The sequence below is a fragment of the Arvicanthis niloticus genome, chromosome 13 (assembly GCF_011762505.2).
Source record: "Arvicanthis niloticus isolate mArvNil1 chromosome 13, mArvNil1.pat.X, whole genome shotgun sequence".
Classification (NCBI taxonomy): domain Eukaryota; kingdom Metazoa; phylum Chordata; class Mammalia; order Rodentia; family Muridae; genus Arvicanthis; species Arvicanthis niloticus.
This window is the reverse complement of record NC_047670.1, coordinates 40708970-41285685: the sequence shown is the minus strand read 5'-3', so window position 1 is coordinate 41285685 and position 576716 is coordinate 40708970. Positions and strand designations below refer to the sequence as shown.

The following is a 576716-nucleotide window of genomic DNA, read 5'->3' as shown; positions in this document are numbered from 1 at the left end:
CTTAACATTGTCTCTTAATGTTCCCTATGAGGGTATAGTAGAAGAAATTTAGTGGCCAACTTCTAAACCTAAATTGGCCAATGAAAGGCACTTTGAATTTGTGAATCAGGCAAATGGTTCCTTCATGGTGTACATATGGTGTACATATGGTGACAATAGCGACAGGAAAATAAATCATCAATCTCATCAATCGTGTTGATGCCTATGTCTAAGCCAAGGATTCTATGGTGACTTTCTTGCCTGTTCTCTTTCTCTCATAAAGGCAAAACCGTCCTAATTATTTTTTGATCTAGTCTATCATACTATTAATAGTCTTACATTTTTTTTGTGTTAAAGATGCTATTTTGCTCACATAACAAGCTCCAAAAATACACACCCCCACCAAATGTGTATCTCATGCTCTGGATCAGTGTATTCAGTTAAGCTTTGTCATCATTGCTTAGATAGACCCTCACTGAGGCACTGTAGCTACTGTCCTTATAGTGTTACCTCTTCATCAGTTTGAAGTAGCTAAGAGTTGTCATCCAAATGCCCTCACAGCAGTTAGTGTGAGTTCTATGTGTGGTGTGTGTGAAAGACAAGGAGTTACAACTCCCAGTAGTTGACTCCCTGGTAGTCAGACAGATAGGGAGAGGGGGCATTGCTAGCTAATAAAGTTGGCAAATTTCCAATATTGCCACTTCTCCCTTTCCATCCTGACTTGAGACAAAGGCTGCCAGGCTCTCTGCTGATGTTCAAGGCCAGATCAGGAAATGTCACACAATAGTTGAGGACTAATCAACTATCCTGTCTTCAAATCAACCTACCTAAAGTAGGGAAAAAGGATCTCATCCCCAACATTAATTAACTAATGATTTATCAAGCCTACCCCACCTTCTTACATAGCAATGAAATGTCATGACTTTAAAAGGTTTGTTATTCTGGGTCATTTTAAATGAATGTGTGCATCTTTAACAAAACCTATTAACACAGAATATCTCCACATACCCTTTTATAACTATGAATAAGTTTTCACATTTATACCTCAGCTCACATACATGGCTGTTAAGAAGCAATGTTGGAATATGTAACCCTTGATGCAATATACAGATCTGTCATGGTACAGATCATGAATAACTTCTGAGAAATCCATAGTGAAGGTTTGGTTTGCAAAGGCTAGAAACTTTGAGAAGGATGACATCTCAGAAAAAAATTAAGACATTAAATGAATGCCTATGGTGGGCATATTGGTACACTGGAATGGTTACTTCTTTTGCTTCTTTGGAAAATGATAAGGTTCTTCTGTCTGTGCTTCACTTTAATAAATCTTAACCACAGATAATAACAGAGACAATCAACCACAGACTGAAAAATAAAATGAACTTTTCATCTTTACAAGTTGTTTACCTCTGGTATTTTGTAATACTAGTAGAATATTAGCACAAAATGTGACTGAACATTCCTCAAAGAGAACTCTTTATTTTAACCCTCATCTGTCTCTTAAATTCTAATCAAATGATACATTCTTCTGACACTATTTAGAGCTAACAATCTTAGGATTATTAGCTCCAAGAACTTATCAGCCATCAAATAGGTATTAGGTGCTATGAAAGATGTTCTTTGAGCTACAGAGACAAGTAAGAGACTGTCCCTGGCTTTCTAATTGGGACAGAGTATTTAGGCATTTGACTGCTGCTCCTCTTCCCTGAGGTTGATTGGCACAGGCGAAGCTATCCATCAGCTGTCAGTACATGTGCACCAAACCACAGTCAATACAGAGAGAGCCTCTCTGCATTCTCATCTCACTGTATGGAATTTCTCACCATTTCATGAGTTTCTAATCTTAATCAGACCTCAGTTCAAACATCGTCACATTTATACAAAGGAATTTCCGGATCAACTTATTTGAAATAAATTATTCCCTTTCAGTAAATCTCAACTTTTTTAAAAAAAAAAATCTTGATGCTTAATGTCACCTGTCAGATTTATTTTTCTCTATGTTTTGTTAACTTAATTAAAATTTTTTGATGGTGCAATAGTTGTGCACAACACACTCTCTCATTCCTTTCATTTGGCCTTATCCACTTTCCCTTTTCCCTCCTTCTCTCCCCCCCCCTTTCCACCCCATTCCCCTTTACTCTCTGTGCCCCACACAGGCATTAATTTATTTTTAGTGTTTGTTTTCTTTCTCTGGAAAGTAAGATTCACAAAGGCCATAACTTTGATGCTTTAGCTATTTACCAAAGTGCACACTTTCCCATTCTTCAACTCAGTTTCCTTTATAATTTTTAATCTGGATCACTCTGACAGTTGCTACTCTGGTAAATATCCAGGCTATTTTCTGAGATGCTATTAATATAATTTCTTCATCTGCTCAATAAACTGACTTACATTGTCCACTCTCCAGAAGGCATTAAAAAGTACAATAGGACCTTTATAGAAGGAAGCCCAAACCCACCCAAGTCTTCAGCACTGACCTCTTTTCTCCATCTCAGCATCTGGGTTGGGGAAGATTATAATTCTAGGTGCTGGTATCTAGTATTGTCTTTGTTGGGTGTCTGTTTCTTGGTTTCTGTTGCCCTGCCTGGTTCTTAGGAGAGTTTGCTGGCTGTATGTTGTCTGGTAAGAAATTCTTCTGGAATCCAAACAAGTGAGGCCACTAGGAATTCCAGATAAAATGTGTTTTTAGGTATTGGGATCTGATGTTTAGAAATGGGGATAGATTATATGGGGGAATGACAAATTCACAGGAGGAAAGAAATTGCGATGCTCCACAGGATCTGCTTAGCCTCCTAGAAATTGGATCTGAGACCAGGAAGAGGCCCTAGCAGGTGATCCAGGATTAAACTCAGGGATTGGATTTAGAGGAATGAAGGGAAAGATGAAGATTTTCAGCTAACCTACCTGTTGCTCTGGCTAGAGTGATCTGTGGTTTGCCTCATTGTGTGGAACTTGGATAAAGCAAAGGGTACTGAAAGGAAGTGTGTTCCACTTGAGATGGGATGGCAGCAGGGGTTCTTTTTCACAGCTGGAGCTGAGACTGAAGGATTGGATTGGAGAAGAGGAGGGACAGATGAAGATCTGCAGTTAGCTTGCTTACCTGTTTCCCTGACCAAAGTGTCCTGTTGGTTTGCAGGGAGTGCCTGCTGGAGTTGGAGCAGGAATAAAGCAATGAATGGGTATAAAGGAAGTGAGAAGGAGGAGATCTGTGTGATTGATTGGTGGTGAGGACAGAGAAAAATGACAGACCGCAGAAAGTGGTCTTCTATAGAGCTGGAGGTGATACTGGGGTTGAACTTACCATTGAAGATATAATCTTCAATGTACTATTTCTGAGCTACATGGAAATGAGGATTTAAAAAATTTTCACTACTATATTTCACAAAATTAGCATCACAGAGGGTCATGTACAAGGTTTAAGGAGAGATACGTACAGTGAGATCTCAGCATCATGTTTAGGTTCCCTTGTAATATAGAGATGAGCTGCAATGAGGTAATTATAGAGGTCACCAAGGAAACTAGAAGGAAACCAAGCCTTTGTGTCATAGAAGCCAAGAAATAGTGTACATAAATAGGGCCCTTATTGCTAATTTCACAAATGATCCTACATTCCTCTTTCATAAAGTATCCAAGAAGGGTGAAGAATAATGATCACTGGAGGATATAAATGGACTCCTGTCACCTTGGGCTTTCCAACAAGTGTTACTATGGAACCTTACAAGGGTTGTTCCTTCTGTTAGTTTTTGGTGCTTGAATAGATAAATCAGAGAGCGTTATTTTTTACATCAATCATGCATAGATAGATATGCATTAGCGTGCTTCAGCTGCCAAACAATGTGCCACAAACTGAGCAATTTTACACTTAATTATTCCATGTAAGTACCTTCTTTCAGGTCACACAGCTGGGAAAGTCATGTTCTGAACTTTGCCTTGCTAGATGATATTTTGTATGGCTCCTGATGAGGACTGCTCCCTTCTATAGACTAGATATTGCAAATTAAGATGCTTACAGGACCATGAAAAAGGAATTGTGTAAGTTTTCCCTTGTAGCTTCTGGTAATTCTTTGGTTGTCACAGTGCAACTCTAATTTCTACAGAGCATTTTTGTGTGTTGTTTGACTCCAGATTTCTCATTTTTATGAAGATATTTGTCATATTGATTAGAAGTACATGTTGCTCTGGCCTGACCTCATTATAAATAATTATATCTCTGATGGCCCTATAATGATACAGTACATCCCGAGGAACAACTTCAGTAAATAAATCTTGGAAAGAATAAATTTCTAGCCATTACAGAATGTCCATTCCTTCAGCATAGGCATCATATTTTCTTTCTGATGATCAAAGTCAGCATCTGAATCCATATAGCACAGCAGATAAATGATGCAGTCTCTGTTCAGACTGCCACTTATCGGCTTTGTGATTTGGGATAAACTACTTTCCCTCTCTGTTCTCTGCTTTGCCATTTCTGTATGTTAACAATAATAGTTTCCAGTGTGCCAGCTGCTGTAAGAAATAAATGAAATGAATGGGATGACTGAAACTCAAACTTGGCATTGCAAATGCCATCTGCTTTAGATATATTTTCTCTGACAAACATCTGCATTTATAAGGGTTTTAGTTTCTGAAGTGTGCTTCTGTATTTGCCATAATTTGCTTCATATGGAATCCCACATAGCACACCAAAATTTTAGTCTTAATTTCCAATGTATGAATGCACTATAGAAAAGAGAAACTGATTTACTAAAAAAAAAATCAAGAAGCAGAGGCAAAAATAAGTACCAGGACCCAGGGAATGCAACCATGAGTCCAATTATCTTTAATTCATACCAACTGAAATATAAGAGATTAACTATTAGGGCCCTATAGAGACCCACACTCAATTGTGATAAAGCCTGTTTTTATATGAGTTAACCCTCAAGAATAAAAAATACATCATAACAGAATTGCTTTTTATAGATGTGCTATCTCATTTTTTTAAAATTCCAAATGCAGTCCACTTTTCAAAGGTTCAGTACCAATATTATTAAATTTGTCTCTAATCTGCTACATTCCTGTAACCTTTAGAAAGATGATGGTTGAAAATTGCATGGATTGCTCAAGCCTTCTGGAAATCATGGGAAGAAAAGTAATGGATTATGTTAGCTTTTGAGATTCACCCACAAATGAAAAGAATTCTTTCTGTGAAACCTCCTGCAAGGCTTTCAGCATGGACACCATGGGCTGATGATTGTGAAATTTCTCTGCCTTAGCAATTAGAACTCCTGTGGTGCCCAAGGCATCCAATTATAGCAGGGAAGTAGTATAATAATATGGGAAGTTATCCTGATCAAAATGATATCTTACAAAGTTCAGTGAAGATTAAGCTTGAATAATGCTAAAGTGTGCAATCTCAATTAGACATTCAGTTCTTAGGAGAGAGGTGCTTTTCTTGCAGACACTTGTGATGTTTTTTCTCACCTTAAAAATATTGAGCATGAACTGTCTGAAATGCCTGGAAATGCAGTTCTAAACATGAACAGATAGAGCAGAAAAACTGGCATTTCAGAATGGTTCTTTACCAAGGTAACCGTCTTTACTTCAAATATATGAAAAGGAGATGTGGTAAAGAAGGAAAAATGGTCATATTAGCAACTCTTCTGTGTCAGTAGTAAAAAGTAACAACCAGAATGACTTTGGGAAGGAAGAGTGTATTTGAGCTCATGGTTCTAGAGGATTAAGAGCTCATCATAGTGAGAAGATAAGGCATGCCCCTAGTTATGTACTTCCTTCAGCAATGCCACACCCCCTCATACACAGTGTGCCCCTACCAGGGGACCAGGAGTTCAAATGCCTATGGGAACATTTCTCATTCAAACTACCACACAGACTCCCCCAGCACACAAGGCTTTGAATTTCTGTTCTGCCATGCTCACAAATGTCAGACTCAGAGGACTGAGCTATCCCTGATACTTTTCCAGCCACTGTCATCATATCAGTGTTACATCTTCCATTGTGCAGGACAAGTTCTATAACGTGCTGTTGCTAACATTCTTAGAAGGAAGAAGCTACTAGTCTTCTCTTTCCAATTTGGGACTTCTAAAGCAATGAAAATGCAATAAACAGATACATGTGTACTTTTAGACATGTTGACATCTATGAACTCCATGACTATATTGCACTAAAGGATAATTTAGAACCCAAAATGAAAGACGTGTGAAAATTATCTTAATAAGGAAAAAAAAAGCATTGACAAATCTGTGGCAAATATGCATAGGAACACATATACAACCCCTGAACAACCCACAATCAAACATAATTATTCAGATATGTATATATGTATGCATAAGCAACAATAATATATCTGCATTCACATATGCATACACAAAAGACCTACAAACATATATACTAGCACATACATACACAGAAACCAGAAACACAAGTTTGTGCTTTTCTCTTTATGCATAAATGATGAGAATCTTATCATGAGATAACATTTTAAGCTCATGGGGCATAAAACGATTAGAAGTAAAATCCTCCAGGTCTACCTAGCCTCCCAAGCACTGATATTACAGATCTGATCTGGGTCACTCTGACTGGCTTGAATATATGTTTATTGATTGTTTCTTCATCAGTTTCATGTAGGAATGTAACACATTCTGGTCATGCCCACCTCCCCACTCTTATCCCTCTCCTACCTCTACCAACCCCCCTCCTAACAAGTCCCATTTTCCACTCATGTTGTTTATTTTTACTTTATGTAAAGTGAAAAGAACTAATATAAGAATTGCATGATGGGGAAAGGAATGTAAAACATCTTGTGGGCATGCCGTGGCTATGGCCCTCTTAAAGTCACAGCACCTGCAAGAGCCCCCATAAAGTCTGCATAAGAGTGAGCCTCTATAGATGTATTCACAGATGGAGTAGTGGCTCATGGGGTCCTGATGCATCTAGAAGTACTAACAATGGTCCATGGTGAAGTCATTGTTCTCAATGGCAAAGCCACTGGTAAGTCACCCGTTACAGTGGATAACTTCATATCCATCACCACATGGGGAACCCTAGCTAGTATCAGTGGGTTGCAAAATCTAAATATTTTTAAAAAGGATATTGTGATGGGGCCATTACTATTTTACTGTCATAGTTAAGCCACAATGTACCATGAATGAATTAGGTAGTTTCATTGTTGCTGCTACAAAACACTGAACAAAAACAACTTTAGGAAGGAAAGGTTTATTCTAGTTACAATTTGAGGGATAGTCCATCTTGATGAGGAATGCGTGGTGGCAGGAGTTTAAGGCTACTACTCACACTGTTTCACCAGTCAGAAGACAGAGACCAGTGGGTTCTGATGCTTAGATAATGTTTTCCTTTTTATGCACTCAGTGGCCAGAGCCTGTGGGGTAGTGCCATTTACATTGACGGTGAGTCTTTCCATTTCAGTTAGCCTACTCTAGATAATCCCTTACAGACATGCACAGAGTTTTATCTCCAAGATGCTCCTAGATTGTGTCAATCTGATGGTTAATGTAAAACATCACAGGGATAAGTTTATAATCCACTATAGTGATCATAATCATGTAAACAGTTCTTTCACTTGCCTTACAATTCTCCAGCTTACTTTTTATATATTTTATAGATCAAGAATTCAAGATATTGAAGGTGGCATAGAAAGTCTCTAATTTGAGTGCAGTTTTTTACCTGACATCAAAGTCCTTGGAATATTTTCTCTTTAATATGTTTATTTTCTGAAGTATGTTTTTTTTTTAATTTATTTCTGACCATAAACAGTATTCCTCTTGAGTATTCCTAGCCCTGTGGAAATTGTTCAACACGTGTTTGAGCTGAGTTTGAGTAACAGAAGGAGAATGGCAGCCTCTCTAGGCTGCATATACCTCCCCATTTTCAGCATACACCCTCAGTTTACCTCCCAGTGTCTCTGGAGGCCCATCCCATTTTAGGAAAATCTGGAGCACAGGTTTTTGTAGAATGTCTCTCTATAGAGGCTGAATATTTCTGAAAAGAAAAAAAATTATGGTGCTAAATTTTGCTCCTTCAAGTAGGCAATCTTGTGCTCTGAGCATTTAATTACTTGTGACAAAACAAAGAAGCCAACTTAATAGGATAATTGCCCATGAAACAGAATTAAACAGAATCAAAAGAAAATTTGAAGCAACAATATTCTCTTGTCTGAGAGAAGACCGAAGCTAATTGTTTTCTTTCTGAAGCTCTTTTTCTGGATGTTCAAACGCAGCCAGAGTTTTCAAGCTCTTTGAATAGTGTTGTGCTTTATTATAACTACAGAGACAGTGAGGTATCTCTAACCTTAGTCTTTGGAATTGGCATAAAATATTCATCATTATTTTTTAAATTAAAATTACACCATTTTCCTTTTCTTTTTTTCTCTCTAACTCTTTACAAGAACCCTCCCCATGTACCATACGTTTTTGTTCTTTAATTGTATATGTTATGTATACATTTCTAATGATCATATTTCTAAATATATAATTGGCACAGTGTGCATTATGTTACTTCTATGTGTATGATTTCAGGGCTGACTACATGGTATTAGATAACCAATTGGGGGGGCTCATCTCTAGGAAAGACTATTCTTTAGTTGCCTGTAGTCCTTTGTCTAGGATCGGGGCGGATCTCTCCCCTCTGTTTTAGCATGATTATGAGTGTTGTCTTTGTTCAGGTCTTCCGTAGCAAGCCATGTTGTTAAGACCTCATGAATGTAGCTTCTCAGACATTTCTAGAAGATACAATCTCATGGCAGACTTCTTGTTCCTCTAGAGTACAATCTGTATCCTGTTTTCAACAGTCACATCATACTCAAAATAAACATTATTAGTTACAATCCACTAGCAGGGTAGGTTGGAGTCTTCACTGGGAGAGGGTGATATCTGCATCATTTCCCAACATAGAATGATAATGCCAATGTTAGTGTTGTTGTAGACACAGCCCCTGTCAGGCACCATTGAAAATTCACTGCTACACTATTTCAAGAGACACCAAAATGCTCATGAGGGCCTTACGTGCTACATGCTCATATGCACTCCTCATATTTCTAGAAATGACCTCCAAGAAGAAAAGAAGTTCTGTTCCACTCACTAGAAATTAATTTGTAAGATTTATGTTATAACTGAGAATTTAATTCATGAGTGCTATATTCATATCATTTTTACTTTTCCCTTTGTCCCTCTACCTTGGCCTGTGTAGCCTCTACTCCTGTTCAGCTTTATGACCTTTGTTTTTTAATCTCATATATATATATATATATATATATATATATATATATATATGATTTATGTATGGTTTATATATAATTGTTATTGCATATGTATAATTGTGTGGTTTACATATAATTGTTATTGTATAAACCTGTTGAGTCCACCTAGTGTTGCTCATATGTTTATATGTTTAGGGCTGACCACTTGGGTTTGAGTAACCTATCATGAAAAAGACCAGTTCAGTGCTATTTAGCTTAGCTTAATATATTGTAGTTTTATAACCCTATCTTTGGAAGCCAAAAATAGATTCCTATTTAATAATGGAATAAGCATTATAATATGCAGTGTATGATACATAAAATGTGGTTAATATTTCTTAATTATAAATGGCAATATATGTGTATTAACAGGTAAAAATATTGGAGATCAAATGTATACATTAGTTGTATGTGAAGTTGTTTTCAAGAATTGAATTTTTATAGATTTAATCAAGTCATTAAATGTAAATGAAAGATAGTTAAAATCTGGGATGATTTACATAAGTACAAAGAAGTATAAACATTCACAATGAATGACTTTTAAAGATGACAGGAAAGTTCCAAGGAAATCTATACAGTTACATGACAATGCTATTAGGGATTGTCTGTAGTAGATCTGGAGAATTGTAAAATAAGTAAGTGCTAACTAAAAACACGTTCAATGTATGAATGAAAAACAAAACAAGCATTGTAAGTTTCCAAAATACCTCAGGCTTAAAATAAGATAATACTAACGATATAAATAAGATCAAAAATTTCATCTAAGCTGTTCTACAATCAGAATAAAGCAAATAACTCTTCATCCACACTCAGAACAAATACAGGTCACCAGAAAATCCATGAAAGTTGTAAGGGGCTTTGAAATAAAAGGAAAGTCAATAGTATAGAGATAAAAATAAATAATGTGGGACTAAAGTGAACAAAGTACATTATATAATAAATATAATTATTAAAGTATATTTAAAGAATAATTAAATAAATATAAAATAAGATCCCAATTCTACATCTAGAAGTCACATGTGAACTTTCTTGGGGATAATTTAAATTTATTTTAGATATTGTTCAAATTCCTCAAGTGATTTTTTGAGGATCTAGAGAAAAAAAATTCTAATTCAGTTACAACAGGGTACTGAAATATTCAAAAGATTATTACAATTTCTGCTCCTCAATTAGGATATTGAGAAAGATTAGTGGGGCAATTCTGAGTCAATTTTGAACTCATACATAGTCCCATTTATTAGATAAGCATTTGACATTGTCAGTATACATTCTAGGAATAAAGAAGTTCTCTGAGTTGTTCACAGTTGAACATTCTTAAGAGACCAATGTATAGCAGGCATTCAGTACAGTTATATCAGGTGTATGAGGTGAATTAGAACTAGGATTACATTTATTTTCATTTTCAATAAAACCATTTAAGGCCTTCAGGTTTTTACTGATAAAGTACTAACAACACTTTGACTATTCCTTCAAGTTCAGTTTTATACATTCAGATATGTACTTTCCATATCACTGCCCATTGAAAAGACTTCCCTTTGTCCACTGTGTGTTATTAGCAACAGCCTAAACAAATACTTACTTTATGTCTGTTATTAAACAGACAGTGTATCTTTAAATTTGTGAACAAAAGGATACTGGCTTTTTGTGAACTCAATTTTGGAATCTGAGCCATTTTCAGGTTCAAAGCATCTTCCTCTCCTATTAAAGATTCTCTTCTACCTTTGAGGAAAAAATAAAACTCCCAACTTTTTAGTTGAAACCACAAAATGTCAGCAAAATTAAAGTTTATACTTAGCAATTATAGTGTAAGTGCCACAGAGTAGAGAATCTAAGGAGTAAATATTTTTTCCCTGTATTCTCAATAATACATAAGACCTTGAAAGGAAAAGTTTATTTGCACTAAACTTTCAGTTTTTAAAGTATAGAATTATTTCTTTCTTATCTTTATGTTCTAATGGCTAGCATACCTGGAATATATTATGTCAAAATAAATGCTGGACAAAGGAATACATTAATTGGTTCCAACATGACAGTTAAGTATATATAAAAACTGATTTGCAATAAGAAGATGGGTAATACTTTTAAGTGAAAGAGTACAACTTAAGGTTTTTTTTTTTTCCATCATGTTTAACCCCAGGTATGTATAGAGCTGTTTTAAAACATAGCCACTCATTGAACAACTGAAGACACCATCAACAAAATCCACGTGTTGGCTCAAAAATATTTTGAAAATTTGGAATACAGGTTAAAATTCTAAGAATATTAATTTTAGACCAGTTTATGGAAGCTGCAAGTTTGGAGATATTTTCTTATTAGAGTTGTTTAACCTTCAAATGCTTTCAACAAGCTATAATAAATTTTGAGTGCAAAATTCTCTTCTGTGGCATAAAGTTATGGACCTGTTGTAGTCTGGGTAATTTGTGGACCACAAAACCACTAGAGACAAGAAACAAGCTTGTATTATTTGCTTCCCTGAAAATAAAAGAAAAAAAAAAATGTTGACCCAAGAAAGACCCCATGTTGTGTGTGAGTTATGCAACTCATTTACATTCATGGATTCTCTAAGTACTTAATCAAATACTGACTGGATAAGGAAATGACAGTAGTGTATATAAAGTATAGAAGCAGCACAATGAAGATTTTTGACTGTCCTACAAAAATCACTTTTAGAGTTCGTTGAACTGGGTTTGTAGCTTGGCTGAATCATTGAGGTATGTGTGTATGTTGTATATGTGTATGTGGTATATTTGTTGTGTATGAGTAATGTGTGTGGTATGCGTGTATCTATGTGCATTCAGTTTCAATTTCTTACCACAAGGCCTTCTGGACATACTCATTGTGACATTCAGACCACACATTATGTGACCTCTCCATAAAGCCTATTTTTCTAAAAATCTTTTACATGCAATTTGTAATGTTCTGTGTCATGTAGCTCTGCCCTTTAAAGTCATATAAGGTTAAGCCAGGATGTAACTCTATTAATTCTTTTCCCAGAATGGCATAATAGTAAACATATGATCCCATTAGAACATCCTTTCTCAGAATTAGTTTAAAGTTCATATGTCATTTTCTATGTGATGATTATTTTATGGTGACCTTTAATATATACAGCAGCTCTGTTTCCCCACATCCAATCCCCTAGTCTCATCCCTAGCACTACAACAGAATGCCGGCTACACACTTCCTTCCCCTTGCCTACATCTCTTGTGTATTCTACAGACCATCCCTCCTAACCTCCTTTCCCAAATGGTTGCTTTGTTCCAAACCCACAACTCCTTCAAGCATTACCTCTTGACCCAAGGGCCACTTCTCCCATTTCTCTCAGGGCAACAAGTAGGTTGAATTGAGACCCACACCCCTTCAACTGGTCCTGAGATGCAGTCTCCTACCACCTCCAAGCCCTGGCTCATTCCAACTCTGTAACAGGATACCTGCTATAGTCTGTCTTTTCACTCTTACCTCACCCTCATTGGATCACAAAGACCTTCTATTTCAACCTTTCTTCTCCCAACTCATCCCAGTATCTTAGCCTTTAGTATTAGCAGGCATTCAGTGTGAAAACACCAGTTGACCAAACCAGGAAAATGAGCAACACATAGCAATCACAGGAAAATCAGCACCACATAGCCATCACACTCTCTGAAAAAATTGGAAAAGAAACAGAAACCATGAAACAAAATACCTACCTAACAAAGACAAACCCAGAAATCAGTACCTAGACCTATAATAACCCCAAATCAAGATGCTAAGATGCTAGCATAAAAATAAAATCAACAAAAGCCAGAGTAATAAATCTCCACTAGAGTCCAGATATCTTATCACTGCAGGCCTGGAATATTCCAATATAGCTGAAGCACAAGAAAAATCACTAAAATAGCATTTATGAATATGATAGAATACCTCCACACAGAGGAAATGAATAAATCCTTAACTCTAGGAAAACACAATGTCAGGAAAACAAAATGAAAATAGAATCAATAAAGAAAATCCAAACTGAGGGAATTTTGAAAATAAAAAAAAATTAAGAATTTAAACAGAAACTACATAGGCAGGCTTCACAAGCAGAATACAACAGATAGAAAAGACAATCTCAAACACTGAAAATAAAATAAAAGAAATGGATACATTTATCAAAGAAAATGTTAAATCTAAAAGAATCCCCAACACAAAACATTTGGGAAATCCTAGCCTATGAATAGATCAAACCTAAAAATAGTAAGCATATAGGAGGAGAAGAAACCTAGCTCAGTGATCCAGAAAATGTTCTCAATAAAATCATAGAAGAAAATTTTGCTAATCTAAAGAAGAAGATGCTTCTAATGGTGCAAAAAACATAAGAACAATAAATAGATTAGACCAGAAAAAAATTCCCCTTGCAATATAACAATCAAAACACTAAACATACAAAAGAAAGAATGAGTATTACAAGCCACAAGGGGAAAAGACCAAGTAACGCATGAGACAAAACTCCCGGGAGAGTCCAGCGGCTGCCAGGTCCCGCATTCACTCCCGGGTCATTCATGCTGCAGCCTCTGCAGGCAGGCGGCTGCTTCTGGAAAGTCCAAGGTTCCCAAGATTGGGAACCTGGCCGTAAGACCAGGAGACACGTGGAGTTCAAGGAATCCAAAGCTTTTATTGCTCATGGTGTGGAGGGTGGGTCTGGATGTGGGTGCCCCCCTCCTTAAGCCAGGGGAGAGCTGACTTAAATATGGAGGGGGAAGAGCGGAGGGAATAACTTAATTAGCTACGCCCCCAGCCTTTAGATAACTCATTAATATGTACATCTCTCCAGGCAGAGGCTTGTTAGTCACGCCCTCTACCTGTGTCTTACGTGCTGAACTGGGAAGGTAAAATGGAGTTTAGACTGTATGTCAGAGCCCTGGGTTCTGGGGGCGTGGCCGAACACCTGCCGCCTCGGGTCCCATGTCAACCCAAGAACCAGGATACCCTTCCACGGCCCAGACAGTAACACATACAGGGAAACCTATTAGAAATAGACATGGCAGGGATGTGAAGAAAGAGGAACACTCCTCCATTGCTGATGGGATTGCAAGCTGGCACAACCACTCTGGAAATCAGTCCCCAGAAAATTGGACATAGTACTATTTGAGGAGCCAGCTATACCACTCCTGTGTATATACCCAGAAGATGTTCAAACATGTAATAAAAGGACGCACGTTCCACTGTGTTCATAGCAGCCTTATTTATAATAGCCAGAAGCTGGAAAGAACCCAGATGCCCCTCAACAGAGGAATGGGTACAGAGAATGTGCTACATATACACAATGGAGTACCACTCAGCTATTAAAAACAATGACGTCATTAAATTCACAGACAAGTGGATGGATCTAGAAAATATCATCCTGAGTGAGGTAACTCAGTCACACAAGACCACTCATGGTATGTACTCACTGATAAGTAGATATTGGGCGAAGAGCATGAAATACCCACGATAAAACTCACGTACTACATGAAGCACAAGAGGAACAAGACCAAAGAGTGGATGTTTCAGTCCTACTTAGAAGGGGGAACAAAACAAAGAAGGGAAGTAGAATGTGGGAGGGACTTGGGAGGAATAGAGGAGGGAGAGGGGAAAAGGGGGAGTAGATTCAGGTATGAGGGGAGATTACAGAGGGTCAGGAAATTGAACAGAGGTGTGTAACAATGGGGGAAGGGGAACTGGAGGGTAGCAACCAGAAAGTCCAAGATGCCAGGAAAGCAAGAGCCTCCCGGGACCCTACTTGGATGATATTAGCTGAAATACCCCACACAGGGAAGGGAGAACCTGTTGAGACCATATCCAGAGGTTAGGCATGGTGCCCCAGTTGAGGGATGGTGCCACCCATTTATCTCCAAAATTTTCACCCAGAATTGCTCCTGTCTAAAGGAAATACAGAAACAAAGAGTGCAGCAGAGACTGAAGGAACGGCCATCCAGAGGCTGCCCCACCTGGGAATGCATTCACATGCAGATACCAAACCCAGACAATATTGCTGATGCCAAGAAGTGCTTGCTGACAGGAGCCTGATAAAGCTGTCTCCTGAGAGGCTCTGCCAGAGCCTGACCAATACAGATGTGGATACTCACAGCCAACCATCGGACTGAGCATAGGGACCGCAATGGAAGAGTTAGGAGATAAATTGAAGGAGCTGAAGAAGCCTTGTCTGGTATCAATATGTGGGAAGCCCTTGGTCCTGTAAAGGCTTGATGCCCCAGTCTAGAGGAATGCTAGGGCACTGAGGTAGGATTGGTGGGTGGGTGGGGGAACACCCTCATAGAAGCAGGGTAAGGGCTGATGGGATAAGGGGTTTGCAGAGGAGAAACCAGGAAAGGGTAAATAAATAAAATATCGAATTTAAAAAAAGGAGAAAAAAAGAAATAGACTTGACTTCTCAATGGAGACTCTAAAAGCCGGAAGGGCCTGGGGAGATGTACTGCCAGCACGGATTAATATGCCCAGTAAAACTTTCCATCAAAATAGGTGAAAAAAAAAAGCCATTTTATGATAAAGTCAAATTTAAACATTATGTGCAAAACCAACCCTACAGAAGGAAAGCCCCTACCTAAGGACGTTAACTATACCCATGAAAACACAGGAAATAAATAATTTCACATGGGCAAAATGAAAGAAAGAAAACACACACACACACACACACACACACACTCACACACACACTCACCATTATCACCACTCAGAAAAGCAGCAGCAGCACAATGGCAAGCATCAATGATCATTGGTCACTGGAATATTTTCATATTATTATGAATATGTTTATATTCTGAATAACAACACTTACAATCCCCCAATAATAAAACATAGACTAACATTATGGATTACAAAATAGGATCCCTCCTGTTGCATCCAAAAATGTTTCAATATAAAGGATAGACATTATCACAGGGAAAATGATCATAAAATTTTATTCCAAGCAAAGGAACCTAAAAAGCAAACAAGTTTATCCCTTTTAAAATATAACAGAACAGATATCAAACGAAAACTTACCAAAAGATGTGGAAGGACACTACATACTCATCAAAGAAAAAAAAAATCCAAGATTTTTTCATTCTTAACATCTCTGCCCCAAGCACAACAGAACCCAAGTTTGGAAAACAATTGATATTACAGCTTAAATCACACACTGACTTTCACACAATGATACTGAGAGACTTCAGTATTCCACTCTTACAAAGAACAGGTCATCAAGACAAAACGAATCTGAAAAATACTGGACAAAACAAATGATATAAACCAAATGAAACAGATATTTCACCTAAACACAAAAGAATATACCTTCTTCTTGATAGCACTTGTTCTTGGTTTCTCAGTGTCAGGTGTGGGTTCTTTATCATGGAGTAGATATTAGATCAAATCAGACAGTGGTTGGCTACTCCCACAAGGTCTATGCCACCATTGCCCTAGCATATTTTCCTGCATAACAGAGGCTGTAGGTCAAAGGATTTGTGGCTGGGTTTGTATGCACCTTTCTCTTTCAGTAGCCTGCATAGTACCTTCTCACATGAGACTAGAATATAGAGGTGAGGGCTCCATGTACACACCAGCACCACTTTCCCATGTTTAATGACTTATACCAGCATTGTCTCAGCAATGAGGCCCGGCTCTGTGTGCAAAGAGCAACTCTCTGTCTTAGTAGCAGCTTGCATGGTTTGGTGATTTCCATGGGACTCTCTTGGCCAACAACTCAATAGACTATAACCTAGTCCCTCCACTGGAAGCCTTACCTGCTATGGTAGTTGTCCAGTTGACACTCCATATCTCCCATCATTATGATCTTTCATTAGGTTCACCTCCATAGAATCCAGGAACTTTCTACTTGTTACTAGGTTTCCACTCCCTCACCCCCACACACACTTCTCAATTCCAGCCATCTCCCCATGCACTCATTTTCCTCCACTTCACCACCCCCATGATACTCCTGCTATCATCCAACCTGCCTCAGGCTGACTATAAAAATCTCCTCATTTCTCCTTCCCATGGAGATCCATGTACATCCCCTTAAGCCCCTCCTCTTTACTTAACTTCTTGAAGTCTATGGGTTGTGGCTTTGTTATCAGTAACTTTAGGACTAGTATCCACTTATAACTGAATACATGCCATATTTATCTTTCTGGCTTCAGTTACATAATTCAGGATAATTTTTTTCTAGTTCCATCTGTTTGACTGCAAATTTTATGATGTCATTTTTAAAAAAACAGTTGAGTAATACTCCATTACACAAATATTTCACATTTTTTATCCATTCTTCTGTAGGGCACATCTATGATCTTTCCAGTTTCTAGCTATTACGAATAAAGCTACAATGAGCATGGTTGAGCAAGTGTCCTTGTGGTAACGTGGAGCACCCTTTGGATATATGCTCAATAGTGGTACTGGTGAATCATGAGGTAGATTGATTCCAACTTTCTGAGGATCCACTATATTGATTTTCATAGAGGCTCTACAAGTTTTTGCTCCCATGAGCAAAGGAGTGCTCCCCCTGCTCCACAGTCTCACCAGTCTGAGCTGTTGCTTATGATTTTCATCATAACCATATTTGACAGGTAAAAGATGGAATTTAAAAGTAGTTTTGATTTGCATTTCCCTGATGGCTAAGGTTATTGAATATTTCTTTAAGTGTTTGTTAGCCATTTGAGATTCCTCTATTGAAAATTCTGTTTAAATTCTTATCCCATTTTTAAAATTTTTAATTGGATTGTTTGTTGGTTTTTTTTTAATTATTTATATATGTTGGATATTAGTCCTCTGTCAGACTTAGATTTAGTAAAAAATCTTTTCCTATTCTTTTGGCTTCCAATTTGCCCAATTGATAATGTCCTTTAATTACAACCCCAAACCTGTCAATCTGATCCACTAAAACTATGATTCTAAGTGCTTCTGATCTTGTTTGCTTGCGGCTTATACTTTGCTAGACCAGCCACTAGTCCCCTTACTATCTGGGTACCCAGGAGGAAATGCAACAACTTTGTCATCAAGTTCACATTGAATGGCAAGAAGTCCAATTGTACTGCCAGGGTTCTTAACTCCTCTCAGCCTAGACTTAACACAGAACTGATGCTTACCAGACAGTGATTCTACTTTGAAAATAAGGTATCTGTAGCCTATTCCCACCTCTGCAACTCCACTGTAAACCTCTACTATTGTAGAATACATGCTGCCCCCAGAAAATGCTTGGAGGGCCTGTATCTCAGGGCTTACTCCATGTATTTGTGGTCTGGTTATAACTAGAACTGAGGATTTCTATGTTCTATTACAGCTTGTATCCAGAGTGGTTTATTACTCTGGGGATGATGTCTTCAACCAGCTAACACTTTCAAACTGTTGGGTTAAAGGAATGGTCATTTCTGCCATGTTACTAGGTTCTCTCCTTGACAGGGATGGCTGGAGCTGCTAGAATAGGGGCCTCAGAAACATCTCAGGGATTCAAGATGGCCCATTACTGAATGAGAAGGTTAGGTTAATTCCATGACAGACTTCAAATTGTCAGTTAAGGAAACTAAGCCTAAAAACTGGCAAGTCCAGGCAAGCCCAGGCACATCAATTGCTAATATAAAACCCCCCAGGCTCCAGCCTTCATGTACCAATAGTGGTTCCTAAGTGCCTAGAGAAAGAGTAACATAAACCTTATCTACCTTGGAGGAATTCCTCAGCAACAGTTTCTAGCCTTCACACCCGATAATGACACCTGAATGCCTAGAAATAAGAGTAAGATGAAGCTCATCTACCCCAAAATTCCAATGTGCTTTAAATCAGGCCCAAGAGCTCACTTGGTTTTCTTTCTGTCTATCTTGGTAATGGGAGACCCCAGCATGCTGGACTGCTGGAGAATAAAACACTCTTTGGGTTTGCATACTATTTGAGTCTGGGGTGTCATTCTTTGGAAAATCATGGACCCTTACAATTAAAGTTCTCCCCCACCCCCTAAAAAGGGCCAGGGACAGATGAATTTAAGACAAAATTCTAACAGACTTTCAAAGAACAGCTAACACCAATATTCTCCTAATTATTTCACAAAATAGAAACAGAAGGAACATTGCTCAATTTATTTTATGAGGTCACAGTTACCCTGATACCAAAACCACATAAAGACTCAACAAAGAAAGGGAATTACAGACTAATCTTCTTTATGAACATAGACTCAGAAATATTCAGTAAAATGGTTCTAAAATGAATCCAAGGTCACACCACAAAAGATCATTCACCATGATCAAATAGGCTTCATACCAAGATGTTCAGTATATAAAAATCAGTAAATGTATTCCACCATATTAAAACACACACACACACGATCATCTCATTAGATGCAGAAATGTCCTTTGATACCATCCAACACTCCTTCATTTAAAAATTCTTGGAGAGATAAGGGATACAAGGGATGTACATTAACATAATGAACATGGTTTAAAGCAAGCCTATTACCAGCATCAGATTAAATAGAAAAATGCTCAAAGCAATTCCACTAAAATCAGGAAAAAGACAAGATTGTCCATTCTCCTCATATTTATTCAATATTGTACTTAAAGTTTTATCTGGAGCATTAAGGATAACTCAAAAGAAAATAAGGACCTTTCCTATATACACATGAGAAATGAACTGAGAAAGAAATTAGGAAAAGAACATCTTTTTTAACCTCACCTAATATGGTTGTTTGTGGGGAGCCGACAGAAGGTGGCTATCATTCTTGCAGCCTTCTTGAGCCATATACCCTAATAAGAAACTTGTTTACAATAGCCTACAACAGCTGAGCACAATCTGATAACAGCTTGTTTTAGATACCCAGGATGTTCTCTTGGGTGTATGAGACTTAAAGGCGTGACTTAAAGGCGTGGCTTAGAAGTGAGACATATAAAAGGCAAGAGGCAGACAGAAGAAATTATTAGACACTTGAGATTAGGCACTTGGTACTTGGAAAAGAACTTGGAACTGGGAAAGAGACTAACAACTGAAACTGGGATTAGGACCTGAGACTTGGTACTAGGAACTAGGGACTGGGAACTAGGGACTGGGAACTAGGGACTTGGAGAGAAGAAGAGAGACTGGAGAATAAACGAGATTGAATCACACTCTGTCTAGTCTCCATTATTTGCGTCTGTCCTCACTCTCTCTCTCTTGCTGAACCCTGACCCACAGATCTGAGCAGTTCAGGGCAGTGTGGGCTCTAACAATTTAGCTCCCAAGGCTTTTGGCAATGCGGGTTCCAACACTGATAGAGTGGTCTGCGACATTTGGCCCCCAAGCGTGGGGCAGAGCGGCTTGGTTCTCAACAGTTGTTTGAAGATGCTTGGCTAAGGGAATGGTACTTTTAGAAGGCATGTCCTTGTTGGAGTAGATATGGCCTTGTTGGAAAATCTGTGTCACTGTGGGTGTGAGTTTTGAGATTCTCCTTCTAGCTACCTGGGAGATTCAGTCTTTTCCTGTTTGCCTTGAGAACAAGATGTAGAACTCTCAGCTCCTCCAATGTCATGCCTGCCTACATGCTGCCATGCTTCCTTCCATGATAATAATGGACTGAACCTCAGAATCAGTAAGCCAGACCCAATTAAATGTTGTTCTTTAAAGAGTTGCCTTGGTTATGGGGTCTCTTTACACCAATGGAAACCTTATCTAAAACGAACAATATTAGATATATTGGGGTAACTCTAAGCAAGTGAAAAATTTGTATTGTCAAAACTTTAAGTTGGTGAAGTAAAAAACTGAAGATGTCAGAAGATGGAAAGATATGCCACAATCATGTATGGGTAGGATTAACATAGTAAAAATGGCATTCTACAGATTCAATACAATACCTATCAAAATCCAATGCAAGTATTTACAGACATTGAAAGAACAATGAACAACTTCATATGCTAAAACAAACAAAAAAAAGTAGCTTAAATAATCTTGAACACTAAAAAAACTTTAGGGTGTCCAATCATTCCCAAGTTGTCCCATTTCAAGTTGTGCTACAGATCTATAGTAATAAAAACAACATGGTTTTAGAAAAAAATCAGACAAGTTGATCAACATAAATTGATTTGAGGACTCAGATATAAATCCACACACATATGAACACCTGAATTTTGATAAATAATCAAAAATTCACACTGCAAAAAAAAAGCATCTTCAACAAATGGTTCTGGTAAAACTGTAAAATTAAAGTCTAAGTAGATCAAAGATTTCAACATAAAATCAGATACACTAAACCTGAAAGAAGGTCAAGTTGGGAATATCCTTGCATGCATTAGCACAGAAGAAAACATTTTGAACAGAATACCAATAATATATGCTCTAAGAACAACGATAACTCAATGGGATGCTATGAATTTGAAAAATTTTTGTAAAGCAAAGAACATTATAAATTACAAAAATTGGAAGATGACAGAATAAGAAAAGATTTTTACCAATTCTACATTTGATAGAGACTAACATCCAATATATATAAATAACTAAAAAAAAAACCTGGATATGAAAATCCCAAACAATTCAATTAAAAATTTTAAAAATGAGGTACAAATCTAAACAGAATTTTCAATAGAAGAATCTCAAATGACTGACAAACACTTAAAGAAATATTTAATAACCTTAGCCATCAGGGAAATGCAAATCAAAACTACTTTTAAATTCCGTCTTTTACCTGTCAAATATGGTTATGATGAAAATCATAAGCAACAGCTCAGGCTGGTGAGACTGTGGAGCAGGGGGAGCACTCCTTTGCTCATGGGAGCAAAAACTTGTAGAGCCTCTATGAAAATCAATATAGTGGATCCTCAGAAAGTTGGAATCAATCTACCTCATGATTCACCAGTACCACTATTGAGCATATATCCAAAGGGTGCTCCATGTTATCACAAGGACACTTGCTCAACCATGCTCATTGTAGCTTTATTCGTAATAGCTAGAAACTGGAAAGATCATAGATGTGCCCTACAGAAGAATGGATAAAAAATGTGAAATATTTGTGTAATGGAGTATTATTCAACTGTTTAAAATCATAAAATTTGCAGTCAAACAGATAGAACTAGAAAAAAAATTATCCTGAATTATGTAACTGAAGTCAGAAAAATAAATATGGCATGTATTCAGTTATAAGTGGTACTAGCCCTTAAGTTACTGATAACAAAGCCACAACCCATAGACTCCAAGAAGTTAAGTAGAGAGGAGGGGCATAAGGGGATGTACATGGATCTCCATGGGAAGGAGAAATGAGGAGATTTTTATAGTCAGCCTGAGGCAGGTTGGATGATAGCAGGAGTATCATGGGAGTGGTGAAGTGGAGGAAAATGAGTGCATGGGGAGATGGCTGGAATTGAGAAGTGTGTGTGTGTGGGGGGGTGAGGGAGTGGAAACCTAGTAACAAGTAGAAAGTTCCTGGATTCTATGGAGGTGAGCCTAATGAAAGAGCATAATGATAGGAGATATGGAGTGTCAACTGGACAACTACCATAGGCAGGTAAGGCTTCCAGTGGAGGGACTAGGTTATATTCTATGGAGTTGTTGGCTAAGAGAGTCCCATGGAAATCACCAAACCATGCAAGCTGCTACTAAGACAGAGGGTTGCTCTTTGCACACAGAGCTGGGCCTCATTGCTGAGACAATGCTGGTATAAGTCATTAAACATGGAAAAGTGGTGCTGGTGTGTACATGGAGCCCTCACCTCTATATTCTAGTCTCATGTGAGAAGGTACTATGCAGGCTACTGAAAGAGAAAGGTGTATACCAACCCAGCCACAAATCCTTTGACCTACAGCCTCTGTTATGCAGGAAAATATGCTAGGGCAATGGTGGCATAGACCTTGTGGGAGTAGCCAACCACTGTCTGATTTGACTCCAGGATATAGAACCCACACCTGACACTGCTTGAGAAACCAGAATCAGAAACTTAGATAACTCAGAGAACTAAGGTAAAACCAAATACTACTAGTATAAAACTGTCAATAAATTTATTCCCAATGGTATTCTGCTATACCCTTGGATAAGTGACTCATCCAGTCTTCATCAGAGGGCCTTCCTCCAGCCACTGATAGGAAAAGATGCAGAGTCCTACAACCAGACATTATGAGAAGAGGGAATCTAAGGTGGGTGGGGGATTTCTGTTAAAAACCCTCACTTCTAAGCTAAGATAATCCCACTAGAGAGGAAGTAGAAATAATGTATGAGGTACAGGGAATGGAGGAGCCCAGGAGAACACAGTCCTCTGAATCAGCTAAGCAAGATGCATATGAGCACACACAGAGACTGAAGCAACAAATGCAGGGCCTATGTGGGTCTATATTGGGTCCTCTCTGTATACATTATAGCTATTAACTTAGCAGTTTTGTAAGACTCCTCTCATGAGAACAAGTGCACCTCTATCTCTTGTGCCTGCTCTTGGAACTCGTTTCCTCCTGTTGGGATTCTAAGTTCAACTTTGATATGATAGTTTTTGCTTTATCTTATTATGTTAGATTGTTATCTGTTAGAAGCCTAGTCTTTCCTAATGAGAAACAGAAAGGGTGTAGATCCAAATGGGAGAGAAGATGGAGAGGATCTGGAAAGAGTAAAGGAAAGGGAAGTTATAATTAGGATATACTGTAAGAGAAAATAATCTGATTGCAATAAAAGAAAAAAACAGTAAGTGCTAAGAAAATTTGTAATTCCACTAAGGCAAAATGGACCAAACATAATTTGTAGAAGTACAAATTCTAAACCTTAAAAATAAATTGAATAAAATTACTGTAGAATTTAGTTCATCTTGAAACAAAACTCACATGCTCCTCAGTAAGTATTGCCCATATAATTTAACCTATATTTTATATTCAGGATAAAAACAGTGGGCTGGATACTTTTAGAGGTCTCCCTATATTCTATCCAACTACAGCTCTATCCTGGTACACGACACTTATATTCAGTCTTTCACTCTGCACTTCTTCATTTCAGCCATGGAAATTTTCTCACAAAAGCCCATGAACTTGGTTGTCATTTTATTGAGCTTGTGTTATAGTGTTATCAATCCATCTATTACAAACATGAGTTCTGCCTCCTGGTGTGCCCCTTTGGTTTTATACATCTCTTACTCTTTAATTTGTTTTTATTTTGTTTACAAATGCTCCATTATATGCCCTCATGCTGCTCTGGATACCAGAAATATATTTGTCATGTAAATTAATCATCTTGAAAATGGGCATACCACTATGTGGTAAGTGCTGAAGTAAGCCCTTTTCAGCAGGAACATGCAATCACATGTTAACTTGTTTAATAGACAGCATCTGTGTGTACCAAGCCAATCTTCATGGTTATATCAGGATGCCCATCAGGAAAATTCGTGTTTTCCAAGAGATATTTAGCTCAGAGTAATATAGTAAAGGATCTTGCTTTTCTTTTGCCTTATCTTGAAGCTAAACAAACTGATTTAATCTGAATTCTAAGCAATTGCTTTCCTGGAGGACTGCCAACAGGCAGTTACAGGACCATGTCTGGAAGCAAGAAACAAGTATGCATCATGGCAAACCACTAAAATTTTAGAGTCACTGGCTAGCATGATTCATTCTCCAATTCGTCTCCTCCCCAATATGCTATACATGAAACAAGAAAAAAATGAAAAGCTAAGATATGGGTTAAAATGTAATATTTCCAAACTATGTTCCACATAAAGGGTTGAGTCACAGAATAAAAACACATACAATACAAAAATGTGGACAAAATAACAAATTGGATACTTTTTAAAATAATCAATAAGTTTATGAAAAGTTGCTCAACATACTAATTATCAGAAACAAATTAAAAGCATAATATGGTGTCACTTTATACTTTTTGTGGTGGATATTGCTAATAAGACAAAAAAATGAATGAAAATGTCATACGAATTTTACTTTCTTCAAAAACACAAAAATGCTGTATGACTATGTTCTTCTTTTAATGCCATTTGTAGTATATGGTGCTGCTTCAGATTGCCCACAGCAGTTATCTATGATTTATCTCGTGCTCTGGCAGTGGTATGATTTTGCCAGTCGAAGATAGTTAACATTTGGAATTCTAGGGACTTTTCATAGGGTATAAAAACGTCAGAACCCCTAGAGAGGTGGTGGCTGCTGCTGCTGCCATTGCTGATTGCTAGTTGCTGGTTGCTGTTTGGCTGGATTGCTGGTTGGAAGTATCCTGATGATGAAGATCAAAATTACCCCCAGGAACTCTATATCCCTAATCAGCAGAAAACAGTCTAGCAAGATCAATGCCCCCTTTCCCCTTTAGCCTTCTTTCTCTCTTACTTAGGGTTGGGGGTATGTAGAAGGGTTGGAAAAAAAGGCGGTAGAAATAAGAACCCATAAATTAGCCAAAAGGCTGGCTAGAAGAATAGAAGGGATCCCTTCCATTCTATTGTTGAAATATAAAATGTATAGGCACTGTGGGAATCCTTCAGAGGTACTGTAAAATTAAAAATAGAGTATCACATGACACACATTTCTTTCCTCTGGGTGTACATATAAAGGAAACAAAAGCCACATTTCAAAAATAATTTTTTACTACAATGTTTGTTGTAGTACCATTGGTAGTAGCCATGTCATGTTTATGTATTTTGGATATTAGCTTTCTGTAAGATGTAGGCTTTGTGAAGATCTTTTCCATATCTGTTGGTTGTTATTTTGTCCTAATGACAGTGTCCTTTAACCTATAGAAGCTTTTCAGTTTCATGAAGTCTCATTTACTAATTCTTGATTATTGGTATTCTGTTCAGAAAGTTGTTTCCTGTAGTTCAAGGTATCCAAGTCTATTTTCCACCTTCTGTTCTATTAAATTTAGTGTATCTGGTTTTACTTTGATGTCTTTGATCCATTTGCACTTGAGATTTGTGCAGGGTAATAAATATGGTTCTATTTGCAATCCTCTACATGCAGAAGCTTTACACCCAGTTTAATCAGCACTGTTTGTTGAAGATGCTGTCCATCTCCATTATATGGTTTTGAACTTTCCTCTTTTCTTTTCTTTTCTTTTCTTTTCTTTTCTTTTCTTTTCTTCTTTTCTTTTCTTTCCTTTTCTTTTGTCAAAAATTAAGTGTTTCAGTAACAAAGAGGACCCAAGGAAGGTTGGTTGAAACTTTCTCAGAAGAGGAAACAAAATAGATACCAGAGGTTGATGTAAGGAGGGAACTAGGTGGAAGAGGGGATGGGGAAGGAAGAGGGGTAGGAAGAAAGGAGATCATATGTATGGAAAGTAGGAGAGAGGGGAAATTGGTGGTGGTGGAGCAATCTCTAGAGACCTGGGATGGGGAAAGGCCCCAGAGGGTTTACGGGGGCAAAGCTGAGAAGGATATAGATCCTGAAGTGGCTACTTCCTGTAGCCACACACGGCTACCAGTGGAAGAATGAAGATAGCAAATCACCCACAAAGCCTTTGACCCAAAAGTGTCCTGTAAGCAGGATGTGAAGGGACAAAGATAGAGCAGAGACTGAGGGAATGGGCAACCAATAACTGCCCCAAATTGAGACCTATGCCATGGTCAAGAACCAATCCTTGACATTATTAATGATACTGTGTTATACTTGCAGACAGGAACCTAGCATAACTGTCCTCTGAGAGACTCTACCCAGCAGACAATGGAAAGAGATGCAGAGACCCACACCCAAACATTAGATGGAGCTTGGGTAGTCTTACAGAAGAGTTGGGAGAAGGATTGAGGGACCCAAGGAGGACAGGGACATTCCAGGAAGACCAACAGAGTCAACTTACCTGAACACTTGGGGGATTCCAGAGACTGAATCACCAACCAAATCATGAGCACAGGCTGTAACTAGACCTCCTACATATACATAGCAGATGAGCACCTTGGATTTCATGTGAGACCCCCAAACAAGTGGAGCAGGGGCTGTTCCTGAGCCTGCCTGCCTGCCTTCCTATCTGCCTATATATTTCATTTCCCTAAATGGACAGCCTTGTCTGGCCTCAGTGGATATGCCTAGTCCAGCTGTAACTTGATATGCTGAGTTGGAGGGATAGGGAAGGTGAGGGTGGAGTGGGGAGTGGGGGAATTGGAAGGTTTGGTAGGGGGTGACACCCAGAGGGTGACTTCTTCTCAAGAGAGAAAGGAAAGGTGGGATGGGGGAGGACTTGAGTGTGGGGAGTTACTGGGAGGAGAGGAAAGGCTGATATTGCACTCTAAAGTAAATAAATAAATAAACTTTAAAAAGATAATTTCTGTTGCTGTTTAACAATTTTACCATTATTTTCATTATTGTAAATTGCAGGGGCTGGGAAGATAGCTCAGTCTGTAAAGTGTTTGCTGGGAAAGGGTGATGACTGTGTTTGGATTCCCAGAACCCAGATGAAAAGCTGGGCCAGTTTTGTACATCTATAATCCCAGCACCAGTGAGGCAGAAACTGGCAGATTTCCAGAGCTTGCTAGCCATCTTGTCTAACTAATTTGATGAACTCCAGGTTAAGTAGTGAGGTCTTGTCTCAACAAGAATGATTGAGGAAATCAGCCAACACCAACATCTGGCCCCCAGGAGCACTGACACACATGCCTGAACATCTGCATATGAACAAACAGACACACACACAGAGACAGACAGACAGACAGACAGACAGACAGACAGATCACCACCACCCACAACAATAATAATATACATATCACAAATGTATTTTCTTGCCCTTCCAAAAGTCATCAGCCTCAAAAAATCTTACTAGAGTTGTATTAGGGACATGAAAGGCTGTCTGTGCCTGCAAGACCTAAAGGAGGTTCATTTTACTATCTTCCCCGCTTCTCATAGCTCTTCTCAGTGAATGACAAATGGCTCTTATCTCCATTTCCAAGGCAGAAATATAGTGCCTTCTGGTGTCTCCCTCTCTTTTATGTCTACTTCTGCTGTAATATTTTTTATTCACTTTCACAATCCCCTGTCTCTGTGTTCTGTGACTATCTTGCCTTTACTTAAATGATACAGAATAGTCTCTCCTCCACGTCTCCATAAGCTTCAAGTAGTCATGTCTACAAAGCATCTTTTGTCATTGCAGATAATATTTGAAGAAATTCAAGAGAATAGATTGTGAACATCTTTGAGAGACTGCTTTTCCTGTCACACGGTAACTTCATGTTCTATGAACAAAGCAGATATCTAGGAAAATATAATGCTCCTGTCAAGAAGCTACAGTACTTTAAATTAACCTACAATAACCAAGAAAAACCTGGTGTTCATACCTTGATGCTGGAAAAAGTGCGTCCACATAGCTGTAGTGGTTTGGATTGATAAGAGCATCTCTCACAATATACAGACACATCAGGTGGAACATCATCAAAGAAATGATCAATTATCACAGCATGACAAAGTTAAGAGGAAGAAAGCAAAGGGGAAAACAATTACTTACCCAGAAAATGTAGCCAGAATCCTTCCAGCTGCCAACAGTGGGTCTATGAATTAGGGTATAAATCATAGATTCATCATCACATGTTTAGTGTGAGATTTAGAAGCAATGCTGAGGTTTCTTTGCACGTCAGTAATGTCATGGAGACATGGGTTCCTGTGGCTCTTTCTTTCTAGGATCGGCAGCCTGTTTAGTTGACTCTGTTTCATCCCTTCCTGGTCATGAGATATTTCTTTCAGCTTCTATGTAGTTTCCCTTCACTTTTTTAACTTGAAGAAACGATGACATCTAACATTTACTTTCATGAAATTAAGATAAAATCCCATGAAGCCTCTCATAGTTTCTCTCTCCCTCTCTCTCAATTTCTCTCTCTCTCTCTCTCCCTCTTTCCTTCTCCCTCTCCCTTCCTCCCTCCTCCTCTCTCTCCCTCCCTCCCAGCTTGTCTCCCTCCTTCCCTCCATCTTCCTCTTTCTCCCTCACTCTTTGATGATGCTTTAAGAAGGAATTATTTCCTGGCTCCTTTTTAATATCCCTTTCTTTCTTCTTTATTTATGTGGTAAGATATTGCCTCAAGGGCTTTAGGAACTGCAGGAAGAGTTTAAATGTTACAGAAGTGCATTGCTTTGGACAATGCGTATTCCATGATGGGTAAGGAAGGCATTCTTGTCAGAATGACTTAAGACAGGTTCAGTCTTGTTAATGAAATAAAAAAAAAAAAGGGAGAGGCAGAGAGCCTTCAGGGCTGCTTGGCAAGAATCTGACATGGAACAAGGACAAGGAAATGGGCTGCTTGGCAGGAATATGACATTGGCCAAGGACAAGGAAGTGGGCTTCAGGCAGGAATCTGACATTAAGCTAGAACAAAGAAGTAATTTCAGGTTACTGAATACAGGGAAATACTGTCCTTGGTAGTTATAAACTCATATCTGAACCTGGATTCATCACAGTCTTGAATAAAGCAAGGTTTCTGCAGGATTGAGATGGAAGTTGCATAAACTAATATAGAAAAGTCTACAGGGAGAACATGCCATACGAGTCTTAAAAACATTTAAAAGCTCTGTTTCACATTCATCTCCCCAGACTCTACTTTTTTTCATGAACCCACTCTGTGCTATGCAGAACATATCCTGGGAAGTCCTGTGATCATGTCATGGCTCCTTTTGTGTTTGTGTGCCTTGATAGGGAAAAGTGTTTACTATCTTCACTGTACTTAGGAAGAAATTGAGGACAGTTCTTCAATGAAGCAAATTAATATTAGTCAGCTAACCACCCTAAAGATAGTCGGATGTTACATCACTTTCTCTTGGAAGAAAATAACTCTCTGTGCTTCTGACATATGAGCAAGAGGCCTTGAAAAGACACAAGGTATTTTTTTCCAGGAAACTAAGATACAATCTTAATGTATAGGCAAACCCTTCTGAAACATATTTTTAAATGGAGAAGCTGTAGAGGAGAAATGCACAACCACTTATTGCTTTTCAATGAACTCAGCTCCTGGTTAAAAAATCTCCCATGGTATGCCTTAAAAGTTCAACAACAACAACTTAATAAATGATAGTTCAGTTTAAAACCTTGCAGTCTTTCATTTTCTTCCATAAATAGCCAATTGCTGGCTGAAATCAGGCATTAACTAAGCTGTGACTCATGAATGCAGAGAGGAGAACTCAAGTGTGGTGAGTAAAAGCAGCAATTCTTCTACATGAGAAGACCAGTTTGTCAAGGGAGGCATGAACAGATTCACATTCTCCTTGCCAAGCATAAATATTTAGCATTTCTGAGCATTGCCCTTCTAAATGGGTAACAACTATTTTACTTATTTATGGAACTATACTTGCTTCTAACACTGAGCCCCTGCAGCAAAATCACAACATGAATGGACAGGTGCCTTCTTTTTTCCAGTACAGTTAAAGTAACTGGCAGGTGAAATGGTTGATTTCTATTGATGGCAAATTAAGGAACAGCATAGGGTTGGTGAGTTTGGCTCATATTTTTTCCTTAAATGTTTTACTGATTTGAACTAAAGCAAGTGAATTTTATATCTAAAAAATGGTGTAGTGATGCCTAACATTGCCAGAAGTGTCAGTGAAGGTGAGAACTGATACATGGGCTGCAAATGATATGTCCATGTCCTATAAAGAAGCCATTGAGGGCCTTCTACCTAAATCACACTCAGCTTTAGAGGCATCTTCACTGAAGCCTTTTGTCTTCAGTTGCCCTAAATGTCCCCTTTCTAACACTGATAGGCTGAGAGAAGGGACCTTCAGCCTTACACGTGCACTTTGTAAGTGCCTTCTTTCAGTGAGCAGTGATAAAAAGGAGCTCCAACACAGATCATGCATGAGTGGTATAAGGCCTTTGGACCCTTTAAGATTCAAGTTCTGTACCTACTACTTGCTGTTATTCACTCCTTTAGTAAGTATTTTTGGCAATACATGAGCACTGGACACCATGGACACTTGTGCTTCTCCTCACATCTTCTAGTGTGAATCTTTACAACAAAGCTGCAAGGTAGGCTCTATCACAATGATCTTTTGGTACAAAATGCCATGAGCTTCAAAAGCACTCTGAATACTTTCCAACCTCATAAAATTCGTAATTAGTCTAGCTGGATTAGGTCCTCAGATTTTCTGAGTTTAAAGTCTGTATATTTGGACTGGCTTGTGAAGTCCAGGGTGAGGGAAAGATTTAAGGCAGAAGTGGGATGCTAACTTCATGTAGATAATCTTCAGTTGGGGGGGGGTTCAGTGCTTGTGTAAACAGGGAAGGTTTGACAGATATAAAGCATGCATCCAGGAAGTAGCATGGCACACTGTGGAAGCTGACTTGTCACTAAGTAAGCAAAAATTTTTAGAAGCCTGGTATAGAGAAATTAGAAATAGAACAGTGAAACTGTGGCCAGGTTCATAGTACCTTGTTTCTTCTTGGCTAGCCACTTCAATGATTCTGTGTTTGGCCCCTTTCTTTCTCTTTATATGAATGCATTATTTGACTCAAGATGCTCATGAGAAAAAGAAAAACAGTTGGTTTTTCTCGGAGCTCCTTACAGTCAGTTTTTAGGGACCTGGCAACAGCCTTCACTTTTATTGGTTTCAACTCAGAAAATATATTCAGCAATAATGATAAAAAACTTCATAATATTGGTACAGTGACAGGCATGTAGGTCAATGGAAAAGAATTGAAGACCCAGAAGTGAACTCACACACCTATGGTCACTTGATCTTTGACAAAGGAGCTAAAACCATCCAGTGGGAAAAAGACAGCATATTCAACAATGGTTCTGGTTCAACTGGAGGTCAGCATGTAAAAGAATGAAAATTGATCCAATCTTATCGCCTTGTACAAGGCTCAAGTGCAAGTGGATCAAAGACCTCCACTTAAAACCAGGCACACTGAAACTAATAGAAGAGAAAGTGGGGAAGAGCCTTGAACACATGGGCATAGGGGAAAATTTTTCTGAACAGAACAACAATGGCTTATGCTCTAAGATCAATGACAGACAAATGGGACCGCATAAAATTGCAAAGCTTCTATAAGGCAAAGGACTCTGTCAACAGGACAAAACAGCAACCAACAGATTGAGAAAAGATCTTTACCTATCCTACATCTGGTAGAGGACTAATATTCAATATATACAAAGAATTCAAGAAGTTAGGCTCCAGAGAAGCAAATACCCCTATTAAAAATGGGGTGCAGAGATAAACAAAGAATTCTCAACTGAGGAATATTAAATGGCTGAGAAGCACCTAAAGAAATGTTCAGCATCTTTAGTAATCGGGGAAATGCAAATCAAAAACACCCTAGAGATTCCACCTCACACCAGTCAGAATGGCTAAGATCAAAAACTCAGGTGACAATAGATGCTGGCAAGGATGTGGAGAAAGAGGAACACTCCTCCATTGTTGGGATTGCAAGCTGGTAACCACTCTGGAAACCAGTCTGGCAGTTCCTCAGAAAATCGGACATAGTACTACCTGAGGACCCAGCTATACGACTCCTGGGCATATACCCAAAAGATGCTCCAACATATAACAAGAACACATGCTCCACTATATTTATAGCAGCCTTATTTATAATAGCCAGAAGCTGGAAAGAACCCAGATGTCTTCAAGCGAAGAATGGATACAGAAAATGTGATACATTTACACAATGGAGTATTACTCAGCTATGAAAGACAACGAATTCATGAAATTCTTAGGCAAATGGAAGGAACTAGAAGATATCATCCTGAGTGAGGTAATCCAATCACAAAAGAACACACATGGTATTTAGTCACTGATAAGTGGATATTAGTCCAAAAGCTCAAAATACCCAAGATACAATTCACAGACCACATGAAACTCCAGAAGAAGGAAGACCAAAGTGTGGATGCTTCAGTCATTCTTAGAAGGGGGAACAAAATACTTATGGGAGAAAATATGGAGACAAATCCAGAGATTACCCCACCTGGGGATCCATCCCATATACAGTCTCCAAACCCAGACACTATTGTGGATGGCAAGAAGTGCTTGCTGACAGGGGCCTAATATAGCTGTCTCCTGAGAGGCTCTGCCAGAGCCTGAAAAATATAGAGGTAAATGATCCAGCTAATCATTGGACTGAGCACAGGGTACCCAATGGAGGAGTTTGAGAAAGGACTGAAGGAGCTGAAGGGGTTTGCAACTCTATAGGAAGAACAACAATATCAACCAATTATACCCCCCCTCGAGCTCCCAGGGGGAGCAAGTACAGATAGAGAGACCCCATGGCTCCAGCTGCATTTGTAGCAGAGGATGGCTTTGTTGGACATCAGTGGGAGGAGAGGCCCTTGCTCCTGTGAAGGCTCGGATGCTCCAGTGTAGGGGAAATTCGGGGCTGGGAGGCAGGAGTGAGTGGGAGGCAGAGTATCCTCACAGAAGCATGGGGAGGAAGGATGGGATAGGGGGGTTTCAGAGGGGAAACTGGGAAATGTAAATAAATAAAATATCCCATAAAAAAGAGAAAATTTATTCAAAATATACTCAGCCCCTTGCACAGCTCTGCAACTGGAGAAAGCAAAATAGATTGGAATGAAGCCACCAGTCACAACCACAGAGTATCTACTCCCAAGCACAGCAGCAAAGACTGGGCTGGGATCTAAGGATGGAAAGGAAGATAAAAGAGTTAGAATTTGAAACTAGGTTCATGAGATTCAAAAGTTTTAGTTTTTTTCCTACAATATTTGGTAGTGTTTAAGAGAATTTTTAAAAAAATGCATACATGGCTAAGAGAGAAAGCTAAGGAAGTGGGCTGACCTGCACAGTTTCTCTGGTATGCTGGAAAGACATCTCCTAGGACAAAGATATTTCTTTCTCCTGACCTGCTCTCTTCCATGCATGAGGAGGTTAAGTTGAGGTAAGCTCTAAGGATGATTTCTAGAGTAAGAGGTGAAAATGTTCTCTTGATTGGAAGAACAAAGGTCGAAAAAATTAAAAAAAAAAACTAGTAAAGACTAACTTAGCTCAATGGTTGATTAGAAGCTATTCTCTAAGACAGCAAGATAGGACAAACCACTTAAGCTATATCTGACACTGTTCTGAGGGTCACAATTCTACCTTATAGACTGTCAGTACAGTGCTAGACATCCTGCAAACATTCAACTCTCAGTTCTTCACCACTTAAAATACAATCATCACAGACCTTCTAAAAATTTTCTTATTTATTTGTTATTTATTTATTTATTTATTTATTTATTTATTTATCCTTCCCCTGTTTTGGGACACCTTTGCATGCAATAGCCATGAAAGATAGAAGAAGGTGTTGGTTCCACTGAACCTGGAGTTACAGATGGTTATAAGCTACCATGTAGTTTACTGGGAATTGAACTCAGGTGTTTTGAAAGACCAACACATACCTTGTCTCAGTCACTGATTTATTGCTGTTAAGAGACACCATCACCAAAACAACCCTGGTAAAAGAAAGTATTTAATTAATGGATTGCTTACAGTTTTAAATGTTTAACCCATTTTCACCATGGTAGGGAGCATGGTGCCATGACAGGTATGGGAACAGTGACTGAGGTATACATTCTGATGTGTAGACAGAGAGAGGGAGGGGGGAGAGAGGAGAGAGAGAGGACAGAGAATGAGAGAGAGAAAGAACAGAGACAGAGAATGAGAGAAAGAGAAAGAAAGAGGGGGAGAGAGAGGGGAACGAGAGATGAGAAAAAGAGAGAGAGGACAGAGACAGAATGAGAGAGAGAACAAAAACAGACAAAGAATGAGAGAGAGGGGGAGAGATTAGAGAGAGAAAGAAAGAAAGAAAGAAAGAAGGAAGGAAAGAAAGAAAGAAAGAAAGAAAGAAAGAAAGAAAGAAAGAAAGAAGGGAAAGAGACTGCCACTGGGTCTGGCCTGAACTTTTGAAACCTCAAAGGCCACCCCCAGTGAAACATCTCCTCCAACAAGGTCACACTTACTCCAACAATGCTATGCCTCTTAATCGATCTCAAATAGTGTCAGTCCCTGATGACTAAGTATTCAAATATATGAGCCTATGCAAGTTATTCTTATTCAAATCACCAATTCCATTTCCTGGCCCCTACAGGCTTAGAGCCATAATATAATGCAAAAGGGCATGCAGCCCAACTTCATTTAAGACCTCATAATTTATAACAGTTTTAATTACTCTTTAAAAGTCCAAAGTTCAAAGTCTCTTCTGATACTTATGGCAATTTCTTAACTGTAATGCCCTGTAAAATTAAAAATGCCCTGTAGAATTAAAAAAAGCAGATTACCTACTTCCAACATACAATGGCACAGTATACACATTACTGTGTTAGATAGTTTTATGGCAATTCAACACAAGCCAAAAATCATCTGAGAGGATGGAACTTCAATTTAAAAAATTTCCCTCATAAAATTAGCTTAAAGACAGGGCTGTGAGGCACTTTCTTAATTAAGGATTGAGCTGGGAGGGCCCATCCCGTTTTGGGTGGTGCTATCCCTAGGTTTGTGGTGCTGAGTTGTGGTTCCAAGTTCCACTTCCTCCCTTGGGGTATTCAGGAACCAATGAACACTGAGCTGGAAGGATAAATCAGAGCTCAGAAGGGGTGGGAGCCCAGTCCCATTAGGAGTGCTGAGGTGTGTGTGGGGTGAACATTTTTTGAGGATTTTAGTGTTAGAGCTCTCTTAGGCAACATTCAGTGAAACAGCTCTCTTAGATGATACTCAGTATGTGCATATGTTATCTACATATGAACTTTGGAGAGTGGGAAGCGGTTGTCAGGATGAGTGTAAATCATTTGCATGGAGGGACATTCCAGGAACCTCTGGTGCTTGATGAGTAGGTTCTTATCTGGAGAGAAGAAGTTGAACCTGTAATTTTGCCAAGGACTATGTGACACTCGTCAGGTAGAAGATGTAGGGGTTGGACTCACCAGATCAGGCAGAGAAAAGGAAGCCCCAATAAGAAAAAGGAGTCCTCCATTTTTTTGTCAACATGCTGTCCAGACTTGGTAGACTACAACCTTAATAGTGGGGTCCAACACTGGGTTCTATAAGAAAGCAGGCTGAGCAAGCCATGGAGAGCTAGCTGGTGTGGAGCATTCCTACATCGTCTTTGCATCTGCTCCTGTCTCCAGATTTCTGAACTGTTTGAATTCCTGTCTTGACTTCCTTTGATGATGAACAATGGTTTGGAAGTATCAGCCAAATAAACCTGTTCACTTTAACAGCTATTTTGGTCATGGTATTTCACGGCAGCAATAGCAATTAGCATTTTTAAGAGGGGAAAGGGATCATAGTGAAGAAAGACTAGAACAAAGCAAGAATTAAAACCATCCAGGCAAACTCCAAATTTCAACAAGGCCACACACCTAATCTTTCTCAAGTAGTGCCATTCCTCTGACAACTAAGCATTCAAATATACTAGCTCATGGGGGCTACTCTTATATAAACTACCACATGCTGTTAACCAGTATGCCATCTTCTAAGGCATAGCTTTTAAAGGCCCTTTAAAACTCACCATGTTTGATATTGTTGTTCTTCCTATGAGGTTGCAAACCCCTTCAGTTCTACAGTTTTTGCCCTAACTTCCCCACTGGGGTTCACATGCTCAGTCTAATGTTTAGCTGTGTACATCTGCATCTTTATTGGTAGGATCTGGCAGGATCCAGCTTCTCAGGAGACAGCCGAATCAGGCTCTTGCCAGCCTGCACTTCTTGGCATCAGCAACAGTGTCTGGGTTTGGAGTCTGCATGTGCGTTGGATCTCCAGGTGCAGCAGTCTCTGGATGTCTGTTCCACACTTTGTCCCTGTATTTCCTTTAGGCTGGCTGGGCTGGTAGGGGAGCACCCTCCTAGAGGCAGGGGGAGGGAGGAAGGGATGGGGGCTCGTTGAGGGGAAACTGGAAAGGGGGAACATCTAAAATGTAAACAAATAAAATAACCAATTTTTGAAAAAAAAAAAAAACTCATCGTGGTAGGGTAGAAGAGTTGTCTCCAGGGTTAAGAACATTTCCTGCTCTCGAAAAGGACCAGAACCCACATGGCAGCTCACTATTATCTGTAACATAACTGAAGATCCAGAAGAACTGGTGCCGTCTTATAATTCCCTGTACCCCAGGCAAACACAGGATACACATACATGCAATCAAAACACTCAAAATCACAAAATAAATAAATGTATTTTTTTTTAAAAAAAATAACACATGAAGATATGTGTTCGCACATGACAATGACATCAGGAAAAATATTCCTTTCAAATCAGAGTTTCTTGTTTCAATATGTACTTGGATTTGGAGGATTAGAGATTAAAGGTCAAATTTTTATTCTGTCAGGTATATAATTTTTTACTGTAGTCCCCTAACACATCTTGATTATTCCTCCAAGAATAATTAAAATGAAGAGATGTTGGGGATAACGATGATGATTAATTTTTACAGACTCACTTGGAATTAGAAGCAAAACACGAGGCCAGGTTTAGCTTCCTCCTCTAGCTGCTTTTTCTTTTCTTTTTTTTTAAACTGTTTAAAAATCATTGCCCACTAAACTTGACAGTTCAAAATTCATTGCATGAACATATTTTATTTAAATTGCTTCGTAACTTGAAATATAGCCTTGTAATAGTCAACGTGCCTCAGGTGGAGGAAAACTTTTGAATTATTAAATTTGTCACTGTGAGTAACAAAGTATTAATTGCTACAGCAAAATAAATTATGCCTGCCACCTTTTTTTTTATGAGGAAATAGGCTGAAGACTATTAACTGTCAATCTCCCATTTACTAATATAAAATTGCATGAGAGGAAAGGGCCAATGAGAACCAGAACAAGATGGGTTTGCTCGCCTAGAAAGTCTTCAGTGGAGAAAGCAAAAGTTGATCCCTTTCACAAACAAAGTACATTCTTGAGCACTCCTCCTGGACAGTAAGAAGCAGATCCTACACAAAGGAGCTGTGCCTTTAGAAAATCTAGCTTTGTTCTTCATGTGTTTGGAGCCCAAAGTTGGACAGTGTCCTCCATGTAGGATCTCAGGCCAGCTAAGGTCTCTATACTTCTTCCTGATAGGACTAAGGAGCTTTTGAGGGATCTGAGCTGGCATATGAATAGTAGGAGGAGTGTCTAAGACAAAGACCTCTCAACCACTCTTCTATGGGCTGGGATGCTTTAGATGAGAAAGTGACCCTCCCAGATCACCTGTCAGTTTCATTATCTCTTATAGAATGTGTGTTAATTTTACCCATATATGTTCTTTCTTTCCACTAAGGATGAAATTTCATTTAAACTCCCTTCTTGAGCTCTCTTTAGTACAACTAGAAAATGCATTTGATACTTTTTTGTGTGAGTACATCGTTGCTATCTTCAGACACCAGAAGAGGGCATTGGATCCCATTACAGATGGTTGTGAGCCACCATGTGGTTGTTGGGAATTGAACTCAGGACCTCTGGAAGAGCAGTCATTTCTCTTAACCGCTGAGCCATCTCTCTAGCCCTCTTTTTTTTTTCTTCATGATTTCATGTATTCTTTTTTAAACTTAGTCCACTTAATTGCCAGTATTTGCATGAGCATAGGTCAATCTACTGGAGTGTGGGTAATCTCCCAGGGGCTGCATCACTGAAGAAAACTTATTCTTCCTCTCCTGTCACATCTGGAAGAGCCCCTTTAGCAACAGTCATCCTCTTTCTCTTAACTGCTGAGTCATCTCTCTGAGCCAGCCCTGCATTTGATACTTTTCATAGCTAGTAGTGGACATCCTGTCTCAAAACCTCCTCTGTAACTATCTAACTCTTTTGTTTTTACTTTTCTAAAGCAATGCTCTTGGAATGCTGAGTTTTTATTTGTCTCTATAAAAGGAAGACAGCTTGTACAATGGGAAGCCTTCTACTTTGCCCCAGTAGTAGATATGAAAATTTATGAAATTGAAATCTGCCTTCTTGAAGGTATGAGTCCTCAGGTTTCTGAGGCTATGAGAAACGTAGCATGCCAAAGTGATGGAGAAAGTCTCCCCTTTCATCACTGAACCTGATACCTCACCAATTTTAGAAAGTTAATCAATCTCTATTCAATACTATACATTTTGTGGTATATGCTCATGTGAATTGAATTTAAGGCATTGTTTAATAGATAAATGAGTGTCCATCATTACATTTATAAGCAAACGATACTCTACTGATAAAAAAAAAAAAACCCTGAGCATCATGGTACTTTTATCTCCTCCTCTTATACCAAAATACTTTGACACCCCCCTACACTAAAAGTAAAACTAAAACAAACACACAAACAAACAAACAAAAAACCCACTGCTCTTGTCTCTTACCTAAAATCCTTTAATGATACTACATTGCAACAAAGAGTCAAATTCATACACAAAATCAATTACAAGTTGATCTCTGCATTCTTGACCAGATTCTACATGATGAATATAGAACAAACTGCAGTTTAAGCTACTAGGCCCTAGCTCCCTTTTTTTTCCATTGCCTATCATTCCTTCCTTCTGATCTAATTTTTGGCAAAATAATGTTTACTTCTCAAGATTCAGTGCAGTCATTACTACTTCGGAGTTGTTTTCTTTGACTGTGTTAACAGAATAGGCTTAAGTAGTTGGAATATACAATGTTATCCTGACAAATAATGTAAATAAAAATGCTCACAAAAGCATTGCTCTAAGGAGATCTATTATTGATGCAGTTACTCTAGTTTCAACAATGAGACAGCCGAGGGACTGTGAGACCATACCCTCTGCCAGTCCCTCACTTTTCTGCCAATATCCATGTAAGCTCAAACATATGTGTGTTTCCTTCTCTGTAGAAATGGTAGAAGATACTGCTTTAGACTCAAGACCCCAAGATCTGATTCTTCAGTAATGTGTTTAAGATCCAATCACCTTGCCCAATGAATTTTACCTATGTGATTTTTTTCCCCTTCCTTCTCACCTGAAAAAAAAAAAAATAGAAAAAGAGACAACTCCTTTCAAGCCTGATAGAAAAGAGCAAATGAGATTGTGTCTGGACAGAAGCTCAGAAGACCTGCAATAGAAGACCTGCAGTAAATAACAGCCACATTGACTCTAAATCTCTGCTCCCTACAAGGTAAAAATGGGCATCAATTGCTCAATCAGAGAGGCTACATCTTGGATTTGATGCCAACTGTCTTCCCCTTTTTTTCTACCTGCCACAGAGGATCAATGAGATAATCATGCATATAATTCCCTTGAAAGGGCTTTGGAAAGTATAAAGCACTATAAAATGTAAGTTGTCATTATGATTCTTAAGAGGAGGCTCATTCAAGGCTATTAAAATTTGACTGTGCTCAGGACAGGGAAAACAGACAAATTTTCAAATAGCATCTACCTGAATCCAAACTATTGTGCCCTTCTGGTAGGCAGTAAAAATAGTTGCAATTAATTTGACAGCCAAGCAAAAACCATGAATTAATGGAAAGTCATTCTCTGAGAGACATTTTCCCCCTTCAATGGTAAAACAATGGTTGAAATAAGTAAGTGTATGGGTCATTGCTAATTGGAAGCAGGTATTAAGGCAAACTTAATTTACATTTGTATTATCATCACCACCTTAAATTAAGCATACATTATAATCTCCTTAATTTATACATACATCACTGTGGTAGTTTGAATGGGAATGGCTCTCACAGGCTCATATGTTTGAATTCTTCCTTCTCAGTGGAGCTGTTGGGAAGCATTAGGTGATTGACCTTCTTGCAGTAGGCATTGCCTTGGAGGAGGTGTGGTCTGAGGTCTAGCTTTGAGGTTTCAAAAGTCCTTGCCAGGCCCAAACTTCCCTGCTTCTCTTTCTGCCTACTGTCCACAGATTAAGATGTAAAGCTCTCAGCTACTTAATGCTCTACTCCCATGCCTGTCTGCTTACTAATATAATGATTCTGGATTAATCCTCTGAAACTGTAAACCATCAATTAAATGCTTTCTGTTGTAAGTACTGTCTTGGTCATGTTGTCTCTTTGTAGCAGTAGAAAAGTGACTAAGACAGAAGTTTATACCATGGACTGATGTAGTCTCAACTACTCACTTATAAAGCACACATGGGAATATCTAAGAATGACAAGATAGAGAGAATCATCACTATTGGGAGGTCAATGCAAAACAAATCAAGCCTTTTCTGTTATGCAAGTAGGAAAAGTAAAGATGAGAAAAGGCAAAATGGCATCTCTTAAGTCAGCCAGTAAGTAATAAGTAAGCCAGAGCTATACCTTATATCCCACAAATTTAATGAGCACAATTACTATAGACTTTGAAGATGTTGATGTGAATGCAGGTTTTGCTTGTTAAGAGTCAACAGTCAGTAAAATGTTGTGATTTCTAGGCCGCTGCCTTCTATCATTTTAAAACTGTGGGACAAAGGAATTTGAAAAGGAGCAAGGAAGGGTATGGGGGGGGGATAGCTTGGAGGGAGGAGAAGAAAGGAGGGACTGATGTAATTCTATTATACTTTCAAAAATTAAAAGTAATTAAAAATAGACAAAAAGTGTAGGGGAAGGATTTTAATTCTTTAAATAAAAGCCTTTACAAAAGTTTCTAAAATTTCTTTTTCAAAACATTAATTAGTTAACAAGCGTAAACACTTTCTCATTATCTGGCTATATCTGGAATCTAAACCTGACACAGAGCTATGAATCTTAAGCCATAATAGGCAATTCTAGTACTTAGCAAGCTTGTTGAAATTCAGGTTCTGATGCAAAAGCTGGGATAAGGTCTGTGGTTCTGTGTTTCTACCCAGCTTCACAAGTACAGATGCTGTCAGCCAAGAAAGTGTTCTCTGAGGGTCACAGCAGACAAAACTGGCACCATCTCCCCCCAGGCTTTCTGCCATTGTGTTCTTCATTATGCCTAACAGCAGCTGGAAACGTGCAGTGCTTGGCTGCCAACCCACATCAGAGATGGGTAGAAGTGACATAGATAAAGATTACCTCCTCATTTTCTGATCCTGTTAAATGTTGTCCTTTTCAATATGACATGTCAATACTGTATAACAAATGACAGGGCTATTATGAGAATAAATGTAACATTAAACAACTCCATGGCTCAAACTCCATGAGTCCTTAATTAGATGTTTGTGTCTTTGGGCATGGAGGGGCATCATTTGGGGGAGGGATTTATCTTCTCATTAACAGGGAATAATGTTAAGCCATTTGCTATCTTCACATCTCTGTGTCAAGAAGAAGGTGCAGATCCATCTTTGTTCCTCACAAGTCATCAAGGTGTACTTCAGATCTCCCTTACTCCAAAATAAAAGAGTGATCCCACCATCTGTGATGTTATCTGTGGTGAAACTATAGCCAGAGCTGAGCTGGAGTCAGCCCTTTGCCCTAAAACTTCCAAAATAGTGAGCTAAATAATCTTCCTTTGAGGAAGCTATGCAAAGGCTGACAACCTGAGTTCTGTTGCCATAACCATCTGTAATCCCAGCACTTCTGTGCTGAGATAGGCACAGATAGGAAAATTTTCTGGAAACTTAAAAGCTAGCTATTCAGGAGCATCATGGCAGAAACAACAAAAGACACCTATCTTAAAACAAACAAACAAACCAAAACCAAAACTAAAAACAAAACAAAATAAAAACCAGAAGAAGAGAACCAACATTGACTGACTACTGACCGTGTTCTTCTGATCCCTGCAGGTATATATATGGTAGCATTCAGATACCTGTGTGCATGTTTCATGCTCCTGAAAGACCCCCGAGAGGGGAGACCCTCACTCAAGTCTCGGGATATCACGGCCACCCAATAACTCACAAGACACCGATCTCGATGCAAACAGCAAAAGGCTTTATTTCAGGAATCAGCCAGCTGAGGTCAAGGCTCTAATTGAGGAGTGTTGACCCAGAAGCCAGGGTAGAAGGGTATTTAAAGGAAAAAATGCAAACCAGAGGGGTGAGGTGGAAACCAAGGAAGGATATCATACAAATAGTGGAAAGTCCCAACCCATTATTCAGTTGGTCATGTGGGAAACATCTGGTACATATTTTTCTCAAGAATTCAGTCTTGCTTAACCATCTACTTTGTGGTCAGCCAGCTCTGGAACCTGGAGCTAGTGAACTGGCTGGCCTACATTCTTGGCTCAGCTCTAGGGGTCATAAAAACTATTCTATACCTTTTATAAATTTTTATGTCTTTCGCACCCACCCCTTCCTGTGCCCCCCCACACATACACACACCAATGATGATGATGATAATAATAAACTAAGGAAAAATAAATGAGCCATTGGGTTTATAATGCTGCTGATAGTTACAGTGTTGTAATAGTAACCACTTGACTACTATGAATGATAAGAGCATTGTTTAGACATTCACTGTCTAGCATTGTGCCCAGTATCTACACAGCTAATACCTAAATTATGCAGATAAGCTGCAGACTCCCGTCATACCACATCTGTCTTCCAGCCAGTTCCCTCCCCCTCTTCATTCCACCTCTCAAACACAACTCATCTTAACTCTCCTCTAGTGGAATTTCCAGAACACCCTCCTTATAATTCTCACACTGGTGAAAATGTTGACCATTATACTCCAACAAAACCCCAAGCAAATCTCTGGAAAATTTTCCCTTGAAGGACACCGTTAACACATACAGTTCATGACACCGCAAAAGATATCTGTAGTCAACTTATCAATGTGAAATAATTTTTCCAAGTCTACTTTCTTCATTTCACTTAATGATTTTTTTAATATCTATCTCTGTCTCTCCATCTCTGAGTCTGTCTCTCTTTGTGTCTCTGTCTCTCTGCATCTTGGTCTCTGTCTCTGTCATCTCTTTGTCTCTCTGCCTTTCTCTCTCTCTCTCTCTCTCTCTCTCTCTCTCTCTCTCTCTCTCTCTGTGTGTGTGTGTGTGTGTGTGTGTGTGTGTGTGTGTGTGTGTGCATGTGTGTGTCTCCATCTACACTCCAGGGTATCCTAGAACTGATACAATTAACCAATTAATCATCTGCTTCTACCTCACACATGTTGACACTGTAGGACTGTCCTACTATGCCTAGCTTCTGCTTGTATATTTCCTTCTCCATTGATCTAGCAGAGTAAAGGATCAGATTTATTTTATCTCTGTTTTCCAAGTCTTAGAAACAACTCACTAGTTCTCTAATGTAACCACCTATAGAATAAACACATTGCACTGCAGAGAGCAGGAAGCAGAGGCCCTTTCAGTGGACCCATGCAGTAAAGGGCAGACCCAGGGCCTCTCACATGGTTGCCTGCCTCTGACCCCTAAATGCCCCTTCAACCTCTGCATATAGATATGCTCCCATGTATACAACATCTAAAATTTTATACTGAGGAACTATAGTATAACAAACCAGTGAATCATGAATGGAAAATTTCCATTGAGATGAACCAAAAGTGTTTCAGAGAAATTGAAATTTGACAACACATTAAAAACCTTCTGACCTTTTTCAAATTGAATAATGAGGTAACTAAGCCAAAGATGCTCAGTGACATGGTGGGTAGCCATTCCCCAGGAAGCAAGCCTTCTGACTTTACTTTCATTTTCATTTAGAGATGTTTCTTTTCCCCCCAATAATTTATTTTTTTTAATTCACTTTTTGTCTTAGTTAGGGTTTTCATTGCTGAGAAGAAACAGCATGACCAAGGCAACTCTTATAAGAGACAACTTTCAATTGAGGTTGTCTTAGAGTTTCAGAGGTCAACTCCATTATCATTATGGCAGCATCCAGGCAGACATGGTGCTGGAGAAGGAGCCAAAAGTTTTACATCTAGATCTGAAGGGAGTCAGGAGAAGATTCTCTTCCATGAAGCTAGGAGGAGGGTCTCAAGGCCCATCCTACAGTGACACACTTCCTTCTACAAGTTCACACCTACTCTAATAAGACCACACCTCCTAATAATGTCACTCCCTGGGCCAAGCATATTCAGACTACTACAACCATCCAGATCACAACTCTCCTCTCTCCTTTCTTCCCAGTCCCACCTTTACAAACCCCTTCCCCAACTGCTGCCTCCCCTTCTCCTCAAAGATAAGGATACCCTCTTGGGTATTATCCCACCCTGGGACATCTGGTCCCAGCAGGACTTGGCACTGTCTCTCCTACTGAGGCCCAACCAGGCATTCTAGGTAGTGGGAAGTGATCCAATGGCATGAAATAGAGTTTTTAAGGTGCTAAATTACCTAAGTACAGTTGTTTGTCTTTACTAGTGTTTCTAATCACTTAGGTTATTTTCTGAGATATAAATTGTTAAAGTATTAGAAGATATAAAACTCACATAGCACATATAACTTGGAACTCACTCATGCCAAAAAGTTATGTTTAGCAAACATTTTTCCCTTTTGTGTATAGTATTGTGACAGGAGAAGATTGTAATTTGTGTGTTTATCCATCATTTAATTATCCAATGGGACAATGAACATTTATTTAATTTTTGATGTGTACATTCAAAAACCTCCCATGGAACTTCTTTGTGAAAGAAGTTTATCCAATCTGGCAGGTTATAGAATAGTGACTGAAGCAGATGAGATATCTGTCCTATTTGGGTTTCTGGCTTAGACCTGCCATTACAGCATGGTTGCTCCTTATCTCAAAGACACTGTAAATCACTCCCATTATTCTTATATTGATCCTACAGGTTCACACTGAGGATGCCCATACATTTTAGCTCCTGCATTGTTTGTGGCTAGGATTGTCTGATTCAAAGAGAAAAATAGGCTGGATTGGCATCTACATAGCCTGTACAAATCTTACTAACTACAGCAGTCTTCTTAACAGTGCAGAGTTAACAAGAAACTCAGGCAGGTGTAACTGAGAGCCCTCCCAGGATGCAGAGAAGGAATGAATTAATCAGACTGCTATGCTATCTCTACTCTGATTTTTTCCCTGACATCACTCAAAATGGCACATACCAGTCTTCACCTCTTCACTGTGTAATTAATATGAAGGTGATTGCCTCTACTTAACTTATTAAGTGTCTATCAACTGTATCATATGTACTTGACACTTTGAGCTACATCAGAAAGAATAAGTGGTCCTTCTGCATTTTTTCATGTTTCCAAGGAGCTTTCATTATAACCTGGCAACTCTAAGCCCACCAGCATATACTACAGAGAGAGGAGTTAACATTTATACTGATCCTGTTTTGACTTCATCCACATTCTCTTCCTGACATGGCCTAGTCACATACTTTCCCCTTGTCTGAGCCGTGTGTCTTTAAATATTTAAGTTGACTCATTTGGAGGAGTGCTAGACCATATAAGATCAACTACAGTTTGACTCTCCCATCTTCCCATGATTATTTTCCTTCTGGGATAAAATGGAAGTGGGCAAGACATAGTCACGATAAACTTTGAGACACATAAATATACTTTAATGGGAAGAACTGTTCAGAGTACAACTTGGATTCTTTGTTGACAGAGACTGCCTACAGACTAAATCTGAGAAGAAAGACTATGGTATGTTTCTGGCAATATGTCCTACCCTGCCAAACTTATCCTCCACATAGCATATGCAGTGGACATGTTCATAGTTGGCATACATTGTCTTTAATGTATTGATGTCTGTATGTAATATCATTGCTGTCCAAATCATATCTACCATATAGTTCTTCTGCAGTCATATGAAATATTTGATGTGACTCTGATCAATGATCCCTACATATGCACACACCAAAAGCAACCAAAGTGGTTATACCTTCTGGATTATAGGACTAACATTGCCCACTGAATTCTCAACACTATCTTGCTTTAAAAGGAAAAAAGTCTTTCCTGAATTTCATGGGATTGAACCTAAGATGCCTAAAGCAACAATCAGAAACATCAAAACCCATGTTTTAGAACAATGTACATCATGTTGGTGAACATTGTATACTTAGTTGACTGGGTTAAAATTACTCAGATGGCTAGTAAAACATCATGGGTATCTAAGATGATGTTCATGAAAGACATTAGCGTTTCAGTCAGTGTACTGAGTTAAGGTGATGAATCATTGAGGTTGAGGACTGGTCCAAAAATATAAAAGAAGAAAAATGGACCTATACTCTCTTCTTTAGCTGAGACATCCATCTTTCCTTGACCTCCAGACATAAGCTCCTCATTATCAAGCCTGAAGACTCAGACTGAATGATGTAATCAGCATTTCTAGTTCTGTAAAAAGATAATTTACCTTATGTCATATAACCTATATACCCACCCACATTATTTTCTCTCTCTGTGTCTCTATCTCTCTCTCTCTTACTCGCCTTTCTCTCTTCCTTCCTACCTACTTATCTATTTATATGCTATCACTTGAAGATGAACTGTTCCCTGTAAGCCCATGTGTTCAATTCATGATGCCTTGTTGATATCACTAGTTTTAGAGTACAGGAAATGTTGAGAAGTGGATTCAGATAGAGAAAGGTTACTAGGTGTGTATTTTAAAGGTTATCTCTGGTTTCTGTTTCCTTCCTCTCTTTTTTGCTTCCTGTCCATCAGGAAATGCACAATCACCCTTTCCACATGCTCACCCCATCATGATGTTCTATCTAAGCAAGTAAGGTCTAGCCATATGAACTAAGCCTTTGAAGCCATGATCCAGAAGGCATCTTTCCTCCTATAAATTGTTTCTCTCAGGTATTAGGCCACAGTAACTATAAACTACATGTAGAAAAGAAAATTAGAACCACAAAGTTGGATCATCACATTGAATAAGCCTCACTACATGGTTTTTAAGACTCTGAAACTGACTAGCAGAAGGAATTTGAGCAACTTCATAAAGTAGGTTAGAGGAATCTTACATTGGTAAAAGTAGAGTTAATAGGTGATTCTAGGGGAATGCACAAGGCCAGAGTGTCATCTGAACTGCAGTTAGAGCATCTCAAATTTCAGGTGTTAAGAGTGGCCTTGGTTAATATCAACTGAAAGAGGATGCCTTGAACTTACCTCGGGAGTATATCAAGTCTCAAACACCACAGTCTCAAGGGTATATAAACGTTAGTTCATTTAAAACATGTACCTTGTGAAGAGCAGCACCATTCAGATACTCTCATCCTACAAGCCACCTATAGCAAGTTATTTCTTTAGACTTTTTCCCATGCTAAACCTCTGAGGTATTCAGAAGCTAATGCAGACATAGTTTAAGAGGACCAAGCTACAGAGTAGGCAGGCAACAAGCTTTAGCATCATCCCTCTGATTCCAGGTTTCAGGTACATATAATACAATGACAGAATCACTGGTCCTCCCATCTGGATTTCAGAAGAAAACACTGGGGAGTGTGGAATCTGTGGCAGAGTCATATTCCTTGTAGCATGCCCAAAGAAAGCAATTTGTGAAGCTATGTAGGTGAGGTGATCTAAACTGTGATGGGTAGAGAACCTAAAACATCTGGAAAAAAAAAAGCCAGAGACAATCAGATCAACTAATTCAAAGTGAATCTATGTGGATTTGAAACACCAGGGCTATAATACTGGGGCTTCCCAAGCATGAACTTATAATATATTACCATGTCCTTGTCAGACATGGAGCTGAGTATTCAGCATTTGCTTTGCTGAGTTTTGATGTTTCTTTGATCCTATCTTTCTTCTCTAACCCTCCATTCTTCCATTTTAGAATGGAAATGTTTTATGCTCTCATTCCTTAGCAATATATAATTTCCTGTTTGATTTGTACAAAGACTGACAGTTAAGGTTTTTCTTGAGAGTCACTTGAAACCCTTGTCTTAGAATATTGGATAATGCTACAAATATTTCAGAATTTCTGAGAGAGCATTAATTTTGTATTAGGACTTTCTCAGAAGCTTCTGCTTCCTGTATCCTAGCAGGTGACTCTATTTTGTAAGGTGATGGAAACTTTGAGAAATGAGACCCAGTGGGTCACGTAAAGCTGTATCTGCTCATGCCTGCTTTCTCACACTCCGTTTCCTGGTTTTCATGAGTTAAAAAGCTTTCCCCTCCATTTGCTTTGACTACCATAATGTTCAGGTAAAGCATAAGTCTATGAGTTAAAATAAGTCTTTTCTTTTCAAAGTTATTTCCATTAGGTGTTTGGGGCTATAAAAATTCAATTATCCATATCCTGCTGGTTCTATTTGCCTAAACAACCTTGGCCTGCCAAAAAGTAAGAGAAAAAAAAAAAAGGTGTCCATAGGCCAAAATATGGAGGAAACACACCTTCAGAATATTGAGCTAGTATCTAGGTGAGGGGTTTTCCCCAGGAGGGCATCAGTTGATTATTAGTGGCACAAGGATTTATTTTACAAATGTGCATAGGAAAAACATATCATACTTGGATCAGTTGAGTGAAGTATGTTAATTTGAGGGCTTCATTCTCTTTACTCACAAAATCTAAAATGGCAGAAATGAACACATTAAAAAACACTGGTGGAAAAGTATTTACCTAGATAACAGAATGATGGAATGTTTACCTTGATTCACTTGGGGACAAATTAGCTGATTTACCTTGATAATTTACAATTACACTTTGATGAGTGTGAAGGAACTTTTGATTTAGATATTTTTATTTTTACAATTCCTCAAATGTGAAATCTAATGTGAAGAAATCCAGATTCGCAGAACCTAGCACTTGGCACAATTTTGGGTTCTCCTTAATAACTGCTTTCCTTTTTATATATATATATTTAACCACTTCTTCCATTCTGGACAATAAAACTTCAAACTTTGTGTGTGTGTGTGTGTGTGTGTGTGTGTGTGTGTTCTTAAGCTGCACACACCATTTTGAAAGCTACATTATTAAATTTGGGTACAAATGTGAAAGCTTTGAAGGTTTTAAAAGTATGATTGAAACTGGAAATCTCTTAGAATGAAACACTTTACAGACTATTGTGTTTGCTCCTGGATGATTCTTCTGATGACTTCTGGTGATCTGATTATGGCAGTGCAATGCTCCGTGGACTGAAAAAAAAAAACATATTGAATAAATAAAAAGCAATATACTTGAAATTACTGTAGGAGTAAGTTCTTACTAGCTCCAAATATAATCTACATTGATTTTCTTTTACAGCCAGTGGCTCAGAAAGGAAGGTAATTACCATCCCATTTCAAGGAGAGATTGAAATATGTTACCCTGGAGTTCTTTGCAAATATTTTCACAAGTAGAGGATTTCCTTTGGCAGGGATAGACAGTGAAGTAGAGACTTATCAATTTTCATTGAATTGCTGAGTGTAACTAAAGTTTTAAGAATAGTACAGAAAATTCCCAGTTCAATAGCATGTCAGAGAATGGAATGCTTCCTAGATTTCATATTTTGCCCTAATAAGTCTGTCCCCCAAGCCTCACATTAGTAGGTGTTTAGGAAGCAATAGGGTGATGGTAATATAAACCTTTAACAAATAACATCTAAGCAGTTGGAGGGCTGAGAAAATATTATTTCCTTTTATTCTTCATTTAACACTTTATTGTTCCACCTGGATAATTCCAATTCTCATTCTGGATCACAACAACACATTCCTTTCTAGAATAATGTTGCTATCCTTTAATACTTAGTAGTATATTATAACCCACTCTCCACCAGATATTTCCCCATAGCTTAATATAAGCCAATGTATTATTAAAAACAATCTCACCTTCCTGTTACTCATACAGACTTATTTTATGACCTCATATCTGCCCCTTTGGAATGGATATTTCCTTTGTGCTTGATAATAACATATATCTTCTAATTTTAGGGTATAAAGTTCTTCATGTACATACTAGCTGGAGTTTGATATTGTGCTATCCAAATATATGTAAGTTCATTAGGTATTGATTTCTCTATGCATCACTGAGAACAAAGCAAAAAATTTGATGTATTAATGTCTTTGTAAGTTTCAACTTCCAATTCTATCTGTTTTAAGGATTATCATCCTCTTTGGTGAATTTAGTACAGTATCAGTATAGTGAAATTTTTGTCCTGAGAAAGACATTTTCTTCAAAATCCTAATAGTTATTGCAATGGTTAGCATCAACTGTCAACTTGACACATAAGAGGCAGACCTTTGGCACACCTATAAGAAGTTGTTTGGATTAAGGTTAGCCTTTAATGATGTCTATAAGGGTTTGTAGTGATATAGAAGACATATGTCAATTGGGGATGAGAGTATTTCATGGGCAGGGCATCCTTGATTTAATAAAGTATAAAGAACAAGCACTAGCATGCATACATTTATTGCTCTCTGGTCTTGTTATAGACATAACATGAGTAGCCTAATTTTCCTAGTACCATGGCCTCCATGCCATAATGGACTAAGACTCGGAACTGTGGTGGAAAGAAACTCTTTTTTCTTTTAAGCTGCTTTCCTCGGAACATGTCATCATAGCAACAAGAAGAAAAATCTAAGCAATGACTTTTTCATCTAAATCCTGCTACTAATTTTTCCTTGCACAGTATTTGCATATTTTACATTTACAAGTATTTTAGCCTTTCTGAACACTTATATTCATGCAGGTAAGAGACAAATAATCAAAATGTTTATTATTATAATTAATGTTGAAATTTGTTGACATTTGTTTTTAATTTTCTATACCATCTTATTCAATGATTAGAGTAATTTTTCTAGCTTTTAATTCTATTCTGCCTGCTTTTGAATGACCAGGTATTTTTCCATTCGTTATCTATTTGTTTCAGTATTTTTAGTATTATATTTTTGCTTTTTTAAATTTTGTTTTGAAGTCACAATATAATTACAACTTTCCTCTCTTCCTTTTTTTTCCTCTAAACCATCTTATATATCATCTTTCACTCTTTTAAATTCATGGCCTCTTTTTCATTAGTTGTTATTGCATACACATTTGTATACTTATATAATGTATTTCAGATTTTAAAGTTTACTTCTTCCTTTAGATTATGCTTAAATATTAACACCCACATGGAAGATATAGATTCAGTATAAATATACCTACTTAAATCTTATAGGGACCTAAAGTACATAACCCTTAGCATCTGTCTTAGTTGGAGTTTTATTGCTGTGAAGAGACACCATGACCAAAAACAACGTTTAATTGGGGCTGGCTTTCAGTTTCAGAGGTTTAGTTCATTATCATTATGGCGGAAAGCATGGCAGCATTCAGGCAGACATGATGATGGAGAAGCTGAGTTCCACATCTTGATATAGACAGCCAGGATAAGAGTCTCTTCCAGGTACCTAGGATCTCAAAGCCCACCCTCACAGTGACATACTTTCTCCAACAAAGTCAAACCTCCTCCTACAAAGCCATGCCTCCTCATAGAGCCATTCCATGGGCTAAGCATATTCAAATCAACACAGCATCACTCTCCTCTCTTGCATATTATAATTATCTGTTTTATAATTTCTCCTTTTTTTGCTACAAATTCACTCATATGTTTGATAGTATTGTTATATATGGATGTTAAGCTTCTGTAACAGTATCCAATTAATGCTATTCAATATGGTCCTAGAGCTAGCTCTCTTCTCTCTCTCTCTCTCTCTCTCTCTCTCTCTCTCTCTCTCTCTCTCTCGCATGCACACACACATACACACACACAAACACACACACACACACATACACACACACAGCCTTTATATTTTGATATGCCCTAAACAGTTCAAAGGCTGGGCTACTTTCTAACCTTCATGTGCTGACACCCTCCCCCATCCCATACTCCCAAGTTATTACTTACTTATCCTGTATTCCATCTTTGCTGCCCTAGACCCAGTCAGTGGGGACCTCTTGGGGCTGCTTTTCCCTCCTCCTACATGGCTGCTACACTCTATCCCACACCTTAAGCACAGCATCTTCTTTCTCCTTCATTTTCTCTTGGCATGGTGCATGCCTCTTCTTCCTCCTATTCTCTATCCCTTGCCTTGGAATCCTAAAAGTCCCACCTCTCTCTACCTGCCCAGCCATTGGCTGCCAGCAACTTTATTTAGCAATCAAAACCAACTGGGGACACAGTCCCTCAGACTTACCTGAGGGACTCTGCAAACAGGGTTTTTTTTTTTTAACCTAATTACAATGAGAATACAAGCAGCTACAGGCTTCAACTGACTTACACTTATTTATTTATTTATTTATTTATTTATTTTAAGTAAATTATTATTTACTTGACATTAATCTTTGTCTTCCTGCAGTTAATTTCCTTCTGTGTTAAAATCAAGTTCCAGGAAAGTTTGTTAAATAAGGATATAGAGAGGATAACTTGTGATAGATACACAACATAGCATACAGCATAAGACTGCAGATGCTAGAAGAAAACTAGATTGAAAACTCTGGCTTTTATAGTTAGTAAATTTGTGATTAGCTTCTGCATGCCTCAGTTTCCTCATTTGTAAAACAGGAGCATTGTATTCATCTCATTGTTGGAAGAAATTAAATACTGTATACCACAAAAAAAACTTAAAATAGTTTATAATGCAAATCAGATGCCTGACATCATTTTAAAGGTCATAGAGAGAATGTTTATGCAATGAAAGTTGGTGCTCACTATTTGTTACTGGAGGCAGACTTCAGGATTTAAAATTAAAACAAAAAAAAAGTTCACATCCTGGGCAAGCAGTTCACCTCTGTGCCTCCATTTCCAATCTTTCACCATGGATTTAGGAATCCTGTAGTGGGCATAGTAGGTTCTATCACTGCACACAATTGACCTTTTACCATGTTGCTTTTATTGACCTATTCTAATTAGATTTGCCTTTAATAGGCTGCCCCCATATTGTAGCATAACTGACACCAAGACAGAAATACTAATCAGGCCTTGAAACCCCACATAGGCAGCAGTATCTGCCAAAAAGGGAACAAAGACCTAGCCTGTCTGTCAAAACAGGAACAAAAGTCTAAGTAACTTCCTCGATGTGGCTTATGAAGCTCCAAAGTGAAAATTCCCTAAATGTACTAACGCTTTCTTTTTGCTTCGCTAGTTGCACACCTAGCTAACTGAAATGTGCCATCCAAGATATCATTTTTTTGTGCATTAAAGGCTATGAACTGTAAGGCACAGTGCTGCACAATTTGAACAAATTTCCTGTGTGGCTGTTGGCTGGTAATAAAGACTTTCTATTTGGGCTTAAAAATGGCCATGTGGTCTTTCTGTGCCAATATCGATCCAGCAAACATGGCAAATGGTCCTAAGATACATTGGCTATTCAACAAGAAATGTGACAAGATACTCAAATAGTCAAAACTCACAAAGTTACATGGTAAAAGAAAGACAAGGAATCTTTGTATGCCCAGGGAAAGCAGGGTTGTTACAGGAAAGAGAGTGCCAATGGTAGACAGACTAAACCTATTTTCTACAAAAAGGCCAAAACAAGATTAGCAGAGACTGGACTGTTATGCCCAACTGCAGATCTAAGATAAGGCTGGCTAGCAAGAGATGTAAGCATTCTGAACTGAGATACAATAAAAAGAGAAAGAGCCAAATGATTCAACTCTAAGCAAATTTTGATATGAAGACAATAAAATCATGAGCTTTTACCTTGTCCACTTGACAGTCTCTGCTGGGCTTACCTTGAATAGCTTCCTCTGGCTCTCGTAGGCTCCTCCTATACCTCTTAGTGGTAATGTTTGTTATTTGGTTTTGAAGTGTCTCTTTTCTTATATGGATGTTCCATTCAGTCCATGGTGAGGCAGAGTATAGACTCCTGTTTCAGCTTATTGGTTCTCTTAGTACATTTCCTGTTTAAAATAGTGCAATAACATAGGCCAGGTCAGTTATTTTGAAAATTGCTTTATTTTGGTTTACAGATATGTAGGTTCAAGGCCAAATAGTTGCATCTTGCATCTATAACTGCATCGCCAACTAGGTGCATAGATGTTTAGAACATCATATGGCAGAAGACAAGGAACACGAATGTGTCTGTTCTAGTTTCTTCCCCTAATACTATAAAAGTATAAAAACACAAGAAATTAATTATGTGGACTTAACCTTAATAACTGCATACAGTCTTAATCACTTCCTAACGTTTCCACTATAATTATATTAAGTTTTTACCCCTTAGTACATGTTAATGAAATTAAATTTCCATTTATGGCAGACACACTGAAACCACACACAAATCATAGTCCAGGGAATGATCACTTCCCAATCTTCTGTCCTCAGTATCTTCCCTCAGTAGCCACTTTCCAAGAGGCAGACTTGCCAATAAAAGAATAGAACATTCATTGGGCCATGTCTTACAAGTGTGGATTCTTATCTCTTAAGTGTCATGACTCTTGTGAATCACAATTTCTTTATTTTTCCTCAACTCTAGTTGCTTTCTGATAAAATTTATTTGCTGATAAACACACAAATAATGTGGCAAAGATGCTTGGTTGACTTTGAAGGGTTGAGCAAGCACTAGCTACTCATAAAATCATAAAATATTAGGTATACAGTGTTATGAAATTCAGAGCCCTTCCCAGGGTTTCATCTATGATGCTCTCCTCTCAAACCCATTTTTATGTTCTTTATTATAAGAAATATCTGTCCCCTAGCATTTTATTATAAGGACTATCTATCCTACAGTATATTGCCTTCAGTCATTATCAAATGTTATCATTGTGTGTAACCATAGTCAGATATGATTATATGTGTACCAACAGAACTCAAATAGGGAAGCTAAGTTTGTAACTGCAGGTGTCATCTTTTTGTTTTTGTCCTTCACCAGATAACTGTACTTTACATAGGGGAAATCCTCCTAAATCATCCTTCCATGCTACTTAGATCATGCAATGCACAGTCAGGAAATTGTAGTGCAGTTATGCAGAAAAGGTCTGTGGTCAAAACATGATAAATTTACCCATATCTTCAATAACTCTAATAAAACAATACCCAGCATTATTTATAGGCATCTAATTCAATGGTCACATATTTAAATGTATATATAGGGAGACTAAAATAAGAAAAAGGAACAACAGGGCATGAATGAATCATTTCTTGATAACTAGTAAACACATGTCAATTTTAGCTGATGTAACTTGTATATTGTTTAAGCTTTTGAAACAGTCCTTGTGGTCTGGAGTCAGCTCACACTCAGTTTCATAATTCATCATTCAGCAGATACTTGTTAGTTTGTATTGTAGGTAAGCCTTATGATAGATGATAATGGATAAGGCAAGGAGACACTGCTTCCCCTCAAAACATCTGTAGTTTTGTAGAGAATAAGAGAAAACAAAGAAGAAGACAAAGTCTATATTTTGAAAAGTCTCCCTGAAGCCTGGCTTTGGAAATGTGTCTATCAACACTCACAACCATGCCAGCATCTTACAGCATCTCTACAGGCTGTGCTCTGGTGTGAGAAACAACATTCATGAATCCAGCTTGATTACAAAGTGTCCTCTCTGTTTCCCTTGTCTGTCAATCTCTGGCCCTCAGGTGGGTTGCTTCTCCTCTTACTCACTTCTAGTTGTGATTAGTAATGGTTTCTGAGCTTTATGATCTGAAGCTTCTTCACTCTGATTCCTTCTCTCTAGCCCACTGCCTCAGCCTATATCCTCATCTCTGCCATCTGGCACTCTTAATGATCTGCTTGCTTGGTTTCTCACTTGTCTCACTTCTTTCTCTACCTAGTAAAAGGGTGCACACCTTAAGTAAGGAAGTACCTTCTTCATGTGGATGTTAGCATCTCTATCAGAAACTGCTGTGATAAGGACTTATATATGTGAATTCAGGACATGAACAAACAACAAATGACTGCCTCAAATCTTAATCCAAAGAAACGAATGCACAGAATTTAAAGAACTTTGTCAAAATCAGGTGACCTCTAATCCATCTCCTTACTCCTATAAAATTTGTTTTCTTAAATTAAAATGTAATTAAACTTTATATGTTGTTTTTCAATAAATTCAACACACACACACACACACATTCACAATGATTAATTATCTTACGGTATTGGGAAAGAACAAAAACACTTCCTATCTATGTTGTGAGCACCTACAAAATATAAGATACATTTCAGTTGCAATAGTGTCCAAATATGGACAGTCCTTATTAGAACTAATAATATTTCTGATTCAGAAAGCATTTACTGAATTATAGGCTAATACCTATACTGAGGACTAAAGATACAACAATACAAATTTTAAAGTCTGCCTTCAATGATCTGGTATTCCATATAGTCCAGGTTCATATTTGCAAGAGCACATAAAGAAGTATGAAAGAATTTCTTCTAAAAATTAATCATACCATTATCTGCTGTAAGTAGATCTAAGTCATTTGGTAATATAACCAAAGGTGTGTATTGCATTTATAATTTCAAAATATCTTATAAGATCTATTAAAGGGATATTTATTTGTTGGCTTTACACTGTCATAATGATTTTTATCTACCTTGATTCTCTAGGACAAGAACTTCCATTTATCTTGCCTTCTATGACACTGGAGAAGATCATCCCCATTACCTACCTTGCTTGTGAATAGCAACAAAGACTAGAATGAGAATTGGATTTCAGAACAGCTTTTAATTTAAGATAGGTATAATGAACCTACACAGGAGTGAGTTTAATTTCTCAGCTGTGATGCTTTGCCTAGCATTTAGAGACATGGAACCTGACTACTGTCTCTGAATAAGCTCTTCTGCCATGCTCTACCCAGTAGCTCTCCACTTCAGGTCTAGTTTATGTTTCTACTCACCAATGGCCTATCATTGCCTGAAAACCAAAATCTCTTCAGAAGTGCCACATATCACCCAAACAAATAAAGATTGCAAGTTTCAAGAACATAAAAGGGAAGTGTAAGTTATCCAACCAAAAGGAAAAATAGCAAAGAAAGTCACAGAAATAACAGAAAAAAAGATTCCTTTAAAAAAAAGTATAATAATTATAGAAAATAGAAAAAAGTAAAATTTCTAAAGTGGATTGCACAACCACATTGAATATTTACTACAAGGGGTAGAAGATAGGGTCTAGAAGCATAAGAGCATATTTATATAGTAGAGCATTGTGCACTGAGAGATTTTCTCTATGAATTTGTCACATTCCTACACATCCAGCCGTTATGAGTCCATATGTTTCAGGACTATCTTTTCATAAATATTTACACAGACAGGTGGTCCTGGAAAGATAGAGATAGCAGCTACTTAGAAATTAATTTGTTTATGTTATAGATAAAGACAGTGACTCCTTGTGGCGAGACTTTGAAGTGTTTCTGTGTCTGGAATATTCTAGAACAACAATTTTTGCTATAGTTTCCTGTCTTTGTTTTTGTGAGATACATCTATCTATCTATCTATCTATCTATCTACATATCTATCTATCTCTATCTATCTATCTATCTATCTATTTATATCTTGTTAAGCACTCAAATATAACTTGAATCTTCATGTTCTTCCATATAGCGTAAAATAGTGTAAGACTTCTGTAACCTCCAGTGGAAACCTGAAAAGCTATGCCTATTTGTTGTGGATAGCCTTGGCCTTGTAGTTTCATGTTAATTCCCCTTTCTTGTGAAGGGCTGCAGAGGAGGAGTGAATCATTACACAGGTGAATTCTAATGAACCTTCTGCCTATCTTAATTTGTAAAATAAAGGCTGGAGCCAGTGATTGAGCAGAAGAAGGGGAGGTGGAGAAATAAAGGTTGGTGGAAAGAGAGGGAGAAGATGATAGACAAGAGAGATGATGAAGGAGGATGGAGGAGGATGACTGGGAAGCAGGAGGTAGAAGGACAAATGCAGGGTCTGGAAAACCCTCAAGTTATAAGGTCTCATAGCTGAAGAGAGTAGAGTAGTGAATAGAGTAGTGAAGTGGTGAATCTGCCCAATCTAGGCTTACAGAATATATTCATAATTATTGAGTTGTGTTTTCTTTGAATAGTCCTATTTGGGTTGGAGATTTACCGCCACAAATTGGTGCCTAAATTATTGCTTAGAACTCAACTAACCTGAGGTAAAACCCCCATGAAAAGTTAAGTGAATCTGAGGGCCTACAGAGAATGGCAGATAGGCTCCCTCCCTCAACCCCCAAACAGAGAGCCGCACTTAGCCTGCAGCTGGGCTTGATCAGTGCTCTGTAAAAACTGCAAGGAGGAACAGGTGATCCTAGAACACAGCTGCCTGTGAGATAGTTTTCAGGCAGAAACAGTGAACCGAGGGCTCCGAACCTGTAATTCTTTGATATAGAAAAGATATTTAACCTTTTGATACTTAAAGATGAGAAACACAATAAATATCTTTTGGGCTTTATGTTATGTTATTTTGAATGTTTTGACAAGAATCGACTTAGGAAGAATAGACACCTTATCAAAGGGGAATTGGTATCAAAATACAAGGCCAACACTTCCCCTTTTCTACACTTCCCCCTTTCTGTCCAATTAAAAGAGTCATTTCTCCCAAATACAAACTGAACACAACTATATTATCATATTGTAATTGTTAAAGTACAAATATAGACCTAACACCCAGTCCATCATTTTTGTTAACTAAATAGAACCTCTGTCATCTTTCTTAACTAAAAGACTTAGTTCTGAAACTGGCCTTTTTCCTGGGTTTAGAATGAATGTCAGCTGAAAATTGTTCTCTCAAATCTGTTCTCTCAATGTAAATAGCCTGGGTTGGCTATGAGACTGTAAGTCTTCAACCTTGTCAGAAATCCAGAATGACTGAATTAATCAAAATTACGGTAAACACAAAGCATAGCTTCTAAAACTTAGCCAATATATGGAGACAACTGAATACCTGGACAGTCCCTATACTTCAAAATGTTGGAGCATCAGATCTTTAGCCTTCTGGCCCAGGATCATCTGACAGACCTAATAATGCAGAAATATTAAGGGCTGATTCCTCTGTCTTGGCAGATATAATCAGTCGACTAGTCCACAAATATGTCCTTTTCTGGACAGTAATTTGTCTGTAGATGAAAAGAGGCAGTTCTTGCCTAGTGGCTGTCTCACCACAACTGGAGTAACTTCGAAGATGCTCAATTTCTTCTTAGAATCTAAGACAGGGAAGCTGACAGAAGCAGACAGTTCTCTAATCAAAATGAACATTTATATAGGAATGTTTATAATGTCAATTCTATGGACTTCTGACGTTTTTGAAAACCAACTATCTATGTAAAGTAATCTGGACTGTTGTCCATTAACTCCTCTCAGCTATTTCTAATTAAAATCTAGAAAACACCCTAAGAATAAACTCAGAGCCATGAATTTGCTATAGGCCCTTAACTTACAGGCGAACCATCTCAAATCAGTTAACAAAATTAAAGAAGAACTGGATCTAAGCCTTGTATTCCTAAATGTGTTATATAGGCACAATGCCAATGAGAGTAAAAATATTAATCTCACTTTTATATCAATAAGAAACCAATACCAATGAAAGCCTTAAATTTGAAATAAAAATAAATTTTGTACCATTTAGGAAATATAACTTTAGCTTAATAACAATTATACAGATTTCTACCAAATAGGTTATGGCTAAGTAATCAATTCTAACTATTCCTCCCTTTCTAATAAAACCATTACTTTTCCTTAGAAAGACAGCCTAATATTAACCACCCCAATCCCCAAGCACAGGAAATTGGGGTGCCAACTCTTCATTAACTTCTTCAAGCTGAATACAGGTGTTGAGCTATTAGAAGAGGGGTGGGGTGGTGGGGGAAGGTAAATTGATAAGCCTCTGATGTCTGTGTCCTCATTGCATCCAGCTGAAATTCCAGGATATCAGAGGTTCAAGCAGATCTGCTCAGCTTGCTTGATGAATAGATACACCAAGGCTGTGTATTCTGCAATATACAATTCTCAAAACAAATTTTAGTATCAAGATAATTTTTTGTTTGAATTCTGGAATCTAGGCTTCTGGCGGCCTGCCTCTGTCATGTCTAATCCATATAATTCTAGAAGGTATAACTACCTTAGTGACCTCTTCTAAAAACACACAGACAAAACTTTGAGTTGTGTTTTCTTTGACTGGTCCTATTTGAGTTGGAGATTTACTGCAACACTTATTGCTAATTTTTTTAAAATGAAAACCAATCATCAGGCCACATGCTCATAGCCAGGCTAAAAATTGGTGAATATACAGTATCACCAACACAATAACTGGCTGCAGCAGGTTTACACTTGCAGACCAATGGCGGCTTTGTTAGATTAATCTACTCTTTATATCACTAGATATTTATGTTACTTTGATTTAAAGACCTAAATTTATACACTGTAACCCACATTTATGGATAATAAAATGAAGTATAATAAAGATACTTCTGTGTCTTGTAGTGACAAATAAATATTATGCATTGGCAGTGGATTTGATGAAATGTATATGTGTGTCCATATGCACAACTTAAATAGTTGATAATAATTTACATTGCAGAGCTTAAGAAGAAAGAATGGGTAGAAATTTTGAGAAAAAACAGGGGAGAATCTCGGTAATCAAACATTAAGGTGGTTGAAACTGAGTGAGTTCAGTTCCTTATTGGAATAAACAAAGTAACAAGTTATGAAGTATAATCTTGGTTGTCAATTTGGCTACAGCTGAAATTTACTAAAACCCAAGCAGCTGGCTATAACTGCCAGTGGCTTTTCTTGAATAAATTATTAAATTATTTAAAGATGAGAAGACCCATCTTTAAACCAGATCTTTTGTGATGGCATGATCCACCTTTATGGTGGCAGCCTATATAAAGAACATGGAAAAAGGAAGCCCTCTCTCTTTTCCCATTTTCCTTTGCTCTCAGTAGAAACTCTGGTATTAGAGCCCACTTTTTTGGGATTATGGCATACACAGTTATTGTCATAGAATTCACAGGTATTGTCAGTCACTTTGGGCACAAAAGTTTTCCAGGAACAATCAGATCAGTATCTGTATTGACTCATCTGGCACTGGACCACAAGACTACAGGGCTACTGTGTCTCCTTGCATCAGAAGATGTGACCAGTAACTAAGCAATGCTCTCAACTCAAAGTGTGTTGAAGATTAGTCACTATGAAAAAAAGGTCAATTCACCTCCAAGAAGTACAGCTCATGGATGAAAGAAACTTAACCATGCTATCTCCAAATTGGACAAAGGTCTGCCATATTTCAAAAGTGCCATATTACCAAAGGATAAAATTCAAATGCTCTGAATGACCAATAGTAAAAAGGCAAATCTGTAATCAACCCTAGTAGAGAAGATTTAATCACTTTAGAAACTAATAATTACAGAGCATTTCAACTTGAAATTTATTTTTATTTTGTGTGTATTAATGTTTGCCTACATGTATGCATGTGTACTATATGAGAGTGTGTCAGATTCTCTGGAACTGGATTTAAAAAAAAAAAAAAAAAACTTGTGAGCTACCATGGATTATTCTAAGCTGAACCTGTGTCTTCTTACAGAGCAGCCAGAGGGCTCCTAACCATCAAGCCATCACTCTAGCCCTGTATTTTTACTTGAAACAGTGATTAAGTATATGCATCCAAAGTGTATGAAAATATTGCAGTAATTCAAGCTCCCGTTAATAAAATATTATTTTCATAGTTTTGTGATTTATACTTTTATATAATGTAGTTCCACTTTTGAATTATCTATATCACTTTTAATTTTTACTTACTGTTTACATTTTAAATAAATATACATTTTTCGCTAATTTATTCACAGTTTTTTACCCCGGCCCTTAGCTTTGGAACCCACAAAATATGGACATTCCCATGGACTTAATATGGAATATAGAAGTTCAGAGGGTTCACCTGTTCTCTAAGCATTGTACATCTTAGTGATATATAAAGAAGCAAAAACTATGACATATACAAGTTGGGATTTCAATGAAGTTATACTTAACTTCTTTTGCTCTGTGTGTCTAACTTGAAGAAACCAGGAAACTAGAATCTGCCCAATGGCAGAGGAAGTACATTCAGGAAAAGGAAGAGAGTAGAATATATGTGAAATGAAAGCAGAGAAGGATGATACTGGGGCAGAGATGTTCAAGGCAGTGGTGAACTGACTGGGAATGAAACAATGAAGGCCAAGGCTGGGGTTAAATAGACCAAGCTATGCATGAAGAAGCAACATCTAAACCTACAAACTTCCAACTCAAATAACATACAATGAGAAAAATATATGATGTGAACAAAGTGGGGGAGAATAGTGGGAGCTAAAGATTTAGGTAGGAATAGGGATGGGGCATGGGAAGAGGGGTACTGTCACAGGGGTATGGGGACAGGGGCATGGGGGAAGAAATATACAGGTAAGTTAACCAAAGCTAAGAGTGTATGAGGAAGTCTTATGAAACCATCATATTTTGGAAAATACTTAAACATATATCTTTTAAAGATGAGTTTGAAAACAAGTATTTATGTTAGTGAAGGATGATGCTCCCTCAATACATGGGTTACTAAATGGAAATCTCAGATTAAACATAAGTTACCTCCCTATGAGGTATTAGTGAAGTCTCATAGGCATTCAAAAGCCATGTAGGCTATTGTCATTGCTTTTCCTTGTCTACCATAACTACATGGTAAGACTCTACTACTTGTCCTCTGAGTTCTATTTCTACCTTTCTAAGAATTAACTATCCTTACACAGCTAACAGTAGAAAATTACAGTTCTAGGTGTGACTCTCAGCCTGAGGATCTTGGTAATTGCACTATAGGAAAAACAATGTTCATATACTTGGCATAAGGTGCTATATATGGTATGGATCCCTCTAAAATACTTTGAATTAAGAAGTAGTGCTCTCCAGAGAAGCTCAGAGGAAGGACTCAGGCATATTCCAAGAGAATTGCTCTTTTGTTCAAGGGAGGATGCAGTAGCCCAAGTACTAAGACTCCTTTCACCTGAAGCTCATCAAAACTTCAGATTTTTTTTTTCCAGTCAGGGCAAGATCGTGGTGTGTGTTTGTTTGCTTGCTTGCTTGTTTTAAAGAGATAAAGGGGTGAGCTGATGAAGAATTCAGCAAAACCAAACAAGGACCATGGCCATGAAGATACAATAATTCTAAGGCACAATGATCACTTCATCATGTTGGAGCATCTGTAACTATTGTGTAGCTCCATCTTGGCCACTAGGTGAAAGGTGTAACCAACTTCATTCACTGATCAAGATCCATCCAGAGCCTCACACTGGTGTGTCTTTAGTTAAGTATTAGAGCCCTCCTCTTATAGACTCCTAACAGTGGGAGCAGGGGCTACCTCTGACTCTTTTGCTTGCTTTTGAGACTGACTCTTTTCCTCTTACTGGGTTACCTTATCTAGTCTTAATATAAATGGTGATACCTAGTTTATTGAAAATTGATATGCCATGTTTGATTGATATCCCTGGGAGGCCTATTCTTTTCTGAAGAAAATCAGAGGAGGGGTGGATCCGGGGCTAGGGGAACGGGGAGGTGAAAGAGAGACAGGAGAGGACAGAGGGAAAACTGCAGTCTGTATGTAATATATGAGAGAATAATAATTTAATGAAAGAAAGAAAGGAAGGAAGAAAGAAAGAAAGAAAGAAAGAAAGAAAGGAAGGAAGAAAGAAAGAAAACTCCTTCATGTTTGAGTTTATTTCTTTCTCTTTCCTCCTTTTTTTTCTTAGATCCTTCTGGGGATGGATAATGAAAGTTGAGCTTAGTGCTCCAGTTCATGCTGGATAAGAACTGTACACTGATAATAACTCCAAGTTCTCATTTTCTTCATAAATTATTTTTATATATTTTATATATTTATATATAAATATATATATTTATATATATATATAAAACTAATGGTGGATTTATAATTTAGATCTTTGTGAAATTAGATATAAAATTATAGTAACTCTGATGGTTTGCCATGTTAGAAGCAGAATTAGTTTATGTGCCCTGACTGCTTCGGCTCTGTCCTTTTTTGAGTGTGTATACACTCAAGTGTAACATGTCTTCATTTTCCTTACCCTGTTTTTCACTGACATGTAGCTAACATGCCCATTGAACAAATTAACATAACTAAGGCTTTAGAGAAGTTAATTTGTGTCAGGAGGCTCTGACAAAATAACTGAAGTATAAGCATTTGAAATGTAGAATCATGTGAGAAACTAATATATATATAAAATAGAGTTTTTCTTTAAACTTTTCTTCACAGAAGCTTGCTGTTTATTTTAATAAACTAGTTTTTTCTATAAATGTAGTACAAATTGATGCTGTCTGTCAAACTCCAATATGCTCTCAAGGTGAAGATAATTATTTATTGCTTTTGAGCAGCATATTATTAGAAACAGAAAAAAAATTGTTACATGGTAGCAATGCCTGGAAATATCCCACAAATGTTATATTCTATCATAATTTCATTTTGAAAATATTAACAAAATACACAAGTAAAATGGATTAGAGTAATGAACATTTGCATTCATCGTGAAGTACTGATCTCCACACTTTGGGAAAATGGATGTAAAATTAAAAAAAAAAAACCTGAGCCTGGTAACACAGGTGACAATCTCCAGTTTGGGAGGCAGAAGTAAGTAAATCATGTGTTGAAGTGATGCTTGGGATGCAGAATGGACTTCCATGTAGCCCAGACAGCTTAGCCAGATCCTGAGGGGTCAGGGAAGTGGTTCAGAGGTTAAGAACATGTTCTTCCAGCATGAGAGAATCTGTGTTCAAATTTCCAGGACCCATGTGAAAACCAACAAACAAAACAAATGGTTTGAGTGCCTGTAATGCTAGTGACATGAGCAGAGGTACTGAAGCCAAGAGAATCTGAGAACTTGCTTGTCAGGCAGTGTAGCTGAATCCATGAGCTTTTGTTTCTGTAAGAGACTGGTATTAAGGAGGAATGTGACAGAACAAGACTCTAGACATCCAACTCTAATTTCTGAATGAGATCCACCAGCTTCTGCACCAGCGCATACATCTGCATTCAATAACATGGACACACACATATAAATACATATAACCCTATATGTATTTATATATATATATATATATATATATATATATATATACATACATATATATATTTGTATATATATCACTATGTCATATAAATATAGATAGATGGATAGATAGATAGATAGATAGATAGATCATATGAAAACTTTAAGAACCAATTTTTCTCAAATGTTGCCATCTGATTATAAAAATAAATCTTAATCAAAGAAATGATAAAGTGACTCAAAACAGTTTATTTTAGTCTAGGCAATTTTTGTAGCAACCTAAGAAAGGAAGAGGTTATTTTGGCTCACAGTTCCAGAGGCCAGTGGCCCTCATGGTGGGAAAGGCATGACGTCAGGAACATGAAGCAGATGGTCACATGACAAGCACATTCAGAGAGCAGAGAATGCTGATGCTTAGCTCATTTTTTTTAACTCAGTCAAATGTCCCATCCCATGGATGGTGTGACACAGAGTTAGGATGGGTCTTTCTATCTCTGTTAACATAATCTGGAAACTTCTTTAAAAATAATGTCCTGAGATTTGTCTCCTTGCTGATTCTAGTTCCTGTAAAATGACAACCAATATTCATGGGATCTTAAATTAAATAATAATTAAGTCAAAGAAAAACAGATAGACAGTGTATATACCCTACCTAAAGTAGGCAGATGAAAATGAAAAGTATTTGCATTTACTTCTGCTTGATCTTTAATTAAATTAACTCACTAGTTAACCCTAAATCATGTACACTCATCTTCCCTGCAGTTATGGCCCCAAAAGCTTCAGCATAACATAGATAAGTGTATTCCTTGAAATCATCTTTGAAGATGTGACTTAGTAGATTAGCATCTATCAAATAACAGGAGTCAAGCACAGAGAATTTCTGCAGCTTTCTACCATTACCTCCACAGAAAATTGCGTTACATCATAAATGTATTTGATTATTTAATCATACCATAAGTTTATGTGCACCTAATAAAGTCAAAAGTTTACAATTAAGTGTTTCTCGAACTCATGATCCTCCTGCCTCTGCCTCCTTCAGCAAATCCTACTGGCGTGCGCCACCACAACAGGCAATTAAGTGTTTCTATTATGTTCTTTTGTTACATGAAATGTTTATTACATCCTTATAGAAATTGATTTTGTGTTTATAAAAATGGTATCCAGTATAACACATGCAGATACATAAAAGCGAGAGCAAAAATTAAAATAAAAAACATTTGGTTCTTCTAAAATTTCTTTGCAAGATTCTATTTTTGAAAATAATGTTTGGAATCAGGCCACTGAAATCCTTCTCTGTTTTTCCTTCCTAAACGTTTTGCTCTTGCTCCAAATCAGAGTATATTAGCTCTAGGAAGCTAAAGTTTACCACTGAACCACAAAGTAGCCAGATAAAAACAAAACTGTTTTATATTATTTCTGTTTGGTCTTTAATTAAATTAACTTACTAACCCTAAATCATGTACATTCATTTTCCCTGTGGCTATGACCCCCATGAGCATATACATTTTATATCAATTATCAAAGAAAGAGTTAAGAATCCTATTGATCTGTCAACTTCCCCATCAATTTCTTTCAAAACTAGGTGGATTGTGAACATGGTGCTTATGAGTGAATCTTCAGAAACTTCAATCCATTTTATAATTCAGAAATATCATACAAAGATATAATAGTGCAACTCATTTCTTGGTGGTAAACAACAGCTGTCTAATTGGACTTATGGCTTACGAACAGGAGGAAAATCATGCTTGGTAGTGGAAACCTAGTCAATTATCTAGGGCTAGTGATGCCGTGGGTCTTAGATGAGAACCTTTTTTCTCCACTTTAGTAAACCAGTATAATTCCTAACTGAATTTTCAAATGTATCCCTATACCCACAGATAAGTGTGGTTTTCACTCTTCATCAAAGAAACTTCTCTACAGCAAATGGAGACCATTACAGAACATCACAGCTGGTAAAAAGGCAGAGATTATTCAAGTAATCATTGGATGTCCAGACATCAGAGATATCTATCTCACATCTCCTCTATCTAACAGTCAGGGACCGTTCTATAACAGGAGACTAAAACTTTGTCAAGTACCAGAGGATCAAAAAAAAAAAAAAAAAAAAAAAAAAACCCATGTGAGATCATGCCTTCTGACAATAACAGGGAAGTTACATCCATGATACCTCAGCAATATGACTGCCTACACAAGATGTGAGCAATGATAGCATCATTAGATATGCTAAAACAGAAAGGGAAAATTGCACAGAGCCCTAGATAAAGAACTATCAGTAACTAAGGAATGCTAAGAGAAAGAAAGTATGACTTCACCAGCAAACTTTTGTCCATTATCTCTAATGTCCTTCCTCTTGGAGCCCTAACTTTTTACTTCAAGACAGGTATTAATACCTATTTACCTAGTTTTGCAGGTCAAATGAATTTGCATTAATGACAGTGCTTTGTATGCAAAAGGGGGCACCTATGTTCAAGGGAATGGTTATTATGGAAAGAGAATCATGTTACCAGGATTTATTATCATTATTGACTTAAACGTAATGATGAAAGTATCTTGGCCCAGGCAGACACAGAAAATATTGTGCAAATTTCTCTGGTGAAATTCAAACTCCATAAACTGATCCATCACAGAGAAGAAATTATTACTGGTTTTGAATTCAGAATAAGTATTTCTTTTGAATTGTCTTCAAGGTTCCATTTTTTTCAATACGGATAGATGTTTTGCTCCACGCTTATAATAGTGTCATTTGGGTTTTTCCCCATTTCTTCATTGTGTGAATTCCTTCTGTGAAAAGCTGTTGATGAATACATTTGTCTCTATTCTATTTCTGAAAGCACAAAGGTGACAATGGAGACCTCCTAGGAATTCAGACCCATTACTGCATTTTTTACCCTTTTAGACCAGAAGGAAATTTCCCTGGGTAATTCTTCTTTTTCGAAAAAGGACATGAGACTTGAAGTCCTGGCTGCAGATGCTATTTCATGACTTATCAACTGTGTGGTATCAGATAGCTTGCCTAACATTTTGAGCTTTTGTCTTTGTACCTTTTAAGAATATATATGTCAACCAAAAGAAAAACTTCAGACTTGGATGATAAATACTAGAAACCAAATATTTATCGAATTCCCTTCCTGCCCACCACTGGATAAAGAATGAACTTGACAATAAAAATTGCTAGAAGTCATTTTAAAAATTGTTTCATGTACTTAATGATGCTTAAATTTATTAGATTTGTCATCATTTTAAATGCACAATTAATTAGATAGCCCTAGGAAATGCTAGGATGGCAATTAGCCATTTGAAAATTTCTAGTTTTATATCTTTTAAAGGATGATAGAATGATTTTTTACTTTAATTCTTGCTGTGTGAAACTTTGAGAAAAGTCTCATTAGAGCCTTCTCCACGTATATATCTATTTTAAGATTGGCTGACAGAAAACCCTAGCCATGTGGCTCAGTAGAAAGTGGTGTCCACAAATATACAGGTTGTATATAGCTATGTATGGCCTTTGCAAAACCCAAAGACTGAAGATAGAAACCTGAAGATAGAAGACTGATAGCCAGGGAACATTACAGAGAAAAAAATAAAGGTGGGATAGAGCCCATCCTTGACACAAATAAGACATTCAATCTTCCAATCAATTGAAGGGAAAATAGCCAGCTGAGTATAGATAAAAATTAAAAGCTGACCTTGGGTTTTGCCACTTGAAGGGACTTACAAATGAGTTTCTTCTTCCTCCAAGGTGCCATTAAAATGAAATTTGTACAAAAGTCAGGTTAGTGAAAAAGCAAAATTTACCCACATTAATAAGATTGAGAACAACATCACTTCAGTGTGAATATTTCTCTGAAAATTGACTCACAGTTCCTGAAACAATATCCCAATCTGTAGGGGAGAAGGTCTTTCTCTGTTTCCATGAAGCCAAACAAAATCTGATGGAAATGTGTGCCCTAGGAAAGCAGGCTGCACATGTGGGACATGAGGGCATTCTCAATCACTAGTCAGACCTGTGCAATGTCTTTGAGATGCCCAGCCTTTTCTGTTTATTCCAACTTCCCCAATGCCTTGCAGACCCCAATTCTCCTTCCTACTATGAATGCTATCACGCAGCCTTCATCTGAGATATCCTAACTGCCTTCCTATTTATCTTTCTGCCAAACTCCTACCCTCTTTTCCCAACACATACTCTTTCTGGACACTATCCTTTAGACATAATGTACCACTCATCAGTCAAACAATAAATCTCTTAAGTCCCCTTATCTTTGCACAGGCTATCCTTTCTTTCTGGAGTCCAGTGAAAACTTCTGTGGTGTTTATGAGTTCCACTTTATTTTCCTAAAGCCCATTCCAAGTACTATATCTTCTCTTCCTTCTGTAGAACCCAGCATATCTATCTTTGTGCCTGCCAGGAGCTTTTACTGTCCCATGCTGCATATGATTTAAAGCTGTGTTTGCTTGCTTCTCTACACTATCAAATTTTGAGCCTGACAAAGGAAAAAATGTTTTTCATGTTTATATTCCTAGCATCCAACACAGAGCTAGAAGAGTTGAATCAAATGGAATGTGTTCTCTGAGATGGATGAAGCATGACTTCATTAGGCAAATATACCAAATGTTTCCATCAAATCTACATCATAAAGGAGAGAAATTCTACTTGCTTCTAACACATTAGGACTATAACCCACCACATTATTGCTGTGCATGAAATCATAAGTACAGAACTTTAAATGCTACTCTGCAAATGTTGCCATATAATTCAAACCAATGCTCATTTGTACCATCTGTTAATAACCTTTCTACACATTCTTATTGCTACAAACAAAAGAACAGACAGGTAACGCTATGCATATCACCAGAAGCAAATGTACATCTTACCTTCTAGGATAGAGTGTTCAGAGATGCATTTCTCTGTGCAGATTAAATTCATACTCTTTTCAGTTGGAGTTATGGACCCTCTGGGGCAGGGGAATAGAGCACTTGAGACCCAAGGCACTAATGAATTTTTCATGGAACTATCTTCCTTACTGAAGGGAAGTAGATGTATAGCCAACTCAGAGCTCTTATAAACTTCTCCAGAAAGGAAAGTAATTAGACAGCTGTTTGAGAAATTCCCCTTGGCTATGGCTCTCCCTACTAGAACATAGAACATTTTAAATGCTTTACTACAAACTGAACCAAGAAAACTGTAAAGAAGTTCAACTGAGTGGCAAGAGGGCATTTCTCATCTCTGTCACTGGAACAAACCATTAAGACACTTGACACCACATGGTGATTGAAAGGGAATCAACTCAAGTGGCTCAAACAAGCTATGCAGTAGACTGAGCTGAGACAGAAGAGATATGGCCAGAGGCTGTCACCTCAAAACCATCTTGGTTTCATCTGGTTTAGAGCATATGTGAAGTTTCCACTTCAACATAATCTTAAAGAACATATAGAAACAATTAGCTGAATACATTTCCTGTATGGCTTTCATGCATGGCTTGACCCAAGTATTGACTATGTGTCTCCTGGCTTTGCTCACATCTATATTCTCATTTTCAGACTCCCAGTGGTGACAAGAAGTCTTTCCATACCACCAAGTCTAAGCCCTTCTAGATTTAAGCCCAATAACAAAAATATCTTTCTGCCTTAACTTTAGTCAACAAAGTCATTGCATGTAGTGAATTTTTCTAATGAATTACAAATCAATCATAGATATCACTATGGTCAGGAAATGTAATATCCTCACTGGCTACCCTAGCATTCATCGCATGCTCATGGCTGAATCCTCAGGTGAAATAACTTCAATGGAAGTACATGGGCTGTGTCCATCAAAGGAATTGGATACTTAAAATAAATACAGGTCAGCTTACCCAATAGAATGACAAATGGGTCCAGGAGGAATATGAATGACGTCTGTCATAGGTGCTAGCTAGTTTTCTTATCTCTGTTGTAACTACTTTCAGCCCATTTATACCTAAAATTCTTAAAGTTCAGTGTTCAAAGTACCACTTGAATTATTTCTCTAGTATACAATTCTAAACTGAAATCATCAAAGGCTGTCCATCCTTAAACCTAGAGTCAGTAACATCTTCATGGCTCTCCAACATGTTGAACACAGCCTCTCTTAACCTAGTCTAGGCTCTTTCTCGAGTTACAACTCACATATTACCATGCAACTTCTTCCCCAGCCTCTAAATCTCATTAATTATCCTATAGTCTTCTAAAACACCAAACTGTTCAGCAAATCTTTCTTAGCCTACAGCTTAAGCTCAACTTTCCAAAGTTTCTTTTCTATTTACCCCATGTTACATATTTTTGTAGTATCCTACTGTTGTCTGTTACTCCTTCAGAGTAAGTTTTATTTTATAGCATATTAACAATGTAAATGATGTCTGAACAATGAACATATTTATTAATATTTTCAAACATTAGTGTGACTGGGTGACTAATAAGACCAATGTAATGCAGTATAAAATACATAATAGTTTAAGAGAAACTTTAGTGGAGAACTGAGTCCCAAAGTGACTTTCAAAATGGCCTTGGGGAAGTTCTTGAGTCACTTGGCTGGTTTCACGGTTATTTACAAGTACCCCATAAAACAATCATATTATTGCCTGGCATGTCAGTTTCATAATATACGTGGTCCAGTGCAGAATAAGATCACTAATGTATTATCTCCTCCCTCAACCTACATAGCACCTTTCAGTCTGTGAACAGTCACTAGTAGAACAGTGTCCTGATAAGTCCAAGACTGATTTCTCTGTCCTGCAACAAAAGCGTATAGTGTGTTTAGAAATATTGTCATATCATTTAGTTATAGTGAGCAATGAAGAGCAACTGTAATAACTTTGGTTCTAGTACTTCACTGACTGTAACTCACAGGCAGGTAATATTTTCTTGGCAGTGATACTTTTATTTAACAACCTATATCTTCTGTTAGGGGCATTGTGCACTAAACATGTGTTGATTTTCACCATGCTGACTGTTAATGATAATTCTCATTATCAAGGCAAGAGAAAAATAATAAATATATTCCACATGTAATTTAATTAATTTTCCCCTGAGGGATTTCTTAGATATTTTTTGAAATTATCAGTCTGGATATTAGCCTATTTTACTGCAATTTTTTTTCATTTTTCTCCAAAGTAGATACAAGCTATCCTGATAATTAAGGAAGCAGGCAACTTAGTTTTGGCATGATTAAGTTTTTATTCAAAATTTCCTCACACATGTGTTTCAAGATTTCTAACATTTACAGAAAATATTAAAATTTGTGCAAGGCCTTTGACTTTGTTGCCTTTCTCACCAGATAAGATTTTTATTTTTATCTCATAGATAACCAGACAGAGTGACAAGCGACATTGCACAATTAGTAAAATTCAAAGAAGAGACAAGTCTCAAAGTGCTTAAGGACTTGACCTCTTGGGTGTTCTACAGATTTGCATTCATTCCATTTCAAATACATCATGGCTAAGAGTATAAACAAGCTCCTTTATTTCACCAAACTTGTGTGTCATGTCTTCTTCGTGACTGATGGAAGGGTTTAGAAAGACAAGTCACCCCAGTTAACAAATTACTAAGATCCCTTTTAAAAAATCTTCTCTGGTTCTCCTCTTCTAGGACTTTTTCTATAATTTCAATATATATGTTTTCTCTTATCAATGCCTTCAATAGTAATTGCTAAGTGATTATTAATCCAAAAAGTCTTGTCACTTTAATGTATCTAAATGCTTCCCTGAAAGGTTTAATTTTAACCTGGAAAGAATGAAAGAGAGAGGGAGAGAGAGAGAGAGAGAGAGAGAGAGAAGTAAAATCACTACGGAAGGGCTAATCTAGGACTGCAGTGTGTGGTGGGTACTGATATTAAACAAACTGGTCATCATCTAACTATTGTCATTTCTAGGGATGAATGATGACCACAGAGATCATCTTATAAACTTTATTTTTAGGGCATTGAAAGAAAGATGTGACAGGAGTCAGATTTAGAGTAGGTCTTGCATAGCATATTGTTAAACTGCTTCATATTATTGGATTCAGTGTGAGTATCTGAGCATCTAACCAGCTCCTAAATGATGATACTCTCACATAAACATTAGTTTTAATAGCATAGATTACAGATAGAGCTAAAATCACAGCTATTTACTTCGTTCTCAGGAAACTTATTTGGTCAATATATCCTAGGTGTTTTAGCCATAAAACAGTAATAATAGAACAGCTATCTTGAAAATATCAAGATATACAATATAGTGAACTTAAAGTTATACCCAGCACTGATATGTATTCAGCCAATCATTAGTCATATTTACTGACACTCTGCCATAGTATGAAGCATGACCTTTAGTGAAAAAATATCAGAGATGAAGTGGATATTATTGGAGAACAGAGAATAAATAAAATGAGTTTGACTAAATGCTTTTATTCAAATTTTTTATTATAGAAAAATTCAGATAACAAAATCCATCATCCCCTCCATTTTCAAGTAAGTTGATGGTGTCAAATATATTTTTAGTGTTGTGAAAACATCACTAAACTTTTTTTCATAAATGTGCATTTTATGAAAATTGCATTTCAGTCTGGAAATTTCTTAAAATATTATAAGTACATCTGTATATGACAGCTGCATCATTCTTGGGTATATACCCAAATGACTTTATATCTTACTATAAAGATAGATGCATGTATATGATCATTGCTACTCTAGTCACTATAACAAGGAAATGATTCAACATAGACGTCCATCAACTGATGTGTGGGTAATGAAAATATGTTGTGTATGGACACTGAAATATTACTAAGCTATAAAGGCAATGAAATTGTACATTTTCCAGGCAAATGAATGGAACTGGATAAAATTATATTGGGCAAGGTCACTCAGGCTCAGAAAGACAAATGCTTTGTGCTTTTTTTCCATATCATGTTTATAATTTTAATTTTCTATTTTGTGTAGTTAATATCAAATACATATGGAAGTTAAGAAAGGAAAGGGGGGTACGGGAGAACAATTAGGAAAATAGGATAGTAGAATATGGGTGAAATGAAAGTAAATAAGGAAATGCTTAGGACATTAAGTTGCACAAAATTACAGAGTAATGGGGATTAGCAAATAAGATATTAGGACAAGACCTAAATGAAGTGTGAGCAAAGAAGCTACTTGAGAACCTGTGGTCTTATATTCAACATGAATAAATAGTAACCGAAGATAGTGAGACATATTTGACATGAACAGATATAGAGAGAAATGAAGGATTTGTGGTTTATATAGACATGGCACAGAGAGGGGAAAATAAGGGGAAAGGGTTGGGCTACCCAAAACTAAACATACATGACTAAATCATATGAATATATGAATCAATCCCACTAGTTCGGAAGTTCACTAAAATATAATTTTAAAAACTAGTTTGAACAGAAGGATCTCACAATAGTTAACAGTATTACTTCCCAGCAGGCATGGGTTATTGAATAAAATTTTTGATAGGAGGCACACGTTAGCTCCCTAGGAATTATTGGTCAAGAGGTCTCATGACAAGAAACATAGGAAATTGCCATTGCTCTTGGTTATTCATAATAACCAGATGTTAAGACAGTATTGCTGAAAACACCATACATTTTGATTGCAGGGCACAGAGAAATCAATCTTGAACTTGCCAGGAAAATCCCTTAACTTGCTCCCTCATGGTGCTGGTAGATGGAAGATGATATGTAAACTTCTAGATGAAACAAGATGTCAATGATTTTATCCACTCTTGGACCTGCCACTGTTGGACTCTGTATTTTAAAATACCAATACAATTAAATGCAAAGCAAGGCAAGGCAAGGCAGGGCAGGGCAGGGCAGGGCAGGGCAGGGCAGGGCAGGGCAGGGCAGGGCAGGGCAGGGCAGGGCAGGGCAGGGCAGGGCAGGGCAAGGCAAGACACAATAGCAGTGAGACTGCTGATATGGGTAATCAACTATTCTGTTGACTAGATTCAGTGCTTGCTCACAGCCAGTAATTCATGCCTGGAATTGTAAACATGGTCTTACCACAGTCAAAGAAGTCATAGACCACAGTAAAGAACTTGTTGATGTTGTTTTACTAGATGGTGGTGGCGGCAAACTGCCTTCTATATATTTATGCTTAAATGATTTGTGCTGTCACAGTCCTTGGGAAGAGAAGCTTCTAACTACAATGGTTAATGGTTGTTGCAGAGATGCAGTAGTATTCAAAATGCTGAGGACAAATGACTGTGAGTGTTCAACAGTCCATAGACTTCTACATCAACTCCCTGCTCAGGAGTCAAAGAACATCATGGAGGTCACAGAGAATTTAAGAGATATGGAATGGGGAAGAGAACTGTAAAATGCTCTTTTAATATGACATGTAAATGCACAGTAGCTAGGGTTGCTTACATTAGATTTGTATAATATCAAACCATTTAAAAATTCAAGCTAGAGGGATGGGCTTCTGATGTCCCAATTCTAGCTAAGGACCTACTGGCATTTGATGGCTGTTCAGGAAAGGATAGTCACTTTTCTTTAGAAGTGTGGCCATGAGTATGTTTCCCATGTCCATGGACAAAATGTCAACCTTTATTAGATACATTTGGTTACAAATGAATTAATTAAAAATTATAAAAGGAGACTATAAGTTGAGAGGAAGATGTAGCAGTTGTGGTCCCTCTGGGAGGGTGTCATGGACTGAGCTGCCCCACACTTGGGGGCCAAAATGTCGAGGACCGCTCTATCGATGTTGGAACCTACACTGCCAAAAGCCTTGGGGGCTAAATTGTTAGAGCCTGCACTGCCCCAAGCTGCTCCTGTCTGCGGGTCGGAGTTCAGCAAGAGAGAGAGAGAGAGAGTGAGGACGGACTTGAGGAATGGAGACCAGACAGTGATTCAATCCCATTTATTCTTCAGTCTCTATTCCTAGTCTAAGTCCCAAGTCTTGAGTTCCTAGTCCCTAGTGCCTCCAAGTTCCAAGTTTCCAGTTCCAAGTTCTAGTCTCAAGTCTCATCCAAGTCTTCTTCTGTCTGCCTTTCACCTTTTATATGTCTCACTTCTAAGTCACGCCTTTAAGTTATGCCTTTAAGTCTCACACCTTTAAGTCTCACACACCCAAGGGAAAATCCTGTGTATCTAAAACAAGGTGTTATCAGAGTGTGCTCAGCTGTTGTAGGCTGTTGTAAACAAGTCTCTTGTCAGGGTATATGCCTCAAGATAGATGCAAGGATGATAGCCGCCTTCTGTTGGCTCCCCACAGGAGGGGTTGTAGGGAGGCTGTCAGGAGTGGCTATGATCAAGAGACATGAAATGCATGCATGAGGGTTTCAAAGAATAAATCAAAGTAGAAATAAATGGAACTTACATAGTGTATTGTAGTAAGTGTTCATTGTCCATTCTTCCTAATAGCTGATGGCCATCACTTCATGTCTTTCAAATTTGATTTTTGTATGTACTTGTTTAAACCAACTAGTGCAACTTTTGTCAGCTTTGAAGTGGATTGTTTTGCTTACTACAATGTCCTCAAGCTCATTGCATTTTATGTAGTACATTCAGAATTTCCTTTCATTTCTAATACTCAATAATCTATTTGTTTGTACTTAGAAAATTTGGCAGAACCATACATGTGTCAATAAACACAACTGCTGCTTATGCTTCTTAGCTATTGTGAATCTGATTATATAGGTAGGTAAATATCTTTTCAATGCCCATCTTTTAGATGTTAGACTAAATACCCATATGTGAAATTACTGGATTATATGGAATCTTTACTGTAATTTTTTTGAGGAATCATTAGACTGATTTCACAAAAGACAGACTGTTCTGTGCTCCCAACTACAGTGAGGAATGGGCCAAAATCACCACATTCTCTCCAGAATTTATCTTCTGGTTTAGCTTGTTTGCTTTCTCACTTAATAAAACCATCCTAAGGGGAATAACATGGCTTCTCAATGATATATAATTCCCTGATGACTAGGGACATTGGGTACTTACACTGTGTGTGTGTGTGTGTGTGTGTGTGTGTGTGTGTGTGTGTGTGTGTGTGTGTGTGAGAGAGAGAGAGATGTTACTGTGTGTGTCATGTGTGTGTACATGAAATTCATGTTTGTAAGTACAGATGTATTTGCCATAGCATTCATGTAGGGGACAGAGGACAGTCTTGCATGCCATTCTTTGACTTCCAACTTCTCTGAGACAGGGTTTCTTGTTGGTTACTGCTCCGTGCACTAGAACCTGTCACAAAAAGCACATTTTCACAGAAAAACCATTATTTGTGACAAATGGAATAAAGATGAATGAAAGGCTTCCAGACTTCTGAGGATTCTCTATTCTGTACTGCCATTTCTTATAGACTCACAGACGTTCCAACTGTGTAGTCAGTGCATTCTGACATCTGGGCTCCAAATTTCATACTTGTGTAGCCAGTGCTTTATCTATGGAGTCAAATCTCCAAACCCCAGTTAACATTTGTTAACTGTTAAGAGAGTTATCTTCAAGCTCTGTACCCACTAGTCATAAAGGTACTTGGGTTTTATTAAATTTTAGAACTCCACTGTAGTCTATTTATTAAGTTTAGAAAAAAATAGTTTGCAAGCATTTCTCTCTTCTGTGAGGTTTCTTTCTAGTCTGCTGTCTTTTGATGCACTAAGATTTTAAATTTTTCATGAGTCTACTTTACCTTCTTTTCAGTGCCATTTCTCTTACTTTAACTCCCATTATAAGGAAACACCGACAATTCAGTCTGGGGAAATTTTTTTGTTTCCCATGTTTCTGTTTCCATGAAGAATTTTATTGTCTTAGGTCTTACACATAGGTATCTGGTCCATTTTTAGATAAGTTGTGTGTTAGAAAATAGTCCAATTTCATTGTTTTCTATCCAGAGATTCAAATTTTTCACTTGTTGAAAAGACTATCTTTATTTCCACTGAACATTTTTGGCACTCCTGTAAAAAATGCCTTTAAACATATTGGTGAGGTTTGTTTATGGAATCTGTAGACTAGCCAATGATTTATGCATCTATTTTTATCCCAGCCCCATAGTCTTTTGATTGCTGTTATTTTGTAGTGATTTTGAAATCAGAGAGTCTTTTCCTTCAGCATGTTGTTCTGACAGCAATTAGAAAGATAGTGATATTTTGAGACTAATATAAGCTTTAAATTCCAAGAGAATTGGATATACATTTAAGTTGAGCACTGCTATGGTTTCAGTGTTTATATCCAATCATACAACAAAATGCATATTGAAACTTAATCCTTCTGCAAGGGCAGGAACTGGGACCTTTGGGAGGATGATTCAGTAATGTGCCTTCCACATTTGTAATGACATCAATGCTCTGGTAACAGAAGTAGTTGAGAGTTTTCCAGCTCTTACATCTCATCGCTGATAAGGACACATGCTAGCACTGTTTTCCTGCCTTCTATCACATGAGAACACAGCCTCAGATGGTTACCTTTGGAGTAGAGAGCAACCTTCACCAAATGCTGGTCCTGCTGGCACACTGACCATTTCCAAATTGTTGGAAGAAAATCATTTTAGACTAGTTCTAAATTACTAACTCTGCAGTGTCTGTTCTAATAGCCCAAATGATCAAAGGCAATCACACAGAGCTTTGTGGCCTGGGACAGACAGATGTTCTACAGGCTCATTGTTATAATCATAGAAGCTGCAGTAGTAAGAACTATGTCAATTCCTCACTTAATGTTAGATAGGCTTTGTTTGAAGCAATTTATATTTATCATGCAATAAAGATTAGCTCTATAAATACATTCTGTAAATTTCTAACCAGTGGGTTAGAGAGAGGATTTAGCATGTTGGGGGTGCAATATAAACACCAAAACCCAAACAGGAGTAGTGTAGTGCTCAACTAGAATCTACATCAAACTTTCCAAGATCTTAGAGCTTATATTGTTCTCTGAGCACAACTCTCCTTCTAATTGCTGCTAGAACAAACTCTGAAGGAAAAGGTCTCAGCAGCTGACAACCTTGGGTGAAAAACCATGGGAACTGAAGTTCAGATATCATGTAGCAAGCCAGGTAGATACCTCTGAGAGACTCACTGGCCTCCACTGGCCTCTGTGCAGGCACAAGTGTATGCACACATGTATCTGTGCACTTAAAGAAATATGCACGCATGTACACACACACAAATAAATTAAATAACACTTTAAAAAGACATGATAAATTTCAGTTTAACCCAAAAACATATATACAACACAGATAAATGAGGATAAACTAGCTTCTAATTCCTTTGGCCACATAGTGTGGCCTGCAGTGATGTGGAGCTATTCATTGTTAATATTGGACTCATCTATTCTGCATATTGCTTTGCCCATCGAATTGCTGATATTTTTCATAACAAGTGTTTTTATATTCCAAATAACCCTCCCTGCATTCCATGATATATATAACCTATTGTGTTTGTGTGTCATGTTTACTTTTAAAATTCCAAAAACATCACAAAATTGGAACATTTTCTAGTCTGAAGGTTAGCAGACAAAGGAGCACTCAGCTGCACTATTTCCCCATTTTATGGTTCAAGAAAATGGCTCAAGCAATGGTGGAATTATTTGTCTACTCAGACAAGCTTGTCTTCTAGGAAATAGACTGTGAACATAGGTGAGCAGGAAATGAAGTTCAAGCCTTCATCACCAATCTCTATGTCTCTTTGAGCTACAGGAATAGAGGTGATAGCTCATCTTGATTTTCAGTTTGATGGATCTCAAAACTCCCATGGTGCAGGGAGTATCCAAACGCGTGTCTGTCAGGCAATTTCTAGATCGAGTTAACCAAGGTGGGGTGACTCAGTCTAAGTGTGGATTCCACCATTCTATAGGCAAGTGCCCTTGAGTGAATATGGAGGAAGCAACCTGGGCACCATCTATTACCATTCATCTCTCTCCTGACAACAGACAAAGTGGGACCAGGTGACTCACTTTTCCTATTATGAAGAACTATATGCCATAAAGTATAAGTCATAATGAAACCTTTTTCCTTTAGGTTGCTTTAGTCAGATACTTTATCACAGAGTTGATGAAAAGTAACTAATAAACCATTAAGAAGCCTGAGATTGAGTCGTTAGTGGAATCTCAAAATAGCTTCTTCTGAATCTTTCTCAGTTGCTTTCTTGGATATTGAGGAAGTAATACAAGAAGGCTGTCTCTGAATCCTCCTAAGGTATATTCATGGGAATATACTGTGATTGGCACTTTAACTCATGCTCCGAGGTCTTTGGTAGATGCTGACATGATGCCTCAAATTCATTTCCCCACAAGCATGACTGACCCTGTGACTGCTGCCCTGCTTAGTTCAGTATGCCTTCTCACTACCATTTCCATTCCAGGACCAGGAGACTAAATATATCACCAGTTAACATCATCACTCAGACTGCTCACTTTCTATGGCAACTGAATATGATATATTCACCTAAAACCAATTGATCTGACAGAAGTAATACAAGATCTGTCATTTAACTTTTAGTTAATTGCTTTAAAATGGGTCTGATTATGAAAACAGTCTCTGCTCTTTATTTGTCATGAGTGATATGTCACAGTGCCATCAAGAAAGCTGGAAGGGGGTCAGTGTTCAGTCAGTAACAATGTCACATTGACCACAGTATGGCAGATGTCTAGACACAAGGCCAGCAAAACAGGGAACTTGAGTGGCATTTGGCACTGCAAGCAAAGTGATATTTTTTTTCTAACTTATAAGCAAACAGTAAGGCATTTGGAAAGAGCCTAAAGGGCCATTCAATTTTCTAATCATACAAATGTGGAAAGAAGACATAGTAAGGATGAGAGACATGCTCAAGGTCATACAGCTGGTGTCTAAAGGCTCATCTGGATAGTTACACAAGCCATGAACTCTGAAGTCATTCAAGCTTCATCTATTCCAGGCACATCGCATGCTGTCACCAATTCCATTTTCAAAGGATTCGAGGCATAGCTCATATCATTATCATTCATCTCAATTTCCTTAAAGCGCAGGTACTTAAAATAAATCAAGGTCAATAATGACTCTTCATCTGGAAAAAAAATTATCTTACAAAGTTTATTTCAGTTAGTAGTATTTCTTCTTTCAGTTTTACCCAGTCAACATTCGTTTCCCTCTAGCTAGTTAGCTTTCAAAGGAAAATTACATTTGGGCGATACTTAGAAAACTACTATGATTATCCATGCAATCATATATGAACTTGTGAGTAGAAACTGAAAGAAAATGTTCATTATTTATGACAGTGCTATGCTTATATTTTGCCCTTGGTACATTTAATATATTGGTGACTATCATATAAATATCTGTTGAATTCATATCATAGAGAAAATAGTAAAGCTTAAAAAATAACCTCTTATTCAAGGAAGATAGGACTTTGAAACAAACGAAAAAGGCATCGAGAATGAGAAAATCGTTTTTCACCAACCTCGACATGGACTCTGAATTCTGCTACTTACAAAGAATATTTACAAATTGCCATCCATTAGGGGTTTTGGTAGTCAAAGATACAACAGAAAACAAAATGGACTCCATTTCTACCCTCAAGTAGTTTAATATCAGTAGGAAATAAATTTAATAGGATCCTGCTAAGATACATCCATGTACAGAATTTTGTATTAAAGATTTTTTTCTGAATATTAAGGGAGAATATACAAATACGTGGAGAGTGGACCCAGACACTGAATGGTTGTACTAAATAACTTGGGTTCCATCCAAGAGTCAAAAGGACACTATTGGAAGGTTTCAGTGGGTCCATGCACAATAGTTAGTGTTGGGTTGTTGTCTGCTTATCTTTTAAGCAAACAATTTGAACTTTTTTTTTCCTCTTCCAACTTTACAGCAAGGATGGCAGCAGACAGCCTCCCTCCACAGAGAAAAGCTAAATGTGTTCTATGGCCACACCTCAGATATTGGGAGCTAAACAAGTCAGGCCTAATTAGTACATGGATAGAAGAAACATTGGACTTTAACCAATTACCGTATGTAGAGAATGGGAGCAGGATTGAGACGTGAACAGTTAGTCAGATGACATGCTCTATGCTAGATAAACATGCTAGCAGAACAAAGTAGCACTGAGTCTTTTTAAGAGACTACTAAGAGGTGAATGTTCAATTATAAGCAAGTAGCAATCTTGCAAGATGAATATTTTCACTATTGCTTTAGAGATAAGTAAACTGAAAGCCAGGGTCCTTAAGGATCACATACAGCATGACAAAAATAGCAAGCACCAGAACCAAGATATATGCAAATGAAGCAAAGGCTGGCAATTAAATTTTTGTTTTCCGGAAAGCTTTACTCTCCTCTTCTCTGGTATTGTCGAGTGAATATGTTGATTGAGTTTAATTCCCTACTTAAGGAGGATATGTAGATGTGCTTGTAGTGGGTTCTATTTTTGTCTCCAATCATTCTACCTCACAGCACTTCATAGTAAAAGGATCACACATCTGCTCTCATTGCTGTGAGCCTGGACCATCTTCACCATTGAAGAACTCCATGTCATGGGGGTGTCCTTGTAGCCTACTTAACACAATGGAATGTGAGCAAACGTGGTATTTATTATCTCCAAGCTGAAGTTTTTAAGGACGAGAGTAGGGAAATAGTATAGTTAATATAATGATTTTGATAAACCTTTTAAAAATAAAGCTAGCAAGTAAGCAAAAGCATACGAGTTCCAACTTCTAAAGGCAAAAGTAATTCTCTACAGAAAATTAAAAGTTTTCTTGAAGAAATGTGTGTATATATATATATATATATATATATATATATATATTTTCAGTAAACCTGCAATAAAGTAAGAGTACTGCTTTTAAAAAAACAACCAAAAAATAAATAAATAAAGGCAATTGAAGTTCTCTATTAAATTCACATTGCTTTTCTCCACAGGTCAATGGTATTCTCCAAAAGGTGGACTACAAATTCATCCTGAGCACTATGGGTAGAGCATCCAAGAATAGCCATAGTAGGTATGCAGCTGCTGACTGGACATGAGCATTGATGAAAATTCTCATTGTCTTTATCATTTGTGCCTTTAGAGTCTAATTCCTGAGTGGAAAATTTATACAATAGAAACATATTTTTTTAATGGTATGAGAACACAGGAAGTCCAAGGTCAAGGCTCTGTTAGACCTGGTATGTGATGATGGTCTCTTGTTGCCACAACTTCTGGAGGTAACATGCTCTCACAGGGCAGCAAAGAAAGAAGGACAAGAGACCATTCTTAACATGCTTAAGTAACCCTGTGTAAGGGCATTAATCACACAGTGTGTCAGGACCTTCATGACTTAATCAACACTCAGAGGACAAGTCTCTTAATTTCCTTCCCTGGATTCTCTATCTTCTTTGCTGCTCTTTTACTGGTCTCCTTCTTTCCTGCACAGACACCCTCCCTTCTGTTTTATGTCACATGCCTAGCACTACTATCTCATCCCTTCACATCTTAAAAGTAGCTTCTTCTCTCATGGCTCAGTTTCTACGTTAATATTTCTCTCTCTCTCTCTGTCTCTGACTGTCTCTCTCTCATACACACACATTCATATTCTGTTTATGAAAATAAATATAGTGTTTTTCTTTCCTGATGTGGATTATTACACTTAACAACATTATTTCCATTTTACTGTAAATATGATGATTTCAGTTTTTCTTTATGACATATGACATATTTTTAAGAGTTCAAATCAAGCATAGTTAAAACAGCTTCTGGGGAACACTATCTAGCATCTGAGGTTTGGACAATCCAAACCTCATCCTTGGCTCTACACTGGGTTTGTGGAATCATCCTGTGGATGATTCTTTCTCAGACTATTGAAGACATGGAATACATGTGATCGAAGTTGCTAGCAGGTACTGTTAAGAATAGTTTATGCTGTGTGCTCAATAAGGACTGAATAATTGCATAAGTCAATGAACAAATACATGTTTTTTCCTGAAGTTTTACTGGAAGCCAAACTCCTTTTCCCTTTAAAGAGAATGATCAGAACTGAGTTGAAAAGACATCAGCACATTGCAACTCTTTTTCCTTTATTCCTACTGGCTTTCCTGTAGAGACACTCAATTATTTATACTGCTGTTAGGAAGTACAACCAAGCTCTTCTGCCTTGGATGCTGTTTCTGTTATTATTAGTCTCTGAGATGTTTCTTGTTTCCTCCAGCACAATGAAGGTGGTGAGATGAGTAGCTATGCTTCTCTTTCCAAATCCCGAAAGTTCTCAGCTCAGCAGTTAGTAGTCTGATTCCAGGGCATCTAATGAGAACTGTGGAGGATGTCATTTCCTTGTCCTCGGTCCTCTTGACCTTAGATAATTAAATAAGCAACAGCACAAGAAGGCCATGGGTTATTTCAGTGATTTCCCACCATTTCCTTTCTGTTCATGTGCACACTAAGCATAGATGTTAGTTGTTTCTGTTTTGTCAAAACTAACTGTGCTGTAGAGCTTCTCATTGTTGAAAAATATAAACTGCAAATGCTAGGTATCTGTGTGCTAGAAAAGACTAGGAAATAGTCCACAATTTATTCATGATCTCTCTCTCTCTCTCTCTCTCTCTCTCTCTCTCTCTCTCTCTCTCTCCATTTATTTCTCCTTTCTCCCTTTCTTCCCTGTTCCCATCCCTATGCCCCTCTCTTTATCCTCCTATTCCTCCTACTCCTCCTCTTCATCTTCTTCCTTCTTCTCCTCTACCTCACTCCCCCCTTTCCTCATTCCCTGCCTCCCTCCCTCAACATAAACTAGCTCTAGTACAGCCCCAAATCCATAATGTCTTCAAGAGTCTTGAATGAAAACAACACCCTGGGATGGAAAACAGAAAGACAGGAAACAGAATAAAACATCTGGAGGGTAAGGGTTTGTTACTCACCATGATTTGCCCTCATCTTTAATGGGAATAGATAAGATATGCTAGCATTCAGAAGTCCAAAGATTAGCCTAGAAAAATCTAATGCTTGATTGAGGTTTAGAGTCTAAAATCAAGTCCTTAAAAAGAGGCGTGGAATTAGAAGGTCAGAAGATTTAGAAATGTAAAGCTAGCTTCTTGTTTGATGAAGAACTTCTCTAGTTAGTATTGAAATAGATAAAAACTTCTCAAGTTATTATTCCTATGATCACATCATGAAAAGGTGAAAATTCTGATAAACAATTTTCTTTGGATATATGGAAGAACTGAAATCACAGATCAAGGAGCAATCCAAAATTAGAGAGTTTCATGCATTCTGGAAAATACAGAAACTCTGGTAGTGTTCTGAGGTAGTAATTTCAACACATTTCTGGGGGCTAAGTATTAAGGCAGGAGAGTGAGGAACTCTTGGGGGGTAGTCTTTGTTTTATTAAAATTTTAAGCTAAAATATAATTGAACCACATCTCTTGTCTTAGTCACTGTTTGGTTACTGAAGAGACATATGACTAAGGCAAATCTTGTAAAAGAAAGCATTTAATTGAGGATTTGCTTAGTTTCATATGCTTATACCATTGTGATCATACCCGAAAGTATGACAGGCAGGCTAGAGAAGTAGCTGAGAGCTACATCCTGATGTGCAAGGAAAGAAAGACAAAAACAGACAGAGAAACACAGAGAGAGAGACTGAGCCCAAACCCAAGAGACATACAGACAGTCACACAGACAGACAGACAGACAGACAGACAGACAGACAGACAGACAGGGGAAAGAGACAGAGAGAGACATAGATGAGAGAGAGAGAGAGAGAGAAAGAAAGAAAGAAAGAAAGAAAGAAAGAAAGAAAGAAAGAAAGAGAGAGAAAGATAGACACTAGACACAGACAGAGACAGAGAGAGACAGAGAGAGAGAGAGAGAGAGAGAGAGAGAGAGAGAGAGAGAGAGAGAGAGAGAGAGAGAGAGAGAGAGAGAGTGGGTCATGCTGGGATTTGAAACCTCAAAACCCATCCTCACTTCTTCCAACAAGGCCTGATCTTTCTAATTCTTTCAAACAGTCCCATATCCTAGTGACTAAGCATTCAAATATATGAGCCTATAGGGGCCATTTTTATCCAAACCATTATACACCTCCTTCCTTTTTCTTCCTCCCACTTCTCCCAAGGCTCCTATTATCTCCCCAACTACTTTCCAAGTTGAGCCATAGTGTTAAAAGAACCTCCATACTTTCAGAACTCTGGCAGAGTCACAGAAAGATCCAGAGTGTAAAATGTATCCAGAGTGTTTATAATGAGGCCCAGTTTCCAAAAGAAAAAGACCATTGTTCCAATCAGCAGAAGAGCATAACTTTCCCTGAAACCCACTATAATGCTCTAGATTTTGTGTTACCCTTGGAGGGACAAATGCAACAGCTAACGGAAAGACACAGTAGGGAGGGATATATACAGGTGAAGAAACAAATCAGCAGTTCTCAGTCATGACACAAAATGAAAGACTGAGTTTTAATGAGGTAAAATTGCGGGATACTTTGAAAAGGCATGATACATGCATAACAGAAATTCTCTCAACAAAAGAGATGCCTGACCAACCAACCAATAACCAACAAACCAAACTAACATACAAAACATTGGGAGTACTGATGGCCAAAACCTTTAAAAAATAATGATAGATACCAAATCTTAGCTGTAACAAGTTTGGAGGATGCCAGTAATGATTTAAACAATAACAAAAACAACAATAGAACTAGAAAACAAACACATGAAAGCACACACAAAACCATTGCCACTACCAGGGAACATTAAAACATACACACACAAACACACACATACACACACACACACACACACACACACACACACACACACACATTCTTTTACGCAAATAAGAACCTTTTTCTTGTTTTCTAAATTCTAAAGTCATATATTATAGGCCAGATGTAATGATTCCTGCCTGCAATCCCAGCACTTGGGAGGCTAAGGTAAGATGAATGAGTTAAGGGTGGCCGGGGGTGTGTAATGAGTTCTAGGCTATCTTGGGCTATTGTGTAAGATCCTTGCTCAAAAACAACAAGCAAAACATTTTTAAACATCTCTTGTATGGCAAACTGCAAAATCTAAACAGTTAAAAGTAACTGTTCTTGATTTCCTTGGTCTGTGCCATGTGAATATACTCGGCTTTTAGGTGCTAGTTTATGAAAGCCAACTCTTTTAATGTGGTCTTTGTGTTGTCTCTCATAAGATTGACCAGAAAGCCCTCATAAGCCAGGATTAATATAGATCTTACTGTACTGGAACTTCTCATAAACAATAAAGGCTGTTTATAGCATCCTACAATCCATCTTTATCTCAACCATTATCTTTTAATCTAGATATCATCTGCTGCTCATGATGGGCTTGAATAACTAGGACAGCATGTCAGAACTAATGCACTTTCTTGAATTTGATGGCTAGTACTGGAAGGGAAAGGATTATGATCCACCATAAGTTTATTTCTAAGCCTTTACTTTAGATGATGTAAAATCATGCTTTTCCTCCTTTGTTCCACAAAGATCCACTCAAAAAAAATTGTACAATCCTGTGTTTAAAGAGTCAAGAATCCATATATATGGGAAGGTATATAACCAAAAATATGTTTACTGTTATGTGTGCCTATCCATTCTCAAAGAAGGCAGTAGAAAAGTTGTGATAATTTTTTTTAACCCAACATGTTTCTCATAGTTTTTTCTTTTGAAAAAAAAAAAAAACTAAAATATCCTTAATCCTAGCCCTTAGAAGGCAAAAGCAGGTAGATCTCTGTGAGTTTGAGGCCAGACCAGTGTACATAGAGAGTCCAGGACAGACTGGACTCTGTTACACAGAAAAAAAAAAACTTGTCTCAAAAAATCAAAATAAACAAACAAACAAACAAATAAAAACACAGCCTTTCATGCAATAGTAAGTTAGCAAGAGCCTCACAGGAAATTAAATCAAAGAACAAGTAGCTGGGGAATTATGTCACAGGAGGACAGTATGAGAGATGAAGCATAATGTTCTTCTATCACCGCTCTATTTTCTTCAATACTTAGTGGCAATGAGGCCTAGCCTTAGGAATTCCTAAGCCATCAGTCATCAGAAGCTAAGGGAGTCATAACCTCCTTCTCTTAGAGTCAAACTTCATGAGTCAATAGTTTACCTCACAGACTCATCTGCACCCCTACACCTGAGGCGCTCCATAGCAACTGAGTAGATAATACAATGAGTAAGTTGGGAGAGCATTTGAGGGGTTGGAGTAGGAGCTGCCATGTCACATCCACCCTCTCTGATTAGACAAGGTACATCATGTAGACCCATGGGCTAACAGACTAATCAGCTTTGATAGGCAGAGATTCAAAGAAAATCACATTGCAAAATGGCTGTGGCACAAAATGAGTAAAAATATGAATTTCCTAATGAGTGGACTGTAAAAAAAGAGAATTAAAAAAACAGGTATGAAGCGTCTAAATGTTCTAATAATAAACAGCAATTTCTATTTAAAAAAATTTAATGAAATGAGGACACATCCTGTAATCCTGCACAATATCTGTTTTAACAACAGCTTAGCAAATTTAAGTATAATTGCTCAGAGATTACTCCTTTGGGGGCACCATACGTTTAGCTTTCTACAAGAAATCTACATGAAGTAACTTCATTGGGGTATAATGATATTTTAGAGAAGCAGATACAAAATTGCATTTGATGCAGTCAGTTGAATGGTTTGTTAATGTGAAAAAGACTTAAGAGGTCAATCACATGTGGATACAGAGAACTCATTTTCACTCTTCAATGAGTACCATGTGCCTGTGCCTCATCAGCTCTCTCCTGATTGTTCTGTTAGAAAATGATCCTTCCGCACTTAAGCAATCTGCATGGTGTCATCAATTAAATTTACTTCCCGCTGTTAGGCCTAACCTTAACCTACTTAACTCCTGCTTCAGTCAATGAGTGGGCTGATGATTAAAGACTTAGATAAAAATAACAGATTTCCTTATAGATACTCCCCTATTTATTGTGGTAAATATGCAAAGCGTAATATGTATTTTAACAAATTAAGTGTGCAATCTGATGGTATTGAGTACATTCACAGTGCTGTGTAAACATCACCACTGTGTCTACTGCGAACTTTTCATCATTTGAAGTGGAAGTTTTTGGTTGTGTCATGGGATGCAAACTCTCGTGGTATTTTGCTGAGGCAAGTCCCCTGGAAACACATGTGATGTTTGGAGAGAGTATAAGTGGGACCTACAGGACAGTGACAAGGAGCTACCAGAGCGAGATGTGCAGCTTTTCATTGGTCTCTAGTCTTCACTGATCCTCATTTAGTTGAGAGAGGCATGGCAAAGAACTCCTGGCATTCCAGCTGGTCCTGGCCATTCTGTCTGATTTGTCCCATTTCAGTGGATGCCTGGTGGTTTCTGGTTTGTGTTTGATGACACTTTTGAACTGGACTGTTGGTATCCTGACAACTGAACTTGACATCTAATATCCTGATAAATGGAGACTGGAATAGCCCCGAAGAACTTCTTCTAAACAGGTCCATATTCTTTTATCCTATTTATCATCTTTTCTCCCTACCTTTAGATGATGGCTTAGAAGGGGGGGGGGTGTTAAAGGATTTGAAAACCTTTATTAAAGTGGGTTTTGAACAATCTAAGTTTATAACTTAGCACACACTGTCCTCATTAAATAACACCTTTATATTCATAAGTTTACCACCTCCTAATAACCCTTATGCTTTCTGTCACTATGAAGTTGATTACGTGTGGTCATCCAATAGTCTTTTTCTTATAACTGGTTTGTAATTTAGTATATTATGTTCAAGGTTTTACCATGTAACCTGTATCAAATATCATCCAAAATATCAAAAAAATAATATCCCACCACATTTGTAGATCACTATTATGGTTTGAATATACACTGTCTCCCACAGGCTCGTGTGTTTGAACTCTTGGTCTCTAACTCCTGGCATACTGGAGAGGGGGCTACAGTACTTGAGGCAGAAGGTTTGGTTTATTGGTACAGACAGGTTACTTAGAGTTATAGCTCAGCAACACTTTCAACTCCAGTTTTATGTTTCTTAACAACTTGTGGGGTGTAATAAACCACATTCTACTCTTGCCCTGATTGACCATTACCATGTCTCTCTTGCTATGATGGACTTTGATCTCTAAACTGTGAGCTTCTGTCAATGATCTTATCACAGTGACAGAAAATGTAACTTATTTAACCACCATTTTTTTTACCCATTCATTTGTCCATAGATACATGGATTGTTTCCTATTGTTACAGTGAAAAATGCAGCCATAAACACTAATGTGTGTATACATGCATGCAGCTGTATATTTCTGCATATCTACATATTCTTGTTATTAGATACTTTGAGCACATATCTAGAAGTAGACTTTGTGATTACTGGATAAATAATTGTTTAAATTTTTGGAAAATCATCATTTGTTTCGCACAGCATCTAGACCATTTCCCATCTTCACAGCAGATCATAGGAGTAACTTTTACTCCATGACCTTCCCCATATTTGCTCTTTCCTGGGTTCTGTTTGGTTTTGTTTGTTTTGTTGTTTGCTTGATAGTAGTCATGCTTATAAGTCTAAACTACTATCTTACTGTTGTTATGATCTGTATTTTCTTAGTGATGAATGCTGCTAAAGATCTGTTATTATCAGCAGATTGGATACCTTCTGTGGAGAAGTGTCTATTTAAATCCTTAGACTTCTATTTATGGGAATTTTGTTTATTTTGTTTTGGTTTTAGTCATTGAGTCATAGAAGTTTTGTATTCTGGCTCTTCCTTATCAGAAACATACTTTACAAATTTTTTTGTATTCTGCTGGGTGCTTTTTTACACTCACAATAACATTTTTATATAAAAGTTATTAATTTTTATAGAATTTAATTTATAATTTTTTCTTTTGGTGTTTATGGTTTTAGTCTCATATTCACCAAACCATTGCCTAATCCAGTTCTATGAATATTTTCTCCTAAGTGTTTTACAAACTCCTTGCAATTAGCATTTATGTTTTTGAAAAGGGGGTTGCTAGAATTTTGACAGAAATTAAATTAATTTTGAAAATTGTTCAGAGAAAAATTAACATATTAGCAGTGTTAATCTATGCTAGATTGAGCAAGTGTTGATATCTGTTTAAGATTCTCCCTAATTTCTTTTCAGCAAGGAATTTTGGTTTTTAGTATTTGAGATTTCTAGTTTTATGGTTAGATTTATTCACAATATTTATGTTTTTTAAAACATACTACTAGAAGCTGAATTTCTTTCTTAATTTTCACTTTAGGTTTTTCATTAGTACAATATAGAGATACCAGTGGTTTGTGTTCCTGGATCTTGTGCCTTGTAACATTGACAAATTTATTGTATTAGCTTTAATAGCTTCCCTGAGGATTCTTTGGGATTATAAGTATGTAGTAACTTTTTTGTTTGTTAATAGATTGTTCTTCCCCCATTTTACATCTGTGGGAAATTGCCATTGATCTAGCCTTTTACTCAAATAAAAAATCTTTTCCAGTAGCATATGTTCATTGTTTTTGTAAGAACTTAAATTCCACTCTTTCAAAGACACACAAAAATAAATGAAACAGAAAAAAGAAAAATTAAGAAAGCAAAACATGGTAAGAGGAAAAAGAAGAGAAGGAAGAGGAGAAGAGGAGGAGGAGGAAGAAGAAGAAGAGGAGGAGGAAAAAGAGGAAGAGGAAGAAGAAGAACAACAACAACAACAGCAACAAGTACAAGAAGAACAAGAAGAACAAGAAGAACAAGAACAAGAAGGACACAACATTATAAGACAAGGAACCTTCAAGGATGCAATGGAGTTCAGTTTCTATTGGTCACACACTGCTGGGAATGCAGCCTGACCTTAAGAGTAGTTTATTTCACCAGTGCAGCTTCCTTGGAAAAAAGTACATTTTTTCATATACAAGTGGATATTAATTGAAAATGACTTCTAGGTTTAGAATTGAATCATGTGTCCACTCCCCTTCTCAGCACTGAGGCCCTAAATATATCTCTTCCCACTTTCTATTTTTACTATTAGTAAATTCAAAGACTTGTTTGAAGAGTTAGAGTTTTATCAATTTTATAGAAGGTTCTTCATAAATACACTGGTTTAGGGGCCTGAAAACACAATGATATTTAAGGAATACTTTATGTATCATTGTTCCATTTATAATGGGGGAAGACATGAAAGAACAACAGAAACAGAATTCAAGGTCAATTACAGTACACACACATTATGAATTAAATTACTCTGTCACAGGTTATATAAGAAAATTGTGTGGCTTTCCTTGTAATAGTTTACTGTTATGAATGGCAATGACAACACAATTTAATAAAATTCCTCAAATTCTGACAAGTTCAGTCTTTGCAGATAATATTACCAAAGTTAGCAGACATATCTCTCTGTGTTAATATTTACTTTCATTACTATTTTCATCTTCTGCTATAATACATAGTTGCAGTTGACACAGTTTAAAATTTTCCCTCTAGAAACTTATTAATACTTTGAGGTGGGGGGGGGGGGAAGTAGTTTATGACTGAGGTGCAAAATAAAACCAGAAATGGGTGTGTAAATAGCTGTGTAATGAAATGGATGTCAGACATGAACACTATCAGCCATACCCTCCTTAGTCTTTCTGACAGATAATCTACATCCATGTACAAGGAATGGTTTCCCAAGTTTGGAGGCATGAACAAGGTTTGCTAAGAGTGGAACTCTGATCTCTGAAGTCTTAGGCCAATAAGTAATACCATATAAAACCCTGTGCTGAGATATAATTCATACCTGCAAAATGATCTTCCTACATAGGAATCCTGCTTCTATTCACAAATACCTAAGAGACAGGCAGTGTGCCTTCATCCCAATTGTCAGATGAGGCTGACCCCCTTATTTTGACAGGTTCTTTTTTCTGTTAAGACTACCTCCTAAAGCACAGGTGAAAACCTTGTGCAAATAGGGGTATGGAAAGACTTTTGACAGTGACAGTGGAACTATCCAGATGTTTTTCAATTTCTCATGGTAAAGTGAATTTGGACCAAATGCCAGTAAATGTTAATTGATAGTGATTCGACTCCAGTTTTAGCACTTCCAGACTGTTTTCCTCAGACCTTTGAGTACCATCTATTCCAAAGCAATGGATTCCCTTAATAGCTATGTGGCTTACTGGAGTTCTCATCAGGCAGCAGGAAATCCCAGCATCCCCAGTAAGTAGCTAAGTGATACTGAAGAAGGGAGCAATGAGATGAAGCCCATTAGGAAGAAAGTAATCTGCAATGGTTTCCCACACTGTCAAGGCTTTTCTGGTGGTTTAGACAGTCACTAACTGGGGAAATCAAAAGGGAGACTTGATTAATGTTAGAGACTCTTGTGTGTTATCCGATAAATACAAGATATATTTAGAGGCAAACAGGAAATAACGGTAACATTAAAAAAAAAACCAAAAGGACCAAACAGATGTTTCACTGTAGTGTTTTATGAATTATGTTCTTCATAGTAAGTCAGCAAATGTAAGTGAAGTATATTCCTGAACTCTTTGAGTAGTTTATCAACCCCAAGGGGAGAGTTATAAGAACTAATGCTTTATAGTTGCCCACCAGAAGAGCAAGAGGGTCAGAGACTCACAAATGATGCATGAAATGAAAAGTCTTGTTTATAAGGCCTGATTTGAGCTGAATCATCACACAACAGTGGCTATCAGGAAATGCCCATGTACTTGGAATGAGTGCTTGGTTACTAGAATCTGATCCTCCTTCCACTAAAGATGCTTGTTAACTAAACCAATCAAAACAAGAGTTGATTTTCTAATTCTGCAATTCCTATGTATGCAATCTGTCTCCTACATAAAGAGGATATTTGTTTGTTTTCCTTTTTTTCTTTTAACTCTTCCTCTTACCCACTCACATTATTATAACTTAATGTACTTTTAAAAGGTTTCATATTTATAAACATGCTGTAATATTTCAGTGCTTAAATTTACCAAAGGTGGCAAACAGAAGTACTTTGTGCTGTTTCTATGCTTTAACCACCATGGTTCACTGATTTTTTGAGTTCTTTCTTGATTTGTGGCAAAAGATACTTCAAGGTTCCCCTGTATTTTCTCTGGCAAATCTAGAGTTAGCCATTTTTCCCCAAAACTCTGAACTCTGATTTTTAACTTATGTGATATTTTTTATTAGAGTTGTGTCATTTTCTCTTCTCTTTCTCTCTCTCTCTCTCTCTCTCTCTCTCTCTGTCTCTCTCTCTCTCTCTCTGTCTCTCTCTCTCTTTCTGTGTGTGTGTGTGTGTGTGTGTGTGTGTGTGTGTGTGTGTGTGTGTGCTTGCAGAAAACAAGTTTATATTTTAGGCAACAGAACTCTTCTGATTTCACATGCAAGGACACTAGTTGAATACTTATGCCATTAAAAACAGTGATGAGTGTTGACTCTCCTTACAAGAGAAAATGGGCTGGTCCAGGGCCTCAAATAATGTGTTATATTTTAGTGGCTTTCTTGTCTCTAATTTACCTCTGTATTAGACTCACACTTATGCCTTGTCATCTCATCTCTACTACAAACATGTCATGTCAAACTTCTAAAACAGTAATTTTACTCTATTGTATGCTGGGAACACAAACATATACAGAAAGAAACCTGAAGTCATATTGCATGGGATATGAATTCCACAGAGGTTGTGAGAGATTTTGCCTGATCCCACTCATTGCTCACAGTTGATGCCTTGGTGTAAAAGGATTCCTTAGAATTCAGTGTTATCTAACTGTGCTTCATGGATTTTTCTGGCCCTTATATGATATCTTTTTAAATCTAATTTACAGTAGTTTTTATCTCCCAAGTTTTGGCCCCATTTTTCTTACTTATAAATCTTTGAATAGGTTTTTTTAGAAGCTATTGAACACAACACTACTTTTTCTAACAATTCCTTTAGAATGTTAATTTGTTTCTTGTTTAACAGCTGTATCCCTTTATATATTATACTCTAGTATTGTTCCATTTGTGGCCTATTCAATCACGCTCATTGATTTAATGGTTTTCCAAACTCCCATATCCTAAAACTCTTTTTTATTTAGAGCAATAAAATGTGACTTTTTTTTTTAGAAAACTGTTTCTCCAGATAAACTTGAATTATAACATAAGTTCTAAAATTAATCCTTGGGATCATTCAGTGTGTGACCCTACACAATGCTAGTTTGCCTAGTGAGATAAAAAAATCTATGGAGGAAACACTACCCCAGATTATTCAACAGCCAGATACTGTATCTCTTAGATTGGGAATTCATGTCTAAAAGCTGATATAATATGTACTATTATTCACAATGTCTGCAGTGTGGGGGTGCTCATGAAAGGCAGCCCACAGAAAACCAAGGAACCAAAGTACACAAATTTGAGAAGGACCTGAGACCCACGATGGTGATCTCTATCTGACATAACTGGTTTGTAGCTTTAATAGATGTGACCTACTGTCCACTCCTTGCCGGCAGGTCTAGGTGAGAGGAGCGTGGTCCCAGTCCCACCCGGTCTCTCTGGGGTTGAGAGGGATGGTGAATACCAAAGGCTCAAAAGAAACACACTGGCTGGGAGTCTTGTTGAAGCAGAAACTGAGCTTTATTGCATCAGTCTCTCACTTATATAAATTTGGAGCATAGGTAGGGGGATTTTTGGTGGGGTGAGATGACATAGGAGGTGGGAAAGGGTAACATATGGTATGGGGTGACTGACAAGGCCAATGGCAAAGCTCTACATTAGCAACATGGGGCAGAGGCAGGGCCAAACAAGTCTTGCTGAGTCACCCCGATACGGAAGTGACTGAGGTAAGTCTCAAAACTCAAGCCAGGTTTAAGCATTCCCACAAGGCCGCAGAAACCCGAGGCAGGCTCAGGTTTGTCCACAAGGCCCAAACCAGGGCCAAAATGAGGTCAATGATAACAAATTAATAATATCTGGCTGATTTTCTCTATGTCCACATGAGAAGTGTCATAGCTAGGAAGGTGACATGACTTCGCCTATAATTATGGCCATTTGCTCGATAGCCAGTACCATTAAAATAGCCTGTGTTCTGAAGCCAAATAGTTCTGGGTTCAATCCCATCTCTGCCAACTAAACAGTACCTCTGTCTCCTGTGTGGCAGTTCCTCAGTTACCAAACAGGAACTTCTGTCATATCAGTAGCATTGGGCTAGTGAGGAAGAACACAATCTCAGTCTCCCTTCTCCACATTTGCCTACCCCTAAAGTTGTAAAAGTAATGACAGCCCTCCAATAAATGAAGAATAAATGATGTAGTGCACCTAAGGTTTTTAGAACATGCCTAGCACACAGTAGGTAATGAATATTTATTATCTGTTGAGAATTTATTTATTTTTGAGTTTCTATTGCCAAACTAAATGTATATGTAAGGTGTGATTTGCTGTGATTAAATGTAAACATGTCATCTCTACTCCTCAAGTATGCTCAAACATGGACTCCTTTAAGAAAGGGACAGTTGAACTAACTCTGGTCCTTAGAGCCAAGCATAAAAGTTAGCTCACAAACTATGGCTTATTACTATGGCATTCCCCTGAGGGCCAATGAGAATGTATATGTCTGCCCACAGCACAAGGCTGGGAACTTTATAAAAACTTTCAGCACTGTCATCTCCTTTATGTTCCTCAGAGAAGGTTGCTCTTCATTGCCTATGCTCCCACCCTCATGGGTAGGTAAGAGAGTGGGCCCTTGTAGGGAAAGGCTAAAACCCACTAACATGGCTGGAAAAAGAAAATGCATTGGCATTGCAAGTGGAATACAGTTAAAACCCACAGAGTAAGCTAGAATAACCATGTCTTCTCTAAGCTGCATGCCAGTGTCTGGTACATAGATTTTCTTTATGGAGGAGTAGCTCCATGACAGGAGCCAACAAACAATATTTCTCAAAGTTCAAAGTTCTATCATTTCTTTTGACCTTATAAAGTTTCAGTATAACAGGATAGAAACAGAAATTTCTATAGTGTGTGTGTGTGTGTGTGTGTGTGTGTGTGTGTGTGTGTGTGTGTGTGTATCTGTGCTATGTATGCATGACACAAGTTCATATGTATGGACATGTATGTGCAGGACATATGTGCGTGTGCATGCATGTGAATATCAGAGGTTCATGCATGATATTTTCTTCCATCGTTGGTCAAGTGAATCTCTTCTTTTTTATCATCATAATTTTTGTTTTCTTGACCTAAAGCTTGATATTGATGGCACAACACAAAAAACTGAACAGCACTTATATTTTAAAATCACAAGAGGTTCAGCAAGGGAGGATAATAGTGTTGTCTTCCAAGGGGACTTATTGAACCAACTCTCAAACCAACTTTACTGCACCTCTCTATCTTTCTGTCTCTGGTCTAACCTTTCTCTGAGTTTACTCATGGAGTCTCTTATCATCCCTGAATGGTCTACATAGAAGCAATATTCTTCTCTTAGAACAGCACACAAACCTTCTTCTTTAAGAAACAGCAAGTCTAGTCCTCTTAGCAGCACCTGTTTCCACACCTGTGGCCACTCCTAGTCTCAATGTAACACCTAGAGTCAAGGAAAATAGGCTCTCTGCGGAAGCGTCTAGTGTGTATCTCAAACTCAGTTCAAGAGTACCTGTAGGGTGGTAGTAAACCCGGGGAACTAGCTGGACAAGTATATAATAATCTTTGGCTTCATCGAAGACACAAATAGATATATAAAGGGTTAATCTTGAACTGCAAGCTCACCATTTATCAATCTTAGGCATTATGTATCTATTAGCAGGGGTCCTCAGGCTCTATTTTATTGGCTAGAGGATCTCAAAAAGTTTTTATTCTCTTTAAACACACTTTCAAAGTTGTCCTCTGACTTACATATTTTGTGGCACATAGCTCTCTCTCTCTCTCTCTCTCTCTCTCTCTCTCTCTATATATATATATATATATATATATATATATATATATATTTGTGTGTGTGTGTGTGTGTGTGTGTGTGTGTGTGGTGTGTATACATACATATATATATAATCACATATATAATAAAGAGAAATTGCAAAAGGAACAAATTTATATAACTCTAGATTCACATTTTGATTTCAATCTTGGAATCACAAGCTGTCATTTAACCTTGGGTGTACACACCCTAAGCCCCACCCTCTAAGGCAGCATTACCCCTGTGCCTCTAGGGTAGGATGTCTCAGGAGTCAAGGCCTGCTGTTCTTTGGTCTTGTAGAATAGCAGAAGACCTTGAGCTAAACAGCAGGGGGTTGTTCTGGATGTTCCTCAGTTGGCATCAGGCACAGGTGGTGTTGATGAACTTCAAGGAGGTCAGATGGTCACCAGTGCCAGGAACAGTCTCTTAGTAGCCTGAAAAATCATTTCTCACAAAAAGGGACATTCTGGGTGTGGAACAAGGACAAGGGACACTCTAGCCAGCACCAGTTCCTGAGGGCAATTTAGTTTTAGGGTTCTGTATATTCTCTCTACCTGTCCTGAGCTTTGGAGACAGTACAAACAGTGGTGCCTCTAATATCTCTGACAATTTCTGAATTACCTTAAAAACAAAAGTAAAACTGCTATCTGATCTAATTACCTAGGACACTTGAAACCTCAGGAAGGTCCCTATCCTAGGTTGTTTTCTCCTAGGTATTTTCTTATTTACTCTAAGTCTCATAAGCCTTTGCTTGTTGGCATACCTTATACTGTCTTATTATTTCTCTGGCCCCAAACCTGAGGTCCATTATATGCTTTAAATCTCTTGGCTGCTTGGTTGCACTCATATCTTAAGAGTCCATCTGTGCATTTAGCCTAGTAAGTCTTTTGTTTTCTGGGGAGTATAGTTCTCCATTCTTGTATGCACCATTGCCTCTTTTCCTCTAGTGTGTTCTTTTTCTTACTCTGTGTTTTAAGTGAGGCCATCTCTTAGGCCCAAAACCGGGAAGGGCTCCTGTATCAAGCCACTTGATCTGTCCAGTTATTGCTTCAGGCCACTGAGTCTCCTCTCTTTTGGTGTCCTAGGCAACAAATATTTACAGTTGTTGGCTTCATCAAGGTTTCCTCTCTTGGTATATAGTCCTTTGGACATGGGCTGTGGCAAAAGCATACCCGCTGTCCATGCAGATGTTGATTTTCTTGTCGGCCCCAAGTTCCAAGTTTGCTTTCTGCACTGATGAGCCCAGGCGTGGGGAGTTAGCCCAGATGACATTTGTGTCCACCACAGTAGCATTGGCTTGTCTCTGACCAGCATGGAGAAAACTGCTCCAGTCTGTAAAGCAGGTTACCTCAGCTCCCGGCTGGAGTCAGTAGGAAAAGCTTTTCTTCTACCCGTGAGTTCTTGTCAGCTAGTTGCAGCCCGTCAGGTAGGAAGTGGATCTGGACCCCCATCCTGGGGAGTAAGTCTCAACCCAACAGAGGGTAGGAACAGTCTAGGATGACCATAAATGAATGGGATTCCCAGCCCATCTCTTAGTCCACCATTTTTTGGGTAGTCCATGAATACATTTTGGCCCATTGGCCTGGAGAAAGACTCTGTGTCTATCAAGAGTTGGGTAGCTCCAAGCTGCCCCATCTATCTCAATAGCTGTCTTCACACAGAGCTAATATCTTCGCCATTTGGGGTGTTTTTCAAGGCCTGGGATTTTCCTAGCCCTGGCTTCTATTTGTTAGGGCCCTCTTGGACCCTGAAGCTGGCTCCTTTACTTGCAATGTGCACACTGGTCTTTTTCAAGGAGTTTCTTATCTCCCTTTGATTGGAGTCCCTCTTCTCTGCTTTCTGTAAATTCTTTTCCTGTCACCTTTCTTTTTCTTCACCTCTCTCTGGTGTCAGCAACTTAAAGTAGACCTTTTACCTTACACTAAATCTTTTATCATCTCCACTCTTTTTCTCTAGACTTACACTAAACCTTCTCCACTCCTCTTCTCCACTCCTTTTCTCTAGACTTTTTCAGTAACTTACACTAAACCTTTAAATGACTTATCTTGTAGTCTCTCTAGCCTCCTTGTTTAACCTCATGTGCCTTGGTCAAAATTAGTGGGGTCTCATGTTCTTACACAAGATCAACGGGATCTGGCGTGGGCCTTTGGGTGTCCCTTACCTTCTGTAACTTGATGTTGACCACGGCCTGATCAATTGATAGGGTCCCCATGTCTGAGGGAACATTCTTTTTCTGGTGTCCTCTCTTGTTCTTCACTCCTGAAGACCAGAACCTACAAGGGTCTTGCAGAAGAAAGGCTTTTATCGGAGGGCGGGGGAAGGGTATTCTTCTACTAGATTTATCTAGGTGACTATATTGGGCACTAGATCTAGGTGTCTGAGGGATCCTGGCCTATCTATTAATTTGATAACTAACTTACTTTTTACTATAAATTTGTATCTGTACCAAAATGGAGGCCTATTCTTTTGGCTCTCTGATTCAGGACAGCCTGTAACTTCTTATAGTAGGCAACCTGCCTGACCTGTCTGCAGGCAGGTTTGTTGGTTCAGCATTTCTAAGCTGGAGTCATATCACGTGACTTGTCTCAGCACTACTTATTTACTTTTCCTTATTTTTTTTTTTTTTAGAAATCTCAGCGCTATTCACTCACTATACTTTTAATAAAAAATATATAACTCTCAGGTGAATAATCTTGCTGGGGCTATTTGTCCAGCTGCCCTGGCTCTACTGCCAGTTTTTTAACCACCTGGGCCCTGGGGCTATTTGTCCAGCTGCCCTGGCTCTACTGCCAGTTTTTTAACCACCTAGGCCCTATCTATCTTCATAGGTAGCAAGTGGAGAGCTACCAATTTGTTACAGCAGCGACCTTGAGGTCCCCAGTACAGTCACACAAACCAAATTAGGTGGCAGCCAACTTGCGTGGCTGGGTGGTTCAAGGCGGCTGTGCTGGGGAACCATGAGTTGTCTCTCACCAAGTGCAGCCTGGGGGAGGGTGCCCTCCATGTGGTATTATCTAGAGAGCACCCTACATGTGGTAGGTGGGCTGTCCAAACCCGAACCTCGATTGGTGCCCCTTACTAAAGGATGTGCCTGCCTCTCTGCTTTGCAACAGTACTCTTGTACCAGCGGCTTCATCTCTTTCTCTGCCAGGAAAGCACAACAAGTGAGAGCACAACAACCGCTGCCTTAGGCTGCGATGGCCATTTCTGACCTTTTCTCTCTGCCCCATTGTTAACACACAAAGAGACTAACAAAAGCCCATCTCAATTGCCAGTGCCAGCTGAGAGGGATTCCACATCATCTCCGGCACCTAGATGAACCCCCAGACGTCTCTGGGGGTGCAGCAGCTAGTGACCTCACAGACAGAAATGTCTCCTCTCGAGACAGAAATGGTTTACTACCCCTCATGAGACAGAAACAGCTGCCAGTCCAAACCTAAAGTGCACTTTTCAGAAACAAAATAATTCAGACAGACGGGCACAAACAACTTAGACAAACCTAGACAAAATGGCACATGAGAAATCAGACGATTTAGACAACCCAGCACATGAAAAACCAGAAACCAGGCAATTTAGACAAAAGGTCACACAACAACCAGACAGAAAACTGCGGTGTTCCCTCACCTCCCAGTGGGGTTCTTGGATTAAGGTGGTTGCAGAATCCAGGATGAGCCCCCAAATGAAGACCCCCAAACTCAGGAGACCCTTCCTCAAGTCTCAGGAAATCACGACCACCCAAAAATCACAAGAAACCATACCTGGATGCAATCAGCAGAGATTTATTGGGGAGAGTTGGCTAGCCAAGTCAAAACTGCTCGTCCACTCAGGAACAGAATTTTGACCCAAGTGGATCTTTTCAACACAGGATCTCTCACTGAACCTAGAACTCACCAGTTGGCTAGATAGTTAGCCATCAAGCCCAAGGGAGTCTCCTGTGTTCATTCAAAGCATGGTAATCCTGCTGTTTGCAGATACTGAGAGAAGCAGTGTGGATTGGAGTATTATCTTCACTGAAGGAGATACATGTAAACAAAAGCTTTCATGAGACTCCATGTATGTGCAAAATTTATTAGAGAAGGGAGTATTTAATTCAACTGGGGGAGTTAAAAGGGATGAAACAAAGAGCAATAACAGTATTCCAAACTGTTCATAACTTGTATTATTCATAATCTTCTTCAACTCAAATGTAACTTAGCAATTAACTGCAATTTTTCTCTAAATATTGGAAAGGAGAAAGAAAGAAGGAAGGAAGGAAGGGAAAAGAGAGGGAAAAAGGGAAAGGGGAAGGAGGGAAAGAGAGAAAGGAGGGAGTGGGAGGAGAGATGGGTGGAGAGAGAAACAAAGGAAGGAGCAAGGAACTGTTTGGCCTTTTTCCTTTTATAAAGGCTGTTTCAGTTTAAAGAGACAAAATAAAGAATCTCATAAATGTTAGGATATTATACACAAAACAAGCTTTTTTATTTTTGTATATTTTTTATCGGATATTTTCTTTATTTACATTTCAAATGTTATTCCATTTTTCAGTTTACTCTCTGGAAACCCCTATCCCATCCTCCCTCCCCCTTCTTCTATGAGGTTGCTCTCTCAACCACCCACCCACTCCCACCTCCCCACCCTCACATTCTCCTACACTAGGGCTTCAAGCCTTCATAGGATCAAGGGCCTCTCCTCCCATTGATGTCTGACAAGGCCATCCTCTGCTACATATGCTGCTGGAGCCATGGGTCATTTCATGTGAACTCTTTGGTTGGTGGTTTAGTCCCTGGGACCTCTAGGGATCAGGTTGGTTGATATTGTTGTTCTTCCATGCCGGTTGTAGTGGTGCAAACTGGTAGGATTTGCTGAAGGAGGCAGAGGCAGGAAGATCATGAGTTTGAGGCAAGCCTGGAGAAGACAACCTTTTAAACCAGAAACTATGGGGTCCCTTGGCAATCACCCCTGGATATAGGTAAACATAAACCACATCTACTAGCACTGGGCTGGGAGATTCTTACTCAGCCTTTCATTTTAAACTGCTTTGCCAGTTTGACCTAATCTCTATAATCCCTAATTTTCTATAATGCTGAAATCCAAATCACAAGGTACTAAAATAGAGTAGCACTTCTAAATTAGAAGTAATTCTGTTGCTTCTTCTTCTTATAGAAGAAAAGCCTAAAAGTTGTTCAGAAAAATTAGACAACTCTGAAGAGAAAACATTGTATGATGTTCAAAGCTAAACACTGATAACATTTTTTCTGTGCAGATTTTATCATCTACAGAAATCTAGGCATATCAATGCAAACATGTAAACACCCATCCTGTGTCACACAACCATGCTAATGCTTCTGCATAATTGTCTATAATATTAAAAGTGAATAATTATTTTATGTGTAAATTTTTCATTCACATATATGTATGCATAAATAAGTTGTGTTGTTTAAAAGAGAGATTAAAAGGACTTATTCTATTTGGAAAATTTTGATAGTTTGTTGAAGCAAAGCACTATATGGAAAATATGTATGGGACACCAGGATCTCCTTCAAACACAAACATGTGTGCGAGCTAAGAGGTCTGACCTCACTGAGCATGCTCCTCTCTCTCACAATAGGAGGGTTGAAAGAACTATCAACTTAGTTGGCACATAGTTTCCATTCCTTCTGGCAGTGCCCATGACCAACCATGTTGGGTTCCAACCTGAGAAAAGATTTAAAACAAAAGAGTTAAACTTATGGCTAGCCTTCAAGAAGTGTCCAGTGAATGAAAGAACTGAATTCCCTTCAAGGAAAAGCTTGAGTGCTGTTTCATATAGCATAACATTCAAAATTATAGTTAAGCTCACTAGGGGGCAATGCCTATTCTTAACCTCCCATTAATCCAGGTTGCCATTTTATCCTCTATGTCCCATATTCTCACTACACATACAATGATTGTCTAATATTGCAAGATTTTTAGTAAGATACACATTCTCTTTATTTCTTCAGCTTCATGACTTGCTTTTTGAAGTAACTTAATGGCTATTTCCTGATCAGGAATATTCTTTTGAAGTGTATCCCCTTTAAATTGAGGTGGCTTATACTAATGGTATTATATTAAAAAGATATACAAGTCTGGTAATACAAATAATTAGAAAGCAATTGAATACTTATAGTTTCTCCGAAAAGTAATGATGACAGAGATTTCACAATGTGGATCAAAGTAAAATGACCTAAAACTAATTTACAACTACTTTATTATTTTAAAACTTTCTAAAATTCCCTGAAAAAAAAACTATAAAAAAAAAACTATAAGCCTATAATAATTCTTAACTCTTGTCTGCTTGGTTCCTTTTTCCTCTAAAATTTTATATCATGCCCTGCTCTCTCTGATGTAAACCTGCTTTGTTCTATCCTAACTCCCAGACCACTATGACTTTAATCAATTCCACAGTAAAACCTTCATTCGATAAATGTAAAATACATTGTTTTACGTTACAGACTTTAGAGCCTCTAGATATCTATGACTAATATTTTTGGTGTTGTGACATAAAGGTCTACATACAGAAGAACAGCATAGTGTGAATAGGTATAAATGCTGGACACTATAAAACCTGAGACTTAATTCAAGGGATAGCACTTAAAATATTTGTGGTTTTGTTCGCTGCTGTTCTATTCACAATAGCTAGGAAATGCAATCAATCTAGATGTCCAGCAACTGATGAATTGAATAATTAAGATGTAGTGAGTATGCACAATGGAATTTTATTCAGCTGTATAAAAACATTAAATTAGGCAAGCTGAAGGTGGGAAAACTATGGTGCCTGAGGTCACCCAGGTTCAGAGACATAAACACTACATACTCTCCTTTATATGTAGATCCTACTATTGAGTCTTTTATTCTTTATATTTAACTTGTAGTGAACATACAACCCAGAAAATTGGAAAAAAAAAAAAAAAGACTATTGCCAAGGCATTAAGGAAGAATGATAATAGGTAAAGTGATTGTAAGTAAAATGATTTTAGGTAAAAATGAAGGGAGGTAATCGATACTAGAGGGTTTAAGTAAGAAGAGGGTCAGGGGGATAAAGGGAAATAACAGTCTATAGGAGGGCTTACCAAAACGAAGGGTGCAGGTAAAAACACAGAATTTTACTGCTGTTTAAAAACAAAATTCTGAACATTCTACCTACCAATGAAGACTCAGCAAACAGATGCTAGGGTAAAAGCCTGCTAGCTCAGAGAGGCAAAGAAAGCACTCAGCTGACCCTCCTACTTCACCAACATCCCAGAATGAAAAGCCAGTTCCTCTCACACTGTTTTAAAACCCTTTCAACTGAGTGTCCCTCCTTTCTACTTCCTGTGCATCTCTCCATCCTCCTGACTTTCTTTCACTCTCTATGTCTCTATATCTCTATGTTTCTCACTCTACATGGTCTTTTTCAATGTTCACTCCCTGTCAACTCTTGACCTATGGTTGACTTTATTCAATATTGAATATAATAAACAAAAAGCTTTTGGATTAAAGGTGTGTGCTAGCAATGAGCCACACCAAAATTATAGACATTTTTTTTTCCAGTATACAGTCTCAGGTTTCACAGTGTGATCAAACATCCAGCAACATTTTACTGTCTTGTAATCCAGCTAAAAGTTTATTGATAAACATAGCAGTGCTCATTTGAAATGAAAGGAGGTGAGAATACTAGGGGGTGAATGATTTAATTGAGGATGGAATAGATGGTTGGGAGAGGAAAAAAGAATAGTAGCTGGCTTATCCACAACTAAAGATGTATGAAAATATCTTAAGGAAATTTACCAATTTTAAGTTGATTATCATAGGTGGACAATGCTATTCCCAGAAAACATGAGTTACTAAATGAAAATCTCAATGTCAGCCATGAGGAATCTTTTTATGAGTTATTAGTCTGGAAGGGCCCAGATATATCCAAAAATCACAGGTTGTTGCCACTCTTCTTGCTTAGTCCCTAGAACTAGATGGTTGTTGACTCCTTGCTGGCAGGTACAGGCTAGAGAAGAGAGGCCCCAGTCCCTCCTGGTCTCTCAGGGGCTGAGCATGATGGTGAGTTTTGACTGCCCAAAAGAAACACAACACAGCAAGTTGGGAGTCTTGTAGAAGCAGGAACTCAACTTTAATGTATCAGCCTCTCACTTATATAAACTCAGAGCATATTGGGAAGGATTCTTGGTGGGGTGAGATGAAGTAGGAGAAGGGAAGGGTGACAGAGGGTATGGGGTGACTGACAGGGCCAATGGCAACGTTGAGTCACCCCAATATGGAAATGTCTAAAATAGGTCTCAAAACTCAAGCCAGGCTTGGGTTTGCCCAAAAGGCCCAAACCAGAACCGAAATGGGGCCTGACAGATGATAAGACCCTATTGCTGAAGATACCACACACTGGTTGTAGGATGAAAAGCTAATCTTACATTGACTTGACACCTCTTTGCAGGTGGCAACTTTTTCCAATCCCAGTAAGCTACTATTGAGTCAGTTTGAAGAAAAACTGGTTTCACCAGCACTGGATGCTAAGCATTGCAATATTAACCTGCCAGTCAATGTGTGTCCATGGGCACAATAGTGGCATGACTGTTAAGAGATTAGCCAGACTTATTTTTATTGGATTTAGTCCTGCTCTGTAGAAAGGAATTTGTATTTGGTACTGAAAATTTGGTCAAAAGTCTGTGGCTGATAAGGCTACAGGCCTTTGCTTTTCCAGCTTCCTTCTAAATATTTTGTTCATCCTAAAAAACACTTGCTGCTCTTGAACTTGGTTTGAGAAGCATCTTTGTACATTTGATAATAGTGCAGAGACTCATGCACGACCCAATTGCTGAGAGTAAATAACTATGAGTACTCAGTAAAATGGGGCATCCAGATCAACCTCCCCATCTCCAGGTTCAAGAAAAACTGGGCACGATCAGACAGAAGGTACGAAAGAGCCAGAGCATGAGAGGGATTGCTGTGAAATGCTACCTTGCACTGGACACTGCTGTTGCAGTGATAAGCTTGAAGTAGCTGTGCTTATCTGAACAAAATCTGTTCAAGAAGAAACCAATCAAAATTCAAGCATAGATTATGAGGGAGCTCATGAAGCACTGTCACTGGCTAAGGGACTATTGGTAGTTAATGGATGCTAGAGGAAGGAGAATCTGATACTAGTGGCTTACCCATACTCCAGTATATTTGTCTGTGTATGTATAGACGATGCCAATTGAACTCATTTGGATATTTAAAAAAAAGACATGAAATTAGAGAGGAGACATGTTGGGAACAGGGGAGTTGAGGTGGAGAATGGGGCGTGCCTATAATCAGCATATATTAGATACATGCTTAAAACTATTTAGAAAAGCCTACATAAACAAAACTAAACAATAATATGAATAGATTTGCTAACACAGAAGGGTGGTTCTCCTAAGGTCCAACCCCTGCACAAGAAACTACAAATGACATCTGGTAGAAAATTAGCCTTTCCAAGGAACAATTCCCCTAATTGATTATCCACTAATGGTTATCCTTGAAACTGTATACCCATAAACAACAAAATTGTACTCTGTAGGTTTTATTTATATTTTTCCATATGTATCCATATATATGTAAATAATAATAATCAAAGGAAATATGCTATCAAGTTGAGATTGGGGACATGAAAGGGATTAAAAAGACTGGACAAGGGGAGGACTGGAGAAGAAAAAAGAACATAGGTAATTTAATTATATTTTAATAAAAAATTTAAAAATAAAAATTCCAAACAATAAATCATTATGGAAGTATTTTGTGGTTTTAAATAGGACAACATGAGTATGAGTGAGGATTACTTGGTAGAGCATGAACAATTTATCATTGGTCATACCACTAAGAGGACAGTTGGGGGTAAGAAGAGCTAAACTTCATTATCCCACTGGCTTTATTCAAAACAATTAACATTTTGTTCTTATGCTATCTACATATCTCCATATAATGTACACACATGACTCCATAATTTTCATCTTACACATAGATTAATAATTATTTCTTTGTGCCTCAGTTGCCTCTACTAGGTATGTAACTCATTATGCTAGCATCAATGTTACTTTATTACTTACCATATGTGTGTGTATGCACATATATCCTATAATTACCATATATATCTTGGCATATCCTAAATGCTTAGTATGTGGTTATTACATGGTTTTGTGGCTGATTAAATTTCTTAAGAACAGCAATATTTTCTATCTTCCATCTTCCTTTTGTACATTAATTTTGATACTGCTACTGTGGTGAACTTAGGAAAAAGAAATCATATCCTGTAGCTTTTATGTTCAATAAACAAATCTAGATAATATTAGTATTCTTCAGCCAGAGCAGAGGTAAATTTGTTTGCGTCCCTTTAAAAAATATTGGACTTCTGTAAATTCAGACTTCTTAAGTTATAATGCCAACCTGTGCACAGTATGTGCATGGACTATTCAACATAAAACCATTGAGACTCATGAGAGAAAGGAACAGTATGAGAACTGGGAGTGTGTTGTTTGCTTTGCCAAGTGGAATGAGTCCTTTGTCTTCAGAGATGAGGTTCATATCCTCTGTTAGTACTCTAAAGGCTTTGGGGTACTAGCTTATTATTTTCTATGTAAGGAAAATATCTCAGTTCAAAATGCAAATACTCATAAGCAAAGTTACTAACAAATGTTGATCTAAGCAAAATATGGAGATAGTTCAGAGAGCAACTAATGGGACTATTATATACTATGTGAGATAAAGAGCATTTCATCTCTCTAAGCCTCATTTTAAATGGGAACAAAATTTGCCATGAAGTTGAATCATGAGAATTGAATGAAAACATATATTACATGAAATATCTATGAGATGAATTTATAAATATTTTATATTCTAAAGTCAGACAGCCTGGCCTCACCTTGAGTCTGTCAATCATCAACAGTAGATTAAAGATGTTCTTTGATCTTCTTGTGTTTGAATGTTACCCATTCAAAATTAAATATTGAAATGTAATCACCAATAAATAATGTTAAGAAGTGGGACCTGTAAGATATAAGTAGATCATGGAAACTTCTCTCCTCAAAAATGAGATTAAGGTCTTTAAAAAAAGATACTTCATAATGTTGTTCTTATGTATGTTTTCAGGATTGACCATTTCACATTTGTGTGTGCTTCCCTGGGCAAGACTATTTTTTCCACTCTCCTCACTTCTGGCCTCATATTTAAATCATGGCTTTCTCAAGGGCTGAGAGTATAAGCTGGGTCAGGCTAGATTGGAATGCGGTGGTTTCAGCAGAAGCATTACTCATAGGAAATGCAAATCCATAACCAGAATACAATCTACTCCAGTAAGAACAAAACAATGTTCTTTTTATGGAAAAATTGGTCCAAGTTTGCCACCAGGTTGCTGACTGGTCACCTCAGGGAATGGTGTCATATCTAGGGATCAGTGCTTGCCTTTGTTGTTGGCAGATTTGGCATTCATCAGCAACTTGCAAGATCAGCCATGGTGAGTGGAAGTCCATGTTGTTGAGTCCAAGCATCTTTGACATCACAACAAATTTGTTCATGTGCCCATTGGGCAATTTCAGGGATGGCTGTGGAAAGAGGCTGACTGTCCACAGAATGGATCATCTTATTCACTTGATTGTTGAACTCCTCCTTAGCTGCAGTCATCATTTGATGAACATTTATGTTGGACACAAATGTCTTCATACCCGTTGCCCATTTGGAGAAATAAATCTACATACTTCTTGCCAGATGTCTTTCTCACAAAATTTCCAATCATGATCTTTCCAAGTCCCTGACCTTCCAGCCAATCCATTGGCTATAGCCCATGAGTTAATTGTATATCTGGTCATTTCTTCTTCCAAACAAACTGTAATACTATGTATACTACTCAGAATTCTGCCCACTCTGAAGATTTCCCTTCACCAGTATCTTTCATTTTTTTTCTTTTTCTTTTTTAAATTGGGTATTATATTTACATTTCAGATTTTATCCCCTTACCCCACTTCCCCCCACCACCCAGAAACCTTCTATCCCCTCCCTCCTCCTCATGCTTCTATGAGGCTGTGCCCCCACCTACCCTCCACCCCCACTGCCCCCTCCCCACCCTCACATTCCCCCAACTCTGTGTTCGTACTTCATGGGACCAAGAATCTCCTCTGCCACCTATGTCTGAAAAGGCCACCCTCCCCTACATGTACAGCTGGAGTCATGGGTCCCTCCCTATGTGCTCCCAGGCTGGTGGTTTAGACCCTGGAGAGCTCTGGTTGGTTGGTATTCACCAGTATCTTTAATGCTTCTCCCAGATATCTTCAATGGAAATTGACCATGCCCTTCAGAATGTACTCAAAGTATAACATGCTCATCCTATCACTTTAGCATAAATTTAGTTTACAAATCATGGCAGGCTATCTTATTCTACCATAACAAACAAGGTCTGGGAAAAGTAAAATGTCAAAGGTGTATTTCTCATTTCATATTTCTATGAAGAGTCAGAAGATTACCTTTGCTGACTGAGATCCTAGGGCCTCCTGGTAGAACAACTGCTACTTTGAACATTTATGTTTACTTTATCAAAGATAAGACAGAATTATGGAGGACTTAAAGACCATAGAACAATATATATCTGAGATTTGACTAATAGACTTCTTGTGAAATCACTTTCTAGAATTTATCACATGGGTTTATCCAGCATGATAATGTCAGAAAGAACTAACCTAGCATTTACCCTATTATGGATTTTTTTCTCTTCTTGTGATAAAACATTCTAATAATAAACTTGAAAAATTGTTTACTCAGAATTATAGTTGCAGCTCATTCCTGAGGGAAGTCAAGGCAGGAACTCACTCACAGCTAACAAATTACAGTAGAAACCATGAGGGAATGCTATTTGATGGCTTCCTCACAGACCTGTGCTTGACTAACTTTCTTATAAAGGCCTATCCTTCTAGGGAATGGTGTCACCCATGGTGGCCTGTGCCCTTTTACATCAATTAACAAGGAAGATAATCTCCAACTGGTAAACAAACCCACAAGATAATTTTATCTAGGCAATTCCTTGGTTAGTACTCTACTGTCAGATGACTCTGGGCTCTACCAAATGAACAAAGTGGATCAAAACATGACAAGTATGAAAAATACAGAAAATTTTAACAGATTAGTCAGATTTATATGAAATAATGTTGTTTAACAAATCATCATACTCTCCCAAGGAACATAATTATTTTTTCTCATGAATTGTTAGTCACTTGTGGTTTGGCTAATCTAAGCTATGGTAACTAAGCTTGATTACAAGATCACATAGGTCTAGTCAGCTTCATGGGTCTCTTATTCCTTACACAGTTACAAGCCAGAGTAAATGTGCAAACATATTTATATCACTTGCTTATGTTTTAAATACAAAAGCTTGTTATCCAAATTAACCCTAATAGTATGAGAATAGAATTCAAGATAGTAATGAGAAAGGGTAAATATATGATGAACATATAGTATAGAGTCTCTCTCTTTTTTTTTTTTTTTTTTGAAAAAAGTCTGAAGCCTTGATTGATATGTTGCTAAATGTGTGAGCACATTTATATAAAACCCATGAGAGAGGTAGGCAGCAAGCTTAAAGAAACAAAACTGTAGTATATTTAAAGAAAAGTCCTCACTCCTTCCGGTCTGGGCCAGAGCACTGAGCAGACCTTGGGTGGCAGCTCTGCCCCCAACATCCAAGAACCCAGAGGAAGCAGGGATCCCAGGTGCTCGAACTCAGGCAGTATCCTAGGTAAGCAGACAGCAGGGCCCGCCCTAAACAGGGAGTAACTGGGAACCAAAAGGACCCAGGAAGTCACTCCCGGCCTGGAACACTGGTTCCTTCCTTCTGGTCTGGGCCAGAGCACTGAGCAGATCTTGGGTGGCAGCTCTGTCCCCAACCTCCAAGAACCCAGAGGAAGCAGGGATCCCAGGCGCTCTAACTTGGACAGTGTCTTAGAAACTAGTTCTGAGATCTGAGGCCTAGATCAGACCTCTGCCAGGTCTGCTGTTGTGTGGACCCCGGATTCTACCTGAGACATACTGGAAGGTCCACTCAATCCAGAGCCACAGAGGAACAAATGAACTCAGAGCTTCACACAACATATCCTGAGATATTCTAGAGGAGACACTGCATCCAGAACAGCAGACACCTAGCTGGACTACTACCTAGGAGGCACCATATCCTGAGGCATCCTAGAGGTACCACTGTAATCAGTGCAGCTGGAAAAGATCACAGAAACATCTGAACCCCTAGGAGATCAGACACAAGCTAGATAACTAGAAAGACAGGCTTCAGTCATAGACAGCAAGTACAGGCAGCACTAGAGTTAACCAGATGGCAAAAGGCAAGAGCAAGAATGTAAGCAACAGAAACCAAAGTTACATGGCATCATCAGAACCCAGCTCCCCCATCAGAGCAAGCCCTGAACACCCCATCACACCAGAAAAGCAGGAATCAGAATTAAAATCACTTCTCATGATGATGATAGAGGGCTTTAAGAAAGACATAAATAACACTCTCAAAGAACTTAAGGAGAGCACTGGTAGACAGATAGAAACCCTTAAAGAGGAAACACAAAAATCCCTTAAGGAATTGCAAGAAAATGCAACCAAACGGGAAAAGGAATTAAACAGAACCATGCAGGATCTAAAAATGGAAGTAGAAACAATAAAGAAATCACAAAGGGACAATACCCTGGAGATAGAAAACCTAAAAAAATGATCAGGAGTCATAGACACAAGTATCACCAACAGAATTCAAGAGATGGAAGAGAGAATCTCATGTGCAGAAGATACCATGAAAAACATTGACACAACTGTCAAAGAAAATGCAAAATATAAAAAGCTACTAACCCAAAATATACAAGAAATCCAAGACACAATGAGAAGGCCAAACCTAAGGATAATAGGTATAGATGAGGGGGAAGACTCCCAACTAAAAGGACCAGTAAATATCCTCAACAAAATTATAGAGGAAAACTTCCCTAACCTAAAGAAAGAGATGTCCATAAATATACAAGAAGCTTACAGAACTCCAAATAGTTTAGACCAGAAAAGAAATACTTCCCGCCATATAATAGTCAAAACATCAAATGTACAAAACAAAGAAAAAGTACTAAAAGCAGTAAGGGAAAAAGGCAAAGTAACATATAAAGGCAGACCTATAAGAATTACACCAGACTTCTCACCAGAGACCATAAAAGCCAGAAGATCCTGGACTGATATCATACAGACCCTAAGAGAACACAAATGCCAGCCCAGACTACTATACCCAGCAAAACTGTCAATCATTATTGATGGAGAAACCAAAATATTCCATGACAAATCCAAATTTACACAGTATCTCAACACAAATCCAGCACTTCAAAGAATAATTGGTGGAAAACTCCAACACAAGGAGGGAAACTACAACCTAGAAAAAGCAAGAAAGTAATCTTCCAAAAACCCCAAAAGAAGATAGTTATACAAACATATCTCCACGGATGTTAGCCCAAAAGTTTGGATTAGCGAAGACTCAACCCACAGACCACATGAAGCTCATGAAGAAGGACGACCAAGAGGGGATGCCTCAGTTCTACTTAGAATGAGAAATAAAAATGCTCAAGGGAGCAAATAGGGAAACAAAACATGGAACAGAAACTGAAGGAGGGGCCATCAGGAGACCTTTCCACCTGGGTATTCACCCCATGTACAGCCACCTAATCTAAACACTGTTGTGGATGGCTGGAAGTGCATAATGTGAGGAACATGATATAGCTGTCTCCTTAGAGGTCAGCCAAAGACTAAAACACTCAGAGGACAATGTTCACAATTAACCACTGATATGATCAGGGGTTTCCCAATGGAGAACTTAGTGAGAGGACTGAAGGAGCAGAAAGTGTTAATGACCCCAGGTGGAAAGCAACAATACCAAACAACCAGAGCCCCCCAGGGTCTAAACCACCAGCCTGGGAACACATAGGGAGGGACCCAAGACTCCAGAGGTATGTGTAGGGGAGGATGGCCCTGTCGGACATAGGTGGGAGAGGAGTTTCTTGGTCCCATAAAAAAAAATGAATGAAAAATGAATGAATGAACACACAGTGGGGGGGGGATGTGAAGGCGGGGAGGGGATAGTGAGGGGGGTAGGTGTGGTCACTGCCTCATAGAAGCATGAGGGGGAGTGATGGGATAGGTTTCTGGGTGGTGGGAGGAAGTAGGCTAAGGGGATAAAATCTGAAACGTAAATACTACAACCAATTTTAAGAAGCGGGGAAAAAAAAGTCTTCAGAACCAACATCTTAAAAAAAAAATGTCAGCCCCCTGGGGGTGGGAATTTTTTTTTTTTCTTGATACTAAAACTTGTTCTGAGAATTGTATATTGCAGAATACACAGCCTTGGTGTATCTACTCATCAAGCATACTGAGCAGACCTGCCCAAACCTCTGATGTCCTGGAATTCCATCTGGATTCAGTGAAGACACAGCATCAGAGGCTTATCAACTTACTCTCCCCCCCACCCCTCTTCTAAAATCTCAACGCCCTTAATCAGCTTGAAGAAGTTAAAGAAGAGTCAGCGCCCCTATTCCCTGAGCTTGGGGACTAATGTGGTTAATAATGGTCTGTCTTACTAGGGACAAGTAGTGGTTTTGTTGGAACGGGGGGATTAGCTAGGACTTACTGCATAGCTATAACCTACTGGTAGAAATCTGTATAATTATTATCAAGATGAAGTTATAAATTCTTAAATGGTACAAAATTTACTTTGATCTCAAATTTAAGGTTTTCATTGGTACGAGCCTCTTATTAATATAAAAATGAGATGAATATTGATATACTCATGGGCATTGTGCCTGTATAACACATTTAGGAATACAATGCCTAGACCCAGCCCTTTTTTAACTTTTTTGACTGATTTGGGACGGTTAACCTATGAGTTAAGGGACTATAGCAAATTCATATTTTTGAGTTTATTGTTAGGGTGCTTTCCATATTTTACTTAGAAATAGCTGAGAGAAGTTAACAGAAAACAGTCCAGGTTTCCTTACATGGATAGTTGGTTTTCAAAACATAAGAAGTCCATAGAACTGATGCTACAAATATTTATATATTAATGTTCATATTGATTAGAGAGCTGTCTGCTCCTGACAGCTTCCTGTCGTGGATTCTAAGAAGAAATTGAGCATCCTTGGAGTTACTCCAGTTGTGTGGTAACAGCCACTAGGCAAGAATTGCCTCTCTCCATCTACAGACAAATTACTGTTTAGAAAAGGACACACATGCAGAATAGTCGACTGATTATATCTGCCTAGACAGAGTAATCAGTCCTTAATAATCCTGCATCACCAAGGTCTGTCAGATGATTCTGGGCCAGAAGGCTGAAGATTTGATGCTCCAACGTTTGGTAGTATAGGGGCTTTTCAGGTGTTCAGAGGTCTCTATAAATTGGCTAAGTTTTAGAAGCTATGCTTTGTGCTTCCCACAATTATAGTTAACTCAGTCATTCTGGATTTCTGACGGGGTTGAAAACTTATAGCTATTTACCGTAAGAGAAAAGATTTGAGTGGATGGTCGTCAGCTGACATTCATCCTGAAGCCAGGTTCAGAACTAAATGTTTTAGTTAGGATAGATGACAGAGGTGCTGGTTAGTCAACAAAATGATGGACTGGGTATTAGGACTATCTTGTACCTCACTGGTACAAATTGGCATAATTATGCTCTAAATGTATTTTGAAAGAAAAGTTTCATTTTAACAGGAAGGGTGATGTGTAGGAGGAGCTAAGGTAGGAGGAGTACTGAGAGGAAGAAAAGGAGTAAGAAGAGGAGGAGAAGGATAGGAGAAGCTAGGTGATGAAAGAGAGAAAGAGGGGTGAGACAGGGAGGCAGATATTCATGTATCTCCACCAGTCAAAGATAGTTGTTATATCTAGGTCGGTCAGTGGGTTACACCTCTGATTGAACAATTCCAAACTTATAACGCTTATGATTAACATTATTTTAAAAAAATGTATAAATGCAAAAAGGAAAAGGAGGCATGGGATAGGGGTTTTCTAAGGGGGGGGTGGGGAAAGGGGATGGCATCTGAAGTGTAAATAAAATATCTAAAAAAAAAAAAAGAAAAAAAATAAAAAAAATAAAATAAAATAAAATAAAATAAATAAAGAAAGAAAGAAAAGTCCTCAGATCATTGTATTATTATTTCTAACGCTTTTCTGCTCAGAGATTGTGACAATATTTGGACTTCTTTACCACTGACATAAAAAGTCATTTGAATCAGAGATACCTCTGAGAAAATGGTACACACTTAGGTAAAGCATTTTCCTTAGGCGAAGAGAAATTACTGAGATACAGAGAGAGTCAGTTCTGAGTCATAATCATATTAGGGAACATTCTAGGAAGATACTGAGGTAAGAAGATACATCTTTTCCATCAGGGAAATGCCTGGGGCACAGGGAGATTCAGCTGTGAATCACACACAGTGAACATTCCAATAAGATACCAAGGTAAAGAGATAGATATGTATCTTTTATGAACATGAAGTCAATAATATTGTCTATTTACTAAAAAGTAACCTAACATACTATATATATCAAATAACAATAACATTCATCTATGTATTCTATTGAGTTTCTAATTACGTGCTGGACACTATGCTGTATATTAAGGTTATTGAAACAATGAAGCATTTTTATTTGTTTTAATGGAAAATCAAGTAAGTTATATCAATTAAAATTCAGAAAATAAGTACAATGAATTACACTTATAGGGAGCTATAGAATAAAAAAAAAAAGGGTGGTCTGTTGTATGTGTGACTGTGCTATTTTGACTATGTTTTTAAACAAAGTAAATTAAAGACAATTTTCCAGAAGAGGTGTGTAACAAATTTTGAACAAAATTTTAAGAAAACTTTAAGGAACCCAAAAAGAAGGAATGAAGAGAGAGAGAGAGAGAGAGAGAGAGAGAGAGAGAGAGAGAGAGAGAGGGAGGAGTGAGGACATATAGAGTCTGAGACACTGTTCCATTAACAATGGTAATTAGTATTGCCAAGTAACACTTAACTTATAAGTCTATTAAATAAGAACTATTGACTATAAGCTCATTTTCTAGATTAAACAATGAGGTATAGACAAGTTTTATGTCTCAATGACACGTAAGTAATTGATAGAGGGTAGTGTGAGATACACAGAGAAGTCTCCCTGATTTCAATGCTATTCGTAGTAGATAAGATACAAAAGCCCATACTGATGTCTACTGTGAGTCAACACTGGGTCCATAAATCTACTTGAAATGGATGTTGAAGACATGTAACTAAGAAGCTATATCATGAAAACAGCTTGAGGCTAATTAATTTTTCTAAATTTTTGAGTGGCCTGAGAAAACAGATACTGTATCACTCACAGTGGAGCTTGAATTAGTAGATCCACGTGCAAACGAGTAAAGAAAGAATCTACATGAGAACATGGCTGGATCAACAGGCAGCACAAAGTAAAGCCAAGAGCATTTCTGAAGAGACTTGATGCAAAGAAATGAAATAGTGAGATCATAGACCTCAGAGAATTAATGTCAGCTCCACTGAATATTTCAATGATTGACATTCATATCTGTATCCATTTTCAAGCTTTTGTCTGTTTTTTTTTATATGATGGGCAGTCACTCATGGCTGATAAATGAGAAGGTGGGTATATTTAAAAATAGACAAATAAAGATATTGGTAGGTATATAGGTGGGAAGATGAACAGACATGTATATATTCATCTATATAAAAGAAAAGGATTTGAAGAAAAGGGCAATTTTATAGCTACATGTTTGAAATGTTTTTTATAAAGTGAACTACCTTAAAAGAATAAGACTCTACTTCTTTAGAAGAAACAGTAAGGACCTTAAATCATGGGCTATATTCCTGATACTCTATATACTATATATGTTTTAAAAAAATGAACCTTTACCATCTAATGAATCACTGCTTTAATATCCTATTTGATCCTCAAGAGCAATATGTTGCTATGGAAACCCAAGTCTCTCTAGTCATTAATGCCTTATTTTTCCTCACACAGGAATTTGAATATTATGTTAGTCTCTCAGCAAGAATTAAATTAGCAATTATTCACCTGAAAATAGCATCAATGGGATCTAAGAAAGCACACAGAACTAATGATGTGTTAAGTTCACATAAATTATCCTTAAATTATGGTGAGGTCTCCTGAGCCTGAAGTATTTTACACACACACATGCACACACACAGAAGATGCTTGAGGGGAAAAGGTGAGAAAGATAGACCTTACTGTGTTGGCTCAGCATAGCATATTCGCCTCACTTCTCTAAGTAGTTTTCTGGTGCTCCTTTAGTAGGAAAAATTTCCTTTCTGCAAACCAGCATGCTCCTTTATATGGATTTCTTCTATTGATTACTTTTCTCCTTGAGATATAAATTTGAGAACTTGCCCACTCCTGTTCTGTTCTCTTTTCTCCTGGTTTAGTAACCTGTATTTCATACAGAATACAACTCTTGATTAGTTATAGTCTTCAGATTCTTCATTTTCTTCTTCTCCTTCTCCTCCTTCTCTTTCTTCTCCTTCTCCTACTTTTTCTCTTCTCTTCCTCTTCTTCCTTATCATTATGATTATATTTTATTAGTTCTTTGAGAATTTTGTACATTTTTTGACCATACCCCCAACTTTCCTAAACCCAGTTTCCCTTCTCTTCCCACCTACATTTTTTGTCCTTTTTTTTTCAAGACTAATTTAGGCTGCCACAGTATTCCAGAATATGTGGCCTTCCACTAGAGTGTATAGACTTGTATCTGTATCTTATAGGAGCTGTATCTTATGGAAAAATGACCCTTCTCCTCCCAGTAGCTAAAATCTGCCTATAGTTCCTGGGATAGGTGTGGAACTTCATGCCCAACTTCTTGTTCCATGCTGGGATTGGTCTGTCTTGAACTTTAACAGTTCTTGGCATGCCACAACTGCTGTGACATCAAATGTAAAGCTACTTTTCTATGTCCAGAAGATAATTTTCCTTGTTATCTACCTCCTCTGGTTTGTATACTTTCCAGGCCGTCTTCCACAATTATTGATGATCACTGGGGTGAAAGGGTGCAGTATATATGTACCACTTAGGGCTGAATATTCAGCAATCTCTTATTTTCTGCTCTTTGACCAGTTGACAGTCTCTGTATTGATTTACTACAAACAGAAGCTTCTCTGATGAATGTTCAGACATGCATTAACCTATGGGTGTAATGGTAAGTCATTAATACTTGGTTTAATACTGTCCACTTAGCAGGATAATAGTGGTATGTTCTCTTCTAGGGTCTATAACCTAACTATAGGTTCCTTGTCCAATAATGGTACCAGATATGGGTTTTACCTTAGGGACTGAACTTACATCCAAGCAGAAAGTTGTTGGTTACTACCATGGCACTTGTGCCACAACTGCACTATTGGACATGTTATGCCTAAGAAGTCCTTGTTGCAGCACACCGTTGTTTAAAAAGTAAATCTAGCCAAAAAGTAAAAGATTTGTATAGTCTTCAAATTCTTAGGAAGTGTTTTGACTTTTTGTAGTAGATACTGCTTTGTTCTCAGACCAATATTCTCCTGACTTCTTTAGATTTTTTAACAAAAGGATTTCATTTGCTATAAATTAGAGAAACTCAGAAATATAGGATAAGAAGAGACTTGGGGAGATCTCACATGACAAATCTTCCAGCTCGCCATTCTATATCATTGATGAGAATATCTCTTCTCCATTTCCTGCCTCGCGGTCACTTGTCATTCATACAGAATTCCCAGTACCATGTCTCAAATAAACTGCAAGCACCAAAGTCTTAGATTCAGAGTCTTCTTTAAAGAAAGTTCCAGTTAGCTCTCAAGGCTTGGATGTTATATGTGACCTAAATTTATTCAGAACATTTGGGCTATGTTCCTGTAGCTTTACCTCTAAGTATAGCATAAATTGAGAATAGCAGAAAGAAACTGACCAACACGACTGCTCCTTATATTATATATTGTGACTGCTAATGTTTCCAAATACTGGATATTCATCTTGACAGTTTTCCTTTCCATAGTTTGAAGGTGAAGCTGTGCCAAATTGTAGTGATAGAGTTTAAGTAAAACTTTCTTAAGAAAATTTAAGTGGGTGAAATGTATCTTTTTTTTCCCCTTGCAACCAAGAACTCCAACTCAAATCTTCCCCATCCCTTGACTCAGACAATATATTGTGAACCATGAAACTTCAAATGTGCACCATATTCCCTTTCTCTGAGTATGAAAATACTTTGTTGTTTGATAAGCAGTAGTGAAAAAGGATGGAGCAAGTGGATATTGTGAAAGTCCAGTTAGTGATGTCAAGATTTAAACTGAGAGATGAATTTAAAAACTGTTCAAATAAATGAGAGGAATACATAGAGGACATGTGAATAGTCTCTCTCTTTTTAAGTTGGTAGATTACCAGTCTTTCTGCTGAGGTAGAAAGGTATGGATAAGAATTAGAAACTTGAATATTGGGACAATGATTTAAAACAATCCCGATAGGGCTGGGATAGAAGCCAGCATGGGTAATTGAAAGGTCACAGTTGGGTAAATGTCTGTTTACACTTTGACACTGTGGTTATAGGACTTGAGCAGGTATCACAGCGCCTCAGAATGACCTGACTTAATAGGTTGCTGGCCTCACATCCAGAGGTTTTGATTCTGGAAGTAGAAGTAGACCTGAATATTTGCATTTTACATCAAAGGTATGTGAATGAATTACCATATTCTAAGAGTAATTTATGTAGTGGTTCTGTCCTTTGTCAAACAGAAGATCTTGTGGTTTTCTATGGTTACTCAAGAGCATTGATATGAATCAGGGAATATTAGCCAGATCATACATGGCCTACAAAGAATACAATCATAATTGTCCAATGATTCATTCTCCCATTAACTTAATCTACACCAGATATCCTGCTATATGAAAGATATAATGATCAGTACAGAATAAAAATAAGATACCTCAAGTATGATAAAATATTTTATATAGATCAGGAGACTGATGCATTAAGGATCAGGTGTGATAAAAAATCTAGGGATTGATATAACCTCCTTTAGAATAATAGCAGAGAGAAACTGTTAGAAGGAAATTCTATGCAGTAATAACATATTGTCTAAAAAGTTTTATGGAGAAGGACCCTTGAACTATTAAAAAGGTGAGTGTTGGTGTCTGCAGATAAAAAATATGATGTTAATTTTTCACAGAAGAGATCAGGATAAAAAGTTCAAAGACCAAACTAACTAATCATAATTGTCAAGATGCAGGAGAGCTGTAGGTCAGGTATGTGTGAATCCACATTGGGCTAAGGCTGTGGCTAGATACGGGGTTGTTGAGACAGAAGGCTCTAGTCACTAGATGTGAGATTGTAATTTGTGTAGCAAGTGAACACAGGACCATAATAAGAGACTGTACAATATTGTTGACAAGGTTTCTATCATCTTCAAGTATCTATAAATCTCTACTTGTTAAAGCTGGAATACCTGTGCCAGAACTAAAAATAACAACAAAACAAAAAGAACACTTGAGTTTATCCCTCCCCACATTTTCTCACTGTGGGATTTTAAGTCTTTGACCATCTCTGCTTCTTCTTCTTGTTTATAAAGTGGTGTGAAGTGGACATTTAAGGGTTCTTGGAAAGTCAGTTGTCTTGGATGGTGCTTTGTTGGGACAAACACATGAAGGGCAGACACAGGTAAAAGGCTAAAGTAGACTTGGAAAGGACTGTTTTGTTGAAGTAGACATAGGTGAAAGGATGTTCTGTTAAAGCAAACATGTGAAAGGACACATGATGAAAGATTTAATGACACATACGTATTGGTCTGTCTTATATTGTGTAGTTGAGTTCTATTTGATGAGACTCCACAGAGAAAAACTATCAAAAAAATCTTCTGGTGGTATATCCTGACTTCTTGTTGCTTTTGTGGACTTGGGCCAGTTGACAGAGTGGTGTTAGATGAGACAGACTCATGTGCTAGGGCAAGACATGTGTTAAGACAAGTCCCGTGGAGGACACATGATGTTTGAAGTGAGTATAAAAAGGACTTGACAGTGACAGAGGCAGAACTTGGCTTGCTGGTACAGCTAGCTGCACAACTCTGTTGGTTTCAAATCTTTGCTGATCTTCTCTTTGTTGAAAGAACACAGTCAAGGTCCCTCCTGGTATTTCCTGTTGACTCATCCCTAGGCTGAGGCCTGGCTGTCTCCATTGGGTAGTGCCACCTCTGCTGATTCATGTTTGCTACTGGTGTTTCCTGGTTTTTCTGCAAAGTATTTGTGAGTGGATTGAGCTGCCACTGCTAGCTAACCTGTGAACTAAACTGTTGATTTTCAGACAACACAGATAGGAGTTGCTCCAAAGAACCATTTTTAAATAGGTCTGCGTCCCCTGTGTCCTTTCTTTGCTGCTACCTCTAGTGGGTGGTGGGTTAAAAGCAAGGTTAAAGTGTTTAAAAACTATCATTAAAAAATAGGCTTTAAGCCGGGCGGTGGTGGCTCACGCCTTTAATCCCAGCACTTGGGAGGCAGAGGCAGGTGGATTTCTAAGTTCGAGGCCAGCCTGGTCTACAGAGTGAGTTCCAGGATAGCCAGGACTACACAGAGAAACCCTGTCTCGAAAAAAAAGAAAAAAAGAAAAAGAAAAAAAAAAAACAAACAAAAAATAGGCTTTAAAACTTAAAAGTGGTGATTATAATGGTGTCTACCTCATTTAGTTGCAAATATTGAGTTATCATAGAAAAAATGATGAAGAAGTATTTTATTTCATTTAAGGATTTGCTGTTATTTTTCAAAGTATTACCATGCATTTTTAAAATTTGTTTTGTTTGTTTATTTATTTATATGGAGAGAAAGAGGGATTGATTTATGGTGCTCTATCCATGCCATGGTGTGCAAGTACATATTTGAGGACAACTTGGGAAGGATTTTTGGGTCTCTCCTTCACCCTGTGGGTTCCGGGTAAAGAACTTAGGTTGTCAGACTTGGCACCACATACCTTTACCCAGTGTGCCATCTGATCTTTTAATATACATTTTAAATAGTTTCAGAGTTATAGAAATACTAAGCATATTATCCTATCCAACATCACCTAAACAATATATATATTAAACACACATATACACATATATACATATGTATATATATACATATATGTATATACACATATATATATACATATATAATATATGTGTGTGTGTATAAATATGCCCATTCTGTGTTTCCATTTTTACTTATATGTTACTTATTTGCATAGTGTTTCAAATAATGAGCCAATATTCTCATATTATTCTCATCTGAAGTCCACAGTTTATGCATAATTACAATGTGCTGAATCTATTTAGTGTGGATTGTGTATGCATGATTTCAAGACTGATCACTTTGTATAGGATAACCAATTACGAACATATCTCTGGGTGAAACTAATTCTCCACCTCATAGTCATTGGTTGCTTCAAGTTCTTTGTCTAGGGTTGGGACTCTGAAGTATCTTTATTTTAGCATATCTATTGATATTGCTGTTGTCTTTTTCTTCTTTGGGCAGCCATATTATTGAAGTAATATGGGTGTAGCTTCTCTGTCATTTCTAAGAGACATAATCTCACAGCAGACTTCCTGGTCCTTTGGCTCTTCTGCTGTGCCCTTTGAGCTTTAGGTACAGGAGTTGTGTTGTAGATGTATTCACTAAGGCTGGTCTTCCACCTATACAGTCATCTCTCAATACTACTGGTTATGCTTTTCTAAAATGATCTCTGCTGTAAAGAGAACCTTCTTGCCTACACCTCTTAAATTTTATTCTTAATTAATACCATTTACATATGTATGAACAGTTTGATATTTTGTATGTATATATGTATATATACACATATATGTATATATACATATGTATACATATACATACGTATATATACATATGTATGTATACATATATATACATATATATACATATGTATGTATATATATTTTTACATTTTAGAATGGCAGAATTAGAATGAGTAGTATGTGCACCACCTCATGAATTTATTAAGAATTTTTTTTGTATTGCAAGTTTTTACCATCTTTTCTTCTCAGTACATTAAAGTACACAATATATCATGGTTATCTCTGAGTACCCTACGATGTAGTAACCCCAGAACAGGTTGCTTGTAACTGTAACTCGTTACCTGTTAATCATGTTCGCCCTCTTCTCTCCCTTCACAAACACTACCTTGTGATTCATAACTCTTTCTAATTTATGCTAAAACAATTTAAATCCTAATAATAAATAGGCAACAGGTGGTTAAGTTAGAAACAGGCATATTTCATTTGCAGAGCTCTGGCAAGCTTGTATTACTGTATAATCCTGCTAGCCTGCCCTTCTCTTAGAGAAGAAAGCAATCCATACTGGGAACTATCTGAGATCTGTTTGGGGTCCTTCAGGAATGCAAGAATACTTGCTCCTTGTAGCCAAGGAAACTGTTTTGCTCAGTTTTGGATTCTGACTTATCTAGGGAGTTTGTGGAATTATTTACAGTAAAGCACACTCATTTCATGTAGGCCACTCTTAATGACTAAAATAACCAAGGCATAAATGCTGAGCCCAATCATTTTATGCATTTGATGCTTCAAACAACCACTTAAAATTGTAATTGTTGACTGACTATTAAGGTGAGTGGAAAAAAAAAAAAACCTATCAGATTGAATCCTTATAAGGCTGTCACTAATTTGCTAGTAGAAAATGCTTAACCAGCCGAAAGAAATGAAAGTAGGTGCCTAAGAGGCTTTTCTTCTTCTTCTTCTTCTTTTTTTTTTTTTAAGACTCTTTTTAAAGGCTAAGACTCAAACCTATGAGATAATGCCTCCCACATTATGGGCAAGTCCTCCATTAATCTTCTCTAGAAATATACTTAGAAAAAATTATTGCCACCAATGCCCAGGCATTTTTTTAATCTAATCAAATTGACAACTGGAAGTAACTACCCTGCCCTTTGTGGTGGTTTGAATGAGAAGAACCCCCTACAGGATCATGAATTTGAATACTTGATCCCTGGATGCTGGAGCTGTTCAGAAAGGATTAGGAGGTGTGGACTTATTGGAGGACTTATTGGTGTGTCACTTGGGGGATTTCAAAAGCCCTTGGCATTCGTTGTCTCACCCTGTCTTTTTCTGCCTGCTCCCTGTGGATGAGATGTAATCACTGGGCTTCTCCAGTATGATCCCTACCTACCTACTCCCTTCTTGCTCACCATGAGCAACATTAGGTCATGAACTCTAATCCTCTGAAACTGTAAGCAAGCTCCAAATTTAATTCTTTTTTTTTTTTTTAAATGCTCACTGGGTCATGATGTCTCTTCACAGTAACGGAACAGTAACTAAGACACTGTTCTTCCCTAACTAGCTGTGTGACCTTACATTAGTCATGCCCGTAAGACCCCACTCCAACAGCCTTTAAGGAGATAAACTGAAGAAAAAAATGCCATATTAAATTCCTCATTGTCTTTTTTTTTAGAAGATGACTCAAATTTTAAATGAATGACTGTCCTTTACATTCATCTCAACCTTACGTTAAGAGTGTAAGTACAAGCACATACAAAGATGTCCAAACCAGATTTCTTGCCAAGGCTGTAACCCTGAGATGATGAAGATTAAATAAGCATATTGTTCTTAAACACTAAGTTAAGTGCTTTACAAATGTTACTCCCACCTGATCCTTAAGTTCTTAGAAATAAGAAATTGAGCTTCTAAGGTTAGTGATGATGATGACAGTGAAAGCTATTCCTCTGGAAATTATGTATGCAAAGAACAAAGGTGGAGCTGGCGAGGCGGATACAATTAGCACCACATGCCCTCTGTGTTCCTCCTGATTTTCTAGACCATTACGCTGAAGTTGAACTCTTCTGGGCAGCCATGGACAAAAAACTGTGATAACTACCTCTTTCTCTCCAGACCGGAGAAGAGCCAACCATATGTCTCTTGTATTACCCACAGGTTGCCATGGTGTCCTTTGAGGCAGAGTACATAAATGATAGAGTTACAATATAACAGAGGGCCACATATTCAACTTGATGTGAATGTGAGGGGAAAGAAAACTTTATTCTGGATCAAGAGAAAATGGCAGATGACAACTGAGTAACAGCTACTAAAATCTCTGGGGAGATAAACTGAGGACAGGTGACAGGAGTCTATTCCTTAATGTGACTTCATAAAGACAAGGGTTTTAGTACCATACAAGAAAAGCGATCTTTAGAACAAGAGAGAGAGAGAGAGAGAGAGAGAGAGAGAGAGAGAGAGAGAGAGAGAGAGATATTGAAGAGGAATCCCCACTAAATAGGAGGTTCTCAGATCCAATAGTGAATTGGGTACCACTACAGATGTCTTTATCCATGACTTAAGCCAAAAAAAGTTTCCAAAACTACATTCAGTAGTTTCAGTTCCATATTATCCAGAGAGTAACAGAAGAGGAAGAGGGAAAGGGATGGGGAAAAAGAGGCAGGAATAGTCCCTGGGCAGAAGCAGTAGTAGAGACTAAAATGGGAATGACGGAGATTTCAAAACAAGGTATTGATAGCTACAGAAGGATCTACAGAAATGAGAGCACGTGCAGTATTTGTCTTTTAGGTTCTGGATTACTCCACTAAGTATATGTTTCCCTTCCACCCATTTACCTATAATTTTGTTATTTCATTTTCCTTTACAGCTAAATAGAATTCCATTGTGTTTGTATACTATTTTCAGTATTAATTCAGCAGTTAAAGGGCATTTAGGTCGTTGCTGAGCTAGAGTCTGTGGGCTAGGATATCAAGTCCTTTAGGCATATGCTGAGGAACGCTTTAGTTGGGTCATATGGTAGATCTACTTTCAGATTTTTAAAGAATTCTCCATTTGGAATCCCACCAACAGTGAATGAGGGTTCCCTGCCTCCCAAAACCTCTCATCAGCATTTGTTGTCAGTTGTTTTCTTGATCTAAGATACTCTGAGATAAAACACAATCTCTGAATACTTTTAATTTGCATTTCTCTGTTACTAAGGATGTTGAACTGTTTTTAGATATTTCTTAGCCATTTTTGTTTGTTCCTTTGAGAACTCTCTGTTCAGATTCATAGCCCACTTTTAATTGGGTCATTTGTTTTCTTGACTCTTTGTTTTCTAAGTATATATTCTAGATATTAGTCCTCTGTCAGATGTGCAGTTGGCAAAGATTCTATCCCACTCTGTGGGCTTTCTCTTCAAATGGTTGATAGTTTTCTGAGCTATATAGAGCTTTTAGACTTTATGAGGTCACATTTGTCAATTGCTGGCCCTAATTCCTACATTCTAAATACCTATTTTATCTTCAGAGATAATATAAGAGTAACTAAGACATCTCTCTTCCCTAACTAGGTGTGTGACCTCACATTAGTCATGATATCTTTTGGAGTTTTAGCCTTCTTGTTGTAAAATGAGAATAAAAATCCTCATTCATGAAATTGTTTATTAACCTATAATGAAAACATATTTATAGGACAGTGAACAGAGATAATTGTTTTTTTTTTCCAGGAACATAGCTTTGAAATACATTGTTGTTAATGAAGACAGTAATGGTGATGGTGAAGCTGCTGCTGCTGACCTTATTATGTATTATCAAAGAAGCTTGCTTTCACAGCAGTCAGAGACCATCAAGAAATTCCAATCTAATAAAAATGCAGAGAACAACTGCCTGTGCTGTACCATCTCTAACTGATACATCTACAACACAACCCCTATGCATAAAGCTTAGGGACCATCACAGAAGAAGGCGTGGAAAAAGTGTAAAAATAAAAGGTCCAGAGTGTCTTCAATGAGATAGTGTCTTCTATATATGACATGGAATTGCCCCCACTGAATTCTAACACTACAATCTCCTAAACTTGACCTGCACAATAGCAACACCAACTGATATCCAAACATTGATATGAGAACTCTAGCTGAAAAATTATAGTCAATTAATGATTGCTAAGAGATGAAGAAGCAGTTTTCTTTAGGGATAATCAGCCTGATATATTGTCAATCTCAAGTAGTCATCTTGAAACACATGTACATACATACATACATACATACATACATACACACCTAAACCAGCTTAGTGAATTGTATATGTGCATGTATGTTATAACAAGAATAATTAAAGAAGATGAGGTCATCAAGTTGAAATGGAGTGAGAACCACAGGAGAAGTTTTAGGAAGAGAGAGAGCATGCAGCAGAAATGGTACAGTGCTTATATATAAAATCCTCAGAAATTAATACAATAAATATTGAACAAAAGATATTAAAGGTATAAATTATAGTACAGAAACCAGCATAGTATGGAGACAAAAACAGACACATAATCTCATGGAGTAGAATAGGAAATCTAGAACTGAATTTACATAAAACAGCCACCTGTTTTTTGTTTTGTTTTGTTGTTTGTTTGTTTGTTAACAAACGTCAAAAGATGAGTCAAAGAAAGTAAGTGTCATCAGAAAATGGTGCTTGGAAAAATGAATATCTGCATGTAGAAGGAAAAAGCTAGAGCCTTATCATCTCTTACCCTATTAAAAAAATCAACTCAAAATTTGTCAACATCCTTAACATAAATGTTGAAGCTGTACAATGAAGCAATTAGGATATAAAGAGAGAGAGTCACATGGTGTGTATTTATAGTCCCAGGGCCGGTGAGGCAGAGACAAGAGGATTCCTAGGGCCCCCAAGTCTAGCTGAACTGGAAATCTCCACCCTGATTAGAAATTCTCTCTCAAAAGTAAGGTAGATGGTATATGAAGAGGAACAATATTTTAGATTTCCTCTGGCCTCCATACTATGTGTACATATGCCCATATATATGTGATATGTGCATACAGCTACCACATATACATACAGCAACACACATACACACACCTACAATTTAAAAAGACAAAGCTTCTTCACAGCAAGACAAGTAATGAACTGAGTAAGAACCTACAGAATGAACACTTATCTATAAGCCTATCACTGTATGCAGTAAATACACCCCAGCTCCCCAAAACATTGATTCTCTTTTAGCCATGAAACTTGATACTTGGTCACCTACTTCAGTCAACCTGTTCAAACTATGTGGCCTAAAGAGTCACTTCAAATGCCAACATAGAGGTTGTCTTCACACTGCCTGGTGTCTAAATGTGCACACACTTTTTCCCTGCAAATTCTTTTCTCAGTGAATTAAAGGTGTCATTGGCCACCTGTCTTCTTTTCAGAATTTGAGATCCCATTGAAGACAAAGGATGGAAACATCAAAAGAGTAATGAGCCACCTGCTAAAACTTTGAAAGGCAACTAGCTAGAAGTATGGACAACATGCATTTGCTTCCCAGTGGACTTGCTAAGGACTACATAGCCTGCAACTATACCTTTTTCCGTTTTTGAAAACTGTATACTTGTATCCAATGAGTCTTGTTTATATGTATCTCCCAGTTCCTCTTTTAGCTGTGCTCTCCAACTACCTCCCATTTCAAGCCAAATTTTATATTCAAAGAAAGAAAAGATAAACCTCACTAAGTCTGATTAGTACTGTCTGTATGACCATATATGTGGGCTCATTCACTAGGCACTGAGGCATGAGTAACCTACCAATTGCTGCTATCTTCCAAGCTTGTGGTATTATGTTTCAACTCTTAAATAAAAGTGCGCTCGATGTGTGTGTATGTGTGTACATTTATGCATGTACTTGCAAGTGCTTCTATGTATGTAGAAACTGATGAGACAACTTGGGTAGTAAAAAAAAAAAAAATGAAAGAATTTGATGCTCCCAGAATCTAGTTATATTGAAAAAAAGGATTCTTCAAACAAGATTAAGACAGAGAGGGAATCAGTCATGTGTTTCAAAGGCAAACCCTCAAAAACAATAATAATCAATGCATTATTAATTTGAGTTAATTTATACATTACAAATGCTGATATTTGCATCACAATGAACAGCTAAAATCAAAATGCTAGGAGAGATAGTACTTACCTTTAGGTTTTTCAGTTGCACAGTGTCAGCAGAGAAGAGGTGAAGGGTCTGAAGCTTTGGGGCTGCAGGCAACAGACAGTACCATGTGTGTGCTCTTCCTAGACCCCAAAGCATGAACTGCTGGAATACAGGTTGACCAAAAATAGAATAAAAACAGCATTATAGTTCTGTCCAGCTGCTGTCTGCAACATCATTTATCACTCACCTCCAGATCTTCCACATCCCACCAGGAACATATGATACTTATGCCCTGGGGACCTGTGGTTTCTGTTCTGGGCAAATGGCTGAGTGGAGGTCACACACACTTTTTAAGATTATCATTCCTATCAATAATACAAATTAGTAATAAGCTTAGAGATTTCACTTTTGGAATCTAATCTCAGTGACTTCCTCACACAAAGCCAGGTGGTGTGTGCATGCCAGAGTTTTTCTGAGTCCTGAGTCATATACCACACAGTATTCAAACCTAAACATTACAATTTATCCTTTAAAAGACCTCTCTCTCTCTCTCTCTCTCTCTCTCTCTCTCTCTCTCTCTCTCTCTCTCTCTGTGTGTGTGTGTGTGTGTGTGTGTGTGTGTGTATCTACACTGCCAAAATGTGGAGCTCAAAAGGCAACCTTGGGTGTTACTTTTTACTTATTATCTTGTTTCAGACAGGGTCTCTGGTTTGTATTATGTATACCAGGCTAGCTGGCCTGTGAGCCCTTTTCTGTTTTGCCCTTTTGTTTCATAGTAGGAGTGCTAATACCACATATCAATATCACTGAGTCTAGCTTGAGTACTGGGTATTCAAAATCAAATCTTCATGCTTGGATGTCACATTCTTACTCATCGATCCCTCTTTACAAATCCTCATATTCTTTTAATAGTGTTGTACTGCATGCCACAATCTAAGAAAAAATATAAGATTTATCCTGACTACAATTGCAATGATTGATAGGTATACACTCATGTTCCCTGCTCCATTAACCAGAAATAACATAAGAAAGAGTTAACATGGCAGTGCAATTATCTTTTTCTAAAAACACACTTCTTGCACTCAGTCATCTGGAACCTTGTACTTGCTGCTGATTCAGCCTTATCAAATGGTCCTGGACCAGCAGCATTTTGCCACAAGTATGAGAGTAATGTTTTTCCCTTTTTGTCCTGGAATGTCCAGACACTGAGTGGTATAGAACATGAGTGAGAATCCTATTGGAGCTTGCAAGTGCCCAATGAATCTAGTCCAAAATAATTCAAATTCAAGTATTTGACCACTTCTTAGGCCTTGCTCTCTCAGCCCCATCTTTATCATCTAGTACAATATTGGTAAATGTCATTCATAACTGATATAAAATTGTGGATAAAATATAGAAAAAAATGATAGCAATGGGTGTGTTTTGGGTGTTGGTACCAAAATATTCAGTCAATGTTGGAAGTGTCAAAAAATACTAGTAGAGAATGTGAACCTCTTGCACTTTCAAATTAATAAGAATATTATTCAGTGTGCTTTAAAGCTCCCATTTTTCCCTAAATTAGAGGTAATCCAGATTTTCACGTTTTTAGGACCTTAATGACAGCAAGAGAACCTGATGAACAAACTTATGTTCTTCACATGACTCTTGCCCATCTTCTCACGCATGTCTTCCAAGGAATATTACGATAGTTTCAAACCCATTTGGTCTAGCTTATAAATAATTGTAGTTGGTGAGACATGAAATCAACTTTTGTGAACCAAATCTCCCCTCGCCCCGTGTGTGTGTGTGCGCACATGTGCACATAATATAAAGAAGATGAACCAAATTGGCTTTACATAGTACCCACAAAACAAACAATGAGAGTGAATACAAAATTGGAAAGAATTTGGAAAGGCAACTCAGAGATGTAAGTGTCCCAGTATGGGTGGCTCGACCTCAAGTAAAGGACAGACATGTTGCTGCTCTGAATCTATACCCTTTGAGGTACTAATCAGTGATTTGGATATTACAGTTTACAATACATTTTTATAGCTCTTTGTTCAATAACACTGTAGGATCACTCTCTGCCTTTTGACAATGTTATAGCCACATTGCTGAAGAGAGACAAAAGTGAGGTTCAAGTTCTAGGATCTGCTTTTAGGGCTAAACTACCATCAAATGTTTTTTTTCTTAATCTCCTTCCTCTTGGGCACCCCAGGATCAGCCAGAAAAAAAATATGGACAGCCTCAGTGTAGTCCAACCTTTAGCCATTTTGATCTATTAGTTTAGAGTCAAAAGTCTATGTCAAATTGATTCTTTCTGTGTGGAAAAAAACTAGGATTTTTATTTCATAAAGTGAATTCAAGAAAAAATAGAAAGTCAAGAATGTAACAATCATAATGCCAAGTGCTCAAAGGAGACATACTTTTCTTGGGTTAGATTTTTTTTCACCCAAATCAAGGAAAAGATGTTTTCAGCTAGAATAGTCTGGCCTCTCAAAGAATGAATAACATTTGATTTTAGGATTGTAGGCAATCTTTTTACCTTTCTCACCTTCCCTAGCTCAGACCCTTGAAGGAAGCAAACTACAGAAAAGCATATGGGGTGGTAAATGTAAATAAAATGTGGTGTTTCTGAAGCATTTAACCATTCAATAAGACTTTTATGTACAATGTACCATTGGAGTCCCACTAGAAAAAGGAAAGCAACACCTTGTGGGCTGTTAGCACAGAAGCATATTTTCACTCTAAAATGAACAGAAAAGAAATAATGACTAGGGGAAGAAGGTCCCAGCATCACACATATTCACTAATATTCTATATACATCAACTCTTGTTGGAGGTGTTGGTGACACGGCAGTAAAAAAGCAGATAAGTACTGTGGTCCCTGTAGCTTCATCCTTGAAGAAGGCAGAAAGGCTGTAGCATCCCAGAAAATAAGTAGAGGCACAACATGTTATGCAGATGCATTGACACCAAATAAGTGTGACAGGGAAAATAAATTAGATGTGAGGTCGGGAAAACCTTTTTTTTTTCAGATCAAATCTAGATGATATAAAGTTCTATCTATTTTTGAAAGCAGAATATTCCAACTGAACAAAGAACACCGAGAGGGCTACATGATTTGAATGAGGTCAGTGGGATGCCAAGCAGAAAAAGAGAAAAAAAAAATGTTCGAATGAGGAAGAAAGGGCATCCTGGTCTTGTAATTGGGGTTTTCTCTCACAGCCTATGGAAAGTCACTGGATATAAACATAAACAGCAGTGATATGACTCCACAGGTTTTTCGTTTGTTTGTTTGTTTGTTTGTTTGTTTTATATATGTAAGTACACTGTCACTCTTTTCAGATATACCAGAAGAGGGCATCAGATCCCATTACAGATGGTTGTGAGCCACCATGTGGTTGCTGGGAATTGAACTCAGGACTTCTGGAAGAGCACTCAGGGCTCTTAACCACTAAGCCATCTCTCTAACTATTTCAGTAGGTCATTTTTATACAGTATATTGACTACTCATGAAAAAATACTATAGGAGATGTGACAAAAAGTAAAAGAGAAAACATTTGGATCCTGTAGCAATGGTTCTAAGAAGAACTCATGATGATATGGATTAAAGTGATGTACACCTGTCTGCAACTCTTCCAGGAATAGATTAGGTGCTCCTACCCTTCTCCCACACCCTACTACCTGACTGTCTCCCAGGGAGTCTACCATAACCAGGAACACAGTAAGATGCCTGTCCTAATACCTGCACCAGCTGGAACCCCCACAGAGCCTAGCTGACAGAGGACCAGTGCACTCTGCTGGAGACATACCTTTCTTCCGGTCTGCAAGTCTACCCAGAACAGATCAAGTGGTCCTAACCCTCTCCCACACCCCAGAGGTTGTCTGTCTACCAGATCTGCTGTAACAAGAGACACAGACTTTCTATCTCCTAGAACCAGGGACACAAGAGGCCCTCTAACCATAGACATTACTGTCTGCCTCCCGAGAGCCCTGCTCTAACCCAGGTCACAGAGCACTACCTGTCTCCAAGGATGCACAGGCTCCTGTAAGAGACAACCAGGCCAGTTAACCCAGGAGATAACAGACTGTGAGAGGCAAGTGTAGGAACATGAACAACAGATACCAATGCAACTTGTCACCATCAGAACTCATTTCTCCCACCACCGCAAGACCTGGATACCCTAACACACCTGAAAAGCAAGAATCTGACCTAAAATCCCATCTCATGAAGATGATAGAGGCCTTTAATGAGGGCATAAATAACTCCCTTAAAAAAATACATGAAATCAAAGGCAAATGGGTAGAAGCCCTTAAAGAAGAAACAAATCCTTTAAAGAAATACAAGAAGACACAATCAAACAGGTGAATGAATTGGACATAACTGTCAAAGATCTAAAAATGGAAATAGAAACAATAAAGAAATCCCAATGGAAGCAATGCTGGACAAGGAAAACCTAGGAAAGAGGTCAGGTGTTACTAATGCAAGCATAACCAATAGAAAAACAAGAGATAGAAGAGAGAATATCAGACATAGAAGATACCATAAGGGCCAGAAAACATCTTCAACAAAAGCATAGAAGAAAACTTCGCTAACCTAAAGAAAGAGATGGCCATAAACATACAAGAAGCCTATAGAACATCAAATAGATTGGACCAGAAAAGAAAATCTTCCCATCAAATATTAATCAAAATACTAAATACCAAATAAAAGAAAGAATATTGAAAGCAGTAAGTGGAAAATGCCATGTAACAAATAAAGGCAAACCTACCAGAATTACACTAGACTTCTCAACAGAGACTCTAAAAGCCTGAAGATCCTAGAAAGATGTCATGCAGAACCTAAGAGAAGACAAATGTCAGCCAAGCTACTATATCAGGCAAACTCTCAATCATAATAGATGGAGAAACCAAGATATTGCATGACAAATACAAATTTAAATAATACATTTCTACTAATTCAGGCCTACAAAAAATAGAAGAACTCCAAAATAAGGAGGGTAATTACACCCAGAAGGAACACTACGTAATTTTTACTATGAAACCACAATTACTCTGATACCTAAACAAAGACCAAATAAAGAAAACGGACTTCAGACCAATTTCCCTTATGAATATCAATGCAAATATAAACAATAAAATACTTGCAAATCAAATACAGGAATACATCAAAACAATTGTTCACCACACTCAAATAGGCTCCATCCCAGGGATGCAGGGATAGTTCAATATATGGAAATCCATCAAAGTAATCAACTATATAAACAGACTCAAAGAAAAAAATCACATGGCCATCTCATTAGATGCTGAAAAAGGTGTTGACAAAATACAACACCTCTTCATTTTAAGTCTTGGAGAGATCAGGAATTGAAGACACATACCTAAACAAAATAAACAATGTAGAACAAACCAACAGCCAGCAACAAATTAAATGGAGAGAAACATGAAGCAATTCCATTAAAATCAGGGACAAGATAAGGCTGCCCATTCTCTCCCTATTTACTCAATATAGTACTCCAAGTTCTAGCTAGAGCAATTAGACAACAAAAGGAGGTCAAAGGGATACAAATTGGAAAGAAAAAAGTCAATGTATCACGATTTGCAGATGATACAATAGTATACATAAACAACCTCAAAAATTTTCCCAGAGTACTCCTATAGCTGATAAAACAACAAAAGCAATTAACTGGATATAAAATTAACTTAAAAACTCAGTAGCCTGATGTAGGCAGGCGCCCGACTCAGATGGTCAAGATGGCACTGGCTTCCGGTATGATCTACTGCTAAACAAGTGCACTGCGCATGCGATCACTCTTGGGCCAACTCAGTTTGGCACCAACCCCTCCCAAGTGGGATATGCTAATGAAGCACTGCAATTCTGACCCATCATGCTCCTCCATGCTCACCCTCCCACTGGGGTTGAGCATATAAGCAGCTCACTCCGGGTGTTCAAGGTCCCCAAATGATGAATGAAGTGCTTCAATAAAGGTGTTGGGAAGAATCCAGTTGTTTGCTGTCTTCCTTGCTAGTCAAGTGGGGACGCGACAAATGGTGCCAAAACCCAGGAACCCGAGAAGACATTCTCGTGGATCCAGAACTCTTCACCTTAGAAGTGGCAGTACTGGTAAGTCCCTTGGTAAGTTCCCAGGTTAAGGTGGGACAATAGAGTAAGCCCTGTGTCTGATCCTGTTGAGTTTTGGAGTCGCTCCACTGATGGCTGCTCTCTTTATCCTTGCTTTTGCTTTTACAATCATTGCGTGTTTTTGCCTACGCTATTATCTGCCCAGACGAGAGTGTGTTTGTTGGGATGAAGAGCACCCGCAGTCAACAGTAAGACAGGGGTAGATAACTCCGCCTGTCCACCCATGTGTAAATCTCATGTAGCTAAGTGAGTAACATGGGGAACACTCCCTCCAACCAATTTTTGAGCACACTGCAAGAGCTCCTTGAGTAACGAAACCTTAAACTACAGATAAAAATCCTAGAGAGCTTTTTGCGCCTGCTTGGACGATAAAAGAGTGTTGAGAGTGTAACAGCGGGACAGAGATTGCTTCAAGGATACCAGGAGAGCATGTCAGAAGAGGATAGGGCTTATCAGGAAAGAAAAAAAAAAGAAAAAAGAAAAAAGAAAAAGGGGCAAGGGACATAAAGATAAAGAAAAAGACAAAGGAAATGCTAGCAAAACAAAAGACAGGCCTGAAACGCATAGGAAATTCTTAGTCTCAGCTGCTTCTCATAGCTTTTCAGGAGTTGCTGGAGACAAAAGGGTTAAATAAGAAGAGGGGAGTGTTTATGACCTTTTACAACAAGTAGATTGCTCCCTGATTTATGGTCTCAGGCCATTTAACACTGGAGAGCTGGAACAAATTGGGAAAAGATCAGTAAAAAAAAATAAATAATAACAATAAATAATAATAATAAATAATCATAAATAATAAATAGAGAATTTGGAAGCTTTGTTAGACAAAATGGAGTCGTTAACAGTTCAGAAGAAAAATAAGAAGGGGGAGGAAAGAAGAAGAAAGAGGCGGCTGTGCCCTTGGGCTGTGTGTTTGGGGGGTAAAACTCCACCCAGTCTACCCCTCCCTCTCGCCTGCAGCTTTCAGCACTGCCTCTGTATGTCTAGCCTGGCGGAGGAGGAGGCGGGGGAGGAAAAGAGTGTTTTTACGCAGGAGTATGGAAGAAAGTTCAAATAGCCTTTCCAGTTTTTCAAGACGCTAATGCTTAGAGATATCATGAACCTCTAGATTTTAAGGTCCTTAAAAACCTTGCTGAATCAGTGAGAGCTTATGACATTAATGCCTCCTTCACAGTGGCACAGCTTGATATCTTAGCATGCCATTGTAAGACTCCTAGTGATTGGATGAGTACAGTAAGGGCTTGCCTGTCAACGGGGCAGTATTTGGATTGGAAAGTTTTTTTATCAAGAGTATGCCCAGCAGCAAGCAAATCTAAATAGACAAGCAGGCAATGCTGTTTGGGATGTAGATATGCTTATGAGACAGAAACATTTTACAGGAAATCAGACAGGGTATCCTATCCAGGTGTATGAGCAAATTAATAACCTGGCCATACATGCCTAGAAAGCTCTCCCAAATAAAGGGGAGGTGAGTGGAAATTTAACCAAAATAATTCAGGGTCCTACTGAGCCATTTCCAGACTTTGTAGCAAGAATGATGGAGGCTGCTGGAAGAAATTTTGGTGATCCAGATACAGCAATGCCTTTAATTCAGCAATTAGTTTTTGAGCAATGTACCAAAGAATGTCACAATGCCATCTTTACAAGTCTCATGGCATTGAGGCATGGATGAAGGCCTTTAGAGAAATTGGAGGGCCTCTTTCAAATGCTGACTTTGCTGCTGCAGTAATGCAATTGATTAGGGGAAAAGGAAGCACCCCTGGGGCTTGCTTCCATTGTGGCAACATGGGCCATTAAAATGGATTCATCCTAAAATATCAATAACCAGAACTATTGACTATTATCCTACTGCTGTTGCAATATTAACTTTGGAAAGTGTGCAACAGTGTTTGCAACATTTTGGTATGGAGCTATCTAAAATTATAATATCTTTTAATAATAATCAATTGCAGGTTTGGTGTGCTATCATAGATGATTGGGCAATATTAAAATGTGGATATGCTGGAGAATTTGATAATCATTATCCTCAGCATCCATTGATATAATTTTTTGAATCCCATCCTATTGTTTTTCCAAAAATGACTAAAAGTAACCCTTCAGTTGGTACTGCTGTTATATATACTGATGGTTCTAAAACTGGATGTGGATCATATAAATTTAATACTAATGATCCTGTGATGATTCAATTTGCTCCTGCCTTTCCTCAAATTATAGAATTAAAAATTGTAATAGAAGTTTTTGATAAATTTAAAGAACCTTTTAATGTAGTATCAGATTCTCAGTATGTGGTAAATGTTTTAAAGATGTTAAAAGCTATTGGTAAGATAAAGTTGACCAGTCCCATTTATAATTTGTTAACAATATTACAAAAATTGATATGGGAATGTAAACTTCTTTGTGCAGCATGTGAGAGCCCATACAGGCTTACCTGGGCCTGTTAGTGCTGCTAATAATGAAGTTGATAACACTACATGCAGAGAGTTTATTTTTACTAGTATTCTTGATTCCCCAGTAGCGCTAGCCACCCAATTTCATAAGACTTTTCATGTTAATGCTAAAACATTGCAAATGAAGTATAAAATTTCCAGAGAAACAGCTAGACAAATAGTGATCCATTGCCCAGATTGTAACATTTACACTCACCCCCCTGGGGTGGGAGTGAATCCAAAGGGATTGCTGCCTTTATGGTTATGTCAAATGGATGTAACACATTTTTCAGAATTTGGAAAATTAAAATATGTTCACATATCTGTGGATACTTGTTCAGGTCATAATTTTACTTCCCTCTTGTCAGGGAAAAAAGTGAAGAATGTCATTCTTCATTGCTTAGAAGCATGGAAAACAGGGATTACCATATAATCCACAAGGTCAGGATATGGTGGAAAGAGCCCATCATACTCTTAAAGAATGTTTTTTAAAACAAAAGGGGGATTTGGCTATAGCCGCACCCTGAGAGAACGTACTTCTCTTGCTCCTTTTACTTTAAAATTTTTACAACTTAATGTAACTGGTCACTCTGATGAGGAGTGTCATACTTATTGACATAAAACAAAAAAGAATTTTTTATCTTTTCACCAGATATTGGTAGGTACCAGTTTTAATGCCACCTATGCTGGCCTTAATTTTACTTGGCAAGATAGCTATGCCTGCTACTCCTTTTGATGTGTGGCTGCTTTGTGGAGTGAATGGTAGCTGCACAGATCTGTCACCCTTTGTTATGTTTGGGGGCAGATCTCATGGAGTACAAAAATTTTTCTTCTCATTGGCCATCACCTTAGCCTCTTTTTCCATAGCAGCTTGGTGTTTCTTAATAAGTTTCTCCATTTCTGCAGCAAAATTGTTATGCTGAATTTCAAGATCTTTATCTAATCTGAGACGGTGTTCGTCCATCTTTGCCTTCAGTTTATTTTCCAGAGTCATCAGCTGTTTTTGACGCTGTTGCCTCATCCGCTTATAACCAGACATCTGTTCTAAGTTCAGAGTCTTGCTCATGTTCTTGCATCTGTCTTGTAACCAGTGATGCTGTTCATATAGTTGCAAAGTGTTCTTTATTACGATAATGTGACTTGTGACGAGACACTTGAGGTGGGTGACCAATGAAGGCATTGATTATAGACTATCCTTTTATGAGACAGTTGAAGGAAAGGGGTGTAGAAGAAATATTACCTTTAGTCCTACTCCTGTTTGTGTTTGGGCACCTTTTGTGTTTATTGTTAGCAATTCTACTTAGCTTTATAGGAACCAACTAATTTGTAGTAATCTTGATTGCTTTTATAGCAATGTGCTGGGAGAGTGATAAGTTTCCCTATCACAAAAATTAGATAGCCACACTGCCAACAGCAAAGTTCATAGTTACACTGATAGTGGAGAATTCTCTAGATATTCCCAATGTCCCAAAGGCATAAAGAAGGGAAAAGGTACTCAGAACAAATCCAAATGATGCTGAGAGAGACATCACATGCCATTTCTTTTTCTTCTCATCATCAGCTGCAGATGGCTTTTGGGAGGATCAAACACAATGACATCAGGAAACTCTTTATACCAATTCTAACACCTTAATTGTACCCTGGCTGTTAGCAGCAATCAGCACATTGGACTCCCAGTCTGACAGTGCCCGCCAACACACAGCACTGACAAATTCATTTGTGTCATCTTCTTTCCAGTCTTTGTCTAACACACTCTTAACTGTATCAAACTTAAAAGTTAGCAAAGTCTTAGAAAGTCCCTTATGGTATAGGTAGAGGGAGTTGTTCTCACTTCCACAAGCTATATAATCTCCATTGGAAGTTTCCTACTGCTGTTGTGGCTATGAGTCACACAGAACAAACCGTCGAAGTCCTTAATAACTTATCCACCAATACAGCTGCTGCCCTTGAGTCACAAGCATCCTTAAATGTCCAACTAAAAGGAGGACGCATGCTGGTCAATCAAAGAATTGACCTCGTCCAAGAGCAGGTGGATGCACTTGGCAGTTGGGCCAAATTGGATATAAATGGAAATATGCTGGATTGTGTGTTACTGCTATTCAATATCAAAACTATACTCAAGTTGCTAATCTGTCTTGTCAGCTCTCTAGTTTTTTGACAGGTAATTGGTTGGTGGAGGTGGTTGCGGATAGCTGTTGTGACAGTAAACATGAGTGGACTTGCTGCATGGATCGCTGGAGCTGTGTTTCGTCTCAAAGAGTGGGCAGGAGTCTTTATTTGGGGGGCCGTGGTGTTGGCTGGTTGCGTCTTTTGCATGTGGCTTCTGTGTAAACTAAAAAGAGACTATGCCAGGCACAAAACCGTAGTCTACCAAGCCTTGGCTGCCATCAAGGATGGTGAACCTCCCCATGTTTGGCTTGCAACCCTAAAGGAATTATGAGCAGGTTTCAATAGATATGAGCCCTTAAGGAATGCTCTACTGGCAGTTTGAGGTGTTTGTGAGTGGGTACTCGACAGGGAATGTTCCATGAGTGTGGATAGATTTCCCGAAAGTATGCCTGATTGCATAAAGGTTTGATGCCAAAACCTCCTCTCCGCGTGCAGCGCCAGCCCGAGCGCCCCAGGAAGGAGGTTCCCTTTCCCTGTCAAAAGGCATCGAGATGGGTATGGGAAGTATTACTCATTGCACGACGACAAGAGAAGAAACCCATTACAAGATCTCATTTTGCACAGGGGATCAGGCCTCTGCTTTCCCTCACTGTACAACTACACTCATAGGGCAACTATCATGTACCCGTTCTGTGACTCAGGGTTAGCAATAAAAATAAAAAGGGGGAGATGTAGGCCGCTGCCCTGACTTGGCTGGTCAGGATGGCGCTGGCTTCCAGTATGATCTACTGGTAAACAAGTGCACTGTGCATTCAATCACCCTTGGGCCAACTCAGTTTGGCACCAACCCCTCCCGAGTGGGATATGCTAATGAAACACTGCAATTCTGACCAATCGTGCTCCTCCACGCGCACCCTCCCACCGGGGTTGAGCATATAAGCAGCTCGTTCCGGGTGTTCAAGGTCCCCGAGTAAATGATGAATGAAGCGCTTCAATAAAGGTGTTGGGAAGGATCCAGTTGTATGCGTCTTTCTTGCTGGTCAAGTGGGGGCACGACAGCCTTCCTCTGAACAAAGGATAAACATGCTGAGAAAGTAACACCATTCACAATAGTCACAAATAATATAATATATCTTGGTGTAACTCTAACCAAGCAAGTAAAAAAATCTGTATGACAGGAAATTCAAGTCCCCGAAGAAAGAAATTGAAGATGATCTCAGAAGATGAAAAGATCTCCCATGCTCATGGATTAGTAGGATTAACATTTTAAAAATAACCATCTTCCAAAAAGCAACCTACAAATTCAATATAATACCCATCAAAATTCCAACTCAATTCTTCACAGAGATAGAGCAATGCTCAACTTCATATGGAATAACAACAACAACAACAACAAACAGGATAGCTAAAACAATTCTCAAAAATAAAAACTTCTGGGTGAATCATCATTCCTGACCTCAAGCTATAATACAGAGAAATAGTGAAAAACACTGCATGGCATTGACACAGAGACAGACGGGTCAATCAATGGAATAGAACTGAAGAACCAGAAATAAACCCATATATATATATATATATATATATATATATATATATATATATATATATATATATTGATCTTTGACAAAGAAGCCAAAATTATATAGTGGAAAAAAGAAATCATGTTCAACAAATGGTGCTAGTCTAACTGGCAGTCTGCATGTAGAAGAATGTAACTTGATCCACATTTATCACCTTGTACAAAGCTCAAGTCCAAGTAGAACAATGACCTCTACATGAAACTAGACATACTGACTCTAATAGAAGAAAAAGATGAAAATAGCCTCAAACACTTTGGCACAGGGGAAATTTTCCTGAACAGAGCACCAGTGGCTCAGGCTTTAAGACCAATAATTGACATATGGGACCTAATGAAACTGAAAAGCTTCTGCATGGCAAATGCCACCATCAATAAAACAAAATGTCAATTTACAGACTGAGAAAAGATCTTCACTAACCCTGCATCTGATATAGGGCTAATATCCAAAATACACAAGGAACTCAAGAAGTTAGACTATAGAAAACCAAAATACCCAATTAAAAATGGATTACAGAGCTAAACAGAATTATTAACTGAGGAATCTGGAATGGCCTAGAAGCACCTAAAGAAATGTTCAACATCTTTAGTCATCAGGGAAATGAAAATCAAAATGACACCGAGATACCACTTTACACCAATCAGAATGGCTAAGATCTAAACCTCAATAACATCACATACTGGTGAGGATGTGGAGAAAGAGGCACACTCCTCCATTACTGGTGGTATCGCAAACTGATACAACCACTCTGGAAATCAATCTGATGATTCCTCAAAAAATTGGAAATAGTTCTACCTGAAGACCCAACTATATCACTCCTGTGCATATACCCAAAAGATGCTCCACCACATCACAAGGACAAGCCTTATTTATAACAGCAAGAATCTGGAAATTATCCAGATGTTCCTCTACCAAAGAATGGATACAGAAAATGTGATTTATTTACATAATGGAACACTATTCAGCTATTTAAAATGAGGACATCAGTAATTTTGCAAACAAATTGATGGAACTAGAAAATATTATTCTGAGTGATGTATCCCAGATCCAAAAGGACATACATTTTATGTAATTTACTGATAAATGGGCATTAGCCAGAAAGTTCAGAATACTCATGATAAAATTCACTGACCATATGAAGCTTAACAAGAAAGTAGGTTCAAGTGTGGATGCTTCAATCCCACGTAGAAGGGGGAACAAAATAATCCTGGGGGAAGCAGACAGAGGGAGGGCCATGGATGGGAGAGGAGAGGGGAAGAAAAAGGGGGGCATAATCAGGTATGAAGGAGACAGAAGAGAAGCCCAGAGAGCTAGGAGAAAAAGTTTAAATACGCAGCAGTGTGGGGTGAGGTTGGGGAGAAACACTAGAATGTCCTGACACCAGGGATATGAAAGGCTCCCAAAACCCAATAGGGATGATATTAGCTGAAATGCCCAACAGTGGGGAGATAGAACTTGAAGAGACAATCTCTAATAGATAGACATGGCTTCTAGTTGAAGGATGGGGCCACCCATTCATCTAAAAAATTTTGACCCCAAATTGTTCCTGTCTAAAGAAAATGGAGCAGAGACTATAGGAAAGGCCATCCAGAGAGTGTACCAATTTGGGATCTATCCCATGTGTATGCACCAAACTTTGACACTAATGCTGATGCCATGCTGTCCTTACAGAGAGGAGCCTGGCCTGGCTGTCCTCTGAGAGGCTTTACCAGCACCTTACTGAGACAGGTGCAGACACTTAAAACCAAACTTTGGACTGAGCCTGGGAACATCTGTAAAAGAGTTAGAGGAAGGGGTGAAGGAAATGAAGGGGATTACAACCCCATAGGAAAACCAACAGTATCATCTAACTGGACCCCTCAGAGCTTCCAGGGACTAAACCACCAACAAAAGACTACATGGGCTGGTCTATGGCCCCTGCTACATAATCAGCAGAGGACTGCCTTGTCTGGCCTCATGGGAGGAGATGTGCTTGGTCCTGTGGAGAATTGATGCTCCAGAGAAGAGAGATGCTAGAGGGGTGAGCTGGGGGTGAGTGCATGGATGGGGGAGAAGCCTCTTAGAGGTGAATGGGAGGTGGGTAAATGGGTGGTGAAAGAAGAATCCCCAGTCTTAAATATGGGCAATTAGATCAACGGTGATGTCATCTTTGCACTGGACAAATGAGATTGATATAATCTGGAGTAGAGAAAAGTAAAGATGAATGTTTTGTTGATTTCAATTATATTTGAAATGCAAAATAAGTATACAATACAGGGGCATATGGGTCATTAAACATAAAGCTTAGGGGCTTGAGAAATAGTTCAGTCATTAAGAGCATTGGCTGCTCGTCTGAAGAATCAGGGTTCAGTTTTGAGCACCCAAACAGTGGCTCACTACCGTCTGTAACCCTTCTAGATATGCAAATGCTTTCTTCTATTTTCTGCACATACCAGACATGTATGTAGTACACATATTAAATGCAGGACAAACACTTATCTACATAAAATAAAAACAATAAATAAAATACTATTGAGCCCGAAGCTGAACTAAAAGCAAGGTCTGGGGATACCAATCAAGGAATCTACAACCTGAAGATGACAGCTAAAGCTGATAAGCTAGATGAACTTTGTTTTAGGATAAGATAGATAGATAGATAGATAGATAGATAGATAGATAGATAGATAGATAGATATCATGGACTAGACAAGCATCTAGAGTATTCTGATTCTGAAAGGACAAAGCAAAGAAGATATAAGATAAGTGGAGAAGGAAGAGGACTGTGAAGGAATAGGATCCCAAGGGAATCCAAGTAAGAGAATATTAAAAGGAAATAAGAATCAAACCTGCTGGTGATGTCAAGAATGGTGAGGAATGAATAGTTTCCAAATGATAGACACTCAAGTCTTCATACAAGCAACAGGATGGAGGTAGGATGGTAGAACCCTGACAGTTGAGTCTACCTATCATGCAGGGAAGAATTCCCAGCATCCCCCACACTGACACTCTTTCAGGAGTTCATAACCTGACAATTGCCACACTGATCTGTTTGATCTCTATTGCAGTTCCTCTCCTGACTTCTAATTATTTGACCTTCCACAGTAATTCCCTGTGGACAATATTTGTTAGGGAGATTCACTAACTCAAACACAAATTATTCTTCAACCTGGCTGCAAACTGTCCAATGTAAAACAGCAGAAAACACACACACACACACACACACACACACACTAATTGACAAGCTGTCCCTGGACAAGTCACTGTCAAATGACAAATGATACTCTGGGTGAAAGCCAGAGAAGTTCCAAAGGTCTGAGAGAGAGAAGGTGTGAAGCAACCATTCTTCTTTATTTCTAAATATATATTTCTATGGATTCTTGTTGTAGATGTCTGACGTGACAATGTCCAAAATCTAGTATGTTTCATTTATTAAATTTATGAATTGTTTGTTTATTAATCTTTTTAATATACTGCCTAAATAATTGTGACTTGGCTGTAGGATTTGCTGTTTTAGAAATGATGTCTCTTTCTTATTTAGCTGTCTTTACTCATGATGATTCATCACAGGAATTACGCTTTTGTGACTAAGTAAGTAAAACTAGGCTTATAATATATGATACATTTTGTAATTATTTTTTATAGAAACAAAAGATCAAGTCACATCAAAAAAACATTTTAAATATTAGCAACTTACAACAAATCTTGCTGTTTTGTTAGATGTAAAATATTTTATGTAGTACTCACAGAGATATCATTTATCATAACTGATTAAATATTTTAAGAGCAGAGTTATAAATTTGTTCTTTTAAAAAAAGAGGAAATAAAATGATTTTGAAATGGGAAGAGTACCAGTAGGAGATGATAGGTGGAAGATACTTGAGATAAATATGAACAAAGTTTATTATACATGTGTATGTATGTTTTAAAAATGGACTAGACTCTTGCTTAATGGACTTTCTAAACTTATACTAATACCAATTTAACAGGCCACCTGCAGTATATGAAATTATGAGAGTCACAGATATAGTGAGTGGATGCCAAAAATAAAAGAGAAAAAAAATTGACAAATATCCAGAAAGAAAAGAAAAGCTAATGAAACCAAGCAGTCTAGAACTACGAAAAGATCTGGTTCTGTTTTTTTCCAAGACCCAGACATTTCTGTGTTATGTCATCCCAAGGACATATGTGATCCATTGTTCTTTTATTTAAATTGATTATATTTGGATTCCTATCATGGAAACCAAGGGGCTTTAATTAATCCGTAATGGAAGGACAATGATAGTGACTCTGTCATGAACAGAGTTACCATCAGTCCTGCAGGAAGTTTTACTGCCTCCCTTCAACATAGACATAAGAATTCTCCTTTTCAAGAAAAACTAACAGAGAAAGTAACAAGTTGATACTGTGTCTAAGTATCAGTGAGCAAAGGGCAAAACTGAGATGCATTTCTAAGTTAGCCATTGCTTATATGTATGGCTCAGGAGATAATGCTAACATCAGTTTACCCAAGCAAGCATTCAAGTATCTGACAGGATAATGGGAGTGCAATTTCCAGGTCTGAACTCTGAGTGGAAATAAAATAAAGAACATCTAAAATAAAGCACATTCAATTGTTCGCAGTATGATTCCTTGTTTTCTCTGTATAATTTTATGGAAGCATTACTCTCTTCTGTAAGATAATTAATATTTCTTTTATTTTTGGAAAAAAAATACTGTATATCATAGGTAGATGGTATTTTGTATAGGCTGGCTAGCCAAAAAGCTCCCTTAGATTCTTCTGTTGCTGACTCCAAAGAGCTCTGATTGCAGATGTGAAACTCCACATTTGTCTGTTTACATCTGGACTGAGGATCCAGACTCAGGTCCTCATATGGATATGGCAGACACTTTACTAATTAAGCCATCTTCCTAGCACTTCCAGGACCATCTTGCTATGGCCCTTCTTCATATACTCCATTCATCCAGTAGCCCTCTATATGTTTGGCCAGCACTTTGCATGAACAGTCCCCTTGATGGTCTGTGTAGCTCACAATTTCCTTGTAAATGCAAACTTCTGACACTCTCCTGATAAAGGTCTTTACAACCTAAATACTCAGGGTAGTTTTTGAAGTTTTATACATCCAAGTGACTCTTTAGTATTAAAGGAGGATGAAAGAAAAGAAATCTATAATAAGAATACAAGAAAATAATATTAGCAGTAATTTTAACTTAATTTCCAGCCCCTACGGCTAAATCTCCCACTCTCCAAATCTTACATGAACAAAGTCAGAAGTCTGCCTAGACTTCCTCACCCATTTTATTAAGTGGCACTCCTCCTGGCTGCCACACACATTCCATCATTTTCTTCTGTTGCCCCCAGTCACAATAAGTAGGTGGTTCCAGGAGTCACTGTCTGTCCTCTTCAGACGACACTTTGTGGTTTGTTCTCAGAAGTTTGGAGGAGATTTCTTATCTGCCACTGCATCATCAACATAATGCAGAATGAATATCTTATGTACTCCAATGCTGGACTTATTTTGCTACACACATGGACAGTCAGCTCAAATCTCTATTATTTAGAAAGTCATTGTTTATGACTTGAATAGGAAGCATTTACCAAGATTACTGTACTTGAACACTTGACTTCCAGCTGGAGGTGCCGTTTTGAGCAATTATAGCTCCTTTGATGTGAAGGATCTCAGAAAAAGAAGTAGGTTTCTAGAAAAAGGACCTTGAGATGTATAGCCCAGTGCTATATCCTGATCCAGCAAGATTTATAAAGCATCCTCACTCTCTGGCTCCCACAGCTATAAGCAGCTCAGACCACCATGCTTTCCTGGCCATGATGGACAGTACCCTCCAGCCATAACCTTTCTTCTGTTAAGTTGTCTATATTTGGTATTTTCTCACAACACAGACCTTCCCTCCTTATTCCCTCAAAGATAAAAGAATTTTGGTACAAGAGCTGTATTTATACCCACCACTGTTGAAACCACCTTTTTATAAGACTGTTAGGCTAATTTGGATAGAGGAAAATCTTAATGATGTTCACTGTTCTGAGGTTAATAATTGCTCCTCCATTTCATTCATTTCTCTGAGTATCTTGGCAGCCATGACCAATTTCCTGAGGAAATGTTCTTGCTCCATGATGTCCACCAGTGGTTGATGTTTAAAGGGCCATCTAGTTCCCTTGTTTAAGAAAGAAATAGAGAAAGGCTAAACTGCACTAAGTTTGTGGGAAAATACTGGGTCGATCTTTGGTACTGTGTTAAAGTGTACTGAATATACCACTCAGTTTTCCCTAAAACACAAGGGTGTAGGTAGTAGTATTACCATATTTAATAATGAGTTTGATTAGTTCAAGGCAACACAGCTAGCACGTACCAGCTGGAAAACGTCCTTGTATTTTTGATGATAAGATCAGTCTACCATGATGTTTTTTACTCTCTCTCTAGTGAACCAGAAGACAGCTGTGAATCACCATTCCTGCCACAGGGCATTCAAAGGCACATAAGCTCTCATTTTATGAAGCTTTAATGCATGACAAATGAAAAGACTAAGACTTATCTAAGAAGCATTTTAGCTCCAGATGCTTGGCAAGATTATGTGTAGGTGGGATCTCCTGACCATTCCAGTACTGTTTTATTTCATACAAAAAACAACAACAAAAACAAAACAAAAAACCATTGTATTGGGTGGGTTGGGGCAGCTCATAGGGCAGGCATTAGCTTATCTCTGAAGATAATCACTCCTTAATGTCACCACATGCTGCATTGAGCCCAGGATGACAAATAATGTCCCCATGAGCACCTGGCATCCCCTTCCAGTCTGCTGACTGCTTTGCTCTGCTTCCGTGGTTAGGGGAGGGATGTAACTTGGCAAACATCTCAGGAGACTACTGAGCAAGTGACTTTGAAAGAAACAAGTGTTTATTTGCTCTTTCAATGACCTTAATTACACCCAGCAAGAGATTTCCACTCGAATGGACTAACAAGACAGCTAGAGAGTGAGTGGACACCCGCAGCTTCACGTTGGAAAAACTCAGCAATGCAATTGCTCTGTGGATTAGTTTTCTGGATTCTACTGAGGTTCAAGTTCTGTGAGCCACAGACTGGAAGTAGACAAGCAACAGCATCTAAGACTGGCCTCATTATGGCTCATTTTGCTCTTCCCATCCTCTCAGTGCAAGACACCCCAAGGTTCAATTCATCAAACATGGGATACTGAAGTAAATACTATCCACTGAAGCCTGGATACGGAAGGCATTTTGAAGATTATCTAGTACAAACCCCATTCCAAGGCTACCCAGATCTATCTTACCCTTGACAAGATCTATGTTTGGCTGAATTTCTCACAGACAATGAACTCACTATAGAACCTTCTTATCCCCATTAGATAATGTTGGACATAATAATGAGATCTGTACTCCAATGTGGAAACTGACTTTCATGTGGGATTCTTGATGGGGAAACTACCTGATTAGCCTTGCTCCTATTTCTCCAAACTTCAAGACTTTGTGGGAAAGGCATATTTATAATAGAATTAATAGAGATAGTTCATATATGAAGGGCAAATCATGCCATATACCATGTCTGCTATTCAGGATATTTGCTATCAATACTGGTCCCTTTTGTTCAGTTTTCTTCCAGTATATTCTGTCTATGCCTTGAATGGTACTATGTAATGCAAATCTTTAAAGTTGTATCTCTGGTTCTAAATATATAACCGTGTTTTTGATTTTCTCTATCATCTCTAAGCGCTAACATGCTTGGCAAAAGGACTGTGGCTTGCTAGTGACCGGGCTAAGTATACAGGGTCATATTTTCACTATATCACAAGCTGTTTGTTGCATTTTATATCTTCTTTTTTCAGCACTCACCATTTGAGCAGGTTCATAGATGGAAATCTAAACCTTTTCTGATGAAACAGAGAGATGACACATATATTCATTGCTAAAGCACAGTGGCTCTGTCCTGAGCACTGTGACAGGCTCTGTGCTATGATATGACTATGTAGGAAAAAATGTAATAATTATGTTAAGTGTAAAAATATGCTTATTGACTGGCAGATGGATAAAAAGATATATATGGTTTCCCAGACTCTTATAGCTAGGTGAGACCAGACAGCTATTTCCTATGAGCCAGAAGATGTGTTTCTTTTAGGTTGAGCCAGTGAAAAATCTTGGGTAATTCTCCAGGCTTTCCTGTCCTCTCTCATGAGTGATTAAGTCAAATGCTATATTAGTAGATTCCCATCAGCTTGGATCCTCAAGTGACTACTAAATGGAGTCACTCCTGATCAGTCTGCACTAGTAATGAGTTATGCAGGAAGCAAATATACATTCCCCCGTGTCCCTAAATTTCACTTTACTACATCTTCAGTATCCTTATCTTACCTTGACTAATGTGAGGTTCATTATATAGCTATTTTTATTATTTTCCTTAAGGGCAAGGAAGAACTGGACATGATGGTGGACACATATAATCCCAGCCCTCTGAACCCTGAGACAAGGGAATTGTTACTTTTAGGCCAAGCTACATTACATAGTGGCAGACATAGTCCAAAGAACAACAACAATAACAGCAACAGCAACAATAGCAAAAATAAGACAAATGCCTGCTTTCTAAAACTATCCCAGTGAAAGGTCACCACTCAGTTTTCCTAACTGAATCATGATATTTCATAACGCAGACTTGTGGTTTAAAGGGCAAGCCACATAGTGAGGATCCAGAAATCAGAGCCACAAATAAATGGCCAATTAAAACCATGTGACCTTTGTTTCCCAGGAAACACAGCATGATTTTCTTTTCCTATTAGGATAGGTTTACAGTCACTTTTACCTTCTTAAGTGAAAAAGTCTGTCACCTTTGGCTTTGCCCACTTTTCAGAAACCACTTTCATTTTCCTTCTATTCCTTCCAATGGCTCATTACTCTAATTTGTATTTATTTTTAAACACTTCTTTAACCACTGATATTTGAGAGCACATTAAAACAGGGCACAGAATAAAACATACCTACTTAGCAGGTCTCTATATCAGGCTCATTGTTTCCATTAATTTATTAAGTTTTTCCTCTTATGCAGAAAAGGCATATCACCATCTCACTTGCCAGTAAAAAAGATGTGGTGTGGTACATTAAAGTAACTGATTAAAAATGACACAGGTGCTGGTTATTAAGCCAATATTCCAATTGATAGATGTTGGTTTCCAAGTCTTTGTAACAAGTCTCAGGATTCCAAAGCTGCTTCCTGACTTTGTTTTTAATCTATCCATATGGCTAATATTCATCTGTGGAGCATCTATTACTTTGAGAATTAAAACTAAATCTTTAAAAACTAGAGTTTACCACTCATTTAAAAAATATTCATAGTCTTTTCTATGATCTGCTTAGTGTGTGGGTTGCAAATCAGGTAACAAGTTGCTTGGCTCCATAATTCATTAATTCTGAGGCTCGAGTACATTTCAAAATTCTGAGAACTTTGATTCCATCTTCTGTAGAATGGAGGCAGGAGGCCATTGACAGTACTGGCACATCATTACTGGCAGAATTCCACAAGGTGATTTTTATATGTTGCTCCTATCTTGTTTAAAATGTGGTACACAGGGCAGGGGAATAAAGCTCATTGAGGAACACGTTTGCCTTGTAAGTATTAGGACTAGATTTGGATCCTCAGGACCTGTGTAAAAGCCAATGAGGTGTATCCAATACCTGTAATCTCAGCACTCTGAAAGCAGAGGCAGGGGTTCTAGGTGCAACCTGACTATCCAGACTGCCTGGAACTAGTAAAATAAGATCCATACTCAGTTAGAGACCATGCCTTATATATTAAATGGAAAGATACTGAAGAAGACACCTAATTTCTAGCTGGGGCCTCCATACAAGTATGGATGTGAACTTGCACTCACGCATACAACTATACACCCAGGGATGCACATATACACACATGCCATATTTTTAATACACTGAGTCCAATTAGTGCTGCCTATTTATGCAGTGATATAATGTCATCCTCTAGGATTATAGAGAAACCATAATGCCCCCAAAGATAAATGACTCCACTGTCTCTAACAGCCATCAACTGTCAATTGCACTAAAATTAAAAATAAAAAATTGTATGTTAACAATGCTGAGAGAAATATATGATGGATGATTCTGGGGAAGTTGGGGGTAGAAAATGTAAAGATGCATTGTATGCATATATAGAATTTTCAAGGAATAAATCCAAAAGTAACAATAATCTCATATTTCCCTGTTACTCCCTAGAAGGAATCAAAACTGTTATTTAGTAGAGGAAATAAAGCCTTCAAGTAGGAGGTGGTGAAGCAGAGAGGATATAAAGACTCAACTTTGGTTAATTTTTCATGTTCCAGAATAGGAAGATGCAGTGCTGTGATAAGGACAGGCCTGTGCATGTACACTGATTAACTTGTCTCGCCCAACTTTAAAAGCCAATCTGGTCACCTCATACATATCTTGCAACACACAGAGGACTAAGAAACTAGATGGAACAAGAAGACCAAACTTACAAATTTTTTCAACCTTACAAATTTTTATGTCATTTAGACATAAATTAGTATAGAGAAAATTGAGAGTCTGTGATTATCTATAGAGTCGGCCAGACAATACCTTCAATCTCACCTCTTTTATTTCCAGTCTGTATCATTTAGGACAAGATATTTTTTAAGGATTACCAATAGTCACCGAATTATCAGTAAAAAGAGAGATGAATAATTGTATCTGTCACATTGATTTTATCTGGGGAATAAATGAGAGAACATAGGAAAGTGCTGTCAGACATGGAGGGGGAGCTTTTAAGGCCAGAATTATTACTATTTTAGTTCCTAATATTTAGTGAACACTAGCCTAACTCATTACTAGTATTTGTAGGGTAAGGAGTTGTAGAACATAGTGAATGTTAGGACCTTGAATGTCCTAACAGAATGGGGAAATTCATATTGAAAATAGAGTTGTTTTTTCCTACCAAAAAGTCTGGCTTCTAAAAATAATTGTTGAAGCTGACATGGTGGTGCAGACCTGTATCCCAGCACATGGGAAATTGAGGCAGGAGTATTACAAAACCAAGGCTATATTCATCTGGATGATAAGATCATGTAACAATTAAAATACTACTGAAATCAAGTTGTACTTTTTTCTTAAAATTTCAGTGAATCTATGGGAAAAGATGAAAGCAGAACAGGTGTGTGTGTGTGTGTGTGTGTGTGTGTGTTTTATTTTGTTTTTTTCAGAACTTTCAAATGCCACTTAGATAAATTGTCTGAGGATTGAAGGCAGTAATTTAAAAGAAATGGTTTCCATGTGTTCAGCAGGCACCAATCATTATTAATTGTTATTAATTACATTGTTGTTATTACCGTCTCTAATCAACTATGTCACTCTGCAATGGGACTTTTCTAAGAAAGACTCTCTCGGGCTATGTGCTTGTGGAGACTGGAACAAATGGTCCCCAAGTTATAATCATTCAACATACAATTTTTAAATTTGACAATGTGCAATTTGATGATGTGCAAGCAACAGCAATCCATAGATGCCAGGCTTTGAATTTTGATCTTTTCTGTGACTAGCCACTGATAGATGATCCTGCTGGTCATAGACAGTGAGCCACAGCTCACACACAACCAGGTATCACAACGTCAAACATCATACAGTAGAGTAGGTGGTACTATTCAAGCATTACATTATATTTGAGATACAGTTCAGACAATAAATTCTCATTTAATCTTTTCATTATTATTATAATATCTGAAAATCTTAACATTTACAAACATTTTTCTATTACTCCTTTGAAGTTAAATTTTTAAAACTTAAAATATGTCCACATCACGTTCTCTGTCCTGGAAGTACCCCCCCCACACACACACACACACACTCCCTCTAAAATTGATATTATTGTTCTCTATACATTAATTTATAAACATGAATGTATTCTACCAAGTTAATTTAGTGTGGCTTGTGAGTATATGATTTCAGAGCTGAACACTACATATTAACCACTTAGTGGGTTCATCTTTGGAAAAGGCTAATTCTCCTTCTCTCAGTAATCGTTAGTTTTCTATAGTTCTTTTTCTAGGATTGAGGTTTCACGGGATTATCCCCTTCCACATTGGCATTTCTATAGATGCCAGAAAGAAATCATGCCTGATGCAATCAACTTAGTCAACTACTGGGTGATAGGTCATAGATCTTTGCAGACACTTGCCACCATCGCATTACTAAACCAGTATAATTTCTAACTACATGCTCCACGTTAAACTTATATCCGCAGAGAAATGCAGCTCTGACCCCCAACCAGAGACTTCTCTTTACACCAAATGGAGACCATTACAGAAGCCACAAAATTGTCATAATACAGATCTAAGTGAATAGTGTGGAGTCTAGCCCCAGTGGCTACAGCTACATCACCAACTCTTGCACCTAAGAACCAAAGAACACTGGAAGAAAAGGTGGAAAGAGTAAAATGTAGAAGAAGTCTTCTGAGATATTGTGCCTCCTAATGTCTTAGTCAGGGTTTGTATTCCTGCATAAAATATTATGACCAAGAAGTAAGTTGGGGAGGAAACGGTTCATTCAACTTACACTTCCACATTGTTGTTCATCACCAGAGGAAGTCAGGACAGGAACTCACACAGGACAGGAACTTGGAGGACAGGAACTGATGCAGAGGCCATGGAGGGGTGCTGCTTACTGGATTGTTTGCTTTCTTATAGAACCTAGGACTCCCAGCCCAGGGATGGTACCACCCACAATGGGCAGTCCCACCCCACCCTTGATCATTAATTGAGAATATAGCTTACACCTGGATCTTATGAAGGCATTTCCTCAAGGGAGGTTCTTTCTCTGTAATACCTCCATATTTCGTCAAGATGACACACGAAACTAGCCAGTACACTAGAAATGACAGGAAAGCTAACCTCAAGATACCTCAACATGTGGCTGCATTTTCTGTTCATTTTAACATTATTTAAGAAAAACTATGAGCAATCAAGGGTTTCTATTCCAAGTTCAGTGCTATTTGCACTCACTGCTCTGTGAAGGTTTTGAAATTTTAAATGAATTTAATGCTTACTAGATATTTATACGCCTGTAACCCTATATCTTATCACAGCACTTCCTGTAAAGCTGTGATTTTCAGGAACCAGCTGAGGAATTTTACAAGTCAGTAGTTACAAACAATTAGCTTGAGTTTGGACATGGTGGAAGGTACTTTTAACATAGAAATTATTAAATATTAAAAACCTGGCCTCCTCTAACTGAAATAAAAGATCTAGTAGCTAAATTCGTCCACAAGCCAATGGAAGTTCTTCAATAATATCTTAATAATGAACAGATAGCCTGACATCTAAACATTACTCCATATTTAAAGACAAAAATATCAGTTGTCAACAACAATATAATAGTTCTATATAATCCAAGAAGTTTCAGAATGCTTCTATTACTTTTATGTTAGTGTTGAAAAATAAATTTTATTTACTTAGTTATTATAAAAGTTATTCTTTTTGAGACAGGGTTTCTTTGTGTAGCCCAGGCTGTCCTTAGAACTCACTCTGTAGACCAGGGTAGCCTCAAATTCAAAGATTTACCTATCTTTGATTCCCTAGTGCTGACATCAAGCCATGCACTAGCACTACCCAGCAAGATTATTCATTTTTAAACAAAGCCCAATAAAATGTTTGATATGTCATATGTCTACTTGCCTAGGTATTTTAGCCAGATTTGTTCCATCAGTTCTGAGATGGTAAAATCAATTCTTTATTGTAAAACTTCACTATTATATTTTATTATAATATTATGTATATAATTTTTCTATAAATTTAGAGAGAAAATTTAGTTTCTCTCCTGTGACTCCCTGCATTGACAGTGCTCAACAGACACATAGGCATTTGCCTAATAGCTAATTTGAATAATTTTATTAACTATTAACATAATCATCATATGAAACCTGTGAATCTATGAGAAAAGTAGTTGACCTTGAATTTGAAAGAGAATTTTACTCAACGCTTTGGAAACTCCAAAACCCACTAGAATATTCCTGCTGGTTTATTTTCCATGAATGTTAGGCATGCATTTCCTGGAATAAGAGAATGTGGAAGGGGAGAAATTAGCATCTTTTATGCTTCTAACACTAGGCAGGTGCTTCACATGCAGTAGGCACTTCATCTTTACCACTGTCTGTGTACATAACTATCAATCAATATTCCCCATGTAAGGACTAGAAAAGCTAAATAGCTTATGCAAACAGTAACTAGAAAATGTAGTGATGTGAGCAAAGAAATGCAAGAAATGAGAAATATATAGTAGATAGTAAAAAAGACAAATGTACACGCACATCTATGTAAGTGTATGTGGACATGTGAGTATAAATATATATGTGTGTATGTTAGTGTGTGTGTGTTCTCATGTGTGTATGTAGATAACCTCAACAATATCGGTTGAACGCAATTTATCTCCAGGGTCCACATTTTGGAAGTTTGATCTTTAGTATAGAAATGGAAGATAAAGGTAGAGCTTAGTAAGAAATCTTCCCAACAGTCACCTAGTATGAGCTCCATAAGTTGGTAAGAAAGCCTCACCTGACATGTGCATCTATTACAATGTTTTTTTTCCACATCCCCAGCTCACATGAAGTCAACACTAGAGGCTGACTCTGCTCTAACTAAACATATGTTCCCAAGTAGCCTACCTCAAGTAGATCATTATAGTAACAAGGTGTTACATTGAACATTCAAAACTAAGCTTCTTAGATTCTTAAATTGTTTTAAAAGGATATATCAGATACACATTAAGAGGAACATGTTGCATTTTTTTAGACATGTCAATTAAATTGCCCCAAATCACAATGTAAATAGATGATTGGTTATTTAAAGTCAATTCTCTCCTAATCTGATGCTACTTTAAAAGGCATAAATCTAAATAGGGGCCAACATGCCTGACAGTCAGTAGTTTTGTTTTGTTTTATTTTGTTTGTTTTACTTTTGTTTTTTTTTTTTAAATAATCCAGTCAGTACTACCCACCCGTCCACCCTTTCCACAATTCCTCATCCCATTTCTTCTATCCCCTGTCTCCAACAGGATGTCTCCACCCCTCAACACGCCCCACCACTAGACCTCCCCACTCCTTGTTGTCTCAAGTGTCTCTGAGAGTAGTTTTTACTTGCAGCATCTATCTCTCATCTACCCCAAGGTAAGCTAAAACCATGAATACGTTGCAGATTGCTGACATCTCAGTGCATGATTTAGTTAATGTTGAAAATAATGATGCAGCTAGAACAGTGTGTTCAGAAAAATCTGCTTTATTGCAATTGTATAGTAATATGGTATATTAAAGTTGGTGAAGCCCATTAGGAGCAAGAAATGTAGACATGCTTATCCACTGGTGACGTGGGCACTCACAGGAAAAGAGACATGCTTGGCACAGTGTAGCCATCCTAAACACCATAAAATGTATTGGCAACAGTGCACACATGTTCTGAGCCCCAAGAAAAATGGATCATGACTGGAAACAATATATAAACTGCCCGCACTTTTTATTATCATTGTTGTTGGTGGTGGATGAGTGGCCTTTGCTTATTACAGCAAAGGGGTTTAGACAGGCTTTGGCTGACTGACTCTCAAAACTGGCACACTGGATGAACCCTCAGGCGTTGCTGTACAGAAGGATGCAGTCTGACATGCTAGAAGTTATTCCTGAGTGAAGAGAAAAGAGCAAAAATACAAAGAAAAAGAGAAGAAAGCTGTACAATCACTACCCATATCAGACATCATTAGTAAGTTAATTAACTTGACTTGTATGACCAACTTATACTGCAGATATTATCATTATTTTATAGACTGGACACTCAGATTCTAAGAGTTAAATAATATAGTTATCTATTTTCTATATGATGTAGTTGGTTCAAATACAAGGGTCTGTCACTCAGTAGAATAAAGTGCAGAGTTATTAGTTTTTAGTATTTTAAACATGAGACTTCAAATACTTATATCACATTTATGGTTCATGAGAATCTTGCAGAATATATAGTGGAATCCCTTTTTTCTGAATTAAAAAAGTCCAAGATTCAAAGAATATTCTACTCTTTCTCAAAGCCATGCTTATGACTATGGTCTTAGGATTTGAAACCGATATTGCTGACTCCCAAACCTATGGACTTTCTCTCCTCATTATATTTCTCCCTTTGAAGATAATTTATTTCAGCAGACAAGCTGGCATTTAATCTTGGCATTCTTGAAGTTAAAGACTGAACCACGTGAGTGTCCTCAAAGCATTTCTATTATTAATAAAAAAATAATTTTCTCCCTTTCAACATTTCTTACATTCTAGGTCCAGTATGTGAAATAAAGGTTAAAGCAGCAGGTGGTGTATTAGAGAAGTGTCTTTTTCCAAAGCATACTTTTGAAAAGACTGTCATTTTAGAAATATGAAGAATTTGAGAACTATAAAGCTAAGACAACTCAGAGTCTTAGCTGAGGGCATAGAAATTTATAATGGCTGTGTTATGCACACATGATATAAAGGCAGGGACAAAAAAGTAAGGATCATTCTCTGGCACATTGACTTCTGTACTTGGCAAGTTCAGTTAGAAAGAAAATATCACAAGAAGGTAAAGTGCATATTAAGCCCCAGATATACTCATTTCATTTAATCTTTACAACCTTAGGAGAGCTATCATATGCAATCAAGTTACTGGTTCCATAAACCATTAATAGGTGGCAAGGCAAGAGTTTGAACTTGACAGCAAAATTCTACACTCAAAAATAAAAAGCATACCTAACAAAAGCAGCCATAAGGGTTACTCACATCTATTTGTTTTCTGCATCCTCCTGGTCACTTGTTTTGCATATTAAAATCACAGCAAATTCATCATAAAGGTAAGAGAAGTGAAAATGTAACAGTGAATTAAAAATCAATTTGATAACTAAAATATTTTCTTTTCCTGGGTCTTTGCTTCTCTTTTGTAAAGTAAGTGTGTGTGTGTGTGTGTGTGTGTGTGTGTGTGCAGACTTTCCCAATGAACATGGGCTTACAGGGCACTTGGGTAGAGGAAATCAGCAACACTTTGGTCCTCTGTGGATGAGGTCTGTCCCAACTCTCTTTTCTTATAGCTATTTATCTCTAGGTTAAATATTGCATCTATCTACACCTTGACTTCTTCAACTTTTAAACAGGAATAAAAATATCTAAACTGTGAATTACTGTGGCTTCTGTGGGAAAAAAATGTGTTGAAAATGCCCTGTGTACTTCCTGAGAAAACTTGATTAACACATTTTACTGTCTTGCTTTCCTTCTCAGGATGGATGGATGATACAATAGAGACCATTGACTTCTAGAGTGTAAGCCTCCTTGCCCTCGTGTTGGTGTCTGGTTTTCCTTCATAAGCAGAATGAGTGAGACTAAATTTAGGAATGAGTATGTAGGCTAACTAGAGAAAGGAAAAGAAACAAGAGAAAGACTGTCAGCATAGACAGAATCTTAGCAAATCACTTTCATTTGAGACCAAGCTGAGCTGCAACTCTCACTGTGTGAAACCCAATTATTTACCAAAGAAATGTTTATTGTGAACTTGCTAAGAGCCAGCTCTTTTTCTTACTGTCAAAGCAAAGAGGAATATAGAGCCTCAGTCTTCATGGAGGTAAAGGTACAGACAGAGATACAAGTGTCGATCTAACAACGTTTTATTATTATTATTGTGTGCGTCCCTGTGATGAACACCAGGAAGGGAGAAGGTCAGCAGGTGGACATCAAAGAACAGGTCTTGTGAGTCATTTCTCTGCATCCACTGTTAATTCTGGGAATTGACCTTAGATTCTCAGGATTGAGTGGCAAACACTTTTATACACTGAGACGTCTCACTGCTCCAACCATCCTCCAATTTATCTATCTATCTATCTATCTATCTATCTATCTATCTATCTATCATCTATCTACCTATTTTTTTTCTATTTTAATTTCAATGTAATGCAAAAATGTAGTACACAGGAAAACAATCAGTTGCACCCACCCTTAACTGAGTGCTGCCAGGAGCAATAGCATAGATGCTAAGAAATATATATGTGTGTGTGTATATCCATGTATGTGTATGTATAAAAGTATATGCATATGTATATTATGTATATGTATATTTGTATGTATATATTGTATATATTTATGTGCATGTTTTATATGTATATTTATATATACATGTATATGTAGTGAATATGGATGTATACATATGTGCATTATGTATGTGTGTGTATGTTTATGGATGTGGATATATATATATGATGTATAAGTATGCATATACAATGTAGATTATCTATATGTGTATGCATATACATATATGATGTACATAATATATAGGATAATATAATATACATGATATTTGTGATATATATGTGCATATGTATATGCATATCCATATAGGTATATGATGTACATGTATAAGATATATATGTGTTTATATACTTGTATGTGTAGATGTATAAATATCTATAATATCTATGTATATATAAATATCTAATATTTGTATATTACAATAGAGAATGAAATGACTATGGATACAACTCTAGTTCTTTGTTCTGAGAAATGGATGAATAGACATAGTTAAATGTAGCTAGGATCCATCATTATTGCACCTTGAACAAACCAAAAATAGACAAGAGTGTCCTTTTTAGGGAAGAACATTTTGTGTACATCTGATTCATCCAGTGATAGCTCACTTGGAAGCTGCTGTAACCTCTCCACTGTCATTTATCAATCTGCTCGGCCTAGAAATATTCTTTGATAATCTATTCCTCTTTCTTTTCTGTTTAGTCACTGCTTACTTCTTAAAGCTATTCATCCAGAGGCAGTCTTCAGTAATACTATGTACCTCTCTATTGATGCCACCAGTGTGTGTTGTCATGGTTCACATTGCCTCCCAATACCAATTACTGCCACATTCTCAGCCTTTAAAATCCATTTTTTTTCTTCCCCAAACAACACACAAAGGCTGAGGATTAATCAAGAAAGAGATTCAGTTGTTAGTGAAAGCAGTAAGAAAGGTAATAGCAAGCATCTTTCTTGTAGCATTTATGAAGCCCCAGCAGCTCAAAGAGAAGGAAAATTGTGATTAGAGAAAACAGTTGAGTGTTTTAGGCCTGCCTCCTGTGGAAGACACCACAATTCCATATTGGGAATGCCATTCTACACACAGAGAGAGAGAGAGAGAGAGAGAGAGAGAGAGAGAGAGAGAGAGAGAATATCTGTAAGCATGCCCATACTGTTATTTCACATTTTATAATTTCAAGATATTTTCAGTTAGTGTGAGAATGCCCCTTTCCCTTTTCTTGTCAACATGTAAACTGCATTTTACCTTCAAGAACTTGTTAGATCTTTTTTTACCTCCTACTCTCATGTCTCAGCACTGTTTGGTCTACCTTGGCTCTGACCAAAACATAGGTGGAATGGCTTTCTGCCTGTGTATTTGACCCTCACTTGGGCAAATGAACTTTAAAGGCAAAACCACAGCTCCCATACCACTTCCTCTTCATTCTGTCGGGAATCATTCAGTGAGAGTTGTAAGCAGAGAGGGTTGATTAAAATCCTGGGTTTACTACTCATTGGCTATTTCACTTAAATTGAACAAATTAACCAAATGAAGCTTGTCTGTCAAATGAGGACAACACTGAGGAGCCATGAGACTTCTCAGTAAATGTATCCTGCTTAATCCTTGCTGTAGATATTCTCAAGTTTCTATACCAAGCTTGATGGCTATTAGCTTTGATATGCAAATGCATAAGACCTTGGATTGGAGGTGCAATGTGAGTATTTTATATGCTAGAAGGATATTGAAACAATACTGACAATTAAAATGGGAAGTGAGATGCTTATTAACCCTACCTCTGCCAATATATCTAAGTCCTCTTTTGTCTAGGAGTTAGTAGAACTGTGTCTCCTCAGCTCCTTGATGGTGTAAGACATGTAACATGTTTTCTTTGTTGTGATGTGAGCAAAAGCAAAACTTTAAGTGCTGGTGTTAATCCAACTGCATCTCTCTCTCTCTCTCTCTCTCTCTCTCTCTCTCTCTCTCTCTCTCTCTCTCTCTCCTCATCAGCTGGTGATGTCACAGACAGTCGCTGTTCTATCAGGTTGTGTTCTGGAAGGACACTGCACAACAAAAGTAGAAATATTCCAGCATGGGTGTGACACTTAACCTGTGACAATCTTGATGCACATGGTAGGAAGTATAATACTACTGTATCTCCTTGACCCAGTGTACCCAAGATCACAGTCCTTTATACTTACAGATGAAATGAGTTTGTTTTTTTTTTTCTTCAGGTGCCATTAAGACTACTGAGTCATCAGAGCTGGGGAGATGACTCAGGAGGTACTTGCTATATAAGAATGAGGGCTGGCTGGCAGGAGTGTAAATCTTAGCACCAACATAAAAGGCCAGGTGTGGCTATGCAAACTCCATCACTGTGGGGAGCCAAAACAGAAGTATTAACAGAATATGATGTTTGACAGCCTAACTCCATGTATGCTAAGAAATACAATCTCAAAAAAGTATATGATATGGACTTATAGAGCAGCACACCCAATGTCCTTCTCTAGTCTGCATATGTGCACAAACACACACACACACACACACACACACACACACACACACACACACGAAGTCCTGAGTAGCTAATAGTAAGACAGATTAGTGGGTGTATACCATCTAGTACCATGAATCGATTAAAACTAGAGAATTTTCTTGGCTGGAATGAAGTCAACTATATTCCAGTTAGGAGAGACATCCAGGGTGAAGGTGGAATCCCACTGCTGAGTAAAAGGAAAAAATAGTTACAAGTCTGGGAACAGCTTCTAGAAGCTAAGAATAACCTGTAAACCCACAGCTAGAAAAAAATTGTTTACCAATGCTTTGAGTTAATTTGAATTTAAATTTTTTCACCTGACCCATCAGCACCTCTGAGGCTAACTGACAGAGATTGTTTCCTTGTGGGTCCTCACAGAGCAAACTGAGGCAGGTAAGGATGCCTGATCTATAGAATCATGAGCTATAAAGATGATGAGCTTTAAACTACTCAGTTACTATATTACCTTCCATAACCTAGCACAGACAGGCTTGCACATAAGTCAGATTTGTAGTAGGGGCTGTGACACTGAATGGTTAAAGTCTCAGGCAGTGTCTAACAGTATTTACTTTTACAGAGCCTAAAGCAATCAATGCCTGTCACATGGTACATGCTTATTACTCAACTACAGACAACAGGATTATTACAATGTCTTTAGCCAGGTCTCTAACATGAAGTTAGTAAGACTTTTTAAAATCATGTTATTATATGATATATGTATATAATGGAAAAAGTGCTAAAATTATGGGGTGTTAAAGATGATCACTCTTCTTTATTCCTTTTGAAGAATAAATCTATATATGTACATATCATATATATATATATATATATATCATTAAAACTGCAGCCCCATGCTTAATGACAGGTTTGTGTGGGAATGATAGAAGGAATGCAACAGAGCTCACTTCAGACACACTGCATAGCTTGTTGGCCTATGCCTTTTTGGTTATCGATTTGGGCTCTAACTGAAGCATTGGAGATCTCAGACTTTGCCTAGCTGAGAGGGTCGGAGAAAAAAAAAAGAGGTGAGCACACAATTTTGCTTGTCTTACACTTGCTGCGCCTGTTTGCTTGCAGCTGAATGAAGATAATAGTGCTTCCCTTACAGGGTTTTTACAAAGATCAAATGAGATCACTTTCATAAAGATGCTCTACAAATGTAATGAGAGAGCATGTCAGGCGTTGTTATTCCTCCTGCTGTCTCATTCTATGGAATAAAAGCAGGAAGAATCTCAAAGCTGAAGCGTTATTAGGAGGCAGATTTATGTTTCCAATGGCCCTCCTTGTCAAGCCTAAAAGTAGTTTCAGCCTGAATGAGTAGTGAAGCAATTTCAATTTCTCTTTAAATCAGAGATGTCAAAACCCTGTGATTTAGACTCCCGGGAAATACCACTAGAGTGCTCTGACTGGCCTCAATTCTAATCAAGTACTCAGTACTTAGCTGAAAGTGAGTCAGTGATGGCTTCAATCATGCCAAGCCTTTTACAGACAGGCAAGCCTGCTCCTAGATGATCTCTATGGTTTGAAGATCCAAATTCATTACCATTGCCTTCAAACCTTGTGTAGTCTGAACCTTACATGATCTTTACTTTTAAATAACACATTTCATTTCTTCTTTGAAATCTCCATAGATTTTTTTATACTGTATGTTGATCACATCCCTCCACCATCATCTGTTTTCTCTGCAACTGACTTAAGTGACACCCATCAGCTCTTCAAAACTTCATATACTTCTTTTTTTTCCCTTGAGTTCAAGTAGTGCTGTCCAGATGCACATGAGTTTAAAGCCATCTAATATTGCCTGGGCAACCTTGCAGCAGTCACATCATCAAAGGAAATGACTGTTCCTTCCTCTGCAGCCATCAGCTGCCAATAGCTCCTCTATAGAAGTTATGGGGTCCTGTGGCCTCTCTTTAACCATGCTAGAATTTTATTTCTGGTTGCGAGGTAGATCTTAATGGTTAATCCATCACATCAGCCCCACATGCTGAAACTGGAACTGCCATAATTATGAGCAGTTAAGTAGAAAGAACTGCTTTGAGTTCATGTGTACAATATGCTATACACAGAAGCCATCATGCTAGGACTCTAACTCTGTTCTTTGTCCTCCAAGTGCTACATCATTTCCAAACTCTCTTCCATGCTACTTCCTAAGCCTTGGGTCTGAGAAGGTTAATACATATACACAGCAGCAAATGCTAAACTCATAACTACATCATTATGATAATGCTTACCATGATTTCCTCCTTTGACTACTACAGTATGGGCGATCTGGACATTGTGGAAATATTCTACTTTTGCACTCAATCAAAATAATAACATGTATCACTCTCTAAATCTACGTTCAGTCTTAGTGGTACATTATCACTTGATGTACTCCATACATGAAAGTTGTTCTTTGTCATTTTTATTAATGGTGTACTAATCGGTGACATATTCTGTATGGGAGAATGTGGAAGCCTTCTTTTTAGTACAAGGAAACCAGAATTCAGATATCACCTCTCTCATGACTTATAAACATCAGAAAATCAAAATCTATTCAATTGAGTTCAACCTATCATCAAGCATAATTATTCCATAATGATACTAAATGTGTCAAAATTACCTGAGATTATAAGTAACATTCTTAGTATGGTGTTAACTGTCAGGCAGCATTTAATATTTATTACATATTGACATATATGACATTATATAGCACACAAAGTATATAATATTAAAAATAAAATATTAATATACAATGAGCATTATATACTATTATAATTGTGAATTGTATAATATATATCATATGTATTTAATTGAATATGGTCTCTTTCACTTTGCCCAGTGTTTGAAAGTAGTGTAGTAAAATGTCTTTATGAGGACAGGGTGTATAGGATAGCTGCATTTAATCAAAATTTTCTCTTTCATTTATTTGCTTTATCTCTCTATTCAAGTCAATGAACTTTCATTAATAAAGATGGTAAATATAGTTCCATCCTCACTGTGTACTGGGAAGATAAAGTAATATGCAAATTAGTATTTAGAATGCTTAATAAGTAGACATTTAATAAGTGTTGTTGTTGTTATCAGCAGCTCTACCACCAATTTCTATGTTTTCACTGAACTAATAACAGAACTGACGTGCAAGATAAATCTGTTAACTGCATGTCATATTAAAAAAGACTTTGTTGCCCAAGGAGTGTTCAAGACCATATATATGTATTACCTAATATTATAGCTTGAATACAAATGATCCTCCAACATATAATGTATTGAAGAATTGGTAACCAGGTTGTTGAATCCTAAGTATTTTGATTGCTCAATGTATTAATTCTTTTTTTTTTTTTTTTTTTTTTTTTTTTTTTTTTTTGGTTTTTCAAGACAGCGTTTCTCTGTGTAGCCCTGGCTGTCCTGGAACTCACTCTGTGGACTAGGCTGGCCTCAAACTCAGAAATCCGCCTGCCTCTGCCTCCCAAGTGCTGGGATTAAAGGTGTGTGCCACCACCGCCCGGCTCAATGTATTAATTCACTGATGTTTTCACAGTTTGACAAAATTATAAGGAACTTCCAGAGGTAGGGCCTCATTAGAAAAAACATTGGGACATTTTTATGTGGGACTATGTCTTGTCCCTAGTTCCTACTCCTTCCCTATCTATCTATCTATCTATCTATCTATCTATCTATCTATCTATCTCCTGTTACAACATACCCTCTCTCTCATAATATTCTCTCTCACTGTATGTGCAAATACACCAACTAGATGACCACTGGTGAAATCATGAAGCCATAATCCAAACTATTTTCATCCTTTAAATTCTTTCTCTGCATTTTTTATTATGGTGATACAAAACAGTCAACTAAATATACCTGAATGCAGAGCCTGGACAGAGGCACCTAAGGTTCTAACATAAATTTTCTTCAACACAGGCAATCAACATTCCCACAACTACCTAAGGATGACTTTATGCCATCTCTGGACTATCATTTAATCCCTAGTTATCAATACATTGTCCTCTCTTCCAGATTTCCATAATACTAATCACTCCATTCTGGCTACTATCCATGAGAATGATGGAAACTAGCAAGTTGAGAGGTACAAGCAGAAGCAAAACAGGAAGTAATAATGAAGTCAATGACACATGTGAGACACAGAAAAAGATCAATATCCAGCAGTCTAGACTGCCAAGGGAAGCTCAAGTTATTTCCCAAATGATTTATTTATTTACTGTTACATGGAAGATCTATGCCCTTCTGATCTCATGCCTTTGGGGCCCACACCCACACATAGTCCTTAGGTAGAATGTGACTACTTTGTTTTCACAAGGGAAGTAAGGAAGAACAGAGACAAATACACTTAAGCCCAAGTTACACTTAACCCCCTAGAAATGGACAAAGAAATACTTTGTCCATGGTGTTGCTCTTATATCAGTTGGGAGCAGAGCAGATGGCAGTCAGTCCTTCACTCAACCTAGATTGACGCCTGGCTTGGTGGCCAAAGATGTTTTATGCCTAGGACACATAAAATTCAAACCAAAGCAAATCAAATCCAGGCAGTGCAGCAGAAGGAGGACATCAGACAAAAACCTGCTTTGTAGTGTGACATGTAGTACAGGAGGGGAAAGATACCCACAGGCTTGCCCTGTCGTGCCTCACCTGGATAAGCCTCACCAGGGACAATGGTGGAGTCTAAGCCTGAGCTATCACATAGTGCCATGTCTAGGTCTGCAGCTACCCCACAACAGGGTTTGTTGGTGTCCATGTATCTAGCTTATATTACTACTAGAGAACATGGGGCTATCTCGGTCAGGGCAGCCACCAGTGAGTACTTAGGTGTTCAGGAGCTATCTAAAACTGACCTCGCCCCCACTGGCTGTGCCACTTGGGAGAGTGGCATCTACACCTTGCCCAGGCAGTACAGCAGTGCTGGCTCTGGTAGCAGGAGCGTAGATAAACCAGCCACAATGATGGGAGAGCTGACCCTGCTACTCATCTGATGTTAGGTCTCACAGGCACAGAAGTAACACCCACCACCATCTCTGAAAGTCAGGAAGGCTGCTCACAGGCTCATGAGCAAGGGACAGAAAGTCTTGCCTCTCACTGGTTGTAACATTTGAGAGAGTGGGCCTTGTATATTACCTGGACAGAACAGTGGAACTGGCCCTGATGGCAAAAAACACTGGGAAGTGGTAAATGGGAATGAGAGCCTGAGAGCTGGCTTAGCCCCTCACAGGCTACATTAATGAAATGTAAATCAAAATGACTCTGAGATTCCATATTACACTCATCAGAATGACTAAGATCAAAAATTCAAGTGACATCACATGTTGATGAGGATGTTGAGCAAGGGAAACACACCTCCATTGCTGGTGGGAGTGAAAGCAACCACTCTAGAAATCAATTTGGCAGCTTCTCAGAAAACTGGGAATAGTTCTACCTTAAGACCCAGTTATACCCAGGATATAAGCTATATCCTGGGCATATAATAAAGGATGTCATACTATACTGAAAGGACACCTGCTCAACTATTTTCATAGCAGCTTTATCCATAATAGCGTGAGGCTGGAAACAACTTAGATGTCCCTCAACTGAAGAATGGATGCAGAAAATGTAGTTCACTTACACAATGGAATACTACTCCACTATTAAGAACAAAAACATTATGAAATTTGCAGGCAACTAGATGGAACTACAGAATATCCTGAGTGAGATAACCCAGACCCAAAAAGGCATGCATGGTATGTACTCATTTATAAGTGGACATTAACTCTAAAGTATAAGATAACCATGCTACAATCCACATTCCCACAGAAACTAAGTAAAAAGGAGACTCCATGGGAAAATGTTTGAATCTCACTCAGAAGGATAAATAAAATAGACATTGGAAATAGATGGAGGGAGGGAATTAGAGCAGAGGAAGTAAGGAGGGAAATGAGGATGGAGATGCAGTGTGAGGAAAGGGTGAACAGGAGAGAACTGGAAGAGAAAAAAGAGATGGGTAGGGGAGTATATCTGGGACATGCTGGAGACCTGGCCTGCAGAGTCTCCCAAGAGTCTATGGGGGTGACATTAGACTAGACTCCAAACAGCTGGAGAGTCTAAAGTTGTTAGCTCTTGTAGCCAGGTGAGACTTCCAGGGCAGAGAGGATGACTCAACCCACCCACAAAACCTTAGACTCAAAATTTGTCCTTACTACAAAACATGCAGGGATAAAAATGGAGCAGAGATTCAGAAGATGGCCAACCAATCACTGGCCCAACTTTAGACCCATTCCATGAGAAAGAGCCATGCTCTAACACTATTAATGATATTCTTCTATACTTGCAGGCAGGGGCCTATCATAACTGTGAGGCTTCACCTAGCAGCTGATGGAAACAGATACAGAGACTCACAGTCAAACATCAGTTGATGCTTGGGAGTCTTGTAGAAGAGTGGGAGATAGGACTGACGGAGCCATATGGGTCAAGGACACAATAATAAGACCTACATAGTCAAATAACATCTGCCCATGGGGGCTCACATAGACTGAACCTCTAAACAAAGGGCATGCAGAGACTGGACCTAGGCCACCTACACATATGTAGCACATGAGCAGGTTGGTCTTCATGTGGGTCTCCTAACAATTAAAACAGGAGCTGTCTCTGACTCAGTTGCCTGCCATTGGATCCCTTTCCTCTATCTGGACCAACTGGTTGGGCCTCAGTGAAAGAGGAGGTACTTAGTCCTACTGCAACTCAATATCCCAGGGCAGGGTGGTACACATGGGGTGTGAGGGCTTTTCTTCTCTTAGAAGAAAAGGAGGGAGTAATGTGGAGAGGGGTTTGTGAAGGTGGGACTGGGATTGGAGGAGGGAGGGGGCTGCAATCAGGATGTAAAGAGACTATATAAATAAATGGAAAAACCAAACTGAATATTTGAGATAGAAGTATTCCAAGGCAATGTGCAAGATCTGCTTAGGCTAAGAGGAAACAATTATCTGTCTAATATCAGAGCATTTGGCTATTCTGGAGAAAGTATCTGGAATGAGTCAGGTCTGGAGAATTGCCTTGACAATCTGTACTCCTGGTTTTAGTATTTGCTTTCCCCAGAACCTACCTGTATCATCCACTGTCCTAGCGTTACCAGCATTTGTTTTTAGCTTCTTTGCAGAAAACCCATGCTCCCTTTGAAGCATGCCTAGGGAACAAAAAAAGTTTGTGTAAAGTTTGTTGCCTGTTAGTTGGGTATCATATTAAAGCCTGGAATAAGGTTTTAAAGTAAAGCAGTCGAGTTTGTATCAATTCATTACTAGGTTAAGGCTCAAAGACTCCATTTAGGCAAAGGAGTTTTAATCACTTCAAATCCTTATCTTGGTTAGAAATTAAGTCTGACACTATAAACCTATTAGTTAAGTGTAAATGCATCGTACATAATTTTCTCATCTGTAAAATCAAGGTTTGGGATGTTGATTTAAAAACTAGAATGCATTAAATGTGTTTGATAATACCTGGCAACATCTATAGTGTTCTATAAAGACACAAGAGTGTCTTTATAGAAAAAGCTAAACCTTTAGGTAAAATGCTTGGAAAAAAAAAAAGTCTTTAAACAAAAAGAGACACTATCTTTATCCTGGAGAAAGCAGAGTCACCACCAGGTTCAAAAACTGGTTTAGAAACCAGATCATGAACTGGGGCACTGAAGAGGCAAATTAGCATTCTAGTGGTAAATTATCCAATGTAATATAGTCATCAAACTGAGTGTCACAAAATAGCAACAGAATATATCCAAAAATAACATTTATTTGTTCTTATGCTTATTTTATTTGTTGTATTATTTTTTTAACTTTCATTAATGGAAATTCTTATTTGTGTGTGTGTGTGTGTGTGTGTGTGTGTGTGTGTGTGTGTGTACAATATACATGTGTTGTGCAGATTTAGATAAGGATGTGTAGACCCATGTGGCAGTTGCAAGTGGATGTTAAGTATCTTCTTATTTCATTCCCCACATTACTTTCTGAGACTGTCTCTTTCTGAAACTAGAGCAAACATATCGTCTAAGGGCTCCCAGAGAACCCCATCTCCACCTCCTGGTACTGAGATTCTGAGATTCTGGATGCACACATGCCACCAGGCTCAACATGGACAGATAGAATCAAGCAGAGTAGTGGCACTGTTGAATATTTCAGCTTGATTTCAAGTTCTTGGTCCCATCCTTCCTCACTGAGTTATCTTAAACAGTGATTAACCTCAGAGGATAGATTCATTTTAGCAAGAATAGAAATGTATCAGTGCACTTAGGGTACATAAATCCCTGTGACACATTTAGCAGAACATCTGGCACATGTTGAGTACTCAGAATATGCTAGTCCTTTCTAAACTAAAATTTTGCTGGGATAGCTATTTCTCTGAGCTTCATCTGTACGATGGAGCTAAAAACAGTTATTGCAGATGATTTCTGGGAGAATCTCCTGTTGTCATGTTTGCAAACTCAAACATAGTGTTCAGTATGTGGTCAATCTTTAAACATTCCTGCTTTCCTCATCTGCGTTAGTCCTAACTTTGCTACTGCTGAATAATCCTTATCTTTAAAATGATATCCCTCAATATGTGAGTTTAGATAATCATGTGCCCTGTAAGTTATTAAAAGTGGAGAAATGTAACAATTAAAGATGCTTTCTATCTGATGGATATATTTGTAGAAATGGTAGGTAGGTCTGTTTTGTCTTATCTTTAATGGCAACATTAATCCCATAATACTGAGGTGATACTAAAGTACTGAGAAACCATTTACACTGTCAGTTTGGAGGCCTGACAATACATGTAAGTGAAAATTCAGATAAGAATGTCAAGACACAATGAATAGACATACCATCACCTAGTTCTGCTCTCTTGCAAGCATCCATCTCACACAAACCCTTCCCTGTGGCATTGGAGCCCTATAAACTGCAGACCTGTTTGTACTGTGAAGTCTTCAGTATTATAGCCTTTCATATCCCATGGCCATGTGTTCTCAGTTCACCTGCCTAATGTCCAAGCTGGATACTTGTGGTTCAGCAACACCACTGATGCTTATTAAAAACCCTGTTCCTAAGAGAATGCCCTAGTCATTTCTTCTGCACTTCCATTTTCTTGCCTTCCAAATCCCCACTTCTTCATGTTTGAAGCAAACTGCAAGAGGGTAGTAATAGGATTAGACATAAATTTGAATTTCAGTTTCATCATGGAGTAGCTAAAATTATTCATGTTCATGTCATATAACTTTCCTTACCTACATAATGATAACTAATACATTTTTATTATATTTAGATGAGAAAATGATAATACACAATTGCATGACCCATAATCCTTTTCTCAAAAGGGAACTTTTCCTCACAAGGATTTTTACTTTAGCTTCTGATATATCTTCCAATTAGGACAGAATACTTACTTCTTTTATGTATGGCCCCAGTTGTAATCCTCATTTGCCCTGAGACAGAATATACTGACTACTACAAACAGTGACTGTCTGTATCTACCAACTGCCCAACTGAAGGGGAACCTTTTTGAAGGTGACCATGTCTCATCTCTCATTGGTGTATTCATAGACATGGGAGGTTCCGGAATATAGTTGAAAGGCAAATAAATTATTATACATGGCTACTTAATGTTGGCATATTAAAGTAATAAACAATCCATCTGAAAAATTAAATAGTCAAGATATTACTGTCTGGTTAAAATTCTGACTTGGGCTGCAGATGATGGGTCAAGCTTCATTTTTCTACTAGAGAGTATGATGAATGAAAGGACATATGTGTCTGTCCAAACCATTTTCTTGTAGTCACTATTCAAGACAATGGAACCATAATCCCTTTAATTAGCCTGTATCAATTCCCACTTCCAAATTAATTCATGTTAAGGGTAATTTTTCACTGAACACAATTACTTGGTATAACCCTTCTATTTACTTATTTTTATTTTTTATTGGATATTTTATTTACATTTCAGATGTTATCCACTTACCCCATACCACACTCTGCCCTCCTCCTGCTTCTATGAGGATGTGCCCCCACCTACCACACCACTCCCACCTCCCCACCCTTGAATTCCCCCACACTCAGCATCTAGCCTTCATGGGACCAAGGATCTCCTCTCCCACCAACCCTTCTATTTATGATTTAAAAATTCATATTGCAGAAAGTGTGATCAAATGGGCAAATGCTGTATCATATTTCTTTCCTGGTCATTTTTTTTCCTGAACAATTAATCCCCTTTTAATCAGGAACTGGTGACACTCAAAAGTATTCAGTTACCATGAAAAGAACTCAAAGGTTCAAAAATGTTCATGTGTCCAATGAAGCATTTCTTTGGAACTGACTAGCTCACATTGGTTAGATTCTTAAAAAATCACTTACACAGCACATGATTTAACAGCTTTCTCTTTTATCCATCTGGTACAAGGACTGTCTTTCAAGTACCCATCTTTCTTTTTTTTAAATTGCATATTTTATTTATTTACATTTCAGATGCCACCCCCTTTCCCTTCCTAGAAACCCCCTATCATACCCCTCCTCCTTTCTGCTTTTATACCATTTTAATTACATGCAAGTATTAAAGTCAGTTTTAGGTTGAGGAACTAGCAATACAATAGGTGCAAATAGTTGAGGAACAAGCAAGACAATAAATACAAATAGTCAAAGAACAAGTAAGGCAATAAACAAAATTCCGTGAACACCCCCATGATCACTGTTTCTAAAGGCTTATCAGGATGACCAAAATATCCAAGCCAACTTCCCTGTCCTAGCCAAAAATCATTTTCATGTCTGAAGCCTACTTCCTTGTTCTAGCCTAAAATTTAGATTCCCACCTGAAATTACTTTTTTGTTCTAGCTGAATATTTAGATTCCTGCCTGAAATTTTTTCTTTGTTCTAGCTTAATGTCAGATTACTGAAGCCCACTTCCGTGTCCTTGGCCAACATCATATTCTTGCCAAACAGCCCATTTCCTTGTCCTTGGCTGATGTCAGATTCTTGACAAGCAGCCCCAAATGCTCTCCACCTCTCCCCTTTTTTTATTTCATAAATAAGATTGAGCCTATCTTAGGTTGTCCTGACAAAAATGCCTTCCTTATCAGTCATGGAATGTGCATTATCAAAAGCAATGCATTTCTGTCTTAGGTTGGTCAGGCTCTGCAGAATCTTACTTGTCCTTGGCTTGCCAGCCTGTTAATTTACTAACTCTGTCTGGGGGTCCATTTTCAGGTTCAAGCCATGTACTTTGGCCACCAACATGTTGATGTTGTTAAAGACACACTTTAACACAATGGGCAGGAATAAAAGTATTCTCAGGACAAAAAGGGCTAGCATGATCAAGCTATATATACCATTCTTGAAGATTGACCAAAATATAAATACTGATCTCAGGCCATAGATAATTATTTCAGCAGTATCTGCCACATGCACACTCAGCAGAGCAGCATTCTTTAAATGTATAAACTCACTATGCAAAGTTAAAACATTCACAGAGGTGTTAGAATTATGCCAAATACACTGTAAGTGTCTAAACTTTTTCCTAATTATAATGACTACCACTGTAATTTTAGAACTAACATAAATCCAATGGTATTTAGTATAACACTTGAGATGGATCCTTACTCCTAAACTCTGACCCTCCTTCCAATAATTTGAATAGAATAAAGAGCATCAATCCGTTGTTCCAAATGCCTATCTAAATCCTCTTGTATATTCAGCACATTAGTAACATTTTTTTTTTTTTGCTAAATGATTAACAAAAGTAGCTGTCTTAATTTCTGTGTCAAAGCAATTTCAGAAGCAGTGGTGTTGCTTCTCTATCCAACCAGCAGACAAGAACGGCGCAACTCAGAGTTCTTCTCAATGCAGTTTATTCAGGAACCCTTTATAATCTTCTCTCTGGAATCCCCCGATCCCCTTAACGGCCATCCTTTTATCCCTATGCCTGTCCCATTCAGAACCTGCCATGTGGGCATGCCTCATTGGTTCACGTCAAATGGCCTGATTCTGCGTGGCAGCAAATCTGCACAGTAGTTCTGCGGACATGGCTCTGTCAGGGAAAGGAGGGTGGCACACAAAACAAAACTCTGCAGGCACCATTTTAGCTGGCTGCACTGCCGCACCTGCTCCTCACACAGTGGTACTAGCAATTAATGTAATTAAAGCTGTTATACCAGCAATAATCAAACACACCACCATCTCCACCATCTTGCTTCTGCTTAAAGCCTGACTTACTTCTCCCAGTACTTGCAAGCTTTTTTTTTTTTTTTTTAAGAAAACCAAGGTTTTGTGATACTCAGGGCAATAAAACAAATGCTGGTTGATAGCTCCCCATAACTGACATGTCAGATTTCAACACTAACACAATTAGAAAGTGTACAATCAATACAATTTACATTAAATGCTGTAGAAGAAACAAAAGTAATTTTAAGCTGACAATTAAAAGAGCCTTAACACATGTATTAACACTTTTTTGAAAGTCAGATCCTGTCCCAACTTTATCTCTTGCTAACATAACATCGTAGAGAACTGCATCTAACTTCCAAATATATCTCTGAAAATGTCCAGATCCAGCCTTCCAAATTAAGACTGTTATTTCCAATATTGGATTGATTTCTAGACCAATCCATGATTTAGTCCAAATAACTGGTCACATTTAAGAAAGAAGTCATCATAACTTCTCTTTTTGATTCTCTGTTCCACAAGGTCTAAAAATTTGAGGCAAGTCAGGTTGTCCCAACAGGGGTATAGGTAAGCACAGGTGGGTCGGGAACATAAATCTGATGCAACTTTCCAGTCACCATTGTCAAGGCACTCAGCAAGCTCACAGGTCTGCATCATTCTTTGTCTGGAAATCTGCATGTCTCACCTATCGCTGCTCTGGCAGTCACCATGCTCCTTCAGCATTCTGCAGAAAAAAACACAAACAGGCCCTCTTCCCCATATTAGATACCTGATCGGGATCATGCCATATACCAGTAAGTGGATTCTTCCCTTTCACCTATGCATAAGTATGCCTAATTGTAGACATAGGTATTCAGCAGAAAGTTCCTGGGCATCCATATTTTTATTTAAAAATTTAAAATAAAAAGAACATGATTTAAATAAATTTGTGGTGTATGAGGATATACCTCCCCCTTTTTTATTTTATCAAGATATTGTTTTAAAGTTCCATGGGCCCCTTCCACAGTCTCCTGTCCTTGACAATTATAAAGAATCTCAGTAATATGGGTAATGTTAAATTTCTGCCAAAAAGTCTGAAATGTTCAACTGTCATAGCCAGTTCTATTATCTATTTTTGTTTGTTTGTTTGTTTCATTTTATTTTTTCTAGTTTTTTTTTTATTGAATACTTTATTTACGTACATTTCAGATGTTATCTTCTTGCCCCATCCCCTCTCCCAAGAAACCCCTTATCCCTCCTTCCTCCTCCTATTTCTGTGAGAGTGTGCCCCCACACACCCACTCACTCCCACCTTCCTGCCCTCAAATTTTCCTTCACTGGGGCATCCAGCCTTCAAGAGACCAAAACTCTCCTCTCCCACTGATACTTTACAAGGCCATCCTCCACTACATATATAGCTGGAGCAATAGGTCCCTCCATGTGTGTTCCCAAGATAGCTGTTTAGACCATGGGAGCTCTGGTTGATTGGGATTGTAGCTCTCCCTATGGGCCAGAAGCCCCTTCAATCTTGGCTCTAACTCTTCTATTGGGGACCCTGTGATCAGTTTGATGGTTAGCTGTGAGCATCCACCTCTATATATGTCAGGCTCAGGTAGATCCTCTATGGAGACAGCTATATCAGACTCATGTCAGCATGCACTTCCTGACATCCACAACAGTGTTTGAATATGATGATTACACCCAGGATGGGTCAGCAGGTGGGGCACTCTCTGGACACTCCCTCCACCAGTCTCTGCTCCACACTTTGTCTCATAATTGCTCCTATGGGTATTTTGTAACTCCTTTTAAGAAGGAATGAAGCACTTACACTTTGGTCTTTCTTCTTCTTGGGCTTCATGTGGTCTGTGAGTTATATCTTTGGTATTGTGAGCTTTGGGACTAATATCCACTTATCAATGAGTGTATACCATGTGTGTTCTTTTGTGATCAGGTTACTTCACTCAGGATGATATTTTCTAGTTCCATCCATTTGCCTAAGAATTGCAGAAATTGAATGTTTTTAAAAGCTGCATAGTACTCTATTGTGAAAATTTACCACATTTTCTGTATCCATTTCTCTATTGAAGGACATCTGTGTTCTTTTCAGCTTCTTGTTATTATAAATAAGGCTGCTATGAACATAGTAGAGCACATGCCCTTCTTATATATTAGAGCATCTTTTGTGTATATGCCCAAGAGTGGTATAGCAGGGTCCTCAGGTAATAATGTGTCCAATTATCTGAGGAACAAACCACCAGAGTGGTTGGACCAGCTTATAATCACACCAACAGTGGAGAAGTGTTCCTCTTTCTCTACATTCTCGCCAGCATCTACTGTCATCTGACTTATAATCTTAGCCATTCTGACTGGTGTGAGGTAGAATCTCAAAGTTGTTTTGACTTGCATTTCCCTAATGACTTGAACATTTCTTTAAGTGCTTCTAGGCACCTAAAAGTCTTCTTAGTTGAAAATTTTTTGTTGAGCTCTGTATACCATTTTTAAAAGGATTATTTGATTGTCTGGAGTTTAATTTTTTGAGTTCTTTGTATATTTTGGATATTAGCCCTCTATCAGATGTAGGATTGGTAAAGATCTTTTCCCAATCTGTTGGTTGCCATTTGGTCCTATTAACAGTGTCCTTTGCCTTACAGAAGCTTTGCAATTTTATGAGGTTCCATTTGTGAATTCTTGATCTTAGAGCATAAGCCATTGGTGTCCTATTCAGGAACTTTTCCCCTGTGCTCATGTGTTCAAGGCTCTTCCCTACTTTCTCTTCTATTAGTTTCAGTGTATCTGGCTTTATGTGGAGATCCTTGTTCCACTTGGACTTGAGTTTTCTACAAGGAGATAAGAATGGATCAATTTGCATTTTTCTACTTGCTGACCTCCAGTTCAACCAGCACCATTTGATGAAAATGCTGTCCTTTATCCACTGGATGGTTTTAGCTCCTTTGTCAAAGATCAAGTGACCATAGAAATGTGGGTTCATTTTTGGGTCTTCAATTCTATTTCATTGATCTTCCTGCCTATCTCTGTACTAATACCATCTCAGGTTTTTTGTTTGTTTGTTTGTTTTATCACCTTTGCTCTGTAGTACAGTTTGAGGTCAAGGATTTTCCCAGAAGTTCTTTTATTGTTGAGAATAGTTTTCGCTATCCTGGGTTTTTTGTTATTCCAAATGAATTTGAGAATTGCTCTTTCTAACTCTGTGAAGAATTGAGTTGGAATTTTGATGGGGATTGCATTGAATCTGTAGATTTCTTTTGGCAAGATGGCCATTTTTACTATATTAATCCTGCCAGTCTATGAGCATGGGAGGTCTTTCCATCTTCTGAGATCTTTGATTTCTTTCTGAGGCTTGAAGTTATTGTAGCACAGATATGTCACTTGCTTAGTTAGATTCACACCAAATTATTTTATATTGTTTGTGACTATTGTGAAGGCTGTCGTTTCCCTAATTTGTTTCTTAGCCTATTTATCCTTTAAGTAGAGGAAGGCTACTGATTCGTTTGAGTTAATTTTATAACCAGCCACTTCGCTGAAACTTTATCAGGTTTAGGAGTACTCTGACGGAAGTTTTGGGGTCACTTAAGTATACTATCATATCATCATTTTTTTCATTTAATATTTTATGAACTACCTGAACAAAGAGCTCCCAAAAATGTTTCTCAGAAAAGCAGAACTCAAAATGAAAAAATTGATCAATACCCTTTCCTAAGATTATAGAAATTAATTAAAAATATGTCACCTTCAGAAGCATTTTTATTATAATAGAGAAAACATGAGGTTGGATCAATGGCTCAGCCCTTGAGAGAGCAGTCTGCTACTACAGAGGACCTGAGTTTGGGTCCCAACACTCAGCCTGAGTGGCTCACAACCACTGATAAGTCTAATTCTAAAAAATTCTGTGTGTCTGAAGTCCACATATACCTTCACAGATATTTACCCACCCAGTGACAAGTACAATGCACACTGTTCAAAAATAAAAATATATCTTTAAAAAAAAATGAAAGAAAAGTTGCTGGTAGACATCAGTTAAAACTAATGAATATTTACTCTTCCTGGTGCTTCCTTTTCTGCTTCTCATCTCCAAGGTCTGATGCATCCAGCTCCATAGCCTAAAAGAATGTCTGAACTCAGAGTTCAGCTCTTATTTTCATAGTACTTGCAACAGGGAATTACCCACAGGCAGTCAAAAATAGACAGAAATACCATAAAACCATAATGTAATGTGAGTCATTTCTATACAATTTGATTCTCCTCCATAACTTCCCATTTTTAAGAAAAAAACTTTTAAGAGTCATCTGTGATTTCAAGATAGCACAGAGATCCCCCATTAGGATTCACCCACAAGTGAAGTTCTTCAGCAACTCACAAAAACTGACTTTTCTGAGGGATGTTGAAAAACCAAGAAAATCCCAAGACAAAAGAACATCATTCTGAGAGAACAAACATACAGCTAAGTGATAGATAACATCACTGTGGTCTTGGCTTTAGATGCAGAGAAGACTGCTTTCCTCTGTAGGCCCACTTATCACTTTGTTTGCCACTCAAACTACCAACCAGTATCTTAGAGGAGGCTTGTCTATGCCCCAGAGGCAACTCTGAAGCCATGATACCCTACAGATTAATCCTATTCTATAACATGGATATATTCTGTTAGCCATAGCTCCAAAGCACCTACACTGACCAGGGACTTTCATAGGGATCCAGAAGATAGAAGATAATTTCCACCAGTGTACAGAGAGCCACATTTATAGATCCACATAATAATAAGTCCCCTTTTTATGAACCCTATATCATGTCTCATCGAACACTAACCCTATAGACAATGATTCAAGAAGCAATCCAGCTTCTGGCTATTATAAAAAAGGCTGCTATGAACATAGTGGAGCATATGTCCTTGTTATGTGTTGGAGCATCTTCTGGGTATATGACCAGGATTGGTGTAGTTGGATCCTCAGGTAATGCGATGTCCAATTTTCTGAGGAACCGCCAGACTGATTTCCAGAGTGGTTGTACCAGCTTGCAATCCCACCAACAATGAAGGAGTGTTCCTCTTTCTCCACATCCTCGCCAGCATGTACTATCACCTGAGTTTTTTTTCTTAGCCATTCTGACTGGTGTGAGGTTGTATCTCAGGGTTGTTTTGATTTGCATTTCCCTAATGACTAAGGATGCTGAGCATTTCTTGAGGTGCTTCTCGGCCATTTGAGTTTCCTCAGTTGAGAATTCTTTTTTTAGCTCTGTACCCCAATTTTAACAGGGTTATTTGGTTGTCTGGAGTATAATTTCTTAAGTTCTTTGTATATATTGGATATTAGCCCTCTATCAGATGTAGGATTGGTAAAGATCTTTTCCCAAACTGTTGGTTGACATTTTCTTTTATTGACAATGTCCTTTGCCTTACAGAAGCTTTGCAATTTTATGAGGTCCCATTTGTCAATTCTTGATCTTAGACCATAAGCCATTGGTGTTCTGTATGCTGACAAGAGCCTGATATAGCTGTCTCTGTAGAGGTCTGCCAAAGGCTGACACATTCAGAGGCCGATGCTCACAGCTAACAACTGATCTGATCAAGGGTTTCCCAATGGAGAAGTTAGAGAGAAGACTAAAGGGGCAGAAAGGGTTTGTGGTCCCATGAGGAGAGCAACAATACCAACCAACCAGAGCTCCCCAAGGTCTAAACCACCAGCCTGGAAGCACATAAGGAAGGACCCATGACTCCATTGGTACATGAAGGGGAGGATAGCCTTATCTGGTATAGGTGGGAGAGGAGATTCTTGGTCCCATGAAGGACGAACGTGTGTGAGGGGGAGGGAATTTGAGGGTGGAGAGGTGGGAGTGCTGGGGTAGGTGGGGCACATCCTCATAGAAGCATGAGGAGGGGGGATGGGATAGGAGGTTCCTGGGTGGTAGAGAAAGGGGGGCTAGGGCATAAAATCTGAAATGTAAATATAATATCCAATAAAAATAAATTTAAAAGGAAAAAGGAAACAAAAAAGCATCTTTCAGCTTAGTTATTTTTCTAATAGATATATTTTTTGTCTTCTTTTATGTTTTCAAACAATTTTGTCAGGTGTAAGAGCTTTTTCTTCTTATTTTTCTGAAGAATTTAATAAATTTTGTAATAAAAACTTCATCAAAAAAAGAGAAGCAATCCAGTGTGCTTAAGGACAAGACTGGGTCTGTACCCATATTTCCTTATAGAAATGACCTCACAACCACAGACCCAAAATACCCACCAGAGGCATTACACATGGTTGTGATCCAGAGAACACCCAGAAAAGCTCCTTCTCTGTGGGAACTCACATCTAGAAAGTAGACATTTTATTTGAATGTTATTATGGCCAGTGGTTTACTTGTCAGTAGGAATTTGCAAGCCTGAGTGAGTGACTAAAAAAAAAAAAAAAAAAAAAATAGATGCCTGTCAGTCATGAAGACTAAACATAGTAAAACTATCTTTCAGAAATAAAGATAAAGATATTTCCAGATAAATGTGGAGAATAAATCACCACTAACTCTGCCTTGTGAGAAATGCTAAGATAAGTTCTTTAAATTAAATAGGATACTAAGTACAAACATGGAAGCATAAAGCTCACTGTGAAGAATAAATATGTCACAACAGATGGAGCCAATTGCAGAAAACCACAATCAACGAAAGCACAGCATTGTGGAGGTCAATGCCAACTGACATATCTACAACAAAACTCCTGCACTTAAAGCTCAAGAATCATTACATAAGAGAGGGTGGGAATATTATAAGGGTGAGAGAAATGAAATTTGCTAGGAGACAGTATCTCTTGTAAGTGTCAAAGAAGCTATGCCCATGAAGTATCACCATTATGACTGCCTAAGTATGACCTGAACAAAGATGACAGCAGTAGTCATGCTAACGAGGGTGGGGTAAAGTTTTGGAGGTTCCAAACTTAGTAAAAACAAAAATACAGGCAACTAAGAAATCCAGAGTGAGAAATAATCTTCTCCAGGGAATGAGAACACTCTTAACTGTTCTGTCTTGAAAATGTACACTATACAAGTAACAGTATACAAATTGAAAGGGTAGTATTTATGTGTTTTGGAATAAGTATGTAGATATTAGCAACAAAGAAAAATGCAATAAATCTGAGAAAGAGCAAGTTGGGAAGTGCAAGAAGGAGTTGGAGGGAGGAAAGGGGAAATGATGTAAGTATACTCTCAAAACATAAAACAATATAATAAAAAAGAGTATATATATATATATATATATATATATATATATATATATATATATGTATATGTATATACTCTCAAAAGTAAAACATTCCAGTATGATAATGACAATAAATGATTTATTTATTTATTATAATAATAGTAAATGATTTATTATTTATTTACTTCTGACAGTGCAGAAGTAAAAGTGATCACAAGAGACCAGTATAACTATTTATTATACACCAGCAGGTTGAATAATTTAGACAACAGCAGTAAACTCCTGTAAACATACCATCTCCCAGGAGTGAGTCCTAATGAGAAAGCAACATGGCTTCACAGAGGAATTATGTCGTAAAGAACCAATACCAATCCCTCTCAGAATCTTTCAAAGTATTGAGGAGGAGTGAATTCGTCCAAACTCATCATTATAACTCTGGTACTGAAGTCACACAAAGTCACTACTGAATGAGAAAATTACAGCCTACAAAGATATTATTTCTTAAGCCTTCCCACAATCACAAGCATTTAAAGTCAAAGATTTAAAGCCTTAAGCATTGATTTTGTTGTATTTCAGCTTCTTGGGTATTTCGATGTTATCATTTTACATTGTAGAATATTTTCTATTTTTTTCATGAATTCTTATTTGATTTAATGGTTTTTTTTATTGTTTTATTTATTTACATTTTAAACTTTGTATCCCTTCCTGGTCCCCACTCCAAGAGTTTTTTACCTTGTATCCTTTCTCCTTTGCCTCTGAGAAGTTATTCCCTGATCAACCCATGGAAATGAATGGAAATATAGTCTATTGATATTTAAATGTGTGCATATTATTAATATATTTACAACAAAGTTGGATCAGCAAGTTAAAAATATTTATTATATTTATATATTTATATTATACATATATTTATATAAGAATATTTATATATAATTACATATATAATATCTTTAATTGATGATCCAACATTACTGCACTATTTAAAAAGATGGTCAGAAGTTATTAAAAGAACACTAGGTGGATTTGATTAATTATTAACTGAGTGATCTTGGATCAAGTCATTTTCTGTATCCAAATAGCACATTCCTCTGAGTGTGCTATCTGTTGGCCTTATGACCATTATCCAGTCAACAACACTGTGGTTTCTGTTATACAGTTCATTGATAGCAGGGTTGTCCTCCTTTAAAGCACCTCTGAAGTCCCCAACCCTGCATTCTCCATCTCCATACCATTTATTGCACTGATGGGAAACAGAGATGTCATTCACAAGAACATTTTTCCCCAAAGTGGAACCTTCTGCAAACTATCTACCTGTGTCTCAGAAAGCAGAGACTTAGAAATGTTCGGCCTTTATACAGAGAGAAATACAGAAATCTTGCTGGTTAGAAACAAAATTTCAAGAAACATAATGGGAATCATGAAATGACAGCAACTAGTCTAATTATATTTAAATAATTATACACACTATGGCCTCATTGGAAAATATGACAATGAGACTGTATCTTGGGCCCAAAGGAGGAAGCATGACATAAGGTATTGCATTGTGCAGTTGATGACACTAATAAGAACAACCTTGTAAGTTTATAAAAAGGTTCTTTTATTTCCTATTACCTTGGAGAGAGGAGGAAATGTCCGTAATGACCTTTCTTTGTTGAAAGGCAGTCCTACAATGCACCTCTCAAGTGTAGAGAACAAGGAATTCTTATACCCCTAAGCCTTTTGTGAGCCTTGTGATTAGTACAAGTAAGTTCTTTGAAAGTCTCCAGGATGAAACATACACCGTTTGATGAGTTTATACAGGTATCATATTTCAAGTCAAACAACCCTGACTAACAAAGGGAAGTAAGACCAGAGACAGATCCTCAAGAAAGATAAATTTCACACTGTGAACACCGTCATGACCTCAAATTACTCACTTAACTCTTCTCTGTCTTGGCTGACTTAGAGCTGAGGTGATGGACACTTGAAAATAGGTAACTTTTCAGGGTATACTGAACTGAAGTGAACATAGGGATTTGCACAATGTAGGCAATATATTAGGCAATAACCACTGTGCTACAGACTCAGCCCTAAATACTAGGTCTCACAGCATTCCCAAGTAACCAGAATAAATGAATGTGTCAAGTAATCTCTACAGGATTTTAGATTTGAATCCATCTTAGGGAAAAATGAAATGACTAAGTGGAAAATCTGGAAATCTGTTATGGAGACAACAATGAGAGGCTGTATATATATACTGACATCTCTTTGTGCAGGTTGTTATTCTTCAAGATTTAATCAGGTTTAGGCTTACATCACAATATTTGACGGATCATAGAAACAAGTGGATACTCCTGATGTGATGGTAGTCTATGTAAGTGCTAGGCCTTTACACACTTCTGAGTACCAGTATCTATAAGTCCCACAATTTGAATAGGACAGTTATATGTTTTAAAAGTTAAATGCAATAAACCTATTATCAAAACTTTTATTCTACCTAAAACTGATATGAATATAAGCCAGGCACTATGAGGCTTCTGGGCTTGCTAATTGTGAGCTTCTATTAAGCATTTATTCAACTGCTTTCAGTCTTTTCTTTCCTTCACATAGTCAAACAATTTGAGTCCCAATGAGGAATTATGGCACATTCTTCAATAACATTGTCTCCTCTCATATCTCCTATAAGAGATGAAGTAGGCAAGTGCAAGACTGTAGAGAGACAGAGCTAACAAAAGTACTACCTAGAGAGCAGGAAGTGCTCCTCCAGGTAACTTGTAATCCAGGAGCCCGACATTACTGGGATTATTACTGGAGGAAGAAACAAACTGAAATTGAGCATTATTCAATGACAAAGCCAATTATTCAAAGAAAGTGGAAATCTAGATAGAACAAAAGCTAAAGGAAAATAGAAAGCAAAGAGATGATTCACTTACTATTAACAGGCACAAATTCCTACCTTTAGGTTTCAGCTGATTCTTACATATGTAACTCTAAGTTCACAGCTGGTTCTCTTGTGGACTTTGGTACGGTTTGAAATACATATTTACTTCCACAAGCAAAATGGGAAGATAATACTGAGGTTTAGTTCTGGAATATGAATGAGAAAGCTTTGTTTGGTCTCTATAACAACTGGACTTTGGAAAGAGGGCCTGGAGAACTGACATAGTGTTTAAGACTTGCAAAGGACCTGAGTTTAGTTCCCAGCACACACATTAGGTATCTTACAAATCATGTGCCAGGGGTATCCTAGACTTCTCATGTTCACAGGTACTGCACTCACATGCACATTTTCATATATGTGTGTGTATATGTGTGTGTACGTGTGTGTGTGTGTGTGTGTGTGTGTGTGTAATATTAAATACAAGAAAATACACTTAAGGTGTTATGGACAACTTTGTGAAATAAATAAAATGTTACTTTATGATAGATTAAGATGCCTGATAAGAATGACAAATTAAAATGTTTCCTAACATTAAAACATAAAATATATTTCTCCTCTTTTTCTCAGGCATTGCTCTGATATATCTGATATAGACCTATCAAATATATGAGAACACTTTAAATAAAAAAGAAATAGAGAAAATATGAAGATTTTTATTTGGCGGGAATAAAATAAACATCATAGAAAGGCCAGGCTGGAGTGTGTACTTGGTTTATTTTTAACCCAACTGCAGTTCTCATTAATGGGCCTTTGAATATTTATTTAATATCTCAAAACTTTAATTTACTTGAAAAATGAATATAGCAACAACTCTATGATTTATTGAATTATTGTAATCTATAATGAGCTGACAAATTCTTAGCAGGGTGCCTGAAAATGAAAATCATCCACTAAGTGGACAGAATTTCTCCTGGTTTTGCATCAGAAAAAATTGAACCATAGTCATCATAAGTGCCACAAAAGAAGCCTAGCACATAATCACAATTCTCATGATAAAAACCTAAGTTCTGTGATTTTATGAGTACTACTGCATGTTTAGGTACTTTTTGGTACATTTATCAACATGACCTGGGGAATCAACACTAGGGGCAATGATATAAAACTTTCTTTTTTTTTATTGGATATTTTATTTACATTTCAGATGCCATCCCCTTTCCCCAATTAACCTTTCTAGAAAACCCCTATCCCATGCCCCCATTTCCTTTTTGCTTTTATACATTTTTAAAATGTTAATCAAAAGCTTTATAAGTTTGGTAATGCTCAATTAGAAGTGTAACCCAATACCCAACCTAGATATAAAAACTATCTTTGACTGGTCGAGACACGTGAACATCTGCCTCTATGTCCCCCCCCCTCTTTCTCTCTCTTTTTCTCTCTCATCACCTGGCTTCTCCTCTCCTTCTTCTCCTCCCTTACTCCTTCTCTTCCTCTCACCTTAGCTCCTCCTACATATCACTCTTCCTGTTAAAATAAAACTTTTCTCTCAAAAATACAATTAGAGCATAATTATACCAATTTGTACCAGTGAGGTACAAGATAGTCCTAATACCCAGTCCATCATTTTGTTGACTAACCAGAACCTCTGTCATCTCTTCTAACTAAAACACTTAGTCCTAAACCTGGCTTTTTTTCTTGGCTTTAGAATGAATGTCAGCTGAAAACCATCCACTCAAATCTTTTCTCTCAACGTAAATAGCCAGGATTGGCTATGAGACTATAGGTTTTCAACCCCGTCAGAAATCCAGAATGACTGAGTTAACTGAAATTATGGGAAGCACTAAGCATAGCTTCTAAAACTTAGTCAATTTATAGAGACCTCTGAACACCTGGACAGTCCCTATACTACGTTGGAGCATCTGAGCTTCAGCCTTCTGGCCCAGGATCATCTGACAGACCTTAGTGATGCAGAATTATTAAGGGCTGATTACTCTGTCTAGGCAGATATAATCAGTCAACTATTCTGCAAGTGTGTCCTTTTCTGGACAGTAATTTGTCTGTAGATTTAAAGAGGCAATTCTTGCCTAGTGGCTTTCTCACCACAACTGGAGTGACTCCAAAGATGCTCAATTTCTTCTTAGAATCCAAGACAGGAAGCTGTTGGGAGCAGACAGGATGGAATAAGGAGCTCGTGGGTGGTGGGGGGAATGGGGTAAGGGAATAAAATTTAAAATGTAAATATAATATCCAAAAAAAGAAAGAAAAAAAGAAAAGTTGTTAGAACCAACATCTTTAATAAAATGTCAGCCCTCTTAAAAATTATCTTGATACTAAAATTTGTTTTGAGAATTGTATATTGCAGAATACACAGCCTTGGTGTATCTACTCATCAAGCAAGCTGAGCAGACCTGCTCAAACCTCTGAGGTCCTGGAATTCCGTCTGACGCAGTGAAGACACAGCGTCAGAGGCTTATCAATTTACTCTTTCTCCTGCCCCTCTTCTAATATCTCAACACCCATAATCAGCTTGAAGAAGTTAAAGACGAGTCAGCGCCCCTATGTCCTGGGCTTGGGAACTAAGGTGGTTAATATTGGGCTGTCTTTCTAGGGAAAAGTAGTGGTTCTGTTGGAACAGGGAGGATTAGCTAGGATTTATTTCATAGCCATAACCTAATGGTAGAAATCTGTATAATTGTTATCAAGATGAAGTTATAATTTCTTAAATGGTACAAAATTTACTTTGATTTCAAATTTAAGGTTTCCATTGGTACGAGCTTCTTATTGATATAAAAGTGAGATGAATATCGATACTCTCATGGGCATTGTGCCTGTATAATACATTTAGGAATACAAGGCTTAGACCCAGTCCTTCTTTAATGTTCTTAACTAATTTGAGATGGCTAGCCTGTGAGTTAAGGGCCTATAGCAAATTCATGACTTTGAGTTTATTGCTAGGGTGTTGTCTATATTTTATTTAGAAATAGCTGAGAGGAGTTAACAGACAACAGTCCAGATTACCTTACATAAATAGTTGGTTTTCAAAACGTCAGAAGTCCAGAGAATTGACATTACAAAATTTCTGTATTAATGTTCATTTTGATACAAAACTTTCAATGGGCATTGTTTTTCACCTGATTTGTCATTTCAAAGCCTTTTAACCCCTCACCTAGAAGAAACTCAAATGAATAATTAGGGTTGGTACATGTCTCACTCCTCTTCTGTGTAGCTGACCTACCTTGACTAAAATATTGTTACTCCATTGGATGACATGAAAGTGAAAGGAAGGTAGAAAAACACTAACATTGTCTGTGAGCTCACCTGAAACAGTTCTCTTTTGTAGACGATGAGATTGCTAATCTTATGTCAAATTAAGTGGACTAAGATATGGTTAAATAGATGGTGAAATATTTGAGAATGTGTGATGGTTTTTCTGGAAGAGATTAACATTTTGGTAGGAAGACTAAGCAAATAGTATCTGCCCTGGCTCATGGAGATGTCTGTCACCAAATTCTCTGAGGGCCTGATAGACCAAAGAAACAAATGAAGGATGAATTTACTTTCTCTACTCAAGCTGAGGCATGAATCCTCTGTCATTGGCGTGGACACTCCTGGCTTCCAGGTTTTCCACTTCCAGAACTTACACAAGTGCCTCCCCTGGATCTGATCATAAGAACAGTAATAAAGAACTATACTTTTCTAGACTCTGTATGCATATTGAGCTACACCATCAATTTTCCTGATTCTACACTTTTCATGAAACAAATTATTGATTTTTATGTCTTCTATAATCTTGTGTTCCAAATCTTAAAATTCATCTTTCTTTCTTACTATTTATTTAACTATCCAAATATCTATCTAATCTTATATATAATATATATAAGATCTATGATACATAGCATTTAATATATAATGTATGAATATATGATATGTGATAATATATAATATGTGATATATGATATATAATATGTGATATGTAAAACATGATATGTAATGTGTAATATATAATAAATAACATATACTATATAACATATAATATGTAATGTGTAATATGTAATATGTAATATATCTACATTTACTCTCCTATAAGTTCCATTTCTATAGTGGAAGCCAATTTATATAGAGAGAGTAATTGATGCTAACAGAACATGACTAAGTAATCGAAACAGAGATCCATCTCTCACAGTCACATATTTGGGTTCAAATTCTATACTCAACAGTGGCATGACCTTGGGTCCATAATTTATACTAATCTTCAAAATACTGATTATGAAGTAATAAGGAATTGAAGAGATTAAATAATGTACTTAGCATAAAGTTCTAAAATAGGCAAAACATGTCAGAAGGTTCATAGAACCAGTTATTAACATTTCTATTGCTACTACAATCATGGTTATTTTATTCTTAGTGCCAAAGATGTCTTTATTCTGAAGGAGTTGTTTTCAAAACATGTTTCCTGAGAACCTTAGATTATTGAAATTTGAATTTTATTTTCTATTTGTTATTTTGTCCTAATACTCTATATCCATTAAAAATGAACCTGAGGAAGAGGACATGTCTTAGTATAATCTTGTAACATTCTTTTGTCTGTTTTTATCTCCTTTTTGTTATTTTATTTACTTACATTTCAAATGTTATCTCCTTTCCCCATTTCCCCTCAAGACACCCCCTATCCCATCTCCCCTTCTCCTGCTTCTATGAAGGTATGCTCCCACCACACACCCACTTCCACTTCCCCACCATTGAATTTCCCCACACTGGGACATGCAACCTTTACAAGACCAAGGAGCTCCTCTCTCACCTATTCCTGACAAGGCCATCCTCCCTTATATATATACAGCAGGAGCCATGGGTCCTTTCCTGTGTGCTGCCTGGGAGCTCTTGTTGGTTGGCATTGTTACTCTCCTCATGGGGCCCGCAAACTCCTTCAGCTCCTTCAGTCTTATCTCTAACTCCTCCATTGGGAACTCCTTGATCAATTCAATGGTTAGCTGTGAGCATCCACCTCTGTATATGTCAGGCTCTGGCAGAGCCTCTAAAAAGACAGCCATATCAGGCTCCTGTCAGCATGTACTTCCTGGCATCTGCAACAGTGTCTGCATTTGGTGACTGCACATGAGATGGATACTTGGTGAGGCAGTCTCCAGAGAGCCCCTTCTTCAGTTTCTGTTCCACACTTTGTCCTGTAAGTATTTAGTTACTCCTCCTTCTAAGAAGGACTGAAGCACACACACTCTGGTCCTCCTTCTTCTTGAGCTTCATGTGGTCTGTGAGTTGTATCTTTGGTATTTCAAACTTTTGGGCTAATATCCACTTATCAGTGAGTAAATACCATGTGTGATTGGGTTACCTCACTCAGAATGATATTTTCTGGTACCATCTATTTGCCTAAGAATTTCATGAATTCATTGTTTTTAATAGCTGAATAATACTCCATTCTGTAAATGTACCATATTTACTGTATTCATTTGTTTGTTGAAGGACATCTGGGTTCTTTCCAGCTTTTGGCTATTATAAATAAGGTTGCTATGAACATAGTGGAGCATGTGTCCTGGTTATATGTTGGAGCATATTTTCTGTATATGCCCAGGAATGGTATACCTGGGTCCTCAGGTAGTACTATGTCCAATTTTCTGAGGAACTGCCAGACTGATTTCCTGAGTGGTTGTATCAGCTTGCAATTCCACCAACAATGGAGGAGTGTTCCTCTTTCTCCACATTCTCACTAGCACCTGCTGTCATCTGAGTTTTTAATCTTAGCCATTATGACTGTTGTGAGGTAGAATCTCAGAATTTTTTTGGTTTGCATTTCCCTAATGACTAAGGATGTTGAACATTTCTTTAGGTGCTTCTAGGCCATTCGAGTTTTCTCAGTTGAGAATTCTTTGTTTAGCTCTGTATCCCATATTTAATAGGGTTATTTCATTACCTGGAGTCTAATTTCTTGAGTTCTTTGTATATATTGGATATTAGCCCTCTATCAGACGTAGGATTGGTAAAGACCTTTTCCCAATCTGTTAGTTGCCATTTTGCCTATTGACAGTGTCCTTTGCTTTTCAAAAGCTTTGCAATTTTATGAGATCCCATTTGTCAATTCTTGATCTTAGGGCATAAGCCATTGGTGTTTTGTTCAGGATCTTTTCCTCTGTGTTCAAGTATTTGAGGCTCTTCCACACTTTCTCTTCTGTTAGTTTCAGTGTATCTGGTTTTATGTGGAGGTCCTTGATTCACTTGGATTTGAGCTTTGTACAAGGAGATAAGAATGAATCAATTTGCGTTCTTCTAAATGTTGACCTCCAGTTGAACCAGCACCATTTGTTGAAAATGCTGTCCTTTTTCCACTGGGTTGTTTTAGCTCCATTGTCAAAGATTAAGTGACCATAAGTATATAGGTTCATTTCTGGGTCTTCAATTCTATTCCATTAATTTTTCATTCCAAATAAGTTAACAATTAGACAATAAAAGAAAGTCAAAGGGACACAAATAGGAAAGGAAGAAGTCAAAATATCACTATTTGTAGATTATATAATAGTATATTAAGTGACCCCCAAACTTCCATCAGAGAACTGTAAACAGCTTCAGCAAAGTTCCTGGTTATAAAATTAACTCAAACAAATCAGTAGCCTTCCTCTACCTAAAGGATAAACAGGCTAAAAAAGAAATTAGGGAAACTACACCCTTCACAATACTCACAAATAATATAAAATAACTTGGTGTGAATCTAACCAAGCAAGTGACAGATCTGTGCTGCAAGAACTTCAAGTCTCTGAAGAAAGAAATTAAAGATCTCAGAAAATGGAAATATCTCCCACGCTCATGGATTGGCAGGATTAATATAGTAAAAATGACCATCTTGCCGAAAGCAATCTACATATTCAATGCAATCCCCATCAAAATTCCAACTCAATTCTTCATAGAGATAGAAAAAGCAATTTTCAAATTCATTTGTCAACATTCTATGTCACTCCATTCTTCCACAAATGAGCTAGGGTCTCTCTCTCCTCTCCCCTCCCCTCCCCTCCCCTCTCCTCCCCTCCCCTCCCCTCCCCTCCCCTCCCCTCCCCTCCTCTCCTCTCCTCTCTCTCTCCCTCTCTACCTCTTCCCTCTCTCTTTCTCCCTCTCTCTTTCTCTTTCTTTCTCTCTCTGTGTTTGTGTGTCTGTGGTTGTATATGTATGTTCATGCACGCACACTTGTTTCTCTATATGTGTCTTTCTTATCTATCAGCTCTCTTTTTTCGAGAACATAGAGACATGCACATTGAAATATTCCCATTAGGATTATGAAAAAAGATTTAAGAACAAATATAGAGAAAGCATGCAGACCTGAGTTCATTTTCCAGAATGCATGTAAAAAAGCCAGGCTTAGAAGAATGCACTTGGAATCCCAGTGCCTTGGAAATGGATGGAGACATAGCAGACCCCTAAAGCTATGTAGCCAGCAAGCTAGTTTACCCTGTGATTTCCAGACCAATAAAACCTCTATAATAATACAAAAATGGATTGTGCCTTAGAAATAATATCCATGGTAGCCCTCTTGCCTCCACATGAACACATACCTACCTATATACACATGAATTTGCATATACACATATGCCCACATAAACATACACCAAAAATTCTTACTGTTTAAGCCATTGAATTCCAATGTGATTTGTTACACAGCCATAGCTAACTAGTTTTTTAAAACTAAAAATAGAATTTCATTTCCAACATGATACTCTAGCTCCATCTGTCATTGAGAATGTACTCTATTCATAGCTATAAGCAGAATGTTAAATAAAAGAAAAACAGCTCCTATGCTTATCTGGCCATCATTAGATCATGTATGAAAGAACATCCTTTCTAGACTCATGATGTTCTTCTGATACAGCCCCTCCTCTTGAACACTCTCGATTGCTATGTTTTCTTCTTGGGAGCTTTCCTCCTAGCTTCTGTCTTTTTCTCTAAGTCACGCAGAAAACAAGTCTGATGGTAATGGCATGTGAATATTTCATCTACACAATGTAAGTTATAAACTGGAAATATCTCTAACATAGTTGTCTCTAACTCAGAGATAAAAGAGAAGTTTGCTTTCTGTGCCTGTTTTTGTTGTTGCTATCTTGGAGCTTTTATTTGTTTGTTTTGCCTTGGAAAATAGTTTCTGTTGATTTAGTAGTTTTTTTTTTTCATTTTAAAATTTATATATTCATTCACTTTACATCACTTTACATCTCAGTATCACCTCCCTTTCCTCTCAGTAACCCCTTATGTAAGTCTTCCCCCCATTCCACCTTCCCCCTCTCTTTTGAGAAGGGGAAGACAACTTCTGGGTGTCACACACACACACACACACACACACACACACACACACACGCAGAGCAAATCAATTTGCTATGAGACTAGGCATATCCTCTTCTTCTAAGGCCAGAAAGGCAGTCCATTTAAGGGTGTGGGATCCACAGGCAGGCAGACAACAGGTTTAGGGACAGCTGTTGGGGTCCATGAAAACCAATCTGCTCATCTATTGCATATGTTTAGGTGACCCAGATCCAGCCCTTGCAAACCCCTTGGTTGGTAATTAAGTCACTGGGAATCCCCCATGTTTCTACTGGCTTTCTGTATAATGTCCTTATTCATTTAGGTGTGTACCTTATATCCCTACTCTCTTCAATAATTTTAACATGAAGGGGTATTGGATTTTGTTAAATTTTTTTCAGCATCTAATGAGATGTTCATTGGCTTTTTCTTTCAGTTTGTTTATATGATTGATTATGATGATGGATTTTCATAAATTGAACCACTCCTGAATCCCTGGGATGAAATCTACTTAATCATGGTGAATGATGTCTTTGATGTGTTCTTGATTCATTTTACAAGTATTTTGTTGAGTATTTTTGCATCAATGTTCATAGAGAAAGTGGTCTGAAATTTTCTTTCTTTGTTGAGGTTTTGTGTAGTCTAGATGTCAGGGTGACTATGACTTGATAGTTTGGTAGTGTTCCTTCTATTTCTATTTTGTGAATAGTTTGAGGTGTATTGGCATAAGCTCTTCCTTGAAAGTCTGGTAGAATTCTGCATTAAAATCATGTGTCCCAGGTTTTTTGTTTGGTTATTTGGTTGGTTGATTGATTGTTTTCGTTTATATTTTGGGTGGTGGGGGAGATTTTAATGACTGCTTCTATTTTTTTAGGGTTTATAGGACTATTCAGATAGTTTACCTGATCTTGATCTAGTTTGGGAAATTGGTGTCTATTTAGAAAATCACCCATTCCATTTATATTTTCCAATTTTTTGAAGTACAGCTTTTGACATAATACCTAATAATTCTTTGAATTTCCTCAGTGTCCATTGTTAGGTCTCTCATTTTGTTTCTGAGTTTGTTTATATGGAATCTGTTTCTCTGCCTTTTTGTTACTTTGGCTAAGGATTTCTCTATCTTGTTCATTTTCTCGAGAACCAGCTCTTGGTTTCATTGATCCTTTGTATTGTTTTGATGTTTTTACTTGATTGATTTCAGCCTCAAGTTTGAGTATTTCCTGACACACTCCTCTGGGGTATGTTTGCTTCCTTTTTTTCCCTAGAGCCTTCAGATGTACCTGTAATTCATTAGCATGAAAAATCTCCAATTTTTTATTTTTTATTTATTTCTTCCCTGAACCAATGATCATTGAGTAGGGAGTTGTTCAGTTTCCAGGATTACCTATCTAGCCTTTTTGTTGCTTCTGTTATTGTTAAAGTCCAGTTTTAATATATGATGATATAATAAGATGCCCAAGGGTTTTCCATCTTCTTGTATCTCATGAGGCTTGCTTTGTGATCACTTATACGTTTGATTTTAGATGAGGTTCCATGAGATACTAAGAAGAAATCATATTATTTTGTGTTTTGGTGAAATATTATATAGATATTATTACTATACTATACTTACATTATACTTACACTATAATTATACTATATTATTATAGTTTTGATATTCCTTTGTTTAGATTCTGCCTTGATGACCTGTCCATTGGTGAGAATGAGATATTGAGATTTCCCACTATTAATGTGTGGAGTTCACTGTGTGATTTAAGCATTAATAATGTTTCTTTTACAATTGTGAGTGCCCTTGAATTTGGGGCATAAATATTCAGAATTGAAATATCCTCTTGGTAGAATTGTCCTTTGATAAATATGAATTGTCCTTACCTGTCTCTTTTGATTACTTTCAGTTGAAAGGCTATTTTATTAAATATTAGAATGGATGCTTCAGCTTGTTTCTTGGGTCCATCTATCTGCTTATAAAATTTTTACCAGTCATTTATACTGAGATAATGCCTATCTTTGTTTTCTTGATGTGTTACTTGTAAACAGCAGAGCGATGGATTCTGTTTATGCATCCATTTTTAGCCTATGTATATTTCCTGAGGAATTAGGTCCACTGATGTTAAGAGATATTAATGACCAATGATTGTTACTTCCTGTTATTCTAGTGTTGTTGGTGGTTGTGTATGTGTGTGTCTTTCCATTCATTTTAATGATGTGCAAATATCCATTTCTTATGTTTTTTTATTGTAGTTAAACTCATTACATTCTATTTTTCCTATAGTATACTCTGTAGTGTTGTATTGGTAAAAAGGTATTGTTTTAATTTGGGTTTGTCATGGAATATCTTGGTTTCCCCATCTATGGTGATTGAAAGTTTTTCTGGGTATAGTAGTCTGGGCTGACATTTGTGGTCTCTTAGGACCTGGAAAACCTCTACCTTGGCCCTTTTAGCTTTTAAAGTCTCTGTTGAGAAATTGGGTGTAATTCTAATAGGTTTGCCTGTTTGTTATTTGGCTTTTTTTCCTTGCATCTTTTAGAATTCTTCTTTGTTTATTATGTGATAGGAAGATTTTTTTCTGGTCCAATCTGTTTGGTGTTTTGTAAGTTTCTTGGATAATCATTTCATCTCTTTCTCTAGGTTATTGAATCTTTCTTTTATGAGTTATGTTGGGCTCATCTCTGGGCTTAACCTACTTAAATGCTTTAACCTTCTATCAAGCCCACCACCCACCAGAGGTAGTGGAAAGGAAAGGGACCTGTTTAGAGATATTTCTTTGGGACAAATCCAATCTGTGTTGGCAGGATATCAGCAATCCAGTTCACATGAATCAACGGCACTAGCTCAATCCAGTTGCAAACACCATTCATGAATCAACAATAGCAATCCAATCCAGAAGAAACCATTAGGCTCTGCCAATCAGCTTGAATACTTAGAAATGGCAAGAAGCTACCAGAACACTTTCAGAAGTTCTTTGGTGAATTTCTCTTTTTGAAGTCAGGACTAGTGATGATTAGCAAAGAAGGCAATACCACAGTGTCATCAGTGAAGACTAGTGTCCACAAAGCACAGTAAAGACCAACAAAGAGTGGCAAGGTAAACCAATACCTCACAGCATCATCCACTGTTTGGTTATATTTATATCCTTTCCAGGCATCATGTGTTCTCTCAAGCATCCACTCTAGCAAAATATCACATGGCTTTTTTCTAGGCAGCTTCCAGAAAAGCATGTCTGTTCTCATAAAAACATCCTTCCATGTACCTACTACAGCAAAATCATCTTCTCATAAGACAATTTCCAGGAAAACATCACATGACAAAACTTTGTCTCTAAAGAAACCAGAAATTTCCACTTCAGATTTTGTTGATGATGTTTTCTGAATCCTTGAGCTGGGAATCTTCTCCTTTTTCAAATCCTATTATTCTTAGGTTTGCTTTTTCATAGTGTCTAAAATTTCCTGGATTTTTTGTGTTATGAACAGTTTAGATTTGCATTTTCTTTTACTAATACACTGATTTCTTCTATTCTATCTTCTACCCCTGAGAGTCTCTCTTCCATCTCCTGTATTCTCTTGGTGGTGCTTATGTCTGTAGTTCCTGTTCTCTTTCCTAGGTTTTTCATCTTCAAAATTACCACAGTTTGTTTTCTTTATTACTTCTATTTCATTTTCAGGTATTGGACACTTTAACCCATATCCTTCACCTGTTTGATTGTATTTTCCTATAATTCTTTGTATGATTTTTTTTTCTCTTTTAATCCCCCTATCTGCTTCAATGTATTTTTCTGTATTTCTTCAATGGATTTGTTGATGTCCTCTTTAACATCCTCTGTCATCATTATAAGATTGGGTTATAATCACTTTTCTGTGCTTCAGTTTCATTATAATACCCAGGGTTTATTGTAGCAAGATAGATGGATTCTGGTGCTATAGTCCCCTGAGTCTTATTGATTGTATTCTTAAACTGTCATTTAGGCATCTGGTTTTCCCTGTTATTGGCTGTATGATCCTGATAAGAGCAGGACTTCTTGGGAAGCGGTCTGAGTACATGACTTTGCTAGGCTGTGCCTCAGACACCACTGGTAAGTGATTGGTGGAGCAATATTTCAAGCTAGTAGTACTTGGGATTGACTCAGATTTCCATGGGATGGTAGCAGGTTCTTGTAGCCCTGCATGTTCTTCAGGGCCAAAGAGCAAGCCTAGCAATAGACAATGGAGCTCAGGAGATTGTGCAAATCACTTTTGCAGGCTGTGTTTCCAAGCAGACAAAATGGGAAGAAATGGGTAGAGCAGGGTTTCAAGCTGGTTAGTCTTGGGGTTTCCAAAGAGAAGCAGGATGTTCATGGTGTCCTGCAAGGGTTTCTTCAGACAAAAGAGCAAACCCAGAATTAAACAGTGAGGCTCAGAGGACCAAGTGCAACTCACCTCTGCAACCTGTGTCTCTGACAAATGGGTTGGGATGGCAGGCAGATCTAACTGGGATGCGATTAGTCAGACAGGGTTCTAAGCTGGTTAGTTTTGCGGTCCCCAAAGGTTTCCACAGGGAAGCAAAATGTTCTTGGGGTTTAGAAAGAGTTCTTCAGACTGGAGAGTGAGCACAGAATTAGGGGGGCCCAGAAGACCAAAATCAACTCACCTCCACAGGCTGTGTCCCAGGCAGATTAGCTGGGATGGCTCTCTGCTTAGTTTTGATTTATTCTTCCTGGTGTGTTTTGTACCATGGAAAGAAAATTATGATATCCCAGAAAGTACTTCTCCCTCTACTAGACTTACAAAGTGGGAGAATCTATAGAACTACTAAACTGGTAAAATCAGAAACAGGCAACTTACTCCACCAGACATTCCTATTCAAGGATGAAGACTTGACTATTGAAGACAACAAGCTTGTAATAGGAAGGTCTGACTTTACAGATTTGTGAGAGCTAAGCTACCCTGTAACATTCTGGCTGGTTTTCAATGAGCTGCTTTGCAGATGTGGGCAAAGAGAAGCATACTGAAGTGTTGTATCTTCTGCAGGACCCATGAGAGGACATGTGATGTTTGGAGAGATTACAAATAGGGTTCAAGAGACAGTGATGGTGTTCTTGCATAGCTAGCTTTGCAACACTTCTTTGGTCTCATATTTTGTCTTTGTTAATATTTGCTAATATTCACTTTGAGAAAGGCACAGCGGAGAACTTCTCCTGGCCTCCCAGCTGGTCTTGGTCACTCCCACTGACTCATGTAGATTCTGCTGTTTCTGCTGGATCATGGCACTGTTGTTAGTTCATGCATTATATTCTGACACCACTGAACTTGACTGCTGGTATCCTGACAATAGAGATTAGGATCCCTTCAACAAACGACTTCTAAGCAGGTCCATACCCCTTTGTCCCATTTACCATCTTTTCTCCCCTACCTTTGGACAATGGGCTAGAAGTTGAGGTCAAAGTGTTTAAAAACCCTCATTATAAAAAAAAATCTAAGCCTACAATCAAGCACAGAGAGAAATGAATATGGCATGCTCTCTTGTTTGCTTGTCCTCAGCTCACCTCCTCTACCTTTCTTTTTCTAGTATAATATTGATTTTATTGATTATTTGGAACTTTCACATGTTGAACCTGGATCACACTTGCTTCCTTGCATCCCAGGTCTACCTCGCTACACCATGCATCCCTCAAAAAAAAAAAAAAAAAAAAGGAAAAGAAAAAAATACATCAAGTCCAATTTGTGTTTCCTGGATACTCATATAGTCAAACTCTCAGTCGCCAATCCCTTAAAGAAGACATCCTTCTCACCCCCTTACTCCAACTCCAGAAGCCATCAACTGTGAAGAGCTATATTTCTGCATCCATATCACAAGTTTTAGGAGCTCTCATCCATGCTTTACTGTTTAGTTTGTTTCTTTTAGGAGCAGGAGTTGTCACAGAAAACTTCAATGTCTCCCGTTCTCAACTGTGATTCTGCAGTCATTGATACCACTGCAAAAGAAGCTTTCTTGACCTTAAAACAGTTAAAAATAACCTGCCTTAGGAAAGACACAATCCATGGTAAGCTGGCTTTCTGTATCAGTTAACTTAAGAAACAAGACAGTGTCTCACAGACCACACCAACGTCAACAATAGTTCATTGGAATTCTTGCCCCAGGTAATTCTAGGTAATGTCCAGTTGACTGGGCTATCACAGGGAAGAAGGGCACGTATTTATAAAAATTGGCATGCCAATTTATTTGATACTTGGGTATCTGTGGATTGAGTTGTCTATAGCAGGCCCTGGAACCAATTCTTAGAAAATACATCTATACAGGCCAGGATAAAAAAACAAAGTGAGGTCTTAAGCTTGCAAACTTGATAATATTTATGAAATGATATTAATTTCACCACAAAATGATTTATAATTGTTGTATGTGATCATGCTTTTAAGTTAAGTTGCATTTAACTACTTAGGGAGAAAATCAGAAGCAAACAAAACTATTTTCATGGGGAAACATCAATGAATCTGGACAAAGACCTCCCTCTACCATAGATGAACTTTCAGAGTCCACACATTCTTCAGTGTTCTTTTGCTTTATTCTATTTAGTCAGAATGGCAGCCATTGTATTTAATTGATAAATCACAATTATATTCACTGCTGGGGTACATTGAGAATTTTGATGTATGCATCTAATGTACAATGATTAAATGAAGCCAGGCAACATAATCATTACTTTGTCTTTTCTCATGAAACACTTGCATTAAAAATTACTTTCTTTGTTGTTTTAATGTGTGCAATGTACAGCTAATGACTGGAGTCATTCTTCTGTGCACCATGACTCAAAATACATTTCTTCTACTTTTTCATTAACAATACCATATTCCTCTCTCTCTCACCCATCTATTGCCAGCCTTCACAAATTATCATTCTACTCTCTCCTTCTTTGAGTCCACATATTTTAGAATCTCTCTATAATCATACAATATTTGTCTTTCTGTGCCTGGTTCGTTTTTACTTATCATAATGGCTTCCAAGCTCATCACAGATATCATAATTTCCATTTTCCTGGATAAATGGTATCTCATTGTATACATATACCATAGTTTCAATCCTATTTTGATTATTCATTGGTTTTGGTCCCTCAGCATAGCACTTAGTAAGTTTCATGACTTAGAAACCCCAAAAGGTACAAATAGTGTGAAAAGTAGTAAGTACCCCAAAATGAATAATATACTCATTTCTAAGCATTGGTATCACAGAAGGTCAGAAGTTGTAGAGGCATAGACAAAGGTAAAAGTCAAAAGATCAAAGATCAAATGAAATCAGCATTTCCATGTTCTTCAGCTGTATGTGATGGTTGGTGATTGTGATCTCAACACCCAAGAAGCTGAGAAGTGATGAAGCATAACTGGCTGAGTCCTAGCCTGTGCTGATTAAGACTATGTCTCAAAAACTAAAGCAAAACTCAGACAGTTAAAGTCATATTATTAATCCACCTATTATTATTAGACATATCTTTTTTTTTCTCCTGTATAAATACACTATTTTTGGTCCAATAATTGCAATTACTCTGCTTTTTGTGGGGTAGAACTGATTAATATTTTTTTCACTAGTGGCCTAACTTTACTGTCAATTTAACACTTTTCAGGATTGTCGTCTACTATTGGGATTTTAACTATACTGTTAAATTATTGAATCCTTTGCAGTCCTGTGTTATCATCTCTCTTAGATCTCTTATCTTCCCAGACTGCTGTCTCTGAATTTCAACTAGCTACCACTTAAACTTTTCTGTTCCTATTTTATAGGTATCATGATGTCTTGGATTTTATTGAAACATTGCTTCATTTTCTAACATCCTGCTCTGATTCATATGAAAATATTATTCATGAGCATAAAGATCTCCAGAGCACTCTGGGTGATTTTTTTCATTTGTTCTGTGGTTTACTCCTTGCTCGTTTCCTACTTTGTTCATTTTTAAATGATGATACATCTACATAGTTTTCCTCTGTTGTATATGTTTGCATTCAATGTGTGCCAGCTAGCTGACAGGCACTTTTCACATAGATAACAGGTAAGTTATCATTTGTAAATAAGAAGTTCAGATGTGCAGCTCCACTGGCTGCTAAACAGAGGTTGGGGTTTTTCTGTTCCTATTATCTGCTTTGTTTGTCTCTGACCCATTGGATAGCTGTGGAGAAGAAAATACCATATGACTAGCTAACCAGCCAGCAAGTTTCTCCATCTCTCCCCCCACCCCCTTCTCCTTTTTTTTAATATAAAAATGTCACAGAGTTTGTCTTCAATGGCCCATTACTTCTGGGCCTAACCATAAACATAGTTTTTATGCTGAGTGAGACTAAGTTGGAGAAAATTTATTCTTCCCTTTCAAGCTGTTGTTGATTGGAGAGAGCATCTTTCTTGGGCATAGGTGCTCATGCCCCTTTCTCTCTTTCACTGCTGAAAACCTGTCTGATTTGAATCTGAAGGTTCTGTACGGACTGCCATAATTTGTGTGAGTTCATGCATGCTTCATCAACAGGATGCACTTTGTGCTTTCCTGCTCTAGCATTCAATGCATTCCATCCAAATGTGTGCCTTAAGATTGGGCCCATGTCTTGATTTAATAGAAGTTCAACAGTGCCTTCAGAATCCTATTTAACTCCTTTCATGATGGTTTAATAATCATGACCTGCGTGTATGTTCACAGAACGCATTTTTAAACATTCTACCATGAGGAGTTTCTTATCTTGTTGTGCTAGCAGCAGAGGGGTGAACCCATCTTCTTTGTAATTTCTTCAGTGTTTCTTCCAAATTCAAGAAGACTGGTGGCAATATCTAGACTGTCAACACATACTACATGGTGTAGTGCTCTTTCTCCATGGAAATCTTTAATACTGGGATCTGCTCAATTATCAGGGAGGACAGAAACAATCTTTATCTCCAGGTTTTATATGGCCTTCATTAGTGGGGACATTTGATCATCAAGAATATCTATCTTACATTTGTGACATTAAAAAGAAATGAACCAAATGAAGATAAACATAAAAACATGCAAAATGGATTCCAGTTAAGTTCTGCCAACAAATCTCTTATTCTCTCCCCAACATGACCAACGTGACATTCCCCCTTCGAAATACAATACACACGTGCGTGCACGTGCGCACACACATGCCTCCTACACACACACACACACACACACACACACACATTTGTGTAACAACTTAATGGAAAAAGAGAGAAAGAAACATTTGGAGAAAGTAAAGTAGAAGGATTGATGTAATGATACTATAACCTCAAAAATAAAAAAATATACGTAAAATAAAATTTAAAAGACTAAAAAATAGTTCAGTGGTACAATGCTTATTGATTACAAATTTATTACTTCAAACCATGAAGTAATAAAATAAAATAAATAATAAAGTGTACATGTGTGACATATTCAAAATACAGTTAAGGGAATAACTCTGACAAAGATGAGAACCATTGCTTTTACATAAAATACCAGTAAAGGAATCTAGTAGATCTATTTTCTATTGGATTGAATTTTGTTTCCAATCTACTTTTTTTTTTTTAAAGACAGAGTTTCAGTCCATAGTCTGGCTTTCCAGGAAATCTTTCTATAGATAAAACTGGCCTCAACCCCACAGAAATATGTGTGCTTCCTAAGTGCTGGAATAAAAGGGAATTAATGGTGTGTACCACCACCATGGACTTTACTCACAAATCCTATATTAAGTGAATTTCTATTCTTTTTTTTTTAATTTCAAATCATACTCGCTTCTAATGGTTACACAGATGCTTGTTAGTTGTTTTTATCCTATGTTTATTTTTGATAGTGTTAAAGGTGTTTGAGTAGTTGAAGGTCGTTAGGTAGGACATCACATAATATCCAGGGGGCCCAGGCATCTACTCCTAGAAATCCAAAATGATATTTGATTCTGGTAATTTTAACAGCTTTATTTGATGCTGTTAGCAATTTTTAATCTTTTAAAAAATGCACTTTCAAGAATATTTTTAGAATAAGTTGGAAAGAAACTTCATCAAGGACCATTAGCCAAAATTTGTTTTAAAATTATTTAAGAAATACTTATATGTGAAATTCACCAGGATTAGTAACAGTTTAAACCAAGAAGCTGATTTAAGCAAAAGTCATGGGTTCTGGCAATGAGAAGAAGGGTGTGAGCTTTAAGAGAAAAGCTGGAGAATATATGAGAATTTTCAAGTTGTGCAGTAGCCAGATGATTTCTGATATTCCCACAAATTTTTCTTACAGGCTGTCATCTTGAAATGTTCCAAAGATAACACAGATAAAACAAATTTGCTCTGTGCATCATGACATACTCAAGTCTCTCTCTCTCTCTCTCTCTCTCTCTCTCTCTCTCTCTCTCTCTCTCTCTGTATGTGTGTATGTTTACATAAACACTGAGTTTCTGTGTGTGCTGCTCAGGGACCTGAAAATGCTAGACAAGCACACAACCATAGAGCTGCATCTTCAGACCACCTTTTAAAAATAGCATCATCAATAACAACAAGAATAACAAGTATTACTTTTGCCTGTATGCTTACTAGGAATCCCTGCTTGCCCCACCCATTATTTCTTAATCAAACCGCCTCTAAGAAAATAGTTTCGTTCAGCTTCAGGCCTGAGCAATCTTTTATACATTTCATACCTTCTGGAATGAGTCAGTGAGTTCCTCAACAGGTTAAATGGAGCCATACTGAGCAGTTAATGATGCGGCAGAGAATATGGTGTGTGGGTGGAGCTCAGTGATGTCCACCCTTTGCCATCCTCCTCCTCATGTTTGCTTAACTAAAACCTCATGTCCTTCCAGCTCTAATACTGTGACTACCTGCAGGCTGTTTTCATATTCATATTCATATTCATTTGCTGATTCCTTTCTAACCCACTCCTTTGGATACACTTGTTTCTCTGAAGTCAGAATGTAGTTTACAAAGCTTGCTCTGTAATCCTCAAAAGCAGTGAAAATCACAGCATTCCCTCCTATAAATAGAGCATAGTTGGATTGTGTTGCACCTTCTTGGTAAAGAAATATAACAGAGATGGATGTGGAAAGTAAGTGCAAATTCAACATGCATGACATTATACAGTAAAGTGGTGCTGGCAATGTAAACGATAGCATTTCAATACCTTATCAAGGTACATTCTACTTCCTATCTTCTGGAACAACACTCTGATATTAATTCAGAGGTCAACGTTTCTTTCTGCTCAACCCCTAACTTTACCCAACTCCATTCCCAGAGATTTTATCTTTATTCTCTAATGGCAAATTACAAACAGCAGGAGCAGAATCAGCCATAGAGGTTTCTGGCAGCCAAACTTGGAAATAGGCCTATTATAGTCTCATTCAGTAACTTAGAATTCAAGCAAGAGATTATAACTACCTGGAGACTTGGACATGAGGTTTATCTACACATATAGAATGAGAAAGTGGCTTTTCTGAGCAGACAGCAATCTGTCATGATATCTCTCTTAACTCTTGTAGATGAACAACTCTATAGTTGATATAGTACGTCTCCAGCTTCAAGAAGTCAAGATTATTTGATAAATTTAGCATAACCTACTAAGTGTGTCATACAACATAACTTATTAAGTAGTTTATCACAGAGAGTCACAACTGGTGAGAACAAATGACCGCGTGTTGCCCAACCCAATTGATTCATTTACAGGGCAACTCTTATACACAAGGCTCTGGAAAATGGCTCTGGAAAATCACAGAAGTGGAAAAATTTCAAAAGCCAGAGAACCAGAATACTCCTAGGTAATGTCTTCTAGGCATAGTAGAAAAGCTGTGCCCAAGAAAATTTAACAGTAGGCTTGCTTTGTTAGACCTGCATAATGATAACACCACTTTACATTCCAATGCGGATGTGGAAAATTTCACAAGGATACATCATATACAGGCAATTACTGAGAGAGAGTAAGAATAAGTTTTTTCCAGGGATGAATCCTCTGACATATTGTCCAATCCCACATGGTCAGGTCTAAACACATATGTAGGAACAACCCTAAATGGCCTTTCTGTGACTATTTTATATACATACATACATACATACATACATACACACATATATACATACATACATTTATATGAGGAGAAGAAGAGATCTTGAATTAGATTGGGAGTGAGTAGAGGTATAGAAGGAGTTGAATGAAGAAAGAAGAGTGTTAGAAGTGATGTAAATACAGTATTCATGTATAAAATTTTTATGAAACAAAAAATTCAATCAAATAAAAATTTTAAAGAGAATTTTAGATCAAACTAAATAAACATTAAATTTTAGGTTCAAAGTTTTAAGAGTTACACTAAAGATGGGAAAAAAAAGCTTGAGAAGCATAGATGTTGATTTACTTACTTTATTATTATTCCTTGTTTGTATTTATAGAAAAAAACACTGGGGTTCTGTTAAATCTAATTATTTACCAAAGAAGTGTGTGTGTGTGTGTGTGTGTGTGTGTGTGTGTGTGTGTGTGTGTGTGTGCATGCATATATATATACACATATATATGTGTGTGTGTGTCTATGTGTATATATGTATATATGTGTGTATGTATGTGTCTATGTATGTGTGTGTGCATATATGTGTGTATGTGTATATGATTTATATATGTGTATTTGTATATATACATGTATATGTGTATGTGTGTATGTATGACTTTATATATGTATGTGTTCATGTATGTATGATTTATATATGTGTATATATATGTATGCATACATATATCTGTATGTGTGTATGTATGATTTATATATGTGTGTATGTGTGCATGTATGTATGTGTGATTTTATATATATGGTGATGCACTCAAGTCTAAGAGAAAAATATATTATAGATGAAATTTTAAAAGGACTCCTAAAGAGGAAAGTGATTACATTTTACATTTAGCTATGAAACGGGTTTGTGACCACCTCTATGACATTACCTGGTTCCACTTCCCTCATTGCCAACTCCATTCTAGCCCTTGACATGTTGTATGCCACAGTTGCCCAACATTTACCACAGTGTCTGAAAAAGCAATTTCCTTTGAACAGAGTGTACATGGAGTAGGCTTGCTCATGACTTTTGTGTGTATCACAGAGGTTTTTCTGACATCTCATTATTCTGTTTTCATGTTATAGTGTGATTGTATTCATGTTTGTCTCTAGCTGATCGTTCTGTCCTTCTCCCTATCTTCTTCCTATCTCATGTGTGTAGCTGCTCGTATTAAGGGTTTTAATTGTGTTCCCCTGAAAACACCTGCTTGCACAAAAGTGTCTGTACATAGCTTCTGGGAACCTGCCTGACCCTACTTGGTTCTGATTAGTAAACAAAGAAGCAAACAGCCAACAACTGGCGAGGACAGACAGAGGCAAGATTTTAGAATTCCCAGGCGTGGGACTAAAGGTAGGAGAGAGAAGGAGATCTGTCATATGGGACAGTGTGGAGGAGAGGAGAGATGCCATACCTGAGAATAGTGCTGGACAAAAAGGCATAGCCACCATGTGAATGAGCCGTGAAAGCATGACCCAGAAGGCAGCCCAGCTGGGTCTAGAGCAGCCAAGATAGAACATAGAATTACTAAGTAATAACTCAGGATTGTCAGTGGGAGGTAGATGCATGAAAGGTAGGCAGGGGCCCAGCTATTGTACTGTTTAAGGCATATTAAAATATAAAGACTGTGTGTATGTGTCTTTCACTAGGGAACCTAAACCATTGAGGCAGGTAGTGAACCACAGTGCCAGGATTAATTTATATTTAATGTTACACTTGTGTTTTCCTTCAACTCTCAGCCATTAGAATCTGAGTTCCATGAACACATGAGTATTTTCTATCCCATTTACTACCATAGGCACCACGCATGCACTGAAACATTAATAAATGAAGAGATGGGGAAAGTGAAGACATTAGAAATTGAGACATCTTCAAGACAGAGAAAACTGCCTACTAACATACAGGGTCAAGTACTTACCACCTGATGCTTCCCTGAAGTCTGAATACAGCATAGTCTCTAGTTTTAAAAGGTGCAATGCCTGCTACAGGAATATCACATGCACCATGATTCCAGCCCTCAATCTTTCAGAAGGACTAAATGATGTTGCAGATGTTGCCCAAAGGAAAGAGGCCAGCATAGCTGCTGAGAAATTCTAGACTGAAACACAAGGTTCCCTTTCCCTTGAAATATTATGATTAAAGATGAGAACAAAATATACTGGGATTTGGAAAGAGTAAACACATTTTTATTCTGCCAGGCTCAGAATCCTATTTTTAGTCCCTTCTTAAAGCTGGAAGGAAAGCACATCTAGGGGTAATAAAATGTCACCTTCTGGTGGCATGCCACTTCATAGTTATGGCATAGTATTTGTTTTGCATTTTCAAAGTATCCATCCAAGATCTGTATGGTGAATATCGTCATTTCTATTCTTGAATTTGAGCTGTATATTCATGGAACTCAGCCCTACATTGTCCACAACAGGCTTATGGGCTTGAGTTATGTGACCACTGGGTGATACACACATGGCACAGATCTAAGTAGGACAGAAGCTTTGGAAACAGAACTCACACTGAGCCACAATCCACAGAGGAGGCATATAGCAACTTGCAACCTGTAACTGGGTCACAGGCCTGGCAATACAAATGAATGAAAGGTTTTGTATTCATTATGAATAAGACTTATACTTTTTGTATTATAATATTCAAGACATCTAAGATATAATGCTAACTTACAAAATATGAAAATTGGAAACATTAATATATTGAAAAATATAGTTGACAGATGTTGACCCTGAAACTCTGTAATAATAGTTAACCAAAAAATTTCGCTATACGCTACAATTTAAGCATAAATACTATTAAGATGAGAGAAAGTTATCTCATTGGCTAATCCAAAACTATAAAGAAAAGCCAAATGGGAAATAGAAACTAAAAATTGCATGAGCTTAAGTAAACTAGTCACTGGATAGGCTTGATCACAAAATGGAAATGATAGAAGAAAAAAGTAAGTGAACTTGATAGTAACTGACTAGAAATTATTTAGCTAAAACCACACAGAGAAGAGGCAAAGAAAGAGAAGCAGCTCCTTAGACCTGTAATATAATTAAAAAAAAATAAACAGTCTTACCATAAAAATGCTAGAAAAAGGCAAAGATGGGAAAGAATAGTATGGGTATTTTTAAAGAAGATGTTAACTATCTTATTGAATTTGACTAAATACTTAAGTTTAAATTAGCAATTATAATGTCTAACTGTTCCTATTATTATTACTAGTATGATTATGGACACTTCTTTAGCACAGACTATGCCATAGTCTCTCATAGATTAAAAGTGACACATATAATCCTGTGTCAAGATCAAAGGTTAAAGTGCAGGGGCAAAAATGGAGAAGAGACTGAGGGAAAGGAGGTCCAGTTGACAGGCCTAAATTGAGATCCATCTCAAGGTGAGACTCCAAGGCCTGACATTGTTACGGATGCTATATGTGCTTACAGACAGGAGCCTAGCATGGCTGCCCTCTGAGAGGCTCTACCAGCAGCTGACTGAGACAGATACAGATACTTACAGCCAACCAATGGAAAGAAGCTGGGGACCCCTGTGGATGAATTAGGGAAAGGGTGGAAGGAGTTCTGGAGGAGGGAGACCCCATAGGAAGACCAATAGTCTCAACTAACCTGGACCCTGGAGATCTCTCAGACACTGAGCCACCAACCAGGTTGAATATGCTAGCTGATATGAGCCTCCCAACCCATATACAGCAGAGGACTGCCTGGTCAAGAGAAGACACATCTAGCCCTCAAGAGACTTGAGGCCTTAGGAAGTGGTGAGGCCTGGTGGGTGGGATGGGAGCACAGGGACATCATCTTGGAGACAAGGGAGGAGGAATGAGAAGAGGAACTGTTGGAGGGTGGGCTGGAAGGTGGATAATGAATAAAAAGAAAAAAGAAAAAAGTAGTGGATACAGAAAATCTGTTAAAATGATTAATCTCTTCTCTCCATATACTTTTACCAGACGTTATTTTCCTATACCAAGATTATCGAAACTTTTTTACTTAGTTTTTGAAATAGCAGCTAACATAAGGAGGCTTAAAATATTTGAGGAGGCAAAATAAAAAAATAACTACAATACAGGATGAAAATTTGGCACCAACCTGTTTAACAATTGAATGCAGTGGTGAATTTCTCACAGAAGAGGCTCTGCTGACACTTGTATCTCCTGAGTTTCTGGTACTTACCATAGCTTAATATTTAAAAATTTATAATTTGAAAAAGAAGATAAAGCTATATTGGTTATATAAATGGGAATGTAATGGGAGGGACATCTTCTTTTTTTTTCACATTGTGATGGTTACTATTGATTGACAACAGCATCTGGAATCACCTAAGATAAAATCTTCCAGACATACCTGGGAGAGATCATTTATCCTCTGGGCACGTCTGTGAGGTATTATACTTATTGGGTTAATGAAATGGGAAAACCGAGTTGCACTCTGTCCTGAGTTAGGGACCTGAACTACACACAAAGGAGAAAGCTAACGAGTACCAGAATCCATTTCCCACTGTGTCATGACTATGGATGCACTGTGAACAGCTTCTCCAGACTCCTGCCATGAGGACTTTCCCACCAGGATGGATTGTACTCTAGTATTGTGAATCAAAAAAAAAAAAAATATTTCTTGAAGTTGTTTCTGTCACCATATTTTAACACAGTGACAGAAGTAACCAAGAAAAGAATAAACTAGTTTCTTGATCTTAGGGAAGACATACATAATCTGTAGCACATCATTTCAGAATGCAAAGGAGTACTAATTTCCAGCCACAGTATCTCTTAAAAATTAATAAGCATGGTGGTGGTGGTGGTGATGGTGGTGGTGGTGTGTGTATCTGTATGTGTGATTGATTGATATGCTTATGCATTAGAGAATATTATACTAAAGATATTTATACAAAAAACATTACAGTCCAGAAGACAAAGAGATTAATTTCAGCTAGGATCATTGAAAGCTTTGTGATAAAGAAGACCAAATCAAACTGGTATGGGGATGTCTATGGAAGAGATGTCCAGACTGCAGTTGGAGTGTTCCACCCCTGTACGGTAAACTCTTACCTCTGCAACATACTTGTGAACTTATCTCCTTGGAGTTTTGCAATGGGTTGGTGTGATGTGGTCCCACACATAAGTTGGTGTTTTGAATGTGTGGTACCCAGTTTTGTCTCACTGTTTCTGGAGACTGTAGAAACTTTAGGGAGTAGGCTCTAATTGAGATAAGTTGGCGTTAAAGGAATACCCTCCTTAGCTCCTGTCTGTTGCTCTCTGTTTCCAGTTCTACCCTGGTGTAAAGCCTCTGCTGCATATTCCTGCCGCCATCAACTGAGCATCTTTCTCTGCCATGTCTCCCCTGTATAGAAAACTGATCTCTCTGTAATTATGAAACAGGTACCCTTCTCTCTCTTATGTGCTATGGCCATGAAAATACAAAAGCACCTAGTACAAGCTTGGATGAATGACAGCTTCATGGGAAGCCTCTAGCTACTACCAGCTCATCATTTGGGGTATTTTAAAACACTAGGTGAGAAAAAGAACATCAACCAGAGGTCAGGAAGCAAAGGAGAGAAAACCAGAAAGAAGAAAATTGTTTACTTCCTTGTTTATACTTTATTTTTGTTGCTTTGGAAGGATAGAGTAAGTTTGGGGAGCAGAATTAGTGAGTTCTTACTTTACCTGTTAGGGAAGTAAAAGGTTGTGTTTGCTCTTCTGTGCAATAGTATGCATTTAATGTCAGTGGTTTTTCAAAGCTTGGAATGATCAAGAATATCTTGAGTGCTTTAATTTTTGGAAAATAAAAGACAGATTCCCAGGTGGTGTCTTCAGGGTTGCTGGTGTGATCTACCTCATGTTCTGTCAGACTGTCATTCTATTGCCCCAGGCTGTGGGAGCACATTGTTGCTAAGTGCAGATCATGTCTCTGCCAAGTCTGAACATTTGGACACCGGTAGTTGAAGTTTCTCCTCACAGAAATGGCAGCTGAGAACTGAAGACAGGGTGTTAAAATCCACACTAGATTTCTCTTATGGCTTAATTGTTTCATTCCTTCTAGCTTAGAAAGAAGGGAGAAATAAAAAGAAAAAAAAACACACTCAGAACTCCATTAGTAAATTTCTCCTAAAACTATTTTTTCCCCAAGACCTGGCTACTTTATAACCCAGAAAACAATAAGGCCATTATTTTAAATCACAAAGCAGATGCAGCATTCAACTGTCTCTCCTTTGATCACAAGAAAAAAAATTAGACAGAAACAACCAAGAGCTAAACAAATAAAATGAAAAGTATCTTGTTTTCATTCTTTAGTGATAAAAAATACTTCCAAGCTGTCCCAGCACTCCCAGAAATGAAATTACCTTCTGCTTTCCTGCGTAAGCACAGGGACACTGGGATTGCAGCATCTTAGTAGAACCATGAAAACTGCAACATAAGCAATTAAGTTTGCTAAGCACCTGGCTCCGTCTGCTCATTCAAAGCTCTATGAGCGTCAGTTAAAACTGGCATTGTGGACATCTTAATGTCAGTCAGTGAGGTGGTGACTATTGTTTCTTTATGACATATATCAACACTGAATTTCTGGATGTTACCTGTGAAAAAATATGTAGGAAATTGATGCCCAGAATTCAAAACTATATCCAACTGAATAATCATCTCTGGCCAGAAACAAATGAACACACACACACACACACACACACACAAAATTTCTTGACTTTGCAGACTGCATGTGCTCTAAGATAAATAAAATTAAAGTTTTAGTGTTTCCAAAACCTGAACATCAATTTGGAGAAGAAAAGCCATGGTTCACTTCGTTACACCATATAAGCCTGTGATTATTCTTATTTACAAATGAAGGAGGTGAGTCTTGGGAAGGTTAATACAGGAAATCTTCTCGGTGTCAAATATTTACAGAATTAATATAATTAATGATAGAATAATCAGGGTTACCTCATCCCTAGCCCATCACCACACTTTCCCTCAAAATAACCTTTCAGTCTGAGTGAGCACTTCACTGTTCCCACGTTGCAGGTTATACCTACCAGGTGTTGGAGTCTGAGACCTTGACATTTGGGATGTATTTAAACTGTCCATATTAGCTCTCTGTGAGTAGGAAAACAGAAACATCTGGTAATCTGGTGATCTGTCTTGGGCATGAGACACAGCAAAATACATGTTCTGACTTTTAGTTATTAACTATGCTGAGTAGGTGTGTTTTGGTTTGAGCTTTATAGTTCTGCGTCACAGTTGTATCATATTAAAAGTCATAAAGTAATCCTGGTTTCAAAATCACTCTGGGGCTGAGAGCATAGGTGTAGCAATAGCTCGACTGTTTTATAGCCCATGCTCTGTAGCCATAACCATTAGCTCAAGAATGCTGCTTCCCACATTCAGACTATTTTCTCACCTCAGTTAACCTAATCTAGAAAAATCTTCTCAGGCATATCAAGAGATTTGTCCTTTCTGGTGCTTTTAGATCCTGTCTAGTTTTAGCCATCCTAAGTCAACTCCTTGACAACTTAACAGTGAAACATATCACTTTAAGCCATTATTTCCCACTTCTTATCCCATGGACTCATGGCCATCTCAAAAGGCAAATGCATGAAGTCCAACTTCAAAGTCTTCTTTATCTTTGTCAGTTCCTAAACTGTTGAAAAATCATGTATGCAGAGCTTCTTCCAGGACCCAAGGAAATCTTTTAACAGTCATCTCCTGCATGATAAAAAAAAGCAATCCTGTGAAGTGTAGATGTATGTGTCTGTGTGTGGTGGTATGTGTCTATGTGTGGTGGTATGTGTCTATGTGTGGTGGTATGTGTCTATATGTGGTAGTATATGTCTATATGTGGTGGTATATGTTTATGTGTGGTGGTATGTGTCTATGTGTGGTGGTATGTGTCTACAATCTCAGCAACAGGGATGTGAACGGAAATAAATCAAGTTCATGGTTATCCTCAATTACATAGCAAGTTTGAAACCTTGTCTAAATTACCCATTCACTATCAATCAATCAATCGATCAATCAAATGAATTATAAATTTCTAATATACAAGAGTATAAACACTCAAATTCTAAAAAAGAAGAAGAGGAGTATATTAAGGAAAGCTCATAGCAAGTAGAGCAAAACCCAGCAAACAAACAGCAAGTATCAAGCTTCATGTCCAGCACCTGGGTTTCTAATGTCATCGTCTGGGATCCGCAAGCCTAGGTAACTCTGTCCCTCCAGTTTTGCTGCCTTTAGCACACATAACCTCTTTCTGGGGCCTGCTTCACTCCATGAGTTCATCTTTCCATAGTAAACAGATCATAGCCCTGACATCACTAACCTCCTAAATCTTCCCTTTATGCTTGGGCTTTACTTTTACAGCCTTTCTTTATGGCCTCCTGGGGCATTTTTACAGAAAACAAGGCTCTGCTATACCTTGCCTCAGTAGCCTTCTTGAACCTTGACACAAGCCCCCTTTCATTCTGGCATCTGTTGTGCCTCTGAGAACAATGCCATGGATAATGCCACCAAGTTCTGATGCCAAATTAAGATGTAGCCTCAAGCCCCAAACAACAGTTGCGTTGGCCTTCGTCTTTCCTCCAAGCTGACCCCCAAAAGAACGCCTTCCAACATGGTTACCTTCCAACATGTAATATATTCTGTGGCTTTCCAAGTTGAGGCCCTCTTTCTCCCACACATATTAGTATTTTCACAAGACAGAGCCTCCCAGGCATTGGCTCTTGTCCTTGAGTACCTTTCTAATTTTCACAGAACACCAGGTTTCCATTTAATCATTCTACTCTCTTAAATAATTACAGTTACCTTTCAACTTATCAGTAACATTAAACTTTATTCTTGTCCTTGCAGACATGAACATTTAGATTATATTTCTGTTCCATTTTTTACTCTTTCTTCTTGCTGTATACCTGGATGAACATTGTACCAATGCCATGACTTGAATATCATTCTGCCTTTAAATATCTTCTGCCAAACTAATTAATTTTGAATTCTCACTCATTACATCCCAAAAACCTGGGAAGAATAGAGAACAAATACAGAATATCACATATAGGTCTTCTATCTCAGTTTCTTATAGAGTCCTTGTTCCCTTCTGAAACCTCATAAGCTGGACCTCTATGACTAGTAATTATTGTTAGCATCCTGATCCTCCAAACTTCTATCAGAATGGACCACTAATCTCTGCTTTTAAAATTCTAGGGCCTTTGTAACCCAGTTATGCAAACTCTTTCATGTTACTTTCATCAAACTTGTTCCAAAGGCCCATAAAGCACATAGTCAAGTATATTATAGCAATAGCCCCACTTCTTCAGAAGCACTTTCATTTGTATTGGAGTTTATTTTATTTTTCATTATGATCAAATCACAACATAAGCAACTAAAAGAAGGAAGACACCATTTTGGCTCACAGTCTGGGACACACCCATCATAGCCATCATGTTACCAGGATCACAAGGCAGCTAATCACACTGCCTATTCATCCAGGAAGCAATGAGCAATGAATGTTTGTGCTCAATAAACTTTTCTCCTTTATGCAATTTGGGAATCCATCCTAAAAATTAGGGCTGACCACATTTAGGGTACGTCTTCCTGGTTCAATTAATCCAATTTAGAAAATTCCTCAAACATATGCTCAGAGATTTGCCTTTTCTGTGATTCTGGAGCCTGTCAGCTTGATAATTATTAGTACCTATTATGGTCTACCTTCTTCTACAGTGGATAATCAAAATGTGGGAAGTCACCTAAAAATGTTCAGGAAAGTGTTTCCCCTTAGAGACAAGAAAGCATAAAAGGAACCCCTTTGTCCCCAGCAGCCTGGATACTATCATGCCTGCCATCTTCCATGACTCTATGAAATACACAGCAAACAAGGATGGACACTTTTTGTCTCATCATATTCTAGCTCCTTTGTGTGAGAGAATATAAGGAGATAATGAAGGGATTGAAATTACCTATAGTCTAAACTGAGTTTGTAATTCAGTCACTGAACCTCCTCTTCTGTTCCTTTAACCAAGTCTTTCCCTATGTCTGGCTCTGAATAACTGGATCCCTGTCTTATTTCTGATGCCAGAGACCCTCTCTTGCTCTTCTCTAGTGGAATTTGTTACCCTTGGTTGGTACTATAATTTTTATAAAGCCTTCCCATTCCTAATGCCCCTCCAAGTAGAAGCTGCCAAAGCTGGAACATGATGCTTTATAAAGGGATTAAAGGCCCAACGAATGAGGGTATTTACAGGACTAGGTGGTGTTCCTAGACCTCAGGATCCCTGACACATTTTTTTGAATATTCTAGTAGGAGTAAATGGAAATGCCTCCTTCCTGCCATTAGTGAAGCCTGAAATAAGATTCCACAAAATCGTTCATGGTAGCTTCAGACAGGAAGATGACAGAACAGCCCAGCCCTCTCCGTAGAATTCTTGAAGTTTTGAACACTAAGAAAATTGAAAGATATCACAGTATAATAAAAGGGTGATGATATCTATTTATATATTTTTCTCATGCATACATTTAATATCCTGAGTGCCTTATAGGTTATGTGTTTTTATAATCATGAGGAAAGCAACAAGAAATAAGACACATGAAAACACTGCTGTCAGGCTATCATATGATGGAACAAACTTGGGTTTACAAATAAGACATGCTGAGGAAGCAGGGGTTATTTTTAAATCAGGCAGGCAGGCAAAAACCTGATTGCCTAAAAGAGGTAACACTCTATGGTGATTTGAATAAGAATTTTCTGCCATAGACCTAGAGTTCCCAATTAGTGGCACAGTTTGTGAAAATTATTGAACTTTAGGATATAGAGACTTGCTAGAGAAAGTATGTCACTTGGGGCAGGATTTAAAGTTGTGTGCCTCACGGTACTTACTATTCCCTTTCTGCTTTCAGTTTGTGGCTGATATGTGATTTCTGTCTTTGCACCAACTGCTTGCTACCATGCCTTCCCCATCATTATGCTTTCTCTCTGCCTCTCTCTGTCTCTGTCTCTGTCTCCTCTGTTTCTCTCTCTCACACACACACATACACACACACAACACACACACAGTGTGACAAAATAAGATCTTATGTAAGTTGGTTTTGGTCATGGTATTTGATATCAGCCACTGAAAAGTAGCTAATAATACACTCTGCAGTTGCCAGGGAGCAGAGTTCTAGTACAAAGCGTGCACTAGAAGTCTTTAAGTGTACTTGGTGTGTTTAGGGAATAGGAAGTTCATGCATCAAGCATCAAAGAAATGTAGAAGAAAACTGAGTCCTATGACTTCAGGTTACATATATCTTCAGTATCAATTACATACTACACATATTCATTAACAAGTACATAAGAATCATACCTCTAAATGCTTTCTTCCAGTAAGTTCTGTCCATATTTTATCTATGGAGAAAGAAAGAAACAGAAATTAGTCATGGTTCAGAGAAATGTCATCTCAAAAAAAGAGAAGGCTCAGGCAAGTTCCTTGAGCAAAGACCAAAATGTCAGGTGACCTCAGGATAGCTTGGATCTGAGGATCCTTATGATCCCACCAAGAGGGATATGTGTCAGTTAAGAAGATTGTAATCTTCATATGAAACTAGAAAGCAGTATATGCTACATCTTTAAAGATGAAGTACGAGGTGGCTTGTTGTAAACTTTCTCATATTGTAGGCATGTGTCTTGTGCAGACCACTTTTCCTCTTAGAATTGCATCTTCCATTTTTAAAGCAAGCATTCTACAAAAAGATTTTCCAGGTCTATTTATGTTCTGAAATTCTTGAGTCTCCAGCTTTGTCATTTACGTCAGATAGAAGAAGAACAAGACTACTGAGAGATCAGATATTTGGGGGGAGAGGTCAGCCTTCAGTGTTCTGCAATTTCTCAGACATATATCAGTAAAATTTAAGCCCTGAAAACAAATTAAAATCTGTTTTTCACCCAGTACAAACCACTGCTTTGGGGACCTCAGAAAATTAAAACCCATGTGTGTTCCCACTGGATTTATTTTTAATTCCTTAATGCAAATATCTATGAAGAGAGGCTTAAGGCAAGTACTTATAAAATTAAGAAATGTAACAACAACCTGTAAATCAAAGGCCCTCTCCCAGTAGCACATAGAAAGGATGTGGTGTTGATATACTCTGACAGTTGATGTAAGACAGGTAGGAATTAGGAAGAATGGCATATGAATATACATGCACAAACACACACACACACACACACACACACACACACACACACACACATGACCCTGTATGAGCCCATACAGCCATAAATACTTTATCATTCAGATCCACACTTGAGGAAACTAATTATCCTTCTATATACTTCTTTTACTGAAATACTACACTAATGAACAGACACTATCACTTCAAAGCTGTACACATTGTATCTACACCTATACAGCTTTTACAGCTGTTTTTATACATTGCATAAGACATGTTTGTATGTTGTATGAATACAAACAGACCTGTCCCCATACCTTTCTTCAGTTACTGTACCTTTAAATAAGAGATTGAGGTCTATCTACTGGGATAACTATAATAAAAAACCATGCTTGTTTAAAGAATGAGAGCTGGTTCTGGTAAGTATTAGGAAATTGTATGGGAGTCCAGGGAAATGTCAGCAGCATCTATGTAACAATAGAAGGCACAAGATAATGATGATGTGACACATAAAAGCCAACTGCAGAATAAAAGTGGCATGCTTCTCGTCTTTAAGACACTGGATCTAGGAAGCCACTAGGGTTAGTTCTAAGACCACCATAAATACCAAACTGAGGCAAATGGGAACCTTTCCCTCCCATGGGGTTCAGGAAAGACACAGTACCATAGCCCTAGCAAGGACAAAGCACCAAAGGCCTAAGTTGTAGTAGGGCAGCAGGGCAGTGGAAGAAAGAATACAAGAAGCTCTAAAACTCTCTGAAAGTGAAACATTTATATAGGTCTGTGAATTTGATATTTTTGGAAAAATCATAAATATAAGCCCTGTTGGACTGAAAACTTGGAGGACAAGAGAAGTATAGATAGGCTAAAAATATTGAAAGGTAGGTAGGCAATATTATCTGTAAAAGAACAGGGACAACAGGGTCCAGAGGGCACTCTCTGGTATTTCTTGGTTCTTGTGTCATGGAATAATGCATTGGAACAGAAACCCATAGATAGTGATAGCAACAGAGACCATTAGAAAAAGCCCTACCCTTGATGCACAAGAAATTGGAACTTTTATGTACTGGTACTATGTACATTCACTCAGCATTTAATTTTTCTCCACATATTTTGTTACATGTCAAAACATTGTGGGAAGAGGCTTCCATTCTATTTCTCTCTACACTGACTTTCTTCATATGCTAATTTTTACCTCAATCTATATTCTCCTACCAAATTGTGAAATAGTCACGTTTTTCAGAGTGTGAACTGGACCATATATTTGGATCAAAGAAATAACAAAGAATCAAAATGAACAGAAAACTAATTAGAGGACTTATTTAAGAAGCAATTACAGGCAGGAATACAAACCTTAGGCTCAAACAAAAAAGTAGGCTTCAGGCATGAAAATAAATTTGGGCTAGGACGAGGAAGTAGGCTCAGATATTTTGGTAATCCTTATAAGCCCTTAGAAATAGTGATCATGGGACTCCCTTTACTGCCTTGCTTGTTCTTTGACTATCAGTGTTTATTGTCTAGCTTGTTCCTTGACTATTTGCATCTATTGTATTGTTAGTTTCTTAACCTAGAATTTACCTTAATACTTGTAATTAAAATGGTATAAAAGCAAAAGGAAGGAGGAGTGTTGGGATAGGGGGTTTATGGAGGGGATAAAGAAAGGGAATAACATCTGAAATGTAAATAAATAAAATGTCCAATAAAAAAAAGAAAACAAAATGAAACTTTCGGGATTAAGAAGATGATGAAACCAGTAAAGAGAACAGCAAAATCAGAAGAGAAATAACAGAGTTAGAAGAGCAACACCAATGTCAGAAAATTGATCAACACCTGGCACTGTTATGGAAGACACTGTAATCGACAAAGGCCATAATATGCTTATTAAGTGCCTTGGTCACACAGGCTCCTGTACTTATGTCCTCACAATATCACATCTATTCAATTCATTCTAAAATTTAGGTCAGCTGTGGACCACTGCTCCTATAGAATCAAGAGTCCGGGAGAATGGAATTTTCAATTTATTGTGTTTTCCTTGACTTGGCTTCAGAGAACAAACTTAGATAGGGCATTGAATGTGTGTGATACTTGGCAGCATAGGCCATCTGTGTCCCATGAGATCACGGGATATTAATTGCCTTGTATAAGTTGAAAACTTACAAAATAGAGCTGGGAAGGAATCAGAAACAAAGAAAGAGTAGCATTCGTTGCTCTCCCTGCAGCAGTGAATCTATGATTACATCTGCTACATAGGGCAGAAGGCTTATGTTGTCATTTCAGACACTGCTTCATCTTGACTGTGGCAGAATTATCTATGACAGCACAAAAATCAGGACATCTCTCCAGGCAGCAGAGAAGGAGGGACTTCTAATTGCTCTGGGTCTCAAAAGTCACAACAACCATCTTGGCTTGAGAAAAAGAGATCATTAATCCCCAAGACAGAAAATAAAATGAGCTTTCAAAATAATGAACAAAATGCACTACCAAACAATGATCTCATTGTGATATCCTGTGCTCATAGCGTGAAAGGACTCAATATTTTCTTCATAAAGATTTGAGCAATCCATATTTATTTAAAGGAAGTGTCAATCAAATCAGAAATCCAGGGGAGAAAGGAAAAAATATGTAAGAACAATATCTTAGGGGCACAGAGAACAGAATCTAAAAATAACACTGCCTCTGTTCATTTCATTTCTATATCCCTAATGTCAGGTGCTGTGTCTAGGTTTTTAATAAGCATTGGTGGAATAGATTCATTAATAAAGTCATGTTGTCAAATGTGTTTCCCTACCTAGAATGCTGATCCTTTCCATGTGTGTATTTTTTTTAATCTTACTTGTATTTTATGTCTTGTCATAAATCACATATGGGATATCATTCCCTGGTAGCAATCATATCTGGCAACCCAGAACAAAACGTCTGCCATTCTTCTTAGCTCAACCTCAGACTTACTGTAGTCCCTGCAATTGAGTCATGTTTATTGATCTCTTACTTGTTTCTGAGCATTCTATAGGTAATAACCCTTTCTTATTCTCTTTTTCAGTTATCCAGTGTTCTTTACACACAATAGGACCACAGTGCAGAGAAGTTGACAAACTGTTCCAAGAGACATTAAGCAGAAAATATATACCTTGATTAGTTACCAATGGAACACAGTATAAAGAGGAAAGATTTAATGATAAATAAAATTTATGAAAAAAAAATCTAGCATGTTGAGGTTTTATCTTTTACTGTTTATTGTAATACTAAGTGCAGACGCCCAAGACCTGGAGTCTGCACATAGTCCCTGTGACTCATCCCCAAGTTAGTTATGATTAGTAAATAACCAACAGGGCAGTAATACTAGGGCAGAAGAGATAGGTTGAGTTTTCACAGGCTTGGAGACAGAGGACCACGAAGAGGGAAGGAGCAGGAAGAAGCCACCACAGAAGAGAAGAAGAACATGTAGCATGGAGAAGGAGAGTCACCATGGGATAGCTGAGCCATAAAAACATGGCCATGAGCTGGCCAGTTGGAGATAAGAGCAGCCTAGATGGAACATAGTAAATAATAAGTGATAACTTGGGATTATCAATAGGAAAGCAGATACTAACAGCATGGAGGGTAGGCAGCTGCCCAGCTTTTGTGATGCCTAAGAAGGTTTACGGATTAAATATAATGGTTGTATGTGTCTTTCATCTGGGAACATAAATAGTCTAAGGAGAGGAAGAATACCTGCACTGAGATTTTTAATAAGTATTACTATACTGTCCGGTTGTGTGTTTCCTGTTTTGCTTTTATTGACACCAGTGAGGAATCACACATTCCTTCTAAATCCTTTATCATCAGTTGGCCATGATTCCTTCAGTAAAACGTTTTGCCCTTAAGTTATAAATCAAGGATTAAAAATGAGAAAGGTGTTTTCGACATCGTAGATAGGCTGGCTTCAATTGCTTTAATATAATTGCTTTCATAGAGTATGTGTGTGTGTGTGTGTGTGTGTGTGTGTGTGTGTGTGTGTGTGTGTGTGTTTGGCCTCTTGAAGGACAACCATGCTCTTCTCAGAGCTGGTTTTAATGGAACTCCCTCCAACAAAGAGAACTCTTCATGCAGCCAACTAGGTCCTAGGTCCTCTTATAAGTTCTTCTGCTTCTTCCTAAATGAACATATTTTTAAAATGTGTCATTTGGTTTACTCAGGAAATTACATATTTCTTCTACAAATCACATGAAAGGATCAAGTGTCAAATGTTCTCGGTACTTTCTCAGAAGAGTTAGTCATTCGTGTATACAATCTTGTCCTTCATTTAGAGAGAATCACTTTTAACTACATTGTCTATTCAGCTCCCTTTATGAATCTAATCACAGATTGTGCATACTCGTGGATCCCAGGACATTAAATTTCACATGCCTGCACTCTAGCTCGACAACTTCTTCTCAGGTTCCAATAACCAAGTTTTCCATGTGGAGCCTCTGCATGGCAAAGGTCTCACAGCCCTCCCTGACCTGGGGCTGAATATTAATGCTGGATTAATCATGCATCAGAGTTGGGTCATCCTAGCAAATTATGCTATCACCAGCTCCCTGCAAAATTAAAATCATGAAGGTCCATGTATTACTATTAGCTTCAAACTCCTTAGCCTGGCCTTAAAAGCCTTCTACAGATCTTTTAAGTGTCAGCCCAAGCTATCTCCTAAGATACCCTTTAAGGATGTACTGTTGATTATAGATTTTCTGTTTACAAAACTGACTTTGATCTTCAAGTTCCATTCTCAAACCCACTCTCCCTCTCCTTATTTCTCCACTTTTTGTCTACCTGGGGGTTTTAGTATAACATCCTGACAGGTAATTAGCATGATAAAATGTTCCCTAAAGTCTGGGTGCTTATTGTCAGTAGCATCTTGACTCGATACTTAATATTTTACAGAATAACCCAACACTGCTTTCATCCCTCATTCTGGTTCTAAAACTCCAGAAGTAGGTATAGTATCTAGGGACACCATTTGCTTAGAAAATGAGTTTCAAATCTAGCCAAACTAAGGATATTAGGCTAAAGTCATATCTAAAGCTAAATATGGGACAACAAAATATCAATGAAACAGTACATCTTAAGGCAAAAAGGCAAGATAGATGTTTTCAGGTGTATTGCACTATCTAGATGAATTTTATCTGTAGTACAAAAGTCTATATCCAAGTCAACTTGAGACATAGTGGAAAGTATTACTTCTTAGACTTCAAAATCTTGGACTATTTCTGGCTTCTTCTTTGGTATCCCTCCAACAACGTTTACCTCTATTGCTTGCAACTACTATATGTTGTGTCCTTCTTTCTCTGTTTTACTTGGAGAGATTGCTCCAAACTTCTATCCAGTATCCAAAACAGAGAGTGCTGCATTCAAATACATGAAAGAAAAGTAGCATAAAAAGCATTCAGCGTGTCTTTTGTCTTACGATCTTCTGCTATATTGGAACTTTGTGGCTCAGTGTCATGATAGATGTAATGCTTGCACAGGGCTCCCAGTCTGGCTACTTTCTAGGTCAGATTACTTAGGCTCTGTTTTTATCTCAATTAAGTACTAGAGAAATGGAGAAAAAATAAAAGAAAAAAAAAACGTAGGTAACACAACAGCCAGTTCCCATGGGGTAGGGAAGTTCTAAGTGACTCCAGTCAAAATGTATGCTGGAAACTTGTCTATTGTGGGCTGTGCAATTCCTGTCACATATATATCCTATGTCTCATAGCTTTTCAGATCTTTGTATTAATTCATCACCATGAACTTTGAGAAGATGGTAATAGTGATCCAGAGAAATATATCTTTTTCCACTCAATCATAAGGAGCATACATTCAATAACATGCTATATGTTGAACCTTCTACATTCTATTTACATGAATTTTTAAGAAGAGGCTTATTTGGTACAAAGTTGGGGATTGGGGGCTAAAGAGATGACTCAGTGGTTAAGACTAGTTGTTTCACTTTCAGAAGACCTAGAGCTAGTTCACAGTTCCCATGCCGTAGCTTAGAACCATGTCTAACTCTGGGTCCAGGGATCTCAGCCTATTTCTCTGACTTCCCTTGGGCACCAGGCATACATGTGGTATACATACATATAATACAGACAAAACACTCATATACATGAAATAAAATTAGTAAAGTCAACAAAGCCCTGGAAACTGGGGACTATGAAATAATCAAGTGTAGTCTAGAAAATATACATGGGAGACATCATTATGTAAACACTGATTTTTAGGTTTTAGAAAACCTACAAGGGAAAGAAATCTTCACATCAGTTCAGACCTGACAGTTTGCCCCTCAGTTCACCCTATGCCAACTGCTGTCCTGTAATTTCCTTAAGGAACAGTTGACTCTGTCAGCCCTCAGTCTAGACAGAATCTCTTAATGAGCGTATCCAAAGCTTTTCCTTGCTTTATTCCAGGGATCCAAATTCAGGCTTCTTCCTGTACCACCCTCCCTAGTACCCTGCAGAGTCTTCTCTGTACCTGAGTGTAAATGATTCTTTAAGGCCCAGACAACATGACTCACCTGTTACAATTTCTCCTAGGATTCTTATCTCTGATTACTTTCTCCCTTTCCCAAACTATAGTGTATGCTGTTTATTCCCCTATGAAAGCACTTGCCATCAAATGCGTATGTGTGGGAGCTGTTTATATATGTACCTGTCTTCCTCAATAGACTATCATTTCCCACAGGCCTGGAATTGCTTTCTCATCTTGGTATTCTCACAGTTTCAAATACTGTCCTTTGAACTGAGCTGATGCTCAACAAATGTTTTCCAGATTGCTGAATCTGATTATGCTAGACTCTTGCAAGACATTTTTTCAGAATTTCTGTATCAAGTGTTATTCTACTTCCAACCTAGAAATAAAAATCTCACTGTTTATAGAAAGATGTAAGGGGTCTGTTAATAACTCCTTCTCCTCTCTGCCCATGTTCTAAACTAGTTAAACCATTAAACAAAATGTAAGACAGAGATTTCAAGAATCTTTATAATTTATAGAAATTGAAATGGGGAAATAGAAAAGACATATGCCAAGAAAAATCTTCCTAACTCTAAACATAAGCCTGAGGTCTTCCTAGAACAGACACTTTTTAAAAGCCGGAGCATAGTGCACTGTCCTTGCTTCTTATAAATAGGCAGGTTCCTAAGAAGGTAGAATGATATATGCTCTTCCATGGCCCATACTTATACCTCCTCTCATGAAGGCCAAGAGAGGAGTAAAATTTGTCTTAAGTATGGCTTCAGTGAAAGTCCATCAAGTGAAAAACAACCGTAAGGATTGGGAATGCATTTCAACACATCCTTCTCTTCTTTCATCAGGAAATCAATCATCAATCTGCATCTTATACTTCGTTTGAAATTAGAGCTTTGGATACAGTTATGCATTAAGAAAGCACAATTACAGCTTCTCCAAGCCTCAAATTCTGCAGTGGTGAGCAGAGGCACATGATTCAGAGTGTGAGAACACCTAGGGGTCCCATAAAAGCCATCCATACTGAGAATACCCCTGAAGCAGTGTCAATGGACCTTTTCTTCCTGTTTCCCATTGCAAACTAACCCAGTCCTTTCTGTGGAGCAAACATCTAGAACAAGGACTCTTTAAGTTCTTGGCCAATAATATCATACAACACAGAACTTCCTAGAAATGCAGGTCTTCAACTTTGCTTCAGAACTAGGCTTGAGCTCACAGAAGTGTTATACCAAGTCTCCCAGGACCTGGTTGGGATGAACTCTAACTATTGGCAAGCCATTGCTTAAGTGTAAAAGTGTACAGTGAGCTGTCAAGAAAAAGTCGCAATTCTACAACCTCAGCCCATAAAATCTCCCTGGCTTAAAAGGAGGTATGAAGTCAGGATGCTCATGTCCCTTTACAGTGAGATCAGTCTCTCCACAGCTTCTGTTGGCCTTCAATTATAAATCCATAAAATGGAAGGACTGGAATTTATCCAGCCTTTCCAAATTAGCTGCCTAGCTTATTTGTGTGTTTCTCACATTATATGCCACTGTTCTAAAAATTGTGTGGTCCAGCAGCCAACATCTGAAAATAGACTGTGGGCTCTTGGAAACCGGTATTATATGCACATAGGAGGTATAACACCATGCATAAAATTTTTTATATGTAATACCTTTAAATGTTTCCTCTAACTCTTGTTTACAATCTAAAGATGAAACCCAGCTAGATCTGGACACAGACAAAAATGTGTACTGATTAAGAGACAGGTGCCTTGTGATGCAATATCTCTAAATAAAGCACTGCAATTTTATGAGTGTTTGAGAAGTGATTTATTGTATAACCAAAGTTCTATAGGGACTATATTACTGAAATGGGATACATGTTTTGGCTGAGCCCTTGTCCTCAGCAGGTACTCTGTAGCATCATCTGCTTAGGTGTCTGTCATATGTTATCCCCTTGTTTGTTGGCAAAGGCAGATCACCAACACTGACAGAAGTCTCAGGGGTTCATTCTTGAATACTTAAAAAGAAGACTATTGGTCCTGTGACAACCTGGGCATGTAAATCTACAAAGCTGACTGCTACTTCTTGGATAGGTTCATCTTCTGAAAATTTCTTCAGCCAGCCACCTCAAGGTTATATGTTCTGTGTAGTGTAAAATTTACTCCAAGTAATTTCTACCTCTCAAAGATTCTAATATCTATGGCCCTGAAGCCAAAAAATTAAAAATCTTGTTCTATCTGCTGTCTTTTTTGTTTCATTATATTTACTTCTGGAGGCAATAAACATATGAGTAAAGTAAGAAGGTACATACTAATAAATATAATGATTAAGATTAGTTAATAATCTTTAAGAATCATGTATCACAGAGGCAGGTAGATTTCTGAGTTCGAGGCCAGCCTGGTCTACAGAGTGAGTTCCAGGACAGCCAGAACTACACAGAGAAACCCTGTCTCGAAAAACAAAAACAAACAAACAAAAAAAGAATCATGTATCACTTATTGTTTATGATCAAAATACAACATTTATATTAAAATTTTTTCATCATATTTTTGTTTGGGGGAGCCTTTAAAATGTTGTGTGCCAGGACAATATGTAACAAACTGGTATTCTACCAACAGTAAATAATTATTTTCTGTATTTACAGTATTACGAGTTACATTTATATGGTGGGAATCTTATAAGGGGAGTTTTTCAGTGTACCTCTAAGGCTTACAAATGATTTAACTCATTTTCTATAAATAACAACAACAAAAAAAAAACCTCCAACTGCTGGTCCTTAGGCAGTAAGGGAAATAAATGGGACACACAGTGACAGAAGACATTAAAATGGAAAAAACAGATTTAAAGTAATGACAATATATTATTAGATGTTGGTGCAACAGAGAATGTTCACATAGAGCAAGACTTTTTCTGAGGAGCAAGAGATTACACTAGATATTTTATCTTTATTAAATCTGTAAATTACTATGTAGTATAATGGGATTTGTTATGGTCTTTGGATACATTATGTCACAGTATTTTGTTCTTTCTCATTCTCACCACCTAGTACTCTCCCCTACTTGACCTGATCACTTTTCACTGTTCATCTTCCTGACCTAAATATTCTGCTTTCACTTCATGTGGTGTATTAGCTTCTCCTTCACATGTACATATGCATATATATGTAGTTTATGAAAGTATATAATGCATGTACATATAAATGTATGTATGTATACATATACATTTAAGTTTACATTCCACATAAATGATAAAATGTCAGTCTGTATACTAATATCACTTAATATAGCAATCTCCAGTTTCCTTCATTATCTTAAAATTTTCATGACTTCATTTTTCTTTACATATGAATAAAATTTCATTGTGTATATGTGTCATATTCTATTCATTCAGTTATCTGTTGATGGATATCCAATACATTCCATGTCTTACCTATTGTGAATACTGCAGCTGTAACATTATTTGCAAGTATATCATGGTATGTTTAATTTCAGTCTATCAGGTACACAAACGCTCATGAGTGGTGTAGCTAGGTCACATGATCTACATTTAGTTTTTTAAAGAACCACTACATGACATTCATAGTAGATACACCCATTTACAGCTCCACCAGCAGGATATGAGAATTCTTCATTCCATCTTTTTTCTTATTTTTACTGGTTCTTTGAGCATTTTGTACAATGTCTTTTGATAATATTAACCCCTCATTCAGCTTCTACCAGATACACACTTATTCCCTAGCCACCTAAGTTTATATCTTCATTTTTAAACAAAAGCCAAGTAAAGTTTGTGCAGCCCATACTTTCTTGAATTTATGGCCTTCTGCTTAAACCTCATCACAGCTATCAGGACATTGCTGTTATAGAAAACTGACTCGCCATTTCCCAGCAGCTGTCAATTACCAATAGCTTCTTAGCTAGAGGTAGAACATTTTCTGACTCCTCTATCTATTCTGGGCTTTTGCCATGCTTACACTTATGTAGGTCATGCCAAGCTGCCTTGGCCTCTATCAGTTTACATGTGCAACGCTCCTGCTATATCCATAAGACTGTCTTCTCCTAGTCATCTACCATCTCTGTTTTTTTACAATTTTTCTGTCTTCTCTTCCAAAATGATCTCTGGGTCTTGGGAGAGAGTGGTCTGATATGGATATCTTCTGAACTTGTTGGCCTTGCTTTTTATGGCAGCCATTATGTCTGTGGTGAGATAGAATCTAAAAGAAGTTTTCATTTGCAATTCTCTGAAATCTAAGGGTGTTGAACACTTTCTAAATATTCTTTGGCCACTCATTCTTTTGAGAGTTACCAGTTTGAGTTAATAGCATATTTATTGTTTGGATGACTTGGTACTTTGTGTTTAATCTTTGTTGTTAATAATGTATTCTAGATATTAGTGCCCTATCTATAAGTATAATTGGCAAAGACTGTTTTCCATTCTGTATTCTGTTTCTTTACTTTAGTAATTGATTTCTGAGTATTCAGGAGAAATTTCATTTCATTTACTCCCATTTTTCTTTTGTGATGTAAGACTACTTCTCAGAAAGGACCATATGTTGAAGTGTTTTATGTATATATTTTCTTCTGACAAGTTTCTTATCCATTTGTCCAGGGTATGATATAGAGATCTACTTTTGTTCTATATGTAGATAGCCAGTTATCATAGAATCCCTTGATACTTTTGAGTAGTAATACTAATACTAATTACAGGTCTATATTTTAGTACATTGCTACACATGGCACTGAACAGAAGAAAAGTAAACGTGACAGTAGGTAAGCTCCTAGGAGGTGGTTGAGTTTGCAGTCATGAGAAATGAAGGCATGTGGTAGGTGTAAGAGAATACAAAAGACTCCACAGAGAAAGTTTGCAGAATTCAGTAGATGGTTGAATGAAGAAATATGTAAAGATGATTTCAACCAAGGGATTAAGTCTGGTAAGGGGAGGGTGGTAGTATCATAAAATGAAATGGAAAACACAGAATAAGAAAATAGTATCACCCTCATTTCCCAACAACTCGGGTATTCTTTCTCTTTGCTGGATATATCCTGGACAGGTATCATGTTCAATAGAAATTCAAGATGTCTTAAACTGAACTAGACCTCTGTAACCTAATCCAGAGATAAAAGACTCCTTAACTGCTTCCAAAAATAACCTGTCATTATAAGCACAGTTATCCCTAAAATAGGATAGAAAATATCTTTGTGCTTAGAAAGACTTATTTTTTTCTCATTTTTTAAATTTTAACATAATTTTCAACTTATATAAATGTTGTGAAGCACAACATGCTTTATACCATACATAGGACTCTCTGAATGATGGTTGTTTTCTTCTCTCACCTCTTTCTATTGTAGGAACTATAAAGTTCTTATAAGACTTAACTCCTGCAGTATCACACATTTATTTTTTTGTCACATCACAAGGTCTAAGTGGAGATATCCAACTGAAAACTTAGATGCAAAGGAAAAATTCTCAAAAATCTTAGATTCCTTTCTTTAAAAAAAATTGTCATATTCCAAACCATTTCAAACATACATGCTAAAGTTCACAATTCATTTAGAATGGACACTTCATTTGCCTCTCTCAATCTGCTTCCTGTGAAAATATAAAAGCTGATTGCCAAGGTGCCCAGGTGCTATGGAGATAGGAAATATAAACAGAGTTAAAGTGATAGACAAGTAGTGATAGAAGGCCAGAGAAGAAAACACAAGATGACAATGGCCAGTGTCAGGAATGTCAGCTGAAAATAATTATTAATTGGAAAATAGATACCAAAGTTCCCATCAGGATTTTAAAAAATACTTCAGAAGTTTTTTTCATTCTTGTTTGAAAAACAATATATGGATATTCAGAGCCTTCATCATCAAAAGTATCTAAACAACAGAGGACAGGGGAACAACATGAGTCTTGCTTGATTTTAATGTTCCCAGCTGAGTTGACACTCGGACTAGTAGTAAGCTAGTCCTCTATGTGGCATCATTATTTTTGGATCAAAATACAAACATGGCCATAAGTGGAAAATGAGTTTGATTTGCCAAGGCTATCCTGACTAAGAGCAGGCTCCACAGTGTTCAGAGTAGACAGTGATAAGATCACCATAGAGAAGATTTTAGTGTTTCCTTTACTGTAACATTCTTCTGAAATGCGCTTGGCTCTTATAGTTGCAGGCTTTCCTTGTGGAAGGCAGAACCTGCTCTGCTGGGGTAGCTACTTAGTAGGAAAAGACAGGGTTAGAACAGATCCATCAAGTAAGGAGACTCCCCCATGCAGACCCAAGATAAAATAAGCCACGCTTGCCAAGGTTTGGTTGTTTTATTTTGCTTTAGGGCTTTTCATTTTACCTACTTTTCTCATTCTTGTGACCAAATACATGACAATTATCAACTTATGAACAGAAGGGTTTATTTGAACTTATGATATGAAGGAAGACAGTCCATCATGAAAGGAAGGGCATGGCAGCAGATTATGACACAGCTAGTCATAATCTATCCACAGTTAGGATGTAGAGAACAGACGAAGTCGGACCAGGCTCCATAACCTCAAGTAAACTCCTGGTGATCCACTTTCTCCTTCAAGGCTGCACCTCCTGAAGGTTTCAAGACATTTCAGAACAGTACCACCAACAGTGGACCATGTGTTCCAACAAATGAGCTTGCGAAGGATATTTCACATTCAAAGTACAACACTTACCAAGCAAAAACCCTAGTCATGCTCTGCAGAAGTCAAGATGAGGACAAATAAAAGGAACAGAGGAGAGTCACAAGATTTTATTCAGTGAAATTCCTTTCTAGAAAGGAGGGCATCCATTAAGTCTCTGCTCCATTTTTGTCTCTGTATTTCTTTTAGACAGGAGCAATTTTGGACTGAAATTTTTGAAAGTGGGTTGGTGTCCTCATCCCTCCATTGAGGAACCTGTCTAATTACTGGAGGTAGTCTCCTCAGGTTCCATATCCCCACTGTTGGGCACTTCAACTAAAGTCACCCACATTGAGTCCTGGGAGCCTCCCACATCCCAGGACTCAGGACATTCTAGAGGTTCTCCCCCACTCCCAACCCCCTTCAGGTGCACATTTCAATTCATTCTCCTAGCCCTCTGGGCTTCTTTCCTGTACTTGATTCTGCTCCCTTTTTCCCCTCCCCTTCTCCTTTCAAACTCAGATTCTTCCCTCTCTCTGTTTCCTATAATTATTTTGTTCCTCCTTATAAGTAAGATTGAAGCATCCTCACTTAGGCCTTTCTTCTTGTTCAAATTCATAGGGACAAATTCATAGGGTGTATCATGGTTATTCTGTACATTTTGGCTAATACCCAATTATCACTGAGAACATACTATGCATGTCCTTTTGGTCACCTCACTCAGGACAATATTTTCTAGTGCCATCCATTTGCCTGCAAAATTTATGATGTCCCTGTTTTTAATAGCTGAATAGTGACTGGTCCAACTTGAGATCCATCCCATGGGTGAGAATCAAACCCTGACATAATTACTAATGCTCTATTGTGCTTCCACACAGGAGCCTAGCATGGCTGTCCTCTGAGAGGCTCTATCAACAGCTGACTGAGACAGATGCAGATACTCACAGGCAAGCATTTAACTGAGGTCGGGGACCCCAATGGAAGAGTTAGGGGAAAGATTATGGAGCTGAAGGGGATGGAAACCTCATAGATGAGGTTTGAGAAGAGAAGAGAGGAGGGTAGTTGGTACCCAAACAATATAATCCATTATATATATATATGAATATATATATATGATTATATATATAAGATACATATATAATAAGATATAATAAGATTATATATATATAATATAATAAACTTCTGAAACTTAATTTTTGTAAAGAAGCATCCACCTCCATCCACTGATATGTCTTTTTTTGGTGTCTGTGAGCTGCTGAATTAAATTAGGATTGCTTGCATTAGTGTTTAAAGCTCTCTCTCTCTCTCTCTCTCTCTCTCTCTCTCTATATATATATATATATATATATATATATATATATATATATATATGAAACTTTAAAGTAGTAGTTCTAAATCTCCTTAATGATGTAATTCTTGAATAGAGTTTCTCATATTCTCATGACCCCACCATAAAATATAACTAATTCTGCTATTAGTTGAGAACCACTGCTTTAAAGAATTTAAAAAGGAAAGACAAAAAATACAGTTATAAAATCATCAAAAAATGAAAAAATTCACACATGTCACATTGTAATATTGCTGCTATGCTGTTCCTGCTACTTCTGATGGTGGTGGTGGTGGTGGTGATGATGGTGATGGTGATGGTGATGGTGATGATGAAACTCCATTTCCAGATATGATTCAATCTTCTGCCTCCTGACTCTAGAACACACTTTGATCACTCAGCAAACCAATCCCAGACAAACAGGCCACACTGAAACTTCTTTCACGTACATTCATCTGGTAAAGTCAATGTAGCCTAATATCCACTCCTTTACACAGGATATACTTCTGCCCTAGACACTCTCCTTGACCAAGAATGTAAGAGCAAGTGACCTGTCTACCCCCAGCATGCACATACAATGTTCTACATGTACCTCAGTTTGTGGAGTTGGAGGTTACAGTGTCCCCAGCTTCAACCTGAACTCCACACATTACAGACTTCATCTCTAAAGATTAGAGAAAGCATAAAACCATCTCCCTCCCACCCCAATGGCACATGGCACTCTTTGTGGTTTATGACATCAGAGACCTTGCCTTGACCCAGAAAAAAGATCACTTTCATGTACTCCATTCATGAACCAAGTCTTTCTTTCCACAATAAAGTAAAAGCTACACTGAATCCAGCCAAGATCCAACAAGGAAAAAGACCATCAAGCATGAACAAAAAATGTTTGCTCAACTCCTATAAGACACAAGTATTTTTTCATTCCAGATAAACATAAAAACAAACTGCCTCCTTCACAAATTAACAAAGACATATTAATGACCACTAATGACAAGGACTTAGATGAAAGTCCAGGTAAAGCATTCAGAATAATGTATTTAAATATCTCAAAGAGGACACAAATAAATGCATGGATGAATTAAAAGAGCATATGAATAATCTCCTGTATGAATTCTAAGAAAACGCAAACAAACTGAATGGAACAAGGAATTCAATTTATGGGCTAAAAATAAAATTAAGCAAAGAGAAATACTGAAATAAAGTCAAACTGAAATAATACCAAAGATGAAGTTTTCAGTAAGCTAAAGGAGAAGTTTGGCAGAAAGCCTTACCTACAGAACAGGCCATATGGAGGATAGAATGCCAGGGCTTAAGCATAAAGTAGAGAAATTAGATCATCCAACTAAAGTCTATTTAAGTTTTTAAAAATATATAAACAGAATAAATATAATCTGAAGGACACTCTAAAAGGCTCAATTAACAAAGATAAGTAAAGGTATTCTATGATCCAGGAGAGAAGCAGGAGCTGATATTCTGTTATCTGACAAAATAGACTTCAAGCATTTTTAACAGAGAAGATAATGAAGTCACTTCATACTGATTAAGAGAAGAATCCATCTAGACAATATCACCAATGTAAACATGTATGCATCAAACACAGATGTACACTGTTTCATAAAATAAATACTACTAGGCTTAAAGTCAGAGATTAACACCAGTATATTGATAATAGACATGACATCAAGGTAAAACAAACACAAACAAAGACTAGAAAAACATCTGATATAAATGGTTCCATAAGCAGATATAGCTAACAGACATCTACAAAACTTTCAACCCAAATATTACAGGAAAAAATCTATCCAGAATTCCATGGGACACACTCTAAAACTGACCACACTCCAAAGCACAGAAATAACCTCTTAAATCTAATGGAACTAAAATACCTCCTTGTATTTTATCTGACCACAGTGGTATAAATCTAGGAATCAACAGTGAGAGAAATCATAGGAAATACACAAATTCATGGAAATGAAATGACATTGCTATTAAACAGTAAGTGGGTTGTACCACTCCTTTCAGTGCTCCAAGAACAATGCTGAAAGATTGTGACAGCTACCAGCTTAGAAGGGTTGCATAATTATTTCTATAGTATTCTGCAAAGCTGTTGCAAACATGCTCCCATACCAGCTGTCGGTGCCTTCACTAGCCCTGTACAAGTCTTGGCCTGTCAACAGGCAATCAGCTAAGGGTCATGATGCCATACCCCTCCCTACCAACCTACTGCCAACTGATGTGGGAGGGACAGTCATTGTCTTGGTTATATATCAATGAGCCTACTGGATTAGAATGAATGGTTCCAACCCCTTAGCTACATGGAGGGTCCTGGTTAAAATTAGTGGGTCACAAAACAAAACAAGAAGGTGTGGATGTGGAAAATGGACCAGTGAAAAGCAAGAAGGATGACAGGAAGGAAGGAGACAAGAGAAGGCAGGAGAGGAATGTGCTATTTGCCTTGGTGACGTGCATGCTGCTCAGCCTGTATAAATACATCAAACTGATGTTCTTTGTACTTAAAAGAAACAAAATAAACAAACAAATTGGATTAAACCTTGTTTCAAAAAGTTTCTAATGTGTAAAAATGTATTTGTTGTACACAGAAAACTAATATATTTTAGCAGATGCCCGTGTGTTCTTTTAAATCTACCCCAATAAAATGTAGTAATTTTTAAAACAATGAACAATGAACATATTGAACATTGATTAAAATAAAGTAGAAGAAAACTCTTGAGAGATTAGAGATATATCCCTTGTTGTGAGGTAAGGGATTTCAGATCCTTCTTTATCTTTAATGTAGCAAAGAGAATTCAGAACAATAACTTTAGTGCTATCTACCTGGAGCAAGTCATAACAGTTTAAAACATGAGTGCTCCCATTCAGATTCAGAAGCAAAGTGGACCATAGCTGTGGTCTTTGCATGAGTGGAAGTCTACTTGCAAACCAGACTCTGTGTAAGGTCCTTGAGAAATGCTGGAATTTTGTGTTACCCAAGATGAGCATTTTAATTCAATATTAATTCCTGTCTCAGCAGTGTCTGAAATACTAGAGGAGCCCACCCGTTTAGTTTAAAGTCAATTTTCTTCAGCCCAAAATAAAAGATTAAAAGTCTATTCTGTTCTAAGGTACTTACATATTAAAATCCCACATTGCTTGTATAATAGCATTCACTCATGGGTAGACAAAGCTTTGATAGGGACCAACCACATAGCTTTAAAACAGAGTCCAGCCCCACAGCAGAGCACTAAACAGTGCAAACTAGTAGAGATACATCATAGACACTGTAATTCTGAGCTGTTGGCTCAATGGCATGCTCCTACCTAACATGCCCTCCATCTCAGCACCTTTTATTTTGTACCAGAATACTACTTTCACCCCTAAACAATAAGATTTTTACAATTAGTGATATCTTACTCTTTTATGATCAGGGAAAAAGAAATGGAGCTAATACTGGAGAGATGAAGGTCATATGTCAGATTCATTCCTGATACAAGGTTCTTATTGACACAGTTCTCATGTACAGCCAATAGACTTTCTGATCTATGATTAACTTAATCCTGTCACCATTACCCTCCTTGAGCATTTCAAATCCTCATCTAAGTTCTGCATAGTAGAGAATAGATTGGATGCTGCCTCTTGATGAGCAAGAATATTTCCAGTAGAAAAGTCAGAATAGACACAGTAATCCAGCAATAAATTAAATAGCTTTTTCCTCCCTAAAGAAGAAGATGGACTTTCAAGATGTTGCTATAATGAACACCTTCTGCATGTAAACATGAAGCCAAAGCAGAGAAGAGATTCACCCTTAAATAGCTAGTAGTTTCCTAGAGCAATTTAGACTGGTCCTAAGGAAAATGTCAACAATGAAGATAAAGCTATGCTAATTACTCAATGCCTTCTTTTAATGTAGAGTGAAAAGACATAAGGAAATAGAAAAACACCTACTTTATTCACTGGCTTATTCAGTTTTTAATTCAAGTATCTAAGCAAAATGTATTGAAAGTCAACATTGTAGAAAGCATTCTGAAATGTCTCTGTTGAAAAAAGGGCACAAAGGACCAATGTCATATGACACATCTTGTCCTCTCCTCAGTTATTAACAACAGTTATGGCCTAAGAGAAGTTGGAATTACAAATTTTAAGGAAGTATAATAAACAAAACACTTAAGAAATGAGAGAAACTCAAACATCCCCCCCCCCCCAGATCTCCCAGGGACTGAGCTACCAACTTAAGAATACACATGGAGGGACCCATGACTTCAGCTGGATATGTACCAGAGGATGGCATTGTCTGGCATCAGTGGGAGGGGAGGCCCTTGGTTCTGTGAAGCTCAGATAACCCAGCATAGGGGAATTCTAGGGCAGTAAGGCAGGAGTAGGGAGCAGGAAGCACCCTCATAGAACCAGGGGGAGGGAAGGTTGGGGGTTTGTGAAGGGGAGACCGGGAAAGGAGATAGCATTTGAAAAATGTAAATAGATAAAATAACCAATTAAAAAAAAACTTTTACAAGGGAAAAAAAGAAATGGTAGAAACCTACGTTTGGAAGACTTTTTCTACAAATTACCTCACTCAAGTTACTCTAACTCCCTGCTTTCCTTAGAGCCACCACTCTTTCTTCTGTAAGCAGGGTTAGTGATGACATTCCAGAGGCTCTCACAAAATTGCACTGAGTTGCATGACAGGACTATAGGTAATTTATTAAAAGTTAAGATCAATGTCATAAATGTTACTCTCATTATTTAAAATGATGAGTGGACTTAAGTATACTAAAGCAAGAGAAGGTGAGATGTAGTTGAGCCTTGAGATATCTGAGTGTCTGTTTCTTATGAAGAGGAAGAAAGGGAAGAATTAAATGTCTATGTTATCGCAGAATTTCACAACTGAATAATATTATAAGACTCTGATTGTCTTCTGTGCGATGACAGAATAAGAAGACTCCAGACAGACAGATCAAGTTTTCTCTCCTGATAGTGAGAAAGTGATGACATCTATTCCCATCCTCTATCCCTATGTACATGCCTAATAGGCATACCCCAAAACACAATGCAATATGGAAAGCAGACCAGGGAGGCAGAGCAGGAGCTGGAGTTGAACATGGATCTTTCAGGGTATATCAAAAATACAGCTGCTTTCAAAACACACACAAAGAGCGAATGCTACAAGGAACAAGCTCTGGATTGCAGCTCCTGGGGTTTGCACTGGTCTCTTATGTGCTATACAGCCTTAGACAAGACAGTCTCCTTGAAATTCACTGTACTGACTGGTTTTGTGTGTCAACTTGACATAAGCTACAACCATTGGAGAGGACGAAGGCTCACTAGAAGAAATGATTCTATGAGATGCAGCTCTAAGGCCTTTCTTTTCTCAATTAGTGATCAGTGGGGAAGAGCCTAGCCCATAGTGGGTGGTGCTATCCCTAGGCTAGTGGTGCTGGGTTCTTTAAGAAGGCAGATTGAACAAGCTATGTGAAGCAAGGCAATAAGCAATACTCCTCCATGGCCTCTGCATCAGCTCCTGCCTCAAGGTTTCAGCCCTGCTTGAGTTCCTGCTCTGACTTCCTCCAATAATGGACTATGATCTGGAAGTATAAACCAAATGAACCGTTCCTCCCCAACTTGGTTTTTGTCATGGTGTCCTTTCACAGCAATAAAACACTAAGACAATGACTTTCTTTAGGTGCAAAATGACAACCATAGTAGGCCCACCACTCCCCTCCCCTCCCCTCCCCATCTACTTCTCCATTTCCTTTCAGAAAAGGGCAGGCTTCCCAGGGATATCAACCAAATATGGCATAGTAAGTTGCAATAAGATTATGCTCCTTCCCTCATATTAAAGCTAAACAAGACAACCCAGTAGAAGGGAAGGGGTTGCAAAAGCAAGTAGAAGAAAGAACAGGGGTGTTTCTGACACTTCTGCAAAGTTTCTATTCCACAAAACCAAAGCACTTCGTTCTTTCCTTCTACCCCATGTATTACCAGCAGGAGCCTCATGGAAGCATTCAATAGCACAGACAAGTAGCTCAGGCAACATTGAATTGGATCTAATAAAAGAAATTCAAAAAATAACATTAAAGTGCTAGGTACAAAAAAATAAAACCTATTTTTGAAAATAAGTATACTATAGTTACTTCTGAGAATTCACTGGCATACTCCAGATATTTAGGGATTAGTCTCCTCTTCTTTTAAATTGATCAAACATTTATCACAATATCTAGAGGTCCAGATTCCAGTAAACCCATACTGAGGCAAAAAAGGTTTTAGCTAGAGAGCATGCTGTCACATCTTGACTGGTGAAGATCAAACCTTCTCAGAGTAAAGGAATGAGACATGCCCTAACAAGAAGTTTCATCTGTCAGAAACAAGAAAGTGAGATGGCATTTTCCCAAGTCTCACAAAGATCAGAGCAAAGCAGGAAAAAAAATTCCAGTAATTGTTTCCAGGGCTCCACAAATGTTAGTGTTAAAATGGTTTCAACTTAACAAAGAATAACTTATGCATGATAGAAACTATTTCTGGTTTGCTTTTAAAGACAATAATAACAATATAGTGTAACATGCTCATGCGTATAAAATGCCAAAGAATGAATATATATATATATATATATATATATATATATAAATATATATATATATATATATATATATATATATATATATATAATTTGCAGGGGTAATATAGACATGTACATGAAACTCCGAATGTGTTTCAACGAGTAAAGTTTAAAAACACTCATTCTTTTTTCCCAAAATATCTCATTTATAAAGGAGAAATCAAGCATTTGAAAACATAGCAAAGAAATTAATGATATTAGTAAGCACATGTAGGAAAAGAAGTCCTAAGAACTCTGAGAGCAATGAAATCAACTGTGAGATGTGAATTAAAGGAAATAGTGAATGGGGATTAAATTGAATGCTTGAAAAAACAACAGCATGAGAAATCATCATGAACAGCCTTACATGATTTGAGAAAGCTATTGAAGAATGTGGGTTAAATAATCACAAATGTATTTGTTGTCTTACGTAGGAAAAACAGAAGCCTGGGGAAGTAGATGCACTTTGAGAGGTGAGCAGAGCTTATTGGAAGTTTGAAGTTTAGGCCATTTTATATTCTTTTCATTTTTCATATTACCCAAATTATTTCAAGCAAGTTTCACGATAAACATGACTTGGAAGTAAGAAAAAGATCAATAAACAATTTTTACAATGGATGGTCTGCAAACACATTTTTTATAGGCAAAGACAATATTGCAAAATTGCAGAAGATATATCGATTGCACCAGTAGTTTGCAAGGAGTTAACTGAGTTATCCACATTACTTAAAGGCATCTCCATTGCTCATGTGGTGGGAGAAGGGATTTTCAAGTCGCAAAGAGTGAAAACAGAAGATCCCAAATCACTTCTGCTACTTATTGACTATGTGGTGTTAATCTTACTGAGCTTTAATTTCCTCACTTGTAGAATCAGGATCAATAGTTTATAGCTTTGCTGTGAGGACCCATTGAGAAGATAAATTTCAAAAGCCTCGGATGGGACCTATTCATGTTAAGCCCTACAGGAGAGTTTATTGACATCTCTTTACGTGTATTCTTGAAATGAAAGGCAGCCAAGTTCAAAGCTGTGGAGGTTTGTGCAGGAAGCCACATCTGACTTTAAAAGTAAACATGGTTTTACATGAAGGTCCTGAAAGGCCAAATGCTTAAGGAAGGGAAGAGATAAAAGAATGACCTTGTTATTTTTCCCCTCTTATAAATGCAATGACCTAAGGCCCAATAAACCTCCAACTTTTCATGAATTTAATATTCATTTCTCTTGAATTTCTTTGTATTCTAATTTAGAAGCACTCAGAATTATCTCAGTATCTGTAGTCAATATACAGGTCAATTAATAACCAGTAATATTAAAATATGCATTTCACTGGTTTAAAAATGTGTATTTTTAAGCTTAAATGTAAAACATATTGAATGTTATTCTAATTATTCACCTGGTAAATATTGAAAAAGACAAATGTGGATATTTTGTTTTTAATGAATGTTACATACTTTTAGAAAATTAATTGCTAGGGATGACAATAGAAGAATCTTCACTCAGCACACAGGAGAATTTAGGTTTAAATTCTAGCACCACACATACAAATATATATATACACATACACCATTTAATTATTTAAAAATGAGTATATATTTCAATACTTTAACTAAATTTTATAATTCATTTCACTTATATTTTACATTCCCATTTTAATAAACAATGCTGAATATTTCATGAAAAAAATAATGCTTTCAATTTATACAAATATAATTACAGGTTATTTTGCATTTTTATGAGTACTCTCAGGAAGGTATCACTGCAGATACTCACTGAGTAATACCTTTGATAATTTGACCAACACTCCCTTTAAATATTTTGTCATAATAATACTTGTAGCTGGTGTGCCTTCTTCATTATCTCAGCAACAGCCTTTAACAAGACTGTCTTTCTGTGATGTGTCAGGGGATTTGAGCTTCTAGAATGAACACAATAGAATTGCTATTAAGGAGTGCAAGGTCACGTGCCTAGTAAAGGTCACACATATAGTGTGACAAACTTCATAAGAGGCATTACAGGCACTTCTCCCAATTCAAAAATAATTTTATTTCTTTCACTTTCCATCAAGCTACCACCTTGATAGCCAGCTCATTTATATGTATTGTCATGACTTCCTCATATCATTGGAATTCCTCAGTCCACTAAAGTCTGACATCTAATTTATCCTTCATTTATACTTCCCTAAGAAAACTCACCTACATCTTACTGTCAGAGAAGTCCAGGAGTGTTATCATACTTTATAAATCTACAATCTACTTGTTCTGCTGTGATGCTACCATTAATACACTGAATCCTTGGCATTTGTTTCTCAGGCTAAACTCCACCCACTGAGTTATAACATGTCCACCTAACTGTAAGCTCAACACCTCATAGATGTTGCTCAGGCCAGTGTAACTCAGGCTGAACAAATACATCACCTCTAACCAAGATGTGTGCCTTCTGATCCTATTTCAACGAAGAAAGACCCCATCTATCAATATTTAGGCGTTACTATCGGTGCTTTGTCTCCTGCATGTGTCCATTCCTCAACAGTTCTGTTCCTGCTCTTAAAAATACCCATGTCCCATATCCTGCTGCTACTGCCTCCTTTTGGTGTTGTGTGCCAAGCAATCTAACATTTCTCTAAAACACTACTCTGCAAGAGGTGAAGGCCACTTTTCAAGAATGCAGACCTATTTTTTCCTTGATGAAATCATCTTAATGATTCTCATTTCCTAGATATGAATGAACAAGATATATTAGGAAATGATAACAGAATTCAGGAAGACAGTCACACAAATTCAAAGAATAGACTAAGATTCAATGAAAGCAGATCATAAAAATGTCTGACTCCCAGTGCTGAAGTAAATGGGATTTAGTAAGCTCAAGTTTTCATGCAGAACTTATAGGGTTGGAGAAAATTGCATTGGTTTCACATCTACTCACAGAGTCCTGCTATAGGTGGGGAAATAGAGCACGTATTACCAGTGCCATCTTTATCTCTGTTCAGGAAATTTTAGCCTAGCATTGAAAATTAAATGACAGTTCCTGGAAACTAGCCGGCATAACAGAACCGTTAAAGGCAGCTAATGCAAAGAAGATTGCTGCTGTAATAGACGCCACTCACACGCCATGCCTGTCACGTAGGTGTGGGTGACCTGAATCTGCCTTCTGTGATATGAAAATTATGAGATCTCACTTGTTGTAGGACTGTGAGATGAAGGTAGGGAGGTGAAAGCTAAGAGGCCAGCATTTCTTTTGTGGTGATGGAATACTATAAATGAATTGTGGTGATGCCTGCTCATACCTGTGAATATACTGCACACAATGGACTGCATACTTAGAAAAGAAAAATTGTATGGGATGTGAAAAACTTGTGTTTTACAAGGATGAAATAATATTATATATTTAAGGAGGTTTTAAAAGTCTACTATAAGACCTTTCAAAGAGTCGTGGTTTTGATTTTTTCATCTTTTGAGTGTTTTGTGTCGCAAATCCCTAGCCCTGTTTAATTTCAGATGCCTGATTAACTTCATCCCTTTCGTAATGCTAAATTAATTAAAAGCCTAGTGGCGATCTTTAAAATCTATGACATTAAATATCACTTCAAATAAAACACAGCTTACTTTCAAATCCATATTTGGATCAAAAGTAATTAATAAATAATGATAATATGATTTTTTTCAGCTTTTAGTTCAGTGAATCAATACTGAAGAAATATTTTTTAATGTATGTTGGAAGGAACCCCATTGTTAAGGATAAATGTTCCAGACATCCCTGAACTATAGGAAGATGTTGTGTTCTAGGGATAGTGTTACCACACGTTACAAAACAAGCTACTGTGAAACAGTAACATGTTAACAACATTGAGGGTAATGATAGAGACAAACTGTGGGTAATAACATATGATTATAGAATCAGGAGAGGCTGCACATGGACCAGTGATGAGAACTACACATGACACCAGCAAGTAGGGAAGCCAGGGTAAAGGCAGAGAAGAAGAAAGGGGAATCCAAATCAGAATCCCTGACTGCCAACCCCCTACTTTGACTGACCTCATGGCTGCAAATGAATATTCTTTTCTTTATCTTCTGAGCGCCTCTGTCTAAAGTACAAGGCATGCAACATTAACTTAAAATATTAGAGTAACTGATTTATAAACAGAGGAAGAACCAAAGCAGGTATAGTGTAAGCAGTGAGAAGTAAATACATCAAAACAGAAAGATCTCAAGTTTAAGTCCAATCCAGGTCACATAAGAATTTGAGGCCAGGCCAGGCGTGGTGGCGCACGCCTTTAATCCCAGCACTTGGGAGGCAGAGGCAGGCGGATTTCTGAGTTCGAGGCCAGCCTGGTCTACAGAGTGAGCTCCAGGACAGCCAGGGCTACACAGAGAAACCCTGTCTCGAAAAACCAAAAAAAAAAAAAAAAAGAATTTGAGGCCAGCAGGGGCTAAATAATATTCTGACTCAAAACACTATAAAAAATAAGAAGTGGGTAAAATTACCTTTAATTATTTCAATTCAAACTAGAGTTATCAAAAACAATAACATTTAACAATGACTTAATTACCATTAATGAGATATTTTGAATTTATTTCTTGCTAAATATTTGAAATCTGAGATGTGTTTTATTCTTTTGGGGAGATCTCACTTTATAGTAACCACTGGTGGCTAAATTATTGCCTGAAGAATGAATGGGCCTCTTCTCCCTTCTCCATGAAAAACTAAATGAAAAGCAGAAGTATCTGTGAATGCCAACAGTTCCCTAACTTGGGCTTTCTGCAATTCTCACTTAAAGAGATTTTTATATTTCTAAAATTCTACAATTGTAAATGCTATGGCCTCTGAACTCTTCTCTGCCAAACAAAATTACGTAACATTCCAAAGGTAGTGTCATTAACAACTGCTGTGAGATTATTTGTTCTTGGTGTTTTTTATTTGCTCTTTTGGCATCCTTGAGTTGGAAACATAAATTCAGGAACCAATGAGTTTACTTCCACAGAAAGCTTCTCACAACATCACAGGCTTACCACTCTTACCTCTCATGATATGCTTCTGTTTACTTCTGCACTGTAAAGCAGCAAAGCTTCTAAAAGCAGATTCCACACTTTAAAAAGGAAACAAACAAACAAAAATCCTTGAATCTCAACCCAAGTGTCTTCCTCTAACCTGACTTTGCTCTAAAGCAGTCTTCTACGTATGCCGTTGCCCAGACATTAGCAGAGGGCTAAGTTGGAACTGCCATCTGAGTTACCCCTGGCCACACACAGAGAAGATGAATAGGCGTGGCATGAATCCCTTCCAGTTATGAAGTACTCATGAATTACTAGAGAGGTGAATTGGTCAGTCTCTCTTATATTGATTTCCACCTACTCTTATGACTTCTGGTATGCCCACAATGCAATATGCAATTTTGTTCTGCCCTACAAGAGATTTTGGAGCCTCTTTTACTCTTGCCCAGAAATAGATGCCACTCAATCTGCAATAAAATGATAGATGAGACATCTTTTACTCTTAATTACTACAAGAGTAGGCAGGCATTATGCAGCTCAAAGGCAATACAGCAACAACTGAAAGTTTCCCTGTAGGATATTATCTCATATATTTAGAACTTCCTGGCATGGGTTTTGGGTTTAAATTTTTTAAATGACTGCAGAGACCATTTGGGGGATATTAAAATGATACTAATGATAGAACAACATTGGGGTCACATGTCCATATTCCAAGAAAGTTTGTTGACCATTTATTGTATGTCTCACACTGAGTTTGTTCTTGGGCTGTATACAGTATGTTATTCAATGGTATATTGACAGAGGTCTGAATAGGAAGGATTTCCAATGAGAAATAATCATTTACTCCTGCACTCAGCATTTATATCTTTGTACTCAAAGATTATGAAGGGTATGACAGAAGTATCTGTTCTAAAGAACTAAGGAATATATTACATGGAAGGCAAGCAAAGACTATATAACCATACAATGGACAGAGACCATTTAAATAAGTACAATGGAGTCCCATCACTGTGGAGCAGGCAGCACATTGTCCAGGAACAATATTCAGATTTAAGGTTGTAGGTTTGAGTCTTATTTTAATATTAAGCAAAGTTCACAAGTTTCGTGGACCAAAGATCTTCCTTTACAATGAGGCAATGATATATACTATATTAGTCCCAGGACTTCTGTGAGATATTAATATTATAAAATATATTACATAATAATTAATACTCTAAAAAATGTACCCTGATGGCATGACTAAATGTGACTAATTCCATTGACATGCTCAGGCGGTGTTAGAAGCCCTCAAGGAAAAGTAAATGGCACAGCCTTGTTTATGAGTTCTTTTCTCCATTCCTTTAAATGCTGTAAAAGGCAGCATTTCATAGGTATGATTTCTTTTTTCTGAAACACAGGAGTCCAGACCTTTTGCTATACTCTCTCTAGGAAGTCAGATGATAAAATTTAGAGGTTCAAACCATAGAGATTATATTAAGTTTAAAGATAAAATTTAAATTATTGTAAATAAGAAAAATGAAATATGGAAGGTGAAATATCACACGTCAGAAGCTCTACAGTTTGTTCAGTCACTAAAAATTAAAGTTGAAGTCTCTGCATTTGTTGTTCCTTCCAAACCTCTCACTGTTTTTCAGACTTCAGTGAATGTAATTAGAAAATGATAAGCAAGGTGCTTTTAAATCCTGTGATAACTACTAACCTACTTGACACACTGTATCTCCTTGGGCAAAGTCATATAAATGTGTGGAGAAAATGCACAAAATTGAGACTGAGAGAAGATGTTCCCATATCATATTAGAAGTATTTAAATAACTAAAAATTTAGAACCCATCCAATAATTCTTCAAGGAATGTAATCTGGTAGCTGGTTGGCCTTTTGTTGCTAAAATCTTCTTGAAGGAAAGAGGCAATAGCCTGTAACTGATGTGACTCCCATTAATGCGTGTTTTTACTCAAATATATCCCTACAGGTACATGAAAGGAAATGAACATGAAAAAGAACCCAAGAGTTAAAGTGTGTGATTATCACTGATGGATAAGAAAGGAGATGGTGGGTGAAGGCAATCTAATTACTAAGAAGGACCTGGGACTCAACTAATTGCAAGTAAATCAAGGGAAAAACTACACTAAAGGTAATATTTGCCCATGTGAATTTGACCTAGATAAAAGAAGTACTTAAAAACAGAGCCTTCCATTACCCCCCCCCCAAATGCAAGATTCTGTCGTGGCAGATATTATTTGGGGGTTTCTTACTCTACCCTTGATCATATAGTTCCCAAATAAAACACACAAAGCCTTTATATTTATAATAAGCCTTAAAGCACTAGAGCTGGGCAAGGCAGATATCAGCACTCTATGCTATTTTGTTTACCTTCCTGTCATTAACCCTGGGATATCACTTGCCATGTTTCACATAGACTGCTCCTACTTCAACTGGCTGGCCTTCATGGTCATGTGCTCACAATCTACCTACCTGATGGTACCTTCTTTCTACTTCCTTCTCTCTCTCCATCATGGTCTCTACTCCAAAGCTGGCTACTCAACTCCTGGAACTGAAGCCCCATACACCTCTCTTCTGCCTAGCTATATGACGTAGGCATCTTTATTAACCAATCACAAATAACTGAGGGGGTGGGGGTCTGGTTATATGAGAATCTGCTGCTACATGGTCTTGGAACCCCCAAGACCATGAAGGTAGGATAGAAAATTAACCCACTACAAGATTCAGTGCAGATTCAAATGATCTGATATGTGGGAAATCCCCTAAAAAGCTGTTTGTTTACAGGCAATTCCACACAATTTCAACAAAGATGAAAATATCCTGAAAAAAAGAAAAGTCCCCAGAGCTACTTAAGACACTTTAGCTCCTGTGCTCTTTAGAGGTCTTCTTCCTACTCTATATCTGTGCATGTTATAAACAGATGGTCCACTGTGGTTCTTAGAGTTTTCCTAACCCAGCATTGGCTTCCCTCTTGATAAACCTGATCTCTTTGAAGAGCCACTACCTACCTGTTTTAACATAAAAAAGAAAACAGCATGGACCAATGTGGAGCATGGCACTAAAGGGATATCAAGCAAGAAGTCACCAGTAGCCAATCAGCATTTATCAACTACCTATGTAGTAGCCACTTACTTGAGGCTGTAGTATCATTACTGCCAAAAGCCTGTCTTTACCAGGGATTATTTCATCAACCTATCTACCTTGTCTCACTGTCTCTGCCCTTCTCTACTTGCCATATATCTTCAACAAGTTAAAAGTAGGTTAGTAGGGCATAGATCACATCATACCGGTCCCTAAAATTCACAGTTGTCTACTACTAAACACACACACAAAAAAAAATAACTCTATTCTTAACCAACTGCACAAGTTCCAGCCATATTGGAAACCCTTCTCTTTGTTGAAACTGTTAGGTTCTTCCCCAGGCTGAGGCAATTGCTACAGTGGGAGATGCTGTCCCTGAGTTGTTCAGTAGGGTTCCTTCTTTAACATGCCCTTCAAATCAGGAGGCTTCTCTGGTCACCCACTCTTGCCCCCACACGCACCTGTGCATATTTCTCTTTCTTTCCATTTGTTTTGGCTGTAGCACTTAAGAGTCATTTGAAATACTCCTGTTTATCTATGTATCATGCGCTGCCTCATCTGTTTCCCCTCTTCCAGAAGCAATAAAATTCTAAAAGAGCAGCAGATTTTCTGAATTCTAGAATGTACCACAAAGCCTACAAGGAAAGGTAGCAGCTTCCACTGTGGAGCTCAGTCTGCACTGCATCTTAACTGTAACCAGCTTCTCTTCAGCATCATCATCTCCCCTACAAAGTAGCTCTACATGCTGTCTCAGGAAGCCACCATGAATGCTAATGCTTCTGGAGAACAAACTATTACACAAGTCTAGTTAGGATGTGCCTCAGATATCCTGCTTGAATTAAAGTAAGGGAAAAAATGGGTGAGTGGGACCCTTCTCCTCTGCACCCTGTGTTACCATTGAAGCCCCATAAAACAAGCCTGAAAAAGCTTTGAGGTTGTTTGTTTGTTTGTTTGTTTGTTTGTTTGAAATACTAATAAGATCAAATAGAATGATCCAATGGAGAAGAAAATAAATATACAAGACATGCAATCCTGGAACACAGATGCCTATTCTGAGTTTTTTATAACCTCATTCCTTTTATGCCATTTTAATTTCTTGCAAATATTAAGGTCAGTTCTAGGTTGAGGAACTATGTGAGTGCAGTGACTTTGGAGCCCAGAAGAGGGTGTCAGATTCCTTGGAGCTGTAAATACAGGTGAATGTGGGCTGTTAGATGTGGATGCTGGGAACTGACCTCAGGTCCTCTGTAAGAGCATCAAACACTCTTGACCTCTGAGCCATCTCTCCAGGCCTCTGTTTTCTCTTCTAGCTGACTTGTTGGAGAAAGACAGTAATTGATATTTACATTATTCTCTTAAATTTTTATTCTCTGATAATTCATCCAGTCAAGGCAACAGGAATGGCATATGTCTACAGTGTGAGAGTCTCAGAAAGTCCATAAGTACAGGCCCTGTCTCCATAGAATTCTTCTGAACAAGGAATGGTTAACAGAAGAAAAGAAAAAATAGCAAGCACTTTAAATACACTCCTGCCATGTACCAGTTGTCTCTGAACCTTGGGGCTACTGATCTACCTAACTTTTCTCTCCAGGTATTGATTAAACAACTGACATTTACAGAACATTTAACAGTATATGTTTTAAGTGTTCAGTCATCATAATTGCTTATGATAGACACATTTATCACTATTGTTCTCATTAGTAGCTGTTTTTCTGGTATTAGTGTTAACATTAGCTTTATAAATGATAGAAAAATCACCATTAACTAGAGTGATCTGGTTGTCCAAGAACAGAGCTATGTAGGCTTGAATCTTGATATGCCTCAAGTTGAAACTTATATCTGTATGAAATCTTTTTGGCCACTCTATTAATCTTTAAGGTCATTCTGTTATTAGACATGATACAAATGATACTTATGGAGACTATGAAGAACATCTAAGATCACATACTTGATAAATCCACAATATAGATTTCTCAAATATCTTGATAAATCAGATATATAGATTCGGGGCTGTACAATTATAATGTCATTGACTTTCAACCATCACAGCAAGAGCAATCCCTTTGGAAGCATGAATAGGTCAACAAATAGCAGGGCATTTTGTAAAGTGTAACACAGCATCCACTATTTAGGCAATGTACTGTTATTAATAGATCACCTTGCCCTTTATGAAGTCCCAATCAATGAGTAAGTTACACAGGCTAAAAAGCTACAGGGTCTCTAACTTGAAGGACAGACATTTTTCTTACTTAATATGCAAAGAGAAAATATTTCAAGAAAGACAGTCCATGAAACTCAAGGGCCTGAATGACGTGGTTTCTATCTCTAAAAGAGCACACAAAAGGAAGGATCTGTGTTTTCCAATGAGGAGTACAGTGCTTCTATTCATGAGCTATGGTGGAAAGTGGCATGAGGTACCAGGAGGAAAAGATATGTATCCTTGGTCCTAATGAGTAGTAATCCCCTGCCAAGGTCAACAAATCTCTCTGGGAGAGAATTTCATTTCAGGGGCATTAATAATCTCCCAGACTGCATGATGGTTATTAGAGCAAGGGTCAGAGAGCAGTAGAGCTGATTGCCATCTCCACTCTTACAGACACTGTGTAGAGATTTTAATTAAAGATGAGATAGGAAAGAGGGAATGATGAGGACTGAGCCCTGACTATTGGCCAGGTGTTCTCACCTGACAAGTATTTGTGAAGCTTCTTTGTTTCTAGATAAAGACTTAGGCAAAAGATATGCAAGACTGCTGCCTTCCATGTGTGTGTGTGTGTGTGTGTGTGTGTGTGTGTGTGTGTACACACACATAGGGAATGGAGTCAGTTACAGTAGGTAGAAATTTACAATTAAAATTAGACCAAATCATCTATTCTGTTAGTAAAAGATTAAGTATTATTGAAAAGAGGAAAAAACAGGTGAGGAAAATGCAAATTCCTAAGGAGCGAATGAAGTACAAAACTCAATGTCACACTAGATTATTAAGATGGTAACATTTGAGCAGACACTAAAAAAAAGATGGGAAAATGAACTGTATATGGATAAGAGGATGACAGGAAGGGGGAACACCCAGCAGAAAGAATCTACAGAGGCACTACAGAGGCAGCACATTTGAGTTATGTGAGAGACAGAGAGGATGCCAAGAATGATAAATAAGAAAGAACGAGGGTGAGGGCAAGAGCCAATGGATGGGGCCAAAAAGAAAATGGGGACATTCCACACAGGAAACTTTAGCTTTTATCCTGAATGAGAAAGAATGTGACTTAGGATTGAACAATGGTAACTTAGGATTGCACAATGGGGTATCTAACCCAATGTCTGAAGGATCATTTATGGATGCAGTCTCATAAGACTGCTGCAACCACTAAGGTTGAAGGTTACAGTAGCTTGGAACAAGATGGGAAAGTGTAGCCTCAAAGAAGAGGTGGGATGAAATCATATTTTAAGAAAGGACACAAGTTTTCTATATATTTTAAATACCAAATATGAAAAGAATTAAAAATACAAACATGACCCAAGAGTTATGGGTTTGAACAGCTGGAAGTATAGTATAATTATCCATTGACACAGGTATGGATACAATGGGCAGTTTGGAGAAGAAGGTAAAAAATTTCAACTTTACACCTGGTTTGAAATTTGATCAAGTAGCTATATCACAAGGGTTACTGTATGTGACCCTCCCTACACACACACACACACACACACACACGCACACGCACACGCACACACACGCGCACACACACACACACAAAATCCATCACGGTAGGCACTCTTCTCTCTGGCTTATTTCAGAATTATTCAGGCTTACGATCAAATAATTTATGAAAAACACCAGACAAAATTTTACATTTGTGTCTGAAAATAAAGTCTTCAACAGAAGTGAGTGCCCAATTGTTTCTGTTATAACTATCTGATTCAGGTTTTAGTAGCTAAAGTTAGATAGATAGACCTGCAAAGGCTACAGATATGTTGATTAGACATGGAGAGATATGATGCACTCAAAGATGCTGTAGCTGAAGTGGGATCTTAGAAAAATGAAATCAGAATCATGTGAAAGGTGAGAGACCTGGTGAAAGAAAATATTGACAGCTAGTCATCCATGATAACAGATGTAGTCATCCATGATGCAAGATGTATCCATGAGATAGTTTTCAACCATATTTTACCCAGGCTGTATTTTTATTTCAAATGGATTTAGTCATTTAGTCATTAATAGTAATTTAGTCATTAATAGATACTCCAAAGTGTCTGTATTAAACAAACTTTCCCAGGCACAAAGGATCCCAATGATGCCTCAGAAAAAAATAATAGCATGCAAATCTTTCACAAGCTGTTGCAATTTGAGTTCTTAAGGACTATCTTCTTAATTTAACCTTTGCAACTCCAGCATCCTATAGAGGACCTAGCACAGAATACATTTGCCTTAGTTAAGGTTTTACTGCTGTAAAGAGATACCATGAGCAAGGCAATTCTTATAAGGACAACATTTCACTGGGTCTAGCTTACAGGTTCAGAGGTTCAGTCCATTATCATCAAGGTGGGAAGATGGCAATATTCAGGCAGGCATGGTGCAAGAGGAGATGAGAGTTCTACATCTTCATCTGAAGGCTGCTAGTAGAGTACTAGCTTCCAAACAGCTAGGATGAGGGTCTTAACGCCCACAACCACAGGGACACATATAGTCCAACAAGGCCACGCCTTCTAATAGTATCACTCCTTGGGCCGAGCATATACAAACCATCACAATATTTAAAATGGACATGTGGCTGAATGAATGGTTATAATGCTCTAAGGGTCCCTGAGAGGGACATTCTGGAAGCAGAAAAATAATCTGAGTGAAATTAAGTATCCTGCATTGCACTTTAATACAAAAGATAGCATGTTTCTATAGGTGTCTATTTGCATATTTTTTAACTAGGCAGACCAAATTATATGCATTTATATCTCACATTGAAAGAAACAACCATTAGTATTCCTATTACTTGGCATATTGGGTTTTCCTTCCCTTCTTTTCATTTTTCTCTACATGTTTTACTGTTTCCTTTTCATGCCTAAGTATGCATATTCTATACAAGTCCCTCATACTTTGATAGTATCTTTTAAAGGACTATATTATTTTAAATGGCATTTTAAGGGTGTGTGTATATATGTAATAAATGTTATGAATTTTTGTTAATCAAGGTAACTGTGTCATTACATTTTAATATAAGAAAATTTTACATGGTATTCAACTTTTTCAGCACAAAATTTCATATCTAATCAAGAACTCTGATCCAAGCTTTATGAATCAACTAAATAATGTGTCCCAAGACATTGTGCCTTCATAAATCCCTCTTTATCCTTTAATAAACTGATACATTTTTGCGTTCCAATATTATACCCAAAGATTGAAAGACAGACATTGTACATCTATCACCTCAAGCAAAACACTGGGAAACACAAGATGATAAAAGAGGTAGCATCACTGCAAAAGAGTTAAATGGACTTTCTGCAGAAGACTGGTGAAGATGTTGAAACTGAAATAAATTACAGAACAGAATGAAAAAAGCAACTGGGAAAATGCAAAGGAAAAACTCTAACTGCTCATATTAATGTCTCTAGGAACTGCTCCCAAAGAACAATAAGGAATGGTGGGGTGGGTTGTTTGCTACATTCCTCTCCTAAGCTCATTTAAAATCAAACTGTATTCCCTTTCTCGAGGATTTACCATGGTCAAATAAGAAACCATATCATCTCCTAAGCAAATGACACCTGAAAGAAGAATTCTCTCATGTGGTATTTGCCTTATCCTCTGGGAACAGAAATTGTATACATTGTCCCCTACAGGAAGTCAATGGTATAAAAAAATCAACTTAAAAAGATGCTATTCAAAAAACACAAGACATGTGCCCAATATACAACTTATATGTAGGAGACAGATATATCTATCCATTCTGTCAGTTTTCTAAATGTTATGATTGTGTGTCATAGGCCAGCCATAATGATGAAAAGCATCAGGGACTTAAGAAATTATCTAAAGAATTAACTTAACACTACTATGTTCCAGGATCTGTGCTAGGTGTTTGGGGAGACAGCCAATTTTAATATAATGTTCACTTTGCCTTTTTGCAGCATGTGACATCACAGAAATAACAGTCAGGTAAAGAGACTGTGATGACACAGAAACAACTGCTTTAGAATATCAGTGGTAGGGTCCCAAAAGAAGATTTCTATTGACGTTTTTCAGATCAAGAAACCAAGGCTTGAAGAAACTGTGAATTTCCCAAGGGCTTACACAACCAGTGTGATGATTATTTGAATGTGAAATGTCCCCCACAGGCTCACAGTGATTACTGGTCACCACCTGGTGCTGCTGCTTGGAGAGGTTTTGAAAACTTTTGGAAATCTGTTCCAGCTGTCAGGTAAAAGCCATATGTTTATAAGTGACAACAGGCCTAATTTTCTGTTTCCATCAATTCAATGAGCCAGACACTCATGTTCTAGTTGTCGCAACCACAAGCCATTTGTCCCTAATGCTACACTTCCCCTGCCATGTTACACCGCTGGACTGTGATCCAAAATAAACTCTTCCTCCTGAGAGTTGCTCCAGCAAGTATTCTGTCATGGGGATGAGAAAATGTACCCAATATGACCAAGACAGGACAGATGTTCAGAGTCTAGGCAAGTTTAGTCTCAAAGATATTCTCTCTCAACAATCTCCAGCAGTACAGACTAGAAGTCTTTAACCATGCACTCTGTTGGCTGGATTGACATAAAGAATGAAGAGCCTACCTAGGAAGTCCTTGCCTGATCAAGGCTAGAAACAGTGGTGAGGTTCTCTCATTGCAAAACCCCAGGGGGAGCCTTCTACCTAACAGTGCGGAAGATAATTTTTGCTACGTTTCTTTTTCTTTTTCCCTTTTTCCCTTCAGTTTCAACTAAAGAAACAGAAATTTTAGAAAGAAACAGGCAAGCAGACAGACAGACAGACAGACAGACAGACAGACAGGGTGATAGATGAATACATGAAGCTATGCAAATTCACACAAATAACTCTAAGATTTGGGAGAATGAAGCACAGTTGTCATGCATTCACTAACAGTTTTGTTTATAGAGACTGTCTCAATAACAACCATAAGAGGGTGTGTGTGTGTGTGTGTGTGTGTGTGTGTGTGTGTTTTTCAAGATCCAAATAATGAAAATAACTTATACAACAAAACCAGGCCTTTAACAAAGGAATCCATGTCTTAAAGCTCGGTGCTACTTTATTTTAAAGTTCACATACTAGGAATATTTTGACCAATATCATGTATGCCTATTACATTGTTGTAGTGTTGATATAATGAATGTTTACAAATGTCTAAAATCAGAAACTGTATACTGTATTCATTAAATGTATGGTTCTCTGCATATCTATTCCATATTAATAAAACTGTCACATACACACACATACACCACAAGGCTCACAAATGACCCTTCCCTCTAATAGAACCTACACTATGAATTTAAGTACACTTTATTATAAACTTGGGAAAATATTACCAACCACATTTTTATTTAAGCAAAGTTAGACCCAGAGAACTAGTCAATTTCCTCTCTACTAACACTATGAGTAAACAAGACAGTGGGGGAATAAAATAGTTCTGCATGTTACAGTCACCTGGCCAACAGTTGAGCTGACCATTATGGCTCCTCTAGAACTCTGAAACATAGTAAGCACATCTAGCGGGAGAATAGGCACACATGCAGAGTGCGGCTTTTAGTACCAGAGAGTGGAATCATCACCAGTATTTTTACCCAAATTAGGCTAAGTTTTCCTTTAGCTTTCACATATGGGAAATCTCAGGCCCATTCTGAAATGAATGTTGCTAGTTCTAGTTACCAATCTAGCTACTCTAGTAGTTACTACTCTACTAGTTACTACTCTTAGTATCCAATCATATTAATTTATTAAGAGGTGTTGGACATGAGAGGCAACAGGGAAAGATGAGCTTAAAACCAACAAAATCTATACCACACTGAAAGGTCAGATCTTCTCCAGGTCAGTTTCTTGTGAAGTTCTTTATCTCCAAGATGAGTAAGTTTGCTGAATGAGGTTGGGGAATTCAACTAAATTTTTTGAGAGTTATTCTCCTGACTTGTCAATTTGACATAATGATCCATATTGGGTGTTGGTTGCTCTTAGATTGAATTATATGAAGTACCTGAGATATTAGCACACAGAAGTCATTTTTTTCATTTTATATTTTTTTATTTACAAGTCCTTGGCTGGAGTTATCAATTCATGTGAAATACAGATAATGTGGGGTCTGATACTTAGTGAGATTTGACCAAATTGTCCTTTTTATATATAATTTGAAGGTTTTTACTTTTTAATTTTCTGTCTATAAAATGTATGCTCATGTTGATGGTCAGGAGCACTTTCCGACACAATTTATACAAGTTATTGTCTTGAGAAAATAAACAAAAATACCAATCTCTCATTCAAAATTAATCCCCTATTCGTTTCCCCTTTTTTCTCCCTTTCTTTTATACTCCTCAAACTGAAATCAGTTTCATTTCATTGGTTGTCTCTCATTTGAACTGTTCTGGACTCAAGGTAGCCAGAGTGATTTTAATCTTCATCTCTTATAACAGCAAAAACAGATTATTATGTGTGTATGAGAATTGCACACAAAATAATGAATTTGGATTTCAGTTAATTTCTAGAGCAGTGGTTCGTAACCTTCCTAATGCTGTGACACTTTAATACAGTTTCTCATGTTGTGGTGACTCCCAACCATAAAATTATTTAATCACTTCATCACAACTATAATTTTGCTACTGCTATAAATTTTAATGTAAATATCTTATATTCAGGATATCTAATATGGGACCCCCACAGGGGATATGACCCACAAGTTGATAACCACTGTTACAGAAAGTGGGTACATTAGAGCATATTAAAAACATGGGACAAGCTTTGTGGCCAGCTACATGTACTCCATTCTACTGTGACACACTGTTTGTGCACTGGGGAATTTTTACACCTACAAAATGAGTACTAGTATTATTCAATACAGTTTAGTAAGAATTAAATGAGGTAGTTTATTTAATATAATTTTCATAATATGTCACAATGACCTTGTGACTTATTTTAATAACAATAAAGGTGATAATGTGGCGATGGTGATGGTGGTGGTGATGGTGGTGGCGGTGGTGGTGGTGGCAGCAGTGATGGTGATGATGAAGGATTTCACCTAGAGAGTACAACCATCAAAAAGTGAAGGCTGGAGGCTCAAGAGATGGCTCTCAGATGTTCAGATCACATATTGCTATTACAGATGACCTGAGTTCAATAATTTCTGCATCATGCCTCAGAAGTATCTGTAACTTCATCTTCAGGGAATCTAGCACCTTTTGCTGGCCTCTGTGTGCAGCAGTTACTGATGTAATTCTCAAACACATATGCAAGCCAAATACACAGAGACATGAAAATAAAATAAAAAAACTTTAAGTGAACTCTGTTCTTACCCTTTGGACTGTTGAGGAGCCCTTTTGGCAATCTGCCATTTTTAAAAATGCATAGTAATTACATATTAATGTGTAAAGTCTGACTCCTCCTGAAAAGTGAGAGAATTCCTCAATACAAGTTTCACAAGCTAAAGTTTAAAATAACCTTGCCAGTCAGACACAGGAAAGGCTGCCTGGAGAAGCCAACCCTTTCACTTCCTAAATAGAGGCTTCATCTGAGGTCAGAGCTGGTGCTATTGGCAGGGGCAAAGAACACTGGGGCAGTTCTTGTTTCATAAGGCCAGCAAAAGAAAATATTGCAAAGTGATTATTTATTTACATACTACTTTATTTATATATCACGTATTTACTTATGTGGTAGTTCATTACTATGGAAAATATTCTATCTTACATCTAGAGACCAGAAAACATGACCTCAAACTGTGAGCAGAGCTATGCATTCTCCTAATGGTTCTAAAGAAGAATCCAGTCTCACAGGTTTAGGGCCCCTTCTATTCTTGCCATCTGTCTGCAAGAACTTTACTTCTAAATAAGGCCAAAGCAAGAGAATCTGTGAATAAGAGGAGTACAACTGAATTCTTATCCAGAAGCACAATGTCCATGAAGCCCAAGTCACATGGGCACAGGTTTTAATCTTAGCTGGCTATCACTTAGTAGTTTCCCAGACTTAGCTTTAGCTTCTGTAGGGAAAAGGTGAATAGAACAAAGGCCTTGCCAAACTGTAATACAAGTACAAAAGTTCATTACCAGGCTCCCTATGTGTCAGATTTTCCAGGACATTTGCTTATACTAACATTTATACACACAATGGCTCTATGAGGTGACATGATTGTCCCCATTTCTGAAAGAAGCTGAGGCTGGCAAAGCTTAAGTCAGTCTCCTTGGTAGTGATTCATTTTGCTATCATAGCTAAAGGACATTTCTCTATCTGATATCCCTCATAGCTCAAAGTCAACCAAAGGGCTCCTGTCCATCCCTAGTTCACCCTCACTGCCCTAACCCTTCTGAAGCCATCCGTGGATAAAAACAAATGACAAAACAATTTAAGTACTGAAAGAGCCATTTGCAGCAGCAATCTCAGAACAGATGCATAGACACCAGCTATTCTGATGTGACTTGTGAAGCCCAAGGAATGGCAGACCTAAGCCAAAATGGGAGTGATCATGGTGGCTAATTCAGATCCCAAAGTAGCCATATTGTTGTCCTAGATGATGGTCTTGTTCAGATTTCCAGAGTTTTTGAGCATTTATATAGCAGCCATACCATGCACAGAAGACATTATTTAACAGCAGTCTTCTATGCCCCCTAGTCTTTATCACTGTTCTGTCTTTTCTTCTACAATGTTTCTTGATCCTGAAGTACAGGCATGTTATAGTGGTCCTATTTTGGGATGAGCATTCCATAGTTGCTTATTTTTTTATACTTTAGGCAGTTGGGATTATCTGGAATAAACTCCTTTTCATTTCAAAGAAACTTCTTTGATGTGAAATGAAAGCTACACTAATCTATGGATCAAAAAAAAAAATGAATGTTCAGGATGTAGCTGGATATTCTGTCAATTTAGCAAAATGAGAATAGTAAGTTCTTCTCCAGGGTCTATGACATATCTAGCCAAAGGTTTTTAGCTAGATTTAGAATATAAGGAATAAGTTCTCTCCTATTTATAATCACACAGCAGTTGGGTACCATCAAGATACTAGTCCCACTATTACATCATCAAACATATTTCACCAGAACAGTAGTTAATGGTTGGTAGAATTTCTGATGGAGAGGACTATTAACATTTTTTCATCTATAAGCCTTCAGAGCACCTTGTCATACTAACAAGTATGAGAGCTAACCCAAAGGGCTGGCTTCCAGGTCAGTGCTAGCTTGGTTTCATCAAATCCTATGACTGAAATGTATGATGTCTTCAGCAATAGAATCTTTCCCTCAAGTTCTTTCAGACAACCAAGAGTAATGGCAAATATCTATATTGTTTAGAGACTGTCTGTTGGATCAAATAGTATGTAAAAATAAAGTCTATATAAAATTAAATGTAGCTCTAAGCTCTGTGTCCATTTTAAGGTGTTTATTACTATTTGAGTTTAGAAACTTTGTAATCTAAGAGGCTTCTTGTGCATGATATGATATTTAATATCATCTCTGAACTCTACCCCAAAAAACACTGACAGCACTCTCATCTTCTATGATGAAACCAAAATTTGTTCCTCATATTGTGCCATAAGAAGCACTAGAAGCAAATAATTTAGCCTTTTGATTTCACCATTAGCCAAAAGGCAGATAATAACACTATCTTTCCTCTACAGTGACAATGCAAATTTATGAATTCATAATGGTTAGGGAGACTAAGAATGGATGAATAAGAATAATCTTATTCATGTCTTCTAATAGGTCCAAATCAAAAAATTGCATTTTGTATGAAAAGTAAAATTAATTTTTTTATTCACTAGATATTAAATAAGTTCTCTCTTAGTGCCGCTGGACTCTGAAAATAAGTTAAGAAACTTTTGTTTTGTAATCAGAGCATACAACTAGAAAAAATGAAACAAAGTAAAATGCAAGTGGGGTGAGGAAAGAGGCGGGTGATAAATCATGAAGCACAGAAATACAAAAGTATGTCATCAGGCAGACCATCAAACACAAGGGAAGCAGAGGAAAAAAAGCAAAAAGCAAAAGAACGACCACACATTGAGCAGGTAGACATTACTGTAGAGTCTATTATAGGGGTCACCAGGCCAGCTAACACAACCACCTACTTCAAAATGGCCACAATTCCTAGAGAAAATTACACATGGCTCAAAATATACAGCTGAGTTTTTGTACAAAAAAAAAAAAAAATTGAATTGCTCAATGAGTATTCAGTCAACTAGAATTTAGCATTTTGAGCTTTAAGGAGTGAAAAGGAGAGATGAAACTTAGAACTCTACCAAGAAGGGATATTTGACCTATTGTGCTATAGGAAAGTGTGTGGACTTGTAAAGACTGTCTACTAGCCTAAGTAGCCCTTTAACACACACACACACACACACACACACACACACACACACACACACACACTTAGCCTGGAATAAAGATGAATTTTTAACAGGCTAATGCTAGAAAATGCATATAATAGTTAATGGAAAACTTTCCCTGGAATTCTACAGAGGGACATCGTTACTTTAATCTCTGCCCCAGTTCCCTGGTCCCTTCAGCAAGTAGTATACCTTATATAGGAGCTTAGGAAAGAAGAGGGTCAAGTCAACTTTAGCAGCTTTCTTCTTTTTCATTATTTTCCCATCAAAGAAAATATGTATTTCCTTTCCCTTACTCATGCTGTATGTTAAATGGAGACAAGGTCTCTGGTGTTTATGACTGGACAACAAGACTTCTTATTTGCCAGTCCTCTTGACTGGCCCTTTTCTAATCCCAATGTTAGCCAGCTGATGCTCACCTGAAAATACACTCCCCTTTTGCTCATCAAATTAAACCAGCACAAGTCAAAATAGAGAATGGCTCCACGCCAAAGAATCTCTGGAAATTACTGAGTAAAATAATCCTTTTACTGAGTTTAAGTATTTTACTGAGTAAAATAATAGAAAACCAATGAGCACAACCACTGGATTGATAATTATGGATGTCATGTCGCCTTGTGGCTGGGGCAGCCACCTAGCAGGTCTGCTCCTGTGAAGACACCATATCCTGAGACATCCTAGAGGAGCCACTGCACTCAGAGCGGCTGGAGCTCAGGATCACAGGATCACAGAGACATCTGGACCCTGAGGAGTTCTGACACAAGCAAGATAACTGGAAAGGCAGGCTTCAGTCAGGAACAGTGAGTGCAGGTAGCACTAGAGTTAACCAGATGACAAAAGGCAAGCACAAGAACGAACAGAAACAATAGAAACCAAATTACTTGGAATCATCAGAACCCAGTTTACCCACCATAGCAAACTCTGAAAACCACATAGCAACAGAAATGCAGGATTCGGAATTAAAATCACTTCTCATGATGATGATAGAAGACTTTAAGAAGGACATAAATAACACTCCCAAAGAATTTGAGAGAACACGGGTAAACAGGTTGAAGCCCTTAAAGAGGAAACACAAAAATCACTTAAAGAATTGCAAGAAAACACAACCAAACAGGTGAAGGAATTAAACAAAACCATCCAGGATACAAAAATGAAAGTAGAAACAATAAAGAAATCTCAAAGGGAGACTACCCTGGAGATAGAAAACCTAGGAAAAAGATTAGGAGTCATAGACGCAAGCGTTACCAACAGAATACAAGAGATAGAAGAGAGAATCTCATGTGCAGAAGATACATTGTGTCAATGGAAAACATTGACACAACTGTCAAAGAAAATACAAAATACAAAAAAAGCTCCTAACCCAAAACATCCAGGAAATCCAGGATACAATGAGAAGGCCAAACCTAAGAATAATAGGTATAGATGAGGGGGAAGATTCCCAACTTAAATGTCCAGTAAATATCTTCAACAAAATTATAGAGGAAAACTTCCCTAACCTAAAAAAAGACATGTCCATAAATATACAAGAAGCCTACAGAACTCCAAATAGGCTAGACCAGAAAAGAAATACCTTCCATCACATAATAATCAAAACATCAAATGTACAAAACAAAGAAAAAATACTAAAAGCAGTAAGGGAAAAAGTTAAAGTAACACATAAAGGCAGACCTATAAGAATTACACTAGACTTCTCACCAGAGACTATAAAAGCCAGAAGATCCTGGACTGATATTATACAGACCCTAAGAGAACACAAATGCCAGCCCAGACGACTATACCCAGCAAGACTCTCAATCACTATTGATGGAGAAACCAAGATATTCCATGACAAAACCAAATTTACACAATATCTTTCCACAAATCCAGCACTTCAAAAGATAATTGGTGGAAAACTCCAACACAAGGAGGGAAACTACAACCTAGAAAAAGCAAGGAAGTAATCTTACAGCAACCCCAAAAGAAGATAGTTACACAAACATAATTCCAACTCTAATAACAAAAATAACAGGAAGCAACAATCATTTTCCTTAATATCTCTTAATATCAATGAACTCAATTCCTTAATAAAAAGACATAGACTATCAAACTGGATACATAAACAAGACCCAGAATTTTGTTGCATACAGAAAACACACCTCAGTGAAAAAGACAGACATTACAGACAGACAGAGTGAAAGGATGGAAAACTAACTTCCAAGCAAATGGTATAAAGAAACAAGCTGGAGTAGAAATTCTAATATCAAATAAAATTGACTTTCAACCAAAAGTAATCAAAAAAGATAAGGAAGGACACTTCATACTCATCAAAAGAAAAATCTACCAAGATGAACTCTCAATTCTGAACATCTATGCCCCAAATGCAAGGGCACCCACATACATAAAAGAAACTTTACTAAAGCTCAAAGCATACATTGCATCTCACACAATAATAGTGGGGGATTTAAACACCCCACTCTCAGCAATGGACAAATCTTGGAAACAAAAACTAAACTGAGACACAATGAAACTAACAGAAGTTATGAACCAAATGCATTTAACTGATATCTACAGAACACTTCATCCTAAAACAAAAGAATATAACCTTTTCTCAGCACCTCATGGTACCTTCTCCAAAATAGGCCATATAATTTGTCACAAAACAGGCCTCAACAGATACAAAAAGATTAAAATAATCTTTTGCACCCTATCAGATCCCAATGGACTAAGGCTGGTCTTTAATAATGACAAAAAGAATGGAAAGCCCACATACACATGGAAACTGAACAATGCGCTACTCAATGATAACTTGGTCAAGGAAGAAATAAAGAAACAAACTAAAGACTTTTTAGAATTTAACAAAAATGAGGACACATTATACCAACACTTATGGGATTCCATGAAAGCAGTACTAATAGGAAAACTCATAGCTCTAAGTGCCTAGAAAAAGAAACTGGATAGAGCATACACTAACAACTTGACAGCACACCTGAAAGTTTTAAAACAAAAAGAAGCTAATATACCTAAGAGGAGTAGAGATCAGGAAATGATCAAACTCAGAGCTGAAATCAACCAAGTAGAAACAGAAAGAACTATACAAAATATCAACAAAACCAAGAGCTGGTTTTTTGAGAAAATAAACAAGATAGATAAACCCTTAGCCACACTAACCAAAGTGCACAGAGACATTATCAAAATTAATAAAATCAGAACTAAAAAGGAAGACATAACAGAAACTGAGGAAATTCAAAAAATCAAGTCCTACTACAGAGGCCTATACTCAACAAAACTGGAAAATCTGGATTAAATGGACAATTTTCTAGACAGATACCAGGTACCAAAAGTAAGTCAGGAGGAGATAAACTATCTAAACAGTCGCATAACCCCTAAAGAAATAGAAGCAGTCATTAAAAGTCTCCCCACCAAAAAAAGTCCAGGACCAGATGGTTTTAGTGCAGAATTCTATCAGACATTCAAGGAAGACCGAATACCAATTCTCTTCAAACTATTCCACAGAATAGAAACAGTAGGAACACTACCCAATTTGTTCTATGAAGCTACAGTCAGGCTCATATCTATACCTCACAAAGACCCAACAAAGAAAAAGAACTTCAGACCAATCTCTATTATGGATATTGATGCAAAAATACTCAATAAGATTCTCGCAAACTGAATCTAAGAACACATCAAAACAATCACCAATCATGATCAAGTAGACTTTATCTCAGGAATGCAGGGTTCAATATTTGGAAATCCATCAATGTAATCTACTATATAAACAAACTCAAGAAAAAAACCACATGATCATCTCACTAAATACTGAGAAAGCATTTGACAAAATTCAACATCCCTTCATGTTAAAAGTCTTGGAAAGATCGGGAATTCAAGGCCCATACCTAAACATAATAAAAGCAATATACAGCAAGCCAGTAGCCAACATCAAACTTAATGGAGAGAAACATGCAACAATCACACTAAGATCAGGGACTAGACAAGGCTGTCCAGTCTCTCCCTACGTATTTAATATAGTACTGGAAGTCCTAGCCAGAGATAGTACAATAAAAGGAAGTCAAAGGGAAACAAATAGGAAGGAAAGAAGTCAAAATTTCACTATTTGCAGATGATATGATAGTATACTTAGGTGATTCTAAAACTTCCACCAGAGAACTCCTAAACCTGACAAACAACTTCAGCAAAGTGACTGGATATAAAATCAACTCAAACAAATGAGTAGCCTTCCTCTACTCAAAGGATAAACAGGCTGAGAAAGAAATTAGGGAAATGACACCCTTCACAATAGTCACAAATAATATAAAATATCTTAGAGTGAATCTAACCAAGCAAGTGAAAGATCTGTACAGCAAGAATTTCAAGTCTCTAAAGAAGAAAAAAATCAAAGATCTCAGAAGATGGAAAGATCTCCCATGCTCGTGGATCGGCAGGACTTATTTAGTAAAAAATGGCCATCTTGCCAAAAGCAATCTACAGATTCAATGCAATCCCCATCAAAATCCCGAATCAATTCTTCATAGATTTAGAAAGAGCAATTTGCAAATTCATTTGGAATAACAAAAAACCCAGGATAGCGAGAACTATTCTCAAAAATAAAAGAACCTCTGGGGGAATCACCATCTCTGACCTCAAACTGTACTACAGGGCAATAGTAGTAAAAACTGCATGGTATTGGTACAGAGACAGGCAGGAAGATCAATGGAATAGAATTGAAGATACAGAAATGAACCCACACACCTATGGTCACTTGATCTTTGACAAAGGAGCAAAAACCATCATGGAAAAAGGACAGCATTTTCAACAAATGGTGCTGGTTCAAATGGAGGTCAGCATGTAGAAGAATGCAAATCAATCCATTCTTATCCCCTTGTACAAGGCTCAAGTCCAAGTGGATAAAGAACATTTACATAAAACCAGATACACTGAAACTAATAGAAGAGAAGGTTGGGAAGAGCCTTGGATACATAGGCACAGGGGAAAAATTCCTGAATAGAACACCAACGGCTTATGCTCTAAGATCAAGAATTGACAAATGGGATCTTATAAATTTGCAAAGCTTCTATAAGGCAAAGGACACTGTCAATAGGACAAAACACCAACCAACAGATTGGAAAAAGATCATTACCAATTCTATATCAGATAGAGGACTAATATCCAATATATACAAAGAACTCAAGAAATTAGATTCCATAAATAACCCTATTAAAAATGGGGTACAGAGCTAAACAAAGAATTCTCAACTGAGGAAACTCCAATGGCCAAGAAGCACCTTAAGATATGCTCAACATCCTTAGTCATCAGGAAAATGCAAATCAAAACAACCCTGAGATACCACCTTATACCAGTCAGAATGACTAAGATCAACAACTCAGGTGATAGTAGATGCTGGTGAGGATGTGGAGAAAGAACACTCCTCCATTGTTGGTGGAATTGCAAACTGGTACAACCACTCTGGAAATCAGTCTGGCAGTTCCTCAGCTAATTGGACATACCATTACCTGAGGACCCAGCTATACCACTCCTGGGCATATACCCAGAAGATGCTCCAACATATAACAAGAACATATGTTCCACTATGTTCATAGCAGCCTTATTTATAATAGCCAGAAGATGGAAAGAACCCAGATGTTCTTCAACAGAGGAATGAATACAAAAAAAAAAAGTGGTACATTTACACAATGAAGTATTACTCAGCTATTAAAAATAATGAATTCGAGAAATTTTTAGGTAAATGGATGGAACTAGAAAATATCATCCTGAGTGAGGTAACCCAATCACAAAAGAACACACATGGTATTTACTCACTGATAAGTGGATATTAGCCCAAAAGCTTGAAATAGCCAAGATTCAACTCGCAAACTACATGAAGCTCATGAAGAGGGAAGACCAAGTATTGGTGCCTCGGTCCTACTTAGGAGGAGTAACAAAATACTCAAGGGAGCAAATATGGAGACAACGTGTGGGACAGAAACTGAAGGAGGGGTTTTCTGGAGACCATTCTACCTAGGTATTCATCTCATGTGCAGTCACCAAAGGCAGACACTGGTGTGGATATCAGGAAGTGCATGCTGACAAGAGCCTGATATCTGTCTCCTTAGAGGTCTACCATAGTCTGACATATTCAGAGGCAGATGCTCACAGCTAACCATTGATCTGATCAAGGGGTTCCCAATGGAGGAGGTAGAGTGAAGACTGAAGGAGCTGAAAGGGTTTGTGGCCCCATGAGGAGAGCAACAATACCAACCAACCAGAGTTCCCCAGAGTCTAAACCCCTAGCCTGGGAGCATATAGGGAGGGACCCATGACTCCAGCTGTATATGTAGGGAAGGATGGCCTTGTCAGGCATAGGTGGAAGAGAAGATCCTTGATCCCATGAAGGCTGCACACAGAGTTGGGGGGGGGGGATTCGAGGGTGGGGAGGTGGGAGTTGGGGGGAGTAGGTGGTGGCACATCCTCATAGAAGCAGGAGGACAGGGTATGGGATAGGGCATTCCAGGGTGTGGAGGAAATGGGGTAAGGAGATAAAATGTGAAATGTAAATATAATATCCAATAGAAAAAAAGAAAATTATGGATGTCCAATAAAGATAAGTGCACAAAGCTCATGGTGATGATGATGATGATGATGATGATGATGATGATGACGACGACAAATCCAGGGATAATACATGTATTTTAACTTATGAAATCTATAGCATTATTATATCATGTATTAATATAAGTTCTACTAGTATGCTTAATTTACATTTCAAGGATGTGAAGCACAGAGAGTTGGGGTAAGTAGTGACGATCACTGACCTTATAAATGACAAGGTCAATATTTAAAGCCTCTACATTTGCACAAACTTTTCAAAATCCTTATCTGTATAACAGGCAAACAGATTGTGGACGATGTCAGAATAAAATCAAATTTGTTTGGAACATCAAGGTTTTCAAATAATGGGAACATAAAATTAAGACCATAATGATTTGTCCTGAACGATTATAGACATAAAAGAACAAATTGGGCTCTTAAGAAAAGAACACTATAAAAGAAAGAACAGACACACAGAACTTCCACAAATGCAAAAGAAGAAAAGAAACGAAAATCCCAACAAGGGAGATGAACAGTAAAATAGTTACCACTAATACTTTAGAAAAGAAATGATGTGATACATTTGAGAAAATACCCATGAAAACAAAGAGAACCAAAGAACCAGGAATCAAATGTACTGTGATCTAACAGGGGTCAAGATATGTCTGTTCATAATATCATAAAAAAGAACACTGAAATTAGAGATGCATAAGGTGGGATGATGTCTAAGAATGGATGGTGAGGCTTTTTAGTTTAGTCATCATTTAATTTATTATTACTCTTATAAAATATATTGAAGCCCTAATATGAATCTATTGACCTCAGGTATACAAATTCAGTTTAGTTTGACACAAATTCTAAAAAGAATGCATACCACAGTACATAATGAAAATTATCCTGAGACTGTTTACAGTGCACATGGAGAGACCCATGCCCCCAGTCACATATGTAGCAAAGAATAGCCTTGTCGGACACCAATGAAGGAGAGGCTCTTGGTCCTGTGAAGGTTCTATGCCCCAGTGTAGGGAAATTCAAGGGTGGGGATGCAGGAGAGGATAGGTGAGTGGGGAAACACCTTCATAGAAACAGGGGGAGGGGGTATGAGATAGGGGGTTTCTGGGATGAGGACTGGGAAAGGAGATAACATTTAAAATGTAAATAAAAAATATCCAATAAAAAATAAAATAAATAATTTTTAAAAAAGAATACTTTTAAACAAGAAAAAAAAAGTACTTTTGATGGGACAGATCCTGTGCTCAATGTTTAAATACAATCATATGAACAAAACTGACATAATCTTTTCCTTAAATATTTTAGCATTTAAAGGAAAACAATAACCATTAAAATAAATGTAATTTGCCAATTAAGAAAAAAATGAAAAAGAACTGTAGAATAAAGTGTCTCAACACATCTTTAAAAAATCTCATTAATGTAAGGCACTGCACAAAAGCATGCTCATATGAATAACAATGAGTTATATACAGCATTAGAAAGAACAAATCTGAATCTGATCATCTTAGTAAAAAGTGCAGGGAAGCAAAGAAAAAGGTAACCAAAGAGGTAACAAAATTAATATATTATAGAGTGGTATTAACTTGTCAACAAAGATATACTTTTAGGATCAGAACAATGGAAAAATATTTTAATTATCAACAGTGGACTGAGTAGTGAACATGAAAATTAAATAATTATAAGTTTATTGTATCATTCCAAAAAGTAAGAGGTACTTATTACCAATGGGCATGGGCATGCTGAAGTGTACAGAAAATGGAAACAACAGAAAAAAATGTCATAGCAATTGCACTTAAATTATTCCAACAAAATTAAAACAATTCCTGACAAGGAAAATACTAAGCAGAGAAAGCTGTTAGTAAAGACCAACAGGGGTCAAGATGTGTTTGTGTGAACAAAAGAGTCTCTAACTACAGTCATATCAAGATTGAGGCTGAACTATCGGAAGCTGAAGATTATGTGAACCTATCCTGATTTTCTTGTTCTCCTAATAGAGATTCTTGTCCTGTATCCCACTTCCCCATGTGATGGAGGGAAACAATGTCCAACAGGAAAGATGTCTAATGAAGAGGCAAACTTCTAACATCCCTCCCTCAGCATCCATCTTTCTTACTTTCGGCCATAAGATCTTTGCTAACAAAGATTAACTGATTTTGTGCTCACTACTGATGGTGGTTTCAGTGAGGACAATGATTCATATGCATTGACTTGGAAATGGATCCAATAATGTACTACATTTTAAATATCTGTCTTGAAACACTGTGGTCATTATGATTGTTTACATATAAAATCAGGCTGGTACATACTTTAGAGAAAGAATAATATCACAATAACTGGAATACCCAACATTCTTAATGGTGCAGCATTTAATGCAGAACTTCATCAAACCATTTAATGACCCAGGGAGATGATATTCTCCACACTTACTATCCTTTGACAAACAAGGAACATAGACACAGACCAGAAGAGTTTTCCTTGCCCAAGAATATACAGCTAACAAATGGCAAGGTAAGGATTCTACTAACCTGTCTCAAGAACTCACAGAATGTTTGACTGCTTTATGATTTTTTTGTATACTATCTATTATCTGAAGTTATCACAACAGGATATCCTCATCCATGAAATCATGGAGAGCAACAAAGAAATTTTCATTTTGAAAAAGGAAAAGTATACTTGATCTGGTGACAGAGTTGAAGAAATATCTACAGGGTGTACTCTAGGAAGTTTTTTGATCTGTGGATGGCATAACAGAGATCTATTCAGTTGGTAGCCCTTAACTTTGCTTTGCCCTGGTCCATGATGCACACCTACTACCCCACAGTGCTGTTTCCCACAGAAACACAGTTTTTACTCCTCAAGGTTGTATAGGGTGCATTCCTGTAAATGTCAAAGATGACATATATACAGAAACTATGGTGTTGAACTTCTAACCATTTGTGTGCATAAAGTAGACCTTACAAAGAAGCTGTAAAAGCCTGGAGTCAAACAAGAGGTTACAAAGAGGATGAGAGTCCCTTTACGAGTTTTAGAAACATGATCTCAACTAATTGAACAAAACATATTCACAGTCATTAAGGATCTTCATTCTTCCTTAAATATAGAGTCAAAGACTGTATTTTATTGGCTTGCATTTGAAACAAAACATATTTTAAAATCATTTTCTTATCACTAATGCTGTGTAAGATTTTTTGGGGGGTGGACTATGGGTTTCTTCCACAATATTTGGAACTTTTGGTCTGATGAAGTTCATGAGTTCAGTTTGAAATCTTTGTGGATCAACATCACAAAGATATCTACACAGAAAATACAGCCATGACCCAGCCTGGACTCTTAGACTATTCCTAGAGCCAGATTGTGTATGCATTTGTTTGTATCCAGGTTGAACCAACTTAAAGTTTGTATTTTTAATTTTCTTTCTTTCTTTTTTCTTTCTCCTATTTCTCCATCCCTCTCTCCTTCCTTCCTTCTTTCCTTCCTTTTTTTGTAACACATCAGGTTTTGCCAAAATCAGTCCTTTTCAGTTCTGATAAATATGACTAGTATGTCCGTAGTTTAAATTTTTCTCAACCCTAATTTTAATAATGGTTCTTAAATGCTTTAACCTCCCTTCTAGCCCACCACCCACCAGAGGTAGAGGGAAAGAAAGGTTATTAGGATATAGAGGGAGTGGGCCTGTTTAGAAATTGTTCTTTTTGAGCAAATCCTATTTGCATTGTCAGGAAATCAGCAGCTGAGTTCACAGGACAGCAGCAGCAACTTGATCTATTCACAAACTCTTCAGGAATATACCAGCAGTCCAGGTCAATAGTGTTAGAATAAGAAACACAAATCAGAAGAGGTGGCATGACCTAGCAGAGCAGCCAGGCCTCAGCCAAATCAGCACAAATCAGCAGGAGGGATTAGGACCAAGAGGGACTCCAGGAGAAGTGTTCTGCCTTGCTTCTCAAGGAAGCAAAGATCAGTGAAGATGTGAGACCAAGAAGCATTGCAAAGCTAGCTGTGGAAGCTCTCCTCCTGTCACTGTCATTCGAGCCCTATTTATAGTCCCACCAAGCATCACATGTCCTCCACAGGTCTTGCCTCAACATATTTCTTCCCTCAGCATGCAAGTCTGTCTTAGTAAAACTCCACATGACTCTGTATCAGCTGTTCTCACTCTGCCAATCAGTCTGAGTCCACAGAAGTGTCAAGAAGCCGCCATAACACCACCAGAAGTTTTTTTTGTGCATTTAACTCTGTGGAATCATGACAGAGCTCAGCTACTCGATGTAAGGTGAAGCAATACAAGCATGTCATTAGCGAAGAATTTTATTCATCATGCATCCTTTCATGTGCGTGCTTTAGCAAAGCATCCTTTTACCTGTATCTGCTTAAGCAAAACATTCCTTCATGTGTCTGCTTTAGTGAAACATCCTCTCACCTGCGTCTGCTTCCAGGCAACACCTCTTCACATGTTTTTCCCAGCAAAATACCATCCGGCACAACTGACTTTCCAGAAAAAACAGAATCCACTTCATGTGTCCTAATTTTTTTTCTTATCCTAAGGAATGTGGATACCACCAACAGTAGCCAGATTGGCGTCAGCAGCTAATACTCAAGCATACAGGAGCCGTCTTCCTCCTCCAGTTTTCTATCCTGAGAATTTCTGTCTAATCTTCAACCACCTGCTCAGACATCATTTTCTCTGTAGTGTATTTCATGACTGCCCAAGACACTCTCAATTTTTTAATCTCATTTGACGGCAGATCTTGTGGCTGTCTAACGTGTCATGTCTTTACATCCCCTCATCCATACCATGAAGTCACCGTTAAAGACAGTTTGCTTAACACTTGCTACCACATAGAAAAATTTAGAAATAACTTTGGGGGAAAAAAAAGAAATAACTTTGAGGTCCAGAGATATAGACATATGCATCTATAATGAGAGGCTTATCTGAACAATTCCATGCCTAGAATTTTCTGTTTGAACATATTTAATACTGCCATTAAAAATCGGGGAGAAGATAGTAGCAGGGGATAAGACTTCAGTCAGGAGTAACATGTTTTGTTTTGTCATTAGCTCTATTCAACAAAACACTGAAGAGCACTGGGTGTTCACATTTCAAACTTGGAGAGAGTACATATTAAATATTCTCATAATAAAACATGTTCATTACTTGAGGTGACAGACAGATATGCTAACTAGCTTGGTTTCATTGTTACAAATTGTATTTATAAATCATAACATCACTCTGTGTCTCAATATGCTGAATATATTTAATAATACAGTACACTGAAAACTTGCTAAGACAGTAAACTCTAAGTGACCTCATAGCAAAATATATTCAATATTTGAGTGACGTAAGTAATCCTAACTTGCCTGGTTTCATTATTCCATGTTAAATTCATAAATTGTAACATCATGTTTAGTCCCATATACTTATGTCACTGAAATTCTCAACTTCAGTAAATAAATAAATTGTTATAATCATCAAAATAAATAATAACAATGGCAAGTGAAGACTTAAATGATAATGAGAAAAACATGAAAATGAGAAAATTAATGTAGCAATAGCATGCAACAGTCTTGTCAGTAAAATAGCAACTAAGTTAGATAATTTTTATTACTTTAACTTAAAATGCAAAGAATAATTGTGAAAATAATTTTGAAAACAATTTCAGAGCTTAAATTCAATAGGCCATCATTTAAATTTGATAATAATGGTTCTCAGAACACAACACAGGGTCCCCAAAGAGCTTGTGCAGAACTCAGTCTATGGTTCTTGGGTGAAAAGTGACCACTTGGGAATGTGTTCTTCATAGTTCTCTTTATTTTGGTCCCTTAGCTCATGCTCTCCTCACTCATCTATTAACAGCGTTGTCCGGTTCACCACTACAAAACACTGTCTGTGTCTTCGTCAGCTCTGGTCACTGTTAGAGCTGAGAAACTGAAAAGAGAAGATGTTTCCTTCTGAGATTCCCATGATGGAATAATGCTTTATGAGGGCACAAATCCCTCCCAGCAGGGCTCCACCCTCACCTTCATCCTTTCCCAGAGAGCCCTCCTCCAAGTACTATCTACCACCCCGGGGTTGTCAACATGCAGATTTGGAGAGGAAATGAAGCCCACATAGCACAGTGTGAAAAATATTTGTTTCTTAAGTTATTTATTAAAATAAATGATCACAGAGGGCAGTCGCTATAGGGATGAAATGAACACACAAGGAAACGGGCAATGAACATGGGACTTGACAATTCATCCCCCTCCAGTTATGCAATGCAGGAAACATGGCTTCTCCTGCTTATGTCTCAGTTATTCTCTCTCCTCATTAAAATAACACCTCTGGTGTGAGATCCAGCCTCTACCCCTCTGCCATGTTCATATCAAACACATTAAAAATCAAATGAAACCAATGACTTTGAGCCTTTACTCCCCTTTCCCTTTTGTTCTTCTTCCTGCCTGTTGTAATTTCCTAGTTATGGATTGTTCCAAAGTGCTTGCATCAAAGACTATCTGGTAACACAAAAGAACTAAACAAAAGACATTTACTTTAGGCCAGAATGGTCCAAATATTAGGATGTACATTCTACACACAGACCTCTACATGCTGTTGTTCAGTTAACAAGCACAGGGCCACACTGCACAGCTTGATCTGTTTGACTTTATCTTACAACACATACAAGTTCCTCTGCTACAGCCTTCCTCTAAATTGCCTGCCTCTGTTACCTAGTGTCTATTAGCCATAGCTTTATTTCTTAAGGTATATTATTATTTTACAATATTTTTAATCTATTAAATTAAAATATAATTACATCGTGTCCCATCTTCAATTTCCAGACAGAAAACACTACAGAAAACCACAACCAGTCAAAACGCAGAATTGTGGAACCCAGTTCCAATAGATACATCTACAAAACACTTCTGAACATAAGGGTTGGGAAATACTGAAACAGAGAGGGCAAAAAGTTTATAAGAGCCAGAGGATGAAGGAGTTTGTGATGAGATTTCTGTCTTCTGGTAATATCAGAAGCTACATCCACAAAGTCTTTTAATTTTGACTACCCAAAGGTAGGCTGAACAAGGACAATGCCAATGGGCATGGCAAAGTGGACAAAAATAAGCCAAAAAGCCCACAAGACCTCAATTTTACACAAGAACTACAAACAACTGAGTAAAACTAGGAGTGGAAGACATAGTCTTCCTTGCGGGTAGATTATACCACTTGGTTTTCCAATGCCAAACGGTCAGTCCTGAAAACATACATATATGTAACATTATATGGACTGAACAGATTATATTTAGGAATAAATATGTATATACATATATTCATGCAAAAAGAATTATTAAGAAAAAGAAGCCTTGAATTTAAAATAGAATAGAGTGGAGCATATGGGAAGATTTGAGGGAGAAAAAGGTCAGAAGTATTGTAATTATACTATGATCTCAGTATATGTTTAATTGCATCATTCCCCCTCTTTTCTTTTTCCAACCCTCCCCATTGCTCCCCTTTTGCTCTTTCTCTTTCAAAATCATTGCATATATATATTTGAAATGGACTTTTATACTCTTCAGTTGCTAGTCAGGTTTTTGATCTGATTACAAATGTCATGAACTCAACTCCAAACCTATTTTTGTTGATTTGGATGTAGTACAAGTATGGCTGAATTCTGTCCATCTCTGTGTGAGCTAACCCTACACATTAGTCACCTTTTTTTTTTTTTTTTTATGCCATTCACACCACCAAATGCCCCAGCAAGAAGACAGAGTAAAACATATTGTACAACTCCAGGCTGTGTCTGTCAAATGGCTACTTCAGACCCCTTTTGCTAAGATCTCTCCATACAATGGACTCAATATGCTGTTGTAAATGACTAATGGATCATCTGGATAAAGTGGGTAATTGGCCATGATCTTGAAGATCCTCTTCCATTTTACATGAATATAAAAAGAATGAATATAGTACTCAACTTGGCATCATTCTCTGCCTAATCTTAACAGAAAGATGTCAAATACTAAAGGTGTGACCTATGATGTTTACATTGTAATATCAGTTTCAAAGTTAAGGGATAAAGTAGTTTATTACATTTTTTTAATTTGCTCTAAATAAGTGACATCCAGGACTCTGAGAAGTTAAACCAGTGGGGCAAAATTTAAAAAAGCAAGACAAGTGGATCTGGCCATAGATAGGAATGAATTATAGAAGATGCTGTATTGAACTACCCCTCCTCCTAGGTTTCTTTGAAGACGGATGAATCCCTTTTCTCAGATCCTGGGGGTACTTCATAATGGAAGAAGATAGTTCCACCTTGCCTCAGTCTCTAGAAATTGCCTTCAGTCAAACAGATGTACCATGACCAAGACTACATACTTTTGTTGGCAACCTACATCCTATAACTGGTCTTGCTTCAGATTGGGACAACCCTGAGGATCCATCCTAGCTCCAGTGCTCCCACATTCTGGGCTGAGTTCCCTGTATTAACTGGGTGGACGTCCTTATCTGTTGAATCCCAACTTTCCTTTCATCCTTACAATGTATCTTTAAACAAATTCTGGCACACATATCAAATATGTTTCTAGGAAACCAGGTAAGATTCATCTATCTCTATTACATTTGTTCATTTCTTTAGGAATTCTAGTAATAATTTTGATTAACATCACTGTCTTTATCATTCCACTCTCCCCTTCAATTTTATGGACCATAGATGAATTCACTATGACGTGTGGGTTTGTATCTACCTATCTATTCACCACTATGAACATGTTATCTCTACTTATTAGGTATATGATACTGTTTATTTCCTCATAACCCTCCAGCAATTCAAATATCCCACATAGTGAGAGTAAAATTGGTTTTCTGTTATTATATAGTATAAAACACTCTTGCACTCTTTCTAGGTCAGCCTTTGCTGGCCAAAGGACCCTTTTACAGAGGCAGCCTAAGGCTGTTGGAAACACTGATATTTATATTATGATTTATAACAGTAGCAAAATTATAGTTATGAAGTAGCCATGAAAACAATTTTATGGCTGAAGGTCACCAAACATGAGGAACTGTATTAAAGGGTCACAGCACTAGGAAGGTTGAGAACTTCTGCCCTAGATGAAGGTTCTGGCTTAGATGAATTGCCCACAAAGTGTGTCTGCTGCAAACTTTAGTAGCTGCTGAGACAAGATTGTGTCTGATCGTACCACATACTGCTCTCATCCTTTTTCTGACTATGCTAAGACCCGAGAGACTCTGATTCTCACAGCAAAAGACTGTAATCAGTCAGAAAAATGTCAAGAACCTCACTAGATTTTGATTTCAGACAAACAAACGTGATTTAAAGATAGATATCTATCTTGTACTGTGTAGACGGCCATGCAGTCTTTGGAAACATGAAGCAAAAATGACTCTTCATTTATATTAAATTCAAATTTGGATATTCTATATTTTCAATGAATGCTCTTTTATTTTTAAGAATGTAATATAATTACATAATTTTTCACTTAACATGAAATATGTATAAAATACTGTAGATCATTTACCATAATGTTCATATTTCTGGATCTGAAGACAAATCTGTTTTAAATAGGCAATATTCCTCTGCTTATTGGTTGTACAGATACAATCTAATTGTTTGAATTTGTTCAGCACTCAGGTTCTTAATCTATAAAATGGGTATTATTTGGATGTACCTTATAACCCTGCTCCTAATAAAGAAACACTGACAGGGGTTGGAGAAGTGGCACTCACATAATATGCAGGAGATTTTGTTCTTGTGTTTGCCTCCCAGAACCATAGGAAAAGCACTTCATGTAATGTAAATACATAAGCAGAGATTCTTAGCTGACCTGGAAGAGTCACCCAGACACTACAGTTTTGGTCCAGTGGCTATACACATTTTGAAAGCTTTTGATTTATATTATTAAAATGTTCTTTGAAAGTCTAGAGCTATTTAACCTCTAGTGAATGTGAACAGCTGCCTTTTCTCTAAAACTAATGCCAGATTATATTAACTCATTTTAGCAATTAGCATGGTTGTGATTTTATCAAGTACGCTTAATAAAAACCAATGTTCATAATCTGAACTTCCAAGGGAGCACTATCTCCATAAAAATGACTATTATTAAGAACTGAAAATTCAAACTACTTCACAGACTAAATCGAATTTGCTACCTCCTCCCTCATACTCCAGCACAGGTCAAGGTTAAATTACCCTATGCTTTGCCAGCCTTTAAGGTGACCTGACTCCTTGAAGCTTAGCTCATCAGAATTGTGCTGAAATGAAGTTCGAGGCAGTTCACATGCTGTGAAAAAGGCTAGACTGTGAGTTATCTTTGCGATCAACTGTCTCGATGCCTCTAAGAAAGTCAATAAACTTCTCCAAGGCTCCACCAAACGTAAAAATCAGACTGGCCATCTCAGCCTGGCCTTTCTCTTAGGATCTCTGGATCTACAGTTTGAGGTTTAAATAACATTATAAAAATATTCAAGTAAGCCGTGTGTCACATCTGCTTGTGTTTTATATAGCCCAGTGTTTTGCCAAAAGTGAGTAGCAGGAAATGCCTTTTAGAATGTTTTGTTCCCTCATTCCTTCATATATTATTTATCCTCCTCCAATTTTTAGTAGACCATAAAAACTAACTGACAGAAGCCATCATGAAAAAGTAAATGGGACAATAAGGCAAGCTCCAAGACTAGGAGAGTTACCAACAGTGTTGCTGAACAAAATTATTACAGTATACTGGGTGATGAGACAGAAAATATAGTATAAGCTAAGATAGTTGTACATCTTAAAATGTGACCCAAAACTGAAACCTATCTATTTTCCAAGGGGAAAATGATATATTTCTATTTTTCCCTCAGCACAAAACTATAAAGTGTACATTTAAAATACCAGTGCTACATCATTGGACTGGCACACGCCTATATTAAAGTAAATACTTGAAGGTTCCTGACATCCTGGCTGTCTCCAGATGTTCACTCAACTGAACATGGTAAAAATGCCGCACATAGCACCACCAAAGATTGTTTATGTTACTTTACATTTTCAGTATATGCCACCTTTTGGGATAATGTTCTCTGCATGTATCATCTAAACAGTGACTATTAGTTGCCTATGTCTGGTAAGCAATTGTGATATAGTTACTTCAGAATGACCCCAGTGTACAGTATACAATAAAGGCCAGAGAAAATCATATCTAATTCTCTCTCTCCTCTCTCTCTCTCTCTCTCTCTCTCTCTCTCTCTCTCTCTCTCTCTCTCTCTCAGTGTGTGTGTGTGTGTGTGTGTGTGTGTGTGTGTTACTGAGGAGTAAACCTTTTTGTAGTCAGCACTCTACACTGAACTCTATGCCTTGTCTTTTTTTTTTTTTTTTCATTTTTTTACTTTGAGAAAGGGTCTTGCTAAGTTTTCCAGGACAGTTTTAAATTTGTGAGTCCCCTGTTTCACCCTCCAGAGTAGCTGGTACTTCAGTGGTACTTCAGACCTGCCCAACTCAGCATGGCTTAAATTACTAATTTATATTAATCATAGCATTAGTACTTCTCGACTGGTCTGAGTGAATATATATATATATATATTTAAAATTTATTTCACATAAATCATTTTACCTTTTGAAATGTGGCTACTACAAATTAGAATTACCTAGGTGACTTCCATTTATAGCTCATAATCAATATTAAGGAGAGTAGGAATGCTATGGGCCACACATATCTTAATAATATGAACATTGCATGATACAATTCCACTAAAATATTGTCTTCAGACCTCAAGGTTTCATCTTATCTATATAATAATAATAGTCAGTAATATAGAGACCAGAGAAAGACTTTCCTAATATTAGATAAGCTTGGACTCAAGCTCCCTTCTCTGTTACACTTCATTCTCTCGTATCTCATTTTAGCCTCTTAGACCTGATTATTGTTTTTCTGCAAGTATTCACTCACTTGATACACTTTATATCAATTTACTGAGCCTTCATCCACTACAATCTTAGGACAAAGTTATTACTGCAACTATATTTATTGAGTATAACTTGTAGAAGTAAAGAACTTTGCAAAACTTGCATAGCTATGAAATTGAAAGGGTGTGATTTGAACACATTTGTTTTAGTTCTTGAATCCATGCACAAAAAAAAATCTGTGGCCAATTGCCTTCTAAATGTTTATGTTTCTTCTTATAGACCTGGCTGCCTTCAACCTTGATGAATATATATGTATGTATATATATATATATATATATATATATATATATATATATATATATATCATCCCCTAATTGTAATGCTTCAAGTTCTCAATGATTGATGTGACTACTGTTGGATTTTACGAATGTTCACATGCATACTTTTTGTCTATTAATAAAGCAAATTAATTCAGAGAACTCCCAATTCTAAAAGAGGTCCCTGACATAGGGAGATCCAGCTGCACACAGTGATTCTGACAATAAGTTTATAATCAGTAGGAATCATTCAAACTCACCTTGGATACAGGTGTAGCTTGTTTTTCCACCTTCCCTCTGTGGTAATGTGTAGTCTCACCTTCAACCAATGGATTACAAAAATCAAAAAACAATAATAGCACACTGATGGCAAAGGTAACATTGAAGTTGCTTCAACCCATCACCCTAGCTTATCAAAAAGTATGACTATTAACATCTGTATAATTGAGTTATTTTCATTATAATTTTACTCTACTTAAGAACTTCATGCACACAGTGAAATATAATCATACCCACCCTCCATTTCTCCTTTGACTCCCTCCAGAGATAGCTTCTCTCAACATGGATCCCTCCCAACTGCATGCCTTCCTTTTTATAACTCAAGTTCATAGATGTCCTAAATCAATATTAGCCCTCTACCAAAGTTCAAGGAACATCAAGAAAAAGAATGCAAAAAGAATATGAGAGCCAGAGGATGGGGTGGAGGGTTGTGAAATGCTGTCTTCGGTACATGGCATAGCTTTACAGTCATGAATTCACAGAGGCTGTGGTTTACTGTACAAGATCTGCACAACAGCAAACCAGGCAACATCAGCATTAATTGAAGAGGTGCTCTCCAGTTCTCAGCCCTTACTGAGGAGCTATTGGCAGCTGATAGCTTCGGTGGGGACAAAGAATCATTGGTCTTGAGGGTGTTCTCTCTAGTAGGTCTTTTTTTTTTTTTTAACATTTTGGCAATTTTATTTTTTTTGTATATATATTTTTTTATTAGATCTTTCATTTACACTTCAGATGCCATCCCCTTTCCCCATTCCCCCCCTTAGAAAACCCCTATCCCATGCCCCCTTTTCCTTTTTGCATTTATACATTTTTTTAAAAAAATGTTAATCATAGGCTTTATAAGTTTGGTATTGTTCAATCAGAGGTGTAACCCACTACCCAACCTAGATATATCTACTATCTTTGACTGGTGGAGATTCATGAACATCTGCTTCCCTGTCTCCCCCCTCTATCTCTCTTTCATCACCTAGCTTCTCCTCTCCTTCTTCTTCTCCTCTTCTTACTCCTTTTCTTCCTCTCAGTACTCCTCCCACCTTAGCTCCTTCTACACATCACCCTTCCTGTTAAAAGGAAGGAGCTGGTAGGTCTCTAGTAGGTCTTAATGCTGCCATGGATATGAATATTTCTGTTTAGAATTTCAAACAATAAAACAATATGAACTAAAAGGTAGAATATTTTTATTTGGCAAGTTCACATTTCAGCCCACCAGTGGAACACACTATTCTGTTTCATGATTATTGCTCAAGATACTTCTCTACATCGCAGAGAGATACCGAAACCAGATCTGCTTCAGCTAATTCAAGTACCAACTGTGATAGATTTGCCACTTGACTGGGTTTCTAGGGACAAGAAGTCTCTTTCTTTGATCTAAATTCACTGCATTTTATGACCAGGATCAATTCTCGCTCTCTGTATTTTTTGAGTCAGCTCAGAGAACCTATAATCCTTCTACAAAACAAAGCAGAGAGAAGGTAAACAAAATCCATCTCTACTAGGTCTCCCAACTATGTGGTCTTCATTTTATTCCGATGCTTCCCAGAGCCTTCTTGAACATCTTTTTCAGAATTACGGTCAGCAGGCCACTGTGACAGGTCAACACTTCTTTCTTTCATCAAGCTCTGTACCATCTCAGTTTCATTTCATCTTTAAAAATTCTCATATTTTTTTTCCAAATATACCATGTTCTTCAATCCTGTGGTGTGTGTCCATTTTTCCTCCTGATAAAAGGAATCTCTCACTTTCTTAGTCTCTAACATATTTTATCTTCTAGAAAAAGCCCTCCTTATTTCTTAGGAGCTACCTCATGTGTGAATGACAATTCTCCTAACTGAACTCTTATTGCATGTCCTGTCTGAATGTCTGCTTCCCTTTCTCTTGCTTTAAAGATGTCTTAGAAAAGTTCAAGAGTTACTTTCTCTGCACAGTTTAGCTAAGAATGCTGGAATAATACCTGTATTTTTCCTATGACCTCAATAAACATTTAACTAACAAATGTATCAATGAGATCTACTATTTTCTGGTAGTATAAAATGGAACTTCCAAGAAAGTTATCTTGCACTAATAAAGGTGGACCAGGACTGTAGTTGTCTATTACAGTATCTCTTCTATCCAAAGCTTCATGTAACCTGAAAATTGTGGGTGATGCATATGCTTCCTTTATTCTTCTCAATAATATATCAGTTCCTACCTTCTCATGCTTTTTGTTCCCCTTCTTGAGTCTTAGTAAAGAGTTATTCCTGCCACTCAAATGTCTCCATCCATCTTCTAATTATGTAAGAATAACTCTCCCATTCACTCTCCTACAATACTTACTAATATATCACTTATTTACTTGGGTTTCTCAAATTATATAATTCAGCCAATAATAAGTGCAGTACTAATAAGTTAATCATCATTGTCAACTAGGCTGAGGTTGGAAGGAACTAAAAGACACATCTTTGGGCATATCTGTGAAGATGTTTACAAAGTTGTTTTAATTAAGGAAGAAAGATTCACCTTGAACACAAGTGAATTGCTAGACTGAGTAAAACAAGAAATAGGAGAAAAGAACTGGTTAACAACTTTTATCTGTCTCTGCTTCCTGACTGTGGACACAGTGTGATCAGCTGCTTCACACTCTCTGTGCCATACCTTGTGAACTCTTTAGGGTGTGATTCAAAATAAACTCTTCCATTCTTAAATTACTTTTTAAAGAAGACTTTTGCCTCAGCAGTGAGATAACAAATTCAAGTAATAAATATATGTCTAGTGGTCAATATCATCTGAGTTTTCTTATTTGGCTACAGGGGGTATTATTTGCTCTGCCTGAAGAATTGTGGGCATTGTATAAAGTAAAAGTAAGGAAACAAAAGAGATGGACCATTTATATTTTTCATGAAGTCTGGGAAAACTCCACCTGTGGCTCTCTGCATCCTGCTTTTCAGAGACAAAAAACAACCCTCTTTACTAGTCAAATTGTTATATAAGCTGATAAGGCTTTTCTGCTCAAATAACCTGTGAGTCACTTATTACAAGGGTCCTTATTATTACTACAATAGGGAGTGATAAAGAAATTATTTCGCATTGTACAGTATTGTGTAGAAATGTTTTGTAGTAGGAAATAAGATACAGTATTTGCTTTAGTAACATTATTAGTAGAGAAGAGCTCATTAAATTCTCTTTGTCAAACATAATTATAAGAAAAGATGAATTTTAAAATACTGTGGAAGACATTAAATGATATGCCTTTGGGAAATGTCCAAATAATATCCCATCAAAATTCTAATAGGCAACTTGAACTTGCTTCTGATAAAAACTTTTCCTTGCTGGTAAATTTTATGCTTGAATTGGCCTCATACAATTCCTGAGTAACACTTTTTTAATGAACTTATTTTAAGTTCTTAGGGAAACCACAACTAAAAAATGTCTTTCTATGAGTAGGTGATCATAAAAAGTAAAAATAAAATAAAATAAAGCTTACAGAAGATCCAGCCGTCCCTTCACTGGAGAAAATAGTTAAATAATAAACATCTTTGCAAATTGTGATGATGTGAATGGGTTTCGAATGCCACCTCTGATTTCATACAGAGTATTTCAAAACCATGAGGAAGATATAGAAAGACAATAAAAGCTGGGATAAGTAGCCGTGTTCTGTGCTCCCATGGGTCACATTCATACACCTGCCCAAGAGTGCATTATCTGGATTTGTGAATGAAAGACACACACACACACACACACACACACACACACACCGTTAATTTCAATATGCCTTAAATTGCTTAATGACTGGGCATTTCTAATCCTTCCCACTGATAGCAAATACTCCCTTCTGGTACTCCTGAGTTAACATCTTTTAAAATCTATATTTCATCTCTGCTACCCCAACCACAATTGGGCAAGTGGCTCATGTGGCCACTTTCCCTAATTCTCACATATCTGCAGACCTTTAGGTCTGGTCTTTCTTCTTCCCTGTCATGGCAATCTCTGCCTCTTTCTCTTTTCCCAGTCCCTAGCTCATGCAAATTTAAATGTCCCGCCTCAGCCTATCCGCCTAGCCATTGGCCGTTGGCTCTTTATTGATTGATCAAAAACCTATTGGGAACGAGGACCTTCAGCATTTGGACATGCAGAATCCTGATTTGGGGGGCTGGATTAATTCAAAGCATTAGAACCAATCTCCAACAGTGTTATGAAATTCTGTCTTCAGATATTGCACTCTAATTCACTGCAGCTGTCATTACCTGCAAAAAAAAATCAAGATAACCAAAATTCCAAAGTGGATGGCGGGGGGAGGCCTCATCACAGACTAAAGAGCCATTGGCAGCTAATGGCAGCTGGGAGGAGACTCATTTATTGGGGGTAGTGTGGTCTCAGGTCCAGTTTGTATGAATGGCCCTGAAACCATGCCCATATGGGTAATCACTAGTTGGACTAAGTGGGTTCTTCAATTTAAAAATGAAAAGAGTATGAACTTGTGGGTAAAGTTAGAGGAAAAATATCGTTTTTAAGTATAGACGATAACCCTCTGACTTGGAAGAATGACTTAGAAGAACTTTGTTTGTACAATACAGAGAAAAGCAACCAGCATGTCTACATAAGAGATATATGTAACCCAGGATAAGCACATGGAGAAGTGGGTGGCAGAATCACACTGCCCTTGAACCTGAGATCCTCCTGTCTCAGACGCTTTAGGGACACCCTTCTCCCTGTCTGGCAATGAGATCTATCCACAGTGGCCTTGTGTACTATACAATAGAATAAACCTCTATTTTCTGAAAAACTTATCTAAGCAGGATGAGAATTTTAATTAATAAAGATAAAGCTGAGCTTTCAGTTTAAATGCAAACATGAGTCAATTGAGCATTCTATATGTAGGCTGAAAATAACAATTCAAGGTGTAATTTTATCCAAGTAACAACTCTGAGGCAGATTAATAGGAATAAAGCTGATTGTCATTCCACCGGCTCTCACCAGGTAATAAAGAATTATGCATAATGCAGTTGCTGGCTTTTGTTTGGTTGCATAATTATCAAGTAAAATTCATGATTCATTATGAATCCCATCAATACATGGTTAAATATTTATTTGAATGAAAGAAACTCTCTTTCTCCTATTTCTAGAAAATAAAAGTCTGTGGACATATACAATAAATATAACACCTTCCCTAACCCTCTAATAATTCCCAGTGTCCCTCAAGCTCAATTAAGGGCCATTTGTATTACCTCTAATGTGAAAATAAAGTCCAATCACAGAATTTCAAGACATCTATACATCTTAAGAAATTTGTGAGTTCGGGGCATTCAAAGAAGACCCTGGGTCTACCCAAGCTGCTTCACGAGCCTCCTAATGCATCTCTTCTCTAATGCATTGTTCTATTAAAAATCTTTTTAAAATTTACATCCCAAATGTTGCTTCCTTTCCTGGTCCCTGCCCTCACAAAGCCCTTCCCCATCCCTCCTACCCTCTCCTCTGAGAGAGTGGGGTTTCCCTGAGTATACCCCCGCCCTGGTGTATCAAATCTCTGCCAGATTAGGTGCATCCTCTCCTGCTGAGGCCATACAAGGCAGCCATGAAGACTGAGATGTACATCTGCTACATATGTGCCAGAGACCTTGTTCCAGCCTACACATTTCCTTTGGTTGGTGGCTCAGTCTCTGAGAGCTCCCATGGGTTCCAGTTAGTTGACTCTGTTGGTCTTTCTGTAGGGTTCCCATCTACTTCTGAGCCTTTAATCCTTCTCCCAATTCTTTCCTAAGAGTCTCAGACCTCCATGTTTGGCTGTGGGTCTCTGCATCTGTTTCAATCAGATGCTGTGTAAAACCTCTTAGAGAACAGCTAGGCTAGGCTACTGTCTACAACCATAACAAAGCATCATTAATAATGTCAGAGATTGGTGCTTGCCTATAGGATGTGTTTCGAGTGAGTTGGCCATTCCTTCAGTCCCTGCTCCATCTTTGTCCTTGCAGTTCTTTTAGACAGAAAAAAAATGGGGCTGAAAGTTTTGTGGGTGGGTTGGAGTCCTTATCTCCTCACTGGAAGTTCTGCCTGGCTATAGGAAGTGACCTCTTCAGATTACTTGTCTCCACTGTAAAGCATCTCTGCAAAGGTCAACTCCCCCCTTGACTTTTGGGAGCCCCTCTCCCATATCAGGTCTCTGGGACTTCCTAGAAATCACACACACACACACACACACACACACACACACACACACACACACACACTGCAGCAGCAGCTGCTGCAGATTTCCATTCATTCTCTTGGCTCTCTGGGTCTCTCTCCTACCTCTCCTCACACCTGACCATGCCTCCCCATTAAACTCCCTATAGGTCAACACACCCTGTAAGCTAAGAATTCTCAACATTGTTCAAGACACTCCTTTATCAGAAAGTGCACTTAGGCAGTGCAACAATTCTAGTTGGCTTGTTGTTTCATTTGAACAATGGAATGAGTAAGTAAATGAATAATTTAGAACATTTACTTTTCCCACTATGTCTCTATCCAGGTTTCAGTCAAGAACTTCGTTTGTACCACACAAGGCTGTCAGACAAATGAACCAACAGACACTCTTCAAGGGTTCTTTAGGTAGTCCCACAGCTGCCACACCCTACTCAGTGCTAAGAAGCTAGATAGATGGCTGATCAAGTTCCATAAATGATAGCTAAGATTACCTCTTCAGAAGAGAATGATAAAACCAGGAGGTAGGCAGACTTAGGGAAGTAACTCAGAAGACAATCATTGCTATAATATTCTTAGTTTTGTAGCCAGAAGGAAACCCCAGTTTCTTATCTCCTCTTCAAAGAGCATCCTGTCTGAGGGCTACCCATGAGAGTGAGAATTAAACTCCAGAAATATTGGTAAACAGCTTTGAAACTGGATCTCTAGATTTCCATGGTAAAAGTATTTCTAAAAGTATGTTTCCCAATTTTATCCCAACACCTAAATGATCTAAATCATTGAAGACCCAAAAAGAAAAGCCATTTCCCGACAATGACATTTCCTTCCGGTAATAGAGTGAAAGTTCTTGTCTGGATGGAAAGAGACCTAACAGTCTATTCTGTTCCTCTGTCACTTAGCTAATGGACTACTACCCCTCCAGAAGGAAAAACCACTTTAAGACATGCTAAATAAATAGTAATAATAATTATTCCTTTGATGAAATAATGTGCTTTTCCTTTCTAAAATTCCTGTTCTCTGGCTCAGTAGCTTACAGCAGCTACATCTGTCTGCCTTTCTCAATTGCTCAAAAAAGTATAACTTTTTTTTCTTCTTTGTATCTTTTTGCTTTTCTTTTTTTTTTAGTTAATTAATTACATCCCAAATGTTGGCCTCCCTCATGGTGCCCCTTGCAGAGTTCCTACCCTATTCCCCATCCCCTTAACCTCTGAGAGGGCAGTCCTCCGTATCTCCCAAGCCTGGTGCATCATGTTTCTGCAGAATTACACACATCATCTCCCACTGAGACCAGACATGTCAGCCCTCAACTACATATGTTCCATGGGGCCTCAGACAAGCCTGTGTATGATCTTTGGTTAGTGGCTCAGACTCTGGAGCTCCCAGGGGTCCAGGTTAGTTGATATTGTTGGTCTTCCTGTGGATTCTTTGAAAACCTTCAATCCTTCTCCTAACTCTTCCATGGGGGTCCCTAATCTCTGTCCAGTGTTTGTGAGTATCTGCATCTGTCTCAGTCAGCTGTTGGGTACAGCCTTTCGGAGGACAGCCACGCTAGGCTTCTGTCTGCAAGCAAAACATAGCATCATTAATGGTGTGAGAAATTGGTGCCTGCCCATGGAATGGGGCTGCTTTTCTTAACACTGTGGGCTTCACTTTTCTCTAAAGTTCTGCTTCTCTCCATGTGGTCACTTATCTACCATGTGGTTGACCTCAATGCTAGGGTTTTTTCTTCTTTGTTCTATTCTCGTTGCTCTATTCTTCTTGTTTGGGCAACTGTTGTGATTTGCACCTTGCCTATCCTGTGATTTTTCTTTTCAGCTTTAATAAAATTGTCCTGGAACTGAGAGGGGGAGGGAGAGAGAGAGAGAGAGAGAGAGAGAGAGAGAGAGAGAGAGAGAGAGAGGAAGAAGAGGAGGAGAAGGAGAAAGAGAAGGAGGAGAGAAGAACAAAAGAAAGAAAGAAAGAAAGAAAGAAAGAAAGAAAGAAAGAAAGAAAGAAAGAAAGAAAGGAAGGAAGGAAGAAAGGAAGAAAGGAAGAAAAAGAGATACAGTAGAGAACTCCTGTAATCCCAGTACTTGGAAAGTAGGTTTGGAGTCGGAGGCCATCTTGGGCAACATTGTAAGACTCTGTCTCAAAAATCATAAAATACATGTGTTATGGGTTTCCCTGATGCTGTTTGTATTCTGTTGTTAATTCTGCTTCCTCTGGAGGGGCTGCCCTGCCACAAGCCATCCAGAGAAAGAAAGGAAGAAAGAAAGAAAGAAAGAAAGAAAGAAAGAAAGAAAGAAAGAAAGAAAGAAAGAAAGAAAGGAAGGAAGAAAGGAAGAAAAAGAGATACAGTAGAGAACTCCTGTAATCCCAGTACTTGGAAAGCCATGAGATCAGGTGATCTCATGTGAACCTTTTCACCATTTTAACTGGTTAAATAAAGACTAGAACTTATGATTGGACAATGGAAGGAGAAGAGAGGAGAGAGGACAGAGGGAGAGGAAGAAGTGAAAATGGAGCAGAACCACATGGCCAGGAGAAACTGCAAGTAGCAAGGGGTCTTCTAGCTGGGGAGTAAGTTAATATAGTGTTAGATCTGCCCAATTGAGCCATATAGCTTATAAATATAGTAACTAGATTGTGTGGTTGTTTTTATATGGGATTGTTGAGGTTGGAAATTACTGCAACATACAGAAATACTATTAAAGAATGTGCTTTACCACACTCAGCAAGCCCATTATCATGTATACACTGGGCTTACCTGCTATCTGCACTGTGGAGAGACTTGTTCATTCTCCTGGTGACTAACTTGTAGCACTGAGAAACAACTTTGGAAAGTAGTGAGTAATGTGCCAAGGGTTTTAGGGAGGAGATCCAGTTTTAATTTGCAGCTTGTCCAAAATCTGTCAGTATTTTTTTCTCATGTGTCTGAGAGGATTTGGTTAAAAGATTCTCAGAGGACCATTTTCTGACTCCCCATAAAATGTCCAGCTTCCAATTTGACAAGAATTTCCATGAGAAGAGCTCCTCCAGATGAATCTCAAGAGCAAGCTCACTGGGGTTAAAAACACAAATGCTTGCACATGAACATTCTTTCTCTTTCTCTTTCTCTTTCTCTTTCTCTTTCTCTTTCTCTTTCTCTTTCTCTTTCTCTTTCTCTTTCTCTCACACATACATATCTACAAACACATATACATACATGCATGTACACTGATTCATGAACAAGCACACATACACTTTTCTATGATAATTTCAAAAAATCTGCTGGAGCTAAAAATTCCATTAGACACCAGTTTCACTCACCAGCAACAGGGGATGGTGGTGGCCAAGCCAGTACTCTACCAGTAAGTTGAAAAACACAGCCATTTAGCTACGACCATTTTTGACACCCGCCTAAAGTAAAATCTAGAGTCTACCAACAGATCGACATATGAAGCCTAGTTTCTGCACTGCTGTTAATGGCATGAGACCCACACAATGGCAGTAACTGTGGTGACAGGCCAAGTAAGTCCCAGACAGACATCCTGCACATTATTAAAATTAAAAAAAAAAAATCCCATGAAGAATCAATACTCATAAGAAAATGAGAACAGGTCTGTGACAAATTGTCAAAACATAAGAAAAGCTCCCAAGAATACTATAAGCTCCTAGTGACAAGATCCATGTTGCAGTCTGCTGAGTGCTCTCTGACATACAGTAGATAATAAACATTTTGTATATGTAGTAAATATCAAACTAGGAGATCTTTAGCCATACCTCAGTATCGATGTGAGGAACCCTGGAACTATACTACCAGAGCAAAGACAGCATTCTTCTGGAAATAGCCTGAATCCTGCATGGCAATCAATTTTTTTTTTTGTAGGACTGGGAAACCAGAATGGAAAGCTCGGTAGATTAAAGAGGCTTTGAAAAGGTGTTGTACTAATGACTGTGTTCTGAAGAAAGCATCAGTCATCCTAGCTGTAAGAATCTGGAGACAACCTGCTCTTTTAGTCTTCTTTGCTCAGCTGCTCATCTCTTCTGTTTGCTTTATGAGTTATATAATTTTTCACCACTAAAATTTTCCCCGGGTCCTACTGGCTTGACTTCAGAGTCTTTTTCTATAATTTGTAGCCACATAACTTTACCTAATTTAAAAAAAAAAAAAAAAAAAAGAATTAATGTCAAAAGGTGTGAAGGGTTGGCTGGAAATGAATCTCACAATCTGAAGGCCTGATTAATCTTATATCTAAGGTAGTGGTAGTTGAAGGTGATGCCTTTTACAGGCATATAAGCCTTGATAGTGTAGCCTCTGTGTACAAGATTAATGCTTTCGTGAGAAGTGTCTAAGGGGATAATATGTCTCCTCCTGGTGAGTCTAGATAGAGCAACACAAACCATCTACAGTTAGGAAGAGGACTCCAGTCAAAAGGCAAGCCATGTTTGTACCTTGACATCTACAAATTCGAGAAAGCCATGTCTGTTGTTTGAGATAGCTGGTCCATTTGATTTGGTTACAATAGCTTGAGCTGACTAAAGCACATATCTTGAAGAGCACAAAATTACTTATTATAGTCGGTAAGACAAAGGATGAGAAGAAAAATAGCTGCATATAGCAGTGGCTAGGTCCTGAACGTGTGAGTGGATGAGCATTGTCTGAAGCTGCCCTTACCAACCGCAGCCTGTTAATTGTAAACAAAACTGAAAGCAAGCATCCACTAATTATAGAGTATCCATCTACTGCCTCTGTACCACACTTAATGGCAGAGTTTCTAGGAGTGGCAGAAACTATGCAGCCATTAGTATCTGTTCTTTATAGAGGACTTTTGACGAGCCCTGTTTAAAGATTTGCCCTTTAGCAGAGCTGACCCTGGAAGCTGGGGTACAGGCGAGCAAGCACCAAGGGTAAGAGTACTTGTCAGCTTTGAGGTGGCTTGCATACAGGGGTGATACCTTTTTCCCACTTTGCCCCTCAATGACTGCAGCAGTCAGGAGAGCTGGCCCTGGAGTCATGAGAGCAGGAGCTGCAAAATTCAACAGAATGGACCTTGCACCTTGTCTGGGAAACACAGTAAAGCTAGCCCTGGTGGAGCAGGCACAGGTGAGCTGGCCCTGAGGACAAGAGCATGGGAAAGCTGGGCCTGCCACCCATCTGGAGTGAGGTTGCATAGGTATGGGGGTAATGCCCTGTCCCTCCTGCTCTTCTATCAGGTAGATGGGAGAGCTGATCTCTGGGATATCAGAACAGAAGAGCTAGCCCTCTCCACTGCACCTCACCTGGGCAACACTGTAGAGCTGGCCCTCATGATGAAGACACAGATGAGACAGCCCCAAGGTCATGAGAGCAGGAAAGCTGTCCCTTCCCATCACAGGCTGTAGCACTTGGGAGAGTGGGCCCCCAACTTTGACTGGGCAGCACAGTGGAGTTGGTTCTAGAGGCATGGGTATAGAAGAGTTGGCTCTGAGGGCATCAGTGCAGGAAAGGTGACCCCACCATTTGCTGATGGTGGCATTCGGTGGCCTAGTTGGAGCCGTGCTAGAGAGTTCGACCTGGTGTTGGTGATAAATGGGAGCAGAAGGGCTGACTAGCTCAGCTACACCATGCAGGCCCAGATCCAGGGCTCTGAACTGACCCACCTTAAAATCTATGTCATCCTTGAATGGTTGGGATATATGAAAGGGCCAATCATATTGTTCCAAAGCTAGAGGAGCTAGCTCCATGACACAGAGCAACAACAGGATAACTGGGAGGAGTCCCAGTGAGGATCAAATATTGATAGTGTCCCAAAAGCCAGAAATCTCAAGCCAGACCAATGACCCCTTGCAATGAACATTGGGAGGTGAAAATGTGTGGACAGAGCTATACTGCTGTACTCAGCCACATTGTGTGCCCACTATGCAGTTGATCCCTGGAGCCTTTGATCACATTACTGCCTCTGTCTGGAAGTCCACCCTAACCTTTTGTACCTGGCTGGTATTTCTGCAACCTCAATCTCCACTCAGGCATCACTTGTTCTGGGAAACCTGCCTGACAACCCTGCCTCTGTTTTAGGAGTTCTTATCTCTTCATTCATTTCCAGTCACAGCTCTACTTCATGTAAGTCACCACAAGTCATCTCTTCTTTTGTCTAGCTTCTTATCCAATGTTCTTTCCTCTCCCTTCCTTTCTCTCTCTCTCTCTCTCTCTCTCTCTCTCTCTCTCTCTCTCTCTCTCTCTCTCCACACATATACACACTCACATGTACATGCACACACACATGCACACAGATGTATTTACATGCATACACTTATATACACACACTCCTATACATATACATACACACGCATATACATGTACACAGTTACTCACATACATGCACACACATAGACATACACATGCACATACACAAACATGCACCCATACACATACATACACGCACTTACATGAGCACACACATGCACACATATGTGTACACATACACAAACACACACACACACATGTTATTCCTTGATTCCTTCAAAGGTATTAAGGTCAATTAATATAAGACCATGATGGTTTAAAAGGAGAACTACACTGAGGATCTAGTGAAACAAGAGAGAATTCAGTTAAAGAAAAATAAATACAAGAAAGAAAAAAAGAAAGAAAGAAAGAAAGAAAGAAAGAAAGAAAGAAAGAAGGAAGAAGGAAAGAAATGGAAGAAAGAAAGAGAGGAAAAGAAAAGCTTTAAAACTAAGTCTAGCACATGGTCTAGCCTAGACCAGGGCTCATACCAATAGAAGCCTAAAGTCCTGTCTTCCTCAGCTTGCAGGTTTCTTGATCTATGTGTCCCTCATTTAGTCATGATTTAAGATTTCCTTTTTTTCAAAAAGGGAGAAGGAGAGCATTCTGTTCCCCTGCTGAATTAGAGGCTCAAGTTGATATTGTTATGCCAACTGCCTGGAACTCCCCATCCCTGGGACAGGGAGGAATTGCTTCCCCTTAACAGAAACAAAAGGCCTATTTAAAGTGTTACCTTTCTTAATAACAAAAGAGAAAGAAAGGAGTGGGACTGTAGGAAAGAGAAGGACAGAGAAAGAAAGGGGAGGGAAAGAAAGGGGGTGGGGAGAAAGGAAGGAAGAGGGGAGGGAGGGGAGGGAAGGGGAGGGGAGGGGAGGGGAGGGGAGGGGAGGGGAGGGGAGGGGAGGGGAGGGGAGGGGAGGGAGGAGAAACTCAAAGAGATTATTCTCTTCAAAAAGAAAGAAAGAAAGAAGAAACAAACAAACAAACAAACAAAGAAACAAATGGGGCAGGGAGAATCCAGCATAGTAGTCACCTGTGACTCACTATTCATAAAAAGTGAATACCTACAAGTGCCAGGGACTTCATAGTGTCCCATATCTATTTTAGATGCATTTGAGGATGTGTGGTGTTATCTCAATTTGCCCAAGCAGAAAGAAGTCAGACTATAAAGTCACAATGCTCCCAATCAGAATGGACAAGGATCAAAGCTGTTTCACCCTCCAGGTCTGTGTTTACATTTAGGCTCATGCTTCAAAATAAGAGATATAGGACTGGCTTCAAGCTGAGGACACAACTGTGGGACCCTTGTTTAAATACTGTGTACCTCAGTTTACCACATCTGCATCAGTCCCTAATGTTCCTTCCTTCTATAGGTCAGCGTCTGCATTAGGATCACAACATACTGTGTTTCTTAGAACAAAACACTGTTAATTATGAGACAGTTCATCATGGTATTCATCATTAGAGAATAAATAATGGAGCTAAATTATAAAGCATTTTATCACCTTGAATTTTAATTTTATGCTATTCAAAAAGTATGTTTTACAAAAATAAATAATTTATCACATGTTATACTTGGAGAGAGAAAAAGAAAATGCCAAGTACTATATGCTGAGAATATACTCATGAAAGTTTGTAAGAGCAACTCTTCCAAGAAGCTTTTCCACTGCAAGTGATTTGTGTCTGCACATTCTAGAAACTACTATCTCCTATGCAACCAAAAGGGTTTCATTATTTCATTTCCTAAAACACTGCTTGCAACTGTCTCCTGGAAGTTCTTCCAGGCACCTAACCTCGATTTTCAAGTTTTATTTGAAATTTGCCTTCAGCTATTATCAGATGATATCATCATAAGGTTCTTCATACATTCTCTTGGAGACACAACACCCCTCAGTGGGTTTGTAGTGGATTTCTCCCTTTGGGGAGGTACCACAGTGGAGCTGCTTGTGTTGGAAGCTGCAGTGAAGAAGTCAGTCCACCATGGGAATGCTGCAATTATTTGCTTGATTCTAAAGCTGTAACTCCACAGATGACCTATCACCAAATCATGCCTGAGAGCCCTCAGTTTCACCAGAAACTGAAGCCAAAACCATCTACTTTGTTCATGTTGACCTCTTTCCCAGTGCCATAGCTGTCATGTCTGAGCACTGTTTATTACCATCCTCTCTGGGTTTGTTAGGTGTACACTCAAATCTAATTAATCAGCCTGACTAATAGTGTGCACAGTTGTTAAAGAGTAACCATGAGTTTAATGAAGACAAAGGGCACCAGATGTCCCCTTTGATCCTGAACTCGGGCTGGTTCTTCTTGTTCCTGCCAGAGAAACAGGCTCTCCATCTTGTTCATTGCCAACTAGTTTCCTGGTATCCCCTTTCCTGGCAAGCACACATATAAAACTTGAAAACCTTTGGTAATTTCAGCTCCCATTTCTGAATCATTTCAGTGAGCCACTGTGAACTGATTAAGTATTGGTCTTCTCATCTGTACCACAGGGATGGAGACATTTATCTTTCAGAACTGTTGGACTTGTCATGCAAACTCTTTGCAAGTGCCAGGCTCACTCTGAGAATCTGAAGGATATCTTCCTTCCCTGACCTCCACCTTTTTGAATGTGTGTGTGTGTGTGTGTGTGTGTGTGTGTGTGTGTGTGTGTGTTCCCAGTTTCCTGTTCTCTCCCTTTGTTTTGAAAACCCAAGGCACAGTGAATGGAGGGCTTGCTGGATTTCGAGTTAAGCAATTAAAAAGTATGTATGACACAAGTATGTATAGCAAAGGCTATAGGTTTTTCTTGTTCCCTTTTACAACAAGATGACCTTTCTCTGAACATACTTGGCTAGCAAGGAATACACAGTAAAATTGAGGTTAGAGGAGGTCAAGAGAAAAGCAAGCCTGAAGCCTTGCACTGTGTTGTCCCCTACTTTATAAACTGTATCCAACATCAACACTGGAAACCAGAAGCTCACTGTAGTACTTGGCAAATGTTGTGTAGTGAACAAACACAATTTTAACTGAACTAAAAATTTAACTGAAAGAAAGTTTACTATTTATCTTGTTTGGGGAGTTTTGTTTGTTTTTGTTTATTTTTTTTAACTCATATTAACTGCCATCTGGTAATCCATTTCCTGTCTCTGCCTCAAAGTATAGCCCCAAGTGGATTTCTCTCTCAGCTTCTCTTGCAGTGATCCATGGTCATGTGATCAGATCACAGTGAAGTCTACCAAGAGGGTGATGTGGGACAAAGCCTTTGCTTTTCTGGCAAGAAAGAACAGTGGGCAAGGCTGGAATGTACGCATGATGGCTAAGACTGAGATTAGCCATCTTGTGATCAACAGTTCAGAAAAATATCTACCTATGCACTTTGTTGATTCAACTCATACTACCTTGAGGAAAAAAATAACCCATGATCTATTCAAGCTAGATATTTTAATATACTCTAACTTAGAACCCAAAGCAGTAGTACCCTCCTAGTCTTTAGGAACATGAGGAGCAGAAGAAGTAGTTTGGGTGCATGTGGATATACTCAAAGTAGCTTCCTCAGGATCCCACAAGGAAGAAATGAAAGTGTGTACGAAAATCCTACCACTAAATCCAGCACCGTAAATGCTCTGAAGCTGCTCTTTTTTATTTAGAAAGAATACAGAACATCCCTGAGATGCAGCTTTTGTGTTCCTTCTTCTGAGGATGGCTCTCCCCAAGCTCCTGACATGTAAAGTTGTTTTAGGTGGGGATTATAGTTTTGTTTTTGCTTGAAGAAAATAGCTCCATGAGGGAATCCGTACATTGGTTATCTATCCCTGTGTAACAAATGATCCCAAGTTTAGAGGCTTAAACACTCGATGTTTACTATATTACTGTGAGTACCAGTGCATGGGAACTCAGTTCTGAACTTTTTACGAGGTTGAGGTCAAGCTCCAGCTAGACTGCTCTTGCTCCCTGAGTGGGGCTGGAAAATTCACTTGGTGATGACTCAATCAAATGGTTGCCTGAAAGGACTACTAGGGTTTTTTGCTGACTGTGGATATGAGGACTCAGGTTCTTGCCATATGGATTTCTCTGCAAAGCTGTCTGAATACCCAACAAGATGGCTGACTCACCCAAGTTTGGATGCTTCCACAAAGCAAAGTTGTGTGACTTAGTCTCAGAAGTAACAAATTGCCACTTCTGTTGTTCTTTAATGCCTATTTAGACTAACTCCACTACTGCATTGATGGGGGACTGAAAGACCACATACACAAATGAGGAATCATCACTGTCTTGGAATCACACTGCCATAAACAGTCAAAGGGGGAGACAACTTGGTAAGACTGAGTTGGAGAGGTACAGCTTGCCAGGCAGAGAGCTGCTAAGTTGATGCCTGTGCTAAGAGCAGAAGATTAAATGCAAAGAAGGAGAAGAGAGAGCAAGATAAATCTATCTGGAGAATCAAATGAAGCTGAAGCCCAGGATAAGATGGGCAGTAATGAGAGATGGAGCTGGAGGGAAAACCAATCCCCAGTTCTAAAATTCATCTTCCACCTTGACATCCCAGGTGCTAGTTGAGCTCTAGCCCCAACACCTTCCTTCTCTTAGCTGTCTTGATCACTAGGAAGATCCTGGGTTTGAGGAAAGCATCCAGCACAGTGTTGGCCAGTTACCTACATATGCAAGTCTTCTATAGTCTTTTAAAAATACTTTTTAAACCTCTTAGCTTTCTTCCCCAAGCCTGCTTTATATTTATGTAAGGAAGAATGTGTGTTTAGATCATACTAAGCTGGAATCATCATCCTAAGAGGATGACCAACACTTTTGCTAGCACACAATGCTCTACGTGGTTGACTCTCTCAACCAAACCACTGGATGGAAGACCCACCATCCTTTCTGTCTAAGAAAAACAAACTCCCATATGCTTAAGCCACTTTCATTAATGGCGTTTCACATTTGGGGGCGGGGGCAGGCAAGGTTGTTATAACTTACAAAGATATCTCACTCAGACACAGGAAATCATGAAAAGTCTTTTAATGAAAGTTGATACCTGTGCTAATAGCAGAAGATTAAATGCAAAGAAGGAGAAGAGAGAGCAAGATAAATCTATCTGGAGAACCAAATGAAGCTGAAGCCCAGGATAAGATGAGCAGTAATGAGAGATGGAGTTGGAGGGAAAACCAATCCCCAGTTCTAAAATTCATCTTCCACCTTGACAACTAAACTAAGTCTTTGTTGTGTGTTGAGCAAAAGGGTAACAAGATGGACCATAGGGTGGAGCTGTGATCTTTAATATGTATAAGTTTTCATTTCCTCAGGACCATGGGGGTTGAGAACTAGGGAGCTGTTGCTCAACAATGTGCTTGTGGCTGGCAGCATCATACTGCATACTTAAAACTGTTGGGAAGGTGAATTTTATGTTATGTGCTATTTTTCCCACTGTTAAAAAAAAGGTGCTGTGATCATATTTTTAATTTAGAATAATCACAAGCACTGGGAAAAGGAGGCAGACTATAGCTAAAAACATGCTAAAAAGTCTCTGCTGAAATTATCTAAGTGAGAGGGGATGGTGGCCAAAAATAAGAAACAGCAGCACAGCTAGAGAGAACAGAAGGCAGTTGGGGACCATTCTGTCAGGAGTCAATAGGTTCACTCTGGTAGATACCTAGAAGTCAGCTGGTCAGCTGAGCATTTTCTGGGTAGACTCCCCAATACCAGGACTTTCATTGTATGCCCTTCATTCTTCACAAAAACTAGAAAACTATTACTTTTGCACCATATTGTCAGAGTTTAAAAACAATTTAACAACTTGCCCATCTTCATAAAGATAACACTAAGTCCCCACAGGACAGTAGTCTTAAAGGGGACAAAACTAACACAAGTCACCAAATAGCAGCTTTGGTTAAATTCAGATTCCAGTCAGTGTCTCAGGGCTAGAGGCCTCATAAACATTTCTTTTAAAACATTTCACATTACAAAATCTACTTTATATTATGCCCAAGACAGATAGTCATGTATGTTGGTTCTTGCAATGCAAATTTGTTTCATCCATATTTGGTTAATGAGAATCCAAACATTAAATCTACTTTCTGTTAGCCCAAACCTCATGTTTTATGAACTTGGAAAAATGTAACATAGAGAGTTTGAGAAAACATTTTTTTTTTCTGGAATTTTGTCACATTATCTGGAAATTACTCACTTCAGAGGAAGAATGAGTACAGTAAAATTGCTCACATATAGCATCATGGAAGTATAGACACCCTTATTCTTCAATTTTACTTATGTTTTCTATATGAATTTGACCCAGAAAGTTGGCTGCATAACTCTATAAATTAACTGGACCCTGCACTATGAAAACCAATTCTGACTGTGAAGATCACATATACTTTGTGAACAGGGAAATCGTTTTGAGAGACTCTCCTGTGCAGGACCTGTTCCATTCTTTCATCAAAGCTACCTGTCAATCACTTCCAGAAAGGAGGAGCAAAAATCAAAAGCAGTGTTTCCATCATTCTGGTTTCTGTTTCCCAAATTTTAATCTGAAAAAAAAAAAAAAAAGGCAGAAAGATTTGACAGGGGCAGGAAGTGATGAGGTACAAAGAAGTACAAGAGCATCCAGGAAAAAAAAAAATGATCTTGAAAAACAAGAATTATTCCTAGTTTAAAATTGGGCATTGCCAAACTTATGAGAGGGGAGAAGGCAGTGCGTGGGTCCTAAATACTGGGATCCTGGAAGAGTAATATGCTAAAGAGCAGAAAGACTAAAAGTCAGCCTATAACAATAACACGCAGTGGCATCTGCTACTGCTCTTCTGCCTAGTGGCCATGCTGTCAAATTGCCTTTTGAGTATTTATGTTTCTATCCGTAGACCTGGGCTGCTTTCAGTCTTGGACAGAAAGGGGTCCTTTTGCAGTAGGTAGCAGTTACATGACTGGTCAGAGGGCAGAGGGTCAGAGACTAAGTGCTTACCCCTAATAAGGACCTATATATCCACTTCCCCCCTCACACACACCAAGTCTCAAGGGACCTCCAGGAAGAGGGGGCAGAAACAACGTAAGAGCCAGAGGATGGGGAGGAATGTAGTGAGATGCTCCCTTTAAGGGATATGGCATGGCCACCACACTCATGAGATCAAAGTAGCTGTGGTTACCAGCATGGGATTATGGGATTAATTCAACCAAATTCCCAGCATGGATGCAGGGAAGAGCATATACAGCTGAGCCTCTAAGTAATAAAATACTGACAGTTGACACCTACTGAGGAAGAACAATCATCCTTCTTTGAGGGCTGGTGGGCATCCTGTGCTTCAGTAGATGGTCCTGCATGGATGAACACATGGGCAGTACTAATTTTTAGTGGGTTTGTCTGATTTAGTCAATTATAAAAAGAAGAGAACAGGAAACAGGATGGAGTTGTGTTGGGGTAGCATGGGGAGCTGAGGGTTAACTCTAAACACATGAACATACAAGCAACATTAAATAGGCTCAAAAAATGTATGTGTTTATATATACATATATATAAACATGAAAGCAATATTATATTAATATATAATAATTTTAAAAAGTTCATAATTTTGAGAGGGAATTGGGAAATGGGAGGAGTTGGAACGGGAAGTAAAAGAAGAGAAATGATGTAAGTAGTATATTCACATGTAAAGTTCTCAAAATAAATATATATTACATAACAATTGGATTGACTTTTTAAAGAAGGGAGAAATAAGGAGAGTTCTAGAACACCAGCAAGGTTGGAAGGTACAAGTTAACTATTATTTTTGTTTTCCATTACTACTCACTTGACCTAGATACTCTTTTTTCATTTATTTAAAATAGATATTCTTTTCAGGCAACATTCTGACTAGCTTCCCTACCCACTGCTCCTCTCAGTTTCTCCCCACCTCCCCCTTCCAATCCAGACCTACACCCTTTCTATCTCTTGTTAGAAAATAAACAGCAATCTAAGGAATGAGTATAAAATAAAAGAAAATCCAAAAGCAACTCAGAATATGATAAAAAAAAAACAACCAAAGGAGAAAGAGAGCCAAAGAAAAACTACAAGAAGAGCATATAAATACAGAGACAAACGCATATGTTCGCGTGCACACAAGAATTCCGTAAAAACCCCAAACCAGAAGCCCTGTAAGGTAAAAAAGACAAAGAAGTTCCAAAGATGCTATTGAGTTTGTGTTGTGCTGGCCATCAACTGCTGGTCCTGGGGCACAATCTAAAGAGTGGCTTGTTTCCCCAATGAGACTCCCTTAGAGAGAACTAATTTTCATTTGCAAGTGGTTATCAGCTGGAGATAGTATCTGGGTTAGGGATGTGTGTGCACCTCTCCTTTCCACTCTAGGACCCAATCTGGTGCAGACTCACATGGGCACTGTGCATGGTGCCTCATTCTCTGTGAGTTTATGTGTGTGCTAGCCCTGCTGTGTCTAAAAGCAGGTGTCCTTCATCCTCTCTGGTCCTTACACTCTTTCCACCTCACTTCCACAAGATTCCCTGAGGGGAGCAATTTGATGGAGATATTCCATTTAGGATTGAGTATTCCAAAGTCTCTCACTCTCTTCATATTTTCTAGCTGTGGGTCTCTGCAACCCACCTGTTGAAGGAGAAATCTTCTCTGATGATGGCTGAGCAAAACGTGGATGTATACGTATAGGAGAATGGCAGGATTCATTTTATTGCTATGTTCCTCTGGCAGAACAGTATTCTTTGGTTTTAGCCCTCAAATTTGACCTATCTAGTCTCAGGTTTTGGGTCACTCAAGCAGTGTTGGGTGTGGGTTCCATCTTCTGAAATGGGCCATAAGTCAAGCCAGATATTGGTTGGTTACTCCCATGAGCTTTGTGCCACTATCCTGCCAGTGCATCAGAAGCTTTGCAGCTGGGTTAGTCAGGTAGTGTACAGAGTACCTTCCTGTACCATGAACACTAGACCATAGAGGTGAAGGCTTCAGGTAGCACCAAGTCAACCTCGCCTTCAGTGTCATTTAGATGATCTTTATATGTGTGTATATTATAGGACATTTCTACAATATTAGGTTTCCATACAGGGTCTCAAATGGCCCTTAGTTTTAGATGCCACTCCCCACATCCCATCCCTTGCCTCTCCTCTCCTCTCTTCCTCCCCTTTCTGGATTATAACCAGTAGGGAGGGTAAGGATGGGACAGAGCAATGGTCAGGCCAAGGACTCTCATTGGGAGCCTGGGGTCTTCAAGTCCCTCTTTAGTGTGTGTGTGTGTGTGTGTGGCAGGTGGGGGGGGGGGAGTGTTCTTGTAATTTTGGAATTTCAGCAACAATGTCACAATGACCGCTCCTCTGGTTAAATCACAGACCATCTGTAAGAAGCAGAAATGTTTACATCTGTATCCCTTGGAGGGTCCTTTCTGCTACTTGCCCAACAATGCCATGAGCTCTGCCTCTCTTGTCTCAAAACAGTTTTCTTACAGAGAGAGACGCGTTTCTCCTTGCATGCACCAAAATCTAACTTAAAGTAGTTCCTGTGAAGACCCAAACTGCCTACAGATATTTTCCTTTGTCTTGTATCTTTCAAGACAGAGAAGAAACAGGAGTGAAGCTAATACTGTATTCTTCCACTGTGCATCATGCTGTATTCCAGATGGGATGGTTGTGCAAACTTTTTAATGCAGCCCTTCCCATAGTGAACTCTATGTGCCTCAGACACAGGTTTCTCTTGAAGTTCTGTTGAAGCAGAAATGTTGTGGGTGTCTTCTAACAGCAGCTTTCCAGGGGAAGAAAACATGCCATTTTCCTTTAGGGACTTCTGACTTGGGAAGCTGCCCTGTCACAAACACCAACCTTTAGAAACAGGATCTCTGGGGTTGAACTCAGTCCAACTTTTCTTTTACATGTAAATATTTAATGTCTTCAGTAAGGGATGGGCTTTCTGTGGACATTTAACAAAGGGCGCATGTTTTCTAGAATCTAAACCTGTATGCGAATGCAATCAAGCTAAGGAGTCAAAGGTACTTCTTGAGGGAGACAGCCAGTGTCTTTTCTTAAATATAGATACTGTAAATGTAGTCACTGGCAGGCATCAACTTCAGAAAATAAACGTTATTTTCCAAAGAGGCAAAAGAATACTTTCCTACCATGAAACCAGTGGGGTGGGGGAAATAGTTTAAGTCAATTGTTTGGGCAAAGTCTAATATGTGAAAATCTGGGTTCTTTTCACAATTATAAAAATAGTATGGCTATATGCCTTGAAGTGAGCCAAAAATGAATAAGCCTTCCACCCATTTACACAAGACTGGGTTCTGTTCCATTCATCTGCTATTTGGACTTCCAGAGCAGATTTCTCCACATCAAAAAAACATCAGACATGCCTTAATCTGCCTTTGAAAATGCAGTCTACATTTAATATTTTCACTTCTATCAGCTTCGCTTAAGTTAGTCATTATTGATTACAGAACTTTCATTAAGTATGTGCATGAGAGACTTAGATCATCCAAATGTACCTAACCATCCACCACCCCCACCCCTGGGAAAGGTACTTGCATACAAGAAGCCTCAGTGTGCAGTATCCTACTCAGTAAAATAAGAATCCTAAAAGCAGACAGAGGCCTGGCTCACAGAATTACTGGGATGGTTAAGTGGAATATTTATGAAGGATTTGGGGAGGAGCTTGACAGCTCATAGGGGCTGGAAAAAAATGTCACTAGCCTTACTGTTATCTCTAAGTCAAGGGATATGACAACAAGGAAAATCTAGCCACTGTTCAAGGGCATCACTGTTTCACCAGGAGAAGCAACAGAAATGAAGACATGGGATTTAATGGAGGATCTGTAATCCCTTTGGTAGGAGCTACACCAGTGTTCACAAAGCAGACCATCAGACGGCATGGGAGGACCTCATTCATGGTCACTAGGGCTAGCATAAAGGGCTTTATGCAGAGACAATACTACGTAGGCTTTGAAGAATTAGGGGAGAAATGTGAAATGAGAAGCCCCCCAAAAGGGAAATGTCATTATATAAAAAATAAATTTAAAATGTCAAAATATTGTACCGGGATCACAGTAGATACTGTGAAATAGATAGGGAGTAGCAACACATTCCTAGTCCCTCCCAGACCCCAACACAATGTTGACATGTCTTTTTTTTAAGTAATAAGTCATTTGGTGGTTGGCATATTACAAAGTAAGTATAGTCCTAGTGTGCATCCAAAGTTCTCCTTCAAGAACAGAATGCTCTGCAGGCTGAAGAGCATCATGTCGTCCCAACAAGAAGGACCACACTTGAATCCTCTGTGCTATAAGCACTCTCACATTACAATAGCCTGTAATTGTGCCCCATATAAAAAAGAAAAGGTCAATTGGCAATTGGGCCCGTGTGAGGTTTTCCTCCAGTTGCATTTGCTTCAGCCTCTGACTTCATGAAATTCTTGGAGTTTCTCCTTGCAGCAAGCTGTGCTCATTCATCAACCTGAGTCATTTTGTCTGATTGGGCCCAAGTCTCCCCTTCTTTAGTCTGCCTCCTCTTGGTGCTGAATAAATCATCCCGGGGAACGTCCAGCTTGGAGGAAGATTTTCACAGGAAAGTTCCATCTGCCTTGAACTCCTCATTGATCCAGGCTGAACCTTCAGGTTCCAGGAAACAGAAGTAAGAACCTGAAGAGAGTCTCTCTTAGTCACTGATGTTTAGGTGGTCACTGACACAGGCGACTCGCAGGTGCCCTCAGGAAGAGATAAACCACAATCCCATCTCTATGACCAGAAGAGAGAGCTTTGGGGACAGTTCTCTCTTTAATCCCTCTTTCTCTGACTCCTCCAAATTAAAAGATTACCCACCCTAGAGTTTCAGAAGTTTCAGAAAGCCTGAGTCCAAGAATCTAAAAGGAGAAGTAAACTGTTCAGACTGATGAATACGTTGGTTTTATTAAAGTCCAAATAACAACCTGGTTCTGGGTTTTGGTTTTGTTGTTGGTGGGTTTTTTTTGTTTGTTTGTTTGTTTGTTTGTTTTGTTGGTTGGGTTTTTTGGTTGTCTGTTTGTTTTTCTCTTTCTTTCTTTCTTTCTTTCTTTCTTTCTTTCTTTCTTTGAGATGCTTTGCTCTTAACTTCTAGCTCCCAAGGGTCGAGGAGCCATTCTAGGAGATCCTTACAGTTAACGAATTAATATAACCACAAGCTGAATTTAAAATAAAATTCGCTTCTCGTTTAATTGCGTTCTCTCTTGAGCGATCTTTTCCAGTTAGTGCACCAAATTCCAGAAATGCTGGTGAGGAATGGTATAGTGCCTTAAAGGACTTTTCCTTGTTCTTTCTGGATGCTCTATGCGATGCAGGTGACCTATAAGACTTGGAAAGAGGGGTCAAAACACAGGTTTCTGGGGCACAGCCGCTACAAATAACCCTGGGAACGGTTTGGGATGGGTAGGAGGAGGGCGCTCTGGCTCCTCAGGGAAAGCTGGTTTTGCTTAGGACCAAAAGGAGCTAGTTTGTCTGCACTGGAGATAGGCATTTTAAAAAAGAAAACGCCATCTCGGGGTTGGAGGTGGGAATGGGGATGGGGTGGCGGTGGTAACCGTGTACTGGGGATAGCTTGGCCGGGTCATTTCATGGGACGCCGCGGGGTTGCGAAAGCTCCCAGAGCCTGACGTCATTGGCCATCAGCTGACTGTGTTCAGGGCTGGAGCTTCACTGACTGCAGCCGCAGTCGCTGTGGCAGAGGTGATGACTTCCACCACCTGCAGCCGGGCTCCAGACTGGTACTGCTACCAGATCCTTGAAAAGCCAGAACCCAAGAACCCCGCTGGATTGGGTGCTGATGTAAGAACCGCTGCGGGGCAACTTGGGTTTTTGACCAAGATCCTCATTGAGGAACCTAGGCAGGCGGGAAGGCTGCCTCCGGGAGGCCCCTGGAAAAGCCTTCCCGAAGGTCCTTCTTAGCACCTTTCTTGAAAACCCGGACAAATTTAGTATCGAAAGGAGCAGAACACGCCCCCATCCTAATGCCCTCTACTATCCAGACCCTTGGAGCAGAGACTAGTAAGAGGCAGTCCACCCCTATGAGAGCGGCTTCTTGGAAGCATTTTGTTTTTAACCTGAAAGTTGGCATTAAATACACACGGAGTGAGACGCGCAGGCACACACACACATCACATCGCTCTCGAGTGGGGAGGGCGGAAACGAGCCCCTCTAGTGCGTGTCTCTGGTCTCGAGGAGTTCGTGGGCAAAGCGGCCTACGATCCTGGCGCTGCACCTGCCAAGGACAGGAGCCAGTGCTTAAAAAAGAACCGCGGAGGAACCAGCGGGCGCGGCCAGCTGGAGCGCTCCACCGCAGCGCGCTGCCAGGCTCGGGGGCTCCAGCAGCCCGCGCCCGCACGACCCACCGGTGCCGCTCTTCAAGACCTAGGGCGTCCTGTGCAGATCTGGGTGCCTCCGTGTCCCAGCCCCCACCCTTGTCAACCCCCCTTCCTGGGTTCCGGGGGCGTGGTTTGGCGCGGGGGCGGGTTTAAGTCGCCGCGGGTGTCTGACCGCTCTGACAGGTCTCCAAATTCCTCCCAGGCTCCGGTCCCGCGGCGCGGTTCCGAGCGCCCGAGTGGCCCCCGCACTTCCCTGGATCCGGAGGCGTCTCATCGACTTCCACTCGGCCAGGAGCCTTTTTTCTCGCTGAAACCTTTCGCCCGCCGCCTCACCCGCCAAGGCTCCTTTCTCAGGCTCAGGAATCCGCTCCAGTGGCTTCTCTTCGTACTCAGCTGTTGGCTTGACAGCCTTCCCCACTTGTTCTTTCCCCACACCCCACTGGGGTCTGGCAGGCCCAATGGACTCCAAAGAGCGAAGTGAAGGGGATGGGAATTGTGTGCTGCGACCCATCAGAATCGCTGCTAGCAGCAGTGACTTAGTCTTGTAGCGGAGGCTGGGACCCTGGGGCTAGCGCCCCGCCACGATCCTCCTTGAGGAATGCATCAGTCCAGAACCCGCGCTGTCAGAATTTGCTCTGGAAGTGGCCACAACCAGGAAGGGACGGAAGAGAGAGCTTCATTCAGCACACCTCCAAATTAACTGTTTGGTGACTTGTTAGTGCTAAAGATACCACCTTTCTCCTGCCCTCCCGCGGGGCGTCCTGCCACCTCACCATCACCCACACCTCCTGCCTCATCGCGCCCGCCTCCAGCTCCTCCCCGGCTCCCCATGCCGGCGCAATGGAGTTATCCGAAGGGCGACGATTGCCGCCACAGCTGCTAACTTAGCACCCATCCTGGATATCGGTCACCCTTGGCCAGCCTTTCTGCAGCCGCCGAGACGTGGGCGTCCGGAGTCCAGTGCCGCAGCCAGGACCCGCCCGACGCGCAGCAGAAGCGCGGCGCCCAGGCGCCTCTTGGAGAAGACTGCGCCAAGACGCTGAGCCTAGAGCCAGCCAAGGAGCTTGAGCGCAGAAAGGGACTGCGTGGCTCAGAGCGCCGAGGATTTCGTAGACAAATAGCCACCACTTTCACTGCGTATCCAAGCTGAGCTGATTGGCGGGAAGGTGGCTTGCCAGTACGCTGGGGTCCGCTGCAATCTACCAGAAGCCCCCTTGCTCTGGGGCTCACTATGACTTGACCTGTGGGGGCCCTGCTCAGGGCTCCTGCAATCGAGCAGCCTAGGAAAGAAGGGATCGCTGCCAAGCGGCCTTCGGGTCTTTAGGAACCCCTATCCCCCAACTGCCACAGCTGCCAGTGTCTGCGCCTCCCTCCCTGCGGACCAGAGCCATGGAGCTCTCGGATGTGCACTGCCTTAGCGGCAGCGAGGAACTCTACACCATCCAACCGACGCCCCCGGCCGGCGACGGCGGGAGCGGCTCTCGGCCGCAGCGGCTGCTGTGGCAGACGGCGGTGCGGCACATCACCGAGCAGCGCTTCATCCACGGGCACCGTGGCGGCGGCGGCGGCGGCGGCGGCGGCGGCGGCGGCGGCTCCCGTAAAGCCTCGAACCCTGCGGGCAGCGGACCCAACCACCACGCGCCGCAGCTGTCCAGTGAGTCGGTGCTGCCTCTCTATTCTCTGGGCCCGGGAGAGCGAGCGCACAACACCGGTGGTACGAAAGTCTTTCCGGAACGCAGCGGGAGCGGCAGTGCCAGTGGCAGCGGGGGAGGGGGCGACTTGGGCTTCCTGCACCTTGACTGTGCCCCAAGTAACTCGGATTTCTTCCTCAATGGGGGATACAGCTACCGAGGGGTCATTTTCCCAACCCTCCGCAACTCCTTCAAGTCTCGGGATCTGGAGCGCCTCTACCAACGCTATTTCCTGGGCCAGAGGCGCAAATCGGAGGTAGTGATGAACGTGCTGGATGTACTAACCAAACTCACCCTTTTAGTCCTGCACTTGAGCCTGGCCTCGGCTCCCATGGACCCTCTCAAGGGCATCCTGCTAGGCTTTTTCACTGGCATCGAGGTGGTAATCTGCGCCCTCGTGGTGGTCAGGAAGGACACCACCTCCCACACTTACCTGCAATACAGCGGCGTGGTCACTTGGGTGGCTATGACCACCCAGATTCTGGCAGCAGGCCTGGGCTATGGGCTTCTGGGCGACGGCATAGGCTACGTGCTTTTTACACTCTTCGCCACCTACAGCATGCTTCCGCTGCCTCTCACCTGGGCCATCTTGGCCGGCCTGGGCACATCCTTGCTGCAAGTCACCCTTCAAGTGCTCATACCCAGGCTAGCAGTCTTTTCCATCAACCAGGTAACTCCTGCTTGCACTTGCTTTCCCCGCTCCACTCCCCTGGTTTGTTTAGAAATAACTTCTAGAGAGCTAGGCTGGCCCTAGTCTTGTAAGTCGGGCTTCCCTAGCTTACTTAGGCTTCGGGCGGGCGTCCTTGGGATGGGGCGTGGGGAGGGGCTTCAAGGCTCATAACAACTGGAAACTGGAACAAAACGGCTAACTTTACTCTTCTACTCTGGTTTGTAATTGTCCTCTAACATAAGCCTTTGCCGCTGATACCCAAAGTCTACAGGCGCCGAGGAAGGACACAGAAGGGGAGAACTGCCTAGATTCCAACTGTGGCGCTTTGCTAACTCACAGCAGGTTGCTGTAGGGATTCTTCACTTGGGTTTCTGCTTGGCCTGTCTTCTGAATGGATTTAAATCTTTGCTAAACGGAGAACTGCAGTACCGGGCGCCCTCCAATAGGTCCTCCCCAGCCTTCAAAATGACAGGAATTTTATTTGGGAAATGTTAGTGCCCTTGGGGATCTGCCGTGGTTTCATCTCTTATTACAGTGCCCAGCCCCAGATCTCTGAATGAATAAATAAACAAACAAACAAATAAATAAATTGGTCTCAGGAATTGCAGGATGGCAGACACTTGGCAAAGGATATAAGCTTTTATTCATTAAAAGAGACATTTTAATGTAGACGACTTTAATGAAATACTTAGACGAAGTCTCCAACTAGTCACTTTCCTTTCTTCCCCCACCCCCTCTTCCTCTCCCTCATTAAATATGGATGTGCTCATGTGAACAAAGTTCATGTTGTCTATGGCCAGGAAGGTAGACAAAGAATCTGTTGTTTAAATTCACTAAAACCAATTGGTAATTAATGACCTGACACTTTGTTTAACAAATATCTGGTACTTAGCAGGGAGAGTGAGTGTGGGGGCTTCTCACTTACAGAGGGAAACATCAACAGACTCGATTTGGGAAGAAAGCAACTGTGAGATGCTTGGCTAAGGGCCGTTTTGTGCAAATCTGTCCTGTCTTCAACATCTCTGCTTACCCTTGCTGGATTGGATAGATGTTAAAACTCTCGTAGCCAAGTATAAATAGAAAGTTCTCACGATGGACACTCCTACTAGAAATGACTGGTGATCTGCAGATCACTTGTACCAATGGAAAACTTTGCCCATCTTTGCCTTCTGGGATTTGGTTGGATTGGGGGTCCTTTTCCTTTCATGATGGTTCTGCGTCTATTTGCTGAGGTTCCTTGTCTGGTTAGCTGTTTGGACCGTGCTTTTTGAAATGTCTCCTCTAGAAAAAGCAGTGAGTATCTAAGGTATGTGGCTGCGATCATCAGGCATGAAACAGGGAGAGAAGAGCCTTGCTGAGAGCTGGGTAGCTCAACTTACCTCTGCTATAGGCTATGGTGAATATACTGTCAAAAATATCCCAAGCCTTTAATATTTGATGGATAGTAAAGTGTCCCTTAAAGAAGGCCTTACGGTCTTTGCCTGGGGTTGTATAACATTATACAATGTAGAAGCTGTGCATTTCCAAATCTGTGAACACAGATGCCTGAACCCCTTGCATGCAAATCCACTTTCTTCCAAGCACCCCTGTTCTTTTCTTCATTTTCTTTACTATGTTTCAATGTCAGCAAATTGTTTCTTCCTTCTTTTGCCCTTCCCTCTTGTATCCTCCTCACCTGTCTCCTGCTTCTCGCCTCCTCTTTGAAGACCTAACTTAGTCTGAGTTTTTCTCACAATCAACCATGGATATTTGATGTATACAGAAAGCCTCATTTACAACCCACTGCCTTTCAACAGTAGCCTTCCTTGATGCACATTACTGAAAGACCACATAAAATATGCCGGGGTAGTATTTAGAAAAACACACCCTAAGTGTCAAATTATGAATGTCTTCAAAGTTCTAAGTATAGATATAGTTTTCTTGCCAAGTAAATCCAGCAAGCAAATTCTGACTCCATATTCGTTTGATACTCTACTCAAATACTACCAGATGGGAAAAGATTAAAAATAACCCCCAATGTCTTCCCACTCCCATCCCATGATAAACAGTTCTCCACTGGGAAAACTAAGGCTCACTACATGTAAAATAAGCCTATTCATCTTTCTGTTTGGGACAGGTTATTGGTTTAATAGGATTTCATAGCCCAGGTGACCTTTCCGCCATACTGAAGGTACCTGGGCCATAGTATTCCTCAGCTTGGGACTGCAAGTTCCTTTAAATATTTTCCTTTGGCGCCCCCTAGGGGTGCAAGCTTCTTAGAGCCTGCAGGAAAAGTGGAGGGTTTCTCTTTTCCAAACCCTAGGTTTGTGTTATTTTGGGTTTGTTTGATTGATTGATTGATTTGCTTTCTTGGTTTGGGGTGGGAAATGCGTTTTATTTTGTTTTTCTCTACTTTATTTTTAAGAAATACTAGTTGATTTTCTATGTTCAGTATATAAATCACACTGAAGACTTGGTAAGACCCTTTGTGGGCAACCATAGTGAATTTCTAAGTCCTCACCACAGACTATCCCCCAGGGCCTGCTTCTCCTCCTCTCAGACTTCCTCTTCTGCTCCTCTACAGACCCTACATTCTCTACCCATCTTTCCATATATTTCAGGAATGTTCATTCCTCTTTGTCTTTACATCTTCATTCTGGGTCAATCCCCCCTTTTCTCCCCGCACACCCCCTTCTCCAGGTTCTTCAAACAATCTGGCAGATTCTCACAGGCTACTCTCTCCCTGGTGAAAGACTTGTTTTGGTTTCTTTACAGCAATTATCCTGTCTGAAACTATCTTATCATTTTGTCGTGTCTCTTTTACTTTTACCTGAATTCTCTCAAACACAAACACTAAAAGAGCAAGAGATTGCCTTTGATTTTATCCACAGCACTTAGACAAATGCCAGATACTGACTAGGCACCTAAGGGAATCACCATACAATTGAGACGGTTCATCACGTGATTATAAGATATTCAACTTCCCAAACTCTTTGTTGATGAAAGAATCCTCCATTCATGCACATCCATATAAGCATGTATAAACAATTAAGGTGTTTGTGTATAAGACAGGCTCTTACCTCTAAACACTGTTTGGAGAAGTCAGAACACATAACATGTCATTTGTACGGTAGTTAACATAGAGCTGAGATCCTTTGTTGGTGTTGTTAGACCCGATGATGACATATAGGCATCTCTTTTAATTTCAAAGAAGAAAGGTCAGATTTTTTGAAACAAAGGGGACTTTCTGAGGCTATGGAGCTAACAGGGGATAAGGAAAAAATCAGAATTTGACCTCCAATGCTAACGATCCTTCAGCAACCTCTAAGGGTGTCCTTTCTGCAAACTAACAGTAAGATGGGCCCCTTTTGCTAGTCAAGAGAGTAATAGGACATACACTCCACCGATGAGCATTTAAGGAAAAGTGCAGAAGGGAATTCACAGAGAAAATGCCAGAAATGGCATAGATTCTTTAAAATGAGTTCATCATTCTGCTCAGCTGGGTACCAATTCATCAACCTAAGGCCATAAACCCTTTGAATATCAGCTCTTTGCATTAATCTTAATTCCCTTTAAGAAGATGGCTCAGGTTTAACTTAGTATTTTCAAGACTTGTGGGATTAAAATGAGAATAAAGTGTCAGCAACACCCTGTCAGCTGTCTCACTTCACTGAAAATGTCATCTTCAAAAGTAATAAGTGAGCCAGTAATTGCCTTCTTAATCCAAGCCACGAGTTTCTGCTGCTACTGTTTCCACTCCTAAGAAATCACATCTGTGTCTTGAAAGGGCAACCACTGTGCTTCAAATCCCTGCAGACCCTCCATATGAGCAGACAAAGCCCCTTGTGAATATGTATCACAAGTTGATTCCCACTGTGGATATGAGTCTTAATCTTAAAAGACTCACTAAAGAGAGAATTCTCCTCAGCATAGAAATTGTTCGTATTCTTTCTACTCAGATAACAAACTAAATCACTACCCTCCAATCTCCAACACACCACACACACACACACACACACACACACACACACACACACACCAAGAGAGATTATAGTTCATGGAAGATGTAAACAATCACCTAAATTTCCCACATATTTTCTGGGTCCAGTAACACTGGAAATAATGAGGACCCTTCTCAAGGTGCAAAGCCCAATTGGAACTTTTCTTTTAATTAATGCCCCTACAAGAGTTCAGTTTCAGGTAGCCTGAGGTCTGCCCTTCAGACACTGAATTTAACTGTGTCAGCCTCACAAATGGTATGCAAATGACTGATATTGAGAGTCTTTCCAATACTCTCTAGGAAGTTGATATTTCTCCATCCTAAGCCAATTGTTTATCCAACCAGTCAAATTTATTCATCAGAAAAATGTATTATAAGATGACATTATATGCATAAATAAAATATAGTAAAAAGGCTTCAGATACAGTCTAAGCACCAAAGCTATGATTAGCATTTTATTCTGCTTTAATTTCTAGTGACAATAAGAGGGACTACCTAACATTTGAAAATCATCTTGTTCTCATTCTTCAGCTCATTAGACACAGGATGGTAGAAATCATTTAGTTATTGGAAAACCGAGAGTAGTAATATTTAACCAGAGAGATGACTGCAGTGTGCTTCTCTCTTGGGGGATCTGAAATGTTACAGCCAGTGGCTAATTAGTCATCAGTGCCTCTTGTTGGAGCAGATAAGGAGATAAGTGTAGAGAGAAGGTGATTTCTGCAAGATAATTCTGTGAACAAATGCAGACAGGTATGCAAATCCAGGTTAATCCACAGGTCACGCTGTCAGTTAGAAACTTCTTTCCTGTCTTAGACACATCTCATCAAACAGCAGAGACTACAGCCAGACAAATACTGATTAAATAATGATTCTTGAACTTGACGAATAACGAGACCCAGTTAGACTGCTATTTGTCCTATCAAGTAATCTTGTAGGACAGCACGAAATTGTAGCAGATAAGATAAGGGTGTGACAGGAGCAGCTGGGGTCTAGGGAAGAAGCTATAGTTTAAGTATGCACTTCTGGTCACTTAAGTGAGGGATTGACCTCAGAGTAAGCACAAAGCAGAGATAATGGAGTTACAGCCTCTCTCTCTCTCTCTCTCTCTCTCTCTCTCTCTCTCTCTCTCTCTCTCTCTGTCTCTCTCCTCTCATTTATACAATTGAAACACAAGTGCATTTATACATCTTTGTCTAAGACTAGGGCTCTTTGCATCTGACTCAAATCAAATCAAGAGATTCTATGACCACATAATGTACGAAAAAGGATGTGATTTAAACTACCCCTAACATGGTAAACACTCAGTTCAGAGCACAGAGCTACCCATTTAAATGGTATGATTGGATTCTGACTCCAACCTAACTTACCTCTCTAGTTAGGGTGTTCAGTTTCTAAACCCTGAGTACCCCTGTTTCTGTACATTCTTTCAAGATATTCATATAGGCTTTAAAATAATAACTGCAACAAGCATGTCTGAAAATGCCTTTCAAAGACATATTTGAGTGTCTGCCTTCCTCAGAGGAGCCTCTGACTGCTGGAGATTGGAGCTACTATTCTCCTGCTTCTGAAAATGCAAGTCTTCCCTTCATGGACTTTATTTTCTCTTTTCTTCATTTCTGCTTTTCATTCTTGTTTTGCCTTGTTTGTTTGTTTGTTTGTTTGTTTGAACCATCATTTTGTTTGTCTGCTATGGTGGAGAGTGGTTTGGTTTCATAAAGGATTTTTAGTGATGCCAAAATGATCAATTAAACCTCATGGCCCTGGTCTATGGGCATCTTTGTCTAAGAGTTGCAAATAGATTTGGTGTCTGTATATTTAGAGAGAGTTGTAAACTGATTGTGTAATGTGTGTTGTTCAAGATTAAATTATAAATTTATTTCCCTTCATATCTGGTTATGTCACCTGACTGCCATCAGTGAGCCAGAGCACAATTAGATTAGAACTGGGGACATGGGTGGGGGTGACACGGATTTAGGAACAGCAGCTGCAATGTCCTGCTAAGTGGGACGAATGCATTAGTCATATTTACACTCTGATGATTGATGGCATTTAAGACCTCACCAAAAATAAGTGAAACCAAGCATAAGAGGAAAAGATTAAACACACACACACACACTTAGAGGACTACAATCATCTGTGACATTTCACTGTTGTCTAAATATTTCTTAGGATGTTAATTTATTCACATCACAAGTTGGTCCATTTGAGTTGATCCCGCACGTATTTGTTTCCAGAACACAGATGACAGTTGCAATATTCATCTCAAACCTTTTCTCTCACCAACAAATGGGCATGACACTGTTTCTCTGAGAGACCAGTAGGCCCAAAATAGGCAATACATCAATTCAGTTGACATATTGTTTCTGAATCAAATTTCTGTTTTTTTTTTCCCAACTGAAGTAAGAGTCTAATGTCTAGCAGCAGCATTGGAAGTTGGTGAACATCTGTGACACATGGGTTTTCACCCCAGTTAGCCAGATAATGGCTTATATAAATAGTTTCTTCCTCAGGATGAGTACAGGAATGCTGCTTTTGTCAACCACCCACAGCAGGGGAAGCCAGAGTAATTGGCCACAAGCTTCCCCAGGAAATGTAATTGGATTTACACACTCAAATTATATTATGTGAGTTTTGTTTATGAAGGATATTTTAGGAAGCCAGGTCACTTAAGCAGCACTTGAGAAGCCAGCTTTTCTCACTGCAAGATTTTTCAGTCAGCCCTGTGGGGTAGAAGACGAATGCAGAGAGGATTAATTAACCATGGAGCTGCTGTTTATGCAGTGGGAGCCTCCAGCCACATCCTAGTTAGAATGAAAGAAAGCCATTTTCTTAGCAACTGCATCCACGGGACTATCTTTGCAACCAATGAACTGAGTTTGCGATCTGATGTCAGATAAACATACAATGGTTTGTTTCATCACTATCTCTGTACTGGGCTTTGAATGAATTCTTGTCACGTCAATTTCTTTACCTGAATTATATATAATATTAATATACACAAGACCTGAAGTGTCTATTAGATAGTGTGTTATCTAATTTGCTCTATTTTTTTTGAAATAGATGCCTAAACTTTGGTGTTGCACTTTGTAAAATACCTATGAGGCACAAGCCTCCCCCTCTGCTCTGGATGTGTTTTGAGCACCAAAGACAAACTTTCCCCACCTCATCACTGAATTCACAAACTCCCTGGCCCAAATCTATTCAAATATCAGCTTGGTAAAGCACAGCCTGGTCAGTTTGGTATCCTTAGTGCCCCAGGCCAGGACTAAAATTCACAAGGATGTAGACAGATAGTTAATAACCAGATACCTACTTAATACCCATACTCCAACTCTTCTTTATTAAGGAATGTTAAGATCTATATGGTGAAGACCTGAACTATATGTAAAAAGAAATTGAAATTAATAGGGTGAGAGCGTTCATAGGGGGAAGGTTATTTCTAAGTGTGTGAATTTTTAAGCTGTCACTTATTTATATTTAAAGTCATACCATGCAAAACTTTTACCTATAACCAACCTATAGAACAAAACCTATAACCACTTTATTTTTTAAAAATCACATCCTTGACTTGTGCCAGCTGATTTTCTAATTTACTGGAATAAACACATTCAGAATTTTTTCATTTGTGTGTGTGTGTATGTATGTGTGTGTGTGCACACATGTGTTTGCACAAACACATGTGTCCATATCTATGATTGCATACCAAATACATGAGATTGCTCATAAACTACTAAGAAATAGTCAATATACAATCACAATACATGTACTTTTTTCAATGTAGACCGTAAGAAACACAGCTCCCAAATTTTAACAAAACAAGATCAGAAAAATATAGGAAAATCACTGCAGACATTGAAGTTAGAAAGAATATCAGAGGAATATGGTGATTGTCCTCAAATATCTGTGGTTCTGCCATGACAATGATGTAGGTTATTCTATATGTGTCTCACACCAACCATTAAAGAGATGATGGTCTTTAATCTGGGAAGCCACAATTTTAAATTATAGGGTCTCCAACAGGAAGACTCATCAAGGGAAAGCTGTACTGTCTGCAATCCATAGGAGCTGTCCCTAGGAAGATTCTGATATTGGTGGTCATTTCTTTCAGTTGAAAGCCATTGGTTACACCTACAAGTAATCAGGGTTAGTATGCATTCAAGAAAAAGGGAGAAGAAGAAAGGGCAATAGGTCTAAAAGTTAAAGACATATGATTATATTAACTGACTGTTCTTTTGAGTGCTTCTCTGGGATCTGTGCCTAATAAAGCATCAACATGTTTACATTGTAAGGAACACAATTGCCACACATGGCTACTACATCAGCAAGGAATGATGAAAATAGACTAGATTTTCCTGCATCTCAAAAGCAGCATTAGGTTTTAATAAGGAAGACTAGGATAACAGGTATTAAGTAGGTAAACTGTTTTTTGTTTTGGTTTGGTTTTTGTTTTTTCGAGACAGGGTTTCTCTGTATAGCCTTGGCTGTCCTGGAACTCACTCTGTAGACCAGGCTGGCCTCAAACTCAGAAATCCGCCTGCCTCCGCCTCCCAAGTGCTGGGATTACAGGCGTGCGCCACCACCGCCCAGCTGGTAAACTATTTATTAAGTATCTGTTTACATCCTTGTGAATTCTAGACCTGGGGCACTACTAAGTACCAAACTGACCAGGCTGTGCTTTAACAGAGCTGATATTTGGATAGATTTGGGCCAGCGAGTTTGTGAATCCAGTGATGAGGTAGGGGAGTTTGTCCTTGGTGCTCAAAAGGCATCCAGAGCAGAGTGTTCAGCAAACACTTTTATCATATGCAGATCTTGGCTTCTTTTGACTTCAGCTCTCTAAAGCATGAAACCTTTCTTATAGGAACTAGAGCAAAGGAAAGGTCAAACTCGATGGAAAAAAAAAAGAGGTGAATGTGGCTCTTTCTTCTTGACGAGATTTATGCAAAGAGCCATCCGAGGACTGAGGCCAGTTATTTGTAAATCATCTTATCTACCACAAGCTGAATTTATCCCAAGCCTAGTAACCTATAGCAGGGGGATGAGTCTACCCAAAGTCAGGGTAGGTCTGCAGGGTCAGGAAGGTCTGCAGTTCTGGGGACTCCCAGTTACTATGTTCATTTGACCTTCCTGTGAAAACTGAAATACTTCTCCGGGAACCCAGATACTCTTTCCCACATGAGGGAGGGCAGACAGGAGCTTCAGCAAGGTTCAAGTTTCTCTCATTGGACCTTTGCCATAGCCTAAGTTTTTACTTATCCCAACAGTGCCATCACCTTTCCATGACTGTCAGATCCTTGAGGACAGCCACTGGGTCATATTATCTTTGTGTCACTAGCCCCTATGTCACTAGCATAACACACAGCACAAAGACAGCTCTGAATGTCATGCTTCTCATTTAGTGGAATGAATGTCTATGGCCCGCCCACCTCCTTCCTTCTGATCCCTTCCCAGATCTCACAGGGTCACCAACAGGCAATGAGACAACAATGACAGAAGTCACTTCCTTTATTCCTTATGTCAGACATTACCCTGTGGTGTGCATTGTCCAAGATGTCAAAGCTGTTTTTACTAGTCATTATTTATTAAATAATATAAGGAAAACCTCAAAGTATTATCCAAATCATTTCATTAAAATAAAAGTTATAGTATTGAATTATTTGTGAGTATTTACCCATCCCTGGCAGTTTTTCATACTTACCACTTCTTTCAATTTTTGAGGTTATAATCACTTCATTTCTCTCTTCACTTTCCTCCCTCCAGACCCTCCCATATACCCCTTCTTGCTGTCCTCAACCATGACTAAACTAGCATAGTCCTTAACTACATTCTAAGTATTTGTCCTTATGCAAGCAGATAAGTACAGTCCTCACCCCTCCTGGAGGAAACTTCTCATTGCAACAGAGGGAGACTATACAGAAAACTACCCAAAAGGCAGTTGTGGAGCCAGGCTCAGTGGGCTGTATAAAACACATCCATACAGCAAGTTCAGGGAATATTCTGGCAGAGGCAGCAGAAAGATTGTAAGAGATGAAGGAATGGTGAGTTTGCTGTGCAATTGTGTCTCATAGGAATGAGTCCCAGAAACTATATCCAGGAAGTCTCACCAACATGACTTCCTGGAACTTCTGAATGGGTCACACCCATCAATTCAAAGTAGAGCCCTAATACTAAGAGAAAGGCTGCTCTCTCCTCTGTCTTCCCTGCTCTGTATCGGCCTGGCTCTGAGTCTTGGGATCCACATCAGCTTATCATTCCATGTACACTCTCAGTCCATTCCTTGGCTTGACACCCGAACAATAGCCTTTCTTGTGCATGCTCAGTGTGTGTGGTCTGAAAAGTGTTGTTCCCCTCTTTTACCTGAGTCCTGGTATTCAGTAAGCTCTGCCTCACTCTTAAGGGGAGAGCATTGTACAAAATGGGCTATTTTTTTCTTCCTGCAGCTTCAATTCTACCATGTAAAGACCACATTGCACATTAACTAAACCAGTTCATGTAAAAACTACTGAAAAACTAAAGCTTGTATCCAATGATGTTAGCCAAAAGGTCTTTAGAAAGTCTTGGAAAATGTTTATAAGAAACTATTCTGTGTTTAGTTCCGTGAAGTACTCTCCCATGCAGTTCCTTTTTCTACTGCCAATTAGAAACTAAGTCAATGAGAGCAAGGTTAAAGGCAAAATCACTGTGTTCTTTGGTGAAGCCTTCTTAGCCTAGTGGTTATTAGCCCATCCAGGAGGATGCACTCATGTTTCCGAGTGGTGAGCAATCAATGATTACAAAGCCTTCTTGCCTCTTCTATTTATGAAATATTAGTATTGCCCTTTTCTCCTACAAAGTACATAATGAGATCACTTAAGCTATCGGGGCCTGCTCACGCCATCTCAGACAGAAAGAAACTGCACAGTGGAATATGTATGTGTGTATGTATGTATGTATGTATGTATGTATGTATGTATGTATGTGTGTATGTATGTATCCTATTTACTCTGGATTTTTCTCTGTAACTTTGGCCAAAGAAATGACTTTGGCCTCTCACAGCCAAAATTTCCATCATGCCTTAAAGGTTTCTTTTATAGAGCTAAGATCAGACTCTATCATACTTTTCCTGTCCACATGTTCTGCCTCAATTTACCCATCTCCTGATCTCCACATCTGTCTTGACAGCAGGGCTGTAAATGACACAGAGTCAAGTAGCACCTGAGTCACCATCAGGTCTCTATGGTCTTACCTAATGTTTCCTCGAGTGTCTTTAGAACTCACTCTTCATTTTACCTCTCTGTGAACAAATGCTTGAGCAGTCATGTCAGCACTGCTCTTCCTTCTTCCACTTTAGATATGAGGATATTGAGTTCAAAAGAGTGAAATTATCTCCCTAAAACTCAGGGACTAATGAGAAGCTCCAATCCATGGTTTTCCATTTCCAATGCTTCCCACTGAAACTGATGGTCTATTAGGGACACTTTATCTGGGTTAACTAGACTAGTTTCAGAGGCAATAGTTATAAGTGACGAAGAAAATGATGAATAAAGCTGGTATTCCAAATAATGACAATGTCTTTGATATTAGTCTACAGAATCCAGAATGTAGGGTATGGTATTAAAAATACCACCTAAAATATCATCTAGCAATACAACTTTGAACATACCATTCATCTGCCCTTGGCTTCCTGTGCTGCAACAAATGTCTACCATGGGTGGGGGCAACCTAAGCAGTTAAAGTACTTGCAACACAGGCAAGAAAACCGGATAAATAATCCACACACATGTCATGTGATTGTGGTGCCTGCAAAGGCAGGGGATTCCCAGAGCAAGCTGGCTAGTGAGACTCTCAGTGAACTCTGGGTTGAGTGAGAGGATCTTGCCTCAAAAAAATATTAAATTTTCTTGACATCAATCTGGGGTCTTCACATTCACATGCATACATATCTCATACATACACACACCTACCTATGAAAAGAAGAAAAATTACAAACACTGTGAAATTGAGTTATAATTAACATGGATATAGTGTTTTGTATTTGTCTTGGGTTTCCTTGATTTCCCTAAATCAGATGATGGCAATTTTTATAGAAAATACAACATCTGAACATCTTTGACCTTGAGAGTCTAAGGATGTCATTCATGAGAAATGATTGAGCAAATACTAAGAGAAACTTACCATAGGGATTGTAATATTTAATTCTTCTGCTGGTTGAGCTGCAATAATAGGGTTATTTGCTTTGTAAGGCCGTGAGTTACTATAGTCACGGAATTTGTTTTAGAGAGATTGATATCCGTGATATTTAATTGACAGACAATTGATTCTTTTGAATATCTGATTAGTGACTGTGGCACTTGTCTGGATTTCTAAATGTGTGTTTGCTGTGATCAACAAGCCATTTTATGTCAACATTGCTCAACAATGATTGATCTGCCATTTACTCAGCCCAAATATCTATATTGGAAGAGTGGTTTTTACACAGTTTTATTTGTCTGTAGCTCCCCCAGGAAAGAGACAAGGACGCTTTGATGAACCCACTTCTTCTTGCTATAGCTTAGTCATTTCATGTATATCCAAATGAAGTTTAGATTCCTTTTGCCAATGTCTCTTTGAATAATGAGTAAGGAAGAATTTGAACCTAATAAACAACAATGACCAAAAGCTGAGTGATGAAATGATTCCATTAACAAAGAGAGATTGGAGAGGCATACAGTAGCAGACTACCTTGCTCAGTGATTGGCACAGAACTCTGAAACACAGAACAATGGTTTCCTCTGTTGATCATGTGAGTTGTAGATGAAAGAAACAGGATGGCTGTATCACCCCAAATACCAATAACAATATCAGCACACATGAGGCATGACCCACACCTTGGGGTGAGAAGATAACCACTAAACACCAAGCAACATGTTCTTTAGTTCCTCTCATACACAAAAGTACTGGTCATAAGGCTGCTTCTATTACCATGTGTCTAGAACATTCTTTACAAAAAATTATTTAGCTCTCATTTAGTGTTGTTGTGTCTTTCTGTGGTTCTGTACATAGAATTCTTTCCTTATTCAAAGCATTTCAGATAACAAGTTTCTATATTGCACAAAAGATCTGGCTAGTCATTAGGTGAAGGTCACTGTATTTAAAGTATCCTGAAAATAAAGACTCAGACAATGAAATATACTTTATCAGGCCTTTCTCATGTGCATGAGCATATTTCAAACTGCAGATCTATCCCAATATCAAAACAAAACAAAATAAATCACACACACACACACACACACACACACACACACACACACACACACACACACACTGATGGTGAAGTAATATATTCCCAATAAAATCAGAGGAAAATCCATAGAAAGAAATACTTACAGCCATAGAATAGTGTGAAAATATTGAGATTTACAATAGCAGCACATTACCTGGCAAAGTAAATCAAGTATTAAACTGATTAAAGTGACAGAGGTCCCCACTGCTCCCTTCCCTACCATCTGCCACTTCCAGCCATTGCCCCACGTAGGCATCACCAAGTTCCTACTTTGTGATATTTGAGAAGCATGTCTTTAGAAAATCCCTCCTAGGTATTTTCCCATTAAAGACTTCAGTGTTCTTAAACTAGAGGCAGGTAGAACACATTCACATTTGACACTCACTTCTCAATGCTGCTGTTGCTATTGGTTGGTAGGCTTCAAGATGGAAAACGGTTCTTTTCTGATTCTGAGTACCCATGCAACATGAGTTGCTTTCTGTTGCTACAATAACACACTATGACCAAAAGTTGCTTATAGAAACAAGAATATATTTTAATTTATGGTTCTAGAGGGAGGGTCTATGATAAAAAGGAAGGCAAGCCACAGGCACTGAAACAAGAAACTGAGAGATCTGATCTCCATCTACATACAGAAAGAGAGTGAACTGGAGGTTGGGTGAGGCTATAAATTCTTAGCACCTTCCCTGAGGGTTATACTGCATCCAGCAAGGCTCTATGACCTAAAAGTTCCATTACTCCCCAAACAGCCACTAACCATCATAGACCATGAAGAGAACTAAAGGCCACACAGATGAGAGTAGATAACAAAGAAATATGAGTCCTAGGAAATTGATTATGCCTTTAGGCCATTATACCAACAATATACTATGTCTGTTTTATTCTTGAGCACGTGTGTGTGTGTGTGTGTGTGTGTGTGTGTGTTTATGGTTTTGTATGTTTGTGTTTGAGACAAAGTTAAGACTGGCATTAGACTCATTATGTAGCCCAGGCTGCCCTGGAACTCATTCTACTCTGGCCTTAATCTTCTAAATCCTGGGCTTTCCAGTGGATACCACCACACTCAACTAGGAGTTTTGAACTGGTGCAAATTATACTCCTAATTTATTTAGTCCATTTTATTTTAATTCTTCATTACTAACATGTAAATATGATTTCTAATAAAGAATGACTGCAATGTAATCATGGTATATTCTCTGAATGATCCTCAACTAGACTAGTTTTCTATGCTATGCCTCTTTATCTGGTGTCTAAGAGATGTACAGCAGACAGTCATTTTCATGCCCTGGGTGTTTGGGACTTCTGTTTTCTTTCCACTGTGTATGTGAGATTTGGGAACCAGAAAGAACCAGATCAGATGTTGCTCCATCTGATGTATAATTTATATCACTAGAATAAATGCAAGGCAACAGTAGTGGCTGGAGACAGGTGGGACTATTTCCCAGGGGAAGAAACAAATGCCTTCCTATTTATAAATCTTTGAAAGCACACCAGGCTTTGTGAGATTAAAAACTCATCCCTGGAGGTACTCAGCAGAAGCCAGATGCTTCTGGCCAGGGATTTGGTGAAAGGAGGAACGTTTGAACAAAATAATATTTTTTAACATCCTCTACAATTTGAAGCTCATGATTCTGGGATTCTTCTAGAAGTTACAAATAATTGGTTAACTGTACCAAAATCAGACTGTAAAAGGAAGTCTAAGAAATATTTTATATTTCAGAGAGATGTTATACAGTATATCATGCTGTTTCCTCAAACTTGTCCTCCTAGGCCTGATTTTTTGGGGCCCAGTGTTCTCTGTTCTACTCCTGCAGTAGGCCAAGCCAGAAAGCTTAAAGAAGTGTCTCTGCCATATCTCTCTGTTTATCTCTATGGTTAGTCTTCCCCTGTCTAGCTTGATCTCTGCTCCTTCTGCTTTGTGCCTTTAAAAAAAAAAATCAGCAGCACCTATTTCTTCCCCTTTCCAGTTTCAATTTACCAGGGACAGCAGTGGATCTTTCCCTGTTGCAATATGTTAGGTGTTCAAGAAAATGCCATTAGTTTCTCATTGCTCTTTCCTGGGTTGCACATCTTACTGCTGGCGCTGTCTCCTTCAGAAGGTGCCATCCTGCATCATGCTCTCATTCCTCAACCCAGGGTTTCATTCAGAGCATCAGAAACACCCATGCCTTCTGCTCTTCTTCTGCCTGAGTCCTCAAAGAGAGCAATATCTCAGGGATGCCTTCTCTTATGTCACAACTTAATTGTACTTTGAACCTTTTCATTTTCGTAGAAACCCCTTCTTCCACATCCTTCTCCACTTTCTCTCTCTTCCTATTATTTTATTTCTTTTTCTTTTAACTAGTCCCCTTCCATTCTCCTCCCTGCTTCCTGCTGCTGTTACCAGGGTGTATATGCATGCACTCTGCTTCTATTTGCCCCTCCCCCTCCCCCTCCCCTCCTCCTTCTCCTCCTTCTCCTTCTTCCTTCTCTTCTTGCTCCCTTTAATCTTCTCATATAATTTTCTAGTCTCTCTTCTTCCTTTCCTTCCTCCCTCCCTCTGCCCTCCTCTCATTCTTTTTCCCTCTTTTCCTGCCTGTTATGTCTGACTTTGCAATCATATAGGAAGCACAATGAAGACAGTGTGCAGGTTTGTTTGTTTACTCACCAAAATATTACTAGTATTCCATGTTTGATAATTATTTAAGAATAAAGGAGTAGGAATGCCCAAAGCTATTGTTCAGTAGTGATTGTGAGTGTGTGGTGGTGGTGTGTGTGTCATGCTGTGTGTGTGCCTGTGTGTGTGACTGTTGGGGGGGTCCCATATGTGTCTCCAGCTGACCTTAAACTCAAATTGTTCTTCTGGGTATATAAGTATGGTCTACTACACTAAGCTGGCTAAAGAATTTCAATGTCTAGGAAACTAAACTTAGGTTCGATCAGAGTTCAAGTAATGTTTCTACCACACTTGTGGTGTTTCTCCCCTGTTCAAAGGAGAAGGCTAGCGAAGGCTAAAGTTTGCACTTTAAACAGTTTCAGAACCAAACTCAATAAGAATTGCACCAAAATAAGATGACCTAATGGGTCTGCCAAATTGTAACTCCAAGAACCCCACGCAAAATTCTTGTGCCAGGAAGATAACATTTCTTTTAATAGCTTGTGTCCTGTAACAGAACTTGTGGTTTCCAAGTCTTTAAATAGATGTTACCATTTAAGAGGTAAGCAAACATCTATTCTATTAAACATAATTACTATTGTCTTATTGCTTATGTCTGCTGCTGGCTGGCTCTCAGTAAGACTGACATAGCAAATAAAAGTGTATCATTTGTTGTCTTCATGAAGAAGAATTTGATGCTAACTGAATTAGGTATAGAAGACAGAAAATGAGTCCCTAATATTTCTGTAGTATCTGAGACAGAAGACATGTCAGTTTAGACTGAGATGCCTATAAAAGAATTCATTTTGGAAGAACCAGTAAAGATAATATTTAAAAACTACTGAAAGAAATGGCTAGTCATAAAGACCTCCATTACTAGAAAAAATAAAGACTTGTATTCATAACTTCACAACATTTTAATCTTCAGGAAATGGCTCTCCTACACTTCACCCTGAATAGAAGAGGATGGTCTGGTAAAATTAATGAGGACACATATTCTAGTATCAGCTTAGTATTCTGACACCAAAATTCATTGACTTATCAAGATATTTAGCTTCCATAAGCTTCAGTAAAATGGGAGAAATTATCATATGTATTTCATTTTTTAAAAATTGTGAGAATAAACAGAATTGATACAGAAAATTCCCCCAAACAGTTTTTAACCTAATGAATGCTACTTGACATTATGCAGCGTACAATGGAAGCTTGTTATGTATGGACTTTGACTCTATAATTTATTGACACTTCTCCAGTCCTAAGAACAATTCCCAGAGCACAGATGTTCAATGGATTTTTATTGAATGAGTAAATAGAACCACTAGGGAGGTTAGAATGACTAGCCACTGAAAGGTTGACATCAGACTCTGGGCAAAGTACTAACAGGTAAATGTATGTACTTGATAACTTTAAACTCATATGGCAACATCATGCAACTGAAAGCTGGAACAGTACACTGACACATCAATTTTCTAAGACCTTTCTTTTGGTACGTTTTACTAAAAGGTTTTTTTTTTTTAACTTCTTCTCTTTCTTTGCACGTTCTTTTTGACCTTTCAAAATATTAATAGCTAAATGAGACAGTGCTGGAATTACATTGAGTCACTATTTTGATTAAATATTGAAGTAGAACATGTATTTCAAAGCCCACTTCTCCCCCTAGAATCAACATTTACTCTGAATGACCCACTCACTTAGAGCACTCATATCTAAAAACCACATCTTTAGTATTTATAATACAATGTATTCCTTCACATACAAGATGGTATCATATACACATCATATACACATACACATAAACACACATACACATATAAATATGGAAAGTTATTAGCCTTAATATTATTCACCAAACAAGGAAACAATGTCCTAGAAAGGTGTGTGGTGTGTGTATGTGTGTGTGTGTGTGTGTGTGTGTGTGTGTGTGTGTGAGAGAGAGAGAGAGAGAGAGAGAGAGAGAGAGAGAGCTTGTATATGTGTGTGAGAGAGACAGACAGAGAGACAGAGAGTCTGAGAGACAGAAATATAGATAGAGGTCAAACTCTGGTGTCATTCCTTTGGTATTTTAGCACCTTTGTTGTTGAGACAGATCTCTCACTGGCCTGAAATTCATTCACCAAGTAGGCTAGACTAGCTAGCCAGAAAGCCCTAGGCATCTGTCTCTACCTCGCCAGCACCAGGATTAAGTCTTTCTACCACACCTGTCTTTCTAGATGTGAGATCTGTGGATCAAACTAGATTTTTCAACTTGTAAGACAAGCAATTTTCTAAATGAACTATCTCCCCAGTTTGCTGGAAGGTTTCTAGACTCTGAAACAGCTACAGGCTGATTCTACATTGTTTATCTCCCAGTAAGGGTTTTATCATTTTACACAGCAAACTTCATATTCACTATTTTAGTAGCTCTGAGGAACAAAGAATTGGCTATTGGGTTAAAATGAGAACACCATCAATGCACCAATGGCTGGCTCTCCAGGGCATGTGTATGACATGTGTGTGTGCTGCCCCTGAACATTCCAGCATATATGTGGGGTACTCACATCTCATTTTCCAGCTTTTCTTGTGCCAAGTCATAAAAGTCAATTATGAAAACATTTTCCCCTGTGCATAAAGTCAAAAGCCATGGCCTGGTGAGATGGCTCAACATGTAAGGGTACCTGCTACTTAGCCTGACAGTCTCAGTTTGATTCCTGGATCCATGGAGTGGAAGGAGAGTACTTCTACACCACATGAATGAATGAATGAATGAATGAATGAATGAATGAATGAATGTAACTTTTTAATGAAAAAGCCAAGGCATTTTTTCTGGAGAAAAGGGACTCATGGTAGGAGCCAAGAATCTCAGCTTGAATTTTTCTAGTCACCTGATTCAGACTCTTGCCTGCTCTGCCTTCAGAAGAGCTGATGTTCCAAGACGGATAAAATTCTTAAGGTCCTCCAAACATGTTTTAATCAAAGCAGTGATTTTGGTCCCAATATCCTGGATGGACCAGAAGGATCTGGTTTTTTGTCCAAAGAAGTTTCAGAAAGAGGTCTAAGGGAAGCCCTCCAGCCATTCTGTATTTTGACAGCTCTAGCACATGGACCAGTGGCTCTCTGAGACATGCTCCCTGAACGTAATGAAGTCAGGACCCTTCTTTGCTCTAATAGTACTATGGTTCTCTGTTTCATACTGACTGAAGCGAATGTTGCCAAAGCTGTCCATACAATCCTGTTTTCTTTTCTGTATAGCTCATCCTATTATCTTCATCCTTGCTCTGCTCCAGCCTTCTTTCCATGAAATCCTCAAACATACCAGTCTGCTCTTATACAGGCATAACTATTTCCTCTGTTCAAATCTCCTCCCTACAGAGGTCCATGCGATTCCCTTAGGATCTAGCTCGAGTCATCCACCCAGTGGGGACATCTACATTTAGATACTTAATTATGTTTGTGACCTCTCTCCTTATAAGTCCCTACCTAACCTCCTCTTACATTCCTCATTAACTTAGTTTGATATAAAAATGCTTATCTTCTACTCTTGCTGGAAACCAGAAATTATGGCCATATTTTATTGTGTCTATAGCAGGGCCTGACACATAGCAGGTGCATGGGAAAATACTTTTCTTCTTATTGAGGGATGAATAAAGAAATGCATTTCTGTGAATAGTTGTACTGACATTTTCTCTCGTTCTTAAATAGACACAACCTTCACAGTACATTATTTCCAGTACAGAGAAAGTTTAAATTTCTCTTTACTCTTTATTTTCTCTGTCCCCATAAAAAAAAAAGATGTTATCTTTTTCATTGACTAACATACCCTGGGAGCCTAGAGTTTTACAGACCCCGAGTTTAACAGAGTACCCTCTACGAATCAGTTTCTCAAGTTTGAAGATTTATATGATCGACCGTCCTGACCCTTGATCTGCAGTAACTGCCAACACCAGAGAGTGTATACCTAGGACTTTTCAGACACATATCTGTCACCTTTATACTGATGCCATGTTCTAATCTGTGTAGTACAGGCCATTGTCACAATAGCTAGAGTCCAGAAAAATTATGGCAAATAAACCCACGTTGAAAGATCAGAGAGAAAGAAATGAACATTTGCAGCAGCAGCTAGCATGTACTGAATGTTCATTATCTGTCAGGGTGCTAAGTAATTAACTCACTTTATCACAACAGTCTGTGAAGTAGAACCCAGCAGCATCACCGTTAACATGTGAGGAGCCTGAGGTTTAGAGACATTAAGTAGATTTAAGTCTTTCCCCACTAGAAAGATCCAGAGCTGAGATCTAAATCCCAGAAACAGCCCATTAGACTAGCCTGTGAAGGTAGCAGGCACAGTGGTGAGACTTTCCCAGATGTGACTTTGTTTCACCCTGTGGCAGCCCTGGAAAGTAGTCATTAATTACTCTGCTTCCTAAAGATAAGTAAAAATAAGCAGAGCTTTGTCAAATCCCAAAATTTAGATTCAAATATAAAATAAATATATTTATTTTAAATATTGTTAGCAGGATGGTGTTTGCTCTGAGTCACCACTGGCTGGAGACATTTTATGTTCCTAGTTTCCATTATATTTTTACTACTGAATGTGTCAGGAGGTACACAGCTCGGCGTTATAGGCCAAGTCACTTTGCACTTACTCATAAGCGCTGTGCACTTAAATTTTGGAAGAACATTTTATTTGATTGGAACATTGAATGAGTAAACTCAGAAAAGGCACGGATGTGCTAAAGCCTTGTTGACAGATTTGCTAACGTTTAGTTCCTGATGTAAATGGGATCCAGTGGCAGTCCTTAGCTAGAGCATCCTTCTAAAGCCCCTCTCCTTTCTATATTCATGAGAAGGAAGAACTGGGAAATGACTTGGTGCCGCTCACCCTGTAAAAGAAAACAGTTGAGAGATGTTTGTAAAGTTATTTCATGTGAAGTTAACTTGTTTATGAGCCAAGGCACTCAATATGGACCCAGGAAACTACTTTTGACCTCTGTTAGGCCAATACAACCTTCCTCCACAACAATAGTATGTTTCATTTGTAGACTAAAAGGAAAGATATTGGAGATGTCTACACAGAAGTCAAAACTTCCATGACTTTGGAAATGCTTTAATCTTAGGTACATACTAGACTTCATCTGTCCTAGACAAGAGATACATTTTAAAGAAGAAAACTCAGCCTGGTCTACAGAGTGAGTTCCAGGACAGGCAGGTCTACACAGAGAAACCCTGTCTCAAAAAACAAAAAACAAAAAACAAAAGAAGAAGAAGAAGAAGAAGAAGAAGAAGAAGAAGAAGAAGAAGAAGAAGAAGAAGAAGAAGAAGAAGAAGAAGAAGAAAAAGAGGAGGAGGAGGAGGAGGAGAAGGAGGAGGAGGAGGAGGAGGAGGAGGAGGAGGAGGAGGAGGAGGAGGAGGAGGAGGAGGAGGAGGAGGAGGAAAACAAAAGCCAACTTGAGCCTGGGATGGGAAAATCGGCATTAAAGGGTTTGTCTAATTGGGCATGAGGACCTCAATTTGGATCTCAGAACTTAAGTAAAAATGATAGATGTAGCAGTACAGCCATTTAATCCCAGTACTATAGATGCAGAGATAGGCAGGTATCTGGACATCACAGTCTAGCCAGGATAACCTAACTGATGAACTCCAGGCCAGTAAGAGGCACTGCCTCAAAAGTGGTGAACAGAATTTCTTGGTATGATATTCAAGGTTTTCCTCTGTTACATACATGCACACATGCGGGCACATACACACTCATGAACAATGCATTTTTACATACATACATTTTTTAGAGAAAAAAACAGTACTTGATAAGTTGCTGTTTTTAACTTAGTAATTAACGATGAATCAAATATTTCTTCAAAACCAATTACCCAATAACCATCACATTAAACCACACAGACTTCTTGTTAGCATCAAAAGCTCTCAGGAGTTGCTATCACCAACTCCATGACAGGGCCATCTGCTCCATGGGGAAGAGTGGGAGGCAAGGAAGAGGTAGTTATGTTTGTGAAAATTGTTGAGGGTGGTATCTTGGGAAACAGACATATCAGTAGGAAATTTCATTTTCTGTGGAACCCTGTTTATGATTTTACCATAGTCCTAAGGTTCACACCAAAATAATACATCTTTCTGAGGCACCGCTTCCTTTTCTCCTTCTCTTAGTTTTGTCCTTCCCTCTACCTGGAAAGATTGTTGTGTGGATATGTTCTCCTTCTCCCTCTATGTGTCTTAGCTAATTACTTCACCTACAAAGAGGTTTTTCCAAATACTTGTTCTAAATTGGCATGAGATATCTCACAGAGAAAGGATCTTAGCTATAAATAGAAGTGCCTCAATCCTATCTAGAAACCAATAAATACTTGTGAAATAAAGGGGAAAATGGATAAAACTAGCTATGAGACAATCATCACCATCACCATTATCATCATCATCTATAAAATAATCTAAATGAAAAAATTAAATCTGTTGATTATATCATTCACTTAACAAGTCCTGGAGAGTGACTAGAATAGAAAAGATAAGAAACTCACATATATCATACTAGGTTGGGTCTTCTAAAAACCAGACTCTGAAAGGAAATGTCACATGTTTGGAATTTGTTAGGGGTAAAGTTAGAATCACTATCTATGGGAGGGAAGAGAAAAAAGCAGAAAGAGATACATGGACATACCTGGTTTTAATACAACTTCAACAGAGACCTGGGTCCTGTAGGCAGTTTTAAGGCTGAGATAATCTTTTGGGGATATTCTGAATTGGAGTTATGAGCTTTTGTATGTCCAGGATTTTCAGTCTTGCACCATGACTTTGGATGATATCTTTTCTTTCGTCTTAGTTTCTTTCCTTCCTCCTCTTCTTCCTTCTTCTCTTCTTCTTCTTCTTCTTCCTCCTCCTCCTTTCTTAGTGGTCATCAAAAGAGCTCATGTTTTAGAACTGTCTGACAGAAATGATCCTGGGATCATGCTTCTGTCACTGCTGAAGGAAGACCTGTGTCTTATCGTAGGATTCATCACTTTGCCACCAGAATCCACTTCACATATATTCTGAGTTGCCCCTACCCTGTTCTTGGTAGGCTTCTCTTCTCTGGTAAAGTTTACAAGAGGAAGATAAACTGTATCAATTACACTCATTACTACACCTGCTTCAGGAGCCAGACAAGTCTTCCATTGCCTCTCTCCTCCACTCTTTGGCCCAACCACTTCTCCTACTGAGTGTGATGACTGTGGCACAACTTTCCTCTTGTACCTTTATCAGGATGTTCCTGCATCAGCATCTGGGCTGGAGTAAGTGATGAGGTAAAGAAAACCTGAAGCTCTGTGCTGTTCCTTCTCCTCTCTGCTGGGTTAAAGGTCACTTAGTCTGACTTAACAATACTAAAGTTGTCAATGGTATTTTCCCAGGCCAGTGTCCTCTATATATTTTTCCCAAACTACATCAAAACATCCCAGACCTATACCTCCACCTCATGTTTACGCTGATTACAATTAGTGTTAGACAAAGTACTCTCTGAGGAAGCTAAATCATAGTCCTAGCAATCTCCTGTATGTCAGGAACTATTACTGCAGCAAATACAGTACTCTTTTTTTCCAATGCCCTGCCCATGACCTGTTCAGAACACATCCCAAAGTGGAATAATACATACCAGTCTCAGTCTCATTGAGCCTTTTCCCCCCTCCTGCCCCATCCATAAAGCACTTTAGATACAACATCTGACAGGTCCTAGATTAAGAGGGAAGAGAATTGAATCAGTGCCCACTTTGGACTTCAGAACATATCCGATTTGCCTGACTACGAATATTTATAGACTTCATTTCCAAAGCAGGGTTGAAAGTGTCCTTGTGTCCACAAGACAAGGCTTCTCAGCGAAGGCAATGGATTATTTTCTGACAGCAGGAACACAGGGGTCACTCATTCATTGTGTTGATCCAACAAACATTCATATGCGCTGCCTATTGCTAAGTGCACTGCTAGGAGCTGTGAGCATCTGTCAAGGGTTAGAACTAGTAAAGGCACTAGTAAAGGTTATGGCTTCTTCTCTTTCTCACTTCACATTTTCTGTTAGTTACATGTGTCATAATAGTACTTGAAAATACCTGGTTTTTTGTTTATTTGTTTGTTTCTTTGTTTTGTTCCTTGAGTGAAACCTACTCTTCACTGAAAATCATTGCTTTACTGGGTGTGCTGGCTGGTTTTAGTCAACTTGAGACACAAACTAAAGTTATCTGAATAAAAGGAACTTTAATTTAGAAAATGTAGCCATAATATACGGCAATAAGGCATTTTCTTAATTCATTATTGATGGGGGAGGACCCAGGACATTGTGGATGATGTCATCCCTGGGCTGGTGGTCCTGGGTTCTATAAGCAGGCTGAGTAAGTCATGGAGAGCGTGCCAGTAAGCAGGACCCCTCCATGGCCTCTGCATCAGTTCCTGCTTCTAGGTTCCAGTCCTGTTTGAGTTCCTGTCCTAACTTCCTTCTATGCTGAACAGCAGCAATATTATGGAAGTGTAAACCAAACAAACCCTTTCTTCCCCAATTTGCTTTTTTGGTCATGGTGTTTTGTCGCAAGTGAAACTCTAACAAAGACAATGGTGGTTAAGAACAGAACTAAATCCAGTTTAAAGAAAATCTCTTAAATGCCCACAAAAAAAATCAGTAAATGGCTGTATACTGTTTCAACAAGTCCAACATGCTCGGATTTGCCCTCAGTAGGATTGAACTCCAAACAAAGCAGTTAGATTATGTTTATAGTCCATAATATGTAGGGAAAGATGCACCTTTAAACTGAGGAACACATTGAAACCAGGGAAGTGAGTCCACCTCTAGAGGCTACAGGGTGACATAGATTATTGGATCTTCATTTTCTCTCTGCATCCAAACTATTCAGACAGACAGCATTATTTAAGATGCTTCATCTATATAACTTTTATTTCTTTCTGCTTCTCAATCCCAAATTTGCCATACATACATACATACATACATACATACATACCTTTTTTTTTTTTTTTTGGTTTTTTCGAGACAGGGTTTCTCTGTATAGCCCTGGTTGTCCTGGAACTCACTCTGTAGACCAGGCTGGCCTCGAACTCAGAAATCCGCCTGCCTCTGCCTCCCAAGTGCTGGGATTAAAGGCGTGTGCCACCACCGCCCGGCCACAGACATACATACATACATACATACATACATACATACATACATACATGTGTGCATGAATACAGAATGATATGTTTGTGAAACCTAAAGAAACTTCTGAACAAGAAGATTGGATACAATCACATTGAATAGAAGGATTTTAGAGTCAGGTGTTCTCCCAGCTCCATTGTGAAATAATTCTGGGACCAATTAGGAGAATTCTTGATTTTTTTCTTACCATTTAAAACAACAAGGCCAGACACTGAGAGATTGATAAGTGTGTTTTAGAGTGGTTGATGGAGTCAGTACTCACTCAGCTGTCATATGGAAACCCAATCTCTCCAAACTTAATCTCTCTCTCCACAAATGCTGGTGTGGTATGCCTTGCCAAATGCCCTTGCTCTTCCTTCCTTTCTGAATCCCACTCCCTCACAACAGTGTGCCTCCATCTCTGCTTCCCTAACCCATACCCATCATTCCAGTTTGCACTTGAACCCATTACTAGTTAGTACTTTCAGAAGTGGGTTCTGAAATCTGAGTAAATGACACCCAAGCCTGGCACTGCCATCTCCGTAGAAAGGTTTCCTGAACAGGGGCTTTGTGAATTTTACCTTATTTCTCTTATCTACAAAATTAGGATTATCATGAAAAGATCATTTATGCTTAGGACCTTAAAGGAATTATCACTGTCAAAAGCATTCTGACTGAACAAGGTCTATGGTGGCTCTAATGACAGGCATAGCACTTGTTTCACTGGCTTCTGTGTGAATCAAATGAGGAGAGAGGGACACAGTGGTTGTGGCAGATGTTCAGCAGAGTTAAGTGTTTTCACATCAGGTATAGGCATCCTCCATACAGCTTTGCCCTAATTATCAACCTCCGTATGCTGAGGTTGTGTCCCATTGTCTGTCTTCCTCATCAGATTTGAGTTGCTTGAAGGGAGATAGAATATTCTCTCTCTGATGTTTGCGGCTAGGATGTAACTCAAAGCATAGCTTGAAAGTCACATTTACACAAAGGAAATAAGCCCATATGGCAAGATCAGAATTATGGAAATGGGGGCTGAGCTGGGAGATAGCACAGTTGTCAAGTGTTTGTGCAGCAAACACTGGGCTAGTCATGAATGCTGAGTAGGTGAAGAGATGCAGACCCTCATAGCTTGGTGGCCAGTCATCCTTGCTTAATTAGCTAACCCTGGGTGCCACTAAGAGACACCTCTCAAAATTAAAGGTGGATAGCTCTTGGAATTATCTGATATTAACCTCTGTTATGGGATATTAACCACACACATACACACACACACCTCACACACACAAACTATGCACATACAACACCATACACAGATCACATACAAATATACACTCATATAACTTACACACACACCACACCACACACATATACCACACACCAAACACATACACATACCTCCCATACATCACACAACACACATACACCACATAACATACACACCACACACACACATATATATAACACACACTCAAACATACCACATACCATATATACCATACACATATACATTCATACAGACACACTACACAGATACACCACACCACATACACAAACACACACCCCTCATACACATCACACACACCCCCTGCACACAGGCCACACACATCATATACATACCCCCCACATACCCTAACACACAAACACACACCACCACCACCACCACCACTACCACCACACACATGTATGCCACACACACAGCAAAAAGTGAATGCTGAAATGTTTAAAATAGAATGTCTATATTCTAGATACAAAGGAATTCTGAAAACAGCTATGTGCTGATCACTGATCTGGAGATAGATAATACACTGGGTGTTTATTATACACTGCCACCTGTTAACCTTGTGGAAAGGATTTCTTAGTTCCCAGTATAGGAGTCAAGTAAATCTCTGTTGGAGGAAGTGACTTGACTACATAATATATTTGATAATATTGCAGGCTTCCACCACAAAATGCCAGCAGCATACCCTCCCATCCCGGTTATGAGAAACAAGTCATCTCCAGATACTACCAGGGTTCCCAGGTAGGAAGATAGCCCCCTATTCTTTGGAACTATCACTTGTGAGTTTACTTGACAAAATCCATGTTTAAAGAGAGCTCTGATTTCCTCTCTGAGCCATTAATATCCTGAATAGCCACTCAGTAACATGTGTTTCTTCTTCGCTGATACAGCGTAATCAATCAACCCAATAAAGATATTTCTGCAAGCAGAGTGTCATGTTTTCTATTTGTACATTTGTTATTATGTTTCTGCTATTTCCTGGACATGGCTTCTCATTTTAGATTTAATCTCTTTTAGACAGTGTAAGTTTTTCTATTTTTGGTTTCATGCAATGAATCTCATATATTTATTCATTGTAAATAGGAGTCATGATTTGTTCTAAACTATCAGTATAGCAAGAAACCAAGATGCTATATTTGAGCAAAAGGCTCTTGGAATATCTGTCCTCTTGGCCTTGGCATAAGCCTTTCTGGGGACATGATTACATCTGGGAGTGATTTGTCCTGAAGTTTCACTATTTGACATCACAGTGATATAAGCAGGGCTTGTGAGAGACCTATTTATTGTTATTACTTGTTTTCCCTGAATTTGCTTCCTTATTTTCCAATACTGGCACCAATATTTAATGACACATAGAAATAATTTATCTATTACCAAGGGCTGTGGTGACATAAAAACATGACCTTCGCAGAGAGCTCCTGTTTCATAAGCAAATGGGGAAGCCTAAGGGCCATGTTTACAAAACTCTTTTGGGTAATGGGTCCTTCATTAATAAGGGAAGTTAGAGGGGAAACTCTTGGTTCATTCCAGAGTGAGTGAACCTAGGAAATCCTCACTGCCCAGCAACACAGTCTCTCAAAAAGACATCTGACTTTCCCTTAAGAAATGGCCTTCGTACAGTGACAGGCACACAGAGGTCACTTGTGCCTCTTCAGTGACTATTACACCAAATATCCCAGCTGCTCCTCCAGACAACTGTCAACACACATTTACTGACTGATGACTCTGTGTCAAGTACAGAGACCCAGCAATGGCAGATAGCAGTTACTACCATCAGAACCCACAGATGAGACCCCGTAACCAACAGGAGCCCTGAGGCAATGCACTAAGAGTATGTTCCAAAGTGGGATAGCACAGGAACTCGAACATTGTGGGAGGAGGTTCAAAGAGGCTTTTACTACATCTTGAGTCCTAGGGCTGTTATCACGTTGTCTCTATCTCTGTCTATGTCTCTCTCTCTCTCTCTCTCTCTCTCTCTCTCTCTCTCTCTCTCTCTCTCTGTGTGTGTGTGTGTGTGTGTGTCTATGTGTACATGCATGTGCATTTGATTAAAAATAGATAATTCATTTCATGGAAAAGGAACCAAATGTCCAAAGAATCTGGAGATGTTAGAGGGCTTGTAGAGTTGTGTATCATCCAGGGTTCCAACAGGAAACAGACATTCAAAGGAATATATGATGTGAGCTTAGGCAGACATTGAGATACGATTATAGGCACACTTGCCTTGATTAGCTACCCACACCTGAGCCATAAGGAAGCAGTTTCTGCTCTAAGAATTTGCAGAGGCAAGAGTGTGGGTGGTATTAGCAGATCTTGATGAGAACTACAGCACTTTAGAGGAACACAGTCATCACCCAAACTGTAGGATGAACGACTCTCTTCCCTTGCCTCCCCCTTCCTTCTCTTGCCCCATCTTCCCTTCATCCGTCCTTCTTCTCCAGATTTCTCTACCTCCCTCTTGGACTAGGCAGACTCAAATGGCAGTTGAGGCTGAAAATGTCTGACAGATGCTGCCCAGAGGAAACAGTTTGGGGAACATAGAATAGGATGCAGAAAGACAAATCCTAGGAGACATAAATAACCAGCAAACTGACACAGCTACCTTCAAGTTACCCCAAGTAACTAGAACCCAGGGCACACATGAAGGGGGGAGAAAAGAGTCAAAAGAGGGGCTAGTCTTTGTAAATAAAGTGGTTGATGAGTATCCAAATTTGGATCTTCTCTCAGCAACCATGTACAAAAGCCTAGCTTGATAGTGACCTGGCTGAGGAGCAAAGCCAGGGGCATACAGGGAGCTTACTCACCAGTCAATGAAATGGTGACCTCTAGGTACAGTGAGGAATATTGTATCAAAAAATAAAGTGGGGAGAAAGAGAGGAAGACACCTGGGCTGATCATTGGCCTTCAGATGCACAGGAAAGTTCACCCTTCTACTCACACAGTATTGGCTCACTTTGTGCGACAATGTGCCAAAAGCCAGAGTCATCAGAGAAAAAGGAACCTAAATTGAGAAAATACCTTCATGAGATTCAGCTGCAAGGCATTTTCTCAATTAGTTATCAATGGCAGAGGGCCCAGCCCATTGTGGGTAGTTCCATCCCTAGGCTGGTAGTCCTGGGTTTTATAAGAAAGCAGGTTTTGAGCAAGCCATATGAAGGAGGCCAGTAAGCAGCAACCTTGCGTGACTACTGCATCAGCCCCTGCCTCCAAGTTCTAGCCTCGCTCGTGTTTTTGTCCTGATTTCCTGTAGTGATGGACTATTGCTTTTTGGTCATGATGTTTTTGTTGCAGCAATAGAAACCCTAACACAAACACACACACACACACACAGAGAGAGAGAGAGAGAGAGAGAGAGAGAGAGAGAGAGAGAGAGAGAGAGAGAGAGAGAGAGAGACTGAGAGAACCAAGTACACTATGCTTCTTCCTAGTCTCCCCAGTGAGAACCTTGATGAAGAGGCAGCCTATGTAGGATATCACTCTTAGTGCCTGCTGTGTGGGATGTTGGCTATGCATCAAGCAAATGCTAAGCACTTTGCCTGTGAGCTCCTCATTTCATCTTTATAGCCTCTCATGAAGAATTAACACTTGCTGACTGCCAGGATCCAATTATCCCCAAACTAGAGTCATGTGCATTGTTTCATTTTATCCTCACAACAAAGCTAGGTCACAGGTTGGTTTTCCCTCTCCCTCTCCCTCTCCCTCTCCCTCTCCCTCTCCCTCTCCCTCTCCCTCTCCCTCTCCCTCTCCCTCTCCCTCTCCCTCTCTCTCTCCCTCTCCCTCTCCCTCTCCCTCTCCCTCTCTCCCTCTCCCTCTCTCCCTCTCCCTCTCTCCCTCTCTCTCAGAATTACCCCAGTTCATAGGAATACAACTTCCAGGAGGACAAAACCTTGTTCTGTATTTTCACATCAAGAAATAATGCCTTGCACATTGGTTATAGGCAATTACCCAGTGCTTAGATAAAAACTTAAATGACTATGATAATAAAGATCATGATTAGATTCTGACTCTCATCCTCTAAAATTCTAAGCTGTAGAAATACCCTGGCCTTAGGATGAATGTCAGCTGACATTCATCCTAAAGCCAGGTTCAGAACTAAATGTTTTAGTTAGAATAGATGACAGAGGAGCTGGTTAGTCAACAAAAGGATGGACTGGGTATTAGGACTATCCTGTACCTCACTGGTACAAATTGGCATAATTATGCTCTAATTGTATTTTGAGAGAAAAGTTTCATTTTAACAGGAAGGGTGATGTGTAGGAGGAGCTAAGGTAGGAGGAGTACTGAGAGGAAGAAAAGGAGTAAGAAGAGGAGAAGAAGAAGGAGAAGAGAAGCTAGGTGATGAAAGAGAGAAAGAGGGGGGAGACAGGGAGGCAGATATTCATGTATCTCCACCAGTCAAAGATAGTTGTTATATCTAGGTCGGTCAGTGGGTTACACCTCTGATTGAACAATTCCAAACTTATAAAGCCTATGATTAACATTTAAAAAAATGTATAAATGCAAAAAGGAAAAGGGGGCATGGGATAGGGGTTTCCTAAGGGGGGTGGGGGGGAATGGGGATAGGGGATGCCATCTGAAGTGTAAATAAAATATCTAATAAAAAATGCAAAAAAAAAAAAAAAAGAAAGAAAAAAGAAATACCCTGGCCAGTTGAGAATAAAAGAGCACAAAGAACTTACATCTTCCTTCTTCCCCACAGTTCCCATGAAAATCTGATTTTTGGCGAGAGTTATCTGTTTATTTTGTTTGTTTTTTTTAACTTATCTATCTATCTTTTTATTTATTTATCTATTTATTATTATAATTTTCATTCCTATCACAGCTCCCCTCCCTCTTCCAAGTCTCACCCTACCACCCATATTTTCCCATTGCCCCTCTCCCCCGCCCCCCTGCCTTATACTCAGAGAAAGAGACTTCCCTCCTCTGGGTACCCACCCACTGTGGTACCTCAAGTCACATTAAGGCAAAGGGCACCCTCTTCCACTGAGAACAGACAAGGCAACCCAGTTAGGGAAGGGGATTGGATGGCAGACAACAGAGTTAGAGACATCCCCCAGTCCAATTATTTGAGGACCTACATGAAGACCAAGCGGCACATCTGCTACAAATGTGTAAGGGGCCAAGGTCCAGCTCTTGCTCTTTGGTTGATGGTTCAGTCTCTGTGAATCCCATGGGCCTAGGTTAGTTGGCTCTATAGGTCTTCTTGTGGTATCCTTGACCCCTGTGGCTCCCTCAATCCTTCCCCTGCCACTTCCAGACTCTAAATTCCAAGACCCCCTAAATTCCACCTAATGTTTGGCTGTGGGTCTCAGCATCTGCCTCTATCCACTGCTGGATGAAACCTCTCAAATGACAGTTACGCTAGGCCCCTGTCTGCAATCATAGCAGAGTATCCTTAATAGTGTCATGGGTTGGCTCTCTCCTATCAGGTGGGCCTCAAGTTGGGCCAGTCATTGGTTGGCCATTCCCTCGATCTCTGATCCATCTTTATCCTTACACACCTTGTAAGCAGGACAAATTTTGAGTCAAAGGTTTTGTGGGTAGGTTTGTGTCTCCCTCCCTCCACTGGAAGTCCTGTCTGGTTACAGGAGCATCAACTTCAAGTTCCATATCCCCTGATGTTAGGAATCTCACCAACGGTCATATCCATGCTCTTCTAACATGCTCTCCCATTGTGGGTCTCCAGTTTGTCCCAGAGATGCCCCTCAACTTATTTTCCTTCCTTCTCCCAGCAGACTCACGCCTCCAATTCCCAGTTTCCCCATATCTGATCCCCACCTTTGTTCCCCTCTCTATTCCCTCTCCTATTAAGTTTTCTTTCTCCATCCAGTTCTGTTGTCTATTTTATTTCTTCTCTGTGAGATTCAAACATTCTCCATTGGGTCCTCTTTGGGACTGTGGATTACAGCATGGTTATCCTGAACTTTATGGCTAATGTCCACTTATAAGTGAGTGTATACCATTCATTCCTCGCTCAAGATGACATTTTCTTGTTCCACTTATTTGCTTGCAAATGTCATGATATCCTTGTCTATATAGCTGAGTAATATTCCACAGTGTAAATGTACCACATTTTCTTTATTCATTCTTCCATTAAGGAACATCTGGATTGTTTCCAGTTTCTGGCTATTACAAATAAAGCTGCCAAACATAGTTGAGCAAGTGTCCCTGTGGCATGGGGGAGCATCTTTTGGGTATTTGCTCAGGATCTTGAGGTAGAACTATTCCCAATTTTCTGAAAACCACCAAATTGATGTCCAAAGTGGCTGTATAAGTTGGCACTCCAACCAGCAATGGAGGGTTACCCTTGATAAACATCCTCACCAGCATTTGCTGTCACTTGAGTTTTTAATATTAGCCATTCTGATGGGTATAAAACAGAATCTCAGAGTTGTTTTGATATACATTTTCCTAATGATTAATGACTTTGAGCATTTCTTTAAGTGCTTCTTGGCCATTTGAGATACTTCTGTTGAGAATTATCTATCTATTCCTGTATCACATTTTTTGATTGGGTTATTTTTGGTGTCTAATTTCTTGAGTTATTTATATATTTTGTATATTAGTTCTCTATAGATATAGGGTTGGTGAAGTTCTTTTCCCAATCTGTAGGCTACCATCTTGTCCTATTGACAGTGTCCTTTGCCTTACAGAAGCTTTTCAGTTTCAAGAAGTCCCATTTATTAATTGTTGATCTTAGAGCTGTTTGTGTTTTATTCAGGAAGTTCTCTTCTGTAACAATGCATTCAAGGCTATTCCCCACTTTCTCTTCCATTCGATTTAGTGTATCTAGTATTCTGTTGAGGTCTCTTATCCACGTGGACTTCAGTTTTCTACAGAGTGACAAATATGGATCTATTTGCGTTCTTCTACAGGCAGACATCCAGTTAGACCAGAACCATTTGTTGAAGATGTTTTCTTTTTTTTTCATTGTATAATTTTGGCTTTCCTGTCAAAAATTAACTGTCCATAGGTGTGTGGGTTTACTTCTGGATCCTCTATTAGGTTACATTAATCAACCTGTCTGTTTATATGCCAATACCAACAAGTTCTTTTGTTACTATTGCTCTGTAATACAGCTTGAAATCAGGGATAGTGACCTCCAGAAGTTCTCTTATTATACAAGATTGTTTTTTTTTTACTATAGTGGGGTTTCTTTCCACATGAAGATGAAGTTCTTTCAAGATCTGTAAAGAATTCTGTTGGAATTTTGATGAGAATTGCATTGAATCTGTAGATTTGTTTTGGTATGAAGGCTGTTTTTACTATGTCAATCTTGTTATAAATATTCTGTTACCTCTGCCTGACCCATGAGCCACAAAAATGAATACACACACACACACACACACACACACACCTCTAGCTCTTCAGCAACAGGAACAGCCATAAAAGATCCAGGCCCACCTTCTTTCTCTGCTCTCCTTCCAGACTATCAGAGGTGCTAAGGATCTACAAAGATCTCAGCAATAAATCAGTCATTATTTATTTTAGGCTGTGCCAAATACATAGTTAATTCCCCCTTTCCCTGCTATTCCTCTTCTGCTTCTCTTCCCCACACCCACCCCACCTTTTCTCCTCCCTCCTCCTCAATTCTTTAAAAATATAAATGTTTGGTACTAGAAACCCCGGTGAATCCTGATGGACCCTGCTGTTACAGAGCTTACTGCTCAGTCCCATATGCTATGTCAATGCTGTTACCAAAACCACCACAGTGCGTTTCTTTAAATAAAAACAATTGTATTTTGAGAGAAAAGTTTTATTTTATCAGGAAGGGTGATATGTAGGAGGAGCTAAAGTGAGAGGGGTACGGAGAGGTAGAGAAGGATTAAGGAGAGGAGGAGAAGCTAGGTGATGAGAGAGAGAAAGAGAGGGGGGATATGGAGGCAGTTGTTCACGTGTCTTCACCAGTCAAAGATAGTTGATATATTAAGGCTGGGTATTAGGTTACACTTCTGATTGAGCATTACCAAACTTATAAAGCCTTTGATTAACGTTTTTAAAACGTGTAGAAAAGCAAAAAGAAAAAGGGGGCATGGGATAGGGGTTTTCTGGGCGGTGGGGGGGGGATGGGGAAAGGGGATGGCATCTGAAATGTAAATAAAATATCCAATAAAAAAATTTTGTTTTTTTTTAAGTTATTTCCATATCTTGACTATTTTGAATAACACTGAAATAAACATACAAGTACAGGGCTTCTTCATCATGCTGAGTTGCTAGTCCCTGCTGTATAAGCACTGTTGGGAATTTTTAATCTCCTGCTAGTTCTGCTCTTTGGAAGCAAAGTTCAGTGATACAGCAAGCATGGGTGATTTAATTATCCCAGTGTTACTTGCTAGGTCTTAGAACCTTGAGCAATTATTTAATTTTTATGAGTCCCTTTTTCTGGAACAAGAATTGTTCATTAAAATAGTATACCAACAATTTAAAGTGCAGTCTCTAGAACACAGAGATTTGTGGAGATAGTTTTCATAAAATGGCTTGTCAAAGATCAGCAGGGATCTCTGAGCGCTCAGCCTGGAGACACTCACAGAACTGGTGGCTGCTGCTATGTTCACCACTGAAAATCATGACACAGATACTTTTTTTAAAAAGCATATTAGTGGTTTTAACCACTTTCAAATTTTACTTTCAGATTTTACTATGACATTAGATATCTCATATATTAAAAATTATTAACCATATTTTCACCTATTTTTAAAGGTTTATTTATCCTCCTTGTTTCTTCTCTACCACTATCCTTATTGCTGTCAGTCTTTAACAATTTTATTTACTCTGAATATCTTAGTTTGTCAAAATTCTGTATTAAGGAAAATATAATATACCTACTATTTTAACCCCCCTGTGTATGTGTGTTTGTGTGTGTGTGTCTGTCTGTCTGTCTGATATTCTGATACCTTTGGAAAAAAATGACATCTTCCCGTTTGTCACCTCCCAGGATGTTATTTTTTGAACTCAGGTGGTTCCCATGATTGTTCATTATTTCTTGGTCCTCATCGTGGTAAATCAATGGAGTCCACCATGCTTCACCTTTTCTACTATTTTCTAAGATTTCTCACTTAAATTTGCTACTTTATTCTGACACCTTTCCAATTTCACCGTGTGCTATTTTTAATCCCTTATCTAAATCACTATGTACTACTTATAAAGTGCAGGCAGAAAGGCTGATCACATAGCTGATTGCTACAGAGAAAGCCTACAACTCTGGCATATGATGCTGACAGGTTCACTTGTCCTCCTTCTGGGCCCTGCAGACTTGTACAGATACCAGATACCCTTACATACTTACTCCCTCCTCCCTTTTTTCACTGGATCCTTGAAGCATTTAGTCTTGATCAGGACTGTTTCTCATGCTATAGCTCAACTGATTCCCTGGATTCCAAATGTGGCCATTCCACTTGCCTGGTCAGGCCCTTCAGTGGGTCACTAGTGTCATAAGAAACAAAGGAAACAATCATAATGACTAGTGATATATCACTGGAAAAGGACAATTTAAAATTTAAAAGAGATTCTACCTTTCTCCAATAAGAGAAGACAGGAGGTAACAAATATTGGTGCGGATGTTGAAAATGGAGACCCCCTTTACACACTGCTTATGGGAATGCAGATTAATGCAGCAACCAGGGAAAACACTTTGGAGGCTTCTCAACAAATAAATATGAACAGAACTAGCAGGAGATTGAAAATTCTCAATCGTGCTTACACAGCAGGGACGAGCAACTTAGCATGATGAAAAAGCCCTTCATCATGCATGTTTATTTCAGTAGTATACAAAATAGTCAAGATATGGGAACAACCTAAGAGTCCATTAATGTAACAATGGATACAGAAAATGTAAACTATTTGCACAATGTAATGAAAGGCTGAAGTCTTGTCATTTACAAGGACATGAAGGAACCAGGAGGAAAGAAAACTGCCAATAATATCACTCAGGTGAAAATTTGTAAAACTATTTCTCCAGTTCAGAGTAGAAGAGTAGTGTCATCAGAGGTTGGGAGCAAAGGAAAGAGATATATAAGGAGGAAATTGTTCAAAGGACGTGATATTAGAAAGGAGAGGTAGATTCTGGTGTTCAACTTGCCACGAAGGTAATCCTAGTTAATAATCATATATTGTATGATTAAAAATATGTAGAAGGGAGAATTTTAAATATTCTTACCACAAATGGATGATAAAAGTCAAGTCAAATTATATATGCTGATCACACTAATTTGCTAATTGTGCATTTTAAAGTTTCACATTGTACATCTAAGCATATATAATTATTCTGTAACAATAAAATATAAAATTATTTAGGGCCAGAAAAATGGCTCAAAGGGTGAAGGCTCTTGCTGTCAAGCATTAGAAGCTGAATTTGATCCCCAGAAACCACCTGGAAAAAGGAAAAAACTGGCTCCTGCAAGTTGTCTTCTGACCACAAAATCTCCATGGTATGAACTCAGTAACAATTGAACAACTGGGCATACTCACACAACAGGAGTCAAGATATATTAAACGGTTATGTTTCAAAGCTTTTTTTTTTTTTTTACTAATTGCTTTATTTCATTATTTGAATTTCATTCATAACAACATTCTGAAGAAAGTATTCTCATTATAGAGGCAAGAAAATGTGAAGGGCAGAAAAGTTAACTAAGTATGCCGAGTTCACATCACAAGTAAATAACTTTCTTGAGAATCCAAAGTCTTAAGCATGGAGCTAACAGATGAAGCTATAGCCACATGGTATACAAGTCCCCCTTATGGAGATTACCCTTAGCATGGTGGCCATGTAGTAATTGATAGAGTTGGGATTTAAGACCCACTCAGTCTAATTCCAGGGTTGACACTTTAGCCACCTCTCCACTCTTTTTCCTGAACAGTAAGTTCTAGGTATAAAGACTCCTCACAAAGTAATGTAAATACAAAGTATTTTAAAAATACTCAGTGTCAGAAATACTCTTACCCAGTGAACATACATATATAATGCATCATTTATCTAGTGATAAAATGGGAAAAAAATCATTGCATCATGGAAACAAAGGACTTCATATTTCATTTTATTGATTATATATTTATTCTTCTCTCATATAATACATCCTGACTGTAGTTTTCCATGTAATTTTCCCTACCTTCTTTCCTCCCAGTCCTACCATTCCCCCCCCCCAGATCCACTCCTCCTCTGTTTCCTCTCAGAGAGAGCATGCCTCCCAGACATAGCAACCAAATATGGTATAGCAAGTTACAATAAGAATAGGCGCATACCTTCATATAAAGGCTAGACCAAGCAACCTGGTAGTTCAACATAGGCATCTGTTATGTGACAAAATTTTTCCTGAGAAGATTCAGTGCACATGTCTATTCACTCCAGATAAGGAGCTCATGACAGACAAAAGTATGGGTACCACCAAAGTCCAACTTGAACCAATGAGTTTTCTCATGAGGGATTACTTACGGGAGCAGAAAAGAGTTTAAGAGATCTGTATTACTAAATTCCAACTTGGTGACATATCACAAAAGCCAGAAACCTGGAGCATACTACATACCCTGCAGGTAGCTCAAGAGACTAGAAAGTGTCCTTTCCAGGTGACTCACTTATCTAAACTTCTTTCAGTTACTTTGGCTGGTTTCTGCTTCTTCCAAGCATTTGCTCTGGTCTCAGAGTCTTCTTTATAGCTTGGCTTCCCTGAGAGAGACTCTCAGGAGTCTTTATTGTTCACTCTTGGGAGGGAGGGGCCTAGTGAATCTGACCAGTTTCAGGGACTTTCTGAAACTATTCTTGGCTATTTACCTTCTGGTTTAAGGATTTTCCCCTGCAGTATAAAATGTTTCAATCTCAAAGAAAACTTTTACACAACAATATGCGAATTTTATGGTTATATTGTATGGATACAAAGTGTCTCCTACTGGCCCATTTGTTGAGTGTTTAGTCTCCTGATAGAGCCTTTACCTGAGAGGCTATGGAAACTTTTGAAGGTGAAGTTTCCAGGAAGTCTGTCACTGGGGGAATGACTTTATAGGTTCTAACTGTTTCTCTGTCCCAACCAACTGCCTTGGTTCCTGTCTGCCATGAGGTGAGCAGTCTTCAACTTTACACATTCCAGCTCCACAATGTTCTGTTTCATCATAGATAAGAACCAATGGAGCCAAACTCTGAAACCGGGATCCCTAAGCAATCTGTCCTTAATTTAAGTCATTTCTGTAAGCTATTTGTTTACAACCAGGAAACTGACACACTGAGTTTCTGCTCTCTACTATGCATTTCTGCTTCTTAGAAGGAAATAGTCTCTCCTGTTACTCAAATGAGAATGTTGAGGCTCAAAGAGACAAAATGACTCACTTAAGTTTATGCAGATAGTACATAGTAAATCTTAAGGCTATAAACCCATATGTATATTCACAACACTCCAGCATCTGGCAGAGGCAAATCTTTTTTTTTTTTCCGAGACAGGGTTTCTCTGTATAGCATTGGCTGTCCTGGAACTCACTCTGTAGACCAGGCTGGCCTCGAACTCAGAAATCCGCCTGCCTCTGCCTCCCAAGTGCTGGGATTTGCATGCGCCACCACTGCCTGGCCAGAGGCAAATCTTTAAGTGAAAGCTATTTCACTTGCTTTGTCAGGACTCTTATGCCAATCCACCCTAATCCCCAGAGTCTGAACATCCCTGGGAGTATGACGACAGTCACAAGCACTGGATTTCCTGATTCATTCACCCCCATCCATACTTTATGTTCACCTTCTGTGGCACTGCCCTCTGTCTGATGTGTCTCTGGTAATGTTCCAACAAGTGTCTCCATGAGGACAGATGAGTCCATTAGCAGTGAGGCCTGTATGTGGGCATCTTCTTCTAGTGATGCTTGAAAAGTATATTGTGGCTTGCATAAAAAGCATAAGCCTGGAGCTGGAGACCCCAGGCAGTGAGCATGGATCCAAAACTTCCTGAGCTGTTTACCTATGTGTAAGTTGCTCTTGGAGCCTTGGTTTTACCATTAAATTATAGATATTACAACATTCCTGGGAATGCCTTTGTGGAGAGAAGAGACAAAAATGAACCTTCTGGCAGGCAAAGAGCTGAGGTCACCCTGAAATCCTACATGAATATCTGAAGTGGAACATAGCTAATTCTCAGACATACCCACAGACCTTTCCCCTGCATTTAATAGCCTGTTTCTAATTTCTTAGAGCCAGTTCTTGCTTCTGGAATGTGCAGCATGCACCTACCCTAAGGCTCTTTCCCTTTGTATAGACTCAAGAATTGAGCCATAGGGCTCATGTAATAACTCAGTTTGTAAAATGCTCATCTTTCAAACATGAGGACCTAAGTTTGACTTTTCCCCAGCACCTATATGTAGAAAAGCAAAAATAAAAATTCACCATAGTGGTACATACCTGTAATCCCAATATTAAAAGAGGCAAAATCAGGAAGATCCCAGAAACACAATGGCTATCCTCCTCAGTTTAGCCAACTTGGCAAGCTCCAGGCCAGCGAAAAAATAAGAAACCCTGTCAGAACAGGGTAGATATTATTTGCAGAGTAGCAACTACCAAGGTTGTCCTCTGACACACACACACACACACACACACACACACACACACACACACACACACACGTGGTACCAAGATCTTCCTCTCTGCTGGGCATGTCCCAGCACCACTGGTATACCAGCCCAGAGGAGGCAGGGAACAGAACAGGGAATCTACAACCTGTATTTCCCTTGGGACATCACACACCACTACATGCAAGACCAGAAGAGAAAATTGTCACTTAGATTCCTGACTGAAGTCCAGCTCCACTAAACTGCCTTCATGTCCTATAGCTTTCTTAGATCCCTTGGCTGTAAGGCTGTTTGACATTAGGTAAGCTACTTAGCATTCCTGAACTTTAAGTTCCATCCTATGCCAAATACAGTAATAACTGAGATGAAACATATATAAAAAACACTTAGCAAAATGTTCTCTATTTAACATGAAGTCAAGTATGTTATATTAGCTATAACTTGGTCTTCCATTTAAAGTCTTTGCAATATCCAAAATTTTAAAGAATATTTGTCCTAGTCATTCACTCATGTAGCCATTCATCAAATAGTAGCACACATGAAATATAGAGCAATTTATAGACATAATGTTGAGCATTTATCTACTGTGCAAGGCAATGCACATCATGTCTGTAAAAAGAAATCTAATGTGGCTGATACACATTAGCCAAGAAGGCAACAAAAATAAGTATATAATCACAACTGAGGATGAACACATAGGCTGTAAGAATCACAAATGTCAGTAGCTAGGGAATGCTTCTGGGAAAACTACGATAAAACTGAGAACAGGAGAGTAAGAGGAACCAGCCACACAAGAAAGCATCATGAGAAGCATCCAAGGCAGTGGGAATGATGTTCAAATATACCTACATTGAGAAAACCTAAGTGAGTATCAGACTCTGTGTAGATGCCAGGCAAGCACAGTGCTCCCCCCACCCCCACCCCCACCCCCCAGTAATCTCATTACTGAGAGCAGAGATGCTATCTGAGGCACAACTGGCTAGCCAGACTATCCATATCAGACAGCTCTGGCTTCAGGTGAAAGGCCCTGCCTTAAATTAGTAAGGTGGAAAGTGATCTAAGGAGATTCCTAATGTCAACTAGGGTCTCCCTGTGCATGTGAACACATGTGCATGCACACTCACACATAACCATGCAAACACACATGTGCAAACATGTATACACACATGCATGAAAAAGAAGAAAAATAACCATCAGGCTTGTAACTTGGTCTATACCTATTCTGGAACTGGTATCATTATAGGAGTATCTGTCTTGACTTACAGGTGTTCGCTGGTAGCACTGCGGCTCATCATTTTTTATTTTATGGGTGACTAGGAATGCAATCGATTTTATTTTGACATGGCATCCTTGCTAAACTCTTTTTCATTTAGGTATATGTGTACATGGTGAGTCATATTAATTGATTTAATAATGTTAAATTATCCACAAATTTTTAAGAGAAACTCAGTCTGGTCAAGATGAATTATCCTTTCTATACACTTATGGCTTCTGTTTGCTATTATTATGTTTAAGAATTCATTTTCTATGCTTATGAACAAAATTTACCAGTCAAAGCTAAGCTGGCTATGTTAGGTTCAGCATGTCAACATTATTCTAGACCAGGGTAGACACGGCGACATACATCTGCAATTTTAGCACACAGGAGGCTACGGCAGGAGAGTTGTAAGTTCGGGGCCAGATTTTTGCCCAAATAAGCTAGCCTCATAAACTGAGTTGGGGAGTGTTCTCTACTTTCTGTTCTCCTAAAGAGATAAAATATTTAGATTGTTTCACAATTCTTTTAGAATTATGTAATGAAGCCATCAAAGTTTGTTGCCTCCCTTGTAAAAAGATTTTTAATTGTGATTATACATATTTAATTTTTCCTCTTTTTCTGAGTCAACGTCAGAAATGTCTTAATTATATTTGAGATCTTACATTAAAATCCATAATTGGCATTATTTCTTAAATTCTTCAAAGCCTTACATTTTGTGAGTTTTATATGCCTTTCTTCTGGTTTTGTTTTGTTTGTACTTTTTCTCTTTAGTGGACTTGAAAAGAAGGATTTCTGTTTACTGTCCTTGACAGAAAAGAAACTATCAAGTGGTCAAGTGGTCCCCATTAATTTTACTTTTTATTTTATTACTGGTTCCTATTGTGTTGTTTTCATATATATATATATATATATATATCTATATATATACATACTTTGGATTTATTATGGAGTTTCTTTTGTTTTATTTGGTTTTATGATATTGATAATTTCTTATGTTTAGTGGCCAGCACATTTGTCTTCAACCATTCTTTTTTTAACTCCTAAGGTTTGCTCTGCAGTATTTCCACTGTCCTCTGGGCATTACTTACTATTACAAGATTATCGTGTATCCTTAGATCAATGGGTTTGGATTTTTTTAACTTCTAAGTACACTGTGTTTTATGATTGTTCTTTTGTTCATTGCTTTGGAACTTGATGATATTCATAGCTATGTCATTTACTTTTCTGTTGCTCTTATAAAACCCCATGATCAGGGCAGTTTATACAAGGAAGAGCTTGGTTGAGCTTGTGGTTCCAGATGGTTAGAGTTCATAATGGCAGAGACAGCATTACAGCAGGTGGAAGACATGGTGCCTGGAGCTGGATGCTGAGAGCTGAGGGATCACATCTTCAATCATAGGAAGCAGGAAGCAGATAGAGTGTCCTAACTTTGGCACAAGGCTTTTGAAACCTCAAAGTCAAGTCCTCTTGACATACTTCCTCCAGTGTATGGCGACACCTTCACAGCCTATCCAAACAGGGCTGCCAACTGGGGACAAAGGATTCAGATAACTGAGCTTATAACAGGACATTCTTATTCAAACCACCAAGTAATCTAATTTGTTTGATATTAGTTCTTTAAAATCTGCAGGCAAGCTTCTGGTCTTCTCATAAGATGTGTTTACATTTTTAAGTGGAAGAATTGTTGGATACCATACTCCATTTAGTGAGCATTAATTGAAAGATATGTTTAAATTATCTCCTGCTTTTTGGGTTTTTTTTTTTTTTTTGATACAGTAACTGCTGAAAATACATCCATAGAATACTGATCTATAAATAATTATACCAATTTTTATCATATTTTGCATTGCATATTTTGAGACTATAATATTAAATGTGTTAATAATATTTTCCCAATGTAGTCCTGACATTTCCCCATTTTATAATGACCTTATTCATCCCTAGTAATATGTCTTTTTTTAATCTAGTATTTATGTAACGCAACTAATTTTATTTTGTTTTGAATTTCAGAATTTTTATATAAGTATATTTTAGGAACATTTTGTCAATAACATAAAGATTATTTCTTCATATTTAATCTAGAAATAATTTTGGAACTGGGAAGTACACTTCCAATGTCTAACATCGAATGTCTAACCTTATGACTGTTTATAAAATTCTTTTTGGCTTTTGGCATTTGTTCTATGATGTATACAGGCACATCTTGTTCACATTTAGCCTGTGTGGACCTTAAGAGTTTCTTAAATCTGAAACTGCTTTCATAAAAATTGGTTAAAAACATTAGTTCTTTAGACAACTTATTCTGTCACATTCTCTTTTCCTTTCCCTATGACAATTTAAGTTAAAGATATAGCTAAGTATAGGTTAAGTTATGGTTTTCAATGTTGTTGCACACATTATTAAAGTCCTTAAACAGTGTTTTTCCTCGAAATAGGCTAATGATACTTAACTTGCCTATGTGCGCCTTAAGATTGTAGTACCAAGGTAGTCTTCATGAACCATGAAAGACCAGTCATGAGCCCATCCAATGCAGTCACACCAGGGTCTTTATTAGAGCTAGTCCAGGCTTACTTACCTCACCACGGCCCAGAAGGATGCTTCTGGTGGAGGAAAAGCCCTGAAAATTCATTGAGGCAAGAAAGCAGCAAGGGAGGGGTGAGTGTTTCTAGCCTGGCTAGCATCTCCTGGGGGGCTATTGTGGCCTTTAGCATAGTTGGCTGGAGCCAAATCTTAAACTTAACTTCTAATTTCTTCCTAATTGGTGGTTGGTAGGCAGGAAAGGGCTTGTAACCTGGAAGTGCAGATTCACTGGGGGAAATAACCTGGAGAATGGTGTTAGAAGTAAGTTTGTTGGGGAAGATTAACCTGGAAACATAGGTCTTGTTGAGGTTAGCCTAGGAACTGAAGCTAGGCTCTGGTTTTGTTGCAGGAATAATTTGGAAACTAATGCTAGGTACTGACCTTGAACACAAACTTAGTTAAGTCAGTTTCTCTAAGATGGAGTCTGAACCCAAAACTTGGTCTCTCAACATCATGAGTGAATGTTTTCATGTCAGAACTAGAGTTCCTATGCTCTGCTTTTTACAGAGCAGTAAAAAGCACTGCTATGAATTTTGACTTCTAATTCTGATGTCTGACTCAAATCAGAATGGGTGTCTCTATTGACTATCTTTCTCTGGAGGGCACACATTTCACTGCTTTTTTTTTTTTTCTGTGCTATAAAACTTTATATAACGTTGGGGAACTTGGGAATCCTGGGCAAGCTTTACATCATCAGAAACTGGTGGTTTTTATGTTGTTTCATTTTTGCCAATGTTTAATTTGAACAGAATCAAGTGAAAATCTTTGTCTCTTGGTCTGCAGTTCAAATCTCAGTTCAGACATTTAACGATCAATCCAATCACTTTTCATTTACCCTGTGCATGCTCTGTTCAGAATGGAGTTTATACAATAATTGTAGATAACTAGAAGGCAATTCAGTACTTAGGTTGTTTTGATTATATATATATATATATATATATATATATATATCCATCAGATGCATCAGATCCCATTATGGATGGTTGTGAGACACCATGTGGTTGCTGGAAATTGAACTCAGGACAGCTGGAAGAGCAGCTGCTGCTCTTAACCCTGAGTCATCTCTCCAGCCTGGCAATTCAGTACTTACTTAGCATACCCCAAGCCCCATGTTCATTTTTTACCCACACCCCAAGTTTTAGATTCCCAATACAGGTTCTCTATATTTAAGAATTTATTTATTTATTCTTTTTTATTTTGAGGCATAGTATCACACAGTAGCCCAGGCTAGCCTCACACTTGCAGCCATCCTTCTGCCTTAGCTTTATGAGTACTGGGATTGTAGACAGGAGCATCCTTCAAGGGATTCTTTCTTTATGTTAAGCATTATGGTATCATTTTTTTTTTTCTTGAGTTGGTGAACAGAAGGATGTGGGTAGGTAAGGTCAAGGGAGGTGTCTAACAGCCTCTTTATCTCAAGTTTCTAAGGAAGGTTCTGGCCTATACTTAAGTACAGAACAATGGTTTTTAATTGTGTGGAGTTGTCCAGAAAGGTTTGTTTCAAAAGTGACTTTGGATTCAAAATCAGAATGAAAGTAGTGTTCGACTAATGTAGCACAAGACAAGACATTTCGGTGACTGATAAAAACTTCCCTCTAAAATATTTACTTTCTCTCCAAGCAGCTGCGGTTTGACACATCTAACCAGGATATCTGGAATTGTCTCACAGGTCCTCGCCCAGGTGGTGCTATTCATGTGCATGAATACAGCAGGAATCTTCATCAGTTACCTTTCAGACCGTGCCCAGCGCCAGGCCTTCCTGGAGACCCGGAGGTGTGTGGAGGCCAGGCTCCGCCTGGAGACAGAAAACCAAAGACAGGTACCAAATGCAAGACTGTGTCTCTGACATGATGGTAGCTAGCCTTCTATCACGGGACCCTTTATTCCTTCTAAACACATCCTGCTCTGCAAGAGTGCTCTCCAAGTTTATGCGATGGGATCCCAGAATCTAAAGCACTCACATTAGGCTTAGAGTCAAACTACATTGTTCTTACTCTCCATATTGTTTCCTACAAGAAATAAATACACTTACTGAATTGTTGCGGGCGGTATTAGAAAAGGTGGTGCAGACCTGGCTAGTTCCCAGTCCCCACCATGTTCCCACTCTAAGTTCCCACACTTAGCGTGACACCAGCTAGCCAGAGGTGCCAGCCCAGGACCCGCGAGACGTTGGCGTGGCTGTTACTCCGCCAGTCAGCTCCGTGGAGTCCATGGCTCAAGGGCCAACTCTGCCACCCTCCATGCGGTAGATCTAAGAATTCCTAGTACCTGGTGGTAGAAATGAAACTCTTAATTTATTATCAAATACTCAATACACAAGATGCCCACAAAATTAGAGTTGTTATCCCAATTACCTAACCTTGATATTAGACTGCTAGAGACACACAGACATCATGGACATGTTCTCTCCTCTTTCCCCTTTTCTTTCTTCCTTCCTCCTTCCAACTCCTAGTTCCATCTACCTCTTCTCTATCCAATGACAGAGCTCTTGCCACACGGAACACCTCCCTGACACCTATACCTGACATCGCTGTTTGTGACCTAGGCAGTCATTCTTAAAAAATACCAGCGCTCTCATATTGGACTTCCTTCTTTAAAACTATAAATATTTTTTTTCACTACATAGAAATGTAAACTGTAAACTCATAGTAGACCCTGATCCTTATCAAATTGCTCAGACTTTACCCTGTTTTTAAAGCAAGGATACTTTAGTGTACCTGGAGCTAAACCCAGACTAAAGGATGAAGCAGACAAAGCAGTGTAGATGGAGTTAAGGGATTAGCGAAATTAATTTCTGTTTGAAATAAATGTGGAAATAATCTTGGACATACTGATTGGAAAGATTGTAGGGTGCTTAAAAATAGCTCGTAGCAAGTGGTCTGTTTCTCTAGAATGAAATGTGCATTCAGATGGTGAAGACGTGCTACTATTACAAATGTTCAGATGCAAAAACTCCATACATTCCATTGATTTTTAAAGCAATTGTTAAAGAAAATATTAAGACTGTTCTGAAAACCAGCTTTACAGTCAACATACAGACTCCTAAATTAGCATGTTTCTGGGAGTTGTGTGCATAGTAGATGCACTAGCTATGCCACAGTAGGCTCTTTAGTCTTACCATTATGTGTAAATATATTTTAATCCTTCACTAACAGATTAGGACCTTACACAGTAACTGTGAGAGGTATATACCTAAAAGGGAGGGGAAATAGAAGACAGCACTTTTTAAGGATTCATTTGGTGAAATCATGAGGCATGAGTATTGGAACTCAATGAACCTGGATGTGTGTAATAATGGATGTGGCAGACAAGTTGGGTCCAAATCTTCTGGGCCAAGACTCACAGCACAAAAGATACCACTGCACAGATCATGTAGATTCTGCATCAGCATTAGAGAACTCAGAAGGAGAAGCTTCTAAGTCAATGCCTAAAACAATTGTGGAACCTCCATAATAGCTGTATTATAGGTTCTCTGAATAACTCCAGGATCCTTTAGAGAAATTATTTCCCAAAAGGAAAGCATTTCATACAATAGAGACGAGATCTGCGGGGCTGTGTATTATGTTCCTGTGCAAAGTAGAGCCCTTGCCAGACTAGCACGTCACTCTTTCCATGGGACTTGGGCCAACTAAAAATACTCCACCATGTTAATAATTCATTCAGCTATTCCTGATGGTCTATCATAACAAGAGCTGTGTTGTGGGTGAGTCTCCCAGGATGCTATTTGCTATGTTTATGGAATTCCAGAGACAATGACAATTGTCTAGCTTCCTAGCTTAAGGTTTTATCTTTTCCTGCTCTTCAGTTCCAAATATCTTTTGACCATTGTATTCTAGCAATCTAGCTTGCTGCATGGTTTCTTCTACTGCCATCTTTAATCTTGATTATTTTCTGTCTGTGAGTGTGCGTGTGTGAGAGAGAGAATGTACATATGTATGTGTGTGAATGTATATGTATATGAATGTATATGTATGTTTGTGAACATATATGTTCATGTATGTGTGTGAATGCATTGTATGTGTGTAAATTCATGTATATGTATTATACATACATTTCTATATGTATATGTACATATGTGTGCATGTACATGTATGTGTGTGAATGCATATATATGTGTGTATATGAATGTATATTATGTGCGTGAATATATATGTACATGTGTGAATGTGAGTCTCTGTGTGTGTTTGTGTGTGTGTGTATTTGTGTAGATGCGTTTGTCTCTGTGTGCATGTGGAGGACAGGGGAGGAATGTCAGGTGTCCTATATTCCTGGCTAATTATTACTTTTGAAATAGAATATCTCTCTCTCCCTCTCTCTCTCTCTCTCTCTCTCTCTCTCTCTCTCTCTCTCTCTGAACCTGGGACTTCCATTTTTCTTGGCTACTCTGAAAACCATCCAACCCCAGAGTTACCTCTGTCTCTGATCCCTCAGAGTTGGTCTAGCTTGCTGTGTGAGTGTGCAGCAAAAACTCTATCAGCTGCTGAGCCATCTCTCCATACCATTGGTATAGATTTTTGCTTCACAGAAGGATTAAAAATATCTGTCAAGATGTTGATGCAAACTGTCCAGATACAATGAGTCCAAATGTCAGTAGACTTTGCACCACAGTCTATTGCTTCCTAGTGGAATGGCCTACACTTCTATGTTCTTGTCCATTCACTAGTCAGTATCTTTCTTTGTATGTGCATCACATTAGATAAAGTGTATATAAAAATACAAATTTATGGATCAGTATTGTCGGTTTCCTGGATGAAAGGCAAGAGAAACTATCACATACTAAAACATTCTTTCTTGTAAGAATTAAGCAAAAGATGCTGTAATCTTGTGTAGTTTGATTAATTTACTCTTAACTCATGGTGGCTGTGTGAGTTCCTTACTGTCTGCCCAAATGCTATGGAGTCTTGGATGAAATACACAAACACAGAGCCTTCTATTTTATTATGCCTTAAACTGTGCAATGGCTAGGTCACTCCCAAACATCCACATTACTAGATCGTCCCCTCCAATTCTCCTGAATTATAACTTAGTAAAATCTATATGCCATCTTTGCTATCCCAGACCCAAACATGGGGGCCCTTGGTCTTACGTGATTGCACATTCTGTTTTTGTACAGCTCTCAAGAACAGGTCTTATTCCTTTCCTGGCAATGGCGATTCTACCTCCTACTTCTTTGGTCCACATGAAGTGAATCCTAAAGTGCTGCCTCTGTCTCCCTGCTCAGCCATTGGCTGCATGAAACTATTTACCAATTAGAACCAGCTGTTGGCAGGAATCCTCAGCGTCTCATCTGCCAGATTCCCCATGCAATTTGGGAACCCATAATGCAAGCATTAAATGAAATTCACAACATTCTTATAGACCCATGTTCATAGATATGATCAGATATTCCTTGGATATTGCTCTCCCCTTTTCTAGTATCTAAGATAACTGACTCCGTATCATTCAGTGCTAAAACTTACTTCACACAAACATTTGGTCTCTGCTGCAGTTTTGCATTATTTTTTAGGAATAAGAGGCAAAGGAATCTAGCAGAAAATACACAGGTTTTTGAATGAGACTGTCCTGGCTTTGACATTTTTCCTTGGTTACTATTTTGGTGAGTTGAGTATAATCTGAGTCTTCTTTTCTCCATCCACAGCAAAGATATAATAATATCCTGCCTGAAAAGCCTCCCTAACAATTGGACATATTGTGTGCAATGCCTTTGCAAGTCAGTGAAGAGTTTCCATTAGTGTTATTTTGTATAATTATTTATGTGACTCAGCCAATTCAGCTCATTTCCAAGAGGACTCATTTGGGAAAACATTATGAATTGACCTGTCTCATTTGAAATAAGGTAGACTTATTTATCTAAAGGTTGGGCAAAATGGTGGCTCTCCTTAAATACATAGCAGCTAGATCTCATCACCATTACACTTCATCTGTATTTTTCAAAATATTATGTGTCACTGATAAATACATCTCCATTTACCTCTTAGAGCTAATTATAATACTTAATGGTTCATAATTCTCTATAGTGCAAAGGAGATACCAGAAGAACCTAAAAAACAGACACTAAATGCTATCTGAATAATCACTCCCAAAGGATCATAACAGCAGGGTTTTTTGCAAATAAAAGGCAAAGCTGAAGATGCCAGGTTGAACATACATGATCAACTTTTGTGGGATTTTTCAAGTATTGGCTTCATCTTATGGTAGGACACAACAGAAGTATCCAGATGACATTTTTGTTCAATCACAAGTCAACTCATTAGTTGTGGATTGGGCATAAGGGGGAAAGTTTAGTCGAACATTAAGAATATAATGGGGACCAGCCATCAGCCCCTAGACTTATAGATTATTGGACAAGGAAGGACACAGATAGCTTCAAATGTCCCTGTGGCAATATTGGTTGGGTCACAAATAAACTGCAAACATACAGAACCTCAAAGAAACACTGTCTGAACTCATCCACTGACCTGCGGATACAATTCACCAAAGTGAATTAATGACAAGTACCCCACCCTGGGTAAAACATGTAAGAATATCTTAAACAAGAACAAGGTTCATAGGTATAGCCTATAAATAGTCTCATGCTTCTTCATTCACCTTGTCACCTGTATAGACACTCATCTCTAGTGTAGACAGAGTCAAGTAAGACATAGTTTTCACTCCAGACAAGACTAGAGAATGAGTAGAATTTCAGTTATTTAAATTATTGATGATACTGTTAGATAATCTGTTGAATGTTTGGCACTAGATTTTTGTCTGATTCCCTCCAGGGAGTTGTGTGCTTCCTCAGTGGAATACTGTTGCTTTCCATTCAGTGAAAATGCAAGCCTGGAACAACAGCAATATCAATAGATATGCTCCTGTGGAAGGGGAAATTTCCGTGGGGTCCTCCTCCATATAGGTAAGAACTATAAGCAACTAATGACTGCTTGGAGAGGAAGAAGTATTATCTCCCAGGGATGAACCTCTTATTGGTTACTTAATACACAGTGGTCAGCCCTGAAAACATACATACAGAAATAACAACAACAAAAATAAAGCAGATTCAGAAGATTATATTTGTATATTTGTCCATACATACTATCTTAGTCAGGAATTTTATTACTATGGTGAAACACCAAAACCAAAAGCAAGTTGGGTGCCGGGGAAGGTTATTTGGCTTACACTGGTATTCCACTGAGGAAGCACATTGTAGCTCATCAATGAAGAAAGCCAGGACAGAAATCTGGAGGTAGGAGCTAATTCAGAGGCCATGCTTATTGACTTGCTCCCTATTGATCCTTCAACCTGATTTCTTATGGAACCCAGGACTATCAGCCCAAGGATAGCACTGCCTACACTGAGCTGGGCCCTCTATTATCAATCACAACTTAAGAAAGTACCTTTCAGTCTGATCTTATGGAGGCATTTTCACAAATGAAGTTCACTCCTTTGCAGTGACTCCAGCTTATGTTAAATTGACATAAAACTAACCTGTGTGTGTGTCTGTCTGTGTGTATGTGTCTGTGTCTGTGTGTGTGTGTGTGTGTGTGTGTGTGTGTGTGTGTGTGTGTGTGTCTGTCTGTCTGTCTGTATGTGTCTGTGTGTGTGTGTGTGTGTGTGTGTGTGTGTGTGTGTGTGTGTGTGTGTGTAACAATAAGTAATTAATTTGAGATTCAAAGTGAAAGGGCCTGGAGGGTTTAGAAACAGGGACAGGGTAGAGGAAGGAAAGATAAAGGAGAAAGTAATACAATTATATTTTGACAAAAATGTACTTAAAAAGAAAAAATAATATTAGAACATATGCTTATTTTCAAGGGCAGAAAACTTACATAAAGTATGGATGCCTTATATTCATTTGGTATGTATATAATAATGAAATTATACAGTATACAGAGGGAATAGTTCATATCTGAAACAAAGTAATTTCTGAAATGGCAACAAAAAAGAAAATTGCAATCCTTTGAGTGCTAACTATGAACCAGGCATTTATCAACATATTCTATACCTTTTGGGTTTGGTCCCATCTTTTCTTCCCAGGTTCTTTTTTACCCATTTCATTCTTATACTGTGCCAAAACTCCCACAAGCAAGTGAACTTGCCCTCCATCCTCAACCTTGTCTCTCTCCCTTGAGACAAGGTCTCAAGTACCCCAGTCAGGCCTTGAACTTCTGTGGTAGTGGTTTGTCCCCCATGTGCTTGAATGCTTGGCCCACAGGGAATGACACTATTAGGAAGTGTGGCCTTGTTGAAATAGGTGTAGCACTGTTGGAGGAAGTGTCACTCTGTGGGTGGACTTTGAGGTCTCCTAGTGCTCAGGCTCTTCCAAGTGTGGAAGATAACTTCCTTGGCTGCCTGAAGAAGACAATCTCCTCTAGGCTGCCTTCAGATCAAGATGTAGAATGCTGGGTTCCTCCAGCACCAAGTCTTACTGCACAATGCTATGCTTCCCAGTGACGATAATGGACTGAACCTCTGAAACTGCAAGCCAGTCCCAATTAAATGTTTGCCTTTATAAGTGTTGTTTTGGTCATGGTGTCTCCTCACAGCAGTAAAACCCAAACTAAGATAACTCTCTACATAGACAAAAATAATTAATGATCTTTCTATAACTACCTCCAAAATGTTTCAATTACAGACCTCCCAACACATCCAATTTACATGGTGTTGAGGATTGAACTCAAGGATTTCTATGTTCTAGACAAGCACTCTCCCAAATTAACTATATCTCCAGCAATGAGTTCTTTCAGTCTTCAAACTCACCCCCTTGCAATATATTTCTACTTTTCTGTATTGCAATCCTTGCCTCCATGGAATTTGTCCTTAGCTCCCAAGTAGGGCTATGAAACTTTTCTCATGCTCCCACTATGCTGTGAAAGTTAACTCTCTTACCAATTGTGTCATATTTCATAACATTAAGTCATTGTTCTAGTTACTTTTTCATTAATATGACTAATACCCTCACAACAGCAACTTAGAGATTATCTTAGTCACTGTTCTATTGCTATGAATACACATCATGACCATGGCAACTTTGATAAATGACAGCATTTAACTGGGGCTGGCTTACAGTTTCAGAGGTTTAGTCCATTATCATCATGACCAGAAGCATGGCAGCAAGCAGGCAGACATGGTGCTAGAGAGGTAGCTGAGAGTTCTACATCCAGATCAGCAGGCAGTAGGGAGAGACACTTGGCCTGATTTGAGTATTGGATACTTCAAAGCCCACCCCTAGTGACACACTTCCTTCAACACTTCTATACCCTACTCCAACCAGACTATATACTCTAATCATATCAAATAGTGCCACTCCCTAGGAGCCTATTGGGCACATTTTAATTCAAACCACCATAGAGAAGAAAAACTCTATTTTAGCTTGTAGTTCCAGAGGAACAAAATTCATTATGGCAGGGATACATGGTGGCAGAAGCAAGAAACTGGCTGATCACATTCCATCTGCACACAGAAAACACACAGAAATAGCAAACAGGAAGTAGGGCAAAGAAATAAGTTCTCATAGTCTCCACCTATTGTTATACTTACTCTAGCAAAGCTTCACCTCTTAAAGTACAGAAATCTTTTCAAATAAAACTACTTACCGGAACCAAATGTTTAAATGCACGAGGCTATGGGACATTTGTCATTCCTTGGTTGCAATGGATTGAATATGCTTGGCCTGTAGAGAGGGGTAGTGTTAGGAGGTGTGACCTTGTAAAAGGAAGTGTATCAATGTGGATACTTTAGAGGTCTCCTGCTATGCTCAGGCCCTACCCATTGTAGAAGAGATCTTCTTCCTAGCTGCATGAGGATGCCAGTCTTCTCGGTTGCTTCTGATCAAGATGTAGAACTCCTAGTTCCTTCTCCAACATTATGTCTGTCTGGACACTCCCATACTTCCTGACATAATGATAATGGACAGAACCTCTGAAACTGTAAGGCAGACCCAGTTAAATATTGTCCCTTGTAAAAGTTGCCTTGGTCATGGTGTCTCTTCACAGAGGTAAAACCCAAACTAAGACATCAGTCATCTATATTTCTCTAATTCCATAACCAAAAATTAGTGTAGAAGCAGCTTCTACATCTCACATCTCACTCATCTAACATTCTGTTTCCTAGCATTTTAGATTAGTACTTATTTAACTGAATAATATTGAACTTGAACTTTCACTCTCTTTTTGCACTTGTATGTGTATGGATTATAAAGAAAATCTATGTAAAACACAATGAGACTGTGTCCATCATAAATAACCCCCACTGAGGCCAGGTACACAGAATGTTCTTACCTAATCCCGGAAAATCTGGGACAGACTGAATGCATATCTTACACAGACCAGCTAGGGGAATTTTCCAACTGAAGCTACATCTTAGATCATCTCTCTCTGGGGAGTTAGATTCTAATTATTGTGGTTTTTGTAATCCCATTTCTCCTCCCAAATGATCCAAATGGCCCATATTTATTTTAAATATTAAAATGAATTAATTGTTTTCCTTTCAGCTTTGAGAATTGCATAAACCTCTTTATGGTAATTGTGGCATTTTGAGGTGTGTCAGAAGCTCTAGGGGCACTGGAATAAAGTTTTTGATGATACCATATGTCACATCAGCAGGAGATTATTTTTAAATGCAACAGATGTTTTTGCTATATTAAAGCAATTCTGTTTACTTTAAATGTCTTTGGTAGACAATAGTGGTATGAACTAAGGGATGGAAAAAGGTTTGAGTGACAACATTGGGTTTCCCACTGAGTTCTAAGTAGGTTAGTTTGATTCATGTTTTTGCCTCATAGCTTCTAGGCTATTTTTAAAGGTACAGATATGACTAAATAATAAGAAAGAATTAAGGCTGGGCAAAAAGTAGAAGAATCTCTGAACATTTATTTCTTCTCCAGGGAGATAGATCTAGCTACAGAATAAAATCTACTTGTTTTTTTTTTTTTTCTATTCTTCATTTCTTACATTCAAAGCCAACCCAAAAACACTCATTATGTTCAACCTCATCTTCTGTTAGTGTATCTCAAATTCTTCATTCTCATTTGTACAGGAACATTCACCATTTCCTACATCTCCTCCACCCTTACTGCACTTGCTCCTCTGTACTTTCCCCTTACATGGTATGACCTTCATTTCCCCCTTAGCCTCATGTGCTCTTGACTGCTTAGGTCAATTGTCATTCTTGCACAAAGATCTCCTCTGACCTCATATCTGTAACCTTCATCATTTTCTGATGGGCCTTAATCTTTTTCTACATTATTCTGTATCTCTCCTTATATTTTCTATGTGATGGATTCATTGAGATGGAACAGATATTTACTTTGTGTTCTCCACAGTAACTGTAGTATCAAAGGGGGAAAACACAAACCAAGAAAAACAAAAGAAGTGATAGACATATAGTAGCTTCTACTTATTGTTTGCAAATATTATTTTATCTATTAAGAGATGATTTAATAGATTTTTGAGATGCTTTCATGTTGTAGTTTAATTTCTCAGGATACTATCCTCCAAATCCAAGCCTATCCTTGACAATTAAGAATGTCTGCCTTATCTGGCATCACTGGGAGGGGAACCCCTGGTTTCTGTGGAGACTTTATGACCCAAGACAGGGGAACACTAGGGCTCTGAGGCAGGAGTGAGTGGGCAGGTGGGGGAGCACCCTCACAGAGGCAGGGAGAGTGAGGAGAGGGTAAGGGTCTTGTGGGGGGCAAACTGGGAAGGGGGATAACATTTGAAATGTAAATAAATACAATAACCAATAAAAAATTTAAACATGTAAACTCTTATTCTGTTAATGGCATCAGCATGCTGCTGCCTAGGCAGAAATGTTTTACAAGAGTCTCTAGAAACAACCTAGAAATATACCCATAATTACCCTACTCTAGCAACCATGCACTCTTCATAGTTGAAGTTTTTCATATTTTCATTTCCATTGTTTATATATTTTCATAGACCAAAGTAAAAGTTATTCCAATCACAATTTTTCCCCAATATGTTACATTCTGCAACTTCTCATGATGGTAGAAATAGTTTAAATCTGTGCTATCCAAAATCCATCAAGCACTGATGAGTATCAACAACATAGGACACTGAAGATAGATACACATAGAAAATAGATAGATAGATAGATAGATAGATAGATAGATAGATAGATAGATAGAATATAGACAGATAGATAGATGTGTGTGTGCATGTGTGTTGTTTTTAAAATTGTTTTATGTGTCATGGTGTGTGTGGGGGGAGGGTATGGTTCCTGTATGTGTGCACATGTCTGCATATGTATTCTGAGACACAAGGTCAAACTTGGGTGTCTTCCTTACCCACACTCTATCTTTATTATTTATTTATTTATTTATTTATTTACTTGCTTACTTACTTACTTATAGGGTCTCTCACTGATTTGGTGAGGCTGGAGTGGGGAGGACAAAGAACCTCAGAAATCTGCCTCATGGCAGATTTTATTTGGGTGCTGGTAATCCTAACTCAGTCCTCATGCTTCCAGGACAAGCACTTTACTGGCTGAACCATCTTTCTAGCCCCTACCAAATTTCCATTCCTCCTCTTATGTCCCCTTCAGAATATTCATAATATTGACTCATGTGTTATTACTATCCAGTTAGAGTAGTGTTTTATAAAACACATACTGTGGATCAAGCACTAAGTTAAATCTAAAAAAAAAATTTTTTAAAGGATGATGTTTCAAATATAGTTTTCAGTGTAAACTGGAGTCAGGTAAGGTTGGCACTTTCCAATGTAGTCTCAGTATTATATGTAGCATATCATACATCTCCACTCTTAAATGGCAAGCTTCTTGATCCATACAGAATTTTGTATGTTTCCTTCCTGTACTATCTACCACAGTATTATAGCATTTGAAAACTCTATTGGATAAGTAGAATAATGACCGAATTAAAGTGTATCACCACTAAAGCTCCTTCTTTAAATATGAGTAAATTAAAGGGATAAAGAATTAAAGGCTCAGATAAATAAAATCAAGAGCCAGAAAACCTAGGGAGCTCCCTTTCTCTCTGTACCTCCTTTTTCTTCCCTTCTCTCCAAATAATCGCCTCAGCTATTCATGTGCTGTTGTGGAAAAGGGTAGTTAGTGCTGTAAACTCTTGAACACTTCAATCTAGAGAAAAGTCTAAAATGAACACAGTGTTCGTCAGTCAATCTGAAAGTATTAGAACTGAAATATAATTTGCCAGACTCAGAATAAATAATTAGCACAAGACTTTCTCTAAAAGCACATCAAACACAGAATCAGCCAGTGAGAGACTTTCATGACTGTGGGGTGGAAAATCTCACAGATGACTGTTACATGACTGATACCGTCATCCATTAGAAGTTTCCCTCACTTCCTAAACGTCCATGCCCAGTTTTTATTTGGTCATAGGGGATCTGCTCTGAGGTCCCCATGCTTACACGGGAAGCACCTTACCCACTGAGCAAACTTGCCAAGCCCTCAAAACCTTTTAAATCACGTTGTGGGTATTTAGTCATCATTACATTAGAAATGACTCTCAGATAATCCCTTCCATTATCAAGGAGGATGTACAGAGATATCAGTAACATGATGACTGAAAACTGTAAGGAACTCTAAAAACGTCAGGGTTATTCCTGCCAAAGTACCACCAGTCACATGCTTAGCCACCCCTGTTTTAGAAAGCCTCCTCTACCACTGTCAGTTAGAAATTATTTCACATATCATGACACACAAAAGTTTTAGTTATTGTGGATCTTTAACATACTGTCAATGGCAGGGCACTGTGTTACTTTTCCTGGAGAAATAGGGGCAAACATCGATTCATCCTAAATAGACTATAAAAAGCAAACAAAAGAAATAATCCTTAGAAGTATAACTTGGAGTAATGAGTTTATTGGGGTTAAACACAGGGGCACTCATGCTCCAAAGGTAGGTGCATCACCTTGGTGTGGCTGATAATTCATGAAAGCTGTAACAGAGTTCCCTGCACAACCCAAAACCAGTATGCCGTCTGCTCCACTGGAGGGTGTTTGTTTGTTTGTTTGTCTGTCTGTTTGTTTTCTATTTTACAACCTTGGGTAAGCATCTTATGGATCTGGTAAGTTTTATAAGCATGAGTTTCTTGAAGCCTTGCAACTTTCATTGACTTTCTGAGTCTTAAAACTCTCCTTCTCCTCCAAGTGAGGATGATTCAATTTGGAAGAAATGGCTTCCCCACAGCAGGTTGGCACAATGATTTCTTCTAGCTGCTAGGAAAGTTTTGAGCTACGAGCAAAGTCTCAGAGTTAGTGGTCATTGAGTTCTTCTGCGTCTCAGCTGTCTTTGCTCTAGAGAACTGTTGTTACCCCACGTAGGGAGTCCTCTACCCCTTCTTCCACCTTTCCAATATTTCCACGTATGATTTGCATTTGGAGGGATGGCAAAGTAAGGAGTTGCTTTAAAAGAAAGCCAAACATGGATTTGAGTCTAGCATTAGCTCCTTATCCTTTAGGTGGCCCTCAGTTTAACATCTAAGTTTGAGAAGTTTCATCTATCAAAGATGAAACTCCATACATCTTGAGGTTATGGCCAGAAAATCAAGCTCTGTATAGAAAGTACCTAGTCCTTTGGCTGGCTTAGTGAGGTGTTAGTTAAGAATAATGATTGATTCTTGGACCATCTAGGTCACATCCTGAGTCTGACAACAGTACACACTCAGAGTCTAATAGTGAGGCTTTTCATGTTATTTGTGTTCCTATTCAGATTGCATCCTTAAGCAGCATTCGCTTTAAATACTTCTGATTCACAGAGAGGCCATCACCCTGTACTCATTTGCATACAATTAACATTTTCAGAGACATTCAAGAAAGAAGAAATCAATCACCATGACAGCTCTCCACACCTTTGATCCAGCCTCAAGATTTAGGGGAGCCAAATGGGAATATTTTATCTCATGAATCTAAGCTGACCTGGCACTTGATGTTAATATAGCCCACCTAGAAAATACTGAAGGGAATGTCTCTTGCCTTTATATAACTCTAGTCACATTTTTAAAATAGTAGTAGACTAAAGAATAAAATAAAATACATATATTTTAAATGACCCAGGCCTAATGTAGCTAAGCTAGCTGGATTTGAGTATAGGTCCATTGCCTGGATTTCTATACCCTTTAATTTATATAAGATACACACAGATCAGAATGGTCATCAAGAAGGGAAAACAATCTAAGAACACTTTCATAGTCATCTTGCCACAAAATCATGCTATGGTCTTGTTAATATTTTGTGAATATATTCCCCATGCCTCATTTGAAGGCAATGTCATCAGAATAACTTTTTGTTTCGTTTTTTTGTTTGTTGAATTCTCCACAAAGTATTACCCAGCTTTTTCTTAGAAACAAAGCTTGTGTGTGTGTTTTTTTGTCACACTCTGTTTTTGTTGGTTACAACACACTCAACTAAATCTAAGCATAGTGATAATGAATACAGCCAATATAATCAGTTTGAAAATAAAAAGTCCTGTTTTGTGGTAAAGAAAGGACTTGACTGATGGAGCAGATGTGAGAGGAAGACTGGAAAAGATGAGAAAATTCTGAGTGTTGAGCTAAAATCTTTCCTCAGGAGGGCAAGCCAGTGAGTTGGTGCAGTGGGTAGTTACTCTAACGCAATGTAATCTCATTTAATTCTGTGAATTACTTATCTAAACCCCCAAATTATGAGTTAATCTTTTTTAAGAAAGAAATTATTTTTGATTAGCAGTTGGAAGCTATGAAGTTAAGTCAGAGGCAAAGTGAGGACTCTTCTAGAAAAGAAAAGAAAAACTTGGCAGGAGGTAAAGTAATCATTTCATTTACTTGACAAACACGATTTCTTCTTCCTCAGAACTTGTGTTTCCTATGTTAGCAAAGGGCAGCTTCTCAAATTCTCTCTACCCTCATTTATGTTGAGCCATAATCTGAGCCACTGGTCTTCCTGCTTGTCCATCTTTCCTATTTCTCTCCACTTACTTAACTCTCATTTTCCCATGTCTCTTCAAGACCTCTGCCACAATCCCTTGACTCTCTGCCAAACTGAACCTTTTAAAATCAAAATCTGCCTAGCTCATACCTGTTTCTTGGATATTTGGTTAAAGTACTATCTGTTCCCAAATCTATGTTCACTGAAACTTCAGCAGATGATCTTATTGAAAGTCCACTCTTTTCAGATTTGCTCAAGTTTAAGTGAATTCATAATGTATCAGAATGGTCCCTCATATAACTGGTACATTCATTACAGGAAAAATAAATAGAGAAAAACCCAAAACCCAAGAAGCAAAAAGGGGACTTCAACAAGGAAAGGACCGTGTGGAGACAAAAGCTGTGGTTGGTGTAAAACACCCACAGGAACTCATGGCAACCAGAAGAAACAAGTGATGTCAGCCTGCTCCCAGGAACCCCTGCCCCATGGTAGGGTTTGAATTGGGTCTTTCTCCTTATCTTATGATGAAGTTTAATATATATCATAAGATACTAAGAAGTAGCACCAAGTATGGCTTTAAGATAAGATTAAAGCTTTCTGGGCATTAATAGATTAATCAATCATTTCATGCCATTTCTATAAAATTGATTAGCAAATTATCTCAACAGTTTCTCTGCTACAAAGCCACTTTGGCTAGCTCTCTTTACTGATCCCGTTTGGTTACCATAGGGTAATCTGTTTCCATTGGGACATGTGACTTTAGACCTTGGTGCTTAGTTTTGTAGCATATCATACATCTCCACTGGTCAGTGTCAAGATCCTGCTCTATGTATGTTTCCTGTCATAATATTTACTCCGGTATTTAAACATTTAGTAATTCTATTGAGGAGTAAAATACTGATTGAGTTAAGACTATTTCCAACAAAGGTTCTTCTCCAAATATGTTAATATCCTTGATAAGTATGGAAGATTCATTCCATTGTCCTTCCCTCTTTCACCAAATGAATGCTGGATTTTGGAGAAGCTTACATACCCATCAGAAGGAGTTCTTACAGGCCTGGATATTTCATCAGAACATCTTCCTTTTTCCTGTGGTCCAACAGACACTTCAGCTCTACAGAAGCCAACTTTGTTGCATGTTCATTGTTAAGATGCAAATACTTTGTCTTTATAATTCTTCATTCCCTAATACCTCAAAGTATTTAAATATCACATATATTATTTCACATCAATTTGTAATACTCAAAAGACACAATGCTGATTTTCCCTAACGTTATTAATATATTATTGTAATCATCATTGTCTATTAACCAACTAGACTGAAAGAAGGCAAAATAAAGCTGGTCCATTGAGTGCCCCCATGTAGAACACAATGCTTACAGCAAATTCATCTCTATACTGAATTCAAGAAGTAACAGTTGGTCAGATGCATGACTGAGTAGAAGATGATATTGTAAAATAAATTATAGAATGATAGGAAAGTATCAGGACAGCCTCAAATGATCCATTACATAAAAGAAAAAAACATTTTCTAAGTTCCAGTGTTTAAAGTTCACATGTGTATAAAGTCACTTGAGGTCACCAATCACTCTCTGTAAAGGACAATCACCTGACTTCTCTGTACCTAAATATCCATATCCAGAAAACAGTGACAATAAACACATGTATCTCACCAGTCCTAAAGATCTAATGAGATGATTTGACCACAGAACCTGACACTTGGTAAGTGTGCTATCAAGATCTGTCTTGGGAGTGCTGTGCTCAGTATTTCCACTGATCCTCTTAGTATTTTCTTGTTGTGTGCTTCAATTTATTTTGGTTTGGTTAGGATTTGGGTTTCTGAGGCAGAGTCTTACTTTATAATCTAAACTGACTTGGTTCTTTAATCCAGGCTGACTCTGAACTCATGATGACACTGTTACTTCATCTTTCTGAGTGTTGAAATTACAGAACTACCACACCCAGTTTGAGCATAATCTTTAAACAAGAAAACAAGTTCATCAGGATGTCAGACATTGAATTGACTTTGAGTAATAAAGAGATACAAATTGAGATATTTACCATGCAAAAGATGGAATAATCAAAGAAAATTAGATTATATCTTAGGCTGTTATAAATGTAACTTTTATTAACCAGATGTAATTGTTGTCTTGAATTATTGTTGTCTCCGAGGCTTACTGCTGAAGAAACTCATCCTTTCTAATTCTTTCTGAACTCTGGCTGGCTGGTTCATCTCAACTGTTCTGGCTCGAACTCCTCTCCAAGCTGACTGATTCAATCTGGCTTCTTTTGGCTTTTCACTGAATTGTTCTTCTTGGCCTCAAACTAAGTGTGCCAATTTGTTCTAATCTTCTGGATCCTTCTCATTCTCTGGCTCATTCTGTTTTCACCTGCAACCTATCTCTGTACAACTGTCAAAGTAAACTTTAACATCTATCTCTATCTATCTATCTATCTATCTATCTATCTATCTATCTATCTATCTCTGCTTTCTCTATCTGTTTTCATAAGAGTTGGGCACATCCTAGCTCTGACTCATTCTGTTAAATCTTTCTCTGAGTTGTCACTTTGTCTACCCTTCAATTAGATGTCACTTTCAAACATGCCTGCTTCCTTCTACAACCTAATCTTACCCTCATTGTTAGAGATTAAAGGTGTGTACTAAGGTAACATCTGTATTCCAGTTAGATCACATCAACCTAGAATGGTCTGTTGATGTGATTCCCTTCCAAAAGCATCCATGTTGCTGGATTAAAATTCCTCTACAGGCTGTTAAGGGTAACTCTTGCTTGTGGACAAAAATATAAAAGAAAAAAACTGGTGTTTATGGATACATGAGTACTGCAAGGAATATCTGGGTAAGCTTGACTGATAATGATAGTTTCATGGTTTTTATGTATATATTAGAAAGTGGTATTTTATAATTTTTTACTTCTGAGCATAAAATGGATTCAAGTTCATAGTTAGACACAAGAGATAAAAAGGTTATGATTCAGTTCATTAACCAACCAGTTGGTTTTCAGTTCCAGGTACCCTAAATTCCAACCCTTGAGAGGGAGAGGCAGATGGGTTTCTGTGAGTTTGAGATCACCCTGGTCTCCATAGCTAGCTCAGGACAGACAAGGTTATGTAAATAGATCCTGTCTCAAAGGATAGAAGTAAGATATGAAAGAGGGAGGGGAGTTACAGACACGGAGTTTACCATATGAGCACTTTCTCAGGACATTTTGTGAAGGAAAGCTGTAAAGAGCTTCAGCCCTGATTCTCTGATATTCTCCTTTGCTATACTGGCTTTGCCTGTTTTGCAGCAGTAAAGCAAATGTGCCATTTGGCAGCCTGAGTGACTAGACAGACTGGTGGTAAACAACTTGCTTCTCTGACCTTGTTTCTTCACCTGGGACAGGATTTTAGTAATTTCCACCTCACTGGATTGTGACAGCCATAAAAACCGACAATAATAGGAAGATAATTTTAAATGTAAATATAGTACAGATGTTATTTTAAAAACATTATTAATAACAAGTATTGTTATTTTGTGTTGTGTTTGAGAAGGTTATAAAATCTTCTAATGATGCAACTGAAAGGCTGAATATTTGAAACTTAACTATTCTTTCAACCTTCAAATTAGATAGGTACTCCAAATGCTACTAAAATATGATATTCTTGAATTAATGTGAACAGTTCAGTTCTGCATAAAATTATATTCTTTGCAACTTTAGTAAATGAGTATATGAGTTTTATATTAGTGAATATAATAAATACACTAGAATTATAAAATTGAATTGGGAATTAAGAACTTATTGTGTCAGAGATGGTTTTGAGAAAGCCTCCTAAATTTTGTACTACCAGACTATTCTAGTTAGGTAGCTATGGAAATGACTGCATATTATTATTTGAAATATTCAACAGTTTTTCACATCTTACTACACACAGCCATAGGTTTGGTGGTTTAAGCTAATGTATCTTTTAAAACTAACAATAACAAAATTCAGTTTGTCCTCACAGACATGAGCTCTCATGAAGGTCAGACTTGTGGGCCCTCACTAGAACACTCCCTCTGAGGCCCTAGAAAGACTGCTGGAAGTTAATAGCTACTGTTTTCAGTTTTCTTTCCTGCATCCTCTCCAACTTACTGAAGTCTCAGGAGGCGCCCTGGCTGAAATGGGTCACTGTTTCCATACAGTAGATGTCACCTTTCACAGCACACTTTCAGTACCAAAGCTATCACCTTGTAACTAGACAAGTCATTGTCTCTCTTAACAAACATACAAGTTGTAAAATGTTTGCATTCTGAATATCTCCTCTGATTTGGGGAGGGGAAGAAAAACAAAAGATATAGACATTGTTTTTATATAAGTACTTGTAGGTATCCAAAAATGTAAATGGCCTTTAATTATATTTAAGCAACAGTTAGTGGCTTTAAAAAAAAACTCAATCATTTCCCTAGCACCAATTATGGTGTGTACCTTTTAATTATTTCTTTTATTTTTGAAATTATAATATAATTACTTAATTTCCCTATACTCCCTTCAAAGTCTCCCACATACCATCCTACCCTGGTCTCTTTCAAATTCATGTCCTCTTTTTATTAATTGTTCTTACACACACACACACACACACATATATATATACAGAGAGAGAGAAATAAACAATAGATAAATGGATGATAGATGCAGATAGATGGATAATAGATGTAGATGGTAGATAGATAGATAGATAGATAGATAGATAGATAGATAGATAGATAGACAGACAAACAGATATTCCTAAATACCTGCTCAGTCTGCATAACATTACTTGTGAATATGTTCTCAGGGTGAGCTCTTCCCTAGGGAAGACTGTTTCTCTTGCTTTTAGCATTGGTTAGTTACCTGTATTAAGTTTTGTAAGACTGAGGCCTTGACACCTTTCCCCTATCCTCTTTGGCATGTTTATTATTGTTGTCCTTGTTCAGCTCATATTTAGGTAGTCAGGTTGATGAGATGTTATGAGTGTAGTGGCTTCTTGTAGATCCCAGTCCCAATGGATAGTTTCTACAAAACAGTCCTAAACTGAAGACTCAGGGACCACAGCAGAAGACAGGATAGAAAGACTGAAAGAGCAGGAGGATCAGAGTGTTTGCAGTGAGATTGTGTCTCCTAGTAAGGTAGTGTGTATTTTAAGGGTTTGTGATATATAAAGTATGTTTTCCATTATTGAGAGAAATATCCAATAGCTAATGTCAAGTTTGGTGGAGTTTGTGATTCTCATTCTTTCATGTAAGAATTTCACAGAAGAGTTTTATTTCAAGAGAATTTACACCATACATAAACAATTTAATCTGTAAATTGTCAGCAGAGTCCTACAGACCCAATTCTGATTCCCAGTGTTACACCCTAGAAGCTGTATAGATTTAAGTAAAGGAGTATAACATTATATGTCTCACCTTCCTTACTTGTTGAATTGGAATGCCCCAACACACAATACTGAGTCACTGTGAGACATGCTTGAAGTAAATGTTCATACTGGGACTGCCTGAAAGATTGCCATCACTAGATACCCCTTCCCTGATCCAAGGGATGTCCTGGTATCCCTCACAATTCCCAGGGTGGCAAGAACATTTCTGTGCTTCTTTGCTCAGAACCTGCATGCTGTTCAGAAATGGGGCTACCAGGAGCACCTGGCAGCACACTCTGAGCCTGGTGTGTATCAGACGTGATTGCTATTTATTGAGGGAAATTGAATTGCATAGTCAAATAGAGTCAAATATGCATGCTCTTTTGGTGTCTAATGGAATGGTGGAAATTTGTGTGTGTGACATTTGCAAATACATAATCAGAAGGACTCTCCAGGGCATGCATAATTTGTAAGGCTGTGGTGAATTTTTGAAAGGATTTTTGAGAGAACTGATGAAATTTTAAAAGGCCTTTCTTCTCCTCTCACCTCTGCCACCATTAAACAAGAAGACAGCACTGTTCTCATCCACTGGCCTTGGAGGTGCAAGAAACCTGTCTTCAGACATCAGTTGTCCTTTTTTTACACCTTGTGAACCAGTTTACTTGAATGACTGTTAAGGGCAGAGGTCAGCAAGCCACTTGTAACACAATTAGTTACAGGGCTGTTTCCTTGCACATCTACTTTAACAAATGTGGCCAGCAGCCACATAGGGGTACCCATAGAGCTTACCAATATATACTGTGTAGCTACTGACAAAAACCAGAAGTAATTGAAACACAGCCTTCATTTAACATCTTCCCAGTCTTTCAGGAGTATGTCTTATTGGCCAAAAACACAAACCACACCCAGAGCTGGGTAGATTATGAGACTAAGTTATGATCTTTTCTCTCAAGAGAGCAGCCCTTTTAGAATTGCTTGATATCTCTTGGGTAAATTTTTTCAGTTCTGAACAGGTATAGTCAGTCATCTATAAAACAAGACAGTAATACCTACTTGCTGCATGTATGTACACATAAAGTACCTCTCTCCATATAGATAGATACAAATGTAGGTATAGATATATTTATCATTATGTATATACATATATGTGAACATGTATATACTTGTCTATTAGTAGATTAATCTGTGTTATACTGGCTAAAGCAAGAATCATAACCAGGACACAAATACATGTTGCAAATATTTCTCAAGCAGAGTTGATACATAAATGTGTGCAAACAATCTACTCTATTGAGTTAAATTCTGTCGTCTGTAATTCCCTTCCACACACTATATAAGATATTGATTTCAAAACCTGCCTTGTCTCCCCACCACTTGAGAATCCCAGGAAGAGAGACAATATTTGTGCTGGCTTATTCACAAAGACAGAAATGAAATAAAATGCTCTAATATTAACCATTTTCTTGTTCACTTTTAATGCTTAAAATATGAAAGCAAAGAATTATGGAGAAGGAATGAAGAAGAAGCAATTAGCATTCACTGATCCCTGTCTGTGTCATGACTCAGGTTGTCCTCATTACACAGAACCCTCTATGGGAGGCTGGATATTATTCCCATTTTAGAGACAAAACTGTATATGCCATGCTGTTATAAAATCTATTGAAACCCATCTGTCTTAGTCCAGAGCGAAATTGATTTCTTCTCCTACATAGTATGAAGATCAGGCTCCCAAATAGATTGAGCCACATTCTTGTGGTTTCCTAAATGCCCACCAGAAAAAAAAAAAAAAAACATTTTTCATTTAAAATGAACAAAGTACTTTCACACTGACTAGGAAACAGGTCTAATAAATACAGATTGGCCCCTGAGAAAATATCACCAGCTCCACCAAAGATTAAATGTCATTTTTCAGGTTCATGAAGCTGTTTTACTCTACATTCTGTGGGACTTTTAAATGCTCTTAACTTTGCCTTATTTCTGATTTCATTAGTTATTAACTTGCGAGGTTTGTTTTTCCTGACAAGCCAAGTGAATCATAGTCTGTATTTGACCTGTGCCATCGTGCCTCTATGAGAATATATCTGCATACATGTTTTGTAACTTGATCTCAGCTCTGTTGATAACCAGAACACAAATGGATGGCAAAACACATGTGGTAAAAGATAACAAGAGACTGTGAACATATATACATATACACAGTCCATATATGCATGGACTTAAATCCAGTGAAGCTTCTGTAGTCCTGAAGCTTATTCTCTGAACACTTAAACAGGTTAATACACAAACTTATAGATCGCCCCATGCAGATTAGCTGTTCCTACGTTTGTCCACAGGGCTCTCAGGCAATGGTTGAGTACCACTTGAATCTAGCAAGGTTTACCAGTCTCTCCCTATAAGCTGGGTCTTCTCAACTAATATAAGTCTATTTCTCTTGCCTTTCCCAAACCCATTCACTACTCTTGTGCCCGAGCTTAATGCAGAGTAAATCATTCAGTTAGGAGCAGGAAAATCTATGTGCTGAGAGGATAGTGTTCAAAGAGATACAAGGAGAAGAGACCAGAGTGGGCAATTTTGTCTTGTTAACATGGGACTCACTGATTCAGCATGGAGCTGTTGACTTGGCTGTTGGATGTTTGAATTTAAATCCAAGAATAGAAATTAAAATAAAATACAGCCTCTGAAACAGATGGACTACACATGGCATTTACCTGGAAGCAATTACCCAGAAAGGTAGTACAGACAAATAAGGCAGAGTGGCATGACTTCTACACTAAACTCTGGTGTTTCCAAAATTTTAATAGGTGACAAGAAGAGAAAGAATAAGGGAATGTACTAAAACTGTCAATAACAATGATAATTAAAAACAAGCCACCTGATAATAACATGCTCAGGAGACCAGGGCACCCAAAGCACTGGTAGGAATGGAGTCATGGTGAGAAGTGGTGGGTGACTCTTGATGGCTCTGCTATTAAAAAGTTGAGGCTCATGAGGAGTGACCCATTTCTTCTTGGTGTGCAGTAACATACAGAGATGCATAAGAGACAATGGCACTCCCTCCAAGCTGGGAAAACATTATTGTGTTGTGCTAGAGATCCTGACACCCTGACAATATAAAGCATTACAGGTTTTATCTTTGTATCTCTTTGGGATGCACGTGGGGTATGTGGCTCCCTGTGCTGACCTCTCTTCTAATGGCATTAATGCCTTGTGGCAGCCATTTTGATCTCTGTGCCAACAAGATGGTGGTACAAGAAAGATGGACTGCAGTATGCATACAATGTAGCTATTTCCATCCCCAGTGCACAGCGCAGTGCCACCAACTCTTTCCTAATTGTACATTCCCTGAATAGCAGTCTAAAAGAAGGGGGCATCGGAGTTAGCCTTGGAAGGCTGTACGAATTTTGAAAGATTGAATGAAAAGAGTATGAGTCACCAAAAAGGAGACTGTTTCAAAATTTAGAGGTGTCATTTCATTGTCTCTGCTGTAGAAACCGTATAGTCATATTTAAGCAGCAAAACTCAAGAAAAGACATTCAGATCCAAAATTAAGAGGAAAAGCTGAGCCTCCTGGTACAGGCTTAAAATCTCAGCTACTTAGGAGATTACAGTGGAGGATCACAAACGTAAAGGCAGCCTGAGTCACAGAATGAGCTCAAGGCTACATTTCTGTTGGCTTTATGAATCTCTATAATATAACTTCCAGGGAGAGTGATCTCAACTTTATTATTTACTTTGAGTGGCCTTAAGCAAGTCTCTACACTTACCTAGGCCTTGGTTTTCTTATGTCTTCCTTGTTGGTAGAGGTAAAGGTGAAGCTAAGTGGTTGTTCATGGTACTTTGTCCCATGGTAACAAGTGTAAAAAAATATCAATATTTTTACTATAGTTTTCTAAAGATACTGACCATAGCAAGAAGTGACACTGGGGGACTCTAAAGCCATAAATACTGTGCATACAATATACAATTCATACTCGGGCTATCACTATGACACAGCACACAGTTGGGAAATTCTAATAAACTTAAAACAAGTTCTGTGCTTGATGATGGATGAGATACAGGGAGAAAGAAGCCTATTGGGTTTGAGTGTGGTAGAGAATTTCTTGTCCTAGCTAAAAGTAACTTCAGGGCCTAAGGTGCTAAGCAAACAATGACTACCAAAGCAACGTGATAGCAGCGGCTTCGGGGATCTGTTTCATGAATTCAGAGAATGAGATTCATGGACAATGAGGTGGTGGGGGGTGTTATTATTAAAAAAAAAAACAAAAAAAAAACCTTAAGTGCTAATGCTATTTCAAAAAAAAAAAAAAAAAAGGCAAGCAGAGCCCTCACTACACCCCACCAGAGGTATGGAGTCCTGATGGGTTGGTACTTAGGAAGACCAGTGAAGTATCTGATCACATGTAGCTTTTAAGCTGTGCTTTTTAAAGAGAAAAGAAAGGTAACAAGAAACCAGGGAATGGTCCAGTGCTTCTACACAGTTTTGACATCCTGGCCTCGATTCAGGACTTAACTTCAAATAGAACCAGAAGTGTTCTGACCCCCAGACAAGATAAATCTGTCTGATTCGGGAGGGAGGGGGGCATCCCTGCTCTAGGGACCTGACAATTTTTTCTCCTACACTCATCACTTTGAGCCAAGTATAGTTAATAGGAATGGTATTTATAGTAACAACAGTGGAAATGACAGTGACCATACTAGGTGTATTAGGGATCTTCGGAGACAAAGAAGATGAAGGTGTTTGTGTGTGTGTGTGTGTGTGTGTGTGTGTGTGTGTGTGTGTGTGCTTCAAAGATAATTATAAACCAAAATAACTTGGATAATTTGTCTAAGTGGTTAGCTTCCATGATTCTAGAGGTCAGCAAGCTGAAAGATTTTCAGAGTGCAGACTGAGGAAAGAGCCAAGGCTGCAGTTGGAGCTCTTTGTCCATCTGCTATGAATGAAAGCCCTTCTGTTGTTGAAATCAGCCTTTTGGTTCTATTCTGGCCTGTTTAGATGAGGGCCACACACATTTATAGAAAGATGCCTGCTTTACTTAGACACTATACATTTAAAAATTATACCTATCCAAAATCAGCTTCACAGAAATATCCTGACAAATATTTAACAGAACATCTGGGTACCAAACATATAAAACAGTCTATCACCCTGGATCTTAGTAGTGTGATGCCCAAGAATGCTTTCTAAGACTGAGCAAAATATCTTATCTGAAAAGACCTTCAAGGGATCGCTAAAAAGTCTTTGAAGTCTTCAATCCCTGAGAGGTTCTTAAAAGGAAGATTTTCCCAGAGGGGCTGTTCAGCAGAGTCTAATGCTTTGGGGGCTCAGTGACTATGCTCTTCCTTCCTAGCAGTGGCTAATTTCCCTTCAGGAGAGCACAACAGTTTGCGCAAGTGTCATAATGCCTTTGCTTTATTGTTTTACTCCTTCAAGAGGTTGCCTGCATTTTACTGCTAGAGGTGTACACTATTTGGCAGGTGCAGCTTAAGTAGTTTCTGTGGGTATCCTAAGCCTTCCATGATAGAGCAGGTGTCACGATCCTGCATACAAGAAGTGCTAATGCCAAGCAGGAAAGGAACAGAAAGAGAAGGGCTCTATACCGGTTCTTTACTGAGCAGTGCCCTGGGACATGAAGACGTTTCTTCCCTCCTCAAAACTGTCAATTTAGAGGCAAGATAAACAGGACATCATTCAGTCTTTCTTAGTTTACATTCACTACAGACAAGGAGTTTCTCCCTTATTTACCACACCTCGTACTGCCTACTTCCACTCCTCTGCTCCATTGACAGTATGCCTCCACTGGTCAAGATGTAACACAACAGTGACTCATTCATTCTGACGATTATCCCAGAAAGAAGCTACTGTTGGCCTTTACAGGAATATGTAATGATGCTATAAGGAGTATAGCTGAGTCGTTACTGAAGTACCCAGGCTCCTGTGTTCTATTAGAAAATATTAGACAGGGACACATGGTTAGAAATATGAGTACATAGTTTATGAAGCAAGGTAACACCCTCCTGAGATTGGGAGGGGGCTAGTGAGCTAAGAGAAAGGCCCAAAAACAGTTGGATGAAGAGACACAGGACCCTTTATAGGTCAGGTATGTAACATTCACCTCTCTTTTGTTTGTATAGCTTCGACTTCTCTTAAGCATTCTTGGTTATTACCAGATTTAGGTAAGGATGGGCTTCCAGCCTTTCCCTGCCTGATGACTTTCTTTGCTTTTCTTGGAGTAGTTTTCTCCCGTTTCTATTCTCCTGTCACAAGGAAACTTGAAGACAGCGGGGTACTTTGGCCAAGGTAACACAGTTAAGTTACAGACTCTGGGCTGAGATTTGTATAATGTAGTCTTGGTCTCACTGCAGGTGGTATCTCCAGTATCACAGCGGGCATCCAGTGATGGCTACACAACTGTTACAACAGGGGAGAGCTGCATCTGCAGGTTTCCAATTTGCTATATCTTGGAACTATTAGTGAAAGAGACCTGAAAAGCTCTTCACTCTGAAAAGATAAAAGGAAGAAAAATTCCTGAAAACTAATTTGAGTGCCCCGCACCAATAAGTTACACTGCCTGTACTGGATCATAGGACGTGGTGTAGTGTAGGTCTGTGCGTTGGCTGCTGAGATGAATGAAAACACACCTCAAAGCTGCTGGTGTTGAGTAACCACCTACAGTGTCGCAGGATCTATATGTACAGAGCTTTGTCCTTTAGGCTACACAAAAATTGTGGGAGGCTGAGATGATTGTTCTCATACTAGGCATGAAGACTCTAAGAAGTTGTGTCTACTACCAGTCTCAGAAAAACTGAAGATTCAGCTTGACTTTGCCTGACCCCCAAACTTTTCAGATTTGATGTCTAAATAGAATAGATATGCCTGAGGTCTTAGACCACTGTCAAAAAGGCAAGAGTGTTACATGGAGTTTTGGTCCCTTATCAAATCAGTCTGAGACAGACCTAGAAACTAAGCCAGCAGCAGGCTCTGCTACTATGCTCACAGCTAAGTTTTTTGTCCTGCATGTAAAATTGTAGAACCTTTTAGAACATAAAATTAAATGCCAGAGTCCAGGATTATTTTCTTTTACATTTTTTCTTTTCTCCTCCTCCTCCTCCTCCTCCTCCTCCTCCTCCTCCTCCTCCTCCTCCTCCTCCTCCTTCTTCTTCTTCTTCTTCTTCATTACTAAAAGAGCCACTGAAGGGTTCCCACTGGGCAGCACAATTGTCTCTCCACATAGCACATCTGCTCATTACCCTGTATTTCCAGGTTCTGTCTGTCCTCCAAATGCACAACAGCTTTAACACCAGTGTGTCACTGCAGCTCTAAAGTGATGCTTGTAATAAAGCATGAAGCAAATATTTAACCTGATGCTACAAAATGGTAGAGACTGGTTCTATCACAAATGCAGACCCTTAAAACACTACACAGGCTCTTTGAAATAGACGCTGTGCCCAGGTAGATCTCAGCAAGGATAAATCATTCAAATTCAAACTTTAGGTCCTGTAATAGGCTAGCTAGGCCCCTTCATGTGAACAATAACAATAACCTGCTTCACTCCCTCCCTTCAGAGCTTAGTACTTACTGATAGCCTTTGGGATATCTCCCATCCACAAGCAGGCATTCGTTTCCACTGTAATATGTATATAGCCCAAGTGACCTGCTTCTGCTTTTATTTTTCCAAGTATCATCTCTCTTTTCCTACTTAATATGTTTTAGTTACTATTTAATCAAACTTGGTAAGTGCACTAACAGATAAAACTGGTGGCTGGGTCAATGGAAAAAGCTCGGTGGTTTCCTGGTTGGCCTTGAGTTGCAGAAATAAACGATAGACATTTAGAGAGCTTCCTACCAGCTAGAGCCCATTTGTCCTGTAGTGATCTGCTTAGTTGCCACATGGGAGGAGCTAAAGATAATCGGGTAGTCAGACTAGATCACTGGCCAAATGGAGGTCAACTGGAAGAAGTCCTACCATACTGTGTGCCATGACAGTCAGTTCAGCTGTTAGAATAGGTTTCGAAGAAGCAGAAAGAGGAGAGTCTTCTGAGTACAGGAGGAATCTGGGAGTTTCATATGGGTAGTGGTCCTTCCGCAGAGGCATCCTGGATCAGACTTAAGATTTTAAACATGTTGTCTGGCAGCAGCCTGTTCTGCTTCTGGCAACCATATTGATATCCATGATCTTTGTTGCCACTGAGGACCATGTTGATGTCCACATCCTATGATGCAATAAGTTCTGACACCGGAAACCACATGGAAGTCAATGAGAGGTACTGCTATGGGCAAGAAAGCTTTTGTTTGGCTTGGTTTGGTTTGGTTTGGTTTTTGGCGGTGGTGGTTCTGTTGTTGGTGGTGGTGGTTTTGTTTGTTTGATTTTCTTTTTTCAGTAGTATAGATGACTGAAGACTCATAACAGAATAATAGACATTGAAGGCTTCTGTGACAACCTCTTACCCAGCACACACACACAGAGAGAGAGAGAGAGACAGAGAGAGAGAGAGAGAGAGAGAGAGAGACAGACAGACAGACAGAGAGAGAGACAGAGAGAGAGACAGACAGACAGACAGAGGGAGAGAAACAGTCTAGAGAAGAAACTATTAAAGAGAATTGTGATAGGGATGATGCTGGAGTTGGTGGCTTTGGGGGCGGGGCTTACTAAGTTTCTTTAAGAGGTTGGCCACTTGGAGTTTGGCCATGCTGCAGTGAGTATATGGGCGACACAATTGAACATGTTTTCTTTTTTGGAGGGGTAGCACAGGGTGAAAGGGTAGACCTGAGAGAAATGAGAAGGAAGTGTCATCAAGGTACACTAAATTTCCAAATAATTAATAAAAATATTGTGTTGGGGAAATATTTTCAAATAATCACATGATTCACCTGAGTATCTTCAAGGATTAAAACTTCAGACAAATTCTGAGCACATATTTGTTCTTGAGACTGAACATTCAGATCTCTGTAGACCTTCCTGGTTACCAAAACTCTGGCTTGTCTGTTTTACACAGAGGCCCAAGCCCCTCCACGCTCTCATATTGACCAATCTGATAGGGAAGCCAATAACTTCCCTTAGCATCTCCTGTGGTCCATTGATGTTCTTTTAGTTCTACATATGGATCTGTTTTACTTTCTGTTAATCTCCATGTCCAGGACTTGGCCACTGTCTTAGTTAGGGTTTTTTTTATTGATGTGAAGAGACACCAGGACCACAGTAACTCTTATAAAGGGAAACATTTAATTTGGGCTGGCTTACAGTTCAGAGGATTAGTCCATTATCATCATGGGGGGGTGTATGGTGGTATACACACAGATGTGGTACTGCACAGAAGCTGAGAGTTCTACATCGTAATCTATAGGCTAAAGGAAGAGACCCTGAGCCACTGCCCTGGCTTGAGCGTCTCAAACTTTAAGATTCCCCTCCCAAATGACACACTTCCTCCAACAAGGCCATCCTGTAATACCACTTCCTATAAGTCTGCCGGGGGGGGGGCATTTTCATTCAGACCACCACAGCCATCTACTTTCTGACTTTGTAAATAAGTGATTAAATGAGCAGATTTGTGATCTAAGTTTTAGCTAGTAAAAGAACATCTGCTTATATCTTTTCTGTACACTTCCCAAATGACCCTTTACTATTTTGGTTTGTTTGTTTGTTTGTTTGTTTTGTTTTGTTTTGTTTTGTTTTTGTTTAAGTATTATCTCTGTAGCCTTAACTAGCCTTGAACTCATTGATTTAGCTTCCCAAGTGCAAGCATTATAGCCATGAACCACCACGTCTAGATCCAAATCCATGACTTTGCATTGCCTGATTTAAAACCTTTGATCCTCAGTATCTTTGCCAATGAGATGAAACTAGCAGCTCTAATGGATGGGAAATTTCTATAGACAAAGGGCATTTTGCATGGTGTGTTTTCCACATTGCCTGAAAACCGAAGAACAAATTTCTCTTGGTGCCTGGATGTTGACTGTAGTTTATAATTCTTTGTCTGCGCTAGAGCTTAGAGGAGTCCCAGGGACAAGGAGTCTCTAGGGTTATGAGAGCCAGAGAGAGGTGAAGGCTTTCCAAAGCCACTTGGGCTCTCTTCAGCTGCATGTAAACTCAGAGGTGCTGCCTGTACCATGGTGCTGTCTTTCTCTTTTTCCTTTCATGCTATGAACACTTGCATGAAATAAAGATCTCCAATTCCTCACTGTTTCGCCTTTGACTTCTCCTCAGAGGCACTGTAGCAACTGATGGGCGTGAAACCATTTTTGGTGACACCAGTGGAGAAGGTTATGTGAAACTGAGCAGGGAATCCAGAAGGCAGCTGCTTCTTAGATTTTTTTTTTTTTACTCCAACCAGGGTTTCTTTTAATGCAAATGGAAAAACCCAGGGAGGAAAACAGATGCAGAATGTGAGCATAGACTCCATCCAGGACCACAGTCTGGCTCCAGGAAAGCTCCTTTTACTTAAAATCTCTAAAGCCAGAAAAGTATATATTGGGCCTCAGCAGGAGCTGAGAATTGTAATAAAGGGTAAACTCTCCTATTTTCTTTCAGTTTGTGTTTTCAGGGATCTGAATGATGTTTCCCAAGCAGTGAACAAATCCGAGGGAAACAAAAGTGCTGAAAATGGGCTTTTATACGCAGACTCCAGGCAAACTCCCATCGTCTTGCAGAAAATGCTTTACAGAGGGAAGACCTGGGAATGTTGCCAGTAGCACAAATGGCAAGAGCCTGGCAAGTCTGGGTGCTGAAGAATTTTCTATAAAGATGTTATATCCAAGATACCCTATGAAAGCACTGATGGCGTGATGTCAAGTGAGGATCCAATGAGCATTATAATGTAAAGGCTATTTAGCAAACATTTTGTGAATCATTCTACACCAAGGGTGCATTCAGGAGTCCCTTCCTCCTAGAATACTTACAAAGATACCATTTAGTAGTTTATTCAGAAACTATTTATTTACTTAGCACCTGCTACTTTCAAGCATTGAACACGTTGTTGAGGATCCCCAAGTGAACAACACAGACACTGTCACCATCTTCAAAGCATGTGGAGTTGTGGTAGCAAAACAGATAGCCTAGCACAGAGAATGATCATTGCAAAAGGGAGACGCAAGAGACAGATGTATCTATTAGGCAGGGCAAAGGTACCTAAATTCCCTGAAGTAAGCGGAATTAAATGACTTCCAAGAACTACCCTGAAGCACAGACAGGACTCTGGAGGCTAGCAGCCTTGCCATACTCAAGATTGTGATTAGGTGTCAGTGAGCTCGTGTAGTCCATAAAGCACTTCCCTTGAAAGCAGTGAGCTTGCTTAGTCCTTCTAGAAAGCAGGAAGCTCTGAGTTTGGATCTTCTGAATCAATCTAAAAAGCTAGGCACCGTGCCAAGTAGCTAAAACCCCAAGCATGGGTGTGTGGGAAATAAAGATGAGAAGATACACAGAAGCTTGTGCTCCAGATACATAGAACGATGTGAGGAAGTTCCAGACCAATGAGAGAAAGATAGAGCTATCTCACAGAGAAAGTAGAAGGTATCTGAAGACCAATACCTAAGTTATCCTTTAATCTCCACACAAGGACCATACAGACACACACCCATACACATATTTTCATCCAGACATATTTGAGCATGTGCACACACACATGCACGCACACACTCAAAAGAGCAAGGAAAAGACTGGTTATGGATTTTCTTAAGAAAGTGACAGGCTCTCATTGTGCTATTGGCCAGGAGTGAGAGAGAAGGAGAGGTGCAGAAGAAGGAACTAGAATCTGAAACAGGGGTCAGCACGCTTATATGGGCTCTGGAATAGTACAACAGTCAAATGGAATAATGGAGCCATCAAAGAAGCCTGTCAAATAAACATATAAAACTAAACAATGACCTTCCTCAGTTCCCACCCATTATTGTTGGGCCATCTTCCAACTCCAAGTGGACATCTCTTTTCTCCTGTTTGGTCCAACTCATGTATCTACGTTCAAACAATGTCTTCTTGCTGATGTGTCTGTCCTCTGACCCTGGCTCATTAACACCGAGTTTTTGTACAAAGTAACTTTTCTGCCCACCCCCATTCTGGTGAGCACCGGGGCTCCTTCTGGTGTGTCACACCTACCTGTGCATAAAAGGTCATGGAAACCCTCTCTCTCAGGACCGCATCAAACTAAACAAGCAGAAGAAAGGTCATGAAAAGATATTGATTTGTTTAACAATGGTGGTAAATAAGCCTAATTTTTATTGTTAATTCCATCCAACCAGAAAGCCTACTGCACAGGTTTACACGGCTGAGCTGCAGTCACTGTGGGAGATCATTAGTGACACCTGTCACTGACAAATGCTAGGATAGTAAGCCAGGCATCACAGCAGTCATTTTCAGCCCCAACTCTACTCAATGCCTTCTACCTCTGGGAAGCCTATTTGATTGGAGACATCCTTGACAAATCTAGAAATATAATGGTCTCTGGCTCCCTCTTGCCTCCTACTCACACAAGTCTCCCAGACAGCCTTTTCCGGTGCTCCTGTTTCTCCACCCTACTGCTGTAAAGCTTAGCCTAAACTACTCTCTTGTCTGGGTTGCTGCATTGATCATTTTGTGTCCTTCTTGCCTGCTTCCCTCCAGAATAACCATTCCATTGAACATACTGTTTTCCATTCTTAGATGAAATGATATAGAGATACAGAGAAGCCAACTCAAACCCTATCTCTGATCCTTAAACAAGACACTTCAACTGTTTCTTGTTACTCTGAGATTGCTCTCCAACCAGCCCTGGCTCTTCACCTCGCTTACTCGGCTTTATTGGGCTCTATCCATGGTACTTCTTTTGGCATCTCAAACATGCTGTCATCCTTTTCTCAATCAGCCCTTGCATGTGTTTTTATCTCCACTTAGGATGACATTTCATACCCATCAGCACACACAGGGACACATTTTCAGGCACATATCTTAATTTCAACTAATTAACCATTCATCTATGTTAATCACACTTTCATGCCTCATTATGGACTCTCCGAGTATCAAGTATATCTTTCTAATTGCACTAGTGATAGATGAACTTGTATAATTATTTCTGTGATCATTTCATTAATTTCTACTTCTCCCACCAGACTAAGTAAGATCATATTAGGTTCTCTCTTATGGCCCACTGAATTCTGATTAGCTATCCTAGTTTGGGGCATCAAAATTTATTTTAAAAAATTATGAGTTATAATTTTAACATCTACTTTATAATCTATTAGATTTTACAGAAAGACTAGGTGTTAATAAGGGAGAATGTATAAATTTGAGTTTATGTCATCTCACTTTGCCCTTAAGGAAGAAACTCATGAACATTTCTAAAGAAAATAGATCAATACTGTGATTGCTTAGTCAAAAGTAGGTAAGATCATGGCATCAATGAAATGTTCTATCGTTCTATTTGAATAGTATATTGTGGGAAAAAGCTGCAGTGGACTGGCGGTTGGATCATAGGGAAGTCCTCTATCGTCACAAGAAACATGAGGGCACAAGAAACATGAAAGCAGGCCACAATAGACACGAGGGAGTCCGTGGGTTTCCAAGAGTTTATTGTTCATGGCGAATGTAGATGGTGTGCACTCCCCAGTTAATCCAGGGGATAGCTGGCTTAAATAGGGGAAGGGGAAGAGGAGGGACTGGGAAAAGGAATAACTTAATTTAGCTATGCCCCCTGGTAACTCATGAATATGGAAATCTCTCAAGACTGAGGCCTGTAGTCACACCCTCTACCTATCCTACCTGTCTAGGTTAAATGGAGATTAGACATCGAGTCAGGACCCTGGGTTCTGGAGGCCTGCCATTGCCCCATTGGGGTCTCGGGTTCCAGGCCCGTGCCCACCCAAGAACCAAGATACCCTTCCATGGCCCAACAACTCCCCCTGTTTGTTTTGTTTTTTTAAAAAGGAGGGGGCATCTCTGTGTCATCTGTGGTTTACAAGGTGCAGGTTAATGGAGATGTAGACTATGTGTCAGGAGTCTGGCATCCAGGGGTGTGGTGAGATATGTGCCGTCCTTACACAGGCGATGGTCACCTGTTAGGTCTCCAGCTATCTCAAACACAGTGCTCGACTGGGGAGACCAAATCATCCCTTCACTGTCCTACAGGATATTAATACACATCGATTTGTTATGGTTTAGTTTAAATTTTAAGCATCATTAAATAGTAATGCTTTTCCAATAGTAAAGTAGTAAATACTCTCATTTCACAACTACCACTATATATAAAAGGGGGTCAGAAAGACAAAAGTCTATTAAAATTCTTCATTTAAAATACTATGTAATAGATAAGAACTGCATCCCTAATATGTATGAGGTACATTTCTAAGTATTGGAACTGTTATTGCTAAATAGAAGAAGCAAAATAAATACCAACATCAAACTCAATTCCAGTCAGCACAGACAGATATTTCCTTTTAAAGATAAATAACTGTAGCTGGGGAGCACCTCTGCCTCCTCACAGGACTAATGATTTGAAAGGAGGTATCTCAGAAACTGGGCTTTTGATATGTCAATTAATGGCTTCTGGGAGGAGTAATATTCTATGTGTAGGATAGCTCCATATAAGCTATTTGTAGACATGTATGTATTTTGGAATCTGACAAAAATAATAGGTTTCCATATGGCTTCCTCAAATGTCCTTAGAGCTCATTATCCCTCCCCTCTACCCTCTTGTGCCCACCTTCCCAGCTTATCTTCACATCCACACATTGTTCCTCTTTACACCTTTATGTCACATGTTTCTACTCTCATACCTCCCTTAAGATATTTTCTTTCCTTGGAGGAGAAAGGGAGAGGGCATGAGAAAAAGGTCTCAATGAGGGGAGGACTGGGAGGGAGCAGTACTTGCTTGTGTTGTAGATAGATAGATAGATAGATAGATAGATAGATAGATAGATAGATAGATAGATAGATAGTGTCTTAGTCAGGGTTTAACTGCTGTGAACAGACACCATGACCAAGAGAAACTCTTATAAGGACAACACTTTTGGACCTTGCAGGTTCTGAGGGTCAGTCCATTATCATCAATTCATGAGCATGGCAGCATCCAAGCAGGCATGGTGCAGGAGGGGCTGAGACTTCTACATCTTCATCTGAAGGCCCCTAGGAGAAAACTGGCTCCCATATGGTTAAAAAGAGGGTCTTCACAGTGACACACTCCAACTAGGCCACACTTACTCCAACAAGGCCTCCTAATAGTGCAATTTGCTAGCCCAAGCATATTCAAACCACCACAGATGGATAAAAGGTATTTCCTTCCCTCATTCCCCATGTCCCTTCTCTAATCTCCTGAGTTGTACAAGTGTTAGTTTGCTCCAAACTAACTATACAAACCTAAATATTCTAAGTTAAGATCCACATATGAGAGAAAGAGAAGGCACAGCCTGTGTCTCCCTGGCTCTAGATTATTTCACTGTATTTCTTTCTGTTCCATCCATTTACCTGCAGATTCCATGGTACCATTTGCCTTCACAGCTGAATAGAATTGGACTGTACATATGTACCACATTTTCATTATCTTTACATTCGTTGATGAACATCTGGGCTGTTTCCAGTTCCTCCTGGCTATTATAATTAAAGCTGCAGTGAATATGGGCAATATGTACCTCTGTAGTAAGATATAAATCCTATTGGATCTATATCTCCTGACACTGGTTGGCTAGGTCATAGAGGGGATTTGTGTATAGTTTTTGAGGAATTCCCAGACTCATTGCTATAGTGGTTGAATTCCCACCAGCAGTGGGTCTTCCCCTCCCCCACATCTTCCTACCATTTATCATCCTTTGTTTTCTTGACAGACATTCTTAAATATAAGTAAGTAAAATCGATACAAAATTAAGTACTAGTAAGTGCTAAGGGGAAAATGAAATAAATAAAGCAATGTAAAGAGTGGGGTGAGAAGTGGGTGTGCATCTCAGTATGGACCCATGGAAAGGCCTCCATGAGAAAAAGAACTTGAGGTAAAAATAAATCCAAAAAAAAAAAAAAAAAAATTGAGCCGTGCACATTATTTTTCATTTAGTCAATTAGTTAGAGTTGTTTAGGAGCTGAATCCATAAACACTTGAAGTGATTGTTTTCACTCTCTATGTGTCCATAAAGCACTGCTTCTGAATAAACAGATCTGTTCACACATTTCTGGCACTGTGTGGACCACCAAGGATGCTCCTATGGGATACTGTTGCTCCCTAAGGCTTTTCACTCATTGCATGCTATAATCCAATCCCAGAATTCAGACACACCCCACCCCCACCCCACATTAGTTTTCAGGAAGAGGACACCTCTTATCAACCCCCTGGATGCAGCTACAGCTTGGCTCCAGCAAAACAGGAAGAGGCTTCCAAGTCACCACTGGATCTGCTTCTAACAACCATCCCAAGACTTGAAAGTTGAATAAAAATCATAGCCTTCTGTCTGGTGAGATTCATGTCCCCTAGGCCATTAGAATATGTTTGATTTATTCCACTGTTTCATATTCAGATGCAAGTTTTGCGTGCCCATTCATCATGTGTGCACTTACTTACAGAAGTCTCTTTATGCATGGTCATTTCCTTGGATCTTCTGTACAAAAAAAAATTTCAAATGAGTCCAGTGTACTGAAAATCATATACACAAATTAGCACCTTGTGCTGTGTGATAAATGCTGTGAGAAGGAACAACACAGAAGGGCAATATTATGTCAGAGTGAATGCATAATCCCTTTCATAAAACAAATGAGATTTGTGTTAAAATATGTAGAAGAGCAGGACTCCACATTGTTAACCAGAATACACTCAGTCAGTGTTCTGTGACCTGCTCAATGTAGGGGACACAACACTGTTTCATGTTCTCATCTTTCAGGGTCTGACAATGTATGTAGCAGGTCAGGGGAAAAGACAGCAGGTCCATTCTATGTTTAAGTAGACTGTGTATTCCAATTACCAGAACAATTAAAATTTTTACTTGGAAGAACTAGGCTTTAAGAGAATATTTTTTCAGAAACTTATATCTCCGAGAAGGTGAAAGAAAGCTCTGGAAGAGTCTGAAAAGTCTAACAAACCAAATACTGCTGTCTTCATCATGTGACCATGGGAAGTTATTTTACCTCTCTTGTTTGTTAATCCACAATTAATGATTCCCTTCATACAGTGATGGTGAATTGTACTTGACATTATGTGGGAAGGTCCCCATTTACTCAGAGTTTAACCCACCATGGGTGCTCTTAGAACCATAAAAATGAGATGTGGTAAGGCTACTGCCCAAGTGTACCATTCAAGAACCCTCTCAATCTCTAGCTATAAAACCTCTGCCAAAGGATCCAGCCTATCTTCCTGCTTCTTCTATGCCTGGAATTATAATGGCACATAGGATGCTCTCAGTGGTTACTTGCTGAGTGGATAATTAAATTAATGCCATAATTAGTAAAAATATTTTAAAATATCACTCATTTTTAAGAAACCTTGCTTGAATATAACCCCTGTATTTCTTAGTGCAATGAGGCTTTTAATCCTGGGTCCTCATAGTGACACTTAGCCCCTATCAAAGGAATACCTAGCTGCTGCCCTAAGTAAGGGGATTTTCATCTGTGTGAGAATGATCTTCTGAATTTGTGTCCCTCACAAAAGTGCCTTGTGCACAAAGAGGCCAGGCCAGGCCAGGACAGTAGAGGTCCTGAACTAGAGGTATAGGTAGCTATGAGCCATCATGTTGGTGCTAGGATTCAAACCCCAGTCTTCTGAAAGAGCAACCAGGGCACTTAACTGCTGAACCATTTCTATACCCCTAAGAGTTAGTTTTAAAAGAGTCTTGTGGAGCCCAAGAGATGGCTCAGTAATTAAGAATAGTTGCTACTCTTGGAGAGGGCCTGGATTGGTTCCCAGGACCCACGTGGTGGTGGCCCACAACTGACTTGTAACTCTACTTTTAGGGAGATCCAATGTGCTCCTCTGGCCTCCGTGGGTACCAGACACACATGTGGGGGGTGTGTGTGTGTGTGTGTGTGTGTGTGTGTGTGTGTGTGTGTGTGTGTAAACATTCACACATAAAATTAAAGTAAGTTAGTAAGTTAATGTCTTTAAAGAGCCTTGTAGATGGGTGGGAGGGGGTTAGACCATATTTGTGTAGAAAGTAGAACTGGTAGAAAGCATATTATTTGGGGTCACATGATTTGTTTTGAGTACTCTGCTATAGACATCTTAGGCAATCTGTTTTCCAATGCCATCTTTTTGGTTTTTTCTACTAATGTCAATTATTATGAACTACATATAGTTTAAGGTGTCATCTAGAGACTACCAGTGCTTGATATAGAGTAGGCTAACATTATCTGACTAGCCTCAATATCCCAGACACTTTCAGAGCTTCAAACACTGTGCCTACCTGATGTTACCCTTAGAATCCAACTCAGTTGGTTTGTGAGGGACAAAACACATGGCTTTCATAAAGCTGCCAGCTACTCGGCCAGGTGGTCAGAGTACAAAATTCATGAAAGAGTCTTATGAACATGGACCTGGAATAGCCTCTTAAGAGTTCCTTGGAAGGACAAAGTACTCTTCCTCTTCTCAGATCTTGCAAACCAGGACTATTCTATGAACACAGCGGCATCACCTACCCATGCTCTGTGCCACTCTCCCCTCATGCAAGCCTTTCCTGTCACTTTAGCACTTAAGCTTCATCCCTAAGGCAACTACTAGTGAAAAGATAAGTCACAAGCACCCTTACAAATGGACCACAGGGCATTCATGTGCACACTCATGTATGTGTATGAACTGTGTGATTTATATCCATGACCCACTCTTTCCCAGGTTGTGTTAAGTGGGTAAATGTCTTTATAATCAAATGTCATCCACCATCCTGAGCACCAATCCTCCTTACAGCCATGATTAACACCTACTCCTATTCAGCATCAATTGTATGAACAAGGCCATAAGCACCTGAGAAGTTGATAAATAGCATTAGAGAACATGAAAAAGGCACGATGTAGGGGCATTTTCAAAAAAAAAAAAGTACACCTCTCAGAATCACCATGGGACAGCTTTCAAGAGAGAGAGAAGTGTCATTATGTAGCACTCTGTGGTCACTTCGTTAATAAAGCCCTTTTATGTGGGGCAGAGTTAATTAGAGTAGAGAGAAGGAAAGAGTGCTAGGTCTTTGCAAATTCCACTTCATTAATTAGCACAGCGACCCCACAAAATAGACGGTGATATTACCCCTGGACAAGTCAGGGATCTGAGGCACAGATCACATAGCTTGTGTAATGCTGCATCTCTACTTCTTGTTGAGAACATCATGCAATACCTCCTTAAGACTCGGAAGGCAAAGACGTCCTCCCATCCTGTAAGAATCCCAGCAGGGAGTAGAAGGATAAGAATTGCATCCTGGCTGTGCAGCTTATGCAATTAGTACATTTGATGAGTGCTTTGCGCAGCATTGCGTTTAGACTCTTGTAGTAAACGACAATACTTAAGAGTCATATAGCGGCACTAAAAATAGTGATTAGAATGTATCTGTCTCCGTCTGTGAATCAGAATCCAGACACTTGTCTGGATTTCACCACACACGGATGTTTGAGGATTTAGTTTTTGTTGCTATTTAGTTAAGAGGAGCTTTCTTTTCTCTATAACAGTAATCACTATTAGCGTGGACTTGTATGACATCAAATGCCAGGCCTCCATTTGCGAACTGCATGTATCTTCATTTCTCTTTTTGACAGAGTTGGTGCCTCTGTGGTAGCCTATACCGGATCCTCACAGTCCTGAGCCTGTCAACAGTTAATCACAGAGCTATTGGCTACTGGTAGATTCCAAAGAAGGAAAAGTCATGTTTTGTTTCATATGTACCCATGGCTGAGCCTGCTAGGTCTCAATGGATAGTTCCAAACCCACAGCCCTGGATAAACTTAGTGGGACTCAAACAGAACAAAACAAAAGGACGTATAGGGAAGAGTAGGAGGTGATAGGAAGGAAGGGAGGTCAAAGAAGAGTTGGGTGAGCATAACCAGAGCATTGTATAGATGTGTAAAATGGTCAAGGGATGCATTTAATGAATTGGTCCCTCATAAGTTACCAGGGAATTGCCCTGGTTTCATACCTGAAGCAGGTTCTTCCCATCAACCAGACTTGGAATCCACCCATCTCAGTGAGACTCTCTTTCCCTCTGCCAGTCCTGTGAATCTTTTTACCTAGAACAAGTTCCCACCACAAGCATTGTGGGAGCTTCCTCTACTGAACCCTCTGTCTCTTTCCTTAATTCCACAAACAGTTTATCACCCAAAAGGGGCAGAGAAGTATTTTAACTTGCAACTAGGTTTCTGTCACTGTTCCACTTAGTACCACTGAGTTCCTTCTAGTTATCATTAGAGTTAAATATAAGCATCTGGTGCTGTAAGATCAGTCTATGTGTCTTTTCTTGCTTGTTACAACCTCCTCTCTTTGTTTGCCACCTTTCACTCACACCCTCAATTAAATGGAAGAGCATGTGCATTGACTATTTATAATTTCTAGAAAGAATGGCTCATCACAAATACTAGGTCTCCCATCATTCCAAGGGAAAGTCATCCATTGCCCCTGATTTGAATCACATCATCAGCCATCTCATTCTTTGATGACCTTCTGCTCTTCCATGTGACTCTTCACATTTCGTCAATGTGTACCAGTGTCTCTGGGTGTGGGACATGTGGTATCTCTTAATTTGTTACTAGACTGTAAACATCACTTCAGTAGGTGCCACACCCATCAGTACTCAACAGACACTTGCATGGTCATGGAAGGATATGAAACTAGCAATTCTTCCAGCAATCTGAAAGGCTTTGGTCTTCTATACCTCTATTCCCAACCCATGTCAGTCTCACAGTTCAGCCTAACAAGCTGTCCTTCTTCCTTCTCCTAGGAGCGGCTTGTGCTGTCTGTACTCCCCAGGTTTGTCGTGCTGGAAATGATCAATGACATGACCAACGTGGAGGATGAGCACCTGCAGCATCAGTTCCACCGCATCTACATCCATCGCTATGAGAATGTCAGGTAAGGACCCTGACACCCTACCCTGGTCTCCAGAGGATCAGTAATGCATATGTGCCTATCTCTCTAGTCACTCTGCTTTGAGTGCCAGATGTGGTGTAGTCCTTTGTGTACCTGATTAATGAATTAAGGAGTGACAATTCATCAGAGACATTCACATTTCCAGTTTGAGCACAGAGAAGAATGCTGAAAATTTTTATTATTTTTGCTGATTGATTTATTTCAAGGATTCTTTAAAGTTAATTTGCTGTATTTTAAGTCCAAAAGCCTTTTAGGAGATGATAAAAAAAATTCATCCTGGAGGCATTAGTTATAATTACATAATCTCCTCCATACATCCCTCAGACAATGTGTGAGATCAACATAAAGAAAGATGCAGCTTCTTTTTCATTATAAACATATGTTTGTAAGCAACCATACACACATACATTCTTACATTCGACCCAGCTGTTTATCTGTTCACTCGTCCAAATACTCATCCATCTACCAGTCCACCTGTTCATCCACCTGTCTATATAGCCATCCATCCATCCATCAGTCCACCTGGCTGTTAGTACCCTTTTTGTGATCAGCATAATACTGTGTGGCAGATTCTGAAATCCATTGTAATGAAGACCTTAATTTAGTTCTTAATTTTGACTTTTCCTTGTATGCGGCCTTGAATAATTCATTTACTCCAATTTCAGTCTCTGTCTGTAAAACAGATGATTTAGCAGCTATCTTGCAGAGTTTTTCTGTAGATTACATGCGTGAAGATACATATACACAACATAGGTTTAAAAATCCACTTGAGTATCAGGTATATTGCAGATTGTTTCAGATTGCACTTCCTAGTTGCAAACAATCAGTCCTGGGTGAATCAAAAATACACTTAGAGGCTACACTGCAGCTCACAGACTAGCTGGGGAAGGGTAGAAAAGCAGACTTGGGGGATAGACTGGAATAAAGAAAGGTCACAAAGGCAGAAAATTAGCTCTAAATCATATGAATACACTTGTCCATGTAGGGGCCACTGCAATGGTCTCTGCTTAGACCACTTCTTCTGGGAAAAACCATAGTCCTGACACATAGAGTGCCACAATCCCTCAGCAGATGTGGGACTTTGCTGTCTCTGCTTCATCCATTTTCTGTTCCTCTGGCTTTTTTTTTTTTTTGCATCTTAAGTTAAGGCCAGAGGCAAATGTATACAATTGGCTAAGCCTAGTCATTTTCTAGAAAAGCCAGAAAAGCTAGCATCTGACATTTTCTGCTTGCATGATAGAATTGCATATCCCTCCTACCAAATCTCATAAGGCAAGATTTCCCAGCACTGGATACAAATCATTGTATTGATGAGCTCCCAAAATGAAACAGCCACACAGGCACACACACACACACACACACACACACACACACACACACACACACACACACACACACACATGCACACACATACACACACACTCACACACATAAACACACTCACACACACACTCACATACACATACACACACATATACACATACTCACATACACATATACACACACTCATACACATACACACACATACACACTCACACACTCACACACACTCACCCACACTCACACACACACTAAGTCCCTTTCTTCTCAGCTTTGGTGACAAGCAGTAGCACCGCCTAGGAGCATCCATGTGCACTATCTGCCTGCATTGAGGACACACATTTTGGTGCACTGCCCTGCAGAGAACACAATTCTGACAGGTCTTTAGCAGTGATAGAAGCCACCATGATTTAGATACTGGAGTTTGCCAAGCAGAAATTTGCAAAAGGTAACCCCAGTGAGAGGTACACCCACACAGAACTTTATCTCTCAAAAAAAAAAAAAAAGAGTCCATCAATACTGCTTCTAGATCACAGTATCTATTACCTAACACAGTGGGGAGGTTTATTACCCAGTGTGCAAAGGATTATAATTGATGGTGTATTTTTTGGAGATAAATCAGGATCAAGGAAGTAGAGGATGGGGTATGGTGTAGAGAAGCTTGTCTGGAACAGACGGTTCCTTTTGGCCCTACCTGAGACAGGAGTTAGCTGAATTTCAAAAGCAAAGACATGAAGTCTGGTCTGCTCTAGGTAAGGATGAACTTCAAGATGTACATATGATAACAAATTTCCCACTGTATTTCCCTGGTGGAAAAGTAGCTTGACAATCAAGGCAGGCCCAGACAGAGCAGAAATTAGATGAATATTAGAAAATAATAAGCAAATAAAAAAATGTTTTATGGATAAATGTGTATTATGGATCATATATATATACACATATATTTATATATTTGTATACACACACACACACACACACCCCCCTCACAGAGGTTGCTTTTCCCAAAGATCTGCTTGGCAAACTGTAGCATCCAAGTAAGTGTTGCTGCTATCGCTGCTAAAGGCCAGAGTGAGAGCTATGCTCTCTGCAGGACAGTGGACTGAAATGTGTGCCCTCAGCCCCGGACACAGAATGTTCACAAGTGTTGCTAGGAGTTAATATAAGTAATAAAATACATAACATATGAAAGGGCCTATCACTGTGAAGAAAAGGAGAAATGAAAAACTACCTTTAAAAAGAAAAAGGATACGCCTACACATGTAGGGCGTTCTACTCTGGCTCCCGAGTTCATCAAATGTTCTTGGCCTCCATTCTATGCTAATCATTTTTCGCTCCGCTCTGTGGTCCATGTGATCTCTACCCCGCCAGTTTATTATTAACAAATCTCATGGGGTCTCTTTTCCAGGAGTTCACACCACACTCAATGAGCATGTGGCCTTCCTGCTCTGTGTTCTCCGTGCTTCTAGGTAATAGAAGCAGTTTCTGAGAATTTTGTGAGCATCAATCATAGCCCCTAGGACTTGCTCCTCTCCAGGAGGCAGCAGTGAGGTACCTGAGCCAGGGGCCCCTGGTGCTGGGAGGATGAAGTTCACTGGTGGCAGAGGGGCCTCTCCCACCTGCCTGCTAGGAGGCCACCTGCCTGCTAGGAGGTGCTAAAATAAGACCAGAAAGAAGGAAAGCAGAGGAGGATTTTTCTTAGCCAGTGTCTGAGAACAAAGCCAGACCGGCTGCTCCACCCCCTCCCCAACCCCCAAAGCCATCCGCAGTGGCATTAGAAGCATTTTTGAAATTATTTCTAATCTTGTCACCCTCTTCATAGCAACCTGCCTTGTTTGTTCTCCCTTCCCTACTGTTGCTTTAATTTCAGTGTTTCTTTGATGACTGATGCCTAAAATTTATCCCCTGAACATTTCCAAGTTTCATTTTATGTTGTATGACTCTCGACTCCTACTGGTGGTAAAGGGCACAGTTATACCTATTGGGAGATTCTGAATTTATGTCCTGAGGGAAGAAACCTTTCGACCCTTGAGTCCAGCACCTGGATGAAACAGAATCACAAATGGCAGGCTGCTTCTGTCAATCATCAATCCCTTATTGCAGCCAGTGACTGAAGCAGGAGCCTCTACATCATCAGTGCCCATGATTATTCATCCAAGACCCTTGCTGGAGCAGATATGTGACTGTGGGTCCCCTAGAGATCTAAGGGTCTCCATTTACAGCAAAACACACCCTGAAAAAGGAGGACTTCATTTTGAGTAGTTGTGCTGATTTGGTTGAGAAAACATGTACTAAAGCCAACTATGTTCTTAGCAAGGAGAACCCAGACGTGACTTTTGTCTTGTTTCATAGCCCACTGAACCATGTGCCAGTGCGCTGTTGTTAAGTGTCATGGAGTGGGGGGAGCACAGAATTGGTAAGACACTGGAGATTGGTCTGATTGGAGATGGGTTACGTCAAATGGAGAGGACCCTATAAATGTTTGTTAATAGCACATGAGTAAGGTTATGAAGAGCATGTAGGATTTTAATAGAAAGGACCAGTCACTCCCAGGGAGAAGCACAAGACTGTGCAGAGCCATGAGGCATAAAACATTTCTGGACCTTTCGCAAAGGGTGAAACACTAGCAATAATCAAATCCGATGTCCTGTTTAGCACCCATCCTTGCATTCTGAAGTCCTGAAACAGCACGGCCAGATGAGTAGGACACTGACTTCTAATGATAGTACCAGCTCTGTTGCATGTCACCAGCCTGGAGACAGCAGTGCTGGTCCCACCAGATAGCAGGGCAGATTGACCAAGATGGTGGTCATGCAGTGCCTGGCTTATACAAAGCTTTGGAGGACTCTACCCATTCCTTGTTCAACGCTGTATGCATCGAGTAAGACTTCACATCACTGAAATCCTTACAAATAAGAGTGGTTTTAGCTAATTCTGCCAAGGTCCCTCAGTGTTGCTACCTTAGCTCATCATTCTGGGGTAAATGTAGTTTTAGCTGTCCAGCAGGAAGGGTAGAACACATCCGAGAGTGTTCAGGGAATGAAGAGGCTCTGTGTCCTTTTCCCACCTGGGCCTGTATTGTTCTGTGTTAGTGACATCCGTGTTATTGTGCTTTATGAAACACAGAGATAAATCACAAAGTATCATCGCAAATGGCTCTCCTACTAAAGACCTCTTGAAGGTGCTTTACCACACAGGATCAGGAGGTCACCAGTTCCAGCTGTCCTTTTATCCTTCCTGATTTCTAAGTTGACCCTTTTCATTAAACACTGAGGTGTTCCTTTTAACATCCATGGCAGAGAGCTACAGACATAGCTGATTTATTTGAACGGTGTTTTTATGTCTCCCAGAATGGAGGGAAATATTAATCCACCTTTCCCCATCTTCTCTTTCCCTGTTGTTTAGTATTCTTTTTGCAGATGTCAAAGGATTTACCAACCTCTCTACGACCTTGTCTGCTCAGGAGCTGGTCAGGATGCTGAACGAACTCTTTGCCAGATTTGACCGGCTGGCCCATGTGAGTTGCATTTAATTCCATTCTAGTCCTTGCAGAAGTGAGGGCCTGCATGTGGAATTAGGGAGGAAACGATTCAGCCTTCATTGCCAGCGCCATTACCATGCTGCATCCTGTCTCTGGGCATGGACCCCTGACCCTCTCACACTCTGGAGGCCAATATTGCTTATTTATCAGATTGATTTTTCCCATGAAAGACAGCTGGTGGAGTGATTACAAACCCGGTCTTTTCTGTCTGCTTTCCACTCTCCCTTCACCAGGCCAGGTGCCATCCAGCTGCAGGCTCAGAGCTAGTGGTATGCAGAGCTGGCTGCCTGCAGTTTCCTAGCCAGCACCAGCCATCTGCAGTGAATTAACCTGTTTGCAAGAACCAGTGATGCTCTGAGCAACCCCATCACTGTTTTGATTGACCTACCTTGAGAGCTGTATTTTAGCCAGTAAGACAATACCTTTATTCTCCAGCTCCCTTAATCACAGCTAGGTTAGAAAATAGAGGCAACAAGATGGGCATCTACTATCCAAACACAGACTGGTACTCCTAGATCTACACAAATGACAGAGGAATACATTGTAGCCCTGCATCAGAGCGGCTTAGAGTTCAAATAGGAGTAATTCAAGTCCCAGCTTTGTGAAGTATCCAGAGCACTACTGACTTCTTGAGCCATGGTGGGAATTGAATCACACTGTGTCAAATACAAATTCACTGGTAGCATTCCAGATTTAAGGCTGTCACATTCTAAGGGAGATCTTGTCTTGGCTGCATCTGAGCAGCCATTAAATACTGTCGTGCCCCCTACATGTCGGGAGCAGGAGAATGATGAATGCCTATCTCTTTTCTTAAAGATAAGTGTAGTTGGGAATACAAGGGTGATTAGTGAGGCTAATTCTCAGGGTAAAATAAACAAATGTGATTGATGCAATGCTGTGAGCAGTGAAACAAATGCCACAGCCGTAATGAAGTCCAAGCATAGTGTGCCATGGGAAAGATGGTAGATGTAAGAAGTGGGGATGTGGGGGCCTATAAGCCATTCTATAAAAGACAAAATGGCAAACAAAAAGCAGATAGGAGATACAAGGTACACTAGGGTGGGGTGGTAAGTTGCTATCAAAGAAGCCGTCACAGCAGGGTGCATAAGGGAGTGGCATGGTGCTTTGTATCTTGTTCATGGTGGTTGCAATGACTACACATGTTTGCCAAAAGGGAAAGTCTTGTACATGATTGAGAGGCCAAATAGCAAAGTGGAGAACTTGTGGTATGGGAAAGTACAAGGCAGGAGGTAAAAGTGGGAAGAGAGGAGCCTAAACTCTTAGTGGATGCTACTAGACAACTAATAGATAGGAAACTGAAATCTCCTCCTAGGAAGAGGGCTGAATTTACCTGGTTCCTGGCACTTAGGGGGAAATATACATATGCCATTTCCTTTTATCATTGAACCAGTGATGGCTGGTGTAAGTTACAAATTCTTATTCTCTTTTCTAATATGATTTGTAGTTTTTTTTTTTCCTCAAAGACAAGAAGAAAAGTAAAGATAGTCTCCAGTAAGAATGAAAAGATGGGATCAAAGTCATTTTCTTATCTCAGAGAAATCACCCCCATCTCCCCCCACCCCCAACACAGAGAGAGAGAGAGAGAGAGAGAGAGAGAGAGAGAGAGAGAGAGAGAGAGAGAACACAGAGTTGAACTTAATCTAACTTATTCAACCATTTATTATTTGCTATATCTGAGCACAATACAAACCTAGGGAGAGAACCAAGGCCTTCCCCCAGGAACCCCCATTCTGGCAAGGAGAAAAAAAGGTAAATCCATAATACTGCAGCAATGTGCTTCAGATAAACATGGGCATCACAGTAGGCAAAGGGAAGAAATAACAAGATTAGGAACGGCCTAGTGACCTAGCAGCATCCAGAGATGAGGGCTCCAGATTAGGCAAAGGCTTTTAGGATGAGACACACTGAAAAGGCAAGTGTGAAAGCAGCCTGCTTGCTTGGGAGGGTCTGAGAGGCATGAGGCTGCAGGAGCATCAAGGGTATGAGAGAGGCCAGTCACGAGTGAGCTTCAAGAATAAAGGAGGAACAGGGATTTGAGGTAAAGGTGCAGCATTCAAAGAAGTGTGAACTTGGTTTCATAGCCTTGGCTTCTCACCCTGGTGATTTTATATGTAGTGGAAGAGAGGAGGCAAAGAGGGGAAATACAGCTGGCCAGTTACCCAGGGTGTGGGAAGCCAGAGACTGCTATCTGAGACATGCATCGTCTGATTAAATGAGTTTTTAAAAAACTGGGGCTAGGACGATGGCTCAGCTGATAAAGTGCTGAGGCATAAGGACCTGAGTTTAGTCCCCAGCACTCACATTAAAAAGCTAGGAACAATAGTGTGCACTTACAATCCAAGCACTGAGGAAACAGGCAGGTAGCTCTTTGGAGCTTGCTGGCCAGCATCCCTTAATGAATTGTTGAGTTCAAGGCTCACTGAGAGACTCACTCTCTGTCTCTCTGTCTCTCTGTCTCTCTGTCTCTCTGTCTCTCTGTCTCTCTGTCTCTGTGTGTGTGTGTGTGTAGAGATATAGATGAGATAGAGATATAAATGAGAGAGAGAGAGAGAGAGAGAGAGAGAGAGAGAGAGAGAGAGATGAGAAAACTAAGGAAGGCATTAAAGCTTGACCTCTGGCCTCCACATGCGTGGACATACTCAAAAATCAACACACACACACACTCAGATGAGTATCATGGAGTGAACTTGGCAATTTTGGTAATAATATTAAACATTCATAAACCACTAGTGCTGAGTGCTTTTCCTGGTGGGAGAATTCTTTTTCCTCAGATTATATCATGGCGTTATCACCACTAACCTGCAAGGCAGACCTTGCGTTCCCACCTTATTCACAGAGTGACCAAGTGTCAAAAATATAAACTATCCAGAACTATTCACAGGTAAGGATTTATGACTCACACCCAGACCAGCTGGGGCTCCTTACTTCTAACCTCAAGCATAGTAGGGAAAAGAGGACAGGACTCTAACGTATCTCTGGTCATGCAGGATGCCTTTAAGCATGGTGGTATAGGTTTGGTTTGGATGCTCCTTGGTAGATCGTCTCTCTTGAGTCTCCATTTCCTATCAAAATCAAAATGGATAAATTAAATAATACATGTGGTGTCTCAGCTGAGGTTCATTAAACATATACACTAACATTCATGGTTCGTAACTTCCAGCCATTCGTGTTTCCCCTTCCAGCACCTCAGCCTCAAGGGCTGAAATACCTTCTTCGGAGAGTTCCACAAACTCCACCAGTGAAAATTATTCCACTTGCTTTGAAATGAGGGAACTTCCCATTGACTTTGTCCTCCATTTAGGCAAGTCTCTAGATCAGCTGAGCTGTTCTGGGGTCCGCTGTTATATAAAAGGGAATTGTGTCTTTTGGAGTCTGATAAGACTCTAGTTGCCTTTTGTTGATATTTTTTGAGGATTTAAATCACAGAAACATCAGAGAGAACCCATCATTCTTTCACTGCATTGATATTGAAATGAAAATATTCCATTCAAGTTGCCCATGAAATTCAGTTCCATTTAGTGTGCTTTCTACAGTGTCCATAGGGTTCAGGCTGCTCAGCTTAGAGTGCTTGGACCACTGACAAAACTTGGCAATTCTAGTGTCTGATCTTTTAAAACAACAAGCCCCTTACCTAGCTTTTCAACAGAAGACAAAATGAATATAAGTATGTACACACTACCCTGGAAAAGGGATGTTATAGTGTAATACCAATGATATCATTAAAAATCTTAAGGTATTTTTTTAAACTTCTGTCAAAGGGGGGGAGCAATATCAATTTTTAAACAATAAGAAACACAACACCATAGAGAGCTGATCAATTTCTAATGAGATGGCATCTCCATGAACTAACATAGGAGGATATTGTGCCACGACATTATATAGGGAAAAATCAAGCTTGATACCTCCAAATATAGTGTGATAAATTTATGGCTAAAGATCATGAAGGCCAGAGCATATAGGTACCTATGCACCTGCACTTTAAGGAGAGCTTGGCGAGGAGACTGAGCTCCCAAGGCACTGGATACCTGATGGAAAATGGGTGTCCAAGGACACTTTAGGCTTCAGTGTTTGTGGGAATATCACAGACCTGGAGTCAGTGAGTAGTACACCTGTAGTGCTGAAGACTGCATCGGTGACCTAGGGGCTTCTCTGTGTGTTTCATCCCGTGCCTTTGCTGTCTGTAAAGCAGAGGTGACACTTATTTGTGTGAGGCCCAAAGTGAAAGATAGGCAGCAGCAGGTTGGATCCAGAGAAGGCCACTCCTAAGCATCAGCTGTCATTGACACTGCTAAGGGGTGGTCACGTGTCCTCTGTTACACATTAAGGACAAGGTAGATTCTTTTGTCCTTGTCATATATAGAGAACTAAAATTTACTTATCAGTGTTTCCAGGATGTTATATGAAGCAATGAAGCTAGCAAACCCGGCAGTCATACAGGTTTAGACATGTATTATTCTCTCTCTCTCTCTCTCTCTCTCTCTCTCTCTCTCTCTCTCCTAACTATATATTTATATATTAGTATACATTTATTATTTAAATATATTAAATTAGAAGGCTAAAGTGATGTATCTCTTTCCTTATCTCCTGATTAAATTTATGTCCTATAAATTAACATGAAGAGAGGGAGACAGAGAGACAGAGACAGAGAGAGGGAGAGAAACAGAGAGACAGAGAGACAGAGATATACAGTGGAAATTTATTCTGTTGTAAATGATAGGGAAACATGACATTTGGAAGGAAAAGTGGATGGGACTGGAGATCATTATGTTAAACAAAACAAACCAGACTCATAAAACAAATACTGTGTCTTTTCTCTCAAGTACAAAGCCTAGACTTTCAAACAGAGAAATTTTAGCTCAAGGGCGTGAGAGGAGAAAAAGTGTGGTAACCAAGGTAAGAGCAGCATTGTGTGACTCTGTTATGCTGAATTCATTTAGGTATTTTCTTTAAGAGTAAATCTTTCTAGTTTTGAAGTCTTGAAAATCCTTGCTCTTTCAGAGGAATAGGGCTAGTAGAGCACCTCCTCCCCTCCTCCTCCTCCTCCCCCTCCTCCCCTCCTTCTCCTCCTCCTCCCCCTCCTCCCCCTCCTCCCCTTCTCCTCCTCCTCCCCCTCCTCCCCTCCTCCTCCCCCTCCTCCCCTCCTCCTCCCCCTCCTCCCCTCCTCCTCCCCCTCCTCCCCTCCTCCTCCTCCTCCTTCCCTCATCCTCCTCCTCCTCCCCCTCCTCCCCTCCTTCTCCTCCCCCTCCTCCTCCTCCCCCTCCTCCTCCTCCCCCTTTATCCCTCCTCTTCCTCTTCTTCCTCATTCCTCTGGCTTTCTGAGGTGTGGTCTAATTTGCCCTCATGCTATTCGAAAATTCAGTATGCAGTCAAAGCTGACCTTGAACTCCTGATTTTCCTTCCTCTACCTCTTGAGTGCTAGGATTACAGGTGTTGGACACCATACCTGCATGATAGCACTTCCATTGGTGTTTGAGGTGTTTGCTAAAGAATTTTTTTTTTTTTTTTTTAGTTCTTGAGTACATTTTTGAAAGTTTTGTTTCATGAAAAGGCCTCAAGCTAATAGAATTTTCATTATTGTTTTTTGGTAGTTATTGACAGATTTTTTTAAAAAAATAGTTCCTTAACAAATTTTGAGAAAGAAAGAAAGAAAGAAAGAAAGAAAGAAAGAAAGAAAGAAAGAAAGAAAGAAAGAAGTTGGTTTTTAATAATGGTCCTGTGGTCTCACAAGCCTAAACACTAACACTAGTGGGCAAGGTAATCTCTAGGTTCATTCTAAACTGTTGTACTCTAGAGATTCTAGGAGAAAATAAAAGACCCCAGTTTCCTCTTTCTGATCATACTTAATCAATAGTTCTCTTATAAAAAAAATAATAACTTAGTTGAACAGCCAATAGACAGAAACCCCAAGCTCCTAAAAGCATAGAAAAGTCGGGTATGCATAACACTGAAACCTATAGGATGTCTCTGTGCCCACTTGGGTGGTTGGGAAGGTTCTGAAAATCTGACCCAGTCAGAGAAGCATCAGAATCAAGTTCTGCCCGACTGTTTTTCAATGTGTATTCAATAGTTACCAAACTGCTTACATTAGGAAGTCTGCACAGTGCTTTTCATCTTGGTATTTTAAGGGTGTCTACTGAGCTTCCCGCTCAGTGAGACCATTTCTATTTACAACTCCTTTCTCTAGCCCTGAGACCATTTTTTTCCAAAGATAGCCCCCTACCAAGGAAATCATAGCTCTCTATGGCTCAGTCCTAGAAGGCCTGTCATTGGATACTCAGCTCAAACCATTCCTCTAAAGAAACCATGTCATGTAGTTACTCGTATTGTAACACAATACCAGAGGTGACTGATTAATTCATATGGGAAATACTTATTTTGCCTCAGTATCAAACAATGATTGTTTGGCCCTACTGCTTTGACCTGTGATGAGATCGCAAACCACTAACTTCATAGAGTCTCAGAGCAGAAAGATCACATGGTAAAATGGTCCCATATCAGCAGTACATCTACCCAGGGACTAGAAAATGATTGACTACATCTTTTGGGTGCCAGCTGTCAGACCCAGGACGGAGAAATGGGGCAGGGGGGAGAGAAGAGTGAAGATGAAGCCCATAGAGATTTCAGACCCCGGAGACCAGCATCAGGGTGTAGATCTAACTTTTGTTATTCAGTACAAAACTCATATACAATTTTGTAGCCAATAAGGTTTCAGTTACATAATCAAGGGCCAAAGGAGGCATTGCACTGGCTGACCTGATGAATCTAATTTGTTGACTCTGTAGGGAGGGGGAGTAGATTGCCCAGCAGGGATGTCCGTGAAGACAGAGGAAGCACATCACTCTGTGCTTGAGTCCTTTGTTCTGTCTCACCAGTTTGCTAGTAGCCCCTTTAGATCTCTGGGCTGTGTGTACAGCCCAATCAGGATTCCTCAAGCAGGCACAGGAGACCATGGCATCTGGCTCTGCATCCCGCTTCTTCCTCCACTAGGTTCACTCTCACATCCCCCACATATGCCATTCCTCTTCAAGTTCCCACCACCTCACAAAGCACCAAGCTTTTACGACCCAAGTAAATTTAAGAATTTACTACCCAGGGCTTTGCAGGACATTTCAGATCGAAACTACAGAAACTGTAAAAGCATGTTCTAAAGTTGGGGGTTTCTGACTTTGAGGCACAGAGCGCTTGACTCCATTTGCATCTTTTCTTATATTTTTGGTTGTGTGCCTAGCCTTTAGCCACTGACCCATCTCTACAGACCCATTTGCATCTTTTCTTGAGCAGTCTGATAATCTGGTCCTCCTGATGACATGGTCCTCTCCCTACCACTCTGTTCCTTTCAGGAACATCACTGTCTTCGAATTAAAATCCTGGGGGACTGCTATTACTGTGTGTCTGGACTGCCTGAGCCCCGCCAGGACCATGCTCATTGCTGTGTTGAAATGGGCCTCAGCATGATCAAAACTATCAGGTAAGTTGTAATTGTCTCCGTAGTACTTGAGGGCTCAGTGTGTGGGAGAAGATACACGGCCTCATTTATCTTTTGCTGAAAATTTTGGAATGTGGTTAATGTCTTGCATATCTGCTGATTCTCCCATACAAGCTGCTCTCCTTGTCTTATTATCACACTCCACTTTCTGTCAGGTGTACAGGAACTCTAAATCACAAATGAGAACATCACAGTGAGCAAACTCTCTCTTTGGAGAGCAGAGCAGGTAAGGTAGACACGGCACATGCAATTTCAGTGCAGTACCATAAGCTCTGTGAGTAAAAGACAGGATTTGGGGAGGTTAAGACCTGTTGATCTAATTGCTATCATGGAGAAGATGTCCAAGGTGAAGGTATCTAAGATGTCATTTGGAGTATCTTCTGCATAGACATCAGCAGGATGATGGAGGTAGAGTGTGGAGCTCTGAAAAGAAGATAGGCATGTGTACAAATCAAGATGAGCTACAATGGTCATCAATGGGTAAAAGCCAGAGCCCACAGGACCTTGATACAACTGTACCTTAATGTCAGCTAAGTATTGGCTTTTTGTGTGTGATGCAACTACTTTCAGCTTTTGTCAACACACTTCTCCAGTGTTCTAATCAAAAGAAGAAATATGAGGGTTGGAAGATTCTAGAGTTAAACTGTATGACCTTGGGACAAAAGCTCATCCCTGTCAAAATTCCCACTGAGATTCCACCATGGTTACGGAACCTGTAAATAGTACATTCTTGAACAATATTGGAAAGAGAGAGGTGGAAAAAGGTGTGTGTGTGTGTGTGTGTGTGTGTGTGTGTGTGTGTGTGCGTGTGTGTTTGAATGGAACTCAAATGTTACAGTAAATGTACAGCAGGCCCTAAAATACCATTGCACTTAGGAAGATAGGGTTTTCAAGGTGGAATTCGAGTAGTCCAAGCAAAGACAGTATAAAGAGAGAGTTTGTCAAAACCTAACTCCAAAGCTTAGTACTTCTTGCTGATATGTCCCACTTGGATCAACATAAGAGACTACATAGACAACTTTATTTCCTCAAAGGAAAGGAGTTAGAAATTCATATTCTCCCAAAATCTGGCATGAAATTTCCCTTTGAAATGAATATTTTATTTTAAAAACAAATGCTTTGATATGCTCCTGGTGACAAGGGCACTATTTCCAAGAATAAGTTAAATGACAAAGATGACCAGTCTTTGTGCTGTTTGTGGGCTGCAGGCCTTTCTGCTGAACTGTGCACACAAAGGAATAGGATTTTTACCTGATGGAATATATCTTCCACTAAAGAGCAACAGGAGCCAACCACACCAGGTGCAGGAACACAAGGACATGGACAATCAGGAGAGATGCAGAAGTCTCGGGTCTGGATGACTTTAGACCAAATTATGGTATTCCTACCTTTTCTGGGCAATGTTATATTTTCACTCTTTCATTTAAAAAGGAAGGGGTTTGAGGACCAGGAGTAAAAATGTCCAAGTACTTATCACTCCTTGATGCCATATCCAATATCATTCCATTATCTGGCCATACTCTCTAGCCCTGCAGGAGTAGTTCACTGCCCTAGCTCCTAGGCTGGCCAGCTCAGTGGTAGAAATAGATCTATAAATTCTGTAGAAGACTTCTGTATACATCTGGGACTCCATGAAAGGTACCATATTGATATGCCAGTGAGTAGAAAAGAAACTAGAAATTAGAATTTATCTAAGTCTCTTCAGTATCTTTCCATCAGAACAGACCACGTGTCCATCATAGTAGAAACTTACCTTCAGTGAGGGTCATGCCATTTATTACACAGTAAGAAAATTGTTTGAAGGTCTGGGAGACGGCTCAGTGGTTATGAGTGCAAACTATTCTTGTTGAGGACCCAAGTTCAGTTCTCATAGCACTCATAGTGGACTGCTCACAATTGCCTGTAGTTCCAGCTCCAGAGGATCTAACAAACTTTTCTGCCCTTTACAGATATTTGTATGTATGTGCACAACATGTCCCCCCAGCACATACAACTATAGACACACACAGGCACATGCAAACACACACATGAACACAGACATACATACACACATAGACATAGACACATGGACATACACACATATACACATAACTAAAAATAAAGCCTTTGTTCAAATAATAAAATTATACAATTGCCACTTGCTTTTAGTCCCATCTGACTTTCTCCCCCAGTCTTTGAATATCAAGTAAAAATTTTAACAGTTCACATCATGATCAATCTTTTTAATTTTTTAACGTTCCTATAATCTTAAGAAGAGGTATCAAGGGGTCATGAGGTAAAATAGAAGCAGATAATGTTTGCTGTGATTTTCATGACAGAAACTGGAGTCTTCACAGGCAGAGAGACTGCCAATGCCAACGCCATTGTTCTCCATCTACTGTAGCGTAAAAGTTCCCTCCATTAAAGAATGGACAGATGAGCTATAGGCTCAAACCTAAAGTTTCCTTTAGGTCAGACTTTGGTGAATTAACTGTTCATTTGGACACTTGAGGCTCTTGGCATTTAAACGAGGATCAATTCTGATGTTTTAATGGGTCTTAAGAAGCAATGAGACAGATACCCAGGAAACCAGAGATCTCCACAATTAAGCAGATATGTGGTGCTTATCCTGTCAGCAAACCAGTAATTCTGTAAGCAAATGTTTATTAAGCTTTTCCATGAGTGAGACTTCTGCAAAACCCTGGAAACCCAGTTGTGAATGCATTTTCTCTAAGCCTTCACTCAGCATGACCACTTGGGTTTATTCATAAAGCAAAGAAGCCAGAGAAGATATCCCTAAAGTCTCTATCAGTACTGGAAGTCTATGACTTATACCTACACAAACCTTACACTCAAATAATAAAACATACGGCCAACATTCCATAAGAACTTCTATTTTGATCTTAAGCTGAAGACATGCTGTAGAGACAGCATCATAGAGAAATGGAGCATGCTCAGTTCACTCTCATGTCTCTTTCTGCAGAGAACCTTCTCCCTGGCCCTTTTAATGGCCAGTTTAAGGCCTTTGTGGAGCTTTGGATTTGGACAATGTGAAGTGAAACTTAGATAAGTTGAAATGATTCGAGGGCATTCTCTTCTGTTCCTTTATTAAGAACCACTTTTACTTCCTTAGGATAAGACACACTGGTTGCATATTTTTTTTTAACTACATGACTCAGAGCCTATTAATACCGAAAGAACTCCTTGATTATAATGTAGGAGACTTGAGGTCCAGCATTAATTCTTCAGTTAACAAGAAATCATGGCATGAAGGAATGAACAGAAGCACTGGATTTAGGCAAGCTGTGGTTGTAATTGATGCAGGCTTCTAGAATCCCCACTCCTTCTGCCAAGTATTTTCATTCTGGGAGATGGATGCTGAAAATACTCACACTTCTGTATGTGTAAAAGAGAAACCAAGTTACGAGCTTTATCAAGATGTGATTACTGTTTAACAACTTATCACTTGCACATGATGCATTTGTTTTATTGTACCTCAAAGTACTTATTCCAACAGTAAGATTATGTGTGTGTATCTGTGTGTTCCAATTGGAAAATGTATGTGTGTACATATATTTGTATGTATATGAACTCCACATAAATGTGATTGATGCACACACACACACACACACACACACACACACACACACAAATTGACCATTGAGCCATAAAAAAGAATAAACTTCTGTTATTTTTAACAACATAAATAAGTTTGGAAGACATTATATTCTGTGAAATAAGTCAAGGATCAAAGACAAATGTTCTAGGGTGTCATAAATGTGACATCAGAGAAAGCTGATCTCCCAGAAGCAGGGATGAGAACAGCAGTTGGAAAGTTATAGTTCAAGGGTAGAATTTTTCAGTTTTAAGAATAACCCCTAAGAGACCTTGCACACCAATGTGACTGCAGACAATTATATATAGTATCTTGAAAAATGCTTATAAATCGAAACCTACATAAGGTAAAACATGCCAATTAGCTAGTTTTTACCATTCTATGATATATACATAATTTAAAGCAATCTTGTTGTACAGTAAGTACATACAATTGTGTCTGTTAATGCAAACAAGAAATAAGATATAATAAAACTGATTTTAAACATTCACAGGCAAGGGCCAAGAAAATCAAAGTAATTGAGGGAGAAATAGCTAAATATCTCAGTGGCTAGAGGTGCTACCTTGCAAGCCTGGTGGTCTGAATTCAATTCCTGTAACTCACGTAAAGATGCATGAGAGATACAACTTCATAAAGCTATAGTCTGACCTCCACAGAAGTGCTATGGCACTAATTTGCTTATACTCAAACACATCTTACACACACACACACACACACACACACACACACAACAACAATAATAAAATATTCAGAGCCAGAGAGCTTCATGGTTCTAGTTCCCCTAACTCTTTGCTGGTTACCAATCACTGAACATAGAACTGTGGTTTTGTACCCTTGATCTAAACCACATTGGTATTCATTTGCTCCATCTACCCAAGCTAAGGTAGCAAAGGCTGCCACCCTATGACTAAAGGTGTCTCCAGAAGGTGGTGAAAACCATGTAACATCTGGCTAGAAGCACCTGCTTGAGTTCTAGGCATTCCCTGACGACATCACTGATGCAGGATTGTTCAGGGAAATATCATTCAGAAACAATGCTTTGCCTGGAACATTCTCCCATAGATGGCTTTCCCAATTTGGTGCATATATCACCACATTAATTCAACTTGACCCTGACCAAGCAGTGCATGGCCCATTATGTCCCTAAACCCACAGTTTAAAAATTAATAAATCCTGCATTTTTATTGGCAGGTAATATTCAGGTTTTTTATTTACATATGTATTCAAAATCTGTTACTATAAAGTTCTTCTGATAAAAAAAGAAACAGGAAAACAATTTCATCTGCTTTCACAGAGGTAGCTACATAGCAGGCCTTTTAACAAACAAACAAAAAAATCAAACTCTTTTTCCTTAGTGACAGAGGCATGGAGAATAAGCCCTCATAGCAATCAAGAATGATAAAAGGATTTGCGGGGTCCCTATCACCCACCCTTGGATTCCTCAGTCCTTCCCACAGCTCTTCCAAAAGACTTCCCAAGCCACATCTCATGTTTGGCTATGGGTCTCCGCATCTGTTTCATTCATCTGCTGGATGGAGCTAGTTACTCTCATCAAGCATAACAGAGTAGCATTAAGAGTGTCAGGAATAGGTTCTTGCCCATAGGTTGGATCATTTGAGCCAGTCAATGGTTGGTCATTCCCTCGGTCTCTTCTCCATCTTTGACCCTGTACTTCTTGCAGGCAGAACAAATTTGGAGTTGGTAGTTTTGTGGAAGGGTTGGTTTCCTTATCCCTCCACTGAAAGTTTTTCCTGGCTATAGGAGGTGACCACATCAGGCTCCATATTTCCCCCCCCGCCCCGCACCCCCCCCACCCCGCACCCCCCCCCCCCCCGCTAGGAGTCTCAGCTAGAGTTAACCTCATAGACTAACTGGCGTTTGCCCAATCCCAGGTCTTTGGCACAAGAAGATCAACAGAGTCAACTAATTCGAACCATTATGGGCTCCTAGAGACTAAACCACCAGCCATAGAGTTGGGTGTGTAAATATCCCACACCTATGTACCAGATGTGCAATTTGGTCTTCATGAGGCTCCCCAAACAACTGGAGGAGGGGATTACCTGACTCTGTTGCCTGCCTATGGATTCTATTCTGTAGCCACCAGCAGCTACTACGGGAACCAGGTTCACCTGAGAGGAAGGCTGGGAATGAAAGGGAATGGAGGGCTAGAGAAATGTGGGGCTAAGACAACATATTCTGATCAAGGCCCGAAGTTTAATATTTTGCTTTCACATATAAAGGGAGAGCCCCACGCCCAGAGTCTCTTCTCAGTTCAGGCAAGCTCAGCAGGTGGTCCATTCTTCTTAGCTCCTGTAGTAGACTGCAGGGTGCCAAGGCCAGCAATGCAATACCTTCTCCTAGGTCCTACTGTTGTTTGGTCTATTGTGGTAAATGGCTCACAGGCCTGCTCAGGCCTGGGGGAAGGGCACAGTTCCCCCCTTAATTTTTTAAGATGGCAGTACCAATATCTGGATGATGCACAATATTTCATCCCGTCTAGGATCTAGAGTGGCCAAGCAACTGTTCCTGGCTTAGGTTGGCATTTATATTACTCCTATATTACCCATCATTGAGGAAAACATACATAGCATATTGATATATGCCTCTGTCTTAGGTTTATAGGAGCTTAAAACCCTCTTACGCATCATTAACTAACCAGCCATCATCGGCACACGCTTTAGACCCAGACCACATTCAGACCAAAGGACCTGTGGGCATGCACTAGATGCAATTCTTCACAGTGATTTGTATCTGTCATGATGAATAGCTGAGCTTGCTGAGAGCAATCCTGTGTGAGGGCAATCAATCTGCTTAAAATACAAGGTTCAAAGGTTTAAAGCAACATGATTATCCAAGCAATGTAGAAAATAAGGTTGAGAGCAGAAATGTTCCAGTATCTAATCCAACTGCTAATCCAACTGCAGGGATCAGACACAAGTATGGCCACCAGGTATATAGTGGGTGGCTTTAAGTAATGATTAAAAAAAAAAAAAAAAAAACTCCATTAAGAGTGGAGATTATATGCCAAATTAAGTCAGCTGGTTGATAAAGATTTTGAGCCATCTTTATCATTAGAATCATAATTATTAGACTCAAGATCTGTGTCCACTTGACGAACCAGTCTTTCAGGCAGCCATCAGGCTCCATTTTCTTTTTCTGAAAAAATGTAGACTGACACATGACCCCAAATTAAAACAGGATCAGGACCACACCAAGTATTAGTTAAGGGGTCTCTCCACAAGATCCTGGCAAGTGAGCTGGAAGTAACTGGATGCCAGTGGCGATCCACTGCAGACTGACCTTTAGCATCAGTTTGCAGAAAATTTAAAACAAGACAAAAGCAAGATGTGCTTTTGGTGACCTCAGGGGGTATAATTCCCCCTTTCTAGTTTAAAAAAAAAAAAAAGCCAATTTTTAAGAGTTTTTTTGTACAACCAGGGAAGAAGCACCATTAGCTGTTTGTTCCATACTCAGAGAGTTATGAAGATCTTAATTTAAAGTTTCATAATCTCTCTTTTACAGTTTTGTGTCCTTGAGGATAATAAGGAGATATCAGTAATATGAAATTGTCAACAAAACATCTCAAATGTTTGACTGTAGTCAAATAACTGTAATAGCCAGTTCCATTATCTATCTTAATCTGATATGGAACACCAAGCACAGGAAAATAATATAGGCAATAACTAATTATATTTTTAGTTGCTTCTCTTGTTAAAGTAGTTGCAACTAGAAAACCTAAAAGGTGTCAAGTCACATGTACACGTTTTAATTTTTTAAAATAAAAAATGAGTAACATCTATTTGCCAAAATTGATTACATATATGTCCTCAAGGTTTAACACCATTATGAAAAAATTGAAGATACTGAGAACAAGTTTTTGTAATTTAACTTGCACAATTTTGAGAAATGTCAAATTGTTGTCTTAAGCTATTACTCTTTTGATGCTGTAAAGAATAAGACTGTATGGCCAATTATTTTTGAAAGGCCTATAATCTTTCTGGTATGTAGTATCTGCTCTGGAATTGTCCTGTAGTTCAGACAATCGAATGAGCCTTTAAATGTCTTATAAAGTTAAGAAACAGTACATGTTTCTTAAATTATGCTTTATTTTTATAAATAAGTATAAAATTTGAGAATTAGCAATATCTAAAAAAGAAACAATTTTAAGCAATTATAAATCATGAGCCATATACTGGCTATGAGTATATAAATTGAAAGCTTGATTTTTCAGCATTTCAAACAGCGGCTATAACACATAATTTAATTATTTGTGTTGAAGCAGGGGAAACTCAAGAAAATAAATACATGATATAATTACATATACTGTCTTCTCAATAGATGAGGCATCTGTAAATATAGTAAATATAGCAAACATCTTTTCTATGGGCTGCATGCATAGTAAATTTTAGGACATATAAAGGCATGCATAGAGAAAAACTGTAACAACCTGTCTTTTGGATAATGATCATCAAATTTGCTTTAAAAGTTTGTCATGTAATAGGCCAAATGGTTAAATAGGTTAAATTGGTTTCACTAACCAATTTAATTGCTATTTGGAATAAGAAATAAACCTTTTATCCAAAATGTTTTTAGGATTCTATCCTATAAACTTGTATTAACACAATAATTTTTTTATAATAGGATGTTTAAACTTTACTTGTAGATGAAGAAAGATAAATCTACCTTAATGGTTTCTTTTGTCAAAGGGCTGCCGTGAGCACGTGCGTAGTAATAACACAAACAGCCAACAATTTTTTATAGTCTATATAATTTATCTGTTGATAACTAACAGCTTACTCTACTTTCAGATAAAGGCCAAACTGAAGGCAACCTTGTCCTCTAACTATTGTTACATACATTAGAGGAACCAAAAGCATCTCATTTTTAACAACTTTGGAAGGAAGCAGCCGCAAAGGAACCAAACAAATTGATCATTTTTTTTTTTGTTAGCACGTACAGTTATATCATCATGGAGGGAAGTAGGCATAATTTTAATCATTATAACTCTTGGCCCACAGACTGTTGTAAATGTCTTTGGGTCTTAGAATTACCCCTCCTCCCCAGCAAGAAACATCTTTCTAGGAGCTGGTCTTGAAGACCCAGGACAAAAAGAACCTAAGCTTCTGCTGAGCTCAGTCTGCAATGTCTTAATTCAAATGTAAATGTTCTTAATCTCACCTGTTTTCTGAGGCCTGACTAGGCCTGTACTGTGCTGCAAGGTTTTTTATTTTTATTTTTTATTTTTTCTAACTTTAACCCTATGTGCTGTATCTTTTTTTTTTTTTTTTTTTTTATAAACATGGGCAAATCAAAAAATCTCAAACTCTCGATTAAACTGCCAACTGTAACCAATGGAATATTGGCAGTTTAACTATATTTTTAAGCTTCTTTTGCAACATTAGAGTATAACCATAATTTTGAGAAACAAAACCAATTTTTAAGCAATCCCTTTTTCTCTAAAATCAACACCAAGTAATTACCTTTATGTTACAAGGTTTTGCTGTCAATTCTTATATATGAATATGAAGACCCCCATACTCGGGAGACCCTTCCTCAAGTCTCAGGAAATCACAACCACCCAAAGATCACAAGAAACCATACCTGGATGCAATCAGCAGAGGTTTTATTAGGGAAGAAACCTGGCAGCCAGGGGTCTCTCCACGCACTCGTGCAGGAGTGGGGTTCGACCCCAACATCCAGTCTGTGGAGGGTTTTAAAGGGAAAAAACCACAAACCTGGGGAGTGGGGAGGGGGTGAGGGGTTGTCAAGGATACACAACATAAGAATAGTGAAACATTCCAGAGAAACTCACCCTGAATGGTTAGTGTCATGTGGAAATCACCCTGCATTCTTCTCAAAAATGTGATTTTTATCATGTCATTGTGACCTATCCTGCCATTACCAACTATTTCAGATTAACTATCTTCCGGCTATAGCCCCACCTAGGTGGCAGCATCTTTATCTGTAGTCAGGAATGTGTCTTCCTGCCTTGGGCCTCTCCCACCCATAGGTGGGCCTATTGTTTGAGGCTTGATTCAGGGAATAATATCCTCCCATCCGGAATGTGCTCCAGGGAAGTAAAGGCCTAAAATCTTATTTTCAGTTCCTCGTTCTGGAATCTGCACTTTTCTGCCCAGATCTAAGGGCAAAGAATCTACACATATTTCATAAAATGGCCTTTATAATTTTTCACTCTACATATACATGATAGTGTAGCATTTAATATCTCACTAAAGAGGCATTGTTTTTAAATCTTATCTTTATACATCTGATCTCTGAATGACTCCAACCCTGAGTTATCAATCTTACGTCAACTTTTTGTTACCAAGGTTGTAAATTTTTTAATCATATCCAATAACTTATAGGCCTTTTAATCATACCCAATAACTTATAGGTCTATAACCAAGATATTTAGAACATATTTATACTTTAAAACCAATTAGAAACAAAATTGAAGTGACAACACATCTTATATATTTAAACCAAACAAAATTTCTTGCTTTCTCTAGCTGTAATTTTAAGATAAAGGCACCTTGTCACAGAGATTTTCCTATGACAAACAACTCTTAGCTTCCTTATAGCATCTAAAAACCTGCTGGTCCCTTTAAAAGCAGCTTATACCAACAATCAACTGTTAGGCTTTTCCAGCTCAGCTTGACTCTTAGCTACAGGTGTTAAGAAAACTTATCAGCCGCTGCTCTGCATATTAAGACTGCCTTTGAAACCAAGTTACACTAGACTAAGGGTTGGATATAGCAATTTTAACGATCTTTTGAACATCAAACATAGAACACCAATCATTCAGACAACGAAACAAAAAACACACACGTGGACACATGTGGACATTGGCATGCCAAGGACAAACAATAAACAATGAAGGCAGAATTATGGATATTACTCAGTGCTCTGCCCTTTTTAGTTTTCAAATTCTTTTAAACCCTGCTCCTCTCGCCTGAGGCAGCTCTTGGGCTGCGGGCAAATGCCGAATATTCTCCTATCCCAAATCACTGTCATCTCCTAGATGAGCTTGCATCTGGTCAATGGTCACTCAATCTAGACCCGTATCCCACTGAAACACACTTCCTGCAAAAACAGCCATAACTTAACTAGCATCAGTGCTGTTCGTTGTTCACCAAGTGCTCTGGATACTCTGCTTTTTCTTTCATTTTCCGTGGAGCTCCACCAAGACAGTGTTCCTCAGCTGGTCTTCCATTCTCAGGTTCCATGGGTAGGTGCCATTCTGTAGCCACCAGCGGCTACGGGAACTGGGTTCACCTGAGACGAAGGCTGGGAATGAAAGGGAATGGAGGGCGAGAGAAATGTGGGGCCAAGACAACGTATTCTGATCAAGGCCCGAAGTTTAATATTTTGCTTTCACATATAAAGGGGGAGCCCCACCCCCCAGAGTCTCTTCTCAGTTCAGCCCAGGGGCTGAGCAAGGAGCTGAGCAAGGAGATAGTAGCTAGAAGGTGTCAAGGCAAGCTCAGCAGGCGGTCCATTCTTCTTAGCTCCTGTAGTAGACTGCAGGGCTCCAAGGCCAGCAACGCAATACCTTCTCCTAGGTCCTACTGTTGTTTGGTCTATTGTGGTAAATGGCTAGCAGGCCTGCTCAGGCCTGGGGGAAGGGCACACTATTCCCTTAACTGGGCTGACTTATCTGGCCTCAATGGGAGAGGATGTATCTACTTCTATAGTAACTTGAGTTCCATGGGAACTTCTCAGAGTTGAAAGGGAGGTGGACGGGGCTGTATGGGGGGAATAAGGAGCTGTGTCAGGATGTAAAGTGAATAAATAAGTAAATTAATGGAAATGGAATGGTAAAAGTTGTAGGTATGTATGTGTATGCACATGTATGTCCATGTCTGTGTATACATATATAGAGACATATGCACATATGTGATATGTCTACATGTGAAGCTGTATGTGTATATTTGTGCAGTTTGATTGTGTGTGTGTGTGTGTGTGTGTGTGTGTGTGTGTGTATTGTACCAAGCAATGAAGAGACAATATGAAGACAATATGACAATTGAAGACAATATGAAGTCCCAGGCACTGTGGGAAAATAACAGAGCCCAAAACAGATATCAAAAGATCACTGTGGATAGGAATATCTTTCTCTGCAGTTGACTCTGGCTGAAGGAAACAGTTTAGAGATACTTTTCTACCAATTTAGGAGAAAAAAAACAAGGCATAAGGAAATTGTTTTAAAATAAATAGGAAAGAGTGTTAAGACTGGAAGTTGGTACCTTAGGTGTCAACTCAGGCACAGTACTTAAATATCTACATGATATTATATTTATGTTTTCATTGTCATTATTCTGAGAATTTTGGTCAGCATTCCACTGCATTAGAGATGCATTTGTTACTTGATGTGATTGTGGTGACACGTTCCTTGAACTAGACGTGATTTAGAAGGCACATGCTGTATGAAGTGGATAGCTCTGTGTTGGCAACAGCAGACCCCATCTTTTCCCATCCCTGCCTCTTACTAAAAGTGTGGCCATGGACAGATGATTTAACTAAGAGCCCCATGTCCTGTCAAAATAGAGATCACTGGATTTCAACTGGAGTGTTCCTTTAAAAACCAACTTTACCCAACTAGGTAAATAGGTAACATGCATGCTGTCATAACAGAAATAGGCTTACCATTTGATCTATTTTAAATCATATATGTGGGTGTTATACACCTTTGAATACAGGTATACAGGACATCTACAAGAGATAGTCTGGTGCCCCGCAGCTGGAGTTACAAGCAATCATAACATGGTTGCTTGGAACTGAATTTGACTCGTCTATAAGAACAGTACATGCTCTTGACTGCTGATCCATATATCCAGTATCATAGAAATACTTCTAATAGACTCTCACAGGTGGGCATGTGTTCCAGTACTATAAAACTTACTTCTACACACTATCAGAATCTATTTGTTTATCATGCCTTCTATCCAGTGCTTTTAAAATAATCATAGTTACTTGAGTTTACTGGTCACTTGGGAAGCGCTGAAGAAAAGGTTTTGTGTCTATAAATTCATTATTTTCTCATTTAAAAAAACTATAGGAGTTAAGTGTGATTGGCAGGCAAACTGCCGAAGCATTCTGTATGGCTACAATACACACTGGACAGAGTAGTCTGAGCAATTGTCGGAATCAGTGTCATCCACAGATGGCTAGTTCTGCTGAATGGCCTCATGCCCACTAATGGGAGCCCTGAAAATAAGCTCCACTTGCCAGTGAGGAAAATAATACACAGAGAATGGCTAAAAGTCACATGACAAGTCAGTGGCAGCACGGTGCTACTAATATGGAACCACTCATAGCCATAACCAATGTGTTCTGTGCCTCTCAGCCCTACATGTATTCAGTTGATCCTGATACATATAATCTGCCATAAATACTTAAAATACCAACGAATAGCTTAGGAGATCTCATATCTATTCCTAGGAAGAAAGAAAAAAGGAACACCAGAACTAATGTTAACAGAAAAACCCAATAAATGTCCAAGAATATCATGAGAATAAGCCCTAATCAAAATAACGCCATAGCAAACATTTTAGAAACAAGCTGTGAGGTAGTTAATTAGCGGCCAGGGGCAGAATATAACTTTATTTATAATGAAGCACTCAGTAGCATCTCATTCACGTCTTTTCATAAAAGTAAATTAATTAAAATGGGCTTCAATAATAGTTCCTATTACATAGATTGAAACGTGGTCCCAGGTGGCTCTTTCTCACATACCCTGTGTCTATTCTAGGGATCCTTATTAGCTGAGGAAATGCCAAAGTTGACACTGGACTCCTCTCACTGCATTACTTTTATTAACGTTCTATAAAGGGTGTCCTTGATGAATCCTAATGAAATTTGCAGAGCAGAGTCTGTTCAGTGCAATTGCTAAAAAGCCCCAGAAGTGACTCTAGAATGCCAAGTAGGAATAGCCTTTTTCCAGCAGTTTTTTAGAGCAAAGGTCCTAAGCCTTGTGGTAGAGTTACTTTGCCAAGCAATATGGCAGGACAAAGACTGTAAAGTAGGATCATGTTTCTTGTCGCTTAAGCAAGAGTTCCAAAGCCTGCCTCTCTACACCCTTTCCTTTTTCTTTCTGCTTCTCCTTTCTTTCTCCTCTTTCTGCTCCCACATCTTCTCTCTTCTCTGAAGTGCTTTCTGTTCTCTACATCACTGTTTCTCTGTCCCTCTGTGTCTCCCCCCCTTCTCTTTCTTTCTCTCTCTCTCTCTCTCTCTCTCTCTCTCTCTCTCTCTCTCTCTCTCACACACACACACACACACACACACGCCACTTTTTTTTCTGTGTGTACCTCTCTCTCCATCCTTCTAAAGTCCCTTCCTCATCCTCCTCAAAAACATCACTAAATATAACTACATAGTTGCTTTTCTCATTGTTTTGGTGAAATGCCTGACAGAATGCTGCTGAAGGGAAGAAAGGTAAATCTGCAGTACATCCCGCCTAGAAAAGCCTGGTGCTAGGGCATGGGCTGCTTACTCTATCTAGGCAAAACTGGAAGCAGAGAGAGATGAATTCTAGTACTTACCTAGCTTTTTTCTTGTTATTCAGCTTGGGGTCCCAGCACATGTAATGATGCTGTCCACATGCAGGATATATTCCCTCACTGAAAATGCCCCAAGAGTGAGTTTCACTAAGGCCCTGGGAGAGAGATTACTTAATTTAATCAAATTAATGATTGACATTATCCATCTAAACAGCAATCATAAACCTGCACTCCTCTTACATGCAGTCATTTGAATGCTGTTCAGCACTGTCTAGTGCTTGTCGTCAGGAATGCTATTGTAGAGGGACTGTTCGCCTGCAGGCCTTGCAGAGTATATCCGCCACACCTTACTGCAGTTACCAGAGACGCTATATGAGAAACTCTTTTCCCCAGTTTCCAAGTGGAACTGGAGCTCTGATAGACTAAAAACAAGTATGTTACCCCCAGAAAAATGACATACAGCTTGACAGCGGCAGAAGCAAGGACACGAGCACAAAGGCAGGAATGTTACTTCCGTTATTCCTGGAGAATACAGAAATGGGAACCCACTAGACATCATAGATTACATTAGCGGTGAATGGCACAGTAGAGTTCTGTGACTCTGCAGAAGTACACATGGAATAACAGACAGGAATACATCTAGGGCAAATCGTTTCTCTTTTACAGAGACGGTAGCTCTCTGAACCAACGGAAGCAAACAGAACACAGGGCTGCAAGCAGACAGGGCCTATAATGCCCGTTCCAAGCTTCAAGTAGATTGCAGTGATCACAGCTTACCACACAGGGGTGAATTATGGGTCTGTACCTCTCACATGGGCATGGGTCCTGTTGGGCTGAGCTGTGGATCCTGTGTGTCTGACACGCCAGGTGGCTGGAATCGTTGCTCTGGGGAGTAGAAGCATGGGAATTTGACTAAGTTCACTCCATGCGGTGCTAGGCAGATGCTGGGCTATGAGAAGCCGTGGGGCTCTGCCTGGGCGTGGAGAGGTCTCAGCTAGCTGGCTTGAGTTGACAGGCATCCGTAGCAGTAATGTAGAGAAGTCCTCCAGGTTGGAGATTAGGCAGCTCAGTAGTTGAACCCCCTCCACAGTTCTCCAGGCGGCCCCAAAGACAAGAGGAAGCCCATGGTTTTAAAAGTTTTATTGTCATGGTGGAAAGTAGATGTAGCTGTACCCCATGTCCTCCATGACTGAAAGGCACTGATCAATGGAGGTCTTCGGCCTCATGTCAGGAGCCTGGAGTCTGGGAGCGTGGCGAAATGTATGCCATCCCTTGAGGGATACCTGTTGGGTCTCCAGCCATCGCTAGCCAGTGCTCCACCAGAAACCATGCTATCCTTTCACAGTCCCACAATTAATGACTGACCCACCAAGTCCTGACAGTTATATAATGTTAAGTTGGGCCAGCTCCCACCCATTTACAGAAACAAGTCCTTAAACTTGCAGAAATGTTATGTCTAGTTGACATCAAGTTGGAAACTTCAAATCAGACATAAAAAGAACGTTTACACCTCAGTAATTGGAAAACTTTATAATTCATAGTCTGTTGCCCAGAGTTGATTGTGAGACATTTTTCAGCATGACACTGACTCTAACATGATGATTTTATCTTTCATTATTACCTGATATATCTTAGATAGTATAACTCTACAAAACATTCTAGGTTTACTTATAAGAAACCGTGTTCCCAACTCAGAAAGTTTTAGAGCTATAAGTGGAGACATTGGGACACTAAACTGTCCTATATGTCCAATATGGCCCACACACGTATGGTGAATGGCTCCTACTATGGTAATTACAGGGACTAGAGACATTTTGAAAATGGAAGAATATTACTATTAGGAGGCATAAGGAAAGAAATAATATTGCCTATCAGTACTATGTCCTCTCACAAATCGCCTTTTCTCACAGCTTTGAGGTAGTGCTATTTCTTGATAGAAATTAAGTATCCAGAATATCCTATTTTCTTGAGATATCTTAACAAGGGAACACTAACTTGGGTTTGCAACCCCTCCTCCTCTGACTAAGCCTCTCACAGTGCTCCTAAGATAAGAAAGAGCTACACATCTTCAAGAACAGGGAGAGAAATGAATGGATTATCGCGCTCACTTTGTCCTCCCTCAACCATCTGGTTCCAAAGAGGAGTTCAATTTGAGACCTTCCCCATTGCTTCTCCTAACCCAGGAAGAGATAAAGGAAGTAACACAGAGATGAAGTGTGCAGTCTACATTCAGCTTATAAAGCAGTATCATGAGTGTGTGAACCCCATCACTCATGAGACCTGCAGGACCTTGAATGAGCCTTCCCTCCTTTCAGCTTTGGCTTCCTTAGCTGTAAAAGGAATGCACCATCCAAAAGCAAGCCCCATGACTACACACAATGTCTTGATTTTTTTTTTTTTTTTTTGGTTATAACCAGGGGCTGCAGATAGCTTTGACACTTGAAAGAATAATGGATGATCTCCATGTTTAGTACAGGAATTGCTATAAGGATAAAATGAATAATAATAGGTATATCTAATTCTGCCAGAGCCTCTATTTTCTCATTGGTAAAATAGAAATTTATAACACAAGCATCAACTTTTCTGCATCGCTGTGGTTGTTAAGTGAAATCCTAATTGAGACCCAAATTGCAAAACGTATGCTAAGATAAGGTAGAGTGGCTTCTAAGCCTTTTAAGAGACAGAAAATGCCCATTTTATAAGGCATGCTGACATCCAATAGAGACCAAACAATGCTTCAAGGTTGAAGGCAGTGTCCAGCTGGCTCCATGACTGCCATGATGAAAGCCTTCATGCCTCACTGGGACTCCTGAAGCACCTCAGCAAACTCAGCAGCTCTGTCTAAAGTCATCTTTCATAAACCCCATTGAATCTGGGAGTTTGTCAGTAGAAGATGCATTGTCTATGATATTAGACTGGGCTAGCTCAGAATCTAGCAGTTTGGATACTTTTTTTCATGCTTGAAAAGAAACCATGCAAAGCAGAAGAAATGGAATTCTCTAACCAGACTTGCATACATGGCCTGAAGTTTAACCTTGCACAATATACTTCTTATGACTCGTTTTCATCATTTGGACAGTGCTGGTGATAGCATAAGGTCAGTGTCAAGATTCCACAACGCCCTCAGCAAATGTAGTTCACCTCCATAATGAGCTCCCTTCCATTTCTTCCTCTCCCCTGGAGAATTAATGGCACTGTTTCTCCCAGGTTCCTGAAGAGTAGTCAGAGCTACACGTCTTACCTTGAGGTAAAATGTGTAGCTCTGTCCAGTTGACCATTTACCTAGATTACTTGAAGCTCTTCTCATGTAAGTAGAGAGAAATAGACATCACTTCAGCAAGAAGGAGTAACTAGAGTCATCAGTTCATAACTTGGTATTGATCTGATGATAAATATGTAATTAAAAGCTATTACCATTTAGAGAAATTAGTAATCGCTAATATTGAGTGTTCAGCATGAACTTGGCTCAGCATTTGCTTATGTGATCTTTACAGCCCTGCAGAGGCCTCATCCTCCTTTTCATTACATCTGTGAAAACAAATTCAGAGATTAGTGGCACTGTCCTGAGACCTATAGCTACTAAGTGGAAGCTCCTGACTTCAGCGTCAGTGCACATTCTGTGCCTCTCTCTCAGCAGGACTAAGCAAGCACATGTGCTGATGTAAGTTCAATGTCTATCCCAAACCCAAGGAGCTGATGTCCTTCACCTTATAGAAGCAAAGGATGCTTTCTCCAAGTCAGTCCCCTCCTGTAAACCACTCGTTCAACAGTAGAGAGAGTGTGGTTTACAAATCAATGACCACCACATCATTCTTGTCATGCCACCAGCAGCTTTTATAGATTGAGTAATCTCTTTTCTAAACAGAGTCATTTGAAGTGCTTAAATTACAGATAATTCTAATTACAGATAAATTCTAAGATAAATTCTATTTTTTCCATAAAACTGTACTATTTTCTCTTCTATCACAAGAAATGCCCTTAGAAATCCACTTATTGATTGTTGAGTTATTTGTCCACAGACCTGTCAAACAATAATAATAGCTATTATTATTTAGAGGGTTTTATTTAAAATAAGTATTAAATGGAAGCCTACCATGAGTCAGTCTGTTGTGCTCTATCATAAGGGAGCAGGTTTGGAGGCCAATGCCCTCTCCCAACCAGAGAGGCCTAGGACATCTCAGCAGTTTTTCTGGACTCTTAGAGTCCTCTGGGGACAGCCACAGAGTTGTGAAGCAAGAAGTTCAGTGAGCTTTGTTTTTAACACAATACGTACTTTGGAGTGAAGTGACTTATATACTAAGTGCTGTACTAAGAAAACATGAAAAGCTCCTGCCTTCAGGAACCTCACGTTGATGGAGAAGAGAGAGGATATGGCGTGTTGATGATATAAGAGATTTGTAATCATTGTCTTTCGTTATGGCTGACTGAATACAGAACAACTCATCTGGGGCTCCTCAGTGGAAGAGCTAAGCAAGCGCTGACCATAACTTCCTTGTGAACTCTGACAAGGTGCACAGACCTCCTAAGAGCTGGTCTTGAAACACTGTATTGGTGGTTACTTGTAAAGAGGATCTGTGCTGTGCATTATTCATTACTTTTACATAGTTTTATTCTTAGCTTTTACTTAAATCAAATCCCAAACATAACAAAATAGAGGCAATGAGCTGAGGAAATTTTAAGTGTCCTTACGACTTTCATCTTGTAGAAGAAAATGAAAAATGTCTCTTTCATTAAGACACTCCAGTGCCTTCCTGCATAGTGTTAATTACCTAATGATATTAGCACAGCGTGCTGTCTAATACTCCCTCAGATTCATTAGCAAATCACTTTAACATCTGTCATCCCCTTTGAGGCTCACAGCAACACAGGCATGCCTCATTTTACAATCACTGAACCTCTAGGTCAGCCTAAGCTATCTGCCCAGGGGGCCACACCACTGTACTTTCTTATACAGAGTCTCTGGGGTACCAGTTTAGTGCTGGAATTCTGCTTGTTGACTCTGTGGCTACAGGAAAACCCAGTTACTTTCCTAAATGCTGGGCCTTCATTTGCAATCAGAAACCAAGTATTCCAGACATACATTATCTCTCTCATTCTCTCTCTCTCTCTCTCTCTCTCTCTCTCTCTCTCTCTCTCTCTCTCCCTCACTCCCTCTCCCACTTAATTATTAAAATTATGTTATTACTCAAATCTTGGAGTTTCAAATAAAAGAAGTAAAAGGCAATCAAATAAGTTCCCAAGGGAATGCAGCCAGTGATCAGCAGAGTAAGACACAAACTCAATAAACTGGTGTTGAAGTATGAGATACTAACCCTTAAGCCATAGTGACAATCATGTAATGAGAAAAATGTAAGTTCAGACAGATGGTTTTATCAATTGGGATAATGTAATTTGTGTTGAAATAATTGTAATATAAAGTACATTGGTTAAATGGTCATGTGATGTTTACACTTGTTGAGATCTTACTCCAAGTAAAAGAGGCGGGACCTGCTGTCTCAGACTTAATCATGTGTATCACAAATGTCTTGGCATCCCTTTTCCAGGAGCAGGCTGGGTTTCTGACCCTGTAGTAAGGCAGAAGGAAAACAACCGACAGCTGAGGATATGCAAAAAACATTGCAACCTTAAAAATAGGAATGCCTAAAGGGTATATCTGCTGTGGGAACAAGATGAGGCAAGCTCAGATGGGGAGAGAATTCTCTGCATTTCTCAGAAATCCTCAGTTGGGAACTTTACTTTGACTCTTTCAACAGGGATTTCTGAGTCATCTTTGCTAGATGTTATAAGAACCTAATTTGATGATATTTTGCTACCTATCTCCGGTTCATTTTTTTTTTTTTTTTTATTAGAAAGCCTTACCTGAAGGGAACTCTCTCTGCTCTGCCCAGCACTCTCAGCTGGAATCTCCATATTACTATCTTAAAGGGATTTCTCCGGGTGTTGTGATCACCCAAAATCATAATATTATCTAACTGCTAATTGCTGTTTTTTTCTTTTTCTTGTGTTTGCTACATGCTTAATAAACACACCCTTTCAAAGCCTAAGTATGGCTATGGTAGATCTTTCTCCAGACAGAACAATGACATGTCTCTGAACAGCTCTGTGATTTGAATAGCTGATTTTTTCACTCACATTTCATATCTGTTATGGGATGGGAAAAAAATGGAAAGAAACCAATCATTGTCCTGATCCAAGGATCATAGATAAGAAGCTCTATTTCACTACAGACATCCTGTCCGGGTCCCTGCTTCTTATTTTCTTATTAACCCTGTTATTTTCCTGAGCCTTGGGTATAGGAGTTGTGTTGTAGATTTGTGCATTTAAATGAAAAATGACAATACATGCTTGCTGAAAGAGAGAAAAGTGGCCTCACCACAGACAAGTCCCTCTGATAGGCTAGCCATTTTCACAAACACAACTCTAAACACATATGAGCAACACTGAATGAATAATACTTGAAATATGTTTATAATTCAAAACATTTTGTTCTCCCAGTTTTGAGTGAGAGCAATGAATTTGAATATAATTTTTAAGTTATTATACAGATATCCCTCAGGCTAGAATAGGGCTGCATCTCAAGGAGCCCAGAAAATATAATAAGTTGAGAATGTTTTCAAACACCTCATCTGCCAGACACCATAGTTATGCAAGAGTTTTCCACTGTTGCGGAGTAACTGGTTGTTATTGGGATCACATGGTTATGTGGGAGCTGCTTCTTGCTGCCTGTGCCCAGTGTTGAAGGAACTGCTGTACACATCCCTGACCCAGAATTTAAAATTGGAATCCAGAATTCAAAGTGTGGTTTCTAATGAATAATGAACAAAAAGAAATGTGTATTGTCATAAAGTCAAGAAAACTGTTAAGACAAGCCATTGTCATTTGGACCCCATGTATTATGTAACACTGTGAGCCCAGAGTCAGGTCCCAAGCTTAATTATTTTATACCAGGATTTCAAGGTCATTGGAAATAGATCTGAATCTTAAAGAGGTAGACAGATCTCATAAGACCTATGTCCTTGGCTGTCACGGCATGCATATACATATACATATATAATCAGTTATAATAGAGTGCTGGGTAAGTCTGCCAGGTAAGTTTTCTTCTTCCTTGACATCCATCAGTTATCCTTACACTGTCCTTAAAAGAAAACATATTTTTCTGTCTTTAGTAAATGGACTCATACTCCATAGACAAAGCTCTTTATTTTAAACATTGCTTTAAGATTCACAGACATTTAGTGCAACAATTTTGTTAAATTATATAGCTTGTGTTTGACAAGATTCCTTTAAATAAATATTTTCCAAACTTCCACTTTTAAATGTTCACCTCAGAGTAATGTATTCATGTCTAAAAATTAGTTTCTCTCCCTCTCTCTCTTTCTCTCTTTCCCTCTCTCTCCTCTCTGTCTCTGTCTGTCTGTCTGTCTGTCTGTCTGTCTCTCTCTCTCTCTCTCTCTCTCTCTCTCTCTCTCTCTGTGTGTGTGTGTGTATGTCTGTGTGTGCGTGTGTAACCACACAGCTTTAGTTTGAAGTGGCAAATTCGCAAATTAAAATGATCTTTCTCAAATATTTCTGAGAGGGAATATTATTAATGACAGCATGTTATAGAAAAATCAGTAAGTTTAGAGCTTTTTTTTAGGTCTTTTTTACCAATGAAAAAGGAGAAAACTTCACATTAGTTTGACAATTCTAAGTATCTTTGGAAAAAACCAACCATTATATTTTTGTATCAATGAAAAGATTCCAAGTTATATACTTTTGAAATATTGTATTCTATCATTTGAAATTCTACAGGAATATCTTTTAATCATAAACTAGAATTGCCCAAGATGCTTTTAAAATAAAGGAGGGATGAACACACTTATACCTGGAGAAATTCCTACCCTGGCAGCATCATTCTCTTTGCTCAAGCTGCTTCTTCAATGTCCATGATACATAACTCAATATGGACAATCTGAGTAAAGAATCTTAGTAAGTCCTTCCAAGGTTAGGACCAAGATTAAGGGCACTGAAGTCTGTTCAAGGTTAATACCTAAATGCATTATATGGGGACCCAGTATTTTTCCTGACTTCCTATAAATGAACTAGTTAGGCCCTGGGTTGTAAGCAGTATATTTCAGAAGCTGTTACTTTAAGGAGTAAGAGGTAAGGAAAAGGTTTCAATCAGGAAATGATTGAGTGATGAGACTATGTTTTTATTTGGAAGAAATCTCTGGAAGCCATTTCCAATAGCAGAAACAGGCATCCCAGACTACACACAAGGCTTGATTGAACAAAAGTTATAACAGAAGTCTAACTATATGAGAAGAAAAGTATAAAGCTTTGGGTTGGGAATAAAGCGTGCACTGATGTATGGTGTTAACAAACTACCACAAGTTTATTCATAGTTGGGTACAACCACTGCTGGTATCATTTCATGAGACAATGGCTACAAAATAAGTTTGAGAGAAGGTTAGTAAGAGCATCGAAAAGTATTGTTCAAATCTAAAGATTTTTCAGACAAGAACAGAATCCTTCCAGGTATTAGGGAACTAAGAAAGTTTCTTGGAATAACCATTTGAATAAGAGAGAAACCAGTGGAGTGGACAGCTCTAGTTCTTCCACGTCAGCCCAGTGATGGTCATCTTGGCTTAATTAGTTTGTCTCTCTGTTCACCTGTCAACAGGTTTGTGAGATCCAGAACGAAGCATGATGTTGACATGCGAATTGGAATCCATTCAGGCTCTGTGCTATGTGGTGTGTTGGGCCTGAGGAAGTGGCAGTTTGATGTCTGGTCTTGGGATGTGGACATAGCAAACAAACTTGAATCAGGAGGAATCCCTGGGTAAGCAAAGAGAAGCTCTTTCTCACCTAACTCTTTCATTGTCTGACTTTGTGATACCAGGTTTTCTGTGCACAGAGGTCAAGGACAGACTCCCTGGAAGCAATTGTCCAGGCTGAGGTAAGATGGTAAGGCATCATGCAGCAATGGCTAAGAAGTCTAAGGAAATACCCCAGAGATGACAGAAACAATAAAGCAACAAAGCTGATGAGGAGTTTATGTCTCTCTCCTGCTAAGCATCAGTTCTTTGACTTGGCTACATACTAGAATCACAGCATTATAAAATATGCATGACCAGATCTCATGTTGGCTCATTAAAAGTGAAATCTGTCTGGAATCAATTTTAAGTTTTTAAATCAATCCTAATGGGCAGCTGTAGGAAAAAAAAAAAAAACAAAAAAACAAAAAAACAGCTGAGGAACCGCAGGGTTCCTCAGGCCATACTATGTGTAGTTGGCTGGGAAGCTCTGGGTTCCTCCAGCTGGAAGTTAGGCGGGGCTGCTCACTAACTAAAGGCCTCTCCATGGTTCCTCACATCGCAGCCCCGATGCACAAGGAAGTCCTTGGGTTTCCAAAACCGGTTTATTGGCATGACGAATGGTGGATGGATCTGGATGCACACCCCCCAAAACCCAGGGCAGACCTGAGTTAAATAGGGAGGGGAAAAGGGAGGGACTGGGGAGGAATGCTTAACCAACTCCACCCTCTGGCCTTCAGGTATCTCATTAGTATGTAAATCTCTCTAAGGGCCTGGGGCCTGTTCATCACACCCTCTACCTGTGTATGTGACTGAAGGGCACAGGTTGAATGGAGATTAGACCTCGTGACAGGAGCCTGGGTTCTGGGGGCATGGCCAAACCCACAACCCAAGAACGAGGATACCCTTCCATGGCCCAACAGGCAGCTAAGGTTAAATCCTATTGGCCACCAATATGTACATGACTGTGGGCTCTGTTCCAAAAATTCAGTACTTTCTTTGAGAACTCATCTGCATTCCATCTCTAGTTGGCAGGACTGGTTAGTACTGAACTCCAGGATATGGTGGTCCACTGGAAAGCAGTACTAAAATAGCACACTGACCTCTGATTTTCACCCTCAGAATTGCCAAATCTGTGTGTCTGGAGTGAGACCTAAAGAGTACGCCCCTCTAATGAGTGTCTAGGTAACAGTGATACAGCTACTCTTGGTACTATAAAGAGGACTGTTCTTGAGCTTTTATCCAGTGGGGCAACACATATAAAATCCTTCCTCTTCCATGCTCAGGAGCCACTAGTTATGGCTGTGGCTGTAGTAGTTTAGTCACAAATCTTAAAGAGATCCTGAAAGAAAAGGTCCTGTCTCCACCTAACACTGCTACCATGATAGGGCAGTGTATATTTGCTGTCCCTGAGCAAGCCTTGCTATCTGAAGTAGGAGAAAAAAATGAAAAAGATAGCCATATGGAGGCAGGATGAAAGAAGAAAGGGGGAGAGAAGAGATGGAGGAAGAGAGTGAGACAAGAAGAGAGAAGAAAGAAATACTTGTTACTCAGGGCTGTGGGAGACTCCAATCATATGAATAAATTCATGGAGACAAACAAACCTTTGGCTGCATAGATAGTATTTAGGTAAAGTAAATACTACAAGATTGTTAGATTTACTATCATGATTACCATGATCACATCATAAGAAAATGTCAGGCTTACCTGACACGCAACACAAGAATATTCTCTGAGCACAGATTCAAGTCCTTAGAGAAAAGCAAAATCACTAGACCATCATCTTTGAAAAGTGTCTCACTTCAAAGCTCAGGGAAACCAAAAAGACTTTCAAAAGGAAACATGGGATCCTTCTTTCCTATCAAAAGTATCCTACTGTATACTGATCAGAACTTTGATAGAAGATTTGGTATTAAATAAAGGTAAAGACCCCCTTCTCTGACTTAACATAGGCAAGTATCAGTACCTCTGAACACAATGTAGCACCCAGATGAAATGCCAAGCGAAGCTGGCATTAATTATTGTTATTTTCAAAAGGAAACCAGCCATGAGACTTTACAAAATCCTCCTAGGAAGCTCATTTTGCTTAGGAGAAAAGGCTGTGTCTTCAAGCATCTAAATCTTAGCTTGATCTTAGAAGGGAGCTCAGAGGTCCTGCTTTGCTGGAGATGGGTTTCTGTGCATTCGGGTTAGATATTACGGAAACATTTCAGATTTATTTAGCAGGTGTCTCAAGAGAAACCAAGCTGCTTTCGCACATTTGCTTGGTTGTCTTGTACTCGAAATCAACATGTTTGAAAGATGTGGAGAATGTGCCCTCAGTGGGCAGAAAGGCATCATCTGTAGTTTTGTTTGTTTCTGTGATGAACTATTCTCCCCAGAAAGCAGGAATTTGGCGGAATGGGTTAAATGGTTAGAAGGGGCAGCAGAGGTTGTACTGAAAGTACAATGCACTCTTACTTAAGAACCCTGAAACTCAAAAATGAAAGAACTCTTCATTGTTTACTTGAATATATTGCTTTTGGAATCACAAAACCCAAGTAGAGAATTATGTGTCCACTTCATCCATTCCCTCAGAGGAGCACAGAGTTGGCTTAGAGAACTTTTAACCTAACTCTTGAAGTTGGACACGTTTAGCAAGCATGCAATCATGTGCTGAGTTGAGAGAAAACGATGATTGTTTGAATAGCTGAACACAGCATGGGGGCCCAGAATGAAGGCGTGTCTGACAATGGGCTTTGAGTTAGTGACAGAGCCCTTATTCAGAAGGCAGACTGTCCCCTGTGAGCCTGACTTAAGCAGGCATGAAATACACCACCGTGAGATCACCGTGGCATTTTAAAGAATACTTCAAGCAATTTGAATTATGTATTGTTGTTGCTGTATAGTGTTTTGGGTAGTGTCTTGACTGCTTTACACTAACCAACTCTTGTATATTCACAATGAGAGTATGAGGTGGGTCTCTTACCTTTGCCATGTTGGTGGGTGACAAATAGATTCAGAAAGGCTAAGTAATCTCACCCAAAATCCTATAACTAGAAAACGGCAGTTAGAGTTGAAAGCCAACAATCCAGCAACAAAATCCATTTTCAGAATTTGGCTGTTCTTCACAGACCAAAGCTCTTCACAGTAAGTGCTTGGCTTAGTTAGACAGTTATGAGAAGAGAAAATATCTTCTTTCCAGATAAGAAATTACAGAATGAGGTTTCCACAGAGAGAGCTTGATCCTAATCAAGTCACATATTATTTCATTTGAAAAAAAAAAGAAATAAGAAACTTGGACTGTGAGCTACCTGTGTGAGTTAGTCTATAGAGTGCATAACCCATATTGCTCTCTGCTTCCTTCAGTACATATTAGAGGGAGAATCATATCTTCCAATAATTTTCTAAAAACGATGCCCCATGTATCTCTGGAGACTTACAAAACCAAGCCTTGTTCATCAGATGATTGTGAACAAGTAGGAGAAACAAGAGAAAGGTATACAGAACATAAAATGATAGGGCAAGCTCTGAGAGAGGAAGAGAGCCACACTTTAAGATAATTTAGCTATTCTTGGGATTTGGGAACACCTACACCATTTGTTTTTCCAGTATATCCAACACCATTAAAAGAAATCACTGGTTCATAGAGAGGTTTGACGTCAGCAGAAAAAGCCAAAAGTGGCTCATCACCATGGTCATCATCAGGGTTGTCTGTGTGAGGCTACAGTACCCTTGGATGAAGGACTTCTAGTTTCTTTTCATTTTTGTTGTTCTTTTGACTTCTGAGGAGAATAAATTTATCCTCCAGAATGTGTTGTAGCAGTATTCTATGCACAGCCATAACTATGAAGAATCATAACGACCCCTTCTTTCTATCCACAGGAGAATTCACATTTCCAAAGCCACACTGGATTGCCTCAATGGTGACTATAATGTGGAAGAGGGCCATGGTAAAGAGAGGAATGAATTCTTGAGGAAGCATAATATAGAGACCTATTTGATTAAGCAGCCTGAGGAGAGTTTACTCTCCTTGCCTGAAGACATAGTTAAGGAGTCGGTGAGCTGCTCAGACAGGAGAAACAGTGGGGCAACATTCACAGAAGGATCCTGGAGCCCAGAACTGCCTTTCGACAACATTGTGGGCAAACAGAATGTAAGTCCTCTCTTCCTTCCTCCAATCAGCGACAAATGCATGTCTTGAGTGCATCTTCAACCAATAGCCTCAGAGGAAACCGATTCATCTTTAACCTTTTCCCCACTAAGCACTATAATTGAAAATGATCAAATTTCCTCAGGACAGAATTAACCTATGTGTGTAATTTCAGCAAAGGCCAGAAATACCAAGTTTCTGACACACTTTTTACTTTTTTGATGCTAAAAATAAATGCCCTGTGAAGCAGAATTGTAACTATCCAAAAATAAATAAATTGATTTATTTCTCATATAGGAAAAGTTAAATCCAGAGTCATTAACAATGGTCAGGTATATAAAAATGACCCCTTTAGCCTATAGTCCCGAGTTTTCCTGTGATACTCAAAATCAGGAAGGCCACTTCAGTGGGGGGGGAAAAAGCAGCACTGAGTGGTGTTGGCAGTGGGGATGGGGTGTCTCTAGAATAGCATGCAGTTTCAAACCCACCCATGTGATTCAGTTTTCCATGGCATGGTTTTACTTCTTATATAAAGGAAATGGCTACCAAACCAGCATACAAGGAACAAGTCACTAATAATCAAAATTGCTTTTTAAAATTATTTATTCAGATAGCACTATAATATTAATCTCAGTGAGATACCCTGGCTCTCAGAGGCAATGCAGAGGCAAAGTGTAACAAGGTCTAAACAGAGCAAGTCCAGCCAGTCCTGAGCTCCCACCCAGGGCTTCAGCAAAGCATCTGTACTCAGGAGTAGTCTCCCTTTATCCATCTAGACAGAGCACAAGCAGTTAACATTCTGTTAGATGGTCTAACTCTACCACAGTTTTTAAAAGAAACAAGTGGAAAAACCCTATGTCCAGCATTTAGGTTTCAGACATGTTCCAGAGCAAAACAGAAGTTGAGAGTACTGTGGAACCCACAGACCAAACTAACAGTATTTGGGTTTTTACCAAGATATTGAAGAGTGTTGTTGTTGTTGTTGTTGTTGTTGTTGTTGTTGTTGTTGTTGTTGTTGCTGTTGCCCTGTTTTGTTTTGAGACAGATTTTCACTGAGTAGCTTTGGCTGACCTGGAACTTTCTGTATAGACCAGACTGACCTAAACCTCACAGAGACCATCCTTTTTCTACCTCTTGAGTGCTGGCATTGAAGTGATGCAGCACCATGTCCCATGGTGATTTAGTTATTTTTATACCTATAGACCTGATTGTTTCTCATCAGGTCATGGATGGGAGACATCTCTCAGTTGAAAGCCACTTAAAATGGAACAGGTTAAATGTTGAAGGTCAGTAGTCTTCTTTCTGCATTTGAAGATAGATGGAGCACTCTGAGGCCAGGTTAACTTCAATTCCCTCCCAGTTCTGTGGGAAGGAGGATGAGACAATGCATGTGTCAGATGCTACCAAGAAAAACTGCAGACTGAACCAACCCAGCATGCCTGCAAATGTATACCCTTAGGCTTTTACTACTCTCTTGTGAGTATTTACACATAAAATAGTATTATGCCTATGTAGGTCATCAAAAATTCCAATGCCTATTTTCTACCCTTAATTGGCACACATATTACAATCTTCTATAAATAAAGAGATAGTATATGTACTTTTTGGAGTACATGCATGGTCAACTGAAAGGGTCCCTTCTGTTTCCTCTGCCTATTACTAGCTGGAACTCAGATGTTGGTTTTTATAGAGGACACATCTGCATGCTAACCTTGACATGCCTCAGTAATTTCATGTCAAATCTCTTTTCTAGTCGTTTTGCTTTTATCTTTCCTTTTGGAAAACTACATCCAAACTGGTTGTGGGTAATTGGAATAATTCTGTATTGTTCTCATCTCAGTTGTACCTGTCCTTGCTGCTAATAACTGAGGACCAACAAGGGAGAAATAGAGATAGATGCATAACTTCATTTCATGGTTGATTGATCTGGTAAAATTTTTATGAGAAATTGAAACACATTTTTTGCTAATTTTTTTTTTTTTTTTTTTTTTTGGTTTTTCGAGACAGGGTTTCTCTGTGTAGCTCTGGCTGTCCTGGAACTCACTCTGTAGACCAGGCTGGCCTCGAACTCAGAAATCCGCCTGCCTCTGCCTCCCAAGTGCTGGGATTAAAGGCGTGCACCACCACCGCCCGGCATTTTGCTAATTTCTTAAAGATGTTTGCTGATGAGATCAAGTGGTTACTAGATAAGATGTCAAAACAGTCCATATATTTGTATTGTATATTTTACACAATGGCTGAGTTTTGAGGAAATGTAGCTTAGTTGTTCCATCTTTTAAATGAATAATTTCAATTTATGTGTATGTCTTCATACTAAAGAGCCAGGAAATATGTGCTGATCTCTGGGAATAAACATGTGTTACTAATAACATTTTGGAAATGATTGAGCCGATTAAAGTGATCACAACCATTCAGAGTTTATGCTTATGCTTAACTCTAGAAATCAGTGAGCCATAAGCTCAATTCAGAAATTTAATGTGTCCCTGGAAGAGATCAAGACTGGTCTGGCTGAGTGTATATTATGCCAAAATACCCAATCAATTGCACAGAAGCCCAGACAATCTAATGTTTGTATAATATAGATAAATCATACTTACGCTTTGTTGGGATGGTTTTCCAGCCAAATTGGCCAGATGTTTTGACTTCTACTGATTTACAGTGTGTGCTTAGGAATAGTTTTAATGACATTATATAGCTGTGTCATATTCTGTGTTGTGGATACAGCAGATGTTCACATAGTTAAATCTGCACATATCCACTCAATAAGAATCATTTGAGAATCTATTGTAATGCCAACTACAGAAAGAAAAAGAGGAAGAAAGAAAAAAAATATGTATATTTTCCCCCGAGGTAAATCAGCCAGTATTTTGTATGTTTCAAAAAGCTAGAAATTACATCTGTTTTTCTTCCCATTATTTGGTCCAAATTAAGATAATGTCTAATGAATCATATGACATGATTAATTTGTTCAGTGGATAAATACAGTGGTAACCATAGGTAGTATAGGAAGCAAAGCTGCAGAATTAAGAGCAAAGCTTGAGGAATACTATGCAGAAGGCAAACAATGAGAACTTCTTTAAGGAGGCAGCTAAAACCCAAAGCAATTAGGAGCCATCCAGAGGACATAATGTCATGGAAACCAAGAAAGTTCAGCAGTTTTAAAGTGAGGAACCATCAACAATCACATAGAAATTCAAAACTGCCCATTGGAACTAGACTGAAGAACATCCCTGGCAAGATACAGAGTTGGTGACATGGTGAAGTCATAAGCCTGATGGACATAGTTGTTTAGCGAGGAGTTGAGGCTTCTCAGAACTCCAATTCTAGTTCTCCCCCACCCCCTTATTATTTTAGCCATCTACCATTGTCTTACAGGAACAAGTGAATCTCTAAAAGTGATCCCTGACTCTCCGGTGAGTTTCCCAGTCCCTGTGTGCATCATTTTGATGTCGGGCATCTTTTCTGTTCTTATATGTCCATCCACATGGGTTAAAATTGATGACTTGAGCCTGGCTGGGTGCTGACACACAGGTTGTTCTTGAGCATACCAAAGACCAGTGCTCTGCAATCCTGAATCTAGGCATATGCAAGTGTTATGCCTAGGGTCCTGATGTCTAAGCTTCCTGGACCTTGGCTCAGTCACTACTAGATCCTCCCATATCCTGGGTTTCTAAGTGTTGGAAATTTAAAAAAAGACAACAGAACTGCCAGAATTTAAGATTACAAATGTAGAAGTTGGTGGACCAAATGGACATTCTGAGTATTTGTTAGAAATGACACACATTTGAAGGCAAGTTTATGGGAATCTCAGAAGAAAACAAGCAAACACAAAACAAAACAAAGCTGATCATAAAACAATGGTTTGGTTTTATATTAAATATTGTATTTTGCTCTTCTGGTTCAGTGTCTAAAGTTTGTGACTAGGTTTGCGCTTCTGTGATCACCAAGAAATAACAAGTCAATAATCTAGATATAGGTAATCTAGTGGTGAAAACACAGTCTTTGCCCTGGTCTTCCATTAACTTGAATTCCAGGAAAGTTGAGGATGCAGAGATGGACCAAAACTTATGAGCAGTGTTAGAGAAGTGAGAATATGTGACTAGGGAATAAACATAATCTCTTCAGGAAGGAGTTTCAAAAACACCTTCCTGAAGATTTCATCCAAATGCTAAAAGGACCCTTAACACAAATTGCCAGAATAAGTGTATTTTGCAGAAGAAACAGCACAAGATTTCTGAGGAAAGAAACACTGTAGTATGTGACAGCAAGCCTTCTAGGCTACAGCATAGCAGGCTGAGGAGAAAAAGACTCTGGGAGCAAACAGATTAGATGGAAGCTTAGTTTCTCAGGCTTCTGCAGTCTGTATTTTATTCACAGGGGAGTGAGATGAAGGTTTAAGTGGGGCAGTAGTGTTTTCTGACTTAGACTTTAAGAGACTGCTTGGACTGACTCCTGGGTAATGGATCGTAGAGGTTGAAGTGAACTTACCAAAAAAAAAAATTTACACACACACACATATATATGTGTGTATATGTGTATATACATACATATATGTATATAATATATATGTGTATATACATACATATATGTATATATACATATGTGTGTATATACACACACATATATATGTATATATATACATATGTGTGTATATATATACACACACATATATACATATATATATATTAAAACTCAGGATTTGTAAGAAGATGCAAGGGTGAAGCTTTTACATTATTGATAAATTTTTGTGAAGAATATTAATAATTTTAATTGGATATTTGAGGCAAGTAAAATGCCAAGAAACATGGAGTTATGGTTTTAGAAGCAAGGCCTTTCTTTGGAGTCTGGAATCTGTCTCCCTTAATGGTCACCTTCATCCCACACATCACTTTTACATTCAGGATGGCCCAAGATTCCATATATTAGTTTTACTACTCCTCAAGGCCTTTTAAAAGACTTACTTAAAATTATTCTTTTTTTAAAAAAAAATGGTATTTCCAAATGTATACATTAGTCACTTCTACCCAAGAGATTTACATTGTTATCTTGAAGTTAATGTATATTTGTGGTGACTTTCAGTATAAATGGGCTTTTTATAATCCATACAGCAGACAGAAAGAGAATGGAGTCACTGTGTAGAGTACAGGTAAAGAGCCACAAGTCACTAGCACTCTGCCCATTCTTTCCAGTGAACTTGCAATCACTACCTTGACTTAAATATAAGAAAAGTATTTATGGGTCTGAGACCCTAATTAACTCTCTGAAGGATATGTACCAAAAAACAGAGCTGGAATTAGAACCAAACTAGGTCTAACAGCTGTAAAACTATGCATTTTCCATCAGACCACAGTACCTCCTCCTTAGTGTCCTAAGCTTATTCAGAATTTCTACTGTCTACTGTGTTTCCTCAAGTTAGTCAGTACTAGATGTCTGTGCATATGTGTGTATGTGTATAGGTTAGTGCGTCTGTGTGTCTGTGTCTATCTATTCTGATACACATGGGTCTCTGGCTTTCACAGGCTATTTAAAATATCCTTCAATAGCTCAAGGAATTGACCACACATAAACTTTCTACCTTACCCATGTAGCCAGCTGATCATCACTTGAATATTTATCTAGTGACAAAATATGCAAGAAACCATTCAATTTAGTTCAATTTGGACTGGAAGATATTGAGGCCAGAAGCATATGAAATACTGAGAGAGGTGCTGGCTGGGCTGGTGCGGATGAAACAAGAACACCCCACAGGTGCTGTGACTTCTGCAGGCCTTCATTGTTCTGGTAGCCAGTTCTCCACATCGTTTAGAAGAAAAGGAAGAATTATCATCTAATTGCTGTCCTGATTAAAATACTGCTGTAGGTCTGTTTTGATTACCCAGATCCTCATAGTAAACTAAAGGCAATGACTTTTGTGTTCTTCATATAAATTTTTGCAGGTTCCAAAGTGTGGAGAGAGAGAGAGAGAGAGAGAGAGAGAGAGAGAGAGAGAGAGAGAGAGAACTTAGAAGCAGAATGAAAAGATCGCCCTATGAAAAGATAGCCCTGATCTCCCAACTTAGTAAGTTACTAAGACATTTCAGGTAGCCACACTACCCATTTACAGCTCAGTGTACTTGTGTACAGTGACAGAATTAAAAAGGCGAAGCCTACAGTTTCTCTCAGCTCTTACCACCATGGACACATGCTGGGGCCTGCGCTGTTTTGAATGAGTTATGGCTACTTCAGAATACTCCCTTCCAAATCCAAGGAATACATGACTTATTAGCTCATAATCACCACAGGATAAAATAAGTACTGTGTTTAAACTGCAATCCTAAAACAACAAAAGCATTTGAAGTAAAATCTTTCATAACCAGAGAATGAAACATCATTCTTGTAGCATTCTGTATAACTAAATTTTGATTCCATGGAGATAAATAATAAAGGAGGGGAAATGGATCTGAGGAACCTGGGAACACTTTTCCAAGAAAGTGATGTTTAAGCTGAGAGCTACAGGAAGAGGTAAGCTAGGGGGTGAGGGAGAAAGCATGATGGCAAGGAAGGAAAAAGCAGCTCCACTCTCTTAGCCTGGCTTTCCACTGCCCCAAACCAAAGCATGAAATTCTCTTTTCCTACACATTAATTAACCTTAAAGTGCTTCCACTGAAAACACCCAAAATGTTAGACACTGGTGGTATTGAAAGATATGGTTTCTCAGGCTCTGCTGTTTCTATTCATCTTCCATCTCATTATGCAGAAAATTAGAAGCAAATTTTTCTCCATGGGTAATTTGTTTTTAATGATGTTACTATTAGATTGGGTTTTGGTGTTCTCTGGATGAGATATCTACTGGGTTGATGCTGAGAATATAGAAGGCTTTGAGAAATTTCCTGGAGTTATTCTATAATCTTTCAGTAACACAGCTTTTCCTGATGTTAGAACCCCAGATTCCCTTGAGCTTGACTCTGAAGACAGCTGCCGAGTTCAACTAAAGAGTCATTAGAGGATCTGGTTTTTCACTCTGTTCAGAAAGGCGAGCTGATTTGAAGCCTTTCATTGAGTACTTAGTCAATTAAACAGACAATTGGATCCATTAACTTTGACTAATTACCCTTTCCTTCCCTTCCCTGAAGCTCTTGGGTAGATGTAAGTGGAAGAGATACAGTTAGATATATTGATGTTGCATCTGCAGAATTACATTAGACCTTTGTTTAAGTTGGCAAATGGGCACCATACAGCCTGTGGTTACTTTACAGACAATACTGAAGGGAACTTTTTGAGAAGGAAATCACATAGACTCTTCTATCACCATAGATTGATTTAGTATTTGCAAGTCACAAACTGTGGTCTGACCAACAGAAATCAAGTGGTCACAGGTGGAGTTTGTTTGTTTGCTTGTTGTTTGTTTTGGTGTTTGTTGTACAATAGTGGTGATGGAGACTAGAGTCTGCAACATGTCAGGCAAAAACTCAACAACTGAGTTATATATCATCAGCTTCTACTTCTTTTATTAATTTTAAGACAGGGTCACCCTAAGTTGATCCAGTTGCCCTTAAATCCACTCTGAGGCCAAATTTGCCTTGAAGTTCCAATCTTCTTGCTTCAGTCGCTAAGAAGATGAGTTTGCAGGCCTGTACCTCCAGGCCTGGACTGAGTGCAATACGTTAAACATATGGAAATAGATCTGAAGAACCACAACCAATACCTTAATTTTTCTTGAACTGAGTTTTCTAATTTGAAGAGGAAAAGTGAAATTTATTTTATATTGATCCCAGCACCTACTTTTTCAATGCCTAGGGTAATTATGTCCTTGGTTAAAAAAAAAAAAAAAAATTATTGAGCCATACCCAACTATTCCCAAACTTAGGTCACAAGGGACAACTTCCATTATTTTGGCACAATGAAATTTATATTTATGAAGGTCTTTTTCTTTCTTAAATAAATTGCACTGGTTGTTAACAACCTTTTCTCCAGTTCTTCATTGATGTATCCCAATTGCTATTTCTTACCGGTATCACTGCTCTGCAACATTCAAAAAGTCTCATTGCCCTTGGGTAATTTCAGCCAAGCAAAGGTACTGGGTATTTTTTGTTGGCATCCATGTTAAAATTTCTTCATTAAGTCATATCCAATTGTTTCCAAAAGTAGGTCACATGGTAGCTATTCATATATATGATTATTTCTAATTGACTTGGCATCAACACAAAACTTCAGTGGCTTATCTCGAGAAAGTACTTAGCTTTTTGAACGTCCTCTCCCCATTTCTCAAGACTCCCCACTCTCCTCCCTTGAATTCCAGGTGGTGAAGTGTTAGATTCAACACCGTCTCTTTACTCTGTGATTGTGATATCACTTTAAATATCTTAAAAGATTCTTTAGATTCTAAAGTTCAGTAAAGTTTCGCATATCTTGTGTGTGGTAGCTTCCAAACAGGAGTCAGTACAGTGCCTATAAGATCACTCTTTAAGAGATCACCTCATGAACACTAAGGATAGTAACCCAGATAACCTGGACTGATCAGACAATTCTGATTCAAAGTGTGCCCCAAGAAATCTACAGTGGGGGGAAAAGACACACAGCCAAAGTCCCAAACACTTTCACCCTAGGAGATGGTTTCTTCTTGTCTCCATTTTGCTGGGTTTCAAACTCTGTAACTCCAGCTCCAGGGGATCAAGCCTGCATGAGGACCCCCATACTCTATATCCTCTCTCTCTCTCTCTCTCTCTCTCTCTCTCTCTCTCTCTCTCTCTCTCTCTCTCTCACTTTCTTTCTCCCTCTCTCCCTCCCTCCCTCCCTCCCTCCCTTACCCTCCTTCCATCTGTCTCTCTGTCTGTCTGTGTGTCTGTCTGTCTGTGTGTCTGTCTCTTTCTCTTTCTATCTATCTCTCACATACATACACACATATAAATAAAGATAAAGAATAAAAGCATAGATAACTATGCTTGATTAGTATATTATGTAATTGTATCTGAACACATCATTTCAACATCAATAATGGATCATTTATCAGTAACTCAAAAGGTAGTTCTATCCTTAAAGGGGATTAAAGTTAAGATAATCTTTAAACTTCCCCCAAATTTCTATTAAAAAACACATACATGTAATTACATGTACACACAGGCACATCAACAGAAACAGTATTTTCTCATAGCATTGACATTTCTGAGAAATAGTACCTTCTATTTTATGCAGGGGGCTGAGTCCAGGCTGTGAACTCAAAATCATTTTGTCCATGAGATACTGGTGACCTCTCTGCCACGTAGCCTAGCATTTTGGCTCAGTGATTTAAGCGCTGGGGTTACTTATGTTCACACCTTCCTGTGTCCCTAAAACCAAGCCATTATGTGTCAATTTCGCTGTCTCCCACTTACAAGTGTCTCAGAGGTCCCTTCCCCTCCCTAGGTCTTACCCTTTATTGCATTTATTCTGCCCTAACCTGACAAAACTTCAGGATTGGGGTTTGCATCTCTTGAGTGTATTACCATGGACACTGTTTTAAGGCTGACATTTCCACTGACAATGTACTTCCCATTAGGTGCCTTCAAATTTGCCATGTGCAAACAGATGTCTCTCATTGTTTCCAGCAACCAGCAGAAAATTCACAGGTGCCTTGTTTCATTAAACATGGCCCAGGCTGTAAAGACTAAAGCACCATGTTTCCCCATCTGAGTGACACAGTCCTGAATCTAAACAAGCTTCCCAGACAGGAGAGTGTCAGTGCAAGAAAACATTTGTCCATAATTGTGATTACTGGATAATTGGACCAGGAATTGGGGACTACGTCCCAGATGCAAGAGGTTTCCTCTTTTAGGTTCACAGCATTCTGTTCTGAGACTTCTATCAAGTCATCTGGAATTGTGGCCATACCCAAAGACTCAGCCTCACCTGACTACCTGTGCACATCCTATCCTGGGGGGGTGGGGGGTGGGGGAAGGCCAGTATCTCTGTTTCCAAAGCTGTGATCCAGTAGTCTGAGCCTAACAGCAAGGCGGGGGCACTGAGCACCAGATGGAGCAACAAAGAAAGAGAGGGACTCTCTGTTTAAATACTCCTGGGGTTAAGTCTCCAAATGCAAAAACTGTTTTAATAATGGCACCTGCTCACACACACAAAAGGCCAAGGGTGAAGTCAGAAGACTCAAATTAGTACTAAATTAGTAAATGTCTCCTGCACAATCAGCCAGTACAGAGTGCCTTGCTGCTTGTGTGTTATTTCTTCATCTCGGAGAGCTTGAAATTGCAGGGCATAAGGTACAAAAGCCAATCAAAGGTTTTCACAGACCTTTTGGTTGTTATCTCATTTACCATGCAGACAATATTTAAAAACTCTGAGTCTTCTCCTGGGGTGGGATTTGTCAGTGACCCCTATTGACTGGGCCCTGAACTGACATTATTTGCACATGTCTGGACTTTGGAAAACAAGGCACAAATGATACTGGGATCCTCTGATAGGCTTCATAGAAATTTCTAGACTGCTAATTAAGAAAATAGAGGGGACATTTTGACCCTTGTTATTCCATTTCCTGGAGTACAAGCTATAAGACTGTTATAAATTACTTCAAAGCTCTTCTGAGGGCAGACACTGGAGACCTCCTCCCACAGCAAGACCTCATTAGATACCCCTTTAGTTTTATGTGGAGAGAAGCTTTATTACCATAAGCAATATAAAAAAGTAAACTAGATCTTACCTGAAAGTGCATAAAACAGATTGTTTGAATGTAATACTTCATTTTCTCTTCACAAAAACATGAAAAGTTGTACCATTGCCTATTGAACCTTGCTTGTAGGGACTGGTCCAAATTACTATAAATTTTGTTACTGTAAGAGGGAAGAAATGCTACATTTAGGTTTTGAAGACTTTATGTGGGTATTTTCTGAAATGTCACCCAACTGATGTTTATCTAAAGGCCACTTTGTGCCTTCTGGAAGAAAACGAAATTTCAACTCATATTCAAGGAAATCTGTGCTTCTTATCTCTAGATTTGGGGGAAACATAATTCTGTCTTTTCCAAACATGACAACAGTCTCCATCAGCTCTCAAGTCTGGAGCATTGTAGCTGTCCTAAGAAAGAGCTTTCTTAAATTTTGGTTGTGAACCTAGCCTTTAACAGATGAGCCATCTCTCCAGCCCAAGAAAGAGCTTTCCTTAAAAAGAAAAAAGAAGATAATTATTGTTAAGATGGCAAATATGTAAATTAGCATGATTCACTCACTCTACCATATGTATATAATGCCACTGTGGTACCCTATGATACATTTATATGTGATTATAACATCAAAAAATAAATAAACTTTTGTAAAGGAAAAGCCTCCTCTTAGGAAGCTTGAATTTGTATTTTAACCAACAGTTTGGATATAATTGCATTACTGTATGTAAATGGGGCATTCCCATTCAGTCCAAGTATTATGTCCTTTAAGACCAAGGATGCTACATTAGAATTTGAAAGGTGATATCTTTACCATAGTCTAAGCCCTGTGGGCAGCAGGCAAGTTGAGTAACAGATGCTCAAGGCCAGGGCACAAGCTGTCCCAGAGGTGATGGGAGGGTGGTCCAAAAGTCAGTGAAAGGATCCTTTAATCCTCCTACTTCTTAGTGAAGACTCAAGTTTGAAAATGGAAATAAGCCATCTTTGAGAAATGACTGGCCTGCTCAGTGTAAACGGGAAATCCTAGGCTTGCTAAACCTGTCATCCTCTGCAAATCCTTCTAAAGCAGCAGTGAGCAGTCCCTAAGTCACAGCTTCTTGTAGCTGGATACCAAAGCTACCACAGCTAGTCTTTTCAGGAAAAGAAAAGTCTAGAAAAGAAAAGTTCCAGAAAAGACTCAACGCTATCAGCTTCTGACATCAGGTCTCTGATGTTCTAGAGTAGGACTGGAAGGTATAGTGGGGAAAGCGCTCTCTGTATTCCCCAGTGCAAAGGAACCCTCATACTGAGATGTACCATGAGAATACCATTAAGGGCTTTTCTTCATAGCTGTAATGTCACTTTTGGGGGTTGTTTCTTTTATTTCATGATGATCTGGTAATCAAAAACTAGAAATAAAGGTCATAAAATATTGTTTTCTTTACCCAGACCTGGAATAGAGGATCTTTTAAAATATAGAGATTGGAGGGGAGAATGGACAGGACATTTGATAAGACCAGTAACACTCTTCTGGATATAATCTTCACGTAGACAACCTGTCAACCATACAATCAGTTGTTCAGAAATTATGTGTTTATTTAAAAAAAGAGCAAACACATCAGGTGATGGAAACATCGTCATAGATGAGGCACTGTGTCTGATTTCAAGGAATAAGCACATACATGTTCAAGAAATTAATTAAACTGCTAAGAACAATATAGCCATAACATAGGCTTCTCAGAGGAGACCATGTCTAATTTCATTTTGAAAAAAAAAAAAAAAGACAGACATGTGCCCAGGAGCTGTGTGCTCTGATGCATGAGACAAAATGGACTGAGAAACTGCTGAAGAGATCAGGTTTTATCAGGTGTCCAAACTCCAGTACAGGTCATAACCCATTAGGATGGCGTCTGAGCTCCATTGAAGAGTTTCCATATGACGTGTGAACAGAATAGAAAACCTCATATGTGAAAACCAGAGTACCCAGGGAGCTCCTGGGGAAATAAAATCAAATGGTGGCCATTCTCCTGAAGAAGGTTATTCAACATTCTGGAAGGTGTCATGTGGATGAAGACAAATAGGTCTTATTCAGAAACTGGTCCTGTCAAGTAGAAGAAGAGAATAAAAGCAAGTAAGAAACTCTAACCACTGTTTCCAAATTAGCATCTCATGAAACACATAGAAAAAATATTCAACAAGAAGAAATTTGGGGTCAAATTTTTTGGACAGTGCAGAGGTGTAAAAGTCTTGTGTCTGCAGAGCTCATCTGTGACTTTATCTCGGTCGGATATTGTGAGATCTCAGTAAGTGGATATAAGAATGTGTATGTTCAGCGAGCATGTGCTGTGCAACTATAAAATGTGAGGTACTGTCACAGGTAACTATCAGAAAAAAAAAATACCAAATCTCCCGTCTCAAGTGCAGCTAGGCAAAGAGGCAACATGAAGCAAATATTAAATACACACTTCCCGCCTGACTGGTCCACAGAACTTCAGCATCACACAGAACCCTGTCATGTTTGTACTTCTTGAAACACATTGGGAAGGACTGAGCGGGAAGGATTCCGTTTGTCATGAGACTGTGTAAGCTGATGGGCGGTATCTGCAGCCGTGCTGTGAAGGGAGAGTGTGCGTACCTTTGCTCCCTTCGCTCTGGGTCTCGTCTCCTTTATGTTTCCACCAATTCCTCTCTTCCCTATCAGCCTCCGTCCCGGATTTATAACTTTTGCTTTTGTTGTGTGACCTATTTAGTTTAACCTGTGTTATTTGTGTGACTGTAGGATTGGAACTGCACACTGGACTCTGTTGGGGCCACCAGTGGGTAGTCGAGGCCGTTGACTCCTCCTCTCCTGCATCAGTACAAAGAGTTCAGCGGAGGGGAGCGGGGACCTAAGGGGACCTTCTTCAGTCTACAGCTGGTTGTTCATGCACCCTGTAGAGTAGTATCAAACAATGCTATGGCCATCCAGGAAGTGACAGGGCCTGGAGAGAATCAGAGCTAAAGTAGGTCCAAAGGAAAAGAATATAATCTCACACACACACACAAAAGTTCATGGCATAAACCAAATAATGACCTTCCCACACCAACTCAAATACAGCTAACAAAGGGCTCCCCAGACTCTGTGATGCTAACTTCCACAACTCACACATTCTCAAGGTAGGCCCTGTCTTCAAAATCGTGGCTGTGGAATGTCTGTTATTCACATCTGGACTTTGGTATGTCTTAAGAACTGTGGGGAAGAGAGTGATTTCAGAGACGCCTGAAGAGAGTATGGATCTCAAAAAGGATAATTCCAGGAATGACAGCATCTGTTGTGCAATGAAAGTCTGACCTAAGAGCTCAACCCAAGCAATAACTGTTCTACTGCTGCTCTGACCTCACTGATATCTAAATCACCAGATAAGGTGAACAGCATCATTTATTTATAGCATCATCTATTTATAGCAGCACAATGATATCTGATTAGCCTGAAATATATTACTACTTTTCCTGAGTTCCCAAATGTCTAGAAACACCAGCTAAAAAATAAGAATACAGAGTATCACTGAATGTTAAATAACATATCACATCTATATTAAAAGTGTACTTGAGTGCATGTGCATCTCATAATCAGATGTGCTGTTAACATTTCCTCCACTTGTGTTTCTTATTCTGTATTCACAATTTGGAGGTCAATTTAAAACTGGAATCATTTGGAAACTTCAGCTCTGTTTTGACCTCATCTCAATCTAGTTCTTACAGCTAGGTGACTTATTAAAAAAAAAAAAAGAAAAAAAGAAAGAAAAATGTTGTGCTATTAAAAATAGCTCATTCTGGTGTGAACGAATGACTCATGTCACATATTCCTAGTTACTCCTTACTCACGGATCAATATAAAGACATAAGTGTCTAGACGACTGGTATTGGCAGCATCAGCCCACTAAGAAGATAGGAGAAAATTCCAGTCTTCTCTGGTATAGAGTATCAAAGATCATCCCAAACTGTAGTCACCCCAAAAGTCATATACCCTGTGCATAGGAGTTCCACAAAGGTAGTATAATTGGCTTGTCTGTTCATTATTTCACTTTGCTTGACCTCTTGAGATGATTTTGTTCCTCCCTGGATTATATGTAGCCTAAATAGAATTGTAGATCTCCACCACAACACTGTGACAGGAGATAGAACTGTCTCCTTCCCAGCTAGTACCTACATCTCCATAGTATTAATAAATGAAAAGGGGGGGGGGGGGTGAGAACAATTTTACTCTCATTGGAAACAAGCACATTGATATCCAGAACCACGTACGGGGCTCTGAGCAGGCAGGACTTCATTGGTCTCTGCCTTGTAAAAGTGGTCAATGACTTAGAATCCTCTGACCAGCAACGAACAAAATTCACCCCAAGTTTCCAAGGCCTTTTATAGGTTAGCATCAGTTCCTGATGACATTGTTCATCGGCTCTTAGAAGCTTGAGAAGAAATAAAGGCAAAATAGAAAACTTACCTAATCACTTGTGTTCATCTGGGACATAGCTCAATAACAGAGTGTTTACCCGATGTGTGCAGGGTGCTGTTTGATCCTCAGCTTCACCAGAAAGCAGTTAACAGTTAATTAATTAATTCAATGTGATCTAAGGCTTATCTCTGATTCCAAGACTGTCGTCTTGTTGGGAAAAGAATTTCGAGCCCTTCTTTTTATGAAATAATGGTGCTTGTCTTTTTGAGTTGATTTAATGTTAATCTTCCATCGTGTACATGTGCCCTAAAGCTGCACTTGTGAGCAACACTGCTACTGTAACAAATCCGTCCTCCAAAACATGTTTTGAACCTTGCGTGCCCTGTGAATCCTGGAGTGTTCAGACATGATGGGTTAGTAGAGTGGATATGCTTGATTTAATCAATTCTGAGGAGCATCCTGGTATCTTTCAGCCATAATGAACGTCCAGAAAGGGACAACCTGAGTATCCCTCTCATTTCCTCTCCAAGGCAGAAAAATAAGTTATGTCCAAACTACATAGGAAGAATTGCTGCCTATGAAACCAAATGGGAGATTCCCCTGAGAGAAAACCATTTCTGCTTCTTTGGCTGCATAACCACATTGCTTCTTGGGAAATCAAGCCCTCTGGACCCTGTTGTCCAATTTTCTGCAACATTGGTCTCTGCTCCCTTCAAAGGACTATATGACTTCAAAGAGGCCAGCCCATGACTCCAGTTCAGACCCTAAAGTCAGTGGGTTCATCTCAGATTTGAGAAAGTTATAGCTCTTTTGAGAAAGTCAAGTCTCTCTGAGGTGATTGATGCGTGAAAGATGGGGGCCAGAGGATCGTAAAGTTCTCCATCACCCTTCATGTGCTTTCCTGAGATGACCTATAATCTGATGTCAGTCTAGCCTGTGTTCCAAGCATAGCTAAATTAAGAGGCTGGCTGAGCTAAACAGAGGTTGTGGGTTTGAACTTCCTCCTAGATGTACCACAGCCTCTTTCTCCACTCAGGGAAATCCTTGATGGTGGATGGGACTCCTCTGCTCCTCTATCCCTTTAGGCCAACTTATACTTTGATTTAATTTTAAGTTTCCTTTAATAAGCCATCTTAAGTTGGAGCTGTGAGTATTGCATTTGGCTACAGTCAGCCAGTTGATGTTTATCAGCGGTGGTTGAGTCACCAGGAGACGAGATCTCTGACATATCCCCATGAGCCAATGCAATCTCTGCATCCACATCCCCGTGTCCAATTACCAGCCATGGCGGTACGTCTTCCTGCACCTCATGCTGCGTAATCCTGGGAAACAGTGAGATGCTGGAATTGCTCGCATTTTTTTTTTTTTTTTTTTTGCCTAAAGAATATTATACATATATCTATATAGAAATATAGATATATAATGGTTTGTGTTGGAAGAAAACATTCTATGTGTAAAAAAAAAAGATTGTATTAATATTTGTCAAGTTTGAGAAGCAGAGCCTGGCACATATGACTGTCTGTGTCTGAGGGGTGCTTAAAAGGAAAATGCCGATCAGGAAGCATACTGGGTCTGCTCATCACCATTAGGTGAATGACCTCATCAAAATGTGGAATCTGCTCAGTGGGAAGAGATCGTTTTACTGGGCTTTTTGGATACACAGACTTTCTGTTATTTCTTTGGTCCTCTTTCTCTCATACCTGGGATGTGCCTGGTTAGAGAAACTGTGGTGTCTCACATTTCTCAGGCCACAGCTCCCTAAATGCCTCAACCAAAGGAATTCAGCCACACAGAGGGAAGAGATTCCTCCTCTCTGTGTGACATTTTGCCAGGTTGTGTTTCTCAGAAGCAAATGCTAACTGATCACGTATGGTAGGTTCCACTGAATACAGGTGCATGGGATGCTGTGACTGTATGCAATGCAACATTATCTAAAAACAACATTGCATTTCTTTTGGATCCTAAGGGGACTAGCAGGTTTATTGTATTTGCATGTGCTTTCCCTCTAGACTCTGGCTGCCCTAACAAGAAATTCAATAAATCTGCTTCCAAACCATCTCGCACAAGCTTTGCATGTCCAGTCTGGGCCTGAGGAAATTAACAAGAGAATAGAGCATACCATCGACTTGCGGAGTGGCGATAAGTTGAGAAGAGAGCATATCAAGCCATTCTCACTGATGTTTAAAGACTCCAGCCTGGAGCACAAGGTAGAACTGAGTCTCCACGGTGGCTTTTTTTTTTTTCCTTCCTGAAGTAAATAATTGTCAATGTTTGTGGGATTAGAGAGTGCAAGGGCTTGCTTTCTCTGTTCTTCGTTTGGTTTGGTTTGATTGGTTTTTCTCTTGTTATCTTTGAAATAATGAGTGAACTGAAGTCCATGAAGGAAGATGCTCATTAGATAAAGAAAGTCTCTGCATTTGAAGGAAAAGATGCCTAAAGGAACAAAGAGGCCTTGCCTCAGTAAGCATCAAAAGGGTTTCTTCCACTTTGAGACCATAAAGCCAGGCAGTGTTGCTAAGACTTTACGTTCACTTCCACTGTAACCCTGATAGTTGAATATACATGGATTCTTAAAACCGGACGTAAATGTAAGCAGTGAGCCCTGTATCACTCAGATTTTTAAACACCGTCCGATTTTTCAGCTGTCTGCTGGATCAGACTCTATCCTCTATCTGAATCTGATAGTAAACCATAGATTCTGAGTCAAGCTTAACTCCTCCCTTGCTCCTTCCTTTCTGTGTGACCTCTGACAAGAAAAATGACTTCTCTGAGTCTGTATTCCCTTCTGTAAAAGGGGGTCGCTCTACATGTCTCAATCTCAAGTTGTCTAGCTACTTTTTGTTATTGGTATTTTTTTTTTAAGAAAAAAAAACTGTCATGCACTGAAGGAAGAGAGGATTTCTCTTGATTTACTGTTCAGTCTATTGTGGTAAAAAAAAAAAAAAAATCAGGGTGCTTGAAGGAGCTGTTCACATTACCTTCAGGAAGAAAGCAGCAATAAATGCTGGGACCAGCTCCTTGTCACCTTTGTATGTGGTTCAGGAAGCCAGTCCCTGGGGTGGTGCCACCTACAGTTAGGGTGACTATTCCTACTCAAGTAAGTTAATCAATAAAACCCCATGTACATCCACCCAAAGGATAACATTTATAGATAGTCCCTCACAACTTAATCAATAAAGCCCCATGTATGTCTAAAGGATAACATTTGTAGATAGTCCCTCACAGACATGCTCAGAAGCTCCTTTACTAGAAGATTCTGCATCCTGTCAATTTGAAAATCATAAACTATCACACAAGTTATTATGAGAGTCTCCAAGACGATGCCTTGCGTAGGTAAATCATTCAAATATGACAGGCCATCACTGTGCTGGTGACATTCTCTATTTCCTTCTTCTATCCCAGCTTTGTACTGGGGAGAAGCAAAGATAGGTGGAGTTCATTGCTTAAGGGAACCGCCCCCTTTCCCTGCTAAGAGCAGACAGTTCTTCTTTAGCTAAGCACAGGATGTGCTTCACATCTGCAGGAGCCTCCAGCAAGAACAGCAGGGCATTGGCGAGCAAATTTCAGGAGTGTGATACACTACTTCATGAAGCTCCAGTTAACGATTCATTTGAGTTTACTCAGCTGCCTGGGAGATTGTGCTTTCCCCAGTTAGGAGAATTCACAACTGTGTGCGCATGCCCTGTTATAACTGGTACACCTGCCCCGTTCCCAGTGAGTTTCTCTGATCACTACCTCCAACAGCAAACTCTCACATAAATACCTTCAATTCCCAATTCAGATTCCATTGTGTCTATGCACTAAACAAACAGAAAAGAAACATTTTCCTCGCTCAACGTCCCCCCAATATAGCAGGTGTAATTTTCTTATTCATAATATAATTAAGGGCTTACAGGCCTAAATTAAAATCATTTTTGTCTCGTGGATACTCTGCAAGAAGAACTATGACAATGAGCAAAGGGGCTTTTCAGAGAATCTTCCCAATTAGCCTGCATAGACATTATAGTTCAGTCCAGAGGTGAACAAAATCCTTCTTAGCTCATTCTTTTCTAAAAGTGTACTTGCTTCGCTATTGTCCTAACTCCTGCAGACTGCATCATCTAGTATGTTTTAGCTAGCAGTGTCTGCATCTTACTTGCAGCTCCCTGATACTAGAATGAAACTGGATCTATGTCAGGCCAAGCATGTTTGAGTTGCCAGAACAGTTAGAGGGTGGTATTCTGGTACACGTGAGGATTTGCCCATGGATGATCCAGCCATGTGTCTTCTAGCATGTGCTCTGTGGTTCTCAGTGTTGAGGGCAGTATAACATGCTTCTGGAGACATTTAGTGCCCTCTTTTAGGTTCCAGAAACATTCCTCAGTGAGAGCACTCTCAGAACCTCTTTGGAGAGTAAGTTACCGCTGAACAGAGAATATATAATAAGTGGCTTCAGTCACATATCTACAGCAGAAAGTATGAAATGACTAAAACAACAGAATAAAGCAGATGCTATCATGAGATTCAGCATGTGCTTGATCAACAGGGACAGAGAGAAACATTTAAGAAGCCTAGGGGGCTGAGGTTGAGAGTCACTAAGATACAAAGGCCAGTGTTCTTGTTCATATCTCAGTCTCTGTTCAAATTCCTGGGGCTTGCTCCAACCGGTGCTTTTATGTCCACCCTCATCCTTTGTAAACTTTGGATGGAAGAGGCAAAAAACACAAGGGTTTAGGTAGGAAAATGTTCTAAAGCCTTAGCAAAATAAAAGCAGGATTCTGAAAGCATGGTATGCTAAAATCCAAGAATAGCATTGGTATGATATGTAGGCTTATTGCATCCTTAGAGAAAACTTTACTCTCACACTTACAAAGGGAACATTGACCCTTCAAGAGGTTAAGCATTGGTCATAGAATTCCAAAGGCAAGAGCTGTATTTTATTGATTCTAGGGAATCAACCATCGATTCAGTGATACTGTTTTCTATGTATCATTCAGATATAAAAAAGCTACATGATACTAGGAATTTATAAGAATCATGCACAACACACACATGCACATGTACACATACACACACACACACACACACACACAGAGAGAGAGAGAGAGAGAGAGAGAGAGAGAGAGAGAGAGAGAGAGAGAGAGAGAGCGAGCGCTGGGCTAGCACAGTCAGAGTAATGATGACCAGGAAATAAAATCCACCCAATACATAGAGCAATGAGGAACCCACATACCTAATCCTCACAGTGAGAAAAAAAATGGAAAAATGCCTCAAGAGCTAAATTTCAAATAAATCTATAGAGGTTCACCCCCAAATTCAGTCTGGATAAAAAGACCTCAAGCAGAATTTAAAGCAGCCGTGGTTGATACTGCCACCTGGTGGCTTGAATTAACAATCACATGCCTCCCTGGACCTAGAAAAAATGTCCAGCTTTCAAAATTCCCAAGAGAGCAAAAGGCACCCTGATTTCAGAGGTGTCTAAGAGCTCATGCTACCTAACATTTACATTTTAAGTAAAAATGTGCATATTTTAGCATTTATAAATATCTAGAGTATTTATAATTGCAAAACCTCTTTTGATCATAAAAGCATGCTCTCTGAAAGGAAAATAGAAATGAGAACATTGATTGTACCCTTGCAATTTTGTACGGAAGGAAAGGTTCCACTCTGCTTAGGCAACAGAAATAAGCAGGAATGAGAATTAGCTTCCTGCCTTTATGAGTTACCCACAGAGCACAAAGCTCCATTGGAATGTATAGACATGCCGTTCAGACATTGCTTGGTCATAACTTAGAAGAACTGATATGTCTATCAACATATCATGTGCAACCAGTATCATGTGATCAACAGTATCATGTGCAACCAGGGTTTTATATACTTTGTAGTGTTACATAAGTACTCGTTGAATGAATAAGAAAAATGTACAAACAGCTAGAAAAATGGCTCAGTGGGCAAAGCACTTGTCACACAAGTGGGGGGACTTGAAGTGAAATCCCCAGAATCTACAGAAAGCCAAACATGATAACAGGCATCTCTAATTCCAATGCTTGTGGGCAAGACGGGAGCTGTAGACAAGAGCATCCGCAGAAACTTTAAAGCCAACAGCCTGGTTATGGAGTGGCAAACAGAATAGACACTTAAACAAGAGAAAAGTGAAGACCTACACCCAATATTGCCCTTTAATTTGCACACAGACATACAAGCACACATAACATAGAAACACATAGACACACACAAAACAAGAAAATGAAAAAGGACCTCGGGTACAATGATGGAGGAAGATGGCCGCACTTCCCACCATTTGTCTCAGGATGTATTTTACAAATGATAAACTAGAAAACATGAGTGGGCTTTGATCTTACCTTGTTTGGTAGATTTTTTTCAGGAGGAGAAACTAAATTCTCCTTGACCCCCCACTTGGGAATTCATTGTGGAGAACTTCTCTTCTGCTGCAACCTCCAGGAATGCTTTAGACTAGGCTCCAGAACACTGTGCTACACTTACCTTCTCTGTTTCTTGGCTTCCTCATCTGTGGAATCAGTAGCCTGGACAGGTCTTCACCTTCTCTAGCAACTTCACCAACTACAATGTGTTCTGAAGGCGTTGGTTTTCCAAGCACAATCCATGTGCGCCCCCTCCGAAGCCACTGTTTTCATTCTCGTAAATGACCCATAATGCATTTCCTGTGACAAGCCATGGCACACAAGACCTGTTCTTGGCCAGGTTACAACCCGTGCTTCTCAATGTTTTCACTTGCCAGCAAATTCATGAGGACTCTCTGGGGAGAGCCCTGGGTGGGGGAAGAGGGCTCAATTATCAAAGGTCCAATATTTCATAGGGAAATTGAACTATTTTTTTAGTAAGGCTAAGTATTTTCCAGTGGGGCTTAGAGATCCTGTGGACCAGAAAAAGTTAGAAACGCAGAAAAAAAGATGTAGAAATGAAACAGGATTGTTAAGTGCTACTGGTGAGATTAGGTTTTTCTCACACAAAATAATCCATTTGTCCTGGAAAACGGGCTCAGTAAATACGGCACTTGCTTACATGGGTTAAGATCTGAGTTCTGATTCACGGAACTTGTGCAGAGCACAGCACGTGGCTCAGTGCTACAGTGAAGTGAAAGGCAGAGGCAGAAGGGTGTCCAGCATTTTGTGGCCCTCCAAGTGTGGTATACAGCATGAGATCCTGTTTAAAATAAGGCAGAGGATGAGGACTGACACCAAACGTTGTGCTCATGCTCAGATTTCCACGCGTGTCATAGCACATGCATGTCCACACTCATGCACTTACATACATCACACACAAAAATAATAATACTGACGTGTTTTCAGTAACAAAGTTTCATACTAAATATGTGAGGAAATAAAGAAAATGAAATCTTTCTTGGTCTTTCAACATATTAACATTTTAGCATCTAGCCACCATGGCCCTTAAGGAATATTTGCCTACGTGTTTATTTGTGAGATTTTGTAAAGCATAATAGGTAGAAGCAGTTCTAATCATTCTGTGCTTGAGTCATTTTTCACGTTGCTGTTTAGTTAAGACAATAATGTTAATAGCTGCATGGTGTCCCATTGTATGTTTAAACTATTTTTTTTTTATTTTCAGTTTTTCACTACTGTAAGTTTCCAACTGTCTCCATAGCTATCCTCATAATTAAACATATTCATGCTTAGTCTTTGCTTAGGGTGAGATCCTTAATGATATCAAAAGATGTACATCTAAAGTATTGTATATATAGTCGGAAATTTCTCTGAAAATTGATAACTATACTTCCTTAAAATCATCAATTTTTTAGAAAGAAAACATCTCCTTATTGCTTATTTTAAATATTAGTTGTGACTAGGGTTGGAGGTCTTTCTGTACTCCTCTGGTCTTCAGCTTTTGCCTTTGGGCGATGCCCTTTGTTTTAACTCCCTTTTATTAAGGCACTCACATTTGCTTTGGAAGTTGTGAGGCTTCATTATCCAATGGGGAACTTACCCTTTTGGGGGTCACCCATCTTGCTCCTTTCTGTTTCTAGAGTTCTTTCAGGACAGTAGTGTGTCTCAACTTCTACTCCTCATTCACCACTGGGACAAGACTCGCTCTGAGTGAAGTTTAGGAAGGAGATGGCAGGTGATTCTGATTACAGGCAAATGTCTCCAGTCATAGAAACTGAAACAAGACCTTTAAAACCTTGGGAGAGTTGACTAGCATGGGCACTTACTTGGAAGAACTGAATGTAGTGTTCCTGAAGCCATGGCACTGCCTTAGGATGGGGCAAGTTCTTCATGTTGAGTAAAAATAAGACTGTTACTATACATCCTGTAATAGGTTGGACATTTTGACCTCTGGCATTGGCCTTTTAGTGGGTGAGGCATTAAAATAAAATCATCTCAATGAAAATCAGATTTTCTTTCTTCTTCCAATTCTGATGTCATCTGTGTGATTCTGAAACTGTCGTTAAGAAAGCCTCTTTCTCAGCCGGGCGGTGGTGGCGCATGCCTTTAACCCCAGCACTTGGGAGGCAGAGACAGGCATATTTCTGAGTTCAAGGCCAGCCTGGTCTACAGAGTGAGTTCCAGGACAGCCAGGGCTACACAGAGAAACCCTGTCTCGAAAAACAAAAACAAAACAAAACAAAAAAGCCTCTTTCAATCTCTCTTTTCAGTCTGTAGACTGCAGAGTTGCAGAGTTGCCTTGTGACCCTGTATAAAATGCAAGTGCCTGCTGGTCAACTGCCCTTAAGATGCTGATTTTGCAAGGGAATGTGTATTTTAAAACACATTCTTGGAGAATTTTGTTGTTTTTTTTTTAATTTTTAGCCATATTTCTTTGTCATTTGGCTGAGTGGACACAACTGAGACCAGCTCATATCAAAAGGTCCCTAGGTCAACTTGAGCCAATATGGATTCTGACAGCTTCTGTAAGGCTTACAGTGGTATCATGAGAAAAAAAAAAAAAAAAAAAGACCTGAATCAAATTCCACTTTGGAAATAAAATCAGGCAACACGAGTTACATGTTATTCTACAATAGCAGAGACAGACAGACAGGTTAAGAGTCTCTAGTCAGTCCAATGGACTTTTCTGGACTCATGCAAAACTCCTTATTTTGTTCAAAAATATTCAATCTTCATTTTTAAAAAGAAAAATAAGAAAAATCATAGAGCTGATCACATAGTAAATATAATTTGGGCCCAGTTTTTGTCAGTAGGACTTATAAAACAAGACAAAGAATTTGATCTCACTGACATGATCAACTGCCCATAGGGGTTAGTGTGAAAATTAAGGGCTGGCAAGATGACTCATAGGTAAAGACACTAGCTGTGCAAGGATGAGAGCCTGAGTTTGGGACCCTGGAATCTACATAAAATCTGGACACTCATTGAAGCATCTGTCATTCCACCACACTTCTTCAGGGAGATGAGAACAGAGAAAGGATAATACTTAGAGCTTCTTGGCCAACTATTGGACCAGGTAGACTGGCATATCGAGCTGGGTAGGGGGCAGGTAACTGACATCACACACTATATATTTGGATAAACGAAATATTTTTCTTATGCCAATCTAAAACTGGATGATAAACCTTAACAATAAACTTTGCAATTCTAGAACTTTGTAAAGAAACTTTTTAACAAAAACAAACAAACAAACAGTGGGATGTCTTAATATGTCCTGTATCCTAAAGTACCACAATTCCAACCTCTATTCGTTTAATCTGGCACAGACTTATCACTCATTAAGTGAAGTACTCCCATGATGCCTCTGGCTCATTGGAGCAGACACATTGGCTGCCTTGGCACCTAGGATATTGTCTCAAGAAGAAGAAAGACAGGCTCCTTATTCAAGGGCATCCTTTGTTTGAATAGGTACCAATGTTGTGTCTTTTCCTATGAGATCAAGCCATTCACGGGTTTTGATCTTTTTCACACAAGGGTTTCTTCATGTTCCCACAAAAATTGTCTTTCTAGCCTCCCTTCTTATAGCAAGTCCATCTGCCATGACTCAGAGCACTTAATCTGTTGAGTCCATGCTGTTTGTCTGTGTTCCACTAGCCATCCTGTTCTTAGCACTGGAGAAAGACGGAAAACCACAGCTTCTGTTCTCATGGAATTTGCACTCGCCCTTGTGATCTTGGTGCAGTCACTGACCTTCCCATCCTAAAAAATGGTATCAGTGCCCATGTGCTGTGAGGCTGTTGTGCAGAGGAAATCCACTAAATGTTTATGTGCCTCAGAGGCTGCAGTAAACTTCTACTAGGGTAGCAGTCTTAAAGGAGACATACTCACCTATCACCTTCATGTCAGGCTCTATCTTAAGCATTTTATACTTGTCACCTCATGTATTGTTGCAGCTTCCTTTGTGTAGGTGCTAGTTTCACTACTTGACAGGTGTGAGGCTCAGAAAATATGAGTACCTTTTCCAAGGCAGCATAGATGGGATTCAAATCTCTCTCCGTATGTCTCCTAATCCCAGACTACCATTAATACAGCAGCAAAATCCTACAGTTTCATTGTGCCTGCTTTCCATGCCATTAGAATATTTCTGTGATGTTGGTGGTTAAGGATATGATACAGGGAAGTGATTATTTAGCAATTCATGTGGCAAAGACCTTGAAGGGAGGAAAAGAGTAAAAAGTATTTAAAGGAAGGGAAAGAGTACAATGTAAACTCATAATCATTTATTTGAGCCTTTACCCACCCACTACACAGATGCATGTGCACACCCATATACAAATAATCCATCACATGGTTTTGCCACCACAGGAAAACACTGAGAAAGACTGACTCACAGTAGGGCAGCTGTATCACCCTAGGTCTGTAGGTACGTGTGTCCATCAAATAAGTGAATAAATAAATACATGGAATACATTTCCTCTCACAACAGTGGGGATAGAAGCAATCCTGAGCTCGATACTCGGAAGGTGGGGGAAAAAGGTTACCGATCAAGAATTTCTTACATAATTGAATGGCTTGAAAAAGCACAAAAAAAGGAAAAGGTAGCTCTTAAAAATACTCAAGGCACGTGAAGTTACGTTGGGGGAAAATTCACATTTTATACATGAATCAGCTATGAGATCTTGCTCGTTTCTATTTAATAAAGACTATTGTAGTTTTCATGACATGAAACAAGGTCTAAGCTGAATGCTTTCAAAAAATTATATAATGTTACTATTTCCTGCTACATAATAGTTACTATTTACCATCCAAGGACCTCTTTAGATAATGCTTTGTCTGAGTAAAATTGATATTTTACATGTGTTCAGAATTTCTCTCAAGTGTCTGTGCTCTTCAAAAGTTATGTGGAGGGTTAACAGGTTTTACTAAAATTGTCCCAGACACTTCAAAATGTTTCCTCCGACTATAGCCTCTCAAGTTACCATGACTGAAATAGGGAGGAATTTGACCAAGAGGGCTTGAAAAATGAATAACTCACTGGTGGGTTCTGATGTTGGCTTCTAAAACAAGTCATAAGCAGCGTGCACATCTTTCTTAGAGATGATCAGAATTTTTTGCATCGTTCCATTCCTTATTCACAGGTTGAAACTTGGAGCTTGAGTCAAATGGTCTCAGATGTTGTTTTTACATTTTTCTAAATCAGACACATCCTCATCATCCTCATAATCTCATTTTGAACGTTATTTTGAAGGAATCGTTCTCTTGTAACATCTGGTTTCTCTTAGGGATTTTTTCTTTTTCCTGTCCTAGTAAGTCTTAAAACAGTAGGAGTATTTAGGTCTCCTTCTTCATGTATGAATGACAAGTTTCAAAGAGGCTCAGAGAAGAAACCCAGCCCTTATTCAGATGCAGTTTTATAGGATTCCCCATACTCTTCATGCCTTACAAAACATTGCAATTTGTACCAGCCTCTAGGCGATCAAATAATTTCAAGGGCCATTTCACTTGTGTGTTTTTATTAGGCCAATTAGCCATTTCTACTCCTACAAAATTAGTGCTTTCAGAGTGATAAATACCAATTCTGCCTACAATAATATGACACAGAATGATAGAATTGAGAAGCTTTCATCCCAAAGGTCATTAACCCACCCCTTCATAATGAAGCATCATTGTCTGCAACCAGGGCCTTCCAATCAAAGGACATAAAAGAGATACCATTCTCTTGGTTTTACAATGGCTTGTGCAGTGGTCAGTCCAATTCCCTACCAAGGATGCTACCACTTACAGTTTATAGATGGAAAGTAGTGTGGCTTATACATCTGTCTTATACATCTGACACAGTTTATCTCAGATACATGTTACCACGTTTCTTTGTGAGTCATCAAAACATAAAAATTCACACCTTCACTCTCTAACATCAAGTTGCTTGAAAGAAGTGAGGAGGTACAAGATTCTGCAATAGTCACTTGTAAAATTGTTCTATTAGATGAGAAAAAAAGAGAAAAAAGAGAAATATATTTTAAAGCCTAAATTTTATGTTACATTAGATTCCTGTTTTGTTTTGTTGTGGTTATTCCATTTGTACAAATAATGGAATGTAGGCATATTCTAGGCCAATACCATAAAATATGATACACGAGCTTAACAGTAGTAGAGGTGAAATTATTTAATTCTTATATACAGAATTCATAGATTGTCCTGACTGACAATCTCCTTAAATTTAACAAGGTGTTCATTTAGACTAATTAAATATGTGTGAAAAAATCCTCTTTTTGTCACACTAGTTTTATCCAAAAAATGAAATTTAAAAACAAACAAACAAAAAAAACCACAGAAGTTCATTTATCCTATAACTAGGAGAGTCTAGGACTGGGACAATGCTTATTTCTGGGCAACATTACTGAGAAATGTTAACAGTAAAACAAAGGCAATAAACATAACCACCTCATTTATGAGATTATCATATTCCTCATAACTAGTCACAAAGTGCATAGTTCAACTTTGAAGAGTTAGTTTCCCCATTACTTTTATTGGACGTACCCTCCACGCCATGTAGAGATGTAAAAGTGTAGCCAGCTCTCTTGTTTCTGTATTGGAGATGAAGAGTCCTGATGAGTAGAATACTTTCCTTCCTCCTCACTAAACAATTATTTTCAAGACCATCTCAAGGACAGAGACAGAGAAGGAAAGAGGCACTACCCATGATACCTGCAGCTAGCTTCACTGACCATCCCTCTATGGATGAAGAATCTGGAATGGGCTTTTCTTCCACATGATCATGTAACCACGCTTGGATTTCTCACGTTTTTGTTATGAATCTAGAACCCATTGACCCTCATGACTGACTAATTCTAGGGATACCACCTCATTAGACTTTGGGGCCAACAACTACAGACATAAACAAAATGCAACACATCTTCCTTAAGCATTGCCTGCGGAAGATACTACTTTGAATGCTTGCTACATATGAACTCACTTTTTTTTCCATAAAACCTCGTGTGTGGCTCCTATGCCCCTCATTTTTTATGTAACAGGAGTGAAATATATAAAGCCTAGTAGATATGCCCCGAATTCCGTAGCCAGAAGGTATAGAAGCTGAGATTCAAAGGCAGTAGTTGTGTTCTAGATCACTCCATGCTCACAGTGAAATACAGAAATATTAGGGTGGTCAAATGAGGACAGAACAAAGGTGAAACAAAGAATGTCTAATTCTGGAAAACAGAAGCATATAACAAACCTGACACAGCCGTACACCCAAGTAGTCAAACCCTCACAAGTCAAAATGAAGTTTGGTGAATCAGTGCTCAGCCTAGATAATGTAACATCCTGACACAATTAGGAATTTTCTTTTCATAAGCCTTCTTTCCTTGTATTTCAAAGTCACAATGCATTCTGAAACCCAGCATTCCATGTTTGATTGACATCAAAAGCACAGATTTTTCTTTTTGTGGCTGTGCAAGGGACTGAAACTCAAACATGAAAATAATAGGATGGTTTAGCATTGCAAACCTTACATGTCCCATTTGTAAGAAAAGATAAGTGAAGTTCAAAGAAATTGGTTTTATTCATAGAGAAATCCTCACAGACCTGGAGAGAACGTAAGCCTCCCTATGTGATTCTACCAGGTTGCTATTTGAAGAAAATGACAAGCACAAAACTTTTAGCAACTGTAGTTGGGACCAATGATGGAGGTGCAATTGTTCAAATGTCATCAGCAAGAAATGTTCAGGAGAGGAGTCACTAGGACTGTTTGGTATCTATAGGGAGAACTACTCTCCCAGTAAGACAAGGCCAGTAAAAGGGAAAGAAACCTTACATAAGAGGAAAAGCTTAAATTTAGGCACTAGAGCATTTAAGCAGAGTGTTTGTGATGTGGGATGCCCTGCACAGGCTTAAAGACAGAAAACGTGCTTCCCTGACACAACAGAGGTGGCCACCCAATGGCAATCAGCAGACATTTGAGTATATGTGAGGGATGCTACAGAAAGGATCCTAGAATTAGGAAGATGATAGTCTAATCATAAGTTCAAGAGGCTGGCTGCTGCTGCTGCTGCTGCTGCTGCTGCTGCTGCTGCTGCTGCTGCTGCTGCTGCTGGTGGTGGTGGTGGTGGTGGTGGTAATGGCGAAAACGAAGGATTAAATGCACTGAGGATTGTGAATGGTGTTTGTAAAAGCTCAGTATTGAGTCTAGATAATCAAACTGGTATCAGTGAACCAATTAAAAATTAAGTTGTGTGTAAGCCGCTATCATAAGGAACTCAGTCAGTTATCTTCCTTTGCATTATGTTTTGTGGCTAATCCATTTTGACCTGTGTGGGTCATTCAGATTGTCCCTGGTCCTAGGTAGCACTATTGGTATTTACTAATAACATGGATTTTCTAAAGTTTTTTTTTTTTTAGGAGAGGGGGGTGGCTTATGGTGATTCTTCAGATCCCCTCCAGATGCCAAGCAGATTGTCAGAAGCTGAATACAAGCCTTGGTGCTTGGGAATGAAAAAGTCATTGCTCTGCAACAGCAATGGGTGTGGTCTCTGTGTAACACCGCACATCCCGCAGGTTGCTCGCCAGCTACTGGTCTTTCCCAAAACCTTAGCCATGACTCAGAGCAATAAATTCCAATATACAATCTAAGCCACACCCAGCAGTCAACATCGGTTTCAAAATCCCATAACTGTTACTTCAAACTACTAGTCCAATAAAATGGGCTGATCTTGTTATCTCATGGATCTGACTTAAATCTTATTGTTTATTGTGAACGGAGAGCCTAGAGGTTGCGAGAGAAACACTGATCAGCTAACTAGGTGAAGTGACTCTGAAATTGAAACCAAAGATTACAAATTTGTAATGCCAGGCTTAGCTTTGTGCCTCCCTCCCTCATTCCAAAATAAGACAATCTGCATTCTATGTGGTCCACAGCAATTCACTAGATTTCTATGTCAGTAAGGCAAAATGAGAGAGCTGGATAAACCTTATTCTAATGTCTCCCACCATTTTAATCCCTCTGTGCCTCCTTCTAAAATATTATTACATGGCTTAGTGACTCTACAGGGGTTCGGGAGATGAGGCAGCAGTGAGGCAAGCACAAATCTATGAACTCTGAGGAGCTTTTAGGTCAACTATGAAACTAATGAGCACTCTGAATAATCAAATAAAGTTACCAGCATTCCCCATGGCTGCCTAGAATGGTCCAACATAATTGTCTATCTGCCTTGATTTATCTTCAGTGCGACAAGATGCAACAACACTGGCGATCTTGTGGGCTTCTTTAAGATTCTGTGAAGTTATTCTTCATGGTTCTTATTTAGAAGAAAGTGGATTCACTGGTAAAACATTTGCCCATGTCCCCACACCTAACAAGAAATAGAGCACTGTCCTTATATAACTTCAGTTTGCTAATGAAGGAAGTCCACATGAGCTTGATCTGCACCATTCATGATGAGGGCTCTTCTGCTCTGTTAAGTGATAGAATCTCATGGGGCAGGAGCTGGATAAGCTCATGAACCCTTGCAGGTCTCTTACTAGGGAAAAGATGTATTAATTCCTGGCATTTCAGAGGAAAATTGATGGGAATGACAAATAGCCTGCCCTGTGAAGATTTTAGATTAAACAGCTGGTATCCTGGCAATTTTTTTCAAAAAGATATTGCATTGTTGCTTCTTGCTGTTTTTTTTTTCCTTACCTCAATCTGATGAAATGTATCTCCTCCAAAACTTCAATTATGCTACAAAGTAATTGATTCTACTTTTTTAAAATTACAGTATTCTCAAATGAGGGATGAAGTATTCAAGTCAAACTTGGTCTGTGCGTTTATCGTTCTTCTGTTTATCACTGCGATTCAAAGTTTGCTTCCTTCTTCGAGGTAAGTACAAAAGGACTAAGATAGCAGCCGAAAACACCTCTGTGAGGTGATGAGTCTTTGCCTGGAGTCATTCATCTCACCTGTTCAAAAGTTGAGAGTTTAATATGACTGGTTCCATGACCTAGACCTGGGCACTTTGACAATTCTGAGTCTACTTGGACTGCCTTACCATGCATAATATTCTTATCACTCTGCCTAAACTAAAATTTTTCCCAATATTAGTAAAATAATAGCCAAACTGGAATAGTCTGCATTCCCATTGACACGTCACCCAGGAATTCAGGAAGCAATGAACTATAAGAGTGTCAATCACTTGTTAGTTTATCCACATGCGCCCTTCATACTTGTAGTATCACTTCTAGGTCAGCAAAGTCAACATTACAAACACATGTTGGCCAGTCACTTACAAATGCTTTAAATACTCGATGTGATAATAAATGTTTAAAAACTCGATGTGATGAGCTCTCCGGTAGCTACTATCAATGTTATCTTTATAAAGAGGGGAGACTCAAGGCTCAAAGTGCTGAAATGGGTTTCCCATTTAAAATATCATAGCCTTAGTTCAAACACAGAATGTCTAGTTCCACAGCAAGTGTTCCTAACAAAGGTTAGGGTAGGAATGGTACAAGATAAGCCTTGTGACCGTGATATTGTTTATCTATTTGATTTGTTTTAAAGACATCTGGAAAATTGGAAAAGCATATTTCTAGGTGTATCTGTGAGAGTGTTTCCTGAGATAACTGACATGTGGGTTGGTGGACTGAATAGAGAAGACCCACTCTAAATATAAGCAGCACCATCTAATAGACAAGACTGAGACCTTCATCAAATAAAAAGCAGAAAGAGCCAGCTCATATTACCATACATTTAATTAATGTAAAGTTGTGTTTATTCCTGTTGCTATGGATCTCAAGCCTCAGATTCTCAAGTCTTTGAACATGAACTTGAACTTTTTAGGGTATCCCAGGCTAACCCCTGTCCAGGGCTGCACCATTGATACCTATTATTCTGAACAGTTCATTGGCTAAATAGATAATGGTTTCTCTGGTTTTCCAATCCACAGACAGCCACTGTGGAAAAATCCACCCTCTCTTATTGTCTTAGTTATGGTTTCTATTGCTGTGAATTGACACCATGGCCAAGGCAACTCTTATAAAAGAAAACATTTAATTGGGAGTGACTTACCATTTCAGAGGTTCAGTCCATTATCATCATGGCAGGAAGCATGGCAGCATTCAAACAGACATGATGCAGGAGGAGCCAAGAGTTCTACATCTTGATTAGAAGGCAGCCAGCAGGAGACTATCTTCCGCAGGCATCCAGGAGGAGGATCTTCTTCAGCATTGGGTGGAGCCTAAGCATGGGAGGAGACCTTCAAAGTCCACATCCACAGTGACACACTTCCTCCAACAAGGCCTCCAATACAACTTCCTCCAATAAGGCCACACCTCCTAATAATGTCACTTCCCATGGGCCAAGCTTATTCAAACCACCACACCTACTATAAGATAATCTAATACAACTCCTATTACAATCACACATTTTTTTCTCTTCTTCTGGAGACACCTGACTGATAAATAAGACTGGAATATTTTGCTCTGAATAAAAAAAAAACTTCAAACATTGCTAGAGTCATGTTAGAAGGCATCAAAGGTCACTTAAAAGGCTACCAATGTCATAAGATGGGGGAGTTCTAGCATTAGGATGAATAACTACTAAGACATTCAATAAAAGCCTAGATATTCTGTTGATTGATTCTCATAAGTTCACAATGTATTTTAAAAGCATAAGCAGATGAAAAAATGAGAAATATTTTCCATATCCTCTATATAAACTGTACCACAAGATAAGCCAGTTAATCAAAGAGAAAAAACCATCATATAAAGTATTCTGAATTTTAAAACATTAAGGAAATGATATAACAAAGATATCACCATCGTCCAATCCCTAGTGAGTTAATTAATGGATAAGGAACTATATGTACCTCAAAGAATGGGATCAGACCAAACGGGAGATACAACCACATCATCTGATGGAAAGACCTGAGAAGGAGCAGAAAAGGGAAGTCAGACTTGATATCCCGACTCCTTAGATTGGAGAAAACACCCGGAACTTTCTCAGCAGCTGAATAAAAGAAGCCCCTGATCTTGGCTTCCCAGTGCGTCTTACAGCTGCAATACAGCCACCATTCCCACCTTAATATTTTTGTGACCGGGAGTACATAACCATGGAACAAACTGCCAAACTGACCTCTGACCAGGAAGCCTTCACATTGTGGAAACTGAATGGCTCATTCACCTTCAAGACAGCAGAGCCTTCTTTATGCTTGCTGGTTTCCTTCCAACAGATTTTGCTACTGATTGATGCTTTGCAATGACACATAGTGGGCGACACTCCTTTATACTTATGTAATGATTATTTTAAGAGATGAAGTAATCTTTGCTCATATGGCTACAGCTAATTCCTTGTCCTTAAAGAAAAAAATTAATAGACTCTGGCGAAGGCAGACTATGCTAGCCCAGTTCTTTGCTTTAGTGTTTACATGTTCACAGATATTTCTTTTCCAGAAAGGTAAACTAAAAAAAAAAGACTAGAAAATATTTTAAATACCTTTTAAGAATATAGAAACTATGTGCTTTATTTTAATGAAAGAAAGAGAGAGAGGGGGAGGGATGAAAAGACAAGGGGAGGAAAGTGAGAAGGAGGGAAAGAGAACACTCAGAGAGGGAGAGTAGGAATATTAGAAATTACTGATTTGACCATTTTCAGTGCAACATACAAAATGTTTTCTACTGTGTATTTAACTTCTTTGACACTTAAATTTCCTCATCTACATAATGGAAATTATAAGGGGTAGAAAGTATGCTTAGTGGGTAGGAGCATGTACTGCTTATGCATAAGACTCAAGGTTGGCCCCCAGCACCTATGTCAAACAACTCACAATTACCTGTGACTCCAGCACTGAGGGATCTAAAACTCTCTTCTGGAGTCATACCTGCATGTGTACACACACACACACACACTTAAAAACAAAATAAGTATTTTCAAGATATTTTCAAGAATGAGAATAAAAGTATCCTCTTCTTGGGACTGCCATATGTAAATAAATCAATCATGTCCATTTGGAGGCAATTCACGTTCCTTTCTACTTCCCAAATCACACAATACACATTTGTTGAAAGAGCTAAGAATGCTGACCTCTCAGATTTGCTTCAGTATCGAGTGTGCAGTTGCGTTCACCAGCTCTTTGCAGGTTCTGAAGTGTCATGCCAATGTCCTCTTTGGGTGTGATCTGAGGTTCTAAATCCTACTGAACCGCAAGCTGCTGTGGGCCGTTCACTCCTCTGCACTGATCTTGCCTCTCCAGCAAATGTCACACTGTACTACCAACCCAACCTGTATTTTAAATGCAGACTCCAGAGAATAATTAGGCCTTAATTCTAGAGAGGACTCGGATAAAGCTGTTTACAAATCCCTTGCCATTCTTTTTGAGATTCGATTTCAGAAATGAAAGGTTTCCTTGCCTCTCATAACCAGCAACAATGCACAAGCAAATTCAGAACCCCTGGATGCCTGAATGGCTCTATAATTAGATGGAATTTTCAGTCTGATGCTATAATGTTTATGTATGCCGAAAACAAGTGAGCACTGGGGGACTGCAGTAAAGACTCTAGGAGGAATTCTATGTGTAGCACCAGCCCCAGCTAAGAAAGCCTATCCTATAGTGAATACTCTTCATACATACCCTTAAATACCTTTAATAACCTAAACTTTGCCATGAAGAGAAATAGAATGTGTCTGTTGCCTGCTTTTATTACTCTATTCAACCTTAGAGACTTCTTTAAAATATAAGGCTAAATTTCCATTTTTGTAGGTTTTTTTTAAATGATGCTCAGAATAGTTACTTAACTCCTTGGAGGCTAAGAGGTACAGGGTCCATTTTGAAACTAGTTCAAACATAGGAGCTTTTTGTCTTACGCCTGAATTGCTCTGCCCATCTTTCAAGTCATTTCCCCTTTCTTAGAAAATTCATAAAAACATTACTTAGGACTTTTGCTTGCACATTTTGGTAGTTTTCTGTGAAAACCCTTACCTATGATCTTCAGTGTGCCCTCCTGACTGCCTGCTCTCTTAATGAAAAACACAATAGTGAAATATATCACAGAGCATTGCTTTTATAGATTTCCAAACAAAAGACCATGCAAATCTGTGCTGACAGCTGGGAAAGACCAAGACAAGAAACCATGTGGTCTTCATACTTGCTCTCTTGAATCTTCACTTGCCCTGAAGACTGTCCTCAAATTCCAGTGTGAGACCTCTGTTCTGATACAGGGAAACACAAGTGTACAGCATGAGCACAAGTATGAAAGGAGACGGCATGCCCCTTCTCTGGAGAGAAAACAGAAACATGCCATGCTTGGAGCCATGAGTGAAAAGTCCCTTTTCTAATATGCTGTTGAAGATAGCAAGGTCATTCACTCTCTACATAGAAAGCCCAAGTCAATAACTGTTCACTAAATACCTGCACATTCATACATATTTCTTGAATCATGGAAGAACCTGAGAGTGAAGCTGAATCCTACAGGATGAACAGGCATGCCCCATTATAGTCCCCACAGAAGCAGTACTAATATAGTCAGGCATGATTATATAGCCCAGGCTACAAAGCCAAGAGCCATTCTTCTGGTCCCTGAATAGACCCTGCAGTGGTTGCCACTTAAGACTTTGATCTCCTGGGTATCTGTAAAACTTGCTCCTCCCAGTTTACATTTGTGTCACCCCTGGACACAGATCTTTCTTAATCTCAGCAGTTGCTTTGTATCATTGAGACAAGCTAGCTCAGCAGTTGGCTTTTCTTGAGGAGCTGCCTGACAGAGTGACCCACCCACCAGCATTCTTCATATGCATTTGCTGAGTGAGAGTGGGTACCATAGCCTTCTCAGGGAGTGTCTCTTCAGCCCATTGGTGGGACGAGCCTCTATCTCACAAGGAACTCACTACTCTGCAAGCCTCCTGTACCTATCTAGAATTTCCATGGACATTCCTTGTGAAGGTGATCCATAAACTCAAAAGAATAGTTTTTAAAATTCTAATAAAAGCCAAGGCTATAGGATTATCATTTCCTAGCCTTCCTCTTACTTAACCATGTAAAAGTGAAAGCAGTCCAGCAAGCACAAAAAATATTGTACAGAGACTTTTGTACCCCCTCTTTGGAGATGAGGATATTGGAATACTGGACCCCAAAAGAGATTAATTCCTCCAGTAACCTAATGTTGGAAGAGAGACAACATAAAGTCTGGGCCATAGAGAGCATCTCCCAGACAAAGACAATGATGGCCAGCTTACATATAATAACTCTGACCCTCACTTAAACTTCAGCCTTACTTTCAAATTTGGTAGACAGACTTAGGCAAGGGGTGGGGGTCAATAGGTCTCTTCCCAGTGTGGCCACATTGAATAACCCTTTATTTTTTGCCTTTCATTGAAAATGTAGTTGTTTTGATTGGCTTATGGAGAAATGGTCGCTTTTGAACATAGACTATAACCCCATGTCCAGTAACAAAGGGGAGCTGACATTTCTGGTTACTACCTCTCTGTAAATTTCCTGCCCCCCCCCATCTCCCACCAGATACCATGGTGAGTGTAGCTGACCACATTCCTTCCAGTCCTTTTGAGTCCTTCTTTCTTTGTTCAAGCCCACTAGCTTTATTACAGATTGATCTTCAACCTTGCTACTCTCTGCTGTTCACATTCTCCTTAGACAATTCTCTCAACGACAAATCTTTAACCATCTCCTGTTCACTTCAGGCACAGATGTCCACAACTATCCCCATTACTGTCACTACAGTACCTAACTGTCCACAACATATTTGCAAACAAATACCAAATATTCAACTTTCCTCAAATCATTGCACTTGCTATATTTACCCAGTTACAATGGTAAAATCAGTGTCATCCCGTGTTTTCATGTATGCACACCCACATAGTACTAACTAAATTGTCCTCACAGCTTTCCCTGAACCTTACTTCTCTGTATTCTTCCATTGCTGAGTCCTATCTCCACTGTCCAAATCTTCTTCTAAACAATTCTTCAGTTGTCTTTCAAATATGCATGTTTCCTACAAGCTTCCTACAAGCTTTCCTACAAGCTTCATAACATACAGCAACTTCTGTCCAGCTTCACAGCCTTACAACTTTAGTTGTATGCTGGCTTGTTTTATATCAACTTGACACAGGCTAGATTCATTTGAGAGATAGGAACCACATTTGAGAAAATGCCTCCAAAAGATCTGACTGTAGGCAATCGTAATTTTCTTAATTAGTGATTGATGGGGAAGGGCCCATCCCATTGTGGGTGGTGCCATTCCCTAGGCTGTTCCTGGATTCTATTCAACTGATCAAGCTATAATGAGCAAGGCAGTAAGCAGCATCCCTCCATGGCCTCTGCATAAGCTCCTGCCTCAAGGTTACTGCCTTGTATGAGTTACTGCCTTGACTTCCTCCAATGATGAACTGTGATGTGAAAGTATAAAACAAATAAACCCTTCCCCAGCTTGCTTTCAGTCATAGTATTTTATTATAGCAATAGTGAGCCAAACTAAGATAGGTCATTAGCAAACTCCAAACACACTGGCAGCTCTTGTTCTTCTGCTACCTTGATGATATTCTTCCTTGTAGCTACACTACAAGAAAAAATTTCATTATCCTACATGGACAAAATCAAGTATTAACTACTTCTTGAAGCCTCCCTGGGTTACCTTTCTTACTTTCCAAATGATAGCTGTTTATGACTTGTTATGGATCACAGCATATCATGCTATTTTGTCCTTTTTATATCCATATTCTCTAGGTTACAATCCTCTAGAAAGTATAGAAGATATGTTTCTTTTCATCCTGGTATCTTGATGCTTACTTTATGCATGAGAAGAAAGCTTACTAAAAAATATGTGTCATTATAAACCTCAGAAGCAAAAAGAATACTGGAAACATGAGCATATCACGGTCCAAAGTGATTATAATGGGAGTGGAGTAATATAACAGTAAGGACTTTAAGTTCTAGCTTCAAAACTCATCAACTGAATTACCCATGAAAACTACCTTCCTGTGAGCTTTAAATACTTGTCTGAAAGGGGAAATGACCTCTTGATTTCTTTTGAGGGATGAAAATGAGATATCATTAGAAAGGGGGCCCCATAGTGCTAGCACATAAAGATCAATCATTATCCAGGCAGAAGGAGGTTAAGAGATAGTGTCAGTAAACACAGTTGTTCAAAGCACTAACGTCTGGAAGATCTTAAAGCAGATGATTTTAGTAGAAGACAGAAACTCTCTAGCCTCTTCTATAAAAGCACCCTTTAATAACTTGCAACAATTTGCTGGCTGGGGCATAAGAAAACAAGAGATGCAAGTGTAGATCACAAACAGACATAAAACAGAGGACAAGGAATCCAGCCCCCAGGACAGTGTACATTCTTGGTAATGAATTGGTTGATAAGGAGAGAAAGTAATCAAAGACATTTCCAAAGACAGAAAATTACCAGCAGATTCCTATGATGATGGCAACATCGGGACACCCTGTGGAGTTTGCAAAAGACACAGGCTTCCATTGGAAAAGGTCTCATGAGATCTGAAGTCTATTGTATAAATGTAGACGGATTGAGATTGTTGGCAACTTAAGAGTGAATACTTACTCATTCCCTAAACTACACCTCCTACCTATAGATCAAATAACATATAATATATTCCATGCAAACTATAGTAATCATTAACCCAACTGAATATTGATTTATGAGTAGGAGAATAGAATGAGAAAGAATCATAAAACCCACCATGAAAGGGAAAAGAATGTGGTAGGCATCTCCCACAGCTAGAGTAATGACTGATCAAACTCTATGGTGTCGTATCTTAGCAGCAGATGGCCTATAAAAAGGGCTGCAGTTCAGTAAGTAAAGTAGTTACCATACAAGTATGAGTGAGGATTTGAGTTCAGTTCCCCAACAATGGCAAATGCCATCCGGGAATGGCAAGACACCATAATTCTAGCACTCAGGGACAGAAGCAGAGGCAGGGCATTCCAAGAGCAACCTGGCTACTTGGGATAAGTGAACAGGTAAGACATGGGTTCAAGTGAGAGACATTGCAATATATAGGAAGAAAGTGGGTCAAGGAAGACATCTGATGTCAGCCTCTGCCCTCCACACACATATGTAGATATCTACAACCACATACCACACATTTGTACATACAAGCATGCAAATGAACATAAAAACTTCATGCATACCACACATACATATTCATGCCAGAAATATAGACAGATAAATGGATGCATAGATAGATAGATAGATAGATAGATAGATAGATAGATAGATAGATAGATGATAGATAAAGATAGATAGATAAAGAAAGATAGATGAAGGAAAGAAAATGGAAGGAAGGAAGGAAGGAAGGAAGGAAGGAAGGAAGGAAGGAAGGAAGGAAGGAAGAAAAATATGGGGAGAAAGAGAAAGAAAAATGGATGTTTCTTACATAGGGTGAAGAAAGAACATGAGCAAGGTTTCCAGGACCATTGGGAGGGGATGGAATGGCCTGTGCCAATATGACTCACATTCTGTGTTTTCTGCAGGCTGATGCCTATGACGATCCAGTTCTCCATCCTGATCATGCTGCACTCTGCCCTGGTCCTCATCACTACAGCAGAAGACTATAAGTGTCTGCCCCTCATCCTCCGCAAAACCTGCTGTTGGATTAACGAGACCTATCTGGCCCGCAACGTCATCATCTTTGCTTCCATCTTGATTAACTTCCTGGGAGCCGTCCTAAATATTGTAAGCATCCACCAAACCCCTCAGTCTTGTGGTATCTACTATAGAGTCCAGAATCAAGAACTTTATGGAACCAGCAACTTCTTGTGTTGCCCTGCCTTGGTACCTTATCTTTATGTGCCAGTCAGCCCCAAGCTCAGGGACGGACAATAATGACCCCTGTCAGAACTCTGTGTTTTTCTGTGGGGAAGCTATCTTTAACCCACCAGGGGAGGTGAGTTGTTCTAAAGGACCTTCATAGGCCTTCAGTTTCTATACTGTCAGTGGCCAATAATTTATAATGGTAAATAAAAATCATCATTTATTTATTAAGTACCAGAATCTACCTGCTATGTGCCATGCACTGAAGGAGCCCTATCACGCCTTTTTCATACTTAATAACCCACATAAACTCTATGAGGTAAGTCTCATTTATCCCCACTTTACGGCTGATGCAACTGAGGCTCAGAGATATGAAATAACTTACTAATAAGGTCTGTCTGACTCCATGACCCATGCTCATCTAATATGCTAAAATACATCTCTGGGTGGAGGGCACAATGGGGAAATGAAAATGATATAGCTGTCACTTATTGAGTACCTACTATGTGCAACAGGTGGGTATTATTCTCCGTATTTGATGGATGAGGAAACTGCATTTCAGAAGGGTTGAATGTTTTGTCTATGACTTTCTAAAGGTTCATATGTGTTAGGGCACATAGAACTCAGATGAAACTCCAGCTGCCGTAATATTCATGGTTGTTTTTAACTTGATTATCTACATTTCAATGGCTTCATTTCCTCTGTATAGTCAGACCATGAGAGTAACATGTATATGTACAGTTCGTGTTGTCTATGGTCCAGGCAGCTAGGTTTAAAGATGCTTGATCTAACCCTAGTCATAACCTTGGCATGTAGAAACAGTCTGTTTGAAGTATCATCTTATGGATAAAAGTATCATCATGCCTTTTGGGTCCCTGAGCATTCAGTGACCAAAGCTGTAGATTTTTCCAGTTGTTGTCATCTGACTTGGAGGCTCAGACTGCCTCTAGCTCATTGTTTAAGCTCTATAGTTGACCTTGTTACAAAAGAGTCAAGGGACAGATAAAGGGAAAACCATCATCCCATGATGTGGTTATCTGACAAACGTTGTATAGTGTGAGTCAATTGAAACTGATGCATGTGAAGTTGCTGGTCTGCATGAAGTGAGGTGGTAGCTAGGATTTGAACTCTTAATAAGGTAGATTTGCTGGGGGACAGCATTTGGAAAAGACTCGGATGGCTCTAGGTTGAGATTATTGCATTATTGCTGTGGGAGGAAGCTAGGAGGCTTTGGAGTCAGATAGACCTGTGTTCAATTCTCAGCTCTACCCATCACCAGTGTGGTGGCCCTGGTCAAGTTACTTTACTTCTCAGAGTTTCATATTTCTCGGTTGTAAACTGGGGATAACAACAGCAGGTACCTCACAAGATGATTGCGGGGTTTTTTGAATAAAGTGTTTGGCACAGAGAAGGTTTTCACCCAGTAGCTGTGACACTGGAATGCCTTCAGCAGAAACATCTACCCTGGGAGATGTCCGGCACTCCAACCTTAAGAGCCTTTCTAGAAAACATGCCCCTTTAAGTCCCTTAAACTTTCCCAACTTCAGATCTGGAGACAGGCAGTGTATTCACCCAGGCCTTTTTCCCCAGTATCCAGCTCTCTTCTGTGCCCCACAAACACACTCCAGTGTCCCAAAGCGACAGGCAAACAGCCATCTTAACCCAGTTTTGTGACTAGCTTGCAAAAGCTTTTTCTGAGCCAGTGCTTAGGAGTGAAAGAAGCTGGTGCCTCCTCCTGGCAGGCAAGGCCCCCAATCCTTCCTATCCTTGGCTTTTGGCTGGAGGCCAGCAGCAGCTAGCACACTGCTCCACTCCCAACACTCACACTGACTGTTGTTCCTGTGTCTTTTTGGTTTTTGTTGTTCTTCTTCTTCTTCTTTTTTTTAATTCGCAGCTGTGGTGTGATTTTGACAAGTCGATACCCTTGAAGAACCTGACTTTCAATTCCTCAGCTGTGTTTACAGATATCTGCTCCTACCCAGAGGTATTTATTTGCAAGCTCCCAGTGGTGAGAGGTGAACATCTCCACCAGCTCAGGGGCACAGAGTGGCCAAAAGGTCTTAGAGACAACTCCAGAATCCTTTTTCCTTCTGTCTCTTCTTCCTTTCTTTCTTCTCCCCTTTCCATCTTCTCCTTCCCCCATGCCTTCTGCTTCTCTGTCCTCTTTCTTGCTCTGTCTTCTGCATCTTTCCCTTAACTACCCTTCCCTACTTTCCTCTCCATTCTTCTTCTTACCTTCCTTTCCCACCTTTCCCACTATCCATTGATCTATTTCTTTTATCTCTTTCTCTCCTGATAATTTCATCCAAAGTCACCTATAAAATCCTGTAGAAAAACATTCAAGGGTCTCTGTGATTAAATAAATTTGCTGCTCCAGCAATGTTAAAGGGGAGGGAGGGAAGAAAGAAGGGGAGAAAGAAAGGAAGGAAGGAAGAAAGAAAGAAAGAAAGAAAGAAAGAAAGAAAGAAAGAAAAAGGAAGAAGTAAGGAGAATTGAAAATACATAAAGAAGGATAAAGAAAATAGAAAAAGAAAACAAATACAAAAAACTGCAGCTAAATTTAAGTCAAAATAATAGGGAGAGTTTCCAGAGAACCCCTGAGTCTGAAGACATCTCATTTAGGTTGCCTGTCGTCACCATGCATGTTTAGCTCTCCTTTGGCCACAGAGCCACTTACTAATCCATGGGCTTCCAGGTCAGTCTATAAGATCTGTTAGTCTAGACCTCTAATATTAGCATAGAGATTCTATGTCAGAAAAGACAACATCTGGTAGCTCTGGGAGACTCTAATTAATCTCATATTAAGAGGACCACAGGTAGGCTAGTTCTCTAAAAAGTGTCATACTCAGAGAGTTCTTCAATGTATAAGATGACAAAAGGCTCTAGGTGATCTCCCTGGGCCTAAGAATTGGACTGAGAATCATTGAATCTTCCATGTAGCCCTATGAAAGAGAGGCTATTAATGCTACCATGTTATAATGATAAAGCTAATATTCAGAGAGTAGCCTGCTCGATTGTGATCTTACCTTCTGCCTTGCTTGCTTCCTCACTCCTTCCTGTCCTTTCTTTTTCTTTGAACTCAATTATAATGGCTTGGTGCTGGCACTTGTACTATATAGCTTCCTTAGTCTTTATTCTAGTCAGAGGAGGAGAAAACAGACTCTTCCTGGGGATGTGCAAGGATAGATGAGGAAAACCACACAACCTGGTTTCTCCTCAATACATGAGGCTCAATGTGATATGATTCCAGCTTCCTGTTTTAAAACTTCTTGTTTTAAAGAGTATATAGGGTTCCCCAAAACTGGGGGGAAAGGAAAGCTAAGATATGGATAGTCAGAGCTGGTCTAAGCTGGATTTCACTTCCAATCAAGTCAATCATTACTTCCTCTTGTCTGTTTCCTCATCTGTGAAATGGGAAAATGAATACCTTGCTGTCAATTTAATTGGCAAGTGCTAGTTTCTGGCATGTATCTAGCATGAAGCCAGTTTACATGGTATGCTAATCTGTGTCTCCCATCACTCTAAGTCAATTTTCTATACTTGGACATACATCTGAGCTTCAAATCTCAGGACCATAGCATTCATTAACTTTTTTTAAGCTCTAAGAAATGGGTTGTCATGCTTTATGGTGGCAAAGTTTTGTCTCTATATCTCAGATTCCACAAATATAAAATAAGGATAAAATTAATTCTCACTAGAAAGTTATAAAAATTAAGTAAAAAACATCCATATAAAGTTACCATTCTATTATAATACATATATGAATGAATGATTTGGAAGGTTAAATATAATGTTTATTTTACATGCTGAATAATACATGTTACTTCAATTTTTAAAAGTTAAATACTTAAGGAACTCCTGGAACAAAACAGGATTTACATATTAAATGTCTTACACTACATGATTATTACCTGTTTAAAGGTCTTGTGTGCACTATCAATATACATTATAAATAAGCATACTCAAATGTGGAAATGTGTTCATACATATACTTTAAAATAGAAATCATGTGAAAAGATCAAATGAAGCTAAAGTGGAGACATAGAACCATTCCCTATAACTGATCTTACTCAGTAGTCCATAAACTACAGTCAAAGAACGAATTCTTCAGTGTGACTACCACTTGGCTTGACCTACAGTTTGCCACTTCAATCTGTATATCTAGCTCCCTTTCTCTAAGCTCTGTCATCCAAACTAAAAGAATTTAGACATTTGGAAAGTCTGAAAGCCTAATCTAACTCCAGGAATACACAAGGGTCTGTCCTCAAGCAAAACATGCCATTTCTCTGAGCCTTGGTTTCCTCTGATATGGATATAATGCTTACATATCACCCTGTGAGAAACCATGCCTAGCTTAAAGCATGCTACTAAATTTGGATGATCTGTTCTAAACACACAGCTGCTACATAATGCAAAGGGTAATAATAATAATAGTTTAGCTCCATATTGGAAGCCTGTCACATACTGAAAAAGAGTGAAAATAAAGAAAATTGGGGAAAAGATGTTACAACTGAGGAAGGAAAACATGTCAGTCTATGAGATGAATGTAGATCACATATGTACAACCAGAAGGTTGTCATTTTTAATACCTTATTGTGCCTCTCAGAAGGCTCAGTGGGAAAGCCTTCTTTCAGAATCAAACCTGTATAATTTGGTTTTTTTCTACCCCCAAAAATCACTGTTTGTAAGAGGGAGTGTCTGGGGCTTGTTATGGTATGAAGGGTCCAAGAGAGCAGGTTCTCCAGCTGAGGTTTGGCTCTCTGTGTCCTGCCTCTGGGAGTCACTTTCTTTAGTTGACTCATTCTTCAAGCCTCTCCATCCTGCCTCATCACACACACTGGGGGCGTCATCTGAGTACCCACACACCACTCTTTGTACCTTGATTTATTCAGTTAGGACATGTTTCAGACACCTTCATATTTATACAGTTTTTAAGGGTAGAAGACAAATATTGTAATGTTACTATTAAATTACCTAGACACCACCCTCAGAATAGAACCTACTGTTTATTTAACGATGTTTTAAGGAAAGGAAGGCACCTTCTGATGAATCACAGGGCAAGATCTCCATTTCCCCTTGGGACACATAGAAACAAGTAAACACAACACATGAAACAGTAGCTTTCAAGATACTGACTACAAAGCAATGAAGAAAGTAAGTCCCAAGAGGTAGGAAGCAAATGGAGTGAACCCTGGCATTGTGTGAGCTTTGTTCAGACCAACCAGGATGAAACACAATGATTTCTTGCCTTTCCAATAGACAGATAAGAGTCAGGAGAGAGCAAGATGGCCTAGAGGTTGTAGAAAATACCATCATAGAGTAAAGGACTGATTGCACAGAGAGACTCAGAGAGCTTCAGAGTATCCAATCAGCACAGGCAGAGGAGAAACTAGTGAAACAGAATAACCATCAGAATTAATCAGTACCTGCAACTCACATGGGCTGAAAATAGTGTGTGTCACCTCACAGGCTAAAACACATCACAGTCTACTAGACACTTGACAGTGCAGGGGCTACAGCTGTGGTTGCTTTAAATGTCTATTCCTAGATTGTATTCTGCTCTAATTCTTTCTTTAAGAAGTTGTGAACGTAAATTCCAAAAATGAAACTATGTGATTTCCTGTGATTCCATTATATTCCAAAATGAATCTTGAGAGCACGCATAGCAATTTAAAAACACATCTAGGATTTGAGAAAATAAAGCCACTGAGACTAGACTCCAGTCAATGGTAACTAGACATTAGAAGGAAGGAACTGTGTTTGATAATGGAGAGAGGAATCAATGATGGGAAATCAAGACAGAACTGGCTGTGTATGTAAAATTATCAAACAGACGATAAAATAATTATAATTTTATTGCATATGTTTTAAAACCTGAAAGATATATGTTGAGTCAAAGCCGAATGTTTAGAGGTAAATGCTAGGAAATGTGAGATAAAAACCTTACAGAAGGAAATTAGTAAGATTAGACATTGGAGACAAAAACAAAATTGGTGACAAAGAGCAAAATTGGTGAAATAACAATAGGAGTATAGAAAATAAATTACTAAATAAAACAGGCCTTAAGACAACACTTAAAAAAAAAACATTTTAAACAATGTAACACCTGCATAATTTGAGTCCTCCCTCATGAAAAGAAACAAACTAAAGAACTAACCAGCACCTTTTTTTCCAAGTTTGATGAAAACTATAAATCTAAAGTGCCCTAAACAAATACCAGACACAAGAAATATTAAATACACATACAAACACACACACATGTGCACAGGCACACACATGCACACACACACACACACACACACACACACACACACACACACACACACACTACTTCTTTCTTAAGATAACTTGGCCCAGAAACAAGCTTAGATATGAGACAGGAATGCCACATGCACCTGTGGTGACCCCTAAATTATGCCATCTACATTGCTTGAACATTCATGGAACCCAGGCTGAGGTTCAGCGGGAGCAACTCCATGCTTTTTCCTGCACCTTAGACCATGCTGGCTGTGTGATCGGGAGTTGCTAAAGATCAGACTGTGGATATGAGTCAGTCCGTATTTGGACTATTCCCTTGAACTATGGTGACCTTTGAAAACTGCCTTCTTAATTTCTTTCCTTCCTAAAGTGTGAGTTGAGAATGACATAGGTTTGGGCAGAACCCAAACAGAGAGTTCAATCTTCTGAGTTGTGTGTGTAAATACTCAATTTCTCCTCCAGTTGTGATGGTGTAGTTATTCTTGCTCCTCTTATAAAAGGAAAAATATTGTGTGTTGCCAAGGTAATTTATGGTACACTATGATAGTGTCATCACATGCATACTGTGCCATCCAAGCTGAAGCATAGCTGGACCTTAATTAATAAGTCGTGATTAACGAATGCATGCTTTGGTGTGATGAAGTTTGTTTCATGCTGACAAAGTCCTTTATGATTTGTCAAGTCCTGTGAGTCCAAGATTTTCAGACTTGCAGGAGTTTGCTTTGTTCAGGATTTCCCAGGCCAGTGTGTTATCTGAGAGATGAGATCTTTGAGTATCCAGAAATAGATAACGTCTCCATGGACTATTCCTTAGAACTGATGAAAGATCGTGTCTAAACTTGAGTCGTGTTAACTGTTGAATAACATGGGGTATAATAGGCTATTTTTGGAGTGCTTTACATAAAATGTGCACCCAACAAGTGTAGGATTCTACTCATGGAGTCTGTGCTTCAGCAGCTCACCCCTGAGACAATATACATCCCACCTCTGTTAAACGTGTCCTATTTTATGTTGAGTTCATTTAACATTGGGGCCTCCCACTGCCAACTTTTGTGATTGTACATCTAGTCACTTCTCATTCTTCATTCTGAATTACCTTCCTGTTCCTCAGTGTGAGATACACTGCAACATCCAAAAACGGTAAAGGTCAAAGTATCTTATTATCATGCATAGATATGTCTCATTCCTTGTTCCTAAGACAATCATGGATTTTTCCCAGGACAAATATTTTGTAGCATGTATAATTATACAATTTATATATTAACAAATGCTGTAATAGAATGATTTGATACAGTTTCCGACAGATTTTAAACCACCATTTTCCAAGAAGTCCAATTCTACAAATGTATAATTATATATGATTTATAGTTTAAATCAACAGGCATAATCCTGTGCTGTGCTGAAGGCAACCATGAAGATCCTTTGGATCTATTTTCTTCCCCATATCCTGTGTTAGAATGGAGCATCCTGGAAGTTTCTCTGGATAGAGAAAAATGTGCAGAATGAACTCTTCTGCTTCTTGTCTCTCTACACATGGCTTCTTGCACAAAGGCTTCAGAGTGACCTATATAGAGATCTCGCCCCCTAAAAGACCTTAGTGGGCAGCTGAAGATAGCTTATTCTCCCATTAGTACAGGGATTGGTACTTGGGTTTATTAGAAAAAACAGACAAGGCAAGAGAAGCATCAAGCAAAGGCCTTAAGACAGAGGCAGTGTTTGACTCTCTTCTTAGCCTGCCCCATGTACCAACATAGAGGGGGTTGTCCTCAGTGAGAAATCATCTGAGACACTAAAGGTTACATAAGTGAGTTAGGGTCACTTAAGAAATTCATACAACTCTCAGCTCTCTCCCCACCCATATAAAAGCTGCTTTTGTATGTAATAGAAGAGAGATGAAAATTTGCACAGGAAAGCTATAGTATTATCAAATCCCACATTCCCACCGGAATCACACTCATGCAAACTGGTCATATCTAGATGACAGAGACACCTCTTTCTAGCTTCAAGATCATGAGCAGTTTATTTGGCGCTATGGCCGTTGGTTTCTTAACCTATACAATAAGAGCTGTGAGTCCCATCCTGAACACTTTCGCTGAATACTTCAAGAAAAAAAAAACATGTACAGATTTTGAAATTGAAATGGGACTTTGACAGTATGAATTTTACTGCTCACAGTCTAAACCCAACACCCTGAATATGCCAGGGTAGTTCCGTAAAGAAAGTAAGTGAGGTGTTTTCTACAGAATGTTGAACGCTGACTGTGTAGACACGGGGAGACTGACGCCCTATTCAAGTTCATAGGCGATTCCAAACTTGCAATTTGAGAGGCAATGTTCAGCACAGACTGGGAGATGTCTCTGCAGGGTACAATGAAGGTTGGGGTGCTTCTCAGAGGCCACCTGATGTGTGAGGAGGTACAAAGCTTGCTCACCCAAATGAGATTTGAACATCAGGCCCCTGAGGTGTGAGAGATGGGTCTAGAGAGTGAAAGGAAAAGCCTGTGAGCTCTGCTGGGTGCAAGACAGAAGAATTTGAAGGCTTGGAGAGTAAAGAAGGAATTTTCGGTGAAGAATAACATGGTCACATGGGTGTTCCAGAAATTCTGAGTAGAGAAAGAAGGCAAGTGTGTGATTAGAGATGCTGAAGCCCAGAAGCAGGTTTAGATGGAACAAATGGAGGGTAGGGGACAAGACTGTTCAGTAAATAGAGGCACTTGCAGCCAAACCTAATGGTCTGGGTTCAAATCCCATAATCCACCTGGTGGAAGGAGAGCCCCAACTCCCACAAGTGATCCTCTAACTTCCATGTGTACGTTGTAGCATTCATTCATGTACACATAAATAAATAATAAATAAATGTTTGGGGGGGACGTATAAAAAACTGTTCCCAAGCTGCTTCTGAGAATGAAAACAAGAGAGATGGTAGAGAAAGCTGGGGGGTGGGGGGGCATGATTGGTTTAAGGTGTAAAGCAGAGCCTAAAATCTAAAGATGTCTGACTGTGGGACATGGGAAAGAAGAAGGCATCAAAGACAAGACTGGGAAGCTGGAGAGGTGGCTCAGTGGTTAAGAGCCCCGGCTGCTCATTCAGAGGACTGGGGTTCTAATCCCAGCACCCACGTGCAGCTCACAGCTATCTGTAAATCCAATACTACAGAATCTGACACCGTGTTCAGGCTTCCGTTGGTATGCATGTAGCCTGTATGTGTGCAGACAGAACACATGAAATACTAAAATGATACGAAAGTATTTTTACAAAGATGAGGCTGAATGTGAAGCTGGTGCCATTCAGAGTGACAAGGAGAAGAGACTCTGGGCAGGAGGAGGGAGGGTTCAGTTTGAATTCCTGAAGCTGAGTGGGCAGCAGAGCTAGGAGAGAGACCTTAGAGGTTCCTGTGAGCCTGAGCACCCTGACCACCTGTGTTCTCTGTTTGCAGTACTTTGTCTTCACTGGGGTGTTGGCCATGGTGACCTGTGCGGTATTTCTCCGGCTTAACTCCGTCCTGAAGCTGGCTGTGCTGCTCATTATGATCGCCATCTACGCCCTGCTGACAGAGACCATCTATGCAGGGCTCTTTCTGAGTTACGACAACCTGAACCACAGTGGAGAGTAAGTGCCCACCACAGCGCTTCTGAGCCCAGCTGTCACGGAAATGAAAACACTGGGAAAGTGACAGTCATGACCAAAACTGAGGAATCGGCTTGTCATGAACACATTCCAGCTTAAACACCCGTCCAGCTTACAAACCTAAGGGACAATCTCTAATTTTCAACATATGAGCTATAGACTAATTATAATAATTATTTAAAACTCGGACTATGTTGGATGTGGTAGCTCAGGTTTCCTCCATGCCTAATAATTAAGTTCCTCAACATTAGCCATTCTAAAGCCTGTGGGATCTAGTTTTAATCTAACTATAGCAATATTGGTTAAAAAGCAGCCGCTGTGGATGGAGCCATTTTGGACCTTCGTTGTCATCTCCGAAATTTAGAATAATGGAAGAAGTAATGTGTAAGTCAAGATTCCTTAGAGCACAGAGCCTGAGAGCCAGCTTAAATGCTGATACAGTTCCAGGACAATGAGAATGAGCAGGGAGGCAATGGCAGAGAAGAGGGTGAGAGTTAATAACTCAGGCAGTATAAGTTGTCAAGAGATTCAGCCCATGCCTTGGAAGGTCCACTCAGTCAGCTATCAGAAGTGTCAGCAGGGATGGAGAAATGTGCCTCAGAGTGGAGCAAGGCAGAAGAGTATGTCTTCTGGCTCCTTCGCCCCCCTTTCCCCTTTCGACCACAACACTTCAATCTCTGGATACATTTCTAAGGACATCGCTTGATCTACGCAATAGCCAGTGAATCAAACCAGACTTTGTCTGGGAAATAGTAGTAAGAACCGGACATCAAATACCAGGCTTCGTGGGATCAAGGGTAGAAAGCATATGTGTCTAGCTAGAATAAATGTCTAATATTCTGAGAGGGTAAAGGGCAAGAAAATCCAATAAATCTCCCAAAGTGTCTAGTCTGCATGTCCATGAGTCAGCCCTGAGCAAGAGCCATCAACCATGTTTATTTCAGTACCAAAGAACAAAGACTATCAAACATTTTTCAGATTCCTTACCTAGAGCTAATCTCATCTTTCTCCCAAGAACAAACAACTGTTTTGCTGAATGAAGAGATTTTTGTTGTTATTTTTTTCCATTTTTATGCATGTGTGCTGCATGTGTGTTCACATGTGTATGAGTGCACATGTGTATCACATATATAGGTGAAGGCCTGAAGTCGGTGTCAGGATTAGTCTTCAATAGTTCTTTTACCTTATTCACTGAAGCAGGGTCCCTCAATAAAATCCACTGGCATGGCTGGTTTTACTATCCAGCTTACTTATGGGAACCCCATTCTCTATGATCTGAGGCTGGAATTACAACCAGGCTGTTGTGCAGCCCAGTAATTATATGAGGTTTGAGGCACTGAACTCCAGTTATTGTGTGTGTGTGTGTGTGTGTGTGTGTGTGTGTGTGTGTGTGTGTGTGTGTGTGTGTGTGTGTTAAATGTTTTAAACACTGAGCAATATCCTCAGTCCACAACACTGAATGTATCCATTCCAGTTGTTTATCATCTGCATCTATGAAATCCGATGCTGTTTTTATACATGTGTTGGCGTTGTCATAGAGCATTGTCTTTTTAAGATCCACATCAGTTGATATCTATAGATTTAGCCCATTTTGCCTGAAATCTCTACATACTCTATAATGTCAATATATCAAAATATAATTTAATCTTTTTCCCTATTCATAGAAAGTCAGGCTCTTCCTAATTTTGTTTGTATGTGTTTCTTAGAGCTTTATAGGAAAACACACTTATTGGGTTGTAGGTTAATAGGATTCACTACTTGAAAACAATATCACATTGCCAAATTGCTCTCCAACATGATTCTAACAAGTTTCCTCTTACCAGTAATTGCCCTGTTGCTCTCCCCTGCCTTTGCTGCTCTTAGACCTTTGAAATCTCGCTGGATTTGTGGATGTTCTCTTTTGGTATGTGTATGGCATGCATGCATGTGTTTAAGTGTGTGTGTGTGTGTGTGTGTGTGTGTGTGTGTGTGTGTGTGTGTCTGTGTCTGTATGTGTGTCTGTGTAGTTCAGGTACATACATACACATTCACACACTGAAGTTCAAGTTGGCATCAGATATTATCCTCAGTCTCAGTCTTCTATTGAACCCAATCTGGTTAGACAGTTTGACCCTGGGAATGCCTGTCTCTGATTCCACTGTCTCTTACTCTCTGGTGCTGAGACTACAGCTAGCCACTCCTGTACAGCATTTTATAAACCTCAATCTGCCTATTGGTAAAGGACAATATAAAACCTCTGTCTGCATTGATCAGCAGGGAACTGTCATCACAACATGTCACGGACAGGACTGAGTGGCTTCTTGGTCAGGATTTCTTTTCTCACTTGCACCTGGCCAGCTTCTTGCTAAACTCTCCAATAAATACAATGAGAAGAAGGCTGGGACCTCTTCCTTTTATTATAAGCACATAGGTCCTATTGGTTCAAAGACTTCATCTGTCCTTAGCAATCTCCTTTTAGATCCTATCTCCACATACAGTTATACTGAAGGTTGTGGCTTGAACCAATGAAGGGGAGACACAGTTTGTTCCATAGCGTTGCCCCAGGGCTACTGTGACTTTCAAGCGTGCTTATCACATAGAATGGTCATTCTTAGTCTCACCTCCTTCTGAGGAGAGATGTTTATGGTTTTATCATTGTTATTATTGAAAGCACTCTGAGGAAAAGTTAGTAACTTCTAAGTAAGAATTGTAAAAGCAAATATAATCCCAAACTCAGGTCAAATCCTGCTCTCAACTACATCCTCTCTAAAGGTCAGCATTAATTGATCTTGTGTTTCCTCATTCTCTGCTACTAATAGAATTAAGTTAGAAAGAAATGAAAAGCACAGTTGGCCTCAGTCTGAGCTGAAGTATAAGTCAGTGATATTGCATCCCACTGGCCATCAAAGGCCAATACGGCTTACCTAGTGCTTTAGCCAGAACATGCTTAGTTCATGCTCATTCAGGACATTTCTTCAGCTTGCTCCTCATCTCTCCTGAGAATGGCAGAGGGATTATAAAATGTGGAAATCACAAAGAACAGTGGGTGGGGCATCCTGGCCACTTTGAAATTGGGGTGGTCCTTGTACCTGAGACTATTTTTCTCTCATCTGCTCATGACAACCTTCTGTCTCAGTAGATAATGCCGAACCCAAAATAGTGGTGGTTTCCTCTTTGTTGTCGTATCAGTCACTAGACACTAACCTTCCCCAGCATTCTTTCCCAGGAAGTGCTACAGTGAATTGCTTAAGAATATCAGTTTCTGAGTTAAACTGCCTGAATTCTCATCTAAGCTTTTCACCCACCACGTGTGTGAACTTGACTGAATTAATCTAAAATGATTCCAACTTCTTCAACCCTTGCTGTCCTTACCAGAGAAGTGAGAATAACACCAGTTCCTTTTCTACAGAAAAATTTTTTAAAGGATCAAACCTGGAAAGCATTGGCTTATTGTTAACACTTGTTATTAAACTTGACCTCTCCCTTCCACAAACGTGAGGATTCTAAGAAGTTCTTCATTTTCAATTCAGGACTTTGTTCCCTAGCTGGTCTCCCAGCCTCTATTCACAATGAACCCATTCGAAGCCCATCTTGTCAACACCCATGCTTTCTTCAAATACTTCAATGACTCCCTGTTGCCTTTGAGAAACTTAAAGTTCATTCATTTACTGGGGATAGCTGAACTCTCCTTCCTCAGACCTGTACTAGACTCTTCAGTTTTACCTCCTGAAACTCTACAAGTTATATCATAGGATAGACTTAGGCAGTGGGAATTCATATATTCTTCCCCAAATGACCTTCCACATATACCTCTTCCTGTGTTGATGTGTCTACTTTTGGAAGTGCAACCCACAGTTCTTAAGACGTAACTCAAGGATTATCTCCTTGGTGACAGCCTTAGTTGTTAGTCTTCACTTTCTACCCCAACACCACATTAACTTCTTCATGTGGCAGTCATTAATTTCCATGTCTTCCTCTTCCATTACAACAGGTGTTGTAGAGGACAAGGAGCTTCACCAGGGTTCACATTCTCGTTATTTAATAGTAGCTGGCAATAGGCTTTCAATTAAGTATTTGCAGAATGAAATATGCAATGGAAATGAAGGAGTACTTAAAAGAAGCATTAGCTCACTTGGAATCACATAGCTATATTGATTCACGCTAGGTCTACACTCACCTACAATGCCTGCAATTTTGTGTCACTGTTGTCCTTAAACTATGTGTTCTTCACCCTGTAAGCTCAGCTTTGTACTTATTTGCAGTGTTTCACAGATAATGCCACTCCACTTGGCCACACCGTAGACCTTGTTTTGGATCGTTTACTATCCTTTTCTTTTTATAGTTTGTATTTATATATACATTACAACTGCTAACCAAAAAGTCTACTTATGTATCACTTACGAAGTTTTGTTGGCATCTTGAAATAGAGGCAAAATACTTGAATCTGCCTAGGCATTATAATAGAGATCAGAATGTATAGAATTAAGTCTGTCTCTTGCTTCTACTCAACAGCAACCAAATTTATAATTCAGAAAAGCAGTACTCTCCACTCAACTTTTCCAATTCTAGCAATAATTATCCACTCCACTTAATAATGATGATCCCGGAAAAGAGTCGCCCTCCGATGTCCATTTTGAGTCCTAGAAATAACAATGATGGTGTCTGTCCTATCCTCTCCTTCCAGAAGTACGTTAAAGGCATTTATTTTACTCCTTGTAATATGGACAAATCCAAATAAAGGCATTTAGGAGATTTACAATCTCCTAAAATTTACCACCTATTGTTGCAAACTAGGTGCTTACAAACAGAGCAAGTTTTATCTCTCTCTGCCTTTCATTTCTACATTCATCTGTCCCATGTACACATGAACACGTGCTGTGTTTCCTAACTGCCAATTTTCAATTTTGGCATTTAGAGGCTAACTATGAGTAAGGAGTATCTTGAAGCTTTCCAGGCTGCAAAGAAGTTATAGCTAACAAAATCATCATTGCAAGATTGATGATAATCACTGAAGACATTTCAGACACAAAATTTATAGTGCCCACAACTGAAAATAAATTGGAATAGATGAAATCAAGAAAAACGACACATGAAAAAGTATTTGGAAAGAACAAGGGGAAGTTGGAGTTAGCAAAACCTAGGTGCTGTGGGTCTCTGGAGCAGATCCACTCTGATCTAAATTGTGATCTATTTGATGTCTGTTTGCAGTGAGAATTCCCAGTGCTTTCATGCTCTGCTGTTGCCATCTTTAAAATCTTAGGAAGTTTTGTAAAGAGCTCCCTTTACTTTTGTTAGTTTTACATACAGACTAACAACAGCAGAAAGAAAGAAAGAAAGAAAGAAAGAAAGAAAGAAAGAAAGAAAGAAAGAAAGAAAGAAAGAAAGAAAGGGTTAAGATTGGCAGGCAGCTAGTTACCATGTTCATTTAGCAAGACAACAATCAAAGATTCCCCCTAAGATTTTCCAGCCTTTGACTATCAATCAGATTTACAGTACCAGGCATGAATTCTTCTTTTGGAACAGACTTAAAATCTAATAAGAAATGTTTAGTTGCCCCCATAACAATAATGACACTATTACACCCACTGGGCACATCTTGTCTTTCAGTTGGTACTATAGTTCATGTGACTCACAGCTCTGTAAAGAGTTGATGTCTTTTCTCCCCCAGCTGTCTGCATAAAAACTTCTGACACTGTGAAAGCTACCTGACATTAGGGAAGCTTTCAGCTCAGTTTCAGCTAAATGACTCTATATCCTGCAACCAAAATCTTCATCAATAGAGTCTTGTCATCTGGTTAGAAACTAAGAAATAGCAACAGCCTATAATTGCTTTGGGGGACCCCATGACCAACAATTCTTATATAGAGGTATCCCACATCTGAGACTACAACTTTTGTTTAGTAACCTTTTATGGGTAAAAGCCACATTATCTACTCATATAGAGTATACCCCTTCAAATTGTTTTTTAATAATATATTTTAATTAGCTTACACAATAGTGGGAATCAATTTGGCTTTTTAAAGACATTCTTATTTTTATTGAACCTACTGAAACCCCTCATCTCTGTCACTTATCTACCCATATCCTCTTTTAAATCTTTCTACCACCCATATACTAGCCCAGGAGTGCTACTATTCTCCTCCAGGAATGTCCTTCAACAACACAGGTCCTTGCTAGCTTCCTGGCCTCAACAAGCACTCCAAATTAAACACAGAAATCTAAAACTTCAAAGCTAAGGTTCTCATATGAGCACTAACATGAAGTGTTTGTCTTTCTGACTCTGGGTTACATCCCTAAGAATATTTTCCAGTTCCATCCATTTTAATGCAAGTTTCATTTTTATTTAGTGCTGAACAAAATTTCATTATACGTATGTACCACATTTTTATTATCCACTTATCAGCTGATGGACATCTAGGTTGATTCCACTTTCTAGCCATTGTGAGTAGGGCATCTATGAGAATGGATGTGCAGGTATCTCTGTGGTCAGTTAACATCATCTGAATTGACATGAGACAGCAGGGTATATACGTAAAGTGTCTGCTTCAGATATAATACAAGCTTTCACCAGAAAAGCCTCATTATACCAATGAGTCAGCACCAGAATAAAAGTAAATTTAAATGGGATGGTTTATTAATAGTTTTGTGGAGGAAAACAGAAACTAATAAATACAAATTTGGAGAGGAAGAGTCATTTGAAAACTCAGAGCTTTGCACCTAAAATCTGGGTTCTGATAGTGACAATGACACAAGTGAATATGACCCATTGACCTCTTTCATCTGGGCTTTAGTCTCGTATAAAATAAAAGCCTTGCAAAGGGTATTATATTACACATGATCTGCATAATACAGAATAAAATGGATTTGTAAAATTAATTGCAATACATCTAATTATATAAACCTATTATTATGATTCTCTATGTTAAGGGAAAAAGTATCTTATAAAACAATATAAACATTATAGCCTTAAATTTTTAGATAGATTTTTACAAAATGTATAAATAACATTTAAAATGGATTCCAAAACAATCTTAGTTTTCTCTGAATGGTTAGCTGTCTTCTTTAGTTTTCAGATTTACTACAGCTAGCATAAATGCTCCATTAGTGAGTCATACTCACATTAAATATTAATTTTTATAATGCATCAAATGAAATTATCCCTAAAGATTATGGTGGTCCTGTGGATTTCATTACTCTACATGCGTTTTCAATTAACAATGTCACTTTCTCATAGGGATGTTAGAACTACCTCAGCTATTTTATTAATGCAAATCAATATCTCAAATTTTCCTTGGTATTAAGTCTGTGAAACTCAGTATTAGGCAAAACTCAATAATATGAAATACATTTCAGCCATTTTACTCTTAGTATGTTTTTCAAAAAATCATGGGAAGTACAAGCTCTGAATTCAAGATAAGTTCTTTTGAGCTTTTTCTCTACACGATTGGGTTTCTATTCATATACTTTGGTCTCTACACAAGTTTTTTTTTTTTTTTTTCATGTGACGTACAGCTAAACACTCAAAAATTGTTCATAATTTTCTTTCATTTTTTTCTCCTGAGTCTAGTCTAGCTGTGTCTCTATTTTTAGTTCATTGCTGTTTTCAAAATGATTCAAGAAGTCTCCATGTTGTCTCTTGAAAATGTGTTTCAAATGATAAATTTCTTGGCTGAAAATAAGTTCTGTGCATCACAAAGAAGAGGATATCTGAAGCACCAGGCAGTGCAAGAGTCGGAAACAGATTGACAGAATCCAGGGGAGGTTCTAAACATAGGACATCTCTTATGCAAATGAACTAATGTGAGCAAATGATTCTTTAAAGCAACACATCCATAAACAAGATTTGTGTCAGAGGCTTCACAGAGTAGTGAGAGGAAGGTATGGATGAGGAAGCATGCCAAACACCTCACCACTTCTGTTCATTTCATCATCATGGTTAAGGAGATAAAACACTGTAGAGTCATTCTTCACATCTGAATGAACTGAGGCTCAGAGATATCAAGTGGCTTTTTTGAGGTCAGAAACAGAGCTGAGCCAGGAATCTGGATCACCATAAAAGTTCATTTCTTTAATATTTTTCTCAGCAGCCCATAAACATCAAAGACCAGAAAAGCATGTGACAGTAAAGAAAGAAAATTACAAAAATATGCTTATCTCCTCAAAATAAGCACAATAGTATAGAATTTGTGGTTGGAAGAAAGGGAGGGAGGGAGGATGGATAGATGGATGGATGGATGGATGGATGGATGGATGGATGGATCTCTTCAATACATGGATTATAGCCCAACCGTCTTCACCTTAGCACTCTTGTTGGATACTTCTGATAAATTCAAGCAGTCTCCCTTACTATGTCTTCATATGTCCTCAAACATGACATTTTATATTTGCTTATTAACCTGAGGCTAGAGATATGTAAATGCCACACTAAGTCATATATTCTTAAATCTACAGCCTGGCTTTCTTAACTATTTCCTGAACACCCTGACTCTGTTAGTTACTCTCTCTTTTCAAACAATGTCAGAACAATAAGAATATATCTACCTTAATTACAAAATTGTCTATATATTTGATTTTTGCACTAGTGAATAGTTTCGAGATCAAGGAAAATGTGTCTTCTCCATTTCTGTATCTCAGCAGATGTTGGGATATAGTAGATGCTCAGTCATTATGTGCTTCTTTGGGATTATAGCTGAAAAACAACAATAAAATCTGCCATTATCGAGGGGGTTCCATGGTGTAATGGTTAGCACTCTGGACTCTGAATCCAGTGATCTGAGTTCAAATCTCGGTGGAACCTTAACGTTTTGATATTCAGTACATCAGGATTATAATAAAAAAATAAAAAATAAATCTGCCATTAGCATCTTGGCATTAAAATGACCAGAGTCTCCATTAAAGGATATTTTAAAAATGGGGGCCAAGAGACACCACTCATAAAACTACCGTAAGGATTAAAATCATTAATAAAGTACTTAAAAGTATCAAACTCGTAGACTTAAATATAATAATCTGAGCATGAAGGCACTTAGGATAAAACCATCACATGGCAAGGATTGAACACTGGCTTCTTAAGTAGGTCAATAACTTTTAAAAAATGAATGAAGGAATACTCACCTCCACAGGATATTCTGATGAGAAGATATCCAAATTCTTTGAAATGTAGAAAAATCATTATGCAAGTAGAGACCTTATTGTTAATATTGATGTAATCATATTGTCTAGATACTAAACCCTAGATTCTCTTTTACCAGCTATGCCCTAGCCTCATAGGTTCATTGGTAACTTGCTTTATGAATGAGATAATATAAAAACTCTTATGGCAGTCTATATTACTGTCAGGTCTTTGGAAAACAGTCATTTCTTTACATCATACTCCATTGTGAACCTGTTCTCCACACTTATCCTTGAAATCCCTCCATGGTTGTTGGTCACCATGCCTTTCTTCTGTTGCTTTTCCCACAGAGATTTCCTGGGGACCAAGGAGGCATCACTGCTACTGATGGCCATGTTCCTTCTCGCTGTGTTCTACCATGGACAGCAGGTAATGCCAAGTTTTTTCTCGAGCTATCCTTAGTTATCTGGCACTTCCTCTTGCCATAAAAGTGCCCTGCCAGGCTTCACTGTTCCTTGAAGCAAATGAACCTTATGATTACTAGTAAACTGATTTCTAATTTAAAAAAAAAAAAAAAGCCACGCTGGAGAGGATGACATGAGACACAGTATGTTTCCAATGGCCCCTGAGTCCCTCTATTTCAAAAACATCATTATCTTAATAGAAAATTGTTTAATCTCTGGCTGAGACAGACTGGTGTCTTTTCCAATCCCATGGCCTAGATGTGAATTTTACTACAGAAGGTCTGTGTTGCTGTAGGAAAGCATTGGGGTTTGAGAATCAGCTGTCAGAGTTCTAGCTCAGTTCTACTCGGGCTTATCGCCTTATGGCCTGAGGTCCAGTCTTCTCAACTCTAGAACAAAACGCTGCTGTATAAATCAATTGTTTGGAGGGAACCGTTGATGTTATTTTCTGCAGCTTTTTATTCTGTCTTCTTGTGAACAAGCAAATACCTATTAGTCACTTTTTATCAAGGTTATAACCAGGTAGCTAACAAGAAGCAAAATCAGAAAGGAAAGATTCATCTTGACTCACAGTTTAAGCACAAGAAAGATGTGACAACTGGTCATGTTGCACCAATCTGGAAGCAGATAGTGAACAAGAAGTGGTATCAGGATACCAAAATTCAAGATCTGCCCCTGTTGGTCTATTTCATCCAGCAAGACTCCATCAACCTCCCAGGCACCATCACCGGTCGGGATGCAGTGTTCAAATACATGAACCCGTGATGCACAATTTACATCCAAACCACAACAGCACAGGAAGAACTACATTACTGATTTGTTCTGAATAAACAGCCTGCCTGCCACGTTGGTTCTGCTCATTGTGAGCCCCCTTTGTTTATGAGGATCTGGAATATAAAACTCCATTCCTGCATGTCTTAGAAGAGGGTAGACCACAAACCATGCAAAAGTGGTATATGTAGAAGATGCTTACCCAGGGTTGTGAATCAGGCAAAGGTGTTACATGTACAGTACACTTACCCTGAGTCCTCATGAGAGGAGATTGGTCTTTTTAGGAGCACTGTGGTAGGCTTCATGCAACAGACCATGGCTAGTGTGCTCTTCCCAGGAAAGGCTATTTCTCAGGCTTCCAGCATTTTTTAAGCTGTCTGTAGTTTTAAGGTTGAGGCCTCATGGACTTCCCTGTCCTTTTTAACAGCTCTACTATGAGGAAGGAAAGAAAGAAAAGGAAATGACATATTATGATCTCAAAAATAAAAGACATAATAAAAAATAAGAAGGCATATAGGACTTCTCTAGGCACACTGCAACCCATGACCATAATTGCCTGGAGAGATTTTCATGCCCCTATAGAAACCCAGTGCTGCCAGCCTTGCTGCTATGATCTGAATCCTGGGGCATCTTTCTTTTGTCCACGTTCACGTCAAACAAGTAAGAATAAAAAGAAAGCAAATCAAGAAGTGTCAGTCAGAGCAGAAATAGAGACATGGCTCTGGAAATCATCATGGAAACAGGGGGTCAAAACCTTAGGAAATCAGAGGTAAAGCAATTAAAAGTCCCAAGAATGCAGAGATACATGCAGGAAGTTATGCATAACAAGTTGGGGGTGGGGCAGGATGTTAACTTCGGAAAGGAATGAGTAGTGTAAACTCTTGGTAGGCAAAGGAAATGGGGAGTTAACTGCTCAGCTCCCCCTGGATATTTCACTCTCCTTACTTAATCCTAGTCAACAACCTGGACTGGGAGTTTTGTCCCTCCTATTTTACAGCCAAGCATCAAAGCTGAGCAGTAGAACTAGAATTCAAATCCAGCCTCTCACCAAAGCTCATCTTCCTCCTTCACCAGCCTGAAGGACAAAGGCTTTTTTGCCATACTTATTGTGACCATGGGTAATCAAACCCCCCCCACACAGTGTGGTTTTGATGAGTTTTGTTTTATGTCTCAGCTGAACATATGACAACGGAATAAGGTAAATATTAAAGTCCAGCCATTTCCAGAATTCCTGTGCTTAGGTCCCTCTGGCTGTCTCTGAGCACAGGTGTCCTGACCTCTAGGTTTACATGGTTTCCACTAATAGAGAAGAATTTCTTAGTCTGGAACACAAATTAGAACAAATCATTACCTGTTCCCTCTTGAGGACTGCAGAGACAGAACAACAGAGTCCATCCTACAGGAAGTCTGTATGTGCACTCTGTCTTGAGGTCTTACACTGAGTTGTAAGAAATTCCTCCCACATAGATGAGAGAAAACACTCAGAGTGAGAGTCCCCATGAATTATCACATTTTTTGTCTGGGCCTCCTCACTCAATAGAAGCCTTCTAACATACTGAGTCAATACACCCTATTCTGCTTTTGTTCTGGGAGAGCAGAAAGCCTAATGGTGATGGCAGGTAAGGCAAGAGTATGAAAGCATTTCCTGTTGACCTGATAGTCTGTGACATTTGATACGTTTTCTTCTTATTTCTAATTTTTAATCATCTTTAAAACCACATAACTGCCCCCATAATTATAGGTACTGTATAAGTACAGGTACAGGTGCAGGTGCAGGTGCAGGTACAGGTATAGGTATTCAAATCTTGACTCCACCAGTAAAGATATATGACCTTCACTAATCTACTTTAAAAATCGATATGGCAATAACAGGTTCTGTTTCATAGAGCTGTTAGAACTTTATTTGGGGTGTAAGCTCAATATGTTTATCCAGTGGTTTACACATATATGCTTAATTTTATTAGCTGTTTGAAAATAAACCCTTAGCACAGACAGAGAAGCCTTTGCTGTCCATCTGGCTCCAAGACAGGACCAGAGTCACAAGTCCTCTGAAATCACAAAGTGAAGAAAGAAAGGCAGAATGAAATGGGAACACAAATGTTCCATAGTTTCTGGTTCCAGTCTGTTTCTGCAGCATGCCCTGCCTCCCATGATAGAGACAGCTTTCTGCAGGATTGCATCATTTGGTGTCTATCTATAGTATCCAGTGGGGTCCTGTTCATTCTGGTTACAGCCTGCCCACTCCTGGGCTTACTCCCTACTTCCCTTTGTGACTCAGAGGCCCTCTACTTTTAATAAAGACTGAAAAATACTCATTGATGCTTAGTGCACACGAGTGCCCTGGGGGTTGGGAGGTTGAACATGTAATTATACATCTCCAGAATAGCAGAGGCAGTTATGCAACTGAATAATTGGGAAATTTCATTTTGCACAAAGGTGGAAATGATATGCCAAACACTTCCTCCTCCTCTGACTGAGGCAGGTAATACATCCTATCTTATGCCTGACTCACTGGTAGCCCTGGGAGTTTGAGGAGCTTGGCTGGGGCATCTCCTTTTATAGCCGCTACAATTGTGCATAGAGACAGAGATTAATGAGGTAATGTTTCTACTAACCTACTTCTGGGTCTGGTTCCAGAGACTATATGGAACCGAATGTTCTTGCATGAGTCTCAGCAATGTCACTCGGACAGTAAGTGGTCTTGATACATTCAGCTTCCCAGAGCTTTCACTTTTTTAAATCTGTAAGAAGAAATTTATGGTAGAGAAAAGCTGGATAAACCTCCTTTCTGCCCCGCCCCCTGCCACACACACACCATATGTGAGCTAGGTGCCACAGATTAGAATTATGTGCTGGCTTCAAAGCTGGCTTCTGTTTTTGAGACCTTCACAGACTGTCTTCACTTCATACCTACCTCCTCATTTGTTAAATTGTTGCATTATTGAATGAGGTTGAATGTACATGATGTTCTTAGAACAAACAGCACCATCAATATTAGCTGTCATGTGATCAGCCTGGCACAAAGACAAGGACTTTGTGTACTGCCAGATCTGAGGAAAATCAAGGGCACACAATCTACTTCAATTGACTCTTTGGAGGAAATGCTAAAGAATCCTCACCTTTAATATACTATGCCGATGCCTTACGTACACTCTGCTTCCCATCCATGTCTCTATTAACCAATGATCATGAGCTGAGGTCTTCCCTTTTGGTACCTCCAGCAACCAAACAGTTATCAGTAAATAAAAGAGGAGGCTGTGTTCCACCCATGTCTGAAATCAAGCATGTACTAGAAGCAATAGGTCTTCTGTAAGCCAAGGGAGATTATTAACCTATGAAGATTATTATGTATACCACCTGCTTTCATGATACCTGCTTTGCTGGAAGTATGGGCTGTACTAGACCAGCAAGTTTCTGTATGGGTCTGCCTGAGACACAGCTACCTACTACCATCAGGCTGGAAACTAAGCTGGTCTGGTCTAATGACTGGAAAATCTTGGCTTAGGTCCAGCCTTCTAGATTTCATGTTCCTGATTCAAATCCAGATATGTCTGTAAATATCTTAAAACAGGGAGCTTCTAACTTAATCACAAAGCCATTAACATACTTTTAAAAAGAAAACAGAAGTTGATTAATTCTGTCCAACTACTAGGTCCTGTTTCCGTTTATTACCTGATAGTTAGTTTTTGAAGTTTGGTTATTTGAATTGAGGTCCAAAGTCTGTGTTTTGCCATTTCATGATGTATCTCTGAAGACATTTTTAAATCTTTGTGATCTCCCCCCATCTGCTTTTTTCCTTAAAGTGTTTTGTGAGAGCCATCAGACTTTTGTAATGTTTCTCTATCTGGTTTGTTTACTCATCCTCTAAGGGATGATGCCTCAGCTCTTTGGATTTTTTTTTTTAATTGATTGTTCTGCCTAGAAGCTTTGCAGATCCAGTTTCAAAGTTTTGTGAAATATTTAATTGGTTTCTTTAGAAATTACATTTAAGAGGTGCAGCATGTCTTTTCCTCTCTGTTTGATGATGTTAGCAGCTGATCATAACAGCCTACATTCATTTATTTTATAGTGTGATATGCTGACTTTATCAGCAGCCCATAATTTATCAGCTGGAATACACTATAAAAGAGAACTGTATTCCCATCAATTATATGTCGCATACAAGTGTAGCTCATAAAGCAAAATTAGTGTGAAACCTCTTCCCTTAAAATCTGCTCCCTGTGGTTTGCCAGTGGGTTTTGTTCCACAGCATCATTCCAAGGTGATGGGTGAGTCTGGTTCCTTAACTCACTATGATGTTATGCAGTTTTTACTTGTTTCCTGTGTTTCCATCCATCACATTTTTTAGTTTTACAGAAGCTCAATTTGTCACGTCTCTGACCACTACAATCCTATTTAAGCTGGTTTTTAAGTCCTGCTGACTTAGCACACTAGTCTCTGATAGACTTGTTTATGGTGTGAAAATATGTTTTAAGGTTATGAGTGTTCTGTCCTAAAATTCACCCATTTCTGGCAAGTGCAGGGATTATGCTGACGGGAACTAGTATTTTGAGTAGCTTATAGGAACTCTAACCTACAAGTTAGAAGCACATATTTGCAGTATGTTTTCATTCTTTCTAAGCCTTAAGAGTAGGGATGTAAAATTAATTAACTAATTAATTAATTAAAAAGTAGGGCGCTAGAAACATATAACCTGATTTTATAGTGATACTTTTTTATTGAAAAACATAAAATTTGCTTTGCTTTGCTTTGCTTTGCTTTGCTTTGCTTTGCTTTGCTTTGCTTTGCTTTGCTTTGCTTTGCTTTGCTTTGCTTTGCTTTGCTTTGCTTTGCTTTGCTTTGCTTTGCTTGGACAGCCTCTCATGTAGCCCAAGGTGACCTCCCACTCACTGTATAGCAGATGGATTTGAACTCTTGATCCTCCTGGCCTTGTCTGTCTAGTGCTGGGGTTACAGGTACATGCCACGAAGTCTGGAATGACCATAAACCTTTATACCCTCACCACTCATGGGGCTGTTGATGCCTTCTGTCTCCTCCCCAAATTCTATTTTCAGTGGTAAAACACAATTGCCCATTTGCTTCATCTTGCAATTCATATGTAATAGTCTAGATAATCGTGCAAATATTACCACCTAAAAGATGTTTATCATAAGCAGGTTGTGAGTGTGGGGGTGGAGGTGTGTATAATATTTTTCTTAATAACTAGCCTTATGTCCTCAGGTAATTGACATATGATATGACAGCATATATTTTTCCCCTTAGAAACCAAGCCACCAGAGAATAAAGAAACATTCTTCATTTCTTTCTACAGCTGCACTATGTCCCACTGTGTGTATTGCTATAGTTTGGTCAGCCACCTGAATGGACACTTGGATCATTTCCAGCTTTTACTATTACAAATGTAACTGAATGGATGACCTTGTGCCTCCACTAAGACTTGAAAATAAAACACAAAAAGTAGCTGAACATTTTAAGTCTTTGAATTTGGAGCATCCAATCATGTCTCTAACAGTGCAGTGTGTTGTTCGTGCTCATCCTTAAAGTCTTTGAAATAACAGTACCCCCAAAGCTAAGTTAAAGATGCCTTGTGAGCTGCCCATGGAGAGAAGCTGCCCATCTCCAGTAAGAAGGAAAGTCAGGAAGAGAGGAAACTAATGTGTAAACTCAGGCCTCCCAAGTAATTTTTCCATCACTCTCTTGTGGTCATTGCTATTATTCACTTTATTTGGAAATAAGGAACCTGAGATTGAGTCACTGTTAGCCCATGTGACAGTATGTGATTATAACCATGACTCCAAGCTTTGGCCATCTAACATGAAGCCAAAGATCTATCCAGTATTCCACTACCCATTTATCCCTTATTACCTTAGTCAGGGAGAGAGCACAGACACCTTAGTGGACTTTGAGAGTTAAGGTCAGGGCTGGAGAGATGGCTCAGCCGTTAAAGGCTAGGCTCACAACCAAAAATATAAGAGAGTTAAGGTCAAATCCTGGCTTTACCCCTAAGTTGGGTGTAACCATCATGATCAAGTGGCTTAAAAATGTTTGTTTGATTTCCTCATCTGTGATATAATGACTGAATGCATAGTCTGATTAGATCTACTCTCTGGATTAAAGGACTTATTATTTGTATATTGCATAAAATAAGGCAGGAACACAATGACTGTCGCCTGAGTGACATGCATTTTTAACACACTCATGTGTCGTGGAAACAAATGCACTGAAAAGCTTCTGCCCTGTGATAGATATATCCCCTCGTGGCATCACAAAGTTCAAGCTCTTTCACAATATCCCTTAAACTTGGTGGCTTACACACAGAAGTTTCCTATTGAGATCTGAAAGTGTCTGGTTGCTGATAAGGGTATCATGCTAGCCTGCAGAGAACCATCCTGCCATCCTCCACACGGCCTTTAATCAATGTGTTCACCTAAGAATAGGAAAGCAAAACTGCTCCTATCTCCTCTAGTAAGGTCAGGAATCTCATAGCAAGTATTCCACCTTCAAGGTCTCGTTGAACCTTAACTTCCTTCCAAAGATCCACTTGCCAAAGACTTGTCATTAAGAATTATGGTTTCAAGATATGAATGTCTGGGAGCAGGGTAGACATTAAGTTCGGGACAGAAAGAATGTAATATCAGGCAAATGAAAACTTCCTGGACTCATGATATATATAGTCTATAGAGGACGTGGGTACTGTCAGATGATCCCTCACAAGAGAAGGTGATCTATGTGCAGATAGCACCTGGGAGAACAGGTGCACATCCCTGCAAGCTCTTAATATTCCCAGATAGCTTAGCTTCAGGCAATGTATCTTCAGATGAGAAAAATCTAGCTTTATTTTACCTGTAAAGACTCCTAGGGAAACCTCTCAGACAGGCATATCTGAACGTGCTGCTTCTTTTGGGCTCCTGTCAATTACAGCTGGAGTACACAGCCCGCCTGGATTTCCTGTGGCGAGTACAGGCCAAAGAGGAGATCAATGAGATGAAGGAACTGAGGGAACACAACGAGAACATGCTACGCAATATCTTACCCAGCCACGTGGCCCGCCACTTCCTGGAGAAAGACAGAGACAATGAGGTGAGGCCAGGTCAGACTACTCGGTGGGGAATGGGATGCTGTACAGCCGATCACACTGATCCTCAGCCCTGGGAAAACTCTGTTACACTCATAGGAGGTGCAAGAAAAAAAAAACATGCCTACTACATGGTGCCAACATATCTGATGCTATAAAATTTACACACTGTTTCCCCTGGCATCCAGTTTTTCATCTCTTAGATGGATATAAGATTCCTATTAAAGACTGGTTTTGAATTTTAAAGTTGTATGTGTGTGTGTGTGTGTGTGTGTGTGTGTGTGTGTGCGCACACGCACACGCGCGCGCATGTGCGCACGTGCACATTTTAAATATATACAAATATATGTTATAACATATGATATATTGTGAATATCATTGGAGAAATAGAAAGAGCTTCAACAATTCTAAGTATGTCCTCAAAATAATTGAAAAGGGATCTCAAATGATGAAATGTTTATGCCTTATAGTAGACAAAAGGTGAAAACAACCCAGGTATTCATTGATAGATGATGCATGGATTAAGAAGATGTCATACATACACACACATGCATACATATACAGTCATATAATATTATTCATCTATAAGAAAAGATGTCCTGGAATACAATACAGTATAGCCTTAGGCTAAGTGAAATATGCCAATCACCAGAAGTATTAATATTGTGTATGATTCCACTTACATAAGTTACATGTAGATGTCAATACATAGGCAAAGGGCAGAAATATGGCTGACAGGAATTGGAGGAGAGTGGAATGGAGAGTTAACTGTTGCTCAGGTTTGCAAGCTGAGGAATATTCTGTGGTCATAATGATACACTACAGAGTGAATGTACTTAATAACACTGAGTTAATAAATACAGAGTGGAGATGGTAAGTTATGTGTGTGATAAATGTTTCATTCACCACTATTTAAATTAATAGTTTATATATGTATATGATATATATGCATATGCATGTATATGAATAGATATTCACACACACACACACACACACACACACATATATATATATATATGACATACATATATGTGTGTATGGGAGTAGGTGTGTAAATGTGTACATGTTTATGTGGAGAGATGTGAAAATTTTGGTTTTTTGAAAAGCACAGAGTTATATTTTCATTTTAATCCCAGGTGTGAATTATGGGGCTGCTTCAGCTGGTCCACAGCAGCTGACTATGATTTGCCTCGTGCTCTAGCAGGAGCATGATTTTGCCAGCAGCAGAGAGTTTCTGACTTTTTGTGACATTTGGAATTCTGGGGACTTTGGAGAGGTTATATAAATGCTAGGCCTCAGAGAGGCAGGGTTGTTAGTGGTGGGTTGTTGGTTGGTTGCTGTTGGCTGTCGTTTATTAGGTAGTTGCATGCAAAGAAGGAACAACAAGAAAAAAAATTATATATCCTAACAGCAAAGATCGAACTTACCCCAAGGAACTCGATGTCCCTAATTAGCAGGAAGCAGTCTAACAATAGCGTTGACCCCTTTCCCCTCTATCCTTTTTTCTCTCCTATTTAGTGTTAGGTGGGTGAGAGGGAAGGAAGAGGGTGGAGAACAGTGGAAGCAAGAAGAACCCACAAAGTAGCCAAAGTCCAGCTACAGGGGGCATGTATATTCTTGGCACAATGCCTCACATGTAATGTGTTAACCCAACTGTTCTTTTATATTTAACATGCTGAAGGTCCACTTAGGGAAATTCAAACACAATTGTCAAATCCAGGTGCTAGGAGACTCATGCCCTTCCCACAGTTTTTCTAGATTCTGATGGCCCCCAAACCTTCCTTTGACTGTGGCAACACCATGCTAGTCTGTGCCTGCAGCTTCCATAGCCCCTTTTGTAATGACACTAGCCTCTTTCCTCTAAGGACACCAGCCAGCAGATCTAGGATTTGATAATGCAGAATGATTTCATCTTTAGTTAGTTACATATACAAAAAAAAATATCAATTCCACATAAGATCTGATGTTCCAAATGGACACAAATTTGGTGAGAACACTCACTGCAAAGATCGAAGTATATTATTAAATAATCTGGTCAGAAACCTGTCCAAGGCCTGTCAGTCAGGACTCTGGGGCAATGGAAAGGCTTTGAAACACTTTTCAGTGAAACGGGAGCTTGGGAACGTTCCACACATAACATAATCAACACGCTGCCTAGATTAGAACAGAGATGTACAAATGATAAGGTCAAAGCCAGTCAGATCCTGAAACAGCTCAGGTAAGACCCTAGCGGGAGGCCGAAGAGATGATGGAGACAGAGAGAAGTTGAGTTCCATCTATGGGAGGGAGAAATAAAGCAATGGTGCTGATGTGAGAAATGAGAAATGAAACCACTGAAACTCTTGAGCACACTCTCTAGCCTCCAAGGGAAAGTTACTCAAGAGCAAACTCAACACTGTTTCAAATGCCAGAGGCTTGGTGTGTGAGAGTGCTTGGCCTTGCCCTGTGAGACTTTCAGGCAGACCTAACGCCATGGACAGACTTCCCCCAGGGATCACCCTTAGACTCTGCCTCAGGAAGAAGCCTCATGAAAATGAAATAACTAGGCTGCTTCATTTTCACAAAGAACACAAATCACACCAACCTTGGTCGCCACTGATCCTTATACCTGATCCTTGATCCCTTGAAGAAGGGAATCCCACTGAAGCAAGACCTTCTGGCCCTTGTAAAAGTGGAACAAAGTCAACATACCCTGTCTTAGAGGTTGGACTGAGAGTGCCATTTCTTTAGAAGGTTTGTAATCAGCTTGACAGAGGCTAACAAGCCTTTGAATAAAGTTATAGCAGGCTAGCTCTTAGAAAAGCCTGAAACAATTGGTTGAGATGAAGATCACTGATTATTGATTTGATGACTTGCTTTTACTTGTAGGTATGATGCCTTTAAGAACATAATGGGGTCTCCAATTAGCTCAACCATGCCCTATCATTCATATTTCCTCTAAGCCCCCCAAAGATGTTAAATTTGTGACCAATGCCTTGGGACCTTAGAGAACAGAACTGAGGTAGTCCCATCAAGCCACTGAAAGTGGGGGAAAAGCAAAAGATAAGGCATGATTTGAATATCAAACAGCAGAAGCACTGGTCTGGCTGGGGACAGGGTGCTCTCCAGTACAGATCAAAGCCACCCATACCCACACTTCCCAAAGGATGGATTTTTATGGAGTTCTGTTTGGGGCCTGTTTTTCTTGAAACTTTGCTGCAAGAGTTTATTGACATCTGCTAGAGCAGAGAGAATGGGGCTGGGTGTCAATCATGACCACCAAATGGAGAGGCAGAAGCTCAGGAATGTCAGAGGGCAACCCAAAACTGCTTTTCAGTCATACCATCAAACAGTAAGGTGCCTGGGGAAGAGCCAAGAGAGACTGATTTCTTCTTGAAATGAAAGAAAACAAGAGATGTGCAGAACTCTAGGTACTCAGGTGGGGAGGGGGGGGTGGACCAAACCCACCTAACAGGATTGGAGAAAGGAAGAGAATGTTTGAGCAGATATTTGAATGACAGAGAAGGCCAGTGAGCACCTACATTCTGTCTTCCCCTGGTTTCACTTGGTATAAGAAGCACAGGACTTAGTTCCCAGCAGCCTGGGCACAGAGGGATCCCTACAACATGGTTCCCTGAGAAGAGAGGAGAGCAGCTTCTCAGCATCAGCATGTGGAGTGGAGGAGGGGTGAGCGTGACCGTTCACAAACCCCCTAGGTGCGCCCTCCAAACCTGCACTTCCAACCCACAGAGAAAGATGACAATAAAATGATTATAGCTTTTCTATATCCATCTATCCTTTGACAGTTTACAACACGTTTTTAGCTTCCTTCATCCCAGAATAGTGAGAAACAGATGGAGCCCTGAAAGCAGTTAATTGGAGTGAGTTAAATAAAGTGGCCCGTTCTGAAGGTGGTGGGGTAGGTTACATGAATCTCTTTCGTATGACTCTCCAAGCTCCTTCATCCTCTTTTCTAATTAGCCCAGGGTAGGGTCTGGGATAAACTGAGTGCATAGCATCAATAACCTCTCCATGGGCTCTGACACCCAGATGATGACTGTCAATGGGGGCGGGGAGGAGGTGTCAGGAGATCTCAGCGAGGAGAAGTAGAGAGGCCAGGGTATATATTGTGTAAGTCTGGCTGTGTACCTCCACAGAGCTCCTCAATGTGACTGGTATACTGTTCCTGTGTAAAATCTCTTTGAGGTGTTCTCATTTCTCCTAATCTAAAGGGGTGACAGCTCTGCTGCTCTGTCCCCATGGGGGATTACTAGGGTCTCCTATTTCTCCTTTTATCTTTTTAGTTAAGTCCATTGGACATAAACTTGAATCGTCTTACTTTGAATGTGTCACCTGAAGTTATCTGTGCCCCTAACTGACGAAATGGGAATGAGAAAAGAGACAGCAAGGCCCCTTGAGTTAGGGCATTGGATTTTGTTTTTGGTTTGGGTGTTGTTGTTGTTGTTGTTGTTGTTGTTGTTGTTTTATTTTGTTTTTTACTACTGTAGTGGACTGCCTTAGCAAGCAAGCATCTTAAGGGGGGACAGGCTCATTTTTGCCTATGGGTTCAAGGTTTTCAGTCCATGCTGGTTGCCACCATGATCTCCAGGCCTGTGGTGACACAGAGGATCATGGGAAAGGCACATGGTAGAGCAGAGCTGTTTACTTCACTGCACTGCCGCTAGGAAAAAGCAAGATAAAGGTAGCAGAAGATAAGGTGTGTGTCTAGACACAGGCCTCAGTGACCCACTTCTCATTTTCTGCAATACAAATACATCAAAGTATCAATCCATCAATGAGGCCAGGGTCCTCAGCATCTACAATCTTCCCTAAATCCCTGTGGCTGACAGCCAAGTCCCCAGTACACGAGCCTATTATGGACAGTTCACATTCAAAGCACATTAGGCAGCAATTTGTGCAGAGCTGTTTTCACTGAATCCTCAAAGTGCAAGGATGGAGGTAGTTCACTTTGTCACTGAGGTCAGTTTCAAGGCCACAGCTGGCTGCAAGGCAGGGGAACAACTCGACAACCAACTGGGGTAGGGCATTTCAGTGGATCCAGGTGCAAAGAGGAGGAAGAACCAGCACCCCTTGCAGAGCTGAAGGGTTGGAAGTCAGAAACTCTACCTTGCTGCCTAAAGACGTGTGACCACATCTGCAAGGGTCACCATATCTCTCTTTCCACATTCATTGCCCTCATCTCCTACAGGGAGAAACTCACCATAAAATCTTCCACCTCATCTAATTGTGAAGGATATAGTGAGAAGAACACACAAGTGGGACATGAGTCACTGGTAGTTATCATCTCAAGGACTTGTTTGTGTCCAAGATGAAGAAGATTTCTCCAATGTGGCCAGTTCAATAGTATGGGTTCCTCTTTCGGCTCCTTATGACGATGGAGACGCACCATTCTTCTTGTTCTGCATCAGTCAGTAAGTGAGTCAATAGAGTCATTCTGGTTCCAGCTCCTGAAGAGAAACAACAGATCCCATTTTGATCTCCTATGTGCCGAACCTGTCATCACCTGAGAGGCTGGGCTTGTGCATTTGTCTTCATGGGTACGAGTGTCTCATGGACACTCTCTCCACCAGTTAGCATCTGGCCAAGAGGAGAAATGGTTCCCAGCCACCTTTTCACGTTTCTTTCCTTTCCAGTAGATCCAACAGTCAAGAGCTGAACTGAGTCCAAGTTTGGTTGTCTAGCATAGATTTCCTCTAAAGTTAAATCAACTTTCCATTCAAATGTCGAGCCAAGGAAGTTTCTAGTTGCAATATCCATTCCTGTTTATCATGACTGGTATTGTCATCATTCCTAAATAAACATAGCATTGTGATTTCCACCATTAGGGGTAGCTTGGGCTCAGGAGTCAGACTATCCAGTCAGAGCAAAGTACTTAACTACAACCTCTCTCATCCTCCCTTAGCTAAAATAAAGGCCTTAATTATATCCACCTCAAGTAGTTATTGTGAGCATTAAATAAAATGATGCATGCAGTATTCTGTGATGTGCCTGCCATATAATTGCTCAATAAAAATAGCTGGTGCTATCATTATTTTACATTTTAAGAAATCAGAGAAGTGACTAGGGAGAGGTAAAAATACCTGCATTGTAAGAGTGAGGACCAGGACTTAGACACCTAGCACCCATATATGTACCAAAGAAGAGTGACGGTAACTCCTGCACTTGGAAGGCTTAGGGAGAGGGGTCCCTGGAGGAACCTGACTAGTTAGACTAGACACAGAGTTGATCTCACAGTTTAATTGAGAGGACCAGTCTCAGTGAAAAATATAGAAATTCCAAATATCAGCCTCATACCTGTACACACATATGCACATCTATGGGTCCACAGCATACAAATATGTGTACACGTGTACAGATACACATACAGGCAAACATTGATGCATGCTGCATATTCACAAACACATGCAAAATAAAATAAGAAATCTAAGCATTCTGAATGCTGGCAAGACTTCAAAACGAAAAGGAGAAGGGTAGAGGAGGGCCTAGGAGTCATTAGAACTCCAATGGACAAATACAGTTTAAAAACCCTGGGGGAGCCATTTCACACAGCGGGGGCATTTATAATGTAAGGGATGAAAATGAAGTTGGGTGTGTAATTATGGAGTCGATTTCAGAGAGTAAGATTTTTCTCTTGTCTATTTTACTTGTAAATAGAACAAAAAAAAATGCCTGGGATGAATTGTGCTTCCTCAAAACTCATGTGTGACATTCTAAGCCCAGTGACATCAGACTGTAGCTGTCATAGGAGAGGTAGAAATGTTAAAATGAGGTCATTAAGGTGGTCCTGGTACAGTCCCACTGGCATCCTTGTAAAAAGAATAAGGACTAGAACTCAGAGTGAAGAACACAGTAAGATGAACAGGAGATGGGCATGTACTGTCTGAGCAGAAGACCCTATGAAGTGCCTTGGTCTCGGATTTCCAGCCCCCAGAATTATGAAAAATATATTCATGTTGTTTAAGTCACTCTGTGATAGAAGCCTTCACGAAGTAATAATATAGGCAATCGTGTAATAGAGACATTTACCCAAAAACCACAGCCATGGGAAGGATTGACTCTGTGAGCTTACTTACACACATTCTCTAATTTATGAAGCAGAAATAGCTCTTCCCATGCATGCCTACCAAGACTAACGTGAGTAGGATCTGTATTAGGAATCCATTTTCTATTGTGCTTCTCCACTCTACAACTCTGACCAGCCAGTTGTCCCCTGTCTCTGTCCCTTTGGATGAAACCAAATTGACTCACACTTCAAATTCAAGATTGATCATGAATCAGGGACAGCATCTCTCTCAAACTTAGGGCATGATAGTAGATGTACATGCACATAAGTGGAATAAAGAAGCCATGGAACCTCCCATCCCTAACTCTTGCACTGTTGGCTGTGTGATCCAAGGCAATAACATAATTCCTCTGTCTCGTTTCATTTATCTGTGAAGTGAAGATAGAAAACGTCACTGGATTGTTACAACTCACAGGCTCATGTGAAAGTACGCTGTAGATTTTGATGTTTCCTAAAAAGACTAAGAACTCATTAACTGACGTAACTATTTGTGGGTGTTTGCTTATAACAGATCCTAGTGTAAAAGACGCCATATTGCAGGACTGCACTAAACACACCAAGAAGAATGGCATGTATCTACCATCACGACATTCGTGTTTGAAGAAAGAATTGGATGTTAGGGCAATGATGCTGGAGCAAGGAATGTGTTACAAAACTGCTTGTGGCACCTGAGAGAGCATTGCGATCAGCCTCATGCCCCCATTCAGGAGCCTAGAAAGTTTATGCAAAACTCCTCTCCACGTGGTTAGTGAAGAGAGGAAACAAGAATTAGCCTAGTTAAGGAGCTAACCTCAAGGTTGGAAGGACATTTCCCAACAAGGGACAAGTAGTAGAAATAAATGTATTTATGTGGTAACATAGAGACTTTCAGCTTCCTCCAGAAGCAAACCTTGAAAGCTAGAAGTTCAGAGGCAGCAACTTCCCTGAAGGAGATTCTAGAAAGTACAGAATGGAAGAGAAACAAGACGCTGATGTTTGATGCATTGTTGGGTAGATCAGCTACCTAAATGAGCAATGGGAGCCTGATCTAACCATTCAAAGTTACTCGGCTCTGGGAGTGAAGGAGGAGAATACAAAACGTCACTTCCCATCAGTGGTTTGCAGAGATCTGTGATCTGGGGGACCTTAATCCATGCCTCTTCAAAGCTGCTGGTCACATTGGCAGAGTGCCCTCTTGTGGCCAAAGGAAAAACTCACAAGAACTGTAATTGTTGACGGTTGTGTAGAATGAGAAAGAAAATTGCAGGGACAGCACCTGTAACAGCAGCTACAACAGGACACAGAAGCAGAAAAACAGACTGGCGGTACAGCTCGGCGGAAGAGCACAAACCTTCAAGGTTCTGAGTTCAACAGCAATACAAAAACAAAACGTAGAAATGCTTGAGTGTTTTAGGAGCCCAAAGAATCGAGGACTTGTAGGCACTTAGGTTCAAGGGACAGGTGGTAGTAAGACCATAAATATGTACCATGATGTAGTGTTAGAATTTTATCTTGAGGGCAACTGTGGGCCATACAGGGCTTTAAGATTGGAGGCGTGTATGATATCCAATATTGTATATATCCCTTTAAAAAGATCACTGTAGCCAGGCGGTGGTGGCACACGCCTTTAATCCGTGCACTTGGGAGGAAGAGGCAGGTGGATTTCTGAGTTCGAGGCCAGCCTGGTCTACACAGTGAGTTCCAGGACAGCCAGGGTTACACAGAGAAACCCTGTCTCCAAAAAAAAAAAAAAAAAAAAAAAAAAAAAAAAAAAAAAAAAAAAAAAAAAAAAAATAAAACAGAAAAAAAAAGATCACTGTAGCACATAGAAAACACCTTTGAATAGAACAAGGCTGGAGGCCTCTGAATAGAAAGATATTTTATTAGTGGTCAAGCAAGATACTGGAAAGAGCACTGCTTTTAAAAATAGCAGCAACACTAAAATAGGGTCAACATTACAGGACCAAGAAAGTGTCAATGATAACTGACACTCCCTTTGTAGATCCTGTAACTCCAGTGTTCCTAACAGTTTAGAGAATGAAGAAGGAAAAGATGAGTGTTTCCTGATAAAGAGAAAGCACGCCAGGCCTGTAGCATCATAGTTTGAAGAGTGTCAGAACAATCCAGAGTGAGCTAAGTCCCAGAACTAATCTGGAAATACAGATTTGGAAACTGCTATGTATGGGTGATGGAGGGGCTGAGCATGAACAAGATCTGTCCGGCAATGGGAAGCATTCTCTGAGTCACAGATGAAATGCTGAAAATAGGCAGGTGTTTCGAAAGCAAATCCTTAAAGAGTGCAAGAATGAGGAAACAAGATATTTCACAGAAAGTCAAAAGACTCAAGGTCCTGAGTGGCCAGCGTGTTGAACTATGCAGATGCTGAGTGAGATGAGGACTGTCATGTGTACATCAATTTTCCCAATTTAAAGGACTTTCTCTCCATTTGTTTCATTCCAGCTTGAGACGTTAATAGAAACAGACAGATGAGAAATATAGCATAAGAAGGATGGAAGTCAAAATGAAGAGGGACTGGTTGATAGCACATTAGCCTGCTAAATCAGGGTATCCTGTTCTTTCTTAGAAAAGACAAAGAGCAGGAAGCAGCATGGAGGGGAAGTGAGTAAGATGTAAGAAAGGAGAGCGTTGGCAGGGAAGGGAGTTATACTGGCTGGTTCTGTGTGTCAACTTGACACAGGCTATAGTCATCAGAGAGGAAGGAGCCTGGGTTGAGAAAATAACCTCCACAAGATCCAGCTGTAAGGCATTTTCTCAGTCAGTGATCAGTCGGGGGGAGCCAGGCCATGGTAGGTATTGCTGGTGGTCCTGGGTTCTATAGGAAAGCAGTCTGAGTCAGCCAGGGGAAACAAGCCAGTAAGCAGCACTACTCCGTAGATTTCTCTTCATCTGCCTCCAGAATCCTATCCTGTTGGGTTCCTGTCCTTACTTTTTTGGTGATGAACAGCAATGTGGAAGAATAAGCTGAATAAACCCTTTCCTCCCCAACTTGTTTTTGTTGTTGTTGTTGTTGTTGTTTGTTTTTTGGTTTTGGTTTTTTTTTTTTTTTTTTTGGTCATGGTGGTTCTGTCACAGCAATAGAAACCTTAACTAAGATGAGAGTAATGTTGCTGGAATTATATGGGCCAACACCTTACTTTCTAGTAAGTTGAGGTTTCTGGAGTTGAAGATGATTACACATGAAGATGTATGCACATAAGGCCTAAAATCATGGAGAGTTACCTACCACCTGAAGCATATTTGGTAAAACAGGAGAAAGATCTTCTATGCGCAAGGGCAATGTGATGGGTTACGTAAAGGAGAGTGGTGAAACCCTGGACCAGTCATTGAGAACAAACTCAATGGCCAAGGACAAAGGCACACCATTCAGAAGCGCTGGCTTAGTTAAGGTTAAAGATCTCATACTTCTTATTATTCTAAACCACCTCATGATTCTGTGTTCATGGTACAAGGTACAGACCATCTGTGTCCCTCCAAATTTCTAAGGTGTATTTTTCTGGACCTGCCCCAGAAACTTAATTACTCCAACTGGTTTCCACCTCCTATTCTCTACCATCTCCAAATAACACCACCTTATAGATCCGTCAAGAGTTAACTCATGAGCCCCCCATGATCCAGGTTACCTCACAATGACTAGATCAAGCAGCCAAGGACCAAGTCTTTAACAGTGAAGCTGTTGGGAGATTCTCTATGTTCAATCCATAACAATTGGATTAGTATTCTTATTAAAGAGTACTGAGAGAGCTGCTTTGCTCCTTCTGGCATGTGTGCACACAGCTAAAAAGTGCCCCCTTGGAACCAGAAAGTGGTTCCTCACTGCACACTAAGTCTGTTGGATACTTCCAAGCATCCAAAACATGAGAGATACACTTGTGGTTTTAATCAACCCAGCCTGATGTCTTTGGTTATAGCAGCCTGGGGGTACTGAGACATACTGTGTTGACAGATCATACTTGACCTCTCATTTTTTGTCGTGCCACTGGATTCCTATGCATGTCTTCCAGCTCCTTATGCACAGGTGGTATCATGCAAAACTTAAACTCTGATACTATCTCTGCCTCCTCTCTGCCCCAGGAGCTGTATTCTCAATCCTATGATGCCGTTGGGGTGATGTTTGCCTCCATCCCTGGATTTGCCGACTTCTACTCTCAGACAGAAATGAACAACCAGGGAGTGGAATGTCTGCGCTTGCTGAATGAAATTATCGCTGACTTTGATGAGGTAAATCTAAGCATCAGAACTCTGGGGTGTTTTTCTCACGGTTTTTATCTGAATAAATTGATGCCTTGTTAAGTATATAAAATATATACTAGCTAAGTCAATCAAAAAAATTCATCACCGAATATTGTGGAAAAAATACTTAAAGTGTAGCCTCTTGTGGATGTTCAGATATACAATACATCATTACTTAGTTTAGTCACCACAGTGTGCAATGGTGCCCAGAACTTTCTTCTGTCTACCTGTAACATTCTACCCACGTTAAGGATGCTCAACCACTTGATTTAGATCTTTCTCCATAGTGCATGGGGGGAGAACACACTTTCAAAAACCCCGGGCAGCTAGAGCCCAACACAGCAGCCCTGTAAACACAAGGACTAACTGCATGACCCGGATCCATTGCAGCTGCTTGGGGAGGACCGGTTTCAGGACATTGAGAAGATTAAGACTATTGGTAGCACATACATGGCCGTCTCAGGACTGTCACCAGAGAAACAGGTAAGGTCCTTAGACTTGGCTACAAATGTGTGTTGGGCTGACTGTTGCCACGTGCTGAGGAAGGCTTAGAGAACCTTGGAAGGGAGTTCTAAACTGGGCTATCATGGTTGCAGGGTGTGCATTCATTCTTGACAAAAAGAGGTTTGCTGGATACATTCCTGTTAAAAATTCCCAGGCTTCATTCTGAATCTCATTGTTCATTTGAACAAAATCTGTGCCAAGAAATACCTTGACTGTGATTTAGCTGTGGGTATCCCCAAAACTCCTAATACTAGTCCATTTTCTTACTCCTGTTTTAACCCTCAAAAATTGCTAGGTGGTGGTGGTGGTGGTGGTGGTGGTGGTGATGGTGGTGGGTGGAGGAGGCAGTGGCAATGAGAGATCTGGGGTGGTCTGGTGGTGATAGGTGCGGGGGAGAGGGAGTGTTGGGAGAGGTGGTGGTGATGGTGGGGAAGGAGGGTGGTGGTGGCTCATGAAAATGTTGGACTGTGTTAATGGGAATACTAACATCTGCCTTCCAGGACTAATGGGTGAGTTATCTGAGATAACTTTCATGTTCCCATATAAAACCTGTAACTGAGGGTCAGGAATTTGAACAGAGATGTGTAGCAACAGGGGATGGGGATGTAGTAAGTCCCAGGTGTCGGAAAAGCAAGAGGCTCCTAGGACCTAATGGGGATGAGATTAGCTGAAATGCCCAACAAAGGGGAGGGACAACCTGTAGAGACCATATCCAGAGGTTAGGCAAGGCCCCCGGTTGGGGAATGAGACCACCCACTCATCTACAAATTTTTAACCCAGAATGGCTCCTGTCTAAAAGAAATATAGGGACAAAGTGTGGAGCAGAGACTAAAGGAAAGGCCATACAGAGACCGTCCCACCTGGGGATCTATCCCATATACAGATACCAAAACCAGATGTTATTTTGGATGCCAAGAAGTGCTAGCTGACAGGAGCCTGTTATAGCTGTCGCCTGAGAGGCTTTGCCAGAGCCTGACAAATACAGAGGCAGATGCTCACAGCCAACCATTGGACTGAGCATAGGGACCCCAATGGAGGAGTTGGAGAGAGGACTGAAGGAGCTGAAAGGGTTTGCAACCCCATAGGAATAACAACAATATTATCCAACCAGACCCTACCCCAGGCCTCCCAGGGACTAAACCACCAACCAAAGAGTACACATGGAGCGAAGGTGGCATTGTCTGGCATCAATAGGAAGAGAGGCCCTTGGTTCTGTGAAGGCTCAATGCCCCAGTGTAGGGGAATGCCAGTGCGGTGAGGTGGGAGTGGGTGGGTAGGTGGAGGAGCACCCTCATAGAAGCAGGGGAAGGGGGGATAGAGTGGGAGATTCAGAGGGGAAACGAAGAAAGGGGATAACATTTGGAATGTAAATACATAAAATATCCAATGGAAAAAATAAAGCCTATAACCTTGTAAGTATTCAATAGATGTTAAATGAATTTAGTCAAAGTCACTAGGAAAAAATGGAATCTTTGTTAAGTCATCACTGGACTTAACCTTTTTGCACATATTTATATTAAAGGCAAATGTTCCAAGCATAGATATGTGAGAGGAAACCCATGTTAGTATACAAGTGTGACTCTCAATAACAGGAGTTAGAAAACAAGTACCTCCAGGCCACATCTACACCACCACACAGGTTTGTCAATAAAGTTTTATTGTACACATTTATTTTTTATTTTACCTTTTGCTCATTTAAAACCAACATGACAACACTGAATAATTACAGCAAAGACCATATGGTCTACAAGACCAGAAATACCTAACACCTAGCCTTTTATGGAACTACCAACCTCTGTAGGCTCCCAAATTCTGTCATAGACAACTTCATTCAACTCTGAAGAAGTGGTCATGGCCACCAAGCTTCACTTTACATTACAGATTTCTGCACCTCCCTTGGGGGAGGGAGGAGCATCACAAGAATATACACAGCATCCCTTAATCAGAGACTGTGAGCACTTTAGAGGAAACAGAAACATCTTTTGGACCAGGAAACCTACATGCACAAGGATAGAATAATGTACAGATGGGTATTCATACAAATGCATGCACGGCATACTCAGGGACCCATAATGTGGCAAACTTCCTGGACAAGTATAGATATAAAGGAAGATATGATGACACCCGAGCCCTGTGGTGTTAATTGAATCTCCTGTGATCTACACCTCTGAGATGATGTCATGGCTTGAGTGTGTAGGGCTCACTTGCATGCTTATCGTCTTCTAAGGAATGTGTAGTGAGGGTCAAACTTTAAAACCTCGGCTGAAGACATCTCACGTGTGTAACATTGGATGCACCCTTCTCTTGGCTTTCTCCAGCAATGCGAAGATAAATGGGAACATTTGTGTGCCCTGGCTGACTTCTCGCTCGCCCTGACTGAAAGCATCCAAGAGATCAACAAGCATTCGTTCAACAATTTTGAACTCCGAATTGGTGAGTTGCAGCTAGAGGTGGGGGCCTCGCTGAGCCAAGTGTCTTTGTTCTACCAGCCCCTCCCACGTCCTGGGCATCAGCCCAGGAAAGCTTTTTTCTTGCAAAATGCATGAGGTTCTGCATGACCCTAACAAGGACAGGCACAGAGTCAACTCAGGCCTTTCTGGACTTCCTCATCCAAGATGCTGGCAAGATGCAAGGCAGGATCCTGACCTATGCAGAAGTGCAAAGCAAACACTAGGCTGGCCTCTCCTCTGACATATCTGCCTCGCTCCCTTGCCACCTATGCAAAGGCATGCTTATAGAGGCAGCTAATGACCCAAGAATCACATAATTCTGACTTTTTCTTGTTGCTGGAAGCTGGTAATGAATGAATTGCTCTCTGCTTCTTTCTCAATAATGCCTCAGACTACTGCAGATTCCTACCTCCAAGGCTATCACATACTGTATTGAGCCAGATACAGGCAGAAAGTAGCAGTTTCTCAGCTATGCAGTCTCGTTCCATTGCAAGCATAGAAATTCTTTGTGCAAAGCAGCCCCACGGTAACCATTGCAGTTGAATAAATCCTCCGTGTTTTCATGTGTTCACTCCTCCTTCATCTGCTTTGGGCTTTCAGGAGCCTCCAGAAGCCCAGTCTGAAAGCCCCTGCTCTAGCACCCATTCACATTTTATAGATAACGAAACTTGGTCCTAAAACAGAAGAGTCACTAGCCTAATAGCGCATCTCACAGCCAAACAGTGATGCCAGCAGCCGCTCAGGGAGCCTGACTCTGAGATAACTGGCATTCTGGCTACTGGGCAATGGTTTTAAATGACTTTTGCTATTGTCTTCATGCTGTAGACGTCCTGCAGCTGACAGGCCATTTGACTTCATTAGGCTCTCTCTTAACAGCCTGCAAGAAAAGAGACTGAGGTTAAGAAATACCAATATCTATTCCTCAGATCAGAGGAATGGCGCACGCTTTTGTTCTTTGAAATAAGAATTTACAGTTATGGTTTTGATCCTATGGCTGAGATGTTGAAGGCTTGATCCCACATCTCCCATCAACCCTGTGTCCTTTCTGAAATCACTGAAATCATTGAACCTAGAATCAAAAGCGAGTATTAGCCCTTAGGAAAGAAATAGTCTGAGTAAATTCTAAAGACATTGGTGAGATGAGGGTTACTCCTTTGGTGTGATATATTAAACTGCTGTACTTTATATGAAAGTGCCTTTGCTGATAATTTCAAAGCTTACTCCTTCAGGAAACCTCAATGGCTCTTCTAGAAATGACAGACTTCCTCTAAATGTGTGCTGTATACATCTGTCTCCTCTAAGAAAGGATTCCATAATTCTATAAACATTGACTAGACAGCTGATATGTGTGATACTGGCAGGATGGGTAAGAACACATAGGCTTGTCTCATACTGGGGATACAGAAAACAATTTAAAAGGCAGGTAATATAATATCATCAGATAATGAAAGCAAAATCTATCAGTGTGGAGGACTAGAAGGAGACTCTAATAGGAGGAATAGCGTCCTTCTTGTATTGTTGAGTATAACAGTTAGGAAAGACCTTCTGACCAGAGACTTAAAGAAACTGATAGGATTAGCATTATAGATTCTTAGTAAGATCATTCTAGGCTAAAGCAAGACCAAAACACATGTGCACACAGACACTACATACTATATTTCACACACACACACACACACACATATGATATACTATACAGCACACTATACATATGCAGTCACATACTACACAGGATTCATTCTACTACATATTCATACATATACACCATACACTACATCACACATTTGCACACAGACTACACACTATCCACTATACTCAACACACAAACACTATACCCTGTACATCATACCCAACACTAACACAGGCATACATACATATAGACACTATATACTATTCATAACACACACACACACACACACACACACACACACACACAGAAAGAGAGAGAGAGAGAGAGAGAGAGAGAGAGTATAATGCACAGGAATGATAATGATGATTAGTTCTTTAAAACCTTGTAAATCTTAGGCTAGAACAAAGAAGTAATTTCAGACAGGAATCTAAATTTTAGGCTAGAACAAAGAACTAATTTCAGGCAGGAATCTAAATTTTAGGCTAGAACAAGGAAGTAGGCTTCAGACATAAAAATGACATTGGGCTAGGACAGGGAAGTAGGCTCAGATATTTCGGTCATCCTGGTAACCCCTTAGAAACAGTGATCATGGGAGTGTTCACGGAATTGGGTTTAATGTCTTGCTTGTTCCTTGACTATTTGCATCTATTGTATTGCTAGACCCTTAACCTAGAACCGATCTTAATGCATGCATGTAACTAAAATGATATAAAAGCAAAAAGGAGGAGGGGGATGGCATAGGAGGTTCTAGGGAGGAGAAATGGAGAAAAGGGGTGGAATCTGTAATGTTAATAAATAAAATATCCAATAAAAAATTAAAGATACAAAAAAAGGACAAAAATAAAACCCTCTATGACACTACATCATTTGACTCTCGTGGTGTTAGGCATCAGAAGTAATCATGTAGCCTCTAGCCTGCATATTAGAAAGCTGGGGCTGAGAAATTCCCGGTGTCTCACTCAAAGTCGCAGTTCATAGGTGGGTAGAGTGAGATTCACATGAGTTAATTCATTGATCCAGATGACTTGGCTTGTAAGTGACTGATGTAGTGACCTGGACTATGCTGCTCCCCCAAGAGACTGCACACATGCCAGCCACACCTAACTGCCCTTTCTCTACCTTATTTCTTGCTCTTTTTTTGGGTTCTTTTGCAGGCATCAGCCATGGCTCAGTGGTAGCTGGTGTGATTGGCGCTAAGAAACCACAGTATGACATCTGGGGGAAAACTGTGAACTTGGCAAGCCGAATGGACAGCACAGGAGTGAGTGGCCGGATCCAAGTTCCTGAGGAGACCTATCTTATCCTGAAGGACCAGGGCTTTGCCTTTGACTACCGCGGAGAGATATATGTGAAAGGCATCAGTGAACAAGAAGGGAAAATCAAAACGTACTTTCTCCTGGGACGAGTCCAACCCAACCCATTCATCTTACCCCCAAGGAGACTTCCCGGGCAATACTCTCTGGCTGCAGTTGTCCTTGGCCTTGTCCAGTCTCTCAACAGGCAAAGGCAGAAGCAACTACTCAATGAGAACAGCAACTCGGGCATCATCAAGAGCCATTACAACCGGCGGACTTTGCTATCGCCAAGTGGGCCAGAGCCTGGAGCACAAGCTGAAGGCACTGAAAAATCCGATTTGCCATAAAAGCATTTTCTTTGTGTTTCTTTCTCCTTTTTTTTTTGTATTTCTTTTATATATAAAATAAATATACTAATAAAAAGGTTTAATTTTTTTTAGAACAAGGATGGTTTCGTTGGTCTTTGAATATACAAGATCAAGTACACAAGTTGAGGTTTTCCTCATTCACCACTCTTATTGATCACTTCTTGTATGCAAGATCTGTAAGGCCAAAAATCTGACTTAGAGGAGCTGCTATGTAAATTGGAAAAGAACATGTTCAAGTAGAACCTTGATGTTATTGGGTGCTTAGTAACAACTGGCATTTTTTTTAATACTAACCATATGCCAAATCAAGTATTATGTCAAATTCTGACTCTGACATAAGGACCCTCATAACCCCTACAGTATCTGTACATTCATTCAGCTGATATTGTTGAGCATCTGCATTGTGCCTAAGCTGTCTCATGCCCCAGATAAATTCTGGCAAAAGTGTTTTTCTCATGGGGCTAATATTCTGCTTGTAGACCACAGACATATTATTAAAGCAATATGTAATCTATTTTCAGACAGGGATAGAAGCAATAAACAGGTTAAATGTGGGGTCCAGAAAGAACATTAAAAGTGCTTACTGCTTTCCCATAGGATCTAAGTTTGATTCCCAGCATCATGTCAGCTCACAACTATCTATAATCCCAGAGGGGATATGATACCCTCTTCTGGCCTCCAATGGAACCTGTACACACATGGCATACACTCAGACACAGACAGAGAGAGAGAGAGAGAGAGAGAGAGAGAGAGAGAGAGAGAGAGATGGTTTAAGTTACTGAAGAAGACCAGGGATCTAACTGAGTTACCAGGAATGGGATTTTGAGGATATGATGCCAAAGATTAACCATTAATAATGTGAAAGTGAAAAAAACAAAAAGGAAAGTGATATGAAAAAAAGCACCAACAAGTACAAACTCCCTAGGGTGCGTTCTTGTTGGAGGAACAATTAGAAAGCCAGTGGATGGGGTGAGAAGCTAGTTCCCTGGGACGACCGCATCACATCCTCTTCTCTCATGAACACAGACTGCAAAGAATACAGATGAGAAAGCTGAAACATGCCAGAGGCTCTGCTAGTTCACCTAGTTAGCTATAAAAACAACTTCAGAACCATATGAGCCAATAAACACTCACTGCTTTAACTAATGACCACCCAGCGTATAGCAACTAAAGCACAATAAAAGATTGATTTGTTATAGCTGAGAGACTTTATCCAGAACATGCTTTTGATGCAGTATTGTCAAGCCTAGAGCTTAAACAGATAGAAAAATGAACACTCTAAACTGTGTCTCAGAGATATGGCTTCATTCGGGATCCCATCAAATACAGCAGCAAGGGTCAGAGTTTCCAAGAACCCCACCAAGTAGACATCTGGCCTGGGAGCCATCATTCAATCCTCTGAGTGTCATGACCCCCCACGGGAGACCCAGAAAGCTTCACCCTTTTCTCTCCCTCATGGAGAGATACTATGTTTGCTTTGTGTTCTGTGATGTATGGGGACATAGAGAAGGAACGAATTGTGTCAAGAGGCTACTCCATGATCTGAATCTTGTCTCTGTCATTCCCAGTGTGATGCCAGCTATGTGGCATAAACTCTGCACACCTAGGATCAGAAAGAAAACAGTAATGATTTATCATTCTGTTGCTTTTTAGATGTTAGGAAGATTGTAACATCACCAAAGAGTCAGACACAATACTGTGGCAGTGTTCCTCTTCAGCTTCATCACCTAAGAAAGGAGTCTCAAGTCAGAGATTGCCCAGATCAGATATAGGCATGTTTGTGTGTGTTGGGGGAAGTCTTGTTCATTGATGTAGGAGGGTCGGATCATTGTGGGTGGCACCATTCCCTGGGCAGATGATTCTAGGCTATGTAAGAACAGTATCTAAACAGGAGCCTATGATTGAGCCACAGAGCAGGTGTCCTCTATGGTTTCTGCTATACGTCCTTCTCTGTGAGGTCCCTGGTGAGAGGCCATGGTGAATGTACAGCAAGTGGGTCTTTCTCAAGCTCCTGCCCTGACATTCTTCAATGATGGATTCTAACCTGTAACTGAAATAAACCCTTTCCTCACCTAAGTTGCTTTTGGGTCAGAGTATTCTGTCACGCCAACAGGGATCAAACTAAAAGAGTAACCCCATTCAAAACAGCCAGACACAAATAGTCACGACCAATTGGTATAAAAAGGAACTCTAAGTTCACTCAGCTTTATTCTGGTTGTGTTTTAATCCCAAATTAACATATAAAAGTCCTCACAGAGAGTCTTTGGAGTTTGGGACTAGAGGATGCAAACCTGTGAACCCACAGAACCACACAGAGCTTCAGTGAGAGTCACAGGGAATGCACACTTAATGCTAGAGTTTCTCAGCTTGGCCCTGAGCTGCACTCCAGGGAGACTCGTGCTTGCTGTTATCTAGGAAGTATGGGGTCTCTACCGAAATCTCACATCTGGAATTTTTCCCTACCTAAGTCTTTCTTTTACTTGTCCGTATTTGCAAAAACTCAGGTGACAGCAGATTCTGGTGAGGATATGAAGAAAGAGGAACACTCCTCCATTGTTGGTGGGATTGCAAGCTGGTACAACACTCTGGAAATCAGTCAGGAGGTTTCTCAGAAAATTGGACATAGTACTACCTGAGGACCCAGCTATACCACTCCTGGGCATATACCCAGAAGATGCTCCAACTTATAACAAGGACACATGCTCCACTATGTTCATAGCAGCCTTATTTATAATAGCCAGAAGCTGGAAAGAAACCAGATGTCCTTCAACAGAGGAATGGATAAAGAAAAGGTTGTACATTTACACAATGGAGTACTACTCAGCTATTAAAAACAATGACCTCATGAAATTCTTAGGCAAATGAATGAAACTGGAAATTATCATCCTGAGTGAGGTAGCCCAGTCACAAAAGAATACACATGGTGTGCACTCAAATAAGTGGATATTCCACACATTTTTTTACTAAGTCAGAGTTACTCTAGTCACAAAATATTAATAAGGTAAAAGTTGTGAGTTCAGTGAAAAAGCTTCAAAAGTTTCACTTGACACTTAGATAATCAACTTCATTCCAAGGTCTGGACTGCTTCTGGGCTGAAGCAGACACTCTACAGGGAGGCCTGGCCCAGAACACACACACACACACACACACACACACACACACACACACACACACACACACAGAGCCCTGCAGTGGATGGAAAAAGAGTTTCCCAAGGCTACAGTTAGTGCTGACCCAGATTCCAGGGCCAGAACCTGCCCTTCTGTGTACAGCAAGAGCAAGGTGTTGAAGCGCATCCCTTTGCCTGAAATTTTAACTCCAGACTGAAGACATTTCTGTTGCTCTGGAGCCTGAGTCAGCCAGAGAGAATGCTGCTCTCAGATTAGCTATGGGCTCCAACTGTACCCAATATTTTATTGATGAGTTACTAGGGGGCAGGATGCCCTGAAGGATGACACAATGTGCCTATTTGAATTATTGATTGCAAAGCAGCCACACATTTCTATCCACCCACCTGGAAGATCAGGTCACCATTCCTTGGTGGGCAACAAACTTTCCAAGTAAACTCAATGAACCAGTCTTTGCATTTTATAAAGAGCAATCGGGAATCAAAGGCAGTCTGTTTCTGTTTAAGAACAATTGTTTCATTCAGTCTCTTCATAACACACTGGCCCCTCTGATAGCATTGACATCATCAGACTCTCAAGAACAAACATTTTTAGTGTTTTACAGCTTGTTGTGTCCATTTTCCAAGTACACTTTCAACTGAACTTACAATAACACATTATTGTGTCTCTTTTGCAGGCAACTGGATCTTATAAAGAGTAATAAAATAAGCTCTACCTACACAAGGGTTCTTAAAGCTGAGAAAAGTTTAAGGATCATGTGAGGGTGAAGTACAAAGTCTTGATTTTATAAGACTCTATTGAAGATGAGGGTACAGACAACTTGATTCCTTTCTGTGCTTGGACTCCACTCTGCCTACTCTGATCTCTTTCCCTCTGTGTTTTATGAATAAGCAGTCATGTGACCAGAAGTTCACTTCAGCCCTCTCTGGCCTCAGAGAAATTGGTAAAAGGCCTATCGTCTCTCGTCTCTTGATAGAATCCTGCTCATACTCATAGCTTTGTATCCACTTCTGTCATGCCCTAGATCCCAAAATCCAGCCCAACTCAACAAATAACCAGAAGGACTTGCATCGGCATACACATGTCTATATCTCACACTCATATTCCTGAGTGCTTGCTGTCTTTATATCTTTTCAGTTGCTGTGATAAAAATCTCTATCAAAAGCAACTTAAGACAGAAAGTTTATTTAGGCCAAAGTTCTGGGTCACAGCCCATCATGGTGGGAAAGTCAGAACAGCAGAAACTTAAAGCATCTAAACACCTTATGTTCACAGTCAGAAGAGACCAATGACTGTATAAATGCTAGTTCTCAGCTTGCTTTCTTTATTCTTATAGCATCCTGTATCCCCTGTGTAAGGAATGATGCCACCTACAGTGGACATTTCTTCCCACCTAATTAACATAATTTTAAAAATCCTCATGTACAAGTCCAGAGGCCCATCTCCAGGTGATTCCAAATTCTGTCAAGTTGACAACTGACAATAACCAACACATGTGCTTATACTTGTACCCATACTCTCTCACACACATTCTTATGCATACACACTACATCTCTCTCGCTCAAACACACACACATACAGCCACATACTTGCAGATATACACTCATATACTTATACATCTACATAAATTCACACACGTACCACTTGCACAAAGCACTCATGCCTCATAGTTAGGTTTTACTGACAATTCATATAGAGAGGCAAGTTTACATGACTATCCTCTGAACAAACCAACTGCAATCTTGGGGAATTCAGCTTTATCCACTTGAAAAAGGATTGTCCCAGCTGTGCTAGTTGACTATTTACATTCCTTGATTTCATGGAGAAGTGAAAAGGGTCACAAGACCCTCTCCTGAGCATCCAGCTGATCCCTACCACCTGTTGTTTACAATTCTTCCTTAGTTGCACATGTCCTCCAGGAGATGCTAGAGTATATTTGGGAGAAACACTAGGGGAGTAAGCTCCATCTATGCAGCCAGAGGGGAACCCTCTTCCCTGGTGGGTAAAGGCTTTCCAGGTGTGGCCTGGAAGGAGGGAAGACGCACCTACACCCTGTAAGTACCCCTCACCAGTGTTCTTAAAGGAAGCCTAATAAATTCTTTGGTTCCCCAGTATGAAGTCCGGAGAATCATGTATACCTCAGTTGGTTGTTGGAACCCTAGGAGACGGGAAAAACATTGCATACATCTTCCCCTGGGACAGAATTTTTAGCAACCAGGGACAGAAAAATGAATACTAACATAACACAAAAAGTAGTTGTATTACTGAAGTAATTTGTATTACTAAAGCAATACAAAGGTAGCACCTTCCAATCAAGTGTTTTGCACGGTCCCCTTCATCCCAGGCCTCAGTCACCTTGCTTGTTTCAATGGTCTCTTCTCTCTTCCTTTTTACTTTCTTACATTTTTCAAAAGGAAAGGTAAATTCTTCTCATCTTCTCCTGCAAATAAGATTAAACTTTCTAATATCTATTCAATACCCAGTTAGCATGTATTCAGTGCAAGGATATTACTTATCTGCCAGTGGTTCATCACCTCAGCATTTTCACCACAGAAAAAAATGGAGATAGGTTGGCCTCTGGAAATGTCTCTGTAGGTGTTCTCTCCAGGCTTCTCCCATACACACATTTCTGGGGTCAGTAGTGACTACCACTCACAGCAACAGACCTCAGCCTCTTTCTAACCACTGGAGTCTCAAAGTTAACTTCCTGCACCACCACCCACAAGGATTTCAGCAATGAAAGGGTAGTTGAGTGATGAGTCCAGAGCTACCCATGAACAGGGATAAGTCAACAATGCTTTTGAATGAAAGCTCACAACCTGGCAAAAAATGACCAAAGACTGGCAAAAATGACCAAAGAAATCATTGAAGCTGCCAAGTTATGGGCTTTTAAAAGATTATCCTCTGGATGCTAGCTGAGAGGGAAGTGGCCTCCCTTGGTGACACTCAGAGGCTGTCCAGATCAGATGATCTCCAGCAAATGTGCAGAGAGAAAAGTTACATTAAATTCTTGTGTTGCTATGATAAAATATCTGAGGTTCGGCACCAACTCCTGAATGTTCCACAGCCCCAAACAATACACCTGTTGAAGAAGAAAAAAGAAGAAGAAGGAAGAGGAGGAGGAGGGGGGAGGAGGAGGGGAGGAGGAAGAAAAGGAGGAGGAGGAGGAAAAAGAGAAGCATTTAAACCTGAAACTTTGGGAGTTTCAGATTCAACCCATAACATTCCTGTCTCCTAAAAGTTCATGGCCAATCTCATAAAACAAAACAGATCTGGTCAATTTTTAAAGTCCCATGCTCTTCACAGTCAAAACACTGTTCAAAATTCCAAAATCCAATAGATCTTTTAAAACCCCAGGCAGCATCTTAACTTTGGGCTCTGTAAAATCAAAAAGAAAGTTAAATTCATCCAACATAGAACTAGCACAAAGTAAGCATTCCCATTCTAAAACATAAGGACTGGAGGATAGCAGAGAGAGGGGGGAGCAAAATAAAACCTAAAGCCATCAGGTCAAACATTAGATCCTACAGCTCTCTATAGGATATCCCAGCTATAGGATATACAGCTCTCTATAGGATATCCCAGACACGCAATGTGAGCTCCAACAAGCTCCAGCCTCTCTGCCCCCTTGTGAACCTGTTATCTGCAGCAGCACATGTGGCCTCTTGTTTGTCTGGCTTTCCTCTTGGTCTCCATTTTGGATGGTTTGTTTTAATTGAGGGAGAAACAGAGATAGGTAGACGCAAAGTGCCTGAACAGTGACTGGCACAGAAGAGGCTCTTTGTCTCAAATCCCCACAGAAGATAAAATATAAATACATTTTCCATCCCTAATTTTATACTGCAGACCTCTTTTTCTTGCTTTTTTTTTTCAAATATGTGTGTGTGTGCATATGTGTAAGTGCGGAGGGTAGGGGTGGGGGTGGGCATGGGTATATATATATATATATATATATGTGTGTGTGTGTGTGTGTGTGTGTGTGTGTGTGTCCTGTACACGGGTGCCCACGAAGACCAGAAGAAGCCTTTAGATCTCTGGAGCCAAAGCTACAAGCATTTGTGAGCCACACACCATAGGCACTGAGAACTATACTTGGGTCCTCATCATGGGCAGTAGTCACACTTAACCACTGAGCCAGCCTCTAGCCCCTTGAAGCCCTTTTTCTACAGTAAAATTGGGGATAATGTGTGACTTGGCCCACCTCAAGGAGATGGTCCCAATGGGTTCTGGGAGTATTACATTAAAGACCAAACAAGGCTTTGTCAGAAAACTAAACAATTTTTTTCTATTACCAGCTTCTAGAATCTGGTATTTCTCTCCTTGCAATAAAAGCAAAAACTTTTTATTTGACCATTCCAATCTTCTTGGAGAAAAAAAAATCAATCCATCCACGAGCAAAATGGTAGAGAGGAGCTTTGTATCAACAAAGCCCTCAGTTTACGGAAACACAAAACACAACAAGTCATGATGGACTCTGCTTCTTGTTCCCAGGTCCCCATTTCTCCCACCTTGACAATGACAAAAGCAGATGCCACTTTCTCAAAGTAAGCAAAGAGCCTAAACACTATGTCCTAGCTCTTATAAAATCTTCCTAGCCTACTTCCTGTTGCAGTGTGGTCACACTGGCCTCATATTGCTTCTTATATTGCTAATTGATCCAGCCCCAATGCCTAGACCCAGCCTGGCAGTGAACACTCAGGAATAAACAAATATCAGATAACATGGAAACTAGTGACTGAGTGACTTGGTGCATCATCTATTCAGTGTATGTTGGTGGAGAAAAGGAATCATATTTTAAAACTAATGACTGGTCATCATTTGAAGCAGTTTCTAAAATGGCACAACAAAATCTGGTGTTCTAGCTTTTCTTTAGAGTTTAAACAATCCGATGTGTGACAACCGGGTAAACCTGGAAGACATTGTGTTAAGTGAAATAAGCTAGACATAGAAAACCAAATGATCTCACTTATATGTGGAACATAAAAACTATCAAACAAATTGAAACAGGGGGCAGAATGATGGCTTCCAGGGGCTGGGGTGGGAAAGCCAAGAAGGGACTGGGCAAATATTGGTCAAAAGATACAGCATTTCAGAAAGATCAGAGACATTAGCTCAAGACATCTGCTATGTAAGTTGGTGACTAGAGTCAATAACAATGTGCTGAATTATTGAAAAAAAAATCATTAAAAACAGAATTGTGAGTATTTTTTTACAACAACAAAGTAACAGTATAATTTGCCAGTTAGCTTCATTTAGGCATTCAATTATGTATTGGATTTTTTTTTTTCCAAATCCCATGTAATCCTCCACAAACACATGTAAATGAAAAGAAAGTAAAATAGTTAGAAAATCCAGTACTGTAGAGTCTAGGCGTCCATATAGATGAAGTTAGATAGAACTGGATTGCAATATCTTCTGGCAGAGCCCAGAGTAGACCAGAACTCATTCCTAGATAATCTTACTGTTAACATCATGTCTCTGGCACATGCCTGGTATGTTTTGGCTTTTATAGCCTACCAAAGAGAACTCAATTTGGACCTAAGACAAATACATATAATTGTGAAGTCCTGCCTTTCTTTTGGAACAATAGCACTCTCCCCCTGCCAAATGGGAACTACCAAGAATGTCTATCAAGATGCTGAGGCCAAGGCCACTACCAGGCAAGGTAGAGAGAAGGCAAGTGGGACAGTGAGCTCAGGGGCTTGGAAAAAATCCATTTATCTGAGTACAATCTAAACTCCTCACTTTCCTGGACAAGAGGCCTGAGGCGAAGGGATGAAGTAACTCTGTCTCCAGTTCCTGGACTGTTATCATAACTATTTACACAGAAACTTGTCGCCACGCTGAGAACTGTTGGACCAAAACAGTCAGCTGTAGCTGTGTCCTTGCTCAAGACAGAGGCCCAATAGATAAGAGCTAATGTATCCATCACTCACTATTCACCGCTTCTGGGGAAAGATCTCCTCACTGATAATTAGGTCATCAGGGCTTGAGTGAGGGACCCTTCAGCAGAGTTCAGCAAAGGTTGGGGTTGGAGGAGAAGGTTCTCCAGAAGAGACTGTTGATTAATTGCATTAATATCTCTCACACAAGTGCACGTCCCTCTCACTTCATATAAATATAAAACCACAGCTCCCAGACAACCAAACAGCATTTGAGACACACTGTTCTTGCTCAGGGATGCACTCCAGTGCTTCTGACCTTTTCCATCTCAGGATCTTAGCAGCAATAATTGAACATGTTATGGCTGCTTCGGTCTGGTGTCACCCAAGATCTCTGGTAAGCTAAGTAGCCTTGGTTCAGTTAGGAGAGTACAGAGTCTCCTGCTCTGCTCTTTACATCCTTGTCTTAGGGTTTTACTGCTGTGAACAGATACCATGTCTAAGGCAACTCTTATAAAGAACATTTAATTGTGGCTGGCTTACAGGTTCAGAGGTTCAGTCCATTATCATCAAGGTGAGAGCATGGCAGCATCCAAGCAGGCATGGTGCAGGGGGAGCTGAGAGTTCTACATCTTCATCTAAAGGCTGCTAGGAGAAGACTAGCTTTTTAAGCAGCTAGAAGGAGGGTCTCAAAGTCCACCCCCACAGTGACATACTTCCTCCAACAAGGCCATACCTCCTAATGGTGTCGCTCCCTGGGCCAAGCATATTCAAACCACCACAGCCCTACAATAACACAACCACTTACTTACTTACTTACTTACTTACTTGTCCAGTAACACCTGCCTCCACTAATTCACCCTTCTCTTTCCTAGGCTAAGGACTTTCCTTGTCTCCTTGTCAAGTGAGAAGCAGCCTCCTCGTATGGTAGCCACCATAGCACATGCTCTATGTTGTTGTTCACACCTTCCCTTCATTCACTTGCCCACCAGACACTTTCAAAGCCCAGAGGAGGAAAGAACGAACAAAACGTTATTGGTCATATCTGCCTCTTGTCAAACACATGGTGATGGTCCTTTGTGCAGCTATGTTCCATGGTTCCTACAAAGCACACATAGGTTGGACATTACTCCCGTTGGAGAAAGAAAAATGTGAAAGGTAAGGGTGTTGGCTCCGGAATATCCCAGACCTGGAATCTAGACCACGAGGAGCTCTAAAGAGCTCAGTGTGGATGAACTCCGGGGAACAGCTTCTAGATGTTCAGCTGGAGGCTCCTGTGAATGCCAAGTGTGTTCATCCAAGGGGAATGTGGCTGCCTTGAAACAGGAGTAGCTTCTTCTCTCCAGCCTCCCAGTTCAGACACAGAGGCTTTCCCAGTGGTTATAAGTAAGCCAAAGACAGCCTCTGCACACTGGTCTCTGGGTAGATTATTCCTTCACTAGAGGCTGAGTTCATTTAGCTTAAAAACTCACACATGCCAAACTTAAATTTTCATACTCCACATCACTTTTTTAAATAGCTCACACAGAGCATATTGCAACTACTAGGGTAACCATTTAAAGCCTGCTTGACTTGTATTCTCCACAAAAATCATACCTAGTATCTGATGACCTCATGAGACTGAGCCTGTGGCAATAAGATTCCAAACCAGTGCTGTCCTTCAGAAAGCTGTGACCCAGAGACTCCTCCCTTGGCTGCTGAGCAATGTCACCTCTGTCCTTCTAACTCTCTGCTCCCTCCAACAAATCCCATATGTGCCTTTGCTCCATCACAGTCATTGCCTTTTCCTTAATCAAACCAAAGATTCACACAGCCTTTGAAACTCTCCGTCTGCTCTCTACAGGAGCTCACAGACACCAGGCTTCTTTAGATAAAATCATGCCTTTCCAAGATGGCCAAACAGACCCCAAATGGAGGTGTGATCTGTGCAACATAAACTAAAGAGTGTTATGGTGAAAACGTGTAACCAAAAAGTAAAGGCAATCCATGGGCGGGGAGGTTACAATGAAAACTCCTGTCACAGATCTGCTTTCTGAACCCACCAGAGAGCCTTAGGATTGAGCCCGAGGGCCTCTTCACAGGCACATGCTTTCCTTTGCTGCCATCTTGTGGTTACACTGGTAAACAGCATCCTGGAGAACCTAGCAGTAGATCAGCTCTCCTGAAGTTACTAACTCAACAAAGGAGAAATCATTCCCCCCACCCGGCACAGCAGGTGACCAGGTTTAAATAGGTAATGTATTTGTCTAGATCACATATTTTCGAAATGGGAACACTGAATTTGAACGTCCATATGCCTGGTGCCCTCTTGCCTTCTCATAAGCCTCTCAGGAGGTCAAATTGATGTCTCTGAATAAGTGGACACAGATGATAAAATCTAAGATGGGGTCAAAACACTAAAAGAAACGAGCCCTGGGCCAGGACCCTGGAGACCCCATATCAGATCTCAACCTTATCACACTGCTCTGCTGAGTTGCACAGTGAGAAAAAAGATGCATGTTATTTGTGTTCCACTTACTCACAGCCATTGTTATTGAACACATAGCCTGTGTGGTTATTGTGCTAGGAGTTGGGCTCACCAGCTGCCTTAGTGATCGATCACTCGACTCCAGTCATCCTGCCCATTACGAGACAGCCTCAGACCTTCTGGCTCTGGAAAATCTTTATGCTCTCTCTTCTTAGGTACTCCTGACCCTTCCTGTCCACGCGTCCTTCAGCACTTTAAATTCTCTCCATAGTCCATGTAGATAACTTCCCCTTCCCGTCTTCTACCCCAGCCATTAGCCCCAGCACCAAAATGATGCTGGTGAAACGTCCTATTAGCAACACTCTCCAGAAGCTTCTCTACGCCTCTTCATCTGTCCTTATTGCTGCCTCCTTCCACCACACACACACACACACACACACACACACACACACACACACACACACCACCCTCTGTGGCTTCCACAGCCTCATGGCAAACTCTCTGAAATTGACTTCTTTCCTTACCACCTTGTAACCGCAGGGTCCTAATGACACTGCAGCTGCATTGCTTAGAATGGGCAGCTGAGAAATGGGATCTTCTGAGAAAGTCTCTTCTCTTTTCTTCCGGGCTTAACCCTCTCCCTTAACATCGATGTCCCTCTCCTACCGCACATAAGTCAAAGCTGCTCTTTTACCCCCACTGGGTGTGTCCTTTTTTTTTTTTTTTTAGAATATCAGCTCCACATTTATTTTGCAAATATGCAAACTAGTGTGCACATTAGTGCCAAGCAAATATTGATGATAAGATTTCAATATTTTTATTTTTATAATAATTTCAAAAAATTTTTAATAATTCTTTGAGAATTTCATACATGTATACAGAGTATTTTAATCATATTCAGCACTACCCTTCCCCCAGTTCCTCCCAGATCTCACTCTTACTGCCTCCTGACTTAATATTCTGTTTTGTTCGTTGTGTTTTCTGTAACCCACTGAATCCAATCTGAGCTGTCCATATATTCCTGGGTGGAGAGCCATCCCCTGTAATGTGATTATCCTAGAAGGAGCCACCCGTTAAAGAAAACTGACTATCCCTCCCCAGCGAGTCATCAATTGTTAACAGCTTGACAGCTTGTGGAGTGAGGTGGGATTTGTGAACCCATTTTCACCCTATGTTGAAATGTTAACTCACTTGATTTTGTATAGGTCTTGTGCAGGAAATCACTGCCTTTATAAGTTGATAAATGTATCAGTTCTGTCATGCCTAAAAGACACCGTTTGTCCTCTCTGACCTCTGGCTCTTTCTACCCTCTTTTATGATGAGCCCCACACCTTTGTAGGAAGGGGAGAGATATAATTGTACCACCATTAAATATTCTGACCACACACATATTTTCCTTCTTGGTGTAGTTCATCTTTATTACCATGAAACATTTCAAATCACTGAAACACATTACACAATTAAGATACTACCATTATTTAGCATTTTTGTTTGTGCTTCATAAAACAACGCTGCTGCTTTTCCCATCAGTTTACCAAACTTGCCAGCACAGTCTGTCATTCAGAACCTGCCCAGAGCCAAGAGGTTCCTTCAACAAAACCATTGGTGTTTAAGGACTTTCCCATAGAGGACTGAAGCTGTAGCTCCGAGAAGGACAGCTAAAGACTCCCGCTTCTCTCCTTGAGTGTGCAGCTTTTCAAAATAAATACTTCATAACTCAATGAACACATACCAAAAATCACTGAACCATTTGCTTTAGAAGGGCAATTTCATGCTACATAAATAGCATCCCAAAAAAGATATTTTGTTGTTTATTTTTTTAAAAAGCTTTTCAGACTAATCCCAGCACCAGGGAAGCTACTGCAGATCAAGCATAAAGCCAAGGCCCGTGGCAAAATCGTGTCTAAATAAGGAACCACATGTAGATAGATGGCAGACAGACAGATGGGTGGATGCACGAGAGAAAGAGAGGAAGAGAGAGAGAAGATGAAATGAGATAAGATAGAATGGATGCTTATCAAGTTGGACAGATAGCTCATTGAGTAAGGACACTTGTCACTAAGTCTGAGGACCTGAGTTCAAACCCCAGGAGTCACATGGTGCAAGGGGAGAACTGGCTCCCACAAGTTCTCTTCTGACCTAATTCTGTTTATTCCCCGTCTGCCTGAGCTCGTTTTCCTGAGTCCCGAAATGGCTCTCTGGATTATTTTCATCCATTTCTGTTCTTATTTTGAGTCAATATCACTCATTCTTCTTTACTAACCTCTGTAAACAGCAATCCTGAGGTTCTTTGGAGACAAAATTAAGTTAATTGTAACTTGTTATGCTAATTGTGTTTTGTATGTATGTGTGTGCATATGTACCCACATGCCTCTGTGTGTGCATGCATGTTTGTGTGTGTGTGTGTGTGTGTGTGTGTGTGTGTGTGTGTGTGTGTGTCTGGGTGGGGGGAGGGGGGGTGTCTGTGTGCATGCTACTGTTTAAGACACCATTTACCAACAGGTATAGTTTGCTTCTCAGTACCAGCTTTCCATCCTGTCTCTGTGAAGTCCAGAGTAAGCAGAGCAAAGACAGAGGAAGCGAGAGGGACAGCCAGCATTCCCTTATGGTAAGTGCTCCTCCAGAGCAGGTATAAAGAACATGGGAGGAGGGAGGCATGGGACTGTGCTTGGCCCTCGGCAGCAGAGAGGGGGAGACTCTGTTCCCGTGGGTTCTTCTAACATCACTATAGTGGCTATGTGGGATCTATGCCATCACATTCAGGATTTATTCATTCATCCATCCATTTTACAAATACATACTGACTCTGTGAGAAGTTTCAAAAATACAGAGAAGAAAAAAAAAAGGACCCCCAAACCTACACATCCACAGGAAAGCCATATAATTATAACATCAGATGCCTCCCACTGTGACAGAGTGCAAGATGCTAAATTAACTTCTTCAAACAAATTGGAAAAAAACTTTAAAAAGTAAGTTTTCGCTTGCTACATCTAGTCTTAGCTTCTTGGAGCCAAAATTACTCACTGTCCCGTATTTACCACATTGCATTTATGCAACCACAGCCTATCTCTTGCTGGAAATCTCAAGAACTGTGACCAGCTCTGAGCAGTTTCAGGGCACTAGGAGCCCTGTAACCCAACTCCAGCTCAGCTTTCATATCCAATGTTCACCTCAAATTCTTTAAAAATCATCAAATTGGATTCCATCTCAGAGGGGAATTCGATCTGAAGAGTGAACTAACAGGTACTTTGATGGTGCAGCGTAAAGAGGGAGGGATTTGCTTCCAAGAAATCCATGAGCAGTGTTGACATTTAGAGGGGGCTGTGTCTCTGTGAGATGTGAAAACACATAATCACCAGCAAATAGGTGGACACAGCTTGAAAGCAGGAAGCAGAAGATGGTAGCAGGGAAACTTAGGTTATTGCTCTTCCCAGCCAGCTAGAAATGTGCTAATAGTTGATTCAGACCATTGGTGGTTCATGCTGATAAATGTCAGATATTTTTGCAGGAATGGAAAGGCACAGAAGGGAAATATAGGAAGCTGCACAGAGTCTAATGTATGAAGCGTATACATGATGCCTGTGATATGAACTCATAACATGATTTGTGTCTGTATGAAGAGAGGTCAGGAATTTTGTGGTAAAAAAGTTCTAGGGGTCAGGTTTGTTCCTTTCCCTTAATGAAGTCCCTGAGTTCTCTCCAATAAATTGCAGTTATCTTTCTCAGTATTTACCTAAAGAGCTGGTGACTCGGTCTACACAGAAATCACCATTAGCCATGTGGGACAATAGCAGATTTATTCAGTGTTTCCTTGGAGGCCATCTAGATGTAGTAGGTAGTGTATCTAGAATGTACAATGCTATTCAACATACATACACACACACACAAAAAAAAATGCACTATCAAGCCATGAAAGGACATGGAAGAAACTGTGCTAAGTGAAAAAAAGCCAACCTGGAAAAGCTTCAGTCTAACTTTTCTGGCTATGGAATATTCTAGGGAAAGCAAAGCCTTAAAGACCAGGGCTTAAATGTAAATGAATCAATGATTGTCAGGGGTGAAGGAGAGTGAAGATTAACATGTGGAATACAGGGAGTTTTTAGAGTTGGTTTACAATGGTGAACATATGTCTTTACACATTTGCCCAAGTACAGAGGTGAGCAGTGAAGTCTCAGGTAACTGAAGTCCAGTAGATAATGTGTGACTGTGGGCTCATCATCCAGAAGCCATGCACCACTCTAGTGGGAGCAATGATTATGGGAGAAGCCACGCATGTGAGGAGACACAGGTTATGAGAGCTCTGTTCTTTCTGCTCCATTTTGATAGGAACCTAAAAGTCCTCTAAAATAATTTTAGCAGGTTAATGGAGAAAAATGTTGAGCTTTTGTGACAATTATAAAATTTGACTTTTAAAATGACCTATTATGAAAGTTCAAAAGTACGTGAAAAATAGAAAAAAGAGTTCTATGAACAGCTGAATAATTTCTCGTTACTTAATTATTGCACCTACTTATCCACATTTGATATTGTGGTCTCTCACCCTTGAGTTCTTCTAAATATGGGATTCTCAGCCATAACCACAACATACTTAGCGAACTTGGGAAAAGAATAAGATGGTGATATCTACTATATAACCCATGGCTAACTTTTTCTATTGTATCAGCAATGTCTCAAAAGTTCTCGTTCTCTCTTTTGTTGTACTTTAGTTGTATTCAGAAGTGAATTAAATATTCCATACCACCTTTAGTTTTTACATAATTGTACAGTTTTTTAATTATTAAAATTAAGACTATGAACCTGAAAAATGGCTTAGTGGTTATAAGCACTTGTCATGTAAGTGTGATATCCCCAGAACCCATGGTGGAAGAACAGAGAGAATGGTTGTCCTGTGATGTCCACATGCACATTGCGACATGCCTACATTCTCATTCATGCACACACATTATACACACATACATGCACATATACAACAACAGCAACAACAATATATTTTAACTTAAAAACAAACCAAGCCAGACATGGTAGCACATGCCACAGAGGAGGGAGTTCAAGACCAGCCTGCTCTATATAGTGATCTTCAGGACAGCCAGGACTTCATAGAGTATCAAGTGAAGAAAGGAAAAGAAAGAAAGAAAGAAAGAAAGAAAGAAAGAAAGAAAGAAAGAAAGAAAGAAAGAAAGAAAGAGAGGGAGGGAAGAAGGAGAAAGGAGGAAGAGAGTGAGAAAGAAAGGAAGGAGGTAGTGGAGGAAGGAGAAAGGGATAGATGAAGAGAGGGAGAGCAAGAAAGACAGAGAAGGAGAGGGGGGAACATGGCGAGGAACCTGTCCCTTGCACTCCATCCTCCCTCAGGGAATATGAAAATATTTATACTTGAAGTAGCTGCCCTCAAGCTGAGAATGAGCAACCCACTTTGCTCACTCTAGACAGAACCCCAACAGTTCCTGATTAGGCAAAAACAGCAGTGTCAACCCTTGTAAAATAACAGTGATAACAGACATAACTCACATCCCGGATCCTTTATTTACAGCCTAGGCACTTAGCCACATCTCTGCTTTAGTCTCCCATCTGTCCATTGGATCAGCACAGTGCTTGTTTTATAAGGCTGTCCCAAAGCTTGTGTAGTGCAGAGAGCCAATTGGTGAGTATCCCATTCATGTTGTCTGGATAAGTTCTTACTAAGGCATCTTAACTAGGACATGCTAAGAATCTGAGTCCCTTTGGACTTCTATTACAAAAGTCTGTCATGTATGTAGCTTAGAAACAGAAATTTTATTTCCCACAGTTCTGGACAGTGAGAGGCCTAAGATCAAGTTACTAGTGGATGATTCCAAGTTCACATACAGCCCAATCATACTTCGTCTTCATATAGCGAATTGGACAAGGCTCTTTTTTTGTTTCTTATAAAAAAAAAAAAACTCTAATCTTATTCTGATAGATCTTAATACGAACACACCAACAGAGAACAGACTAACCACCACCAAGAGACAGTCTCATGGTATATGGTCCCCCAAATGAAACCTAAGTGCCCCTTCCTTGAAGTAATGTAGCCATAGGAAGAGGGTGTGGGTCCCTTTCAATTAGTTTCTGCTTGAATTGATTTCTATGCCTTTGCAACAGTAGGGACAGTAGAGGTCCTATGTTTCCCATGGCTTATGTCATTAATGAGAAATAACATACAAGGAAGAATGAGCCTTATTTTTAAATCCTGACTCTCTTACTGACTCTTTCATAGAACTTGAGCTACCCTCTGACCTCTTTGGTCCTCAGCTTCCTTATTTGGAGACTGGCAACAGTGAAGGAGATGCTTTCTTCCAGCCCTGGTATCCTCTAATTCCACAGGATGAATTGAAATCAATAGTCTAAACCAAGTATTGAAGCTGCCAGCAACACCAGATACCACAGTAATAAAAAAGCTCAAGGTCAAGAAAGGAAGAAAATGAAGAGATGGCACTGTGGAAGGAACAGAAGCAAAATATGTATTTCTTAAAACTTTCAAGTGCAGAGTGTTTTCATCAGAACTGACAGAGCATCGATCTAACCTTGTGTCTTCTTAGACAGAATCAATTTTCTTCATTCTGGGGGACCTATAAAAGAAAAAAAGCTGGTCTTACTCCTTCACAGGTTGAACACAGTCAATCCCCTCAGGTCACTGGCCCAGTCTTCCAGTCCTGGCCCCTTCCTTGTTGAACTTTTTTACATCAGCCCCACAAACACATCAGTGCTGAAGAAAAACAGCAAAAAAAACTCTAGGAAATTTTCACTGCCGAATTTGTCTTTCTTTACACATCATTTAGACTCTCAATTGGAACATGTAGATCCTGTGGCATTTTAATTAATTTCACAACCATAAATTCTTTTTATAAAATGTTAACTTAGTATCACTCTTCAGTCTAATGAATGACATCCAAATTCTGCCAAATCAGTAGTACCCACAGACAAAAAAAAAAAAAAAAAAAAAAAAAGTAAATCCATTCGCTCATGGAGGAGCACTCTGTCACTCCATCACTCTGTCACCTATGTTGAAAATATATTGGGTAATTTTAAACCACTGACTCTACCATTAAATTATCTGTTGTTGTCTGCTTAGTGGTGTCAGCAGAGAAACTGATCAATATCAACCCCACAGAGTAGACAGATTCAATCAACTATACCTACTTCACATGGAGTTCCATTTCTATAGCCTAAAAGAAACATCATCAAGAAAGTGGCTGTTTACTAAGAGCTTACAATATGGCTAGTGTGTTATAAATTCTATGGTGGGATGCCACTTAATTTGATTTAAGCATATTCAGTTAACAGACTATATCAAAGACAGAAAGAGAGAAATTTGACCTCTTTGTGCCCACTGATAAAAAGTTACTCCTGGTAAGAAGGGAGATTGGTTTGCTCTTCTTTCAAAGGCCTCAGGCCAACCAATTGCATATGGATATATAATTTTTATAAAAGGTTATTATGCAGTAATTTCCTCATCTTGTAGGATAGCCCCTTGAGACATAGAATGCTTAAAAAGGGAGGTGAAAACACAGGACGTTCAAAGAAGAGATGAAACTTTTCATTCTACAGTGAAGCTCCTCAAGCTCAGGAACTGAACAACTCAATAGCTTAAGGAAGTCCCTGAAACTAATCAGACTTCCTTTCCCTCCACCAACATATATAAACTGTAAGAACTGATGAGGGATTCTCTCAGACAAGCTGAGCTACCTGTAAAAGGAAGTGACCAACCAAACTGCCTGGAAGAAGATCAGAATAACTGAGTTACTTGGAAAAGACACTGTTCAACCTGTGGAGCTACCTGCAAGTTGTGTGGTACACTCCAGGTTTCCAGGTTTCCGGGTTTTGTGAGATATCGTTTATCCTGGGGTAGGCTATGGTGATTTGGTTGTCTACAATTCATTTCTGATCCTGCAAATAACTGCACTATAACTCATTGGTTCACCAAGTTGGACTTTGCCTGTGTCCTTACTTTGGTCTTTTATTGCTTCACTAGCTGAGGTGAGTAACATTTGTTCACCTCTCCCCAGGAATAATGTCACATAGCATCCTGTACAGCATGGCCTCTGAGGGCTTTTCTTGACAATATACCAAAAGGATATGTTTCAAAGTTGGAGAAATTGAGTCATATCCACTCAACTTACTGAGATGACATTGGGATTCTTTCTCAATCTTCAGTCTTTGGTATAGGGACCTTCCCATACAATTTTCAGTTTTATCATAGGCAAGAGACATCGCCACCTTAACTTTCAGTGCAATGTCCCTAATCTAAATAACAAAGACCACTGGTTATCATATTGTAGACATGCTCATTGGTCATCTTATCTACTTGTCCTTCCTTGGTATTATTGCAGAAGGGAACTGGGCCTGTTCCACAAATACTACTGAAATGGGATAACAAAACTCAATTAATTGATGAGGACATAAGCAAGTGCTATTTCCCATGATAGCTTTGTTCAGCTTAGACCCTACTTGTTAGATAATCATTTACTTTAGTGATGGATAATAACAGCTTACAATCCCAAATGGTGAGTAGGATTGTCTTGAAGGAATATGATATATGGCTACATCTCTAAGAAGTGTTATATATTCTTTATGTGATCTTCTCGAGCTGCCCCACATTTGGGGGCCAAAATGTCATGGACCTCTCTATCAGTGTTGGAACCCGCACTGCCAAAAACCTTGGGGGTTAAGTTGTTAGAGCCTGCACTGCCCCAAGCTGCTCCAGTCTGCGGGTCGTAGTTCAGCAAGAGAGAAAGTGAGGACGGACTCGAGGAATGGAGACCAGACAGAGTGTGATTCAATCTCGTTTATTCTTCAGTCTCTCTTCTTCTCTCCAAGTCCCTAGTTCCTAGTCCCTAGTGCCTCCAAGTTCCAAGTTCCAAGTGCTAAGTGCCTAATGCCTACTACCTAGTTCTTCCTCCAAGTGCCAAGTGCCTAATACCTAATAATTCTTCCGAGTTCTCTAGTCCAAGTGTCTTCTTCCTCAATGCTTAATTCCTACTCCAAGTTGTACTCTAAGTGGTACTCTTTAACCTAATTCCTAGTTTCAAGTTGTACTGAACTCTTCTGTCTGCCTCTTTTATATGTCTCACTTCTAAGCCACGCCTTTAAGTCACACCTTTAATCATGCCCTTAGGTCTTGTCTCTAAATCTGATCTCTAAGTCATGCCCTTAAGTCACACACCTTTAAGTCTCACACACCCAAGGGAAGATCCTGGGTATCTAAAGCAAGATGTTATCAGAGTGTGCTCAGCAGTTGTAGGCTGATGTAATCAAGTCTCCTGCCAGGGTATATGGCTCAAGATGGCTGCAAGGATGATAGCCGCTTTCTGTTGGCTCCCCACAGTCTGTCTTCTGTCTGGCATCACCTGCTAAGATCTCTGCGGGTCCATTTTGAGTCTGTAAATCCTTAGGAAGATGCTATTCTGTATCCACACCTGATTGCCATACTTTTTTGGCAAAATAAACTGTGAATGCAATTTTACTAAAATAAAATGAAAGTTGTAAATGTTAAACATCTATAATACAGAGCATAAATTATTATAACAACCAAGATTTGTATGGGGTAATTAAGAAAGAAATTAACATGATCAGGTTTAAAGGGGATGGAACTGAGGAAAAAGGTTGACTCTGAAGATTGCTGTTCAATGTACAGTCAGTCAACATGTTTGTTCTGGTCACCAAATGGCACTGTCAGATGCACCTAAGTCCTCCTAAGTCCTCATGACTTTCCTGTGTAGAACAGGTATTACTCCAATTTCACAGCTACAAAAACTAAAGAGATTAAGATTACATAATTAATGAGCAGACCAGTTTCAGACTTCCTACATCAAAATCCTGCTGACCCCCCACAGGAAGTAAGAGTGTGAGGTTTTGCATAGCATGCTCATGTGATGGAATAAGGGGAAAGATATGTCATTTACGTTATTGTGTCTTAATTTCATGTTGTTCTGATTCTTGTTATTTTGATTTGTTTTCATTCTGTTCCTGAATGCATTTATCTATAAGTTTGTGTGTGAAAAAGCCCATTTCAGTGTCATTTCCAAGGTACCTGGCCCCAGAATAAGACTTCCATCAGAAGATTGTAAGTGTTCTTATTTTAATAAAAAATGAACAGAAAATGTGGAAGTAATATATATATATATATACATATATATATATATATATATATATATATATATATATGTATATATATATATATGACTTCATGGTGAACTTCTTGAAAACAAGAATTCAAAGTTAAGCTAAATTAATTTAAAATTAACAAAACTGAATATTAAATACAGTGATAAATATGCATTAAATTGGGCTAAGGAGATGGTTTCATCAGTGAATGAGGATCTGAGTTTTGATCTCCAGCATCCATGTAAAGTCTGGATATTGAAATAGGTCTGAAACCTCAATGTGTGGATATGGAGCCAGGTAGACCCTTGGCTCTGAATAGCCAGCTGGTTTAGCTGAATTGAGCATCAGGTCCATGGAGAGACTTACCTACAAAATAAGGTGAAAAGAGACTGAGAGAGACACTTTATATTGACCTCTGGCTTCCATATGTATGTTCAATGTGCAGATACTAAAATATACATGTATATGAAAAAATATATATATCACCATAAACTTAATTAAATTATTAAATTAAAGCAACAAATTGTTTGAGGACATAACTTTGTAGCATGTTTAACCAAGTGGATATTAGCCATAAAGTACAGGATAACTGTATTACTATCCACAGACCCAAAGAAGCTAAGTAACAAAGAGGGCCCAAGGGAGGATGCTTGAATCTCATTTAGAAGGGGAAATAAAACAGACATTAGAAGTGGATGGAGAGAGGAAACTGGGTGTGAGAGAGGGTAAGGAGGGAAACAGTGATCAGGTATAGGGAGAGTGGGAAGGCTTAGGGTTAGAGCTCGAGGAGGAGGAGGAAGAGGAGGAGGAGAGAGAGAGGAATGGAAGAAGAGGGGTTAAAGGGTAGACTGAGAGGAGAGGAGGGAGGTGGCTATAATAGAGACGTAAAGTGAATAAATAAATTAATGAATGAATAAAAATAAAATTAATTAATTAACTAATCACAGTGGCTGGAATTTGGTAATCACAACAAGAGCAGCCATAGGCTGTGCACAGGAAAATACAAGCAGCCCAGTTTATGAGAATTAATGTGCCTTTACTCAATATAAGGGAAGTTTGCTTTGTTGCAAGCCAAACAAGAGTGGGCTGGGTAGAAACAGCCCACGAGAGTGGGCTGAGATCAGGTCAGTGAGGGGCTGTAGTAATTGTTTAGTGCACATAACCCTCTACGCTCACTTCTGCTTCCCTTCGTCCATATTAGAGCACAGTAAGTACCTCTCAGCGAGCAGCACCCCACAGACATCTAATAAAGGGCAAGAGCATTCAAAAGGAAAAAAACATGTATAACACCTTTAAACTTCCTATTTCCCTTAATACCAAAACCTCTTTCTCGTCTTGAAGCCTAGAATAGTGACTAGTGAAATTAACACTTTCTCCCCCCCAAACACCCTAAATTAATACCTTAGCATCCCATTTATAGTGTCCCTACCTGGAATAATTAGCACCACATGTAAAATAATGGCAGTGGTTGGTGATTTTTCTCCCAGGAGAGCCATTTTTAGGAAGGCTACAGATTGCGTCTCAACGTATGCGCCACCTCCATGCCGCCCCCTCCCAGCTGTTTCCTCACAATGGGTGCCCACTCACCTGACTGAGCGCAGTTCTCATGGTGATGGAGCATCTCAGAGAAAAGGAGACAAGCATCCAACATGCAGCCTGTAACGAAGCTAAGCACAGCAGTAACGTCACAGACATCCTGTGTCCAGCGCTTGCTATAGGTCAAGTGCTATGTTAAGTGAGAGTTTGAAACATTTTCCCAAGGTACTAACAAGTCTCATTCATTACTAGCTTATTGTCCAGGATCACACTAGAATTGAGCAGTTTCTCCAGCTCAGGAAAATGCCACCTGCCATGTACACGGAAAACAATATGGCAGTTGCTTTTGCTAAAAAAAAATCCAGTCCTTGACCTTTCCAAATGTTAACTTACATAATCATCTATTTTCCAATCCTGAGTTTAAATCTGGATTTTTCTCCTTTCCTTCTATGCTAAGTTGCTTACTACTCAAAGATTGGTTTTTTTTTTTTTTTTCCCTGCTCCCTACCAGCTTACACTACTCCCAAGAAAGCTAATTCTCTCATAGAAAGTTTTCTATGAAAATTTCCATGGCAAACTGCCGGGATTAGTCTATTTTCATTCCTGTAATGAAATATGCCTAAATAACTTTCTTTTGGTTTTTTTTGTTGTTGTTGTTGTTTTTTGGTTTTTGGTTTTGGTTTTGTTGGGGTTTTTTTTGTTTGTTTGTTTGTTTTTTGTTTGTTTGTTTTTTGTTTTTCGAGACAGGGTTTCTCTGTATGTCCCAGGCTGTCCTGGAACTCACTCTGTAGACCAGGCTGGCCTCGAACTCAGAAATCTACCTCCCAAGTGCTGGGATTAAAGGTGTGTGCCACCACCGCCTGCCCGATGTTTGTTTGTTTTTTTTAAACAAAGGTTTATTTATTTATTTTATGTAGACGAGTACACTGTAGCTCTCTTCAGACACACCAGAAGAGGGCATCAGATCCCCTTACAGGTGGTTGTGAGCCACCATGTGGTTGCTGGGAATTGAACTCAGGACCTCTGGAAGGACAGTCAGTGCTCTTAACCATCTCTCCAGCCATCTCTCCAGCCCCCGCCTAAGTAACTTTCTAAAGAAGAAAAGGTCAGGCTGGGTGTTTTACATTCTAGAATGGCCATGGGACCTGGGAGAGTGGGTGCAATAAATGAAACAGACTAAAGTCTCGTGCAATAGCTAACTTTATTCAGAGAACCAGTTTATACTCTAAGGGTTACTAAAAGTCTCAGGAGTAATGTGTACAATCACAAGGACAAACCTCATGTTGCAAGCAATTCCATGTTTTGAAGAACCTGACATCACAAGACTCTTGTCTTGTTCCCTTGAAGTTTTCTCACAAGTACTGAGAATTCTCCTTGTGCAGACTCCATTCTTGGACCATGTTCCAACAGCTGAGGGCAATATCTCAGTCATTAAAGTACTTGGCTTTTAAGCACAAAATTCTGAATTCAATCCCAAAGCCCATGTTTAAAATGATAGGTTTAAATGGCAAGCACTTATAACCCCAGTGCTGGGGAGGTGAGACCAGTAGATCCCTAGAGTTTGATGGCCAACCAGTCTAGCCTACCTGGCTGAGAAAAGGCGAGAGAGAGAGAGAGAGAGAGAGAGAGAGAGAGAGAGAGAGAGAGAGAGAGAGAGAGAGAATACCACAATACCTAAGGATCAGCACTCAATGTTGTCCTTTGATGTATAATCAAGCACACACATGGTGAGGGTGGGGCGGCATTATTCAGTTCGGTTTTGTAGGCTCAGGGTCAGAGTGCATAGATCATCTTAGCTCCAGCCAGTGGCCTGTTTAGTCGCATTATACGGTGGTGGATAAATGGGCTCTTTATGAGTGTACACCAGGGGCAGAGGACCCTTTCTCAGGGAAAGCCAGAGAGCTGCTAAGTGATGGCAATCTCAGGCTTCTTTTAACAACTTTCACTGAGAGAAGCTCCGAACCCCATGAAAATGTCTTAATTTATTTCTCAGGGCACACCCTCCATTGGTCAAAGGCCTTCCCACCAGGCTCTACTTCTTAAAAGTTTCATCTGCTTCTTTCTCAGGCTGGTCCCTGGAGCTGGAGATGAAGCTGAAAAAAGTATGATGATGCATTCAGTATACTAACTGTACTGTAATAAAGTGCTTCGTGACTTCCAGGGGCTGGCTAGATGGCTCAGCTTTCAGAATACCTAAGTCTGGTTCCTAGCACCCATATCAGGTACTTATAACCACTGATAATGTCAGCTCCAGGGAATGATGACCTCTTCTGGCCTTCACAAGCACCCACACCCATACACACACACACACACACACACACACACACACACACACACCACTGAGATCAGGTCCTTGGATCCTCCTTATCTCTCAGGCCACAGTGGGGGATTACCCAGCAAGCCCAATGGCCTCCACTTTCAAATACTAAATTATATTGTCCACTTTCTCTTTAACCACTTGCCACTTTTATCCAAGTCACCTATGTTTCATCTGCTCCATTGCTAAACACTGGCTTGTCACTCTTACTCTGCTGTACAATTTTTAAAGAACAACTTACATACTGAGCTTATGAAAAAGTAAGTCAGATAATCCCGCTCTTTTCCTCAAACCTGTCAGGATTTTTCCACCTCAGAGTACCCCAAAAATCATTATGATCCTGAAAAGGAGAAACACAGGCTTCCGTCCCTTGTCTCATTATAGTTCCCTGTGTCTCCTCTTGTTCTCTAACCACCTTTCCTGGTTTGGGGGGATTGTTTTGTTTTGTTATGTTCTAAAACCCAAAGTACACCTCTGTCTCAGGATCTTTGTGTAACCTCTTTCTGAGTGGAATGTCTTTCCATTAATCAATTCTCTCGCTCTCTCTCTCTCTCTCTCTCTCTCTCTCTATCTCTCTCTCTCTCTCTCTCTCTCTCTCTCTCTCTCTCTCTCTCTCTCTCTCTCTCTCTCTCTCGCTCTCTCTCTCTCTCTCTCTCTCTCTCTCTCGCTCTCTCGCTCTCTCGCTCTCTCGCTCTCTCTCTCCTCTCCAATTTTTGCCCAAAGCTTTTCTTCAAAAAATCTCTCCTTGGTCCTGTGGAGGCTTGATGCCCCAGCATAGGGGGATGTTGGAGAGAGCAGTGCAGCAGGAAACGGTGGGTAGGTGGGGGAGCACCCTCATAGAAGCAAAGAAGAGTGAGGAGAGGGTAGATGTGGGATGGGGGTGGTGGTGGAAGGGTAACCAGGAAGTGGGATATCATTTGAGATGTAAACAAATGGAACGATTAATTAAAAAAAAAAATCTCGCCTGAAATTCTGTTTTAATTTTAAACCCACTCAACTCTCACACATCACACTATGTGATTGTAATCTATTTACTGCACGGTACTTCTGCTATACTAAAAAGCATGTTTCTTCTATTTGCTCAACAATGGATCTACAGGGCACAAAATGGTGTCTGAAACAGGAATTGTGGCCTGGCTACATTCTGAGTGCTTTTCTACAGAGAGGTACAATAAGACAAAATACAAATATTATCATATATCATTAGCATTCAAAGATAAAATCAACCATCCCAACAGGAAACGCACCACATCTGGAGGGATCCAAACATCGGGAAGTTCCCTGGTTCCTGAACAAGAAACATCTGGCCTGGCTTCATTTTTGTTGTTGTGACAAATTCAAGCAGCTGGTCACATCACATCCACAAAGCAGAGAGAAATGTTTACGCCCATGCCGACTGTTCGCTGTTTCTGCCATCCTCTAGCTGTCTCTTGTCCTGCCGAGTTCAGGAACCCTGCCCCAGAACAGCACCACCTGCATCTTCCTACATCAATTGACTATAAGACAATCCACTAAAAACATGCCCATAGGTCATTTTGACCCGAACAGTTCCTTATTAAAGCTTTCTTCCTAGATAATTTTATGTTATGTAAGGTTGAGATTTTAAACTAATCATAATATCTAAGGCTACTCCCACCTCTAAGTCTCTTCTTTGAGTTCCACTCTCTCTAGAAATCAAAGCTGCTGTGCTCCTGGGCCCATATCCCTACGCAGCCTGGTCTTTGGTCAACATCTACCATGGCCTGGGACCCAGCACTGAGTCCGTGAAAACAACCCCACTTCTCTGTCTGGGGAATCTGCATAGCCAACATTAATTAAAGAGCAGGACACGAATAGTGTGATCAAGACGACAGTGCCAGAGTGCAATCCAAAGCCTATCTTCAAAGTGTAAGTAGCTCCCCTCAGAGAAAGATATTCTTTGTCTTTTACTTAGAGAAAGTAGGACAGGAACAGAGCAATGATAAGCATATGGTGTGGACCGCTCACAGAGAAGGCATTTATTGGCTCACATGCCACGTAGTGTGGCGATGCTCTGCCCTGCAGTGTGCTCGTGGAAGCATTTGCTGGGTTTCTCCATCATCATCCCAGAAGATACCGTTCTTCCTCCACATAATACCCTCAACAACTGGAGCAGAAGCTCTCCCTAAAGCTGTAGCCTGACTGTGATATCTGTTCCCCAATAGGGCTGCCTTGTCTTGCCTCAGTGGAATAGGATGTGCCTAATCTGGCAAAGACTTGGTGCATCAGGGAGCAGGGATACCCAGGGGCTCCCCACCCTCTCAGAGGAGAAGAGGAGGGGGAAGGGAGGAGGATCTCAGGGGACAGGGAACCTGGAGGGGGCAATACTTGGGATGTAAATAAATAAATAATAAAGATTCCCTAGAAAAAGAAACAAACAAAACTCACCAAAACAAAAAAATAAAACCAACAAGCAAAAGGTTTTTTATTGATTTTGTTTTGTTTTAAGAGAGAGAAAAAGCATAAGGTTGAGTAGGTAGGGAGGTAAGAGGATCCGGAAAGATTGGGTAAGTGGAAAAAAACATGATCAAAACATATCGTATTAATTTTTTTCAATGAATAAAATAAATAAATCCCATCACGTTGTCAATTAAGTTTAACCACAAACAAGGCAAGTGCTGTACCACCCAGCCCTGGCAGATTGCTGCTTAATTCACCCTGTCTGGCTCCACAGTTTTTATGACAAGTTTGTCTCTGATGATGATTCTAAGAGAAATAGTTGATTGTTTTTTGTTTCCCTCCTGAGAAAGGAATGATTCCTTTCTTCCAAACTCTTTACCTGTCAGAGTATAAACCTTATGATTTTCTGCATGTGTTTGTTGTGCAGGACGTGCATATTTGTGAACACTGGCGAATGTGTGTGTGTGTGTGTGTGTGTGTGTGTGTGTGTGTGTGTGTGAACATGTACGTTATTGTATATCAAGGCCAGATGTTGGCATCAGGTGTCTTCCTCTACCAGTCTCTGCTTTATATGCTGAGTCAGGGTCTCTCACTATACTTGAAAATTGCTGACTCAGTGAAACTAGTTATTAGCCAGCTTTCTCCAAGGATACCTGGTCTCTGCCTCTTGAAAGCTGAGACTACATGCATGCCACCAAACTAGGATTTAAACTCTTGTCATCATACTTTACCCACTGACCCATGTCTGTAACTCCAGGCTATGATTTATATATCTAAAAAGTATATGATATATATGCTAGAAGTAATTGTAGATCCATGGTTGATAACAGTGAGTGCATTTATTTCTACTGTCTGAGAAATTAGCTATTATCAATTGATGTATACCATATAATAAATGAGATAGGATGGGCTATTTACATAGGGTTCTTTGTAAAAGTTTTGGATACAAGTATGTCATATGAAGGGAACATCACTTGAGACACTTTTAGTGATGATGTTGTCAATACATGACCTGAATATGTGTTCAGTTATCATGATCAATCTCTTTTTATCTATGAGTGAACTACGTATATGCTATGTCACTTCTGGGTACCAAGGATTGTATTTTGAGAGAGAGATGAAAAATATGGAGTGTTGGAGGTAGAAATGGGATATATGTGATCATATTTTATTGAAATTCTGAAGAATAGATCTGAGGCCTGGAGCAGACCTCTGCCCAGTCTGCTCTTGTGTGGACCCCGGATTCCGCCGGAGACATCTTGGAGGCTCCATGGATCCAACAGTCTTAGGTAGGAAGACCCACACACTGCCCTAAGCCCATAGCTGGGTGCTGGGAGCCCTCGGATTACAGCAGATACCCACCCACCCACCCCCCCGCCCCTGCAGAATAGCACTCCCCTTCCACCTCTCTCCCAGATCTGAGGCCTGGAGCAGACCTCTGCCCGGTCTGCTCTTGTGTGGACCCTGGATTCCGCCCAAGACATTCTGGAAGGTCCACTCAACCCAGAGCCGCAGGACAACTGAACTGAGAGCGTCAGACAACATATCCTGAGATATCCTAGAGGAGCCACTGCACTCAGATCAGTGGGCACCTTATCCTGAGACTTCCTAAAGGTGACACTGCACCCAGAACAGCAGACACCTAGCTGGTCTGCTACCTTGGAGGCACCATATCCTGAGACATCCTAGAGGTACCACTGTACTCAGTGCAGCTGGAGAAGATCACAGAGACATCTGGACCCCGAGGAGATCAGACACAAGCAAGATAACTGGAAAGGCAGGCTTCAGTCAAAGACAGCAAGTACAGGCAGCACTAGAGTTAACCAGATGGCGAAAGGAAAGAGCAAGAAACTAAGCAACAGAATCCAAAGTTACATGGCATCATCAGAACCCAGTTCCCCCATCATAGCAAGCCCTGAACACCCCATCACACCAGAAAAGCAGGATTCAGAATTAAAATCACTTCTCATGACGATGATAGAGGACTTTATAAAAGACATAAATAACACTCTCAAAGAACTTAACGAGAACACTGGTAGACAGATAGAAACCCTTAAAGAGGAAACACAAAAAATCTCTTAAGGAATTGCAACAAAACACAACCAAACAGAAGAAGGAATTTAAAAAAACCATCCAAGACCTAAAAATGGAAGTAGAAACAATGAAGAAATCACAAAGTGAGACTACCCTGGAGATAGAAAACCTAAAAAAAAAAAAAAAAAAAAAAAAAAAAAGATCAGGAGTCATAGACAGAAGTGTCACCAACAGAATACAAGCGATAGATGAGAGACTCTCGTGTGCAGAAGATACCATGAAAAACATTGACACAACTGTCAAAGAAAATGCAAAATACAAAAAGCTAATAACTCAAAATAAACAGGAAATCCAAGACACAATGAGAAGGCCAAACCTAAGAATAATAGGGATAGATGAGGGGGAAGACGCCCAACTTAAAGGACCAGTAAATATACTCAACAAAATTATAGAGGAAAACTTCCCTAACCTAAAGAAAGAGATGTCCATAAATATACAAGAAGCCTACAGAACTCCAAATAGTTTAGACCAGAAAAGAAATACTTCCCGCCACATAATAATCAAAACATCAAATGTACAAAACAAAGAAAAATATTAAAATCAGTAAGGGAAAAAGGTAAAGTAACATATAAAGGCAGACCTATAAGAATTACACCAGACTTCTCACCAGAGACCATAAAAGCCAGAAGATCCTAGACCAATATCATACAGACCTTAAGAGAACACAAATGCCAGCCCAGACTACTATACCTAGGAAAACTCTCAATCAATATTGATGGAGAAACCAAAATATTCCATGACAAATCCAAATTTAGACAATATCTTACCACAAATCCAGCACTTCAAAGGATAATTTGTGGAAAACTCCAACACAAGGAGGGAAACTACAACCTAGAAAAAGCAAGAAAGTAATCTTCTAACAACCCTAAAAGAAGGTAGCTATACAAACATATCTCCACTGCCAATAACAAAAATAACAGGAAACAACATTCATTTTTTCTTAATATCTCTTAATATCAATGGTCTCAATTCTCCAATAAAAAGACATAGACTATCAGACTGGATACATAAACAGGGCCCAACATTTTCTACATACAGGAAATGCACCTTTGTGAAAAAGACAGACACTACCTCAGAATAAAAGGTTGGAAAACAATCTTCCAAGCAAACGGTCCCAAGAAACAAATGGGAGTAGCGATTCTAATATCAAATAAAATCGTTTTTCAACCAAAAGTAATCAAAAAAGATAAAGAAGGACACTTCATATTCATCAAAGGAAAAATGTACCAAAAGGAACTCACAATTCTGGACATCTATGCCCCAAATGCAAGGGCACCCACATACATAAAAGAAACTTTACTAAAGCTTAAAGCATACATTGCACCTTAACAATAATAGTGGGAGATTTCAACACCCCACTCTCAGCTATGGACAGATCATGGAAACAGAAACTAAACTGAGACACAATGAAACGAACAGAAGTTATGAACCAATTGGACTTAACTGACATCTATAGAACATTTCATCCTAAAACAAAAGAATATATCTTCTTCTCGACACCTCATGGTACCTTCTCCAAAACAGACCATATAATTGGTCACAAAATAGGCCTCAACAGATACAAAAAGATTGAAATAATACCTTGTACCCTATAAGACTCATCTTTGACATGGACAAAAACAACGGAAAGCCCACATACACATGGAAACTGAACAATGCTCTACTCAATGATAACTTGGTCAAGGAAGAAATAAAGAAAGAAATTAAAGACTATTTAGAATTAAATGAAAATGAAGACACATCATATGAAAACTTGTGGGACTCCCTGAAAGCAGTACTAAGAGGAAAAATCATAGCTCTAACTGCCCACAAAAAGAAAATGGAAAGAGCATACATTAACAACTTGACAGTAAACCTGAAAGCATTAGAACAAAAAGAAGCTAATATACCCAAGAGGAGTAGACTGCAGGAAATAATCAAACTCAGGGCTGAAATCAACCAAGTTGAAACAAAAGAACTATACAAAATATCAACAAAACCAGGAGCTGGTCCTTTGAGAAAATCAACAAGATAGACAAACCCTTAGCCAGACTAACCAAAGGGCGCAGAGACAGTACTCAAATTAATAAAATCAGAACTGAAAAGGGAGACATAACAACAGAAACAGAGGAAATTTAAAAAATTGTCAGATCCTACTACAAAGGCCCATACTCAACAAAATTGGAAAATCTGGATGAAATGGACAATTTTCTAGATAGATACCAAGTACCAAAGTTAAACGAGGAGCAGCTAAACCGTATAAACAGTCACATAATTCCTAAAGAAATAGAAGCAGTCATTAAAAATCTCCACCTAAAAATCCGGGGCCAGATGGTTTTAGGGCAGAATTCTATCAGACCTTCAAGGAAGACCTAATACCAATCCTCTTCAAGCTATTCCATCGAATAGAAACAGAAGGAACACTACCCAATTCGTTCTATGAAGCTACCATTACACTCATACCTAAACCACAGAAAGACCCAACAAAGAAAGAGAACTACAGACCAATCTCTCTTATGAATATTGTTGCAAAAATACTCAATAAAATTATCACAAATCGAATCCAACAACACATCAAAACAATTATCCATCATGATCAAGTAGGCTTTATCCCAGGAATGCAGGGATGGTTCAATATTCGGAAATCCATCAATGTAGTCCACTACATAAATAAACTCAAAGAAAAAAAACCACATGTTTCATCTCACTAGATGCTGAGAAAGCATTTGACAAAATTCAACATCCCTTCGTGTTAAAGTCTTGGAAAGATCAGGAATTCAAGGCCCATACCTAAACATAGTAAAAGCAATATACAGCAAGCCAGTAGCCAACATCAAACTAAATGGAGAGAAACTTGAAGCAATTCCACTAAGATCAGGGACTAGACAAGGCTGCCCACTCTCAACTTACCTATTTAATATAGTACAGGAAGTCCTAGCTAGAGCAATTAGACAACAAAAGGAAGTCAAAGGGATACAAATAGGAAAGGAAGAAGTCAAAATTTCACTATTTGCAGATGATATGATAGTATATTTAAGTGACCCTAAAACTTCCACCAGAGAACTCCTAAACCTGATAAACAACTTTAGCAACGTGGCTGGATATAAAATCAACTCAAACAAATCAGTAGCATTCCTCTACTCAAAGGATAAACAGGCTGAGAAAGAAATTAGGGAAATGACACCCTTCACAATAGCCACAAATAAAATAAAATATCTTGGAATGAATCTAACCAAGCAAGTGAAAGATCTGTATGACAAGAACTTCAAGTCTCTGAAGAAAGAAATCGAAGATCTCAGAAGATGGAAAGATCTCCCATGCTCCTGGATTAACTTAGTAAGAATGGCCATCCTGCCAAAAGCAATCTACAGATTCAACACAATCCCCATCAAAATTCTAAATCAATTCTTCATAGAGATAGAAAGAGCAATTTACAAATTCATTTGGAATAACAAAAAAAAAAAAAAAAAAAAAAAAAAAAAAACAACTAGGATAGCGAGAACTATTCTCAACAATAAAAGAACTTCTGGGGGAATCACCATCCCTGACCTCAAACTTTACTACTGACCACTAGTGATAAAAACTGCATGGTATTGGAACAGAGACAGGCAGGAACATCAATGGAATAGAATTGAAGACCCGGAAATGAACCCGCACACCTATGGTCACTTGATCTTTGACAAGGGAGCTAAAACCATCCAGTGGAAAAAGGTCAGCCTTTTCAACAATTGATACTGGCTCAACTGGAGGTCAGCATGTAGAAGAATGCAAATTAATCCATTCTTATCCCCTTGTACAAAGCTCAACTCCAGGTGGATAAAGGACCTTCACATAAAGCCAGATACACTGAAACTAATAGAAGAGAAGTTGGGGAAGACCCTCGAATACCTAGGCACAGGGGAAAAGTTCCTGAACAGAACACCAATGGCTTATGCTCTAAGATCAAGAATGGACAAATGGGACCTCATCAAATTGAAAAGCTTCTGTAAGGCAAAGGACATTGTCAATAAGACAAAACGGCAACCAACAGATTGGAAAAACATCATTACCAATCCTAGATTCGATAAAGGGCTAATATCAAATATATACAAAAAACTTAAGAAATTAGACACCAAACAACAAAATAACCCCATTAAAAATGGGTTACAGAGCTAAACAAGGAATTCTAAACTGAGGAAACACAAATGGCCAAGAAGCACCTTAAGAAACGTTCAACATCCTTAGTCATCAGGGAAATGCAAATCAAAACAACCCTGAGATACTACCTCACATCAGTCAGAATGGCTAAGATAAAAAATTCAGGTAATAGTAGATGCTGGTGAGGATGTGGAGAAAGAGGAACACTCCTCCATTGTTGGTGGGGTTGCAAGCTGGTACAACCACTCTGGAAGTCAGTCTGGCGGTTCCTCAGAAAATTGGACATAGCACTACCTGAGGACCCAGCTATACCACTCCTGGGCATATAACCAGTAAATGCCCCAACATATAACAAGGACATATGTTCCACTATGTTCATAGCAGCCCTATTTATAATAGCCAGAAGCTGGAAAGAGCCCAGATGCCCTTCAACAGAGGAATGGATACAAAAAATGTGGTACATTTACACAATGGAATATTACTCAGCTATTAAAAATAATGAATTCAAGAAATTCTTAGGTAAATGGATGGAACTAGAAAATATCATCCTGAGTGAGGTAACCCAATAACAAAAGAACATACATGGTATTTACTCACTGATAATCAGATATTAGCCCAAAAGTTTGAAACAACAAAGATTCAACTAACAGACCACATGAAGCTCATGAAGAAGGAAGAACAAGTGTGGATGCCTAGGTCTTTCTTAGAAGGAGTAACTAAACACCCAAGGGAGCAAATATGGAGACAAAGTGTGGGACAGAAACTGAAGGAGAGGTTGTATGGAGACCATTCCCACCTGGGTATTCATCTCATGTGCAGTCACCAAAAATAGACACTGATATGGATGACAGAAAGTGCATGCTGACAGCCTGATAAGGCTGTCTCCTTAGAGGTCCCCCAGAGTCTGACATACCCAGAGGCAGATACTCACAGCTAACCATTAATCTGATCAAGAGTTCCCAATGGAGAAGTTAGAGAGTAGACTGAAGGAGCCAAAAGGGTTGGTGGCCCCATGAGGAGAGCAACAATAGCAACCAGCCAGAGCTCTCCAGGGTCTAAACCACCAGCCTAGGAGTACATATGGAGGGACACATGACTCCAGCTGTATATGTAGGGGAGGATGGCCTTGTTGGGCATAGGTGGGAGAGGATATCTTTGGTCCCATGATGTCTGAACACTGAGGGGGGCAGGGAATCTGAGGGTGGGGAGGGGGAGTGGGGGGTAGGTGGGTGCACACCCTCATAGAAGCAGGAGGAGGGGGTATGGGATAAGGAATTCCTGGATGGTGGAGGGAATGGGGTAAGGTGATAAAATTTGAAATGTAAATATTATATCCAATAAAAGAGGGGGAAAAAAGAAAAGCAGTTAGAACCAACATCTTTAATAAAATGTCAGCCCTCTTATAAAATTATCTTGATACTAAAATTTGTTTTGAGATTTGTATATTGCAGAATACATAGCCTTGGTGTATCTACTCATCAAGCAAGCTGAGCAGACCTGCTCAAACCTCCGAGGTCCTGGAATTCCATCTGGATGCAGTGAAGACACAGCAACAGAGGCTTATCAATTTACTCTTTCCCCCACTCCTTTTCTAATATCTTAACGCCCATAATCAGCTTGAAGAAATTAATGAAGAGTCAGTGCCCCTATTCCCTGGACTTGGGGACTAAGGTGGTAAATATTGGGCTGTCTTTCTAGGAAAAAGTAGTGATTTTGTGGGACTAGAGAGGATTAGCTAGGATTTATTGCATAACCATAACCTATTGGTAGAAATCTGTACAATTATTATCAAGATGAAGATATAATTTCTTAAATGACACCAATTTACTTTGATTACAAATTTTAAGGTTTTCATTGGTACAAGCTTCTTATTGATATAAAAGTGAGATGAATATTGATACTTTCATAGATATTGTACCAGTATAACACATTTAGGAATACAAGACTTAGACCCAGTCCTTCTTTAACTTTTTTAACAGATTTAAGATGGTTAGCCTGTGAGTTAAGGGACTATAGCAAATTCATGGCTTGGAGTTTATTGTTAAGGTGTTTTCTATGTTTTATTTAGAAATAGCTGAGTGGAGTTAACAGACAACAGTCCAGATTACCTTACATGGATAGTTGGTTTTCAAAACGTCAGAAGTCCACAGAATTGACATTACAAACATTTCTGTGTTAATGTTCATTTTGATTAGAGACGTGTCTGCTCCTGACAGCTTCCTGTATTGAATTCTAAGAAGAAATAGAGCATCTTTGGAGTTACTCCAGTTGTGGTGAGACAGCCACTAGACAAAAATTGCCTCTTTCCATCTACAGACAAATTACTGTCCAGAAAAGGACACACTTGCAGAATAGTCGACTGATTATATCTGCCTAGACAGAGTAATCAGCCCTTAATAATTCTACATCACTAAGGTCTGTCAGATGATCCTGGGCCAGAAGGCTGAAGATTTGATGCTCCAATGTTCTATAGTATAGGGACTGTCCAGGTGTTCAGAGGTCTCTATAAATTGGCTAAGTTTTAGAAGATATGTTTTGTGCTTTCCATAATTTCAGTTAACTCAGTCATTCTGGATTTCTGTTGGGGTTGAAAACTTATAGTCTCATAGCCAATCCTGGCTATATACTTTGAGAGAAAAGATCTGAGTGGATGGTTTTCAGCTGGCATTCATTCTAAAGCCAAGAAAGAAAGTCAGGTTCAGAACTAAGTGTTTTAGTTAGGACAGATGACAGAGGTTCTGGTTAGTCAACAAAATGATGGACTGGGTATTAGGACTATCTTGTACCTCACTGGTACAAATAGGCATAATTATGCTCTAAATGTATTTTGAGAGAAAAGTTTTATTTTAACAGGAAGGGTGATATGTAGGAGGGGCCAACGTGGGAGGAGTGCCAAGAGGAAGAGAAGGAGCAAGGAGAGGAGAAGAAGAAGGAGAGAAGCTAGGTGATGAGAGAAAGAGAGTGGGGAGAGGACATAGAGGCAGATGTTCACATGGCTCCACCAGTCAAAGATAGTTGATATATCTAGGTTGGGTATTAGGTCACACTCCTGATTGAGCATTACCAAACTTATAAAGCCTGTGATTAATATTTTTTAAAAAATTGTATAAAAGCATAAAGGAAAAGGGGGCATGGGATAGAGGTTTTCTAGGGAGGGGAAAGGAGGAAAGGGGATGGCATCTGAAATGTAAATAAAATATCCAATAAAAAGGGAAAAAAAGAAATTCTGAAGAATAAAAATGATTCCACTGCTAACACAGAGATATAGAAGCATAAATGAGAGTTGCCACTATCCTAATCCATGCGGGCTATATACCAACAGCAACAACAAAAACAGACCAAACACTGATAAACAAGAGAAATTCCTTGCTTGTAGAGAAGCCCACATTCAAAGAGCCAACAAACTTGACATCTGGTGAGAATTTATCCTTCTGTGTGTTCTCATGTAGTAGAAGAAAAAACAAGAATCCTGCAAGCTCCCTCAGGCATTAATGTTATCCCTCACGATAAAAAACCATACAAAAGGCTCCCCCCATTATTATATTGGGTATAATTTGTCACTTATAAACATGAGATGATACAGGCACTCAGGTCAGTAATCCTATGACAGTCTCACAGTTGTTAATTAGTGTGGAACACCCTTCACACTAGCTCCTTTCACCCTCTGGATTGTCATCCAGCCAAGCCAGACCATCATAGCAAATCACAGTCCATCATCGAGCTATACTTTCTCAGTTTGAAGAGTACCCATTCTTCCACATTAAAACACTTCTGAAATTGAAATGCTCTGTGCACACTGAATACCACACCCTCATAAGTCATGTGTAAGTTAACAGCCCATTTTTAAATCCAGTAGTATATAAAGAGAAAGGGAATCCATGGGTGTTGTTTTTCTTCTGTTTCTTCTGCTTCACTAGAACCTTGTTAAAAAACAGAATTGGAAATATATTCACTCTGGCATTTTGAGTTCCTAGCACAGAGGCGACTTGAGAATGGTGGAATGACTGAATATTTAGACAAACACATAAAAATGTTTGCCAAGCAAAAAGGAAAACAGACTTTACAACACCTCAGTGGACATAGCCCTGACCTATCTCTCTGTGTTCATTTTATACTCTTCAAACATCCCTGTGGTCAATGATTTGGTCTCTAGAGGTGACAGTTCTCCCTGGAGGGAGTATTTTGTGAACACTCTCTGGCTTACTTTTCATGTCCTGTCAACATCACAGAGGAAATTATTCATCTGGCTTCATCCCTCCGGCTCTTGGCCATTTGGATGGTGTTGACGGCCCCTCAACTGAGTTCCAAGCAGATGAACAGAGACTGCAAAGGTTACATTCTGACCCAAGATACCCAATGACAAAAGTTCCTGCCATATCTCCCCATTCCTGCACTGTGTGCATGCCATTAGATGTCAAAGGGCCTCTTCCCGACCCCTCTATTAATAGATATATAAACCTTCTTTCCACCTGAAAAGTGAACATCTCTGATGCATACACTCTGATATACATCTAAAGTGTTCCTAACAGTCCTAGGAGCAGGTACTAAAACAGAAATGACAATCCCACAAATACTGAACTCACAAGGCACAACTTGTAAGGAGTTCAAGGCAGTCAAGCTGCAGGTGTTGTGTTTATAGAAAGAGTGGGGCTATGCCTCAGTTGGTGTGATGCTCACCACATATGTATAAAGTCTTAGTTTTGACCCTCAGCCTGGGCTACAAGAGATCCTGTCTCCAAAAACAGAACCCATTTATGACACTTTGTATATTCACAGTGTGATGGTAACATTAATTAGTAGAAAGAGCTTTAGAGTTTGCAATGCCCTGAGTTAAACACCAAAACAACTCACAAGCATATTAGTGTTCTCAAGAGGAACAGAACTAATAGAAAAATATGTATTATAATGCGGGCTGTTAAATTTGCTTGCACAATATATGCTAGGTTTTCAAACATACAGATGTCTGCAAGCTGATAACCTGGTCCAAGAGGCTAGATGTCTTGGCAGCTTCCATCTTGTGCTGAAGACCAGAAAGATTCATGGAGAGATATTGGTCTTCAGTGCACGTCAGAAAGTCAGAAACGCTGGGATCTAGTGTCAGTGAAGGAGGACTATTGTCCTGACTCTCATGGAGCAAAAGTGACTATGCAAAAGCAGCAACTGTTTTTCTTGAAACCTCTTTAGATCTGGGCCACTGCCAGAAGGTGCTACCCACTCCAGAGGAGAATGTCCCCAACTCTCTCACTAAATCCTTCCAGAAAGTTCCATGTCAGACTTGTACTCAGGTATATCTTTAGTTGATATCAGGTCCAATCAAACTGACAACAAAAATAAACCATGACACCAAGGCACGCATTGAAAACTCTCAGAGCAGTGTTTCTCTGTCCTTCATCCCATTAGTTTCTTTTGAATCTTCACAATAATCTTAAGGATGAGCAGAGAGTGGATATATAAAATATTGATGGGGCCAGGGAGATGGTACAGTGGCTAACGCTGCTTGCCACCCAGCCTGTCAGCCTGAGTTCAATTCCTGGAACCCACATAGTAGAAGAAGAGAACTGACTCCCACAAGTTGTCTTCTGATTTCTAATTTATGTGCCATGACCTGTGTCTCCATGCTGAAGTCACACACGATCCCATCATACATGATTTCAAATTATACAACAAAGCCATAAAAACCAAAACTGCATGGAAATCACACTTGAGCCAACGTAAAGGGCCAAGAATAAAATAGAAAGAGTAGAATTAAGCCTGCACAGTTACGACATGTTTCAGACATTTCCTGAAATGTGGCATAGCTCAAATAATGTTGGTGACATTTGCAATAGTGTTCCCACGCTAACAGGTCAGGAGGCTGAAACTTATTTACTGCAATTACTAAGCTAAAGCCAAAAGGCACCTCAGAGGGCAGTCTGCATAATCGACCTGTCTGTTTCCAAGGTCATGATATTTTTTCTATCTTTGAATCCGATTATTTTAAAATTTTTCTTCACTGAGATCCCACAGGCAAGATTACTTTTCCTCCTTAGCTGATATTTTCTTACTCTGTATAACTTATTGCTTTTAGATGCCCCCAAACAATCAAATTGTTAGGCTGTCTTCTCAGAGATGCTCTGAGGCCACCTGCAGAGTTCACTAATGTCTCTTCTATCCCAAGCTGAAAACAGCAGCTCTTGTTTAACACAAGAGCCAAAAATATCACATTCCCTCAGTGGAATAATTTATTCACTTTAGAGCTACATTTTCTTTCACTGTCCTTATTTTCAAAAGTAAGACTGAATGTAGGTTGCTCTATTCCTCAGACACCAATGAGACAGACACACACACACTGACACAGGAAACAGAACTTCAAGTGCTCTTTCCACTCATTTATTCAAATAAGATACACCAAGTGTCCATGTTCCAATGCCAAGCACACTTCAGGGACCAGGAAGAGTGGTGAGCGAGCCAGGGGCATAGTCCCTACCCCCACAAGCCTATCTACCTGATGAAATATCTTCTGGTCTGACAGACACTGGAAATCCAAAACCATACTTCCCAGACTTTGCTACAGTAGCTATGGATGTGATTTAGCTCTGTCTCCCATTAGCTATAGATGGAGCATCATTGATGTAGCATCATTTTACTGTGTCAGATCTAGAGCGTGTGTGCCTGAGATGCTGTTCTCTAAGCCAAGCTACCAGCATCTTCGGGAATCCATCTGTACCTCTTTGCAGAAGATCATCTCAACTGGCCTTGTTGATAGTTATCACCCCCAAAAAGAGAGGCCAGAGGGCACAGATTCTCACCTGAGTATCTGGGCTGCTCCTCACCACCTGCTGTATGCAACTCTGCCTTAATTGCACATGGCCTGGGGGAAGAATATATATGTATATGTATATGTATATGTATATGTATATGTATATGTATATGTATATGCATATGTATATGAATATATAAAACTCTTGGAACAATGGAGGCTCCATTTTTGTGTGGATACCCTCATCCCTGCTGGATAAGGCTTTCAAGTATAAACTATTGGTGGAAAGAAACCCTCACAACCTTGTAAGGAACACCACATACTCTTCATAAAGAAGCCCAACAGACTCATTGGTCCCCAGAATGAACTTTGATGGAATCCTACCTACATTTGTCATTGGACCTCAGAAGAAGGAGAATACACTATTTATGTCTTCTCTTGGGAAGGAATTTTAGCAACTGGTGACAAACTCTGGTTGAACAGCCACACAAATGTCTTTCTAATCCCCAGAGCCAAGACTTTATGGAACAGTGTGTATATGTAATGAATTGCTGGGAAAGAGTCTCCAAATTACAGATACCTTTTGTCCTTCATGACACATCCCCTCAACCCACTGGGTTTTAGCACTGCTGTAAGAGACAGCCTCCCACACCCCACCTCAAGCCTCAGCTTTGGCACCTGTTTGTTCCTCTACCTCAAAGACTTTTTTCAGAGTTGGAAGACTCTCCAGTCCATTAAGATAAAGTCTACAAGTTCCAATTTGTTTACATCCCTGAGAATAAGTGTCACAGACTAATGTCCCAATCTTTGATTTGGAAAAGGACAACTCTAAGGTTCATTCCATTGATTCCTAGGAGGGGGTCCCAGAGGTCCCCTCCAGTTATTGGGCTTGATGGTTAGTCAACATCTTTCCTTTCTCTTCCTTCCTATCATTTTCCCAGTCCTCATTCAGCTTTAGTGATCTACTTGAACATGAGCACCAAGTCCTGATCTCCAGCTTTCCCTTTGAGAAAGACAGACACACAGTTTACAGACTGAGTCAGACAGACTGGTCCCTTCTTTGGGGCTGTTGTATAGTATTTTCTTAGGATTTGTTCATGGAGTCCTGCCAGTTCTTGTTTCCTCAGAAGTGCTAAAAAAAAAAAAAAAATCCAACCTATTGTGCCTGTATGTGTATTTGTATGTGTGAGAGAAAGAGAGTTTCCCTCGTGGGCATTCCTAGTCGCGTATCTTCTGTGTGGTCCTAGATCCTGTCAGGTTGACAATCAGCATTGAACTCTGTGAGGGGGCTTCTTGACTGTGTTAATTGAGATGGTAAGATCTCCTCTCATTGTAGGTGGTACCAACCCACAGAGTTTGGTTCCAGAAGAAAGCAAGCTGAGCTTTCTAACTTACATTAAAATTACTTATCCCTCTGCTTCCTGACTGAAGATGCAACAAAATTAGCTTAATCAAGCTCCCGTCACCATGACTTCCTTGACATCATTGGCCTGTGCCCTTAAACTCTGAACCACACTAAACCCTTCCTTCCTGGAGTTATTTTCATTGGTTATTTTGTCATAGCAGTGAGAAAAATATCTAACCCATGTCCTAATGAGCGTGAGGTTTGTTTCAGGGTGAATGCAGATATAAGGGATACTTCTGAAAACATCTACCTTGTGTACTTGGGTCAAAAGAAACCACTGAACAATTTTTACCAACAAAACTACTGGCTAAGACATAATTATATGGTGTCTTATTAATTAATGTGCATCCACAGCTCATATTTTTCTCTAAAAGAGCAAATAATTTCTTTTCTAGGGTGAAATAATTCCAGGAATGATGCATATGATAAATGGGGTAAGGTGGTTATTTCTTTCTGCAAGGTAAAATATTGGAAGTATATAAAAAACACAACAAATGTAATAAACATTCAAAATTTTAAAGTTATATTATAATTCATAACAAATTCAGTTATCTTTAAAAAGCAAGATGTAAACATATGCAAATTTATAACTCTATCTTTCATGTTCCCCACCTAACTCCCCATCCGTTTCCTCAGAAGCATCCTGTCACATGTCTTCTAGGCCATAGTTACATGGTCATGTTATATGTAAAATCAATAAATATATATGGGTGGCTTCTCATTTAAGTAATGCATTAACTTAACCTCTTCACACCTTTAGTCCCAGCACTTGATAAAAAGACACAGGAGTTCAAGGCAAGCCCAGTTTACATAGTAAGTTCCAAGACACCTAAAACTGCACAGTGAAGCCTGGCCTCAAAATAAAAACCCTCAGTCATTAATATCAGTGACCATATACCAAATATATACATATATATATATATATATATATATATATATATATATATATATATATATATATATATATCTTCATAAGCTCAGACTGTAGGCAAGCCTATAAGGTATTTTCTTAGTGACTGATGAGGAAGGATCCATCCTACTGTGGGTGGTCACTCCTGTGGCTGCTGGTCCTGGGTAACCAAACTGGGTAAGAAAACAGGTTGAGAAATCCATGAGGAGAAAGCCAATAAGCAGCATCGCTCCATGGCCTCTGCATCGGTCCCTGCCCTGTTTGAGTTCCTGCCCTGACTTCCCTCAGTGATGGACTGTAATACAGACATATAAGGTAAAGAAACCCTTTCCTCCACAACTTGCATTTGGTCATGGTGTTACGTCACAGCAATAGAAATGCTATCTAAGACATTCTGTAATGGATACACAGCTTGCATCTAAATTTAAGCTATTAAATTTTAAAAGTTTACACAAACGTGACTGTATGAAAACCTCATAAAGGGTCAGAGTTAGCATTGGACATACCAAGTGTGTTCTCCAGAGCATGCACATGTTCAGTGTCTCTAGATTCTGGCAAGCTGGTTTAGTTCTCTCAAGGTGGACAAGGCAGTTTATAATCCCATAAGCAATGTGTACAAGTTTTTATTTATTTCCTTACAGCTCAGCCAATTATTAGTACTTTCGGAGTTTCTTAATTGTAGCACACTGTGAGTTTGAAGTGCTACCTTTTGTTGTTTAAATTGTATTCCATGATTGCTGGAAGGGTTGAAAATTTTGTCTGGAATTCAAATGGCTCTTGGTCTCTCCCTCTTGTGGATGTCATGCGTGGATTACATACATGTACCTATTGTGTTACCTGTTTCCTGTTGACTCATGGAGTGTACGCCTGTGAAGATCCTGAATGCTAACCCTCAGGCATGCTATTGTTTCCTTTACCTTTAGCTTACATTTTAATCTTGCCTATGTTCATTTCCCCATTAAGGATTTTACCTTCAAAATGACCAAATTTGTGCAAGTTCTCATGAACTGAAGGAGATTTTAATATAACATATTTGTTTATTCTTTGAGAATTTCACACATGCATGCAAAATATTTCAATCATATCCCACTTCACTTCCCCGAAAAAACTTCTTCTAGATTCCTGAACACCCCTCCTCAGTTCATGTCCCTTTTATTATTTTTTATAACCCACTGAGTCTAATTTACACTTCCCATCAACACATGGATGGTCAGCCTGCCTGGGACCACACACCTAAAGACAACTGAATCTCCCTCCCCTGGCACCCATCAGTTTTCAAGAGCTCCTCTGTTAAGGGTGGGGACTTGTGAGTTCCTTTCTCTTTGATGCTGGAATCTTCACTAACTTGATCTTGCAAAGGACATGTTAGGTAATTACGGGTTTTATGAGCTTATTCATGAGTGCACCAGTCTTGACATTCTGCCCTTCTCCAATGATCCTCCAATGATCCTCAAATCCAAGGATATCAGATATTGATGGACAGGTCCTGTTTATGGCTGAACACTCCATAGACACTCCTTCTCTGTGCTGTAATAAGTTTGTATTATCTAATATGCACTATGTAAATAAACATCCCAGATAAGGTCTGAGAGCTGCACTAATATGTGGGAATAAAGATGTATATTTAGATGATAGTTTGACACAGATCTTTTTAGTTTTGTTGAAGTTTATGCACTGGGGTAGTTTGGCTATCCAGTCACTAAGATCTGCATGTTCTTCTCCTTAATGAACTGCTGGAACACAGCGTACCTCATTGATCTAAAGCTCTATAGTGCCTTGAACGGCACTGAAGGAATTGTTTCATCCAAGCTTAGCACTGAACCTACCTATGTAGGTTTCCACTGTCCTTTTTCTTTGTCTTTAAAAACACAATACAGAAAATCCAAAGGCCTAAAGACAAGGTGGAACCAGTAGACAGAGTCTTGAGTCAACAGGGCAGTGGTGGTGCATGCCTTTAACCTTGGGAGGCAGAGGCAGGTGGATCCCTGTGAGTTTAAAGCCAGCCTGGTCTACAGAGCAAGTTTCAGTAGAGCCAAGCCATAAAAATAAATAAATAAATAAATAAATAAATAAATAAATAAATAAATAAATAAATGGGAGAAAACTTATCTTGAAAAAACGAACAGTAAAAACAAACAAATAAACAACAAATAACAACAACACAAAGAGTCTTGAGTCATCTCTGGAAAATCTGCTCAGGGAGCACCCAACTGAACTTAGACTAGCTGTATTCAGTCCCTGTCAACTGACATTTTATTTTCAGACACAGGGATGCACTGCCCTTACAACCCAGTATAGCTACCTATCCAAAGCTTGTGTTTCTGTATTTTCTTTTAATGTTACTGGGCTCTGCCTTTTTTACTTTTTTACTTTTACTTTTGGAGTTCAAACCTTTGGCAATTTATTTTCTATAAATTTCATCAGGAAATAATCTGTATTTTCCACCAGACAACTTAATTGTGTCAACCCTGTATATAAAATACTTATTAACTAGCCATTGTCATCTCCATCATATATCAAATTCCCAACTTCATATACAAGTATTTTCTACATTAGTCATCCTGTCACTTTATTTAGAGCATCCAAATTTTATAAATACTTTATTTATTTTATTTATTTTTTAGATTACTTAGCATATATATATATATATATATATATATATATATATATATGAATACTTTACCTATATAAATGTCTGTGCACCACATGAGTGTCTGGTTCCCTCAAAGTTTAGAAAAGAGTGATGGATCCCTGGTAATAAAATCATGAGTGGTCACAAGGTACTATGTGTGTTCTTGAGTCAAATCTGGGTCCTCTGCAAAAACAACCATTGCTCTTAGAGCTGAGCCATCTCTCCAGCCCTAAATTTATTTTTAATTAGCATATTCATTGCATTTTGCAAATCATATCCTCGACTTGTTTTTTTAATAAAGCTTCAGATGATTTTATGTTTAAACATGAAGCAACAAATTGAATTTCCAGTCCACAAATAGTACATGTGTTGTATTTCCACATTTCTAGACTTGTGTTCTTTATACTATTTTTCAGAGAAAATTTATAACTATTTATAATTTTAGGCTAAATATTATTTAAGGTTTTTATAAATTTTTATACATCTATTTACGAGTGTTATTGTGTTTGTTTGTTTGTTTGTTTGTTTTTCTAGGTGGCTGTGCTGTCAAATTTTCATCTAAGTATCTATGTTTCTACCCATAAACTTGGGCTACTCTCAACCCTGGACAGAAAAGATTCTTTCTGCAGTAGGCAGCAGTTTTTGCAGGGGTGTATAACTGACCAGAGGGCTGAGAATTAGTACTGAGTGCTAAGCCTGATAGAATATCTATATCTATTCTACTGCACCAAGGCTCAGGGGACATTGCAGAAGGGTAGGTGGGAAGACTGTAGGAGCTGGAAAATAGGGAGGGGCCCTGTAGGGTGCTTGTCTTCTAGACATGACTTGCCTATCACAACCATGAATGCAACAACAGTTACTGTGCAAATAGAGCCAGCCAGAATCCCAAATAGATGAGGTAGATGGTCTCGAGGTTCCACAACTTACTAGGGAGAAGTAGATGGTTGTTGGGGGGGGAGGAGAATCTTTCTGTTTTGAGAGTGTAGTTATCTGTAGGTTATCATGTTCCAGTGAATAGCCCGTGCACATAAGTACACCACTAACTGGACTTAAGTGATATCAAAATATACTGTATGAACTGGGAGAGAAGATGTGGAGGAAATCGGAGAAGAGGAGATATGGATGGGAGACAGATATGATCATATTTTGTTTTATACATATATGAAATTTTCAACTATAAAAAGTTGAAAGATGGAAAAAATAAGGATTTGGGTGTTTTGCTTTTGTTTTATGTAAGCTTTTTAGGAAGGGCAAAGCCTCACTGCATAGGCTAGGCTGACCTGAAATTCATGATCCACACACACCTCAGCCTCCTAGGCTCTGGGTTTATGCATACCACCATGCCTGATGGGAGTATTTTTTAAATAAATCTAAATGAGACAGATGAGAAGAATCTACTTCTCCCTGAGCAGTGGGCAGGAATTAAGTATTGTTTTTGTTGTTGTTATTATTGTTTTTAAAATCAGTATTAGGGTCAGTGAGATACTCAGCCAGTAGAGGCACCTGCTGCCAACCCTGATGAAAATTATTTAATAAGTGGAAACATGATTGAAGAAGAAGAGAACCAAGTCCCAATTGTCCTCTGACCACCAGCACACACACACACACACACACACACACACACACACTGGCATCTATATGCAGGCATGTGCATGTGCACACACACAATTAAAAATATAATAGAATTTTAAAATCAGTATCAAGGTTAACAATTTAGTATAAACCATCCTTCTGATAATATTTTTCTGCTAATCAGAAAAGATGTTTAGGAATGGATAAGTCTGACTCCCCAGTTCACAGATACTGGACTGGACTCTACTCTAGTGTCCAGGCTGCCTCAAGAAAAGGACTTTCAGTTGGAAATCCAGTCACCCAGCTCTATTTCAGCATCAGCTTCTTAGAGCATCTCACAAAGACCCTGAGGAAGATACAGGAGGGCATAGCTCTGACTCTTGAGGATGAAACCCTACCTATAAAAATGTTGAACAATTTGAAGATTGTGCCTGATTTTTTTTAACCAATTCAGGCATCAGTGAACTCTAGATGACCCTAGAGTCCTTTGCAAGCACACCAGAGACAACACATGCCCTGTTAGACCTAGCTGAGAAACTGCCGTGCCTGGTACAAGGAGAGTGCCATGATTGGTGTACATCCTTCATTTGCATGAAGGTATTTGGTGACTTATGAAGACATTTGCTAGCGTATAAGTACACTGGTTTTTGTCACCTGCTCAATAGCTGAGATACACCCTCCTGTTACCTCCCCTAGTGTTGCAACCTTGGACCAAACCAAAGATATTGTAGTAGAATATCCTGATACTGAAACACAAAGAAAGCAATAGCAGCAATGGTGGCACTGCAGCAGCAGTGACAGGGGAGCAGCGAGTAGGGTGAGGCCCAGAAATGCTGGACCCCCAGTTGTTTTGACAGCTGCAGAAGAGGTAAAGCTAAGATGCAGACAAGCCGAACTACAGAAGCTGCAGAGCAGATGGCAGCTAAGAGCTGGGGCTGTGAGAGCGGTGTGGCTAATCTGGCCAAAGCAATAGAAGCAAATGCCTTGTTCCTAGCACCGGAAGCAACCATGCTAACTGTCAAGGACCAGGGAATCTGATTTCCTCGGCTTATAAAGAACTCTGCAGTACAGAGCATCCCAGCACCCAGAGCTGGAATACTACAGGGTGCCACTGCTGCTGCTCACACCTGTAAGCTGCTACAGTTTGATTTTGCCAAGCACTGAGGGATAAAAGGAAAGAGAAAAAGATCACCCTGGATGGGAGGATCAGCAAAGTCACTTCTGTAGGGAGAGCCTGGGAATAGAGAACAATGAAGCCTGTTGCATACACTACCCTTTCTTATCTCTAATAATACAAGACATTGGGTATTTTCTGAATGGTATAAGATGGAATCTCAAAGTAGTTTTGATTTGCATTTCCCTAATGACTAAGGATGTGGAACATTTCTTTCTTAAGTGCTTCTCAGCCATTTGTCTTTCTTCTTTTAAAAATTCTGTTTAGATCTGGACCTCATTTTTTAATTGGTTATTTGTTTTCTCGATGTCCAGTTATTTTGGTTCTTTATACACTTTGGACACTAACCACCTATTATGTGTCCTTAATAAAAATAATCTTTACCCATTGTGTAGGCTGCTGCTTTGCCCAAATAATGATGTACTTTGCCATACAGAAGCTTTTTTATTTATTAATTGTTGATCTTAGTCCCTGTGCAATGGGTGTTAAGTTCAGAAAGTCTTTTTCTCTGCCAATGAGTTCAAGGTTATTTCCTACTTTCTCTTCTGTCAAATTTAGTGTATCTGTACTTATATTAAAGACTTTGATCTATTTTGAGTTATCTTTTATGCAGTGTGATAAGAATCTGTTCGAATTTTTCTGCATTCAACTATCCGGTTTAACCAGATACTTTTATTTTTCTAGTGTGTATTTCTGGTTTCTTTATATAAAAATTAGATATCTGTAGGTATGTGAACCTATGTGTAGGTTTTCAGTTAGATTTCTATTGATCATTATATCTGTTTGTACCAAAACCGTGCTGTTTTTATTGATATATCTATCTTAGTTAGGGTTTGTATTCCTGTACAAAACATCATCACCAAGAAGCAGGTTGGGTAGGAAAGGGTTTATTGAGCTTACACTTCCACATTGTTGTTCATCACCAAAGGAAGTCAGGACTGGAACTCAAACAGGTCAGGAACCAGGAGCTGATATAGAGGCCATGGAGGGATGTCACTTACTGGCTTGCTTTCCTTGGCTTGCTCAGCTTGCTTTCTTATAGAACCCAAGACTACCAGCTCAGTAATGGCACCACCCACAAGGGGCCTTCCCCTCTTGATCATTAATTGAAAAAATGCCTTATAGCTGGCTCTGATGGAGGCATTTTCTCAACTGAAGCTCCTTTCTCTGTGATAACTTCAACTTGCACCAAGTTGACACAAAACCAGCCAGTACAATATTTTTACAGTATAGTTTGAGATTCAGGATGTTGATACTTCCAATGATTCATTTATTAAGCAAGATTATTTTAACTACCCTGTATATGTGTGGGGGTAGAGGGGGTGCTTTTGTGTGGCTGTATGTGTCCACTGAAACACCAAGAGCTGAAATTTGTCTTTTTAAGTTCTTTGAAGAATTGTGTTGGAATTCTGATGAGGATTGCATTGAATCCCTAGATTGCTTTTGGTAGGATGGCGATTTTTACTCTATTAATCCTACTGATCCATGAGTATAGATATTTCATCTTCTGACAGCTCATACTGGCAAGGATGCAGAGTAACGGAATACTCTTTCATTTCTCATTGGAGTGAAAACTTGTACAGCCACTATGAAAATCCGTGTTGCAGTTTCTCAGGAAGCTGGGAATTGATCTATCTCAAGATCTAACTATACCATTCTTGGGCAAATACACAAAGGATACTTCCTAGTACACAGACACATTCTCAACCATGTTTATTGCAACTTTAATATATAATAGCCAGAAATTGGAAACAGCCTAGATATCAATAAACAGATGAAGAGATTAAAAATGTGGTGCAACTACACAATAGACTATTATTCAGCTGCTTAAAATAATGAAATTATGAAATTCATAGGTAAATGGATGGAGCTAGAAAAAAAAATCATCCTGACTGGGGTAGCCTAGACAAAAATACAAATATGCTGCTATGAACTCACTTACATATGGATGTTAATTGTTAACTCTTCAATAAGAAATCTAGGGTCAATGCAACCACTTAGATTAGATTAGATTAGATTAGATTAGATTAGATTTAGAATAAGGGACTAGGGAAGAGGGATAAATCTTTCTAGGAAGGTAAATATATAGTTACAGATGGAGAGAGGTGTGGGCCTGGAATGAAATACTGCAACAGGAGAGAGAAAAAAGAGGGTGACAGGGAGAATACAGGTAGGGACAGCTAAAACTAAGGACCCATGAGGAGTCATATGGAAACCTAATATAGTACAAGATTATACATATATGAAGGCCATCCAAATGAAATTACCAAACAATAAAGGAGACGGAGCCTCAACTGGACATCTCTCATCACCAAATGAAGCTTCCACTAGCAGGTATTGGCTATGTCTAATCAAGTTTTTGGTCAAAAGAGCCCTATGGGGAAGAAGAAGCCAGACTATTAATTCTTCCACACAAACTGACAGTAAAGCCCTATTACTGAAGACAATGCCTACACAAGTCATTGAACACAAAGAAGTCAAACTGGTGCCTACTTAGAGCCTTTACCCCTACAGACTAACATTCATGGTACTGAAAGGTACTCTGCATGCTACCAAAGGAGAAAGGTAAACACCAACCCAGCTACAAAATCTTTGATTTACAGTGAAGACCTGCCTGCAAGATGCGCTAGTGCAATAGTAGCACATAGCTTGTGAGAGTAATTAATCAATATGTGATTAGATTGTAAGACCCCCCACGAAGGGAGGACCTTGCCCAAGCCTCTGGAATTTGCAGCCACCCAATAACTCACAAGACACCAATCTTGATGCAATCAGCAAGAGATATATTTTGAGATCAGCACTGAGGTCAAGACCCATAACCCACGCAGGGGCAGTGGGGTCTGACCACAAGCTTTGGAAGTATAGGGTATTTAAAGGAAAAAAACACAATCCAAGGGGAGTGAGGGGAGTCATTGGAAAGCACCTGTGAGAAGTACCAGCCTATTATTTAGTTAATGTGACAGGTTCAAGGAATGGTCACAGGGAAACATCTTGTACAAGCTTTTTTCAAGAAATTAATCTTGCCAAGTTCCTGGAACCGAGGGCTTGCTGACCTACACTCTTGGTTCTGCTCAATTAGCTACCAGTTGACTAGGGGTTTAAAATTTTAACTCTTTCAAGATCAGATGCCCACTCTATGGGATGGAACCAAACCCTGATGCTACTCAAGTGGCCAAGAACCTGAGACTAGGTAGGCTGAGAAGCTAGGAGAAAACCAAATACTATCTACTGTTCTTGAAAAGGAACACAGCAATAAAATGACTCCTAACAACATTTCGCTCTACTCATGGATCAGTAGATTGTTCAACCATCATCAGAGAAGCTTTCTCCCGCAGTAGATGGGAGCAAATACAGAGACCCACAGCCAGACAATATGCAGAGAATGAGAGATTTTGGAAGTCTCGGTTCTTAATAAGATGTCTCCATAAAATTCCTCTCCTCAGGACTCAGGGAACTCTGCAGAAGAGAAAGCCTAAAGATTGTAAGTGGTAGAGGGAATGGAAGACACCAAAGAGATAAGGTCTTCCAAATACAGCAAGACAGATGTATGTATGAACTTGGAATGGTTAAATATTTTCAAAAACTCCTAGCAGGCTGAGCAGAACAAACAGTGCAGGTCAGCTTGGTTGCAAGCTCTGTGTTTCAGGAACTTGGCTGACCACAAGATAGATGGTTGAATACGAATAGGCTCTTGAGAATAGCCTATACAAAATGTTCCTCATGACTGTTCCTTGGACCCTGTCACAAACTGAATAATGGGCTGGTACTTTCCACAGGTGCTTTCCAATGACTCCCCCTGGGTTGTGTTTTTTTTTTTTTCCTTGTGGTTTTTGCCTTTAAATTCCCTCTATCTCCAAAGCCCGGGGTCAGACCCCACTGTCCCTGCGTGGGTTATGGGTCTTGACCTCAGCATGCTGATCGAAATATACCTCTTGCTGATTGCATCAATTTCAGTGTCTTGTGAGTTATTGGGTGGCTGTAAATTCCCGAGGTTTGAGTGGGGGGAGTTCCTCCCTTTTGTGAGGACTTTACAAACTCACAGAGACTGTGGGAATGAGCAAAGGGCCTGCACCAGTCAGCAACAAATGAGATCCAGGCATTAGAGGGGAAGTGCACACAATCCCCCATCCCTAACTCAGAAGCTATCTCCAACAGATGCTCACAAGTGAAGAATTTGCTTTTTTTTTCAAATAGATTCTCAATGAAGATATAAACCACTCTTACAGGTAGACCCATGCCCAGAAGTAGATGGCCAACATAAAATGAATTCAATGCCATCCTTGATGTTCCATTCTTTTTCTTTTAGGGGTCTTTTGTGTATTCTTTATGGCTTCTGGTTTTGTGTTGTTGTAGGATTCCTGTGCCTGTGAATGTATGTGACTCTGCATCTAGATGAGTTTCTTGTGCTTTTCCTTTGGCTCTTTTTCTTGTTTGTTTGTTTGTTTGTTTGTTTGTTTGTTTTGTTCTATTCCAATTTACTTGATTTTGTTTTGTCTTATTTTATTTTATTTTATTTTATTTCATTCTATTTTTGTCCTTTAGATGCTTAGGTTTTCTAAACAAGAGACAGAAATGGTGTGGATCTAGTAAGAGGAGAGCTGGGGAAGATCTAGGAGAAGTACAAAGATATATGTGATGGTTTATGTATGCTTGGTCCAGGGAATGGCACTATTAAGAGGTATGGCATTGTTGGAGTAGGTGTGTCACTGTGGGTGTGGGATTTAAGACCCTCATCCTAGCTGCCTGGAAGCCAGTCTTGTAACAACTTTCACATGAAGATGTAGAACTCTCAGCTCCACCTTTCATTAAAACACTCTTCATAAGACTAAACCAGAGAACAAAGTCTCTACTGGGATCTTTTGAGACTTCTTTTGTCAATACAACTAATATAAATATCTTTACATTAGCTTCAAGTAGACTCTTCAGACAAGGGCAAAAAGCACACACATTCTTCACCAAAATACCATAAAACCAGTCACTAGGCCACATACTGAAATTCTTCTCCACTGAAAACTCTTGGGCCATGTCTACACGGGTCAAATCGCAGTAACAAATCTTCCATATTCCTACTAAGATAGCCCATTAAGCCCCATTTAAAGCATTCCATTGCTTTCCAAATCCAAAGTACCAAAATCCACATTCTTCCAAACAAAAGTATGGTCAGGCCTGTCACAGCAATACCCCAGTTCCTGATACCAACGTCTGTGTTAGGATGTGAACAGACACCACTACCAAAGCAACTTTTATAGGACAACATTTATTTGAGGCTGGCTAACAGGTTCAGAGAGTCAGTACCATCAGGGCAGGAGTATGGCAGCATCAAGGCAGGCATGGTGCAGGAGGAGCTGAGAGTTCTGTATCTTCATCTGAAGGCTGCTAGGAAAAGACTGGCTTCCAGGCAGCTAGAACAAGGTTCTTAAAGCCCACACTCACAGTTACATACCTACTCCAACAAGGCCACACCTCCTAATCATGCCACTCCCTGGACCAAGCATCTGCAAACCATCACAATATATATGAAAGTGTCTATTTTTCAATTTAAAGAATAGAAAATCTTTAAAAATAATGCAAGGTATTTGGCATACTTGTTAAAATTGACCTACCAATTTAATAATATGTAATATTTTCCCCTAAAATCCAAGTTTACTAAATAGCTCTTTCATGTTCTTTTCCAAAAGTTTAGTTGTCTCATTTCAGTTAAATACAAAACCGTGTGTGTGTGTGTGTGTGTGTGTGTGTGTGTGTGTGTGTGTGTGTCCTGCTCTGATTGATATCTATATATTTTAGCAGTTTTTTTTCAATCAGTTTCTTTTTTTTTTTACCTTTCTTGGTCCTTCCATGTTCATAGGTTCTTCTTGGTGAATATTAAAATTTTTAAAGCTATTTCACCTATAACTGCTTTTACTCTGGGTGTGCCTAAAATATTTTTTACTTTATTATATTCTGAAATATTGTTTGGTTTTTTTAAATAAAATCCTAAGCTGTTACTTATTTTTCTGTGCACTTTGGGTGGGTGGGATATGAATATGCATTTTCAGATCTTTAAAGCTAGAGTTTTAAATATATCATTCTCATGAAAAAGGTTAGATCTGACAGTGTGTTGGTATAAAGATGAACAACTGGTAAAAAACAGAACAGAACATGTGGAGACAAGGCAAAAATAATGTAAATGTTATGGGGGAAAGTGGCTATGATGACGTCATCTATTTTTAATTAATCTTTTACATCAGCATACTGCATACTGGGTTTTGCCTGGCTTCTTCGAACTTTTGTGTCCTTATACTTTGGAGAAGCCCTTTCTTAAGGCATCCTAGGTTTCCTCATCATGACAGCCAGTCTCCCTTGCAAGGTGTAAATAAGCTGAGCTGTAAATGACAAAACCCTAAAAGCAAAGAGGTGAGAGCTTCTTCCCAGAGCCTTCCCCAGAATAACAGGACAATATGCAAAGGCACTGCCTGGACCACTCTCAGATGAAGGGATCACTAAATGCAGGATCCAAAGAAAGAAGCTGGAAACAGCAAGTCACTGAGGCATGAGGAAACATCCAAGATGTCTTCAAAAATCTCTTCGAGCGGAGTCGCCATTCACAAGAAGCCTTTGCCCAAAGATTGACATTGTCAGAAGTCCATTCATCTCCCGCCATCTGTCCTTCCAGTCAGTCTACAGCTTAGATGCAGGACACACAGCTTTCTCTTCCCAGTGCTGACAGAAGAGCAGTGGGTGTGGCTTTAACACCTCCCCCAACACAGGCTCACAGTAGAATGTCCCGTGGAATGTTCACCTCCCACTGCCAGGCTGCATTTGGTTACACAGAAACCATAACTAACACTCAGAGAAGAGCACCACACGTGCTCCACCGATCCGCTCTGCACAGTGCGTTGCTGGCTCTTCTCGTCGGGCTTGTTTTCCAGCTACAGGCAGAACAAGTTTGTCCTCAAGCTTCCGGAACTCAGGCCTCCAGATGACGAATTCCCTGAAGCCCTTGTAAATAAATGACAGGATATTGGGAGACGTTTTTTAGAAATAGGAACATTCATCATTAGCTAGAATAGAGGGAAATGCATACATCCACATACTTTTAATGGAAGCCTACACTTCCCTTCTAGAAACCAATCCGGAGCTATCTATTTTAAAATACCTTCTCCCCCTCCCCATCCTCCTTTCCTTCCCCCCTCCCCTTCCCCTCCCCCTCCTTCTCCTCCCTCTCCCTTTCCCTCCCCCCATCTCTCTCCCCTTCCCCTACCCCTTCCCCTCCCCCCCACTTCTCCCAAACTTTTTTTTAATTCTAAAAGAACTCAGTGCGTATAGAAAATGTATGAGGATAGTTGCTCCGTGGCTTTTATATCATATTTTTTATTTAAAAAAGAAAATGTTCGTTATGCTCTATGAGCATGAGGAAGGAATAAATGGGCATGTGTAAATGCACTGAAAATAGCTTCAGTACTCATCAATGAGGAGTTACCTGAAGAACTGTGACACTCATTGTTATGTGTCTAAGTTACATTTCTCATTGCTACAGTAGCATGCCCTAACAAAACAACAGGAAGGGAGGCGTTATTTGGGCCCACAGTTATTTGGGGTACTAGGGGGAATGTCAAGGTGCTAAGAGCTTAAGGCAGATGGTCAAGTTGCGTCCTCAACAAGGAATCAGAAAAAGATGAATTCTTGAATTCTCGGGTACCTTTCCTTGAAGTCCAAGACCTGAGACCAAAACTGATGTCTTCCCATCCCAGTCAACATAATCAGTCACTCATGAGCACACCTGAAGGCTGGTCACAGTCATACAATCCCCAAGGTGTTCAAGGAAGTTTGTCTCCTAGGTGATAACAAACCATATCAAGCTAACTAACAATTCATTATTATGAACAAAAACATGTGTACTTTTTTCCAGGAATATCCACATATCATCAAATGAATTAGGTTAAGTAAAAAAAACTAACATTGCCATATGTACAAAGTTATCATAGTTTTATTCAAGAAGAAAATGCCCATATGCTGTCTATACATATCAGTAAGATGTATATCCATATATGTGTGCAGAAATCTAGAAGACAACCTTCATATTGCAATCTATCCTATTATTTGGGTTATAAGATAGGAAATTATTAACTTTTTATATCTTTCTTCCTTTGTTTGACTTTTAGTGATCATGTGTTATCTTTATAATGAAGAAATACATAAAATTTTAACTTAACAAAATAGTTGGATCCTACAATATCAGCTGAATAAATAGTCAATATCATCACCTTTAGTTTAAAATTCCTTGTTAATTTGGTCATTCCCTAATGCACTGACTGGACATTACATCCATCCAAATTACATGTCATAATGCCTGACGTATAGCAGGTATCACGCTGTATTCCGCTGTGCTATGCAACAGGGCAACAAAATAAGCAGGCTTCCTTCATGATGTCTGTAGTCTAGAAGGTGAATCAGCTATTAAACAAAGAAACAAATTAATTAACTGATAGGTCTATGAAAGAAAAATACAGGATACTCTGATGGATATGTACTGTTTACACAGTGTGATCAAAAAAGCTACTCTAGAGAGAAGCCAAGCAAGTGAGGTACAGAACTGGGAGGTGTAAATGTTCCTAAAATGTGAGATACACCCAACCTATGGGGAATCAGGAACTGGCGGAATCTAATGGGTACAAGCAAGCAGAGGGAAGTCGCTGTCTATAGAGTCCTAACAAGAGGAGACAGAATTTGATGAGATTGAGAGACAGAGCTAGATACCAAAGTGCTATCTATACATGCCAAAACAGGAGTTTGGGTTTTGTTGTACCAGGCACAGAAAAGAACTCACACACAGTGCATCCATGAAGGGATTTATTTTACAAGACAAACACAGTAATGATATCATTGATAAAAATGTGAAGCACGTAAATGCTGTGATTAATGCAAAGACAGAAGTGGGAAGAGCTTCCTGTGCCTGGAAGAAACTAGAAAGCCTCCTTACAAAATAAGACCTTTAGTATGGGTTTGAAAGAATGATTAAAGGTTTCATGAACCAAGGCAGGTTGGGGTAAACATCAGGTAGGAAAATCATAAGCAAATAGAACAGTGAACTAAGCTGTGGGTATTTAAAAGCTTGAAGAAGGACCTGGGTTGATAAAAGTCTGTTTTCTGTACAGAGAGAGTAAGAATGAGACAGATAACAAGGAGGACATGGGATGGAAGGTAGGCAGCAAGCAGATTTTAAGCAACTTTTAATGCTTTGAGGGTTTTATCCTATGAGATGTGTGATTTTAGTGATTGGTTTTAAAATATATTCGCATATCAACTCATCACTCTGCGACCACCCAACCACAGCATAAAAACAGATGTAGATGTGCGATCAAAATGATTTAATGGGTTTGGTTTTGTTTGCTAAAGGAGTACTTGTTTCTATCAGAAACCGCAAGGTTTTTTTTCCCAAAGTATTTGCTCCATTTTTAACACTCTTCAGAAAAGTCTGAGCATTGTGCCCACCCTCGCCCCCATCAACACTTGATGGTGCCTTTTCCACGATGCCAGCCGTGCTGTCGTGGTGTAGAAACATTAGATCATCATCTACATTGAGTGTCTCTCCATGTTTACTCTTTGCTCAAATATCTTCCTTTGTTCAATGACTGCTCAAGATTTGGACTTGTGTTTAACTGGAATTTTGACCACTTTACTGGTGGTGTGTAGGACTTATTGACACGTTTGGGCTTCTTCGGTTTCATCTTTAATGTGTAACACTTGGCAGAGAAATGGGGGAAAGTGAATCTTGACAGAATGTGGATACAGAAAACCACTTAATATTGCCTGATTGACTTTATTTAGCAGAACATGGAAATAGAAGACCATTTAGTATTGCTTGGCAGATTTCACTTGTCTCTTGGCTTTCTCTTCCCAGGAGCAGATTTCAATTAGGTGTCAATGACTGCACAAAATTGACAAGGGGTACAACTGGATCTCAGAAGGTTAACGACTAAGCTAAGCTCTCTTGCTGATGTGCAACAGAATCTGAGCCAGTTGCAGTCCACACCTTGATCTGCCCAGAATTAAGAGATATGTGTCCAAATGGGTCTCAGCTCCCTCAAGTTCTGTGGTCAATGAGGTTAATGTGATTTCTTGGAGCCTGTCCCCAAAGAAAACCATTTTATTGCCTAATCTTGGCATCCACTAAAGCACACTAATCTGCTAATGGCCCTATCGACAGGGGCTTGTGTCCAGTATCTTTCACCCAGGGACCATATGTCTGTGAGCACTAGATTTTAAAGAGCAGCAAATCAATGCTGCTGCTCCATCTGCAGATTCTCTGCTGCATCCAAGCCGCATCCCACAGATGGGCCAGCCCAGCTTTGCCATTAGCAATAACAGGTATCTTACAATTGCTCTTGATAGAAAGCCATAGATCTTGTCAAAGGCGTGAGCTTTCAAGTGCCATGGGGAAACTGGAAGGGAAAAGTTCTAGTGAGAACTTCTATCAAAGATATCTACTTTTGTCTTTGAGGAAAAGAGACCTCAGGAGGATCTAATCCAACCCTGTCCTAGAACTGATAATGAAGTCATTTTCTGAACACACAAATTTCACATTGTCATTCCTGTCATCAATGTCCCCCCAACCCATTGCAGCAATAGAAACAGTGACACCATATATTTCATAAGATACAATATGCCATCAATTATGAGTTATACCAGTATTTTTTTTTTATAGCCAAGACTGAAAAAGTATCTGTTAGAGCCCAAAGTGTGACACATAGCCACCGGAGACATGAATTAGTCACACCAACATCTTGTTAGTTTAAAATTTTTTCATCTATTTTTTGAGAAATCTAACAATTTCTGTTTCCATCAATTGCAACACTTGGTGTTTGGCAGGAAACTCTCTTGCACAGATCACACTAATGAAATACAACACACATTCTCTCTTGTAGTTGACAGTCTTCTTGGAGCTAACCAGTATTTGTCTTTTGCTTTTCAGGAAAAGATGAAATTGTTATTTCATTGTGCTGACAAGTCTCATGTCAATTAGACATGATCTGAAGGGAAGGAACTTCAGTTGAGAAAATGATTCCATGAGCTCTGGCTGTAAGGCATTTTCTTAATTAGTGACTGACAAGGGAGTGTCCAGCCATTTTGGGCAGTGCCATCCCTGGACTAGTGGTCCTGGGTTCTATAAGAAAGCAGATAGGGAAAGCCATGTGGCACAAGTCACTCAACAGCACCCTTCCATGGCCTCTGCATCTGCTCCTGCCTCCAGGTCTCTACTTGTTTGAGTTCCTGTCCTGACTTCCTTTGATAACAAACAGCAACATGGAAGTATGAGCCAAATAAGCCCTTTCTTCCCCAACGTGATTTTTGTCCATGATGTTTCATCACAGCAGTAGAGACTCTAACACACCCACTGATGACTATTTGATCCACTGATTAAAAATCTTTCCCCACCAATTTCATAGCTTTCTGATCCAGTAGCAAGTCATGGCCCATTCTACTTAAGATGGTGCATGTGGAAACTAAGCTCAACACCAATAATACCGATAATGTGATTGAAGTCAGTACAACATAGACACATAAGCCCAGGGTGGCATGTTCATGGCTAATATAATCTCTGCTGCCTACTGAGCT

General features: G+C 39.1%; 1 protein-coding gene, 1 long non-coding RNA gene and 1 other non-coding gene across 5 annotated transcripts; 2 read left to right on the top strand and 1 right to left on the bottom strand.

Moving 5' to 3' along the window:
• The first annotated feature begins 302806 nt into the window (after positions 1 to 302806).
• Positions 302807 to 518685, top strand: Adcy8 (adenylate cyclase 8). Of its 3 annotated transcripts, XM_034516537.2 has the most exons (19): positions 302808 to 303456; positions 304195 to 306353; positions 351661 to 351810; positions 392094 to 392224; positions 396965 to 397076; positions 404462 to 404589; positions 427364 to 427522; positions 431361 to 431631; positions 448673 to 448870; positions 462781 to 462881; positions 471505 to 471706; positions 473679 to 473768; positions 481478 to 481650; positions 491110 to 491188; positions 498916 to 499074; positions 510204 to 510350; positions 510753 to 510845; positions 513185 to 513299; positions 516101 to 518685. In XM_034516537.2, exons 2-19 carry the CDS (start codon positions 305382 to 305384, stop codon positions 516586 to 516588), a joined length of 3768 nt encoding a protein of 1255 aa, XP_034372428.1. In that variant the 5' UTR covers positions 302808 to 303456; positions 304195 to 305381; the 3' UTR covers positions 516589 to 518685. The 3 variants fall into 3 exon arrangements, with proteins under 3 accessions (XP_034372430.1, XP_034372428.1, XP_034372429.1); XM_034516539.2 differs by lacking the exon at positions 448673 to 448870 and having other exon boundaries at positions 302807 to 303456; XM_034516538.2 differs by lacking the exon at positions 473679 to 473768.
• Trnaq-cug (transfer RNA glutamine (anticodon CUG)) lies at positions 490373 to 490444 on the top strand. Its single transcript has one exon. It is a non-coding gene; the product is annotated as a tRNA-Gln (tRNA).
• Positions 513306 to 539969, bottom strand: LOC143434093 (uncharacterized). Its single transcript, XR_013103312.1, has 3 exons — positions 539793 to 539969; positions 534626 to 534670; positions 513306 to 514193 (listed from the first exon to the last, which is right to left on the bottom strand). It is a non-coding gene; the product is annotated as an uncharacterized LOC143434093 (long non-coding RNA).
• Between the last annotated feature and the right edge of the window lie 36747 nt (positions 539970 to 576716).

Coding starts and splice junctions, on each gene's coding strand:
- Adcy8 (XM_034516537.2), top strand. CDS start 305,382: ATGGAGCTCTCGGATGTGCACTGCCTTAGCGGCAGCGAGGAACTCTAC. Junction 397,077..404,461: donor GATTTGACCGGCTGGCCCAT/GTGAGTTGCATT, acceptor TGTTCCTTTCAG/GAACATCACTGTCTTCGAAT. Junction 427,523..431,360: donor GAATCAGGAGGAATCCCTGG/GTAAGCAAAGAG, acceptor TTCTATCCACAG/GAGAATTCACATTTCCAAAG.